This window comes from Ornithorhynchus anatinus, chromosome X1 (assembly GCF_004115215.2).
Source record: "Ornithorhynchus anatinus isolate Pmale09 chromosome X1, mOrnAna1.pri.v4, whole genome shotgun sequence".
In the NCBI taxonomy this organism is placed as follows: domain Eukaryota; kingdom Metazoa; phylum Chordata; class Mammalia; order Monotremata; family Ornithorhynchidae; genus Ornithorhynchus; species Ornithorhynchus anatinus.
Genome location: NC_041749.1, coordinates 34,407,638 through 34,922,976, shown reverse-complemented (window position 1 = coordinate 34,922,976; position 515,339 = coordinate 34,407,638). Strand labels below are relative to the sequence as shown.

Below are 515,339 nucleotides of genomic sequence, written 5' to 3'. Positions count from 1 at the left end.
CAAGGGCTTTGATCATTTCTCAACCCCATTGTGTTATTTACTTCTATTGTCTCATACAGCTGTCAGTCTTCCTGTAGGGGAGGGAGGCCAGGGAGGGGCGGGTGGGGCAGCATAAACAGGGAAATAACAAATAAGTCCATCCAAGGAGTTTGGAAGAGAGTTCAAAGCTCCGAGGTTCTGGAATGGTTCACGCCCTCTGTGGGCAGATCACCAGGCTAATGAACAGCTCACAGATGCTGCTGCTAATCCTCTCATTTTACAGTCAACATGGTGCCCAAGCAACCCAGCGGGTGGGCAGCATGGGTCTATGAGAGCCTGTCAGAGGCTGGTTGTAAACAGGGGGCTCCGCCAACCACCAGGACAACCTCAGTCTTATCCCAGAGAATGGATACGATTACACAGTCAGAATGGAAAAGTGGAAATTAGCCCCTCCGTTCAAACGCGTACGCAGCTGGGTGGGCTCTCTGCGGCCCTTGGGCGAGCCGTTAACTCCTCGTGGAGTTGGCAGGATGGAGAGGAAGGGATGGGGGACTTGGGGGAGTTCATGCCTGAAGCTTTCCCATTATGCTAACCAAGGGAGATCCAAGTCACAGGAGGTCCAGGTGGATGGTGTGGGGACTCCCCGGCCTCAGTTTCCCCCGGTATCCGGGCCCGCTGCCGGCGTTGGCCGGCTAACCCTCCTCCACGTGTCTGCTGTGTGACCTTGGGCAAGCCACTTCTCTGTCCCTCAGTTACCTCATCTGTACAATGGGGATTGAGACCGTGAGCCCCATGTGGGTCAGGGACTGCGTCCAACCCGATTACCTTGTATCTACCCCGGCACTTAGAACAGGGTTTGGCGCGTAGTAAGCACTGAACAAATGCCACAGGCATCATCGACAAGTAAGGTTGCACTGTGTGAGAGCAGCTTCTCGTCAGAGGCGCTCTGCCTCAGGGAGGGGAAAGGGAAGCCGCTTGAAGGTTCCAGGGTGGCCTTGTCCAGGGAGGCAAGCATCCTAAGTTGGGGAGAGAGCCCGGGGGTAGAGGGGGCAGCAGGGAGAAGGAGCAGATGCATCCGTTCATGGCAGTATTGCCCCCATGGGCCTTGGCTTTCTTTTTGGAAACCACCTAAAGAATCACAGGAAACTGCCTCTGCTCCTTTTCTTCTCCCCTCCCCTCCCACCTTCAAATCCGCCAGACGCAACTGATATGAAACAATAAGAGAGCAAAAATAAATAATGAATGAATAAATGAAACCCTACCTCTTCCAGGAAGCCTTCTCCAATTAATTCACACAGCCCAGGCGTGTCAGAACAACAGCCACTCTTCAAATTTGGAATTTCAATCTTCTTAGAATTTATGTCCTTTCTTAATGGTATTTGTTAAGTGTTTACTATGTACCAGGCACTATATTGAGCTAATCAGGATGGACACAGTCTCCGTCCTAGAGGGGGCTCACAGTCTTAACCCCTATTTTACAGATGAGGTAACGGGCACAGAGAAGTTAAATGACTCGCCCACGGTCACATAATAGTCCGCAGGAGAAGCTGGGACTAGAATCCGGGTTCTTCTGACTCTCAGGCCCATGGCTCTTTCCGCTAGGCCACACTGCTTCTCTATATTCATGGACCTATTTATTTCTGTTTTACTATTTCTTTAACTATTTCATCCAGAGACATTGGGAGTATTATCTGTTATAAACTTGTTCTTCCTCCCATTCCCACTGTAAGTAAACAACTTCCACATTATTTTGTCCGTCTGTCTCCATTAAGCTCTTTCGGCCAAGAAAACGTGCTTTTCTTCTGCCCTGCCACCCAAAAGCTCGGTACAGTACTTTACATTCTGCAGACACTCAGCACATACCGTCGATTAACTGATTCATTCCTTGGCTCTGGCCTGCTCTGGCCCTCCTCACCCTCTCTTCCCTTCCCCAGAATGAGAGAGAAACTCCAGCTTTGGTTTCCACTGAGGTCTGAAAATCCCGACCTTTTTTCTGGCTTGGACTTCCCTCTCTCTCTGCCCCTGCTCTCATTTCAGGGAGCAGCTTGGGTGGGGCCTCTAGATTTCTTTCGACTGGGGACTATTTTCTCACTCAATCTACAATAACACGTTTGTCAAATTATGACCTTTGTCGTCTCCCTCCTGTGTTGCCTGGACACTTGGATCCTTTAGGCACTCACTCTTCTCTCCATCTTAAGTCCCCAGCATTTACGTACGGACATATCCATACTTTATTGTAATGTCTCTCTCCCTGCTCTAGACTGGAAATTCTACAGGGAGGTTGCAAATCGATCCGTCGTATTTACTGAGCGCTTGCCGTGCGTGGAGCATTGTAGTAAGCGCTTGGAAGACTACAATATAACAGAGTTGATAGAACGTGTAGACACGTCCCCTGTCCACAACGAGTTTACAGTCCAAAGAGGGAGAGTGGCTACGTACAGTTGCAGTGTACTCTCCCAAGAGCTTAATACAGTGTGCCGTACACAGTAATCGCTCAATAAATACCACTGATCGATTGATTGATTTTATTCCTCGAGGGACAGAGTCTTTCTTCCGTATATCCTCCGACACTTATTCGGCACCCAGTGGGCTCAGAGGGTGCTGGAATATGGGCACTGGCCCTGGACAAGGACCAAAAAGCCATTCAGACCTTTGTAGTCACTTGCCTGACCACTGTCCCAGTGGCGATGTTAGTGTTGGGGCTCACCTGGGCAAATCATTTAACTTCCCTGTGCCTCAGTTTCCTCATCAGTAAAATGGGCATTAAGATAGTGAGCCCCATGTGGGACAGGGACTGTGTCCAACTTGATTTGCTGGTATCCACCCCAGTACTTACAGCAGTGACTGGCACATAGACAGTGTTTAGCAAATATGCCAATTATTATTATTATTGTTATTCCATTGTTAATCCTGACCCTTCAAGCTTCCGCAGCCAGGATCTGGCAATGGCCAGAGTTCCATTCTGATTAGACGTTTGCAGATCAAAGCTCTGGACTGGGGACTCCTCCCTTGGTAGGCACCAGATGGAATGGGAGGGGGAGGAAAGAACCAGCCTTTCCCCAGGAGTTACCAGTCTAGCAGGCCAGCTCACTGGTGACTCGCTTTTAGTGCCCGGCACTTTGGGTCCATTTTTCAGCAGGTCTGTCCCCTCTCCAGGAAGGTCCTGGCACCTTCCGCCTTCACATCCGATATATTTAAGTGTGGCTTAGTAGATAAAGCACGGACCTGGGAGTCGGAAGGACCTTGGTTCTAATCACAGCTCTGCCACTTGTCTGCTGCGTGACCTTGGACGCGTCACTTCACTTCTCTGGGCCTCAGTTACCTCATCTGTAAAATGGGGAGTGAGAATGTAAGCCCTAGGTGGGACAGGAACTGTGTCCAACCCGATTATCTTGTATCTACCCTCAGTGCTCAGTAAAGTGCCTAGAATATAGTAAGTGCTTAACAAATTACCACAGTTATTATCACCATTATCATTACCATCTCGCCTCCCTCTTTGGCGGTTCCTCTGTTGGGCTCAGACGCTCTGGAGCGGTGTCTGTTTCCCGAAGAGGAGAGTAGAGCCCTCTTTTCCTCTCCTCCCTCTCCTTTTGCACCACCCTGACTTGCTCCATTTATTCATGCCCCCCTCAGCCCTGCAGCACGTACGTACATATCTGCAATTTATTTATTTCTATTAATGCCTGTCTCCTCCTCTAGACCGTAAGCACAATGTGGGCCGGGAATGTGTCTATTAAGTCGTTATATTGTACTCGCCCAAGTGATTAATGCAATACTCTGCACACAGTAAGCGCTCAATAAATACGATCAAATTGAAAGCTTGAAAGAATAGAGGGGTTAGGGGTGCCCTTGGAAAACCGCTCCGGGTTGGAACGCTTCAGATGGACTTGGGGAGCAGCCCATTAGGCCAGGATCTGGCCTAAGGCACGTGACATCACCTGCCCCCCTCCCATCCTGTATCCTCGCATCAGGGGGCCGGTGGCCACCCTGTTTTTTGGAGGCTGTGCCTTCCCTCACCCGACTCCACCCTCGGCCACAACCCTGTATCATGACAGAGAGGGAGCTAATAATAATAATGATAATTGCGATATTTGTTAAGGGCTTACTGTGTTCCAGACACTTTACTAAGCACTGGGATAGCTACAAGGTCATCAGGTCGGACACAATCCCAGTCCCATGTGGGGCTCACCGTCTTAATCCCCATTTTACAGGTGAGGGAACTGAGGCGTGGAGAAGCGAAGTGACTTGCCCAAGGTCACGCAGCAGATGTGTGACAGAGCCAGGATTAGAAACCACGTCGGTTGACTTCCAGGACCGGGCTCTTTCCATTAGGCCGCCATGCTTCTCAGCTAAGACAAAGAGAAACATGAGAGCCCCTCTGCCGCACTGACTGTGTGAACACATCCCATCCCCGTCACCCCTCTCTTGGTCCTCCTCCCCACCGCTCCCAGCCACTCCGTGCTCCGGATTTCTGCACTAACATCATCCCCAGCAGAGAAACGGACACCGATGGACTGTGTCCGGCAGAGGGATGGGGAGGCAAGGGAAGCCGAAAGGGTCCAAATGAGCATTGCTTTCTTTCCAGCTGGAGGACACTCAGGGGTTGTGGTTGTTAAGGGGTGTGTTTCTCATTATTCAGAGGGATTTTTTTTCTCGATTCAGTTCTGCTATTGTCTTGTTCGTGTTAAGATATGCTTGAAATGAAAAGGAAAACCTGGGTTGCCATAGCGACCCAGAATCTGTGGGTTAGGGGGTGGGGGGAACAGAGATGCTACTTTCTCAGTCTTTTCTCACCCACTGGCTGCCTGGCTCCCAAAGGCCCTCGTCTGCTCCAGCTCCAGGGTGGTCTCCACCTTCACCTGCCCCCTTGACTGCTGGCCCTCTGGGTTAGTGGCCGGAAGGCGGGTTCTGTTAGACTTTCAGTCAGTCAGTTGCATTTATTGAGTGCTTATAGTGTGCAGAGCACTGTACTATCCATTTTGGAGAATACATTATAACAATAAACAGACACATTCCCTGCCCACAACAAGCTCACAGTCTAGAGGAGGGAGACAGACATCAATATAAATAAATTACAACAGTGTAGAGTACAAGACCGCAGAGCACAGCACTTTATTAAGCACTTGGGAGAAAACAATATAACAGTATAACAGACACACTCCCTGCCCTCCTCCCTGCTTGAGAGATTTTTTTCCCCTTTGCTTCTACTTGATGCTTTCAATCAAATCTGCTACACAAATTCATTAGCCCCTGGACAAAGAGTTTTCCCCGAATGCTGGCTATCCTCTAGACTGCAGGCTTGTCATAGGCAGTGAACACGACTGCTAATTCTGTTGCATTGTGCTCTTCTAAGCGCTTAGTACAGTGCTCTGCACATAGTAAGCACTCAGTAAATACAATTGACTGATTGATCCACTCCTGCCCACGTGGAGAAAAATCTCCGTGAGGTGGTGACATTTTCAAGCCTGAAGGGAAAAGCGGTGTGGCCTAGTGGATACAGCTCAGCTCTGGGAGTCTGAAGGACCTGGGTTCTAAACCTAGCTCTGCCACTAGTCTGCTGTTTGGCCTCGGGCAAGTCATTTGACTTTTCTGTGCCTCAGTTACTGATCTGTAAAATGGGCATTAAGCTCCATGTAGGATCTTGACTAGCTTGTGTCTACCCCAGCTCTTAATAAAGTGCCTGGCACATAGTAAGCGCGTAACAGACACCAAAAAAGCAAAAACGGTGTGGGGAAGGGGCACACGCCTACGTGAGGAGTCAGCCATTTTGCCAATCATGAGATCAGTTTTAGAGAATATGCATTGTTCTTATCCTTTGATGGAGGTGACATGGCTGACATCAGTTTGATTACAATCATATGTGAGTCGGTCAGTAATATTTATTGAGCGATTACTGTGTGCAGAGCACTGTATTAAGCTCTTGGGAGAGTAGTGTAATGGACATATTAACACATTAAGCTCGTTGTGGGCTGGGAACATGTCTACCAACTCTGCTATACTGTACTCTTCCAAGTGCTTAGTACAGTGTTCTGTACACAGTAAGTACTCAATAAATATTACCGATTTATTGAGAAAGGCCCAATTTCTTGTCCAGGATAAGGGTACCCAGGAGGCCTAATATGGCTGAGTTCTATGCAGTTACAGACACTGGGGGCTGAGAGGGTTTCAGGGTTGAAGAAATATTGAATGTTTTCAATCTAAAAGGGGATATTTTGCTGTTGAGGTATCCACATCTCAGCTGGGTCCTTGAAATTTATCAGCATACCGAGATAAACCGAGGACCAGGTCTTTCCCGAAGGCACAGTGTTTTTCTAGGGAATGTGTCTGTTTATTGTTATATTGTACTCTCCAAGCACTTAGTAGCGTGCTCTGCACACAGCAAGCACTCAATAAATATGATTGAATGAATTCTAAAGTCACCAAGGAGGCTAGAGAGAGGGCTAGGGACCAGAATGGAGTTGAAACGAATGTGCTTGGTGAGAGCGTGAGCATGTGTGCATCTTTGAGAAAGAGACATTGAAGGATAGCGACAGAATGAAGAGCGAAAAGACCAGTGCAGAGACATTTGTGAATGGCTGTATTGTCACTGTCTGGAAGGAGAAAGATCTCAAGTGGCTGAGCTGAGCCGTGTCCCAGGTGGAGAGCTGCCAAGTCACACACACACCCCCATTATGTTGCCTGGACCAACTCCAAACAGTTGTTATCTACGAAAGTGCCATCCTGGCACGGGCTGAAGACCGGTCCGAAAAAAATCACACATTGCATTCCATCAACGGAAACCAGGAAGCCCCCCGCGAGCTAGGCTCGCCGAAGGACTAGCCAGCTTCGGGATCACACGGACTTTTAAGAAGCCTTGATTTGGCGAAGACTGAAATAGCACATAAGAGGGCTGAGGGAAGGAGAAAGAGAAGGAGAGAAGAGGCGAGAGAGAAACAGTTTTCTGGGGAGTCTTGCTATCCAGAGATGCTATCCACAAAGCCATCCTGAGTCTTGGGGCAGCCCGTTGGTTCCCCAGAATTTGTTGGGGGAGGATGGGAGGAGGGGGTGCCATCGACCATGTTGGAAAACATGTAGGAGAAGCAGTGATGCCTAGTAGATAGATCAAACACCTGGGAGTTCTAACCCCGGCTCTGTCACTCATCTGTTTTGTGAACTTGGACTAGTCACTTCATTTCTCTCTGCCTCAGTTACCTCATCTGTAAAATGGAGACTAAGCCTGTGTGTCCTGTGTGGGACAGGGAGTGTGTCCAACCTGACAATCTTATATCTACCCCAGAGTTTAATATAGTGTCTGGCACATAGTAAACATTTAACGGATACCAACACCCTCCCCCTAAAAAAACCCAACAAAACAAAACCAAAACAAGTTAAAGGGTTCTATCATTGGAGTTCCTCATTCCTGCTTCTTCCTGACTGTCCCAAGCTAGAGAGATCTAGACAGTGTCTGGGAGGGGGTTGTGTTGGGCAGGAAGTGAGAGAAGAGTTCTGGGCTAGGAAGTCACTGCATGCACCTTCTCCCGTCCTTCGAGGACTGTAGGATCACATCACTGTGGATCCCAGAGAGATGTCAGCTCCTGGGGACACTGCTAACAATGCAGCCATGGGAATGGTGCTTTCAAGACACATGTGGGCTGCCGTGGTCTCTGCTCCCTAGAAATGTCAGTGGCCCATGCCTCGGTGTCCCAGGCGGGCCTCTCTTGACTCTCGATTCCCACTAGATTTAGGAGGATCTGTTTTGCAGCCGTGTCCTCTAAAGCTGTAGCTTCAGACCACAAGCTCGCCAGGCACTCGTCTGAGGGCACGCCGTCGGGGGCGGCGGTGGAGGGACAGGAGGGTGACGGGGGGCAGTGGTGGAGGGTAGCCGGTGGGGCAGAGGTGGGGTGGCCAATGCTGAAGGGGAACGGGAAGACCCTGGAGGAAGTGCAGCAATTCCTCAAGAAAAACACCCTGGGATTTCACAAACCCTCCGTACTCCCTCGGAATTGCGTGCGTGATGTCGTCTCATCCTACCACAAGTCCGGCCTGATGTGTGGGATCAACCAACCAATCAATCAATCAATCGAAGGTATTTACTGAGCACTTACTATGTGCAGAGCACTGTACTAAGCAGTTGGGAAAGTACATGCCACATGCATCTACTTGGCCAGGATTCATGAGGACTGGTTGTGGACAGGGGACAGGGACTGTCCCCAACTCAATTTGCTTGTATCCCCCCAGCATTTAATATAGTGCCTGGCACATAGTAAGCACTTAAATTCCACAGTTACTATTATTATTATTATTATTCCTATGGGGGCCACTGGCTGGAGATCGGAGATTCTGCCCCCGGAATGAGGGCTGGGAGGAGGTGATAGGAATGGGCTTCCATCGTGCGGGACAGCTCAACTCTAGATCACTAGCTCCTTTACACTGTAAACTAGTTATGGATGGGAATAAGTCTGCTAATTCTGTTATATTGTACTCCCCCAAGTGCTTAGTACAGTGCTCTGCACACAGTAAGCACTTAATAAATACCACTGATTGACCGATTAGTCAACTACCCTATTACAACAAGGAAGTGATCTGTCGAGCTAACAGCTGGGGTCTGGAAATCAGTCCTTGACCAATCTTTGCACGCATCTCCTGGAGAGCAGCAGTGACCTCAGGAGGGAAATTACCCTGGGGAAGTAGAAAACTAAACAAAGGGCAGTTTGCTTTTGTGGAGATGCATGAAACATCCACACCTAGAATTCAGTATGCCATTCTGGCGGTTCCATCTTGAGAAGGACATAATTAAAGCTGGAGATGGAACCGAGAATCATCCTCAAGATGTTCAAGGAGATGGATTGATTGATTCAGCTTTCGTTTAAGAACTGACTGAAAGGGAGAGGAATCTTCAGTCTGGACAGATACAGGTTAAGAGAGGACAAAATCACCACAGTGTCAACAGGAAGAACATGCAACTGCGGTTTTCTGCATCCTACAACAGCAGGTCAAGGGGCAAATAGTGAAATGTGGAGAAAGGGAGGAGTTGGTTCAAAATGCGCTAAAGGAAAGACTTCACCTACTAAAGGGAATTTGTTCCCAGGAGAAGTTGGGCAGCCAAAAGGAGCAGCAGGTGTCAAGGAGGGTTTGGCTAAATAAAAACAATGAATGGTCCTTCATGGACAAAGTTAAGTCTATCAATCAATCCAGGCACAAAAAAGGTAACCGATTTTGACTGTAATCAATCCATCGATTGTCTTTATTGAGTGCTTATTGTGTGCAGAGCCCTGTACTAAGCACTTGGGAAAGTATGATATAATAGATGTGTTCCCCGCTGTCAGTGAGTTTACAGTCTAGAGGGAGCTTACAGTACAGAGGGAGGGGTAGAGAGGGAAAGTTGGAGATGTTGGATAGTTCACCCGTAACAGGGAAGATGGATATTCGGAAGCATCCCGGTGTCAAGGTCAGAGATGGAGTCCCGGGCCAGAAGGACCGTGGGTCTGACCCAGTAATAGTGATACTATGATCTTCTGTTTTCTAGTTCACCCTGTTCTCATATAGCCTTCAGAGAGTTATAGTTGCAGCCAGGAAACAGGGAACTTTCCATCTGGACAACATCAGTTTCTTGGCAGAATCAGCTCAGATTTTAGCAAACAGCGCTGACGGCTTGGCTTCTCCCTTGAGGGTGCTTGCTGAATTTTTAACTTTTTGGAATAATGGTTAGAGAATTCCCATGCCCTCAGGTCCCCTAGGTTCCCCCCGCCCCCTCACCTCCACTAGTCCCCAAGCTCTGACAGGTGTTCAACCCAAACAAGTTCCTCACTTCCCTCAAATATTTTCACTTAGGTAACTCAGAGCTCAGCACCTCCACCACCTCTTCACCCCCTCCCAGAGACATCCAGGAAGATTTTTCAGTCTAGGCTAAACAAAAAATACCACACTGCCGGTTGGGGTTGTAGGATCTCAAAGATCTAGCAGTCTCCAAGGGAATCATTCTCTGTACTGTTTGATGAAACTTCATTCGAGCATTTCAAGGAACCTCTCCGTTGGGAATAGCTTCCAAACAGACCCTGCCATATGCCAGTGAGGCAGGCCGGAAAAATATGACCTAAAGTGAAATAACTCTTAGACCGTGAACCCCTGTGGGCCAGGGATCGGGTCTGAGCTGATTATCTCGCGTTTTCCCCAGCTTTTAGTACAGTGCTTTCCCTTAAGTAAGCGCTTAAGACCATCTTGATAGCTCAAAGCCAAATTTATTCTCTCCCAAGCTCTTACAGCTTTGCCCGCAGTAAGTATTCAATAAGTGCCACTGATTAATTGATTAGAGGACTGACCAGCTGTCCTCCAGGACATTATTACGAATGATATTACAAATAATAACATATATAATAATTACAACGCTGATAATAATTGCGGCATTTGGTAAGTGCTGGCTAGGTGCCAAGTACTCTACAAAGCTCTGGGGTAGGAGCAAGTTGGCCTAACCAGAGAAAATGGTCTTAAAATGAACCTGTGCTTTGGTCATAAAGAAGACGTTCTTGACCTTGAGGGTGATAAAGCAGTGGGCCTAGATCCTAAGAGAGTTTGTGCATTCTCCATCCCCAGAAAGAAACCTGGCCTAGTGGCAGGAGCATAGGTTTGGGAGTCGGAGGACGTGGGTTCTAATCCCAGCTCTGCCACTTGTCTGCTGTGTGACATTGGGCAAGTCACTTAACTTCTCTGTGCCTCAGTTACCTCATCTGTAAAATGGGGATTGAGACTGTGAGCCCCCCTTGGGACAACCTGATTACCTTGTATCTACCCCAGTTCTTAGAACAGTGCTTGGCACATAGTAAGTGCTTAACAAATACCATTATTATTTTATTATTATTATTCTTAATCAACTGATCCCACTTGACTGACCTAGAGACAGAAGAAAAGAAAACTTGGATTTAGATTCCATGTTTTCCAGTAATTAAAGGTTGCCTGCTTAGTCTTTCCTTTTAAATGGAATTCTCACTGGAACCCAGCACAGAGTACCTTACTTATTTGATCTGAGGACCTTTAGTTATTTCAACTTTATCTTTTATTATTTGATAAAATGTCTAATCTTTTGCCCAACAGGGTTCAGATGATCTCTCTGTCTGTGGGTGCTGTTGGCATTTTGTAGTTGGCAAAGAGCCGGGGTCTGGGAGTCAGAGGATCTGGGTTCTAACCCCGTCTCTGCTAAGTACCTGCTATGTGACCTAGGGCAAGTCACTTAACTTCTCTGTGCCTTGGTTTCCTCATCTGAAAAATGGGGATTTAAGACTGTGAGTCTATGAGGGACGGGGACTGTGTCCAACCTGATTAACTTGTATCTAACCCGATGATTAGTACAGTGTCTGGCACATAGTAACCACTTAAAATACCATAAAAAAAGAGAGATTTGCAATCCCTGAAACCCAAGCAGCTGATTTGCCTTTATGAGACAGGAACCTCAGTGACATCACCAATACTTTCCTGATCTTTTACAACCAGTGTCCCAGCAAAGTTGAGCTCTTCAGAACTCTGTGATATTGTACTCTCCCAAATGCTTAGTAAAATGTTCTGCACACAGTAAGTGCTCAGTGAATACCACTGATTGACTGACTTGCCAAGAAGAAGCAGTCATGAAGGGATGAACTTAAAAGAGTTAACTCAAAAAACAAGGAAGCTTCAAGCTTAAGTGCAGCTTCTTAAGAGGGGCTGGGGGATCATAAATCCACAGGCTCAGGGGGTTTAGGAATGGGGGGAGTCCCAGGGAGGAAAAGGCATAAGTCAAGTCTTTGAAATGTCCTCCGACTACCCACAAAAGAACTGCCAGAAACTATCTGATCCGAGATGGAGGTGCATAGCCGATGGAGTCGCCCATAATGTATTTATTTTTATTAATGTCTGCCTTCCCCTCTAGACTCAGAACTCACTGTAGGCAGGGACTGTGCCCACCGACTCCTTTGTGTTCTCCCGAGTGCTAAGTACAGTGCTCTGCACACAATAAATGCTCAATAAATATGATTGATAACTTGACTGATTGATTGAGGTGGGGCAGGTCAACCATTATCATTCATCTAGCAAAGAATAAAGAGATAGCCAATCTAATCATTTGTGAAAATATCTATGGGAGTGGGGAGTGGGGAGAATGCCTAAAAGAAGGACAACTGCTCTCCACCTCAGGTTTGACCCGCTACTAAATCCCCAGGACTGGCAGTGTGGAATCAATCATTTAGCCAATACTATTTGAGTGCTTACTCTGTACAGAGCACCATACTAGGCACTTGGGAAAGTGAAATAGAATAATTAAACGATGGGGGAAGGAAAAGGTTCACTCCTCACAACAGAGAGAGAATTTCTCTCCCCCATTTCAAAGCCTTACTGAAGGCACATCTTCTCCAAAAAGCCTTCCCTGACTAAGCCCTTCTCTCCTCTTCTCCCACTTCCTTCTGCGCCACTCTTACTTGCTCCTTCCTTCCCAGCCCCTCAGCACATATGTATAGATCTTGTGATTTATTTATTTATATTAATGTCCGTCTCCCCCTCTAGACTGTGAGCCCGTTGTGGGCAGGAATGTGTCTGTTCCTTTTTATACTTTGCTTTGCAGATGGTAAGCGCTCAATATATACGACTGAGTGAGTGAAAGGTGCTTCTGATGGGGGAGGTCCCCATTTTTAGGGGAACCGGCGCTAGGATTGTGTCTGAAGAGTGAAGGATGCCTCAGATATTTCTGAGAGAGACTTGCTGGGACTTGGCCATATGGCAGCTGACCTGTGCCCCGACCTTGTCTACCAAACATGTACAGTGGTAAAGATGTGGAGAGAGACTCATTTGAATGATCATGACGAGCCTCTGTAACACGTGAGCACGTGCTACGCCTGTGCAGTGGTAGTTTCTTTTAGGGTGCTTGTTAGATGCTTACTATGTGCCAGGCACTGTACTAAGTACACTGTACAAGCTAATGAGGTTGGACGCAGTCCATGTCCCAGATGGGGCTGACCATGTTAATCCCCATTTTACAGATGAGGTAACCGAAGCGCAGAGAAGTGAAATGACTTGCCCAAAGTCACACAGCAGATAAGTGGCGGAGCCGGGATTAGAACCCAGATCCTTCTGAGTCCCAGGTCTGTGCTCTATCCACTAGACCTCACTGCTGCTGCCCTGGACTCTGTGGGTGGAGAAGGAAGAGACTAACATCGCCCCACCTTCTGGGATAAAATCTGAAGCCCTAATGCGGTAGAGATGTTTTTGACCCCAGGACTCTAGCGTTCCCGGAGTCTGCGTGCTGGGGTGTGGGTTCCAGGGTCCTGGGTCTCTTGGGTCTTGAATCTTTTGGCAGCGGGGGTGATCCTTCTGGGGAATAAGGGTCTGTGGGGAGCAGAGAGAATTTCTCTCCCCCATTTCAAAACCTTACTGAAGGTACATCTGCAAAACGACTTTCCTGACTAAGTTCTTCTCTTCTCCCACTTGCTTCTGCGCCACTCTTACTTGCTCCTTTCTTCCCATCCCCTCAACACATGATTTATTTATTTATATTAATGTCTGTCTCCCCCTCTAGACTGCAAGCAAAAAACTCAGCTCTATTCCATAACAAGCGCCACTGCTGTTGGATAACTTAGATCCCCTCCGTGCCAGTACCTGAAAACCAGGTACATCACTTGTGGATGGGGAACGGGGGGAAGAGTTGGTGAGGGGTCCTGGCTAACAATCCCTACCCTTGCCTACAGGACTTCTTGTGGATGACCCACCAGAGCCTCAAACCCAATGTGTCTAAAATAGAATCAATCGATCAATAGAATTGATCAAACCCTTATTCTGTGCAGAGCACTGTAGCAAGCATTTATGAGAGTCCAGTAGAACTAGTCGACGTGATCCCTGCCCTCTAGGAGTTTACAGTCTAGCGGGGAGACAGTCGCTAAAACAAATAGCAGGAAGGGGAAGTGGCAGATTTTAAAGATATAATAATGTTGGTATTTGTTAAGCGCTAACTATGCGCAGAGCACTGTTCTAAGCGCTGGGGTAGATACAGGGTCATCAGGTTGTCCCACGTGAGGCTCAGAGTTAATCCCCATTTTACAGATGAGGTAACTGAGGCACATGCTAGGAGGAAGTGGAGAGGTAGAACTACTCATCTTCCTTCCCAAGCCCATTCCTTCTAACTTTCTCATCTCCTTCCGAAACATCACTTTCCTCCCTGCCCCAGAAGCCAGCAGCAGCATGATATCATCCTCTGCACTCTCTTTCAACTCCCACATTCAATCTACCACCTCTAGACTCTAAGGTCTTTGTGGGGAGGGAACATGCCTACCAACTCCATGAGACGGTACTCTCCCAACTGCTTAGTACAGTGCTCCGCACACAGTAAATCTCTCAAAAAATACGATCGATTGATCACTGCCCAAATCTGCCAGTTTTTCTGACAAAACACCTCTCAAATCCATCCCTTCCTCTTCACCCAGACTTTGGACGAAGCTCTTGCCATACGAAGTTCTCGCTAGAGTATTTATCAGTTCCTCACTGGTCTCAATCCCTTCACATCTCCCCACTCCAATCCATACTTCACACTTGAGCCCAGATCATCTTTTTGAAGCATCACTCAGCTCACATCACTCCTCAAAACCTACATTCATATCTCAACTTTTTCTGATTCAATCAAAACCACTTAAGATTGATTTCAAGGCTCTGTGCTAGTGTTCCCCATTATATATATACATACTTGTATATATATATATATATACTCTTTGCCTTCTACTCCTTACCTTGCTCTCTTCATTGATCCCACCTTAACCGCCTGCCTGAACCTCACTCTCCACTCTCTTGCCCCGTCCCCTCTCTTTCGCTGTCCTTCTGACCTAGATTTCTCTCTCCTATCTCCTCCAAATCTTTCCCACTTAACCCTCACACTCCCAACTGTAAGATTCCCACTAGCCATTTCTAGGTCATATATTTCATTTTATTATTATTATTATTGCAATATTAGTAGTAATAATAACGATGTATGTTAAAGCACTTATGCATGCAAACACTGTTCTGCGGTAGATACAAGTTAACGAGGTTGGACATAGTCACCGTCCTACACGGGGCTCATAGTTTAAGTAGGAGGGAGTAGGATTTAATCCCCGTTTTACTGATGAGGTAACTGAGGCCTAGAGAAGTGAAGTGGTTTTCCCAAGGTCACGCAGCAGACACGTCGCAGAGTCGGGATTAGAAGCCAGGTCCTCTGATCCTCAGGTCTGACCTCTGACCCGTGTTCTTTCCACTAGGCCACACTGCTTACATCTATCCCTGGCACTTGTGAACAGAGGTTTATTAGATTGTACATTTGATTATTCATTTTGGTTTCTCTAGTTGTAAATATTTTTATGCCTGTCCCTCTTGTTAGACTATAAACTTAGGAGCAGAGGACTTGTCACTTCTCTGCATTTTGCTTTTCCAAGCGTTTAATACAGTGCATTACGCCCAGTGGGTGTCTTTGATTGTCCTCCAGTTTGCTCACTCAGCTTCCCTCATAAACCCTTCCGAGCCACCAGCAGTCTCCGTCCAGAACCCACCTCCTCCTGGCATCCTGCTCAGCTCTCCCTTATAAAACCCACCCACCACTAACAGCCTCCATGAGGCTGCCCCTTAGCCCTTCTTCTCTTGCATCTAGCCCCCTGACTCCACAACACAACAGTGTAGACCCAATCATTTGCTTCCCAATGGCTTCAAATCTGAGAGCATCCATTACAGGTGTGGCTTTGGGGCAAAATGTGTGGTTCCTGTGACCGTTGGTTCACAGAAGGGACCATATCTAATGGACCAGGCTCATCATCCTGAAATTTCTACCAAAATATGGTGATTTCAATCACTTCCAAACCTTAAACAAGTCCAAATATCATTTTTCCACAACAACTGAGACAAGGAAAAGCAACCACCTAGCCTCTTCTCCCAGGACCAGTGTTTAGAAGATGAAAGAAAATTCATTGGGAAAAGTTATTTCATAAACTGAAACCAAAAAAAGAGGAGATTATGTGCCCGATCAAATCTCGATCTTCTTGGAAAGAAACCTGAAGTCATTCCATGTTTACACATTCAGGTTCACATACCCATATACCTTCAGACATCCACAATTCCACACTCAGATATATATTCATATACACATTTAGACATCCACACATACACACTCAGATACACACATTTATACACACTCAAACATCCACACACCCACATAGACATGCACACATACGCATTTGTATACACACTCAGACATTCGCATATACATTCTCGGATACACATACACACATATACACACTCTGACATACACACATACCAAAAAAAATTCTTTCTTATGCACATTCCTTTTGCAGTATTCTCAGGAGAAAGCAATACTGGGAAACCAAAATTTAAACTTGACTCCTGGAGATTTCATAGCTCTGTCAGACCTTTTTTCACATTTCACTGGCTTTGCTCACAACTGTCAGTATCTGAGGGTAAGTAAAGCAGACCATTAGCTAGAAAAACCCTCCCCTCCAAATCATTTATATTTCCAGGAGACAAGCATGATGTGTTGAGATAAATACTGGTACTTTATCGCAGGAAGATTCCGTTCATTTGGAGGGCAAGGGGTGGGAGGGGGCGGTGGGTGGGTGTCAGATGGGGTCTGATTTATTCAAACCGCCGCTCAGGTCGGCAGGGAGAAAGCCATTTGACTGTGGGGCTTGGACGAAGACCACACAGTGATATAATAAATGTAAAACCACTTTCTAACCCGGGAGTCCCCAGGGCTAACATTTTGCCTAACTTCTACATTTTCAGATCCTAGTACAAGAACCCTTTCGATCCATATTCTAAGCTCCACTGCCTAGAGAAGTAGCATCGCCTGGTAGTCAGAGCATGGGCCTGGTAATCAGAAAGACTTGGGTTCTAATCTAAGGTCACTTGTCTGCTGTGTGACCTTGGGCAAGTCGCTTCACTTCTTGGTGCCTCAGTTACCTCATTCGTAAAAAGGGGATTAAGACCGGGAGCCCCATGTGGGAGGGACTGTGCCCAACTTGATTATGTTGTATCTATCCCAGCGCATAGAACCCTGCTTGACACATAGTAAGGGCTTAATAAATACCATTATTATTATTATGTTACATAAGTCTTAAGAACAGCTCATTTCTTTTTGGTGGAGAGAACAGAGCAAAGGGCCTCTGACAGGAGTTGAACATGTTCTCAGCGTAGTAATGATGATAGTGATGATTAGGGTATTTGTTAAGGGCTTATTATTGCCTTCTCTCTGAAGTTCACCAGCTGAACTCAGGCTGATCCTGATAATAATTATGACATTTGTTCAGTGTCTATTATGTGCCAAGCAATGTGCTAAGCAGTGGAGTAGATACAAGATAATCAGATCAGGCACAGTCCTCCTCCCACACAGGGTTTACAGACTAAGGGCGGAGGGAGAACACATCTCCCCTTCTAGATTGTAAACTCGTCGTGAGCAGGGAATTTTTCTGTTTATTGTTATATTGTACTAGCCCAAGAGTCCAGTAGAGTGCCCTGTACACGGTAAGCACTCAAAAATGATGATGGTATTTGTTAAACACTTACTATGTGCCAGGCACCGTAGTAAGCACTAGGGTAGAAGCAGGCAAATCGAGTTGGATACAATCCCTGTCGCACATGAGGCTCACAGTCTCCCCATTTTACAGATGAGATAACTGAGGCACAGAGAAGTGAAGTGACTTGCCCAAGGTCACACAGCAGACAAGTGGCAGAGCTGGGATTAGAACCCTTGACCTTCTGACTCCTAGGCCCATGCTCTATTCACTAGCCCGTGCCGCTTTAAATATGATTGACTGACTGACATCTTTAATCCCCATTTTACAGATGAGGAAACTGAGGCCTAGAAAAGTGAAGTGACTTGCCCAAAGTTCCACAGCAGGCAAACAGTGTGGCCTAGTAAAAAGAGCACAGACCTGGAAATCAGAGAATCTGGATTCTAAACCCGGCTCCACCACCTGTCTGCTGTGTGACCTTGGGCAAATCACTTCACTTGTCTGGGCTTCAGTTACCTCCTCTGTAAAATGGGGATTCAGACCGTGAACCCCACGTGGTCCAGGGACTGTGTACAACCCGGTTTGTTGGTAACCACCCCAGCGTTTAGTACAGCGCCTGGCACATAGTAAGAGCTTAACAAATACTATAATTATTATTACTATTCTCTGTGCCTCAGTTACCTCATTTCTAAAGTGTGTGGCACATGGATTGTGTCCAACCTGATTAGTACAGTGCCTGGCACATAGTAAGCACTTAACAAATACCATTAAATAAACAACAAAAAAAAGCCACAGGGTCAGGATTTGAACCCAGTTCTCCTGACTCAGCCTATTGCTCTTTCCACTACTCCAGGAGTACAGGGAGGGAGAGGCGGGGAGGTCAGAGTCAGAGCTGTAACTCCCAGTGCTCTATGAGTACTCTCCCAAGCACTTCGTACAGCGCTCTGCACGCAGTAAGCCCTCAATAAATATTGACTGGAGGGAGTCCAAAGAAAGGACAAGAAAAAATGCCGAAGCAGTAGAATAGAGAGATTGATTTATGAGGACAATTAAAGGAACTAAATATGCAGATAAAGCCACCCCAGTGGAAAATAGGATCGGTCTATAAATAGTCCGGGGGCATACGGAGGCAAGAATGAGTCCTGAGATGGGCTGGGAAAGGGGCATCACTCCTTGATTCCATCTTCTAGACTGTCAGCTTGTTATGGATAGGAAATGCGTGTGCTAATTCCATCATATTGTACTCTCCCAAGCACCTCGTACAGTGCTCTGAGCCTAGTAAGTGCTCAATAAATATCATTGATTGATTGATTGATTTGACCGGTAGAATTAGGAGAAGGAGCGTAGCAGATAGAAAGAGCACACAGATGGAGTCAGGAGACCAGGGTTCTAATCCAGGTTCTCCCACTGACTTTTTATCTGACTTTGGACTATCAGTTGATTAAATAATCCATAATCAATCGTTGGTATTTATTGAGTGCAGGTCCCTGAACTAAGCACATGGGAGAGTAAACTAAAGTAAACTAAAGGTATGATCTTCGCTTTCAAGGAGTTTACAATCTAGCAGACGAGTCACTTTTTTATGGTATTAGTTTAGCGCTTACCACGTACCAGGCACTGTACCGAGCACTGGGGCAGAGACGAACAAACCAAGTTGGACACAGTCCCTATCTCACATGGGGCTCACGGTCTTATTCTTACCAACCACTCTGTGTTTCAGTTTCGTCATCTGAAAAATGGGGATACCAATCCCCAGCCTACACTTCTTCTGACCTCTCAGTTTGTGAGCCCCACGTGAAGCAGGAGCTGAGCCTGATCTGATTATTTTGTCTCTTTCCCAGCATTTAGCACAGGGCTTGGACCGTAGTAAGCACTTAATAAATACCACGCAAATGCACGCTCCACCGCCAGAAACGTTTCAAAGCAAAGGAGGACTCCAAATTTCCTTTTTTCTGCAAGATAGGCTGAGACGACTGGAGTCTGCCTTGTCCTCTAGAAAACCCCCTTTTTTGGGAGCATGGCGGGGTGGGTGGGAGGGAGGAACCCCTTCTTCTGCCCAGATGGAGTGTAAGCCGACCAATGGGCAGGGATTGTCTCTATCTGTGGTCGATTTGTACATTCCAAGCGCTTAGTACAGTGCTCTGCACATAGTAAGAGTTCAATACATACTATTGAATGAATGAATGAATCTAGGCCTAACTAGCATCCAGAAGAGATTCTGGAAGGACCGGAGAGGTCTCAGCTGGTCAGCCACCGCTACTGGTCTCTCGCTTCGGGAGCAGGGCGTAAACTCAAGTCCTAGGAGGACAGTAAAGGAGACCTGAGAAATGGTTTTCTTCCCTGTGATGGAGGGGATGGTTGTGTCTGTTAGGTGGGAGGATGTGTGTATGTGCAGGGTTGAATCTGGCAGAAACTGACTGGCTCCAAAAATAGTCCCTTTCTCCGCTAAGTTATAGCTATAAATTACACCTCTTCCACCTCCTTGGCTGGCAGAATAATTCTCCCAATTACACCTCTCTTAGATGATAACCACAATGCTCTGCCATTACAGAAGAGGCCGCCTGTTCTCAATAGGACTATTTTGTCCTACTGAGTGGATAGATTTCCTGCAATTCTCTCTACCGAGGCATGTTTGTAACATCCTTTCCAGTGGAAACGGGTGCTCCCCGTAACTCCGTCTATAAATGGAGTGAGTGAATCCTTCTACTTGCAGAAATTCTTGCGGAAAGCTTCCGTCTGCCCTAAATCCTCCCGACATTGACCATGATGGAGAATGAGCCTGCCACCCCATTAAGCTGTCCTTTCAGCTCTTGTGCCGACTTGCAGGGATCCACCCATCCGTCCCTTTCTCGATATTTATGGATCGTTTATTGACGGCGATGAAGTTCCCCCATTGAAAGTGAGAGACAAGCCAAAAACCTATCTGGGGAGGCAGTGAATGGAGCAGGGGCCTGGGAGGCAGAGGTCCTGGGTTCTCCTTCACTTTTCGGCTGCGTGACCTTGGACAAGTCACTTCACTCCTTTGTGTCTCAGTTACCTCATCTGTAAAACGGGTCTTCCGACTGTGAGCCCCATGAAGGACATGGACGGTGATCAACCCGATAAACTTGTATCTACCCCCAGTGCATAGTACAGTGCCTGATTATAGTAAGGATTTAACAAATATCTTTAAAATAAACAAACCAAAAAAAACCAAACCCCAAAACCCCTCCAGGGCTGGAGGCGACTGTGCTCAGTTACCCCCTGTTTATCCTTCCTTATGTATGTACCTCAGCGCTTAGTCTAGTGCCCGGGCATATTGTAAGCACTTAACATATGCCTTGAAAAAGGAACCGTTCAAAGTGCCGGTGGTTTCTTCAGTTCCACTGTCATGCTCCTGTGGCTTCCAGTGGTGTTACTCCTGGGGTCCAAGTGCAACAAGCGAGGAGGGAGGCAGGGGTGCAGCACATGGTCTAGTACATTGTATTCACTAGGTATTCAATAAATACGAGGCACTCAGTTGGCTCTCTCCCTCCTACCTTATCTCGCTTACCTCCTACTACAACCGAACCCGCTCACTTCACTCCTTTAATGTCAACCTACTCTTTAAACCTCGGTCTCATCTAGCTCACTGCCAACCTCTTGCCCATCTCCTCCCTCTGGCCTAGAAGCCTCTCCTCCTTTATATCTGACAGTGCACCCCTCTCCCCACCTTCAAAACCCTTCTAAAATCACATCTCCTCCAAGAAGCCTTCCCTCACTAAGCCTTAATTTTTCCTATTCTCTCTCTCTTCTGCATCCCCTATGCACCTAGCTCTATACCCTATAAGCACTTGATATTCACTCCACTCTCAGCCCCACAGTACTTATGGACAGAAGCAAGAAGCAGCGTGGCTCAGTGGAAAGAGCCTGGACTCGGGAGTCAGAGGTCATGGGTTCTAATCCCAGCTCTGCCGCTTGTCACCTGTCTGACTTTGGGCAAGTCACTTCACTTCTCTGGGCCTCAGTGACCTCATCTGGAAAATGGGGAAGAAGACTGTGAGCCCTACATGGGACAATCCGATTGCCTTTTATCTACCCCAGCGCTTAGAGCAGTGTTTAGCATATAGCATGCTCTTAACAAATACCAACATTATTATTCTTACAGATCCTTACACTCCACCATTATCCCTAACTGTAATCTAGTTTAGTGTCTGTCTCCCCTGTAGACTGTACGCTCCTTGTGGGAAGGGATTGTCTCTATTGTAGTGTACTTTCCCAAGCATTTAGTGCAGTGCTCTGCACACAGTAAGCACTCAACAGATATCATTGATTGATTGACCGATTGATTGTAAAATGCCCACAAATAATAATAATGGTGGGATTTGTTAAGAGCTAACTGTGTGATAGGCACAGTGCTAAGCACTGGGGTAGACACAAGATAATTGAGTTGGACACAGGCCCTATCCCACATGGGGCTCGGAGTCTTTATCTCCATTTTAAAGGTGAGGCAACTGAGGCACAAAGAGGGAAAATGACTTGCCCAATGTCATACAGCATAGACAGGATTCAAACCCTGGTCCTCTGACTCCCAGGTCCATTAGACCACCCTGCTTCTCATGTGATTAGGGGCCCTGTATTAGGCCCTCGGGAACAACCATGTCAAACTGACCAAAGTTCTCTAAATAGCTTTGTATTTGGTGGTGGGTATTAGAGTGAGATTCAGACTGTCATAAAAAAAATAATAATTGATTATCTAATGTCCATCCTTGGGGAACGGTCACTACCTGTTCGGAGTGTTGATCTCGGAGAGATTCCCAAAGATTTGGGTGAGGATCCTGAGATACCTCCTTTGGTCAGCACAGCCTGCAACCTGTCCTCTGTTCTTGGGTCTGAACAATGAGTTAGATTCTCCTCTGGGGCAGTGGGATGAAGCAGGAGATGACCTTATCCTTCTCCAAGGGGGCTGCCACTGTCTGAGAGGTGGCATGCTTTTGGTAGAGTGCTGAAAGAGGGCGTAGGGGCCGGAATAAGCTCCCTTTACTCCGGGGCTAAGATTGCACTGACACAAGGTAGGCCTGGGCCCTCTGCTCTGGCTTGTCCAGGCCCGATCCGGAAGCCTCCCTGGAAGAGGTCCTAGAAAGTCTCCACTCTCACATGGCCTGGGGTGATCCCAGGGTCCTATATGGACCGGTATCCTCAGCCTGCTCCACAGTGGACTTAAATTTCTGGATTTAGGTAGGCCCTCTCCGGCCTGGAGTAGGCCCTATAAGCCCGACCCCAGTCAAACTCTGAACTCTCACCTCATTGTATGACCAACTCCGGTCAGAAGCCCTGGGTTCTAATCCCGGCTCCGCCACTTGTCCGCTGTGAAGGTGAATTATCCAGGTGAAAAATGGATTGATTTTAGTCAGTCAGTCAATCAGTTGTATATATTGAGAGGTTACTGTGCCCTGAGTACTGTGCTATGGACTTGGGAGAATTCGGTATAACAGTTTAACAGAATTCACTCATTCAATTGTATTTGTTGAGCGCTTACAGTGTGCAAAGCACTGTACTAAGCACTTGGGAGAGTACAAAATAACAATAAGCCGACACATTCCCTGCCCACAGTCTAGAGGACTGTAAGTCCATCCTCTACCCAAAGTTCAAAACTACAAAAGAACTGGGCTCTATTTGGATCATCTGCTGGCTCTTGGGTGGGCTACAAGGGGATGACCGAAGGGGAAAAAGGGAAGCAGAGTGATTTTGTGGTGGAATTGGTTCAACCAGGTACCACCCTGGCCTACGGCCCTTCAAGGAGGAAGAGCAGGAAATTTGGGAGCAGCCCTGGAGGGGCGGAAGGAACAGCGATTTGATCACCTGCTCAGGGCCCCAGCCCTGGGGCTGCGAACCAGTTGGAGGGGAGGCAAGGAGTGGGTGCTGTTCACACCTGCACATCAAGAGGAAAATCGAGCTGCGTAACCCTCCTCATGCCCTTAGGCACATGTCCTCCAGGGAGTCGATAAACAGGGTGAACACCAGCGGGAGAACAAATCGAAGGCCGAAGAATGAAAGAGCGGTGGCTCCATTGCCCAGCGACTCGGGTGCTGTCGAAGCAGGCCGGAGAGGGACCTCACCCAGCCAGATGCTGAGTCCCGAGGCCCAACTGTCAGGCCAGGCTGCCTGAATCGTCTCAGCTTTCTGGAGAGCCCGGGCAGGCTGGGCTCAATGTAAACTGATCGTGGGCCATTCACTCTCAAAGAAAATAAACTGCATCGTGCAGATGGCTCCTCTCTGAAAGAGAAGCCCCCTTCTGAGAGTCCTGGCTTATCTCCCGGAGGTTCGATCCACCCCCAGGAATGGCAGGAGGCCCCGGGGGGCGGGGGGAGATGGACAGGGCTCAACTCCTTTCAGCTGCCCGAGCAGGGAAGACCCTCCCCAACCCCCAGCCGGTGAAAATTGTGGGGAGCCGAAGCAGAAGAGACTCTGAAAATGCTCGGGTGCCAGGGAACTCTGGGAATAAGCTTGTGCCCAGAATTAATCGATCAATCAATCACGTGCAAGTAGCCTACCAAGTGCTTGGGGAGTACAATACAATGGAGTTGGCTGTTAACTCATCTGTAAAATGGGTTTTAAGCCTGTGAGCCCCATGTGCGACATGGACTGCGTCCAACCCGATTACCTTGTCTCTACCCAAGCGCTTAGTACAGGGTCTGGCACGTAGCAAGCACTTAAATACCATAAAAAAAGTGCTCGTTCTGGAGCACTAAGTACCCGAGTCACTGGAGCAGTGGAGCCACCACTCTTTCATTCTTTCATTCTTTGGTCTTTGATTTGTTCTCCTGCTGGCGGTCCTAGTCCTAAAGCAGCTTGTATGATCAATGGAGCCATCCCTGCTGGATTTTTTTATGGTATTTGTCAAGCGCTTACTATGTGCCAGGCACTGTACTAAGCACTGGGGTAGATACAAGATAATCAGGTTGCACACAATGTCCCACATGGGGCTCACAGAGAACCGAGGCACAGAGAAGTGAAGGGAGTTGCCCAAAGTCACCCAGCAGACACGAGGCAGAGCCGGGATTAGAACCCAGGTCCTTCTGACTCCCAGTACCCTGCTCTATCCACCAGGCCTAATTGCTTCCCCCTCTCCAAGTCCGGCCAGCCTGGAATGACAACAGGAGAGACGCTTCCGCCCGAGCCTATTTACAGTGTGTGGATTCCAAAGGCCCAGCAATGGCAGCTTCATTTCACTGATCTACCACCGCCTCCCTCTCCCAAGTCTTCTGACTGTAACGACGCTGGGGGGGGGCCGGAGCCCGAGTCTGCCGTGGTGGCGGAATGGCGGGGAGGGAGACGGGAGGTCTTTCCGTACCTGGAGAATGGCTGCCGGTCCCCGCTGTCTCCTCAGGGACGTTCCTGCGGGACACGGCTCCCCAGCTGCCGGGGCCCCGTGCGGAGTTCTGTTCCATTGCTGCTTCCCTCTGGGCACCGGGACAGGCAGGCGGCCAGCTTGGCAAGGCCGCCCAGACGTCTGGAGAAAGGAAGGCACCGGTGAAGGCTTGGATTCCTTGCCTCTCCTTCCCCAGATTCTTTGGTAGGCTCTACTGGGCCCGGGGGGCTTGCCTACCCAGAGATGTGGCTAGTCAGCCCCGCTGCCAGCCACGTGCGCCGGAGAGAAACACGACACTGCCATCTGGGCTCGTGCGCTTGGCCGATGGCGGCGGCTCACTTTCAACCCGGCCCCAACAGCCGCTACCCCCGGGGGGTGTGGGGTGGACGCAGCTTCAGGCAAGGGTTGTGGGCTCTTTAACTGGCCGGTCTGTAGCGCCTTCCGCTTTCCCTTCTTTCCTGTCTTTTAAATGGTATTTATTAAGCGCTTACTACGCACCAGGCACTATACTAAGCGCTAGGGTCCATACAAGTTAATTAGGTTGGACGCAGTTCACGTCCCAGGTGGGGCTCACACTGTTAATCCCCACCTTACAGGTGAGGTAACTGAAACACAGAGAAGGTAAGTGACTCGCCCGAGGTCACACAGTAGACGAGTGGTGGAGCGGGGATTAGAACTCAGTTCCTTCTGACTCCCAGGCCCGTGCTCTTCTAATGTGCCAGACCTCGGCTATTCGGAGCCCTCATAAAATCCACCACTCTTCTCCAGGAAGCCTTCCCCAACTAAATGGCCAGCGTCCCAAGCCAGAAGCTTCCGTAAACCCATATCTATTTATCCACGTCCTCAGCACTTACATACCTCTATCTCTTCAGTATTCATTAATCAATTTCATCCTTACCCACTCTTCTTAGGATCAGTCAATCAATCTTTAAATTGTTATTCTGCCTCCTGTTTAATCAATCAGTGGTATTTATTGAGCGCTTACTATGTGCACAGCACTGTAGTGAGTACTGTAATTAGACTTTTAGTTCCTGAGGTCAGGAAACGGGCCTTTTGCTTATTTTGTCCTCCCCCACGCATTTCCTACAGTGCTCTGCCCCCAGTAGGTGCTCAGTGAATACAATTGATTGATTAATTGATTGATGATAAGAGGCTCCACTCACACCCATTTTCATACTAATTTCCTCCTTTCAGCTGGGCCTTGGCTTAATCAGTACTTGGCCAGGGAATAAATTTTCCCTTTCATCCTTCCGCCTCGCTAGAGCCAAAAAGCTAGAGCCAGTCATCATCATCAGTGGTATTTAGTCAGTCATTCAATCGTATTTAAGTGCTTACTGTGTGCAGAGCACTGCACTAAGCCCTTGGAAGAGTACAATATAACAACAGACACACTTCCTACCCATAATGAGCTGACAGTCTTGGGGGAAAGCAGGCATTAATGCAAATAAATCACTAAGCGCTTGGGAGAGTACAATACAACAGAGCTGGCAGACACTTTCCCTGCATGGCCTAATAATAATGGCATTTGTTAAGTGCTTACTTTGTGCCAAGCACTGTTCTAAGGGCTGGGGTAGATACAAGGTAATCAGGTTGTCCCTTCTGGGGCTCACAGTCTTCATCCCCATTTTACAGATGAGGTAACTAGTGGATAGACCACGGGCCTGGGAGTCAGAAGGTCATGGGTTCTAATCCTGGTTCCACCATTTGTCTGCTGTGTGACTTTGGGCAAGTCACTTCACTTCTCTGAGGCTCAGTTCTCTCATCCGTGAAATGGGGAGTAAGACTGTGAGCTCCATGTGAGACAGGGACTGTGTCCAACCCAATTATCTTGTATCTACCCCAGCACTTAGAACAGTGCCCGGCGCAGAGTAAGTGTTTAACAAATACCATAAGAAGCAGCGTGGCTCAGTGGAAAAAGCACGGGCTTGGGAGTCAGAGGTCATGGGTTCAAATCCCAGTTGTCACTTGTCAGCTGTGTGACTGTGGGCAAGTCACTTAACTTCTCTGTGCCTCAGTTACCTCATCTGTAAAATGGGGATTAAGACTGTGATCCTCACATGGGACAACCTAATTACCCTGTATCTCCCCCAGCACTTACAACAGTGCTCTGCACATAGTAAACGCTTAACAAATACCAACATTATTATTATTATTATTATTATATTTATTGAGTGCTTACTGTGTGGAGGGCACTGTACTAACCACTTGGGAGAGTACAATGTAACAACAAACAGAGACCTTCCCTGCCCACAGCAAGCTTACAGTCTAGAGGGGGGCAGACATTAATATAAATCAATGAATTACATCTTAAGTGCTGTGGGGCTGGGAGTGGGAATGAATAACGGGAGCAAGTCAGGGGGATGCAGAAGGGAGTGGGAGGAGAGGAAAGGAAGGCTTAGTCAGGGAAGGTCTCTTGGAGGAGATGTATCTCCAATAAGGCTTTGAAGCAGGGGAGAATGATTGTCTTTAGGATAGGAGGAGGAAGGGCATTCCAGGCCAGAGGTAGGACGTAGGCAAGAGATCGGCGGTGAGATAGACAAGATCGAGGTAGAGTGAGAACGTTAGCAGTAGAGGAACAAAGTGTGCAGACTCTGTTGTAATAGGAGAATTTATCGAATTCCATGCAGAGCAATATGCTAAGCATTTGGGAGAGTGCAATACAACAGAGTTGGCAGACACGTTCCTGCCCACAGCCAGCTTACAGTCTACAAGTCAAATCACTACTTACTGAATTGGACTCTCCCAAATGCTTAGTACAGTGCTCTGCATGGAATAAGCACCCAATAAATAAAATTGATTGATTACCGTTGACTAGGTGACTGTCTTCTCCTCCTTTTCTCCTCCTCCCCCATGCTTCCCAAGGCTGGGGAAACGGGCTTGGCCAGGTTTCTGTGGAGGAACGGTCCTCCCGGCTGGCTGGGGTCGGGTAGGGCAGTTCCCATCTGGCTGCTGCAGCAATGCCATCTTCTGGAGTGAAGCAGCATCCCCCTCTGCCAGCCTGAAGTGGACTTGCCTTTCCGTGCAATCAATCAATCATATTTACTGAGAGCTTAATGAGTCAGTCAGTCAATCGTCCGACAATCCCGTTTATTGAGCATTTACGGTGTGCAGATCGCTGTACTAAGCTCTTGGGAGAGTACGATCTAATAATAGACGCGTTCCCCGTCCACATCGAGCTTACAGTCTAGAGGAGAGTGCTGTATTAAGTACTTGGGAGAGTACGGTATAACAGAGTTGGTAGACAAGTTCCCTGCCCACACGAGCTCAAAGTCTAAAGGGGGAGGCAGTCATTGATATAAATACATAAATTATGGATATGGACACAAGTGCTGCGGGGGCGGAGGGGAGGGGTGAAAAAGGGTGCACATCAAAGTGCAAAGCTGATGCCTAAGGGAGAAGAGGAAAAGAGGGATCAGTCAAGGAAGGCCTCTTGGAGGAGATGCGCTTTTAATAAGGTTCTGAAGGCGGCCAGAGTGATCATCTGTCAGATAAGAAGAGGGAGGGCATTCCAGTCTAGAGGCCAAAGTGTAGCTCTCACGCCTGAGATCTGCAGGAAAACAGGCTCTTCCAGACCTCCTGGGCATAGGCCCAGCCAAAGGAGGTGATCACAAGGAGCAGGGACTTTTTAGATGGTAGCTAAGATTGTCTAGACAGGGTTCGTGTCTAATTTCTACTTGGGTATCCTTTCTGAGCATTTAGGACAGTGCTCTGCACACAGCAAGTACTTAAATATTATTACTACTACTGCGAAACCCTAGAAAAGTCAACACCCTCCCTCCTTCTCTGCCCTGCAGCACCCCCAGCTCTCTGGTATCAGCCGCCCCAAAAGTCTCTCCTAAACTGAGGACATTTAGCCTCAGTGAGAATCAGGAAAACCTAGCAGCAGCTGAGCTTTGGCACCCGGAGCTGACTGGCAGGCGTAATCTAGTGGATAGAGCACGGGCTTGGGGGTCAGAAGACCTGTGTTCAAATTCTGCCTCTGTCAATCGTTCTGTCAGTTGCCTGCTGTTGACTTTGGGCAAGTCACAGTGACTGGTCCATAGTAATAGCTTAACAAACACCATTATTTTATTTTTTTTCTCTGTGCCTCTGTTTCCTCAACTGTAAAATGGCAATTCAATCCCTGTTCTCCCTCCTTCTTAGACTGTGAGCCCCATGAGGGACAGGGACTTTGTCCAAACTAATTAACTTGTATCTATCCCAATGCTTAGAGCAGTGTTTGACACACAGTAAGCATCTAACAAATACCATAAAAAAAGTTCAATGCGAATGGATTGACGGAGATGGGGCTCACGGTCTTAATTCCCATTTTACAGATGAGGGAACTGAGGCACAGAGAAATTGAGTGCTTGCCCAAGGTTATATGGCAGACAAATGGCAGAGCTGAGATTAGAACCCAGGTTCTTTGGACCCCCGGATCCATGTTTTATCCACTAGGCCATTTCGCTTCCCCACTAGGCCATGCAATTTCAGGTCTCCATTCTTAATATTGTTCTTGATCATGTGGAATGGCAGGCAGGATCCTTTCCATACTGAAATTTCAGTTTTCCTTGAGTTCCATAAATAGTCTGTATGGGGATTGTCAAGGTGAGGACCCATAGAAGAAATCCGGCTGGGGGGTGGGGGGCCGGGGGGTGACAGAGAGGGAAGTGAACGACTCAAAGGCTTAGAAGTAGCAAGATGAGTCCTGAAGAGCGGTAAAAGTCAGAAATAGAATGAAAAAAAGGATTATTAGGGTCAGGGATGCTGAGAAGCTGACTTGAGACTGGGTATTGTAGAAGTCTATTTTTGAGGTTGGCATGTATGTGAGGCATGCTGCCCTTCCCCCAAAGTGGTAGATTTCTGATTATGATTTTTCCATGTTTGAAGCTAACAGAGACTGAGGCCAATGGGTCTCTATCACCCTCCTAGCCCTCCCCGCTGAGACCACCCCAATCTGGAAGGAATGGTCTGGGCCAGAGAAGATCAATTGGGAAAGATAATTCAGCAGCCCTCTCTCTCTCTCTTTCTGTTTCTCTGTCTCTCTCTGCTTGCTCGCTCTGTATCACCTTTTCCTTCTCTCTCACTCATTCCTTTTCTTCCCTCCCTGCTATGCTCCTTCTCTCTCTTTCCCTCTCTCCCTCTCTCAGTCTTTCTCTCTCCTTATCTCTTTCTCTCTCTCTTTCTCTATAGGAAGACTTTCTGGGATCCAGGTTTTGGGGATCAGGAAATTAGAAAAACACTGAGGATTCCCACTTTTCCCCTTCACCCCACAGAACAATCCCCCACCCCCGTCAGTACTCATTGGCTAAATACAGAAACATTTCTGGGGCTGGTCAGTAGCTGCCCCCTCTGAAATTCCCAAGAGGAAATGATACTAACAGTTTGAAAAGTCTCTAAGTAATCCCCCCCACAGGCTAATCTTCACATCTCCTGCTTTCCTTTATTTTTCTTCTCTCTGAAAACTTGAGGTCAAGTGTCCAACAGTAGTCTTCCCAGAACCGGCTATTCCCAGGCTCGCAGGCTCATTAGCGTTTTTTTCCTCTTAAATCAGCAGCTGCTCCTGCTCACCCCTTTGCTCCATCCCCTAACCCATCTCCCCCCAATAATAAAAAAGAATTAAGATCCTTACGCTTACTGTGTGCAGAGAACTGTACTAAGGACTAGGAAGAGTACAATATAGTACAATGTACAATACAGAGACACGTTTTCTGCCCACAGTGACCTTATAGTCTAGAGGGGGAGACCGACAGTAATATAAATAAAGAAATTACAGATAGTAAACAAGTGCCGTGAGGCTGAGGGAAGGACGAATACAGGGTGCAAATCTAAATGCGAGGGCGACACAGAAGGAAGCAGAAGAGGAAATGAGGGTTTAGTCAAGGAAGGCCTCTTGGAGGAGACGTGCTTTAAATGTGGCTTTGAAGGTGGGGAGAGTGATCGTCTGTCGGATATGATTGCAAGGTGGGCAATCATCATATGAGCTCCTTGTAGGCAGGGAATGTGACTACCACCTCTGTTGTATCGTACTCTCCCAAGTGCTTAGTACAGTGCTCTGCACCTAGTAAGCCCTCAACAAATACCACTGATTGACTGATTAAGATTCTATGCTAGACTCCTTCTCCAAGTCTGGAGCCGGGGGTGGCCGTCTGATCAGAGGGGCCAGCAGCAGATGGGAGGGATTCCTCTGGTGTGCCACATCAAGACATGAATCCAGGCTGGGTCCCTGGCCAGTCCAGCCCATTATACGAGCCAACTGTTTGCCAGGCCATCAATCTCGCCAGCTCCAGCAACCACCAATCAATCAATCAATCATATTTACTGAGCACTCACTGTGTGCAGAGTCAGTCAGTCTGTTGCATTTATTGAGGGCTTACTGTGTGTACCAAGTGCTTAGGAGAGTGCGATCTAACAATAAACAAGACACAGTCCCTGTTCACAACAAGCTTACAGTCTAAACACTTGGGAGAGTAAAATACAGCAGAATTAGCAGGCACATTGCCTGCACATAACGAGCTTAAAGTCTAGAGAGGGAGAAATGCATTAATATGGCCACATTAGAAAGGCAGCTCCCGGGAACCGTAGAAGATCCTGGTTTTCTTCACCCTTGCTTCCAAAGCCATTGTGGTCCTCTGGAGGAGATGCTCACCTCTCCTTTATCACAGCTGCTTGAGCCTTCCCATGGACCTCAAACTGCATTCACCTTAGTTTCCTTCAGGGTCTCCATACCAAGTTCATCCCATCCCATCTCCACACTCTCTTCATTTTAATTAGGATCCACCATCCCTGAATCCCTCTCGGGAGATATCTTATCAGGACCTCTGTTTCCTGTTTTTCCATTTCCCATTTCAGAGCTGCTCAAAAATTCACTCATCTCCAGATCCCATGCCAAAAACATCAAATTCTTGGTCTTCCCCAAGTCTTTCCAGATTCTCCCCTGCCTCCCTTCCAGGGTCTCTGATTCTAAATAAATTTTAGAAATATGTAATTCAAGGTCACGCCTCATTCCCCGGGCTCAATTATCAAGTGTTCTAGATGGAACTGGTTTTATTTTCCCATCGGAAACCCCTCCTCTCCCTCCCTATTTCCTCCTCCAGTTGACTACACTCGTTGAATACCCTTACTCTACTGATAAGCTACCATGACACTCTGCGTCTGGTCAATCAGTCATTACCACTGATTGAGAGCCTTCTTTGAGCAGAGCACTGTAATAAACACTTGCGAGAGTTCAATGGAGATAAAAGGTGTGATTCTTACCCTCAAGGGGCTTAAAAATCTAATGAGGGAGATGGCAAGACATAAATGGCTTGCAATTAGAAGGAAAGAGAGGAGAAACAGATTATGACAGGCTAAAGGAAGGAGGGAGCTCTGCACACAGTAGGTGCTCAATAAATACTATTGATTGATAAGTGGATAACAACCATCTCACCTCACTGATTTCCCACTAGGACCCGGCACATTCACTTTGCTCCTCTAACATCAACCTACTCACTGTACCTCGATTTCATCTCTCTCTCCACTGACCCCTTGCCCACCTTCTGCCTTGGCCTGGAACCCCTTCCCGCTCCCTCTGACAATCGCTCTTCCTGCCTTCAAAGCTTTACTTAAAACACCTCTTCTCCAAGAGGCTTTCCCCAACTAAACCCTCATTTCCCCTACTCCCTTTTTTGCCTGCACTCCCCCGCCCTGCACTTGGATTTGAAACCCTTATTCACTCCACCCTCAGCCCCACAGCATTTATGTACTGCTGTCAGCTGTGTGCTGTCAGCTGTGTGACTTTGGGCAAGTCACTTCACTTCTCTGTGCCTCAGTTACCTCATCTGTAAAATGGGGATTAACTGTGAGCCTCACGTGGGACAACCTGATTACCCTGTATCTCCTCCAGCGCTTAGAACAGTGCTCTGCACATAGTAAGCGCTTAACAAAAACCAACATTATTATTATTATGTACGGATCCGTAATATATTTTAATATCTGTCTCTTCCGCTAGATTGTAAACTCCTTGTGAACAGGGAACATGTCTACCAACTCTGTTATATCGTACTGTCCCAAGAGCTCAATACAGCGTTCTGGACACAGTGAGCATGCAATAAGTTTGACTGTTTGATAGGTTGATTGATTGACCACATCAGAGCACGGGCCTGGGACAATCCTGACTCCGCCACATTACTGCACGTGCCCTTTCTGTAGGGTAATGGTCACCTCGTTCGTCTCACACGCGAAAGTTTTCCCATTCGAAAGTGGGCGGAAACACTGAAATTTTGAGAAGCAGCGTGGCTCAGAGGAAAGAGCACGGGCTTGAGAGTCAGAGGTCAAGAGTTCTAATCCCGGGTCCGCCACTTGTCATCTGTGTGACTTTGGGCAAGTCACTTAACTTCTCTGTGCCTCAGCTCCCTCATCTGAAAAATGGGGATTAAGACTGTGAGCCCCACGTGGGACAACCTGATCACCCTATATCTACCCCAGTGCTTAGAACAGTGCATGGCACATAGTAAGTGCTTAACAAATACCATCATTATTATTATTATTATTGCTATTCAATCGATTAACTTCTCTGTGCCTCAGTTACCTCATCTGCAAAATGGGGATAAAAGTGTGAACCCCACATGGGACAGGGACTGTGTCCAACCTGTTTAATGTGTATCTACCTCAGCATTTAGAATAACGCTTGGCACACAGTAAGCGCTTAACAAAAACCATGATAATTGTAATAACCATAATAATGCAGGGGGTGCACACTTGCAGAAGCTCGTATTGAGGAAAATTTGGGCCGCAGTACTCCCCGTGCCCAACACTGAGCTACCGTAGCTTCTTACACCACATCACGCCGCTCCGGACAGATATGCAGCGTGGCAAAAACGTTCCCTAGTTCTGCTGTGTTACTCTAACCAAAAACCAGTGAATACCAATGTCCCGGCAGAGCCGACTGTAAGCGGCAGAGTATAATCATTCATTCATTCAATCGTATTTATTAAGCGCTTACTCCGTGCAGAGCAGTGTACTAAGCACTGGGGAAAGTACGATGCAACAGTAAACAGTGACAATCCCTGCCCACAATGAGCTCACCGTCTAGAGGGGTGGGCATCAACACAAATAAATAAACTTAGAGATATATACACAAGTGAGAGAGCGGGAAGAGCAAAGGGAGCAAGTCAGGGCGACGCAGAAGGTAGCGGGAGAGGAGGAAAAGTGGCACTCTGTCAGGGAAGGCCTCTTGGAGGAGATGTGCCTTCAGTAAGGGTTTGAAGGTGGGGAGAGTTATTGTCTGTCGGATTTGAGGAGGGAAGGCATTCCAGACCAGAGGCAAGACATAAGTCAGGGATTGACAGAGTTATATAGGTCAATGATACATATTTTCTACAGGTGGCTATCAAACAACCAATCAGTCAATCTGCTATTTCTCCTCTCTCTAATTTATTTCAATGACTGTCTCCCCATCTAGACTGTAAGCTCTCTGTGAGCAGGGATCATGTCTACAAAATCTATTGTTTTGTACTCTCCAAAGTACTTACTAAAGTGCGCCATTGTACTGTACTTTCCCAAGCATTTAGTACAGTGCTTCGCACACAGTGTGTCCTAGAGGATAGAGCATGGGCCTGGAAGTCAGAAGGACCCTGGATTCTAATCCCGGCTCTGCCAATTGTCTGCTGTGTGGATTTAGGCAAGTCATTTAACTTCTTTGTGCTCAGGACCTCATTTGTAAAGTGGGGATTAATACTCTGAGCCTCATGTGGGCCATGGGCTGTGACCAATCAGATTTTCTTGTATATCTACCCAAGAGCTTAGTACAGTACCTGGTACCTAGTAAGCTCTTAACAAATACCATAAACAGAAATACCATTGACGACTGTACTTAAACACATTTACTACTGCCCATTCGGAATCCTTATTCTTCCTCCTGTTCTCTCTTTTTGTAAAAAATGTATCCCTGCCTGTGCTCCCTATTAGATTGGGGCTCTTTGAGGGCCGGGAAAATGTAATTTGCTTCCATTGAATCTCCTGAGTGTTTTGAACATACTTTGCATTCAGTAAATACCCTCTCCTCCCCTTTTTCCTCCTTCTCGTCTCTTCTCTTTCCCTTTTTTCTTCCTCTGCCTCTTTTCTTTTCCCCCCTATTTCTCCTTCTCCATTAAATTGTTGGCTCCTTGAGGGCAGTGTATGGGTCTTATGTTTCTGTTGTATTTTCCAAACGCTTAGTGCAGTGGCCTGCTTTCCGCGAGTGCTCAAGCAAGACGATTGCTACTGCTCTTTGCCCCATTCCCTCAACACCCTTACGCCCTCAACACTCTGCCCTAAGTCATGTCCGTGGCCTAGTGGATAGAGCCCAGGCCTGGGAGTCAGAAGGTCATGGATTCTAGTTCCGGCTCCTTCACTTGCTCGCTGAATCACTTCACTTCTCTAGATCTCAGTTCCCTCATCTGTAAAATGGGAATTGAGACTGTGAGCCCCACATGGGTCTGAGACTCTGATCAACTTGATTTGCTCATAGCCAACCAAGTGCTTAGTATAGTGCCTGCCACTTAGTAAGCACTCAAAAAAATGAAAAGTTGATCCCCAGCCCCTAATGATTCAATCACTTGGCGTTTCCTTCCCCGGGAAGGAGGGTGCCTACATCGCCTCAGTTTTGCTAATGTTGCCTCCTTCTGGCCTGTGGAAGGAAAGCTTTACAAGACTCCCAAGGAGAAAAGTCTTAGACTTGAGGTCCCAGGCAATAGTGAAATAATAATAATGGTACTTGTTACGCGCTTACTATGTGCCAAGCACTGTCCTAAGCGCTCATGAGTCATTAATGTCCTGGAGTGACTTATTCCCTGGGATGATTCTAGGGGAAGCAGGGGAAATCGATCCAGACCTGGTAGGGGCCGGGAGGTGGGGAGCTTGGGACTTGGACGCCAATATTTGTGTAGCCTAAGAAGAATTTAGGCAACCAGTAAGCTTTGGGGCCCACAGTGACTCCTGGACAGAGTGGTCATCTGTGGAGTGGAAAGATTCTCTGAGGGTGTCATCAGCAATGAAGTCTCTGATGACTTTCAACAGCAGGAGCTGAGATCCTACAACATAGCCCCCACCTAACAGATCCCTCTTTGTCAGCCTTGCTGATCCCCTGGGATGGGTGGCAAAGGACAACACATTTGCCAGTGGGTCATTGAAACCTCTCCATTTTGACAGACCCCGGTTTGGGCCAGTGGATTCCATTTTACCCTAATCCGCAGCTCTCTCCATGGTCAAAGTCCTAAAATCCCATCTCCTCCAACTAGTCTTTTTTATGGCATTTGTTAAGCAGTTACTATGTGTCAGGCACTGTATTAACTGCTGGGGTAGAGACAAGATAATCAGATTGGACACAGTCCGTGTCCCATATGGGGCACACAGTTTTAATTCCATTTTGTTGATGAAGTGACTAAGGCACGGAGAAGTTTAAATTCATTCAATCATATTTATTGAGTGCTTACTCTGTGTGGAGTGCTTGGAAGAGTACAGTGCAACAATAAACAGACACATTCCCTTCCCACTAGGAGATTAGCATCTGGTGTGGGAGACAGACATTAATATAATTGAGTTACCCACGGTCACCCAGCAGATAAGTGGTGGAGCTGAGACCAGAACCCAGGTTCTCCTGACTCCCCAGGTCCATGCTCTAGCCACTAGACCACACTGCTTTCTCAGGCCACCCTGTTTTCTGCCTTTTCCCAGGATTAACTCCCAGCATCTAGTGTCTTATCAACTCAACAATCACCTCTAACACAACTATTTATCTTTGCCCTTCCTCAACACTTGGATGTATATATAGTCCATACAATCAGTTTTAATCAGTGGGGGAGACAGAAACAAATTTCCAATTCCATCTCACCCAAGAGAGGCTCAAGAACCGGCGTGGATGCTCGCCAGATGCCCAAAGGTATTTGGGGTAGAGATGTAGGCAATCAAGGTTAGGGTTAGAACCCAGAATCTTCTGAATCTCACTGCTCAGCCCACCAAAATTTCAAGGAGCCCAACTCTTTCAGCAGTTGTGTACGTGTGCTTGTGTGTGTGTATGTGTGAGAGCATGTGTGCATTTGTGTGTATCCAAATAATGTACCTTTATGAGTCTGACAGGGAGATATTCCCTTTCCTCTTTCTGCACCTTTCCTGGATTCTCCAAAACCTTCCATTTAGCTGCTCTCGGAGAATCTACGTCTAGAGGTTTCAAGCTGGAAAATGGAAGTTTGTGATTCCCTTTGGTGGCAAATCCTCCCTCCTTGGGAGGACCATGATTTTAAGGAAAGGCCCTTTGGCTGCTACTGATTGGCTGAGAGCTCAGACTGTCTGTACATTCACCCTCTGAACTGGTTAGATGTCACAAAGAGATAGGCCCCATTTTGGAAAGATTGGTGCCCTTATCTTGTTGGTGTCTATGGCAGAGCTGATCTGTAGAGATGGAGACCCTGGGGGGAAACAGATAATTGGATGACAGAGAAGCAGCATGGCTTAGTGAGTCAAAAAGACCTGGATTCTCAACCTAGCTCTTCCACTTGTCTGCTGGGTGACCTTGGGCAAGTTACTTCACTTCTCTGTGCCTCAGTTCCCTCATCTGTAAAATGGGGATTAAAACTGAGCCCCATGTGGGACAGGGACTGTGTCCAACCCAATTTACTTGTATACCCCTCCCCCCGCCTTTGCTTAGTACAGTGCCTGGGGCACAGTAAGCGCTTAACAAATTCCATAGTAATTACTATTATTACTATTATTATTAAAAGCAGTGTTGCTTATTGGACAGAGCACAGGCCTTTAAGTCAGAAGGACCTAGGTTCTAATCCCAGCTCCTCCGCATGTCTGCTGTGTGACTTTGAGCAAGTCACCTAACTTCTCTTTGCCTCAGTTCTTCATCTGTAAAGATGGAGACTATGAGTCCCGGGGGGACAGGGGCTGCCTGTGGGACACCTTAGGCTTAGAAGAGTGCTTGGCACATAGTAAGCACTTAACAAGTACTGTAATAATACTGTAATAATAATAATAATATTATGACACTGAAACAGTGTGGCAGATTCCATCACAATCCTTGTGGATTTAAGAAACACCAGAGCACTACAGCAAACATTTGTGGTGAAGTGTCCCCGGCTTGGGAAGCAGAGCAGCAGCTGCGATCGGAGTTGGGGGCCTGTTTTTGAGAGGTGATGTCACTCAGTCCATCACACAAAGAGGCAGAGCTGTGAACAAGTGACCAGCCCGTGAGGAACAGCTGCTTCTGCTAATAGGAGGATGGACTATATTTGGGCCTAGGGGAGAGGCCCCACCAGTCATTCCCTGGGCTTGAAAGTAACACTTGTGCACAAGGATAGAAACACTGTCAGCAGCCTCACCTTCAAGCACTAAGAACACGAGTGGGCGTATGTTTCAATGGACTATTTTTACTCGGGCTCTCTGTTTGCATTTTTCATTCTGCCTGGGAGTCAGGCTATGGAAAATAGCTCAATCAGTGTCATAATCTCATCATAATCAATTTCATTTCCTACCTCCAGGATAGAGAAAGCAAATTCCCTCACAGTCAGGTGTGTAGAACTAATTTAGTCCAAAAGAGAAAAAAGTTGCTTAATGGATTTCACTTGAATGAATTTCCCATTTTATTTTCTATTTTCCATGAGGCCATTAGAAGTAGCGTGGCCTAGTGTGAAGAGTCCAGGCCTAGGAGGCAGAGGACAGAGGGAAAAATGTCAGGAGAGAGAAATCCCGGGTCTGATCCCGGGACTCCCACTTGCCTGCCAGGTGACCAGGAGCAAGTCAATTAACTTTCCTGGGCCTCAGTTTCTTCATCATTAAAATGGAGAGTCAATACTTCTCCCTCCCACTTAAACTTTGCGCCCCATGTGCAAACAGGGACTGTATCCAATCTGATTATCTTATATCTACCCCCAGAATTTAGTAAAATGCTTGGCATATAGTAGGAGCCTAAAAATACCATTGTTTCTATTATTTCACATGATACTTTGGTATTCTAAAATTGGGGATTGTTGCAAGAAAGAACTGGGTAAAAGCAGTGTGGCCTAGTGGATAGTGCACGGGTCTGGGAGTCAAAAGGTCCTGGATTCTAGTCCTGCATCCACCACTTGTCTGCTGTGTAACCTTGGGCAAATCTCTGTGCCTCAGTTACCTCATATGTAAAATGGAGCTTACTGTGAGCCTCATGTGGGACACGGACTGTGTCCAATCTGACTAGCTTCTACCTACCCCAGCGTTTAGTACAGTGTCTGGCATGTAGCAAACGCTTAACAAATACCACTTTAAAAAAAAAGAAAGAAAAGGACTATTCTGGCTCTTTAATTTTTTTTCCTGCCAGTTTCGTAGTCCGGCAAGTCAGGCAAAGTCTGAATCGGTCGAGGCTCAGGCTGGCGTGCAGATGAGGGGAGTTCTTGGCCAGCCAAGAACCCGGAATATTGGTCCCTCTTTCTCAAATATTTCAGTATGATCCAGAGTCTAGCTCAGGAAGAGAGGGTCTCCCCTTCATCAACCCAAGCATGGGGTTTTATTGGAAAATGAAGAGCCAGAAGGGAATGAAATCAGAGGTAGGAGTTTGTCTGTAAACTCACCACCTAACCTCATAGGCGCCTCCAACCCGATGCTGATTAGAAGTATCAATTGAATGACCAGTTGTCTTCACTAAGCAGCTACTGTGCGCTGAGCACTGCACTAAATACTTGGGAGAGATCTATAGAGGGAAGAGGCATAATCCTTGGTCTCAAAAGTCTAGAAGGAAGAGAGAAACACAAAATCTCCCAGTTCCTCCTTCGGGCCTGAGGACGTTCTCCGCCTTCATCCCCCTGCTTCCTTCAGACTCTGGAAGAGATGGATTTCTCTCTCCTGACAGTTTTCCCAGATTTCTCTCTCCTGATATTTTTCCCGTGGCGTTTCCTGAGATTTCTCCCCCATAGCTGGATCACATGATGGCAGACCTCAGGCATGCAGGAAGAAGCTGCTTTTGCAGGGCTCAAGTGACCTCCCTCTGGGCCTCGCCTTTCTCCGTCTCCTAAAGAGATGTTCAGACCCTGGAAAGCTTTTAACCCTGAGCCACCCAGAAGGAAAGAGGAACAAAGAAGCAGGAACAGAAGAGAAGGGAAGCAGGGTGGCCTAGTGGAGAAAGCACAGGCCTGGGATCCAGAGGGCCTGGGTTCTAATCCTGCTCTGCCATTCGTCTGCTGTGTGACTCTGGCCAAGTCGTTTAACTTTTCTGGGCTTCAGTCAGTCAGTCAATTGTATTTATTGAGCACTTACCGTGGGCAGAGCACTCTACTAAGCGCTTGGGAGAGTACAACACAACGATAAACGGACACATTCCCGGCTCACAATGAGCTTACAATCTTCTGAACTGCAAAATGGGATTCAATACCTCTTCTCCATCCTACTTAGACTGCGAGACCCATATGGAACATGGACTGTGTCCAACTTGATTTCCTTCTATCTGCCCCATGCTTAGTACAGTGCCTGGCACAAAGTAAGCACTTTTTTTTAACTATTTGTTAAGCTCTTACTATGTGCTGAGCATTGTACAAATCGCTAGGGTGGAGACAAGATAATCGGGTTGAACCCAGTCCCTGTGCACATAGAATTCACAGTCTTAATCCCCATTTTACAGATGGGGGAACTGAGACACAGAGAAGTTAAGTGACTTGCCCAAGCTCACACGGCAAAAAAATGGCAGTGCTTCTCATCACTTAACAAATAATATTTAAGAAAAAGGAATTGACCCTCTCTCTTCTTCCCGTTCCTGTTTCATTTGGTTTGCAGATGTAAAAGAGTAGAGAGAGACCAAAAGAAGGATCCTTTTGCCAAGCAACCAGAAAAACAAAATAATCCCCCAGAAAGCAGAGTGCTACAGAAACACGGGCAGGCAAAAGCATGAAAGGATAGCAGTTTTTGGAAAAGTTGGGTAGCTCAGTCCTTTGACTAAGAATTTGGACACTGGTTTCGGATCACTTTTCATTAGCCAGTTTCACCGATGGGAGTCTCATTTCCTCAAAATGGAACTGCCTGATGAAAAATCATCAAATAAGCAGCCTTTGCACACACAGCTCTGGAAGTCCTTGGCATTACCAGAGCAGAGTTGGGTGTCCATAAGAAGTCAGCAATTTACCTTCCACCTTTAGCATGAAGTGGGATGACCCAAGGAGAGGGCCTGGCACTGGATGCAGACACTCAGTTTGTTTTGGGGGTTTTTCTTATGGCATTTGGTAAACTCTTGTTATGTGCCAGGCACTGTCCTAAGTGCTGGGATAACTTGCAAGATAATCAGGTGGGACACAGTCCATGTCCCACATGGGGCTCACAGTCTTAATCACCAAATTACAGATGAGGTAACTGAGGCACAGAGAAGTTGAATGATTTGCAGGGAATGTCACTGTTCATTTTTGGGTTGTACTTTCCCAAGAACTGAACATATAGTAAGTGCTCAATAAATACAAATGAATAAATGAATGAATGAAGATCACACAGCAGGTACACACTAGAGCCGGCACTAGAACTAGGTTCTCTGGCTCCCAGGATCGTGTTTTCCACTGGGCCACGCTGCTCCTCCTAACATTACCCTAGCAATGTCAACCCCCAAGCCACTTTTGTTGTGGTTGTTTTCTTAGGCTGTCGTGTCCGATCCATAGAGATGCCACGGTCACCTCTCTCCCAGAACGCCCCACTTCCTTCTGCAATCGTTCTGGTCTTGTATCCACAGAGTTTTCTTGGTAAAAATATGGAAGCGGTTTACCATTGCCTACTTCTGAGCAGTAAACTTGAATCTCCACCCTCTGCCCTGTGCTGCCTGGCACAGGGGAGTTTTGACTTGTAGCAGATGGCCTTCCACTCACTAGCCACTGGCCAAGCTAGGCGTGGAATGGACAGGCCTCTGCTTGATTCTCCCTCCTATAGTGGAGACCGGTAGAGGACTGGAAACTCTCCAGATACGACCTGGAACTGAAAGGAGGCAAGCCACTTTTAGTGCCTAGGTATTTCATTTTATTCCTATCTTCAGCACTTAAGGTTATACGGGTATTCTCACTTGATACATATTTGAATGATTTCTTGTTACATGCTCCTATGCATACTGTTTGAAAATCGCTTTTATCTGTGTCTCCCCTTTTAGATTATGAGCTCCTTGAGGGCAGGGATCATAAGGTTTCCGGCTTGGGGATTTTCTATTTCTTTTCTATTGGGAAGCAGCATGCTTAATGGCTAGAACGTGGGCCTGGGAATCAGAAGATCATGAGTTCTAATCTCGTCTCCACCACTTGTCTGCTGTGACCTTGGGCAGGTCATTTCACTTCTCTGTGCCTCAGTTACCTCGTCTGTAGAATGGGGACCAAGACTATGAGCCCCGTGAGGGATAGGGACTGAGTCCAACCCGATTTGCTTGCATCCACCCCAGTGCTTAGTACAATACCTTGTAGATAGTACACATTTAACAAATACCACAGTTATTATTATTAGTTGCCCAAGCCCTTAGGGTACTGCTTTGTGCTCAATAGGTGCCCAGTAAATAAACACTGATGGATCAGTTGAGTGGAGAGCAGTGGGAAAGGGTGGGGAACAACTTGTGTGAGGAATATCATCCAAAAGGCAGTGCGCAGCTGAGAAACTTAAATCCTAGTTCTGTCGTTCACACAGCTCACTGGGCGAAAATAAGCTTTCAACAATTTTATTTTTATCTTTACTTTTAATGCCTGCACGCCGAATTTGCGGAATAAAATGTATCGTCTCCCACGCTCCCCCTCCCCCCCGCAATAATCTGTTGTAGACCACTTATCCATAAATGTATCCAAACCCCCTTTGATCCTATTGACACTTCCTACCACTGACTCCTTCTTGTTGGAACAAATTCTATCTGCTTGCTGCTCACTTTTGTTTATTTTGAGTCTGTCACCTTCAAGCTTCAGCTCCTCTTTCCTAATGCTGTGGGATTTGGTGACCACAATTCCCTATGGCCTTATCCCTAACTGTCAGGGGCTTTTTCTTGTTTTTTACCGTATTTGTTAAGCGCTTACAATGTGCCAGGGACTGTTCTAAGGATGGGGCAAATGCAAGCTAATCAGGTTGGACCCAGTATACAGCGCTGTATTAAGCAGTTGGGAGAGAACAACAGTCAATCAATCATATTGATTGAGCACTCTTTTAGGCAGAGTACTAAGCGCTTGGGAAAGTACACTATAACAGTGTAACAGATACATTCCCTGCCCACGAGGAGCTTGCATGTCTTCCAACTCTGTTATATTGTACTCTCCTAAGCACTTAGTACAGTGCTCTGCACACTGTAAGCACTCAATAAATACAATCGATTGACAGATGAATTACAGTCAAAATCGGTTATCTTATTTGTGCCTAAAGTGGATTATTCAAACTATTGACTGCGTTATTTGATTAGCAGAGCAATCAAGTATATGGTTTCTTTGCCCTCTTGTAAAGAGATAAAGGTCTTCCACATGAAGAAAATGTGAAAGCAACTAAAACACTTTTAGTTGAGAAATGTTAGGGGCCCCTAGGGTACTGAATACCTAAAAATAACAATGCGATAAACTATAAAGAATCCTTTCTGCACATGAGCTGAACAAAATGTCCACAATGTTAAGAGTTTTGCTACTATTTCTGGGAGTAGAGTTTTATATAAATATTTGAAGTCAAAGAATGCCCTCCATCCCGCCCGATGTGGCTAGATGAGGAAGAAGGTGCAATATCCATCCAAAAATTTACCATCTCCAGGTTTGGTATGGCTAGAAATTTCACTGTAAAGATGGAGGATGGAACTGATTTTCATTTAGACCATTCATTTAAAAATCCCTTCACAAAGTTATGGTAAAAAAAACAGCCACTTTTGAATTGAACTATTTCTGAATTATGTGAAATGAAACGATTGCCAAGAGACCAGTGGCTGAAGATTAAGAGCAACGGGTCTTGGGAGAGGGTCACTGTGTGGTACTTTTGAGATATAGCTTTAAAAAGCCATAAAAGGCAAATAATTGTATAATCCAGCCTTAGAACACATATGTTCAGACCATAGAAAATGAGGATATTGGGTTCTAAAGTCATGAGCCTAATCTTAATACCTTTTAGATCCCTCAGAGTGGCCTGGCCTAGTCAAAAGAGCACTGGTTTTAAGCCCAGCCCTGCCATTTGCTTGCTGTGTGACTTTGGGCAAGTCACTTAACTAACTCCTTAATGTCTCAGTTACCTCAACTTTAAATGAGGATAAAATACAGTACAACAGAGTCCCATGTGGGATAGGGACTGTATTCAATCTGACTGTGTTGTATTTACTCTAGCTCTTAATAAAGTGCTTGGCACATAGTAAGTGCTTAACAGATGCCACTGTTGATTGATGGATTGATTATCATTTCTATTTGGCCTATTCTATAACTTCTCCTCTACCCTGATCTCTCCTCTATCTCTGTTTATATCTTTTGCTATATCTAGACAATTACCCTTCTCTCCTTCAAAGCCTTATTGAAGGCCCATCTCCTCCAAGAGGTCTTACCTGACTAAACTCTCCTTTCCCCCTTCTCCCACTCCCTTCTGCTTCACCCTGACTTGCTCCCTCTATTCAGCGCCACAGCACTTATGTACATATCTGTCATTTATTTATTTCTATTAATGTCTGTCTCGCCCTCCTGACTGTAGACTCATTGTGGGTAGGGAATGTGTCTGTTATATTATTATACGGTACTCTCCCAAGCCCTTAGCACACCCAGTAAGCGCTCAATACGTACAATTGACTGACTGACTGACTTTTCCGTGGATCTACCCTTCGTGTTTAATTCTGCCCCTGAATATACACGGCACATATAGCCAGGGTCCCAGGGACAAACGGATGCATTTGTCTTTCTCCCCCACTTCAAAGCCTTATTGAAGGCACATCTCCTCCAAGAAGACTTCCTTACTAAGCTCTTGTCTCCTCTTCTCCCACTCCCTTCTGCGCTGCTCTTACTTGCTCCTTCATTCATCCTCCCTCCCTTCCCCACAGCACATATGTAGATATCTGTACATACCTGTTATTTATTTATTCATTCATTCATTCATTCATTTATTTATTTATTTATTTATTTATTTATTTATTTATTTATTTATTTATTTATTTATTTATCTATCTATCTATCTATATGAATGTCTGTCTCTCCCTCTAAACTGTGAGCTCGTTGTGGGCAGGGAATGTCTATTACATTGTTATATTGAACTCTCCCAAGTGGTTAGTATAGTGATTTGCACACAGTAAGCGCTCAGTAAATAAGATTGAATGAATCATGGAAAGCTGGAGGTCTGGGGTGGCAAATTCCAGGGTGGGGTGCCCAAGGGCCCCACGGGTGAGTGTGGGCAAGATTCCAAGCCCCAAGGACCAGATGAGCAGCTCCAGGAAGGCCTTGAGCAGTAAGACTGTGGTGCTGGGGTCCTTCTAGACTGTAAGCTCCTAATGGGCAGGGAACATGTCTGTCCACTCTGTTGTACTCTCCCAAGCACTTAGTACAGTGCTCTGCATACAGTAAGTCCTCTCAATAAATACCCTTGAGATACTCTAGGAATTTTGAAGAAAAACGTTCAAATTGCTAGGGGAATTTCCCAAACTAGAGAGACTACTAGTTCATGACTCATATTTATTGAGCACCTACTGTGTACAGAACACTGTACTAAAAGCTTGGGAGATACAATTTAACAATAAACAGATACATTCCCTGCCCACAATGAGCTTACAGGCTAGCGGGGGACTGGAGAGGGACAGTCATTTGTTTGTTAGTTCATTCATTCATTCAATAGTGTTCATGGAGCGTCTTCTGTGTGCAAAGTCCCATTTCCTGGCACAGAGAAATGACAACAAGCGCAGTCTAGAGGGGGAGATAGACATTAATATAGATAAGTAAATAAATTATAGATATGTACAGATGTATACATACGTGCTGTGGGGATGGGGGAGGAGGATGAATGAAGAAGCAAGTAAGAACGGCGCAGAGGGAGTGGGAGAAGAGGAGAGGATGGGTCAGGGCAGGGTGGAGGAGGGAGGAAATGCCACCACCTTCCCCTCCCCGACATTATGCCCTGATCTGGCTCCATCCCTGGCTTTAGGCCGGCCCAGCAGAGTGGAAGAGGGTGGGTCAGAGGGTGGGGCCGGGGACTTGGAGAATTGGGAGCAGGGGTGAGAAAAACCTGGGGTGAGGAAGAGTAAGATAGCTGTGGGATGGGAATTTAAAGAATGGAGAGGGCAGGGTGAGGCATGGGGAAAGGGATAGGGGCAGGGTTGGATTTCTGAGAAAACATGGAACTCCACGTGCACGTCGCTTGATCGGGAAATGAAATTCTCCAAGCAGTTGTGGGACCCTGGGGCCACCCAAGTGTGGCATGTCACAGTGGCGGAAACTCGGAGGGGACAGGTGGGGCGGCCCCAAACAGAAATATCTCCTCTCGCCTGGACAGGTTTTCTGTCCAAATAGAATTCCAGCCGCTCTGCCTCCATCTCCTACTCCGCCACTCTGTGGCTGCCCACACCCCGGATCTTGGGTCCCAGGCCCCTGCTCTAGCCACTAGGCCAACTTGTCCATCCCTAAGCGTGAAGATGGATGTTCAGGAGGGCCCCGTGAGCCCTGGGCCTGTATTGGTGGCTTGATGTTCTTATACGTTTAGTCATTTTGTCCCAGAAAAACCTAAGCTTCAAATTCACCGTAGGCAGGGAATGTGTCTCCCAATTCTGCGCATTGTACTCTCCCAAGCGCTAAGTACAGTGCTCTGCACAAGGTAAGCACTCAATAAATACCATTGATTAATCTACTGATTTTTAAAAATGTGGCATAGAAGGTTTATTTCTTCATATTAATCCTTCCTGGTGCGTAAGATGTATAAGCATAATTTTAAAGATCAACATAATGCTGAGTGCCATAGCGTTTGATAGTCTCAAACTGAAATCTGGCATCCTAGTTACCGGGCGCCTGCAAGGTTTTCTTCATTGAATGATTTGGAAAGTGGGTTTGCTGGGAGCAGAAATATGTTGCCTTGGTAACGCAGGTGAAGCCAATGCAAATTTTGCAGGCCAAATCGGGTTTTTTTTGAATTCTCAGGTCTGTTTGGCATTCTAAGTGATGCTCTTCTAAGCACCCACTAAATATTATTGATTATGGTGACTTTAGTGATGCGTATTTATATTCACTAACCTAATCTGCTTTCATGTATCTCCAAGAATGAATTCAATATAGCAAGCAGAATATTAACCCTGTGTCTGGTAATATATTACGTATTATAATATATCGCATTCAAAATGTCAGGACTTTAAAAATAACCCATCCTAACCTTTTCTTGCCACTAAACTATATCTCTAATTATACATTTTTAAAAGAACCATTTGTTTTCTCTGGAATGCAATATTTCCATGGAAATGTAAGCAGAGAGGGGATGTCTCAGCTCTAACTCCCGCAGTCCATTGGCGGAATCTAGCCAACCCACAAGAAGAAGCAGGGCTCCCAAGGACAGCCTCCGCACATACAATACACACGTATCCCCCTGGAACAAATGCTCCCAACAGAGAGAGACTATGCCTCCACATGGGAGGAGGCCACATTTGCAGAAAGAGCTCATCTACTCGGTAACCATCATCCGCCCCGCAGTATAGGGGAACAACCTGCATAGCAGAGAGCCAAAAATACGCAGCCAGGAGGCAATTGTTTCATCAGGGAAGTCGGCCGTCCAGTTGGTGCCAAATTGATGAAAGTTAAACCAGGGTCCACCCATGTTTCCGGGGCCTTCTTACACAGAAGAGGCGTCATGGGGGTAATTATCTCCAAATAAATCTGCCTGTGATATTGATCCTGTGTGTCCATGTCTCTATCACATCTGGATCCTTGAACCAGCCCGTAACACTTATTCTGTGCAAAATACTGTACTAAAGCTGAAAAAGAAATACCTGCTGAGGCAAAGACACGGTCCCTGGACAGTACCTAGTGCTGCCTATATTATAATCAATCAATCGTATTCATTAAGTGATCACGAAGCGGAGAGCCTTGTACTAAGCACTTGTGCCTGGCGCACAGTAAGCACTTAACAAATATCATTATGAGTATTATTATTAGGGCAGTACAAGAGAATTAGCAGATACGTTCCCTGTCCATAATGAGTTTTCAGTCTAGAGGGGAAGACAGACATGAATGCGAATAACTTATAATATACAATTTAAAGATATGTACACAAGTGCTGTGGGGTAGGGGGTGGGGTGAATAGCAAATGCCCAAAGGTCACTGATCCAAGCGCACGGAGAACGCGGTCTCTAGGCTGTGAGCTCGTTGTGGGCGGGGAATGTGTCTGTTCGCTGTTACATTGTACTCTCTTAAGCGCTTAGTACACTGCTCTGCACACAATAAGAGCTCAATAAATACGACTGAATGTAAGCAGAAGGGAGAGAGAGCGGACATCACAGAGACTTTTATAGTCCTTTTGTAGCTTTTACTCGAGGTTCATGCTGCTGACGGTGAGACTGTAATCGTGGCTCAGTGGAAAGAGCCTGGGCTTCGGAGTCAGAGGTCATGGGTTCGACTCCCGGCTCTGCCACTTGTCAGCCGTGTGAGACCGTGGGCAAGTCACTTAACTTCTCTGGGCCTCAGTGACCTCATCTGGAAAATGGGGATTAACTGTGAGCCTCACGTGGGACGACTTGATCACCCTGTATCTCCCCCAGCGCTTAGAACAGTGCTCTGCACATAGTGAGCGCTTAACAAATACCAACGTTATTAATCCACTCAATCGTGCACGTTTTCGGGCCTACGGCCCTTGAGGATGATCAAGGCTCAGACTTGATGAATCGAAAGCCTCGTCTCCACTCCATTAATGAATGCATGGAGCCCTCTACTGTTACACCTTTTGCATTGCTTACTGGGCTGGAAAGACCCGACTCCAGTGCAAATTTTGAGAGAGAGCTGAAAAATAGACCAAGGCTTAATCTGGGCTACAGCTAGCTGGAAACTCAGCGCTGGGACCTCTGGCTTTGGAAATCCATGGCCCCGGATCTCTGTGCTCGGCAGCTCACAGACCTGACACTTCTGCACTTGCCATTTCAGAAATGAGAGAAGAAATAAAATCTACAGTTTAGGCTAGGATTTAGGCTAAATCCAAACGTTTAGCGCGCCTACAGCTCACGGGATTCTCTTTCAAATAAATGTGTTATGATCGAATCCATTATTGTCTCTGGCGATCGTTCGAGTCATTGGCCACTTCAAATGCAAAATGGCATATCGCCGGAGCCCCACCAGCTCTCTCGTTGCAAACGAGCCACTGCTATAATAACGATGGTATTTGTTAAGCGCTTCTTATACGCCAGACGCCGTACTGAGCCCTGGGGTGGATACAAGCAAATCGAGTTGGACACGGTCTCTGTCCCACGTCGGCCTCTCAGTCTCAATCCCCATTTTACAGATGAGGTAACTGAGGCCCAGAGAAGGGAAGCGAGTTGCCCAAGGTAATAATAATGTTGGTATTTGTTAAGCGCTTACTATATGCAGAGCACTGTTCTAAGCGCTGGGGTAGATACAGGGTGATCAGGTTGTCCCGCGTGGGGCTCGCAGTCTTCATCCCCATTTTACAGATGAGGTAACTGAGGCACAGAGGAAGTAAAGTGACTTGCCCACGGTCACACAGCTGACGAGTGGCAGAGCCGGGAGTCGAACCCATGACCTCTGACTCCCAAGCCCGGGCTCTTCCCACTGAGCCACGCTGTCACACGGCAGACAGGGGGTGGAGGCGGAATTAGAACCCATGACCTTCTGACTTGCAAGCCTGTGCTCTATCCACTACGCCATGCTGCTTCTCACTGGTATGGCAGGGACTGCCCACCTTCCCCCGGCACAATCTGTTACGGAAATCTGAAGTTCAGGGAAAGTGGTGGACACGAGTTAACCAATAGCCCCCAGGAACCTCATGGTTCAGGTCCGGGGCTACTTCGGGAAGCAGCACGGCCCGGTGGGAATGACACAGGGCCGGAAATTGACCTGGCTCTAATAATGTTGGCATCTGTTAAGCCCTTACTATGTGCCGAGCACTGTTCTAAGCGCTGGGGTAGACACAGGGGAATCAGGTTGTCCCACGTGGGGCTCACGGTCTTCATCCCCATTTTACAGATGAGGGAACTGAGGCACAGAGAAGTGAAGTGACTTGCCCCCGGTCACACAGCTGACAGGTGGCAGAGTCGGGATTCGAACCCATGACCTCTGACTCCAAAACCCGGGCTCTTTCCACTGAGCCACGCCGCTTCTCTGTCCCTTACCTCCTGGTCCCTTACCTTGGGTCACTGGAAGTCAGTCACTGAACATATCTGTGGTTCAGTTTCCACATCTGTAAAATGGGGATATGATACCTGCCTTCCCCCTTCCTCTTAGATGGTGAATCCTTTATAGGTCCTGTGGGATCTGATGAACTTTTATACACCCTGTGTTTAGTATAGTGCCATGACGCATAGTAAGCATCTATTATTATACTATTATTATCATGATTATTACCCCAATACAGGCCTCAGTACCTCCATGCTGGTAATCAGTGAAACAATTTTACTGGTCTTTTGGCCTCGGATGATCTCTCTGTCCTCCATCCAGGAGCAAAATTAATCATTTTCAAGGTTTAATCAGCTCAGGTTAGTTTCTTTCATCATCAGCTTTTGGTAGTTACTTTGTCAACTCCTGACCACTCCAGACTCTTCAACACTGGACCCTTCCCCACCTCAACTAGACATCCCCACCTCCTGCTCCGTTCAGCTCACGCTCTCTGCTTTACTTGCTGAAGACACATCTCCTCCAAGAGGCCTTCCCCGATGAAGCCCTCCTTTCCTCTTCTCCCACTCCCTTCTGCCTCACCCTGACTTGCTCCCTTCATTCAGTCCCCTCTTCCAGCCCCACAACACTTTCCTACGTATCTGTGATTCATTTCTATTAATGTCTGTCTCTCCCTCTAGACTGTAAGCTCGTTGCGGGCAGGGAATGTGTCTACGTGACTCTCCCAAGCACTCAGTAAAATGCTCTGCGAACAGTAAGCGCTCAATAAATACGTTGGACTGACTAAGGTCATCTGTCTGCTGCCTGTTTCTCACCCTATCATTCCCCCAACTTTTTTTTTTTGGCCTCCAAGCCACTGCATGTGCCGTTTTCACCACCTGGAATATCCACGCCACTTTACTGTGCCGCATTCTTCTGACACTTCAAAATTTTACTTAAAAAACACTACCTTCCTCATCCCCACCCATCCAGTCCCACCGCCCTTGCAAAGGGGCCTATCTTTGCTGTGCCCCGTAAGGGTGCTGGGCCACCAAAGCTGATTGTGAGTTTCCCTTGCCGCCAACAACCTCCTTGCGTCCTGACGTAGTCAACGGGGCCTCGGCAGAGGATGGGAGGGGTCAAATCTGGGAAAGGCTGGCACCGGGGAAAACAGGCAGACCCAACCCTGCTCCACTCTGCGTGTTTGCTTTGGCTCAGAGCCTGCCAGGGTTGGCGGCTCAACCCGCAGACCGGCAGTTGATTGGGTGAGGGAGAAAGGACGGGAATGAGCCCAGCCTTGTGCCCTGGGAACGGGATTTTCCTCAGAGATGAAGGCGGTCTGGAGGTCAGGAGGGGGCAGTGGGAGGGCGGGAGTTTTTCAAACTAACCGCCACCGGGAGTTGAAGTCAAAATAGATCTCAAACTGATTCCAACTGACTGTCCTGCCTCCAACCAGGCTGCTGCCTGCCAGGGACTCTAACGTCCTCAATCCTGCCCAGGGCAGGGTGCCTCGGACAATACACGATCGCCCACTCTGAAAAATGTACCTCAGAACGAGAATTAAATCAACTGGAAAAGTATTTTCTAGCTCATCTCCCTCTGCCCTCGCCTTCAAAGGGAAGCAGCCATTTCTTTATCGAAAATGAAATTTTCAGAAGGCAGGGGAAGCTGCATACCTTCGTGAACAGGAGAGAGAGGGGAGGGTGATGTGGTCCATGTCCCAACATCCCTGCCCCCTTTATCCCCGTCGTTCTGGGCCTGCTGCTTGAAGCGGCTCAGAGAAGCAGTGTGGCCTAATGGAAAGGGTCCAGGTCTGGGACTTAATAATAATAATAATGTTGGCATTTGTTAAGAGCTTACTATGTGCAGAGTACTGTTCTAAGCGCTGGGTTAGACACAGGGGAATCAGGCCGCCCCACGTGGGGCTCACAGTCTTAATCCACATTTTACAGATGAGGGAACTGAGGCACAGAGAAGTTAAGTGACTTGCCCACAGTCACACAGCTGACGAGTGGCGGATCCGGCATTCGAACCCATGACCTCTGACTCCAAAGCCCGTGCTCTTTCCACTGAGCCACGCTGAGGACCTGGGTTCTAACCTCCATTCTGCCAATTGCTTGCTGCGTGACCTTGGGCAGGTCACTTCACTTCTCTGGGGCTCAGTTTCCTCAACTGTAAAATGGGGATGAAATCCATCTGCCCCCTACATAAACTGTGAGCCCCCAGGTGGAAAGCGACTCTGTCCCACCTGATTTACTTGTATCTATCCCAGTGCTTACAACAGTGCTTGGCACATAGTAAGCACTTGAATATCTTTTTTTAAAAAAGACAGGCAATGGTCTGATCAGTGCCTGGCACACAGTAAGCGCTTAACAAATGCCATCATCATCATCATCATCATCATCCTCATCATCGTTACTCCTGCACGAGGAAGGGGCCGCTCTGCCGTGCGATCTAGTGGAAAGAGCAGAGACCTGGGAGTCAGAGGGACGTGGGTTCCAATCCCCATCCGCCCCTCGTCTGCTGTGTGACCTTGGATAAGTCGCTTCACTTCTCTGGGCCTCAGTTACCCCATCTGTAAAATGGGGATTAAGAGTGGGAGCCCCAGGTGGGACAGGAACCGTATCCCACCTGATTGAATCCGGGCTTCCGGGCAAGGACCAGCCTTGGAGGGGGGCAGCCGGGCCCGGGGAGGGGGCGATCAACCGAGGGGGAGGGGGGCAACCGGGGTCCAGGGGGGATCGACCGGGGGGGCATCCTGGATCCTGGGGTGGGACCAGCTGGGGAGGAGGGAGAGGGGCATTTGGGCCGGGGGAGGGGGCGATCGGCCGGGGGAGGGGGTGGCCACACGGGGTCCGGGGGGTGATCAACCGGGGGGGGGGGCCTCCCGGATCCTGGGGTAGGACCATCTGGGGGGGAGGGGGAAGGGGCATTTGGGCCGGGGGAGGGGGCGATTGGACCAACCCGATGACTCGCATCCACTCCGGCGCTCAGAACAGTGCTTGGCACAGAGTCAGCGCTTAACAAAATAGCACCGTGATTCCGTGGCCCGGCAGGGCAGCCCTAGCTGGGCATCTGGGGGGGTACCGGGCCCGGGCTTTCCCTTTCCCCCTCCCCACTCCGTCGCTGCCCGGGGGGCTTATTTCCAGAGCCGGTGCTCTCAGGGGGTCCGGCCCGGGGGGGGGTTTTCATTCCAGGGCGGCCCCCACCCCGCTAGGGGGGCAGCCGCCCAGCTGCGACCACCGAGCCGCGAGAGGGGGGCATCTCTGCCGGGCAGCTCAGGTGGGCGTCCTGAGGAGGGGTCGGGGGCGAGCGGGGGGGCCCGGCCCGGGACCGTCCCTCTCCCCCGGGGCGCTGGACTCACGGTGTCTGCGGGGGCCGGGGGGCCCGGGGGGCCCGGCGGGCCCGGCGGGCCGGGGGGCCGACTCCTGGCTCCCCATGCGGGTGGACGGGCGGCCCGCGCTCGGACGCTGCCGGGCCGGGGCCGGAGGGGGCACATTCAAATCCCGCGGGGGAGGCCCGGGGCAGGCCCAGCCCCTCGGCCGCCCAATGGCACCGCTGCCCGCCCCCTGCCCGCCCCCTGCCCGCCCGGCAGCCCCACCCCGGGGAGGGCATCCCGGATCCCGGGGTAGGACCGGCTGGGGAGGAGGGAGAAGGGGCATTTGGGCCGGGGGGGTGGGCATCCGGGGTCCGGGGGGTAGGCATCCGGGGAATAACCGGGCTCCTGGGGTAGGACCAGCTGGGGAGGAGGGGGAAGGGGCATTTGGGCCAGGGGAGGGGGCGATAAGCCACGGGAGAGGGGTGGGCACGCGGGGTCCAGAGGGGATCGTCCGGGGGGCATCCTAGATCCCGGGGAAGGACCAGCTGGGGAGGAGGGGGAACGGGCATTTGGGCCAGGGGAGGGGGCGATAAGCAAGGGGAGAGGGGTGGGCACGCGAGGTCCAGAGGGGATCGTCCGGGGGGCATCCTAGATCCCGGGGAAGGACCAGCTGGGGAGGAGGGGGAAGGGGCATTTGGGCCAGGGGAGGGGGCGATAAGCCACGGGAGAGGGGTGGGCACGCGGGGTCTAGAGGGGATCGTCCGAGGGGCATCCTAGATCCCGGGGAAGGACCAGCTGGGGAGGAGGGAAAAGGGGCATTTGGGCCAGGGGAGGGGGTGATCGGTCGTGGGAGGGGGTGGGCATCTGGAGTCCAGGGGAGAAATCAACCGGGGGGTATCCTGGATCCCGGGGTAGGACCAGCTGGGGAGGAGGGAGAAGGGGCAATTTGGGCCCGAGGAGGGGTCGATCAACCGTGGGGGAGGTGGGCAACAGGGGTCCAGGGGGGATCGATCGTGAGGTATCCCGGTTCCCGGGGTAGGACCAGCTGGGGAGGAGGGAGAAGGGACATTTGGGCCAGGGGAGGAGGTGATCGGTCGTGGGAGGGGGTGGGCATCCGGGCTCCAGAGGGGATCAACCGGGGTGCATCTGGGGTCCGGGGGGGGATCGACCGGGGGGCATCCTGGATCCTGGGGTAGGACCAGCTGGGGAGGAGCGGGAAGGGGCATTTGGGCCAGCGGAGGGGGTGATCGGCCGTGGGAGGGGGTGGGCATCCAGGGTCCGGGGGGGGATCAACCGGGGGGCATCCGGGCTCCTGGGGAAGGACCAGCCTCGGGGGAGGGCATTTGGGCCCGAGGAGGGGGCGATCAACCTTGGCAGGGGGTGTCCTGGGGGGGGGCATCCAGGGTTATTAATAATAATAATGATGATGATGATGGTATATTGTTAAGCGCTTACTATGTGCCAAGTACTCTTCTAAGCGCTGGGGTGGATACAGACAACGTAATTAGGTCGTCCCACGTGGGGCTCACACTTTTAATCCCCATTTTACAGATGTGGGAACTGAGGCGCAGAAAGTTAAGTGACTTGCCCAAAGTCACAAAGCAGACAGGTGGCAGAGCCGGGATTCGAACCCAGGTCCTCTGACTCCCAAGCCCGAGCTCCTTCCAATAAACCACGTTCAGTGGGGGAATCAGGACGGGGGGGGGGGGGCATCTGGGACCCTTCAGAAGTGGGAGGGAGGGGAAGGGAAGGTGGGGGATCAGTGGGGTGTGGCCATCCGGGCCCCGGCGGGAGATCAGGAGGGGCACTGGGGCAGCAGAGACCCCGGAATAACAATAATAATAATAATAATGGTGATTATTTCTATTGATGTCTGTCCCCTGCCTCTCGACTGTGAGCTTGTTACGGGCAGGGATTATCACTCTTTATTTCTGTATTTTACTTTCCCAAGTGCTTAGTACAGTGCTCTGCAGACAGTAAGCGCTTAATAAATACAATGGAATGAATGAATGAATGAATAATAATGAGTACTTGTTAAACAATTACTTTGTGCCAAGCGCTCTTGTAAGCTCTATAGGTTGGACACATTCCCTGTCCCATGTGTGGTTCCCAGTCTCAATGCCCATTTTACAGATGAGGCCCAGAGAGGTGAAGTGACTCGCCCAAGTTCACACAGCAGACAAGCGGTAGAACCGGGACCAGAAACCACGACCAGGCCCGTGCTCTAACCACCAGCCGTGCGCTTAGTCCCCTCTGGCCTGTAAGTTCATGATGGGCAGGGAGTATGTTTATTGTTCTATTGTACTCTTTCAAGCACTTAGTACAGTGCTCTGAGCACAGTAAGCCCTCCATAAATAAGATCGAATGAATGAATGATGACGAAGGCCCTCTCCACCAGGACGGGGGAGGGAGTAGGGGCCTCCAGCCTGCAAACCGAAGAGCAGGGTCAGGCAGGGGAGCGGGACACCCCCCCAAATGCCCCCAGTCCAGGCCTGGGGGTCCAAACAGCCCTGCCGACCTCTCCAGCCCGCTACTGAGACTGGCTTGAGAGCCCAGGCTGTCTCCCCTGGCCCCAGTCCCCTAACCCTCTAGACCGTAAGCTCCTTTGTGGACAGGGAATATATCTGTTTATGGTTGTATCGTACTCTCGTAAGAGCCCAGTACGGTGCTCTGCACACAGTAAGCGCTCAATAGATAAGACTGCATGAACCCCCGGCTGCACTGTAAAAAGAAAACACCATCCCGGTCCTGGTGGCAATTCCCGAGACCTGCAGTGCGACCCGGACAGTGCGACTCTTGGCCTCCCTGGGCCTGCTCCCTCCTCTGTAAAATGGGGTAGATCATCTCCCACTCACCTGCGCGTTCGTTGTGTGTTGGAGGAGACGACAGGAGTGGTTGAGACACTCGTGAAAGTGCTTTGAGATCATACCCGGTGACTTAAACGAACACCAGCGGCGCCGTCTTACTTGTGGGCAAGTAACATGTCCACCGATTCTGTTGCGTTGTACTCTCCTAAGCGTAGAAGGGTTCTGCACAAAATAAGCGCTTAAAAAATACCACTGATTGATGGTGGTTGCCCAAGGCAGGAGCTCTGTCAAAAGAGACCTAGTAGGGTCAAGTGAAGGGGTTTGGTGGGGAGGTGGGAGGAGTGGTGTCTGCCAGATGGCCCTTTGATTTAATAATAATAATAATAATATTGGTATTTGTTAAGCGCTTACTATGTGCCAAGCACTTTCTAAGCGCTGGGGTAGATACAAGGTAATCAGGTTGTCCCACATGGGGCTCACAGTCTTAATCCCCATTTTACAGATGAGGTAATTGAAGCACAGAGAAGTTAAGTGGCTTGCCCATAGTCACACAGCTGACAAGCAGCAGAGTCGGGATTAGAACCCATGACCTCTGACTCCCAAGACCGGGGTCTTTGATTTGTGTGACAGCTTGCTGTGGTCAGGGAACTTTTACCAAATCAGTTATATTGTACTCTCCCAAGTGCTTAGTACAGTGCTCTGCACACAGTAAGCACTCAGTAAATGTGATTGATTGATGGGTGCATCATTAAAGGGTAAATTAGAAAATGGCTCCCACTAACCATCCCAGATGGATGTCTCCAGTGGATGTCACTGTTTATTGTTGTACTTTCCCAAGCGCTTAGTACAGTGTTCTGCACCCAGTAAGTGCTTCATAAATGATTGAATGAATAATAATAATAATAATAATGTTGGTATTTGTTAAGCGCTTACTATGTGCAGAGCACTTTTTCTAAGCGCTGGGGTAGACACAGGGGAATCAGGTCGTCCCACGTGGGGGCTCACAGTCTTAATCCCCATTTTACAGATGAGGTAACTGAGGCACCGAGAAGTTAAATGACTTGCCCACAGTCACACAGCTGACAAGTGGCAGAGCTGGGACTCGAACTCATGACCCCTGACTCCAAAGCCCGTGCTCTTTCCACTGAGCCACGCTGCTTCTGATTGACCAAGAGGACTGCTGTGTCCTGCTGCTGATGCTGCCCTGTTTTATTGTTAGAGAAGCAGCGTGGTTCAGTGGAAAGAGCACGGGTTTAGGAGTCAGGGGTCATGGGTTCTAATCCCGGCTCCGCAACCTGTCAGCTGTGTGACTTTGGCCAAGTCACTTCTCGGTGCCTCGGTAACCTCATCTGTAAAATGGGGATTAAGACCGTGAGCCTCACGTGGGACAACCTGATTACTCTGATCTACTCCAGCGCTTAGAACAGTGCTCGGCACATAGTTAGCGCTTAACAAATACCAACATTATTGTTACAACCTCATGGACTAATGGATAGAGCACAGGCCCGTCAGTCAGGACGACATGGGTTCTAATCCCAGCTCTGCCACGTGCCTGCTGTGTGACTTTAGGCAAGTCACTTCTCTGTGCCTCTAATACCTCATCTGTAAAATGGGATTAAGACTGTGAGTCCATGTCGGACAGGGACAGTACCCAAACTGATTAGCTTGTATCTACCCAGCACTTAGTACAATTCCTGGCACATAGTAAGAGCTTAAGAAATAGTATTAAAAAAACAAAAACACTGTAGCTACTAGTTGTTCTTCCTAGGCATTTTTAACTAGATTTAACTAGATGGAGAAGCAGCGTGGCTCAGCGGAAAGAGCACGGGCTGAGAAGTCAGAGGTCAGCTCAGCGGAAAGAGCACGGGCTGAGAAGTCAGAGGTCATGGGTTCAAATCCCAACTCCACCTCTTGTCAGCTGTGACTTAGGGCAAGTCACTTAACTTCTCTGGGCCTCAGTTCCCTCAACTGTAAAATGGGGATGAAGACTGTGAGCCCCACGTGGGACAACCTGATCACCTTGTATCCTCCCCAGGGCTTAGCAAATAGTAAGCACTTAACAAATGCCATCATTATTATTATCCTACTCGGTGGGGGTAGGGGGGGAAGGGGACACTTTAAGAACAAAGGGCAAAGTGAGAAATCTCAATATTAAAATCCTCATTCATTCTCAGTCTTTCTTTACCAGCCACTTCTCCATCTCCAAATCCCGGAAAGTCCCACTTACGCCCGTGCTCTTCAGGTTAGGATTCAGCACTGGATTCTGCCCTCCTCTGCTCTCCATGTTCTCCCCCTTCTCCCCGCCCCCCAACTCTCTACTCCTTCCTCTGCCAAAGAAACCCTCCAAGCTCGGCACTCGTATTGAAGCTTGAAACCAGTCAAGCACTTTTTATTTAAAAAAGAAAATCCTAATGATGAAGTATACAATCTCCACCTGCTACAGATACTGGTCTCCCCCGCTCCCTTCATATATATATTTATATGAGTTTATGGGATACAGAATAAAGAAACAAAGAAACAAACCAAAACCCTGGCCCGATTTCTCCACTGGCCAATGGGATGAGACGTGCTAAGGTCCCCAGCCTCTCTCAGCTGCGGGGCAGAGAAGCAGAATGGGGGTCATACTGGTAGTCTGTGAATGGAGTTATTACAGGGGAAGACTAACTGCACTTTTTTCTCCCCCATTGGAAACTTGTTGCTTGATAGAGCTGGGGGTGATGGGACGCGGGCTGCTCGGTCAGCAAACTGGGCTGAAACAGAGGCTGGGGGGACAAAGTCCAAAGGAATGGGTGGATTGAGTTGTCAGTCGAGTGACGGGTCAGTCTTCTGTCCCTGGGGCTGGACGCATCCAGCCATTGTCTTCAAGGGGACAGAGAGGGTTTTACGCTGCTGGTCTGGCTTGGTGAAATAAAGCCCAGTTGGCCCAGAAAGGGAAGAACGGAGATGAGCTGTGCATCCGACGTCAGACCCTATAGGGCCCGGCTGGAGGGGGGTGGTTGGTAGAACCTGGACCTAAAGGAGACCGATCTGCTTTCTTGGAAAAATGAAACTAGATGGTCAGAGTCATCAATGCTGTACGGTTGTGATTGAGGCCTGGGCTCTGCCCTGGGTCATTGTAGAAACCACCGGAGAGCAGGGTGGTCTCCTGGCTGTCCTGGCAACGGCTATAGGGAAGACTCTGGCCTCCCCCAATCACTCTGGGCAATTCCAAAGACAGCCAGTTGAGTGGCTTTAGCTGGCCACCACACCACCCATGTCCTGTTGGCTTACCACAGGCTTGCCTCTCCTCCCTGTAGTACAGGGCACGACACCCAAAGAGGCCCTCTTTGGTCTATAGTACTATTGGCAGCTGGAGTGTACAGGGCTCTGGCACTTGAGCAGGTCCGGGGAGGGCGCAGTTTCCAGGGCATAGAGACTTCGGTGCCCAGTATAAGCGTTCGAAACACATGACCTGGCCCCTCCGCAATGCAGCCAGACTCGATACGGACGGGTCAGGGAAAAGAAACAAAGCCAAACTGAACTAAAGGCCACACCAATCTATCACCGGCTCCGACTGATGTGGGCCTTAAGTAGGCCACGATAAGACGTGGCTAGCCCTTGGGGGTAGGTTGCTTGAGACCTCCAATGGGACCCAAGTCAAGGCAGCAGCGTGATCTATTGGAGAAAGCACAGGCCTGGGAGCCAGAAGACTTGGGTTCTAATCCCGGCTCCACCACCTACCTGCTGTGTGACCTAAGGCAAATCACTTCATTTCTCTGTGCCTCAGTTTCTTCAACTGCAAAATGGGGATTCAATACTTGTTCTCCCTCTTATTTAGATTGTGAGCCCCATATGGGATTGGACTGTATTTGGCCCGATTACCGTGTTTAGAACAGTGCTTGACACATAATAAGCACTTTAAAAATATCATAAAAAACCCCCCAAACACTGCATGGGGTCGGGTGACCTGGTTTTTATTCCCAGCTTCTCCACTTGCCTGTGACGTTGGGCAAGTCACTTCGCAGTGCTTGTTTCTCATCCGTAAAATGGAGATTAAATACTTTCCCTCCCTCCTTGGGGCTTGAGCCCCATGTGGGACCTGCTATTTTGTATTGATCACAGTGCTTGTCACATAGTAAGCACTGAAAAAAAATACCACAATTATTCTTATGATGCCTGGATGATTTGCAGGGTCTGGTTCTCACAACTAAATAGAGCACTGACCTGAGAGTCTGGCAGATCTGGGTTCTAATCCTGGCTCCGCTTGTCTGCTGTGTGACCTGGGGCAAGTCACTTCACTTCTCTGTACCTCAGTTACCTCACTTGTAAATTGGGGGGAAGATCGTGTGTCCCATGTGGGATAGGGACTGTGTCCAACCTAATTAGCTTGCATGTACCCCAGAGCTTAGTAGACTGCCTGGAACATTGTAAGCACTTGCAAACAAACAAAAAACACCAGGGCCCAGATTGGGACAACCCCCAGACGGCATCTGCTGTTCAGGATCCGGACTGTGGTAAACTCTTCCCATCCTCAACCTGGGGCTGATCACGCTGTGCAAACTCAGTGACAGAATCCTCTGACTGAAATCCAGCCCGTGTGCTGTGTGATGTGTGTTGGTTTGCTGTCTTCAAATAGGCTGGTGGAGCCTACCTAGAAGCTGTTTGGTTTTTGCGATTCCTTGTTGGAGTCTCGGTTCCAAGCCTGGTGTATGGAAAGTCCCACTCTTCCCCGGCCAGAGACAGGCAGCAACTTTTCACAGAGACAGATGCCTCTGCTGCAGACAGAATTGAGTTCAGAACTGCTTGGGGGAAGCCATGGGATCATGGGAGGTCACAAGCAGGAGGCAAATGATGATGGGGGAGGCGATTCAGGAAAAAGCAGGGGGAAAAAAAATCCCTTCAGTCCAACGGGGTGGAGGGTGATGTGATTTGAGGGTTTTCACCGATGGTCCAGAGCCCATCACATACCCTCTGGGGCTTAGATTGGGGGGAGAAGTGGAGCTTGATTTTTCTAGATTCCCTTGTGGCCATCACTCCACAAGTGTAAACAAGCATAAAAAAGCACCATATGCCAAGGAATGGGTAGAAGAGGGGAATAATATTGGGCAAATTTAATACCCACCGCCATTAGCTGCCCTCTGCTCTGAGGGCCAGGTCAGGCATCCAGCCCTAGAGGGAGTGTGTTCTGAGCAGGGACCGGATCTCACCAGCTGCAGGTCCTTCCAGGGAGAAAGGACCAAGGAAGAAAGTCTCCAGAAGCACGATGCACAACCCAATAGACATGGCAGAGAATGCGAAAAACAGGTTAGACCCCAAGTAAGATAGGAAGACAAATTCTCTATGGTAGACTGCAGGGGGGACAGGTTTTTTAGGAGGAAGCAGGTAGGGTCCAAAAGGCACAACTTTTCCCTCTGACGTCAAGTCAAATCCCAGAGAACGTGGCGTATGCCTCTTGACGGGTACCAAGCCAGGACCTGAGGAGTTCAGCACAGCTCATTTTCCTGAGGGCCTGGGTTTTTCGCCGATTCCACAAAGGCATCATTATTTCCAGAGCCTGCAGGGCAGCGGGAGGGCGATGCTGTCAGGGGACTCTCAGGCTGGCCAGGTCTCGCCTTGGTCCATTCTGGTATGGAACTGGAGGCCTAAGTGGACTCACCCTGTGATCTCTCCCTCCCGCCAGCTCCACCCAGCCCAGAACCAGGATGATGAGGGCGGCGGCCCTGAGGAAAGCAAGGAGTAAGGAGGGGGCAGGAACGGGGAGCTGCAGGAAGGAGGAGAATTTATCCCCAGCCCCAGCGCTGCTCCCAAGTAACGGAGAGGCAGAGGGTCTCCCGACGGGACAGACATCTTTGCCTTAGGTGCAAGGGCGGGCGTACCCAGAGTGGGGAAAGACTGGATATCTTATGGCCCGGGATGTCCCCGACTGGTGAAAATTGTGGTCTCTCTGTGGGGTCATCCCCGAGACTTTGGGGATAGGGCAGCCCCTGGGGGTGACAGGGGAGTTCTGGAAGGCACCAAAGCTGTGGGCTGGAGGGGCTTGTGGGGAAAGTCGGGTTAAGTCCCTCCCTGGTCTTCCCCGGCCAGCTGCCAAAACCCCAAGGCAAGACCTCTAACTTCCAACTCCTCTACTGAGCATCTCCGGCCAAGATCTCTGCTACGGGGTCACAAGCCGCCCCGAGGTCCCGCAGAGCCGGTGCCTGTTGACCTTGGGAAGGCCATTCCAAAATGGAGCTGGCAACGAGGCTGGCCTCAGAGACACCGGCTCAGCACGAAAACTCCGCGCCTCACCATCTTAGCCCTCTGGGAGACGCATGGAAAAAAACCCCAACTCAGAGCCCTCCAGCCTCATCCTTGGTTAAAGCCTTATGAGAAACCATAAATTAGGAAGAGAATTAAATACCTGGGCAGAGCCCCGGGGAAGGGACCCACGGCCAGGAAGAGGTGGAGGAGTGAGAGGGGAGAGGTGGGCACTATGGCTTCTTTCTCAGGTAGTTGGAAGGAATCCAGCCTTCCCACGAGGAGGCCCCGCTCAGGACCCGGCAGAACCACCAGCCGTTGCTGTTCTTCTCCCGCACCTCAAACACCGTCCCCTCCTGGAAACCGCTGGTCTCCTCATCGCCTTCGAAGTCAGCCAGGGCTACGTACAAGGCATCTCTGGGGACCTCTGCGTGGGGGACGGGAGCTGAGCCGGGCTTCTCCCTGGCCTCCCCGGTCTTGCCCGGCCCCTTGGGCCCCAGGCCACCCTTCCCCCTGGTCTCCTCCAGGGCATTCAGAAATGGTTTGGCTTTTGGAGGAACCAGCATGGGTCGACCTGGAGTCCCCGTAGCCTTGGTGTCCTGCCCCTCTCGCTGCTGCCCCTTGACTTCCGGCAGGGGCCGGGTGGTCTTCTTTGGAGGTGGGGGTCTCCGGGGAGGCACCACTGGTCTCTGCTGGGGGCCCGGTCCACCTTTGAGCTCAGGGTCAACAGGCTTGGCTGACCCCGGAGGAGGTCTCGGGGGAGCCTCCTTCGGCACGGGGACGTCCGGCTTCGGGGGTACCTTGGGGTCGGCCGGAGCTCGCTCCTGAGCCCTGTTGGGAGCTTCCCCCGTGAGCGGTGGGCTGTTGGCAGGGCCATCTGGGGGGGTCTCCTCCTCCACGGGTTTCTCCTGAGACTTGGCGGGCCGCAGCTTGCTCCGGAGGTGGGAAATGTCCACTGGCTGAGAGGGTTCCGTCCGGGGGGAAGCCCCCGGTTTGGGCCTGACCTGAGGTTTGGATTTTAAGAAGGGGTTGGGGGCGGGGGGCTCGGGCTTGTCCTCGGACGCGTCCGCTTTGGACTTGACGATGGGCCGGAGGTTCGGCTTCTTCACCTCTTTGGCCAATATCTTGTGCCCACACTCCAGTCCCATTTCATTTTTCAGCTGGAACAGCTTGCCCTTCTCAGATTTCGGCTCCGGCTTCTTGCCGTCCTTGGTCGGGGGAGCGTGCTTGGGTGGGATCATCGGCAAAATCATCCCGGGGGGCTTCGGCGGGGGTCCCTTGAGCTGGTCAAGCCTCTGCCGCTCCCTCTCCTGCATCTCCCCGTCCGATTTGATCATGGACTCCTTGCGTGGGGGCAGGCTGGGCTTCTCCTCTGCGTCGGGATCGGAGATCTCCTCGTAGCCGGCCAAGCCCGACGTGGCGGCGGAGGCGTTCCAGGGCGGCTGCTTCCCCTTCCAGTCCCTGGCCCACCCCGCCCCAGAATCCAGACCGTTGTGCGGGGCTTCGGGGAGCGGCCGGGCCGGGCCGGTGGCTTCGACGCAGTTGCTGTTGACGTGGTTCTCCACCCCGGCCTCCCCCAGGTGGAGCTGGGCCAGTTCGGTGGGCAGAGGGGCTAAGAAGTTAGGTCTTGAGGCGTTGCTGGTCTTTTTGTACTTGTCGATGAAGGTTGCCGGAGCCCAGCCCTCCGATTCCTCTATCTGGATGTACCACCAGCCGCTCGAGTTCTTCTCGATCACCTGAGCAGAACAGAATAATAATAAATAATAATAATAATGGTACTTAAATACTTACTATCTGCCAAGTGCTGCTCAAGGCTCTGGGGTAGGTACAGGTTAATGAGGTTGGACTCGGCGCCTGTCCTATGTAGGACTCACGTTCTTAATAGAACACAGAATAGAACAGTTTAGCTCTTTCAGGCTCTCAGCCTGGCATTCCTCTCCACTCTCCATGGGCCCTTGGCAGAGGTAGGGTGAGGGCATCAGGGAGTTCTACTCCATCTCAGTGGGAGAGGGGAGAGCCTCTGGGATGGCTATGTGCCAGAACCACAGAGCTGGTAGAATTCCTGATTCTTCTAAACATGAAGTTGCCCCCAAGGTGTCCCTATTCCCCCAGAGATGCGGGGAGAGTGGAAGAGTTAGGGATGGAGGACAGAAGGGAAGGAGCAGAGGTGGAGGGCTGGTGTTAGGTACAAGGCGAGGGAGGAAGGGGAAGTGAGGGAGTGAGATACAACGAGGAAGAAGGGGGAGCCTCCCTTGACTCTCCTGCTTGCTCATCACCGCCTCGTTTTCCTACGACTCAGGAGAACGGTCAAACCGTGTTGGCGACTACCAGGCTCTCCTGGTCTGTTGGGGTTGGAGCGGGGCACGGCAGGTGGCATAAATTCAGTTCCAGACCCGCAAACGCCCCAATTCTATCTGGCTTCCATCCTCCTAACTCTCAAGAAGAGAAACTACAAGTGAGCAGTCAAATGGAACCAACTAGTCAGTGGGGGTCACTGGTGCGGCTTCTAGGCGGCCCAGCAAGCTCACAGTGACGGCACCCACTGCACTGTAGCCCATGAAGCTTGGGGGTGGTCCAGACACTTGAACTTCTGTGGGCAAGGAAGCACCAGTGGCAGAGACCTTGATCCCCAAACTGCAAGACAGGAGAAACCAGGGCCTGCAGGTTGAACATCCAAGCGGTCTCCCTCTGCTGTGCCATGGAAGGAAGAGGCTCCTGAGTAGGGGAGCAGGGAGCGGAAGGGACTCAGGCTGCGGTCCCCATCGAGCCAGCGAGCCTCCAAAGCCTACGGCCTCCAAAGATATCTAAGTGGCAAAGCCTGCATTGGTATGCGGGTGCCAACGCTTGGCCTGGTCTTTGCCGGCTCTCAATCCAGCACCGGGAGGCTGGAAGTTCACAGTGATGGGCAGCAAGTTCAGGGGAAGTTCATGTACTTGAGGAGAGGAGATGGGGACAGGAAGAGAAAGGCAGGGAAGGAAGGAAAACGGAGAGGAGGAGCAGGGGTGGAGGGACCCACCTCGACTTTAAGCCCTGCCTGGAAGCTGATGCCGTCGGGAATGGTGGTCTGGAAGTCCGCGATGGTGTAGTATTCCTCCTCCACTTGGGGTGGGACGGGGGGTTTTGGCAGGTTCAAGCCACGGGGCTGTGACAACGAAACTAAGTCAGTGCCAAGGACCATGTGCTATTGAGCACAAGCCACTCTTTTGGGTTCCAGAGTGACCCTCTTCCCCCTGAAATCCTTTTGGAGATATCATGAGTAAGTCATCTGGGTCAGACAGCAACACAGTATGCTTGACTCCACCACCCTTTGTGGGCCAGCCAGGGGATAAGGGCAAATTTGTGAGGCAAAGGGGCCCAGGCACCTGCCTTGATTTCCCCCGCCCCCAGCAGGAGCTAGTTGGGAATGAGAGAGGGGGGTGTACTGTGGGAAACAGGCTATGGGTGAGGATGGGCTTACTCTATGCCTGTCCCACAAAGGGCTCACAGTCTAAGTCCCCATTTTACAGATGAGGAAACTGAGGGTCAAAGAAGTTAAGTTACTTGCTTTAGGTCACACAGCAATAACTTGTCCAGGCTTCAGGGTCCCCCCTCCGCTGATTCCAAAGTGGACTCCCCTCGCAGTTTGGAGGGTCCCACAAGCTGGCCTTGGGGCCCCTCAACTGGGCTGACTCCCCATCCAGACCACTCACACGGGCCCGGCACTGCTGCCAGAGCTGACTGAGAGGGGATTCATTTATTCATTCAATTGTATTTATTGAGCCCTTGCTGTGTGCACAGCACTGTACTAAGCGCTTGGGAGAGTACAATATAACAACAAATAGACACATTCCTGCCCACAGCGAGCTTACATTCTAGAGGATGGAGGGGAAGTCATGAGGCTGGAGGGTACAGAAAGGCTGGCATTCTCTGACCTTCCCCCTCCACTTTCTGGATAGACTTACTATAGTCAGGTCTCGGCGAGGAGGGGGTCTCTGCCTCATCTTCGGAGACCCTGCAGAAAGACAAGCCCGAGTCAGACCGGTGGTAGTCCTATAGGAGTGGCCAGAAGGCTTCCTCTTCACTAACCCTACCTTATATTACTTCGAATTCAGCCTTGTGAGAGGTCAATCATCCCTCCTCTCTATACCCTCATTCTTTGATAGAGTCAAATCCCTGGACCTGACACAACAGCAAGGGAAGTGGGAGTGTGGCCGGGCAGTGTGGGAGCAGGACGTGCCGAGGGCCACAGTGAACAGATGACTGGATCCTCTTCTCTGAACACACCACCCGCTCGGCTCAGGTGACTGAGTCAGGCTCCATGCACAGGTGGCCTGCCGGAGAGCTCCACGGAGCACAAACGCAGGGCACAACTGCCCATCGCAAGAGTTTGGTGCAAGTTCATAAAGGGAGTGCTCAGTGAGGGCATCCTGGGTGAAGAAGCGAGCGCCCTTCCTTACTGACCCTTCAACAATGCAGCCAGCCCAATCTTCCCACTCTAAGACTCCGGCATGGTATCCGCCAAGTGTCAGGATGAAGATTCCTGCCGGGCTGAGGCTGACATTTGGGCCTGGGATATCGCTGTTGGGATTTGGTGCTTAGAACAGTGTTTGGCACATAGTAAGTGCTTAACAAATACCACCATCATCATTATTATTATTAGAGGGCTCTGGAGCCCTGAGGGTTTCAGGCCATTCTTGCCCACTCTGGGACAGATCCTGGACTGAACCAGAAGCCTGAGTTAACTGGAGAGGGAACCCAGTTGTTCCAATTGACTCCTAGAGATCTCTAGGCCCGGGGCTGTTCAGGACTGGCTGGAATGCCCAGGGTCACTCTGGACTGGTCAGCCAACCTCAACAGATAGCTCAGGGCTTCACTTGTGCATCTCTGCAACTGGCCAATCAGAGCGCCGGGACAACTGGGCCCGGCGGCATCACTGCCATCGGTAATAACGACCACAGTTCTGCTCCCCACCAGTCAACACGGTGAAGTACCTACTTGCTTAAACCTTGGCCCTTCTTTCGTTCCCATTCAAGCCCTGATCCCGCTCCAGATCTGCTTTCCTGGGCTCACCTTCGAGGCGATCCTCCCAGGGGTCCCCCCCTGCTGAGTATCAACCAGACCTTGGAAATCCTGGGCAGAACTCTTTCACCAAGAGCTCCACTGGACCCACTGCCGGGACTTCACTCAACACAGGACTTGTCAATCAACCAACCAATCCCATTTATTGACCACTTACCTTCTGCAGAGCACTGTACTAAGCGCTTGGGAGAGTAAAATGCAACAATATGACAGACACGTTCCCTGCCCTCAGTGAGTTTACACCCCAGCACCCTCCACTTACTTCGTTTGAAATCCCCATCCGAGCCCTGGCGCCCATCCAGCTTTCCATCTCTCTGGTTGTTGAGGCCATCCTTCTCTCGGCTGGTTGAATTCTGTTGCCAGGATGTGCCATCCAGGTCGAGGGCACAAGACTGGGCCGAAGGACCAGAGCCCAGCTTTGGCGGGAAGGGTTCTCCACTGCCCTTCTTCAGGTAGGAGGCTGGGGCCCAGCCCTCTTTCCCCTGGTACCTGGAACACAGAGACCTCTCAGTTCCAGTCTAGTGCCATCTCCCTGCTCCCTTCCTCTTCCTCCTGCTAGCCTGGGAGGGATAGTTCCTCCCTCCGCAGGCCCAGACAGGAAGCAGTCTAGCCTGCTTCCTTGAGCTGAGGTGTTGCTGGGCACCAGCCCGCCCACAAGCTGAGCCCTGGGCAATGACGACTCTGGGAAGACGGGCTTCTGACAGCTCAGTCGAAGGCACCGACCTGGCTCCGTACTTCCCCAGCTAAGTCCTAGCTCATAATAATCACTGTGGTATTTGTTGAGCATTTCTTATGTGCCAAGCACTGTGCTAAACGCTGGGGGGTAGATACTAAATAGATGAGATTCCATCTCTGTGCCCATACAGGGCTATAAGTCTAAGGGCTCAGCTGAAAAGCCACTGTTCTGGAGCCTGGGGGCTATGAAGAGGCATGGTGTAGTGGATAGAGTTAGAATGACCTGGGTTCTAATTCTGGTTTAGCCGCTTGTCGGCCGTGTGACCTTGGGCAAGTCACTTAACTTCTCTGGACCTCAGTTACCTCATCTGTAAAATGGGAATTAAGACTGTGAACTCCATGAGGGACAGGGACTTTATCCAACCTGATAAGTCTGTATCTACCCAGGGCTTAGTACAGTGCCTGGCACATAGTAAACGCTTAACAAATACCATAAAAAAGGTTTCTCCTTAATGATCACAATAATGATAATTTTGATATTTGCAAGATACTCACTACATGCCAAGCACTGTACTGGGTGTTGGCAATTAGGTCAGTCACAAATTCTGTCCCAGATACAGATCATATTCTAAGGCGGCGGGAGAACAAGTATTTAATCCCCAGATGAGAAAACCAAGGGTCAGAGAAATTAAGTTACTTGCCCAAGATCACAATCAGTAACTTAATCTACTGTATTTACTGAATGCTTACTGTGTGCAGAGCACTATATTAAGCACTCGGGAGAGCACGATATAAGAGTTGGTAGACACGTTCCCTGCCTACAATGAGTTTTCAGTCTTAGAGGGGGAGCAGGGATCACACAGGCAAGTGGCCAAGATGGGATTTGAACCCAAGTCCCCTAATTTCCAGGCCCGTGTTCTTTCCACTAAGCCACACTGCTTCTCTTGACGATCTGCAGCCCGTGCGGAGCACTGCAGCAGCACCTGTTCCAGGAGCTGAGGTAGTCAGGCTGGGGAGCACAGGTCCAAGGAGCCAGGCTAATCCCCATCACACAGCCCAAAACACTGCTTCCGTCTAAGAAATTTTTTTCCACCAGGCTCTGGGCCCATGGCAGGCCAATCTAGATGTCCACTACAGAGGACACTGTCCAAGGGACAAAGAGGAGGGCCTGGTCAGCCAGGTGCAGAGTGCTGGTCTGGCCCTGCTGGGAAAGGGGACTGGGAGCAGAGGGCTTAAAATTCATTCAACTGGACAGTTTTTCTGGGAGGAAGGAGATTTTTGATGGGGTTGGGGAAATCCTTTTCTGGGGCACCAATCAATCAATGGTATTTTTGCAGAGCACTGTACTAAGCGCTTGGGAGTGGGCAATACAACAGAATTAGCAGTCACCTTCGCCACCCATTATGAGCTTACGGTCTAGAGGACAGTCTAGAGCCTTCTTGCGATTGGTAAAGAGGTGCTATGGCTCAGACAGAACTGGAGAACGACTGGGTCAGCCCAGCTTATTCATTCATTCAGTGGTATTTTTTGAGCGCTTACTGTGTGCAGAGCACTGTACTAAGCATTTGGAAAGTACAATTGAGCAATAAAGAGAGACAATCCTTAACCACGCCGGGCTTCCTGCTAGATCCAGCAGCCCACGAGGGTGTGGAGGAAGACCAAAGCTAGTGTCTCAGCAGGATGGAGCAGGCCTTTAGGCACTAAGGATGGATTCGTGGAACTGTAGGGAGTCTCCTCCCCTGGATTGAGGGGAGGAGGACAGGGGGCAGGTGGGAGAGTGGGGAGGCTGAGAAACTGAGCTGAAAAGCAACAGTTGAGGATGTAAACTTTCTTTCGTTTGCTCGTGCCTTTCTACAGTTTCTAGCTGAGAAGCAGTATGGTCTAGTGGAAAAAACATGGGTCTGAGAATCAGAGAACCTGGGCACTAATCCCGGTTCTGCCATCTACCTGTTGTGTGACACTGGCCAAGTCATTTCACTCTTGGTGCCTCAGTTTCCTCATGTGTACAATGGGGATTCACTACCTCTTTTCTCTCTTTCTTAGACTGTGAGCCCTGTGTGGCACAGGGACTGTGTTCGACCTAATTGTCTTGTATCTACCCGAGTACCCAGTAGAGTGCTTGACACAGACTAAATGCTTTACAAATATCACCGTTGTTATTATTTTGATAATTATCCATATGGCTTCTCTGTTTGCAGGAAGGAAAGGAAGCTGGGGAGTGAAGCTAGAAGCCTGGGGGAGCCGTGGCTCTTTCAGGCTCCTGCCAAATCTTCACATACCTACTAGGGCCTGAAAAGTCTTCGTTTCTTCCCCCACGGTCCCAACCACCCATTTGAAGCCGACCCTCGGAGGCTAGGGGAGATGGGGTGTGAGGAGATACCTGATCTTCCACCAGCCCTCCAGGTTCTTCTGCATCACTTCCACCGTGGCCCCTCTGTCCAAACTAATTTCATCCTGATCTCGAGCCGTGTACGGGTAAATCACTGTGTACTTCTCCTCTGTCAGGAACAAAGCACCGTTTTAAAAAGGCGTTGTTTTCGAGCCAGGTGGAGGGAATCGATCAAGCGAGGTCTTGGAGTAAATCTTTGATACTAAATAAGTGCTTAGTTCAGTGCCCAACACTTAGTACAGTGTCTGGCACATAGTAAGCACTTAATAAATACCATTAAAAAAATACCCAGAGACCTAAAGCTCATTTGACCCTTCCCCTCCCCGAGAAACAGGCAGCAGAGCTCTTCGGCTTAGAACAGGGTGACCGAAAAGGGAACCGGCCTATTCAACCCTGCTGGCAGCAACAGGAGGGGCAGAGAGATAAGTGGGGGGTAAGGGAGGAGGCGGGAACGTTACCCAATCCCTGGGATCCCTGGACTTTACCCTCTCTCCCCTGAACAATCCCAGACCAACAACCTAGTCCCTGGCTACTCCCGGAATTGCCCTCAGCTCAGACCAGCAAAGCGTTAACCTGGCCAAGGCCTCCAGATGCAATCTAAATGCACAGCTCTGAGAGGTTGAGGGATTGGACACATTTGGCAGCAGATGGTTTGGGGGTGAGATCATCACAAATTAAAGGCAACTAGCAATTTCCAGATACGTGGCTGGGAGCGGAGAACGTCTCGAATCCCCAGCCCTCGAAGAAGGCCGGGCCGTCCCCGGCCCCGGGGAAAGGCAGAGGTGCCTGTAGGCTTTGTCACCTCCCAGCAGAACCTAGAGATCCATTTCCTTTAGTGAACAAGTTCTGATCCCTGCCAGCGGATCAGCGGAGAAAAAGGGGAGCCAGAACTACCAACACCCAGAGGAGGCCTTGGGCCTTCAGGATTCTGAAATAAAGTAGCTGGGGCTGAGGCCAGGCTGGCTCTAGGGGCTAGGGGCTGAGCAGGATATAAACTGGTTTTAGTCTTACAAAGTTGGAGGCAGTTCCACGACAGCTTGGCTGACTTCAAAAAACGTCGTGTCTTCCCACTTTGGTGACCAGATAAGCCTATTTCTCACCTCCTCTCCCACTCCACCTTCCTCACTGCTCTTTCAAACTTTACCCTCCCCATGGCTTTTAAAATTGCTTTCCCTGTTTCCCCATCCCAGCCCCATACCTAGGCCTCCCCGACTCGCAACCTGCCAACTTTTTTCTTCTTAAACTTGCTTTATTGCCATAACCGGTCTCTCCCCTGGCTTGCAGCTGCTGCTTCTGAAACTGCTGAAGCCATGGAGGTGGGCCGAATTGTATAAAGGAAGAAGCCTAGGACAGGGCCACCACCATCACCCTCCCCATCTCACCCTGATCCCTGGGGCTTTGGTGGCTGTGAGGTGGATCTGGAGAAGACGAGGTCAAGGAAGAGCAGACTTGCCCGGTTGCCATTAGAAATGATGGATGGGTACAAGAGCAAGCTTACTTCGTGTAGAAAAGTAAGTCACCCCGCAATCCCCAGCACTGTGAGGCAATTGAAGGTCTGGGGTGTTTCTGACCCAGGAGCTTAGGGTGGGGCTGCTAAGCTGCCATTTTCTGACCATAGAGGGTCTCACCTCCACATGCATGAGATGACTAGGCAGTTACTTCGGGATCATTCAGAGGTAAGGGCACAGGGGGTTTTGTCAACTCCTGGGGTGCCATCTCTTCATTTTGAAGGGAAGCCAACTTGTGGGCGGGGGTGGGATTTTTGAGGGAGAGGGACATAAAAGCAAGGCTGGGCTTTGAGGGGAAAAAACCCCCACTTTCTGGCCTTTGAAGGGGCTCCAAGCCCCCAGCTGGCCCCAGGGTCTGGTGATGGAGAGAAAAATACCTGGTACTAGTGGATTGATGAGTCCTGCTATGTACTAGCCTGGCAGGGTCAAAAGAAGCCCTCCGTTCACTTGGGAGCCCGAAGCCCTCACAAGCCTGACCAGTCCAGGGTAAGACAGACAGCTGCCTTGACCTGGACCACTGGCCAGGCTGCCCAGCCTGGACAATGAATGGAGCCTGGGGGTGGGGCCTAAAGTGGAAGGTTACAGAAGATGAGAGGGGAAGAGGCAGAGCGAGAAAGGGGTTAAAACAAAGGGAAGAGAAAGAGGGAATGGGGGGGCAGGGGAGGGAGAAGAGGAGGAAAAGAGAAGTGGAGGGAGAGGAAGAGGAGAGGGCACCTATCCTCTACCACCTTCCACTGCCACTACTGCCGGGCAAACAGCAGCAGCTTGGGCTCCTGGCCCAGAAGGGGCCACTCCCTCAGGCACAGGAGGAAGAGGACGGTGAGCAGCTCTGGCTTTGCACACCGGGAGTCGCTCGAGAAGGCTCTCAAGGTCGGATACCCGCTTCGACCCTGGAGTTCCCACAAGGCAACCTGGGCGGGCCAGACCTGAGAAGGCCCCCCGGCGGGCCCTCTCCGGGCTCCGGGCCCAAGTTGCAGCCTGTTGGCAAGGGCCAAAAAGACAAGTAAACGTGTTGGCTAAAAGTTCCGGCTTGCACCTGCTCCAAGGGTTGGGGTGAGCTAGCTGTGCCTTCCCAATCTGCCCAAAATGCTCCTAGCCAAAGCTAATGATTTTGCCCTCACAGTGCCAATCCTATGGGGTCACTGGTCTCCCTCTCCCTTATGGAGGTGGCACCACTTGCTAGGCCAGGAATCCCCTGCCCTGGTGGGATGAGACACACACTAAGTCTAGGGGACAGTGGTCAGAGTTCAGCAGGGAGCAGCTCACGTGGCGCAGTGGAAAGAGCACGGGCTTTGGAGTCAGGGCTCATGAGTTCGAATCCCAGCTCTGCCACCTGTCAGCTGTGTGACTGTGGGCAAGTCACTTAACTTCTCTGTGCCTCAGTTCCCTCATCTGTAAAATGGGGATTAAGACTGTGAGCCCCACGTGGGACAACCTGCTTCCCCTGTGTCTACCCCAGCGCTTAGAACAGTGCTCGGCACATAGTAAGCGCTTAACAAATACCAACATTATTATCACCTCCCTCAACCCTTCGCTTGCTCCAGCCTGACTCCATCTGTTCCCAGCCCATGCACCTCTCTTCCTGCCCCGGCTCCCTCAGGCCAAGCCTCTCTGCCAGACCTGGTTTGCTCCTCTCCGCAAGCAGAGTTAAGTGCTCGGGATGCGCTCTGAAGGCGGGGGCAGCAGGCCCATGGCGAGCAGCCTGGAGCCGTAACGTGACCTGGAAAGAGGTAACGTGAGCTGTGAAGAGGGACCGGTGACGTCTCCTTCCAAATCCCGGGCATCAAACCAAAGGGAGTGAATTCACCACCCTCCAGCTCACGGACTTGGAACTCTACAGATCTCATCCCGGCCAACTGGCTAGAACGCTACCACCCAACCGCCTCCCAGGCCACATGGGCACAGATTTCCTTCCAATCCCAGCTCCCAGGCCCCACTTTCTCTCTGGAGAACTAACTCGAGAGCCAGGGGCGATATCACATTCTCCCCAAGATGATCCTCCCCCTTCAACCGTCTCCCTCCTCCCGACACACAGAGCCACCACGCCCCATGTGAAATGCACAAATAAAAACAAAACAAGGGCACATGCACCCAGCATAGATGGACAGACAGCCAAAGGCCCCAGGCTCCGACCCCGAGTGGTGGAAAAAACTTCCAGAGTATTATGCACCTTGACCCCATCCAATGGTGGACAAATCCCCCAGTGTCCGACGACGGCCCACGTGCCGGGGCAAAGACCAGACTCTCCAAGAGACTGGGAGGAAGCATGTTGGGGGAAGCCGGAAAGGGAAAACAGGAGGTGAGACGACAGCAGCATTCCAACATTCCCCGCAGGTACCGAACTGCTGGGCTGATCCCTCCCCTTCCTCTCCCTCCCTTTCCTCCTCCTCAGCCCACGTTCTGGCTACGGCTGGGAGCAAAGCGGAGGCTGGTGGGCTTATAAAGCAGAGCCCAGGGTGTTGCTGGACCCCAGAATCAATATTTCCTGGGCTTGATTTGGGGACGGGGAGGTTAAAGAGCGGAACTCCAGGTTCCCCACTTGAATTCAGCCCTTCGCCAGTCTCTGCTGCACTGGATGGGCCACGGTCCTTTAATCTGGCCTGGGGTCTTCTACCCACTCATCCCGACCTGCACTCTAGGGCAGGCAGACTTAGGTGACAGGGTTTAGCTGGAGCAGCAGGCCTTCTCTCTGGTTGCCCTCCAGTGCCACAGCTAGACTGGACCTTGACCTCCTCTGCAGGGCAGCCATGGATAGGACCCCCTGCTCTCAGCATTGTTCCGAAGAGGTAGCAGGCTGTGGCGGATGGAGTGGCTCAGAGACTGGCTCTCTAACTTTTGGGACAGAATAGGCCTTTACTACCAACTCCAGGGTCTGGAGGCAAAAGGGGAGAAAGGCCCAAAGGTCCGCCACAGCACAGGTGCTTCCCTCCTTGCTTCTCTCCCCTCCCAGTTTTTCCAGACCCAGGCTAGAGGTCTGGCTGAGTGGGCATCTGCAATTCCTCAACTTTGGGCCCGGGAGTGACCTCTACAGACTGACAGCCTACTGATGCCTTGCCACCGGGCCTTACTGAAGGGACGTCTTTAGGTAGCTCGGGCAGAGAGAGAGGGAGAGGCAGGGGCTCTTGGATGGGGAAGCATAAGGTCAATTCCCTGACTTACCTTCTTCAGGCTGCAGGGCCAGTTCCTCCTGGGCTCCATCCTGACCCTCCAAGCAGGTGGCAGGGACCCAGCCCTGCCCATCGGCAGTGCTAACAAACCACCAACCTGAAAAGGAGATGGAGACTCGCCTTAGCCAGGCAAGAGACCGAGCAGCAGCAGGGTGAGGGCACGAGCTGGTAAACCCCCAGGCAGTGGCATGATATTAACCAGGCACTATCTACCTCACTTGACCTGAAGTTATAGCTGTTCCTTGATGCCCACTGCATGAGCAAGCAGGGGTACCCAGGGGCAAGATATGGGGTGAGGAGGGTCTGAACTGGTTTAAGACGGAGTCTCCAGCCAGATAGTACGGGAGCCAGGCTAGGACAGCCTTCAGGCTCCTCTCTTCATTTAGGGTGTTGTTTTCTCTCCACTGCCATTTCGGAGGCAGAAAGTGGGCAGCAAACCCCCGAGGCCCCGTGTGATGAGGGTCCCCGGGCCGAAAGGGCAGTGTCTCTGTCTCAAACCCGGGAATGACCACCCGGGACGATATAAAGCAGAGGCCAGGGTGTTGGCCAGGCACCAGGGTGGCACAGCTCATACTAAGCCGGTGTGTTTCTGCCACCCGAGTCATTGAGGTTCTCTCAGTCCATCTCCCAGAGCCTGGCATAGGCTCTACCTCAGCGGGGTCTCTGAGTGGCCCAGCCAATGAGGAGAAGCACTTTGGCTGATGGGGAAAGGACAGATCTGGCACCACGACACAGAAAACCCAACAGAGGCCAAGGCCTGACACTCCTAAGTCCCATGCTCACATATAGGAGGCTCTGGGGTCCCCTCCCTCCCCTAATTCTGGCCTGAAACAAACAAGAGGAGTCATCCCCCTCCAAGGAATGAAGGTGCCTGGACCCTCAGACTGAAGCCTACGTAGCCCAAAATAACAACAAGCCCTGCCGCACCACTTTGAGTTGGCCATTCTCTAACCCTACAGCTTCCGGCTACCAACCGGGCCGGGCGGTAACTTACCGGACTCATTTTTCTCAATGATATCCACCAGCTGCCCTACTGCCAGGCTGATCTCCGAGCTCTCTTGCTTCTGGTAATCTGCCACTGCCACATATTGTTCCAGCACCATGGGGTCAGATGAGCCTCCATCTCCCCCTGCAAGCCAAAGAGGAAACCAATGACTGCACCCGGAATCCCCCATCAGCTCGCCCTGCTCAGCAGGCAGGAGTGTGGGGCCCAGTGTGGGCACCTAGGACTGGGAGGTGGGAGGGTGCCTGTTCTGAGGGTTCGGAGGAGGAGGACAGGCAGAGGAAGGCGGTGGACCTGAGGCAAGAGTCCTCTCTAACCCTTCATGTTGTGTTTGTGTTTTGTTTCACCTCTCCTTACACGTCTGTTGCCAGGCTTCTCTCCCCCTTTTTAATTTTTAGATTTTGAGCCCTCTGAGGAACAGGGCCAGTGACATTCTCACCTGTGCATTTTTTCCCAGCACAGTACAGTGCTCTGCACACAGTACAGTGCTTAATAAATACTATTACTTCTAACCCACCATGAGGAAGCAGCATGGTCAAGTGGATACAGCATGGGCTCGGGAGTCAGATGGACCCAGGTCCTTCTAACTCGCAGCCCCATGCTCTTTCCACTAGGCCATGCTATTATTATTATATTTGTTAAGCACTTACTACGTGTCAAGCATAGACTCAGGACTGGGGTAGATAGAAGAAAATCGGGTTGAACACAGTCCATACCTCACATGGGTCTCTTAATCCCCGTTTCGCAGATGAGGGAACTGAGACACAGAGAAGTTAAGCGACCTGCCCGAGATCACAGGGTTCCAGGAGGAGGAATCTGGCCTTCTGATCTCAGCCCAAAGCCCAAACGTGGGCTGACTAAGGAGGCTGGAGGGGTGTCTGGGCGCTTTCTAGAGCTTCAGGATTGGATCAGATGCTTTCCCGGGGTCTTAGAGTCTGAGAGCTGACTCTGTTGGCTGCCTGCCCTCTTCCCAAGGGGCCCAGCCCAGCCGGAGGCAGATGTGCTGTGGCCCAGGGAGAGGCTAGGAGACATATCTGTAATTTATTTATATCTGCAGTTTATTATATCTGTAATTCATTTATTTATATTAATGCCTGTCTCCCCCTCTAGATTGTAAGCTTGCTGTGGGTAGGTAATGTGTCTGTTATACTCTCCCAAGAGCTTAGAACAATGCTACAGATGGTAAGCACTCAATAAATATGATTGGCTGACTGACACTGCTTCACTAGGCCACACTGCTTAACCAAGACATGCTACTTCTGTCCTCCTGCCAGTGAGTCAATCATACTTATTGAGCGTTTACTGTGTGTAGAGCACTGTACTAAGTACTTGGGGGAGTACAATATAACAAGAAACAAACATTCCCCGCTCACATTGAGTTTACAGTCTAGAAGGGGAGACAGACATTAATATAAATAAATTACAGATCTGTGCATAAGTGCTGTGGGACTGGGAGTGGGGAATGAACACAGGGAGCAAGTCAGGGTGACACAGAAGGGAATGGGAGAAGAGGAACGGAAGGGTTGGTCAGAGAAGGCCTCTTGGAGGAGATTTGCCTTCAATAAGGCTTTGAGGAGCGCGAGAGTCATTGTCGGATATGAGGAGGGAGGGCATTCCATGCCAGAGGCAGGACTTGGATGAGAGGTCGGTGGTGAGATAAAGGAGATCGAGGTACAGTGAGAAAGTTAGCATTAGAGGAGAAAAGTCCTCTAGACTGTATGCTCGTTGTGGGCTGTGATCGTGTCTACTAAGCGCTTATAGTACCATGCCCTGCATACAGTCAGCGCTCAATAAATACCATTGATTGACTGTTTCTATGCATCAAATCCATCACCACCTCTGAATCCTCAGTAGGGCCATGTGAAGAGCAGCAGAAAGGAGTCCTGGAGGCCTGGCCACTCAAGGACAAGCAATGAGCTTTGCACTAGGTCAGGGAATAAAGGCATGGAGGGAGTACAGGCCTGTGCCATGGGAGGGTGAAGGATAGTTCATTCTGAAAGGGCTACACTTCCTTCGCCCAGGGCCTTCCCACACACCACCAATTGAACCACCGCCAATTTCTAAATAAGAGGGTTCTTTGGGCCGGGCTTCTCCCTCTAGCTGCAGCAAGAAGGGGAAAAGGTGAAATGAGTAAGAAGGTCTACCCGGTGGCTAACTCTGCCTTGGAAAAGACAAAGCTGCTGGCAGCCCCCGAGAGGGAGATTAAATGCCACCCCTGCCCCAACCCGCAAGAACCACAGATTAGAAGCGTCGCTGTCCTTTCCAGGATCAGACCCCCTTAGAGGCCTCTGTGGAAGGGATATTTTTATCTCCCAGGCCAAAGCCTTTCCCTCCCACCTTTGGCCCGGATGGCACCCCTGTCCCACACCCTTCCGCCGGTCCTGTAATTACGCCGCAGGGACCGGTAGATTCCGTTAAAGCAAAGACCGAGAGCGGGAAACAGGGTCTGGCCGGAAGAGGTGGGAGTTACCGGACTCACACTGGCTGTGACCGTGGGGCAATTACCCCCACGCGCTAAGAGCCCAGATCCGGCTCCTCCTCCGACTGTATCATCTGGAAAGCCGCAGGTAGCCGTTCCCAGGTCCCAGTGCTCCCCCACCCCGGCCCGGGAGCCCTCGCAGTCAGCACTCAGCTCCAAGTCCTGCACCCCATCTTATGTTTCCACCACAGCCCCTAACTTTTTGCCCACAACAGGACCAGAGGGGCTAGCGTGAGGGAAGGAAAATTAGGATTCTGAATGCTCTGGGATGATCAGAGCCTTTAACTGACCCTGCCTCGTTCAACCTAGCATGGCCTGCCCTGCCTGGTTAGCTCCTACCAGCCTCACACCATCCTACCAGCCCCGCCAACACTGCCTGCTCTGAGAAACCCATCTCCAGAGAGGAAGACTCCTGGAGAGAACCCCAAGATCTGTGAAGATCCAGATTTATTGCCTAGAAACAGAAATGTTCCCAGCAGGAACAGCAACCATGAGTGAAACTTCAGGTTCCCCCCAACAAGGAGATTTAGTTTAACTCTGGGCTCATCCTTCTGCACCTTGGCCTTCATTTAAGTACTTTATTATCATTATTACTTCATTATTACTACTAATCAATCATATTTATTGAGTGCTTACTGTGTGCAGAGCACTTTACTAAGCACAAGGGAGAGTACAATATTATAGAGTTGGAAGATAAATTCACTGCCCACAATGAGCTTACAGCTGAAAGGATGATAATATAATAATAATGCTAATAATAATAATAATAAAATGATAATTGTGGTATTAAGCACTTGTTATGTGCCAACTACTGTACTAAGCACTGGGGTGGATAGAAGCGAATTGGATTGGGCACAGTCCCTGTCCCACGTGGGGCTCACAGTCTCAATCCCCATTTTACAGATGAGGTAACTGAGCACAGAGAAGTGACGTGACTTACCTGAGGTGTCACAGCAAACACAGCACCAAAAAGTTAAGTGACTTGCCCAAAGTCACACTACAGACAAGAGGCGGAGCTGAGATTAAAACCCATGACCTTCTGACTCCCAGGCCCGGACTCCATCCACTATGCCATTCTGTGTGTGGGGGTAATAGTACCACTACTAATAATAGTTTTTGTTCGTCCCTCCTGATCACTGGGATGGTTCCCATTTCCTCCTCCCCTCTAGCTTCTCCAGACTCCTCAGGAGGCGAGACGCCAGGTCTCGTGTTGGAAGCAGAGATTCTGGGCGATCCACTGTCCTGAGCTCACTGGAACAACTAAGCTGTCCTTTCACACAGAGAGGGGAGGCAGGAAGAGTTCAGTAACTGGGATCGTTAGGGCCTCTTGTCAGGGCCCCTCCCTCTGCTATGTGGCCCTCTGGACCCCCACAGGGATGTCTCCAGATGGTTAGCCTCATCTGCAAACCTGGCAACTCTCCTTGAGAGAGAACTCTCTCTCTCTCAGCCACTGTCCCCCCTCCCGGTGCCCGTATCCAATTTTCTTTTCCCTTTCTGGCCCTCGGCGGGACGAAGGGGGAGGTGGAAGATGTTAGCAGTGGCTGTTCTCTCCCAGGCCCAAAGCAGCTAGTCTCAGAGCACTGTGCATTGTGGCAGTGTGCCCTGGGGAGGACAGCACAGGTCCAGGACTCAAAAGACCTGGGTTCTAATCTTGGGTCCACCCTTAGCCTATTGTATGACATTAGGGAAGTTACCATTTCTCTGAGCCTCAGTGTCCTTGTCTGTGAAATGAAAATACCTGTTCTCCCTCCCACTTAGACTGTGAGCCCTATGGATCCCACAGATCACACCCAACTTGATTATCTTGTATCTACCCCAGAGCTTAATACAATTCTTTGCACATAGTAAGCACTTAAATACCATGGTTCTTATTATTAGAAAACGCTGTTTACTAGAAAATGCACCACGAGCAGGCTGGGGGGGCTAGTTTTCTGCCTCCCCTTAAAGTTAATCGATCAGCGTGGCAGCCCTAGCCAGGATCGGAAGGCCCAGAGTGACATCCTCACCAGCTCAGGGGTGGGCTTTTCTCAAACACCCCAGGCTAGCAACTTCACGCTCCTTGATCATCTACTGGAAAATGTGAGTTCAAAGGCCTCTTCATACAATCGTTGACCCACCAGACCACAAGTCGTATATCATACATAGTAATAATAATAATGATAATTATTATGGTATTTGTTAAGCGCTATGTGCCAGGCACAGTTCTAAGTGCTGGGGTAGATACAAGGTAGTCAGGTTGTCCCACATGGAGCTCATGGTCTTAATCCCCATTTTACAGATGAGGTAACTGAGGCCCAGAGAAGTGAGGTGACTTGCCCAAAGTCACACGACAGAAGTGGCGGAGCTGGGATTAGAACCCATGCCCTTCTGACTCCCAGACCCATGCTCTACATACATGGCTGTGTCTTAGAGCCTGGCTAGAGTGCAAGTCCTGATGTCGCAGGTCTCGGTGAACTGACCACAGGGAACCCTGTGGAACACAAATGTAGGCAAGTTCTCTCCAAAAGAGTTAAAAAAACAACAACCCTCAGTTTCCAAAGTACTACCAACCTTCAAAAACTGCTCTCCCCATTCCTCCCTCTCCCCCACTCCCATCCATGACTCACAGTCCCCTAGCACTGCCCAGAACCAGCTGACTCCAACCAGCCCCTTCATTACACTCCCTAATGACCAGTCCCTCTGGCACCAATGGAGACAATAGATCACAGTCCCACCCTTTCATTAGTTGGTTTGCATGCCGATTTCCTTGGGGACCAAGGGATCTAACAGTTTTTGCTTCTATGGGCCAAGGTGCCTGGCAACCCAGGTCCATACCCACCCACCTACCAGTGCAATCCTCCAGGGTCTGATCTTCCTAGAGGTGGCAGAGAGACAAAGACAACCCTCAGTCAGATCTGTTCCTCTGTGCTGTGGTCCTGTTGGTGGGCACAGCTTTACCCTCTGCAGTCTCCTTGCGATCAGTGCTGAAGGGGATTGGGATTCCGCCCCACTGAGAATTTATTTATAAAAAATAAAGGCACCTTGGCCTAGTAGAAAGAGCACAGGCTTGGGAGGCAGAGTACCTGGGTTCTAATCTGGGTACTGCTACTCGCCAGATGTATGATTTTGGGCATCATTTAACTTCTCTGGGCCTTAGTTTCCTCATCTGCAGACCAGACTCTGAGTCCCCTGTGTCTGGCCTGATTATCTGGTATCTAGCCCAACACTTAGAACAGTGCTTGGCACATAGGAAGCACTTAATAAATGCTACTATTACTGCTACTAATAATCACTACGGACTCAGCAAATAACATCAGCTAAGTCCATAAGAATGCTTGGGGTATGACACCACTGATTTAAATACCCTGAGATTCTTCGAGTTCTCTTCAACAATTTCTTTCCCTAGTCTGACTCTGATTAATGGGATGATTCAATTCAATCATTTTTATTGAGTGCTTACTGTGTGCAAAGCACTGTATTAAGCGCTTAGGAGAGTACAAAATAACAATATAACACCAGACACATTCCCTGACCACAACGAGCTCACGGTCTAGAGGCGATGATGATGTTATAATGATGATGGAGTCTTCTGTCAGGAAGAGTGAACAAACCTTGCTTGAGCCCCTCAAAGGACAGGGACTGTGTCTAATTCCCACCTCTCTCTTCTTTCCCAGTGCTTAGTACAGTGCTCTGTACATAATAAGTGCTTAAAAATATTATTTCTCCTCCTTCTGCAACTTCAGGACCAAACACCTGCACTATGAAATTGATTATAGAGCAGTGTTTTGCCCAGCAATGCTTGTAGGAGAAGAATCTGGCTTTTAAAGTAACTCTGTCTCCCTAGCACCCTGCCCTTCAGAGGAAGCATCTTGTGGCGGAACACAGACCTGAGCCATGGTCCCCCTTCCTGGTCGAGAAGTTTCCGTCTGGTGTCAAGTGAGTACCTATCTGAGCAGGGCTGAAGAGAGGAGATAGAGAAATGCCCCAAGGAAAAAATAGGAGAATTTCCTTCTTACCAGCTTTCTTCTTTCCGATGTGCTCCCTGGGTTGGAGAAAAAAAAAAAAAAGGAGGATCAGTGTGTGCCATAGCAGCGTAGCAAACCCTCCCAAACATAACCCTGGGGTTGGCTCCACAGCCCAGGATCCAATCCTCATCGGAAGTCCAGCCTTTGGAGAACCTGGAGTCAAATGACTGAGAGCTACATGGGCTGTGTAGGATTTTCCAGTCAAGCTGGGCTTTCTCTGGGGGCTCCCCACTCTTCCCAGAGAGAGACAGCTTAGTGGTTAGAGCACAGGCCTGGGAGTCAGAAAGACCTGGGTTTTAATCCTGGCTCTGTAACATGTCTGCTGAATGACCTCTGGCCCTCAGTTATCTCATCTGTCAAACGGGGATTAAAAGTGTGAGCCCTGTGTGGGACAGGGACTGTGTCCAACCTGATTAACTTGTACCTATCCTAGCACTTAGAACAGTGCTTGGCACATAGTAAGCACTTAAGAAGCACCATAATTATTACTATTATTATTAGAAGAATTTGAAATCTGGGAACAGAGAGGATAGCCCCTTCCCCGATCCAGAGAACAGTGTTGGGCCCTGAGAGAGTAAGCTCCACCTCCCCTTTCCGGGACTCCCTCCCGCCAGCGGTCAATGGGTTGGGGAGGAAAGAAGGGCTCAGAGCAATAATAGCAGTAGTCTCCATCCCACACTTCTCTGCTTCTTCGCTAACCCCCAAAACACTCCCTGGACTTTACCTAGAGTGGGTCTAGCCCTGCCAACCAGAACCCTTCCTGATGCCACATCCAGGCTGAAAGACACTGGGCAGCCCCAGCCCATCTCCATCCAGACATGGGACTTGACAGGAACCTAAGGTCTTGGCTTTTTCTCATTCACTCCATCCACCCATCTGCCCCTCTCTCTGAAGATCAGTCTTTGTCCCACCATCATCACCATCAGTATTTAGTTGCTAACTGATGTGTTCAGAGCACTGTATTAGACACTTGGGAGAGTACATTAAAAGTAGGGGGCACTGCCTCAAGGAGCTAACAATCTTATGAGGGAAACAGATAGATATTGATGGCATGCCTGCAATTAGAATGAAAGGGAAAGCATAGGTATAATTGCAGCAAAAGTAAATAAAATACAAATAAACAAGCAAAGAGGCAGAGAAAAATGAATAAACATATAAGTGCTATGGGTGATCAGGGAGGCAAGAATTAGATGAGGAATGCTGAGTTGTTTTTTCAAGGGTTGGAGGAGAAGCAGTGTGGCCTAGTGGAAAGAGCACAGACCTGGGAGTCAGAAGGACCTGGGTTCTAATCCTGGGTCTGCCATTTGACTGCTGTATGACTTTGGGCAAGGCACTTAACTTCTCTGAGCCTCATCTGCAACATGGGGATTATGATCATGTGAACCCACGAGAGACATGGACTGGGTCCAACCTAATTAGCTTGTTTCAACTCCAGGCTTAGTACATTACTTGGCACATACTGAGTGCTTAACAAATACCATAAAAAAAATAGGCAGGGGGGACCTGATTGGTTAGATTTGAAAAGCAAGACAGTTCCAGGCATGTGTGCCAATGGTCAGAGATGGGAGAGTAGAGACCAAGTTACCTTAAGAGGAATAAAATGTGCAAGCTGGGAAGTAGCTGAAGAAGAAGGCAGAAATGTTAGAAGGAGAAAAGTGTCTTGCTGCCAGAGTTTTTGTTTGGAAGGGGAGAGAAATGGGGAACAACTAGAGATTTTTGAGATGGGAAATGATACATTCTGAATGTCATTTTGGAAAGATGATCTGGGCAGCCGGGTGGACGATAAACTGAAGAGGGGAGAGGCTGGAGGCAGGGAAATCAGTAAGGAAGCTGAGGCAGTAGTCCAGTTTGTTTTTACCCTGGGTTTCACAAGAAAGCAGAAAGACACCCCCTGATCCTTGAGAGTAACATCTCTATGATGGTACACTGAAATGGGTACGGGCCCAGTTGCAACTGCTGCTGTTGAGGTCTCTGTTCCCGACGGACAGAAGACACCCATTCTCCCCACTGGCCTTTTCATGTCGGGGGGCCACATGAAGGGGCCCATATGAGATTGTGTGAATCTTCAAAAACATCTCAAGCGTATATCCTTCCGGCAGTAGGACACAATTTTCTCTCCTTAACAACTGCTGTCTGATCAATGTTCAATCTGAATAGCAAAGATCCAGAAAAGGCATGCTGCCGCATTTTCCTAGATACAGAGTGCAAGTGATTTTCAGTGGGATTTTCAGTAGAGACACAATCTCAGCAGGAGCAGCTTGGCTTTTAAACCAAAGGACAACTCCACAAAGTCCAGCTGAGAGGCCATGGGAACGGCTATAAAAGTGGAGACAAAGGGGTAGGTTTGGGAAATAATGTGGGGAAAAGCTGGCAGCCTTTGGAACAAGGTGAATGTGGAAGGTGAAAGACAGAGATGAGTTCAAGATGCTACCTAGGTGTAGAGCTTTAGAAATGGGGAGGATAGTGGGGTTACTGACAGTGAATGGAAAGGGAAGAGGGAAGGAGAGAAGAAGAGGTCAGTTTAGGCCATTTTGAGTTTTAGGCGCCTGTGGTCCTGCCTCCAGGTGGAGGCAGTAGAAAATGTGAGATCGTAAGGAGTTAAGAGGTCAGAACTCGTAGACAAATCTCATCCCTTCTGCTCTGAGTCTCTCACCCCTGTCTTTTTTGATCTATCTGAGCCTCCTTCTACCTGCAGGCTACCTCTGCTTCGTTCACTTTCTTTCCCTTTCACTCCCACGGTCCGTCCGAGGGGGCTTAGACTGGACAGTCTCACCAGTATTACAATGTTCTAGATTTCCACCAAGTAAGTACCAACAGAAACCTGGGTTGGAATGCCTGTCAAATTTCCTGGGATCTCAGTAGCTCAGCCTCCCTTCCCACCTTCAACTCCCTTCCCCGCAGCAGGTCCTAGACCTATGGCCACCATCTTTTCTCATCTCTTATGCCAAAGGCACCTCTCACCTCACAGACCTTTAGAGGGTAAGATTCTTGTGGACAGGGAATATGTCTCTTGCTTCTTCTCTACTTTCCCAAGCGCTTAGTACAGTGTATTGCACCCATTGGGCTCTCAATTACTACTACTGCTAGTCTTTATACTCGTATTACTACTCTTATTGATCTTTCAAGCGCTTAGTACAGTGTTCTGCACATAGTAAGCGCTCAATAAATACTATTGAATGAATGAATGAATCTTTCCATGGCTTCGATAAAGAATCCCCTTGCAGGGCCACGTGGCTAGTGGCAACGACTAGAAATGGCTGGCTTCTTTCCTGAGGTATCTCATAGAGCATAAAACTATAAGCTGGCTCAGAGCCAGGTCATCCATGTGGATTCTGCAGAAGGCATCTTTTGCAAATTCCTACAAGGATAATGTTCTGGTTATAGCTCTGCAGATGATTTGAAGCATAGCCATCTCCAGAGACAGGATGGAGAAGGAGTGGGGGGCCTCTTGTGGCCCTTTCGACTCCAGCTGAATCTATGACCCCAAAAGCCCTCTCTTCCCCCAACATTAGAGGTCACCCTTCACCCCCAAAAAAGCTTCACCTCCATCCAACATGACCAAACAAATATGGAGGCAGAGGGAGTAAAAAGGCAGTTGTGAAGAGGGTTGGGAGACAGGGTGCCTACTTGAGGGTGGGGAGAGCAAAGGTAGATACTGAATCCATTGGCATGCTTTCCTCACCTCTGAATCACTTATTTGACTGCCCGTGCTCTAAACCATTTGCCGGGCTGGTCCTTTTGAGAGGGACTCAAAGGATGAGCCAGGTATGAAGGTGGGCCAGTGGTTTTAAATGGCAGCAGTAATGGGAGATTCAGCCTGGGGCTTGGACTGGTCTACAGCAAGCAGCTCCCTCAGCTCTACGTGGTCCAAGAAACCACTGAGCTGAGTTCTCCTCCCATCTCCCTGAGCTGTAGGGTAGCCTGGGAGCGGCGTCGGCCCTGACCTGCTGTCGCCACCGCTGCCTGCAAAGCTGCCACCATCCAGGATCCTAGATGAGAACCGAAATGGACTGACCCACTTGTATGGCTTTCCAGCTAGGCCAAGGGAGGCTCCCAGCAGACCAACTTACTCTTTTGGGGGGTTCAGGTCTTCCGGTCTCGTCTCAAAGAAGCGGAGGACCTCATCGCACTGAGAGATGTAGGGGGGTAACTGGATCAGGGCCTGAGGAGACCGAGAAAAAGGGGACACAGACATTAATGCTCAGAAGAGGGGATGGGGAAGGTGAGTCGCAGCTAGTCACCCGCCTGATTCGGTCGGCGGGGAGTGATGCTGGGTCTGGAGCTCGCCACAGCTCCCAAGCTTGCTCCTGTGTAGTGGACCTGGGGAAGGTCCAGCTCATGGCACCAAAGCCACTGGCTGGAGGGACAACCGGTATCACCCTCAGACAGACTGGGCTCCCAGGTGGTGGGAGAAGCACGGCCTAGTGGACAGGGCATGGGTCTGGGAGTCAGAAGGACCTGGGCTCTAGTCCAGGCTCCGTCACTTGTCTTCTGGGTGACTTGGGGCAAGTCATTTTGCTTCTCTGTGCCCCATCTTTAAAATGGGGATTACAACTTTGAACCTTGCCCCTGTGGGACATGGACGTGTCCAACCTGATTACCTTGTATCTACCCCAGAACAGGGCCTGGCACATAGTAAGCACTTAACAAATACCATAAAAAAAAAAGTGATGAATGACAAAGGGGCTGGCTACCATACAGGGAGAGCCAGTGGGGCCTAGGTAGCCCGCAAAAAGGGTAAGCAGCTCCTGCAGAGGCAAGGGGTGATAATACTCCACTTCCAAGACACCTAGAAGAAAATAATCATGTCTCTGATCAGGGCCGCCAAGGGGACCGGCACTGCTGCTCAGGCTTCAGCCAGGTCTAGTCCAGTTGCGCTGCCTTCTCTCAGCAACTCGCCCCTGTTTTTGGCCCCTCCAAGGGGCTCTGACTGGTCCTTCTTGGGCCAGAGAAGTCAGGCGAGTCAAGCTGACACTTAATCATCTGGTAATGGCTAAAAGAGTAATGCTGCCAGAACCACACAACAATCTACTGGCACCTTCCCACTTAAGAGTTACATGGATTTGCTCCATTTTACACCACTCTCAAGAGCCAACAGTTGAAGCCTCTTATCACTGAGGAATATTTCCTTTGGAACCCAAAGTAAAGTCATGGGAAGAGCCAAGGGCCCCAGAATGCAAGGGAAGAATAAAGTTAGGAAAGTAATCATCATAATGATTGAAGGGTGGGATTTGCCTAAGGCAGCCAAGAATCTGTCAGGAAAGCAGCGTGGCCCAGTGGAAAAAGCATGGGCCCAAGAGTCAGAAGACCTGGGTTCTAATCCCCAGTTCTGTCACTTGCTATTTTGTGAAATGACTTCTGTGCCGCAAGTTTCCTCAACTGCAAATGGGGATTCAATATCTGTTCTCTCTCTTACTTGGACTATGAGCGCCTCATGGAACATGAATTATGTCCTACCTGAATAACTTGTATCTATCTCAGCGTTTAGTACAGTGTTTGACATATAAGTGCTTAGCAAGTACCACTAAAAAGAAATCTGGATGGATGCTGCACAGCAGGAGAAAACCGGAGAAAACCTGGACTCTTCCTGAAGAAAACCCTGTCAGGGGAGTCAGGAGGTCCCCGGATTCGGAAAACAGCATCCCGCCCTTGCGATACTCTGAAGTGAGCACTCCATTGTTGTTCGGGAGCTTGTACATATCTGTAATTTATTTATATTGTCTGTCTCCCCCTCCAGACTGTAAGCTCAATGTGGGCAGAGAATGTGTCTCACATTATTATACTGTACTCTCCTAAGGGTTGAGTACAGTGCTATGCACACAATAAGTACTAGATAAATATGACTGACTGACTTAGGAAGACAGACTGGCTCTGGTCCCTAAAGAAATAGGTAAACTTACATGGAAGCAGAACATTGGGGAAGAATTTACTCTAGGATAAATATGTCAGTTCGTTAGGCTGGTTTGTTACTGTGGGGAGGAAGTTTCTGGGCAATGGACATCAATGATTGGGTATGGAAGGAAGGAATGTTCTGTGTTGACTAAGAGGAGGAGGAAGAAGCAACATCCAGCCCAAGTCCTTTTCTTCAACAAAGGTTCCAGGATGCTTAGAAGAATCAGGTGATGGTTGCCCTTCTGCACGGCAAGCTCATGATCATGGATGAACCATCCAATGTTCCTAATTGCCTCCCCACCCCCTCAGGCCCCTGCCCCTTTATTTTTTATATTTATATATTTACTTCCTGAGAACATGCTATCATTTCTTGCCTGCACAAGAACATTTACTTACCATTCCCTGAATGAAAGGAAACATGCTTCCTTTACTTGGTTCTCAATTTTTCACCTTCAAGCTTCAACGGATGTCTTCTCACCTTAGAGTTGTGAGATACGATAATTTTGGGTTCCCTCTAAGCACACCCTCTATAACTCTATAGATTCTGTAGATTTCAGTTATGTTACATCATGGCCTTGGCTCTCCAGCCTGAAACTCCAGTGATATAAAAATGGTATTTGTTAAGCGCTTACTATTGGTCAAGCACAGTTCTAAGTGCTGGGTAGATATGTTTTAATTCAATGGGACACAGTCCCTGTCCCACAGGAAACTCACAGCTAAGTAAGAGGGAAAACAGGTGTTGTATCCCCATTTTACAGTTGAGGAAAGTGTAGAGAAATTGTCACTTGCCGAAGGTCACACAGCAGGAAAGTGGCAGAGCACTGTCTTAAACACTAAGGAGAGCAAATACAACAGAATTAGAACCCAGGTCCTCTGACTCCCACACCTGTACTCTTTCCACTAGGCCATGCTGCTTCTCAGAGGGGTTTCTGAGGATGAGGAAAAGCAGAAGGAGGAGGAGGAGGAAGAGAAGGAGAGGAAAGAGGAGGAGGATGAAGAGGAGGAGGAGAATGAGGGGGGCGCTAATCTGAGGATACTGATTCTTGCTGTGGAAACAGGTAAGCTTTTGCAATAATCCAGTCATAGGGGGTGAGGGCCCAGGCCAAGGAGGGGGTAGATTGGTGAGATATTGCTGTGGGAGAATTGGCTAGGCTCAGAGACAGGCTGAATTGGGGGTTTAGATATGAGAGAGAGGTTTTGTGCCTGGAGGTTAGGGATGTCGTGGAAGCTGGGAAGAGAAAAGTGTTTAGGACGGTGGTGAGTGAGCACTGTTTTTGAAGTATGAGGTCTGAGGTGGCAGTGAGATATCAGGGAGGAGATAATCACCACAGCAGTGACTATCATGGTATGGCAGGAGGAGATAGAGATTAGAAAGCAGGTGAGAGGACGGGGCTAGAGATGCAGATCTGGTGAAACATACACAGAGAAGTCGTAGCCGAAACTGGATGAACTCCCCAGAGAATACATATCAGTCAGTCAATTCATGGTAATTATTGAGCGCTTAGTCTGGGCAGAGTGCTGCATTAAGCACTTGGAAGAGTACAATAGTAGAGGTAGACAAAATCCCTGTCATCCAGGAACTTATGATCTAGCAGAAGAAGAGCAGAGAGCCCAGAACCATCAGGGACATTCGCCATGGTAGAGCAAGGAGAAGAGAAGCCAATAGAATCAAAGTGGGCAGAAAATGAAGAGAACTGCTCCCCTGAAGCTGAGGACAAACACTTTTGAGAAGGAAAGAAGGGTCAACATAGATGATCTACAATATCCAAAGAAGAGAGAGTCCAGCAGGATAGTAAGAGAACAGAGAATGTTAGAACGAGCCAGGAAAAGGTCACATTCAGGGGAGAGGAGGATGAAATCCAGGTGGAAAGGAGTTGGAAAAGAGTATGTAAACAGGAAATGGAAACAGCCGGTTATAGCAAGTTTAATTAAAGAGTTCAGTTATAAATGGTAGAATAGAGACAGGACAGCATCTAGATACTCCTGGGATTGGAGGGAACATTCTGCCTTAGACAGAAAACTGGCTAAAATACAGAAAACCAAGTGTGAGCCTGTCTGGGAGGCCACGTTTCAGGTTGGAGAAGGGCCAGGGAAGAATTGAGTATGTGTAACCATCAAGAGGCAAAGCAAAGAGGGAAGTTGATGATGAGAAAAGGGCCAAGAGAAGGAGGAAAATCTTTCATTTTGTGAGAGAGAGGGGAGCACTGGCAAGTCAACCCTTAAGACAAAGTCGCTGTAAGGATAGGGAAAGTCTGAAACACTCTTCTCTACAAAGCAGGTTGCCAGATAATATTATTATTAAATCCTATCAGTTCAACTTTCCTAACACTGATTACAATTCATCCTTCCCTCTCCACCCAAACTACTACCACGTTAATCCAAGGATTCATCCTATCCCGCCTAGATTATTGTATCGGTTTTCTTGCTGGCCCCCCTGCCCCCTGTCTCTTCCAACTCCAGTTCATACCGCACTCTGCTGCCTGGATCATTTTTCTATAGAAACGTTCAGGCCACGTTTCCCAACTCCTCAAGAACCTCCAGAGGTTGCCCATCCATCTCTGCAACAAAGAGGAATGCCTTATCTTTGGCTTTAAAGCACTCAATAACCTTGCCCCCTCCTACCTCATCTCCTACTACAACCTAGCCTGCACACTTTGCTCCTCTAAATTTATCTTGATCTCATCTATCTCATCGCTGACTTCTCGCTCACATCCTACCTACGGCCTGGAACGCCCTCCCTTTTTATATCCAACAGACAATTACTCTCCCCACCTGCAAAGCTTTATCGAAGGCACATCTCCTCCAAGAGGCCTTCCTTGACTAAACCCTCATTTCCCCTTTTCCCAATCCCTTCTGCATCACCCCGACTTGCTCCCTTTATTCACCACCCCTGACCCCAGCCCCACAGCACTTGTGTACATATTCGTGATTTACTTATTTATATTAATGTCTATCTCCCCAACTAGACTAGGGTCACTGTGGGCAAGGAATGTGTCTGTTATACTGTCGTGACGTACTCTCACAAGCACTCAGTACAATGCTCTGCACACAGTAAGTGCTCAATAAATACAACTGATTGATACTGACAGTAGTAATTATAATTTTAAAGTGCTTACTACAGGTCAAACACCACACAGACGTAGCATAATCAGTCCCTGTCCCACAGTCTAAGGGGGAGGGAGAACAGGCATCTAACCCCCATTTTACAAAGAATTAAGTGTCTCGCTCAAGGTCACACAGCAGGCAAAGGGGGATTAGAAGCCAGATCCTTTGACTCCCAGACCTGTGCTCTTTGGTGATTCATGAAGAAGGAGGAAGGGACAGAAGGAGCCTGAGGATTGAATTAGGCAGGACAGACAATATCATAAGGGAGTCATCGGGGGGCCCAGGTGGTTGGGAGGGCACAGGAGAAGCTGAGAGAATCCTTTTTTGTTGTTGTTGGTTTTTATGGTATTTGTTAGCCGCTTACTATGTGTCAGGCACTGTACTAAGCGCAGGGGTAGATACAAGTTCATCACGTTGGGCACAGTCACTATCCCACATTGGGCTCACAGTCTTAATCCCTATTTTATGGATGAGATAACTGAAGCACAGAGAAGTTGTGACTTGCCCAAGGTCACACAGCAGAAAGTGACAGAGCTGGGATTAGAACAAAGATGGTTTTGACAATTCAGCCTTAAACTGGAAAATCTTCAGTTCAGCTGGAGATTTTTCAGCAGCGCTCAGTTGCCTGAGAAGAGAAAACCAAGAAAGAAGTGGGGAATTGGGGGGTGACATTGAGGGATAGGGGAGGTGGGTTCATGAAGGGCATCTCTCCAGCCCTCTCTGTCGATCCGGCTCTCTCGATCCTCAAAGGCTGAACATCCTCATCAGGCCCGTGGCCACCACAGCAGAGACAATCTAGGAACCCAAAGCAGGTTGGCTTGCTGATCCAGGCACCACTCCGACCCACTCACCTTACAGTACTCATCAATGGGGATCAGACGTTTCACTGCTACATCTCGGATGTGACTTCGACGGAAGAGGATTTTTCCTGCACGGGATAAGATAAACTCACTATTACAATCTCAACAGTATTCAATCTATCAGTCGTATTTACTGAGCGCTTATTGTGTGCGAGCACTACAGTAAATGCTTGGGAGAGTACAATGCAGCAATATAACAGACGAGTTCCTTGACCACAGTGAGCTTAGCAGTGCCTCCAGCCTGTAAAAACTCTCAGTCTCCTCTCCACACCCCAGAGACAATAATAAAGTGACTTGAAAATGTGCTCATACTTTTTCCCCCACATTATCTCATTTTAGCTTCACAACATCCCTGTGAGGTAAAGAGAGGCAGGAAATCATCATCCCTATTTTACAGGCAGGAAATCACGTGAGGGTCAGTGAGGTTCAAACAATCTGCCCTGGGTCACACAACAGGTTAGTGGCAGAGCTGGGACCCCTATTTTTTTTTATGGTATTTTTTAAGTACTTACTATGTGCCGGGCACAATACTAAGCACTGGAGTAGATACAAGATAATTGGGTTGGACATGGTCCCTGTCCCCTATACAGCTCATAGATATAATCCTCATTTTATAGATGAGGTAACCGAGGCAGAGAGAAATGATCCGGTTGCTGCCCTCCGCCACCTCTGACCCAGGGGTGACAACACTAAGCAGGAAATGCTTCATCGGGAACAAAAAGGCAGAGTGTTCTGGTGAAGTTGAAGGAACGACCGAAAGGCTTCATCGACCCCAGGGGGTAAGGAGGGATAGGGTCACCTTCTAGCCACTCACTAGTAGAGGAGGCCATCCTTCAGTTGCTCACTGGTTTTTCCTTGGATGTCAGTCACCTGGTCCAAAGACTCAAGGAGGTATAAATCTGTCAGCCAGAGATCCCTTCCCACTCCAATCTTTGAACTAATCCCTGCTGCCCTTGGGGAGGAAAGGATTCCCTCCACTCCAATTTAGTTCCATCTCCCCTGCAATCCTAGAGCTCCACTTGGAGGATGGACTGTTCTGAGTGCCACCTCTGCCTCTGAGGGTGGATGCTTTCCTCCTCAAAAGGGAAAGTGGGCCGGCGGGCGGACAGAGGGCAGGTGGATGGAAGGGCAGATGATTCCAGGGCATCCACTCTGGCCTAGGCTCTATTCCAATCTGGGAACCCAGCAATGGGACAAATCCCCCCTTCTCCTCATGACCTGATCAGAGCTCCCAGGGGAGCCAGAGTTTCCCTTCCTCTTCCCCGCTACAGCCGAATCAGGGATAGTCCTGAGGCTTGGACAGTCTCGGGGCTGACTCTGTGGCCAGAATGGCTATTCCAGCTAGAATCTACACTGGTCTCTTGAAAGGTGTGGCCTTTCCCATTCTGGGCTGAGACAGACTCCAGAAGATTGGGGTGAAGGGCTCTCTGCCTGCATGGCCAAAGAAGACTCTTAGCTGGATAGTTTCTGCAGCCTGGGTGATCTCTCTCTGGACATCTAAGGGAGGCAGAGAGTGGGGCAGAGATGCAGAGAGCAGAGCAGAGATTGAGGCTTTACTCTCTGAGGGTCTCCAGTTGCCCCCTGAGCCTTTTTCTGAGAGTTTCTCCATTGAGAAGGTGCCTGCAGGTCCCAGCTTATGTATCCAATGGACTGAGTCGGGCCCGTCCTGGCCCTCCGAGACCCGAAGTATCTCCTCCACACCAGGTTTGGGGTGAAGGTGTGGAGAAGCTGCAGCAGGTTCCTGGGGAATCCACCTCTATCCAGCACCTAACTGGGTTGGTTGACTCAGTTAAGAGGGCACAGACAATGACTCTCCCCGACTTCAAAGACTTATTGAAGGCACATCTCCTCCAAGAGGCCTTCCTTGACTAAGCCCTCTCTCTTCTTCTTTCATTCCCTTCTGCGTCACCTTGACGTGCTCCCTTTATTCACCCCCCCCTTTGAGCCCCATAACACTTATGTACACATCTGTAATTTATTTACTTATAATAGTAATAATAATGGCATTTGTTAGGTGCTTACTATGTGACAGACACTCTACTAAGCGCTGAGGTGGATACAAGCAAATCCGGTTAGACACAGTCCCTGTCCCACATGGGACTCACAGTCTCAAACCCCATTTTACAGATTAGGTCACTGAGGCCCAGAGAAGTGATGTGACTTATCCAAGGTCACACAGCAGACAAGTGGCAGAGCCGGGATTAGAATCCATGACCTTCTGACTCCCAGGGCCATGGTCTATCCACTACATCTGTTCCCAACTTAGATGGTAAATTCATTGTGGATAGGGATTGTTTCTGTTTATTGTTCTATTGTACTTTTCTAAGTGCTTAGTACAGTGCTCTGCACACAGTAAGCACTCAATAAATATGATTGACTGACCGGCACAGATAAGAGTTAAATTCCATCTCCAGAGCAGAACAAGGCAGGGCAGTGGGGAGGTCACAGTGGTTGGTTTAAAGGTAGCCTGTAGTCCCCCAAGATACCACTTCAGCTCTTATGGGGAAGCAGCATGATGTAGTGAATAGATCATGGGTCTGGGAGCAGAAGTCATGGGTTCTAATCCCGCCTCCGACGCATATCTGCTGTGTGACCTTGGTCAAGTCGCTTCACTTCTCTGTGCCTCAGTTACCTCATCTATAAAATGGGGATTGAGACTATGGGACAGGGACTATGTCCAACCCGATTTGCTTGAAACCAACCCAGCGTTTAGTACAATGTCTGGCACACAGTAAGTGATTAACAAATACCACAACTATGATTTTTATGGGCCACCTAGGAAAGCAGTGTGGCCTAGTGGAGAGAACATAGGCTTGGGAGTCAGGGTACCTGGGTTCTAATCCTGGCTCCACCACTTGCCTGATGTGTCCAATCTGATGATCTTGTATCTACACCGGGATTTAGTACAGTGCTTAGCACATGGTAAGTGCTTACTGAACACTACAATTATTATTATTACCTATGCATTTGGGCATTCATATGTCCCCACAGCACTTATATACATATCCTTATATTCCATTGCTTTCTCCTTTCTTTAGGTTACGTTAATGTCCATTACCCCGGCGAGATTGTAAACTCCAGGGCTCATGCCTGCTTACTCCCACCTTACTCTCCCAAGTGCTTAGTGCAGTGTTCAACACGCAATACATGCTCAATAAATACCGATTGACGGTACACTCAGATCCAGCAGGAGACTCACCCAGAACCGTGCTAGAGGAACACGGGGAGAAATCTTGTACCCCCAAATCAGAGATGGAGAGCCAGGGACCCCCAGTGCTTCCTTCTCTTCCTTGACTCAGAAGCGAGCCATACTGGCACCTTCCACCCTAGCCTCGTGAGCCGGAGCTTAGAGCCCCCAGCTGTCCCCAAGGCCAAGGGCCTCACGGTGATCGTCAGTGCTCCTGATGTGGCAATCCAAAGCCTCCCAAGGGCCCATTGGCTCAAACCCTGGAGCCCCAGCCCGTCTTGTGAAATCGGTCGCGTGGCTCCTTTAAGGAGGAGTTGGACACAGAGCCCGTTCCCAAAGCCTGGCCCAGAAGGATCTGGAGTAGGTCCAACTTCACCAGCTTGCCAGACCCTGCGTTCTGACTTCTGGCAGAGGAACTCGTGTCCCACATGACTCTTCTGGAAGATGGATCTGGGGGGAAAGAACACGTCTGAGCCTTGGGAAGGAGGAGCTCAGGAGAGGCTCCCCACCCCAGAACAGAGGCACCTCTCCAGATCCCCTCAGGAGAGGCTGCCAGTGACAGGAGGGAGGTTAGACATAAGGAAACATTTCCTGGTGGGGTGAAGTGTGACCCCTCGGGACCTCCCTGGGTGGGAAATGCACAGGAGGCGCTGGGGTGGTTTTAATGCCAGTCAGCAGGGGAAATGGATAAACTGAGCTCTCGATCCTGTGGCCCCGGACTCGGAAATCCTGTTGCTTTTGGCACCTGGGGATCCCACTACTGGGAGAGGTAGGGGTATGTGGGGGTGGGGAACGGGTGCGGGGGAGCCCACCCCCAGCTTTACCCGGTGGTTCAAGGGGCCAGCTGCAAGCACACAAAAACCAGCTTTGCAAAACAGCAGCTTTTGTGGGAACTGGTGGGATTTTTTTTCCGATGATGGAAGAAGGCCAAACTGTAATTTTTACTTTGCAAATCAGACCTTTTGCCCGTTCTTCCTGGAATAGAAAACTGCACAGCACTGCTGTTTGCTTTTGTGCCTTGTCTGCTGATGCTACAGTCTGGAGCTTGAGTGGAGATGTCAGACTCCCATGGCCTCTTGGGGAAAAGTAAGTACTCAAAAAATACGATTGAATGAAAGACCCTTCCCTGCCACCGCCTGGGCTACAGGAAAGGCCAGAGGGGAGTATTTAGAGGCCGGGGAAGGGTCCCCGAAGGACCCTCGGCCTTAGCTGAAGGGGTTGGCATCCCAGTAAAAGGAGCCACTTTCACTAGTCCCTGAGGGAAAATACTAAACACCCCCAAATCTAAACCCATTTCAACACGGGGAGCCTTGCCTGAAGGCCAGGATAAATGAAACAACTTTATGCATAAGCTTTTTAAAAGATTCAAATTTAGAGTCCTTTAAAAAAAAAAGTGGTCCTCAACCACATATTCCCCCAGCAAAAGTCCTCTCTACTGTAAACTTGTTGCGGGCAGGGAAAGTGTCTGTTATATTGTTATACTGTACTCTTCCAAGTACTTAGTTCACTGCTCTGCACACAGTAAACGCTCAATAAATATGATGGATTGCTTCAAAGATACTTCCCCTTCAGTTTGGTGATTTTTTTCTTTTTAAATCACGCCTCATGAATTTCAGTCATGACGGTAGAATCAGAGAGTTCTCCCCAGCCTTCCCACCTCCCTCTAAAAGGAGAATCAGAAACTCAGAGTGAAAACTCCACAAGGCTGAGAGCACCCCAGGACCAAATCGTGATTCCTCTCCCGGCCCACTGCCACCAGCCCCAGGTGGACGGGCCCACCTACCAGGCAGAAAGGGGATGATCCTTTGTTTGGGGTCCTTCTGGCCACCTTCCATTGGAAACTTGTCCAACATCTGCATCTAAAGAGGAACACAAGAGATTGGGGGAACAATTAGCTAAAACAGCCTGGCAAATTGTGCCAACCTCTAAATAGTTCTACTAATCCGGCTTCGCGGGCTTAGTATCCGGAGCCTACATTCATTTATTCATTCAGTAGCATTTATTGAGCGCTTACTATGTGCAGAGCACTGTACTAAGCACTTGGAATGTACAATTTGGCAACAGATAGAGACAATCCCTGCCCATTGACGGGCTCACAGTCTAATTAATCATTACTTCCTCAAGCCAGCCCACCTTTTAGAATGACCTCTGGCTCAACGTCTAGTCGTCCCAGGTTCTAGGTCTTTTCCTGGAATAGACCTAGTTTTTTATTGGCCAGAGATGTGATTTCCAATACTTACTTAAAGGAAGTACTTTAAGGATCCTTGCAGAGATATTTGATCAGAAGAGAATATTGTTAGCTCCTTGTGGGCAGGAAATGTGTTTTTTAAATTTTGATTGATTTTTTTTCGATGGTATTTGTTAAGTGCCTACTATGTGTCAGACACTGTTCTAAGCGCAGGGGTAGATACGGGCTGATCCAGTTGGACAAGAGTCTTTGCCCCACATGGGGCTCACAGTCTTAATCCCCATTTTACAGATGAGGTAACTGAGGCACAGAGAAATTGTGACTTGCCCGAGGTTATACATCAGGCGAGTGTCAGAGCTTGGATTAGAACTCAGGTCCTCTGACTCCCAGCCCTATGTTCTTTCCACTAGGCCATGCTGCTTCCCTATCAATGTAACATGTCTACCAACTCTGTTATTTTGTACTCTCCCGGGCGCTTAGTTCAGTACTCAGCACACAGTAAGTGCTCAGCCTGATTTATTATCATCTTCGCTTAGAATGGACCTCGTTCCATGACTTTTACAGAGCACCCAGCGAGCCCTTCCTCTCTATGGGGTCAAAATAACATCACAACTTGAGAAAGGTTGGGAGTTGCCGAGCTGAACCGCTACCTCTTTGAAACAAAAACCTATCCTCCTCCAAGAAGCCTTTCCAGATTACCGCTCTCAGGTGACCTGACTCATTCCCGCCCCCCTAGCTGGGCAAGAGTGATCAGATTGTTCCTGGACAGTTATCCAGACTTATTGTTTGCTTTCAAAGATGAACCACTGATGGAAAGATCTCAACTACCGGTGTGACTGTAGCTGATTCATCGTTGTATGCGTAGCAGATAGAACATGGGCTGGGAGTCAGAAAGTCATGGGTTCTAATCCCGGCTTTGCCACTTGTCTGCTATGTGACCTTGGGCCTTCCCTGGGCTTCAGTTACCTCATCTGGAAAATGGGGATGGAGATCGGGAGTCCCATGTGGGACAGGGACTGTGTCCCTCCCGATTTGCTTATATCCTCCCCAGTGCTTAATACAGTAGCTGGCACACAGCAAGTGCTTAACAAATACCATAATAATTATTATTATTGCACCACACGGTTAAGTTCACCAGGTATGGTCATCTGGGGAATCAACTGGGTGTGGGAAGGCAGCCAATTTTGGGACACCTTTTCCAGGTTTTTCCCCATTTCCCCTCTAAACTGTAAGCTCATTGTGGGCAGGGGACGTATCTCTTATATTGATGGGTGGTACTCTCCCAAGCACTTAATACAGTGCTCTGCCACAGAAAGCACTCATTAGCACGATTGAGTGATTGAATGAGCTGTGGGCTCCGACACTGGGGTAGCTCAAACAGCAGGAGGTGTTGAACGTGGAGGCTATTGTTTGGCCAGAGCCTGGTCAAGCTGCATCGGGTACCTTTGTCAGCTCCTATGGGACTGCACTAAGCACCCTCCAGGCTGCTGGCAGAACTGGGTCACTGCCATTGCTCGTGGGTGGAAATTGATATGGCACAAGACCAAAACTGGGCCCTGAGGGGCGGCTTGAGCGTTCACTTCTTTGGCCCCGAGTCTCCATCTCCCACAGTTCTGGAGTCATCTTGGTAGGGGAGAGCCCCTGGGGATGGACGGAGAGATACGCGCCAACTCATCCAGGCACCAGAGGCTCATGTGATGGGCTGGCGACTGGGCCCAGGGATGGGAGGCAACCTTAGAAACCAGCTCCTAGATCTAGTCCTGCCCCCGAGGACATCCTCGTTTCACGCTTCCATGTGGCTTTGCTGTTCTGTCCCGGACCGAGGCACTGTCGGCAGCCATCTCGCTCCGTCACCCCCACATCTGACCACCAACCACCGAAGGTTAGGGATCTTCTCTCTGCCCCTCCCTCAGTACCTGTCCAGGATGTGAATCTGGGCCTATCTGGCCTGTGCCCCCAAAAAGTCTCTTGAGGAATCTTGTTATTCCTCTATAATATCTGTCGCTGATTCCCATCAGAGGAAACTGACCCACAAAACTATCACCAACCAACAAGGCTCCCCTGGCCAGAGACATGCCAAGGGTGGTAGATAAGTAACTTGCCCCAACTGTTTCCCATAGTGCCAGGGCAGCGGTTGAGGAAAGGGTGTGGGAGACGCAATCATTATGCCCACCTTCATCCCCCCGCAATGGGCAGCCAGGGCAGCAAATCCCAGAGTCCCAGCCAGCTCTGGAGGAGATGTCCTATCCAACAAGCCCCTCAGAGGGGAGGGAAGGGATCGCAGAGGAGGGAAGCGAGTCGGTGGGGGTGGGCGGGGTACCAAGCCGAGCTCAGCCTGGAGCTGCCACGTCACAAGGCTCGGGGGAAATTGGAGAATCCGAGATCAGCAGTTTACAAGACACAAACTGGAGACGGAGGGAAAAGTTAGCAACTTCGTCCAAAGGAAACAGTGTTAAGAGCCTACTTGGGCCGGACAGATGGTTTGCGTTAGTGGCAGATGTGAGACCCACGTTTGGGGAGTGTCTGCCAGGGTGCTCTGACTGCACTCTCCCGATGCAAACTCTTGGGAAATGGAGGTCACGGCCCAGTTGCAGCCAGGAGGAAACGGACAGACATTTCTTAGAAGGCAAGAGTTCCACGTACTGTATACGAGCCCCATTTCCTGAGTAAATCTGGCCTGCGCCATAGATACACCTTTGGAGTTAGGGCCGGAGGCTGGAAACTGGGTTTGGCTGCATCTATCAAAAATAATGATGGCATTCATTAAGTGTTTACAATGGGCAAACACCGTACTGAACACTGGAGTTGACACAAGATAAACACAGATTGGATGCAGTCCCTGGCGACATGGGATTCACAACTTTGAGAACAGAGAGACAGTGTGGTCTAGTGGAAAGAGCACGGGCCTGAGAGTCAGAGGACCTGGGTTCTCCAATCCCGGCTCCTCCACTTGTCTGCTCTGTGACTTGGGGCGAGTCACTTCACTTCTCTGTGCCTCAGTTACCTCATCTGTAAAATGGGGATTAAGACTGTGGGCCCTATGTGGGACAGGGGCAACGTCCAACCTGATTATCTTGTACAGTGCCCAGTGTTTAGTACAGTGGCTGGCATATAGTAAGTGCTTAAAAAATACCATAATTATTATTACTATTACCTATCCCATAGTACACACTACGGCACAGAGTAAGCACTTATCAAATGCCATTAAACAAAGGGATTGAATCCCCATTTTACAGATGAAGAACTTGAGTGACTTGAGTCACAGAGCAGGCAGTGGTAGAGTCAGGATTAGAACTTGGGTCCTCCGACTCCCCCGCTCGTGTCCTTTCCATTAGGGCAGGCTAGGAGCTTGAGGCCCACTGAGGATTCCCGCTCAAAAAGAACTAGGCCACCCACAGCACAAGGTTCCTGTAAGTTAGAAACAGCTCCTGCTTGGGCCAGCACCGGCCTCAGCTGGAAAAATTTGCACTCCGAACACGCAAAGTGGTTTGGACAAGTCCTAATTTTGTTGTGGGCAGGGGACACGTCTACCAACTCTGTTACACTATACTCTCCCAAATGCTTAGCACAGTATTCTGCAATACTAATAATGGTATTTTATTAAGTACTTATTATGAGCCAGGTACTGTATTAAGCGCTGGGGTGGATACAAACCAAGTTGGACAGAGTCCCTGTTCCACGTGAGGCTCAGGGTCTCAATCCCCATTTTACAGATGAGGTAGCTGAGGCACAGAGATGTAAAATAACTTGCCCAAAGTCACACAGCAGACAAGTGGCGAAGCCGGGATTAGAATCCATGACCTTCTGACTCCCAGCCCCGTGTTCTATCCACTACGCCATGCTGTACCCGGTAAGTGCTCTATAAATTTGATTATTTGACCTAATCGAGGTGATCCCCAGTTGCCACAGAGGAGGTGGGAGGGAACTGGTGGCCAAGAGCAGGAAGAGCCACTCTTTTCTGTTCCAACTGGACACTGTCTCTGTGGAGGCAAGAGAGCCAGATCAGTCCAAGAGAAAGAAACTGGGTCATTTGAGTGTCGATGGCATCGGCCGGGGCCCAGGCCCTACCCACTCAGAGGTTGCAAACCGCAGATCTGCCTACCAGATACTGCAGCTGCCTGGCACCGAAGTCACATCATCTAAAAGGGGGAAGGAATCAGGGATTTCTGTCTTGTTCTGGCAAGAGAGCACTCAGTACTTCAAGACAGCTCTAGCCTATTGGTCTGAGGATCAGCCCCCACAGTCCTGCCCTCTGCCCCTCCGAGAGCAGCCCGACCATTTACCCCCAAAAGGAACCTTGGCTCCTGGCCTCAGGAGCCCCCTGGGATGTGGAGAGTCTGGAGGGTCACCCACAGGGCCATGACCTCTGACCTGCTCTAGCTCTTCCCCTCAACCTCCATTTCGTCCTCAGCTCTGCCATCCCCAGCTGGAATCAGCTTGCGCAAGGTGGAGCCCCTAAGATGCACCCGAATTGGAACCCAGATGTAAGACGATACGCAGCATGGCACGATATGCAGCGTGGCATAGTAGGTAGAGCATGGGCCTGGAAGTCAGAAGGTTCTGGATCTTAATCTCAGCTCCGCCACATGTCTGCTGTATGACTTTTCTGGGCCTCAGTTACCTCATCTGTAAAATGGGGATTAAGAGTGTGAGCCCCATGTGGGACAGGGGCTGTGTCCACCCTAATTAACTTGTATCTACCCTGGTACTTAGAACAGTGCTTGGTACATACTAAGTGATTAAGTATCATAATTATTATGATTATTATGCAAACCAGAAGCTTATCACTCCCCTCTCCGTTCATCCCTGTTACTGCCAGCCCAAGCCAGAGGACACGTCAGAGCACCGGTGGCCAACAGCACCAGCAATCCTAGAGGGAGCACCCTACAAACACAGACGCACACACACACACACACCAAGACAGGAAGATATGAAGCAGCTCCAGGAAACAGGATTGGAAGAGCAGAAAAGACCAGTGTCTCCCTGTGGACAAGGGTCAGATTCTACCTTCCCCATGGCAAACCAAGCATAAGGGTGAGGGCAGGGGCCGGGGGGAGGAGACTGGGGAGGGAAAAGGGGAGGTGGGGGCCGAGAAAAAAGGGAGGAAGGAAGAAAAGTAGAAGGGGGGATAAAGGGTGAGAGGGGAGAAAAGGGGGAAGGGGAAGGAAGAAGTGGGGAGAAGGAAAAGAAGAGCAGCATGGCTTAGTGGGTAGAGCAGAGGCCTGGGATTCAGAAGGAACTGGCTTCTAATCCTCATTCTGCCACTTGTCTCCTGTGTGATCTTGGGCCAGTCACTTCACTTCTCTGTGCCTCAACTGTAAAATGGGGATTGAGCCTGTGAGCCCTATGTGGGACATGGACTGGGTCCAACCTTATTAGCTTGTATCTACCCCAGTGCTTAGTGTCTGGCATATAGTAAAATACTTAGATAACATTAAAAAAGGAGAGGGGGAGCAAGAATGGGAAGAATAGGAAGAGATTACTGACTTCATTGAACTGTAGTCTCCCGAACACATAGCACATCGCCCCGCCCACAGTAAGCACTCAGGAAATACCATTGATTTAGGATCATAAGCACAAAATCTTTGGACAAGCCTCACGAACAGTGCCCTGCCCATAGAAAGTGCTCAATATATAGCATTAATAATAATAATTGTGGAACTTGTTGAGCGCATACTATGCACCAGTCACTGTTCTAAGCACTGGATTAAGGAGGACAAGCACAAGATCTCTGGGCAAGCATCCCAAACCGTGCTCTGCCCTCAGCAAGCGCTCAATAAATACCACTGATTAATTGATTAACGGATTGCCTCTGTGGAGGGGTTCTCCTCCAGGGACATAGTCATTCATTCATTCAATAGTATTTATTGAGCGCTTACTATGTGCAGAGCACTGTACTAAGCACTTGGAATGAACAAGTCGGCAACAGATAGAGACGGTCCCTGCCGTTTGACTGGCTTACGGTCTAATCGGGGGAGACGGACAGACAAGAACAATGGCAATAAAATAGTCCCCTCCTGGGCTTGGGGAGCCAACCCCCTCCACTCTGTCACAAGCACACGCACGTCAGAACAATCGTCTAGGGTCACATAGCCGACAAACAGCGGAGCCAGGATTAGAATTTGGGTCTCCTGACTCACTGTCCTGTGCTCTTTCCGCTAAACCGTTCTGCTTCTCATGGATTCCCCCCTAAGTCTCAGTTTACGGAAAGCAACTCCTTTCCAAATTTGCCTTCCATCAGGCTGCTCTGTCTTGTCCGGCGGTCGCTGGTAGACCGCGAGGCTCGAGACCACACTTCACTCTTGTTAAAATGTTTGCTCTGCCCTCCTTGCTTGCTGAAAGTTTGTTTTAGCGCAGCACCGGGTAGCTGCTCAGGACGCCTGTTGCTGCCCATTCTCCTCATGAGTCCTGTCCCTTGAAGTTATGTGGCAATAACTATTGCCTCAACGCTGGCTGTCGCTGATGCTCAGGATGTGGGGGGAATAATTACCGGCTCTGGAGAATTTGGAAATCGAAATATTCATCGTCAACAGGAGATGAGCCACCCAAGTTGAGGACAGACCGAGGAAGGGCCACAGCCAGGGTTCCTTCACAGGGGAGTCTAGTCAGGATCCTGAACACTCCAGTCCCTTCCTGCTTGTACAGGCTTGGGCTTTTAAAAAAAATGGCATTAGTTAAGTGCTTACTATGTGCTAGGCACTGTACTAAGCATTGGGGTAGAAAGAAGCTAATCAGGTTGGACACAGTCCATGTCCCACATGGGGCTCACAGTCTTAATCCCCATTTTAAAGATGAGGTAACTTGAGGCACAGAGAAGTTAAATGACTTGACCAAGGTCACAGAGCAGACAAGTGGCAGACCTGGGATTAGAACCCAGGTCCTCTGATTCCAAGCCCCAGTGCTCTCTCTGGAGGCTCTACGGATGATCAGATGCAGAGGATTTGGGACTTTCCCGACCAGTAGCCTCCCTGCACGCCAGGATGTTTCCTGCTCATGAATGAATATGTGTGAATCAGCCCACAGTGCCTGACACATAGTAAGCACTTAACAAAATAACATTTAAAAAAAAGAGAGCAGGCAAGTTAAACATAGTCTCTGCCCTGCAAGCTCAGCAACTTTTGAGGCCAGGAGCCGAACCAAGATAATAATTATATTTATTAAATGTTTATTAAGAGCTGGGTAGATACAAGATGATCAGAATGGACAAAATCCTTGTCCTTAATGGGACTCCCAATCTAGGAGGAAGGGAGAGCAGGTAATGTACCCCCCATTATACAGATGAGGAAACGGGAAACCAGAGAGGTGACTTGCCCGAGGTCTTGCAGCAGGCCAGTGGCAGAGCTGGGATTAGAACCCTGACCTCCTGACCGCCTGTCCCCTGCTCTTTCCACTAGGTCACACTGCCTCTGTGATAAGATCTTGAGAAAGGTTTACGGCTTGAGAGCACAATAGCTACCATTTTCTCACTTGCTCAGGTCCCACATTGGCCAGGCCTGACAGAAAGGCAGGGTGGGGAGAGGCAGAAAGACGCCACATTCCAAGAGACACACGAAGGCCAAAAACAAAGACCATAATTCACAATGTCGAACAACATAGTCCCCGCCTGAATTCTGCAGACAGATGTTAGGACCTCTCCCCTCCACCCCGCTGGCTGTCTTAACAATTTCTCCTTTAACAGCTCAATTTTCTTCACAGCTCTCACAGATCGGCCTTTATGCTTCATAGCCAAATCCCCATGAAAGAGAAGAATGAAAACAGAACGGCCGGTCCATCGGGGAACTAACTGGTCACCCCGCGGTCCCACACTGCCCCTGTGGGAACACTGGCCCTTTGAGGAAAACACCATCCCGGGTTCCTCTCCGAGAAAGTCCAGTGGAGGGAGGGCCACGGCTCACGTCTGTATCTCGGGGCTCCCTGAGAAGAGCACCATATGAGACCGCCTCCCTGACGGACCTCAGGAGAGAACAGAGCCTTGGTCCCGGGCAGCCAGATGGCTCCTCGTTGCACCGTCCCAGACGGACCTAAGTTTCACCCTCCAGAGGAAGGACAAAAGTCCTGTCGGACCCTTAGAACACTGGGAAGGTTGCGATGCATTGACTTTGCACTTCGTAAGGTGTCCGCTCACAGAAGCACTCAATAAATACCATCATTTAAGCGTTCAGTAATGACTGGAGACAAGAAGATGGAAAGCTGTCCCCTCCAGCCATTAATGAACTCTTACTGTCCTTGGGGCCATTTTTTATTGGTTTATTTTAGCCCGCTTTCTTTTTTCCTCTCTCTGTCTCTTCGGGCATATCTGTCCCTCTTCCGCCTTGCCTTTAGATTGGCAGCCCCTTGGGGGCTGGAACTGTGTCTGAACCAATGGTCTACCCAGGGCTTGGTAGAGGATTTCATCCATTATAAGCACCTAATCAGTGATATTTATTGAGACTTACTGTGTGCAGAGCACTGTACTAAGCACTTGGGAGAGTACCATACAACAGAGTTGGTAGACACATTCCCTGCCCACCAGGAGCTTATATGATGATGATGATCGCACTTGTTAAGTGCTTACTAATAATGTTGGTATTTGTTAAGCGCTTACTACGTGCAGAGCACTGTTCTAAGCGCTGGGGTAGATACAGGGGAACGAGGTTGTCCCATGTGAGGCTCACAGTCTTCATCCCCATTTTACAGATGAGGGAACTGAGGCACAGAGAAGTGAAGTGACTTGCCCACAGAAGCAGCGTGGCTCAGTGGAAAGAGCACGGGCTTGGGAGTCAGAGGTCATGAGTTCGACTCCCGGCTCTGCCACTTGTCAGCTGTGTGACTGTGGGCAAGTCACTTCACTTCTCTGTGCCTCAGTTACCTCATCTGTAAAATGGGGATTATCTGTGAGCCTCACGTGGGACAACCTGATTCCCCTGTATCTCCCCCAGCGCTTAGAACAGTGCTCGGCACATAGTAAGCGCTTAACAAATGCCAACATTATTATGTGCCAAGCACTGTTCTAAATACTGAGGTGGATACAAGGTAATCCGGTTGTCCCACGTGGAGCTCACAGTCTTAATCCCTATTTTACAGATGAGGTAACTGAAGCACAGAGAAGTGAAGTGACTTGCCCAAAGTCACACAGCTGATAAGTGGCGGGGCCGGGATTAGAACCCATGATCTCTGACTCCCAAGCTTGAGCTCTTTCCACTAAGCCACGATCAGTGCTTCTACTTATTAGCTGGGAGTGCGGCTGGTGCTCAGAGACCCGGGATTGCAATTATGATCGACGGAGAAGCAGCATGCCCTAATGGAAAGAGCAGGGGCCTGAGAGTCAGAAAGACCTCGGTTCTAATCCCAGCTCTGCCAGTTGTCTGCTGTGTGACCCCGGCCAAGTCACTTAACTTCTCTGTGCCTCAGTTTCCTCAACTGCAAAATGGGGATTAATACCTATCCTCCCTCCTTATACTGTTAGCTCCATATGTCACAAGGACTGCATCCATCCTGATTAACTTGTATCTATCCCAGCGCTTAGAACAGTGCTTGACACATAGTGAGTGCTTCCCAAATACTATTTAAAAAAGTTCTAGGGTAGATGTAAGATAATCAAGTTGGATAAAAATCTGTCTCACATGGGGCCCACAGTCTAAATAAAAGAGAAAACAGTTATTGAATCCCCATTTTACAGATGAGGAAACAGACACAGATAAACTGTAAGCCCATCAAAGGGCAGGGACTGTCTCTATCTGTTACCGATTTGTACATTCCAAGCGCTTAGTACAGTGCTCTGCACATGGTAAGCGCTCAATAAATACTATTGAATGCAAGAATAAACTGTGTGGGAAGCAGCGTGGCTCAGTGAAAAGAGCACGGGCTGGGGAGTCAGAGGTCGTGGGTTCTAATCCCGGCTCCGCCACTTATCAGCTGTGTGACTTTGGGCTGGTCACTTAACTTCTCTGTGCCTGTTACCTCATCTGGAAAATGGGGGTTAAGACTGTGAGCCCCACAAGGGACAACCTGATCACCTTGTATCCTCTCCAGTGCTTAGAACAGTGCTTTGTACATAGTAAGCGCTTAATTAAAAAAAAAAACTCAAGTCCTCCGACTCCCAGGCCCTTTCCACTGGGCCAAATTGCTTCCCCTAGTAGGCTTAGACCCCCCACTACTTAGACCCAGTCTCGCTCGGGTAGAGTGAGTCATTCACCAGTCTGGAGAATATGCCCTAATAAGGTCTCTACATTATCTGGGATTCTATGAATATCAGGAGAGCTATGCTATTTCAGATTCAACCCTATAGATTAGGACTGTGAGCCCTACTTAGCACAGGGACTGTGTCCAACTCAATTTGCTTGTATCCACCCCAGCACTTAGAACAGTCCCTGGTACATAGTAAGTGCTTAATAAATACCACAATTATTATTATTACATAGGAATCTTAGAAGGGGCAACGGACCCGACCGAACTGTGGGCAGGGAGAGGAAGGGAGTCACACTTCATAAATCCGTGACCGTCACCAGCCTAGAAGCAGTTTCCAAGGTGCTGTTCAAAGTCAATAATAATGTTGGTATTTGTTAAGCGCTTACTAGGTGCCGAGCACTGTTCTAAGCGCTGGGGGAGATACAGGGTAATCAGGTTGTCCCACGTGGGGCTCACACACTTTTAATCCCTATTTTACAGATGAGGGAACTGAGGCACAGAGAGGTTAAGTGACTTGCCCACAGTCACACAGCTGACAAGTGGCAGAGCCGGGAGTCGAACTCATGACCTCTGACTCCAAAGCCCAGGCTCTTTCCACTGAGCCACGAGGCCAGCTAGGGCCAGAGACACAAACCTATGATCATCAAAGCCCTGCTCGTTGTGCATCCCAAGGAACGTGTCTACCAACTCTGTAATACTGTACTCTCCCAAGCTCTTCGTACCCTGCTCTGCACGGTAAGAGCTCAATAAATACGACTGATTGTACATCACCCGTCAATAGCAAATACACAAACAACCCTGAGGGCTGAGAAGGGCTCAGCTGAGAAGGATCTGAGTCGGGCCCAGTTGTTGAGTGAGAAGGGTCACCCGGCCAGAGGCGGGGGAGAACACACCGCAGACTCGAATGGGTTCCGATGCAACCGCTCCAGCGGACTTAGCTGGAGAGGTCGAGGAGACCCACTGGCCTCTTAAGTCCTCACGAGAGGTCGGCGGGCAAAAGCAGGACCAGACCCGGCTGTACCTTCTGAAACAAAGAAGAGCCATTCCGAGCCAGGGAAGGAAAGCCTTATGGATAACAATCTCCTCCATTCAGTTCTGAAGCTCAAGCAGGGAATGGTTTGACTGCAAAGTGGACCGGTCCAGAAGGAGGGGTGCCCAGGCGGGAACTCCTGGCATCCTGCGGGGAACGGGGAGGGCGGTGCCCCAGCTCCATGGCAGAACACCCTCAGAGACACTCCCTGCTCAAGCCCTGGAAATAGCCCTTTGGCTCAGTGGCAGCCTAATAGTGGAAAGCAACTGGACCTGGCTAGAAAGCCCAGAGATTTAGGCCAGAATATCTTTCTGTTTTCCTTTCCTTTCCCCTCCGTGTAATTTAGGACTTTCCCCAGGACAGCTGGACTCCCTGCTCTGGCCAGAGACTCCCGAGGGCCCCCCTCTTCCAGGCTGCCTACAACTGGCCGGAGATTTTACAACTGTAGGCACCGTTTCCAGCTCTAGGCACCTGCCAAGACCGCTGGGCCGTAGGCAGCCTTGCTTGCTGAAAGGGCTCCAGGTGGGTCAGTGGTGAAAGCATCCAGCCCAGAGAGAAACAGGAATCCCTCATGGAAGTCCCAGGGGAAAGTAGAGATGTCCCGGGTGGAGTCGGACAGGCTCCCAACTCAGCGTTATCGGACCGGTCGATGCAATTGGCTCTGAAAGAGCTTCCCTGTAGACTGTAAGCTTGTTGTGGGCCGGGAATGCTTCTGTTATATTGTTATATTGTACACTCCCAAGCGCTCAATACAGCGCTCGGCATGCAGTAAGCCCTCAATAAATACGATTGACTGACTGTCTGACTCCAGTTTCCTCAGTAAGCAGAGCAACCTCCAAAACTCTTCTTTCTCGGAGGAGCTGAAGAGTTGGACTCTGAAAGACAGCTACGGTGCCCCTTCCTTACAAATCCAAAACCCAGTGAACAACTGTCAACATGAGCGAGTGGCCTGGAGGAAAGAGCATGGGCCTGGGATCAGAGGACCTGGGTTCTAATTCCGACTCCACCACCTGCCTTCTGTGGGACCTTGGACAAGTCACTTCACTTCTCTGGGCCTCCGTTTCCTCATCTGTAAAACACAGATTCAATACCTATTCTCCTTCCCCTTTAGAGTGCGTTGTGGATGAACACTGTGTCAGTTCTGCATTTCAGCGCTTAGAACAGTGCTTGGCACATAGTAAGTGCTTAACAAATGCCATCGTTATTATTTACTGCACCTACCCGGCACTTAGCACATAGTAAGTGCTTAATGCCACAATTATTTTTTATCATCAACTCAAGTGATGTTAAGTCCCAACTTCTGGCACCACCAGCAGCCCCATTTATTGAGTGCTTAATGAGCAGTGTACTAGACACTTAGGAATATCAGAAGGAAGAGATACGGTCTTTGCCCTTGAGGCATTTATAGTTTAATGAGCGGGAAGACTGAAGGACCAGGAGTCAGGAGAACTGTGTTCGAATCCCAGCTCTCCGGCTTGCCTTCTGTGTGACCTGGGGCACATCACTTAATTTCTCTGTGCATCAATTTCCTCATCTGTACAACGCGAATTAAATATCTGTTCTACCTCCTCTTAGACTGTGAGTCCGATGTGGAGCGGGGATGGGGTCACATAGTAAGCGCTTAAAAAACACCCCAATTATAATGGGCCCCAAAATGATAGCTGATCCAGTTGAGCAGAGGAGGTGATCCCGATGGGAATTCTACCCCCGAGACAGAGGCAATGGCGCCAAGATCTGGGCTGCAATCAGGAATATGGGAAACTCCAGATCATTGACTTCTTCCCCGGGAGGGCAGAGACAAGCACGCTGAAATTCCAGCCAAAGCTACACTCAACCTTACCATTAAGGACAGTGCTGTTCTCACACAGAGAATGCTCAAAAAGCCAAAGAAGGAAGTTCAGGGAATGTGTTTGACAATGCTGCCGTATCGTACTTTCCTAAGTGCTAGTACAGTGCTCTGCACATAGTAGGCATTGTTGATCGATGGATTGGCAGGTCACCTTCAGCAAGGGTTTGGGAAACTCCCCTCAGAACTAAAAGGGTCTTTGTCCTCCAACCTCCCCTTGGGTCTCTCTCTCCTCCCACCCCACAGAATAAAACAAGGGACTACCCAGATCTGCTTCCATTCATCCATCCCGGCTCCTATGTTTCTCTCCTTTACTGCTGGGCTCAGCATCAATCGATAGTATTTATTGAGCACTTACTCTCTGCTGAGCCCTGTACTAAGCACTTACTCTGTGCAGAGCACTGGTCTATGTGTTGGGATCAATCAATGGCATTTACTGAGGGCTTACTATGTGCAGAGCATTGTACTAAGCAGTTGGGAGAATGCAATGCAACAGAATTCCCTGCCCATAACAAGCAAAATCAGCCCGGGGTTGGCCTGGTGCTGGATTGAGATAGCAGAAAGTACCCAGACATTTCGTTCCTAAGAATGGCAGAACAAACATGTTGGGAGAAGAGGGTTAGACACATTCCCTGCCCTCACGGATCTTATAATCTAGTTGGGGAAAAAAGGCCCCAAAATAAAGGTAGGGGGAAGCAAAAGAGTTTAAGAGGGGGGGGCGGCACTGTGCAGAGAATAAAGAGGAAGACTGAGCAATGGGCTGACTGTCTCTCTGCTGCCTTTGGAAATGGCTCGGGACTGCAGGCCCGAGGCAGGAGGGAATAAGGGCCAATGCCTGATTGGGGTTTCATACAGAAACTCCTCACCATTGGCGCTCAATCCCCTTGCCCCCTCCTACCGCTCCTCGCTACTCTCCTACTATATCACCGCCCGCACACCTCACTCCTCTAACGCTAACCTTCTCACTGTACCTTGATCTCATCTATCCCGCTATCGACTTCTCACCCACGTCCTGCCTCTGGCCTGGAATGCCTTCCCTCCTCATATCTGATAGACAATCACTCCCCCCCCCCCCGTCAAAGCCTGATTGAAGTCACATCTCCTCCAAGGGGCCTCCGTGACTAAGCCCTCATTTCATTTTCTTCCACTCCCTCTGTGTCACCCTGATCTTCTCCCTTTATTCATCCCCCCTTCCATCCCCACAGCACTTACACGCATATCTGTAACTTTATTTTAATATCTGTCTCCCCCTTTTGTAACGACTGTTCCCTGTGGGCAGGGAATGTGTCTGTTCTATCATGATAATGTACTCTCCCAAGCGATTAGTACACTACTCTGCACACAGTAAGCGCTCAATAAATACGATGGACGGACTGACTGGCCATCGCAGCCTCCCTCCAACCAGCAGCCTGTGGAATCCTCCAAACTGGGGGACTCAGTGAGGTGGAGCAGGGCAGTCAACACGTGAGACACCGCCCCCCCCAACTCCCACTCAATTCTGGGGGTGAGGCCCATCCCACTGGTCTACAGGATCTTGGGCTGCGGCCAACAGGGGAAAGGATAACTTCACGGCTCAGTGAGTCGACGTTATTGATTCTATTTCCTGAGCCCTCACTTCTCCTTTTCCTCAGCCGTCTCCCAGCTGCAAGCGATTGGGTTAACCAAGTCCTCACAGAAGAGTGTGGCCTAATGGACAGAGCACAGGCCTGGGAGTTAGAAGAACCTGGGTTCTAATTCCAGCTCCTCCACTTGTCTGCTCTGTGACCTTGGGCAAGCGACTTCACTTCTCTGGGCCCCAGTGACCTCATCTGGAAAATGGGGATTAAGACTGTGAGCCCCATGTGGGACATGATTACCTTGTACCTACCCCAGTGCTTAGAACAGTACTATAAATATATTTTAAAAAAGAGCAGGCTCAAGAACACCCAGAGGCTCCAAGGTATCTACCTGATCCCAGCCTTGGCTTCCAACACCTAGCTTACCCCTCTGGGGCCCAGCCAGACTAGAAGGAGCCAGGCCAAGGGGTGCGGGAGACCCCTAGACTCAGCAGGGACTTAGGCTCTGGGTTCATTTTAATACTCTGCTTTTCCCCTGGATGGACAGTGTTAACTGCCTGATCGGTTACAGGTTCTGCAAGTCTGGCTCTGTTGCTATTTTGGCTGGAGCTACTTGCAGTGCAGAAACCAGATGGTCACGGCACTGGGAAAACAGCTCTCTGGGTGGGGAAAGGAGGGGGAAGACTGGGGCGGTGGGGAGGGGGAAGGAACAGATGAAAAATGAGACAAAAGAAACCCAATTCTGCTTGGATGTTTCCAGGGCTGCTTTCCCCGGGGGCGCTCACCTCACTCTCAGCTGTTTTGGGCAGGATTTCCAACCCGCCCAGCTCTCCTCCCACAAAGCCCCGGCTCTCCCACAGCCCAGTTGCCTCCGTGCTCTTCCCAAGAGCAGGAAGGGATGGAAAACAGCATCAGGATCGGGCCCAAATCCTTCTGGGACCCTCTTCCCTCAGGTAGGAGTATTGGACCTTTAAGGCACAAGGTTAAGGGAGGGAAACAGCCAATCGATCCATCAATGGTAATTACTGGGCACTTACTATGTGCACAGCACGGTACGAAGCACTTGGAAGAGTACAATACAACAAAATTAGTGGATACACTCCCTGCCCAGAATGAGCTTATGGTCTAGAGGGGGGAAACAGATAGTCTCCTTGTTTCAAGCGTTGAGGCCCAGCTCCCCACAGCCCCTTTCTGATCATCTTCGAGTTTATTATTCAGTTTCCTTGGTTACAATGGGCGACTTGATTCTGTGTCTAGCAACTCTATTGTATTTTACTCTCCCAAGGGCTAGGAGTAAGTGCTCGATAAATACCATTGATTGACTCAGTTTCCTAGAGAAAGGATTTTAGGGGTAGACCATCAGCTGAGGCTATCTGGGGCTCCTCGGGGTACCAGAGAGAGAACTGAATTTCAGTTACTTCAAGAGGAGATATGGAAGGTCGAGATCTGCTTAGTTTGTAAATACCAGTAACCTATTTATTTATATTAATGTAAATCTCCCCCTCTAGACTATAAGCTCGCTATAGGCAGGGAATGTGTCTGTTATCTTGTTATTTTGTAATAATAATAATAATGGTTTTTGTTAAGCACTTACTACGTGCTAAGCACTGAACTAAGCGCTGGGGTGGATACAAGCAAATTGGGTTGGACACAGTCCCTGTCCCATGTGGGGCTCCTGGTCTCAATCTCCATTTTACAGATGAGATAACTGAGGTACAGAGAAGTGAAATGACTTCCCAAGGTTACACAGGAGACATGTGGTGGAGTGGGGATTAAAGCCCATGACCTTCTGAGTCCGGCAAGTGCTTAGTACAGTGCTCAGTAAATATAATTGACTGCCTGACTGACTGCAGCTGGTGCTGTATACCCCCTGCTCATGAAGGAGGTGGGCCAGTGCTGTACACCCAGTGCAGAATGGAACAGGCACAAGCCTTGGGTAGAAGGCTGCCATCCTGGTGCCCCACGTTTCCATTCAGGTTCAGGGGTTGGAGCAGTTCAACCCAGGCCTGAGATCCGGTCTTCCCCAGCCCACTTCTAAGGCCCAAGTCTGGTCCCGAGTCAGCCTGTGGGAACTGGATGGTCCCAGATGCAGTGAACCAGGAGCTTGGCCTCTTTCCTGATCACAAGCGCTTAGTATAGTGCTTTGCACACAGTAAGTGCTCAATTAATACGATTGAATGAATGAGCGCTGGTCTAGAAGTCTGGATCCCACAGATCTGAATGTTCAGGTCAGTCCCAGGTTAGCCCTGGCCTCCTTGGGACCCTTTGGCCCTCCCAGATCTTTTCAGAAAGGATCTCCACTACATACACTTAGCAGCAGGTTGACTCTGACCCAATCTATCTATCAGTAATAATTATTGAACACTTACCAGCTGCAGAATACTGAACTATGCACTTCGGAGAGTGCAACAGAGTTGGTAGACATGCTCCCTGCCCACAGTGACTTTACAGTTTGAAGACCCAGATCAAGGTGTGAGGCCAAAGACTTTGGAGCAGGAGGAAAAGATCTGAGAGAGTCACCTCCCCCAAAGTGTCACAGTTTTGGTCCCAAGACTCCCCCCTGCAGAAAGCCCAGCTCTGGGCTTGGAAGGCAATGACGCTCACGATTTTCCAGCTGTGAGAAAAGGCCATTGTTTCTCTGGAGATCAATTAGAGCTTCCAAGCAGAGCCAAAAAGACTCCAAAATCAGGGTTTTCTGACTCATTAGCTCTTTAAAACCCTCTGACCACTCCCTAGCCTCATCCTGCTTGTGCCCAGCTCCCCGTTCACCCCAGCCAGTCTCAGTGAACGTTAGCATCCGCACACACTCCCCAAAAACCTCCTTCATTCACAACTGGTTTCGCACTGGGCTGCCCGGCGGGTGCCTCACGTCAGTCAGTCAATTGCATTTATTGAGCGCTTACTATGTGCAGAGAACTGTACTAAGCGCTTGAGAGTGTACAATATAACAATATAAAAGACATTCCCTGCCCACAATGAGCTTATGGTCTAGAGAGGAAGACAGACATTAATAGAAATGACAGATATAATAATAAACTACAGACATGTCTCCTAGCCTCACCCTGGGCCACAGCATGTCAGACTCCAGTTGGGCTGGGCCCCCTGGGCAGAGAGCAGGCAGCCAGCAGAGTCAGCACTCAGCCTCAAAGCAGAGAAACCAGTAAAGCATTTGATCCAACCCTGGAGCGCCCAGGGACTCATTTCTAGCTTCCTTTAGTCAGCCCACATATGGGCCTCGGACTGAGATCAGAGGGCCAGATTCCCCCTCCTGGAACCCTGTGACTTTGGAAAAGCCACTTAACTTCTCTGTGCCTCAGTTCCCTCATCTGTGAAATGGGGATCAGGACTGTGAGCCCCATGTGAGACACGGATTGTGTTCAAACTGATTTTCTTACATCTACCCAGAGCTTAGAACTGTGCTTGACATGTAGTTAGTGCTTAACGAACATCATAATAATAAGAATAACAACAACCCTATGAAACTGCCAGCAGAGAAAAGAGCTCAGATGCTTCAAGAAACACAGGGCAGAGAGGGGCAGGATGGGGCAGGGTAGGGCAGTCCACTACTGCCAAGTGACTCCAGACCACCGGGCAGGGGGGTGGGAGGGTGAGGTGCTGGAAGAACCAGGGCAGGAGAGGGAGGGACCAGCAAGGAATAGGGGAGGAAGGGTTATGAGGAAACAGGAAAAGCAGAGGGGTGATGGCGATCTGTAAGGGGCAAGTCAAAAGAATTGGAATGAACCATCAGATGAAGTCAATCTCAGAAGACTTGATGGAGGTGAGTTTTTAGGAGTGTTGAAAGAGGGACAGTGTGTGGCTTGGAAAAAGGGATTAGAGGTGGGGGGTACAAGTCTATCCGGCTCAAGCAGAATGTTTCCAGAGGGGAGTGGTGGGAGACAAAAGAAGCAATGTTGTGGTCAGGGGGGAGGGGACGGGGGGTTGAGGGTTTGAAGTCTCCAGCAGGGGTTTCGATCTGATGCTAGTTGGGGTAGAGAAACAGAAGGAGTCAAGGTGCCGGTGGCTGGCGGGGTGGGGGAGTGGGGAGAAAGGGAGAGATGTGGAGCGGAGATTATCCAGGACGAATCTGCTAGAAGTTTCCCAGATACACATTCTGAGAAGCCAGAGGCAGAAAACTTCCCACAGTGAGCCCACATCTCTGGAATTCCCGGTCTGGCTTGGCCATTTTGTTCATTCCATCTATCTGCCCCGCTGACCGTTCTTTAGGGCAATAAGACGCATATTTGTTCTCTGGCCACCCTGAGATTGAGTGACAGTCAGGAGGCCAACTGCATGTTGCTTGATTATCAGATTTCATTGCTGTTGTGGCTTTGAATGCTTGAGATGATGACCTGTTACCACACTGTGCCCTAGGAAGCTTTGGAAACCAAGGGACCGGCAAGCTGAGAATCAGAAAGAGCAAAAAGCGCACATCTAGAAAGGCTCCAGCTTCCAAGGAAATCTTAGGTATTTGGGGAGCCCCCACCCTAGAGAATGGCTATGGGAGAGCTCCTGTGTACTAGATGGAGACATTTAATGCAGGCAGTCAAGCTTGGCCTGTGACTATCAGAAACAGGGGCCACTCTGGGCATTGATCGCAGGAAGATCAGAGCCCAGGTCCCTGCAGGCAGTAAGCCTAACAGCTCAGCAAAGGGTGGTCTTTTCAGCCCACTAGATGGTCATTTCAGTCACCCTGAAAATACTCCAGAAGCTCCGTTAACAATAATAATATTATAGTACTTGTTAAGTGCTTACTATGGGCCAAGCACTGTTCTAAGCGCTGGGGTATGGGATTCATGTTAATCAGGCTGGATTCAGTCCCTGTCCCTGTGGGACTCATACTCTTAATCCCCATTTTACAGATGAGGTAACTGAGGCCCAGAGAAGTTAAGTGCCTTGCCCAAGGTCACACAGGAAGCATACGGCAGAGCTGGGATTAGAACCCAAGTCCTTCTGACTCCCAGGCCCGTGCTCGAATCCACTAAGCCATGCTGCTTCCCCAACAGTCACTTGATATAAGAAGTAAGGAAACCAAGTGTTTCCCTCTAGACTGTAAACTCATTGTGGGCAGGGAATGCAACTACCAACTCTGTTATACTCTCCTAAGTGCTTAGTACAGTACTCCGCACACAGTAAATGCCCAATTAATAGCATTTCACCCAAGCTCCCTCTGCCTGGCCCACTGACAGAATGAAATTCCTCCAAGGGTTAGATCAGGTTCTTACCTGTAAGTCGAAGAACTTGCTATACCGTCGATAAATGGCTTCCGTGGGGCCACCTGACCACGTAACTTTGATGATGTAGACCTGCAGGGACAAAGAAAGTCTTGCTTTAAAGGAAAACCTCCTCCAGAACCGTATCCTAAGAGAAGAGGGCTGGAGTCAGGCAGTTTTGCCTCACTAAATCCTTGCCTCACTGAACCCTTCAGTGGGCTGTGTCTGGTAAAGGAAGGAAAATAGCAGTCCCTGACCCTTCCTATTTTTCCTGGGAATATTTCTTGCATTCCCTTTGAGGCTATCTCTTTCTTCAGACAGCAGCACCAGGGCCAAGATGGCTGATTCTTAGACCCATGGCAACCTGCTACCCCTCCCTCCTCTCACTATTAGCCAGAAATCCCCCCACTCAATTGCATTCCCTCCCACTGGTCCCCTTCTCTCTGGGCCAGCTCCCGATACCAGCAGAAACTGGGTGGGCAGTTGGATCTAGCCTGTCTGACCCTTTAAGAGCCAGAAAGAGCGCTGGGGAGGAGAGGCGAGATACAGTTCAGCCTCTTGTTCCCTCTGGCAGGAGGAAGAAGGGGATTATGATAATAACAACAACAATAATAATAACAACTGTGGTATTTATTAAGCACTTACTATTTATCAGGCACTATACCATGCACTAGGGTAGACGGGAGATAATCGGGTTGGACACAGTCCCTCCTCCACGTGGGACTCCCAGTCTGAATCCCCATTTTACAGATGAGGAAACTGAAGCACAGAGAAGGGAAGTAACGTGTCCAAGGTCATACAGCAGACAAGTGATGGAGTCAGAATTAGAACCCTGGTCCTTCTGTCTCCCAGGCCTGGGGTCTATCCACTAAGCCAAGCTGCTTCTTGCCAGAGCCACGTTTCTGGTCCTTACAGGGTAGTGGGAGCTGGGACCGGAGGGGGCCGGCCAGTCATTCACCAGTGCTCCAGCACCAGTGACAACATAGAACAGGACTGCCCGGGAATTACTGCCGTCGGCCCGGGGGTCCACAGCTATGGAGAGTCTGGTTGTTCCTACTGGGAAGCAATCACAGTCACGATGGTAACTTGTGAGGTCTCTTGGGGTGGGTGACACCCCGATGGCAGATCAGCCGAAGGTGAGGAAATAGGGCAACTGGCTCCAGGGCAAAGAAAGCCTCCTGTGCCTGGACTTTGGGCCCAGTGAGGCCTGAAGCGAGGTGAAGAAGGGGAAGGAGGAAAAGGAGAGGGAGACGGGACAAGGGGAGATGCTCCTTCTTTTGTACCTGTCTCCTCTTCCTTCCCTGCTTTGTCTCCCCTTCCCTACTCTCTCTCCTGCATTCCTCTCCTTCCTTGTCCTCTCAAACTCCCACTCCCAGGCTTGCCCTCATCCTTTAATGAGAAGGGATCATCCCCCTTCAAATTGCTTTCCCAGCAGGTCTGGAAGGAGGAGGAGGAGGCAAGAGGAGGAGGATGGGAAACGTGCCCATGGAAGTGGCATTGGAGCTGGTAAGAGAGAAAAACTCTCAATCCCCCTCTCTTCAAGGGCCAGCCCCACACCCGCCTTAATCCCCAGAGGGGCCTGCTGGACCCAGTGCCTTCATTAAGACCATTTAAGACCTGTGAGCCCATTAATTGGGCAGAGATGTACTCTGTGGCCGAATTGTACATTCCAAGCGCTTAGGACAGTGCCTCTGCACATAGAAGTGCTCATAAATACTACTGAATTAACAAGTTAATATTATTTCCCAAGCATCCACTAAATGCAGAGCACTGCACTAACCTCTTGGGAGAGTTCAACAGAAGCAAAAGTCATTCCATGCCCTCAAGGAGATTACAGTCTAATGGGGAAGACAGACATCAACATGTCATAGTACAATATTTGGGAAAAATAAACATAAATTCTAGGGGTGGGTGTTGGGTTGGTGCACCTTGGGTGAACTAGGTGGAAGGGCTTCCAGGAGGAGGTGTGATTTCATAAGAGCTTTCAAGATGAAGAGCTTTGATGCGGTGGATTGGTGAGGAGGGAGGTAAAGGTGGAACGGAGGGAGTTTCAGGTCAGGGGAACAGTGTGAGCAAGGGAACAGAGGCAGGAAAATTAAGAGCGTGATACAATTAGAAAGAAGGTGAGACATAGGAAGAGCCAAGAGGGTGAGCTGGGGAATAAAGGGGGGTGGAGATGAAAGATGCAAGAGAAGCACTGAACCAGTAGAAAGACGTTTTTGCTTTTTGTGAAGAGAAATAGGGTAGTTATTAGAGCGGTTTTTAGGAAGGGCTAAATGTGTGCCAAGCAATACATTTAGGTTGATGAATGATCCAGAGACATAGTATATAGTAAGTATGAGATCTCAAGTCGGGAGAGGACTGGAGCCAGGGAAACAAGTGAGGAGGCCAATGCAATACCCTAATTGTGATTGGTAAGAAGATGAAGAGGGTGAAAGTGGTTTGGTTGGAGTGAAAGACATAGATCCAGGAAAATGTAGTGGGCTGAAGAAGAAGGCAGATTTAGCAGTTTGATTGAACTAAGAAAAGAAAGACAGTGAGAAGAAAGGAAAGACTTTGTAACATGGAGGATGGAGAGTTAGAGACAGGGGAAGGAAAAGTTAGGAGAATGAGTGGGTTTACAGGAGTGAAGAATGAGGAGTTTGGGTTTAAACACGTTAGTTTGAGGTGTTAGCGGTACATTCAGGTGAAGGTGTTCTGGGGATAAGAGGGGAATGAAAGAGTCTCAGAAGTTGGGGGCTAGAGAGGAAGACTAGGGAAGATCAGCATGGAGTGGTAGCAGAAGTCAGGCCAAATGACAAGCTTCCAGAGAGTGTGTAGTATAAAGTGAGCATGAGGAAAGGGATCCAGAGAGAGACTTCATCTCTCATCCACTAACTGTGGGTGACTGGCTCGTCGGTCAGATGAGAAAGGGACCCAGAACAGAGACTTGACAATCGCCACAGTTGATGGATGAGAGATTGAGAGAGGAGCCAACGAATAATAATAAAGAAATTATTAATGGCATACTACTATGTGCCAAGCACTGTTTCTTAGCACTGGGGAGCACACGAGATAATCAGGTCAGGCCCTTAGTTCTTGTCCCTGCATGGGGTTTCATAGTCTAAAGTGGAAGGAATGGTATTAAATTCCCCATTTACAGAAGAAAAAATGAGCCTCCAGAGAAGTTAACTGATCTGCCCAAAGTCAACCCAGCATACAAGTAGCAGAGCTGGATTTAGAAACTCAGGTCCTCTGACACCCAGGCCTGTGCTCTTTCCACTAGGCCATGCTGCTTCTCCAGTGACTGCAAAGAAGCAATGAAAGAGGGAAGGCAACTAGGTGAATACTGAGTTTGGGAAAACAGATGCTGATGGTGTTTTCCAATGAGAAGGAAGTGGTCCGCAATGCCGGAGGTAGCTAAAAAGATCAGGAAAGGATTAGGACAGAGTAGAGCTCCTCCTCCTCTTCCTATAGAATTCACTGGACTTAGCTAAGGAAATGATTTTCTGGGGACCTTCGAGTGTGCAGTCTCAATGGCAGGAGGGGAGTGAAAATTGGGACCGTAGCAGGGTCAAAGACAGCTGGTGGAGAGGCAGTGAAATCTGTGGGTATATAGACAACTTCTTCAAGATGTTTGGGCAGGAATGAGAGCAGCCTGGAGGAGTTTGAGAAAGCTCATTTAGTACAAGGGAGGTTTTGAACGGGTTTGAAACCACAGAGGGACAAACCATCTGAAGAGATCAGAAGGGAGGAGATTGGAAACAAGTGGTTTAATAAAAATGAGAAGCAGAGCGGCATGGTGGAAAGAACACAGGCCGGGAGCCAGAGGGACCTGGGTTCTCATCCTGGGCTCCACGTATGTCCCTGCTGTGTGGACCTTGGGCAAGTCATTTCACTTCTCTGTACCTCTGTACCTCAGTTTCCTCATCTGTAAATTGGGGATTAAGACTTGTGAGCCCAGAGGAACAGGGACTGTGTCCAACCTTATTCTTGTATCTACCTCAGTGTTTTAGTAGAGTGCCTGGCACACAGAAAGTCCTTTAACAAATACCACAGTAATTATCATTATTATTATTATATGCAGGGGAAATGAAGCCAGAGGCCATCCAGCCCACAGCCAGGGCAGAACCTGAGTTGATTGTAACTCAAAGGGCAATACACCTCGGCACACAATGGAAAGAACTCAAACCCTGGTGTTTCCTCCTTCTTCTTCCTCTCCTTATTTCCTCTCCTTCAATCTACCCAGACACATTCTCCTCAGCTTCAAAGTCCTCCTGAATCACACTTCCTCTGGGAACATCCCCATTTGAACTTCCCCAGTCCAGGTCTGGTCAGCCCAACAGCCACCTTAGCACTTGTGTCCATAACTGATCTATTGACATTCACTTATTGATTCCTCACCCATCTTTCCATATTCTTGCTTTTCCTGATATAGCTTTAACTTTTAGGGAAGCAGTGTGGACTATTGGAGAAAGCACGGGCCTGGGAGTCAGAGGACCTGGGTTCTAATCCTTAGGCAAATCAATTTAACTTCTCTGTGCCTCAGTTCCTTCATCTGTAAAATGGGGATTCAATACCTGCGCTCCCTCCCCATGAAGGATCTGATTATCTCATCTCCGATTATTTCCTATATACCCCAGAGCTTGGTACAGTGCTGAGCACACAGCAAGCACTTAATAAGTACTACAATTATTATTACCTCTCCCTCTTTCCACTAACTATAAAAAAATTAGTGTCTGCATGGCTTCCTCGTTCCTTCTACCTCCACTGTACTTTCCCAAGTGCTTAGTGTGGTGTTCTAAATACCGAGGCTCTACAGTATTAGTGACTGATAGATGAACTAGGGGTAGGAGGGGCCGAAGGAGAGCAGGTCAGTACCTGTGGGTGAAACCACCCAAAAGATCCTGGGAATTTGGTCTTTTCTTTTTTTTTTTTTTAAAGAAAACATCACTGGAGAACTGAGGCCAAGGAGCCGGCCTTATCCACAGACGTCCATCCAACAGGTCACTGAGTAGCACTCAGGGGACTCTTTAAGCATTAGTACATTCATTCAATCATAGTTATTGAGCGCTTACTGTGTGCAGAGCACTGTACTAAGCGCTGGAGAGCATACAATACAACAAGAAGCAGACACATTCCCTGCCCACAACCAGCTTGCAGTCTAGAGGGTCACATAGTAAGTGTTCAATAAATACCATAGATTGATTAATTGAATACCTAAGAGCTCAAACACAGCAGACTCAGAGGGTCTTTGATAGCTTACAAAATGTTGATTTCTTTAGCATATGAACAGCCTGACTCTCCCACCTCCACCCCTGTTAATCTGCCTTGACAGTGATCTCCAAAAAAAGTCCAGAATGAGTTGGAAAAAGAAAATCAAGTGAACTCGCCAGAGCCACCAGCTCAGAGCTCTGAAAGGGGGAAGCATCTTCCCAAGGCCCACATGGTGAAACACTGAGATCATGGAGCTGTGGATGGGAATTTGGCAGTTGAGCTCTGTTGTGGGGCCCAGGAAGGGGCATAAATTGAATTCTGAAATTTCTCCGAGGATAAACCACCGCCCGAATAAATCAGCGCTGGGGGTTCAGTCACTTCTAAGATGTTTCATTGAAATCTGGTTCCCCGAGGGTCAAGTTTGATGTCTGGGAAAGACGATGGGAGCTGGGCACCCGCCCAATCCATGCAGCTGTTGGCCTCTGCCCCACCCCCTCTCCGGGGTATAGTAACCCCCCAGCAGAAGACCCCTGGCCTCTCGAGTAAAAAGAATCTGGGTCTGGGGTTATGATAGTCCTGATCCAGGCAATGTGCCTGGGAAGGTCTGGACCAACTGCACCCCACCCCCAGGGCATCTTGGTGCTGAACCAGACTCTTAAGGTCCAGTGGAAAGAGCACAGGCCTAGGAGTCAGGAGACCTGGATTCTAATTCCAGCTCTGCCACTTACCTGCTGTCTAACCTTGGGCAAGTCACTAAGTTTCTCTGGGCCTCAGTTTCCTTATTTGCAAAATGGAGATTATTTATCCTCTTAGACTGTGAGCCCCATGAGGAAGAAGTGTGGCATAATGAATAAAGCATGGGCCTGGGAGTTAGAAGGAACTGGGTTCTAATCCCGGCCCTGTCACTTGTCTGCTGTGTGACCTTGGGCAAGTCACTTAACTTCCTTGCAATTCTCTGTAATTTCTCTGTGGGTCATGAACTGTGTCTAACCTATTTAGCTTGTATCTACCCCCATGCTTAGGACAGAGCCTGGCACATAATAGGTGTTTAACAGATACCATAAAAAAACCCCAAAAAAGGACTGTGTCTGATCTTATTGTGCTGAACCTATCCCAACACTTAGCACAGTCCTTAGCACAAACTAAACTCTTAAATACCTCAGTTAAAACTACTCTAGGGATTTTGGTGGGTAGAAGGCAGAGGGAAAGAGTGTAAGTAAACAAATTCCTGTTGTGCTTTCCCTAATAGTTATTAGTAATAATAATAGTATTGTTAACTGCTTACTATAAGCCAAGCACTCTACTAAGCACTTGGGTAGATACAAGTCTGCTTTGTCACCATTACTATAAACCCTGGGACATTTCACTCCAGGGCACGGAATGTCTCCGGAGGGCATGATTTAGGTGGTTCTGGAGATCTATCCGGGGCTGGGATTCGGCCCCAGCAGAGCCACTCTAGGAGTGGTCAGACCAGGGGACGACCGACAGGAGGGCTGAGGCCTAGGGTGCAGTGATGAGGTTTCACAGCAGAGCTGGACACCTTGGTCTGCAGCCTAAGCGCTGGCCCAAGCCCATCCCTAAGGCTTCCAGCCCATACAGATCCTTGGGCGCCGCCAGTCACCCGGTGGCTCAGGAGTCCCCTAGCCTTACTAGCCCATGTCCATGGGCTCCCGAACTACCCACAGCCAGCTTGGTGGGCCCACGGTCAGCAGTACTCTTGGACCAGGTTCTGCCCCCCGCCCCAGCTCTGCCCCCTACCATGGCACTTGGCAACTGGATGCTCTACCAGTGCTCAGAGTTGGGCCAAAGTGAACTGCCCACCAGCTCCTTGATAATAATAATAATTGTGTATTGGTTAAGCACTCCCTATATGCCAAGCACTGAACTAAGCTCTGGGGTTGATTCAACAAAATCAGATCAGACCTGATCCTTGTCCCATATTCATTTAATAATATTTATTGAGCGATTACTGTGTGCAGAGCACTGCACTAAGGACATTGGGGTCACAGACTAAGGGGGAGGGAAAACAGATTTTTAATCTCCATTTTACAGGTGAGGAAACAGGCACAGATAAGTTAAATGATACGTCAAGTCACAAAGCAGGCAAGAGCTGGGCCATGCTCTTTCCATCTCTTGTCAGTTGGGACCGTCCTTGCCGGGCCCCAGCGACCCCAGTCATCACCAGGATGGAAAGCCAGACTCCCGCTCCTTAAACACTTCACTCATTCTCCAAGTACGGGGAGAAACAGGCTCCAGTAAAGGATAATGAAGGGAAAATTCATGGAAACCAACTCTAGAGCCAAAGGGAGGGGATCAGACACAAAGAGAATTCCTCTTGGCCAAGAACTACTCCAGCCTCCTGCTTGCCTGCCTGCCGAGCCCAGACCACACCAGGCTCCACTTCCAGGCAGAGCAGCGACAGGATCTGGGGACTGAGCTGGGAAACCCCTGCTCCCCCAGCCTCCCTCATCTTTTCAGAGTGGGCTGGGCCAGCCCTGGGCCAGGAGATAAACATCTGGGGCGCACGCAAGGGGCAGTGGGACAAGGCTGACGTCCATGGGAGATGGTGTGAAACCAAGGAACCAGTGAGTGGGTAGAAGCCATCTTCCTCACTCCCCTCCCAGCCCCCACCTTTCACCTAGTCACTCTCTCTCTGCCTCCCTCCTACCCCACCCTTCCTTTCCCTCCTTCCCTAGGTGGGACAAAAACATCTGAAATGTAACAACCCAAAGATTTCTTTAAATTCCCCATAGGGAGTTCCTTTTGCTCTTGGTAAAAAATGATGTGGCCTAAGGTGCCAGGCTAAGGGTGCCCCAGCTGCCAATGGGCATGGGACTGAAAGGGGCCTTGTGCCCTGGATGTGGGGCACAGAGGCAGGGGATAAAGAGGGATAAGGGGATTTCCCTTTCTCTCTGCTCCTCCTCCCCTCCTCATTGCCCCTACTCCCTCCCTCTGCTCTACCTCCTTCCCCTCCCCACAGCACTTGTGGATATTTGTACATATTTATTATTCTATTTTATTTATGTGTATATATCTATGATTTTATTTACCTATTTTGATGGTATTGATGCCCGTCTACTTGTTTTGTTTTGTTGTCTGTCTCCCCCTTCTAGACTGTGAGCCTACTGTTGGGTAAGGATTGTCTCTATCTGTTGCCAAATCGTACTTCCAAGCACTTAGTACAGTGCTCTGCACACAGTAAGTGCTCAATAAATACGATTGAATGAACTGTCATCAAATACATCTCCAAAAGGCTTCCTAGTTTGATTTCTCTCTCTCTCTAGCATTGTCAACAGCAATACAAAAGGCAGAGGGAAGAGATAAGACTCCTAGGAAACGCCAGAGAAGCTGAGGGTTAAAGACCTTCCAGGCCCAGGCAGACACCCCTCCCCACCCCTGACCACAAAATTCAGGATACTCCTAAATCCTAGAACCATCTTTCCCAGAAGGTGGAATGCTCCACCTCCAAAGCTGGGGGAGACCCTCTCTCATAACAATAATAATGATGGTATTTGTTAAGTGCTTACTATGTGCCAAGCACTGTTCTAAGCGCTGGGGTAGATACAAGATAATCAGGTTGCCCCAGGTGGGGCTCACAGTCTTAATCCCCATTTTACAGATGAGGTAACTGAGGCACAGAGAAGTTAAGTGGCTTGCCCAAAGTCACTCAGCAGACAAGTGGCGGAGCAGGGATTAGAACCCATGCCCTCTGACTCCCAAGCCCGTGCTCTTTCCACTAAACCATGCTGCTTCTCATCACACCCACACCCCTGTAGTGACCCCCGCCTAAAGCTCGCCGGAGCTGGGAGGCCTGTCAGGGATCAGGAAAACAGCAAGCAAAATCAACCCATCAGTCTGAATTATTGCACCCAGTTTGAAGATGTGTGTAAGTGCTACTGGATGGGAGGGAGGAAAAATACCCAAGCGATGCTTTAGAATGGCTGAAGTGACAGTAGTGGGGGAGGTTGAGGGATTAATCAGGGAGGGCCTCTTGGAGATGTGATTTCAGAAGGGCTTTGAAGACGGGGAGAGCAGTGGTCTGCCGGATGTGAAGGGGGAAGGGAGTTCCAGGCAGAAGGGAGGGTGTGAGCAAGAGGTCAGTGGCAAGAACAAAGCACAGTGAGTAAATTGGTTTAAGAGAAACGAAGCGTGTCAGCTGGGGTGTGGTGAGAGAGGAGTGAGAATAAGTAGGCAGGAGAGAGCTTGACTGAGGGCCTTGAAGCCACAGATCAGGAATTTCCGCTTGATAAGAGAGGAATCGACAACCGCTGGAAAAGTTTTTGAAAGAGGAGAAATGTGCACAAAATGATGTTTCAGATAAATGAGGGCCTTGAAGCCATTGATCAGAAATTTCTGCTTGATAAAAGAGGAATCAACAATCATTGGAAAAGATCTGAAAAGCGCAGAAATGTGCAGAAAATGATGTTTCAGAGAAATGATCCGGGTGGCAGAGTGAAGTACGTGCTGGAAAGGGGAGAGGCTAGAGGCAGGGAGGTCAGCAAGGAGGCTGATGCAGTAGTCTGGCTGGGATATGATAAGCGCTTGGACTGGGGGGATGGCAGTTTGGATGGAGAGGCAGGGGTGCATTCTGGAGATGTCGTAAAGAAAGAACTGACAGGATTTGATGACTGAATAGGGGAGCTGAAAGGGAGAGAAATAGGGGCCAAGGACAGTGCCACGGTTGCATTATTCAGCTGTTTGTTTCCTCACCAGGATCCCGGCTCCCTGCCCGCAGTTTCCTCTAAAGTTCTTGTGGAAGTTTCTAAATTTCTCAGTGGCCCCCAGACAGATGTGTGACTATTAAATCACTTCCAGTGACTTCATTCTCCACACCTCACCGGTCTTTCCCAGACAGCTGCTGGCCTTTTGAGTTGCTTCTCTTCCTTCCCTCTCAGACTCCAAACCAAGCATGACTTTGGTGGCCATCGGTTTCCCCTTTCCACTCCCTCCCTTCCCTTCACCTTCCTCTCTCCCTCCTCCCTTCCCCTTCCCCAGGGGAAGGGGAGGAACAGTGGGTCTTAGCTGCCTGGCCCAGAGCATTTAAGCCTGGAAGAGCAGTTCCCAGAAGCAGCCAGGCCAAGCCAAAGATTTGGAAATTTGATCTAGAGGGAGAGCAGAGCTGAGAGCTGCACGGAGAACTCCACACGGCCCCTGGCTCCGGTCTCTCGATCCAGCTTGGAGCATGGAATCTGGGCCCCACATCTGGCCCCAGGGTAGCCAACAGGGACACCTTAAATGGCAAGAAAAGACACACCAGATGTTTCACTGAACCTGCCTCAAACCAACCTGAAAACTGCTTTCTAAGAAAACCAGCAGTTCCCCCATGAAGAGATCATTGCTATTCCTAATCTGGTCCTCACTGAAAATAGTCACAGAATAGAGAAAGAACCACAAGGTTTCAGATTCGAAACAGTTCGAGAGAGAGATTCGGTTTTTCACCTTCCCAATCCTGTAGGCTGTTCAGTCCCACCTAGAATTCACATTCCCTTTCTAGGAACCACAACTGTGTGCTGTGATCTCCCTGTTGACTCAGCAACAGTATCCCTGCCAAAATCACAAGCTGACCCAAGGGGTCCTGGGCCTTCCTGGCCACGTGGTATAATGGATAGAGCATGGGCCTGGGAGCCAGGAGGCTCTGGCTTCTAATCCCAGTTCCGCCTTGTCTGCTCTGTGACCTTGGGCAAGTCACTTCACTTCTCTGTGCCCCAGTTACCTCATCTGTAAAATGGAGATTGAGACTTTGAGCCCCACAGGGGACACGGACCAGGTCCAACGTGATTAGCTTGTATCTCCCCTAGTGCTTACAACAGTGTCTGGCACATAGTAAGCGCTTAACAAACACCATTCAAAAAAAGTGTTACTAGGGAGGACTTCACCATTTTTGCCCGCCGCCACATCGCCTAAGGAGGCCACCCCCTCCATTGGCTGCACTCCCTTGGCAGACAGACGAGAGCCAGTTTATTTGTGAGCTATTCAGAGAGCATTGCAAACTGTGGAAAATCTAATCCGAGCCTGACGAGGACCTTCAACGAGTCCTTTAAATCGGGGAAAATTCAGTCTTTCCAACCACACCCTTCCTGGGCCTTTTCTCCATTTGTTTTTGATGCAGGAAAGTCTCGTGAGCCTACCGCCTCCGACCTCTGCAGACCGAACCCACTGGGAGCGAACTGACTCCCCCGGAGCCAGGCCGTGGGTCCTTTATTAGATTCACTGATGTGATCCCTCATAGGATGGGCACGGGAGGGAACTAGGCACCGTGCCCATTACAGCTGAGAGAGGCTCACTGAAGGTGTGACACTGCGGGACTAGGCATTCTTCATAGTCCCCCATGGCAACAGAAAGATTTGGGATGGCAACACCGCCCTGGAGGCCCGTGGGGAAGTTCCCATGTTTTTCCCCAGCTCTGGGGAACTGGCACAGCCAATGGGCAGGACTGGCTGTGTGCCCAGCTGGTAATGGGTTTCTTCAGAGACGACCAGATGTGTGCCTCAACTGTGCCCCAGTTCCCAGGGTATCCTCCACCCTCAGGGATGCCCCTGGGAAAAAAAAGGGGTGGGCAAGCCAACATACGCAGACAAGTAGTGGGGCCTAGTGGAAAGGGCACAGGCCCGAGAGTCAGAGGACCTGGATTCTAATCCACTTGTCTGCTCTGTGACCTTGGGCAAGTCACCTAACTTCTCTGTGCCTCATTTTCCTCATCTGTAAAATGGGGATGAGGACTGTGAGCCCCATGTGGGGCAGGGACTGTGTCCAAGATGATTATCTTGTATCCTCCCCAGTGCTTAGTCCGGTGCTTGGCACATACCAAGCGCTTCACAAGTACCACAGTTACCCAAAAGGAAGACACTAAAGACACATCCACCGCCACTGAGAAAAGATCTTCCCTTCCACCACTGAGGGCTTCTGCTCCTGGCACGCTCCATGCGTACTGAAGGAAAATAAAAGCTGCTCCCATAAGCTCTCAGACTCCTCTACCCCTCCCAGGACTTTGAGCCTGTTTTGTCTGTTTGTATTGTTTTTCAATGCTTCATGGCTCCTGATGTGCTTGTCTCCTGAATACGTCCTTTCTCCCCACTCTTGTGAGCTCCCTGAGGGACCGAGATCGTATCTAATTCCCACGTGGGCTTTCTCTCCCAACACTTAGTACAGCGCTCTGCACGCAGTAAGTGCTCAATAAGTACTACTATTTCTGCCGTTATTACTGATAGCGATGCTAGTAATAGTCAAAGGATATGGGTTCTAATCCAGGCTTCACCACTTGTCTGCTGTGTGATCTTGGGCAAGTTCTTAACTTTTTTGTGCCTCAGTGACCTTATCTGTAAATGGGGGTTAAGACTGGGAGCCTTATGTAGGACAGGGACGGTGTCCAATCCAATTATCTTGCATTTAACCCAGAGCTCAGTACAGAGTCTGGCACATATTAAGTGTTTAACAAATACCACAATTATTAGTGTTATTATTACTACCTGGTGCAGTAACAACACATCGCTTCACTCATTAGAGAGTGAGCATCGGGCTAGGCTAGGGAGGGCAAAGAGAGAAGATACAGTCCTGCCCACGAGGGGATAATGGTCTGATAAGCTTACCTGTGGGGATGGGAGTAGGTTGAAAGACCGAGATGGTTCACCAAAAGACAGAGACGAATGAATATGAGACCTCGTCCACATGAGGGAAGCAATCTGGCGTAGTGGAGAGAGCACTGGACTGGCAGTCAGAAGGTCATGGGTTCTAATCCCTGCTCTGCCACATGTCTGCAGTGTGACCAAGGGCAAGTCACTTTACCTTTTTATGCCTCAGTCACCTCATCTGTAAAATGGGGATTCAGACTGTGATCCCTATGCGGGACAGGGACTTTGTCCAACCTGATTTGCTTGCATCCACCCCAGCGCTTAGTACAGTGCCTGGCATATTATAATCGTTTAACAAATACCATAATTATCATTATTATTATGAGACATGGAGAAGACAGGGAGAGGGTTTCAAATGCCATTAGTAGGTCTGGAACTGGATTGGTGGAAGGGATAAGGAAGGGAGTCCATTGGTGATGACTCTGACATTGGAATTGGAGAAAAGAAGCCATGCTCCATCATCTCCACTGAAGGCTTCTGGGTAGGGCAGTGGTGTGACAAATGGCACTTAGTGGTAAGGCTGGAGGGGGAACTGCTAGAGGCTGCCACTGCAGGGATCCAGGGGCAAGTTGGTGAGGGACAGTAGAGGACGGGGCAGGTCCAAGAACGCTGGGAGAACTTGATGCTATTCTGAAGGCAAAGGAGAGGAGCAGAAGTTGACGCCCACCTGGCCAGGCAGGAGCATTTGTTGCTCACTGTCCTGCGGAAACTTCAAAGGTGCCAAATTAGGCCACTGGAGAGTCAAGTGCTCTAATTCCAGATAATAATAATGTTGGTATTTGTTAAGCGCTTACTATGTGCAGAGCACTGTTCTAAGCGCTGGGGGAGATACAGGGTAATCAGGTTGTCCCACTTGAGGCTCACAGTTAATCCCCATTTTACAGATGAGGTAACTGAGGCACAGAGAAGTTAACTGACTTGCCCACAGTCACACAGCTGACAAGTGGCAGAGCCGGGATTCCAACCTATGCCCTCTGACTCTCAAGCCCAGGCCCTTTCCTCTGAGCCATGCAGATGGACAAAGGAATCAAACCAGGAGAAAAGCTAGGTCCGTGGTACCCCAAAACAAAGTCCTTTGCCCCCTCCCCAACTCATGAGAGAAGGGGGCTTCTCTCCTAAAGATCCCAGAGACCTCTGTTCTCTTCATTTGACAGACTGGAACTTCGGGACAGCCTAAGAGGGAGGAAGGAGAGATATTCAATAACCATTCAACAGATGAAGAACATGAGGCATAGAGATGATTAGTGACTTGCCTAAGGTCACACAGCAGACAAGTGGTGGGGCTGGGATTGTAACTCAGGTCCTCTGACTCCCAATCAATCAATTGATCAGTGGTATTCGTGATTGAGTGGTATTCCTATCAGCCCATCTGTGGATGCTTTATCAGTTACCACTGTTTCCAAGAATGTTGCACTCAGGACTTGGAGGAAATTAAAGAGATCTGTCATCCCCTTAATCCTGCAGGTTTTAAGAGGTCAGTTTTTGCTGTTTTCTCTAGATTGTCTTTCTGAGTGATTTTGACTATTTTTGGTGTGATCATTTTACTTTAGGATATTTTATTTAAATGAGTCACTTTAGAAGTGGATTCTTTCTGTTTTGGAACCAAAGTACAAGGTACTTTCATGTTTAACAATAATCTTTATTCAAAGACAGACAAAAAAAAGCCTATCTGGTGGACTAGAGCTGTTAAATTGCCTGTTAACCTTGAGAAGCAGCATGGCCTGGTGGAAAAAGCAGGGTCCTGGGGGTCAGAGGATCTGGGTTCTTATGCCCCGGACATCAAGGAGCTATACGGTGAGACGTGAGGTAGTTGGCAAAAACAGCCCAAGCTGCCTACAAGCCAGGCAGATCCTGGATGGACGCTGCAGCCCTGAGAGAAACCAAACTCCACAATAAACAAAGGAGTCATGGAGACAGGGGCTGGATAAGCTTCTTTCCTAGAGGCAATGCTCTCCGAGCTGCCGGCTTCGTCCTCAGAGACAATAGCAGCCATCGATCAATAATAGCTAAATGATCTTCCGACCACACCATCCATTGCATCCTCATGAAGAATAGGGACCTTGCCAAAAGGTGAAGAGCTAGGCTTCATTCATATTTTAAAGTCCAAGTCAGAAAGAATTATAAACACTTCTGGAACTGGTGACAAACAAGTTAAAAGGGAGGGTCCGTCACGTGTAATTAGACCCCCGTTTCAAGAAGAAAGGAGAAAATGTTGACTTGTCACTCAGCTCTTTTCATTGGCTGCCACAGTCCTCTGGTCAGTGTGTTGAAGATCTTTTTTTTTAAGGTATTTATTAAACGATTATTATGGGCCAGACACTGTACTAAGCACTGAGGTAGATACAAGCTAATCAGGTTGGACACAGTCCCTTTTCCCACATGGGGCTCGCAGTCTTAATCCCCAATTTACAGATGAGATAAACTGGGGCACAAAGAAATTAAGTGACTTGCCCATCAAAGAGCAGAGAAGTCGGGGAGCCAGGATTAGAACCCAGGTCCTTCTGATTCACAGGCCCGTGCTCTATCCACTAGGCCACGCTGCTAATCAGTTCCTATTAAAACTGAAGAGAAATTTTAGCTTCACAGTATGGTGGGGTGAATAAGATTCTCCACTTTGGGGACAAGAAATTGCAGTCACGATCTTCAATATAAATATGGAGGGGGAATTTCTCCATGATACTGTCTTCCAGGTAGCCACAAAGACATTGACTCTGGCCAGGCAAAGTCACTGAGATTGGGTCGATGCAAATAACTCAAGAGATAAAAACGTCTATCTATGGCAAAATCATGGCTTCACCACCGACACCTTGCAGCACCTCAAGGCGAAAAAGGGAGCCTTACAGAAACCTGTACATGAAGTGCGAATCAAGTTCAAGAAATTCGGCTATAGGTGGTGGAATTCCAAAGCAGAAAAGAACCAAGCCACCACACGATCAAGAACCTTTTCACACCATTAAAGATGTTACTTGGCCTAGCACATGATATTACAGCACTTCTGAAAGCTGAAGATGGTTTCAACTTCACCACCGATGAGAATGGAATACTGAAGAAATGGCAGCAACACACTCTGCTACCTACCCCGGCAGAGCACAACGCTTGGCGCACAGAAAGCGCTTAACAAATGCCACAGTTATCAGGGGTTGATGGTAGGTCTAACAAAAACTAAGGCACTGTTTCAGTGGGCATCAGGGAAGCCATTCACAGAACCAAAAATCTATTGGCAATTTAAAGCTAAATGCAATCACATGACACAGTCAATCAAATAACTGCCCCACTTTGGGCATAATTTTTGCAACCTCAACCCAGGAAAATAGGGAATTACACAGAGAATTAAGACCAGCAGTAAGAGACAGGAGAGAAAAGAGGAGAAATAAAAGCAGGAAGACAAAAGACGGGGGAGACAAAAGACCCGGGTATGTTGGTATTTTACACTGCATTTCTTAGTCTGTTGCCTTTCCCCACCTTAATAAATTATGTAAACTCCCCCACCCCCACCCCGTACCTTCTCTTCCTGCTCCAGAGTTCCCAACTCTCCATTAAGAAAGCTCCTGGCTCAAGCCTGATTCCCATCTTAGTGCCTCCAGAGAAAAATTATGTGATGGGGGCAGTTATGTAAGTAACTGCGGTAATTCCACTACTCTGGCAGCACAATGACCACTGATGCTATGACAGACCGGAAGTAGAAAATGGAATCAGGAAGGTGAGCACATCTTTTGGAAGACTGCCAAAGAGTGAAACTTGACTCCCCCATCTAACTACTTGACTTGAGACTCTATTCAACATCAAACGGCCAGATGAGATCACAAACAGGGAATCTGGAATGAAGTCAGACCCCTGACAATGCTACTTTAGCACTCTGACGCTCACCCCAACCCCACAACATATTTACAAATATCTATTTCCTATTTCTCTCATTTATTTTAATGCCTGTCTCCCCTGTAATGCTAATAACAATGATGGTATTTGTTAAGCGCTTACTAGGAGCCAAGCACTGGGGTAGATACAAGGTAATCAGGTTGTCCCACGTGGGGCTCACAGTCTTCATCCCCATTTTACAGATGAGGTTAATTGAGGCACAGAGAAGTGAAGTGACTTGCCCAAACTCACACAGTAGACAAGAGGCGGAGTGGGATTAGAACCCGCGACCTCTGACTCCCAAAGCCTGGGCTCTTTCCATTAAGCCATGCTGTTTCCATAGACTGTAGCTGGTTGTGGGCAGGGATCGTGTCTACCGAAGTCTGTCATATTTTACTCTTCCAAGCCCTTAATACAATGCTCTGCACCTAGCATGGCCTAGTGGAGAAGCAGCATGGCCTAGTGGCAACAGCACGGGTTTGGGAGTCAGAGGACGTGGGTTCTAATCCCAGCTCTGCCTCTGTCTACTTTGGGCAAGTAACTTAACTTCTCTGTGCCTCAGTTACCTCATCTGTAAAACGGGGATGAGACTGTGAGCCCCACGTGGGATAAGCCGATTACCTTGTACCTACCCCACCGCTTAGAACAGTGTTTGGTGCATAGTAAGCACTTAAATACCATAATTATTATTAGTAGTACATGCCCAATAAATACCTTTGATTGATGCTATGCTCACCTGAACGCAGCTGTCCTATTTGGGATTATGTGCAGATAAAGAGCAGCCGTTTGGTGGAAAATCAAAAGGAAGGAGGATTCAGGAAATAGTTTAAAGCATGCAATAAAACAAAACTACAGACAATCCTGCTTCTCAGCCAAAAATTAAGAGTCGATGGCTTCGGATAGACCAGCATGACACACTACGGTCAAAAAGAAACTGCTCTGTAAGGGCATAGCTTCATAAAGTTCATGAGAGAAAAAAAGCACCAGACACAACAAACAACAAACATGACAGAACATGGGAGTGTGTGGGTGTGTATATATACACAGTGTGGTCAGGGCTGAGGGTCCCATAATGGCCTTTAAAGTCTCAGGTGCACCCAAAGTTGAATATTATTTGTATTAATAATGATAATAATAATGACAGTATTTGTTAAGAGCGCATCACTATGTGCTAGGCTCTGAACTAAGCACTGGAGTGGATATAGACAAATTGGATTGGACGCAGTCCCTGCGCCACGTGGGGCTCACAGTCTTAATCCCCATTTTATAGATGAGGTAAGTGAGGCACAGAGAATTTAAGTGACTTGCCCAAGATCACACAACAAAAAGTGGCAGGGCTGGGATTAAGACCCAGGTCCTTCTGACTCCCAGGCCTGTGCTCTCTTCACTAGGCCATGCAGCTTCTCTGGTGGTAAATATGCAGTGACCACCTTCAAGACCCATTACACTGAATTACTTGTTAGTACAAGTGCATTTGACACATTAACGATAAATGGCTTATGATTTGCCTTCCCCGTAACAGAACAAGGGTGGAGAGAAACTGCATGGCTCGGAGATCTGGCCCTGGCCTAGCTTGAGCTATTAATGTCTTTCTCCTCCTCTAGACTGTAAGCTCGTTGTGAGCCGGGAACATGTCTGTTATATTGTACTCTCCCAAGCACTTAATACAGTCCTCTGCACACAGTAAGCGTTCAATAAATGCAGTTGACTGAGCTCTTCTGGGTTGAACACGTGCAAGGAATGGAGGAGGGCAGTTTGGGGAAGTGAAACGGGCTGGCTTCAAACAGGGAGGGCTGGCAAAATGTGACAAAAACCTCAAATGGCAAGGTAGTGCTGCAGATTGCTTGGCAGCAGCAGTAGAAGAGGAATCGTCCTGCCCCGGAATACGCAGAAAAGGGGGAACTTTCTCAAACAAAGACAACAGAGAGACTGACAGCCTGAGGCAGAATGGAAACCCGAGGCCAGGCCATACATCTGAGAAGCACAAAGGGGACTGTTGGCTGTGAGTCAGACTCTTTGGCTTCTCGCAGGAGAGCAGACACTCACGGATCCTAATTGAATGTGGATCCTAATTGATTGCGTGGCTATCTCTAGGCAGGACTTTAATTGAAGAGAAAAGAACTGCAGGTTTCCGGTCCTTTGAGATACAGCACTGCCCTCCTAAACACGTGTCCCAGGTTGGCTGAGATAGGTGACAGTTTAGAGCCGAGAATGCGTAATTTACGGCACAACTAAGTTGGCTCCCATCTTCCTCATCTGAAACTGTTAGGACTACTGATTCCGTGGGATGAACCAGTGTTGTGTGTTTATTCCCAATCTCTAAAGTCAATCAATCGTATTTATTGAGCACTGGCAGAGCACTAAGCTAAGTGCTTGGGAGAGTACAATACAAAGGAATCAGCAGACATGTTCCCTGCCTAAAAGAGGTTTCAGCCGCTGCATGGCTGGAGATGCCAACTGTTTGTGGCCTGCTTAATCTTTGGATTCCAAAAGAGCCCCAATAAATTACAGCTCCCAGAAGGGACCCTTAGAGATCAAAGCAGTACTGGACCCTTCTGCCTCTCCAAATGGAGAAGCACCTACATATTTCCAGCAGGAGAGTGAGTCAGCCTATGAAGGAACTGGGGGGAGGCGCCTGAAGAGAACTGTCTAGAATCGAGCTCACCCAGCAAAAGTGAGGCTCTGAAACAAGGCCGATGGCTCGGATCATGATAAGAGGTGGTTTGAGAGCCTGGCCTGGTTTCCTGCAGGCTTTGAAGCAAAGACCATTATTAGAAAAGTACACTAGAACCGGATTGCTTCTTTTTGGGTTTAAATCCTATCCTCCCATGTCTCCAACTCAGAGCACAGGCACCAAATCAATCAATAATATTTATTGAGCACCTGTGTGCAAAGCGTACCGAGTGGTCTGAGCATTTGAAGGACTACAATTCAACGGAGTTCACAGGCACGATCCTGGACCACAGTGGGCTTAGTCTAGAGGGGGAGAGAGTAGTATAATAAATTACAGATAGGTAAGTAAGTGCTGAGGCTGAGGGTGGGGTGGATACCAAGGACCTAAAGAGCACAGAACCAAATGCACAGAGAACACAGACGGGAGAGGGCTTCACTGGGGAAGGTCTCTTGAAGGAGATGTGACCTTAATAAGGCTTTGTAGGTGGGGAGAGTGATGGTCTGGCACATATGGAGGGGGAGGAAGTTCCAGGCCAGAGGAAGGATGTGAGAAAGGGGTCGGTGGGAGACAGACGAAACCTAGCCCACAGAGTATGTAGGTGCCAGCCCCAGAAGGCTCACTGTCATCAGCTTTGCCCCCACAGCTTTATGCCCTCTCAAACTCAAAAGGGAGCAGAGATGGAAGAGAGATGTTGGGTTGACCTCTTGCCCACTGCTGGCAGAATGGCAAAGCCGCCTTTCTTGCCCTCTCCGCACCCCAGGAACAGGCCCGAGAGCCTCCTCTCAACATCTCACCCTCAGAGCCCCCAAGAGGATGAACCATCATCTCAGACGGCCCCCGGGACCCACCTGAGGGTCAAGGTGGAAGAGGAGGGTCAAAGTGGAAGGGGAGGAGGAAGGAAAGGTGGACGAGGAAGAGGAGGAGGATAAACAGCAGCCATGGTGCCCGCTGTGAAGTCCTAGAGCAGCACCTCACCCAACCTTACCCTACCCTATGGACCACGGTATTACACCTACTGGTTAATGTCAGTCGGTCAATAGCATTTACTGAGCACTTACTGTGTGCCGAGCACTGTACTATGCATTTGGGATAGCACAACGTTTGGGATAGCACAATATGACAAACATATTCTCTGCCTAAAATGAGTTGACACTCTAGAGAGGGAAAGGAAAGTGCCCAATGGCAACAGATGGGTAACAGAAAACACTCTCTAGGCTATAAACTCCCTCTCTAGACTAAGCTCATTTAGGTAGGGAATGTGCTTAGTAGAGTGCTCTGCACACAGTAAGCGCTCAATAAATACAACTGACCGATTGACTCTCCCCTCTCTAAACTATAACCTCATTATAGGCAGGGAACGTGTCTATCAATTCTGCTTTAGGGTACTCTCTCAGTACAGTACTCTGCACATAAGTGATCAATAAATACGATTGATTGATTGACTGAAGCCCTAGAACCCGCAACAACACGTTTCAGGAAACTCAGATGGAAGATGCCAAGATAGATGAATGACCAAATCCTCTAATCTGGCATTGAAGGCACTCACATGCCGAAAGGGTAATCCTGTCCCTATCACACTTACCCCTCCTAAAACAGGGACCCAATCCAGCCCATAATTTCCTAGAAAGGTCCCCACCCATATTTAAGTGGTCTTGAAATGATTTTATCTAATCCATTTCAGATGACTGTTAGAGGGAGAGGATACACGATCTGACCCTTGTAATATTACGATGTTGCAAGACGCTCTCTCCTCTCCGCATAAACTCCCCCACCCCATCCGGCCACTCTGCCAAAAACCCACAGCTTGTTTTTGACTCCCTAATGGCTGAGAGCAGCACTTGGTAGAATGCTTTTCATATAGTAGATGCTTAATAAATGCAAGTGCTGGAGTCAGGCTGGAAGCCAACATACAGCTGTTGGAGGGGAAAACGGCCGAGATCATGCCCAAAAGAGCAGCTGGGACCGCTCTCAGACCTAAGAGCCACAAAAGGTTCCTAAACCCCAGGTAGGTTCCTTGCTGGCCACAAAAGGCCAACCCTCGATGCTCAGATGAATCCAGATTTCCCAAGCCCTGAAAGGTCCCAAGTGACACGGCACAGGGCTTGCGGGGAGACGAAACTCCTCCGGCACTTATTTTGTGCAGTTTGTAGTGGAGAGTGAAAAGGCACCAAGCTCGCCACTCAGTCTGCCTCTTCACTTCATTTGCTTTTCTAAAGGGGTAGCAGGCTTACCCCTTAAAGCCCATAAACACTTCTACTGGATGTCCTTTGTGTGCACGGTGATGTACCGAGCACTCAGAAATATCTAATAGAAGTAAGTCATGCCCCTGAGCGTTTAGTCTAATGGAGGTGAAACGCAAGCAACGTAAAAAAAGGCATAAGCATATATTCGCATGTGTTAAGGTAGGTGACAGGATCAAGAAAGTAGAGACTAATCAAGGAGGAGGCAGAGGAGGGGGCTCTTAGGAGGGTTTTCACTGTGGAGAGGGAAGGACCTCCCTCTATTCATCCTGCACCTCCTTATTAATATTATAATACGATAACAATAATTGTAGCGTTGGTTAAGCTACAGGGAAGCAGCGTGGCTCAGTGGAAAAGAGCCTGGGCTTCGGAGTCAGAGGTCATGGGCTCGACTCCCAGCTCTGCCACTTCTCAGCTGTGTGACCTTGGGCAAGTCACTTAACTTCTCTGTGCCTCAGTTACCTCATCTGTAAAATGGGGATTAACTGTGAGCCTCACGTGGGACAGCCTGATTACCCTGCATCTCCCCCAGCGCTTAGAACAGTGCTCTGCACATAGTAAGTGCTTAACAAATACCAACATTATTATTATTATTAAGCTCTCACTATGTGCCAAGCACTGGGGTAAAGAAATCCGGTCAGGCACAGTCCTTTGTCATCTTTGTCCCACATGGGTCTCAGAGTCAAAGTGGCAATGGTGGAGAGAAACGGTATCTTAACCCCATTTTTACAGATGAGAAAACGAAGCCCACCCAAAAGTGAAGTGACTTACCCAAATCCCACAGCAGGCAAGTGGCAGAGCTGGGATTCCAGGTCCTCGGACTCTGGGCTCTTTCCATAGGCCACACTGCTTCTACACGAAAACTCATCCACCTAACCGTCCCCACTCTCCGCCTGGGGACAGAGGGGCACCACTGCCTCAGGTGGAGAAACTGAGGCATCAAGGGGTGAAGGGCTTGTTTTCAAATTGGCCAGGGAGCATTAAGAAGGGAAAATGTTCTGCTCCTCTGGGACTGGAAGGAGCTCCCAGCTAGTGGGGGGTAGGGGGCTGGGAGCAGGGGGCTGCCCTGGCTGATCCCTTAGGCCCAGGGGAGGAGGGTGGGACAGGAGGGCACCCGCCCTCCCCCACCACCATCGCTCCGACCCACTGCACGCTTTCCATTTTCCCAAGAGGTTCAGCCAAAGTAGAAAGGGAAGACTTTAGGATGGGTCCCATCGACGTGGCTTACTGGAAAGAGCCCGGGCTTAGGAGTCGGAGGACGCGGGTTCTAATCCCAATTCCGCCACTTGTCTCCTGTGTGACCTTGGACAAGCCACTTCACTTCTCCGTGCCTCAGTTCCCTCATCTGTAAAATGGGGATTAAGACTGTGAGCCCCACATGGGATTACCCTGTATCTACCCCAGCACTTAGAACAGTGCTTGACACATAATAAGTGCTCAACAAATACCATCATTATTATTATTATTACTTGGAGGCTGCCACGGGGATCCTAGCTCCTGGAACTGGAGATGAGGACCCGGGGGACCACACTGGCTCCGGCCTTGGAGGAGGGCTCAGAAAGTACTGCAGAGGTCCGGGAGGTTCCAGGGAGCTCCCCGCCCAAGACCCGCGAGCTCACTAGTGCCAGATCGCCGGCCGTCCAAACCTGGATTGGAACCCAAAACTGCTCCCCTCAGCACAGACCCCTTATTCCCATCCTGCTCTCCCACCTAACCCGGCCTGGACCCCTTATATCTCCTGAGCCTCCCAACCCGGACCCCTTTATACCCATCCTGCACCCCCCAACCTGGAACCCTTATACCCGCCCTGTGCCCCCAGGCCTAGACCTAACCCCTCCTGCCCTGCGCCCCTAACCAAGATCACATATTCCCCTTCTGTGCCCCCTGGCATGGACCCTTTATACCCGTCCTGCGCCCCCCAGTCCCGTGCCCTCCAGCCTGAACCCCTTTATACCCATCTTGCGACCCCCCGACCTGGAACCCTTATTCCCCTCCTGCGATCTCTGGTTCTGCGTCCCCCTTTCTGGATCCATTATTCCCCTCCTGCGACTCCCAGTTCTGCGCCCCCCTTTCTGGACCCCTTATTCCCCTCCTGTGCCCCCCGACCCGGCCTCCTTTATACCCGGCCTGGGCCCCTTTATACTGGTCCTGCGACCCCCGACCCGGACCCCTTTATAATAGCCAACCTGGACCCCTTAGTCCACTCCTGCGCCCCCTGGCCCGGACCCCTTTATATCGGTCACCTTGTATACCCCCCTCCGCCCCCAACGCTTAGAATAGTGTTGTGCACATAGTGGCTCAGTGGAAAGAGCATGGGCTTGGGAGTCAGAGGTCATGGGTTCGAACTCCAGCTCTGCCACTGGTCAGCTGCGTGACTGGGGGCAAGTCACTTCACTGCTCTGTGCCTCAGTTCCCTCATCTGTCAAATGGGGATGACGACTGTGAGCCTCACGTGGGACAATCTGATTACCCTGCATCTACCCCAGCGCTTAGAACAGTGCTCTGCACATAGTAAGCACTTAACAAATACCAACATTAGTAAGCGCTTACTAAATGCCATCATTATTATGATTATTAACACCGGTCCTGCGCCCCCCGGTCCGGCCCCCTTTATGTCGACCACCTTGTATCCCCACCCCCGCCCAGCGCTTAGAACAGTGCTTTACACAGAGCCAGCGCTTACCCAATGCCATCATTATCATTATCACGGTCCTGCGACCCCCCGGGCCCGTCCCCCTTTATGTCGACCACTTTGTATCCCCTCCCAGCGCTTAGAACAGTGCTTTGCACATAGCAAGCGCTTACCCAATGCCATCATTATCATTATCACGGTCCTGCGACCCCCGGGCCCGGCCCCCTTTATGTCGACCACCTTGTATCCCCCCCCCAGCGCTTAGAACAGTGCTTTGCACATAGCCAGCGCTTACCCAATGCTATCATTGTCACGGTCCTGCGACCCCCGGGCCCGGCCCCCTTTATGTCGACCACCTTGTATCCCCCCCCAGCGCTTAGAACAGTGCTTTGCACATAGCCAGCGCTTACCCAATGCCATCGTTATCATTACCACGGTCCCGCGACCCCCGGGCCCGGCCCCCTTTATGTCGACCACTTTGTATCCCCTCCCAGCGCTTAGACCAGTGCTTTGCACCGAGCAGGCGCTTTCCAAATGCCATCGTTCTCTTGATGATTATTACGATTCTTGGCGGTGCCGCGCCCCCCGGCCCGTGGGCGTCCCGTCCTTACATAGTGCTTGTTGGGCACCCTCCGCTTCTGCACGTCCAGGACCTTCACCTCGACGATGCTGCGCCGGGACATGGCTCCCTCCCTTCCCCGGCCCGGCCCGGCTCGGCTCGGCCCGGCCTGGCCCGGCTCGGCCTCTCCCTCCGCATGCACCCGCAGCCGGGACCGGGATCGGGACGGGCACCGACAGTGCCAACCTCCGCCCTCTCTCCCTCCCTCTTCCTTGGACCCGGGCCGAGCCGTGCCGAGCCGGCGTCTCCCCCAGTCCCCAGGCTGCAGATGGTCGAGGCCCTCTCCCCCGGTCCAAGGACCGCCCCCACCTCCTCCCCCTCGGCAACTCCTCCTTTAACTCATTTTCAATTCCTTTAACTCCTCCTCCTTTAAAGGGGTCGGGCCCGACCCTGCCGAGGAATCCAGCCTACATAAAGACCGTGGACTACTCGCAAAACAACTGGATTTTTACAGCCAAATGAGCCCAAGTGGGATTTCCAAGGCCCGGGGGCTCGATTTAGATTAGCGTGTTTGGGGCACATCATGTGAGCCTCACGTGGGAAGACCTGATTATCCTGTATCTACACGGAGTAATAATAATGATGATGATGGCGTTTGTTAAGCGCTTACTATGTGCCAAGCACGGTTCTAAGCGCTGGGGAGGATACGAGGTGATCCCACATGGGGCTCACGGTCTTTAATCCCCATTTTGCAGTTGAGGGAACTGAGGCCCAGAGAAGTGAAGCGACTTGCCCAAAGTCACACAGCTGACAGGCGGCGAGGCCGGGATTTGAACCCATGACCTCTGACTCCCCAGCCCGGGCTCTTTCCACTGAGCCACGCTGCTTTCTCTACACAGAGTAAGATTATTATTAGTATGTTTAGACCGTGAGCCCGTTACCGGGCATGGATTGTCTCTGTTGCCCAATTGTCCATTCCAATTCATCCCTTCATTCAATTTATTGAGCGCTTATCGTGGGCAGAGCGCTGTACTAAGTGCTTGGAAAGTACAATTCGGCAACAGAGAGACAATCCCTACCCGAAAATGAGCCCACAGTCTAGAAGGGGGAGACAGACAACAGAACAAAACAAGTAGACAGGATTCATTAGCATTAAAATAAATGGAATTATAGATATATACACATCATTAATAAAATCGAATAATATGTACAAATATCCACAAGTGCTGTGGGGAGGGCAAGCGGGTAGAGCAGAGGGAGGGAGTAGGGGCAATGAGGAGGGGAGGAGGAGCAGAGGGAAAGGGGGGCTCAGTCTGGGAAGGCCTTCTGGAGGAGGCAAGCTCTCAGTAGGGCTTTGAAGAAGGGAAGAGAGTTATAGTGCTTAGTACACTGCTCTGCACATAATAAGCGCTCAATAAATTCAATTGAATGAATGAATGAGGAGGACTGATTCCCTGGAGAAGAGAAGCAGCACGGAAGTGCTTGGCACACAGTAAGGGCTTAACTACTACCATAACTATTATTATTAGTGAACAGAGGACGGGCCTGGGGATCAGGAGCTCGTGGGGTCTAATCCCGGCTCCGCCACTTGCCTACTGGGTGACGTCGGGCGAGTCACTTCACTTCCCTAGGCCTGTTCCCTCCTCTGTAAAATGGGGATTGCGACTGTGAGCCCCCTGTGACAGGGACTGTGTCCAACCTCATTACCTTGTATCTACCCCTAGTGCTTAGAACAGTGCTTGGCTCATAGTAAGCACTTAACAAATACCATAATTATAATTATTATTAATAAGACACCAATGCTAGGAAAAGTCTAGGACAAGGAAGAGGCAGACCGGCAGCTAGATGGACAGAAACCGTAACAATGAGAACGGAAGAACCGTTAGAAAGGGTGTGGATTATGGCAGAGGGCAGGACGTTTTGGGGAAAGTATATCCATGGAATCACTATGAATTGGAAATGACTTGGCGGCACTTAATAATAATCATCTTTTGAGCGCTTACTCCACAGACAGACTGTGCTACGCGCTTGGCAGAGTGCAATACAATAACAATCATAGCATTTGTTTTACGCACTTGGCAGAATACAATGCAATAATAGTAACTGTGGCATTTGTGAAGCACTTATGTACACTCTTCTAAGCACTGGGGTGAATACAAGCAAATCAGGTTGGACACAGTCCATTACCCATGTGGGGTTCACATCCTTAACTTGCAGATGGGAGAACCGAGGCAGAGACAAATGAAGGGACTTGCCCAAAGTCACACAGCAGACAAGTGGCAGAGCTGGGATTAGAACCCATGACCCGCTGACTCCCAGGCCCGTGCTCTATCCACTAGGCCATGCTGCTTCTTGTGTATACAATAGACAAGATTTCTGAACCCGAGGAATTTACAATCTAGCTGTGTGGCCTAGTGGAAAGAACAAAGGCCTGGGAGTCAGAGGGGCTGGGTCATAATCCTGGCCCTGCCACTTGTCTGAGGGCCACCTCGGGCAGGGAGAGGAAAAGAACCTGCTTCGGCTTTGGTTGCTCCACCCCCTCTGGGGCTGGGGGTTCTCTCTGGCTGCAGGCCCAGCAACGGGCATGATGGACTGGGCTGAAAAAGACCTCCAAGTGCTCAGTACAGCACTGCTCTGCACACACCAAGTGCTCAATAAAGGGCAGTGATTGATTGACCATTGTTTAGCAAAATGGCAAACTGTTCACTATCGTCGACGATGAGGAATAACTACGACTGAATGAACTATGTCAACAATTGAAACACGTTGTTTTTATCAAATTCGACCATTGAGAATCCGAGTGGAGTGCCAACTCACCATCCTGCCTTGCTGCACCATGACGGGGTGAAGGGGTAGTGGCCGGAAGTGTTTCCAACTTTCAGAACGCCGGGCAGGCTGAGGCTATGGCTATTGTGACTACTGGACTCTGCCCGAGTGCCAAGAAACCCTAAACTCTCCTCCTTTAACTTCAGTCATCTGCCGCTCTTTTTCATACTTACCATTGTCCGCATCTTTTCAGGTTAGATTTCATCATTTCTTCAGTTCCTCAGGTGCCTGTCAGCAACTCTCCCTCACTTACCTTAGGTTGTATACCCTTTGTAGGCCCAGGGAACGTATATAATTCTTCATGTATTTTTTCCCCCCAGTTCCCAGTAAAACACTTTGCACACAGTAGGTGCTCAGATACTGATGATGATGCAATATACTCTTTTTTCATTAAATGGTACTTTTTGAGCACCCATTATGTGTCAAACACTGTTGGTAAGCGCTGGGGTAGAGACAAGTGACTTAGGTTGGACACGGTCCCCATCCTGCATGGGGTTCACTGTCCACGTAGGAGGGAGAACAGGAGAATTGAGGCCCAGAGAAGTTAAGTGACTTGCTCAAGGTCACACAGCAAGCATTTGGTGGATCCGGAATTAGAATCCAGGTCCTCCAACTCTCAAGGCCCATGCTCTTTCTACAAGACCATGTTGCTTCTCTCGCATTTAGAAGGATATAGGGTAGGCTGGTTTCCCTTTTACACACAGGAACTACTTTACACCCAAGGCGATCGCTTTCGAGCCGCTAAGGGTTTCACCCATGTCAGCCAGCTACTTTTCAGGATTCCGGGATCTACCAGTGGCCCCGGTATCAGTGCTATATTTTGGGCTACTGTTTTCAGTTTAAACCGTCTTTTTGATCGAAACTGATTGTAAAGGCTTAGGGAGGTCATACCTAGATCTGCCATCCAGTTCAAACACAAACCATTTCTCACCTTTTTACTTTATTAAAGCTTATTTACATCATTGTTTTGCTCCAGATCAACTACTTGGAGTAAAGTTTCAAAAATGCGTAAAAATCATTACTCTTTCCTTCAGAAAGGGAAAATAAAAGTTGGCTGCATATATTTTAGTAAAGGTTATGGGGGGAAAAAGGAAAAATAGTTCAGTTCTTACAATGGAATTTTTTTTTTTAACACACAATACTGGCCTGTTTCTTAAGAGGCACATATTGCCTGAGGAGTGAGGTGGCCCAAGGAGTTGGGTCTAGGGACCAAGAGAATCTAGTTACAGATTTCAAAAGAAAACCAGATAAATGGATCTTTTTTTCACAATCCAGGCTTTCGGCACGAGCGATTAATCAAGGATTTCCCAATTTTTCCTTTCTTAACACACCCAAAATTCAAAACTAAAAACTGTAAACAAGGACAACACATAGTCTGAATTTTCACTAAAAGGGGCGTGACTTTGAACCTTCACTCTATTCAATACCTTTCAAGGGGCTTCCAACAGAGGTGCAGTTCGCATGGGAAAGGGAAAATATTACAATTGATCGTTCCCCAGAGCTTTGGTCAAAATCGTCAAAATGGGTTCAATTTTCATTCCAACTTCTAAGTGGTAGGAGAGATTAATTGGGTCAAAAACCTGGAATTGATTCAGTCTCAACACTTCTTCTTCCTCCTTCTCCTTTAACGAAGAATCTCCATTTCCTGTTTGGTTCAAACCATCAATGAATCATCCATAAAGCCCTTTGACAGTTTAGCAGCCAACATTCTTCTTTCTCCAAAGATCCAAACCCAGATGGGCAAGATAAGATTGGTTTTTACTGGGAAATGGATGGGTGAGAGAGGACCCCTCCCTGAGAAGTGGGGATCCTTCCAGATGCCAGAGCCCCAAAGGATCAAAATGCTTTTGGAGTTCTTGTAAAATAAAACCCCACAAAAACTCAATCATCCCTCTAAACCATGTTCTTGTCACTAAGTTGTTGACAAATTTGGAAGGTGAGGTGAGGGAGAGATTTCTTTGGAAAAAATACAATTCCTGTCCCAATCTTGCTGCTTTGCTGGGACATTCAATCCCAAACTGGAGAGTTGGGCTGGGGGAGAAACCTTTGACTACAAAGAATTTGGAATCTGGAGTTGGTTGGCTCTGGAAGGCTCCATTTGAGGCCCAGACCAGTGCTTGAGCACTGCAAACTCAATCTAAATCAGCCCAAAGGCAAGTCATGGGCAAGATCCACACCCGTCCACACCTGGAGGACAGATCTGACCATGGCACTGGGTGCTGAACTGCTGCTGCTGCTCCCTCCCCCAAGAAAAGAAAATATTCTAATTTCCGTCTGTCGTTTTGACCTCACTTGGGTCCCTGTGGCTGTGGACGGTGCAGGGAATGGGAAAGGCGGCCGTTGGGGAAATTATGAAAACTCAGGAATAGGCCAGAGGCCCTTGGCCAGGCACCTATTCCCACTACTGGGAAGATGGAAGAACTAGGATCTGGAACAAAATGAAGACAGAAGTGTTCGGACTTCAGGATGAGGGATTAATCCCTGAAAATCTACAAAGCAGTCACCTCGTCCCTTTGGGGCTAATGCACAAGAGGACTGCGCCATTGGCCAGGGCAGTTTCACATCAAAGTTTGGCAGTAAGTCACTTGTGCTAAATCTGGTTGGGCAGTAACCCACTCCGCCTCACTCCCCAGCTTCCTTGGAAGAAGGCTCTGTATAAAGGGCACGTTCGGCGGGGCAACGACGGGGAACAGTCCAGGGAATCCTGCTCCTGCTCTGCCAGGGGGCTGCCACTTTCTGGACCGAGCAGTTCTTAGGCTAGTTAAGGAGGCACCATTTCCCTCAGCTCCTTCCCCATGCAGCTTGTGTCCCTTCCTGTTAAATCGGTGGCATGGATCACTTCCCCTCTCTGCAGCCTTCTCGTGCAGCCCTGAGATACTCACGGAAAATGAGCGGGACAGCTGGATCATCAGCTGAAATGTTGGGAGGAAATCACGGCGGGGAAGGGAAACGACGTTCATCCTGACCGGATCCAGGACAACCAATGTTCAAGTCCCAGCCTTGACCCAGGGCAAGCCCACATGTCTGAGAGAACTCAGACTGAACATAAACTTCCAAGTCCCTCCAAGACTGCCCCGCGGGACAGAACCCAGACCTCCAGGCCACAGGGACCTAAATCCTTGTCGCCCCAGCTAACCCCTACTGTGGGTTATTGGCACTATCAAGCCATTCCCCAACCACACTCTTAGGGAGTTCCTGCTTAAAAATGGGAATACTCAGGATGTGATGGGGATGACTCCCAAGCACTTTCCCCTGGCTCCGGGATCCATCGAGGACAGACAACTGGTGCCTTTAGTTTACCGGGGAGAGAAGAGAATGTCGAGTCTCCAGAATGCCGCTGACTCCGATTTCCCTGCAGCGTGTCTATGTCTTGGAGGAAAAGCAAGCTCATACGGGTGTCCCTGTCCCATTCCTGGAGCAGAGGATCTTTCCCCCGTCCGCATACCCAGGAGATGCCCTCTCTCTGCCTATCGTGCCCCTGGGCCAGCTTCCACTGCCTGAAACTACTCATCATCAGGTCCATAACTTGCCTGGAAATGTCACTCCTGCAAATCGCTCTACAGATTGTCTGACTGTGGATTACCCTTCACACTGACGATTATCTTTCACACCTTGGAGTGAAGCCACTGCAAGGTGCGAATGCTGGAGTAAAAGTTCCCTACAGTTACAATCCATCCCAACTCTAATAGTGCAAATCATCGCTTGAGGGTTGGGAGGGGTTCAGCCTCGGAATTGGGCGGGGGAGGGGGGTTGGGGATGATAGGGGGAAAGGAATCTGCAGTTAAGCAGCAGAGAAGCAAAAGGTCCTGAGTTACTTGTTCACAGAGAACTGGAGAGGCCCGAACGCTCCGCGCGGGGCTAGGAAGCCTCTGTTGAGCTAAATGGCAAGAACTTGGTGGGTTTGTGGGGGGAGGGGGGAGGTTGGCCATCTGCCTCTTCACTCAATTTAAAGAACATCTCCTGCTCACGCTTCTTCTGGTTCAGGTCATCCTCCAGAGCCTGGAAAAGAACACGGAGAATAAACTGGATGGAAGGGTATGTGGTCGGAGTCATCCCACTTTGAACTCCCACGATTCCTTTAATTTGCTCATCCTTAATATCGTTTGACTTCCCATAATCCTGGGAAGGAGCAAACAACAGGCATTATTCTCCGTATTTTACAGATGGATGAACTAGTGCTCAGAGAGAGTGAGAGTTCAGCCCAAGGTCTCCCAGCAGGTCAGTAGTAAAGTTCACCCAACATCTCTCCAAAAGACCTGGCTGGGCCCTGAGTCATAGAAAGGACATCACCGCCACCCCGGCTCCACCCCTCCTCACCCCCCAAACACACAAACACACACACACACACACACACACACACAGATTATTTGACAGGAGGTGGCTGAAGCCGGTACTGGGGCAGGCAAGGCCAAATCTTTGGTTTCACAGGATAATATTATATCTAGAATCTATGTGCTGAAGATCCCCGGCTTAGACTGCGAGCCCCATTATATTGTACCCATCCCAGCTTTTGGAACAGTGCTTGATACAAAGCAAGCACTAGGTTCTAAACTCAGCTCTGCTACTTGTCTGCTCTATGACCTTGGGCGAGTCACGTCACTTCTCTGTACCTCAGTTACTTCATTAATACTAAGTAATACTGTTAACATTAACATTATCAATGGTAATATTGATGGCAATAATGATAATAATGATATTTGTTAAACTCTTAGCCAAGCACTCCGCTAAACTCCGGGGTAGATACGGTATAATCAGATGAGACACAGTTCCTGTCCCACAGTCCAAATGGGAGGGAGTACAGGTACTTCATTCCCATTTTACAAATGAAGAAATTGAGGCACAGAGAAATCGAGCTACTTGCCCAAAGTCATTTAAGCAGACAAGTGATGGAAGAGAGATTAGAGCCTGGGTCTCCTGACTCTCAATTCTGTGCCCTTCCCCTTAGGTCACCCTGCTTCTCTAGGCCACACAGCTTTTGAGGGATCCAGGACTTCAGTTGCCTTGACATACCCTGCAGAACCGCCTGGAAAGAGAGAGCTTTTTTGGAAGGGAAGCCTCATCCACTCAAAGCCTCTAGGACCGGAGGCAGGGGATGCCGGGATACGGGGAACAAGTCCAAAGCAACCAAACCAGAGGAAGAAGCACGGTGCAGCTGGAATCTGGTCCCCGGATGGGCCCATCCTGACAGGCACTTCCACGAACCCCGTTACCTTCTTCCGCGGCCGCAGCTTGTCCCGCCAGTCCTTCAGGTTCTGGTTGTGGCCTTCATCCAGGGCCTTCAGCTTCTGGGTCTCGTGTTCCACCAAGAGATGGCACTTCTCATTCTGTAACGCATCCCATCCCGGACAGATGAGCTGCCTGAGAGTCCCTGAAGCTCTCCAGTCTCAGCCCCATCATCGCCCAAGCCTTCTCTGCATCCCTTCCAACACCTGCCCTGCCCCCTCCCACCTCCCGCAACAGCCCCCCGCCCCCAGTGACTTTCCCCAGTAGCAGCAGTGGAGACCGTCCCGATAACCGATGCCACAGATCCAGTCCTTCCTGGGTAGACTTGAGCCTCAGCCCAGTCCCTGCTCCCAAGCAATGAGCTGAAATAACAGGGCCCCAGAGGAATATGGGCAGATCGCTCCAACAGGCTGACGCCTGACTTCGCCCATATGCCCTGGCCAGCTTCAGGACGGCACTCCCTCTCGGGCCGGGGGAGCGGGCATCCAGCCATGACGTTACCTGGAGCTGCTGAAGCTCGTTCAGGTTGCTCTCACACTGGATGTGCATGTCCCTCATCTGGGCCTCATGTTTCTGCTGCTGCTGGACCCGCTCGGCCTTCTGTCTCTTCTCCTCCTGTTGAGAGAACTGGAACACGCAGGGCCGAGGCCTTAGGCAGGCTGGGCAACGGATGGTTGGTTCGGCTCCCTACCCTGCAAGCTCCTGGAGGGCAGAGATCGTGCCCCGTAGGTCCTTTGACTTCTCCCAAGTGCTCAGAACAGTGCTTCGCACACAGCAGGTGCTCGATCTGTGCTCGTAATTAATGGATGGACTCCCTGTAAGTATTTATCCTGTCAAGCAGTCATATTCATTCCATTGTATTTATTGAGCACTTACTGTATGTAAAGCACTAAACTAAGGGCTTGGGAGAGTATAATATAACAAAAAACAGACATATTCCCGCCCACAACCATCTCACAGTCTAGAGGGGGAGACGGCCATTAATATAATTAAATCAGAAGATAAATAAATAAATATCTAAGGGGTGATCGGGCCCTGACTGACCTCTCGGGATCATAGGGCCCAGGGCCTCTTTCTGCCCTCTGCCTCTCCATAATGGTCAGAAAGTGATCAACAGTGTGTGGGGCGGTCATGGGGCCACACCGGGTGCCGCACCTGTTTAATCTTCTCCCGCTGCTCTGAGGCACTCCCGCTGGCATTGATGTGGAGGCTTTTCTTGTACATGGCCATGCGGGTCTTCCCCTCGCTCCTCTGGATCTTCGGGAGGCGGGCCTTCTCCTGCTGCTGCCGCACTTTCAGGCTCTCCACCATGCGCTGGTTGTAGCGCTGCATCTGCTCCTGTTCCTGGGGAGGAAGAGACGCTGCGTCCTGCCCCGGGACCACGCAGGGCCCCGGAGAAGGCTGAGATCTGGGCCGTCAGCTGGGGACAGACACCTCTGCCGCACTGCCCCGTGAGGTGGGCTTTCCAACCTGGACCGCCCCCGCTCGGAGCTTCCTTTGGGTTGGGGAGACCCTAGGGGTGCAGTCAAGAGAAGAGTCAGAGGACATGGGTTCTCATCCCAGCTCCGCCATTTGTCTGCTGTGTGACCTTGGTCAAGTCACTTAACACCTCTGTGCGGTAGTTACCTCATCTGCAAAATGGGGATTAAGAACGTGAGCCCCCTGAAGGACACGGATTGTGTCCAACCTGATTATCTTTTATCTATCTCAACGCTCAATACAGCTCCTGGTGCACAGTAAGCGCTTAACAAAACCCATAAAAAATTCCATTAAAAAACTAACAAACAAAAAAAGGGCCCACTCCACCTGCTTGTCCCAAGGGTCGCAGGGGAGCAGAAGAATAGGGTGTCAGGGGCTAAGACTGAAGGCTCTGCCCCCCACCAACCCCCTCCACCTCCCACTGTCCCCTCTCCCACCTCCCTCCCACTTCTGAGCCAACAGCAAGAACTGAGAAGCCAGCGCAAAGGGGAGTCTTTAGGGGCTGCAGAAATCCTGGCTTCCCTGATCTGAGGGGTGGGGCACCCAACTCCAGGAAGGCCAAAATCATGCTGAAGCCTGCAGGGACTCTTCTCAAATGAATGCTTCCAACTGACCCCCAGTCCCCAAATCCCACCCCAGGATGGTGGAGAATTCAGGGGAAGAGGAAGAAGCAGGAAAAAGAGGGAAAATGACACTTTTCAGAGGTTTTAATAAATTAAATTAATAAAACATTAATTTTAGGTCACAAAAAGCCACTCTTCCCCCTTCCTTACGTTGGGACCCTGAGATGTCCCAAGCAGAGCCTGTAAAACACAAACTCTGATCCCAGCCTACTGGGATGGCACTGCCAGGGGTGGGGAAAAAGAGTGCCCTTTGCCCTCAAATGTACCTAGCTGGCTCTCACAGGGCTGCTATACCATTTCCCGGAGAAACTCCCCCAATGGCCCCAGGACCTGTCCCGGTTTTGGTCCAGACAGGATAAACTGCCACCCTACTGCCCGTCCTAGGGATCTAACCGATGCCAGGGGCCTGATGATTCACGTGTCAGGCCGCCCCTAGCCCAAGCCCCATCACGCTGGTGCCCTGGACGTTGAATGGAAAAGACCGCGGAGTCAGGGTGGGTGATCATGGCCGACCAGGTCAGGGGTGGGCAGCTGCCGACAGCGACCGCAAGGTGGGCGACTGAGGGAGCCTCTTACTTTCTCGTGCTTTCGGAGCAGTTCGTGTCTCTGGAGGAAGTACTGATCTTTGAGCTGCTGTTTGACAAGCTGATGCTTCTCCTGAAGGTGGTGTTCCTCCAGCTCCCAGAGAGAGGCCTCCCGGTCTGGGGAATACAGACAACACAAATTGAGTTTCTCGGAGCCAGGCACAGAACCACCAGGTTGGCTTAAAGTGGAGTAAATCCAGGCCTGCAATTTTTTTCATGTTATTTGTTAAGCACTAATTATGTGTCAAGCACTGGGGTAGATACAAGTTTATCAGGTGGACCCAGTCCCTGTCCCACATGGGGCTCACAGTCTAAGTAGGAGGGAGTACGATTTGATCCCTGTTTTACAGTTGAGGAAACTGAGGCACAGAGAAGTTAAGTGACTTACCCATGGTCACACAACAAGCAATTGGCGGAGCTGGGATTAAAATCCAGGTCCTTGGATTTCCAGGCCCAAGCTCTTTTTCCACTAGGCCACTTTGCTTCAGTTGAGAGAAGAATACTACTGGGCTACACTTCCTCCCACAACAATCATAATAACTGTGTTACTTGTTAAGTACTTGCTGTGTGCTAAGCGCTGGAGTAGATATAAAATCATCAGATCAGACACAGTCCCTGTCCCACATGGGGCTCCACAGTCTAAAGTCAAGACAGTAAGCTCATCCTCTAGACAGCAGACTCTTTACAGGCAGGGAACGCGTCTGCTAATTCTGTTGCACTGTACTCTCCCAAATGCTCAGGACAGTGCTCTGCACATAGTAAGCACTCAATAAATACCATTGATTGATTAAAGGGGAGGGAGAACAGTTATTTTATCCCCATTTTACAAATGAGGAAACTGAAGATCAGAGAAGTTAAGTAACTTGCCAAAGGTCCCGTAACCCCAGGATAATAATCCAGGTATAGACTGAGTCCTGATCCTGGGCTTGTTCCTCTAGGCCAGGCATAGGCCCATGTACCATACCCAAATGCCCAGGCTCAGGGGGGTGGGCTCCCTTCCCTACTGGTCTCTAGCCCTAGGGGATAGGCCTTCGTTAGACTGTAAGCCCATCAATGGGCAGGGATTGTCTCTATCTGTTGCCGAATTGTACATTCCAAGCGCTTAGTACAGTGCTCTGCACATAGTAAGTGCTCAATAAATACTAATGAATGAATGGGAGAGTCTGGCCACCAGTCCTACCTCTCATGAGCTCCTGCTTCTTGTTCAGACACTCCCGCTCCTTGTCGCAGATCTCCCGCCTGTTTTCTGCCGTGATGGTTTTCATCGCCAACTCCAGATCCGCCTTCTGTTTGGCTAAAAACTCCCGGTCCTGCGAGAAGGCGGAGGGAGGAAATGGTGATTATCACCCTCTGCCTAATGAGCACCCACTGAGATGCACTCACTAATCCTGTATTTGGTCCAGTGATGAGAGCACTGTTCTAGAAATCAGTTCCAGGCTCCTGTCTACAAGAAGGGGAATCCCTATTGGGGTTTTGCCATTAGGAATGGAGGTTCCTGATCACAGAACCACCCAGCAGAAATCCTGGAAAAAAACTGCTTACTGTGCCTGCTGGGTTATGGTGGTAGGGAACCACTTGACTCTGTACCAAAGTCACTAGGTCTTACACATTAAAAAAAAAACACCTTGCCATGTGCTACATAATAGTGACATTTGTTAGGCGCTTATGTGCTAGGTACACTAAGCCCTGGGGTAGATACATGTTAATCACGTTGGACACAGGCCCTGTCCCACATGGAGCTCACAGTCTTCATCCCCATTTTACAGATGAGGTAACTGAGGCACTGAGAAGTGAAGTGACTGCCCTAGGTCACACAGCAGACAAGTGGCAGAGGCGGGATTAGAACCCAGGTCCTTCTGACTCCCAGGCCCGAGCTCTATCCACTAGGCCGTGCTGCTGAACTTGTGCCTGCCTACTCACTGGTTACGCTCTGTGCCCCAGCAAGAATCCAGCTGGCAGGAAAACTCCCTGACCAGTAATCACCCCCCTGCCCGAGCCTGAGGTAGTCACTTTCGATCCAAACGGCGGAGCTGAGTGGTTATGGATCAGAAGAGGCTTCTCGTCTCCCCAGACGAGAAGCAGCAGAGATTAAACTCCTAAACATTGGGCTGGCTGCTGGATGGGTGGGATCCAGGCACTGGGCTGGGGGGTGGGAGAGCTGCTCTTGATTGCTCCTCTCTCCTCTGCTCCCCTCACAGAGAAGCAGCGTAGCATAGTGGATAGAGCCCAGGGCTGGGAGTCAGAAGGTGATGGGTTCTAATCCCGGCTTGTCACTTGTCTACTGTGTGAGCTTGGGCACGTCACTTTACTTCTCTGGGCCTCAGTTCCCTCACTTGTCAAATGGGGATTGAGACTGTGAGCCCCTAAGGGCTAGGGTCTGTGTCCAACCCGATTTGCTTGTATCCACCCCAGCGCTTAGTACAGCACCTGGCACATAGTAAGCACTGAACAAATACCACAATTATTACTATTACTATTTCACCCCAGGGCAGGGAAATTGGCCAGCCACTTCCTCCCACATTGAGACTATCCTTGGCTCAGAGTAGGGGATGGCAGCGATGGCCTCTTCTGAGGCGCCCTGAAGCATATGGAGCCTCCTAACTACTCCTTCTCTAACCTGGCTCCCGGCCCCTAACCCACTACTGGTACAAGTAAACTGGGTTGGACACAGTCCCTGCCCCAGCTGGGGTTCACAGTCTCAATCCCCATTTTACAGATGAGGTAACTGTGGCACAGAGAAGTAAAGTGACTTGCCCAAAGTCCCACAGCAGACAAGTCACCTTCGGACTTGCAGGCCTGTGTTCTATCCACTATGCCATGCTGACTGACTGGAATTCCACCTAGCTTGGACTCCTTCACTTTGCTCATTCCCCAGCCTCCATTCCATCAATGGTGGATACTGCTCTGGGCCAAGGACACTAATATCTCATCCCCCATGGATTCCACTTTCTGCTTAGCTCCAAGACATACCAGAACCTGCTTCCTCTGTGAATGTTCCTCCATCTTCTGCTTCAGGCTCTCTTTACGCTGTTGGCGTGGAAGTTTCTCCACCTCACTTTTCACCTGCAGGAGACAAAACCTTTAGCCAGGGCAACTTTCGATCGCTCCATCTTCAGGACCCTGGCAGGGCCCCACCTAGGGTACCAGCAGTGGAGTCCCAGAGTCCTCCGTCCTGCTGGCGGAGGGACCACAGCAGATCATGGCCTCCTCTGGCTTGGGGGCGGCCAGACATTCCGCTGGACTCGGCTTCCTCTGTCTCGGGCCTCCAGAAAAACCTAGAGCCAAGGAGAATTAGCTGGCTCCGAGCCACGCTGCCAGGGCCTGGGAAAGTCCCACCCGCTTCCTCCCTGCCTCCTCCCAGAATAGTCTGGTCACAAATACCCAAAGTGGGTTGGCACCTAAGGCGGAGAAGCAGTTGGCACCTCAGAAAGACCCGCCCAACCAGATTCGGGTTCAGCTTTGGCAAAGGTGCCCATGCTGCTCCTGGACAGTCAGGCAGTCATTCAGTAGGTACCCCTGTGGGGATTTTAATAGTACCAGTTGGCCAACAGCAGGTCCTAAACAATCCCTTAGGGAAAGAGACACGGTTCTCAGAGGGAGAAAGAAGTGGACATGTGGCCTGTTCTGGGGAGATTTACAGAGAGAACTGAAACTCTTCCTGGAGCTGGCCGGGGCTCAGGTTCCGTGGCAAGAGGAAGTCTTTTCATGGCCATCATTTTCGGCTTTCGTTCCTCTAATGACAGGGTGCGTTTGTCACCGACCAGGGACTTTTTCCTTCCTACACACTAAGAGGAAGAAGCAACGTTCCTTCAACAAAAACTTGATGACAAGGTTACAAAAGAGGCAGGAATTCAGATTCTCGGAGTTCGTTCTAGTATTGACGCCAGCGTTGGCTGCTAGGGTAGGTCAGGAGCTCTGGAGACCAACCCAGAGAAGGGAATTCGGGGAACAGGAAACTCCCGGCCTCTAGGCCCGACCGCCTGCCACCACAGTCTCTTCCCCCTGGTCACCTCCTTCTTCTTCAGCTTGAGTTGCTCCTGAAACCGGACGTACTCCCTCTCCTGCTCTGCACGAATCCGCTTGGACTCCTCCCGTCGGCAGAGAGCATGGTCCTGCTCCATCTTCTCAACCAGCTGCTTCTGCTGCCGCTCCAGGTTCTCCAGCTCGGTGTCGTAGAACTTCTTCTTAACCTGGGGGAGTTGTTGGCGGGGGAAAGTCAGAAGGGGGCCGAGACCAAATGCCCCTTGGCCGGCGTATTCCGAACGGTAACCCTACCCTAAGACATGTGATGGATGGGCCCACCCTTGGATGCTAATCGATCCTCTCCCTATCCCCACTGCTACATCATGGGCTCAATCCTGAGTCATCTACCACTTGGACTCCCAGGACTACTTCCTGTGGTCGACCGCTTAGTACAGTGCTCTGCACAAATTAAGTGCTTAATAAATACAATTGAATGAATGAATGGTCTCCAGGCTCCGGGGGTTCCCCAAGCCCTTCCTATCTCAGCTCCCAGACATCTTTCTCCAACGCTTCACTCCATTTCGAACAGAATTACCCACCAACTAACAACCTACAGTCCTGGTTTTCACCCTCGCCCTTCTCATCATCGTTATCATCAGTAGTATTTACTGGGTGTTTACTATGTGCAGAACACTGTTCTACAAGAACTCATTGCTCTTGAGAAGCAGCGTGGCCTACGGGTAACAGCTCAGGCCCAGGAGTCAAAGGACTTGGTTTCTAATCCCGGCTCCATCATTTGCCTGCTGTGTGACCTTGGGCAAGTCACAGTTTTTCTGTGCCTGTTTCCTCGGCTGTAAAATGGGCATTCAATACCTGTTCTTCCTCTTACTTAGACTGTAAGCCCTTTGTGGAACAGGGACTGTGTCCAACCTGATTGACTTATATCTACCTCAGTGCTTAGAAGAGTGCTAGACACATAGTAAGTACTTAACAAATGCCATAATTAATGAATTAAGGAATTACAAAAGAGTCAGAAGCCTTTATTCTTGCCCTCAGAGAGCTTTCTGTCTAGTGGGGTGAGATAGACACTTCAATACATTAAAGTGAGGGGAAGAAATAGAGTGTATAGGATATATACACCAGGTAGGTACATAAGCACTAAGAGGTTGTGTAAATGCTTTCCACAGTCTTTCCACTTTCACACCTAAATTGAAGTCTAGCTGGTCCTTTCTAGACAATATCTTGCCCATTCCTCTTCACCCACACTATTTCCACCTTGGTCCAAGCTCCTCTCATATAATAACCAGGTTATTGTATCCAGCCTCTCCCCGCTCCAATCTATATTCTACACTGCTGCATGGATTACCTTTTTGACACATCCCTTTTCTTACATATCCCCTCTCCACAAAACCGACCCCTAACTTCCCATTTCACTCCGCATCAAGAAAAAAGACCTCACAATTGACTGCAGGGCTTTTCCCAAGTTGCAATTGACCTTCTTAACCCACCACTCGTCAGCCTACTTTTTAGGTTCCTCCCAAGCCAACCTTTCAGCTGAGCCTCACCTTGACTCTCCCACTTCTATCCTTTCATTCTAGCTTTAGTGGAAAGAGCCCGGGCCTGGAAGTCAGAGGACATGGGTTCCAATCCCAGGTCCATCACTTGCCTATTTGATCTTAAGGAAGTCACTTAACTTCTCTGTGCCTCAGTTTCCTCAACTATAAAATGAAGATTCAATAGTTGTTCCTCCTCCCTATTAGACTATGGGTCAGGGACTGTGTCCAACCTGATTATCTTGTATTTATCTCTTCGCATAGTACAGTGCTTGGCACATAGTAAGTGCTTAACAAATATCATTATTATTATTCATTCACTCAATCGTATTTATTGAGCACTTACTGTGTGCACAGCACTATACTAAGCACTTGGGTAAGTATAATACAACAATTAACAGTAACATTCCCTGTCCAGACAAGTTTATTACTCTCTCATTAATTTGACAAATCTCATCTTCAAAGCCACCTCCCCCAAGAAGTCTTTCTTAATTAATTCCCAATAACCCCAACACACAATAAGGTTTAGTACAGTGCACAGTACACAGGAAGACTCAGTATAGCCTGCGGCACATAGCAGGATCAGTACCCTGTCCTTCAATCGGCGGACATCCTCATCCTCTCCTCGGCGGGTGCTTTGTAAAGTGCTCCAAGCACAATGGGCACTCAGTTCAGGGCTTGACCCAACACCAGACAGTCAATAAATGCTGGTGATTCACAAACCATGCCGGTTTCCCTCAAACCCCTGGCTACCCCACCAGCCACCTCCACGTCATCGACGGAGAGGCCAAAGAGAGACTATTGTTTCCTCCTGTCCACTCACACTGGTTTCCTGCTCAAAACGCCTCTGCATCTGGTCCAGCTGCAGCTCATGCTTGGTGCTCAGCTGGCTCTGGTTCCGATGCTCCTCCTTCTGAAGCAGCCGCAGCTCCCGCAGCTCCTGCCGCCTGAAGGGTCGACAAAGAAACATCTGGTCACTCAGTCGCCTTCCCTGGCGGGGCAGGGAACTCGGTGGCGGGCCCGGCTTGCGGGGGATAGCTGGGGATATATATGCCCATCGCAGGGCGTGCTTAACTTTCCCCTGGCCTGCTCTGCTCGGTAGGGGAGGTGGGGTTCAAGGAGGAGGGAGAGAACTTGGGCTGGAAGTGAAGGACTCTGTCGCCACCAGAAACCCTGGCCATTACTTTTCCGCCAGGCGTTTGGGAAGAACCCCCTTGGTGTAGGGGCAAGGGGTGTGATGGATGTGATGTTTCCGGTGAGGGGAGGGAGCCCGATTCACTGCTTTCATCAGCGCCATCCCTGCCCCGTTCAGTGGCCTTTCCATTGGAACAGCCTTCCCGGGGTTGGTGGAGAAACTTGGGCTGGACGTGAGCTCTCGCTCCGCCTGACCATCTGTGGGGCGGTCCCAAAGGCTGAAGTTTATTCATTCAGTTGCATTTACTGAGTGCTTACCATGTACTAAGCGCTTGGGAGAGTACAATGTAACAATAGACAGATTCCCTGCCCACAATGAGAAGTTATTATTATTACGGTTTTGTGAAGCGCTTACTATAAGCCAAGCACTGTTCTATGTGCTGGGGTAGACACAGGGGAATCAGGTCGTCCCACGTGGGGCTCACAGTCTTAATCCCCATTTTACAGATGGAGTAACTGAGAAGTGAAGTCACACGGCAGACAAGTGGCGGAGACGGGATTAGAACCCACGTCCTCTGACTCCCAAACTCGTGCTCTTGCCGTTAGGCCAGGCTGCTTCTGCAGGGTCCTGGTCTCCCTGCCCTGTTGCCCTTTTCAGAATGTCTCCCTACCCTGTTGCCCTTTTCAGAATATCACCCTGCAGCCCCCCTAGACTCCCCTCGGCTCCTTTTGGGAATGGAAGGGGAGAGAAAACCAACAGACGGGCCTCTGGGAGGGTGAGGGCTGCAGCGGAGATGGGTATGGAGGGAATGCGGACGTCTTGGTGTTCCAGTAGCCCCAGGTCTGACATCCACCCTTGGGGAGAGGATAGGATTTAGCTGACCAGCACTCAGAGAACAAGCCCAACCCTGCTCTCTAATAATAATTAATAATTATGGTATTTGTTAAGCACTTAACTATGTGCCAGGCACTGTACTAAGCGCTGGGGCGCTGGGGCACTGGGGTGGATTCAAGCAGAACGGGTTGGTCAGAGTCCCTGTCCCACGTGGAGCTCCCAGTCTCAATCCTCATTTTACAGATGAGGTAACTGAGGCCCAGAGAAGTGAAGTGACTTGCCCAAGGTCACAGAGCAGACAAGTGGTCTGGTTTGGTTGGGGGGGGGGGGGGGGCGGGGCAGGAGGATGTGGCCCCTCTAGGAGTTCCCCAGAACCAGCCTCACAGCTGGGAAATGGCAGGCACCCCTACCTCCCCCGACCCCCAAGCAGATGAAGTACTTACCTGAGAAATCTCATCTCTTCGTCTTTCTTCTCATCATCACCGATGATCTTGGAGGTGGTGATGCTCACCTCCACGCCATCCACCACAAACTTCCGAGTCCGCTTCAGGGTTTTGTTGTGCATCCTGGAATCCTTGAAAGGGAGAGAGGAAGGGAGTGGAGGCTTGAAAAGGGTGTCCCTCGGGTGTTTCGGAAAACGCAGCCTGTCCAATGGGTCCGGGAGGATGGCCGAAGAGAAACAGCTTTAGGGAGAGCCACCGGACGCTCAATCCAAAGGGCCCTAGAGCAGCTCGGCAGAGGATGCTGCTCGGAAGCGAATGAGAGTGTGGGGCTCTGGTTGGCCCAGTGGAACCCCAGGAGAATACAGTGCTCTGCACACAGTAAGTGCTTAATAAATATGATTGAATGAATGAGGCAGACATCATTCAACCATTCCATCTATCCCATTTCACTCCCCGGTCTTTCTCGACCCCAGCCCTCACCCACCCTGAAGAAGCAACAGCAATGATACAATTTGACTGTCCTACTTGACCTGTCTCCCTCACCTCCATCCTGTCCACCAGCCTCCTCCTTCAGCCTCCTCCTTCAGCCTCCTCCTTCAGCCTCCATCTACATGTCGGGGGACTGAGGGAGGTCAGGCTCCACTGTGACGGAGGATGCCATCAGGTGACCTACGGTGCTTCTCCCCCACTGGAGAAACTATGGCGACCTCCTCAATGGGTGGGTGTGTGTTCGAGAGCGGTGGGTCCAGGAGATAGGGAAGCAGCATTACCTAGTAGAAAGACCCTGGGCCTGGGAGAACGAGGACCAGGGTTTTTCTTTGGTTTTCTGTTTTTTATGGTATTTGTTAAGTGCTTACTATGTATCAGGCACTGGACCAAACGCTGGGGTAGATACAAGAAAATCTGGTTGGACGAAATCCATGTCCCGTGTGGGGCTCACGGTCTTAACCCCCATTTTACAGATGAAGGAACTGGGGCACAGAGAAGTTCAATCACTTGCCCAAGGTCTCATAGCAGAAAAGAGGCAGAGCCGGGATGAGAACCCAGGTCTCTGTGCCCTATCCATTAAGCCATGATGCTTCTCAAATCTCAAATCCAAGTTCTAAGCCCAGCTCTGCCACTTGCCTGCTTGTGACCTTGGGCAAGTCATTTGATTTCTCTGTGTCCCAGTTCCTCCGTCTGCAAAATGGGAGTTAAGACCGTGAGCCCCACACGGGGCATGGACTTCATCCAACCAGATTTTCCATCTACTTAAACTGTAAATCCCATGTGGAACAGGGATTGTGTCCAGATTGATTAGCTTGTATCCATCCCTGTGCTCTGAGCAGTGTTTGACAGAGTAACACTTAATAAATGCCATTAAAAACATTTTTAAAAGGGAGGGAACCTGGATTGTATTTCTAGCTGTGTGAGCTTGCGCAAGTCACTTAACCTCTCTGTGCCTGTTTCTTCATCTTTAAAATGGGGAGAATAATACACCCAGTCCACTAAACTGTAAGCTCGTCCCCTAGACTGTAGGCTCGTTGTTAGCAGGGAACTCTACCGACTCTGTTATATTGTACTTTCCCAAAAGCTTAGAATAGTGCTCAGCACACAGTAAGCATTCAATAAAGGCAATTGACATAAGAGGTGGGTTCTTGCAAAGCCTCGCATTAAGAACTTGCACTGAAGCCTTCACTCCATGCCCCACACATGCTCACAGGACATTTCTCCTGATAACAGGGCCGGCCAAAGAACATTTCCCGGTTCCCTAACAGCCTCGGAGCCAAAATGTGTAGTGGAACCACATGTTATGGCAGAATTAAGTATGCCTGTCTCTCGCTAGCCCACAGAGATGCTGTGAGGACAAAAATATGAGGTAAAAGCTGAGAAGCACTTTGGAAAATAAAAAAGTTATTAAAATTCAAAGTATCACTATTTCATTGAAAACTCCACAGGAGGAAATGGGCTTACATTAAAGCAGGAGAGATTTAGACTGTGGGCCCCACGTGGGACAGGGACTCTGTTCCACCTGATTGTATTGAATCTACTCCAGCACTCAGTTCAGGGCTTGGCACAAAGTGCTTAACAAATACCACAATTATCACTATAAGGAGAAACTTTCTGACTCTAGGAAGAACTGCTGGAGCAGATTCCCAGGTGAGGCTGCCAAGTCTCTGTCCACGGAGACCTTTAAAAATTAAGATTGCCTGGAGCAGGGAATGTGCCTGCTCACACTGCTATATTGTACTCTCCAAAGGCACTCAGTACAGTGCTCTGCACTCGGGAAGCGCTTGATAAATACCACTGATTGGAAGCAGGGGAATGACCTGCTTGGGGCCACTTCTAGCTGCAGAACTCCAGGAAACTCCAGGAGGTGGACGGGAACTAAATCCTGACTCTGGTCATTTCTATCAGCTTATTTACATTTTACCCTAAAGAGAGAGACTGCCGCTATCTTTTCTCAGGAGGCGAGAGGCTAGAGACTGACTTCCAGGATCTCTTCCAAGGACCTGGGGGAGTTTCAGGATCAGGACAACGGAAGACAGACATCCGAGAAAACCCAGGAGAAGTCCCAGGCTCAACATTCTCTGGGGTCATAGGGAATTGAAGCTGGGTGGAAAGAAAGAGAAAACTATCGTTAAAGAAATGATAGGTTCTCCTGCTCCCCCTGCTGTCCCTCTGATAGGACCAAGAGGGAAAAAAAATGATTCCAATTTCGCAACTTGGACGTAAGCAGAAGGATATCAAGAACACCCTCCCTCTGGCACTAAAAAAATTAATAAAATCCCTCCCACCCGCAAAACTGCAACATCTGACCTGAAAGGACTTGGCAAACATCAGCGAAAAACAGAAGCCGCAGCACGACCTAGTGGAAAGAGCGCGGGGCTGGGAGCCGGAAGACCTGGGTCTAATCCCGGCTCTACCATTTGCTGTGTAATTTTGGGCAAGTCACTTGTCTAGGCCTCAGATACCTCATCTGTAAAATGGGATTTAAACCCCAGGTGGGACATGGACTGTGTTCAACCTGATTATCTTGTATCTACCCAGCATTTAGTTCGGTGCCTGGCACAATAGCAAGCACTTAGCAAATACTGCTTGAAAACAAAACAAACAAAAACCTACTCCCCTGACTGGTTTCCCCTTTCCCTGCCGGTGTCAGATCTAATGAAGAGTCCATCAGTTCCTTTGGAAGGCAACATCCCTGCTCCACAATCACACCCACGTCGAGGCTACCGAAAAGATACCTGAACAAAATGGCCCCAGTCTGCCTGAGAGAGTCACTGCATGGGGGTTAGTTGAACCCTCAGTGGGTTGAACTCGCTGTCTTTCCCAAGAGAAGCAATGTGATCTAGTGGAAAGCGCACGGGCCTGGGAGTCAGAAGGACCTGGGTTCTAATCCCAGCTTGCCACTTGTCTGCTCTATGACCTCACTTCTCTGGGCCTCAGTTACCTCACCTGTAAAATGGGGATTAAAACTGTGAGCACCATGTGAAACAAAATTGGCTTGGGTCATTGTCGTTTCACTGATATTCACCCAACCGCCAACTCCAAGACCTCTGCCTGCATCTGTGAGCTGTGGGGAAAGTTCCCGGGAGACAAAAAAACATCCTAGGCGCTGCCTTTCCGGGGCAGGAGGCGGGGCTTTAGTTCTGTCCTGCTTCAACCCTCAGCCGAGGGGGTTAATCCAGACTCTAGGATGAACATACACTGATTGCCTGTTCCCCGACCATCGCCAGGGCCAGTAGGGGGGAGGCAGCTGTACCAAGATTATTTACTATTACATAATTGATTGATTGATTGCGCTTAGTACAGTGTTCTGCACCCAGTAAACGCTCAATAAATACGAATGACTGACAAGATCTGATTTGGAGCAGGAGGAGCACCCTTGGACACTACAGCACCTTAAGCATATACCCAGCAGGGACGCTGGCAATAAAGGATGGAGGCCTTACCTCCCTCAATTGTGGCAGGGACCTACAGGCTGGCTGGGTACCCAGGCTCCAGGCTGACCGGCCTTCCAAAGTGCCCACCTCAAACTGGCACAAATTCCAGGAGTCCCTATGGGAAAATCAATGCCCAAGGAGACCCTGAACTTCCTTTTGTACTCCTGCAGTTCCCCAGACTAAGAGCTGACCTGGCCTTTCAGGGAGGTATGCAAGGGACAGCTGATAATAATATTAATGATAATAATGATGGCTGTGATATTTGTAAAGGGTTTATTATATGCCACGCACTGTTCAAACCACTGGGGTAGATACAACACAGTCGGTTCGACCAAGTCCCCGTCTCCCTTGAGGTTTCAATCTAAGGGTGAAGAAGAACAGGCATTTCAACCCGATTTTACAGATGAGGAAACTGAGGTACAGAGAAGTGAAGTGACTTGCCCATGGTCACCCAGCAGGCAAAGGGCAGATCTGGGATTAGAACCCAGGTCCCCTGACTCCCAGTCCTGTGCTCTTTCCATTAGGCTGTGCTGCTAAATTATAGCTAGTAGTTTCGTGGTGACTTCCATGTTTCACGTCAGGGTATATGAGCTTTTCAGTAGCCGACACTCCATAATTCCCTTCCACCCTAAGGAGGAATGCTCTTTAGAGTGAGGCATATCTAAAGCTCTATTAAGCCATTTCATTTGGTGCTTCTTGGAGTCAACTTCTGCAGAGGATGAGATTGGTATCTGTTGAATGTGCTTGGGAAAGTCCAGTACAATTGATAATAATAACAATGTTCATATTTGTTAAGCGCTTACTACGTGCAGAGCACTGTTCTAAGTGCTGGGGTACATACAAGGTAATCAGGTTGTCCCACGTGAGGCTCATAGTCTTAATCCTCGTTTTACAGACGAGGTAACTGAGGCACAGAGAAGTTAAGTGACTTGCCCAGAATCGCACAGCTGACAAGCGGCAGAGCCGGAATTCAAACCCATGACATCTAACTCCTAAGCCCGTTCTCTTTCCACTGAGCCACGCTGCTTCTCAGTTAGTAGACATGAGTTAGTAGACATGATCCCTGCCCCTCAAGGAGCTAGTGCAGGAGCTAACAACCAGTGCTTTATTTTTTTTCCTAATAGCATTTGTGAAGCACTTACTATATGCCAGGCAGGGACTGGACTAAGTGCTGGGGTAGATACAGGGTAATCAGTTTGGACATAGTCTCTGTCCCACATGGTGTTCACAGTCTAAATCCCCGTTTTACAGATGAGGTGACTGAGGCCCAGAGAAGTGAGGTCACAGAGCAGACAAGTGGCGAACTGGGACTAAAACCCAGGTCCTCTAACTGCCAGGCCTGTGCTCTTTCCACTAGGCCATGCTGCTTCTCCGCTTCACTCATTCATTCATTCATACATTCAGTAGTATTTATTGAGCGCTTACTATGTGCAGAGCACTACTCAACAGCTTCTGTGCTCAGTCTTTACCCCTGACATCACCACATTTCCTACTTTTACATCATTAATACTCCAAGGGGATAGAAGTCATTTTCCCTTGCCAATTTATGAAAACTCCTAACTCTATCCTGAATCCTGAGCGAGTGAGAGAGCTCAGACTTGGGGGTAGTGATCTCCTTCCAAGCAGTTTGGGCCTTACCTTCAGAGACAGAGAGCCTGTTTCTCGATTCAGAGACAAGTCGGCTGACAGAGAGACATTGTAGTCCAAGCTCTCAGAGATATTCAGGCTTCCAGAATCCGAGTTCCTCTTAGATTTGCTGACAGCAGACTGAGACGGACATTCCAGGCTGCCATTGGGAATTTTTTCCCCCACTAGGCTTTCGAAGAGGCTGCTGTGGGGCCGGCTGCGGGATTTTTGTGGGACTTGGCTTGGGGTTGGATCCCCATTTTTGCCTGGGGGATTGGAGACGTTTCCCTCCTGTGCCGACTGAGCCTTAGCGTCCAGCAGTGCTGGGGGTGAACTGTTTTCTCCCAGCCCTTGGGGTCTGGGCACGTCCTGAATCCCACTCAAGGCCGAGTTGCCTGTGGATTGGGGGGAGCTGTCATTCCTGGCCTTGCTGATGCTGCCTCCTCCATCTGAAAGCTTGTCCTTAGGGCTGTCCGTGGGGTCCTGGGGCCTGTCGGGCATCGCTGGAAGTGGACACGCTGGCTCCGTAGGTTTCTCTTCTTCAAAACTCAGCTGGCTCGCTTCAGATGGGTCCCGTTTGTGGGTTCCAGGGGGCTTAAAAAAAATGGAGACACAGAAATCTATTAGTCTACAGTTAGAGAGAAAGAGAGAGAGAAAAGAGAGGGAGAGAAGAGAGAGAGCGATAAAAGAGAGAAAGAAAAAAGGAGAGAGAAAAATAGAGATAAAAATGAAAGAGCGAGAGAGAGAGTGAGAGAGAGAACATGCACACCAAGATAAGTTCAAGAACCAGTGGCTCCCGGAATTGGCACCAGCTAAACTCTGAGTTCTTGGCCTCTCAATCTGCTAGGGAGCTAAGGTACAGGTGTAGGTTTGCCCAATATGGTCCTCTCCTTTGGCGATCTGAACTAATCAGCATGGCAATGTCTTACTTTGAATTAGAGGTTTGTTCCTGGAAATATCAGAAACAATCTGAAGCAAATTCAAATTTTCCATAGACCTGATAATCAAAGGTAGGATTAACATTATACACCTGGAGGACATTGCTGGTAAAACTGTTCTGAATAATTATTATACAGAGGCCTAGAAATTACATTACTAATACATGATGGTTAGTGTTCTTTATTAGTCCCAGAAAATACAGTGTGACGGGAAAGAGCATTGACTGAGTTATTGTTTCCCATAGGAAATAATGTAAATTAATCAAGCAGTAGTATTTATTAATGAAAATAATAATAAGTCTTTACTAGGTACCAAACCCTGGAATAGAAAGAGGTTGGATACCACCTCTGACCCAAATGAGGTTCTCAGTCTAAGGGAGAGGGAAAACATGCATTTAATCCCCATTTTACAGATGAGGAAATTGAGTTAAATTATTTGTCAAAGGTGGCACAACAGGCAGAGCCGTGATTAAAACCCAGGTCTCCTGATTTTCAGGCTCATGATATTTCCACCAGGCAATACTGCTTCTCTACTAATTCTATTGAGTTATTATTATTCCTATTATTATTATATTGGCTAAGTGCTTACAATATGCCAAGCACTTAAAGCAATTAGTATAATATTATGCACAAAGTCCTCAGTAAATACTATCGGTTGATTGCAGAGCACTGTTCTAAGTGTCTGGGAGCGTGCACTAGAGTTAGAAGACAGAACCCCAACTGGCATGTGGATATTATTCCAAGAATCAAAAAATTGACCAACACCATATAAATATAATTAAAATGTGATGTTAAACACAACATAGCTCACACTTAATTTGCTCAATCAATTAGAAATTTAAATACATATCAACACTAATAGAGTATGAATTTAAATAACAAATGTTGACATGCACACCTAAAAAAAACTGTCTTCCCTATGGACCCCACCCGGCCAAAAGGCTTTGCAAAAATTGACCTGATGCTAACCGGAATCCAGATAGTTAACAGCCAGACTCAAGTTTTATGTTTATTCTCTGTACCGGCAACAGTAACTCTGGTAACTGGTTTTGAGGTCACGATGCATTAAACTGTAACCGTTTAAAGAGTCACCTCAATGCAAAACCCAGTAGCTGTGAATTGCTGCGCAGTGGCTGAGTGGTTTACTGCCTAACATTAAAAATACATGCACGCTGATCCAAGCCCATGCGTGGCCAAACCAGAGAGCTACTGCAAAGTAAAGGACTTTAAAGGAGATAACATCAGTGGTATTTATGAGCACTTACTGTGTGCAGACCACTGCATTAAGCACTTGAGAGAAGACAAAACAACAGAGTTGGTAGACTTGTTCGTGCCCATACTGAGCTCGCAGTCTAGATATCGGCATAAAAATTCAATAGCGTTATTGCCAAAAGCACTAAAGGAAGAGCACTGTAGAGGGAAGATGTCTGCATTAATAACAGTCATAATAATTACACTTGTAGTATTTGTTAAGCACTTACTGGGTGCCGAGCAAGCACCGCACTACACACTGAGGTAGATACAATGCAATTTCATTAGACAGAGTACCCAACCCTAAGGGGAAGGGACAACAGATACTTTATTCCCATGCTTACATTTCAGGAAATTTATGCACAAAGAACTGAAGTGACTCATCCAAGGTCATACAGCAGGTAAGTGGCGGACCTGGGATTAAAACATAGGTTTCCTAACTCCCAGTCCCGAGGTCTTCCACGAGGCCTCGCTGCCATTCCGTTTCAGAATCCCACATTCCGCCCGACCTGAAAGGGTTCCCTTCCCAACTCCATTTCTCCATCTTTGGCCTGGAGTACAATTGCCAGTGGTAATTCTGATCTCCCCACGCCAGTGCAGGAGACACATATGGTTTGGTTGCTAGAGAAGATATTAAATAATCAAATTTATTCAGCACCTACTGTGTGCAGACCACTGTTCTAAATGCTTGGAAGAATGCAACAGAGGAATAAAAACCAATCACCGCCCACAAAGGGCTTACAAATGAATGGGGTATCAATAATTTATGTTGCCACTTCATGCTGATTTACTTGAATTACTTCCAGTTTTATCCTTATGGGCACACAATTATTTGTATATCATTTTTGTCTGGATCTCCCCCATTAAAATGTGAGCTCCCTGAGGGCAGGCAAGGTGTGTCTTGCTTTTGTTGTTCCTCCCCCAAGGATTTAGTTGACTGTTTCACAGTCAGTAGGGACTCAGTACATACCACCCCTTGAGATGACTGGATGTGCAGAAGGGCAACCATCACACAGGTCATCTGGGTGTCTCAGGGTCATCAGCACAAACAGAATCCTTGGCTGGATGGACCATGGCTCTGATCACGTCAGCATTCTTATGGGTAGCCTGTACATTCCATCTTCCTCACTGTCCATATGAGTAGAAATTCTGGCCATCACTGCCTCCTTTCTCCACAGAACTTGAAATAATTTGCAAACATCTCCGCTTTTCAGACGTTCTCACCCAGGTCCGTTACCACTGTGGATTGGGAAGTGTTTGTGCATCTGTACGATGTGTTCTCCGTACGCACGGCCTGCTCCCGAGACCTCCACATTATTTACCAAGGACTCCTCTTTATCTCCGCTGGATAGCGTTCCCTCCCCTCCCCCACGAGCCCTGCCTGCTTAGTCCACTGTGTAAATATGAAAGTGCTTATCCACCTCGCCAATTCTTGCTGTCTCAGACTCGGTGAATACAGCACGGGCCTGGGTTCTGGTCCCAGCTCCGCCACTTGTCTGCTGGGTGATCTTGTGAAGTTGCTTCACTTCTCTGTGCCTCAGTTACCTCATCTGGAAAATGGGTTTTAAGGCTACGAACCCCATGTGGAACATGGACTGTGTCCAACCTGATTAGCCTGTATCTATCCCAGTGCTTAGAGCTGTGCCTGGCATGTAGTAAATGCTTAAATACCATGAAAATTTAAGATCATCAGGACAAGACACAGAATCAACTGAGTGAAGCACTTAGTAAGCACTTGGGAGCGCACAAGAGAAGTGAAACCCATGATCACAGCTTTTCGGGAATTTACTACCAAATAGGATGGACAGCCAGACAAAAAATATTCTCAAAAAGTGGGAACAGGAGGAAAAACAATATAAGCAGGAAAGTGCACGCCTCTATCAGAAGGAAACAAAATTGCACATATGAATACACAAATATATGTAGGCACGTACGTGTTAGCCAAAGGAATGAATAGGTGCTTAAAGAAGGTTGACGAGTGAGGTGTTGTGAATAAGGGAAGGTTTCCAGGAGGAGGTGAGATTTTAGGAGGGTTTTGAAGATGGAGAGAGCCGTGGCTTGGCAAATATTTGTCCGACGGGAGTCTACGCTGGAGAAACAGTGTGAGAAGGGGTCAGAGATGGGAGAGTCAAGAGCAAGACACAATTAGAAAGTGATCCTACAAGGACCCAAGAAAGCTAGTTGGGAAGTAGCAGGTGAAGAGATCTGCTACCATATGATGGAGAAACTTGGTGGATCAATTGATCATATTTATTGAGCGGTTTACTGTGTGCCAAGCACTATTCGTAATGCTTGGGAGAGTGAAATATGACAGATTGGTCGACACTTTCCCTGCCCACAAGGAGCTTACAGTCTAGAGGAATGGAGAGTCCCCCTCTAGACTGTGAACTCGTTGTGGGCAGAAAATATGTCCCTTGTAGCTTACTCTCCCAAGTGCTTAGTACAGTGCTTTGCACCCAGTAATCGCTCAATAAATATGATTGAATGAATGAGAGTTTAGAAACCAAGAATAAGGCATTTCTGTTTTCTGCCTGTTAGTAAAGACTGCAGATTTAAAAATTCTTATTATTTACCTATAAAGACTGTAGATATATTCTTTCAGTCTACCATTTCCCCTCTCCCTAATCGATTTTAATGTCTGCCTCCTTCCAGTAGGTTGTAAGGTCCTTGTACTGTCCTTTTGCAAGCACTTAGGACAGTGCTCCATAGGTGGTAAGCACTTAATAAATAAACTCGGAGTCGGTTCTAATCCCTGCTTGGCCACTTGTCTGCTGTGTGACCTTGGGCAAGTCACATAATTTCTCTGTGCCTCAGTAACCTCATCTTTAAAATGGGGATTAAGACTGCGAATCCCAAGTGGGACGGGGATTGATTATCTTATAACTACCCCAGTGCTTAGTACAGTACCTGGCACATAGTAAGTGCTTAACAAATGCCATAAAAAATAATAAATACCGTCGGTTGGTTGTAGAAGGGAGAAAGTGGCGGAAGGGAGTCGGGTGAGAAGGCTGATGCAATTGTCTAACCATAATAAGAAAAATGCTTGGATAAGGGTGCTACCCACTTGGGTCAAGAAGGAGAGGCAGATCTAGGAGGGTAAGTGCTTAGTACAGAGGTCTGTACACAGTAAGTGCTCAGTAAATACCACTGGTGATGTAACGGAGGAAGACTTGGCAGGATAGAGCAAGTGGAATAAACGTGAGCACCTAAAGCCTTCTGGTACAAGTAGGAGAGCAGCCTTCCAACAGAGATGGGGGAAGTTAGGCGATGGAATGGGCTTCCGAGAGCAGATGAGAGGTTCGGTTCTAGACTTCGGTTTGAAGTGCGGGCGGGGCAACCAAGTGGAAAGAGATTGGAAAGAGATGACCTGGAGGCAAGAAAAAATGTGGGACTGTAGATAAGGTGCGAAGTCGGGGTTGGAGAATCATCGGCCTAGTAGCTAAAGCCAAGGGAGAGAGAGAGGGTCCAGCGAGAGGAGTAGGGGGCACGGAGTCGTACAGAATGCCCACAGTGAGGGGAAGAGAGATAGAAGAGGAGCCAACGAATGAGACTAGTAGGAGTTTAATAAAGGGAACATGTCCGCTAATCTTGTTGTACTGTACTCTCCCGAAGCAGCGTAGTCTAGTGGATAGAGCACAGGCTGGGGAGTCAGAAGGACCTGGGTTCAAATCCAGCCTCTGCCACTAGTCCGCTCTGTGACCTCGAGCACGTCACTTAACTTCTGTGTACCTCAGTTACCTCATCTGTAAAATGGGGATTAAGACTGCAAGCCCAATGTTGGGCAGGGACTGTGTCCAACCCGATTTGCTTGTATTTATTTCAGCACTTAGTACAGTGCCTGACACAGAGTAAGTGCTTAACAAATACCACTATTATTATTATTACTATTGTTGTTATAGTTCTCTGAACGCAATAAGTGCTCAATAAATACCACTGCCCAATGATAATGAGACTGAGAAGGAGCAGCCAGAAAGTGAAGAGAACCAGAAGAGAGTGATGATGCAGTAACCAAAGTTTGAAATATTTCAAAGAGGAGACAATAGCCTGTAAGGCAGGAAAGAGACCAAGGAGGATTAGGGCGGAGGATTCTGTCTAAAATTTGGGAATTTCAGACTATCATCTGAGGGCATTTTTCAAACAAATCCTAGAGTGCATGTTTCCTTCAAACCTTGCTTCACACTTCCTTTTGCCATCATCCCAAACTCTATCCTGCCTGGGGATCACAGCCTGAGATTTGATCCTGGGAATTCCTCCAGCTAATACACTCTCCACTTATCCTTTCAGACACTGCCCAGAACTCAGGTTGGAGCTGATCGGGAAGGAAACCATATTGTACCTAGCACAACGGATCCAATTCTTCTCACTGCCCTTGTGTCCAGCTCTAATGTATTGGTTGCAGAAAGGGTTGAATTCTACCAGATACACGCCAACCTCTCAGGGTTGGGGTTGCAGAAAGGGTTGAATTCTCCCAGATACATGCCAACCTCTCAGGGTTGGACAGCAGTTCTTTCAGACCTGAATGGAACCAAACCCTCAGACTTTCTGAGAGTATAAAACCAGTTGCCTGTCAGCATTCAGTGACATCCAGAACCGGGCCCTCGAAATGCCATTCTCTGAAGGGGGAGAGAGAACAGAGCTATGCTGAGCTGGGCACTTTGGGGACTGACAGAAAGAACAGATGCAATCTCTCCTCTTGAGGAGCTGACAGTGTGATGGGAGGAGGCAAGATGCCAATAAGGGGACTGGGGGAGGTAAAAGACACATATTCTTCCCTCAGGAGGGTGACAGTCTGACAGAAAGAGACAGGACACATATATGCACATCCACCATACTGGGCACTACGGAGGAGAGGAAGAAACGGTTTCTATTTTAGAGGGACTGAAAGTTTGATGGAGAACACTCTCTCTCGCTCTCTCTCTTGAGTGCTAGCTAGAGAGAGAGGAAGGAGAAGACCTAGTTCTTGCACCCGAGGGACCAGCAGAGTGATGAATATTGCAGAATATTGCCAGGGACCAGTATTTCTGATATCTGTGCTCTCACTCTTGTTTGGGACGTATTTATGCATTTACGCCTATTGTCCCTCATTAGTCTGAAAGCTGATGTCCGATTCCCACCTGCGTTCTGTTTGCCAGTGCTCTGTGCACAGTAAGTACTATTTATTTATAAGTCCTATTATTACCATTACTAAGTAGGGGCATGTCTGGGGCTAGAAGGTCAGTGGAGAAGGTTTCTGATCCAAGAACCAGCTAGTGTCCTTTACGTGGTGGGCAGGTGTGGCAGAAATCGTGAAAATGGCTGGCCAGAGCGGAAGGGGCAGATTGCAGTTTCCCCAGTAACTGCCTGTTGTTCTCTACTGGAAAGGCACACCACTGGCCCTATAATACAACTAATAATAATACAAGTTAATCAGGTCCCACAAGGGGCTCACAATCTAAATAGAAAAGAGAACAGGTACTGAATCCCTATTTGCAGACGAGGGAACTGAGGCACAGAGAAGCTAAGTAACTTCCCAGAGTCATGCAGCAAGTGAGAGAGCTGGGATTAGAACTTAGATCTTCTGAATCACAGACTCATGCTCTATGTACTAGGCAACACTGTTTCTCGGCAGTCAGCCCTGTGGCAGTAATTGGGTTTTATAAATAACAGCCTCGCCTGCGCTTTGCAGCGTGCTAACGCCACTGCATCACTTGTTCCGGCCACTGCCCCAGCAGGAGCACGTTTGGCAGGGTCGAGGAAGCGTGAGTGATGCCATGCAATCAATTAATCATATTTATTGAGCACTTACTCTATGCAAGGCACTGTACTAAGTACTTGGGAGAGTACATCACTCTAACCACTAGCTCTCTAACCAGGTCCTTCGGGCAGGTTCTTGGTCCGAAGTCTTTGTGTGACTGGCCTGTGACTCTTCTGTCGTGACCGATGGGAGTCTCTGCTGTCAGACTGAGAGCTCAACAAAATCCAAAGGATTATCTTTTGTGTGCTCTGGAAGCAGTCAGTAGAGTGCTCTGAGCCAGATAACCTCAATAAACACCGCTGAGACCGTAGGACACACAAACACATTGTAATGGGAGACGGATGAGGAGGGACAGAAAGAAGAAATACATGGTCTCTGCCCAAGGGACTGGTAGAAAAATGGGCAAAATGGCAGGCACCCACTTACACACACACACACACACCACAGAGTCATACGAACAATTCATTGCAGAAATAGAGACAAACATGTTTGCTGAGAGAGCCGCAGAATGATATGAGTGTGGGAGAGGCTCGGGGAGGGGGGAAATCTGGAGAGGATGTATTTGGGGCAGCAGAGAGAAGTGCAGGGCAAAGAGACATGAGATAGGTCAAAGATCGGTGAGGGGGAGCTGTGTGCAGAAGCTGCAACGAGGGGCGGGGCCGAACAGAGGACAAACAGATGAGGATGGGTGAGGGGGAGGGCAGTTGGTGATGGGCAGGAAGTAAGAGCAGCAACAGTATTTCCTGAGCATTTACTAGGCACATATTCTCTGCCCACAAGGAGGTTACACTGACAGATGAGACAAGCATAGTTATTCACAGCACTAGCAAAATAATCACATAGAACGGATATATATGAGTGCTGAGAATCTAAATAAGACAGGGGCAATCTGAAATAACAAAAGTCACATGCTCATAAGTTCAAGAATTGGCCATCACTGCGTCAAGTGAGATTGCCACAAAAACAGATTTCCCTCAGATTTAGCAGCTTGCCAGGATATCATTAAAGCAACAGGATTGTCTGAATTTTCCTGAAAAAAAATCATCCCAGGAGTGGTAGAAAGCTGAACCGACAGATACCGTTTCTGACGTGTCGTCATCTTCTCCTTCTTCCCTGTTGTCTTCGATTTCTTCCATCACTTCGGCCTTGGCCTCGGCCACCAACTCCCTCACGGCCCTGTTGCTGGTGACCGTACTGACGAAAGGGTGCTAAAGAGTCAGCAAACAACATGAAAGTTAGTCAGGCTTCCACCACACTCCACCGCCCAAACTGGCAGGAAAGCTGCCAGAGAATAAAATGAGAAGGGGGCGGCGTTGTTTTTTAAAGACTCCTCACTATCATCGTAGAGAGTGAACACCCGGCCTAACTACTGTTTCCCCACTCTACTAGAGCTTAGGCTCTTAGAAAGCCCCTGCTCCAGGCAGGTGAAATTCTAAATTGCTCTGGATGGACAGAGACTCTTCCTCTGGAAAAGATGGTTTGACAGTCGTTTTGGGACGTCGGTTTCGGTGTTTTTATTCTCTTGCCAGACGTGAAGTTTTTTCTTATTTTTAACCCATATCTCTCTTGCTTTAACTAAAGTTCATTTCTGCTGGTTTGGTCCTTGGCACCTTGGACAATCCTCCCCCAAAAGATTCCCTCCTATTCGTGCAAGCAGGTGTTATGTCACTTTCCAGCATTTTCTTCTCTAGGCTAAATACCCTCGATTCCCTCTCTCACCCTACCCAACAGCCAAGTGAAACCCCTGGGGAGCCCTGCTGTTCTCCCACCATCCCATGAAAGAACAAAGAGAAGCCGTGTGGCCTAATCGATTGAGCACGGGCCTGGGAGTCAGAAGTACCCGGGTTCTAATCCTGGCTCCACCACTTGTCGGCTGCGTGACCTTGGGCAAATCACTTTACTTCTCTGTGTCTCAAGTTACCTCATCAGTAAATAGGGGATTAAGACTGTGAGCCTCATGTGGGTCAGGGACTGTGTCCAACCTAATTAGCTTATATCTACCCCAGTGCTTATAACATATGTGCCTGGCACATAGTAAGTGCTTAACAAATACCATTAAAAAAATGGCAACGTGCCTGGCACCTTCATGCCTGCCCTTTAAACTCTAAGCTCGTTACGGGCAGGGAATGTGTCTAATTCTGCTGCATTGTACCCTCCCAAGTGCTCAGCGCAGCCCGCTGCTCATAGTAAGAACTCAATAAATATCACTGATTACCTGATTGATTGCCAGGGATTTACACTATGGCAGCTCATCCCTCGGCCTCCCGCACCACTGGACTGTTGAGCAAAACCATCGGGATCCTCCACCGCCCTCCCACTGTGCCACCCAAGTCCCCACTGCCGATGTGCCCTGCCCCCATGGAGCAGTGAGAGATTTAACTGCTCTTCTGTACTCTCCCAGTGCTTAGTACAGTACTCTGCACACAGACAGTGCTCAAGAAATATGATAGAACTAATCATTGAAATTCAAGCTAAAATGGCACACGACCTCTGCACATTTGGGATTCTGGGGAGCTCCGGTTGAAACTGGACAGTGGATGATCTGAGTGGCACCTCAACCGATCCTCTTTACTCAGGGACCTGATGGGCTGTGTCTCTGTATTTACATTGTCTACTCCTTTCCTATTGTGCCTTTCTCCAAATCACCCCCCACCTCCTGCTTTTTTAATTGTGAGACTCTGCAGGGCCAGGAATTATATCCAATTCTCACCCATGTATTCTTCACCAGCACTTTGTACAGCGTTTTGCATGCACTGGGTGCTTAATAAATACCATACTTCTCATCTGACCTTCTTCAGATCCATTTTCCCTTCACTTTAATCATTTTTATTGCTCTTTTCTGGAATCTCACCATTGTTTCCTAACCCTGTTGAAAGGCTTCTTCTGACATTATCATTCACATTTGAGAGCCTACCTTTTGGCAGGGCACTGCAGTCGAGAATAGTTGAATCTTTTCATTTCATATTCCAGCCATCCAAATCATTTACAGGTCTGCTTCTTTAGTAACAAAAGAACAACCTCTCTAGACTGTAAGCTCATTAAGGGTGGGGAATGTGTTTGCTAATTCTGTTGTAATGAACTCTCCCAGGTGCTTAGTACAGTGCTCTGCACACAGTAAGCACTCAATAAATACCACTGATTGATTGATTGGTTTGTGGTCCACTGAGAGGTCTGGAGGCCCAAGGCAGACCAATATTTGCCTAGAGGTGGAAAGAAGGGCCTTCGACCCAAAGGTACTTTTCAGGGCTCTAATATTCCCACTTTATATCCCCTAACTGCCTCTTCAGCTCTTCCAAACCATCTAACCATTTAAATACTCACAACCTTTGGTAAATTTAAATACACATCTTTAAACTCGATTACTTTCTCCCCCCTGTAATTTATTTTTAATATCTGTCTCGCCGGCTAAACTGTGAACTCCATGAAGGCAGGGATCATGTCTACTGATTCAACTGTACTCGTCCAAGCACTTAGTACAGTGCTCTGCGCAGAGTAGGTGCTCAAAAAATACTATTGATGGATTGACAGCATAAAAGTGCTCAATAAATACAACTGATTAAGGGTCTTTTTTGTTTTTAACATGCTCTGACCAACACCAACCTGAAAGGATCTTTTTCCAGTTTTACCCCAACAATAACCCCATGGCATGTGGCAACCAAGGAGAGACCGACAGGTAGACTGTGAGCCCGCTGTGGGCGGGGATTGTCTCTCTTTGTTGCTGAATTGTACTTTCCAAGCGTTCGGTACAGTGCTCTGCACACAGTAAGCGCTCAATAGATGTGATTGAATGAATGAATGCCCTACAGTGAGCTTATTCCTGGTTGAGACAACTGCATAGGCACCCCTAAGGTCTGAAGAGGAAAACTCAACCCCTGCAATGCCCTTCTCCAGGACAGTGGAGAAACTCTGGCTGGCTCGCCTGTTTGTTAACGAGCTTAAGGCAGACTTGGTGGTTCCCTAAGCACATGTTGTGTAAGCACATATGTGCACTCCAGGGTCAAGTGAACGGTCGCATACTTTGGAAATCCCAGCGTTTCATAACAAGCATCACCTCGAATAGGCCATACATTTGGTCAGCTGAATTTCAATAAACCCAGCCCTGCTCCAGCTGGGATCTGGGGCCTCAGCACCATCACGTGAAGTCCAGAACACTCCCTGGTGACAAGCTGCGAGTGCAGATAGCGGAAGACCAGGGCCAGTTAATCTTGGCCCTCAGCTGCTCGGAAAACAAGGCAGCTGTGTGCACGCTCTGAGGCTGCCGGCGGGGAGGGCGAGTACACCTTCTGTGACCGATTAGGAGTGGGGACATTGTTTCAAAATCTTTTCTGGGAACTAAGCCACAGTGCAGTAGGATTCCTCACCATGACTAGTGCAGTAGGATTCCTCACCATGACTACAATGGGCAACACTCCACCAAGGATTCGGGAAGAAAAGGCTTTTCCTTCTCTCGAGATCTAGCCTCAGCCGGGCCCCACAGGTCCAATGCCAAGAGTAGATCAGGCGCTCCCCTCAGCGGTCTGGAAGGGGCACCTGAAGAGGAAGGGAGGCTGGAGTGCCAGACGTTGGCAGAGTTGTGCTTTAAGATACTCAGAGGCTTCAAGGAATAAGCACCAATCAGGAGAGTTAAAGGCCCAAGGGCAGGGAAGAGTCTACGCACCTCCAGGAGTTGGGTGGCAGTAGGCCGTGTCTCTGGGTTCTTATCCAAAGCCACCTTCAGGAAGTCTCGGAACTCCACGGACCTGGAATCGCAATCATGGCAAAAAAGCTCAGAGAAGGAGCAGGGTTTAGCAGAGAGGACACTGGCCTAGGGAGTCAGAAGAACTTGGGTTCTAATCCTGATTCTGCCAACTGCTTCCTGGGCGACCTTGGGCAAGTCACTTCATTTCTTTGTACCTCAGTTTCCTCAGTTATAAAATGGGAATACCTGTTCTCCCTTCTACTTAGACTGTGAGGCCCATGCAGGATAGGGACTGTGCCTGACCTAATTAACTTGTACCTAACCCAGGACTTAGAATAGTGCTTGACACATAGAAAGCACTTATGAAATATCTAAGGAGAAAAAGGTCCACTTGAGCCAATGTATGTGCATACACATGCATACATGATTTAACCTCTTGACAAGCTTAGAATACGGACACCTGGGCACATGTGAGAAGGTGCATGGCCCAGTGGAGAGCACAGGCCTGGGAGTCAGAAAGACATGGGTTTTAAGCCCAGTTTTGTCTCTTGTCTGCTGCGTGACCTTGGGCATGTCACTTCATTTCTCTGGGCCTCAGTTTCCTCATCTGTAAAATGGGGATTACGACTGTTAGCCTGATGTGGGACAGGAACCTTTTCCAAACCCATTTGCCTGTACTCTCTCCTCTTCCCCCTAGTGCTTAGTACAGTGTCCAGCATATAGTAAGCACTTAACAAATACCATAATTATTATTATGTTATATATTTATAGTATATAATAATTATATTCTTTATTATTATTACTATTATATGTGCTCACACATGCATGAATCTTCTGGGCAGTTTTTTTTTTTTAGTTGAAACTGAACAGCTTCACCTAGCACCTAGGGCTCTAGATTTGTAGATGTGGGAGGACTCCAAGGCCAGAAAAATATATTACAGTTATATGGTTAAAAAAGCCACTAATTACCAATTTCGATGATTTTTTTTGCCCAACTGAGGCCCAATTCCATCAGAGTCCTGAAGCGAGGGGCTGAAGTTAGTCCAGGTCAGAGTTAGACCAGACGTAACTACCAACCAAGGCAGTAGTAGTCTAGTCTCATTTTGGGGGGATAGGGTATAGGCTATCCTGTACTTATGGACGGCCCCATGAGCTCCTGGAAGGCGTAGTCTCAGCATCCCAAAACAACTGCACTTGCTCGGCAGTGTCCCCTGTTCCTCGGTTCCCCCACGTCAGAAATACAATGGAAGATCTCAGGGCAATTTTCCTCTCTCCCCCGACCTCCTTACCTCATCTCCAGGGTGGCTGGTCTGATACCTGTATGGTTTATGGCTTCAAAGGTCTCCTACAACAGGCTCCCTTTGATCATCTGCTATGCTTAGCTCACTCTCTTCACTCTCCTTATGTTAATCTTCTAATTTTACCCAGCTCCTGACTCTCCCATCTCCAATCCATTGTTCATAGCTTTCTTCCTGCATAGAACTCCCTCCCCGCTCAAACCCACCAAATGATTTTTGACCTTCTCAAAAACCACCTTCTCCAAGAAGCACTCCCTGATGGACCACCATCTTCTGGGTCATATCACCCCATCAGTCACTTTAGCCCTCATGTGTGGATCTGTTTGTTATTCACTTTTGTCCATCGGTTGGATCCTTGCTCTTGTTCTTTCACCAATTGTACATTTGGGTCTGCTCATCTCCCTCATTACATTATAAATCCCTTGAGGGCATGACCAGCATGATGGGCTGGTGATGTAGGGCCTCATAATTAGGGGGCAATTAGGGCCAAAGTGGTCCTTTTTAACTTTCCCTCACTTCCTCTCCTTCACTTTCAACCCAGGATCCCTGCTCTGTTAATTCTTAGTCCCTTTCATCACCAAGGCCCCACCAAGGTTATGCCTAACAATTCCCTCTGGCCTTGGATTTTCTAATGGAAGGGCTACTTTGGAGGTGGGGAGGCTGGGAGGGCTGTTCAGTAGTTAATCGGATTCGGCCACCCTGAGTCTATAATCAAATGCTGAACAGAAACAAGTCAATCAGTCAATTGTAATTTTTGAAAACTTGCTTGGGAGAGTGCAACATAACAATTCAACAGACACATTCCCTGACCATAATGACTTTTCAGTCTAGTGGGTGAGACAGATATTAATATAAATTAATTAGTTACAGGTATGTACATAAGTGCTGTGGCGCTGGGTGGAGGGATGAATAAAGGGAGAAAGTCAGGGTGACGCAGAGCAGGTAGAAGAAGAGGAAAGGAGGGCTTATTTAGGGAAGGTCTCTTGTGGGAGATGTGCCCTCAAAAAGGCCTTGAAGGAGACAAGAGCGACCTAGCACCATGAACCTACAGGTCTTCATGGATTGACAGTGGTTCTCCCCTTGGAGAACCTAGAAAGATTTATCCAGTCATTTTTTGTCCTTCTTTTATGTTCCCAGTTGGTCCCCGGTAGGGCAGCCTGACTACCATTCATTCACCAGTATTTACTGAACACTTGGCTGAGTGCACAGCACTGTACTAAGCACTGGGGAAAGGTACTAGAATGATAATCCAGATGTAATTCTGGGCCTACAGTGAGCTCACAATCTTTGGACAATGAACTAATGGTATTTATTGAGCGCTGTGTGCAGAGCACTGTACTAAGTGCTTTGAGGAATGTATACTACAATAGAGTTGGTAGCTACCTCTCTAACCACAAGGAGATTACAACCTACATTGGGGAGGCACACATTAAAATAAATTAGGGATTGGGAAAATAGTAGAGTATAAGAAAATTTATTGTAGGGATGAGGTGAGTATTAACGTGCTTAAGAGGCACATGGCCAAATTCTAGGTGGAAACAGAGGGGAGAGCGGATAGGGAAAATAAAGAGCTTAGTCACGGAAGGCCTCTTGGAGATGTGATTTTAGGAGGATTTTGAAGGTGAGGAGAGTGGTGGACGGTCGAAAATGAAGGGGGATAGAGTTCCAGGCCCGAGAGAGAACAGGGGCAAAGGATCGGGGTGGCATAGACAAGATCAAGGTACGGACGACAGGTTGGTGTTAGAGGAGAGGAGAGTGTGAGTTGGGCTGCAATCGGAAATCAGCGAGTCTAGGAAGGAGGGAGTGGGTTAAATAGGAGGAGGTGTCCGGGGAAGGGGCATGGCCACGGACACACAAGGTCAACTGTCCGTCCTTGGGCCACCCTGGAACCTCAGAGCCAGTAATTCCTCTTACCATTTGGAAGGAGAGCTGAGTCCCGGGGGCTCAGACTTGGCGATCTTCAGCAGGACCCTCATGGGGTTCAGCTCATGGTGAGGAGGTTCGATCTGGGCCATCTCAATCAGCGTAATGCCCAGGGACCAGATATCAGCCTTGTAGTCATAAGGGGTGTCCTTCATGGTCTCGCACATCACCACCTCGGGAGCCATCCTGCAGCAAACCCACAGGGGACAAACATCCGGAGGACTAAGCGAGGGGAAGGGAGAATCTGACTCCAATCGCGGAAACTATGACTGGGTTTCACGACAATCCCGGCAGTTCCCGATTCCTATTAAAGTCCTTGTTGAGGCTGTGGGAGACACCCAGATTTGTACCTATCCCTAACTAGCAAACTGGGGCATCTTTATTGGATTTGACATGGTCGAGGCTCTATAAAACAAGGACACTTCATTCTGCCATAATACATGGGTTTCCTACGTGCTTCGAATATGTTAGGCATTGTGGGTGCAGTCATCCAATGGCACATAAAATGATGTGGCAGCAGAAGAAACTGTGCACGTGTGCCTGGTATCAAAAAGACCGAATATAATAATAATGTTGGTATTTATTAAGCACTTACTATGTGCCGAGCACTGTTCTAAGCGCTGGGGTAGACACAGGATAATCAAGTTGTCCCACGTGGGGCTCACGGTCTTAATCCCCATTTTACAGATGAGGTAACTGAGGCACCGAGAAGTCAAGTAACTTGCCCAAAGTCACACAGCTAACGAGTGGCTGAGCTGGCATTCGAACCCATGACCTCTGATTCCCAAGCCCATGCTCTTTCCACTGAGCCACGCTGCTTCCCAATCAGACAATCAATCAATGGTATATACTGAGCATTTATTGGGTGCAGAGCTCTGTACTGAGGGCTTGGAAGAGTACAAAACAACAGAGTTGGTAGACACGTTCCCTGGTCACAAACAGTGCAAGTTTTCCTTAATTCTGGGTCCATTTTCTAAGCAGTATAGTCTAGCGGGGAGAGCACAGGCCTGGGAGTGAGAAAGATCTCTGTTCTAATGCCGGCTCCGCCACTTGTCTGCTGTGTAACCTTGGGCAAGTCACTTAACTTTTCTGTGCCTCGGTTACCTCATCTGTAAATGTAAAATCTGTAAAATGGGGCTGAGTGTGAGCCCCATGAGGGACATGGCCTGTGTTCAAGCTGATTTTCTTTAATCTACCCCAGTAGTTCAGAGTCTGTCACATAATACGCACTTAAATACCACTGAGAAAAAAAATCTCATTTTGTAGTATTTGCCACTAGGCATAGTGTGGACCAGGCTAGGGACTTGGATGGCTTGACCTAAACCATCATAACTGCTGCCAAAACAACTCAACATACATCCTGTCCTCCATGGACTACCTCATTAGCTACAGCTCCAAAATTCAGTCCCGGGCAGGAACTCAAAGAAGGTTCCTTCTGGCCCTCCAGCAAGACACCTTTCTGCTGGGCCGCAAGCCACCCTACTGTCCCGATTAGACTGTAAGCCTGTCAATGGGCAGAGATTGTCTCTATCTGTTGCTGAATTGTACATTCCAAGCGCTTAGTACAGTGCTCTGCACATAGTAAGCACTCAATAAATACTACTGAATGAATGAATGAATGAATGAATGAATGAATGTCCCACTCTTAGAATGACCAGACCCTCATGATGTTAGTAAACATCTTGAGGGATGGAAAACCTTCTCCAGCTTCACGAAAGTTTCAGTCAAATGTTTTAATCAAATATTCAGTCCTGGTCTCTTTCTGTGCCAGAAAAGAAGCTGAAAGAAGTGGTGCTGCCTAATGATTAGAGCACGGGACTTGGACTCAGAGGACCTGGGTTCTAATACCGGCTCCACCACTCTTCTGAGGTGTGACCTTGGGCAAGTCACTTAACTTCTCTGTGTCTCAGTTATTGCAACTGTAAAATGGGGGTAGTCCCATGTGGGACATGGACTGCACCCAAACTGATCAGCTTGTATATACTCCAGCGCTTAGAACGGTGCCTGGCACACAGTAAGTGCTTAACAAGTGAGATTTTTAAAAAAACAAAAAATAAAAAATGTCTGGGATTTAAAGAAATGAGCTGTTGCTTCTCTTATTTCCCCCTTTGCCTTGATGATCCAGGAACTATCAAAATCAGCCAGGTCCAGCCTTGCCCCCGGGGTGCCACCCAACTGGGTTGCTGGACTGGGAGATCAAACGGATGCAATTCTTTCACGAGTGCCCCAGTCGCCACGCTGATGAGAAATGCCAGCTCGCCTCTCAGCCCCTTTGCCTCATGTGGGTTCGACAGGAGGCTGCAGCCCGGTTTGAGGCAAGCCCCTTAGTTCCACAGCCTGGCTGACTTGGGGGGGTCTAACTGGACCATTCCCTCCCCGTTTCTGCGGTGGACAATATCTACTCCCCACCCTTCTTCCACCTCTTCAGTCCTAACCTGTTCCTTGGCTTCTAAAACCCCAATCTAGGCTTTCCTAGATCTTTTACTCCCAGCCTGCCTTGCCTTTTCCTTCTATGCATTCTATTTCTAGTTTATTGGTTTTGTTCTTTTTTCCCTGTGGTTCATTATAATGACATTTAAGTGCTTCCTATGTGTCGAGGACTGTTCTCCATGCTGGGAGAGATACCAGTTAATCAGGTTGGATACTCCCTGTCCCACAGGAGGCTCATGGTGTGAATGAAGAAAATTGAACAGATCCCCCCAGCTCTTCCTAAGCCAGTGAGCGTCATGCCTCCTGATGGCTTATGAAATGGGGTCTGCTGCTAATATCATGTCAGAGATCTTCTGATCCATGGTTTCAGACTACATCTGCTACCCCTGCTGGCCGTCTCACAGTACGTTCCACCGGCCATAAGGGGAAAGGGCTCAACGGAAACCGTCACCACTAACACCAGAACAACTCAACATACGTTCAACTGGCAGTTGGACACCCCTTTCCCCATTTAACACTGGGTGTCTAAGCAACGCTCCTCGCAAAATGGCAAGGGTACAGAAAAGATGCTCTATTAGCATGCACCAGATTGTTTCTGAATGACACTCACATCCATGGGTCCAATCTCACCATCACCAGCTGTGTCTTCGAACGGAAGGGCAGGCCTCCAAGTTCAATCTCCTGTAACTGTTTATCCTCCAGCTGGGCTCTAGAGGAACTCACCTCCGGGGTACCAGGGAAGACTCTGCTTGAAAGTTTGGCATAGTGAATTTCCAAACTCTAGTTTACTCACCAGTAAGGGGTCCCTATAAAGGAATCTCGCTTCTGTAAGGTTTTCAGATTCTTGGCAGACACACCGAAGTCGGCTGCAAGGCAAAAATGGAGATTTGGTATTTCTCTCTGCTCTTGCAACCCGGAGTAGGCAAAACTTACCCAATGAAACCTCTACAATTCAATCAGAGGTATTTATTGAGTGCTTACCCCCTGCAGAGTACTGTACTAAGCACTTGGGAGAGTGCAATACACCAAGTTCATCATCGTCATATCATCATCAATGGAATTTATTCAGCGCTTACTGTGTGCACAGCACTGTACTAAGCGCTTGAGAGAGTACAATACCACAGTGTTGGTAGACACAGTTCCTGCCCGCAAGAAGCTTACACTCAAGAAAGAACTCAGACACCCTTCCAAATACTTTTGCCATCAGGGTCTGAGAGCTGGAATTAGAGAGAAAAGCTCTCCACCTCCTTCCCAACTTTGCTTATGATTCCAGTCTAACCATGCATAAAGAGGACATCCCCTGGTGCGACTGATAGAAAACTGCACACATTTCTGTGTGATTCAGGAACAGAAGAAGAAAGAAGGGGAGTGTACTCATGATAGAGTGGGGATTCCAAAAGCCATTCCCAAGGGTGACGGGGGGAGGGCGTAGAATTTGGACAATTATTTTCCCAATCCCAGAAGTCTGTAATCTTGATGCTATCTTGGATGCCTCATCTCCCACATTTAGTTTCTCTCTAAACCCTGAAAGTGACTTCCTCTAAACGATTTCACCAATTCTCCACTTCCTCTCTGCCCACCAGGTCACCACCCTGGTTCAAATTTTCATCACATCCCACACGGATTACTGTAACAGCCTTCTTACCGGTCTCTTTGCCTCAAGCCTCTCCCCTCATCATTCTTCCTTTCGCAAAGTTGCTCACAACCCCGTGAAACAGCATTTAAAATGCAACGTTCTCATCCTCACAAACTTCCAATGGCTTCCCACTTATCTCAGCTTAATACAAAAGCACCTAACCACTGCCTTCAAGGCTCTCAACCTGCTGATTTACCTATCCACTCTTCTACTGCTACACCTCAATTGCCTTTCTGACTTTCTCCCAATGATCTTGGGACTAAACCTTGTCAAATTCCCCCGATCTCAACACTCGCTGCTGCCTTTCCCCTGAATTCAATCATTAGATCATATTTATTGAGCACTTACTATGTGCAGAGCACTGTACTAAGCGCTTGGGAGAATTACAATACATTGATAAACAGAAACGTTCCCTGCCCACAACGATTAATGTCAGCTGGTGGGGATTTGGGAGGAGGATGGAATTTCTTCTCCCAAATATGCCAAACCACTTCTTCCGCACCTTCATAGCTAGGTCACTCCCCAGCCACCTTAGCACAATGCATTTGTTTTCCATGGACTTATTTCCTTTTCTTTGTATCCCTTGTGTCTAAACTTGTATCTTACTTCTTGACTTAATGTGCACTTGGCATTTTATGTTTGCTGGACAATCTCATTACACGGTAAGTTCTTTCAGGGTTGGGGACTGTGAGTAGCATGGCCTAGTGGCAAGGGAGTCAGAGGTCGTGGGTTCTAATCCCGGCTCCACCACTTGTCTGCTGTGTGACCTTGGGCAAGTCACTTAACTTCTCTGTGCCTCAGTTACCTCATCCGTAAAACAGGGAATGAGACCGTGAGCCCCATGTGGGTCAGGGACTGTGTCCAACCTGGTTACCTTGTATCTACTCCAGTGCTTAGAAAAGTGCTTGGCACATAGTAAGCACTTAACAAATACCATATAAAATTTCACTTCTCTTGTCTGTTCCCAAAGTCTCTCATTAGTGCAGAGAGGCTTGTCAATCAGGGCTTTTGATAGTGATGATAAGATGATGATCATTTCTCAGCAACTAGTAATCTGAAGCCTCTCTGCTGTCCTCTTGGACTTTTTCTTCCCTCTCCCACACTGTCCCATCCCTAGCTCCCCTCTTGCTCTTCTTATCCACCACTGCTCCATTTCCATCCTCAGCCCAGCGCTGCCTTGTTGCGAGCAGATATCTAAGAGCCAACTAAACTTGCTCTTCATCAACCAGGACCAGCTATAGAGCTGCTTGTCTGTTCCGTAGTGCAGCCGACGAAAAGGCCTTGAGGGTTTCTCTTGGCGTAGAAAAGAGATGAGGAATGGAAAAGAAACTAGGGCAACCCCAGGTCTTTCAATGAGGAATCAGGCCCATTACTTCTCAGGGTCCTGATCAAGTCTCCTCTCTGCCAGGTGGGAGGCTGTTTCGCTTCCGGGGAAAAGATTTGCTGGAGAAATTTTCCAAGGTATTTCCCTCCAATGAAAGGAGGTGCCTCCTGGGAGGAAGAGGAAGGAAGGCAGTCATAATAAGAGGAGCAGCGTGGCCTAGTGGAAAGTGTACGGGTTTGAGAGTCAAAGGACCTGGGTTCTAATCCTGGCTCACTACTAACCTACTGTGTGATCTTGACTTGACTTCTGTGTCTCAGTTCCCTCACTGCACAAGGGGGATTCAATATCTGTTCTCCTGCCTACTTAGAATGTGAGCCCCAAGTGAGGTTAGATGATCTGGCATCTACCCAGTGTTAGTACAGTGCTTGACACAGAGTAAGTGTTTAACAAATACCACAACTATTATTATGAATAATAATAATTCTGGTACTTGTTAAGCCCTGGCTCTGTGCCAAGCACTGTACTAAGCACTGGGGTAGATACAATGTAAAAAGGCCAGACACACCCCCTCCCTGTCCTGCTTCAACAAAACCTGGAAGGAAGATGCCCAAAGAGAATCAATGCCAGGTCTGCACTGTGGTTCTTCCTCCTCCAGCTCACTAACTAGGCCATCTGGACATGGGAAGCAGTGTGGTCTAGGGGAGCTAGCACAGGCCTACATGTCAAAAGCACCTGGATTCTAATCCTAGCTCGGCCACTTGTCTCCTGTGTGACCTTGGGAAAGCCACTAAACTTCTCTGTGTCTCAGTTACCTCATCTCTAAAATGGGGATTAAGACTGTCAGCGCCATAGGGGACATGGACTGAGTCCAACTTGATTAGCCTGTATCTACCCCAGCGCTTCAAACTGCCTGGCGCATAGTAAGCACTTAACAAATACCATAAAAAAGTGAAAAAAAAAAAAAGGTGATTATATAAACCCTCAGAAGGTGACCAATTTTTGCTTTCCGGAGACTCCCAAGGCTGTTAAATCTCAGTCAATGAGTAGCTGTTTGGAAACTTACACCGCTCCCACTCTATTTTCTTAGGTTAAAAGTGGGCTGGGAGCCTCAGTGGCAGAGAGGGTGGTGTGAAGTGGAAGAAGCTGCTGTGCAGAGACACCTCCATTCTTCCCTCTCCAACCCAACAACTGGGTGATGTCCGCAGTCATCCTATGCCCACCCTCTAGCCTTAGTCTTCTTGCTCCAAGTTGCTGAGCTCCAGGTGCTGCCACAGCGATGAATCCTTCCTCATCTTGCCTCTGCCCCTGGGCCTAGCTCTCCTCCCCTCCTCCCCTCTTTCAGAAGCCAGTAACTGCCATTTCCCCGATTCCCTGGGACTCCCATCTCTGGGAGTGTGGTCAAGAGAGTTTTCATCCTCTCCAGACAACTTAATTCTCTTGTCCCTGACCAGGAGGGCAGGGTAAAGCAGCTGTGTTGGGCTTGATGAAATATTCTCTACATGAGGTAAGAAACCAGCTTGGACCAGTCCTGATTTCAGCTATCAACATTGCCTTAGAGCCTGGGCTCAATTCTTTTTCACACCCCGGAAGCTGCAGGCTCCTTCCTGAGGAAAGGGTGTGTCAGAACGGGAGTGGAGTGAAACCCTGAACTTCTCCAACGGAAACTGGGAGAACAGAGCAGTGTCCTGGACAGAACCCAGCCAGTCTTACCAACAGGACTTACCAAGCTTGACGTCGCCATCCGAGGTCAGCAGCACATTGCCCGCTTTCAGGTCCCGGTGGATGATCTTCTTACTGTGCAGGTAGCCGAGGGCCTCCAGCATCTGACGGCAGACCACTTGAATCTGGGGCTCGGTTAGCCCCCTGTCCAACTCTAGAGGTTCAAAACAGATGGGAAAAGATGAGTCGTTCCCTAAGTCTTCGAATTGATCTGTACCGCTCCTGCCACTGAGTCCCAGCTCCATGTTAGACCCCCTTCCAAAGAGACGAGAGAGCAGTTTTTAGTTCTTGAAGACTGTGAGCGGAGATCCCTAAATGCAAGATGGGCCTAGCTGTGCTAATTCAAGATAACTGCTCCTTTACCTTCTATAGTGTTTCTTTCTCAATGGTTCCTCTTATTAAACCCTCTCAAGCTCCATCCATCCCATCTCCTTCCACTCCTTGTGGTGTCAATTTTTTTTTTTTTATGGTATTGGTTAACTGCTTATTATCGGCCAGGTACTGTACTAAGTACTGGGGTAGATACAAAATCACCATCCCTGTCCCACATAGGGCTAACAGTCTTAATCCCCATTTTACAGATGAGGGAACTGAGGCCCATAGAAGTGAAGTGACTTCCCCAAGATCACACAGCAGATAAGTGGTGGAACCAGGATTAGAACCCAGGTCCTTCTGACTCCCAGGCCCGTGCTCCAATAATGTTGGTATTTGTTAAGCCCTTACTATGTGCCGAGCACTCTTCTAAGCACTGGGGTAGACGCAAGGTTATCAGGTGGTCCCATGTGAGGCTCACAGTCTTAATCCCCATTTTACAGGGAGGTAACTGAGGCTGAGAGAAATTAAATGACTTGCCCAAGGTCACACAGCTGACAAGTAGCAGAGCTGGGATTAGAACCCACCACCTCTGATTCCCAAGCCCGGGCTCTTTCCACTGAGCCACGCTGCTTCTATACACTCTCTATGTGCTCTATACACTAAGCCATGCTGCTTCTCCAAGTTAAGAGAGCCTTAACAGGAAGAGACTCAGGTGTTTCTGGAAAGAGGAGTCAATCACTCCCAAAGGGAAACCCCGCCTACATAAAATGACAATCTCTCATCTGAGGGCTCCTCCTGAAACAAATCCAATCGGAGAGAAGACCAAGTGGGAGGGGGAGTAAACTAGCTGTAGGAGGACAGACATTTCAAGTTAGTTGGAGACTGAGCATGGCCTTGGGCAGGATGCAGAAAAAGACTGTTCCCATTAAGGGGTTCAGAAATCAGGGCTCTGTGGAGATGGGTGAAAAGGTTCTCTGAGAAGGGCTGTGAAGAGCAGGGAGGACCAAACTGGGTCATTTACAGATAAAAAAATCCACCGAGACAGTGTGCAGGGGCATTATTTATTTATATTAATGTCTGCCTCCCCTGCTAGACTGTAAGCTTGCTGTGGGCAGGGAATGTGTCTACCAACTCTATTGTACTGTACTCTCCCAAGTGCTTTGTCCGATAATCTGCACAGAGTAGGCACTCCATGAATAGCATTAATTATGATGATGATGATGATGATAAGAGGCTCTTGGCAGTGGAGAAATCTCTATTTTAGGACTAGGAGTTCAAACCAGGATTTTTTTTAAGAGCTGTGGTACTCATACCACCATTTGGCTTCTGTGTTGAAACCAGAGGGCTATTTAGTTCCTACATATATGTAATATTAAATGCCCTTTACTGAAGCTAAACTGCCTCATTTGGCAATGTATTGTTCACTTGAAATTAATTAAAAAACCAATTAAGATCACTAACTGAAGAGTCTGGGCTGAACAGAGTGTGTGAAGCTGGTGTCTCTGGGAAAACATGTCGCCTAATAGCAAAGAGCAGAGAGAGGAAGAAAAAACTCTCTGAACCTCTATAAAATGGGGATTAAACCCTGCTCCCTCTGATTTAGACTGTGAGTCCCAGGTAGGGCAGGAACTGTGCCCAACTTGATTGTCTTGTTATCTAAGTGCTCAGTACAATGCCTGGCGCAAAATAAGCGCTTAACATGTACCACTAAAAAAACCACCCCTCAACCCGCAGCCCTCTTAAAGCAGAACTGGCTCCGCTGGACCCTGGATGATTCCCTTGAGGTTTGTGATGCTAGACTAGAGAGTCAAGGGATGGTGGTGGCAAACTGAAAAGAGAAAGCTGAGAAGCAGTGTGGCCTAGTAGATGGACCACGGGTCTGAGAGTCAGAGGACCCAAACCTAGCTCCGCCACATGTCTGCTGTATAACCTTGGGCAAGTCACTTAACTTTTCTGCCTCAATTACCTCATCTGTAAAATGGAAACTGAGCCCCACATGGGGCAGGGACTGTGTCCAACCCGGTTATCTTGTATTTACCCCACTGTGCCTGGTGGATAATAGTGTTTAACAAATACCATTACAAAATTTAAAAAAGAAGTTTCAGGGTAATTTCACAGAAAGACTTAAAATCTGTCCCACTCCTTGGAAGAAAAAGACCAGAGGGCTCTACAACCCTGAAGAAAACTCCAGGCCTCCGAGCCCTCTCTCGGTGGCCAGAAAAGGGATGGGGGAACTTCACATTTCACATTCGCCAACTGAAATCTTCCCCCTGCCCCTCCGTCAGCCTGGACTGAGCAGTCCTGAGAGGAGAGGCAGAGCCTCTGAGAGACCCCACCCATGTTATGTTAAATAGATGGGTTCAGGGGCTTTGTTTGTGAGCAGGCCCCACTTGTTCCTGGGAAGACTAAGGTCAAGTTTCCTGGGCAGCAAGACCCCCAGAAAAACTCTCAGTACCTGCAGCCAGCCCACTCCTGAGAGGAGCCCCAGAAGGAGGGGGCCAGAGGTCCCCAGGACCCACTGGATATCCCTGGACTAAATATCAGGGCCAGGTCGATCAGCACAAGAGACCCTGAGATCCTAGGGATGCCAGGGTCACGCTGATCGGACCTGGAGTGAGATGCCTCATATTGGAGCTCTGGCTAGGACAGGGGCAAAGCTTATGGACAATCCAAGACATTCATGGTCCGGAGTCCCCAGCTGAGACCCCCCTCTCCACCAATCCCATGCTGCCTCGAGCTCCACCTGGATCATCCTGGAGGCATCTCCCAGCATGACCCCCAAGGTCGTTCCAAGCTACCAGGAGTTCCAGGCACAGGGGGTGAGACTTTCCTCCCCAAAAGTTAATGATTAAAAGACCAGACATCAATCAAACAGCGGCATTCATTAAGCGCTTACTGTGTGCAGAGCATTTTACTAAGCACTTGGGAGAGTACGATATAATAGAGTTCGTAGGCACATTCCCCAAATACAGTGAGCTTACATGAAACCAGAAATCCTCAAATCTCGTCTCGGCTTCTCTGCCAATTTGTTTCATCACTTTCCTTCTTTAGGCTTCACCTCCTCTGCCCTTTATAATAAAATGGGAAATATGACCCAAGGTCACTTTCCGGCTCCCACAGCTGCCAGGAAGAGTGGTCCACTGGGGATCTCCGAGTCACAGACCATTTATGTCCATCCTGAAGAGAATATCGCCTACTGACTGCTTAACCACTGCAGAATCCCTGAAGTACTCATGTACATAGCCATATCTCATGTATTTAACCAACTCTGTTACATTGTTCTCTCCCAAGTGCTTAGTACAGTGTTCTGCACACAGTAAGTGCTCAATAAATATGACTGGCTCATTGTCAAGAAGCAGCATGAACTAGTAAATACAGCATGTCTGTGAGTCAGAAGGGCTTGGGTTCTAATCCCAGCTCCGCCACTTGTCTGCTTTGTGACCTTGGGCAGTCCCTTCACTTCCTCTGTGACTCAGATACCTCACTGGTAAAATGGGAACTCAATACCAGTTTTCCCTCCTACTTTGACTGTGCACGTGGGACTAGGCCTTTGTCTAGCCTGATTAACTTGGATCTACTCCAGTGTTTAGAACAGTGCTTGACACTTAGTAAGCACCTAACAAATCTAATAATAACCATATCACAGTCACCATCAAGGACATCCAACCTTTGCATGGACCACTCTACCTTGATGTTTTTCTCTACATCCCCAAATTTCCCTCAAGTGACCTACTATGGACCTCTTGACCATGAATTTACACAAACTCCCCTTGATATTTTCCACTGCACAACTTCCTTATCCAAGAATTTCAAATATTTCCGAGCCGCCGATGAAGAGGTTTTTTTTGGTTTGTTTCTTGGTTGGTTTTGAACCTACCCTACCTCGAGCTTCAGTGATGCTGATAGAGGAGCTTACTGAACTACCCAGCTCGTTGTGGGCAGGGAATGTATCTGCTAACTCAAGCACTTAGTACACTGCTTTACACCTGGTAAGTGCTCAATAAATACCATTGACTGACTGATACAATTTCTCTTGCATCCTTCCAACCCACTTTGTGATTCTATATGCTTCAATCCTCTCGAACTGTCGTCTCTTCCTAGATGGAAGGGTTTATACCCTTCAGAGGGGCAGATATCCCCCAAAGATGATAGCATTTCTCGGGATCTCCTCCACGAGGGGTGGGACAGCTTTTTGGCTGGTCCTAGGAAGCAGTGGCATCTTCCAGCAGGTGGCTCATTCTCACCAGAAACAAAACGCTACAGGAAGTGGCTAGCGGGTGGAGAGCTTGCAAAAGGCAGGTGGGTGGAGACGCAGAGGAAGCACAAACTGCAACTGTGAAAGCCCTGAAAGGAAACCAGGGGCAGGCGAAGCCCAGGACTGACACCCGCCCACACCCACAAACGCCCAGGGCCCGGGGACACTTACCCAGCATGATGGCATCCACTGCTCCCCCAGGGCAAAACTCGATCATGATCTGCAGAAAGCAAAGCCAAAAGAGAGTTTCATTAACTCACAGATCAAACCCAGGAACCAAACCAATGCCTTCTCTAGCCTAACGACCCCCTTACCAGCCTGCCAACATAAAGATGGAAAGTGACCAAATCTTAAGCCTCAGTTGGTTGCTCCTTCCCCTCCTGCGTCCGCAGCCATTAATCCTAGCAGCTAACTGGGGTTGACTGCTTCAGCTTCCTAGATGTTATTTTTCCTTAATTCAGCGATCACGGAAGGGACGCCTTCCATTTCATACAAGGATGGGGCAGAGAGGCCTTGGGTACCCACAGATTTTTTTTTCAGTAGTTTGGGTCCCTAAAAGCTTGGGTAGGGAGATCTGGAAAGACTGGGTGTGGTTGCAGAAGGCTGGGCCATTTACTCCTGTCAATCAGTCATATTTTTTGAGCGTTTACTATGTGCAGAGCACTGAACTAAGCACTTGGAAAAGTACAATCTAACAATAAACAGACACATTCCCTGCCCATAATGAGCTCACAGTCTAGACGGGGGGGACAGACACTGATATAAATAAATTACAGATATGAACATAAGTGCTGTGGGGCTGGGCTGGGGACGAATAAAGGGAGCAAGTCAGGGCGACAAAGAAGGGAGGAAAAGAGGGTTTAGTCAAGAAGGCCTCTTGGAGGAGATGTGCCTTCACTAAGGCTTTGAAGTGGGGATAGAGTAATTGTCGGATCGGAGGAGGGATTCCAGGTGGGATCACCTATGATGACCGTATAGGACATGCTATATGCCATTAGCTCGTCTTACTGCCAATAAGCACCAAGAGCAGGATCCTTCTTCCCCGGGCTGGGACTCCTCCTATTACAAATCAGAGAAGCAGCATGGCCAAGTGGAAAAAGCATGAGCCTCGGAGTCAAAGGCCCTGGGTTCTAATCCCGCCTCTGCTACGTCCCTGCTGCGTGACCTTGGGCAACTCACTTAACTTCTCTGGACCTCAGTTTCCTCATCTGGAAAAATGGGATTCTCTACCTGTACTCCCTCCTACTTACAAATGTGAGCTTTATGTGGGACCCAATGATCTTGTTCTTACTCCAGCACTTAGTACAGTGTTTGGAGTATAGAAAGCGCAAAACAAATAACAGAGTTATTAAATCAGCACTGCCTTGAAAAGAGCAGCCACCATGAATGGAACTTTTATCCAAATGAGCCTAATCCAGGTCTAGGGCCCGACCGGTATCCTGGTGTCCTTCCAGGGGTGCGGCAGCTATTCAACATGGGCTCCCGGGAATATTCCTCATATCCCTGGTGGCACACCAGTTCCCCTCCCCTCAAGGAGGTAACCCCCAAAACAGAGGGCAAATTAGGACTTGGGTTCTAATCCCGGCTCCACCAGTTGTATGACCTTGGGCAAGTCACTCTATCCACTATGCTGTGCTCCTTCCCAATAGTGCTTGTATTTACCCCAGTGCTCGGCACAGCGTACCAAACACATAGTAAGCGCTTACTAATACCATAAAAGAATTACTCTACTAAGCACTGGGATACATACAAGATGATCGGGTCCCACATGGGGCTTAGAGTCGAAGCAAGCGAGAAAACAAGCGTTGAATCCCCATTCCGCAGATAAGGGTACTGAGGCACATAAAATGCACTTCCTCCCTGGCCTAATGTAAACAACTCCCTGATTCCATTTTCCTAGTTCCTGCCTTCTGGAACCCCCCATTAATTTCAGTAGTCAAAGGACCAGTGAGGGCCAAGCCCACGGATGAATTAGGAATAACCCAAAACCGAGCAGTTAGTGTTTTGGTCCAGACACGTACATTCCATTGACTGGCAAAAAGTGAGATTCCAGCCTTGACAAAAATCAATTGGCAAGAACTGTCATCAGGGTTAGCAGAAAGGATATGAGGTCTGGATCAGAGTTAAGCATATGGCTACAGGAAGCCCCTAGCATATTGTTAGCATGACTGTGGTTGAACAAGTGTTGATCAGCCCAGGATCCTACACCCGGAAATTAATTAATCCTCTTGTTGATGACGTTAATTACTTTACGGTATTTGTTAAGCGCTTACTATATGCCAGGCACTGTACACAACACTGGGGTAGAAACAAGGCATGGTAGAAACATGGCAAGGTAAATAGGTTGGACACAGTCCAGGTCCCTCATGGGGCTCACAGTCTTAATCCCCATTTTATAGATGAGGTAACTGAGGCACAGAGAGGTAAGTGACTTGCTCAAGGTCACACAGCAGACAGGTGGCAGAGTCAGGATTAGAACCCAGGTGCTTCTGACTACCAGGCCCATCTCTGACCATTAGGGAATGCTCCTAGTTGGCTTAGGTTGTGAGCCCATTGTGGGCCGGGAACTGTGTCCAATCTTTCTTTTTAATGATATTTATTAAGTGCTTCCTATGTCCCAGGCATTGTACTAAGAAGTGGGGTAGATACAAGACAATTAGTTTGGACACAGTCCAAGACTCACGGGGGCTCAGAGTCTTACTCCCCATTTTACATATGAGGTAACTTAGGCAGAGAAAAATGAAGTTTTTCTCAAGGTCACAGCAGGCAAGTGGTAGAGTGGGATTAGAACTCAGGTCCTTCTGACTCCCAGGCCCGTGCTCTATCCACTAGGCCCCATTGCTTCTCAATTTGATTACTTTGTACCTACCCCTGGACAGTGAAAAAACAGGATAGAAAGAACATCGATTCTTTTGAAATGTGGTGTTGGAGAAGGCTTTTGCTAATACCATGGACTGCCAGAAAGACAGACAAATGGATTTTGGAGCAAATTAAACCAAAATGGTCTTTGGAAGGCCAAATGACTCGACATAGATTAGCTTTTTTGGACACATAGTCAGGAGGACTAATTCTCTGGAGAAGACACTAATGCTAGGAAAAGGCCAGGAAAAAGGTGGAAGAGGCAGACTGGCAGTTAGAGGGATAGAGACCATAACAATGATAATAGAAGAACCATTAGAAAGGTTGCAGATTATGGCAGAGGACAGGATGTTCTGGAGAAAGTATATCCATGGAGTCCCTAAGTATTTGAAACGATTTGACGGCACTTAATAATGATAATAAAAAACCCAGTGCTTAGAATAGTGTTCAATATATAGTGTTATTATAGTATAACTATATTGTATTATAATTACTATCATTATTGGCCCTTAACTATCAGGAGACTAACTGTTAGGTTCAATTAATCAGCAGCAACAGCATGGACAGCAGCACAGAGTGCTGTGCTAAGCCCTCAAGAACAGACTGTGGAAGGGAAAGTCTGCTTTCAAACTAATATTGGAGACAAGAGGAAACAAATGGCCAGATACGTAAGAGCCAAAAAGAGTAGGAACAAAGCTATAAATCACAGAAATGAAAGTAGGCAAATAAAAATAAATATGCATGGACTTGTGGTGGCTGATGGAGTGGCATGGGGTGAATCAGGGACTGTCTTAGAGGAGGAGATACGGTTTGGTGAATTTGAGAGAGAAGGGAGGTCAAGGCAGGAGACAAGAAATTTAAGGGATAGATAACAGATCGGATCCTTGAGATTAATCCATCAGTGATATTTCTTGAGCGCTTACTATGTGTTGTACTAAGCGCTTGGAAGACCGTAATACTACAGAATTAGCAGACGCGTCCCCTGTCCGTGACAAGCTTACAGTCTACAGGATCGAGAAGGCCAATTTAGGAGGAGGTTGGGGATTTGGGAGGAAGGTTAGGGATGAGTTCTGAGCCGTGATTTGAGAAGACGATACATACAGCTTTAGCTAGGACAGACGAGAGAGGGGAGAGGCCGAAGACGGAGACCAGTACGGAGGCTGATACAGTGGTCCAGCTGGGAGCTGAGGAGGGCTTGAACCAGGGCGGAGAGGAGGGGACAGATCTGTAAAATATAGAGAAAGAGCCGGAAGGATTTACAAACCAACTGAATGAGGGAGGGTGAAGACAGAGAAGAATCAAAGTTATTGGGAAGTTGACGTCCTAGCTCTAACAGACATGGGTCCCCGAGGGGCCAGGGAAAGGCCGGGTAGACCTGAACTCTGGTTTGGCGACTACCTGTGGGACTCCTCGCTGGAGGTATTGATGGGATGATGACTGGATCTCCCCAGCTTGCATTTCAAGGATGGTGAAATCAAAGAAGTGAGAAGAGCGTTCAGTCATTCGTATTTACTGAGCGCTTATTGCGCGCACAACACTATACTAAGTGCTTGGGAGAGTACAATTCAACCATAAACAGACACAATCCCTGCCCGCTGTGATGCAGTGAATTGACTTCCAACTATGGTGGAAACAGACGAGGTGGGAGTGGTCATGGGGATTCCCTGGGCAAGGCCTAATGGATAGAGCATGGGCTTGGGAGTCAGATGGACCTGGGTTCCAATCCTAGCACCGCCACTTGTCTGCTGTGTGACCTTCACTTCACTTCCCTGTGCCTCAATTCCCTCATTTTATAAAATGGGGATTAAAACTGTGAGCCCCATGTGGGACAGGGATTGTGTATAACCTGATTAATTTGTCTCTAGCTGAAACTTAGAACAGTGCCTGGTACATAGTAAGCATTTAACAAATGCCATAAACTAACAAAATAAACAGGGTCTGAGGGGCAATGTGTCCCATCATCCTGAATAAGCACAAGAACTTCCTGAATGGATGCAATCCAGAGACCGGGATGTGGAAGAATTCTCCTTACTTAAATCTTTCCAGACAAATGTCAGCTGGAACCGGGGCAACAGCTTCCCCGGCCACAGAGGACCGAGAGTTATGATACTCCTGGATCCGCCAGAAATCCTCTAGACGGTAAGCTCCTTGTGGGCAGGAATCATGTCTTCCAACTCTACTCCATCGAACTGCGGGCCATTGCTTTTACCCGATACTTGGGAGAACAGAACTGGAGCAAAGACACAATCCTTGCCCTCAAGGAGCAGAACAACTTAGCAGTGCCCTATTTCTGGCTCTCAGACCAGAGTCAGCGAGAAAGTAGACTCCCATCCTTAGTGACTCAGGGTGATTCTTGAGCAGTTGCTACCAAATCAATGCTGGAGAGCATCAGGTGCAAACCCAGTTTCTTTAGCTCTTTAATCTAGGTGGATTCACACACTAATAAATGATCATTAAGGTCCTTAGTAAGCACTTTCTATGTGCTTACATGGCAGAGAAATACCAGACAATCATTTGGACACAATCTCTGCCCCACATGGGGCTCACAATTGAGGGGATCAATTTCCCCTGCTATAAAATGGAGGGGCCAAAGGCAGAGGATTAGTTTAGAACCATTAGAACCACTGCGTCCAACCTAATTTACATGTCTTACCCCAGCCCTTAGTACAGTGCCTGGCACACAGTAATCGCTTAACAAATACCACAATTATTATTACTGTTATTATTATTATTGTGAAGGAATTCTTCAAATCCCGAATCCTGAGTAAGAGGGCTCCAGCTGGAGCGACGAGTCAGAATTGGGATGGGAAAAGAGTGCCTCTTCCTGCCTTCCAGACCACTCATCGGGAGAAAGAACTGTCTGCGGAACTTAAAGGCCCACAGGCAGCAAGACCTACCGGGAAGAGAGTCCTGGGTTTCCTGCTTCCCAAGTACTCACCCCCCTATGAGCATTTGGGGACCTCCTCCAGAGCACTTATGTACAGATCTTGAAATTCGGTTGCTTTCACTTACGTCTAATTTATTTTAGAGTCTGTCTTGCCCATGAGACTGTAAGCTCCCCACAGACAGGAATCGCATCCACTAATTCTGTCTTACTCTCCCAAGCGCTTAGTACACTATTCAGCCCAGAGCAAGTGCTCAATAAATGCTATAGAGTACCAGTTGATTGATTTAATCTCCTTTAAGTACTGTGGGCCGGATGAGTATCTGAGTTTGTTAGGGGTAGCCAGCCAAGTGATTAATTGATGCTGCTGCTATGATTTCTTCTTCCATTACTACTCCTGGGCCTGCAGCATTGCCAAGGATCTAACTGGGAAATCTCCTGCTGGCCCCTACAACAGCTGGTTGCCTGCACAGCCTGAGGCGATAAAGGGAATAAACAGTTAAGGAGTTTATGGGCTTCTTGATCCCTCCCCTAGTCCCAAAATACTTGTGTTCCAAAGTGGAAGGAATTAAATATTTGAAACTGGGCTGCAGAGTTTCTGCTCAAGGGGAAAGGAGGGAGTGGGTTCCGGGAAACATCCTGTTTGGCTGGGCTTTACAGTCTGTTCTCCTAGCGCTTCCTTGTACTGAATCCTTGAGCTCAGTGCAACCCCCGATGCCATCTCCTTAGACCGTGAGCCCATGGAGACGGGGACTGATTCTGATCTGATTGCATCCTCTACCCAGGATGAATAGTCCTGGACACGCAGTAAGCCTTTAACAAGTACTAATATTGTCATTATTATTATTTCAGAAAGAACAGGAGTAAGCATTTACTCTGAGCGGATATGACCCCGCTCAGGGTCACACCTGGAGAGTTCCCAGTACTCTTCCAGTCTCGACTACAGGAAGGAGAGTCAGGCAGAGGCCTACCCATTCCATTCCTAGCTTGGTCAGTGGCTAGCGAGGGGAAGGCAATTCGCTCCAAGTCAAAACTCACCTGTGCGGGGCAGCAACGGCATGGGAGAGAATCAAGGGCGAAGACTCAAGTTTACTGCGCGGAAGGAGGCAATGGGAAACCACTTCTGGATTTTTTTACCAAGAAAACTCTATGGATACACTACCAGGACTATTGCAGATGGAACTGGCGCGTTCTGGGAGAGATGTGTCTGTGGCGTCGCAATGGGTTGAAGACGACTTGACGGCACGGCAAGACAAGACAAGGCAGGGATTTGAAGACACTAGGGATTCTATTGTTCCCATGGGTTCTAGTCCTGTTTCCGCTACTTGTCTGTTGTATGGCCTTGGACAAGCCACTTCACTTCTCTGGGCCTCAGTTACCTCATCTGTCAAATGGGGAAGAAGACTGTGAGTACTGTGTGGGGCAGGAACTGTGTCCAACCCAATTTGCTTATAATAATAATAATGTTGGTATTTGTTAAGCGCTTACTATCTGCCGAGCACTGTTCTAAGCGCTGGGGTAGATACTGGGTAATCAGGTTGCCCCATGTGAGGCTCGCAGTTAATCCCCATTTTACAGATGAGGTAACTGAGGCACAGAGAAGTTAAGTGACTTGCCCACAGTCACACAGCTGACAAGTGGCAGAGTCGGGATTCGAATTCATTACCTCTGACTCCCAAGCCCGTGCTCTTTCCACTGAGCCACGCTTATAACCACCCCAGCATTTAGTACAGTGCCTGATACACTATAAGCACTTAAATACCATTATTATTATTATTATACTCTCCCAAGAGCTTAGCACAGTGCTCACAGTAGGTGCTCAATAAATGGAAACAGTAATTATAACAACTGTGGTATTTATCAAGTACCTACCAGGAGCACTTAATAAACAAGCCTACTAATTCTTAATTGTGCTAAGCGCTGCGGTAGATATAAGAAAATCAGGTCAGACACAGCCCCTGGTCCCCAAAGGGCTCACAGTCGACAAGGGAGAGGGAGGACAGGTATTTCAACCCCTCCTCTAGACTGCAAGCTCATTGTGGGCAGGGAACGTAACTGCCGACTTGTTGTGTTGAACTCTCCCAAGCACTCAGAGCAGTGCTCTGCACATAGTAAGCACTCAGTAAATACATCTGAATGAATGAATGAGTTTGAAGGAATTATTTTGGAATTTCATTCATTCATTCAAGAGTACTTATTGAGCACTTAAGATGTGCAGAGCACTGTACTAAGCGCTTGGAATGTACAATTCGGCAACAGGTACAGACAATCCCCAGTAGAAGTGACAGAACACCCCCTTTCCCAGCAAACAGCCAATGATGTCGGTTTGGCCTTTGGAAAGCCTCCAAAGGTGCTTCCAGATATCTAAAGGATCTTCCTTATCTACCTGTGCCTCCGATCCCATGCCCTCTTCCCTTATAAGCGCCATTTCCTCCCACTCTCCTCCTTTCCCTGATTGCCATCTTCAACAGCTACCTTACTGCTACAGGCTCTCGTAATATCCCGGCTAGACTACTGTGTTAGCCTTCTCTCTGATCTCCCTTCCTCCTCTCTCGCCCCGCTCCGGTCTATTCTTCACTACGCTGCCCGGCTCATCTTCCTGCAGAAACGTTCTGGGCATGTCACTCTCCTTCTTAAAAACCTCCAGTGGTTGCCTATCAACCTCCGCTCCAAACAAAAACTCCTCACTCTAGGTTTCGAGGCTCTCCATCACCTTGCCCCTTCCTACCTCTCTTCTCTCCTTTCTTTCTACTGCCCACCCCCACGCTCCGCTCCTCTGCCGCCACCTCTTCACTGTCCCTCGGTCTTGCCCATCCCGCCGTCGAACCCCGGGCCACGTCCTCCCGTGGTCCTGGAACACCCTCCCTCCTCACCTCCGACAATCTAATTCTCTTCCCCTCTTCAAATCCCTACTTAAAGCTCACCTCCTCCAAGAGGCCTTCCCAGACTGGGCTCCCCCTTTTCCCTCTGCTCCCTCTACCCCCCGCGTCACCTCTCCGCAGCTAAACACTCTTCTCCCCCCTTTCCCTCTCCTCCTCCCTCTCTCCCATCCCACCCCCTCAGCACTTTACTTGTCCACTCAACTGTATATATCTTCATCACCCTATTTATTTTGTTTAATGAGATGTACATCACCCTGATTCTATTTATTTGCCATTGTTTTTATGAGATGTTCTTCCCCTCGACTCTATTTATTGCCATTGTTCTCGTCTGCCTGTCTCCCCCGATTAGACCGTAAGCCCATCAAAGGGCAGGGACTGTCTCTATCTGTTGCCGATTTGTACATTCCAAACGCATAGTACAGGGCTCTGCACATAGTAAGCGCTCAATAAATACTACTGAATGAATGAACTCCCTGAGGGCTACTTCCTGTCTACCTTGAAAGATGCTCCAGTTTCCCCTCTGCAAAGAAACCCTTCTCCAGATCCCACTGCCCCTTCCAGGCATCGCCCATTTCCCTGTTCCCACTTCTATCTAAACTCCTTGAATGGGTTTGTACCCACCAGCTGCCTCCATTTCCTCTCCTCCATCTCCTTTCTTGACCAACTACATTCTGGTTTCCACATTCTTCAGTTACCTGAAGCCACGCTCTCCAAGATCAAAGATGACCTATTCCTTGCCAAATCTAACAATAATAATAATAATAGTAATAATGTTAGTATTTGTTAAGTGCTTACTATGTGCAGAGCACTGTTCTAAGCGCTGAGGTAGATACAGGGCAATCAGGTTGTCCCATGTGAGGCTCACAGTTATCCCCCATTTTACAGATGAGGTAACTGAGGCACAGAGAAGTGAAGTGACTTGCCCAAAGTCACACAGCTGACAAGCAGCGGAGTCAGGATTAGAACCCATGATCTCTGATTCCCAAGCCCGTGCTCTTTCCACTGAGCCACGTTGCTTATTCTCCTTGACCTCTCAGATGTCTGAGACCCTGTGGATCAATCTCTTTGCCTGGAAATGGTTTTCTACGTTTTATCATCGTCATTTACTCCTTTAAAAAATAAAAAGGTATGTTTAGTGCTTACTATGTGCCAGGCACTGTATTAATCAGGTTGGACACAGTCCCTGTTCCACATACCAAAATTACTATTATTACTATTATTATTAAATACCTCAACATAATTAGCAGACACATTCTCTGCCCATAATGATGCCATCTGGAAGAGGCTACAGCTACTCCCCAGAATGGTCGTGCCGAGAATGGACCCTCAAAGGGCTCAGCTGCACATTATGTTATGCACATATCTGTAATTTATTTATTTGTACTAATGTCTGCCTCTCCCTCTAGACTGTAAGCTCATAGTGGGCAGGGAGTGGGTCTGTTGTTGTAGTGTACTCTCCCAAGCGCTTAGTACAGTGCTTTGCAAACAGCAAGCGCTCAATAAATTTGACTGAATGAATAAACGACTCCAGCCACCCTTTCATCTTCCACCCTCCTTTGGCTCTCAGGGGGCCAAGACTCCTCACCTGGCTTGACTGGCTCCCCGCTTAAGTTAACTTGGCGTGTCAAGGTAGATGGCATTATGGCATTATCCTGAAGCAGTCCTGGCTGTCCAGCCCCAGCTTCGGAATCCCACCCCGCACACACTCCCCAAAGCCAAGAAGTAGAAGGGGCTCTCAAGCAGTTCCACAGCATCACCTAGCCACACCTGGCCAAGTGGCACAACTCAAGAAAGCCAGTGTTGGCCAAGATGCATTTTCCTTGGCTCCACCATGTCCGAAAGTCTCCAAGAGGCTGGTTTTATTCAACCCAATTTCAACTGGCAAAAGACTTGGGAACGGGAATGGGAACATCACCTTTCCACAGGGGGCAGGAACGGGAAGACGCAGAAAGAAAAAAGAAAGAAAAGGAGACAGAAACGGTGAGCCCTAGTGATGTACATAAACTAAAGATTTCAGGGAATGATAAAAAAAAAATAGGTGACAAAGAATTAGTCCAGCAGTTTGGACTGACAGGTGGAAAACACTCCCTAGAGTCCTTTTATACACCTTACATTTTTCAGAGATTTCTACTAGTAGATTGTAAAAAACATCTGACTAAAAGGTGAGAAGTTAAAGGAGAATAACTTTAAAGTCTGAATTGTAGACTTTACAAAAATTGTTTTTACCTGGTCTTTATTTTTAAAAATGGTATTTGTTAAGTACTTACTCTGTGCCAGGCATTGTTCTAAGTGCTGGGGTAGATACAGGTAATCAGGTTGGACACAGTCCACATCCTACATGGGTCACAATCTTAATCCCCATTTTACAGATGGGGTAACTGAGGTACAGAGAAGTGAAATGACTTGCCTGAGGTCATCCAACAGACAAGTGGTGGAGCCGGAACTAGAACCCAGGCCCTTATGACTCCCAGGACCGTGCTCTTTCTATTCGGCCATACTGCTTCTCGCACTGGTCCTTGAAGATGTGTGCCTCAGTCTCTTGTGTTTGTGTCTCATCGTATGTAGAGACTAAATTTACATTCAGCTTTCTGGGATCAATAAATCAACTGTGTACAGAACCCTGTACTAAGCGCTTGGGAGAATATATTGCAACAGAGTTGGTAGACACATTCCCTGCCCATTATACTGTTCTTTCTCTGACTGGCTAAGCAGTGAAGAGATTCCCCAACTGACCCGTTATCGCCTCTGTATCACTCTTGCTTTGAAGCTTAACTAAGTCAGTTATTAGTATTTATTGAGCACTTACTGTGTGCAGATCACTCTACTAAGCGCTTGGGAAAATACAATATAACAGATTCCCTACCCACAATGAGCTTAATAAAGGTTTCGTTAATCACAGCTCCATCTAGATCTTTTAGATCCCAGCCTGTCTTCCGGGGGCAGCAGTAGAGGAGTGGGACTATCATAAATTCTGGGATAGGAATTCTGGATAGGTCTGGATTAGAAGGTTTGCTATAGGAATCTGTGTCTCTCACATCCACCCAATAACCGGAATGGTTTTCCTAGCAGTAGAGGGTTTGGTTTGGCTCCCACCAAGAGGACTCTCAACCGATGTCTTCGCGTCAGAACTTGCCTCTATCTCAAACCCTCTCATTCCATGCTCTTCTCTGCAGCTGCCGTGTCCTGTAGTTCAACCCTCTGATTCCTCTGGACTCTCTCCCTTCAACTCCCCTCCCCCACTTCTCTCTCCCACTCCAAATTCCAATGTGATGAGAGAAAGGGCCCTCCCAGTCTCCCCCCCAGCACAACAGCTGATACGGGGCATCTTACCTGGGCCCCCAGAGCCCTGACCCTCTAGATTATAAACTTCTTCAAGGGCCAGAGTCTCTGTGAAAGGGGGAGAGACTCAATCAATCAATCAATTTACTGAGCACTTACTGTGTACAGAGCACTGTACTAGGCGATTGGGAGAGTACGACGCAAAAGAGTCGGGAGACATGATCCCTGCCCACATCGAGCTTAGTCTAGAAAATTATATTAAGCCCTTGGGAGAGTAAAATATAATAAAGTTAGAAGACATGATCCTTGTCCACAAGGAGCCAACAGTGTAACAGGAGAGAAAACCATAAAAATAAATTACAGATTAGGGAAATGGGAGCATATAAGGATATGGACATAAGTTCTGTGAGGGTGGGCTGAAGAGCAAGGGGTACGGATCCAAGTGCAAAGATGACACAGTAGTGGAAACGGGGCCTTAGTCAGGGAAAGCCACTTGGAGGAGAGGTGCCCTGAATAAGGCTTTAAAGGTGGGGAGAGTGGGGGATCTGCTGGAGATGAAGGGGACGGGAGGGACATAAGCCAGGGGTTGGCAGCAAAATTGATGAGATGGAAGTACAGTGAGTAGGATGGCAGTGTGTGGGCTGGGGGATAGGAGGAGATCAGCGGGATAAGGTAAGAGGGAGAGGGCTGATGGTAAGAAGTTTCTGTTTGTTGAGGAAGTGGTTGGGTAATGACTGGAGGTTTTTGAGGAGTGGAGAGATATGGATGGAATTTTTTTTTTTTTTTAGAAAAATGATCTGGACAGCAGAGTGAAGTATGGACTGGAGAGGGAAAGATGAAAGACAGAGGGGTCAGCAGGAGGCGGATGCAGTAGTCAAGGCGGGATATGATAAGTGCTTGGATCAGCATGGCAGCAGTGTGGTAGAGAGCTAGAGATAATTTGTAAACACTAGTCAATGAGTCCAAGGTCCTGCTCCTGTAATAGAGTAATAATGGATCCTAAACTATTGGTTCAATAAATAGGCCAGACCAAGAAGCATTATAGAGCTCAATCGAGGATGAGCAAACATTCCCAGAATGCCAAATCAACCTGTAAATATAAGAATAGGACTTTGGCAGACATACCACTGGCAGCAATCCTAAAAGCACAAAGAGTTAGGGGAGAAGGGGGGGTGGGTAGAGGGGAGAGAAGGACAGAGTGGAGACAGGGAGTAAAGGAGAGGAAAGAGGGAATAATAATAATAATGTTGGTATTGGTTAAGCGCTTACTATGTGCGGAGCACTGTTCTAAGTGCTGGGGGAGATACAGAGTAATCAGGTTGTCCCACGTGAGGCTCACAGTTAATCCCCATTTCACAGATGAGGGAACTGAGGCACAGAGAAGTGAAGTGACTTGCCCACAGTCACACAGCTGACAAGTGGCAGAGCCGGGATTCGAATCCATGACCTCTGACTCCCAAGCCCGGGCTCTTTCCACTGAGCCACGCTGCTTCTCTAAGAGAGGAGAGAGGAATGATGGGGAGAAAGAGAAGACAGAGGGAGAGAGGGAGGGCAGAAGGAAGAGGTTGGAAGAGAGAAAGGAAAATAGAGATGAGATAAAGGGGAGAGAGGAGAGGGAGACAGAGTGGAAAGAGCTCCAAGGAAAGAACATTGGTCTTATTTCCTCTGCTAAACCTCCGTTGTGAAAGCCTGGTTGGTTAGTCTTCTGGAATGTTCCTGGTGTGGTGAGATTTTTAAACTACAGAATTTGTGTGGCATATTCCTTTACTATGGTCCTAGAATATATATCAATTATTGCTCTTTTTGAGGAGAATGACATCTGTGACATTTTAGCCCACGCCTATATAGTATTTGGTTCACTGCAATCAAGAAACGGTTTATATTACTTTTTCCCACTTTCTTTATGCTTTATCTGTAGCATGGCATAGTGGCTACAGCACAGGTCTGGGAGTCAGAAGGTCATGGGTTCTAATCCCAGCTCTCTACTTGTCTGCTCTGTGACCTTGGGCAGTCACTTCACTTCTCTGTGCCTCAGTTACCTCATCTGTAAAATGGGGGTGGAGACTGTGAGCCAGACGTGGGCCACGGACCATGTCCAACCCGATTTGCTTGAATCCACCCCAGCGCACAGTGCCTGGCACAAAGTAAGCATTTAACAAATACCACAATTATTATTATCACTCTGTTGGACTGTACTCTCCAAAGTGCTTAGTACAGTGCTCTGCACCAGTAAGTGCTCAATAAATATGACTGATTATTCATTTTGCCAGTCATTACTATTGTATCTTTCCATTTGCTATTAAAACTTGCATAAATAATGATTATTAATAATAATAGTGTAATTTGTAAGCACTTACTATGTGCCAAGCACTGTCCAAAACAATGGAGTACATACAGGATAACCAGATTGGTTCAAGTCACTGTCCCACATAGGGCTCAGAGTTATAGGGGGAGGGAGAATAGGTTTCTAATCTCCAGCTACAGATGAGGAAACTGAGACTCAGAGAAGTTTAGTGACTCGCCCAAGATCACACAGGAAGCAAGTGGCAGAGCCAAGTGTCAAACTCAGGACTCCTGAATCCCAGTCCTACGCTCTATCCACTAAGCCATACTACTTCTCAATTAGTGAACATCCTAGCTCCTGGAAGTTTCTTGATTTTTGTCCTCTGACCCACATAACACTTTCTTCTCCCCTCAGGTAAGGCTGTAAGCATCCAAGTTAGAAATTGAGCAAGGGCTAAACAAGAAATTAAATCAGCTAGATTCATACCACAAGCCTCATCCTGCTGACTAAACTCTGACATCTGCCCCTCCCCAGAACCACTAGAGCAATAAATTGCTCTTATCAGAAAGCAGATTTCTAAACAAGTTTCTAGAGAAGGTCAGAGCCCCTGGCACCACTGGGCCCAAACCAGCCTGTCAGACAGTCACTCACTCACCTCGGGGGCATCAGTCACTCAACTCGCCTCAGGGGGACCAGACCCTCTGGGAACCCACCCTGAAGGTCAGAGAGCTGCTCCGATTCCTGATATCTTGGTGAGGCTGCCTGATCCGGGCCCTCTATGCCTCCCTCTGTGCCAAAAGGCCCAGCCGTCCCCCTGTTGTTCTGCGAAGCCCAGGGATGGCAACGAGGACCCATCTGTGGCTCCTCCTGAGCCAAGAGCGTTTATCTGGGATCACACACGCCGGCATCCCATCCAACCACAGGACCAAGTGTCACTGTGAGGAAGGCGCGACACATGGGTTTCCCTGCCAGGATGTGGGACAGAAGAAAGGGTACAACCCCGTTGGCCACCCCCCCAACTCCCTTTCCTGCTCCAGGATGTCCCCCAGGCTCCCCGCCACAAGCCTCTCTAGAATCCAAGCAGAGGGCTCCACCAGATGCCAGAGGATCTGCTGATGTTCTCCAGAATTTGTTCCTCCAAGGCTTGACATATCACCGGGACAAACTCCCCTGCCAGGCATGCACCATGTGGAGACAGGAGGCAGAAGGCCTTTGGCCAGATAAGAGAGCTGTGCTGTGACAACACACACAACAGACATACATACTTTAGCGGCCCCTAAGCAGCTGGGCCGAGGCACAACTGGGCAATCTAATGCACTCGTTCTAGGGCTCCCTGAATGTTTGCTGGAAGGTTACCCCGCCCCGGGGCAGACCATCCCCATTTCCCAGTGGCATTTCCCTCCCCTCACCCAGCCGATGGCTGGAAAGCTAGGGCCACCAGAGGCCCACCCGGCCCCTCAGCAGTCTCCGGTGGTTCACCCCTACCGGAGGCTTTTCTGTCCCAGTGTAAACAAGGTGGAAACCAGACAACCCAGCCCCCAAGAGCCCAGTAGATAGGGGGACAACCTTGCAGGAAGTGGCCCCCTTGGAGGAAACACTATCGGAAACCGTTTCTCTGGCAGGATGGGGCCTGGCTCTCCAAGGCCACCCTGGCCGGGGTGGGGGGAGACAGAGACAGCTCCCTCAGTAGTTCTCTCAGCCCTTATGAACAGGAGATGTCCTGGCCTGTTTTACTTCCCAGTGCACTGCAGCTTCCACTATAATGGTACAATGTTAAAATAGTCCCTGGAAACGTCACATAAAGGAGGCCCTACCAAGGGTGCTGTCCACCTCCAGCTTCCTGTTGCCTAGCCCACAATGCATGTTGCGTTAGAGAGCCGGAAAACCTTGAGAGAAATAATAACAATGATAATGAACAAGGGTATTTGTGAAGCCCTTATTATGTGTCAAACACTGTATTACTCACTGGGGTAGAGACAATATAATCAGGTCGGTTCGCAGTCTGAGGGGGAAGGAGAATAGGTCATTTCTCCCCATTAAACAGTGGAAGAAACCAAGGCACAGAAGTTCAGTGACTTGCAGCTCACGCACTAGGCCAGCGGCAGACTGTAACTCAGGTGACTTACAGGCCTGTGCTCCTTCCACCGGGCCACCCTGAGGTCTCACTCTCTCCACAACCTCCGCAACGCCCCCGCCCTTTCTTCCCCCACAACCGGCTGTCAGAGTGTTCTTGGTGCAATCCCGTCCGATGAGGCAAAGAGGATTTTTAAAATGGGCTCCATTTCCCCTGCTGGTCCCCTAACGGGGCCTGGCACAGAGGGGAAGGAAGTGGGCCGAGAGAACAGCCCACACCACAGTTTCAGCACTCAACAGCAGATACATACGCACACGAAATGTCACCGGCTTATCCCACTCGGCAAGCATGCTGTAGGCGGAGCCGAGTAAATGGCTCGTTCCTGATCCCGGGCCCCTTCCTGAACAATATGGGCCATTGAGCAAGGGTTCTCCACACCCATTACCCCCATTCTAGGAAGAATGGAGACTTTCTACTTCCCAACAGGGGAAAAACCAAAGGAATACCTTAAACATGAGATAACTGCCTTCTTCCCGAATGGAAGACTGCAAAACAACGGGAGCTATGGGATGATTATGGAGCACCCAACTAGGGATCCATTACCCAGTTTCAGTCAGCACCGTTGGGTTTTCAGTTGGACTGGTTGGGATCCCGCACCAGGCATCTTTATGTCTCAGCTGCCATTCTTGCCTCCGAGCACCACAGCCTGGAAGCCGTTCTGGGTTCAGAGGGGCCTCGGAGGGTTATTTCGGAGCAAAGGGGAGTGCAGCCCTCTCCCCCCCCCCCGACCCTTCGAAAATGCTCGAGGTCCGGTTGAACTCGGACAACTTCTACAAAATGGCTTGGCTGATGCCACTGTGTAATGCTGTGGGCCCAGTACAATGCACATGACATCATGGGGGTCTCCTTGGCCAATATTCTGGTCAAGGAGCCCAGAAACTCTTCCCAGCGTGCCTCTGCCTCCTTGGCAAGGATTATAATTCTGGTAAATGGAGGCTTGGCCACTTCTTTAAGGCTAATTATAGATTCATTTTTGTTTTCATCGCCCTAAAATCTTCCTGGCTTCTCTCCAGTCCCTTATTCCTCCTCCTCCCATTCTTTGATTCTCCCATCTTTCACAGGAGTATCTCAAGAGAACTCCCGCCCCCTCTAAAAACCTACCTACGCCACCTGTGCCTCTGACCCATCACTTTGCACCTTATCAAAGCACTTGCCCTTTCCTTTCTTCCTCCCCTGACAGCCCTTTTCAGCCATTCACTTTATGATGGCTGGGTTTTAATCCTGGCTCCGCCACTTGCCTTCTGTATGACCTTGGGCAAGTCACTTAATTTTGTGTCAGTTTTCTCGTCTGTAAAATGCAGATAAAATACCTGTCCTTCCTCAAAGGGTCTGTGTTGGATCTAACTGTATTGTGTGTGTGTGCATATATGGATATGCTAGTGCTTGGCAAGCAGTAAGCACTCAACAAATACCACTATTATTATTTAAACCACTATTATTGAGCCATAATTTCTTCCTTAAAAAAAAAAAGACACCAGTGAGCTCTCCACTAGCAACAAGACCATTTCTGGGCCTCTAGAATGTTTTTTGTTTTTATTTTTAATGGTAATTGTTAAGTGCTTACTCTGTGCCAAGCACTGTACTAAGCTCTTGGGATAGATACAAGATAATCAGGTGACCCACAATGGGATCACAATCTTCAATCAGTTCAAATAGAAGGCTTACAGGAAAAAGACCGGGTTGACCTGCGAATAGGGTCTCATACTGCCCGGAAACTTTAAGCTTAATTTTTCAAAGGGCTTCGTACTGAGAAGCAAGATGACCCTCCTGACATAACCTCTGCAGGCAGGGCAGCCCGAGAGAAAGGCCCAAACTGAGCACATCTGGCTTGTAGCCAAAGTCCAGAGTTCACTGAACGGGCAGAGAAGAGCCGCTTCGTGGTCAGTAAGCCAATGACTGAAGGAAAAATGCTGAGCAACAGAACACAAGAGAGGGGGTCCGGGAACTGCGTTGTGAGGAGACAAAGCATATACTCTCCCAAAATTCTTTGGGAATTATTAACTGAATGATATGTGCACCTTCCTCAGTTAGCAATTAACCAAGTACCAACCTCATTCTTCGAGATGGAACTGAAGTAGAGAGAAAATGACTCACTGTTTGGGGAATGGGTGGCCAAGCTGATGGCCAGGGGGACTCAGGAGTCCAGAGTTGACTTGTGAAAGCACTTACTTCACTTCCTCTCAATGTACTTACTCACTTTTCAGCCTTACTAAAATTACCTCTCCTTCGTTACACATCCTCCCTCTCCCTTCTGCATCACCTGTGCACTTGGATCTGTACCCTTTAAGCCCCTGAAATTTCCTCTCTTACCCCCACAGCCCTTATGTACATATCCATAATTTATTTCAGTGTCGGCCTCCCCCTCTAGACTGTAAGCTCCTTGTGGGAAGGGAACATTTCTACCACCTCTACTGTACTCTCCTAAATGATTAGTACAGTGTTCCGCATATACTAAGACCTGAGTAAATACGACTAATTGATCGATTCTCTTTCTCTGTGCAAAAGAAGAAATCTACTAGATCTGATTAGCCTTCACTGGGACTAGGGTGAGCCTATTCCCCAAATCCCTGGGAAAAATCTCACTAGACTGTGTCTGGGGTAACTCCAAGCTGCATTTTGGAGCTCAGAGTACACAGGAAGCCTCTCAAGTCCAGGAAGGAGCCCAGAAGCAGCAAGGTCTAGTGGTTAGAGCTCAGGCCTGGAAGTCAGAAGGACCTGGGTTCTAATCACAGCTCTGCCAATTGTCTGCTGTGTGACCTTGGGCAAGTCACTTCACTTCTCTGCGCCTTAGTTACCTCATCTGTAAAGTGAGGATCGACCGTGAGTCCTATGTGGGACATGGACTGTGTCCAGCTTGCCTTATATCTACCCCAACCCCTGCTACAGTGCCAGACACATATTAAGTGCTTAATACCATTTAAAAAAAGGAAGGAGAGAGATCCACAGATGGAAATACTAGAGGAGTTTCTGCTCCATAAACCTTTCCCCACTCCATTAGTGGGTAGCTTACTTTCTCAGTAATGAGTTCCAAGCCAATGTGGCTTCAAGAGCAGCTCAATATTTTATTAGTTTAAGACCCCATCTCTCAACTTGTCCACAGGGATCTTACTGGACAGAATCCAGAGCTAGCCTGCAGTCTAGAGACAGGAATTTGTTGCTTCCTCCTTGCTTATGTGGTCTGTCATCAATAATAACAATGACATTTATTACACACTTAGCTTGTGCTAAGTGCTGGGGTAATTACGAGGTTAAGAGATTGGATATAGTCCCTTGTCTCAGACAAGTCTCAAAATTTATCTTCTCCCCATTTTACAGGTGAGGAAACTGAGGCCCAGAGAGGTTAAAGGACTGGCTCAAGATAACTCAGCAGGTCAGGGGCAGAGCTGGGTCTCCAGACTCTCAGTTCTGTGTTCTCTCCTCTGAGCCATTTTGGCCTACTGATTGCTTCTGTTCTTCCAGGGGGTTATCACATATTGGGTAGATGATTTGTCCTACATCTTCCCTGAGATAAATGCTTGGGCATCTAGTCCGTGATTACCAGGGACATCCTCGGGATACGGAAAAGAAAAATATTGTGTATGCGTGTACATGTATATATATGTTTATATTTATACTGCAATCTACCACCCAGCCACCCACCTACATTCATCGTCCACATTCCAACCTGCAGTTTCACTCCTCCTCTTGCAGCCCCTCATATACTCAATCCTCTTTTCCTGCCCCCATGGTTTTGTCTAAGCTGCCTCTTATAAACAGAGCACACACCACTTCCCTGCTACCTTCGACAAGGCAGCTCGAAGCCAACTTCTCCAGCGAGCTTTTCCTGCCCAACTCTATCCACTGATGCATTCTCCCTTTGCTCCCTTGGACTCATTCACACAATTACCATATCTACTGGTGTATAGTGAATGGCAGATAGACTAAACACTCATTTCCTCTTCTCCCACTCCCTTCTAAGTCACCCTTGCACTTGTATCCTTTATTCTCTTATGTACATACCTGGAATTTATATTAATGTCCATCTCCCTCTCTAGACTGGAAGCAGGTTGTGGACAGGGTACATCTCTACCAACTCTGTTACACTGTACTCTCCCAAATGCTTAGTACGGTATTCTGCACGCAGTCAGACCTCAGTAAATATGACTGATTGACTGGAGATGGGGATCAGAAGAGTAAGAAAGAGAAGATTTTCCTTTATTTTATCTTCCACAAATTACATAAAAACTCATAAAATAACAAACACATCCCCTTTGTTCCCTTGCCTTCTTTTCCAGTTGGGCCCGGATGGCCACGGCTCTGGGGAGACGCTCTCCCAAGCCACAGCTGCCAGGCCAGAATGGCACAGGGGCGGGTTGACCCACCTCAGAAGCAGCCAGCGAGCTTCCCCTCCGTGGCAGCGGGGAGAGTAGCCAGGGGTGGCCGGGGCTGGTTGGAAGGTGTCAGCTTCAGGCTTGGGGCTGCTGAGACGTCGGGTCAGTTTGGTTGCATTCATTCATTCATATTTATTGAGCACTTATTGTGTACAAAGCACTGTACTAAGAGCTTGGGAGAACATAATATAACAATAAAACAGACACATTCCCTACCAACAACAAGTTTTTCCAGTCTAGAGTGGGAAGGGAAATGCCTGTTATTGCTCAGCCTGTTACACTGTGTCGGGATCACGATGGAGGGGACGGGAGTCCATTCCGCTAGAGGGACTTGCTTAGAGAGGAGTCAAAAGGTCATAGGTTCTAATCCCCCCTCTGCCCCTTATCTGCTGTGTGACCTTGGGCAAGCCACTTCACTTCTCTGTGCTTCAGTTACCTCATGGGGATTGAGACCATGAGCCCCATGTGGGACAGGGATGGTGTCCAACCCGATTTGCTTGTAACCACCCCAGCACTTAGTACAGTGCCTGGAACACAGATAGTGCTAAATAAATACCACGATTATTATTATTATTATCATTACATGTTTCCATTCAGGTAAATAACGTTCTAGCTTACGGCTTTCAGGCCTCTAGACCAGAAGCTTGCTGTGGGCAGGGAACGTGTCTTCCAACTCTGTTGTACTGTACTCTCCACAGTTCTCTGCACAAAGTAAATGCTCAATAAATGCCACTGATTGATCAAAACTCCTTTATATCCTACTCTCCAAAGGGGTTATTAGTTCAGTGCTTTGCATATAGAAAGCACTCAATATATACCACTGATGGACTGACTTTGTATGCAGATTAACTACCAGGATGAAATGGTCTTTTGTGGGCAGGACTTGATGGGTTCCAGACCCCGCAGGCTTGCAGGGGGTCTTGGGCTGCCATTCCTTCAGTGCCTTTCCTGCTTCCAGCCCACAGGAAGCCAGAGCCTTGGCAAAATTTGGGGGTTGTGGCTAGGCAGGGAGGACAACAGCATGTGTGCCAGGCCTTCGAAAGAACAGCAGCTTAGAGGAGTGCAGCTGCACCTGGTTTTTCTTTTGTTGTTTTTTTTTAATATGGTATTTGTTAAGCACTCACTTGGTGCCAGCCACCATACTGAGGTAGATACAAGCTTATCAGGTCAGACACAATCTCTGTTCCACAAGGGGCTCAGGGTATTGAACCCCCATTTTACAGTTGAGGAAGCTGAGGCACAGAGAAGTGAAGTGATTTGCCCAAGGTCACACACACAGTACGCAAGTGGCAGATCCGGAATTAGAACCCAGGACCTCAGACTCCTTGGCCCGGCTCTTTCCATTAGGCCACGCTGCCTCCGTATCTCTGCAAATGATATGGAGTAATATGATCTTTGACGTGAAAATTCAGGAGAAATGTCTGGCAAATACATCAATTTCATCTACCTTCAGTAAGTCTGGGGTCTGGCATCTCTTACTCTGCCTAGAGAAATTATTATTCTTATCATTATTAATAATAATGGTAATAAAAAAATAATGATGGTGATGATGATATTTGTTAAGCGCTTAACTATGCACTGAGCACTGGGGTAGATACAAGGCAATCAGATCAGACGCCATCAATGTCCCACCTGGAGGGGGGTTCATGCTCTAAGTGGGAGGGAGAAGTGGTATTTCACCCCCATTTTACAGATAAGGAAAGTGAGGTAAGAACCTACCATGCTCGCCTTGGTAGAGTCAGCTCAGAGTGAAGCAGGCCACCCAGTCAAATACAATTAGGCCATCTGACTGCTAAACACTTAACTAAGGCCTTGGGAGAAAACAGCAAAATCAAGGTACAATCACCTACCCTCAAAGAGCTTACACTTTACAGCATTTACAAGTATTAATAATAATGTTGGTATTTGTTAAGCGCTTACTATGTGCAGAGCACTGTTCTAAGCGCTGGGGTAGATACAGGGTAATCAGGTTGTCCCACGTGAGGCTCACAGTTAATCGCCATTTTACAGATGAGGGAACTGAGGCCCAGAGAAGTGAAGTGACTTGCCCACAGTCACAGAGCTGACAAGTGGCAGAGGCGGGATTCGAACACATGACCTCTGACTCCAAAGCCCAGGCTCTTTCCACTGAGCCAAGCTGCTTCCCCAAGTATTGAAAGCATGAGGAAGATATAGACATTGCAGGAAGCAGTATGGACTGAAGTGCGGAGAGGTTGGAGGCACGAGACCCAAGAGAAGGCTGGAACAGCAGTCTAGTCGTAGAAGGACTGAGGGATCCGGGAAATATTACTAGGGAAGAACTAGGAAGATTTAGCAGTCGACTGAATGTGAGTGCTGAAAAACAGTGAGGGATCAGGGATGATTCCCAGGTTGTTGGCTCCTGGAACAGGGAGGACGGTGGTGTTATTGACTGAGATGGGGAAAATTAGGAGGAGGAGTGGGTTTTGGAAGGAAGAGGAGTCCAGTTTTGGTCAAGTGGGGCTTGAGGTGTACATGGGACACCCATGAAGATAAACCCACGTGAGGCAGGAGGGAATGAGGGACTGTAGATTAGGTGAGAGGTCGGGACTGCAGAGTTGGGCATCACACCAGACATGTGAATGGAGACTCGATCGACCAGTCAATCAATCAATCAGTGGTACTTATTGAGCGCTTATTGTGTGCAGACCACAGTGCTAAGTGCTTGGAGAATTACATTCCCTGCCCATAACAAGCTTACAGAGAAGCCTCCCCAGAAGCTGTGGAGCAAAAAGAGCCGGGGATGCGGGACAGAGGTTGGCAGCCCTCCACCCACCCCACCACCCAATTAACGGACGAGAGAAAAGAGGCAGTGCTAAAGAAAAGAGGAGTCAGGAAACAGCACTAAAATACCTCCTAAACCCATTTCTCCTCCTACCTTTCCCTATCTCAGTCGATAACGCCACCATCCTCCTAGAATAGCCAGGAACTGACACTCCCCGGCCTTTCTCCCTGCCCTTCAGGGCATCAGTTTCCACTTTTCCCTTCTCGGACTCTTCCCCGGAGCCAGAGCCCAGCTGGGCCCCAACCCCTTCCCTCTAGTCATAGCAAGCGGAACAGTCAGGGCCCTGGAATTCAGGCGGCAGACGCAGACCAGGAGCCTGCAAGTTCGGACGAAGAATCGAAGAATCGTGCCGCTGACTAAGGTGCCTGTGAGTCACCTCACCGCTGCAGGCAGGCATCTTTCCGGGACAGAAGATGAGAGGAGAGGTGGGTGGGTGGGAAAAGGATGGGGGAGGAGGAGGAGTCGGGGAAAGGGTTCACCCATTTACTCACCCATAATTTCCCATCATAGTAGAAGGCCCCGAGGAGCTTCACAATGTAGCGATGGTCACAGCTGGCTAGGATCTCTATCTCCACTATGTAATCCTCCAGCTCCTCTTCACTCTTGGTTTCGATGACTTTGGCAGCAGCTAAGTCCCCTGTCTCCCTGTTCTTAGCCTGAAAGACAGAAATCCAAAAATGAATAACCTGGTACATCCAGGGAATTTCTACTCAGTCGTCCCAGCTTCCCCGGCTGCGGGACCAGGTGAAGACTACGAGGCCAACGCCCAGACCCTCCCGCCCTCTGCAGACGCGCTGAGGCTCTTAGCCCAGACCAGCAGTCCAGAGGAGAAGCGCTAAGAGAACACCACGGGAGATTTGGGAAAGCGAGATTGGGGTCGTGAAGAAGGTTACCCAGGTTAAAGACTTCTGGCCTCATAGTCAGGCTGCCAGAAAACCCATGCGGTTTACCTGCTAGAGAAAGAACTAGGTAGCCCAGGGCCAAGGAACCTGAATCTACTGGAGTGTTGCTACCAAAGGCCTGGACTCAGCCCCACAAACTCCTTGGTTTCTAACATGGAACATGGCTCCTTTAGCAGAGACGAGCCTGGCTCCCGCTAGCCAAAAACTGATCCGCAGGCATGGCTGTGGTTGCCCAAACCTTCCTCTTCTCTCCCTCGTTTCATTTCCCAATTAGAGGGAGGTTCTAAAATGCCAACTGAACACAAGAGAAATTAAGCTTTACACATATGGTAAAAGAGATGACAATTTTGTCTCCTACATGGAACAGATGAAGAATTAAGTGCCAGTACATTCTGTTTTGTGCATTTAGTAAGGAATAGCAACAGCATTTTTAAATGGTATTTGGTAAGCGCTTACTGTGTGCCAGGCACTGTACTGGGGAAGATCCAAGGCCAGGCCCTGGGGAAGGTCCAAGGTACTCAAGTTAAGCCACATGGGGCTCACATTCTTAATCCACAGACCTGGGAGTCGGAAGGTCATGGGTTCTAATTCCGGCTCCATCACATGTCTGTTGTGTGACCTTGGGCAAGCTGATTCACTTCCTGACTTGTCTCGCCCTCCTGACCAGGGCTCTGCAGGCCGGCAAGGGGACTAAAGGGTAAATCAACTCCTGACAGAGGCCTGATGAGAAGCCTTGTGACCTAGTGGAAAGAGCATGGGTCTAGGACTCAGAGGACCTAGGTTCTAATCCCAGCTCTGCCACTTGTCTGCTATGTGTCCTTTGGCAAGTCACTTCATTTCTCGGGGCCTCGGTTACCTCATCTGTAAAATGGGGATTAAGACTGTGAGCCCCACGTGGGACAAGCCGTCAAAGGGCAGGGAATGTCGCTATCTGTTACCGATTTGTACATTCCAAGCACTTAGTACAGTGCTCTGCACATAGTAAGCGCTCAATAAATACTATTGAATGAATGAATGAATGAACAAGGACTGTGTCCAACCTGATCCGCTAGTATCGACCCAAATGCTTGGTATAGTGCTTGGCACATAGTAAGTGCTTAATAAAGACCATTAGAAAAGAGAAGATGACTTCTGGGAGAACAACTAGAGGAGTCTGCATCCTGAGCCACCGCAGGGCTGTGTCCGCTTTCCTTTCTCTCCTTCTGGCCCAGGCATATACCAAGCCTACAAAAGGCAGGACAAGGTCACTGAAACTTCTACCCTTAACTGCTCCAAAGCCCAGGGCCGAGGGAGGTCGGGGTCAGGGGGAAAGTGGGTGGAGGCAGTCCCTGGTCTCCAGGGTCCAGGCCATGGGGCTCTACAGTGGCAACTGACTCTGAGGTTCAGCTCCTGTTTGAATTTTGAAGCCAGGCTTCCCGGTCCTCAGAAAAAACTTCTCCGTCAAGGTTTCAGCAACCCATGGGTCTGTGTCCAACCTGATTAGCTTGTATCTACCCCGGTGCTTAACGCAATGCCTGGCATATAGTCAGTTTTTAATAAATACTATAAAACAGAAAAAAACCACACACACAAAATACCCACCACGCACTTGGGGGAGGCCAAGCAGTGCCAACTTAGCCCACCTACCTCCAACACAGCTTTCTCCTCATCGCTGTCAGCCCAGCACCTCCTTCTCCTTTCCTTCGCTCCCAACCCAACACCATGCCCTCCCCCAAGACCGATGCCTGCCTGAGTAGGGAGGGAGAGATGGGAAGAGGGGACAGAGTAACTTTTGGGGAGGGAAGGCTGTGGTTTCCGGCTGGTCCTTAGAACCAACGCTTCCTTCCTGTCAGACTACAGAGGAACGCAAAGCTTAAGGGACAGCAGTAGCAGCAGCAGCCAGGCCCCTTAGAGGGAAGAAAATGAAACTCTTCTGCAGCTGGGAAAACAAACGAGGCAAAGTTCAAACCCCCCAGGGGCTGGAAAGACGCAGACGCAGCCTCACGGGCCTGGAATGGCTACCGAGGTTAGGCCGGGGCATCTCTGCCTCAGAGAACGACCCATTTTTACAGGCTCACGGGCTATGGGAACTTCAACCCCCAAATGGAAACACCCTTCTGAACTTCTTTAACATTTGGCTGTTCCTTATTTCCTAGCTCTATAAATAAGATACCCTCTCCTCTCCTCCTGACCAACCCTGGGTGAGAGGGACTATTTTGGGGCCAGGCAGTGGGTCATGGACTTTAGATTCTTCTTGGAAAATGGCTTTGGTATAGCGACTAGGTCAGCTCCTGCCTACTCCCCAAGAGAGATGAAGCAGAAGGGTTGGGGGTGTCCCCTGGGAGCTGCAGCAGTTAAATTCTCTCCAGGGCAGAAGTCAGCAATTCCTGCCACATGAGTGTTGGGAGTAGGGAGAGGGTAATTGGGAGAGAGGGAGAGGGGAAGAGGGAAGAAAGAGAAGGGGAGGGGATGGGAGGGAGGGGGAGAGAGAGATTGCAAGTAAAGGCCACAGCACCTTGGGCCAGTCAACTGTCCCTCTCAGAAAAGCAGAAATGAACACAAAGCTCCGGAGGGGAACTGAGCAACCCCACAGCACTTAGGAACACATCTGTAATTTTACTTATTTATATTAATGTCTGTCCCCCTCTCTAGACTTTAAGTTCATTGTGCGCAGGGAATGTATCTTTTATATTGTTATACTGTACTCTCCCAAGTGCTTAACACTGTGCTCTACACGCAGTAGGCAGTGACTGACTGATCTAGTCCCTGACCTTTTCAGAGCCAGGCAGTACCCTGGAGCAGCTAAGCATCTTCATGAGGAAGACTCTTTAGGGATACAGTGGTGGAGGAGAAAAAGAGCCCCCCCGCCACTCCCAGTTCCTGTGTCCCTTCCCCTCTCCAAACATCCCGGGGCTTCATGAGCCTGGAGAGAGAGGACACTCCCTGCCTGAGGAGCCCTGGATGGATGGGTAAGAGATGCCTTGTTGAACCGATGGGCCGGACAATTGTGAGAAGCAGTATAGCCTAGTGGACAGAGCATGGGGATTCTCCATTGGGTCCTACTTCTGGCTCCGCCACATGTCTGTTGTGTGACCTTGGGGAAGACAATTCACAGCTCTGGGCCTCGGTTATCTGATCTGTAAAATGGGGGTTAAAACTGTGAGCACCAAGAGGGACAGGCACTGTATCCACCCTGATTAGCTTGAATTACTCCAGTGGTTAGTACAGTGCCTGGCACATAGTAAGCGCTGAATAAATGCCATTTAAAAAAAGGAAGGTCACACAGGGAGATTGTTTTCAGAGAGCCTTTCCACAGTAGATGACCTCCCAATGAGGAAAGAAACCGGCACAAGTTCTATGCCCCCAAATGGAGTGCCATATTATTATTATTAGTAGTAAAGTACTTGGCATGAAATAAACACTTGACAAGTACCACTTTATTTTATTATTATATGATTTAAAAAAAAGGAGAAGCAGCATGGCTCAGTGGAAAGAGCCTGGGCTTGGGAGTCCGAGGTCATGGGTTCGAATCCTGGCTCTGCCACTTGTCAGCTGTGTGACTGTGGGCAAGTCACTTAACTTCTCTGTGCCTCAGTTACCTCATCTGCAAAATGGGGATGAAGACTGTGAGCCTCACGTGGGACCACCTGATTACCCTGTATCTACCCCAGCGCTTAGAACAGTGCTCTGCACATAGTAAGCGCTTAACAGATACCAACATCATTATTATCATATAATAATAATAATAAAGTGGTACTTGTTAAGTGTTTATTTCATGCTAAGTACTTTACTAAGCTCTAGAGTACATACAAGATAATCAACTTGAAAAGAGTCCCTGTCCCATAGGAGCTCACAGTCATTTCATCTCTATTTCACAGATGAGGAAACTGAGGTGCAGAACAGTTAAGTGACTTACCCAAGGTAACCTCAGCAGGCAAGAGGTGGAGCCAGGATTACAACCCGGGGGTGTGCTGATTCCAAGACCCATCTGTGTTCTTTCCATCAGGCCATAATTCCGCTTTTATTTGCTTTCCCGAAAAGGTATGAAGGTCAGCCCTCTTCCTTCACACACTGCATTACTGTGCTGTTCATTTGTGTTTCAAGATTTCAACAGTTTATCTCATCATATCACTCAGCTGAAAATCTTCTATGGTTCATCTCATCATATCACCCGAATTAAAATCCTCTACAATCTCATCATATCACCTGACTGGAAATCATCTTCAATTTCTCTCATCAAATGAGAGTTTTCTGCAGTTTAGCTCATCTGTCATATCACTTGACTGAAAGTTTTCTAAAGGTTATCTCATCACAATACTTGATTGAACGTTTCCTACCATTTATCTCATCATATCACTGGACTGAACCCGAATTTAGCACAACAAGCATTTCTGGGATTCTCCACCCCAACTCTAGACTGTTAGCTCTTTGTGGGCAGGACTGTGTCTGCTTGTTGTTATACTATACTCTCCCAAGTGTTTAGTACTGTGCTTTGCTCACAGTTAGCGCTCAATACATACGATTGAATGAATGAATGAACAAATGAAGGAAGGAATGAATGGCACAGGACTACCCTGGCACCTGCACGGCCATGGCAGAGAGTTAGGCCCTGGAACTGAGCTAAAATAAATTCAAGAAGCCACTGATCCTGACATTGAGCACCAACCTCTTATAGGGAAAACCATCAGCAGAATGAGGCAAGGTGCCCAAATGCCATTCTGACAAAGCTTCTCTACCTGACACCTCCTCTGTGCCCCTATTCATTTTTACGTTTTGCATTTACCTTTACCCGCTAGCCTTTTGAAAATACTGAGAATTGTGGTCTGGCAGTTCTAGAGGGAGATGAAGTTCAGGCAGGGACTACAACACAAATTAGAAGCAGCATGGCCTAGTGGATAAAGCAAGGGCCTGGGCACTAGAAAGACCTGGGTTCTAATCCCAGCTTTGCCACTTGTCTTCTGTGTGACCTTGGATAAGTCACATAACTTCCCTGTGCCTCATCTACTTCATTTGTAAAACTGGGATTAAGACTATGAACCCCAGGTAGGACACGAACTGTGTCCAACCTGATTTAGTACAGTTATTAGCAAATAAGTGCTTAATGAATACCGTTGAAAAAAAGGGGTCAGAGATGGAATAGTTGAGAGTGAAGTTAGAAGGCCCCAGATGAGGGGAGCCGACATGTACGACGGAGACAAGCAGCGGAGAGTCTTGAAGCCAGTTGGAGTCCATTTAGGGAGTCCCAGATGAGGGGAGCCGACATGTACGACGGAGACAAGCAGCGGAGAGTCTTGAAGCCAGTTGGAGTCCATTTAAGGTCAAACTCACCTTTTTTATCTGGGGACTTTTATTTTTTGAGAGGAGAATGGTTCTTCCTCTGTTCAGAGACACCCAGATCCCTTATCTCCCCCTAAAGTAGTGGCCCCCACAAGCATTTTCTTCTTCAATGGTATTTACTCAGCGCTTAGTGTTTGCAGAGCACTGCATTAAGTGTTTGGGAGAACACAATTCTACAGTTGACAGACATGTTCACTGACCACAAGGAGCTCACAATCTAGAGAGCAGACAGACATTAACATAAATTACAGATACGCACATAAGCATTTTTATGCTTCATGGCTTTGCCGGGGGGGGGGGGGGGGGGGGAGGTGTCGAAAGAGAAGGATCCCAAGGCATCTGTCAAGGGCCTGAGTGTTCTCATCTCTGAAGATCTTCCATTTAAAATGTGCTACCATTTCTTGATCTGAATTCTGAAGTTTATTCCTGTTCATGGGCAGGGATGTTGACAGAGTTAGTGTGGAATTACTGGTCTCCAAATCCTACTTGACCAGGGTAAGGAGGCACCCATTTACACTTGAGGGAAGAAAATTCAGAACAAAATGAACAATAATACTAATAATGGTGGCACTTGTTAAGCACTCACCATGTGCCAAACACCATTTTAAGCACTGGAATACATTTGAGCTAATCAGGTCAGACATAGTCCCTGTCCCAAATGGGGGGGTGGGGGGGCGGGGAAAGAGAGCGAATAAGTTTTTTGATCCCCATTTTACAGATGAGGGAACTGAGACCCAGAGAAGTTAAGTGATTTGTCCCAAGTCTTAGAGCAGGTAAATAGGAGAGCTGGGATTAAATCCCAAATCTTCTGACTCCCGGGTCCGTGCTCTTCTCACTGAAAATTTTCTTCACCCATAAGGCCCTCACAGGAAGTTGTGCAACTCCAAGCATAAGGAGGTTCAAGAGGGGCTTGGATAAAATCCACGGATGTGTGGTCTGTGTTAAGACACTAGAGGGAAAGTTAGGGAAGTAGGGTGTTGGGGGGGGGGGGGCCTTAAGGATGCTGGTTGGTCCATCTCTAACCAAGGGGTTTAGAAGTCCAGGAAGGCTGGAGTCAAGGGAAGAGAGAACCTCACAAATCTCCCATAGGCCACAATGCCCAGCTCCCAAAGACTAGGGAACACTGAGTCGCTGTCGACATCTGCAATTTGTCTCACAGAGTTTTCACTCTTGGTTCAACTCAGACACTTCTGAAGAAGGCAGCAACTTCCTTCCGGGGCTTGAGAGGAGACGCCCCACTGGATAGAAACTGTGATCCTCTGAACCCTCAGGGGCAGACATTAACCCACCAGGGCCTCGGGAGCTGTGTCGGCTTCTCCCCGTGAACTGTAACAGCTAGGAGGGACAGGAAATGGACCAGCTAATGGGAATCGGACCTGCTCCAACAGCCCAGGAAGGCCAGCTTTCCTCTGGGGTGAAAATTTCCCCCGCAGGAAATGCACAAGCATGTTCTTAAGACATGACCAGAGGTCGCCCTTCTGCGCAACTTCAGTTCTGCTGATCCGGGGAGGGGGGTGATCTCCTAGCCGGAATGCTGACTCTTCACTAACCTGGAATTGCAGTGGACAAAACGGGAAGTTTCTGAATTCCGGCGGGGACTTTGATGTCAGTTCCCTGGCTGGTTCAGAATTGTTCCCACATTTCCTACTTGCAGCAGACTCTGGCTGCTCCCTCCCTCAGAGCTCCTGGAGTTCCACAATAAAACAAGTGATGACAATAACAACTGTATTAGTTAAGCACTCAGGACCCCAGCCCACAGGAGAAGCAGCGTGGCTCAGTGGAAAGAGCCTGGGCTTGGGAGTCAGAGGTCATGGGTTCGAATCCTGGCTCTGCCGCTTGTCAGCTGTGTGACTGTGGGCAAGTCACTTAACTTCTCTGTGCCTCAGTTACCTCATCTGTAAAATGGGGATTAAGACTGTGAGCCTCAAGTGGGACAACCTGATTACCTTGTATCTACCCCAGTGCTTAGAACAGTGCTCTGCACATAGTAAGCGCTTAACAAATACCAACATTATTATTATTATTATTACTGTGTACCACGCACTGTGCTAAGAGCTGGGGTACATACAAGATATTCGGGTTGGATACAGTCCAACTTGGGAGCAGGGAGAACCAGTATTTAAATCACCATTTTACAGGTGAGGGGAAGGAGACAGGGAGGGAGACAGAATTGTGGAATTCCTCTAGGGAGGAAAGTAAACTGAAGGTGGGGCTTCTTAGCAGAATTCCCAGGGTGAACCAAGACAAGGAAGGCTAGGAGTAGTAATAGTATTTATTAAGCACTTACTGTGGCAAGAGCACTGTTCTAAGCACTGGGAAAGAGTACACAGATGGAACGTGGTTTTACCCACTGCAGCTCAGGGGAAGCTGACTGCCTGGGAAATCGGGAGCAGAAGTGCACCATGCTTCCTGGAAGTGGAAATCAGCTCAGAAAGTCTGGCCTTTTAAACAAGTTTCTCTGGGCAGCAAAAAGAGAAGCAGCACGGCCTATTGGAAAGAGCACAGGCCCGGGAGTCAGAGGACCTGGGATCTAATCCTAGCCCCGCCTCGTACCTGTGTGACCTTGGGCAAATCACTTCACTTCTCTGTGCCTCAATTCGCTCAACTGCAAAGTGGAGATTCGATACCTGTTCTCCCTTTTACTTAGACTGTGGGCCCCAAGAAGGGACTGGTGATCTTTTATCTACCCCAGCGTTTAGTACAGTGCTTGGCACATAGTAAGAGCCTAACATAATACCACAATTATCATTATCACCTTTCAATCCACTGACCCTGCCCTCTGCAGCATCTTCCCCAGGATCTCGAGGACACCAAAGCACAGTACAGTCAGCTCTCCATTCTCATTCATTCATTCATTCATTTAATCGTATTTATTGAGCACTTACCGAATTCAGAGCACTGTACTAATTTGCTTGGGAGAATGCAATACAACAATAAACCAACACATTCCCTGCCCACAACGAGCTTACAGTCTACGGCGAGGAGTTCTCCATAGTTGCAATGGATGGGAAGGCTGGACCAGAGGCCCTGTGGCCTTGTCAGGGGCTCAGAGGTGGAGGACAGAATGGCCGGAATCAGACCTAGGCTGGATAATCAGGCTCTGGTCAATCTCAAGAAGGACAGAGCTGGGGCTGGGAACAGGCATCCCTGTTCCCAGCCGATTCTGGTGGCCCATCTGGTCCAGAACACGGGGCTTCTTGGTCTCCAGACACAGGCTGGCCCAAAGAAGCATGGAACCATCCTAGGTGGCCCAGCCTCATTGCCGGACACCTCGGGAGGCTGGAGGGCTAGGTCCATGCAGGCCCTCCAGGTGGTCCTGGAGAGGAGATGACCCCCAACATAGTCCCCAGGAGAGCCCCAGCTTCTGAGCCAAAGGCAGGGGAGACACACCATTCCTGTTAAAGTTGCCTTTGTCCCAGTAACCCCTAGACCCTTGAACTGGTCGGCCAGACCGGTATTGAGGCGCACCGGGGGCCGCTTTTAAGAGCCTGGCCAAAAGCCAGACTGCTCCGGATGTGGGGGAAGTGAACCACCCTTGTTGCTGCTGCACATTCCCCTACTGACGGCTCACAGACCATCAGCCCACTGCCACCACCAAAGAGATCCAGCATGGCCTAGTGGAAAGAGCATGGGCCTGGGAGTCAGAGGACCTGGGTTCTAATCCCCGCTCTTCTACTTGTCTGCTGTGTGACCTTGGGTAAATTGTTTTTTCTTCTCTGACCTTCAGTTTCCTCATCTGTAAAATGGGGATTAAGACTGGGAGCCCCATGTGGGACAGGGACTGCGACTAACCCACTTATCTTGTATCTACCCCAGAGCTTAGTAATAATAATAATGTTGGTATTTGTTAAGCTCTTACTGTGTGCAGAGCACTGTTCTAAGCTCTGGGGTAGACACAGGGGATTCAGGTTGTCCCACGTGGGGCTCACAGTCTTAATCCCCATTTTACAGATGAGGTAACTGAGGCACAGAGAAGTTAAGTGACTTGCTCACAGTCAGACAGCTGACAAATGGCAGAGCTGGGATTCAAACCCAAGACCTCTGACTCCAAAGCCCGTGCTCTTTCCACTGAGCCACGTAAGCGTTTGATAATAATAATCATTGTGGTATTTATTAACATTATCATTATTATTATTCCCATCTGGTACCTGCTCTTTAATGCAGCCTTGGGTCCATTCCAGTAGCTTCCTTTCCATTGGCCCAGGCCAGGAGACACTTATCTCTCTGTTTCTAGTCCTACCCAAACTCCTCAAATAGGTTTAAATTCACCTGTTCTTTTACAAACTCTCCTCCAGTCCCTTCTTGGCCCATTACTTATTGCTGAATTGTATTTTCCAAGCGCTAAATACAGTTTTCTGCACACTGTAACCACTCAATAAATACAACTGAATGAACTCCGCCCCCTTTACCCAAACGAGAGAGCACTCTCCAGCTCAACAACGGCCTCCACCTTGCCAAATCTAACACTCTATTCTTATTCTCCTTGAACCTTACCGCCCTGGGTTCAAGTTGGAAGTTGGAATTGGTAAACTTGTTCCTTGCGATTATTCCCTCAAGTCTTCACGTCTGGACTGTGGCTCCTCTGTCACTTGCAATGGAAAACTCCATCGTCATCAGCATTCCTGCTGGATCCAGGAGCAGCACTGGGACTTCCTAGTTAGGGATGGAGGGAACGGAAATGCCTTCCTACCTTTCAGGATTGTTAAGTAATGGGTCTTGAGTTCAGAGAAAGGGCAGGGATGACAGAAAAATTCCAAGAATTCCACCTTGCCCACATTCACTGATGTTCTATACCTAAGAAAAATCGGCCACGTGGACGGCACAAGTTGAAGGGATGGTGTTTCAGAAATGCATCTTCTCATCCTTTGCTAAAATACAGATCAGACATAAACTCGCCTGGCAGTTGTATCTTCTAGGTTGTTAGGACTCAGGACTAAATCCCCATGGGGACACTGTCCATTTTCTAATATATTCTCATGTGCCAGGTCAAGGACTGAGAATTGTCTCGGACAAAAGGCACTGGAAAAGGGAATGACGTGGTCCTACTATTCTTGCCCCTTGCCATTCTATAGTGTCAAAAGTCCCAAATAATAATAACGGCAGCATCTGAAACGCACTTAGTAGGTGTCAAGAGTTTGAGTAAATAGAAGATAAGCAGGTTGAACAATTTCTTCCCGATCCCACGTGGGGTTTAAAGTCCAAAACACAAAGGAGACCAGGTATCTTATCCCTGTTTGTCAGATGAGGAAACAGAAGCCCAGAGAGACTACATGATCTGCCTAAGATCACAAAGCAGGCCGGCGGATGAGTTGGAACTTGAACCCAGGTTTTCTGATTCCCATTTAATCAATCAACGGCATTCCCATAATCTTTCCACGGCCGTGTTTACGGAGGGCCAGAGTGAACACTAGACTGTTAGCTCACGTGTCTATTAAATCTAGACTGTAAGCTCGTTGTGGGCGGGCAAGGGGTCTGCTTGTTATATTGTACTTTCCAAACACTTTGTACGGTACTCTGCACACAGTAAGTGCTCAATAAAAACGATTGAATGAATGAATGAATATTGTACTCTCCCAAGTGCTTACTATAGTGCTCTGCACACAGTAAGTGCTCAATAAATACGATCGAATGTACTCAGTTGTACTGCACTCTCCCAAGTGCTTAATACAGTGATCTGCATATAGTAAGCGCTCAATAACTACCACTGATGGTGATGGACAGGAAGGGAGGGTGTCCCCTGAAAGACATACCCCGTTGTTTTCTAACGGTAGGCTACCTGGGCCAACTGGAATCCCAACTGGAGTGCAGCCAAGGGGCTGGGCAGTCCTTTGCTAGCTGCCGGGGATGGAATTCCAGCACCTCCCTTGGAAACTCCTCTCCCCACCCACTTCCTCCTGTTTAAATGGGCCCCAGGCTGGCTCCGATGCACAGCCACAATTCGGGAAAAGCACAAAGGAGAATGAAAAAAATCAATATGACGGCTACAGGCTGGAGTGTCTTGGCAACCTCTGGCCCGGCCCTCAGCCCACTGAATAGCTAGCCTGCGTCAGGACCGGGGCACGGGGTCTTCGCAGGCGGGTTGAAGGGTTTTTCTTTCCTCTTTCATTCTTTCTGAAAAATATGTCAGCGAGTACAGGCTGTGGGAGCAAATGCTCTTTCAGCAAAGTGCTTCCCACCAGCCCCAGCCATTTCATTCTGCACATCCCAGTAGGCGTTGGACAGAAACTTCAAAACAAGGGCTCTCGCGGGCTAGAGGCTCCTTTAGCCCCTGGTTCAGTTGCCAAGGCCATTGGAAGTTGGGGGGGGGGGGGGCGGGACCTCGGGGCTCTTTCTCACCATTGCCTGGATAGGCAGCTTGGTGGGGGCCTTTTGGAGCCTACTGAGCTCTGGGACCTAGTGAGAGGAGTATCTTGGCATGTGGTGGTCCCACCAACCCCACAGCCTCCCACTTCCCCTCACCCATTTGTGCACACACTGGATCTCATCATCACCAGCCCTCGGACCATTTCTCACTTTACCAACTCAGATGTGCCACTCTCTGACAGCGCGACCTATTGGTTAGGGCACAGGCTTGGGAGTCAGAAGGACGTGGGTTCTAATCCTGGCTCCGCCACTTGTCTGCTGTGTGACCTTGAGCAACTGGCTTAACTTTTCAGTCCCTCAATTACCTCAGCTGTAAAATGGGAATTAAGACTGTGAGCCCCATGTGTCCAACCTGACACACTTAAATCTGCTAATAATAATGATAGTATTTCTTAAGCACTTACTATGTGCCAAGCACGGTTCTAAGCACTGGGGTATATATAAGGTAAGCAGGTTGTTCCACGTGGGGCTCAGAGAATCCACCTGAGATCCTAGGACAGTGCCTGGCACATAGTAAATTCTTAACAAATACCATTAAAAAAACCACACCTCATCTGCCCTCTCACCCACAACGTCTCTCCTGGCACAGAGTGTCCGACTGCCAGCACCCCACCCACCTCCTCTAATCCCAGACCATCATGCCCCATGTGGACTCCTTCCTCAGCCTCTTGTGTCTTCTGACAAAGCCCTCATTTCCTCTTCTCCCACTCCCTTCTGCATCACCCTGATTTGCGCCCTTTACTCACCCCTCCCTCAGCCCCACAGCACTTACATACCAGGAATTCATTTATGTCGATGTCTGTCTCTCCCTGTAGACTGTGAGCTCATTATGGGCAGGGACTATGTCTACTAATTCTGTTGTATTGTATTCTCCCAAGTACTTAGTACCGTGCTCTACACACAGTAACAACTCAATAAATACGATCGAGTCATGCATAAATCGAAGGCTTCGACTTCACCCAACTCAATTTCCTCCCCACATTGCCCATTCATCAATCACAGCCCACCAACGTTCATCCTTTCGGCCTGGAACTTCTCCACAGAATGTCTCCTCCGCTCGTGTCTCGGAGTGTTGTTGGCAGAAAACCAGGCACCAAGCCAACTTCGATTATTTTAAATTAATCCTCGTCTGCTGTCCTATCTTCCGTTCAGCAACATAACTTCTCCCTCATTGACGCCAATGCCCACTGCCCCCATCTACTTTCTAATCCATAACCATCATTCCTCCTCAATCCTTCAATGCCCTCTATCACTTATTTTCTCTAGGTGTGTTTTTTTTTAATGGTATGTAAGTGCCTGTGTGACCTTGAGCAAGTCACTTCAGTTCTCTAGGCCCATCTGTAAAATGGGGATTGAGGCTGTGAGCCCCACATGGGACAGGGCCTGTGTCCAACCTGATTTGTTTGTATCCACCCCAGTGGTGCCTGGCACATAGTTACTGCTTAACAAACACCACAGTGATAGTAATAATAATAATATATGGCAGAGCTGAGATTGGAACCCAGGTCCTCTGATTCCCAGGACGATGTTCTTTCCAATAGGCCATGTTGCTTTCCTATGTACATAATATATGTACATAAGTGCAGAGGGTGGGGTGAATGTCAAGGGCTTAAAAGTACAGATCCAAAAGGATAGGGAATGGGAGCAGGGGAAATGAGGGCCTAGTCGAGGAAGGCCTCTTGGAGGAGATGTGCTTTTAATAAGGCTTCGAAGGTTTTATTAAGGTTTTGATTTTGATACGGCTTTTGACCCAGACAATAAAGACACAGTAGAAATATAAAGAGAAATGTAGATATAAACAAATAAGCAAGAAGTGAGAGGGGGTGGAGGAGAGAATAATGGTTCTATAAGTGGAATATTCAGCTAATGGTCTGTGGGATTGGAGTAGAATCTGACCAGGAGTGTCTGCTTTGGGTTTTGAAGGGGGGGAGGGATGTGATCTGGAGTGTAAGCTCTTTTATAAAAATAATAATAATAGTTACTACAGCTCTTTTAAGCGCTTACTATGTGCCAAGCACTGTTCTACGCACTGGGGTAGATACAAGTTAATCAGGTTAGACACAGTCCCTGTCCCACATGGGGCTCACACTCTCTTTGTGGACAGGGAACAAGGCTACCAACTCTGTGACATTGTACTCTCCCAAGCACTTAGCACAGTGCTCTGCGCATGGTTAGCACTCAATAAATACGACTGCCTATTTAATCCAGCAGATTTGAAGGGGGAGGGTGTGAGGTGGGAAATGAACAGATATTACAGTGATGACAGTATTTGTTACCATAATCACTGGGAAGCAGCGTGGCTTAGTGGAAAGAGCACAGGCTTGGGAGTCAGAGGTCATGGGTTCTAATCCCAGCTCCGCCACTTGTCAGCTGTGTGACTTTGGGCACTTAACTTCTCTGTGCCTCAGTTACCTCATCTGTAAAATGGGGATTAAGACCGTGAGCCCCACGTGGGACAACCTGATGACCTTGTATCTACCCCAGCATTTAGAACAGTGCTTGGCACATAGTAAGATCATCATCATACTACAAGAAGTGGGGTTTAGAGAAAAGGGACCCCAGAGCCCACCCCAGGGTCAGAAATGGGACCAAAGCATCACCATCTCCCCATCCTCAACTTCCCCGGTGGCACCAGACTTTGGCAGCTTATAGGGAGGGAAAGGGGTGTGAAATTGTAGGCTCCCACTCCAGGCGCCTGGGACTAAAAGGGAAGTAGGAGCCATTTGGGATGAGAATTCCTGCATTTCTGTTCTGTCAGGTGGTGCCTGGAGACACACAGCTTCTCTCAAGGTGCGAGTCTAGGAGGCGGGGGGTGGGGGGGTGGCGGCATTCCAGACCCAACAAAACTCCAAATCCTCTGGCCACAGTTAAGATTGCCATTCTTCTCTCCATTTATCAGAGATAAAGGAGAGGGAGGGGGATGTGGAAACAAAGCAAAGAACGGACTATTCTTTACTTCACAAAGGAAAATGCTGGACTGTGGCCCAGGGTCTTTGCGTGGGCAGCTCGAAGGGCAGGTTGAAAAAGGTCACAGAATTCTCTGGTGTCTTGAGAAGTCCTGAATTGGCTCGTGGCTCTGCCACCACAGGGAGACTTGCTACTAGAACTTAAATATGAATCAAATTAATGGGAAAGCACGATAAAAATAGAAGTAGGGCCTGGCCTGGAGGAGTTTTTGGTCTAATTAGAAAATCAGGCAGATTCGTCTTCTCTCAATCAGTCGTATGTATTGAGCACTTAACTGGGGACACAGCACAGTAATAAGTGCTTTGAAGAGTACAATATAACCAAGTTGGCAGACAAGTTTGCTGCCCACAATGAGCTTATAGCCTAGAGGGAGGGGCTACAGTCTGTAATCAGCTACTGCCAATGTACCCTTTCCCAGCAGTCCCTGGGGATTTGCAGAATAAAAATAATGATAATAATGGTACTTCTTAAGTGCTTACTGTGAGTCAAGCACTCTTCTAAGCACTAGGGTAGATACAAGCTGCCCACAATCTTAATCCCCATTTTACAGATGAGGTAACTGAGGCACAGAGAAATCTGCCCAAGGTCATACGGCAGACAAGTGAGAGAGCAGGGATTAGAACTCAGGTTCTTCTGACTCCCAGGCCCATGCTCTATCCCAGGCAGATCAGCGCTGTGGGTCTGGAGCCCCTTATCCAACTCTCCAACAAACACAGGAGCCCGGAGGGGAGGTGGGCAAAACTGGAGCTGCCTTCCTCCGGCTCCTCGGTGGATCCCCACGAGGCCTGGGACCACCCCTCGATACGGGTGACATCCCTGGGGGCCAGACCTTTCCCTGCTCCTCCTAGGGATTCATTCATTCATTCAATAGTATTTATTGAGCGCTTACTATGTGCAGCGCACTGTACTAAGCGCTTGGAATGTACAATTCGGCAACAGATCGAGACAATCCCTGCCCATCGACGGGCTTACAGTCTAATTGGGGGAGAAAAAAAAAAGCACTTACGATGTGCAGAGCTGTTCTAAGCGCTGGGGTAGATACAGGGTAATCAGGTTGTCCCACATGAGGCTCACAGTCTTAATCCCCCATTTTACAGACGAGGCAACTGAGGCACAGAGAAGTTAAGTGACGTGCCCACAGTCACACAGCTGACAAGCGGCGGAGCGGGGATTCGAAACCATGAACTCTGACTCCCAAGCCCGTGCTCTTCCACTGAGCCACGCTGCTTCTCCTGTGGGTGGGGTCCTGGTGCAACGCAGGGGTCCCATGCAAGGATGACGGTCTGTCCGGTTCCCCACCAGGTGGTGCCAGTTCATTCATTAACTCATTCAATCACATTTATCGAGCGCTGACTGTGTGCAGAGCACTGTACTAAGCGCTTGGGAGAGTAGAATACAACAATAAACAGACACTTTCCCTGTCCACCACAAACTTACAGTCTAGAGTTTGCGGCTGTTTCACACATATCAAAAAGCGATGTGCGTGGGAGGGGCAGAGGAGTGTCCAGAGAGCTCTGAGAGGGCTGTGGTCACTCCGTTTGGGCGTCGGCTACTTTCCCTGAGATCTGTCGGGTTCCACGGACAAGTTGCCCACGCGGCCAAGCCCCAGGAGGGAGGCCGGGTTCCCCTTCAGGCCTGCCTAGAGTCGGGCTGGTCCAGATCCGGCTTGGACCCTGACCTCTGAGTGTAACTGAGCTCACTGTGGGCAGGGAATGTGTCCATTATACTGTACTCTTCCCAAACACTTAGTGAGGTGTTCTACACATAGTAAGATCTCAATAAATCCAACTGGCTGACTGACTGAATGGCCTGGGGAAGCCCAAAGCGTCCTGGCCAGACAGGGCTCTGCCCTGGGACTGCTCTGAAGTCTCAGACATCGTCCAGGCAGCCCCGCAATTGGCCTCGCTCTTCAACAATGGGGGGAAATAATTGAATTGTTCAGAGGAAACTGGTGCGGGGGCGAGCCAGAAAACTAGACTTCCTGGCCTAACTTTAGAACTCTCCAACTGGTTCCTCCAGTTAGCATTCATTACAGATATCCCCCTCTGGGCTGTAAACTTGTTGGGATTAGAGAACGTGTCTACCATCTCCGTTTTACTGTATTCTCAAAATGCTAAGTGCTTAATAGAGTGTTTTGCACATAGTCAGCACTCAATAAATATTATTGATTAGTACAGTGCTCTGCACAGAGTAAGCGCTCAATAAATATGATTGATAAATGTGCCAGTTACGACTCTGATCCAGTTAATTAATCCAACCAGCAGAAACACTTGGCATACCGACCCATCCCTTGTCTCTCCAAGTTTCAGGTCCGTGACAAATGAGGGAGAGAGTGACATGGCAGAACCTAAATTCCACCCCCCACCACCACTTCGGGCTGTCAAGCCCACCAGTAGAAACCTGATCTGGTAGGAAAGGGGAATATCTTGAGAAGCGAGGGTCAGAACGAGGTAAGCAGTGTAGCCTGGGAGCCAGAATTCCTGGGTTCTAATTCCAACTCCCCCACTTGTCTGTGTGACCTTGGGCAAGTCACTCAACTTCCCTCATCGGCAAAATGGGGATTCGGCATCTGTTTTCGCTCCTACTTAGACTGTGAGCCCCTGGTGGAACCTGATGATCCTGAATCTACCTTATTATGGTGCTTCGCATATAGTAAGCTGTGCTTCAGCTGTAAAATGGGTGTTAAATCCTCTTCCCTCCATCTTGGACTGTGATTCCCAAATGGGAAAGGGATGATGTCCAACCTAATAAACTTGAATCTTCCCCAGCTCTTAGAACAGAGTTCAAAACACAGTAAAGCACTAAATACCATAAAAAAAACCTCATATCTACCTCAGTGGTTAGTGCAGAGCTTAAGAAGTACAATTTAAAAAAAAAAAGAACAAGTCCAAGAGAAATGACATCAGTTTCCCCGGGTTAGAGAAATCAAGCAGCCCTTTGTGACTATGAGCCAAAACTGATGCAATCTTTCCAAGCTGCTGAGAGACCCAGCCACCTTCAAATTTGAGTCTCCAAGTAGGCACCGAAGAAGGTACTTCAAGAAGCAGAGTGGCCTAGAGGAAAGAGCCCGAAGCCAGTCAGAGGACCTGGGTTCCAACACCGCCTCCACCGCTTATCTACTGTGTGACCTTGAGCAGGTCACTTTAACTTCCCTCATCTGCAAAATGGGGATTTAATACTTGTTCTCCCTCCTACTGAAGACCATGTAGCCCCTACGGGGCCCGATGGTCCTGTATCTACCCCAGGGCTTAGTACAGTGTTTGGTACATAGTAAGCTCTTAACAAATCGCACAATTATTACTATTATTCTGGACGGTGCAAGTCCTGGATGAAATCATGAAATCCCTCGATCACTGATGGAGTCTCCCAGCAGGAATGATGGAGGAGCCTCAGTCCTGAGTCTTCAAGAGCTAGAACTCGCGTAGAGGAATTGATGATCACATCAGGGGCCTATGTAGTGCCACTCTGCTCTCTCTGATCCAGAGGTGTTTCCACTGGTGCACTAAGTGCAACAGTAACAATAACAATGGTAATTGTTAAGTGGTTACTATGTGTCAAGCACTGTTCTAAATGCTGGGGTAGACACAATTTAATCAGGTTGGACATAGTCTCACATGGGGCCCACATTCAAAGTAGGAGGGAGTAGCCAGCCAGTCAATTGTATTTACTGAGCACTTACAAGGTGCAGAGCACTTCACTAAGCACTTGGGAGAGTACGATAATAACAATAAAGAGACGCATTCCCTGCCCACAAAGGTAGGATCTGATCCCCACTTTACGGATGAGGAAACTGAGGCAGAGAGAAGTTAAGTGACTTGCCAAAGGTTACACAGCAGATCGGCGGTGGAGCCAGGATTAGAATCCAGGTTCTCTGACTCCCAGGCCCATGCTCTTTTCACTAGCCCACGCTGAGTAGGTGGGCAGGGGAGCAGCATATGACCAAGCGAAAGTGTGGCCTCTGCTTCATTAGTCAACTCCGGGCAGAACGGGGCCTACGATCTAAACTTCCCTATCATCAGTGCAGTGATCTTTCCATCGGGACCTTGGCAAAGAAACTTCCTAGTCCCAGTGGCACATGGCCCAGGACCCGGGGCTCTGCAGAGGTGTCCGGGGCTGAGATGTGCCTGTTGGACATCGCAGATGAGCCTCAGTCTGTCTCCGCCCCAGACTGTGAGCTCCTTGTGGGCAGGGAATATGTCTGTTTATTGTTGTAGTCTACTCTCCCAAGCGCTTAGTACAGTGCTCAAATACTCAGTAAGCACTCAAATATGACTAACTAAAACCACAGGACTGAAAACCTGATGAGTGGTACGGAGGATAGACAGGATCCTATCCACCAGGAGGAAGGTGGGCAAAGAAGGGAGAGAAGAAGGCAGGAAAGAGAAAAACATTGTTGAAAGGGTGACTACGCAAGATTCAGATGGACAGCTGAAGGCCAGAGCCTTCATTTGGAGGCTCAGTTGGGATATTTCAGGGGCAGTTGGGAGCATCCACTATGTGCAGAGCACTATACTAAGTGTTTGGGAGAGTACTGGAAGCCCTCAAGGAGCTTACAATCTAGTGGGGAAAGCAAACACTAAAATAAATTACAAATGAAGGGGGAGGCCTAGTGGATAGAGCACAGGGGTGGAGTCACGGGACCTTGGTTCTAATTTCACCTTTGTCAGTTGTCTGCTGTTGGACCTTGGGCAAATCATTTCAATCTCTATACCTACGTTTCCTCATCTGTAATGTGAGGCTTCACCCATGGACTGCGTGAGGCTCACCCCGGTGTGAGACAGGGACTATGCCCAATCAGATTACACTGTATCTACCCCAGCTCTTAGCACATGTAAATACTTACCAAATACCACAATTATTTTTCTTTGATAAGAGAACGTAATAGAGTATGTACATAAGCGCTTGAGTGGCGTGTGAGTACCCAGGTGGCATAGAAATGCTGAGGTGATATTGGGGTGGGGAGATGAGAGATCAATCAGAGGAGGCTTTCTGGAGGAGGTGGAATTTCAGAAGAGCTTGGAAGATGGGAGGGAAGTAGTGGTCTGCCAAGTGTGATGGGAGAGGGAGTGAAAGTTCCAGACAGGTGTGAGGTGTGAGGCGAGAATATTTATTGGAAACACACTCTACCAGTCCACAAATCAAACACGCCCTTGGAACGCAGGGAGGATATTTGGGGGGCCTGAGAAGAAGGAATGAACGGAGACAATTGCCGTACTTGATGTAATTGTGGGAAACAGGACAAAGCAGGGTAGAAAGCACAAGATAACAGAATTTAGGAGGCATGGGAAAAGGAGAGAAAACACGATCGAGGAAGTGAATTTCCGGAAAGATACTTGAAGTGACCAGGGGCTCCTAGAGCAAGCAGCTCTACGCAAAAGCAGGCAAACTCTCCCAAGATGAAACCCAAACTGTTCAGAGAGGCTAAAATGCAAAGAGGAAGGGTTCAAAATTGGGAAATAGAGAAAATCACTAGGGAGGAAGGGTAAGGACTCGGGGAGTGATATTACAAAAAACAAAACAAAAAAAAAGATAAAATGTACCCTTCTGTTTCATGAGATGGGCCTGGGAAACAGAAGGGAAAAAAAAAGAGACCTCGGGGGTATGAGGCCCCTCACAAGGCAGAAAAAAACACTACATCAGACCAAGGTAGAAGCAAAGTCTATTGCAAGAGAGGCAGAGGTGAAGAGGAAATGATTTAGAGGAAATGGGCTTAGCCAAGCATGTACACTGTGGTGAGAGGCTGCAAAGTTCAGCTTGAACTAGAAAAGTACTTCTGTAAGCTCAGATTAGTGCCCGGGCATTGGAATGACCTGCCCAAGTCACACAGCAGCCAAGTGGTGGAGAACTTAGGACCCAGGTCCTTCTAACTTTGAGGCCGGTGCTCTCTCCACTAGCCACGCTGCTTCTCCCTCCTGACCAAGACCACCTCTCTCCAGGATGCTCTGGCTATTAGCCCCCTCCCAAGAGTAGACGGGGCAGCTGGATTTCAGTAAAGATGTCCCCATCCTTCATCACTCTCCTCATTACTGAGGGAAGCAGGGCGAGGAGAGGGAACAAAGGAAAGATAAATAGGTGGAACAGGAAAGCAGATGGGATACGTACAGTGAGTGAGCCTCAGGCGGTCACAGGACTACAGGAGATGTGTGTAGGAGTGAGTTGGGTTGGAAACGAGCAATTGGAGATAAAGAATCCTGAGGTCCTGGGTATAACCAAGCTCACTTTGCTGCCCTGGACACACACCCAGAGGAATTCCAATCTTCCCCTTGCCAAGCCGGGAAATCATAGTATCATTATGCAAAGCTCGTCGAGCCCCTGTAGGGTTAGAATCCTAATCTAAAACCACCTCTCTCTCCCTAGCAACAGGCCACTCTGTTCTGGTCTCGGCTTTGCTTCCAGTCAACCGGAACCTCCCTGCTAGTGGATCCGGAGAGAGAAGAGAGGAAGAATTTCCACACTGCATGGATCCACACTGGCACTTGATTTTTTCCCCTCCAAACTCAGCGTGCCGGGAAAACGGGCTCAAGTCTTCCAGTGGAAAAAAAGTCAGCTCTTCTCCACCCTGCTGAAAGGCCAAGATTAAAGATTAGCCAGATGCTTCAGAGCATCTTGGCTTTTAGCAAAACTCCTACTGTTGAACACCGGCGACCCTATGCTGCCTAGAGTTAAAGACCTCTTTCTCAGAGAAAAAAGTCTTGGCAAGGCAATGTAATGGATATTTTTCAAGGAGCATGGAAGGAAGGGATAAGCGAGGAGCATCTAAGTAGGCTGAAAGATAAATGAAAAACATCCTTCAGTGCAGTTGGATTAAAGAAGAGATTACAAGTCACGCCCTGCCATTGGATGGGCAGAAAAGTTCTTCGACACCACTACCCAAGCAGAGACTTTTGATTCTTCATGAACTTGGTATTCACCATAAAAGACCAGCTTGATCTTGCCAGTGGAGTTGAGGGTCTTACCCACTGGGAAAGAATGGAAGGGTCTTGCCCCAAAATTAGATATGCTCAAACCAACTACACCCAAGGAGTGTGGCCAAGTAGAAAAAAATCCAAGTAGAAAAAAATCCAGGACTAGAAGTTAAAACACCTGAGTTCTAGACCCACCTCTGCCACTGGCCAGCTTTGTGGCCTGGGACAAGTCATTCAACTGCTCTGTGCCTCAGTTTCCTCTTCAGTAAAATGGCAGTTAAAGACCTGTTTGCCCTCCTTCTTAGATTGGGTGTGAGCCCGTGTGGATGGGATAGGAGCTGTATCCAATCTGATGATCTTGCACCCACTCCACAGAGCTTGGAACAAAAAAATGCTTAATAAGCACCATTATTATTACTAGTGGACTTGCCTAAAAGCAATATAGAGCCACCAACGGTGGTCTTCCGGAGGTCTCAGATGGTGCGCCTTAAGACTAGAAATAACAAAAGTCTCAACAAGTTGGATGCATTTCACACCTTTCTTCCCAAAACCTCAAATGCTCTCTTAACTGTTCTTTCATTTTCTCTTCACACCATCCGAGGGAGGAAGAGATAAGGTTTTATCCCCACTGAACATATGGGAAAACTGAGGCTCAGCCCAGCCTACGGTCCCCCAGCAGGTAGCAGTAATATTTACTGAATGCCCACTGGGCACAAGGTACTGTACGAAGGCCTGGGAACAAATAAAGTGACACAATCCCTCCCCACAAGTAACTGGCAGGTAAAGACAAGGCCACTGAAGCTCAGAGCATGTTGCCTCTCTGGGTCAGATTATTGAAAATAGAGGGGGCGGGGGCAGGGAAATAACCATCAGTTCTTGTGGGCAGGGAACGTGTCTGCTCATCCTGTTGTATTGTGCTCTCCCAAGCGCCTAGTACAGTGTTCTGCAAATAGTAAATGCTCCATAAATACGATCGATTGATAACTGTAAAAGTATACATCGGTGAGCTTAACCTTCCTTTTACAAAAACACTCAACCCATCACATAACCAGACCAAAAAAAAACAGGTTATTGGATACAGGCCGTAGCCTTACAGCTTCAGTCAGAATCTTCAAATTTTCTTCTCCCCCAGAAGTGTAAGCCCAGGAAACCACGAAAAGTAAGTCGCCTTTCCTGACCTGACTGAGGCTTTTGATTAGCTACCCCAACATGCTTACCCAGAAACGGGACTGTTAGATTTAGCCCATTCTCCTCTAGACTGTAAGCTCGTTGTGGGCAGGGATATGTTTGTTTATTGTGATACTGTCCTCTGCCACGCGCTTAGTACAGTGCCCTGCACACAGTAAGCACTCAATCAATACGATTGAATGAATTCTCTCTGGAAGGGTGTCCGGCTGGACAGGGCAGGAGCTGGCCACCATTAACCGTCAGAGGCCTGGCCCTAATTTTTTGGAGCAGCTGGGTTTGGGAGGGTTGGGCACAGCAGCTGGCAAAGTGTCCCACTCGGGCAGAGTGGTTTTAGCAATAGGGCTGGCAGAATAAGGAGTTATTAGAATATGTGACTCTCCTTTCTCCACTTTGCACCCCACCCCCATTCACCCCGCCTTAGGCTACCCGCGCCAGGGGAAACCCATAAAGAGGAGAAAAAAATGAGCTCATTAAAGAGCTGATACACAGACCCGTATGAAGACAGGCCAAAGGTGCTGGGCTGGAGGAAAAGTTAAGGAAGCAGCATGGCCTAGTGGATAGCGCACAGGCCTGGGAATCAGAAGGTCCTGGGCTCTAATCCCGGCTCCTCCACTTGTCTGCTGCATGACCTTGGGAAAGTTAGTTGACATCTCTGTGCCTCAGTTATCATCTGTAAAATGGGGATTAAAACTGTGAGCCCCGTGGGGGAGATGGAGTGTGTCCAACCTGATTACCTTGTATCTATCCCAGTGCTTAGTACAGTGCTTATGTAAGTGTTAGTGAGCAGCTGATCTCTCTCCAAAGCTGAAATCATTTTGAATGGCGGTGAAAGAGAATTAAGCTGGACACACTTGCAGGCTACATGGGTTGTGGGTCACTGACACATGGACAACAGGGCAGAGACAATGTTCTCGGGAAACCATTAGGAAAGGGGAGCCTGTCTGTCTGTCTCTCTACGAAATGGTTGGCTTCAAGGCTCTTCATCCCCTTGCCCCCTCCTACCTCACCTCCCTTCTCTCTTTCTACTGCCCACCCCGCACGCTCCGTTCCTCTGCCCCTCACCCCCTCACCGTCCCCCGTTCACGCCTATCCCGCCGTCGACCCCTGGCCCACGTCCTTCCGCTGTTCTGGAATGCCCTCCCTCCTCACCTCCGCCAAACTAACTCTCTTCCCCTACTGAGAGCTCACCTCCTCCAAGAAGCCTTCCCAGACTGAGCTACCCCTTCTTCCCTCTGCTCCCCCTCTACCCATCTCCCTCCCTCCTTCCCCTCCCCTCGGCACTGTGCTTATTTGTATGTATTTTTATTACCCTCTTGATTTTGTTAATGAGGTGTACATCCCCCTGATTCTATTTATCGTGATCATGTTGTCTTGTTTTTGTTTCATTCTGTTTTGCTCTGCCGTCTGTCTCCCCCGATTAGACTGTGAGCCCATCATTGGGCAGGGATTGTCTCTATCTGTTGCTGAATTGTACATTCCAAGCGCTTAGTACAGTGATGTGCACATAGTAAGCGCTCAATAAATACTACTGAATGAATGAATGAGTAGTCCCACCAGAGGTAGAGAGCTTAGATGGCTGAAGCACAGTGGTCTTAAGAAATTGCCTTCCAAGATCAGTGCGTTTCTAACAGTTTTATGCTTCTTACTTGTGCTTGGAGGGGTACTTCCTCACTCTCCAAGTGAAACATGACCAAATTCACCAACGAGCAGTTACCACAGGGAGAGCTGAAAGGGGGCAACCGAAAGCAAGCAGACCGACGAAGATTTTCAAATCTTAGTGAGACGCGGTCTCAGTCGATCTGACATCACATTTCATAGCTGAGATAAAACTAAGACAGATCGGCGCGGTGCAGGGCAAACAAGAAAACAGCAGCTTTTTTCTAGTAGACTGTAAACTTGTTGTGAGCAGGGAACACAGTTACCAACTCTGTTGTACTGTACTCTCCCAAACATTCAGTACAGCACTCTGCACACACTAAGCGCTCAATAAATACTATCGATCAACTAGAAACTTCAAGCAGATCTTGAGCCAAGGAGACAAAAGTGACGACAGTATGAACTCGTTATGGGCAGGGAACCTTTCTGTTCATTCTTTTGCACTGTACTCTTCCAAGAGCTTAGTACAGTGCTTCGCTCATAGTAAGCGCTCAATAAATACCACTGATTGACTGATAGCAGGGAACATTAGAAATGATATACAGACTACAGGTGGTTAACTTCACTATCTATGGGGTCACTTGGGGATGAAGCACTCTACCTTCAGTTCAAGTCCCTCGGCTAGTTTATTATTAATATTAATAATAAAAATAATGTTTCCTGTCAAGGACTATGTGCCAAGCACTGTTTGAAGCACTGGGGTAGATACAAGTGAATCAGGTTGGGCACAGTCCTTGTCCCACATGGGGCTCACACTCTTAGAGAAGCAGCGTGGCTCAGTGGAAAGAGCACGGGCTTGGGAGTCAGAGGTTATGGGTTCTAATCCCGACTGCCGCCTGTCAGCTGGGTGACTTTGGGCAAGTCACTTAACTTCTCTGGGCCACGGTTACCTCATCTGTAAAATGGGGATGAAGACTGTGAGCCCCACGTGGGACAACCTGATCACCTTGTATATCCCCCGGTGCTTAGAACAGTCCTTTGCACATAGTAAGCGCTTAACAAATACCAACATTATTACGCCCCATTTTACAGGTGACATAACTGAGGCCCAGAAAAGTGAAGTGACTTGCCCAAGGTCCCACACCAGACAAGTGTTGGAGCCGCTTTTACTTTTAATTTCCGGGTCCGTGCTCTATCCACTACTTCCCGCTGAGTCTCCATCCAAGTGCGGAAACTCGTCGCTTTAGGTAACTGTCAAGCCTTTCACGTAAAAGTCGATTTACTATTAAAGAACGCTCTGCCTCATAAGTGTGATTTTAGTTCTTCCTTCCCCATCTACCAGCTGCAACCCCCATCATTAGGGGAGGATTCTGGGGTAAAAGACAGGGGCCCGGCTTAAAAGCCCTGGACTGCAGGATCTTTCTTGACTCCTTCCCAGCTCCAGCTCCCAACCCAGCAGACCTGCCCATTCCCAACTCCCAAAAGTTCCGGCCACAGTCCTCCCAGTCGAGAGGAAAGAGGGGATGCGATGGCTCAGTTTTGCAGGATAGAGCCCACTTCCCGAAGGCGCCCGGGATCAGGAGGGAATCAGCAAGAGGGAGGTCGGGCTGCAGGGCGCCTTGGCCCTGAGCGGAGTCTGGGATGATGTTTCCTCCGCCCAACTACCACGAGGCAGCCTAAACTGGCCCTTCACAAGCCAGTGCCCAAGGGCACCGGGCGGGGCCCCTCCAGGCTCCCTGAGGACATCCCTGCCCCATCCTCCACCTAGGACGGTGCCCTCGGGGGCTGCACGGGGCAGTTGTGGGGCTCCAAGCCTGGGCACATACCCCTTCCCCTGAAAGGGGGCTGCAGCTCTGCGGTGGCCCCTGGCTGGGATTCTCCTCACCCCCTGCTAGCCCTTCCCCTGCCAGGGGGCTGCTGCCAAACAAGCAGCTCTGCAACTGCCCCTGGCTGGGATTCTTCAATTAATTGCCCTTAGCCTGAATTTTGCTCACCCACTGTTACCCCTTCCCCTCTGAGGAGGCTGCGGCCCAACGAGCAGCTCTGCAATTGCCCCTGGCTGGGATTCTGCAATTGCCCTTAGCCTGAATTCTGCTCACCCACTGTTACCCCCTTCCAGTTCTAAGGGGGCTGCGGCTAAACGAGGAGCTCTGCGATTGCCCCTGGGTGGGATTCTGCAATTGCCCCCAATCTGAATTCTGTTCACCCACTGTCACCCCTTCCAGTTCTAAGGGGGCTGCAGCGAAACGAGGGGCTCTGCGATTGCCCCTGGGTGGGATTCTGCCATCGTCCCAGCCTGAATCTTGCCCCCCCACTGTTACCCCTTCCCCTGTCAGGGGGCTGCAGCCCAACAAGCAGCTCTGCAACTGCCCCTGGCCCAGATTTTGCAACTGCCCCAGCCTGAATTCCGCTCACCCACTGCTACCTCTTCCCCTCCAAGGGAGCTGCAGCTAAACGAGCAGCTCTGCAACTGCCCCTGGTTGGGATTCTGCACCTGCCTCAGCCTGAATTCTGCTCACCCACTGCTACCCCTTCCCGTCAGGGGGCTGCAGCCCAACGAGCAGCTCTGCAATTACCCCTAGCCTGAACCCCGCTCACCCACTGTTACCCCTTCCCCTCTAAGGGGGCTGCAGCCCAACGAGCAGCTCTGCAATTACCCCCGGCTTGAATTCTGCTCACTCACTGCTACCCATCCCCTCCAAGGGGGCTGCAGCTCAACGAGTAGCTCTGCAATTGCCCCTGGGTGGGATTCTGCAATTGCCCCAGCCTGAATTCCACTCACCCACTGCACCCCTTCCCCTCCAAGGGGGTTGCAACCCACCAAGCACCTCTGCAATTACTCCTGGCCTGAATTCCTCTCACCCATTGCTCCCCTTCCCCTCCAAGGGTGCTGCAGCCCAACGAGCCATTCTGCAATTGCCCCTGGGTGGGATTCTGCAACCACCCCCGGCCCAGATTCTGCACTTGCCCCTGACATAGATTTTGCAACTGCCCCAGCCTGAACCCTACTCACCCACTGCACCCCTTCCCCTCCAAAGGTGCTGCAGCCCAACGAGCAGCTCTGCCATTGCCCCCGGGGTGGGATTCTGCAATTGCCCCTGCCCCAGATTCTGCACTTGCTCCCGACCTAGATTTTGCAACTGCCCCAGCCTGAACCCTACTCACCCACTGCACCCCTTCCCCTCCAAAGGTGCTGCAGCCCAACGAGCAGCTCTGCCATTGCCCCCGGGTGGGATTCTGCAATTGCCCCTGCCCCAGATTCTGCACTTGCCCCCGACCTAGATTTTGCAACTGCCCCAGCCTGAACCCTGCTCACCCACTGCACCTCTTCCCCTCCAAAGGTGCTGCAGCCCAACGAGCCGCTCTGCCATTGCCCCCGGGGTGGGATTCTGCAACTGCCCCTGCCCCAGATTCTGCACTTGCCCCCGACCTAGATTTTGCAACTGCCCCAGGCTGAATCCCGCTGACCCACTGGTCCCCCGGGCCGGGCAGGGTGAGAGGGGCCCGGGATGCCTCCGCTCACCTTGTAGACCTTGCCGAAGGCGCCGTCTCCCAGCTCCCCGACGATCTCCCACACCTCGTTGGGGTCGAGGTCCCTGCGGACGTGCTCGTAGTCCCGGGATTTTCTCTTCTCGAAGGTGGACAGGCGCAGCATGCGGCGGAAATTGGCGAAGGCCATGGCCGGACGGCACCGGGCGGCCCCCAGGACCGGCTGCCCGCCCGCCCGCCCGCCTGCCGACGCGCGCCCCCGCCCCGCGCGCCCCCGCCGCGCGCCCCCGCCCCACGCGCGCGCACCCCTCCACCTGCCGGGCCGCCCGCGCCCTCTCATTGGCCGCCGGCCCCCCCCTCCGCGCCCTCTCATTGGCTGCGAGCGCCCGGAGGCCCCGCCCTCCGCCGCGCGGCCCTCTGGGACTTGTAGTTTTCAGGCGCCTTGCTTAAAATCCTCAACATGTTGGTATTTGTGAAGCCCTTACTCTGTGCAGAGCGCTGTTCTAAACCCTGGGGGAGATACAGGGTCATCGGGTGGTCCCACGGGAGGCTCACAGGCTTCATCCCCATTTGACAGAGGAGGGAACTGAGGCCCAGGGAAGGGACTGCCCACAGGCACCCAGCTGACAAGGGGCAGTGGTAGGATTTGAACCCATGACCTCTGATAATAATGTTGGCATTTGTTAAGCGCTTATTAGGTGCAGAGCGCTGTTCTAAGCCCTGGGGGAGATACAGGGTCATCGGGTGGTCCCACGGGAGGCTCACAGTCTTCATCCCCATTTGACAGAGGAGGGAACTGAGGCCCAGAGAAGGGACTGGCCCACAGGCACCCAGCTGACAAGGGGCAGAGGCGGGATTCGAACCCATGACCTCTGATAATAATGTTGGCATTTGTTAAGCGCTTATTAGGTGCAGAGCGCTGTTCTAAGCCCTGGGGGAGATACAGGGTCAGCGGGTGGTCCCACGGGAGGCTCACAGTCTTCATCCCCATTTGACAGAGGAGGGAACTGAGGCCCAGAGAAGGGACTGGCCCACAGGCACCCAGCTGACAAGGGGCAGAGGCGGGATTCGAACCCATGACCTCTGATAATAATGTTGGCATTTGTTAAGCGCTTATTAGGTGCAGAGCGCTGTTCTAAGCCCTGGGGGAGATACAGGGTCAGCGGGTGGTCCCACGGGAGGCTCACAGTCTTCATCCCCATTTGACAGAGGAGGGAACTGAGGCCCAGAGAAGGGACTGGCCCACAGGCACCCAGCTGACAAGGGGCAGAGGCGGGATTCGAACCCATGACCTCTGATAATAATGTTGGCATTTGTTAAGCGCTTATTAGGTGCAGAGCGCTGTTCTAAGCCCTGGGGGAGATACAGGGTCAGCGGGTGGTCCCACGGGAGGCTCACAGTCTTCATCCCCATTTGACAGAGGAGGGAACTGAGGCCCAGAGAAGGGACTGGCCCACAGGCACCCAGCTGACAAGGGGCAGAGGCGGGATTCGAACCCATGACCTCTGATAATAATGTTGGCATTTGTTAAGCGCTTATTAGGTGCAGAGCACTGTTCTAAGCCCTGGGGGAGATACAGGGTCATCGGGTTGTCCCACGGGAGGCTCACAGTCTTCATCCCCATTTGACAGAGGAGGGAACTGAGGCCCAGTGAAGGGACTGGCCCACAGGCACCCAGCTGACAAAGGGCAGAGGTGGGATTTGAACCCATGACCTCTGATAATAATGTTGGCATTTGTTAAGTGCTTATTAGGTGCAGAGCGCTGTTCTAAGCCCTGGGGGAGATACAGGGTCATCGGGTGGTCCCACGGGAGGCTCACAGTCTTCATCCCCATTTGACAGAGGAGGGAACTGAGGCACAGAGAAGTAAGCCCGTCAAAGGTCAGGGACTGTATCTGTTACCGATTTGTATATTCCAAGCACTTAGTACAGTGCTCTGCACATAGTAAGCGCTCAATAAATACTTTTGAATGAATGAAGTGACTTGCCCACAGTCACAAAGCTGACAAGTGGCGGAGTCGGGATTCGAACCCATGACCTCTGATAATAATGTTGGTATTTGTTAAGCGCTTACTATGAGCAGAACGCTGTTCTAAGTGCTGGGGGAGTTTACAGGGTCATCAGGTTGTCCCACATGAGGCTCACAGTCTTCATCCCCATTTTCAGATGAGGGAACTGAGGCCCAGAGAAGTGAAGTGACTGGCCCACAGTCACCCAGCTGACAAGTGGCGGAGTCAGGATTCGAACCCATGACCTCTGACTCCCAAGCCCGGGCTCTTTCCCCTGAGCCACACTATGATGGTGTTTGTTAAGCCCTTACTATGGGTCGGGCACTGTTCTAAGCGCTGGGGTACACACGAGGTCATCAGGTTGTCCCACGTGGGGCTCACAGGCTTCATCCCCATTTTACAGATAAAGGAACTGAGGCACAGAGAGCAATAATAATAATAATAATAATAATAATAACAGTGGTATTTGTTAAGCACTTAGTAAGTGTGAAGCACTGTTCTAAGCGCTGGGGGTGATACAAGGTAATCACGTTGTCCCATGTGGAGCTACAGTCTTAGTCCCCGTTTTACAGATGAGGGAACTGAGGCACAGAGAAGTGAAGTGACTTGCCCAAAGTCACACAGTTGACAAGTGGCGGAGGCAGGATTAGAACCCATGACCTCTGACTCCCAAGCCCGGGCTTTTTCCACTGAGCCACACTAATCATAATGATGGTATTTGGTAAGCGCTTACTATGCGCCAAGCACTGTTCTAAGCGCTGGGGTAGATACAGGGCAATCAGGTTGTCCCCCGTGGGGCTCACAGTCTTAATCTCCATTTTACAGATGAGGTAACTGAGGCCCAGAGAAGTGAAGTGACTTGCCCAAAGTCACACATTTGGCTAGTGGCAGAGCTGGGATTAGAATCCACGACCTTGGACTCCCAAGCCCGGGCTCTTTCCACTAAGACATTTGTTTAGCGTTTACTATGTGCCAAGCATTCGTTCATTCATTCAATTGTATTTCTTGAGCGTTTACTGTGTGCAGACCACTGTAGGAAAGTACATTAAAGCAATAAGGAGAAACAGTCCCTGCCCACAACAAACTTATAGTCTAGAGGAGAGGAGACAGACATCAAAACAAGTAAAACTGACATCAATATAAATAAATACAATTACAGGTATATACATATATACATAAGTGCCGTGGGGTCCGGCCAGGGTAGTTACGCGGTCATCAGTTTGTCCCACGTGGAGCTCAAGGTCTTAAACCCCATTTTACAAATGAGGTAACTGAGACATTCATTCATTCAATTTTATTTATTGAGTGCTTACTGTGTGCAGAGCACTGTACTAAGCGCTTGGGAAAGTACAATACAGCAATAAAGAGAGGCAATCCCTGCCCACAGCAAGCTCACGGTCTAGTTGGGGGGGACGGACGGATGGACATCGATACAAATAAACAGACATCAATATAAATAAACAACATTACAGATGCACACAGAAGTGCTGTGGGGTGGGGAGGCGGGGTGGTAATGGTATTTGTTAAGTGCTTACTACGTGCAGAGCACTGTTCTAAGCGCTGGGGGAGATACAGGGGAATCAGGTTGTCCCATGTGAGGCTCACTGTCTTCATCCCCATTTGACAGATGAGGTAACTGAGGCCCAGAGAAGTGAAGTGACTTGCCCACGGTCACACAGCTGACAAGTGGCAGAGCAGGGATTCGAACCCATGACCTCCGACTCCCGAGCCCGGGCTCTTTCCACCGAGCCAGGCTGCTTCTCTGTAATAATAATAATAATGTTGGTATTTGTTAAGCGCTTACTATGTGCAGAACGCTGTTCTAAGCGCTGGGGGAGATTACAGGGTCATCAGGTTGTCCCACCTGGGGCTCACACACTTTGAATCCCTATTTTACAGATGAGGGAACTGAGGCCCAGAGAAGTGAAGTGACTCGCCCACAGTCACACAGCTAAGTGGCAGAGCCAGGAGTCGAACTCATGATCTCTGACTCCGAAGCCCAGGCTCTTTCCACTGAGCCACGCTGCTTCTCCCCAGGGAGGTGAGGTAGGAGGGGGCGAGATAATCGAGTGCTTTAAAGCTTACGGTAGGAAGTTTCTCTTCGACATGGAGGTGAACGGGCAACCACTGGAGGTTCTTGAGGAGTGGGGAAACTTGGGCCTGAACGTTTCGGTAGAAAAATGATCCAGGCAGCAGTGCGAAGTACGGACTGGAGTGGGGAAAGACCGGAGGCCGGGAGGTCAGCAAGGAGGCTGATGCTCCCCGCCAGCATTCTGGTTCCAAGTCGGAATGCTGGCTTGGGGAGTCCACTGTTGCCTAAGCACTGGGGCAAACAGAATCCCGTGGGGACAAGATGAAGCTGAAGAATGGGTCGTTTCTGTGGTACCTCTATCTAGATAAAATATACTGCCTGCTTTCAGTGAGAAATGTCAAAGTGTTGGTGGATTACTTCCATCTGCTGGATGTTCACCACAAAAACGCCCTTAATGGTGAGTGCCTTCTGCAGTGTTTCATGGACGATATTTATTTAGGTTAACGTGCGTCTCCCCCTCTAGACTGAAAGCTGGTGGTGGGCAGGGATTCATTCATTCAATAGTATTTAGTGAGCGCTTACTATGTGCAGAGCACTGTACTGAGCGCTTGGAACGGACAAATCGGCAACAGATCTGTGTCTACCGACTCCGCCGGTAGGCCTTGGGTTAGTCGCTTCACTTCTCTGTGCCTCAGTCACCTCATCCTTAAAATGGGGATTGAGACTGTGAGCTCCAGGTGGGACAAGGACTGGGCCCAACATGATGATCTTGTAGATACCAGAGCTCAGTGCCTGGCACATAGTAAGTGCTGAACAAATGCCATAAAAAATGAAAAATAGAGAGTGGAGGGACTGGCACTGAACCAGCACCAGTGGCAGTGTCCTCCGTGGTTAATAATAATAATAATAATAATGTTGGTATTTGTTAAGCGCTTACTATGTGCAGAGCACTGTTCTAAGCGCTGGGGTAAACACAGGGGAATCAGGTCGTCCCACGTGGGGCTCACAGATGAGCCATAATCCCCATTTTACAGATGAGGGAACTGAGGCACAGAGAAGTTGTGACTTGCCCACAGTCACACAGCTGACAAGTGGCAGAGCTGGGATTCGAACTCATGAGCCCTGACTCCAAAGCCCGTGCTCTTTCCACTGCGCCACGCTGCTTCTCCAGCTGCTCTGGAGAATTTTGTCTCCAGCCGTCACCACCCTCCCCAGCCGTCCCCTTCTGCTGGGCAAATCTTCAGAATGGCAGCCGTGCAGCTGGAAGGAGCGAGAGTTGGCGTCCTTCGGCCAAGAGCCCGGCCAGAACCACGGCCCCGTTCCCAACACCAGGTCTGCAGCTTGACACGGCCAAGTGGGAGATGGAAAAGTCTGGACCGCATCCCTTCCGTCGGGATCTTGGAGGACTTGGGGCGCAGGTTTTCTGGGGCCGATTCCCAACGGAGGCAAGTGTTTTGCATTCGGCTAACACTGACTTCTCTGTATCGCTTCTATTCGCTGAGCTTTAGTGATGCAGTGTCCCCATGGACTTTCTTTTGAAAACTTCTCACTCTTCCTCAAAACCCTCGCAAGTTCAGGCAGCCTAAAGGAGCTTAGGTTAGATGCTGGGGTGGAGCATTTAGAAAGCCCAGAGATATGGGCCTGTCCCCTTAGGGACGTCCTAGAAGGAAAAAGGGCAAAACGGCCCAGCTGAATCATCTGGATTCACTGACCAAAATCAGAGAGACCAAGGGTGAAGAGGATGGAGTGAGTGACTCGAATTCTCGGGTCAGATTCGGCCTAATTCTTGCGGATTCCGAGAGAGACTTTACGAAGCACTGCCCAGTGCATAAGTGGAGCTTGGAGCCCATCAAGGAGTCACTTTTTAATTCTCCCAGGGAAAGACACAATTATGTTCGAGGAATAGATTATCGATGCATTAATGAGCTACCCACCCACTCTAGACTGTAAACTCATTATGGGCAGGGAATGTGTCTACTAATTCTGTGTTATTATACTCTTCCAAACACTTAGTACGGTGCTCTGCGAACAATGAACACGCCACAAATACCATTAATTGATTGATTCCCAAACTTCATGGACTTACAGTGATGAATTGTCCTCCGTTTCCAGACTTGCTCTTCTACCACTTTCTCTACTATACGACTAATCTGAGGAAGAGGCAGATAATGCTAGTATTTGACCTGCTGGATTGGGATGCCACTGGGGAGATCGGTTTCGAAGAGTTCTACATGCTCGTATGCATCTTGCTGTCTCATGAGGTGAGCCTCTCCCCGGACCAATTGGGCCGCTGATCAGCGATTCTCCTTTTTCTTTGTTTAATTGTACTTTTTAAGTGCTTACTATGTGCCAGGCACTGTATTAATCATTGGGGTAGATTAAAACTAATCAGATAGAACACTGCCCATGTCCCACCTGGGGCTCACAGTCTTTTTCCCCGTTTTCAACTGAGACACAGAGCTGGGATTAATAATAATAAGGTTGATATTTATTAAGCGCTTACTATGTGCAGAGCACTGTTCTAAGCGCTGGGGTAGATACAGGGTCATCAGGTTGTCCCATGTGAGGCTCACAGTCCTAATCCCCATTTTCCAGATGCAGTAACTGAGACACAGAGCTGGGATTAATAATAATAAGGTTGGTATTTGTTAAGCGCTTACTATGTGCAGAGCACTGTTCTAAGAGCTGGGGTAGATTCAGGGTCATCAGGTTGTCCCATGTGAGGCTCACAGTCTTATCCTCCATTTTCCAGATACAGTAACTGGGGCACAGAGAAGTTAAGTGCCTTGCCCACAGTCACACAGCTGACAAGTGGCAGATCGGGGATTCGAACCCATGACCTCTAACTCCCAAGCTCGTGCTCTTTCCACTGAGCCACGCCGCTTCTCATAGCCATGCTGCTTCTCATAAGTTTATGACCTGGGATTAGAACCCAGGTCCTCCTGACTCCTGTTTCCTTGCAGAGATCACACCTCCTCCCCCCATCTAGCCCCAGAGCCCTAGATCGGGAGCAGATTTTAAAGTGACACGAGTGCATTTTCTAACCAGTGACAGAAGTGAGGAAACCTCAAACATTTTCTGATTTGAATATCTTTAGGGAGACTATGACTATAGAGGAGAGAAAGAGCCAGAGGTGAATGGAAGTTAGGGGAGAAGGGGAGTAGGGGGTCAGTGGGGGTTCAAGTGGAGGGGTACACGGCTAACCCCCGGGCTGCAGGGCTAGAGGAAGCAGAAAGGGGCCTCCGGTCTCGAGACTGAGGGGTGGAAAATTCTCATTCCGGGTGGACAGGTGGCCGGCTGACCCCTTCATCTCTGCTCCAAACAGAACCACCTAGAAAAGCAGTTTATCTATCGCCACTCTCGGCCCGTGTTCGAATTGCTGGACATGAACGGAGAACTGAAGATTGGCTCGTCCCAGTTCCACACGTTCCGGTTCCTCTTCAACATCAAGAAGCAGGAGCTCAAGGAGATCTTTCACGACTTTGACATCACAGGGGATGAGGTCGGTTGAGGTCTCAGAGGAGGTGCTGTTTCTTCTCTTCAAAGAGAGAGGCAAATGGGGCAGGGAGGAGGGGAGGGGTGAGGCAACTCCATGATCAGGAATAGGTAGAAGAGCCCCATTTCCTAGTCCCTAAGGGTAATAATAATAATAATAATAATGATGTTGGTATTTGTTAAGCGCTTACTATGTGCAGAGCAGGGTAGACACAGGGGAATCAGGTTGTCCCACGTGGGGCTCACAGTCTTAATCCCCATTTTACAGATGAGGTAACTGAGGCACAGAGAAGTTAAGTGACTTGCCCACAGTCACACAGCTGACAAGTGGGAGAAGGGATTCGAACCCATGACCTCTGACTCCAAAGTCCGTGCTCTTTCCACTGAGCCATTCTGCTTCTGAGACCGCATCCCTCTAGAGCCAGGCCCCCCAAGCAGCCTTTCCTGGAGGCTGAGGACCACCAAGATACAGAATAACCAGCTTTCCAGGGAAGGAAGTTTTCTGCTCACTGAATTTAATTCTCTTGGTCGGCCCCAGTTCCATGCGTTGTCATGTCACCAAGTCTCCGGATGGGTTCTGTTTCACCTGAAAGAGGTGGGGAGTTTTCTCAGCCAAGGTCATGGCCTGCTTTCCTGAATCGAGGGGCTAGAACCTGCTCTCCCGAGCTGAGGGGCCAAGGCCTGCCCTCCCAAGCTAAAGAAGGGCCAGGATCTGCTAAGCGCTTAATACGGTGCTCTGAACATAGTAAGCGCTCAATAAATATGGTTGAATGAATGCCCTTTTGAGCTGAGGGGGGTCGGAACCTGCCCTCCCAAGTTGAGGGGGGCCAAGACCTGCCCTTTGAGGAGGGGCCAAGACCTGCCCTCCTGAGCTGAGGGGGCCTACCTACCTGACCTGGGGGGGACGGGACCTTCCCTTTCGAGCTGAGGAGTAGGGATCTGCCCTCCTGAGCTGAGGAGCCAGGACCCCCTATCCCGAGCTGAAGGCCTGGGGCCTGCTCTCCCGAACTGAGGGGCCGGGCTGGAAAGAAGCTCTTTGACAGTCTGGCTTGGCTTTGTTTCAGACTTTGATTATCCCACCAGATTTCCACTCCCCTCCCCAACCTTAGCACCCCTGGTCACTGACTCTGGACCCCCCAATTTCCTGGGGGATGGGGAAGCTGGGAGTTGGCAAAAGACCTTGCCCTCATTTCTCTCTGATTTCTTCAGATCCACTTCACTGAGGTGGGGAAGGGGGCAGAAAGAGGGCTAGTTCTGGGGTGAAGATGTAGAAACAGGCCTCGCCTACTGCATTAATGCAGGGCTTTCACGTCTCGGGTTCATCAATCGCTAGTATTCACTGAACCCTTGGAAGAGTACAATGGAGTTAATAGACACAATTCCCACTGTTAAGTTGCTTACAGTCTAGCAAACTCCATTATGTCCATGAGTACTGAGCTGCTCATTCCTCAGAACAGCAACACCACAGCCCACGAGAAGAGGAACTCTTTCTTCTTCTTCTTCTTCTTCTTAACAGTGTTTAAGAAAATGGCTTACTAGGTGCCAGGTACTGTTAATAATAAAAATAGTAATACTAATTTATGGTATTGGTTAAGCACTTACTATGTGCCGGGCACTCTACTAAGCGCTGGGGTGGATACAAGGAAATCCGTTGGACACAGCCCCTGTCCCCCGTGGGGCTCAGTCTCAAATCTCCATTTTACAGATGAGGGAACTGAGGCCCAGAGAAGTGAAGTGAGCTGCCCAAGGTCACACAGCAGACAAGTGGTAGAGCTGCGATTAGAACTCATGACCTTCTGAGAATGTAAGCCCAGTGTGGGCAGGGATTGCTTCTCTTTATTGCTGATGTGTACTTTCCAAGCGCTTAGTACAGTGCTCTGCACACAATAAGCGCTCCATAAATATGATTGAATGAATGAATGACTCCCAGGCCCATGCTCTATCCACTGCACCATGCTGCTTCTCCAGCTAACAGTTTAGCGTTGTTCTAAGTGCTAAGGTAGAACAAGGTAATTAAGTCCCACAAGGGGCTGACAATCTTAATCCCCATTTTACAGATGAGGTAATTGAGATAAGTTAAGAGACTTGCTCAGTGTCACCCAGCAGACCAGTGGCGGAGCCAGGATTAGAACCCAGGTCTTTCTGACTCCCAGGCCCCTGCTCTACCAACTAGGCCATGCTGCTTTTCAATTTCTACTGTTGTCACTGCTGGTTCATGCCTCTGCCGGTAGCCCAGCAAGAAGGTATGCTACCAATAACGATAATAACAATGGTGGTGTTTGCTAAGCGCGTACTGCTTGTCAACTACTCTACTAAGAGAGCTGGGGTGGATATAATATGAACTGATCAAACACAATCTAATCTGCAGAAGGAGCATGGCCTCGTGGATGGCCCTGGCTTCTAATCCCACTCTGCCACTTGTCTACTGTGTGACCCAGGGCAAGTCGCCTTAACTTCTCTGTGCTTCAGTTACCTCATCTCTAAAATGGGATGAAGGCCGTGAGTCCCATGTGGGACATGCATTGTGTCCAACCTTATTAGCCTTTATCGAGCCCAGCGCTCAGGAGAGTGGCTGGCACGTAGTAAGTGCTTATTTACTACGGGAGCAGCGTGGCTCAATGGAAAGAGCCCGGGCTTGGGAGTCAGACGTCATGGGTTCGAATCCCTGCTCTGCCACTTGCCAGCTGTGACTGTAGGCAAGTCACTTAACTTCTCTGGGCCTCAGTTACCTCATCTGTAAAATGGGGATTAACTGTGAGCCTCACGTGGGACAACCTGATGACCCTGTATCTACCCCCAGCGCTTAGAACAGTGCCCTGCACATAGTAAGCGCTTAATAAATACCAACATTAATTAACAAATACCTCTTAAAAAACCCCAACCCAAAACAGCCTGTATTCCACCTGGGACTTACAGTCTGAGAAGGAAAGAGAACAGGCCTTTAATTCTATTTTACAGATAAGGCCACTGAGACACAGAGAAGTTAAGTGATGCCTCTAAAGTCACACAGCAGGCGAGTGACAGAGCTGGGATTAAAACCCAGGTCCCCAGACTCCCAGGTCCCGAGGTCTTTCCACTAGGTCATGCTGCTTCACGAGGGAGCGTTTCCTAGAGGCGGGGATTGGCTCGAGGAGAGGAGTTGTGTGTCAGGAAGAGCTGGGTGGGAGAGGGGTGATTTTGGCGAAATTTGGGGACCACAGGAAGTCATTCGTTACTCATTTCTAAAAGCGGTAGCACCTCTCTGGTTAAGACCTACATATGGGAAACACGTCTTTATGAGATGAACCCAGTGTGGCTCAAGGGAGGTATCAGTGAGGACTAAGTGGCTGGGAGATTATTCGGTTCTTCTGAAACGAGGGCTGTCTTTCTATCCCCGCCACCAGCGCCTGAACTACAAGGAGTTCAAGCTTTTCACGATCTTCAGTATGGACAAACACCAGGAGAAACAGAGAGAGGAGAGACGCAAACGTATGCTGTCACTGGAGAGCAAATCCAGGAGACCAGAAGGATATGGAAAGGAGAAAGGAGTGATTCTGAAAGTGCCTTTCAGAACGCCACAAAATAACACCCTTGCCAGAAGTCATTCCTCTTTAGTTCTGTGAGAGAAAGTCGTTCAGGAAATGGTTTCATTGCCTGCATTTGGAAATTTGCAATAAATAAAACTGAAACCTTGGAGTTCACAACCTTCACGTGTCAGCCATTTGTGAGTCAGAGAGCATTTGGGCGCACAGCTTTGGAAGGGGGTGCGCAGAGGGAGAGAGGGGCTCAAGGGGGGATGAAAACTTACATCATCAATTTTTCTTCTTGCAAATAGTCCAATTTCAACTCTTCTCCTCCAAGAAATCGGTAGACTCGGTCCCATAAGTCTTTGAGGGAGTGGGAAGGGGGGGTTCTAGAAGAAGAGTGGTCCCACTAGTTCAGTCTGGAGGCCGCGTGAGAAACAATCGATTAAGGGTAGTTACCGAGCGTTTACTGTGCGCAGAGCATTGTACTAAGCTCTTGGGGAGAGCGCAACAGAATTAGCAGACATGCTCCTTGGCCATATTGAGCTTACAGTGTAGGCCCTCTCCCAAAGCACTTTGAACTCTCCCATGCACGTAGTAAGTGCTCATTATGATTAATCCTTATATTCTTAGGCCCCAGAATGCCCTACTTAGTGACTGCCAGGAGCAGATCCCCTTAGGGTGGGTCCACGGCTTTTCTAGAGAGTTTGAGGGTGAGCCGGTCACACTTGTAAAACCAACGTACCTTGGCACCACAACCAAGGAATTGTCTGGCAGCCCTGGGTCCGGTCACCACCAGGTCACCCATCACTCCTACCCACGGGCCGAGGATGTGCCCACCTTGAACGGCCCAAACCCGGAGAATGCTCCACAGGGTGACCGGGTGATCGATTACACCCGCAGCCGATGGCATGAAGGAAAGGGCAGGGTCAGTCTAGGTCGAGTCCCAGAATCGGAGCACTCCGGAATGGAATGCTCAGCAGGAGAGAGAGAGCAGCAAGTAAACCCGGTTTCTTCCCCTATCAATCAATCAGTCGCATTTATTGAGCGCTTAGTCTGTGCAGAGCACTATACTGAGCATTTGGGAGAGTCCAATACTGCGATATAACAGGCACATTTCCTGCCTTCAGTGAGCTTACAGTCCAGAGGGGGAGACAGACATTAATATAAATAAATAAATTACAGATTCGGACATAAGGTCGTGGGGCTGGGAGGGGGGATGAATAAAGGAGTCAGGGCAATGCAGAAGGGCGTGGAAGAAAAGGAAAAGAGGGCTAAGGGAAGGTCTCTCGGAGGAGATGTGCCTTCAGTAAGGCTCTGAAGAGTGGGAGAGGTGGTGTTGTTCAGCTGTGAAGAGGTAGGGTGTTCCAGGACAGAGGCAGGACACAGCCGAGGGGTCGGGGGTGGGATAGAAGAGATCGAGGTACAGTAAGTTGGTTGGCATCAGAGAAGCAAAGTGTCTGGGCTGGGTCGTAGTAGGAGAATAGTGAGGTGAGGTAGGAGGGGGCAAGGTGATTGAATGCTTTAAAGCTAATGCTGAGGAGTTTTTGTTTGATGTGGAGGAGGATGGGCAATCACTGGAACTTTTTGAGGAGTGGGGAAACGTGGCCTGAACGTGTCCGTAGAAAAATTATCCTGGCAGCAGAGTGAAGTATGGACTGGAGTGAGGAGAGACAGGAGGCGGGGAGATCAGCAAGAAGGCTGGTACAGTAACCGAGGCGGGATAGGATATGTCCTTGGATTAACGTGGTAGCAGTTTAGAGAGGATAGGATGGATTTTAGCGATGTTAGGATTTAGTGACAGCTTGACTGTGTGGGTTGAATGAGAGAGAGGAGTCAAGGAGTCCAGGATAAGAAGGATAAGGGGTCAAGGAAAGTTGGGGAAGGACGGGATTCGGGTGGGAAGACAAGGAGTTCTGTTTTTGACATGCTAAGCTTGAGGTGACGGCCGGACATCCAAGTACAGATGTCTTGAAGGCGGGAGGAGATGAGAGACTGCAGAGAGGGAGGGAGATCAGGGCTGGATGAGATTTGGCCGCATAGATGTGATAATTGCAGCCATGTGAGTTTTCCAAGGGAGTTTTCCAAGATGGAGAATAGAAGAGGACCTGGGAACTGAACCTTGAGGGACTCCTTGAGGTGGCGAGGCAGAGGAGTAGTCCACGAAAGGAACTGAGAATGAGCTGTCAGTGAGAGAGGAGGAGGAGAACCAAGCGAGGACAGAGTCGGCCGAAGCCGAGGTTGGTTGATATTCCCAGGAGGAGGGGCTGGTCGACAGCGTCGAAGGCGGCTGAGACGTCGAGAAGGATTAATAATAATGTTGGTATTCGCTAAGCGCTTACTATGTGCCAAGCACTGTTCTACACGCTGGGGTGGATACAAGGCCATCAGGTTGGCCCACTTGGGGCTCACCGTCTTAATCCCCATTTTCCAGATGAGGGGACCGAGGCCCAGAGAAGCGAAGTGACTTGCCCAAAGTCACACAGCTGCCAAGTGGCGGAGTGGGTATTAGAACTCATGACCTCTGATGCCCAAGCCCCTGTTCTTGCCACTACACCATGCTGCTTCTAGGGTGGGGCTAGGGACCTTTGGATTTGGCGAGATCATCCATGACCTTTGAGAGGGAGGTTTCTGTGGAAGGCAGAGGATGGAAGCCAGATTGGAGGGGGGTGGAGGAGAGAATTTGGAGGAGAGGAACTTGAAATGGGCGGGGGTGGGGGGGTGAAGTTGCAGTTGCTGATTCACTTAAGAATAATAATAATAACGGTGGCATTTGTTAAGCGCTTACTATGTGCAAAGCACTGTTAAGTGCTGGGGGGATACAAGGTGATCACATTGTCCCTCATGGGGCAAACAGTCTTCATCCCCACTTTCCAGATGAGGTCACTGAGGCCCAGAGAAGCTAAGTGACTTGCCCAAAGTCACACAGCTGACAAGTGGCGGAGGCGGGATTAAAACCCACGACCTCTGACTCCCAAGCCCGGCCTCTTTCCACTGAGCCACACTGCCCAGTTCTCTCTGCTCTACCCTCCACCCTCTGCTCCCTCCCCCTTCACCTCCCCTCAGCTAAGCCCCCCTTTCCCTCTGCTCCTCCCCCTCTCCTCAGCACTGTGCTCATTTGTATATATTCTTTATTATCCTATTTATTTTGTCAATGAGGTCCATCCCCTTCATTCTATTTATCGTGACTGTTTGGCCTTGTTTTTGTCCCTGTCTCCCCTGATGAGACTGTGAGCCCGGCATTGGGCAGGGAGGAGCAGCGTGGCTCAGTGGAAAGAGCATGGGCTCTGGAGTCAGAGATCATGGGTTCGAATCCCAGCTCTGCCACTTGTCAGCTGTGTGACTTTGGACAAGTCACTTAACTTCTCTGTGCCTCAGTTACCTCATCTGTAAAAGGGGAATGACGACTGTGAGCCCCACGTGGGACAACCTGAGAACCTTGTGTCTCCCCAGCGCTTAGAACAGTGCTCTGCACATAGTAAGCGCTGAACAAATACCAACATTATTATGGTCTCTGTTGCCGAAAGGTCCATTCCAAGCGCTTAGGACAGTGCTCTGCACCTAGTAGGCGCTGAACAAATACCAACATTATTATTCATTCATTCAATAGTATTTATTGAGCGCTTACTAGGTGCAGAGCACTGTACTAGGCGCTGAACAAATACCAACATCATTATTATTCATTCATTCAATAGTATTTATTGAGCGCTTACTAGGTGCAGAGCACTGTCCTAAGCGCTTGGAATGAACAAGTGGGCAACAGATAGAGACAGTCCCTGCCGTCTGACGGGCTTACGGTCTAATCGGGGGAGACGGACAGACAAGAACAAGAATTATGGTATTATGGTCTCTGTTGCCGAATGGTCCATTCCAAGCGCTTAGGACAGTGCTCTGCACATAGCGGGCGCTGAACAAATACCAACATCATTATTATTCATTCAATCAATAGTATTTATTGAGCGCTTACTAGGTGCAGAGCACTGTCCTAAGCGCTTGGAATGAACAAGTGGGCAACAGATGGAGACAGTCCCTGCCGTCTGACGGGTTTACGGTCTAATCGGGGGAGACGGACAGACAAGAACAAGAGTTATGGTATTATGGTCTCTGTTGCCGAATGGTCCATTCCAAGCGCTTAGGACAGTGCTCTGCACCTAGTAGGCGCTCAATCAATACGATTGAATGAAAGAAAAGTGTCTTGTAGGGTGCTTCTTGACATCATGTGAGGACAATCGTTGCTGTGAGGACTTTGGGAATCTCCGGGCTTCTTGCAGGGAGAAGGCCGAGGGCCACCATCCACCACCAGGTGGCAGCCGCCGCCTCCAACCCTCGGGGACCAACATTTATTCATTCCATCGACCGAGCGTTTAGGACAATGTTCTGCACAGATGTTTGATGTTTGTTGGATGTGGAGGAGGATGGACAGAGCCCTCTGTGCAGAGCACTGTCCTAAGCGCTCGGAATGGACAATCCGGACGCCAGAGACCATCCCTGCCCAATGGCGGGCTCACTCGGTGGAAAGAGCCCGGGCTTGGGAGTCGCAGGGCAATGGATTCGAATCCCCCCTCTGCCACTTGTCAGCTGGGTGACTGCGGGCCAGTCATTTAATAATAATGTTGGTATTTGTTAAACGCTTACTATGGGCTGAGCACTGTTCTAAGCGCTGGGGGAGATCCAGGGTCATCAGGTCGTCCCACGTGAGGCTCAGTTTTCATCCCCATTTTCCAGATGAGGGAACTGAGGCCCAGAGAAGTGAAGTGACTTGCCCACAGTCACACAGCTGCCAAGTGGCGGATCCGGGATTCGAACCCATGACCTCTGACTCCCAAGCCAGGGCTCTTTCCACTAAGCCATGCTGCTTCCACTTAAGCCCATCAATGGGCAGGGACCGTCTCTATCTGTTGCCGATTTGTCCGTTCCAAGCGCTTAGTACAGTGCTCTGCACATAGTAAGCGCTCAATAAATACTATTGAATGAACTTCTGTGCCTCAGTTCCCTCATCTGTAAAAAGGGGATTAAGACTGAGAGTCCCACTTGGGACAACCTGATTACCCTGTATCTACCCCAGTGCTTACAACAGTGCTCGGCCCATAGTAAGTGCTTAACAACTACCATCGTTATAATTGTTATTCTCTTTGCCTCAGTTCCCTCATCTGTAAATTGGGGATGAAGACTGTGAGCCCCACGTGGGACAACCTGATTGCCCTGTATCTACCCCGGCGCTTAGAACAGTGCTCGGCCCATAGTAAGCTCTTAAAAAATACCATCATTATGATTGTTATTCTCTGGGTCTCAGTTTCCTCATCTGTAAACTGGGGATTAAGACTGTGAGCCTCACGTGGGACAACCTGATTACCCTGTGTCTACCCCAGCGCTTAGAACAGTGCTTGGCACATAGCAAGCACTTAACAAATACCATCATTATGATTAGTGTGGCTCTTGGGGGAGAAGATTTGCCTGCTTCTCCTGCCTCCCATTAGTTTGTAGTAGTTAGTTTGAAGAGGGACAAACTACTCAGGAAGAAAATGCAGCTATGTCCTAGAAATCCCTGGGCTTCAACATCTGACTCAACCTTTAGGCCAATGATTGATTCATCTCTCCTTCCGTCTAGACAGTAAGCTAGTTAACAATAATAATAATGATGGCATTTGTTAAGCGCTTATCACTGTTCAGTGCGCTGGGAGGGGTACAAGGTGATCAGTTTGTCCCACGTGGAGCTCACAGTCTTCATCCCCATTTTCCAGATGAGGTAACCGAGGCCCAGAGAAGTGAAGTGACAGTCACACAGCTGACAAGCGGCAGAGCTGGGATTAGAACCCATGACCTGTGACTCCCAAGCCTGGGCTGCTTCAATGTCCACTAATTCTGTTGTACTATAGTCTCCTGAGTGCTTATTACAGTGCCCTGCCCATAGTAAACATTCAATAAATACCTTGGATTGATTGATTCCTACTATAACCCAGACCGCACTTCATTTCTGATGCCAATATATTCGCCGTTCCTCGATATCGTCTATCTCGCCGCCAGCAGCTCCCTCTCGTCCTGCCACCGGCCTGGAACGCTTTTCCTCCTCATATCTGACAGATGATCACCCTCGCTCTTCACAGTCTTATTAAAACTGCATCTCCTCCAAGGGACCTTCCCTAAGCCTTCATTTCTTCTTCTCCCACTCAAATCTGCACTGGTCTTGGACTTGGTTTTATTAATAAGAATAATGTTGGCAATTTCTGAGCGCTTACTATGTGCAAAGCACTGTTCTAAGCGCTGGGGGGGGGATACAGGGTGATCTGGTTGTCCCACGCTGTGGCTCAGTGGAAGGAGCCCGGGCTTGGGAGTCAGAGGTCACGGGTTCGAATCCCTGCTCTGCCACTTGTCAGCTGTGTGACTGTGGGCAAGTCACTTCACTTCTCTGAGCCTCAGTTCCCTCATCTGGAAAATGGGGATTAAGACTGAGAGCCTCACGTGGGACAACCTGATTACCCTGTATCTACCCCAGCGCTTAGAACAGTGCTCTGCACATAGTAAGCGCTTAACAAATACCAACATTATTTCATCCCCATTTTACAGATGAGGGAACTGAGGCACAGTCACACAGCTGACAAGTGGCGGATCCAGGATTAGAACCCATGACCGCTGACTCCCAAGCCTGGGGTCTTTCCACTGAGCCACACTGCTTCTCCACCAGTTTTGCTCCTTTTATTCACCACTCCTTCAGCCGCACAGCATTCATGTACACATCCATAATTTATTTACATTAATCTGTCTCCCCCTCTAGACTGTAAGCTCACTGTGGGCAGGGAATGTAAAATCCAACCTTGTTATATAACCTTGTTATATTATACTCTCCCAAGCACTTAACCCAGTGTTCTGCACACAGTAAGCGCTCAGTAAAGATGATTGGGAGAGCCAGGCCTGGGAATTGCTCACCTGAGGTATTTTTTAAATGGTATTTATTAAGCCCTTATTATGTGCCAAGCACTGTACTAAACGCTGGGGTAGATACAAGGTAATCAGGTTGGACACAGCCCATGTCCCCCATGGGGCTCACGGTCTTAATCCCCATTTTACAGATGAGGTAACTGAGGCACAGAGCACTTAAGTGACCTGCCCAAGATCACACAGCAGTCAAGAAGCGGAGCCAGGATTAGAACCCAGCTACTTTTGACTCTCAGGCCCAGGCTCTATCCGCTAGGCCACACTGTTTTTCCGCTGATTATATTGAGGCTCTAGATTGGGGTTGAATAGTTGGGTTCGGTTTTTTTTGGAGGCGGGGTTGGTCAAACCACTGGAACCGAAGACCAGGTCCACATTAATTTGGAAAATCACTTGGATCCAGTGGGAAAATGTTGTGAAGAAACATGACCTAGTGGAATGAGCAAGGGTCTAGGAGTCAGAGGACCTGGGTTCTAATGCCAGCTCTGTCACTTGCCTGCTCGACCATCTACCAAAGGGAAATGCAGCGGTGGGGTGACCGAGGAACAGAACCCATTCCGTGGAGCTGGAGACGCCAGATTGGCCCTGGCTGGACTGAGGGATTGAGGGAGGAGCCACTGCCATCACATTACACTGATTCTCTACCCAGAGATTCCTTGGAGAAATAGCTAGTTCACTTACACAGGCTCGAGGCCAAGAAATCTGTATTAATATCAATAGCATGGCCTGGGTGGGCACTTGGAGGGAGCGGTGGGTGAAGAGCACTGACACTATGCCGGGGTGTGTGTGATGGGGGAGGGTAAGCTGGTAGAGTGGTGGTGATGGGGGTGGTTGGACAGAGGAGGATGGTAATTTGGCCATTCTGGCCCTAAATTATATTCCAAATGAAACTTTTCCCCGTGCTGAGACAAAAACAGGGCAGGCTTATCTGAGCAGTCCCTTACTTGGGGTGAATGGAAATGAAGGGGAAGGTTTTACTCTCAAATATTTCAGAGGAAAAACGCCCAGCCCGGAGCCAATCAGAGCACCTAGGTACAGGTTGGGTGAGGGGCAGAAAGAAAGAGGAAAGAGGGATTTTAAAATCTCCTTTGAGATTTCGCTCAGCCTTCTCCCTCTCCATTTTGCTAAAATACCGTCCATAAAAGAGCAGTCCAAAAATAATCTGGGCCAGGGTCAACCTGTTCCAAACTAGAAGTTGGTTCTAATATACATAGAAGGCTTCAGGCTTGCTGAGCCAAGGTGAGGGTAGACATTCTTTCAATCAAATATATATATATATATATACATATATATATATATACATACACATACATATATATGTATACACACACAGATATATGTGTATATATATACACATATATGTAAATCAGGAAAAAGCAATCCCAAATGACATTCTTCAGAATAATTAGGAAACCGACTACGGAGATGGTGGAAATTTCACCCCACATAACCCAGTTGAGATCAAACAGGGTGGTCTTAGCAGCCAGAGATAAGGTTTTTATTCCAAAATAATACTAGAAAACTGTATCAAAACCGACAGGACGAGAGTAAGAAGAGCCTAGTTCTTCTGAAGGAGCAGACGGGGGCTAACAATCACCGCACCTCCCTGAGAGGCAGGCAGAGACTGTACCCCATCTACCCCGGCACTTAGTACAGTGCTCGGCACCTAGTAAGCGCTTAACGACCGCCACGGCGAATTGATTAACAAGGGTGCCCCGCCTCTACGCCATTGCCACGAACCAATCCTACAACCGTGGCCCTTCCACGACCGAGGCAGGGTGGCTCGGAGTGGGCACTCAGGGAGGAGCCGAGAGTCACGACGGATCCCTTCTGCTGAGCCGGGGGAAGTCCACCTCCCGGCAAGGGAAGGTCCGTGTCCCTCGGTGCGGCCTGAACGGGCGAAGTTCAAATTCCTGCAGCCGCTGGGTGTTCCCCCACCCGGCAGGTCTAATTCCAGATGGAAAGAACACCCCCGGGAGGGGGTTACCCCACGGGTTTAGGTCGGGCCGGGTGGAGCGGGGCTACGAGTATCGGTTGAGGAATCTACTGAAGAGTCCCATCATTCTTTCGCCCTCCAGACACCAGGAAAGCAGGATGGTAGCAATAACACCTCCTAATCATGTTTTCTCTTTGACTAAATTTTGCTTAAAAAAATCAAAGGCAGCTCTAAGTGATTACTTCTGTCACACCAGCAGATGGCTGGGTTTTGCTTCTCTCCTTTGGTGAGGCGGCCAGGAAAGAGACAAGCAGGAGTGCCATTTTGGGGAGCAAGAACTGGGCGCATTCCTTCTGGGACTCCGCCGCGACCCCACACTCAGTCCGAGAGGCGAAGGCGGGCTCGTCCTCTGGCACTTGGGCGTCTGCACGTGCCACCAACGGAGACTCGGGCCAGAATTTATTCGGTTCACCCTCGTACGCGGCACTGGTTTCCACAGCCGGAAGCCATTTCCTTTCCACCCCACTGAGCTGTTCTAACACCGCTGGCAAGAGTCGCCGCTGTCCCCAGCCTTCGGTTCAAGACGGCTGGGACTTCTAAGGTCCCGGTCAGTTTTAGGTTTCCAGGGCAGCCGACTGGGTGTTCTGCCGAGCTTCCTCCGGAGACGGGAGGCGGCTAACTCAAGACCGGGGCCGCCGGGGAGAGCGGGTTCGCTGACCCGTTGGGGATCGAGCTCCTCTTTACCGTCTCGCCTCGGCATCAGGGAGTCGTGGGATGAAGGCTGGGGACTGGAACGTCAGTGAGTCTGCCCAGGGGCAGGTGACCCATACAACCTCAGCGACCCGGGCGGCTTGCAGCCCTAACCCAGGGATCCACTTCTTCGGGGACACTGGAATACCTTCAGCGATGGCACCTACTTCGGATACTTCTGACCCCTGCCTAGTCTGATGTCTTGTTCAATAGTTGGCGGTTGTCTGCAACGTGCCTGCCCCTTGCCCCTGCTCATTACAACCTCAGCGTTCGCTCGTCAGCCGAGGGCTGGGGGGGGGGCGGCGCATTTTGTGGGCAATGTTGGAGAGGACCCAGCACCAGAGACAGGATATCCCATCCCCGACTGCCGTGGACGCCTGCAAAATCTCTCTTGGACCCAACCCCGATCCCACACCCAGCTTAGTACAATGGGGCCACATCTTAGCGGGAGACGCAGCTCAGATCTGAGCCGCTTCTCACCTGCCTCCGTCCCCTAGGGAGCCGCTTCTGAGGGTCAGTGGCTAGCACTCTACCAGCAGAGGATAGCTGGAATCCTAGGGGGTTGAGAGCCAGGGAGGTGATTAGGTGGCCTTCGGGGGTGATCAAACCATTTCTCTCCCACCCACAACTTACGAGTGAAGGGGAGGGCAGAGGTGCGTGTGTGCGCGCGTATATACGCGTTGGAGGGTGGGCGGTTGTTGTCAAAATGAATCGCAAGCCTGAACAATGGAATTTCTAAAATGATGGAGATGGTCTCCGAAACGGGGCCATCCAGCTAAGGCTTTAAATAAACGCAACAGGACATCCTGGCGAGGGACCAGATCGGAGAAGGCGGAACTAAACGTAAAGGTGGGTGATGATGTATTTTTCCGTTTATTGATTTACGATGTAAAAGAGAAAGAAAAACTTAGTTTCTCATCGGTATGAGGTAGACCCCCTGGGGGTGGCTGGGCAGGAGCAAACGTTCTTTGCCCTAAACCAAGAGAGAAGCCCAAACAGGAAGTCAAAACGAAACAAAAGATCCAGGAATTCAGAGAACCGGGCAATGGTAACCGTGGTAGGGGATGGTAGGGGATTAACCCCCGGGAAGTCAGGTTTGCCCCCCAGCAGAGGGGGATATCCAGGGAATTACCTGTACAACTCCCCAAAATGCTGTAGCGCGAGGCGGCCGTGGGCCCGGGGAACGAATGGCGGGCTCTTCTGATGGCAGACGTGGGCGATCTGAGGACCCCCGGGGGCTTCCCCTCTCGGCCACACCTCTCCTCGAAGAAGGAAAGCTCTACAGCCTCCTCTCGAGTTCAGCGACTTAATGTAATTCCAGCCACCCTCATATGGGGGCTGCATAGGCTGCATGGAGGAGGATATCTAAAAGCGTCTGATCCTTTTGGAAAGCTGGTTAAGTCACGACTTGTCGATAACATCTCCCCAGGCACTTCTCTAGTCTAAAAGGAGATTTTTCAGTTCCATCTCCAAATGAGTTATCTCCAGTTGATGCTGTGATTAATGATGGCCGGTCTGGGGGTGGGGGGAGCCTGTCGATCGATAGGGAGGGGAGGGCAGCCGGACAGAGCCCCTCCGCTCGACAGTGAGCTCGATAAAAACGACCGATTGATTGACTGGCAGGAGCTGGAGGTGGGGGAGAGGCAGGAGGGCTTGTGAGAGATCCAGCTGGTTTTCCTAGCTAGCAGGTCTAGTGGCAGAGGCGAGGGAGGACGGCTGCCCGTTGCTTCCCCTACATACCTCTCCACAGCTCTCCAGCTCTTTCTCCGGCTCTGCCGCCGGTCTTTGGGAGAAGAGGACTGACGCTAATTGGTCAGACCTGACCCGAGTGCAGCAAGGTCTGCCAGCTGACATCCTTGCCCCATTAACCTAAAAGGAGACGGTTAATGGTCCTGACTCAAATGTGATGGGGCTGGTTTTGAGTCTTCAGCTAAGTCGCCAACAGCAAAGCACTTTTCCTCCTTCCCTTTTTCCCCTCCCAGAGACTGTTATAAGTGCACAGATGGTCTGATAAGGGCACCGGCTCCCATCCCACCCAAGCGACCGTAACCCTGGGCTCACGGAACCTCAGCCGCACGGCCAAAGAATCGACATGGCCTTCGGCCGGCCGAAACTCCTCTGCCACGTCCGCTGGAAAAGTCCACGGGCAGAAAACCGTCACACCCCGTTACACAATGGCCCCCGAAGAGTCCCGGGCAGATTAAAGAAAAACACACAAGGGCTCGTGAGTTTACAGGCATCCATTAAACCGTTCTGACGTCAGCTTTTAAGCAGCTGCTCGGTGACTCTTTTGTAACTGTCGGGCATGAATTCAGATTAGTTTTTCTACTGGCCTGAAAGAGTGAATGCCCCGTGAGCTCGACTCTCCTCCCCAGTTCGATGGGAAGATCAGCACGAGGGTGGCCGGGGACCCTGTGTGAGGGCGAAGAGTCCGTTTTGATGGGGAGAGAATAGAAAGGAGAGACTGGCCTCACGTCTATTCGCAGGCAGAGCCACGGGAAGGTTTCCCAGGCTTCAGGGGCCCAAAGTTGGCATGGCTCAGGGCATGGGAAGAGGAGGGGGTCCAGTAAGGACAGGCAGCACAGAATTTCGCTGATCTCCTCGCCCCCAAGGAAATGGTGAGGATGATTCTCCTCTCCCAGCAGTCCTACTCCTGGAGTGAGGGCTGCTGTGGCTGGTATACCTGGTCTACACTGGGGGAGGGAGGAGGTGGGGGCGGCGAGGATGAGTCTGTGCAGATATTCCTATCCCCCCCCTTCTATGCTCGAGTGGAGCATACGATAGCACCATTGGGATGAAAGAGGAGAATCGAGCCCCAGGATTCTATGGCCACTTGCAGGTGTCGCTACGCCAGGAGAATCTTAGAGCTCAATTTACAGTACAACACAGGAGAGATTTTTACGGTACAGGTATCCCTCGTTATACGGCAACTTCGATAGTCAGAATCTCGCTCGGACGAAACCTGGAATTCGGGGAGACACGGGCCTCGGGATTGCATCTCTAGGCTTCAGAGCTGGGGCCGAGGGAGAGGAGCGCCCGCACCCCTTTCTGCTTCCCAACCCCACCACGGGGCTGGGGGAGGTCCCCACTGGGAAGTGCTAAGAGCAGGGGGACCGGAGGGATTCAAACTCACATAACAAAATTCCAAGCTGCTAAGCCACCCCGCCTCACCCGCTCGGGGCGGGGGACGCACAGGGCTAACTACCCGACCTGACTGGTGACCTAAGGGCAGGATAAGAATGCCGCCCACGGTGGAGGCATTAGCTGGTGTGAGGCCGTGGGACTGTGGGTTTCATCTCCGCCCTACTCCTGGAGCCCTCCCCCCCCGGGGAACCCTGAAGTGGTCGGGAAGAGTGGGAAAACATCTTCGACTGCCGGACGGACAATGGGAATACGGGGCTTGCCCCAGTGAAATTCACTCTACAGGCACCTCTTCAGAAACGTATCGATTCCGTCTATCGAGGGATTCCCGTGTACGCTAAATTATTGCCCTAGTTTCGGAAGTCAGCGACAGCAGAAGGCTACCAGCTCCGGCACGATGGACGGTCACCAGTGGATGGGTCTGGCCATTACGAAAATCCTCAAACCGAGCACCCGAGGCAAACTACGGTGAAGTACAACGCCGGCGATCTCTGCCTCCCCGTCCCCGTTTTGTGGAGGGGTGCTCAACAACACAGCAGAACGGAAACCAGAAGAAAAAGAAACGGTATAAATACTAAAGCAGACTCTTTCCGCCCGAGAAGCTACACTTTTGGATGAACTATATACGTAGTGCTGATTCTGGAAATAGTACAATTTGGTTTTGTAAACATTTTTAGAAAACTATTCTGTGTTCAAAAAGGTGCTGTCCTTGAAGAGTTTTCGGTCCGAAGAACTTTAGGCCAGCTGCTTGTTGCTTTTTAAAGGCTTAGCTACTTATCTCACCGCCTCTCGCACTGGGAACAGTGACCGCGTGCGTTTCGAGGGTCGGTTCTCGGTGATCGATTTCACTTTACTGTTGTGTACGGCTCCATCACAGATGGAATTCTTGGCTGGTCACTCCTCAGAACTGAATTCACATATGGGAAAAGAAGAGCAGTGGAAAATAAATCCCAGAGCGGAGGAAGAAAGACGAGAAAGAGGTGGGGGGAACCAGCCGGCGGGACCCCATCAGTTCTCGACGGGGGTCGGATTGAGTAAGGGCTGGCTCACGATGACCTGAACCACGTAGTCCTTCGCGATCTTCAGCTCCTCCAGTTTCATCTTGTCGGTGAGCGGTCGGCCCGAAAAGAACCAGCGCTGATTGAGCGGGTCCACTCCTTCCGCCACGTGCAGCCTCCTCTTCATGTGGTACACCGTGTCTGTGCTGCGGACTAAGAGTCTCAGGTCCTTGCCCGTGGAGAGGCGTAACCGCAGCTGGCATTCGTAGCCCGAGTTGGGCGGGGGCTCGGGGAAATCCAGAGTCTCTGTGTCGCTCTTCTCCTCTATCATGTTGACCGGGGGCACTAAACAATAGACGGGAAGCTGGTATCTGTTGCCCAGTTCATCGTAGCATTCTGTCAGGGCGCCTAAAGGGGAGAAGAAGAAGAGAAAAAATGAGAAGGAACACGGCCCCCGTTTGCTCCTGTGGCAACAGCTAGACCTCCCCCAACGCCCTGTAACGAAGGAAAGGAAGCTACCCATGTCGGGTCAGCACCGATGAGTAAAAAAAATCCATCCAATCCATTCAATCAATGGTATTTATTGAGCGCTTATTCTGTACCGTACTAAGCACTTGGGAGAGTACAACAGAGATGGTAGGCACATTCCCTGTCCACATCTATTCAGTCATTCATTCAATCGTACTTAATGAGCGCTTACTGTGTGCAAAGCGCTGAACTGAGCTGAGCACGGTCATGGGTTCGAATTCCGACCCTGCCACTTGTCAGCTGTGTGACTGCAGGCAAGTCACTTCACTTCTCTGGGCCTCAGTTACCTCATCTGTAAAAATAGGGATTAGCTGTGAGCCCCACCTGGGATGACCTGATTGCCTTGTATCTACCCCAGCGCTTAGAACAGTGCTCTGCACATAGTAAGCGCTTGACAAATATCAACATTATTATTATGATGTAACAACAGACACATTCCCTGCCCACAAAAAGCCTACATTCTGAGCTGACAAGGGTCTGCGATCCTGGATTCCGTATTTTTTTGTCTCTCTACGTGGAGTTTACTGTTGCCGGGGCCTCAAATGGAGATGAAAGGTTAAAACGCATAGCTGTGGAAAAACGTCTGGAGGGGAAAAAGCTGAAACTCTGATTCCACTTGTTCTTTTCATTTACCAGGATTTTCCCTCTCCCACAGTGGCCAGCATTACGAGAACTGCTTTAGAGAGCCTCTGTAGCCTTGGATTAGACCTCTGCAGTTTGTGTCTTTGACCGATAACAAAACCACGAATGCATGACCCCAAATCTGCAGAATGAGTCCAAATGACTACCCCCAAACCTCCTATCTGCAGCCACTGAGGCCACAGTGCTTGGAATTGAATCAAGATGGAAATGAGGAAACTGTAAATAGAGCCGCCGGAGCTTTCCACCCAAATGGGCCTATCCCAATTTAAAGATTTTCAGGATTTTCCCCAGAGCAAGTTATCAGACACTATAGGAGGGTCATAAAAAGGGGTCTGTGAGGTGGCCTAAAAGGACTGCTTCCATTCTCTGCCACTTCATCTGGTTTCTGCCTGTTCCCTGATCCATCCTGGCCACGGGACGGTCAATGGATCGATGGAGCATTCAGGGAGTGGTACGTACCGTGCGCCCATTGAACTTGGGAGAGTAAAACAGGCATAAAACACAAATTCTCTGCCCTCGAGGAGCTGAAGATCTAAAATGGGAGACTGAAAAAAATGATTTACAAATTGGGTGCGGTGCCAGAAGATAAGAGGAAGTAGTTCAAGTACATCAGGATGAAACTGCACAATAAGAAACTGACTCTACAAATGAAAACTTAAATAAACAGCACGGAGGAGAGGAATAAATTAAAATGAATAAGTGCTCTGGGTGGCTGTTTGGCTGACAGTAAGTAAAAACAATAACCGTGGTGCGTGTTAAGCGCTGTACTAATAGCCGGGGTCGACGCAAGATTATCAGGTCCCGCATTGGGCCCACAGTCTAGGAGGGAGAATCGTCTGAATCCCCATTTTGCAGAAGAGGGAACAGAGATACAGAGAAGTAAAGTAATTTGCCGAAGATCACGCGACAGGGACTTGGCCGAGCTGGGATTAAAATCCAGGTCCTCTGATTCCCAGGCCCGTCCTCTTCCCCCGAGGCATGCTGCTTCACAGTGGGATTGACTGGTTGATGTGATTAGGCTGTTGTGAATGATTTAGGGAATGCTTTCTGAGGGTTGTAATAGGGATTAATAAATGCTGTCGTTATTACTCTAGGCAGGATCTTAGAAGGCTTTTGAAGATCAGCTGATCCTCCTCTTCTGCCTACAGGAGATGTTTGGATCAATCAGTCAGAACTACGGAGCACTTGGAAGAGTACGATACGGCAGAGTCGGCAGACGCATTCCTTGCCCACAACAGGCTTAGAGTCTAGAGGGATGCTTGTTGATCTGTGGGTAGCGACTTGTCATCCGACACGACGTTCTAGCAAACCCAAAAACTACGGCCAGGGTTCCAAATGCCCCAAATTTGGGGCAACCGACTTAATAACTGGGGCGTAAGTGCAATTACTAATAGAGGCACTCAAGCCTCCCAGCAGAGGGGCTGCGGGGTCTACGGCTTCACCCCTCAGTGAGCATCTCAGGCCTCTGACTTCCAAGCTTTACTGAGCCTGGCATCCCAGATTCACCACTCTTTGTCTGTCCTGGACAGTACTGACCCCAGTCTTCGAATGACCTGCTGACATCTAGCTCTAAATCTGCCCGTTGGGTCCCTTTTCCGAACATTCGATTCACTCAATGACTGTTTTTCCTCCAAAAGAAGCCAAACGAGAGAGCTGCTGGCTTCGAGGAGCAGCACGGCTTAGTGGATAGAGCACGGGCCCGGCAGTCAGAAGGACCCGGGTCCTAATCCCGGCTCTGCCGCTTGGCTGCTGGGTCCCCCTGGGCAAGTCACTTCACTTCTCTGGGCCTCAGTTCCCTCACCTGTAAAACAGGATTAAGGCTGTGAGTCCCATGTGGGACAGGGACTGTGTCCGACCTGATTTGCTTGTCTCCACCCCGGTGCTTACTATAGTGCCTGGCACACAGTAAGCACTTACCAAATACCATAATTATTATTATTCATTAGTTAAGCTCTCATGGCTCTACTCTTGCGGCGTGGCATAGTGGAAAAAGCACAGGCTTGGAAATCAGAGGTCGTGGGTTCTAATCCCTGCTCCACCACTTGGCAGCTGTGTGACTTTGGGCAAGTCACTGAACTTCTCTCTGCCGCAGTCACCTCATCTGGAAAGTGGGGATTGAGACTGTGAGCCCCACGTGGGACAACCTGATTACCCTGAATCTACCCCAGCACTTAGAACAGTGCTTGGCACATAATAAGTGCTTAACAAATATCATTATCCTCTTGCAGCACAGCTGCATGCTTTAGTGGCATTTTCTAATAGCAAAAACCTGTTTCACATGCAAACGGCAAATGAGGTCTTCACTTCAAAAATTATTTTGGTTGTGTAAATACTCAAAAGGAAAGCACACCTCCAGGCCACCTGTTCTCTCTCACTTTTTTTTCTATTAGTACTCCAAGAGAGGCACTGTCAGGTATTTTGTCACAGGCCAGTTGGCTTATAACTCTGCAGTCCAAACAACAGAGACTAAACAGCAATAACACAGGGCCTTACACAGTCATACACCACAGAAGACTGGTAGAAGGAAAGGACTATTGTACCCTCCCAAGTGCTTAGTACAGTGCTCTGCACACAGTAAGTGCTCAGTAAATAGGACTGACTGACTATTGTCAAAATTTCTTTTTCACAGAACACCCCAGAATCTTTACCCATCAATCATTGGTATTGATCGAGCACTTGCTGTGCACAGAGTACTGTACTAAACACCTGGGAAAATATAATACAATAGAATGGGTAGACGGGATCCCTGCCCCCAAGGGACTTACGGCCTAAGCGGGAGACAGTTATTACCAGAGATTACGGACGGGGGAAATGGCTGGAGTATAAGGATATGTGCACAGGTACTGCTGTTGGGGTGAATAATAATAACTGTAGTATTTGTTAAGCGCTACGTGTCAGGCACTGTACTAAATGCTGGGGTGGATACGAGTAAATTGGGTTGGACGCAGTTCCCGTCGCACTTACGGCTCACGGTCTTAATCTCCACTTTACAGATGAGGGAACTGAGGCTCAGAGAAGTTAAGTGACTTGCCCAAGGTCCCCCAGCAGACAAGTGGCGGAGCAGGGATTAAAACCCAGGTCTTTCTGACTCCCAGGCCCAGGCTCTATCCACCAGGCCGTGCTGATTCCCTGTCAGCACTTGAATATCAAGGTCAAAACGTCCACGATCAAAACGAAAGGGAATGGGAGGGTGAAGGAGGGGGGAAAGGCCGGTGTAAATGGTAACGTGAAAACGTCCGACGCATCCATTTCCAGATTGACTCTGGCTATTTTGGAGTTGAGCAGCACGTCTCCAGTAGCTGACGGTCTAAAGGAAGCGCACCTGCTCTGGTACCCGTTCTCTAGCCGTGGGGTCTGTCTGCTCTACGCGACGGTGGTCCCGCGGCAGCAGTTTGGGCGGGGGGTCCCGGCCTGCCTGGCTCAGCGTGGGTCAGGGGAAGGTACTAAGCATGGTGCTGGGCGCCACGGCCTAGGGGATAGAGCGTGAGCCTGGGAGTCGGAAGGACGGGGGCTCTAATCCCAGCTCTGCCACTCGTCTGCTGCGTGACCTTGGGCAAGTCACACTTCACTTCTCTGTGCCTCCGTCACCTCATCTGTCCAACGGGGATGAAGACTGTGAGCCCCATTTGGGACATGGCCTATATCCACACTAGTCAGCCTGTATAATAATAATAATAATGATGATGGTATTTGTTAAGCACCTACCATGTGCAAAGCACTGTTCTAAGCGCTGGGGGCTACAAGGTGATGAGGTTGTCCCACACGGGGCTCACAGTCTTCATCCCTGTTTTACAGATGAGGGAACTGAGGCCCAGAGAAGTGAAGTGATTTGCCCAACGTCACACAGCTGACAGGTGGCGGAGCCGGGATTCGAACCCATGACCTCTGACTCCCGAGCCCGGGCTCTTTCTACTGAGCCACGCTGCTTCCCCTCTAGACTGTAAGCTCACTGTGGAAGGGGAAGGGAAGGGAAGGGAAGGGAAGGGAAGGGAAGGGAAGGGAAGGGAAGGGAAGGGAAGGGAAGGGAAGGGAAGGGAAGGGAAGGGAAGGGAAGGGAAGGGAAGGGAAGGGAAGGGAAGGGAAGGGAAGGGAAGGGAAGGGAAGGGAAGGGAAGGGAAGGGAATATTGTTCTCTCTGCACACAGTAAGGGTTCAATACATACGACTGATTACTCCAGCGCTTACTCAAGTACCTGGCCCATAATAAGCGCTTAACAGATACCAAAAAAACCCAAACTAAAGCAAACAGATAAACCGACCAAACAGTAAAAAAACACCAGCTACTCAATAAGCAAGGGCCCCACTGGAGAAGGGGTGCAAACCACAAAAAGTCAGGGACGGAATCCCACCTGCCATGGCAGCCACAGTAGCACAGTTGAGAATATTAATTGAGCCCAGAGTTGACTGTATGTCACCAGACCGCTTAATTAAATAATCTTCAAATACATTCACTAGTCACTAGTCACTGGCCTGCCTGCCCCGACCATCTAGGCTCCCTTGGCAGGCAAGTGGCTTTTCTTGTGGATTCTCCATTCCACTGAGCCCGCCTCCAGCTCTTCCCGGTTATTTCCCACACTCTCGACATTTGTGAACAAAAGTTTCGTGCAGTCACGGGTTCTTCGCTGCTTTTCTCCTTTTTCCCTCGCCACCCGCGGCGGAATTGTTTACTCCAGAGTTCAGATAACTCTTCCTCCCCCACTCCCAGAGAAGCCAAATTCATTTCCCGCAGGGATTTATTGATCCACCCACTCTCAAAGTGGCCTATAACACCCACCTGAGTTTAGGCAGCTTTCTTCCAAAGGCACTCTTTCCTTACCAAGAGGTCCTCTTCTGGCTCGCATTATTGTTGGGAAGCGCTGCCCTATTTCCATCTCCAAGATGGACCGGTTTTCCCCGAGGAACTGGAGAAAGGCTCTCTCAAAAGGTTGTTCTCGACCTGTACGGACAACTTGGGGGGGGGGGGGTGTATGTCAAGTGAGGGGAGGGCGGTGAAGGAGGAAGGGCAAGTCACTTAACTTCTCTGTGCCTCAGTTCCCTCATCTGTAAAATGGGGATTAAGACCGTGAGCCCCACGTGGGACAACTTGATTCCCCTGTGTCTACCCCAGCGCTTAGAACAGTGCTCTGCACAGAGTAAGCGCTTCACAAATACCAACATTATTATTATTTCTAGGCAGCATAGGCTAGTGAACTGAGCACAGGTCTGGGAGTCAGAAGGACCTGGGTTCTAAACTCGGATCCGCCACTGGTCTGCTGCGCGACCTCGGGCAAGACGCTTCACTTCTCTGTGCCTCAGTTCCCTCGTCTGTAAAACGGGGATGAAGACGGTGAACCCTCGGTGGGGCAGGGAACACGCCCAGCACGATTCTCTTGTTTCCACCTCAGTGCTCAATACAGTCCCCGACCCATAGTAAGCACTTAGCGAACGCTGCAATTATTAATTATTATTATTAGGCGGCAGGCACTTGGGCCCCCAGAAGAGCTTCCCCTCCAATCTCCCGCCACCCGGCCCCGATGGCCGAATCCCGTCCCGCTCAAGTCGGGCGGGCGGAAGCCAACGCGACGGTGGGAACGTTGGACAGACCGGATCTGCAAGATACCCGTGAACTCTAATATACTGAAGCTCTTACTGGTTTTTCTTCTATTTTCCTACTTTATTTACGCTGCCGCTCTCTGTAATTTTACTCCTTCCTGTTTGTCCATCGCCAGTCAACCCTCGCACCGCAGCACTTATGTACATATCTGTAAATTTATTTATATTTACGCCTGTTTCCCCCTCTAGGCGGTAAGCTCGCTGTGGGCAAGGAACGTGTCTGCTCATTGTTATATAGCACTCTCCCAGGTCATGGGTTCTAATCCCAGCTCCGCCACTTGTCTGCGGTGTGACCTTGGGTCAGTCACACTTCTCCCATATAGTGCTCTGTATTAAGTGCTCGGGAGCGGACAATGATAATAATAATTGTAGTAGTTGTTCAACGCTTATTATGTGCCAGGCACTGTCCTAAGCGCTGGGGTGACTTCAAGTCAACTAGGTTGGACACAGTCTGTATCCCACATGGGGCTCGGTCTTTATACCCATTTTACAGATGAGGGAAGTGAGGCCCAGAGAAGTGACTTACCCAAGATCTCAGTGGAAAGAGCCCGGGCTTGGGAGTCAGAGGTCATGGGTTCAAATCCCGGCTCTGCCACTTGTCAGCGGGGTGACTGTGGGCAAGTCGCTTCACTTCTCTGGGCCTCAGTTACCTCATCTGAGCCTCACGCGGGACAACCTGATGACCCTGTATCTACCCCGGCGCTTAGAACAGTGCTCTGCACATAGTAAGCGCTTAACCAATACCAACATTATGATTATTATCTCAGCAGACAAGCGGCGGAGCTGGGATCGGAACCCAAGACCATCTGACCCCCAGGCCCGCGCTCCCTCCGCTACGCCATGCTGCTTCTACGGCAGAGTTGGGAGGCACGTTCCCTGCCCACAAGGAACTTCCCCTACAAACCCAGGCACGGCCAACTCGGGAGAACATGGGCCGTCTCGTCCTCCTGGGGACAGCCCTTCTGACTCTCTCTAAGCTCCAAGACCCGTCAGGTTCCTCGGCCTCCGGACTGGTCGTGGCTCTTCAGCCTTCACTCTGTTCAATGAGAGTGAAGTGCAGTCCAGGACAGCCGGCCCCGAGGCCTGTACTAGCTGCCCGGAATAATTCGTTACTCGTTTCTTCCCCAGTGTGCCAACATTTTGGAGTGCCCGCCCGTATTTATCCTCTTCTTTCCACAGGGAGATAAGACAGATGAAGCCTCCTAGACTGGAAAAGTGCTGGCTCCGTTCAGAGACGGGCCCTCGGTTTCCTTCTCCCTCCCTTGGCGGCCCGTTGGACGCCGGAACTTCTAATTTTGGTTCAGAAGGTTTTGTCAAATGTTCTCTGAGGAAAACCGGAGCAAATCACGGGCAATTCAACAAAGTCTCCTCTCCTCGGCCCCATAGGGTCCGGTGGTTATTCTGGAAACACGACCTACCCCGGTCCCTCCTCTTACGTTCAGTAGGAATTCAGCGATCATTAAGAGTTTCCAGACAAGTCGGGAAGGAGCCTAGTGGATAGAGCACGGGCCTGGAAGTCAGAAGGATGCGTTGCTTATTGTTGTTTATTGTGGTATTTTTTCAAGGGCTTAGTGCAGTGCCCCGCACACAGTGAGCGCTCAGTAAATATGACTGAATGAAAGAATGAATGTGGGTTCTAATCCCAGGCAATTATGACTCAATGAAAGAATGAATGTGGGTTCTAATCTCGGCTCTGCCACTTGTCTGTGGTGTGTGACCTTGGGCAAGACACCTCACTTCTCTGGGCCTCAGTGAACTCGTCTGTGAAATGGGAATGAATAATAACAATAATAATGTTGGTATGCGTTAAGCGCTTACTATGTGCAGAGCACTGTTCTAAGCGCTGGGGGAGATACAGGGTCATCAGGTTGTCCCACGTGAGGCTCACAGTCTGCATCCCCATTTGACAGATGAGGTCACTGAGGCCCAGAGAAGTGAAGTGACTTGCCCACAGTCACACAGCTGACAAGCGGCAGATCTGGGATTCGAACCCATGACCTCTGACTCCCAAGCCCGGGCTCTTTCCCCTGAGCCACGCTGCTTCTCTACCGTGACGTGACGCCCACGTGGGATAGGAACTGCATCCAGCCTGCCAATCGTATTTGAGTGCTTACTGTGTGCAGAGCACTGTACTAAGTGCATGGGAGAGTACAGAACAACAATAAAACAATAATGAGAAGCAGCGTGGCTCAGTGGAAAGAGCACGGAAAGTCAGAGGTCATGAGTTTGAATCCCGGCTCTGCCACCTGTCAGCTGTGTGACTGTGGGCAAGTCACTTCACTTCTCTGTGCCCCAGTTACCTCATCTGTAAAATGGGGATTAAGACCGTGAGCCCCACGTGGGACAACCTGATTCCCCTGTGTCTACCCCAGCGCTTAGAACAGTGCCCTGCACATAGTAAGCGCTTAACAAATACCAACATCATTATTATTATTATTAAACCGACACATTCCCCGCCTAGAGAGAGCTTGCAGTCTTGGCTTATATCTACCCCAGAGCCTAGTATAGTGCCTGGCACAGCCCGTCGATGGGCAGGGATTGTCTCTGTTATCGAACTGTCCATTCCAAGCGCTTAATACAGTGTTCTGCACATAGTAACCGCTCAATAAATACTACTGAATGAATGAATGAACAAACACTTAACAAATCCGCCCCCAAAAGGAAAAAAAAAAATAGATACGGTGGTTTGGGCTGTACCTTCCTTTTCAAGGGGTTTATTGTGCTTGCTTCCACATGGGCTATACAAGGTTCAGCCATCAATCCACCCTCACGGGCTCCCCAGTGGTTATTCACATGCAATATGAATATGTTTATTCATATTATTATTTATATTCACATATACCATTTATTTACATTTATTTATTTCTATTAATAACGGTCTCCCCCTCTAGACTGTGAGCTCGTTGGGGGCAGGAATGTGTCTGTTTTTATACTGACCTCTCCCTAGCGCTTAGTACGGTGCTTTGCTCACAGTAAACACTCAATAAATATGACTGAACGAGTAATAACTATGGTTAATAATTCTTCCCATGTAAAGAGGCAGCATGGCCTCCCCGGGACCGGGAGTCAGAAAGACCTGGGTTCTAATCCCAGCTCCACCACGAGTCTACTGTGTGACCTTGGGCAAGTAACTTCACTTCTCTGGGCCTCAGTTACCTCATCTGGAAAATGGGGATTAAGACTAGGATCCCCATGTGGGACAGGGACTGTGTCCCACCTGATTAACTTGTGACTACCTCAGTGCTTAGAACTGTGCTTGGCACATAATAAGCACTTAACAAATACCATAACTATTATCATCATCTCATGCACGAGGTTCAACGCGGTTCTCAGAGCAAACCGTGGAAAAAAGATTTCCCCTGCCATGACGGCAGGTTTACAATGAATGGGAGCGCTCAGAGGCTAATTTACTCATTTCAATCCACCAAATCTCTCTGCCGGACGATAATTTCCTCTGAATATTAAGAGACTGGTCCAGGCAAAAATAAGGGTGGGCCACCTGGCAGCCAAAAAAGCTTCTCTCCAAGGGGCCCTAATTCTTCTGACGATGGGAGATCTCCCGCCAAGAATGAGGGGAAGCAACGTGGCTCGGTGGAAAGAGCACAGGTTTGGGAGTCAGAGGTCACGGGTTCGAATGCCGGCTCTGCCACTTGTCAGCTGTGTGACTGTGGGCAAGTCACTTCACTTCTCTGTGCCTCAGTTCCCTCATCTGTAAAATGGGGATGAAGACTGTGAGCCTCACGTGGGACACCCTGATTACCCTGTATCTACCCCAGCGCTTAGAACACTGCTCTGCACATAGTAAGCGCTTAACAAATACCAACATCATTATTATTATGATGGTGCTGGGGTTGTGCGGCGACACTCTCCTTCTCTCTCCCACCAGGCCTGTCCCGCTGGGGCAGAGGATGAGACAGGCGAGTAGCCAGGCGGGGGGGGCCGCAAATCGCCTGGTACCTGCAAAAGTTGTTTGTTTTTAACACGCAGGTCTCATTGATGCCCAGAGTTGTGCCGAGGCGCCACGGCCCGGCAGGAGGTTGCCCTGCTTCTGCTGCCCACGTTAGCGTCCAGGATTCCTGCCTGGCACATCCACTGCGTGGAAGGCCCTACCTGCCGTGTGAGGATGTGAAAGCTTTAGGCTCAGTTAGCATGGAAGTGCTGGTGTTGGGCGGGCCGGGGGGGTGGCCGACATAAGGTAGGGAGATTAGAAATTCACCGGGGAGGGACTTTTGGAGGAGACGTGATTTCAAAATGGCTTTCAAGTTGGGGAGAGTTGGGACTATTTGGTAAGAAGGCTGAAGGAGTCCCGGGTGGGAGGGACGGGGAATGTTCTGAGCGAAAGGTCGGCAGCGGGAGAGGCGAGTTCGGGCCGCTAATTCCCACCTACGTATTCTTTCCCAGTGCTTGGTACGATGCTCTGAGCAGTAAGCGCTTAATAAATACTATCACCACTAGGTAAGTTAGCTTGAGAGGAACGAAGAGGGCTCACTGGGGTGTTGCGGGGGAAGAGAGTGGGTAAGTAGGTGGGGGAGAGCTGACAGAATGCCTTAAAATCAGCTGTCGGGAGTTCCGGCTTAACGTCAAGAAGAAGGGGTGACCGCTGGAGGTTTGTGAGGGGACGGGGGACGAACGATGTTTCAGAAAAAACATCTGGGCAGGGAAGTGAAGTTTGGACGGGGAGGGGAGAGACTGGAGGCGAGGAGAGGTTGATGCAATAGTCAAGCCAGACTATGACAAATGTCTAGACTAGCCAAGTGGGAGTTTAGATAGAGGAAGGGGCATATCCCAGAAACGTTGTGAAGAAACCTTCCCCGCTGATGGCCTGGTCCCAACAGACAGCACTGGAAATACAATCGGGTCTCCTCATCCTTAACTTCGCTGTGCCTCAGTTACCTTATCTGCAAAATGAGGATTGAGACTGTGAGCCCCACCTGGGACAGGGACTGCGTCCAACCTGATTTGCTGGTATCCACCCCAGGGCTTAGTACAGTGCCTGGCACATAGTAAGCGCTTAAATACCAGTTATTACACCCAGAGCAGGCCTCTTCCCACTGGACCAACAGCAAAGCTTTACGTTTCGGACTGTCCACGGTCAGTACTGGTGGAATCCCTCTAGATATCATGTATGTCATCTGTAGCAAATCCAGATCTCACACGCCATTTCTCGTTCCCAAACAAAATAAAGCCTCTAACCCTAATGACTCGTTTGTCAATGCTTCACCGCCAAGGAAGATAATCTCATTAAAGGCAACCTGAATTTCACGGGCCCCCAAAACACCCATCTTACTAAACTATCCTGATGAAAACCACTGTGTACCAACCTCCGCCTGGGGAACGCTACACCTCGACAAAGATTTTCATCGGCGACCGAGAGCTGAAAAAACACTGCCGGATTAGGCCACCTGAACGGCACGTTGATCAGTGATGGCAAGGAACTAGAAAGCAGACTGGCAGAAAGAGGGGAGAGATCATCATAATCAGTCACCTCGCTTCATTACAAACTAAAAATCTTTCAAGCAGTGGGGGGGGGGGGGGGGGCGGAGGGCGTCCGAACTTCTACAGGCCCACGAGGCCTGGCTTGTTTCCTCACTGGGCATTATCTGGGCTTCGCATTATCCAAACATCTGTCCCCCGTCCCTCGGTACTGGGAATTTGAATTTACTGTGCCCTATGTGGGTTTTTGCATTTTAAGATCTTCTAAAATGAAGGAAAATAATGCATTTAGTCACCAACACAGGCTTTCTTTTATATACCTCAAACCCATTATAATCAAAGAAAACACTGGCACACTGAACAGTCTGCATAGGCCCCACTGACCTTTGAAAGCAGTGTGGCCTAGTGGATCGAGAACAGGCCTGGGAGTCAGAGGGACCTGGGTTCTAATCCTGACTCCGCCACTTGTCTGTGCGACCTTGGGCAAGTCACTTTGCTCCTCTGGGCCTCGGTTACCTCATCTGCAAAATGGGGATTGGACTGTAAGCCCTATGTGGGACAGGGACCGTGTCCGACCTGATTAACTTGTATTTACCCCGGCATTTAACAAATACCATTAATATATATAATACATATAAGACTTCAACGACAAATTGCTTAAAAACGATGACATTTAAACGATTTAAAACAATTAAATTCGAAGATTTTTAGCGAAGACAAATCCGTAGTCCCCCAAACGGGGGTAGGCAGAGGTCCTTAAGGGGGACCGGGACATCTAGTCAGAACCCCAGCACCTGACTTTCAACTGCACCCTTCCATCGACAATGTTTAAAGGCAGCAGCTCCTTTAAGTCACAATGCCACTCTAAATTCTGACACAACTCCTTGTCTGACTCGCAAGGCAACGGAAAGGGAAGGAGAGCGCTGTACTAAGCGCTTGGGAGAGTCCAATACAAAAGGGTTGGCAGAAAGGATCCCTGCCCTCGAGAAGATTACAGTCCAGTTTATAATCTGCCACGGCGCCCCGACCCTGCCCACCCCCTATATCCTCCCTCCACTCTCTGCTCCTCCCCCTTCCCCTCCCCACAGCTGAGCCCCCTTTCCCTCTGCTCCTTCTCTCCCTCTCCCCTTCTCCTCCTCACTGTGCTCATTTGTATATATTATTACCCTATTTACTTTGTTAATGAGGTGTGCATCCCCTCGATTCTATTTATCGTGATTATGCTGTCTTGTTTTTGTCCGTCTGTCTCCCCCGATGAGACTGTGAGCTCGTCATCGGGCAGCGACGGTCTCTATCTGTTGCCCGATTGTCCATTCCAAGCACTTGGTTCAGTGCTCTGCACATAATAAGCGCTCAATAAATACTATTGAATGAATGAATGAAAGGATGCAAAGGAGGGGGAGACAGGTGGTTGGACTCCCAGTGAGAGCTGCTCCCCCTGCCCTTCCCTGGTCTTGTCCCTGCTTCGTTCCCGCTAGGGCTGGGCAGAGGGATCGGGGCTAGAGAGTGGGAGTTGGGGGTGGTGCCAGGCCGGGCGCAACGGCAGCAAGAGAAGTCACGCCGGGCACCGGACTGGGGAAGACTGTACTCGATCCAGCCGTGGCGATGGCAGCGAGGGCTCCAGCAGCTTTAAGCGCATCTCCTAAGAGGTCTTCCCCGACTAAGCCTTCAATTCCTTTTTTCCCCCTCCCTTCTGCGTCAATCAGCCCCACGGCATTTATGCGCACAGCCGTAATTTATTTATATTAACGTCTATCTCCCCCTTAGACTGTAAGCTTGTTGTGGGCTGGGTTTATGTCTGTTATATTGTTGGGTTGTGCACTCCAGAGCGCGCCCTGTACACGGTAAGTGCTCAGAAATATGATTGACTGGTTGAAGCAAAGGTAGCTTTGAGGCAAAGCGGCAGCAGGGAGAGCTCCGACGGCTTTTTTTCTTTTAAAGCAAATGCCTCCACAGCTCTTTGAGGCGGCGGTGAGAGCTTTGACCTTTTAGTGATGGTGGATGAGGCGGTCTGAGGTGGGAGTTTGCTGCAGCAACGAAGCCACACGCAGCGTGGGTTTAAAAATACTGAGTCTGGTGGGGAGGGGCAAGGATAGGTGGGAGGGGAGAGTTCAAGGACGGGAGTGGGGAGGGACGAGAAACTGCTCAGAGCAGGGGAGACGGGAAAGAGAACCGCACGTCGAGAGGACAGGGTGGGGGCTGGCTCCCCTGAGGCAACCGGATGGGCACCGGAGGCGGGATTTAAGGATGCTGGACTTGGTCAAGCAATGAGTACAAGATCTGTCTCTGGCTTGTACGAATCGTGAGATGGTGGTACCGGGATGTGTGTGTGTATTTGTGTAGGAGGTAAAATATAATACAACTACTAAGAAGTCATTAAAGCGATGGAGCCAGGGGAATTGAATCGGATTTTCTGTATGCTTCTGGAGGAGGAGGTGCCGAAGGAAAACAGAACACTCCTCTGAAGAGAGGGTGTGGGGCTGTGTGTGTGTGGGGGTGTGTATGCATTTACACATTTGTGTGTACATAAAGACTGTCATCACAGATCCCGGTCCCACTTATCTCCGGAGTAAGGGGCGTTGGGGTTTTAGCGTCAGAGTTAATGCTGACGACTAGATACCCCAAAGTAGAGGCTAAGGAGGTGGAGAAGAGCATCCATTCTGTGAACACCGTGGGAGAGGGAGCGAACCTTCCTCTAATTAAAGCTCTTGCCTTTAGAGCGTTGGAAGCGATGAGACGCCTGGTAACGAAACCTAGCTCTCAGCCGGTCAGTCAATCGTATTCATTGGGTGCTTACTGCGTGCAGAGCACCGTACTAAGCGCTTGGGAGAGTACAATATAACAATAAACGGACCCATCTGATCCTAGGACATCCTTGACAGGTGGGGGAGACTTGTCCTGAAACAGAGGAAAGGGGAGTCTTCCATTTGGGCTAACTAAGGTGGCCTCCCAAATCCAGGGTGGAGGGTGGGGAGGTTATGCCCCGCTAATCTCCACATCTCCACAGTCACGTTAAACTTCCTCCCCCAGGTTCCCCTACGCCATCTGTCCCACCCCCAGTTCTTCCACCCCTACAGGGAGGTTGGCCAGAAACGCCCGACCCTTGAGCAGAAGTTTTGGTTCCCCACTAGCATCCAGGGCGCAGCTCTTCCTCCCCATTCTCTGGGCACAAAGTCAGAACGAAAAAGCAGAGTTAGGGCTCAAGCAGGCAAGCATAACCTCTTGGGTGCTTAATCCTGGTTTCGGAATGAGTCACATCAGGCGGAGGGATCGCAAGAACCAAAAGTCATTTCTCTGGCTGGAACCTGAGACACTCTTGGCATCACTGACTTGAACTGTTAACTTTCAAGTTGCCACGGGAAACCTACCTCCACAATGTTAGCTCAGCATAACCAATTTCAAAACAACAGAATGCAAATGAGAGCCAGGCTTTCCAGCTCCCTGCCAGATTTCATTTATTGCCGTGCACAGTCTCTTTTCTGAGAGACTGTTTTCTAGAGAATCTCCCTTCTGGAATACCCAAATCCCCCCGGCATTCCATTTTCTCCTCTAAATCCACAGACCGGATCCCCCTCGCCCCACACCCAGCCCAACCCCCGGGGGGTAGGACACGGACACAGTGCAGCTCGGAAGAGGCCCAGGAGGGCGGTGAGTAAGGAGAAAAGGAACTTTTCCGGTCTTCCCTTAGACCTATAACCAATTCCAGGCCTTTTTCAGTTGGGTATTCACCGTCGAGACTTCCCTGATTAAAGGCCACACAGAGCCGGGGAGGAAAACAGAAAGGGAAGTGCCTTGATGTTCGTCATGAGGGTTTATTGTATTCTCTTCCTCCAAAAGGAACTTCAGACCTACCGTGTGGTAATGTTATGTTTGCACCGTCAATGATTGCTTGTGCCAGTTCGTGATCATTGCTCTCAAATGCATGGGCTGCCGCCTTGAGGGCATCCCAAATCTCCTTGCGGCCTTCAAAAGCCGGGGCCGTGTCCCAGAACTCATCCCTCTTGCTGCGCAGCTGTCCGTCGGTCATGGGATAATCGCTTTTCCATTTGGGTTTCTCTTTCTTCAGAGGCTGATTGCGACCTAAAGCAACTGGGGGAAAAGAGGAAACACCCCAATTAAAACGAGCACCCTCCAAGGCCAATTTAACGGCTAGCTGGCTGGGGCCTGAGCTTCTTTCTGGGCGAGGAGCGGTGACGGGCCGAAATGGCTACCGTCTCTCGAGGACTGCCTTAGGTGCTCATCGGCGGAAACGCGCAGACGCTTGCCATCGGCTTCACCGAATCCGCCAGGCGCTGTGGACTGACAACTCCGAAGGAGACCGAAGGCAACTATTAGCTTGCACCAAAAAATCCTACACACCCCCAAAGATCTTCGATGGCTACATGGAGCTAAGGCGGCTACTTCCTCCTTTAAGGCCTGAGGAGGGGAGAGGAGGCCAGAAACCCTTCCCTCAGTCACCCGATGGCAGAGAGAAGCAGCATGGCCCGATGGATAAGCCTGGGAATCAGAAGGTCGTGAGTTCTAATCCCGGCTCCACCACTTGTCTGCTGTGTGACCCTGGACAAGTCATTTCTCTGTGACTATGAGTTACTTCATCAGTCCAATGGGGACTGAGAAGACTGCGAGCCCCACAGAGGACAGGGACTGTGTCCAACCCGATTTGCTTGTATCCACCCCAGCGCTTAGTAGAGTGCCTGGCAGATAGTAAGTCCTTAATAAATATCATGATTATTATTATTACTATTATCAGAGACCAAGATACCTTTGAGGATAGGAGACGCTGGGTGTCTGGGACCTGCAGGAAGTGGGTAAATACTTTTTTTTTCCTCCTGATTTTTTCCCAACTAATTTCATTTAGCTTAACCAGCATTCTCAGTTTAGGAAGAGATAAGCGCGTGGCCAGTGGAAAGACCGTGGGCTTGGGAGTCAGAGGACCTGGGCTCGAATCCCGGCTCAGCCACTTGTCTCCGTTGTGGCCTTAGGCAAGTTACTTAAGTTCTCTGTGCCTCAGTTACTTCATCTGTAAAATAGGGATTAAGACCGAGCCCTACGTGGGACAGACCGGGGGTCCAACCTGATTAGCTTGTACCTACCCCGGTGCTCACTACAGTGCCTGGCACATAGTAAGCACTTAAATAGTATTTAAAGAAAAAGAGTATTTTCTTTGGAATTTCTTCTGATTTATTTCACAACATGTGAAGGGAACAAATGTTATTCTGTGAATAATTTCACACAAATGTCCTCTAAAACGAGACCCATTTTTATGGTGAACAGCTTTGTGCTCAATTAAGACATATTTCGGGAGAATTTCCTGTAAAACGAGAGTATGTTTTCTGGGAACTCATTAACCTCGATCACAGTAGGAGATGGGTGATCACAAGGCTACAGAAAATTTTGAAAACAATGCACCAGCCCCGTGGGCTTACACTGGGCAAACTAACATCAACTGGAAAAGGGAAAGAGAGCTGGTATTTGATGACGAACAACTCCATAACGTGGCTACCGCTCTTATACCGTCCAACCACTGCGGGATATGCACCGTCTCCTTTTCAATGCCAGGAGGGCTAGATGCAATAATATTCACATCACCTGGGAGCCCCTAAAGGCGGTGTGAACCAGAGATTCATCTGGCAGCACCCCACCTCGTCACCTCCGACAGACCAGCACTCTCCCTACCTTCAACGTTTTATTAAAAGCCCATCTCCAAGAGGCCTTCCCCAACCGAGGCCTCATTTCCTCTTCTCCCACCTCCTTCTGTGTCGTCCTTGCTCTTAGATTTGCATCCTTTATTCATCCCTCCCTCAGCCCCACGGCACTTGTGTATATATATCAGTAATTATTTATATTCATGTCCGTCTCCCCCTTTAGACGTAAGCTCATGGCGGGCAGGGGACGGGTCTACCACCTCTTTATACTATCCTCTCCCAAGGGCTTAGTACAGGGCTCTGCACCCAGTAACTACTCAATAAACACCACAGATTGATGGCTAGAAAGTTAAGGGATAGAGGTCAGGTTAGGTACACCCAATTCCTGCTTCTTGATTTTTTACACTGCCAACAAAACTAACAGCTATTTGATTTAATTTCCTTCGGTGGCTTACTAGTAAATTAAAACCATTTAAAGCAAATTAAAGTCCTACGATGGCAAATGACTGCTAGTTCTTAATGTCTGAATTATCTGTCATTCGGGAAAAAGCTCCCACTTCCAGACTCCACACCACGCAGGGATCGCTTACCCACCAAGGCACAGTCAACCGACCCTGCAGGCCAGAGAACAAAAACTCATCCTGATTAAACTTCAGCCCATCTTTCCTCGACTACTGGGGTGGGCATGATTTCAAACGAGGATGAAAGTCATCTGAAGAACAAAAAACTGGAGCATTAAGGAGGTCGATGCCATGAGGTTGAGGGTACGGAACCCAGGGCGATGTTAGTGAAGATACTAATGTGTTTATAAATTTAAAAATGGAGGGTGAAGGCAGGGAGAAGGAACAGAGAACTTTCAGAGAAGTGGCATGGTTTAGTGGAGAGAGCAAGGGCTTGAAAGTCAGAAGGCCTAGGCTCTTATCCCAGCTCTTTACTTGTCTGCTGTGCGACCCTTTTCAATCAATCAATGGTATTTATTGAGCACTTTCATTCATTACGTATTTATTGAGCGCTTGACTACGACTGAGTCGTATTTATTGAGCACCTACTGTGTTCCGAGCACTGCACTAAGCACTTGGGAGAATACAACAATAAATAGAAACATTCCCTGTCTAACACAAGCTTACAGTCTAGAGGAGAACAACATGCATATAAGTAATTTATAATATATAATCGACAAAATTATCATGATTTTGGGCAAGTCACTTCATTTTTCTGTGCCTCTGTTTCCTCATCTGTAAAATGGGGATTTAATCGGTTCTCCCTCCCTTCTAGACTGTGAGCCCCATGTGGGATAGGGACTGTGTCCAATCTCATTATTTTTTATCTGCTGCAGTGCTTAGTAAACTGCTTGGCACATAGTAAGTGCCTGCAAAACATAATTATCCTCTAGACTGTAACCTCGGGGTGGGCAGGGAACATATCTACCAACTCTGATAAATTGTACTCTCCCAAGTGCCTAGTACAGTTCTCTGCACACAGTAAGCGCTCAGTAAATTTGGCTGATTGATAATTATTTTAAGGTTATTTCAAACCCCTTAATATAAAAGGAATGAATTTGGATAACGTTCTTTCATAATGAACACTCAAAAATGAACCTATGAGCTTAGTGAGATTGATAATTGCTGATACTGCATAGCATATTCTAACCAAATAATATTCTGAGGTAACTGAGGCACAGAGAAGTTAAGCGTCTTGACCAAGGGCACACAACAGGAAAATGGCAGAACCAGGATTAATACGCAGGTTCTCTGACTCCCAGGCTTCAGGTAGGAAACTTTTAGTCCAGCTCCTACGCGAAAGCAGCAAGCTTGACTTTAAAAAACTGTCAAGAAAAAAAGCTTCTGGATAACAGAAATGAACGGAAACAGGCTGAGGGGAATGAAAAATATAAATGTCTGGTTTTCGAAAGATTTCAATCTCTCCAATCTCAAGAATAGAGGCATTTAAAAGTACACTAGTGGAATCTGTGTCTTGACAAAATTGTTCTCTATATTCCTCAAGCTGAATTCATAATAATCTACTGAATGTTCAAACGACACATTCATTTCTAAAATGCACCTAACACCACATTTCTCAATAGAATGAAATTGCAACACATTTTTATGCCTTTCCTTCCTTTCCTTTCCCACACCCTGACCTAACAGAAAAAGGAAGGGATTGAGAGTCCTGAGATTAAGGTTCTAGTTCCAGTTTGATCGCATAGGGGCTCTGTGGCTTTGGGAGAGCCACTTCACTTCTCTGGGCCTCATTTTCTTCATCTGCAAAATGGGGATAAAATGACTGTCCTCTTTCCCTCAGGCTGGGACACAGACTATGTCTGATCTAAATATCTCATCTCTGAACCAGGGCTTAGCACAATGAAAGCACTGAATTATTATTATCATGGTATTTGTTAAGCGCTTACTATGTGCCAAGCACTGTTCTAAGCGCTGGAGTAGATACAAGGTAATCAGGTTGTCCCAGGTGGAGCTCCCAGCTAATCCCTATTTTTACAGATGAGGGAGCTGAGGCCCAGAGAAGTGAAGTGACTTGCCCACAGTCACACAGCTGACAAGTGGCAGAGCTGGGATTCGAACCCACTCCCAAGCCCGGGCTCTTTCCACTGAGCCACGCTGGATAATAGTGTTGCCCCACGATCCAGTCATCTGCCTGAAACAGGCTTTAGGAGAGCTGGCAGAGCAGCGCTTAGTACAGTGCCTGGCATATAGTCACCTCTTGACAAATACCACAATCGCAATTATTAACGGAGTCACAACCGTGTTGCAGTAACTGCGTTCCTTTTCTTTCGAATCCTTCTAAATCAGAATCAAATATGTTGTGTTCTGCCCACAGCAGGTGCTCAGTAGAGCGCTCTCCCTACTGAAAGCTCACTTTTTAAAAAAAATTATGGGATTAGTGAAGTGCTACGTGCCAGGCACTGTTCTAAGCGCGGGGGTAGACACAAAGTAATCAGGTTGGACACAGTCCTTGTCCCACACGGGGCTTTACAGATGAGGTAACTTGGGCCCAGCGAAGTGACTTGCCCAAGGTCACACAGCAGACAAGTGACAGAGCCGGGGTTAGAACCCACGACCTTCGCACTCCCAGGCCCTTGCTCTATTAGGCTGTTTCTCATTATTGATGGTAATTAGGGTGATGTGGGCCACTACAACCTGCCATTAGCACAGATAACTGCATTAACTGGATTTGGTTTTGCAGTTGCTTCTTATATAGATTATCCGCGACAGATAAATTGCCCACCACCCACAGCCCTTTCTCTCAACCTCTCTGCTAGACGCTGGCACTGTTAAATAGTCGGCCCGATTTTTAGTTCTGTACTCCTGAATGACTGACTGATTCTGATACATCAGTAGAAAGATTCATTAAAAATAGAATGCACCTGTGAACTCTTTGCTACTCCACTGCTCGGTTCCATATGGAAATCCATTCTCCTCCCTATTTCCAGTCTTACATTTCAGTCCACTTGAAGACAACAATTTCCCAGCTCTCAACTCTCCAGTTTCAGTCTAAGTGTCTTGCTCAGGGGCCATTCCAGAAGTATCAAGTTTCCTTTTTTTCCCCCCCTTGGGCTCTACTGGTTGCAGACACTAGATCATTTCTGCTTTTTGTTTCGGATTTCAGAATCGACAACTGCAGAATTGTTAGTCGAGGTTGGTCTGGCAGTACCCCAGCCCTCCGAACCCGGAGGAACGAACAGACGATCCTGCCTCATATGCAAGTGGAAGCTGTAAAAAAGCACACTCCACCCTCACTTTTTTTTTTTAAGAGGTATCTGTTCAGCTCTTACTATGTGCCAGGTACTGCACTATGCATTGGGGTAGACGCAAGCTAATCGGGTTGGACACGGTCCACGTCCCCCGTGGGGCTCACGGTCGTAAGCCCCCTTTTAAAGGCGAGGGAACTGAGGCACAGAAAAGTGAAGTTGCCACGAATCTCCAGCTGCAATGTCGCAGTGAAGCAATAAGAGCTCAGGGAGTTTCCAGTCACCATCTTCTCCTAGATTAAACAAACACGCGTGTTGGTTGGTGATCAGAAATTGTTGGTCGCTGACCAGAAATTCCTGCAGGGGTCAGGAATTTTTACCCCACCGACATCCAAGTGGCAGAAAGGCTGAGGGAGAGAGCGAGATGGGAGGTCTTGGCAGGGCGCTTCGAAGAAAAGCATAAGGAGAGCCCGGGAAGCTGGCTGCAGAGAGGCCCAACGAACCCCGTGGCCGTATAATAATAATTATTATGGTATTTGTTAAGCGCTTACTATGTGCCAGGTGCTGTACCGAGTGCTGGATCTTACAGGCCTTCCTGCCTCTCCAGATCTCCCTGCTGCCTCTTGACCCTCTTGTCCTCCCCGCCCCCTTCTCTTTTTGACAGAGCCCTCAGAAAAGCTGTTGCTTGAAAAATATGCCTTTATTCAAGAGTGTCTGGCCAAACTCCCCAGGGGGGACAGGAAAAAATGAGTTCTAACACTCCGGCTTCCCCAAACTGCAATATTAGGGGGGCAGAATGGTAGCGCTGATTAACTGCTCCGAGCGGGCCGCAGGACAGCTGTGGACCGACACAGCGAGCCCTGCCACGACAGCCATTCAGCTGACTTGCTTCGGCCCCATGATGGCTCAGTTTGGCCGGCGCTGGTGGCGCCTGCTCCCTAAAACCTCGGAGAGAACAGGTTGTCTGTGCAGTACCTCCCGCCTGGCAGTCCCGGTTCAGACTGGGGTTGGCCATTCGGTAGAACAAATCCCGGAACCGATTTAGGCTCCTCAAGAGGCCCTGGATCCAAACTCCCAGGATTCTCCTTAACAGACACCACAAAAAAAAAAAAAAAAAAATGTAGCCAGTCAAACAAATGTAAGCAACTCGAATCACTAAATTCTGAATCACGCTGCTAGAAAAGCGTTCTGAGTTGGTGCCCTGAAAATAGAGGGTGAAGGAGAAGAAAATGGGCATGGCCTAGTGCCTAGGGCACGGGCCTGGGAAGCAGAAGGACCTGGGTGCGAGTCCCGGTTCCACTACGTGTCAGCTGTGTGACCTTGGGTACATCACTTCACTTCTCTGTGCCTCAGCTACCTCATTTGTAAACGGTGGGAATTAAGCCCGGGACACGGACTGGGCCCACCCTGATTAGCTTGTATCTTCCCCAGTGCTGCAGTACAGTGCCTGCCACATAGTAAGCGCTTAACAAATACCATTAAAAAATAGGACTGAACAAAGTAATGTTTCCCACGGGAAATAATGTCAAGTGTCCTTGGTCGAAAAGGAAAAACAGATACTTGGAACAATAACAGTGTAAAGAAATTAGAAGAAATGATCACATCAACCTCCCCAGGTGACAGTATCAAGTAGCTCTTCAGCCAGGTCTTGCGGCGAATCACCAGGCTCCAGACACAGGAAATCTGCCCCAGAGCTCGTTTCATCTCAGACTGACATTCATCCATATTTATCGAGCGCTCACTGTGTGCAGAGCACTGCACTAAGTGCTTGGGAGGGAACGATATCACTCTACTCAGGTCGGTCCGGAGATTTCAGAGGTAGAGGTGGGGAAACGGAAGGCCGAGCAAACTTTGCAGGATTATCTCTGAGAACTGTAAGGAACGCAAGGACGGTAAAATCATTCAATAGGGCTAAAGCCGGAGACCGCTAAAAGAAGGGCGTTATGACGGTGCCCGCTGGCCCACTTCCTAGCAAAACTGCTCTGTTGCCCTCTAGTGCTAACCATCTCCGTGATCTTAAGCGGGTAGAAACATTTGAATTCATCGGTCAGTCAATACATCGTATTTACTGAATGTCCACTCTGAGCAGAGCCCTGCATTAATCACTGGGGAGGATACAACAGAGCAGCAGCTAATAGTTTTAGAAGATACGATCGCTGCCCTCAAAGGGCTTCCGATCTAGAGGGGTACACCGAAACCAAAACATAGGCGGGAAGAAGCGAGGGAGTGCAAATATGGGGAGATATGCGCTGCGAGGTTTGGGGCTTAGGAAATGCTGAAATATCTATCGCAATGGTCACCGTTGACCGACGGTATTCATCGTCGTCGCCGCCGGCATTGACTGAGCGCTTATCGCTCTTCGACCTCCCCGTGACTGGATGATCGATCAGATTACGGGTTGCAGGAACCCTGACTGACCCTTTCCCCACCACAGTTGGTGTGAGGCAGGGTTGGGAAGCAGGCCTGGGCCCGTACAGCCTATTCTACGCTGCCAGGCTCAAGGACGTATCCTATCCTGCCTTGTTTACTGCATCAGGCTCCTTGCCCATCTCCCTACCTCCTGTCTCTCCCCTCTCCGGTCCATACTTCACTCTGCTGCCTGGATCATTTTTCTACAAAAGTGTTCAGTCCTTGTCTTCCCACTCCTCAAGAGCCTCCAGCGGTTGCCCGTCCACCTCCGCATCAGACAGAAGCTCCTTTCCGCCGGCTTTAAAGAACTCAATCACCTTGCCCCCTCCCACCTCGCTTCACTACCCTCCTACTACAACCCAGCTTCGCTCCGCTAGTGCCAACCTACTCGCTGTACCTCGATCTCATCTATCGCGCCGCCGATTTCTTGCCCACTTTCCTGTCTCTGGCCTGGAACGCCCTCTCTCTTCGTTTCCGACAATCAGCGTTCCCATCTTCAAAGCCTTCCTGAAGGCACATCTCCTCCAAAAGGCCTTCCCCGACTAAGCCCTCATTTCCTATGAGACCTGGATGTACTGAAGGAGACGGCTCTAACTCGTGGGCCAGTTTCGTCGGCCTCACCTACAAATCCTACTCTGCAGCACATGGCAGTTGGCCACTGACTAGCGAGCGGAGTTAGTGCTCCGGCAACAGAGCTCCACTCTCATGAGAATGGTGGATGTCGGCAGGATAGCTAAACGGCTGCTGTGCGGAAAAGAGGAAGAGGGCTCAGGGCCACCCCAGGGAACCTATCTACCAACCTGTACTCGCCCAAGTGCCCAGTACAGTACTCCGCCCATAGAAAGCGCTCAATAAGCACGATCAGTCGATTGAAAAAGATGACACACGTCGCAAAAAAATGTGACAGAGCAATAGACTGCTGGGAGCCCGCCACGGCAGACGGACAAGACTGGCAAGCAGCAATCGGGAGAGAACTTGCTCTCCCACAGCTCTGTGAAAACTGGAACATAACGGGGTGAAAGTGAAAACGGAGACAGCTCCGATGAGGGACAAACTCACTGTACACTGTGGGAAGGGCGCTGTGTTGACCACTTGAGAGCATAAAATAAAAGTGAGAGGCACAGGCCCTGACCTTGAGGAGATACTGGGGACACAGACTGTGTACATTCACTGGTAACAAGAAGAAAAACTGATAAAACCAGTGAAGGCGAAAGTAAGGAGGGAAAGGCTGTCTGCAGGGAGACCAGCGAGACGGCTGATGTATAGTCCAAAGAAGAGTGAGACTGTGTATGCAACTGGCAAAATCTACACACAGCTAAAAATTAGCTCTGGCAGGATATGGGGTCTCCACAGGAAAAACAGACATAAGAAACATGTGAAAGACACAATGAGGCAAAAACTCAAAATGATACAGCAGGGCAGTGGGCAGCAGGGAGGCAAGGGCAGATGCCAGGCCAGGCTGGCTTCTGGCAATCAGGAAGGGAATAACTTTCCTACAGCAGAGGCTTTGGAGAGATCATGGCACCAAGAGAAAGAACTGAAAAATAATTCGGGCCCTCAGGCATCATAAGCAAGGGACAGCAAAGGGCGTTCTTTACAAGCCCATTATGAAGGGATGATCAGTCCTGCATCGGTGTTACCAGCTCCACCCACACGCTGCTAAAAATCTCTCCATCATCTTAGAGCTCTCCAGACAGCTGTCTTTATCTTTGGGGAAAAAAACCCACACAGACATAAACTTACTTTGTGGATAGTATTGAACTTGCCGGGGTGGGCGGGTGAGGGGAGATACGTGCAGAGGAAATCTCTGCCAAACTGTGTACAATCAGGGGAAAGCAGGGAAACACATTTAAACAAAAGTGTAGAGGTAAAAGAATAATTTAAAAGAGGAAATAACTGAATAATACACACATCTGGTTGTTGGCAATTTCATCCCACATTTTGACGTTGAGTACGACTCTCCTCTGGCTTGGTTCCCAGTTTCCCGACCCTAAGACTCCTGGCTAACAGGGAGTAAAATCGAGAAAAGTTCCAGGGCTTCGCAATCTACAACGGACACTTTCACCTTCCAGCCTCCAATTCGCTGGTTCCCTGAACCGAATGAACTCTCCCATGGGGTCCGCGACATTCAGATTTTGTGGGAGCCCTGTATAGGAGCGTTTTTTTTTCCTAATAAAAACCAAAACGATGGCAATCTTGGCAGTGGCTGAAGGTACAGATGATTACATAAATAATAGATATGTAGATGATCTTGAGGGTAGGATATAAGTGCTAAGGGTGGCTTGGTGCCAGTGGGTTGTTGAGAACTGGGAGGGCTTCCTGGAGTAAGTGGGATTTTATGAGGGCTTTGAAGATGAAGAGAGCACTGATGTGGCAGATTTGGGGGGTGAAAGGAGTTCCAGGCTGGGGAAACAGCACGAGTTAGGGATTGGACGCAGGAGAGTCGGAGTGAAATACTGTTACAGGGTAAGCTCAGGAGAGGGGTGAAGAAAACTGCTATGCAAAAATGGAGAAAGCTGGTGGGAAACCTTGATTTCAGTGATGAGTAGCTTCTGCCTGATGTGGAGGGGTGTTCTGAATAGCAGGGTCCTTCTCCCTCAGACGGCCTTCTTCAACCCTCTCCCTTCCATCATGTCAAGTCCCTTCCATGCTTTTCTGGATCCCAACTTATCCTCCAAGTATCAGCCCATTTCTCTACTTCCACTCCAGTCCAAACTCCTCGGTTGAGTCGTCTACACCCACGATTTCCCCTTCTCTTTGTGACTCCTCTATAACCTGGTGTCTTTCCCCTTCATGCCCCTGAGACAGGACACTCCAGGGTCACCACCGATCTCCTTCTTGCCAAAATTCTCTCTCTCAGGAGACTATGACATGGCTGGCCACCTCCCGGTCTTGAAAACACTACTGAACTTTCATTTTGCTGCCCTAGTTTTCTCCTGGCTCCTCTCAGTATCTTTCATTTGGTCTCCTTCTGTCTCTCGCCCAACTGTAGGTGCCTCTCAAGGCTCTTGCAGATTCCCTTTTCTTCTCACTTTACCCTCAATCGCTCAGAAAGCTCATCCATTCCCATGGTTTCAACCACTACCTCTATGTGGATGATTTCCCATTCTTCCTCGCTACCCTGGACCTCTCACCTCCTCTGCAGCCTTGCACTTCCTCTTGTCTCTCTTTTTTTTTAATGGTATTGGTTAAACACTTACTATGTGCCAGGCACTGTACTAAGTGCCGGGATAGATACCAGGCAACTAGGGTTGGACACAGTCTGTATCCCACATGGGGCTCTCAGTCTCCATTTTACAGATGAGTGAACTGAGGTACAGAGAAGTGACTTGCTCAAGGGCACAGAGCAGACAAGTCGCAGAGTCATGATTAGAACCCAGTTCCTTCTGACTCCCAGGCCCAGGTTCTATCCACTAGGCCACGCTGCTTCTCAACATATCTCTCCTGTAGCTCCACACGGATGCCTTGCCAGCCCCTTAAGCTCAAAATATCTTCAACTGAACTCATCTTTCCTCCCAAATCCTCTCTTCTACCTCAATTTCCCATCTCAGTTGAAGCCCCAGTCCTCCCTGACCCTGAAGCGCACAACCTTAGCCTCAACTCCTCCCCATCTCTCAACCTCTCTGTTTAGTCTGTTGCCAAATACTCTCAGTTTTCTCACCCCAACCTTTCCAACATCTCCCCACTTCCTCCCCATCCAGAAGGCCACCATGCTGGCAAGTCACTTAACCTCTCTGTGTTTCAGTTTCCTCATCTGCAAATGGGGAATCTGATCACCATTCTTCCTCCTACTGAGGCTGGGAGCCCACGTGGGACAGGGACTGTGTCCGACCAGATTATCTTCTACCTCCCACACTGCTTAGTTCAGTGTTTGGCACGCAGTAAGTGCTTAACACCACAGTCTAGTTCTTTCTTTCTTTACGGCTTTGGGTGTCTCCTCCCTACGCCTCGGTTGTTCTGAAACATACAGAAAAAGAGAACGCGGCTGTTCATTTTCAAAGGTCAGGGCTAAGATCGTGTGGCAGAAAAGAGCAACGTGTTACCGACAAACTCTGCCCGGCAACGTGTGCGCTCGAGGGTAAAGTCTTGCTGCATTAACGGGTTTGTGGTTTTGTTTTGTTTTTTGTTTTATTTTTTGGGGTGGCATTTGTTACGTGCTTACTCAGCGCCAGTCATTGCATAAAACGCTGGGGTAGATACAAGCTAATAAGGTTGGACACAGTCTGTGTCCCACGAGGAACTCACAGCCTTAATCCCCATTTTATTAATGAGGTAACTGCGGTCCAGAGAGGTGAAGTGACTCGCCCGAGGTGACACAGCCGTCAAGTGGTGGAGCCGGGATTAGAACTCAGGTCCTCCTGACTGCCGGACCCGGGCTCTATCGGGCCACACTGCTTCCAGTGTGGCTTTGTCCCTCGATGGACCGGTCCTTGTTCTTGAGACCGCCCGTCGGAACCCCACAGCTTCACGGAGCCAGAGAAAATCCCCTCTACTAACTGCTTAGAGAAGGAGCACGGCTTAGTGGATAGAGCGCAGGCCTGGGACCCTGGGTTCTAATCCTGGCCCCGCCACCTGCCTGCTGCGTGACCGAGGGCATGTCGCTTCACTTCTCTGGGCCTCAGCTACCTCATCTGTAAAATGGAGATTAAGAGTGTGAGCCTCACCTGGGACAGAGAATATGTCCAACCTGATTAACTTGTATCTACCCCAGTGCTTAGAACAGTGCTTGACACATAGTAAGCACTGAACCGGTACCTTAATTTCTTTTTTCTCCACCCCCGGCTGGTCTGTCCACTCTCCCACTGTTGACTATTTTGACACTATTTGAGCCTGTGTTTCACTATGCCTTGATAGGGTTTCTCCTGCCATCCTGGCTTGCTTATGTTCCCTTTCAGGTTGCTGCACAACAGCTGCTTGGGCATCCTACCACAACCGTTCCTGTCACTTGCCCTGCCCAGCAGAGCTGAGTAGCCATAAATACTGCTTCAATGCTGGTAAGTCCACTGGATTCCAGGCCCTCCCTGTTGGAAATTCTGTCCTGCCTGTCGACGGTGTGTAGGTGGCACTAGGCAAACTGCTCTAGAAGTTGTAATAATAATACTAGCCATGATTATTATTGTGGCATTTGTTAAGTGGTTACTATGTGTCAAGCACGGTACTAAGCACTGGGGTGGATACGAGCTAAGGGGGTTAGACACAGTTCCCTTCCCACAAGGGGGGTCACAGTCTTAATCACCATTTTACAGATGAGGGAACTGAGACCCACAGAAGTGACCTGCCCAAGATCACACAGCAGACAAGGGGGCGGAACGGGGATTAGAACCCAGGTCCTCCTGACTCCCAGGCCCGTGCTCTAGCCACTAGGCCAAGTTGTAGGTCTAGGTCTCACGGCCATATAAAAATTAGATTCGACAACAGCCTTGTAGACCTTCAGTTTAGGATGGAGATTGGGATGGACTGAGAAGCTGTGTGGCCTACTGGCTAGAGCACAGGCGTCAGAGGCCCCGTGCTTTAATCCCGGCTCCTCTGCTTGTCTCCTTTGTGACCTTGGACAACTGACTTCACCTCTCTGGGCCTGCGAGCACATCTGCAAAATGGGAATTAAGACTGTGAGCCCCAGACGGGACACGGACTGTATCCGACCTGATTACTTTCTATCTGCACTAGCGATCAGAACAGTGCCAGGCACACTAGTAACACTTGAATACCACTCTGAAAAAATGGAGTTCTAAACTCATCTTATCTGCTGTGTGATCTCGGAGAAGTCATTTAACTTCTCTGTGCCTCAGTTCCCTCATCTGCCAAACGGGGATTCAATACCTGTTCTCCCTCCATTCAGACTGGGAGTCTCATGTGAGTCCTGATTTTCTAGAATCTACCCCAGAACTTACAACAGTGCTTGGTACATACTAAGTAATTAATAAAAATAATGTTGGCATTTGTTAAGCGCCTACTGTGTGCAAAGCACGTTCCAAGCGCTGGGGAGGATACAAGGTGATCAGGTTGTCCCACATGGGGCTCACAGTCTTAATGCCCATTTTACAGATGAGGTAACTGAAGCACAGAGAAGTTAAGTGACTTGCCCAAAGTTACACAGCTGACAGGTGGCGGAGCTGGGATTTGAACCTATGATCTCTGCCTCCCCATCCTGGGCTTTTTCCACTGAGTCACGCTGCTTCTCCAAGTGCTTAAAAGATACCCCAATTAATTATTATTATTATGAAGTTTCAAGGCCAGTTGAAATCAATCAATCATACTTATTGAGCACTTTCTATATGCAGAGTACTGTACTAAGCACTTGGGAGAGTACAATAGAACAGACACATTCTCTGCCCACAGTGAGTTTACAGTCTAGTGGGAGAGACGGACATCAGAGCTGTGGGCTGGAACGGGGAGGGGATGGATAAAGGGAGCTGGTCCGGGCAGTGCTGAGGGGAGTGGGGGAAGAGGAAAGGAGGGCTTAGTCAGGGAAGGCCTCTGGGAGGAGGTGGGCCTTTAATACGGCTTTAAATTGGGGAGAGTGGGGATATGAAGAGGGAGGGCGTTCCAGGCCAGAGGGAGGGCGTTCCAGGCCAGAGGCAGGACATGGGCGAGAGGCCGATGGTGAGATAGATGAGATCAAGGTACGGCGAGAAGGTCAGCATCAGAAGAGCAAAGTGTGCGGGCTGGGTTGTCGTAGGAGAGTAGCGACGTGAGGTAGGAGGGGGCAAGGGGACCGAGTGCTTTGGCCACACTCTTTTTTGCAGTCTGCTGAACGTCGGGCTCCCCTAGACTGTAAGCTTCTTGTGGGATCGCGTCGGGCCAACCCTGTTATATTGTACCTGCTCTGCACACAGTAAGCGCTCAATAAATACCCCTGGTTTGATGGTTTTCTTTAGCTCGGAAGTGTTGGACTGCAGACTGTCTAGACAGCCAAATTCAGGAACAGCTTGTAAGATCGGGGCGGCTGTTGAAAACGCTGGTTGAGTGTAAGGTTTCCTGGGGTGGGGAGGTACACTGCTTCCATTTTCTTCAGACTTTGTCGGCCCCTGGAACCAGGTACAGTCTGCAAAATGATTCGTGATCACTTGGCATCTCTTAGGTCTGTACTTCAAGAACCTGGTCATCACGTAAATAAAGCAGTTCCTGAACCTCGGCCTCTCAAAGACTTTTGAAGTTGACCATAGCCTTGATGAGCTGGAAGTGGGTTTCCCAGAGGATTGACAGAGTATTTTGACTCCAGCTGAGAGATCCCTCTGACTGTGCCCTCCCAAATCGCTGGTACAGTGCTGAGCACACAGTACGTGCTCAATAAATTCCACCCATCAACTGCCGATGCAGCTTCAAGCACGGAAACGCGGACGTGGTTGAACGGAACTGGGCTTACCACCCAGCCTTGTGTCTTTCTGAGGGTAACGGCAGATGGGTCAGTCGGAATTTCAACTCCGCCTTTACCAACCACTCCATCGTGTTTTACAGAGGGGCTCAATCTCACCGAAAGTGGGGGGAGTCCACTTAGATACCAAGAATAACAATCCATCCAGGAAAAGCTACATTTAAACAGGCATTCTCTTCTTCCCCCAAACGACAGGGGATCACTTGGGATCGGAAATCACAGCTTTACTAGCAAATCTAATCTCCCTGCTCATTAGTACACGATCGGACCTGAAAATAACTGTGGGATATAAGGCCGCAAAAACGTCGTAGATCACGTTATATCAAACCGATGGTCATCCCAGTCCAATAAACTACCTCCACAGTGGTATCAAAAGAGGATTAGAGAAAGTGAGACGGTTTCCACCCTGACCATCCATTCTCGTCATTTAGGAACGGACCACCTCACATTCCTAACTTTTCTTTCGTAACCCGTCTCGCTCCCATTGCCCAAGAATCTGTCTAATCCCTTCTTGAGCTTTTAGCCCCTCGAACAGCCTTTATTTTCCTCTTTAAAAGCCCATTATGGATCGCTCACTGTGAACTGCTTTAAGCCCAGCTCCAACCTAGTGATATTTTCTTGTCTACACAACTCCACGTGTTCTACTACGTGCCGCGTGAAGAAGCGCTTTCTTTTGTTGATCCAGAACCTACTCCTCAATTTTGGTATCGTTGGATTCGGTCAGCATCGATTCCCGAAATTCACCCTGGTCACACCCTCATGACTTGGTGGACCCCGGTGGTGTTTCTCCTCGGCTGTGTCATTCCAAACCCCAGAGCCCTAATTCTTTCAGCCTCTTTCTATGGAAGCTGCTCCACCCCACTGATCATTTTGGTTGCCCTTCCTCTGGTTCCAGCATGTCTTTTAATCAATCAGTCTTATTTATTGAGCACTGTGCTAAGTGCTTGGGAGAGTACAATATCAAGCGCTTAGTATGGTGCTCTGCACACAGTAAGCGCTCAATAAATATGACTGAAGAGAGTGGGTACACAATTCCTGCCTTCAAAAAGCTTAGAGTCTTTCCTACACTACAGCTACAGGACTGGCGCCCGGTATTCCGGGGCCAGACATTCCATAATTTTAAAAAGGGGTCAGGCTCTTCTTCCTGATAATGCTCCAAATGCGTCCGACTGTTTAATAATCCCCGCCGCGTACTCGACACATGAGAGACAGTAAATGATGACTCCAAGATATTTTTCCTGAGTTGTAACCAAACACGTCAAGCCCATCATCAAGGAGTTTGGATTTTTTTTTTCCTTAGTTGAATTACTTTAGAAATCATATTTTTTTACCCTCCCTACAGGGGCTGTGATTCTGGTTATTCTACTTCTGTTCAAGGGGAGTCCAATTCTCCCCCCGATCTCAAGAGGGCCTAAATAAATACCCTCCTGGAAATGGGAGAGAGAGAAATACCCTCCCAGATTCCCCGAAGTTGGTTTCTACCTGCCTAACCTCCAGAAAATTGCTTGGTCACTCGCTTTTGGCTGTACAACAGCGATATCTACCCTCCAATGTCTAGGCCCCAGGGGAAAATAGAAAGCCTGAGGGGGCCTATTGTTCCCCATTTCTGCTCAAACAATGACATTTTATTGAGCACCTGTGCACAGGTACCTGGGAAGTAGGAAAGTGACAAGATCCTTGCTCACAAGGTCAATCTCTAACAAGGGGAGGCAAACGTGAAAATATTTACAACTAGCATGGGTCAAAGTAAATAAGTGAACAAATATACCTGAGGGCCGAGGAAGGGTGCAAATGAATCCATAAACCGTAAGATGCTCTGACGATTTAGGGTGCTGGGAGATCAAGTGCTTAGTACAGTGCTCTGCACATAGTAAGCGCTCAATAAATACTATTGAATGAATGAAGCGAGGAAGGGTTCTTGGAGGAGGGGGGATTTTAGGAGGTTCTTTGGATGTGGGGAAGAGCTGTGCTGTCTGATTTGGGGAAGGGGAGAGTTCCACATTGGAGGAACTCAAAGCACAAACAGACTAGCTGGGGGGGAGACAGATATTTAACTAAATTAGAGATAGGGGGAATAAGATGGTATATAAAACACACACATAAATGCTACAGGGATTGTGGTACTTAAGTCCTTAAGCGGCACGGTTAGGCTAAAGTCCTTCCCCACTCCCCTCACGAGGGTCAGGAACTGTATCTGGTCCGTCTCTATCTGTATCTACCCGCGTGCTTAGCAGAGGGCTTGACACACAGTAAGTGCTTAACCAATACCATAATTATTACTAAACGGTAGTTAACGGATTGTAAAGTGGGAAGATTAGAGATTAATGGGAAGCCCTCCTGGAGGAGATTCACTCATTCATCCAATCGTATTTATTGAGCGCTTACTTTGTGCAGAGCACCGTACTAAGCGCTTGGAAAGTAAAATGTGACTTCAGAAGGACTTTGAAGATGGAGAGAGCTGTGGTTGGTTGGCTACGAAGGAAGAGGGAGTCCCCAGCCAGGGGGAATGCGTTAATAAGAGGTTGGCAGGAGGAGAGACGAGAGCGAGCCCCAGAGAGGGGGTTCGCTTGAGAGGAACGAAGATTGCGAGCTGGGGGGTACTGAGAGAAAAGAGTGGACGTTTAGGACGGAGGGAGCCGACGATGCATTTAAAACCAAGGGGCTGGAGTTTCTGTTTGAGGCAGAGAGAAATGGGCAATTATTAGGGGCCTTCGAGGAGTGGGGAGATTTATGCAGCATGACCCTTTAGAAAAATGATCCAGGCGGCAGAGTGAAGTATGAACTGGAGAAGGGAGAGCCTGGAGGTGGGGAGATCTGTAAGGGACCTAAATGCAGTAGGGGGCTAATGCAGAAGTAGTCAAGCTGGGACACGACGAGTGCCTCAGCCTCTGGGACAGAGGAAGAGGTGATCCTGGGAAGGTGGTGGAGGAAAACACAACGGGATTCGGAGGAAGACTAAATATGGAGGTTGAAAGAGAGAGTCAAGGGTGAGGCTTGAGAGAGCGGGAGGATGGTGGATGCAACTCCTTCCCCGCCTATCTCAATCTCAAATAACAGACACGTGTGGGCCTGGGGGGGATCCCCGAGGCTTACAGATCTCAAACAAACCCTTCCGTGGAGAAGAGGCAGGCCAAATACAACCCGAGTGGGTTGAGTTCTCGTTCCGTTGAGACCTTTCGGAGCCAAGAAGACTTCGGGGGCGCCTTTGGCGGCTGTCCCTGAAGACTATCCCTGGGAGATCGACACAGAGGAGTGAACACCCCATGAGCGAAACAGCTCCCAGCGATTGCAACCCTCCTGGTCCTCCGTCGGACGGACACGAGCTGGGCTCGGTGACGGTAAACCCAGGCTCATCATCGACTGGGTTGTTGAAGATTCTCAGCCCATTCAAGACCCCTTTTCCGATAGCTGGATTGTGGGCTCCTGGAGGGGAGGGCTCATGTCCATTACTTCTTACTGTGTATTTTTCCCCCCACGCTTAGTACAGTGCTCTGCGCTGAGGCAAGCGCTTAATGAATACTATTACTAGTATCAATCCCAGGAGCGAAGTGTCAAGTCCTCGCAGAGTAGGAACTCAAATACTACTCATGATGATGGCCCCAGGTTAGGCTATAGAGTCCCAAGCAATGCAGCTGAAGAACTGTTCCTCCTCTTTCCATGAAAGGAAGAGGAAGAGTGAAATAATGGTGCCAAGTTTCCTCATTAAGTATACTGGACACAAGTTAAGCTTTAGAAAAATAAAATAAAATGAAACCAAAACTTATTTTCCAGCACTCTCTTCAATGAACTCTTATAATATTTGTCTAGGGTTCGATCACATGCCGAATCTGAAGATTTTAACGAAATGGTGTGGCTAAATACCTAGCAATTCAGAAAACGGAGTAGCTTAGGGCCCGAAACAGAGTTTGCTCAAAGAGTAATTACACATGAGAGGCGATAGGTTTAGATGTGTATGGGGTTTAAAAAAAAAGAAAGGACTTTTAACACCAAGCAATTCTTTCAGCAACTCCCTAAAAATTCCATATCAAAGAGACACTAATGTCATTCGAGGCTAAAGACCAGAATCTATTAGGAGTCCTGTTTGGTTTCAAATAATTCTCTTTTTCTAACACAACTGCTCTCCTGATCTGAACATGTTAGCTCACTCTTCACTCCTTACAAGTTAACTTTTTTTTTTTTTTTACCGTACCTCCCACCCCAATATTCCCATAATGATAATAATAATGGTGTTTGTTAGGTGCTTATTAGGTGTCAGGCACTGTATTAAGTGCTGGGGGCCTGGACTAAGCAGACTCTATACCCTCACACTCACCCTTCCCCTAACTGGAATCCCTCCCACTTCAAATCTGTGAGGCCCCAACTCTCGCTTCTTCAAAGCTCCTGCTGAAATCCCATCTCTTCCAGGAAACACTTGCCATCTCAAAACCGCCATCCCAGATCACGTCATCCCCACTGCCGTATTAACACTGATGTATACACAGACACATCATCGGTAATAATAATAATAATGATGATGTTGGCCTTTGTTAAGCGTTTACTATGTGCAAAGCACTGTTCTAAGCGATGGGCGGGAGGATACATGGTGATCAGGTTGTCCCACGTGGGGCTCGCAGTCTTCATCCCCATTTTACAGATGAGGTAACTGAGGCAAAGAGAAGTTAAGAGACTTGCCCAAAGTCACCCAGCTGACAAGCGGCGGAGCCGGGATTAGAACCCATGACCTCTGACTCCCAAGCCTGGGCTGGTTCCACTGAGCCACGCTGCTTCTCTACTCCTGCATATGCTGAGTTAGGAAGCTCACTTATCTTTCCATACTCCTGCACCTATTATCATCATCATCAATGGTATTTACTGAGCGCCTACTGTGTGCAGAGCACTGCACTAAGCTCTCAGGAGAGTACAGAAGAACTGGTAGACATATTCCCTGCCCACAACCAGTTTCCAGTCTAAACAGGAACTATAAATCATCTGTGTCCACCTGTGTCCCCCACGAGACTGTAAATTCTTTGAGGAGAAGCAGCATGGCCCAGTGGAAAGGGTGGAAAGAGGTCGGCGCTTCTAATCCCGGCTCTGCCGCGTGTCTGCTGTGTGACCTCGGGCAGGTCACTTCATTTCTCTGTGCCTCAGTGACCTCATCTGTCAAATGGGGATCCAGACTGTGAGCCCCATGAGCAACATTGACTAGGTCCAATCTGATGACCTCGTACCTCCCCCGGCATTTAGAACAGTGCTGGGCGCAGAGTAAGTGCTTAACGAATACCAGAATTACCATCATTATTATACCATATTATTATATTATATATATTATTATACCATTATTATTATTATTATTATTGAGGGCAGGAACTCTCTCTCATCTAAACTGCATTTTCCCAAGGGCCTGGCACACACACGGGTGCTCAATACCCTGTTCTTTCGCGGTGCAAGTATGCGGTTTCATTGACAAAATCTAGTGCAATAAATGATAATCCTGGGGTAAACCGTTGATGTTAAAATGACTTTTGCCATAAGGCACCTAAACCAGAGTTGTGGTATTCTCAGAGGAAGTCATGCTATCACCCAGACAGTATTTGGAGCGGGCGGAGGCTAACCTACCACTCTCCTGCTGTTATTTTTGGAGGAGATGCAATATTAGCGGGATAAAGAGTGTGTTCCGGCATGGGCATTTGCGGGGCTCCGGGGTGGAGGGGAGGGTGGGGGGAACCCCATTTTCCCACCTCGTTGCTCCTTCAATAAAGCCCTTGGTTTCCCCTTTAGGGAAGCAGCACATCTCTGTGCAAAGACCCTGGGCTTGGGAGTCAGAGGATGCGGATTTTAATCCCGCCTCCGTCACCCGTCTGCCTCGGGCAAGCCGCTTTGCTTCTCTGTGCCTCGGGTACCTCATCTGCAAAATGGGGATGGAGTCTGTGAGCACCCCCCAAAGCGACCACCTGAGGATCCTGTATCTATCCCAGCACTCAGAACAGTGCTTGGCACACAAGAAGTTCTTAACAGATACCAGAATTATTATTTTCCCCCAATGAGTCCCTGAACAGTTGAAGTGGCCCAACTGAAGCCAAAGGCCAGCTGTCACCCGAACCTTGGGAAACAGGAGCCGGACAAAACCACCCTGCAGAGGGAGGGGAATGGAAGGGGTTGGAGGGGGTTGCTCGGGGCTAAAACTCAAGGCCTGGGCGACCCGCCCCTCCTCCACTTTGCCAGTTCCCGGCCTCCAACCAGGGGTGGAATGATAATAATAATTATGGCATTTGTTATTATTATTATCAGTATTATTATTATGGTATCTGCTAAGCGCTTACTATATGCCTGGCACTGTATTAAGTGCTGGGGTGGATACTAGGAAATAGGACTGAACACGAGTCCCCGTCCCTCATGGGGCTCACAGTCTTATTCCCCATTTTACAGACGAGGGAACTGAGGCCCGGAGAAGTGAAGCGACTTGCCTAAGGTCACACGTCTGCCTCGGCTCTTCTAGACTGCGAGCCCGTTGTTGGGAAGGGATTGTCTCTGTCGCCCAACTGTACTCTCCCAAGCGCTTAGTCTAGTGCGCTGCACACAGTAAGCGCTCAATAAATACGACTGAATGACTGACTGAAGTGGCGGAGCCGGGATTAGAACCCAGGACGTTCCGACTCCCAGGTCTGCCGTGCCGCCTCCTTCCACCATGCCGTTAAGGGCTTCTTATGTGCCAGACCCTGGACTAAGCGCTGGGGGTGGATACGAGCAAAATCGGGTTGGCCCCAGTCCCCTGTCCCACGTGGGGCTCCCCAGCCTCCATCCCCATTTAACGGATGAGAAAACTGAGGCTCGGAGAAGTGACTCGCCTATGGTCACGCAGCGGACAGGTGGTGGGGGTGGGATTAGAACCCAGGTCCTTCTGACTGCCAGGACCGGCCTGTAGCCACTGAGGAATCCAGGGGGGTGGAGGGGGTGACTTAATCATTCAGTGGTATTTATTGAGCGCTTACTGGGGGCAGAGCACTGGACTAAGTCTCGATAGGCCTCTGCTTGACTCTCCCTCCCGTAGTCATTCACTCAGTGGTATTTCTTGAGAGCTTACTATGTGCAGAGCACTGTACTAAGCGCTTGGAATGGACAATTGGGCAACAGATAGAGACGATCCCTGCCCAACAATGGGCTCCCAGTCTAAAAGCGGGGAGCCAAAACAAGTAGACAGGCATCAATACCATCAACATAGATGAACAGAACCATAGATATATACACATCATTAATAAAATAAAGAGAATCATAGACACATCAACAAAATAAAAATAAAGAGAACCATAGACATAGACATATCATTAATAAAATAAAAATAAAGAGAATCTTTGATATAGACACATCATTAATAAAATAAAAATAAAGAGAATCTTTGATATAGACATATCATTAATAAAATAAAAAAAGTCATAGGTATAGACATATCAGTAATAAAAGAAAAATAGTTCAAGAGAATCATGGGTATATACACAGTTCCCTCATCTGTAAAATGGGGATTAAAGACTGTGAGCCCCACGTGGGACACCCTGATTACCTTGTGTCTACCCCAGCACTTAGAACACTGCTTGGCACATAGTAAGTGCTTAACAAATACCATCATCATTATTATTATTAAAATAAAAATCAAGAGAATCATAGATATAGACACATCATGAATAAAATAAAAATAGATAAAGCGAATCATAGGTATAGACCCACCATGAATAAAATAAAAATAGTTACAGAGAATCATAGATGTATAGACACATCATGAATAAAATGAAAATAAAGAGAATCATAGGTATAGACACATCATGAATAAAACAAAAATAAAAAGAGAATCATAGGCATAGACTCATCATGAATAAAATAAAAATAAAGAGAATCATAGGTATAGACACATCATGAATAAAATAAAAATAAAGAGAATCATCGGTATAGAAACAGCATTAATATCAAAATAGGTAAAGAGAATCATAGATATGACGCATCACTAATGAAGTAAAAACAGATAAAGAGAATCATAGGTATAGACACATCATGAATAAAATTAAAATAGATAAAGAGACTCATAGGTATAGACACAGCATTAATAACATCAAAATAGGTAAAGAGAATCATAGCTATAGACACCTCACTAGTGAAACAAAAATAGACTCATAGGTATAGACACAGCATTAATAACATAAAAATAGATAAAGAGAATCATAGAGATAGATACACATCATGAGTGAAATAAAAGGAAAGAGAATCATAGACATACAGACACATCATGAATAAAATGAAAATAGAGAATCAGAGAGACAGATACACATCACTGAGAATAGTTAGAGCGAATCATAGATAAAGAGACACATCATGAATGAGATAAAAGTAGATAAAGAGAATCACAGAGATAGATACACATCATTAGTGAAATAAAAGTAGATAATCACAGAGATATAGACACATCTTGAATAAAATGAAAATAGAATCACAGAGATAGATACACATCAATGAAAATAGATAAAGAGAATCATAGTGATAGATACACATCAATGAAAACAGAGAAAGAGAATCACAGTGATAGATACACATCAATAGTGAAATAAAAGTAGATAGAGAATCACAGAGATATAGACACATCTTGAATAAAATGAAAATAGAGAGAATCACAGAGATAGATACACATCAATGAAAGTAGATAAAGAGAATCATAGTGATAGATACACATCAATGAAAACAGATAAAGAGAATCACAGATATAGACACATCATGAACGAAATAAAAATAACGAGAATCATAGAGATAGGGACCCATCATTAGTGAAATAAAAGTAAAGAGAATCACAGAAATATAGACACATCTTGAATAAAATGAAAAAAGATAAAGAGAATCTAGAAAAGATAGAGGTAGAGACACATCATTAGTGAAATAAAAGTAAAGAGAATCAAAGATATATGGACACACCTTGAATAAAATGAAAGATAATCATAGAGGTAGAGACACATCAAGAATAAAATAAAAATAGAGAGAATCAGAGATAGATGCCAATCATGAGTGAAATAAAAGTAGATAAAGAGAATCACAGAGGTAGAGAGACACCTTGAATAAAATGAAAACAAAGAGAATCACAGAGGTATGGACACATCATGAATAAAATGAAAATAGAGAAGGAGAATCATAGAGATGGAGATACATCATGAGTGAAATAAAAATGGATAAAGAGAATCAGAGATAGGGACACATCATGAGTGAAATAAAAGTAGATAAAGAGAATCACAGAGATAGAGACACACCTTGAATAAAATGAAAATAAAGGGAATCACAGATGTATGGACACATCATGAATAAAATGAAAACAGAGAAGGAGAATCATAGAGATAGAGACGCATCATGAGTGAAATAAAAATGGATAAAGAGAATCAGAGATAGGGACACACCATGAGTGAAATAAAAGTAGATAAAGAGAATCACAGAGATAGGGACACATCATGAAGAAAATGAAGATGGAGCAGGAGAATCACAGAGGCACAGGCACATCAAGAATAAAATAAAAACAGAGAGAATCATAGAGATTGAAGCCCATCATGAGTGAAATAAAAATAGAGAGAATCATAGAAATAGAGGCCCATCATGAGCGAAATAAAAAGAGAGAGAATCATAGAGATAGAGGCCCATCATGAGCGAAATAAAAATAGAGAGAATCATAGAGAAAGAGGCCCATCAGGAGCGAAATAAAAATAGAGAGAATCATAGAGATAGAGGCCCATCATGAGTGATATAAAAGTAGATAATCACAGACATAGAGACATATCATGAAGAAAATAGAGGTAGAGACACTTGATGAATAAAATCAAAATAGGGAAAGAGAATCATAGAGGTGGGGAGACATGATGAATAAAATGAAAATAGAGAAAGGGAATCACAGAGGTGGAGACACATCATAAATAAAATAAAAATAAAGAGAATCACAGAGATAGACACACATCATGAAGAAAATGAAAATACAGAAGGAGAATCACAGAGGCACAGATACACCAAGAATAAAATAAAAATAGAGAGAATCACAGAGATAGAGGCCCATCATGAGCGAAATAAAAGCAGATAAAGAGAATCACAGACATTGAGACACATCATGAAGAAAATAAAAACAGAGGTGGAGACACCTGAATAAAATCAAAATAGGGAAAGAGAATCATAGAGGTGGAGACACATGATGAATAAAATGAAAATAGAGAAAGGGAATCACAGAGGTGGAGACACATCATGAATCAAATACAAATAAAGAGAATCATAGAGATAGACACACATCATGAAGAAAATCAAAATAGGAGAAGAGAATCACAGAGGTGGAGACACAGGATGAATCAAATGAAAATAGAGAAAGGGAATGACAGAGGTAGAGCCACATGATGAATCTAATAAAAATAAGGAGAATCCCAGGTAGGATCTATACATTATGAAGGAAATAAAAATGGTTAAAGAGAAGGCCATAGCATAAAGAGGATCATAGGTTGATCTATACATTATGAGGGAAATTAAAATGGATAAAGAAAATAAAGAGAATCATAGGCCGATCTGTACATGATGAGGGAAATAAAAATGGATAAAGAGATAGAATAAAGACAATCCCAGGTAGGATCTATACATGATGAAGGAAATAAAAATGGATAAAGAGAATAAAGAGAATCCCAGGTAGGATCAATACATGATGAAGGAAATAAAAATGGATAAAGAGAATAAAGAGAATGACAGGTAGGATCTACACATGATGAAGGAAATAAAAACGGATAAAGAGAATAAAGAGAATGGCAGGTAGGATCTACACATTATGAAGGAAATAAAAATGGATAAGGAGATAGAATAAGGAGAATCCCAGGTGGATCTATACATTAAATGGATAAGGAGATAGAATAAGGAGAATCATGGGTGGATCTACACATTATGAAGGAAATAAAAATGGATAAGGAGAAGGCCATAGAATAAAGAGAATAACAGGTAGGATCTATATATTATGAAGGAAATAAAAATGGGTAAAGAGATAGAATAAAGAGAATGACAGGTAGGATCTATACATGACGAAGGAAACAAAAATGGATAAAGAAAATAAAGAGCATGATAAGTAGGATCTATACATTATGAAGGAAAATAAAAATGGATAAAGGGAATAAAGAGAATGACAGGTAGGATCTATACATGATGAAGGAAATAAAAATGGATAAGGAGATATAGAATAAAAGAGACTCATAGGTGGATCTATATATGATGAAGGAAATAAAAATGGATAAAGGGATAGAATAAAGAGAATGACAGGTTGGATCTATACATGATGAGGGAAATAAAAATGGATAAGGAGATACAGAATAAAGAGAGTTATAGGTCAGTCTATACAGTATGAAGGAAATAAAAATAGATGAAGAGATAGAATAAAGAGAAAGAGATATAAAATAAAGAGAATGACAAGTAGGATCTATAAATGATGAAGGAAATAAAAAAGGATAAGGAGATAGAGAATAAAGAGACTCATAGGTGGATCTATACATGATGAGGGGGGAAAAATTGGATACAGAGATTTAGAATAAAGAGAATGACAAGTAAGATCTGTATACTATGAGGGAAACAAAAATGGATAAAGAGATATAGAATAAAGATAATTACAGGTAGATCTATACATTATGAGGGGGAAAAATGGATAAAGAGATTTAGAATAAAGAGAATGACAAGAAGGATCTATATATGATGAAGGAAATAAAAACGGATAAGGAGATAGAGAATAAAGAGACTCATAGGTAGATCTATATATGATGAGGGGAAAAAAATGGAAAAAGAGATATAGAATAAAGAGAATGATAAGTAGGATCTATACGCTATGAGGGAAATAAAAATGGATAAGGAGATAGAGAATAAAGAGAATTATAGGAAGATGTATACATGATGAGGGAAAAAAATGGATAAAGAGATATAGAATAAAGAGAATGACAGGGAGGATCTATACATGATGAGGGAAATAAAAAAGGATAAGAAGACAGAGAATAAAGAGAATTATAGGTAGATCTATACATGATGAGGGGGAAAAGAGATATAGAATAAAGAGAATGACAAGTGGGACATATACACTATGAGGGTAATAAAAACGGATAAGGAGATAGAGAATAAAGAGAATTATAGGTAGATCTATCCATGATGGGGGGGGGGGGGGGGGAATGGATAAAGAGATTTAGAATAAAGAGAATGACAAGTAGGATCTATACATGATGAAGGAAATAAAAAAGGATAAGGAGAGAGAGAATAAGGAGAATTATAGGTAGATCTATACATGATGAGGGGGAAAAATGGATAAGGAGATTCAGAATAAAGAGAATGACAAGTAGGATCTATATATGATGAAGGAAATAAAAAAGGATAAGGAGAGAGAGAATAAGGAGAATTATAGGTAGATCTATACATGATGAGGGGGAAAAATGGATAAAGAGATTCAGAATAAAGAGAATGACAAGTAGGATCTATACATGATGAAGGAAATAAAAAAGGATAAGGAGAGAGAGAATAAGGAGAATTATAGGTAGATCTATACATGATGAGGGGGAAAAATGGATAAGGAGATTCAGAATAAAGAGAATGACAAGTAGGATCTATATATGATGAAGGAAATAAAAAAGGATAAGGAGAGAGAGAATAAGGAGAATTATAGGTAGATCTATACATGATGAGGGGGAAAAATGGATAAAGAGATTCAGAATAAAGAGAATGACAAGTAGGATCTATATATGATGAAGGAAATAAAAAAGGATAAGGAGAGAGGGAATAAAGAGAATTATAAGTAGATCTATACATGATGAGGGGGAAAAATGGATAGAGAGATTCAGAATAAAGAGAATGACAAGTAGGATCTATATATGATGAAGGAAATAAAAAAGGATAAGGAGAGAGAGAATAAAGAGAATTATAATATACATTATGGGGGGGGGGAATGGATAAAGAGATTTAGAATAAAGAGAATGACAAGTAGGATCTATACATGATGAGGGAAATAAAAACGGATAAGGAGAGAGAGAATAAAGAGAATTATAGGTAGATCTATACATTATGGGGGGGGGGATGGATAAAGAGATTTAGAATAAAGTGAATGACAAGTAGGATCTATACCTGATGAGGGAGATAAAAAAGGATAAGGAGAGAGAGAATAAAGAGAATTACAGGTAGATTTATACATGATGGGGGGGGGGGAAGAAAATGGGTAGAGAATGACAAGTAGGATCTATACATGATGAGGGAGATAAAAAAGGATAAGGAGAGAGAGAATAAAGAGAATTACAGGTAGATCTATACATGATGAGGGGGGGGGAAGAAAATGGATAAAGAGATATAGAATAAAGAGAATGCCAGGGAGGATCTATACCTGAAGAGGGAAACACCAATGGAGAAAGCGAAGGAAGAGAATCACAGGCGGATCAATACGTGATGAAGGAAATAAAGACGGCTAAGGAGACGAATGACAGGCGGGATCTCTACCGGCTGAGGGCAATAAAAGGGGAGAGAGAGCAGGCCGGAGGCCGAGCCCGACGAGCATCAGGTGTCGGAAGCGGGCGCCTCAGAGGGGGAGGGGGCGGGGCGCTCCCGGAGGGCGTCCCGGAGGCGGCGCGCGCGGGGGGGGGGGGGAGGAGCGGGCGCGGGAACAAAGAGGGTCGGGGCGTCGGGCCGCGCTCTCCCCCCCGCCCCGGCGGCCTCACCCACCTCCGCCGCCGTCCGACGTGTCGTTGAGGCTGCCCGAGGAGTCGTGCTGCGCGCCCACGCACCCGCCCATGGGGGCCCGTCCCGGCCGCGGGGCCCCCGGCGCCCCCGGCTCCCCGCCCCAGCCGCCGGGCCGCCGGGCCGCAGCGCGCAGGCGCCGGGGACGCGCCCCCCCGACCCCGGGGGACCCGCCCCCTCCCTCCCGCGCGCGAGACGCGCCGGGCCCCGCCCACTCCTCGCGGCCCCGCCCAATCCAAGCCCCCGGACCGGCCCCGCGCGCGCGCGCGCGCCCCTCTCGGCCCCGCCCCCTCCAGGCGCGAGCCGCCGGGCCCCGCCCACGCCTCCCGGCCCCGCCCAATCCGCGACCCCAGCCCCGCCCTGCTCCGCGCGCGCCGCCTGACCACACCCACTCCTCTCGGCCCCGCCCAATCCAAGCCCCCGGACCGGCTCCGCGCGCGCGCGCGCCCCCCTCTCGGCCCCGCCCCCTCCAGGCGCGAGACGCCGACCACGCCCACTCCTCCCGGCCCCGCCCAATCAGCGACCCCAGAGCCGCCCTACTCCGCGCCTGCCGCCTGGCTCCGCCCACTCCTCCCGGCCCCGCCCAATCCGCGCCCCCGGACCGGCTCCGCGCGCGCGCGCCCCTCTCGGACACGCCTCCTCTGTGTGTTCCCGCTTGGCCCCGCCCCCTCGTCTCGGCCCCGCCCAATCAGCGCGCGAGCCGCTTGGCCCCCGCCCCCTCCCAGCCCCGCCCCCGCGCTCTCCCCCTCCCCGACACCGCCCTCACTGAGCGCGCTCCTCTTGGCCCCGCCCAATCAGGCCCGGACACGCCCCCTCCTCCCGGCCCCGCCCAATCAGCGCCCCGAGCCCGGTTCCGCGCGCCCCTCTCGGCCCCGCCCCCTCCCCGCCTCGGACACGGCCCCCTTGCGCGCGCACCGCTTGGCCCCGCCCACTCCCCCCCACCTTGTCCTTGGTCCGCGCGCTCCTCTCGGCCCCGCCCACTCACCATCCCGGCCACGCCCTCGCTCCCCTCACGATTCTTGGACCCGCCTACTCAGCGCCCTAGACACGCCCTCTTCTCTTAGCCACGCCCCTCCAACGTCACTCAACGCACTCGCCATGCCCCTTCTCTTAGCCACGCCCCTTCACACGTCACTCGGTGCCCTAGACACGCCCCTTCTCCTGGCCAAGCCCCTCACACGTCACTCGGCCACCTAGACGCCCCCTTCCTCTTAGCCACGCCCTTTCACACGTCACTCAGATCCCTAGACCCGCCCCCTTCTCTTAGCCACGCCCCTCACACGTCACTCAGACATTGCCACGCCCACATCTCTTAGCCACGCCCCTTCACACGTCACTCAGATCCCTAGACACGCCCCTTCTCTTGGCCACGCCCCTCACACGTCACTCAGATCCCTTGCCACGCCCACATCTCTTAGTCACGCCCCTTCACACGTCACTCAGAGCCCTAGACACGCCCCTTCTCTTGGCCACGCCCCTCACACGTCACTCAGAGCCCTTGCCACGCCCACATCTCTTAGCCACGCCCCTCACGTCACTCAGATCCCTGGCCACGCCCCCTTCTCTCAGAGAGAGTTGGTGTTTGTTAAGCGCTTACTACGTGCAGAGCACTGTTCTAAGCGCTGGGGGAGATACAGGGGGGTCAGGTCGTCCCACGTGGGGCTCACAGTCTTCATTCCCATTTTCCAGATGAGGGAACTGAGGCCCAGAGAAGTGAAGGGACTTGCCCGGAGTCACTCAGCAGACAAGTGGCAGAGCCGGGATTCGAACTCATGACCTCTGACTCCCAAGCCCGGGCTCTTTCCCCTGAGCCACGCTGCTTCTTAGCCACGCCCCTCACACATCACTCAACCCCCTAGCCACGCCCCATCCTCTTAGCCACGCCCATCGTGCTTGTTGGCCCCGCCCCCTCGTCTCCCCGGTCCTGCCCCCTTCTCCTGGCCCCGCCCCCTCCCTCCCCGGCCCTTTCAGCTAGGTTGACCAGTCCGCTGAATGTACTGAGCGCCTACTGTGTGTGGAGCACCGTACTAAGCGCTTGGGAGCCTACAGTGCAATTAAGAATCTCAGCCCCTGCCCTCCAAGTGTTTTCAATCTACCGGAGAGAGAGAGAGAGATGCAAAATAAATAGGGGGAAGATGTGCCTATATCTCTCTCTCTCTCTCTCCCCCTCTCTGTCTGTGTCTGTCTGTCTGTCTGTCTGTCTGTCTGTCTGTCTATCTATCTATCTATCTATCTATCTATCTATCTATCTATCTATCTATCTATCTATCTATCATCTATCTATCTATTATCTATCATCTATCATCTATCTATCCATCTAATCTATCTTATCTATCTTATCTATCTATCTCTATCTATCATCAGTATATAGCTATATATCTATCTATATATATGTGTGTGTATATATAATGTCTGCGTGTGTGTATATATCTATGTATATATGTATATATATGTGTGTGTATGTGTGTATGTAGATAGATGATAGATAGATTAGATAGATTGATAGAGATAGATAGATGATAGATTAGATAGATTGATAGAGATAGATAGATGATAGATTATAGAGATAGATAGATAGATTAGAAAGATTGATAGAGATAGATAGATGATAGATTAGATAGATTGGTAGAGATAGATAGATGATAGATTATAGAGATAGATAGATTAGAGAGATAGATTGATAGAGATAGATAGATGATAGATTAGATAGATTGATAGAGATAGATGATAGATTATAGAGATAGATGATAGATAGATTAGAGAGATAGATTGATAGAGATAGAGAGAGCGAGATAGATAGATAGATAGATAGATAGATAGATAGATAGATAGATAGATAGATAGATAGATAGATAGATAGATAGATGTACATGGAGCTGTGTGACTGTGGGCAAGTCACTTCACTTCTCTGTGCCCCAGTTCCCTCATCTGTAAAATGGGGATGAAGACTGTGAGCCCCACGTGGGACAACCTGATGACCCTGGATCTCCCCCAGCGCTTAGAACGGTGCTCCGCACATAGTAGGCACTTAACAAATACCAACATTATTATTATTATTATTCTAAGCACTGGGGTAGATACAAGGTAATCAGGGTGTCCCGCATGGGACTCACAGTCATTCATTCAATAGTATTTATTGAGCGTTTACTATGTGCAGAGCACTGGACTAAGGAAGGAGCGTGGCTCAGTGGAAAGAGCCGGGGCTTGGGAGTCAGAGATCATGGGTTTGAATCCCCGCTCCGCCACTCGTCAGCTGGGTGACTTTGGGCAAGTCGCTTCACTTCTCTGGGCCTCAGTGACCTCATCTGGAAAATGGGGATGAAGCCTGTGAGGGACAACCTGATCACCTTCCATCGTCCCTAGTGCTTAGCACAGTGCTCTGCACATAGTAAGCGCTTAACAAATACCAACATTATCCCATTATTAGTCCTGGTCGTAGCTCTGCCCTGCGGGTTGTCAGCCGACGGTAACCACTGGCTTAGACACTGTCCTTTGCACAGAAGCAGTGTGGCTCAGTGGAAAGAGCCCGGGCCGGGGAGTCAGAGGTCATGGGTTCTAATCCCGCCTCTGCCACTTGCCAGCTGTGTGGCCTTGGGCAAGTCACTTCACTTCTCTGGGCCTCAGTGACCTCATCTGGAAAAATGGGGATGAAGACTGGGAGCCCCACATGGGACAACCTGTTTATCTTGTGTCTACGCCAGCGCTTAGAACAGTGCTTGGCACATAGTAAGCGCTTAACAAATACCAACATTATTATTATTACTATTATTGCTGAGCTACTCTTACAGCATGCTGCTGATTGCCGCCGGCGTCCAGCCGGCCTCACCGTCACAGCCGCTCCCCAGGGCTGCCAAGGAGCCCCGAGGGCTTCACGAGGCAGCGTGGCTCAGTGGAAAGAGCCCGGGCTGGGAAGTCAGAGGTCATGGGTTCGAATCCCAGCTCCACCGCTTGTCAGCCGTGTGACTTTGGGCCAGTCACTTAACTTCTCTGGGCCTCAGTTCCCTCATCTGTAAACAGCGTGGCTCAGTGGAAAGAGCCCGGGCTTGGGAGTCAGAGGTCATGGGTTCGAATCCCCGCTCTGCCACTTTTCAGCTGTGTGACTGTGAGCAAGTCACTTAACTTCTCTGAGCCTCAGTGATCTCATCTGTCAAATGGGGATGAAGACTGCGAGCCTCACACGGGACAACCTGATGATCTGTGTATCTCCCCCAGAGCTTAGAACAGTGCTCTGTACATAGCAAGCGCTTAATAAATACCAACATTATTATTATTATGTGGAACATGGCCTGTGTCCAGCTCGATTTGCTTTTATCTACCCCAGTGCTTAGTATAGTGGCCGGCACATACTAAAGGCTTAACAAACATCATTTTTTTTTAAAAAAAGGAAAAAACAAATAAATCTACCCTTAAAAGGAGTGGGAAGGAAGGGTAAGTGGGTCCCCTAATACTCCCCGCCCAGTTGTGAGAAACTGGGACCAGTTTCTCCACCCAGGCTGCCATTCTCGGCCCCTGCCGGCCTCCTCTCCGGAACTGGGAGCTCTCCAACCCATCTCCTGTTTCTGTCATGTTTTTCGCAGTCGTCTGTGGCACCTTGGGAATGACTCCAGCCTTTTTAAAAACATATATATTTTTTTGTTAAGCACTTATTATGCGCTTCCTGCACTAAGCGCTGCAGTGGGTAAGCCTAATCAAGATGGACACAATCCCGGTCCCATATGGGGCTCCCAGTCTTCATCCCCATTTCCCAGATGTCGTAACTGAGGCGCAGAGAAGTGAAATGACTCTCCCAAGGTCACACAGCGGAGTAGTGGCGGAGCCAAGATTAGATCCCAGGTCCTTCCGGCTCCCACACTCGTACTCTATCCACTGAGCCACGCTGCCCGGTGACACTTGTAAGAGAGTGGATACCTGGAGGAATCTCCGGGGTTCTGGCCCCCTTTTTTTCCCTAATGAGGTAGAGGATGCTTTTCAGGAGCAGACCAAAGCGTGCCCCCGAGATTTCACCCCTTATGAAGTAAACCATCTCGTTAAGTGACTTGCTCAGAGTCACGCAGCGGGCACGTGGCGGACCTGGGATTCGTCAGCTGTGTGACTGTGGGCAAGTCACTTAACTTCTCAGTGCCTCAGTTCCCTCATCTGTAAAATGGGGATGAAGACTGTGAGCCCCACATGGGCCAACCTGATTCCCCTGTGTTTACCCCAGCGCTTAGAACAGCGCTCTGCACATAGTAAGCGCTTAACAAATACCAACATTATTAACCCAGGTCCTGCTGACTCCCCGGGCCCGTTTCGCTAAGCCGTGCTGTTTCTCCTTAACGGGATGACACCCGGAGCCACGTGACACACAACGGCTACAGAATTCAAAAACTTTCCCCCAAACAGACTTTGGGGCTCAATGTCATTATAGAAAAAGCTGGAGTTCCACAATAGGTATTCATTCATTCAATCCTATTTATCATACTGTGTGCAGAGCACAATTGGAAAGCACAATTCGGCAACACGTGAAGCAGCTGCGTTGGCATGTGAGGCTTTGACACTGAACCTTCCTATGTCCCCAGATTTCACAAGAGCTAAATCGAGGTCCAAGTTTTTGTGCAAGAATGGGGTCTGACCAGGCCCCCCACCACACTAAAATGAGCCAGTTTCTGGCATTGGAATGCAATGAAATCACATATTGGATCACTTAGAGCAGAGCACCAGATGAGAAAAATATACCAAACATTGTTCTATTAGCGTTTCTAATAAAAGGTGGCAGAGTTGAAATTTTCCTGCTTCTGGAGGTGTACTATTAAGAGATCTCCTACTGGACCACATTCCTGCAGCAGAAACCTGGAAAAGACCTGATGTGGGCAGGGGACTTGTCTGCTAATTCTCTTGGATCGTCTCCTCCGAAGCGCTTAGTAGAGTGCTGTGCGCATGGTAAGCACGCAGTAAACGTGATCGATTGTTTCGATCGTATTTCATCATTACATTCACCTGGCATCGGCCACAGGGAGAGTACCCAAATGTGTTCAGGTCCTACACAAGGGTTGGCAACTTTTTCTGCAAAAAATCCACAGTTGGTATGCAAAGAGCCGATCATGGAATTTAAACACACCTTAATGTGGCTCACCTGCTTCATTCATTCATTCAATCCTACTTACTGAGCGCTTACTATGTGCAGAGCAGTGTACTAAGCGCTTGGAATATACAACTGGGCAACAGATAGAGACAATCCCTGCCCAACAACGGGCTCACAGTCTAAACGGGGGAGACCGAACAGAATAAAACGAGTAGTCTGGCGTAAATATGAATCTAATGCCTTTAAATGCCTTGTCCCCGACTCCACCTTGAAGCAAGGGCCACTCAATCAATCAGTCCATGGTATTTAATAATAATAATGTTGGTATTTGTTAAGCGCTTACTATGTGCAGAGCACTGTTCTAAGCGCCGGGGTAGACACTGGGGAATCAAGTTGTCCCATGTGGGGCTCACAGGATTAAGACTTTTTTACAGATGAGGTAACTGAGTCACAGAGAAGTGAAGTGACTTGCCCACAGTCACACAGCTGACAAGTGGCAGAGCCGGGATTCGAACCCACGACCGCGGACTCCAAAGCCCGTGCTCTTTCCACTGAGCCACGCTGCTTCTCTGAGCACTATGTGCAGAGCACTGTTCTAAGCATTTGGGAGGGTAGTACAATACAGGAGAGGAGACGCGTTCCCTGCCCATAATGAGCTTAGAGTCGTCGTGGGTGGCTGGGCTCCATCGGCATCCCCTCGGGGGACCCAGGGCTACTTAGTTTCATTGGGCCTTCAAATGACGCGAGATATCAGTCTTGCACTGCTCATGTGCAATGAGATCATTTATGTCTCATGACTGCTTCTGAGCATTTGCTTTTGGGAGGAGAGGGGAGGGAGAAAGGGGAAAAGAAAAGGAGAAGCAGGGCAGAGCGGCACGACAGGCTGGCTCGGCTGAGGTGTCTTCCCCTTTCCTCTCCCTTCCCTCCCTCCTTAATTGCACGTAGAAATACCGTCGATTGATTGGCTGCACCCATTTCACTGGCTACTCTAATAATGTTGGTATCTGTTAAGCGCTTACTATGTGCAGAGCACTGTTCTAAGCGCTGGGGGAGATACAGGGGGATCAGGTTGTCCCACGGGAGGCTCACAGTTAATCCCCATTTTACAGATGAGGTCACTGAGGCACAGAGAAGTGAAGTGACTCGCCCACAGTCATACAGCTGACAGGTGGCAGAGCCGGGAGTCGAACCCATGACCTCTGACTCCGAAGCCCAGGCTCTTTCCACTGAGCCACGCTGCTTCTGTGGGAGGAGCATTGGACTGGGATTCTACTCTTCCATTCATTCTCACATTCAGTCGCATTTACTACAAAATTGCTTTTGTTCTGTTTTGTCTCCCCCGTTTAGACTGTGAGCCCGTTGTTGGGCAAGGATGGTCTCTATCTGTGGCCGATTCGTCCATTCCAAGCGCTTAGTACAGTGCTCTGCCGTGGTAAGCGCTCAATAAATACTATTGAATGAATTTATTGAGCACTTACCATATGCAAAGCCCTGTGCTAAGTGCTTAGGAGAGTACAATAGAACAACAAACACATGCATTGCCCATGATGAGTTCTCTGTGGTCTACTCCAGTGGGCTTCTCCTTGTGCCAGAGAGGACCCAACTGGACTCCTTCTCTAGTGGGGAACATTTCCTTGGGCTCCTCCTGTGTGGGTCTCAACCCACTTTTTTTTTTTTTCTTTTTTGGTATTTATTCAGCGCTTACTATGTGCCAGGCACTGTACTTAAGCGCTGGGGTAGTTAAATGCTAATCAGGTATGACCCAGTCCGTGTCCCACACGGAGCTCACCGTGCTAATCCCCATTTTAAAGATGAGGTAACTGAGGCACAGAGAAGTAAAGTGACTCACCCAAGGTCACACAGCCAAGTGCCAGAATCAGGATTTGCATGCAAGTCTTTCTGACTCCCAGGCCCGGGCTCTGTTTCTTAATCGTTGGAGGAGCACTCCACCGGCACAGAACTCCTTCTGGAAGGGGAGTACTGTCCTGGCATCTTTCTTTGCAGTTGGACAACTCCCCTGGGCTTCTAGACTGGATGGAAGCTGGGTCTCTAAATTGTAGGGAAGCAGCGTGGCCTAGTGGAAAAAGCCCGGGCCTGGGAGTCGGAGGACCTGGGTTCTAATCCCGGCTCTGCTAATTACTTGCTGTATGACCTCGGGCAAGTCACTTAACTTCTCCGCGCTTCACTTCTCCTGTTCTCCCTCTGAGACTGTGAGCCCCATGCGGGATAGGGAGTGTGTCCTACCCAATTAACGTGTCTACCCCTAGAACAATGTTTGACACACAGTAAGCGCTTAACAAATACCATTAGAAAAAAACACCCCCAAACAAACCCAAGGACTGTGCTTGAAGTGAGGAAGGTGATCGGGATGTCTGCACCCTCCAAAAAATGTTTATCTGCCCCTACGCCTTGCTTGCTCTTCTTTTAGATTCTTCTTATAGATTTAGATTCTGGTTATCTATGTGCTCCTACTGTCTGTTTTCCATCTAGAATTTCTCTTCCAAATGTTTGTTCTTGAATTTGCTTATTTGGTGCCCATCCCGGGGTTCAGCACAGCACTCAGTACTAAGCATGCGCTCAATAAATAAGGTCGTCTCTAGACTGTAAGCTCATTGTGGGCAGGGAATGTGTCTGTTCATTGTTACACTGTACTCTCCCAAGTGTTTAGTAGAGTGCTTTGCCCACAGTAAACCCTATGACTGACTGAATGAATTAATAATAGTAATGATGTATTTGTTAAGCGCTTACTATGTGTCGAGCACAGTTCTAAGCACTGGGGTAGATACAAGGAAATCACGTTGGCACGGTCCCCGTTCCACGTGGGGCTCACAGTCTTAATCACCATTTTACAGATGAGGGAACTGAGGCCCAGAGAAGTTGTGTCTTGCCCAAGGTCACACAGCAGACAAGTAGCAGAGCGAGGATCAGTTCCCAGGTCTTTCTGACTCCCAGACCTGCGCTCTATCCACTGGGGCCATGCTGCTTCTCCAATAATTCCAAACTCGTTGGCTTTTACGTTTGTATGATTCCTAACGGAACAATAACAGTCTCACGAGCACGGTTCCCAGTATTGTATTTTTCAAAGAGGGAAACCCAGTGCCCTAACCTCGGGTTTCAAAAAAAAATCTTAAAGGGTAACTCTTTGTAGCACTCAACGGATTTTCATCTTGTGACTGAATATGGAAAATCCATATTGAGGTTGGGGGGAGTTCATCGGCAAAAAAGCATCATTTCTTCCCCGACACACACGGAAACATCTCTCCGGTATGAGTTTTGAGTGTAAAATCAAAGGGCGGTGCGGGGGTGTGTGGAGGAGAGGATGAAAAATCAGGCATCAGATCAAGGTCTCATGTGGTGTTCTGACTTATTTATTGAGTACATGACAGATCAGACATGAAGTAAAACCACAGAGAAATTTTACTTAAAAAAAAAAACCCAACACAATAAGTTATCATAACATTTAGTAAAAGCAGGAAGGCTGCTCTCCACAGACCGAAGAGGCGGAAAGTTAGGAAACACTGATTGGCCACTGCTCTACAGAGGGGACCCCCAGAAAGGGGGAAACCACCAACTACGGATAGCAGACAAAGAACTCCAGCCTTTCCGATCTTCCGTTGCAATACGACGAGGCTCAGATGCAATTTCCCCCGTTTCTCCGGTGCATTACATCCCTCTCCTTTCTCCTCCCACTCCCCTTGCTGAACACAAGTTATTGGAACGCAGATGCTCGTGCAGTGGGATGAATGGGTCTGAACGAAGGGAGGAGTGAAGTTTCCTAATCGGGATAGTCCTGCCTACGGTGGCCTGGTTTTATCTTGCCCAATAAGGCTCCTAAGTCCGCATCTTACCTGAACAGGACCAACCCAAGCTATAGCGGGTCTCTCTGGCTCCACGCTCAGTGACGGGAATGATGCGAATTGTTCTCAAGCCTCGGAGAGACAGCAGATAAAGTATCCTGTCGTTCCCTTCCTATTTCACGCTAAAAAGGTGTGTGTGTTGGGGGGGGGGGGGGGGGGCGGGCCCGGATACTCCATGGGTGATCCGTGGATTCCTATCTAGGCATTTACGATGGGTGACGCCTCTTTCGAAAAAGCACCATATTTTCAGGTTGGACGAGGAAAGGGGGTCAACCGGTGTCCGTGGAAACGATCAGAAGATCGACCCCGCTGACTGGGAGAGAGTAACGCTCGCTCTTTTAAGGTTCAGAAGCCCGTCTCTCACAAATTTTCTAGAGCATGTACATTAAGGCTTTGAGCGTGGATTCATTTGAAATAAACAAAAATGAACGAATGAGCTAAGTCAGGAAATAACTGATTCTATTTCCTACCTTTTAAGTGTTAACGGTTATGGCGATCGAAACAACAGAACAGTTGGATTTAAAGCCACAATAGTAATATAAAGCCAGGGGCCATCATTGTCCTACCTTCACTAGCTCAGTGTTTCAGTTAAAGAAATACTGAACACTACACCTTCTCTCCAGTCCTCATCTTCAAAGTGCATTTTTAGCTCCAAACTCGCTCTCCTTAACCCAGCACCTCTGTGGAATCAGTGACCTCGGGGGGCTACGGACAGAAACCCAAATTCCGGTGCTGAGCAAGACAGGGTTAAGAATAATGGGCTCTTGCTCCAATTTTTTTTTCTGTTGCACAAAAGCTCCCTTGTAAGACGCCGAGAAGCCGCACGCTCTAGGTAGAAATCTCAGCCCGCAGAAACTGTAGCTTACAGAAACCGGTCGCTTTAGAGAACGCAGGGCAAGGGGATACGAGGCGCTAAGTTTGCCAAGTGACGCCACAATAGATCTGGAAACCTACAACACCGCATTTCCGAGGCCAGGGACCTTGCGACATTTAGACACCTTGCGTTAGTTTACAGAGTGGCTGCTAAGGACGCCGCGGCTGGACGGGATCCCCCCAGAATCCTATGGCAAAAGGAAGGCAGGGCAGAGAAGGCGGCAGTTGTTCCCCACCGGAACCAGTTCATTTAATATTCATTTTTTCCAAGGATAATCAGAGGCGAGCATGCATAAATTACTGTGGGAATCTTGGGTCTTGGGGACTACTGAGATCGAACAGCTGTCGCGTTCCTCGGAACGCAAAACTATCCCACCCAAAGCAGGGAGGAGCTTACATTAGGCAGCCGCTTGTAAAAAGCCTCTCCTTTATTTGATTTTTTTTTTCCAGCTGAATCTACGGTTGCTGATCGGTGGATTGAGGGGAAAAAAAGAAGGTCCTCTCCCCACCCCCCCATCTTATGCCATAAGGATTCCTGTTTTTACCCCTTGGCTTCCTAAAGCCACTACTCGCTAGGTGAGTCAGCCCGAGACCGAGGAGAGCTCGTAGTCACTGGACGAACTGAATTGTCTCTCCATTTTCTTCTGCTCCTTAATCTTCAGGCCAACGTCCACCTTCTTTTCGAAGAAGTTGACCAGGGCCGCCTCCGTCAGCACGGAGGCTAAGATCTGCTCGAACGAAATGGACCAGTCGCTGTCGACGGTGCTCCCGTACCGGGCCCCCGCCCCGCCTGCCTCGCATCCCACCAGGACGGTGTCATCCGCGAGGTCTTCGCACTGCAGGGAGCCGGTGCTCACCACGGAGTAGGAAGACATGGACGTGTCGTCTTTGGTTTCGTCGTCCGAGGGGGAGCCCTGCCCCTCTCCGCCGGCCCCGTCCCCCGCGATCTGGGGGTCCCGCGGGGTCTTCCCGGGCGGCGGGGCTCCGCCCTCTTTAGCTGCGGGCTCCGCCGGCGGCTGCTGCTGCCCCGCGGCGCAGTTCTGGCCGTGCTCGGACGCGGGAGAGTCGGCTTGGCCGGCGCGGTCCTGAGCGTCGCCGGCCCCGGCGTCCTCGGCCCTCTTCAGGAGGCGGTTGGAGAACTTCTTGCCGACCTCGCCGATTCGGAGGAGGAGGCTGGCCACGGTGGCGATGGCGTGATACAGCTCTTGCTCCACCGGGTCCTCGCTGAACATATTGTACAGGGTCTTGCACAATTCGATAAACTGCTCCTTTACGATGCGGGGAGGTGCGGAGGCAAGAGAAGAACAGGAAGAGAGAGCGCGAGTCAAGAAGGTAAAATAAATTACCCCCGGGGAGCCACAGATCAACATTTGCTAGCCGTGGCCCAGTTTTCTCACTCAGCTGGCAACCTGGATTTACAGGGAGAAGACTGGTTGCGACCCTTTTTCTAGACCGTGAGCTCGTTGTGGGCGAGGAATGTGTCTGTCTGTTGTTGTAGTGTATTCTCCCAAGCACTTAGTACAGTGCTTTGCACACAGTAAGCCCTCAATAAATCCAATTGGATGAATGAATACATGGAGGAATAGCTCCTGTCACCGGCAGGTACTGTTTTAGACCTGAGGGGCTGGTTTAGTCGTGCCGGTTTCAGGAAACTCACCTCGGGCTTTTTGGCCTCCTTGAGCCATCTTCCTCCTTCCCTTGGCCAATAAATGGCCCACAGGACTGAGGAGACAGACAGAAAGGGACGGTGCCTGTCCTGATGTGTAAGGGCAATACGATCCACTTTGAGAAAGCGGGTTACTCTGAAGTGCTTTAATGTGTAAAGAGAGCATTTCTAGGAAAACAGATCCCCATATGCAAAATAAGGCACAAAAAAAATACAAGCACTCCTGTAAGGCCAAAGTCTTGGTAGAAGAGAAAAATGAGCAAATCTCCCAAAGCTTTTGTCCTTTTTTCCCTCCGCATACTTTGCCAACCACTGCTAGCAGACAGTAATTCAAACCAGTCTAGAAATCTTCCACCGATGTCATGTCGACAGAAGACTAAAAGGAAGAACTCAGAAGCCTGGGTAAGAGTTTTCTCTAGATTCTCAGATTTCTTCAGCTCCCTCGTCCTCAACACGGAAAGCAAAAATTCCAACGAATGAAAAAACACAAACAAATTCTATCAACCACAAACAACTTCTCCCAAACTTCAGGAGGAGCCCTGGGCCCTGAATGTCTCTCAGCTTCATTCCATTCTTGTCACGGGACTTGGGATCCGTCCCTAGAAAGAACCCGAAGGCTGCAGAAGTTGTTTGCTGGTTAAGAAATATTACAGAATCACCCAGCTGCTCTTGCAACCTGAGGCATTTGCTCTGCTTCAGCTGAAGGGGTGGCAGGCGGGAACCCCCAGGAGCGGAAACAGACTGACTCCTGGTTCTCCAGCCTCCTCTTATCCCCTCCACCTTGCTCCCTACAAGGAACAGTGAAGGATGCTACTGAAGAGGGGGATCCTGCCTCCAATATGAGGAAGCGAGACCTCGAATTCCTTGGGAAATGCCACTGGCTGCAACTGGAGAAGCAGCGTGGCCTAGGGGATAGAGCACGGGAGTCAGAAGGACCTGGGTTCTAAACCCAGCACTGCTGCTTGTCTGCTGGGGGACCCTGGGCCAGACACTTCACTTCTCTGTGCCCCTGTAAAAGGGGGAATAAGACTGCGAGCCCCATGGGGGACATGGACTGGGGCCAACCTGATTAGCTTGCATTTACCCCCGTGCTTCGTACAGTGCCCGGCACATAGTAACTGCTCAACAAATCCAAAAACCGCCCCCCGAAACAAGCTAACTAGTGGATGCCGTGAAAATGGATTTTTCCATTAGAAACAAACCTTATCATCATCCTCAAAAAACCAAAGATTTATTAAGCAACGCGTTCCACGCCTGTGGCTTTCTCTGAAAACCTCCCACCTGGCTCATTTTGGGGAGATCCTTAATGGTCTCTTTCTTAGACTCTTTCTCACTGGCCCACATTCGGAGATAGTACCGGTAGTCTGGAGGGCTGCTGGCCTTCTCCTCTGCAAAACAAAGGAAGAGATTAGCCAGGGCACCTCCCCAGAGTCGATATTTGAACTTCATGATCCTGGTTAAGGCCAAGCTGTATTAGAGCGCGGATGGCTAGTGCCTTCTGGGTTAAAAGTGGGAAACCACCTTTAATCAGCCCAAAAGAGGCTGGGCTTTTCTTCCCCACACCATAAGGTGAGGACCCTCTAGACTGTACGCTTGTTGTGGGCAGGGAATGTGTTTGTTATTCTGTACTCTCCCAAGCGCTTAAAACAGTGCTCTGCACACAGTAAGCGCTCAATAAAGACGACTGAGTGACAGACTGACCCAGGCTAGTGACGGGCAGAGGGGCCTGTCAGAGGCATGACACACTTTTACAAGCGTGGGAAGATGCCATATTCTAGTAAAGGATGCTTGGCCAGGCCAGGGAAGAGCCGCTACCTTTTCTTTCCTTTGAGTCTCCATTTCCAGCTCCTTCTCTTTCTTCTAGGGACGTTGGATCTGTACAAGCAGAAACGGAAGAAAAGAGTTGGAGGGACTCCCCTTTGAGGTAAGAAAGTCGCCTATCACAGCTGAAAACCTCAAACCAGTATTCTCACTCACTACCTCCAATATATAGACTAAAGCCAGTTCTCCTAGTTCAATCCTTCTACAGTCTCCTCGAGGAGAAGTTGGGATTGCAGGAGACTGAGCCAATAATCTGGTTTGCTATTCCTATCTCGCTTCTTTCACTGCAGAAGAGATCATTCCTGGATCTGAAATTTCCCCACGGGAACTGGAAATGAAAGATTTTAGTTAACGGGCTCTTTGACTCGATACTAAAATGAACAGAAGACAGGCAAATAAGCAGCGTGTGCAGAATTTCTGGGGGAAAAACTAAATTTTTTTTTTTTTAAATCCCTGGTAACATTAACCAAAAGATGTTTAAAAACTAATCTTCAAATTGATTCTACGTTGAGTGCACGTTTTGGGAGGGAAAGACAGAATTATCGACGCTACACCTTTGATCCGCAGTTTTCTTGTCACGTGGGGTTGGAGCCCCGCGTTGAGGAAAACTTTATTACGTTACGCAGCTTTGACTGCCACCTTGGGCAGAGACCCAACTGTTTGTTTGAAATGCACTGTGTTCCCTCCATTTTCTTTGCTACGATATTTGTCAAAAGCTTGGTTTATGTCAGGCACTGTACTAAGTGCTGGGGTGGATACAAGATAATCAGGTTAGATACAGTCCATGTCCTATAAGGGCTCCCAGTCATTCCCCATTTTACAGATGAGGAAACTGAGGCCCAGAGAAGTTAAATCATTTGCCTAAGGTCACACAGCAGATAAGTGGCAGAGGCAAAATTTGAACCCAGGTCCTTCTAACTCCCGGGCCCGTGCTCTTATCCACCAAGCCACCTCCAGTTAGATGTGCTTTGTCAGAAAAATATCTCCGATCTTCCCGAATGACATTCTAGCCGAGATTTTTAATGAGAAGATGGATTACAGAGAAGCAGCGTGGCTCCGTGGAAAGAGCCCGGGTTTGGAAGTCAGGGTTAATGGGTTCGAAGCCCAGCTCTACCACGTGTCAGCTGGGTGACTGTGGGCAAGTCGCTTCACTTCTCTGTGCCTCAGTTACCTCATCTGTAAAATAAGGATTAACTGTGAGCCTCAGGAGGGACAACCTGATTACCCTGTATTTACCCCAGCACTTAGAACAGTGCTCTGCACATAGTAAGCGCTTAACAAATACCAACATTATTACCTGAGCATACTTCTATTTAGTCTTGCATCAAGCCCGCATTCCTTTATCACCAAAGGAATAACTGAGGCACAGAAATGACCTGAATTAGACTCTGGAACTCCCTGTGGTAAGGGCTACTGCCCAGACTTCCACGGCCATTCTATCACTCTCGGCTTGAATCACAGTGGAAACCGTCCGAAAAAACAACAATGGACTATTACTCCGAGAATCTCACTCATTCCTCATCTCAGGGCAGAATCTTAGCTTGAGAGGCGCCCACGGATCTCCAGAGACTAACCTTGAGATTCACAGTGCATGAAGAGATCCAGTTCGGAGACAAAGGGAGATACTGGAGGTGCAAAGGAGGAGCCGGGGAGCGGAAAGGAAGAGGAAAAGGTTCAGGGGAGAGAGACATAAAACAAGTGAAGTAAGGAAAACAAGAACGGAAATGACACAAACTCCTGTGAAAACTCCGAAGCAAGAAACAGAAAAGGCTAGTTCGGTTCTAAATAGACAGCAGCTTTCACGTTCCCGGCAGAGGAATCCCGTGGATAGAGGTACCACCTCATGTGAAAAATGAGACTATTGGCCCCATAAAGCGCGTCACCCACTATGCTTCGCTCTAATGCAACCCATCAGGCGGTAGCAGCATTAGAAACCCACCCGGGAGCTCAAAAGGGAGCTGCTGGTTTAGCCTGGCCTTTGAGAGTCGCAACAGAAATCCTCAAGACTTTGAAAACTTAACAGCCTCTAGATCCCTTCTGCTCAAAGGCAAAGCAGAGGCATTTGTGGTTAGTGCGTTACCTTCCGTGGAGATATCCTCTGTGAAATAACTGGCAGCCTCTAGGGCGGATTCTGCTTCTTCTGGGCTCAGAGCTGTACTTAGAGAGAAAGAGAAAGACAGAAGAGCGTAAGATTAAGATAATCCCCAGCACTTAGAACAGTGCTTTGCACACAGTAAGCTCTTAACAAATGTCAACATTATTATTCTAATCCGCACCCTTACACATTAATTTTACTGTTGCTCCTTGCTTACTCCAACACTTCCTCTATGCCGCTGGGGCCTTCCCACGGGAATAATGTACTGTCCTTGCACAGACTGAATTCACCGGATAACCACTCGACTCTCCATTTCGCTTTGCCTGGACAGACACGGAAGTGTCCCAAAATGCCGAACGTGATGGCTGAGTTTGGCCCCACTTCCTTGGATCTGTCTGGGGTTCCGCCAGGAAGCTCACTCTCGTCCGTTGTGTCTTTGGAGGCACAGTGTGGCCTCATGGATAGAGCCGGGGTCTGGGAGTCAGAGGACCTGGGTTCTAATCCCGGCTCCGTCGCTTGCCCCCAATGAGACCTTGGGCGAGTCGCTTCACTTCTAGGTGCCTCAGTTTCCTCATCTGCAAAATGGGGATTCAATGCCTGACCTCCCTCCTATTTAGATTGAAGCAGCGTGGCTCAGTGGAAGGAGCACGGGTTTAGGAGTCAGAGGTCATGGGTTCTAATCCCGGCTCCGCCACCTGCCAGCTGTGTGACTTTGGGCAAGTCACTTGACTTCTTGGTGCCTCAGTTACCTCATCTGTAAAATGGGGATTAAGACTTTGAGCCCCATGTGGGACACCTGCTACCCTGTATCTACCCCAGCGCTTAGAACAGTATTCTGCACATAGTAAGTGCTTAAGAAATACCAACATTAATTTTATGTGGAACAGAAACTACATCCAACGTGATTAGCTTGCATCTACTCCAGCACCTAAAACAGTGCTTGAAATATAGTAAGGGCTTAACAAATGCCAAAATAGCAAAGTAATTGCAATAACAACTTCATCCGGTCTCCCGCTCGCTATCCCAGGTCCCGAGGAACGTAGGGAGTTGAATGGCCTTGCCGCCTGCCATACTCAACTTGTTAGGTAATATTTAGACACAAATGGGTTTTTTTACAAGCCCCATCTGTAGAGACCGTAAGCTCTCCATGGGCAGAGAACATGTCGGCTAATTCTGTTCCGTTGTACTCTCCCAAGCACTTAGTACACTGCTCTGTACACAGTAGGCGCTCAATGAATACCACTGATTAATTCCTACACCTGTAAGGTCAAGAGCCAAAGCTACTTGCTCTGGGAGAGTTGGGACCTGATTCTCTAGGATGCTTTTCCCCCAAAAAAGGGTCTTTTTTCTACAGTCCAAGTTGGGAAAGATTGGTCGTGACCACATGTTGATGGGTAGGATGCCCGGCTGGCTCAGGGGTGGCACAGATAGTGCAGCGGATTGAAAAGTGTCCCAAGGGATTAATCCTCGGATCGATATTAGTTCTAATGGCCTGGATGAAGAAGTGGAACACGTGTTTATCAAATCAGCAGCTGATTCTAAACTGAGCAGAGACTCCCTCTTGAAAATAAGACTATATGGCTCGGCGAATCAGAGTAAAACTCAATATGGCATGGGCAAGGTGGGGGCACTTTGAGGTGCAAAACACAAATTCAGGATGTGAAATAACCAGCTGGGCACAAATACAGGGGGAAAAGGCCTGGGCTGCTGGTGGGGGTGGTGGGCAGTGGGCAGCGTTTACCAGAACCTAAATACGAGGCAGTAATGTAATCCTGTTTGATAAAAGAAACAAACATGTTCTAGACCGTATCAACCATGAATATGACATGGAAGAGTACGGGTCAGACTTTAATGGGGCATTATCTCGTTCTGTCATATGTTTGCCATCAATTGCACACATAATGAATTAATGTCAACTGCTTGACAGATTTTTAATGGTTTTGTTCAAATCTCTGTTGGGCAAGTCACATCACCTTTCTGGACCTTGGTCTCCTCGTCTGCAAAACGGAGAAGAAATAGTTTCTGAGTCCCTTAATGCAATAATAACGGTACTTGCTAAGTGCCTACTATGTGCCAGCACTGTACTAAGCACTGGATTATATATATAAAATAATCCGGGCGAACACCATCCCTGTCTGACACAGCGCTCACAGTCTAAATCAGAGGGAGGAGGATTTAATCCTCATTTTACAGATGAGGAAACTGAGGCCCGGAGAAATGAAGTGACTTGACCGAGGTCACACGGAAGGCAAATCGCAGAGCCAAGATTAGAACTCAGATCCTCTGACTCCCACGTCTGGACTCAGGGATTGGATCTGATCTATTAAACTTGTAAATACCTCAGCTATAGCACACACAGTAAATGTTTACTAAATGGATTAACTGTGATTAAAACCAGTTCACCCACTTCCATTAATTTTTTTCATATGCTCAGATTTTCATTCTGATCACTCTTTCCAATGAAGGAATCTGTTAGGGTTCCAAAACTGCAGCTCTGACTTCAATTCTTTAATACTATTAATTTGCAAGAGGTTCTCCTTCTTCATAGCTCTCCCCATCTTCAAAGCCCTTCTGAAGTTCCATCTCTCCCGGGAGGCTTTCCAGTTAAAGTTCTGATGTAAAATACCCTGATGGGTAATGGTGACCAGAGAATAGGATGCATGTAATGCAAGCTAACTGGACACTAGATATACTCTAAGCAAGGGTGAGTGATCACCTAGGAGGATACCAGAATCTTAAATAAATGCGTGTTTTGATAAAAAGCAGCAACACTTTGGTAACCATAAAATCCTAGAAATAGTTCAGCATGTTGAGAAATGTACTTGCGCCGTGAAAATCGCTGAAGGAAACAAGGTGGATGAGACACCCAAGTTCCCAGAAAAATTCTGAGAGGCTCTAATATTGCTGTTCAGAGGAACGGGAATATCCTTCCTCCTAGAGGGAATACCGATTTTACCACTAACTCTACGACAATCGGCTATAGAAACCTGCAAACCAGCATAAAATCCCTCAGAACTTGGCCTCGTCGATTTCTACTGAAAAAAAATGGCTGTAGCCAAAACCTGGATTTTCAATTTCTTCTAGGAAAAACTCGTTTTTAAACTATTGACGGTACTGCTTTCAAACTTCCAATCTAGGTAAAAACTGCTGCTACGTTTACAGATGGGAACACTTAGCTCCCAACTTATATGAGTTTACCGGTTCGATTTGACCGGATACTTGAGTGGAAAGGGGGTTCAGCTGGCCTCTGGCTGTCAAATAAACTAAAACCCTGTAGTCTTCTGGGTCATTGTTGTTTTTCTCCTAAATGTTCTCTTGGCATGCATCACCACGGGTCCCACTACGCTTCAGGAAAAAAAATCAATAACATACGTATTCCAGATAGCTCTCGGTTCTAATCTAAAGGTGTCCCGCAAGAAAAAAAGAAGAGCTTCAACCCTTTCGAGGGCAATGTGAAACTTCTCAGGGATGACCGGAATGAGCAGAGGAGTTCTCTCACCTGGAGGCAGGTGTAGTTTGTACAGAATTTTAAGCTTCTCGGTCAGGTCTCCGTGATACATCCCACCTGGGGAGAGAAATGAGAGGAAGGGGAGGTGATTTTTCACGGTCTTCCTTCAGTAACTCTCCACCGGGGCTTCATGAGTTAGCAGGATGAGGAGTTTGTGGAGCACACTGAAGGAGCCTCGATATGCAGCAATCTACACTGAGTCACCACTCCGTTTTTTGATTTTTTTTATGGTATTCGTCAAGTACTTACCGTGTGCCAGGCACCAGACTAAGCGCCGGGATAGATACAAGCTAATCGGGTTGGACACGGTCCCTGTCCCGCATGGGGCTCACAGATTTAATCCCAGTTTTACAGACGAGGCATCTGAGGGGCAGGGAAGTGAAGTGACTTGCTCAAGGTCAAGGAGCCGACACGTGGCAGAGCCGGGATTAGGGCGAGGTCCTTCTGAGTTCCAGGTCTGGGCTCTATCCACTAGGCCACGCTGCTTCTCCCTCTTTGCTCCGGGGGCGATAGGTTTTTTCCCGTCGAGGTGAGGAAGAAAAGCAGCTGCGGGGGATAATAATAGCACCCTCCTTCTCCCTACTCTGAAAATTACAGCTTATAATATAGCCTGCGGCTATAAAAGCTTAGACTTCTGCCTGGACAGGAGCTCCTCTGGGACACACCACCACCCACCCCCTTCCCCCCCGGAGCTCTGTAAATGCAGGCAGTCGGGGGAACATCCCCGTCCACCCCCCGCCGCCATCCCCAATCAAGACGAGCAGGTATGCTCGGAGAAGCAGCGTGGCTCAGTGGAAGGAGCACGGGCTTGGGAGTCGGAGGTCATGGGTTCGAATACCCAGCTCTGCCACTTGTCAGCTGTGTGACTGTGGGCAAGTCACTTAACTTCTCTGTGCCTCAGTTACCTCATCTGTAAAATGGGGATTAAGACTGTGAGCCTCGTGTGGGACAACCCAATTATCCTGTAAATCTACCCTAGCGCTTAGAACAGTGCTCTGCACATAGTAAGCGCTGAACAGATACCAACATTATTACCACCCCTCTCAGTACACCCAGTCGAAACACTCACTCATGCCGGTGACAAACTCTTTAAAGTTGATGAGCGCGTCCTTGTTCTCGTCCAGGAGTCGGAACATCCGCCCCGCCAGCACTGGGGTGTGGAGGCCACAGGCCCACGGGGTCAGGCTGGCAAAGAGTTCCCGGAACTGCTCCAAATCGATGCGGTACTGCTCCAGGTAGGGGAGGTTCTGGTCCCGGCGGATGGCTGAGGTGCGGTTATTACCCCAGTAACAGCTGGCTAGGTGCTTGGCCTGGAAAAGAAAACATCCAAATCTATATTCAAGTCTAGAAGCAGGACACTGCAGTGGATAGAGCACGGGCCTGGGAGTCAGAAGGTCGAGGGCTCTAATCTCGGCTCCTTCGCCTGTCTCCTGTGTGACCTTGGACAAGTCACTTAACTTCTCTAGGCCTCAGTTACCTCATCAGCAAAAAATGGGGATTAAGACTGTGAGCCCCACGTGGGACAGGGACTGTGCCTAACCTGATTAACTTGTTTCTACCGCAGAGCTTAGAACAGCGCTTGGCACATAGTAAGCACTTCACAAGTACCATCATTCTTCTTCTTCTTATTTGTATTTAGACTCTAGACTGGAGGCTCGTTATGGGCAGGGAATGTGTCTTCCAACTCTCTTGTACTGTACTCTTCCAGGCACTTAGTACAGTGCTCCGCACACAGTAAGCGCTCAATAAATACCGTTGATGATGATATTTGCTGTCTCTGAACCTTTTTCCATCTGACTTTATCCCCGAGTGTCACAATAGAGCTACTTTAATCAGGCCTGGCAAAAGTTGCCTAGTGGAAAGAGTACAGGCCTGGGAGTCAAAGGACTTGGATTCTAATGCAGCTCCACCACTTGTCTGCTGTGTGACACTGGGCAAGTCTCTTCACTTCTCTACATCTCAGTTGCCTCACCTGTAAAATAGAAATTAAGACTATTGAGCCCCGCGTGGGACACGGATGGTGTCCAACCTGATTAGCTTCTATCCACCCCAGTGCTTAGTACAGTGCCTGGCATATAGTGGGTGCTTAACAATGACCATTTTTTTAAAAAAGTGGGAAATTGACGAGGGAGAGGAGAGGAGGAAGGAGAGAGAGGGAGAGAGAGATTTCTAAGGATGACCAAGTTCCTCTATCTCTGCCCTGGGGCAGACAAGAGAAATCTAGGTGGAAAACCCAAAAGGGAGGAGCTAATGGCCACTCAGTGGAACGATCTAGGAGAGGGAAGTCTGCCCTTTCACTTTCAAATGACCAGAATTGATCATATTAAACCAATCTATCCTTCACCAGGACTCTTCTATCCTCGTTCAAGCTCTTGGGGGAATCCCATTTAGAGAAATAACAGGATGATCTGCTTCCTGTACCAACAGCAGAGAAGTGGTTAGGGTCTGTTTGCTTTCCAACTTCTTACCTTGAACACCATATAAAGCTCTTCCAGTTCTTCCATAGAGAAACCGATGTCACCGGATATAGCACGGACCTTTATACGGAGAGTGAGGTGAGAAAAGGAAGAGGTGAATTAATTCACCCTACAGCTGGAAAAATCATACGATTCAACCAAAATAAACATTAAACGGTGCAAGGGATGAGGACCTCTGAAGTACCCAGGTTCAGGGCTGGATTTACGGCATTGAGGGCCCTAAATGTGATCTGTGGGGGAAAGGATGGGAAGAGAGAGAGTGATTTGAGATGCACGAGTTCTTCCAACGCAGCACACTAATCGGCTCTGAGCCAAAGAGCTGCTCTCCTATCTGACATGGAGACAGTGAGGGTCAAGAGTGGAAGAAAGGGTATGTCCGGAAGCTGTCCGGCCTGACAGTCCAGTGAGAGCTGGTACACTTGAGTCACGGTGTCTATGGCAGTCAGTTGTTCCACTGCAACAGTGTTTTATCCAGTCCTGTCTGAGTGACTGGAAAGGCACCCCTAGATTTAGGGATATCGATGTCTACTGTGAGTAAGTTATGGATAAGGGTCGCGTCTGCTAATTCTGTTAGACTGTCTCCCAAATGCTTAGTACAGTGCTCTGCACATAGTACACACTCAATAAATACCATCAGTCGTCGAGCACAAGTGAACCGCTGGACACCTTCATTTTGGGAAGAGTGATGTGCTTGGCAGGGCAAAGTCCGGGCTGAAAAAAGCCTTTCAAAAGGGCACCTGGGACCTAGGCAAGCCTAACCACTGTTTCAGATATTCCCTGCTCTCCGCCTACTCATCTCAGACATCTACCCTCAAACAATGGAAAAGACAGTGACACAGTCCCCCCCAAATCACCTAGCTAACACATGACACCTGTATCAAAGGAAGCAAAAACCGGGACAGAGAGACAGCATTTCGCAACTAATCTAGACGGATAAGCGCGCTCCAGAGAAAAGAAAATCGAGTGACTCTTCGAAGAGCTGAGTACCCGCAGCAAAACACCAACATCCAAACAGGAGTCCCTGGTGAATTTCACGATTACTCACCGGTCTCGCAGAAGACCGTCACTAAAATTTGTGCCCCGGTCCTGTCACCACATGGAAAGGCCAGCCAGACCGGGCAAAGACCCTCTTTCAGCTACGGAGGCAGCATGAACAATCACTTACTGTACATTCCCATTTTATTTGCTTTTTGGAAAAAAGGGGGTCTTTCAGCTCCAGCTCTATCAGTGGTAAAGGAAGACCGCCTGGGGGCCTCTAGGTAAATGAGGGTGAGAATCTGAATGTGTGTGGGTCTGGGTCCAGTGAATTCATGGCTATATCTGAGAAGGTTGTCAGCCCACTTCTGAATTCCTGCTGTCTCTTCTCCCATACATCTTTTTCCTTCCCTGCCCCCTCAGGTTTGGACGATTGACAGCCCCCGTCTGCCTCATTCTGAGTTCCCGAAGAGCCGGTCGCTTTCTGCATCAACCCCCAGGACAGGCACAGAAATCAAACCCTTATTAACTGGTCTGTAGGACCCTGATCTGGTTCGGCCAACAATCTTGCAGAGCTAAACGAACCTATGTCACCGTGAGCGATTTTCCTCACGCTCTCAGGCTGAGAAGTAAATGGATGCTCGGCAGAGCCATTTACAAAGTATTCGCCATTGCTGTGTTTCCCTCAACCTGGACGAAGACATGCCAAGGAGACTGTAGACTGTACTTTCCCAAGTGTTTAGTACAGCGTTCTGCACACACTACGCACTCAAGAAATACCACTGAGCGATTGATTGAGAGAGCCTAGATCGAGTCCCTAAGCACCTGAACCAGAGAAATCACTTTCTGACTCCACCTGGCGCTTCACATACCACGCTCCTCTTGGTCGTGTCCTCCAAGGACTGGATCACTTTCAGCCTCTGCTTAAATCGCATCTGTTCAATGTCATCTGCCCTCAAGCTGCTGAATTTCTACCGAAAAGAGGAAATTCGGTTAATTTATTCGCCATCAGAGAAAACCACCTTCCCAGTGCCGTCTTGTTCAGTGAATCACTGGTAAAAACCCAATGCCATTCCTGACCTCGTAGGACGATTTCAACAATTCAAAGATATCTATTTCCACAGGCGGGTCTTTGCCACTTGTGAGCAAGGCGTGGAGGTGTGGAATAGGTGGAGAAACGTTCTGCTTGTTCACCACGTTATCCAGGTACCTGTAGACATAGAGGCAACATGAGTGGGCTTAATAAATTAACAAAAGCAAATATTTCATAGCTGCCTTGGGCTAGTATCTCATAGGCGTTGGCAATTCGCCTCCCTGATGCCCAGCTCTACTTACCCACAGTCTTGTGAGACACTGAACTGTTCGCCAGTCAATCTTGGTTACTGAGCGCTTAATGTGTGTAGAGAACTATACTGAGCGCTTGGGAGAGTCCAATATAACAAACACAATCCCTGCCCACAATGAGCTTACAGTTTCTTTCCAGAGGGGCTGTTGCCTGCCCATGGAAAGAGAGGAATGCCCTATATGCCCTCTTCGCTCAACATGCCAACTATGTGCTGAGTTGCCTGGGTTCTCCACTCCCGGCGTGTCTATTTCCAATCTTTCTCCTCACTTAAAATGCTTAGATCGTGAGCCCCCAGAGGACGTGGACCGTGTCTAATTCCCACCGGTGTATTCTTAGTATAGTCATCTGCACACACTTAAGTGTTTAGTAAATATTATCTTTACCGTTACTACTTCCAATACAGAAGACCTGGGGAATTAAGATGGGAAATCCGAAAGGTACTCGGCGCTGTGCTCCCCTCACAACCCCGTGCGGAACCCAAGAAATGTCACTGCCTGAAACTATTCCCCAAATGAGAGAATCGCAGGTTACCTCCCCAGGACAGTCATGGCCTCGCCTTCATCACAACAGTTTAACAGCGGATCCATGTTGGCATCCAGGATGGCGAGAGACACCTGCAAGATGAGCTTGATGCCTTCGTAAAAGAAGCAGTCGACAATGACCACGGCACTTTCGAAAGGCATGACGCTGAGGAAGAGAGTGAGGAACCAGGAGAGAGATATTGTGGAAATCACGCCTAAGTCTTGCATTTTCTCAGACAGCTGGGGGAGGTAGTCTCTTGTGAGCTCTTCAAAGATGCCCTGGTCCACTAGTGCTCCTGGAAGGGAGAGAAAGGAGGTTGGTGATATCCCAAGACAACTATCGATGATCTACAACCCTCACGTGAAGCCTCGTTGCTGATATCCCCAAATCGACACATTTCTGGACGATACAATTTTAGAACTCAGAGATAAGAAAAAAAAATCTTCCTTCAATCTCTAAAACCTGGCTAATCTCTGGCTAAAAAACTTATTTGTCTTAGCTTTTAACTGAGCAAGGAATTTTGGGTTTCCCACCGTTGGTCCTGTTTGAGGAAGAGGACACGAGGTTGGCTCCAGGAATCGTTGAAGGGTCCCCCCAATAATGACTTAACAGCCAAAATAAAAGTACAGAAAGAAGGGAGAGGAATGGGAAGAAATTCTTATCATCGATCAACGGTATTTACTGAGTGCTTACTGTGTGCAGAGCACTGTCCATTTAAAAAGGTGGTAGACATGATCCCTGCCCACAAGTAATGTAACAGCAGGCTTTATTTACGAAAAAAAGATATAAAATCACGCTCAAACTTCTTTCTGCATGCAAGTTTTTAGGCAGGTGGCCATTTAATCTCTGCAAGATGACAATTAATATTACAACTGCAGGTTAATGATATCAATCAACGTGCATTCCGCTTGGGAGAGTACAATACAACCGAGTTGGCAGACACGTTCCCTGCCCACAGCAAGCTTAGGGTTCACGTATCTCACCAGCGGCAGCGTAACTGTCCTCTGTACTAGGCATGGGAGGATTTTACAAAGTAGATTTCTTCTTGCCCATTTTCTTTCCTTCCTATTACTCAGTGGCAAGAAAGGTCCCAGACTGCAAGGGGTAATTTGGGGTCAACTCACCTACCACCCTGGTGTTATAATAATCGGGCAGCATCCGCTCACAAAGCGCTACCAGGAGCCAGAACGCTTCTTCCTCATTGCAGTACAGCAACAGCACAGACGTCACGATGTTCATAGCCTGAGAAGAGCCACAGGGATACCAGGAGGCACGGGGAGGTGGAAAAAAAAGAAAGAAAGAGTAAAAAGGTACGAGGTGGGAAGCATTTAAATTTCGGGAAAGGAAAGAGCTAGGAAAAGCTACTTCTTGGTACAGAGACACCTCCGGCCCAGATTAATGACCCAAAAAAACATTATTTTTCTAGTAATAACACTATCGCGGCGCAACACGGAACTTACAAAAATGTGTGAAGAACACTCTTTTAGTCTAATTTAGGGTGAGTTGACAAGTAACTGGAATCTTTTGAAATACCTCCTTCCCATCTCAATTTTACAAGTTAAAAAAGAATACCGGCACTCTGGATTTGCTTTAAGCGTGATTTGTATAACATCTGATTAGGGATAAGAAGTATTCATCCACCAAACTTGGCAAAACCATAGAAAATAGTATTTGTTATAGTGAAAGTTTTGATAGCCCCAAAGCAAAGATGGAACAATCCATAATGAATGAGCGCGTGCTAAAACCTGGTAATTATGAAAACGTATTTTTCCTCAATATTAAGCATGGAATTAAGCAAGTGGCAGAGTACAAAAGAGCTAGAAAAAATTACCCCTGCCCACAGGGAGCCAAGAAAAATGTTTGAAAAGCACTTTTTAAAAAATCCAAGGTATGCTGACCCGATACAAAATTGGAATCTTTTGGAATATTTCTCTCCCAATACAACTTTGTACTAAGTTAGAAATTAATCAAGCTCATCGATCAATCAATCAATGGCATTTACTGAGTGCTTACTGCGAGCAGAGCACTCTACTAGGCGTTCGGGAGAATACAACAGAGTTAGACACAGAGTTAGCCCATACGAGCTTACAGTCTAGAGGAGGAGACAGACATTAATACAAATTAGAGATACTTATAGATATCTGACCATTTGTAGATATGTTACATAAGCAGCAGGGAAGCAGCGTGGCTTAGTGGAAAGAGCACGGGCTTTGAAGTCAGAGGTAATGGGTTCTAATCGCAGCTTCGCCACTTGTCAGCTGTCACTTAAGTCACTTAACGTCTCTGTGCCTCCGTTACCTCATCTGTAAAATGGGGATTAAAGACTGTGAGCCCCCCGTGGGGTGACCCGATGACCCTGTATCTACCTCAGCGCTTAGAACAGTTCATGGCACAGAGTATGTGCTTAACAAATACCATTATGATCGTTACGTAAGTGATGTGGGGCAGAGGGTGAGGTGACTTCCCAATGTGCACAGATGACGTAGAAGGAAGAGGGAGTCTTGTCGTCGGACAAGAGGTCTCGCCGGGGACGAATGTGGACCACCACACTTCACCCGTTCCAACACACGATTTAAAGCGATACGTGAGCAGTCGAAGGGGAAAACTGCGCACTCCACAGAGCTTGGAGCCAGACTCAGTCTGTTAATACCATGCCACTTATCTGCTGTGTGACCTCGGGCGAGTCACTATGCTTCTCTGTGCCTCAGTTCCCTCATCTGTAGAATGGGGATTAAGACTGTGAGCCCCATGTGGGACAGGAACTGTGGCCAACCAGAATGGCTTGCATCCATCCCGGCGCTGGGAACAGTGTTAACTTAGTCTAATTCAGTTAGCACTTAACAAATACCATCATTCTTCTTATTACTACTTCACGTCTCTGTGCCTCAGTTCCCTCATCAGTAAAATGGGGATTAAGACCGTGAGGCCTCCGTGGGACACGGACTGTCCGATCTGATGAGCCTGGTATCCACGCGAGCGCTCAGTCCAGTGATCTGGCCCAAAGCGAGCGCTTGACAAACACCACAGTTATTAAGCCTATTAATAAATACCATAAAAAAAAAAAAGATGGAACCTGTGGAGTTCACAGGTGCAGATGGGCCTCTGGCTCCAGTCAGGTTCACGAGGGGGGCGCGTTCTCAATCGTCCCTTTTACCTGGCAGTAGCCAATGGTGGGGTTTCGGAAAGCGTAAGCCGTCAGCACCCTGCGGAGGGCGGCGATCCCCATCTCGTTCTGGAACGCCGGGTGCTCCGGCATGGAGCGGTGGAGGTCTCGCTCGATCTCTTCCGTGGCCAGGTTGTATCTCCCCATGGACCTCTCCACCAGCTCGGCATAGTAGCCCGGGTGAGTCACCATCTCGTTCCAGGCTCCTGCAACGAGAACACGCGGGGCACGGGCCGGCTCGCCCTCGGAGGACGGGACAAGTCCTCGGCCGCCGAGGGCCAGGGTGGAGGCTGAGGGGACCGAAAGGCTCGTAGTCAAATTCTGGGGTCTAGGGGAAGGCGGGCTTGAGCGGGAGGATGTTCTGGAACCCGAAGGGCAACGCACGAAGCAGCCTGGAATAATGCACAGCACGGGCCCGCGATTCAGAAGGTCATGGGTTCTAATCCCGGCCCAGCCACTCGTCCGCTGTGTGGCCTTGGGCAAGTCACCTCACTTCTCTGGGCCTCAGTTACCTCATCTGCAAAATGGAGCTGCCTGTTCTCCCTCCTACTTAGACTGTGAGCCCCATGTGAGGCAGGGACCAGCCCGTCACCCCTAACCTAACCCTAACCTAACCTAACCTACCTAACCTACTTCATTAATCTGTACTTCCCCAGAGCTTAGAAGGGGGCTTGGCACATAGTAAGTGCTTAACAAATACCACAGTCACTCAGTCAACCCCTGGATAATAATAATAATGTTGGTATTTGTTAAGCGCGTACTGTGTTCCAAGCACCGTTCTAAGCGCTGGGGTAGATACAAGGTAATCAGGTTGTCCCACGGAGGGCTCACAGTCTTCATCCCCATTTTACAGATGAGGGAACTGAGGCACAGACAAGTTAAGCGACACGCCCAGGGTCACACAGCTGACAAGCGGCGGAGCCGGGATCACAACCCATGACCTCTGACTCTGAAGCCCGGGCTCTTTCCGCTGAGCCACGCTGATGGCTTTGGCTCTGCAGCTGAGCCTCAGGGGAGTCTGTTACCTGAAGTGATGCCGCTAAGTCAGCTGGAATCAGAGTCCGACAGGAGTGACGGTATTTATCGAAAAGCGTGTGCGTGACTGTCTAAGACCCCAAGCCGGGGAGCGACGGGATTTAATTGAAGCTGGAGGAGTGTGTGGAGGGGTGTGTACGTGTGTCTCTCTCTCTCTGTCTCTCCCCGCCTTTCCAAGCCAGGTGCCCGGGGAACTTTCGTGAGAACTAGAAGTCCCAGTCTTTGAGGGACTTATAATTCACCTCCTTCTCACCTGAGAACAGGAGCCACAGCTCTCCACGCAGGGTCTCTGGAATGCCCTTCAACACCAACTCCCGGGTCTTGGCAGTTCGATACATGCACATCCCGCGGCCATACTCGAAGAAGTGGATATTCCACGACTCTTCTTTCATCTTTTCCTTTGCCTTAAGGGACAAACAGAATAGACAGAAGGGAAACAGTGGAAAGAACACAGGCCCGGTAGTCAGAACACCTAGGATCTAATTCCAACCCCTCCACCTGTCTGCTGAGACCCTACGGTGCGTCACTTAATTTTTCTGTGCCTCCATTTTCTCATCGGATAATGGGGGTGGGTCCAATAGGCTGTTCTCCCTTCTACTTAGACTGTGAGCCCCCATGTGGGATAGGCACTGTGTCCAACCCGATTATCTGGTAACTACCCCAGCACTTAGTACAGTGCCTGGCTTATAGTAAGTGCTTAACGAATACCCTAAAAAAAATCGTGTGTGGACTGAAACATTTCCAAGCTTGGCACAGAGGATTTCGGGGGGCTTGTCTATTCCTGCACAAAGAAATACCTTCTTCTGCCAGTCATATAGAGCAGAACGCATTACTTTCACCGAATTAACTACAATGCCTCAAATTTCAGAGTCACTGAAGCCAAAAAATCGCAACAGACACCAGGTTGAATTATAGCCCTGGCAGGGTTTCACGGGGAACTAAGAACCAAGGATGGAGAAGGGTACATACTGCCTACCCAGGGCGGTAGTCATGGGCCAGATAAGTGATAAGACAAATCGGAACCCTGCTTTCTTCCAGGCAGAGAATCCACAGGCCACCGTCCCCTCAGACTATCCCAGAAGAGCAACCCGCGTGAAACAGGCCCGAGGAATATCGGACCAGCTGGGGAATCAGACCAGCCCTTTCCCTCTTGAGAACAAGAACAAGACATGACACCTTGAGAAGTCGCATAGCCTAGGGGATAGAGGATGGACCAGGGAGCCAGAAAGACCTGGGTTCTAATCCCAGGAATGCCTCTTGTCTGCTGTGTGATCTTGGGCAAATCACTTCACTTCTCTGCGCTTCAGTTACTTCGTCTGTAAAATGGGGATTAAGACTGTCAGCCCCACGTGGGACATGGGCGATGGCCAACCTGATTAGCTTGTATCTACCCTACTGTTTAGTACAGTGCCTGGCACATAACAAATACTACTTAAAAACCAAAAAAGGACATTCCCCGCAAATGAGTTGCCTTTATCACCCAAGTAGCACAAACACAGGAACATCCCCTGGATGCAAAGAAACTACTACAACTGAAATATCCCCTGGACGTAACGCACTGTGCTACAAGCCCGGAAAAGTACGACACAAAGAAATGAGCCAATTCCCCATCTACAGGGAGCTTATCTGAACAGGGGAAGAAAGACAAACTTTACCAGTGAATGAACGCAACCACACAAGTGCTGAGGATGGGCAAGTATAAATATGAAAGCTTTAGAAATGGCCGCTGGGTGGGTTCCGTTTGGGATGTTGGGGATTAATTTATCCATTCACTCAAATGTATTAAGCACTTACTGTGTGCAGAGCACTGTACTAAGCGCTTGGGAGAGTACAATATAACAATAAAGAGACACGATCCCTGCCCACAACGAGCTCACAGTCTAGAGGGGGTGACAGATATTAATATAAATAAATTACAGATGTGAACATAAGTGCTGTGGGGCTGGGACGGGGGGGAATGAATAAAGGGGGTGAGTCAGGGAGACGCAGAGGGGAGCGGGAGAAGAGGAAAGGGGGGCTTAGTCAGGGAAGGCCTCTTGGAGGAGATGGGCCTTAGCTGCAGGGAGGGCTTGATGGAGGCGGTGGGATTTCAGGAGGGCTCTGATCTTACCCCTTTCGGGCCAAGACACTCGGTGGACGAGTTTCTCCGAAAGAGTTTGAGTAGGCCCTGAGAGGCGGTTGGTGCCTCCTCCCGCTGGAAATCCACCATGGGGTTTCTTGGGACAGAGGACGGAGTGGTGGGAAGAGAACGGCTGGCGGGCTGCTCGCGGGGCTCCTGAGAACCAGAGGCGATCTGGGAAAAAGAGAAAGCACGGTAAACCTTTTGCCCCACCTGAACACTAACGACGGAATGGCTTACCTTCCCTAAACATTGAAGGCTCTTCATTTTTCCAAAGGACTTGTTGCGTCAAGCTTCTCTCCCTCTGTTCCCCGTGACCCACGACCGATCTGGGGGTCACTCTGCTTTCAACACTGCCGACGGTGCTTGGGGCGTTAGGGTTTCGGGGTGCATTCACTTGATAAAGGGTCAAGGACCTAGTATCGCCTAAAACTTTAAATTATTGAGAAGCAGCGTGGCCTAGTGGCTTTTAAAGCACTCCACCACCTTGCCCCCTTCTACCTCACCTTGTTTCTCTCTGTCTACAACCCGGTCTGCCCACTTCACTCCTCTAGCGCTAACCTTTTCACTCTGCCTAGATTTCACCTATCTCGCCGCTGACCGCTAACCATCTCCTGCCTGTGGCCTGCAACGACCCTCCCCTCCTCAAATCCGCCAGACAATTACTCTCCCTCGCTTCAAAGCCTTATTGAAGCCCATCTGTGCCTCAGTTCCCTCACCTGTAAAATGGGGATTAAGACTGTGAGCCTCACGCGGGACAACGTGATGACCCTGTATCTACCCCAGCGCTTAGAACGGTGCTCGGCACATAGTAAGCGCTTAACAAATACCGACATTATTATTATTATTATCTCTTCCAAGAGGCTCTCCCAGTCTAAGCCCCACTTTTCCTCGTTTCCCCCTCCCTTCTGCATCGCCCCGACTGGCTTCCTTTGCTCTTCTCCCCTCCCGGCCCCACAGCACTTATGTACGTATCTGTAATTTTATTTATTTGTATTGATGTTTGTCTCCCCCACTCTAGACTGTAAGCTCGTTGTGGGCATGGGGACATGACTGTTCATTGTTGTATTGTACTCACTCTCCCAGGCATTTAGTACAGTGCTCTGCACACAGTAAGTGCTCAATAAATACGACTAATGAATGAATGATAGAGCTTGGGCCTGGGAGTCAGAAGGACCTGGGTTCTAATCCCAGCTCCACCACTCGTCTGCTGTGGGATGCTGGGCAAGTCACTTCACTTCTCTGAGTCTCAGTTACCTCATCTGTACAATGGGGATTAAGACTGTGAGCCCCATGTGGGACATGGACTGTGTCCAACCTGATGATCTTGTACCTACCCCAGCGTTTACAAGAGTGCCTGGCACAGCGTGAGCGCTTAACAAGTACCATAAAAAAAGAACAAAACAAACAACAACAAAAAATGACCAGTAGAAGTCTGCTTTCCTCACCCAATTCCTTCAATTGCTATTCAGCTTTAATTAGCCACTTATGCCCAGGTAAGGAGCGTGGCCTGGGGGAAAGAACCAGGGCCTGGGAGTCAGAGGACCCGGGTTCGAATCCCAGCACCACCACTTGCCCGCTATGTGGCCTTGGGCAATTCAATTAACACCTCTGTGCTTCCGTCCCCCATCTGTAAAATGGGGATTAAGAATGTGAGCCCCACGTGGGACACTGATTGCGTCCAACCTGATTAACTTGTCCTCCTTAGGACAGCGCTTGGCACGCAGTAAGAGTTTAACAAATACCATAGAGAACAGCAAGTACTTCATCGCCAGTGATACTCCTCAGTATCAAAGGCACTTTCGGGAAGTTGGGTTTCTCTCCCGGTTCTGGCGGCTGGCAGATGATCTCCTCTCAGCAAAAGCAACTTCCTCCTCCTCCATGAGGCTGTTCTTAATCCTTCAAATGGATCGGCACTAACTCCACTCACTCTGCTGTCTCCAAAATGACTCTGGCATGTCCCCCACATGAAAGGAGTACCATCACAGCCTGGCTAAGTGGGATTTTAGGGAGGATCCCCTCTTGAAAAGCTTCAATCGTGTCAAGTAAAACGGGAAGGACAGACGTGGGAATGAAAACAGGAAGCAGGACGGCCCAGTGTAAAGAGCACGGGCCTGGGAGTCAGGGGACGTGGGTTCTAATCCCAGCTCTACCACATGCTTGCTGTGTGACCTTGGGCGAGTCACTTCACTTCTCTGGGACCCAGTTACCTCATCTGTAAAATGAGGATTTAGACTATGAGCCCCCCGTGGGAGAGGGACTGTGTCCATATCGATTATCTTGTATTTCACCAGCACCTAGAAAAGTGCTTGGCACATAGGAAGCCCTTAAATACCTCAATTAATTTTTATTTTTTTTTACAACCTTGTGGAACAGATCTCTTATGACATTATCCCACTATCTAGTAGTCAAACTACGTGGTGGAGCTGACCCAGCTTCTCCAGGAATTAAAGACAGAATTCCTTAGCGAAGTCAGAGAGCGACGTGAAGGGAGGGGTTTACTGAAATGCCAGCTTGCACTTCGAGGTCTTTGAATGCTGGAAAACTCGCCGCTGGACATGATTTTTCTGCGGGATTTAGAGGCTCACCTCACTCAACGGGTCAGTGGCGCTCGCCTTCCTCTCCTTCGTGCTCCTGCCGGGTTTTTTAGATGACGTCTTCTGCAAGAAATCTGAAATTCTCTGCACCAAGAAGTCGCGGTCCTTTAGATTGGCGAACAGGAAGGTCATTTTACTTTTGGTGCTAATAGACAGGGGGCTGGGCAAAACACTGGAACTGTCAGCTTTTTCGACAATGGTGACCTGAAAAGAAAAGTACATGCTCATCATTGTGGGCAGTGAATGTGTCTATTTATACTGTTATATTGTACTCTCTTAAGAGTTTAGTCTCTTAAGAGTTTAGTACAGTGCTTTGCGCACGGTAGGCGCTCAAGAAATATGAATGAATGAATCATCTCCACTCCTCCCACTCATTTCTGTGTCTCTCTTATGTACTTGGATCGGTATCTTTGAAGCCCTTGATATTCACCCCCAAACCGCTTACTAAAGATCTCTATTTTATCATGTGACTCCCCCTCTAGACTGTAAGCTCCCGGGGGACAGGGAATGTGCCCCCCAACTCCACTGCACTGTACTCTCCCGAGTGTCTGGTACAGTGCTCCGCATCCAGTACACGCACAATAAATACAATTAATCGATCGAAAGTAACCGTATGCTAAAGGCACAGATTAAAATATTGGCTTATGCAGTAGATACGGATTTGACTGTGAATGGAATATGGAGCTGTTTAAAGCGAGTCACCTGGAATTCTTTCATCTTTTCCTTTGCCTTACGGGAGACAAACAGAATAAACAGAAGGGAAGCTGAGGGAGGGAGAGGAAAGAGGGGGCAGTTGGTGGGGAGAGAGGGACAAGGGAAGGCCCGGAGGTAGAAGCTGAGTGCTGCAGGCACGCAGGGAATGTGTCAATCAACTCTGTTCTAATGTACTCTCTGAACCACTTAGTACAGTGCTCTGCACCCAGTAAGTTTTCAAGAAATACCACTGACTGCTCATCATCGGGAGTGGAGGCAGCAGCATTCTCATCAGTGTTTCTTTTGAAGAGCAATTTCCCAAGCACTTGGGAGCAGGCCATAGGGCAGAAGACATGATCTTTTGTCCTCAAGGAGCCCGTAAAACCAAAATAAAAATTCTATTAAACTACCTTTGATGACATCAATAGGCAAGGGATTCTAAATCTGCCTATTTTTTACAAACGTGCTAATGTGGGAGATGTCTAAATACGTTTTCCACCACCATTCCCTCTACACGGGGAATGGATTGTGCCCAACCTGATTAGCTCGCATCTATTCCAGTGCTTAGAACAGTGCTTGGCATATAGTAAGTGCTTCACAAATACCAGAAAAACCACCCCCTCAGTACCAATAACTTTTTACAAGACACTTAAAGGCTGACAACAGCTTTTGTTATAACAACCCTCGAGCAATGTAAGGTATGGTGACACAATAATTACGGTATTGAGCACTTAATATCTGCCAAAAGGTCTCTGCTCCAGGCACGTTCCGAGTACTCCGGACTATGGAAGAAGGTGCTCCCACCCACTCTCAGGCTCTTCCAACCCCGCTGAGACTTTGAGCCTATTCTTTCCCTTCTTCATCTACGTTGGGTTTTTTAATATTTCAACATTCCTGATGTATCTGCCTCCAATCCCTTCTCCCCACTTAAACTTTTAGATTATGAGCCTGTTCTTAATTCCCTCCTGGGCATTTTCTCCCAGCACTCAGAACGGTGCTCAGCACACAGTACTCCCTTAGTAAATACTATTTCTAGTAGTATAGTAAAAGTATTTTACAAGCTTTCTTAGATAGAGGTGAAAAGTACGGCTTTGAGTCGATGGGGCGAGTCAGGAGCAGAATCCTGGATCCTTGGGTCTTCAGGAAGAGAGCGGTTAGTGTTAAACACCTGAAGACTTCTAGTGTGGGCTCCCTACATTTTGGCTTTGGGTAGGAATCGGCTTCTACTTCCAAAAGGTGTACTCTTCAATGACTGGAAGCATTAGGCTGAATTGAGGGAAAAAAAAAATCCTCCCAATTGATAATAATGATAATTGTGGTATTTGTTAAGCGCTTACTACGTGCCAGGCACTGTATTAAGCGCTGGGGTGAATACAAGCAAATCGGGTTGGACACAGTACCTGTCCCATGTGGGGCTCACAGTCTCACTCCCCAATTTACAGACGAGGTAACTGAGGCACGGAGAAGTGACTTGCCCAAGGCCACCCAGCAGACAAGCGGTGGAGCTGGGATTAGAACCCATGACCTTCTAATTCCCAGGCCCACGCGCTATCCACTAAGCCATGCCAATTCCCCGAGAGACGGGGGAAAGGGAGGGAGAGGAAGTGGCACAGCGGATGGGCGAGGACCTGAGTGGCCAAACCGATCCGACAATTTGGGCCTGGAACCTAGCGGTGGGGTGGGATTTCCCCTCGTCGCTTCTTTACCTCTCTCAGAGGGATTATGAGATAGCAGGCCTCCTCCTCTTTGCTGGCAAAGCAGATGTAATTGTTGGAGACGAACATCTGGCCGGGGATGTGCATCTTGTTGAACGGGGTCCACAGGGTGCAGTCCGTGTGGCCGTCCAGGCGCTCGTCTTTCGGCAACCGGAAGGTTGCGCGGTAGCATTCGTTCTTGGCTCGGGCGTCCAGGTCTCTGGATCCGTCGAAGAGACGGCGAGGTAGGAAGGAGAAACGAGTTCATGAATTCAAAGCTGACCTGGGTAGCGCGCTCCAAGAATGAGCTTCGCCCGAAGAAAGATCATCCTCAGCCGGATGGGCCTCTTTGGAATCCACACCGCCCAAACCAAAGAAATCTACATTTCAGGCTGAAATGGACTACAGGATAATGATGATAATAATCATGATGGTATTTGTTAAGCGCTTACTACGTGGCAAGCCCTGTTCTGAGCGCTGGGGCAGATGCGAGTTTGTCAGGTTGGATGCAGTCCCTGAACTACGTGGGGCTCACAGTCTTAATCCCCATTTTAGAGACAAGGTAACTGAGGCACAGAGAAGTGAAGCGACTTGTTCAACGTCACACAACAGACGTGGGGCAAAGCCGGGTTTAGAACCCAGGACTCCCAGGTCTGTGCTCTATCCATAAGGCCAAGCTGCTTCAGGATGCAAACAGGGAACCGGGACAGGGGAGAGAAAATTGTTCTTGCCTCTCTTATACTGCTGGATGTTTTGGAGCTTCCCACCTTACAAGATACTGAAAGAGACCCCAACGCTTAAAACAAAGACCTTCTTAGAGGATTCAAATACCAGACCACCAGGCTTAGATTTTTTAGTTTTTTTATGGTATGTGTTAAGCGCTTACTATGTGCCAGGCACTCTTCTAAGCGCTGCGGTAGACACAAGGTAATCAGGTTCCGCATGGGGCTCACAGTCTTAATCCTCATTTTACAGATGAGAGAACTGAAGTCCAGATACGTGACTTGTCCAAGGTCACACAACAGACAAGTAGTGGAGCCGGGAGTAGAACCCAGATCCTTCTGACTCCCAGTCCCTTGCTCTACCCACTAGGCCGTGCTGCTTCTCCTAGATGCTCGCCAACAGCCCTCTCTCTCTCAAAATTCTGTCTCCATTTGGGGCCTCTAAGCTAGTAGTAATCAAGGAATATCAGAAGAAGAAACAGAGTTCTTGAACTACAGACTGTGGATAATAATAATAACTGTAGTACTAGTTAAGCACTTACTATGTGTCAAGCACTGTACTAATCCCTGGGAGAGATACAAGATAATCAGGTCCTACATGGAGCTAACAGTCGCACGGAATCCCCATTCTGCAGATGAGGGAACTGAGGCCCAGGGAAGTGAAGCGACTTTTCCGAGGTCAAACAGAAGGTGGAGGCAGGATTAGAATCCAGGTCCTCCACCTGCCAGGCCCGGGCTGTTTCACCGAGACCACGTTGCTGTTGTTCCCAACTGTCCTATTCTCGCCATACCAAACTGCACAAGTGGATGAAATTCTCACGTCAGCAGCTTCCATTTCATTTAAATAGATTCAACAGGCTACAAACTGGGGTCAGGATGGCAGAAGGGGCACAGGATGAATCCGCCCAGAGGCCCAGCTGAAGTCTCCTCGGCTAAGAGAGGCACAGACATAAATGGTTCATTCACTGGGGCTGAAGGCTGGGTGATTTCCACCCCGATACGCTGCATCCCCACCTCCCGGAGAGAAGCCCGTCACCAGGAGAGAGGGGCAAACGCACCTTTTGAGGGCCGAGATGTTTTTGAGAGGCTTGATCGGTTTGGGAAGGGACTTGTCTTCCAGGAAGCCTTCGTTGTCCAACAGCTGCCGCATGGCAATGTTGGCCAGCTGCTCCATGAGCTTGAAGGTCTCGTTGATGTTGAGGAACATGGAGAAGTAAAGCTCCACGTCCCTGGTGCTGACTTTGATGCACTCGGGAAAGAGCAGGGTGGCGTTCTTCTCCAACTGAATGACATCTACCCACTGGACCACCAGGGTTACTAGAAACCGGCAGGCACAAGAACAGCGATTAAAGCGGCTCCGAGACGCGAAGGGACGGGACACGTGACATCGTGGGTCGGCGGGAGCCCACGGCGCGGTCCTCCAAGTCTGACCCCGCTCCCACGCGATGCCCCCACCCGAGGGATTTCAGAGTAACGCCACAGCGTCGTCTCCCCTTAGGGGCCGGGCTCCTCCGGGCAGAGGAACGCTACGAGACGACGACGGCAGCTTACCTTCCTTCCCCAACAGGAAGGAGTAGAAGCAGAGATGGTTGACAGTCAGGTACAGCCAACCCTGTCTGGGCACTCGCCCTTTCCAGTAGCTGCAGGAATAATAATTGACCAGCTTCTCCACCTCCGGCATTCCAAACTGTTTGCGCATTTTCAGCTCGGCCTCCTTGAACTTCCCCGGATCCTCATCGCCTTGGGGCTGCAGGTTCTTGTTCTCTTCGGCGATGATACCCTGAAGAGAACGAGAGGTGAACGGGGGAGGGATGAGGCCTGTCTTTGCACACCATAAAAAGAAAATACGCTCCGAGGAAAGGTACGCTCCGGAGGAAAGGGTTCCGAGGAAAGGGTTCGGGACGGAGGAAAGGGGGAGGTGTTGGGGCTTGTCAGGGTGAAAACCCAGGTACCTGAGGGCGGAACCTCCACCCACTCTGGCCCTCCAGGACGGAGCGTTCAGCTCTTCATCTCTAATCTATCTTAGCGTCTGTCTTCCCCTGTAAGACTGTAATAAGTTCTTTGTGGGCAGGAATCACCTCTACCAACTCTGTTGTGTTATACTTCCCCAAGCTTTTAGTACAGTGTTCCCCTCAGAGTAAGTGCTCGGTGACTACCGTTGATCGCCTGGTCGGTTGACCTCTTCCCGGTAGCCCAGTCTTCCCTGGACAGGGTGTGCGACGGGTCTTCAAGGACTACACGTCCACACCGCTTCGAGGGACCACCACCATCACCCCTGGCCACAGCCCTCGTTCCCGGGCCTGCTTGCGACACTCCAACCCAGAGGTTTAGGAGCTTCCGTCCACCCGCCCCACCCCCGGAAAGCGGCCGGAATTTAGTGCTTCAGCACTTCTCTGAGAGGAATTAAACGATGTGGGATGGGGGAGGGGAGGGGTACAGAGAATGGGGTCGAGGAGAAGTAATAATAATAATAATCGTGCTTGTTAAGCACTTGCTATCCATCAAACACTGTTCTAAGAGCTGAGTACCGCGAGGGGTTGGCTCGTTTCAACCACGGTTCCTAGTGAGAATTTCGATTTCCAATACTCCTCAGGTTTTTTGAAGGCAAGGTAGTACTTTCATACATAATCATTCGATCCACCGTATTTATTGAGCCGTTGCTGGACGCAGCACTGTCAAACGGCCCGGGGCTCCGTGGAAAACCTTCTTACTTTCAGGACCTGGCTTGGGCATTCGGGTTCGAACTCCCATCTCCCAGATCTCTGGAGGCTCGGGAAGTGAGCGGTCTTTGCAGGATGAGCACATGGGTTGTTAGGTAAATAAAGCACACTCCCAAATTCTTTGCCCCCCCCTCAAGAAAAAAATATATTACTGAGTAGACTTTAACACTTTTGGCTATGCAAGCCAAGGGAGGCCAAAGGGGAACTTGGAGAAAACGCTGCTTCAATCAATCACTCAGTGGTATTTATGGAGTGCTTCCTGAGGGCAAAACACCGTACGAAGCACTTAGTAGAGTTCAACAGAGTTAGCAGATAGGGTTCCTGCCCTCGAGAAGCTCCCGACCTAGTAGGGGAGATAAACACTAAGATTATTTACAATAGGACCAAGGAAGCAAGAACAAGGTTCTGGATCGGGCTTATCCAACCTCGGATACAGGTGGAGGACCTCATTTCAAGATTTGGCCAAAACTTAAAGGAAACAGAGCACCAGACCGAAAGGTCTCTCAGAAGAGTGGCCTGGGTGTTACACTTCATTTTTCCCGCATAATAGACTATACATTCCAGTTTGTTTACAACCTACAGAGGAAGGTAGAACTAAAGTGGTCCAAAACGGGTTGGATTATTTTTCTTCAATGGCATTTAAGTGCTCACCGTGTGTCAACTACTGTACTAAGCGCCGGGATAGAGAGGAGATAATCTTTGTGTTGCTGGTTGGGGCCGGGGGTGCAGCTTCAAAATGGGAAGTCCGTATTTGGGCGTACGGCCCCGTGCCGTACCCGTACACCGTCCTCTCTTTCGGCTTTAGCGTCATCCAGTTCGGACACGGATGAGAAATACCACCAGAATTAGGGATCCCGAGCAAGGCAGTGGTAAAGATAACCCTGCCCTCGATTCTCAACTTGGAACCCTCCTTCCTCTTGCTGACTTCTTCTCGGCCCTGCGGGGACCGCTTAAGCCGAAATCACACAACAGTTTATTGACCTTTTGCTCCAACCGGCTTTTCTTTATTATTAAGAAGGCCACATGATTTTGCGGTCCCTTCACCATAAGCACTCTCCCTTCACGGTCTGCGGACTGGTCTAATTTTGTAGCCCCCAAACCTGTCGGGGCCACTTCCCCGGAATGCTGGAGACGCTGGCGGGATCGGTTCTGCATCTCAGCAAAAGGGAAACTGTCTTGTCAAGTGAGTGGGTGAGTGATACTGAGAGCCCCCACAGAGCTACCTCCGCTGCTGTTTACAAGCTGCCTGTGACAGTCATTTCCTGCCTGGACAGTCTAAGTCCTCATTTCCTCTTTTTTTGAAAGGGTCTTTGTTAGACGCTTACTAAGTGCCAGGCACCGTACTAAGCACTGACGGAGATAAAAGATAATTACGCTGGACGCGGCCTACATCCCTCACGGGGCTCACGGTCTTAATCTCCATTTTACAGATGAGGTGACAAGCCCAGAGAAGGGAACGGACTCGCCGAAGGTCACACAGCAGATAAGTTGCGGAGCCAGGATTAAAAGTCAGGTCCTCTGTCTCTCAGGCCCGGGCTCTAACCACTAGGCCTCGCTGCTTCTTCCCCTCCCTTCTGGGTTGCCCTTGCGCTGGGATTCGCACCCACCACAGCACTCATTACGCATCTGTAATTTACTTACTACTATTAACATCGGTCTCCCCTTCTAGACTCTAAGCTCCCTGTGGGCAGGGAAGGGGCGTTACAGTGTACTCTCCCAAGTGCTTAGTACAGTGCTCTGCACACATTAAGTACTCAATAAATGTGATCGACAGAATTGTCACACTGCAGCCAAGGCTCAACTGTAGGACCTGTCAGTCAGTCAATTGTATTTACTGAGCGCTTACTGTGTGCAGAGCGCTGTGCTAAAAGCTTGGGAGGGGAAAATGTAACAATATAACAGACACGTTCCCTGCCCACAGCAAGCGTACAGTCTAAAGGGGGAGACGGACACTTAGGCAGATAAGTTTCAACAGTGGATTACGACTTGGGTCCTAATCAGCTTTCCTGCTCATTGAAAAATTGCCAAAGTCAAGCACGCAGAGGCCCCAGGGGTGGACACCTTTGGGGTGGGGTGGCCGGGGGAGGGCTTTCCTCAGCGCCTGGAACATCCAACGTCTCCCCTCCAACGCAACGCGTGGAATATCCAGCGTAACAGTTCCTGGCAATTGCCATCAGCCTCTCCCAGTCGAGTCGCTTCCCAAGTCAACCGGGGTCTTGGCTCCGGCTTGCTCTCTCTGCCTGTCAGCCAACGCGTGTGCGGTGAGGGTTTTAGTGGGGAGTTTTTCGGGGAGTTTTATCATCTTGTCTCATGACCTTTCCCTGAGCTACGATATTTACTCACATAAACGTCCCTTTTCTTTGTAGCTCAAAACCATGGGCGGGGGGAGGAGCAGCTTTATGTGGGGAATGAGTTTAGGCGGTGAGGGGGGACAGGAGGGAAAAAAAAAGGAGGTGGAAAAGGTGGGGAGAAGGAAAGTAGAGTAAAAGGGCGCTTGATACAGCATCTCATATTTCTATTGCCTTATCTTAGTAGGTGCTCGATGAATGATTTTATTTGCTATTGTTTTTATGAGATGTTCATCCCTTTGATTCTATTTATGGCTATTGATTTTGTCTGTCTCCCCCGATTAGACTATAAGCCCGTCAAAGGGCAGGGACTGTCTCTATCTGTTGCCGATTTGTCCATTCCAAGCGCTTAGTACAGTGCTCTGCACATAGTAAGCGCTCAATAAATACTATCGAACGAATGGATGAATTACGGTAACTTCCTCTCCCCTTCTCCTCTTCTTTCCTCAGGTGGACGCTCCGTGAATTGAGCCGGTATCCACCTACAGCTCTCCCGTCTTCCGACCCTCTATTCTTCCCACCCCAAAGCCAGGGGACTTTTCGGTGCGGAAGCCCCTCGCCTCGAACTTGGGTCGGCGGCTTTCGCACGTTCGGTTCCTTCTTCACCTAGGCCCGCGTGCGTCGCTGCCGTTGCTTACAAAAATAAGCTTTTATTTCCTACTCCAAAATGGGAGGAAATTCTGTGGTGGGCCAATTAGGTGACTAAATATGGTAGTGAAGGAAACCTGGCAACGGATATTTTAGAACCTCAGCAGGTCTCTAGGCGGACCTCAGTTCTCAGATTAAGAGGAAGGGGGAAAGGCAGAGAAAGGAACGTATCGTCATAATAGCCACTGGAGCAGGAGGAATAGCTTCGTCAGTGGTATTTCTTGTGGTCGTCCTGAGTGCAGAGAACTGTGCTAAACCCTTCAAAGAGTATAGTACCCTGAAGATGGAAACGACAAGATGATCAGCGGATACCTTGTGCATATTTGTATATATTATTTCTCTATTTATTTTGTTAATGATGTGCATATATCTATGATTCTATTTATCTTGATGATATTGACGCCAGACAACTTGTTTTGTTGTCTTTCTCCCCCGTTTAGATTGCGAGCCCGTTGTTGGGCAGGTATTATCTCTATCTGTTGCCGAATTGTACATTCCAAGCGCTTAGTAATTAATGTTGGTATTTGTTACCATGTGCAGAGCTCTGTTCCAAGCACTGGGGTAGATACAGGGTAATCAGGTTGTCCCACGTGAGGCTCACAGTCTTAATCCCCATTTTCCAGATGAGGTAACTGAGGCACAGAGAAGTTAAGTGACTTGCCCACAGTCCCACAGCTGACAGGTGGCAGAGCCGGAATTCGATCCCATGACCTCTGACTCCCAAGCCCGGGCTCTTTCCACTGAGCCACACTGCTTCTCTACGGTGCTCTGCACATAGTAAGCGCTCAATAAATACAACTGAATGAATGAATGCCTTTTTTTTTTTTTAATTTGATCCAGGTGGGGAAAAGGTAATGGATGCAAAAATGGTTTAGATTAGCCATAAAGTGGGAGTCCAATCTGTTAATCTGCAATAATCATAATAATTTGTACATACAAAACTGACAGTAGCCTAGCCAAAGGCCCAAGCAAGCACCCCCTCCCTACAGAGATGTCAGAGCAATTGGGAGGCCCCAAATATTTGCAAGGAAGCATGTGTCTCTTACATGAATCTTGCCCTTGACGAAGGTAGTAATGTCTTCCTCATTCTCAAAGATGGACAGAGTCTGTAGCAAATTATTCTCCAGCCATTCCCAGTGTTTTGTGATCTCCTTACGGGAAGAACCTGAAGAAGTTTGAGGAAAGAGAGGGTCAGAAAACCATCTACACTCCAATCTCTGGTCAAGCTTACATCAGGCAAAAGGAAAAAAAAAAATGGAGACTTGTTTGGAGAGACAAAGATTATAATCTCACGTCGTGGAACCGCTTTAAGATGTTGGGAAAGCTTAAGAGTCCTATTTTTCACCAAGTGCAAGGAAAATCTTCAATGGCTTAATTATTCTAATAGTGCAAACTGGCTGTCTATATTTAGGAGTTTACCCTCATGACTTCAAGCACCAAACAAATGTGATTAATAAGATCAGAAAATTCTTCAAAAAATAACATAGTTTAAATCACCGCGTCTCTACCGCATTCTCCCCAAATGCCTGAGATAGCTCTCATTGTATTTCCAAATAAGTTGATGCCCTTCAAAGACCAACAAGTCCTCTTCACTTTGCCAGGTTAGAGTTAGGATAAAATAACATTTTTTCCCCCTTTATTCACGGCTGGGTACCCAAGTTTCTAGATAATCTGATGACTTTACGCCTACATCCCCCATCTAATCCTCATTATGCCTCCGGTCTGAAAGCCCATTATGGGCAGGGAATGTGTCTGATAATTTTGGGGCACTGTACTCTCCGAAGCATTTAGGACAGTGCTCTGCACATAGTAAGTGCTCAATACCGCTGACTGATTGATTACACCTGTATATAACATGTCAGAGGAAGGGCCTACACTTTGTTATTTATCGTGTCTTAACTAGATTACTGTGCAAAGGAACCTGGCTCCGCCACTTGTCCGTTCTTTCACCTTGGTCAGGTCACTTCACTTCTCCGTGCCTCAGTTCCCTCAGCTGTAAAATGGGGATGAAGACTGGGAGTCCAATGTGGGACACGGACTGTGTCTGACCTGATAACCCTGGATCTAACCCAGTGCTTCGTAGAGTGCTTGGGGCATAGTAAGCACTTAACAAATACCAGAAAAAAACCCATAAGGCAACCCGCCACAGGTGTCATTACTCTTCACCATCTGCAGCGCGGCGGCAAAGAAGGGGCTAGCATTTTTGCCATCTGGCTTCATACTTCTCACGGAACTGTTTGAGATTTTCTCTGCGGATCAATTCATGCCGAGAGAAGAGGGTGTGACACCTCTGGCGATGGCAGGGCCACAGACGCTGATGATGGAAACTAACGCTGGGAAGGTGAAACATGGACCTCAACTGCAACTCGTTTCTCCTGTACTGAGGCAGAAGAGTTGGCCGGGAAAGTGGGGCTCCAACCCGAAACCGGAGCTACACAGAGTCTGTCCGCTCCCCCTACACAAACAAATTCTAGGTCCAACTCCAAGTGCTGGAGTTTCAATGACAGGGAAAGGATGCAAAAAAACCAACAACCAAGTCACACGGCGGCAAATACCCTCCATTCATCCCCTTCATCTGTTTAAGAACTACGGAACCCACAAAGGCAAATCTCTCTAGGCGGTGGGTAGTGGCTTGGAAGTTGCTAGACCCATCCAGGAGAACAAAGCGTCAGAGGAAAGGAAATCATTGAGCTTATGCATGTGTTTCTTAGGCTGGCCAGTAGAATATAATAATAATAATAATAGCATTTGTTAAGCACTTACTATGTGCCACATAATGATGGTATTCTAAGCGCTGGGGTAGATACAATAATAATAATGTTGGTCTTTGTTAAGCGCTTACTACGTGCCAACCACTGTTCTAAGCGCTGGGGTGGATACAAGGTAATCAGGTTGTCCCACGGAGGGCTCACAGTCTTCATCCCCATTTTCCAGATGAGGGAACTGAGGCACAGAGAAGTGACTTGCCCAAGGTCACACGGCTGACAAGCGGCGGAGCCGGGATTAGAACCCGTGACCTCTGACTCCCAAGCCCGGGCTCTTTCCATTGAGCCACGCTGCTTCTCTAGATGGCAGGTGCTTTAAACAATTTGCATTACGTGTGGGATACTTTCTGCTCTCAAGATTTGCAGGGTGCCATCTCCCTTCTGGGAGTTCCCACTATTTTTTTTAAAGGTATTTTTGTTAAGAGCTTCTGTGTGTCAGGCACCGTTCTAAGCGCTGGGGTAGATGCAAGCTAATCAGGTTGGACCCGGTCCGTGTCCCACGTGGGGCTCACGGTCTTAATCCCCACTTTCAGATGCGGTAACTGAAGCTTAGAGAAGTGAAGTGACTTGCCCAAGGTCACCCAGCAGACAGGAGGCAGAGGCGGGATTGGAACCCAGGTCCTTCTGACTCCCAGGCCCAGGCTCTGTCCGCTAGGTCCCGCTGCTTCCGGGCCAATCCTCGATTTGTCCCCTGATGCCCGGGTTGAACAATTCTGGACGCTGCCCTGGGGAAGACTTCCTTTTCTCCTGACCAAACGGTAAACGGTCGGAAAATGATTTCAGCAGCTATCGGTCACTAAACTTTGCCAACTCTAATTATTTTGATTTTCTTACCTGAAGGACGAAATACTCAGGAAATGAACACTACAACATAGGATCGTGGAAACGTAGGGCTGAGGCAGTTGTAGTGTTATAGCAAGCTCAGCCGCAACGAAGAAAAGAAGAGAAGCAGTGTGGCCTAGTGGACGGAGCGTGGGCCCGGGAGTCAGAAGGGCCTAGATTCTAATCCCGGCTCTGCTACTTGTCTGCCGTGTGACCTCGGGCCAGTCACTTCACTTCTTTGCCTCAGTTACGGCATCTGTAAAACGGGGACTAAGGCGGCGAGCCCCACGTGGGACGTGGACTGTGTCCAACCTGCTTAGCTTGGGTCAACCCCAGTGCTTAGCGCACATAGTAAAAGCTTAATAAATACCATCAAAAAAAAAAAAAAAAGCAAAAGGGAAGAGCGGGCTTGCGAGTTAGGTCCTTCCCTTCCTGATGCGGTCTGTTTACAGTCTCCGGAGAAATGGGAAAATCTTCTTCCATCTTAAGGAAGCGGGGGCAAATCCGTGTTTAAAACAAAGAGCCAGGGACCAAGGAAACAGATGGATGACTCAGAGACTGAGATCATGAGTCGAAGCATCAGTATCTTAGAAGAGCCAGGAATCTCACATCTCGGTGAAGAAAAGAGTAGAAGGCAGCCGCCCGACTGGGGACTTCGGGGAGGGGGCACGCAGGCAAACAGACCCCCAAACTCTAGCTCCAAGAGCCCCCCAGTCTAGGGGCTCCCTTAAAACGAATCTAGGCTCAGCTCCCAGGTTTAATCCTGAAAGCTTTCTCAGTTTTAATGAGAAAGACAGCCCCGGTTCGGGGAAGGGCTGGGAAGGGCCAACTGGCACTGGATTCTACAGGGCCATTCGGAGGGGCCGACCAGGAGACCTGGAAAAGAAAGCCGGGACAGAAAGGAAGGAGGAAGGACAACAGACTGAAGCTAAACCCGGAAATGAATCCCGAACGGTCACGGAGACGACCTGTACTTTTCGAGTTTCCCCGAGAACTCTTCTCGTGACATTTTCCAGCCAGATGGATGTAAATTTCTAGATGTGTCGCTGCGGAAGAATAGGACCTGCCAACGTCCCCGGCCTGGCGGCTCTATGCTGTCGCGGGCCTTTTATTTCCCTATTAAATTCCCCTCTTTATTACATTAGGTCATTCTTTTACACGAACTCTTCACTTTCACCTCGATTTCCTTCTCATTAGCCCTAGCCCGGAGGATCCCGAGGGACTCTCGAAAAGAAGACTCTTCTCTTGGCGTCCAAGTCCAAAGCGGGGCTTACCCAGGAGAGGATTGAAACAAGAGGGCGGGCTAAAAATCCAAAGGCCAGAAGCGCGTAAAACTTCGACGCAGTACTCACCACAGGCAACGGTCCAGTAGATCTGGGAGTCTTGGGTCTGGTGGAGGATCCGGTACGGGGCCACTCGGGCGCTGGAATCCAGAACTACATCCAGAGTGCCAACTAGGAGACCTGGAGAAGAAAGCCGAGAGGAAGCGCTGGGACCGTCTGGAGCCGTTTGGGTCCATCTGTACCCCCGAGGGGCTACTTAGTGACCCAAGGATCGATCCGACTCTACGTCGATCAACCGACCATTCATTCGATCGGGTTTATTGGGCGCTTACCGTGTGCAGACCACCGTACTAAGCGCTTGGAAAGTAGAATTCGACCAATCAATCCTAATGATAAATGTGGTATTGGTTAAGCACCGGGCTGGGCACTCTACTGAGCGCTGGGGTGGATACAAGCAAATCAGGCTGGTCGCAGTCCCTGTCCCACCTGGGGCTCCCGGTCTCAATCCCCATTTTTACAGACGAGATAGCTGAGCCGCAGAGGAATAATAATAATAATAATGATAATAATGATAATGCCGGTATTTGTTAAGCGCTTACTATGTGCCGAGCACCCTTCTAACCGCTGGGGTAGATACAGGGTGATCGGGTTGTCCCACGTGAGGCTCACAGTTAATCCCCATTTTACAGACGAGGTAACTGAGGCCCAGAGAAGTGAAGTGACTTGCCCACGGTCCCACAGCTGCCAAGTGGCAGAGCCGGGATTCGGCCTCATGACCTCTGACTCCCAAGCCCGGGCTCTTTCCACTGAGCCACGCTGCTTCTCCTTTACTGAGCACCTACCACGTGCAGCATATCTGAGCGCTTACTACGTGACCCGCCCAAGGTCACACAGCAGACAAGGGGCAGAGCCGGCATTAGAACCCACAACCTCCTGACTCCCAGGCCCACGGTCTAACCACTACACCACGCTGCTTCTCCTTTACCGAGCGCCTACCCCGTGCAACGTATCTGAGCGCTTACTACGGGCGGAGCACCGGCCTGAGCGCTTGGGAGAGCGCGCCACGACGGAATTAGCGGACACGTTCCCCGTGCGCGAGTCTAGAGCTCAACATCATCGACGGGTTTACGGGCAGAGCACTTTACAGGTGCTTGGAAACATACAACAGACGTAAGAGTCAACCTCTAAAAAGCTTACCATCTAATGACGTGAAAGTTGTCGATTTATTTTTACAATAAAGAACCCATTCCAGTGAAATCCAAAAGCGATTAAAACAGATCGGTCAGGGCACAGCTACACGACTGCTAAAGGGGTCGACGGGGGAGACGTGATTAGAATTTGGGGTTTAAGAGGGAAGGCTTCCGGCCACAGAGCCGACGGGGCAATTTCACAGCGTTGCCTGGTGGCTAGAGCCCGGGCCTGGGAGTCGGAAGGATTTCATTCAATAATAGTTCATTCAATAGTATTTATTGAGCGCTTACTATGTGCAGAGCACCGTACTAAGCGCTTGGAACGGACAAATCGGCAACAGATAGAGACGGTCGCTGCCCACTGACGGGCTAACGGTCCAATCGGGGTGTGGGTTCCAATCCCAGCTCCGCCGCCTGTCTGTTGTACGGCCTTGGGCGAGTCACGTAACTTCTCTGCGGGCCTCAGTCACCTCATCTCTAAAATGGGGATTAAGTCCGCGAGTCCCATGCGGGACCGGGATTGCGTCCGACGTGATTACCTTGAATCCACCAGGACGGTGCCTGGCGCGTAGTAAGCGCCTTACAAATCCCACTGAAAAAAAGTTCACAACATACGTGGACACGATCGTCGCGCGGTAAAACGCTTCCGCTACGAAGCCGCATTCCTCCGAAATGAACCCCAAGTCCCCTGCGAACCGGACCCGGCAATCGCTTCGCTCGGCCACGGGCCGCGGCCCGCCACGCGGCGAAAATGGGACTCACAGGCTACCCGGCATCCAAACCCGAACCGAAACGGGATGCCGATCCAATGGAATCCGTAAGGAGAACTGGGGACGGCAGAACGCCAACCCGCCGGTGTGCAATGGGTCCGAGAGCTGCCCGGGTTTTATCTCATTTTTTTCCGGGGAAAGGCCTAGGAGGTTCACAACGCTGAGATAATCACGTTGGGATTTGTTAAGCGCTGACTATGTGCAGAGCCCTGTTCTAAGCGCTGGGGGAGACACAGGGGAATCAGGTTGCCCCACGTGAGGCTCACAGTCTTCATCCCCATTTTACAGAGGAGGGAACTGAGGCCCAGAGAAGTGAAGTGACCGGCCCAAAGTCACACAGCTGACAAGTGGCAGAGCCGAGATGAACCTCAAAGACCTGGGAGAGATGCACAGCGCTGAGATGAACCTCAAGCCCCAGGACCGTTCCACCTCCAAGACGCCAACTCTCCTTTAGTTAGGGGAGGGGGCATCAGACGCCGCGGAGGACACGATCCTTCCCAAATGCAACTTCCGGCAGCCTCCAAGCCGGCGATAAAATCTGACAGGAAGGCAGATCGCGCCGCCCGGGAGAGCGCGCCGGGGGGATGGATTCCGGGAGAAGGAAGGGAACGATACCCTTTAAAGTCCGACAGACTCAACAAGCCGGGGCCCCATCCAAACGGCGCAGAAGATGGAGATGGAATAATAATAATAATAATAATGATGTTGGTATTTGTTAAGCGCTTACTATGTGCCGAGCACTGTTCTAAGCGCTGGGGTAGACCTAGGGGAATGAGGTTGTCCCACGTGGGGCTCACGGTCTTCATTCCCATTTTACAGAGGAGGGAACTGAGGCACAGAGAAGTGAAGTGACTCGCCCACAGTCACCCAGCCGACAAGTGGCAGAGCTGGGATTCGAACTCATGAGCCCTGACTCCAAAGCCCGTGCTCTTTCCACTGAGCCACGCTGCTTCTCAAATGGAAGCCGCCAAGGGGAGGAGCCAGCCGCTCCCTTCCCACAGTAAATATCGCCGCCTGCTTTAAACTCACGGCCTCGGGACTCTCTCTCCCTCTCTGCGCCCGACGCCGTACTGAACACCGGGTTACGCAGAAGCTGATCAGTCCGGACGCAGTCCGGGTCCCACGCGGGGCTCCCGGTTTTAATCCCCATTTTACGGACGAGGGAAGCGAGGCCCAGAGAAGTGAAGTAACACGCCCAAGTTCGCACGGCAGGCAGGGTAGGGATTAAAACCCAGGGCCGACCCCCCACCCCCACCCCGGGCCCGGCCATTATCCGCTAGGCCAGGCCGCTTTTCTCGCAAAATAAAACCCCGCAAGGCCCTTGTACTTGTGCCCTCAGTGGAAAGAGCCCGGGCTTGGGAGTCCGAGGTCATGGGTTCGAATCCCGGCTCTGCCCCCCGTCAGCTGTGTGACCGCGGGCAAGTCGCTTCACTTCTCGGTGCCTCGGTGACCTCGTCCGTACTTCTCTGTGCCTCGGTTACCTCATCTGTAAAATGGGGATTAACTGTGAGCCTCACGTGGGACGACCTGATTCCCCTGTATCTACTCCAGCGCTTAGAATGGCGCTCTGCACATAGTAAGCGCTCAAATACCAACATTATTATTATTATTATTAATAATGTCTGTCCCCCCCTCACCCTCCACCAAACTGTAAACCATACTGTGCTCTCCCAAGAACTTTCTACAATGCTCTGCACATAGTAAGCGCTCAACAAATACCAACATAATTATTATTATTGTTATTAATAATGTCTGTACCCTCCACCAAACTGCAAACCATACTGTGCTCTCCCAAGAACTTTCTACAATGCTCTGCACATAGTAAGCGCTCAGCAGATACCGACATCATTATTATTATTATTGTTATTAATAATGTCTGTCCCCCCGACCCTCCACCAAACTGTAAACCATACTGTGCTCTCCCAAGAACTTGCTACAGTGCTCTGCACACAGTAAGCGCTCAGCAGATGCCGACATTCTTATTATTGTTATTATTATCAATACCAAACTGCAAACTATACTGTGCTCTCCCAAGAACTTTCTACGACGCTCTGTACACTGTAAGCGCTCAGTAAGTACGACCGATCGATTCAGCACCCTGGCCCCCCAGGCTCCGTTCCGTTGGGGATAACGGGGCGCCCTGTGCCCAACGGGTAGACCCGCCCTACCCCTGCCCCCCGGGGCTCTTTTCAATGGGGGGGGGGGGTCTATGGGATGCCCTGTGCCCAAGCAGTAGGCCTCCCCCGGGCTCTCTCCCGTTCATCCCTTGGTTCGATCGCATTTCCCGCGCCCTTACGGTGTGCACGGCATCGCACTAAGCGCTCTGCACCTACACCCGGGCACCAGATCCCGGGGGAGGGGGATGTACGGGGTTCCCCGTGCCGGGGGCGGACCCACCCTGCGGCTGGCAGAGCTGCTCCTCCTCCCCCCCCCGCCGGACTGGTGCCCCCTTCTCCGGGGCGACACGCTGTGCTCAACGCTGCGCGGCCGGGACCCCCCACCCCCCCCCCATCCCGGGGGTGGAGGCTGACCTGTGAGCCCCCCGCCCTTGCCGTGGCCCCGGCGGCGCTGCAGCAGGAAGAAGGGGTTGGCCCGCTCCGTCACCCACAGCGCGTTGGCCACCAGCACCTCCTCCGGGCCCAGCCACATCCTGAGCCCCCCACGCCGGAGCCCCCCGGAGCCCCCCGGAGCCCCACGGCGCAAGGGACACCGAGCCGCGCCCTCTGCCGGCGGCCCGCGGGAGGCCCCGCCCACCCGCCGGTTCCACCAATCAGGACTCGGGGACGCGCCGCGGCCCCGCCCGCACGCCGTGCCGGCCAATCAGGGCTCGGCTTCGCGCCACGGCTCCCCCCCGCCCACCGGGGGACCGGCCCAATAGGGGCCGTCGGACACGGAGGGCCTCGCCCGCGGGCGGTCGCGGTCATACGGGTTCTCGACCCACGCGGAGGCCCCGCCCACTCGCCGGTTCGGCCAATCAGGGATCGAGGACGCGCCAGGGCCCCGCCCACGTAGGGGAGCGGCCAATCAGGGATCGAGATCACGCCGAGGCTCCCCCCCCCGCCCACCGGGGGATCGGCCAATGAGGGCCGTCGGACACACACCCCGCCACGCCCGCGGGCGGTCGCGGTCATACGGGTTCTCGACCCACGCGGAGGCCCCGCCCACTCGCCGGTTCGGCCAATCAGGGATCGAGGACGCGCCAGGGCCCCGCCCACGTAGGGGACCGGCCAATGAGGGCCGTCGGACACACCCCGGCCCTGCCCGCGGACGGTCGCGGTCATACGGGTTCTCGACCACGCGGAGGCTCCGCCCACAAGCCGGCTCGGCCAATCAGGGCTCGAGATCACTCCAAGGCCCCGCCCACTAAGGGGACCGGCCAATCAGGGCTCGAGATCACGCCACGGCCCTGCCCGCCCACCGGGGGACCGGCCAATGCGGGCCATGGGCCACGCAGGGCCACGCCCACAGACGATCGCGGTCATACGAGGCCTCGCCCGCGGGGAGGCCCCGCCCACACGCCGGCTCGGCCAATCAGGGCTCGAGATCAAGTCATGGCCCCGCCCACCCGGAGTGCCGGCCAATCAGGGCCCTCGCCCACACACGGTCACGCCCACTCACGGTCCCGACCAATCAGGGCCTTCGCCCACACACGGCCCCGCCCACACATGCCCCCCCCCAGACTCTGTCCATCCGGGACACGCCACCACTGGGCATTCATTCATTCATCCATCCATCCATCCATTCATTCATTCATTCACTCATTCATTCATTCATTCAATTTGGTTTTATTATTAATAATAATAATGTTGGTATGTGTTAAGCGCTCACTATGTGCCTAACACTGTTCTAAGCGCTGGGGCAGGTACAGGGTAATGAGGTGGTCCCACGTGGGGCTCCCAAGCTCAAAATCCCCATTTTACCGATGAGGTGATAATAATAATAATAATAATAATAATAATAATAATAATAATAATAATAATAATAATAATGCATGTTAAGTGCTTACTATGCGCCTAACACTGTTCTAAGCACTGGGGCAGGTACAGGGTAATGAGGTGGTCCCACGTGGGGCTCCCAAGCTCAAAATCCCCATTTTACCGATGAGGTGATAATAATAATAATAATAATAATAATAATGATGATGCATGTTAAGTGCTTACTATGCGCCTAGCACTGTTCTAAGCGCTGGAGCAAGTACAGGGTAATGAGGTGGTCCCACGGGCGGCTTGCAGGCTTAAAATCCCCATTTTACAGATGAGATAATAATAATAATAATAATGATAATAATAATAATAATAATAATGGTATGGGGTAAGCGCTTACTATGTGCCCAACACTGTTCTAAGCGCTGGGGGTAGGTACAGGGGAATGAGGTGGTCCCACGGGGGGCTCGTGGCTGAAAATCCCCAATTTACAGATGAGGTGATAATAATAACGATAATAAAAATAATTATGGTATATGTTAAGTGCTTACTCTGTGCCTAACACTGTTCTAAGCGCTGGGGGTAGGTACGGGGGAATGAGGTGGTCCCACGGGGGGCTCGCCGGCCTAAAAATCCCCATTTTACAGATGAGGCCTCTGAGGCCCAGAGAAGTCGAACGACTTACCCGAGGTCACCCAGCAGACGGGCGGCGGGGGCGGGATTGGAACCCACGACCTCTGACTCCCCAGCCCGGACCCTTTCCACTGAGCCACGCGGCTTCAATCTTTAGGCCAGAAGATTCTTTCGGGACGAAGATGATCACCGAGGTGATCTTCTAATTAGGTCGGTTCTAATTCTAGCCGGCTAGCATACGTAATGATAATAATAATGACGACGTTGGTATTTGTTGAGCGCTTACTACGTGCCGAGCGCTGTTCTAAGCGCTGGGGTAGATACAGGGTGATCGGGTTGTCCCACCTGGGTCTCACGGTCTTAATCCCCATTTTACAGATGAGGGAACTGAGGCACAGAGAAGTGACTCGCCCACAGTCACACAGCTGACAAGTGGCAGAGCCGGGATTCGAACTCATGACCTCTGACTCCCAAGCCCGGGCTCTTTCCACTGAGCCAGGCTGCTTCTCGTCCGCCCGGCCTCCCACACATCCCCTCCCCGACCTCCCAGATGCGTCTTATTTCAGGGGCGGGAAATGCGAGGATCACGGTGCGACCGGCTGTGGCATCGAAACACCCGCTCCCCGCGTTAGCTTTCCTCCCTCTTAATTCTTCGAAGCCCCACTGAGAGCTCGCCTCCTCCAAGAGGCCTTCCCAGACCGAGCTCCCCCTTCTCCCCTTGGCAGCTGGGTGACCGTGGGCAAGTAATAATGTAATGTTGGTATCTGTTAAGCGCCTACTATGTGCCGAGCACTGTTCCGAGCGCCGGGGGAGACACAGGGGAATCAGGTTGGCCCACGTGGGGCTGGCGGTCTTCATCCCCATTTTACAGACGAGGGAACTGAGGCACCGAGGAGTTAAGTGACTGGCCCGAAGTCACCCAGCTGACAAGTGGCAGAGCCGGGGTTCGAACCCATGACCTCGGACTCCAGAGCCCGTGCTCTTTCCAGTGAGCCACGCTGCTTCTCTGGGCCTCGGTTCCCTCATCTGTAAAATGGGGGTGAAGACCGTGAGCCTCACGTGGGACAACTTGATTGCCCGGTATCTCCCCCCGGCGCTTAGAACGGTGCTCTGCACGTAGTAAGCGCTTAACAAATACCAACGTTATTATTACTCCCCCTCTACCTCCCCTTCACCTCCCCTCGGCTAAGCCCACTTTTCCTCCCTTCCCCTCAGCACTGTGCTCGTCCGCTCAATTGTATATATTTTTTATTACCCTATTTGTTTTGTTAATGAGATGTACATCCCCTCCATTCTATTTATTTGCTATTGTTTCAATGAGATGTTCACCCCCTTGGTTCTATTTATTGCTATCGTCTTTGTCCGTCTCCCCCGACTGATAATAATAACGTTGGCATCTGTTAAGCGCTTACCGTGTGCCGAGCACCGTTCTAAGCGCTGGGGTGGACGCAGGGGAATCGGGATGTCCCACGTGGGGGGGGGTCACGGTCTTCATCCCCGTTTTCCCGATGAGGGAACTGAGGCCCAGAGAAGTGAAGTGACTTGCCCACGGTCACACAGCTAAGTGGCAGATCTGGGATTCGAACTCATGACCTCTGACTCCGAAGCCCGGGCTCTTTCCACTGAGCCACGCCGCTTCTCTGAGCCCGTCAGTGGGCAGGGATTGTCTCTATCTGTTGCCGATTTGTCCATTCCAAGCGCTTAGTACAGTGCTCTGCACAGAGTAAGCGCTCAATAAATACGATTGAATGAATGAATAAGTGCTTGGAGAGGATTTCCCGTCATGGAGCAGGCAACTGTGAATTCTTCCACTTCCAAAGGCGACTCGCCAGCAATCGGGACAGGCTGAGCCGATGATGCATTTCTCTCCCTCGCCCACACCCCAAGATCTAAGGATATGTTGGTGCAAGCGGGGTGGCCTAGTGGGAAGAGCCCAAGCTTGGGTGGGGGAGGCTGCGGGTTCAAATCCTACCACATCCCTGCCCTGTGACCTTGGGCATCTCACTTCTAAATCCTCTAAATGGGAGTCTAAATGAGTACCAGTTCTCCCTCCTACATAGACTGTTAGCCCCATGTGGGTCCTGATTACCCATTCAGTGGTATTTATTGAGCGCTTACTATGTGCAGAGCACTGTACTAAGCGCTTGGAGTGGACAAATCGGTAACAGATAGAGACGGTCCCTGCCCTCTGACGGGCTTACGGTCTGATCGGCGGAGAGGGATCTTGCATCTACCCCAGTGTTCAACAATACTGGTATTTGTTAAGCGCTTACTATGTGCAGAGCACTGTTCTAAGCGCTGGGGGAGATCTAGGATCATCAGGTTGCCCCTCTGTGGGGCTCCCAGTCTTAATCCCCATTTTACAGATGAGGGAACTGAGGCCCAGTGAAGTCAAGTGACTTGCCCAAGGCCACACAGCTGACCGGTTTAGTACAGTCCTTGACAAACACCATCAGTAGAGAAGCAGCGTGGCTCGGTGGAAAGAGCGATGGCTTGGGAGTCAGAGGTGGTGGGTTCTAATCCTGCTCCGCCATGTCAGCTGCGTGACTTTGGCCAAGTCGCTTCACTTCTCTGCGCCTCAGTTACCTCATCTGTAAAATGGGGAGTAAGACTGGGAGCCCCTCCCGGAACAACAGGATGAGCTTGTATCTCCCCCAGCGCTTCGAACAGTGCTTGGCACATAGTAAGCGCTTAACAAATACCATCATCATCATTATTATTATTATTCAGGAAGGGTTGTACTAGCCACCTCGTCACACTGACTTCCCTGCATGGGTAAGGGCAAGAGGAAAGATAGAGAATACGGTATAAATTGATTTCAGAGAAGGGAAGTACAAGTGTAAATAAAAATCCCTATGCATAATCTGTTCATAAACTCTCATGTATCAGCTCTAGATATCCAAAAAAAAACCCTACCTACTAAGAAAAAACATTTTCTGTTCCCATTAGGGAAGCAGAATGGCTTGCTGGAACTTGGGAGTCAGAGGTCGTGGGTTCTAATCCCGGCTCCGCCACTTCTCAGCTGCGTGACTTTGGGCAAGTCACTTCACTTCTCTGAGCCTCAGAGACCTCATCTGTAAAATGGGAATGAAGACTGCGAGCCCCATATGAGACCACCTGATTACTTTGTATCTACCCTGGTGCTTAGAGCAGTGCTTGGCACATGGTAAGCGCTTAACAAAGACCATCATCATCATCATTTGCCAAATCCACCTCCATCTCCTTATAATCAGGTCGATTGCCTTCTACAGGTACTAAATCAATAGAATAATTATAATAATAATGATGTTGGTCTTTGTTAAGCGCCTACTATGTGCCAAGCACTGTTCTAAGCAAGTGGGGGAGATACAAGGTAACCAGGTTGTCCCACGTGGGGCTCAGAGCTTTCATCCCCATGTTACAGAGGAGGTAACCGAGGCCCAGAGAAGCGAAGTGACTTGCTCAAAGTCACGCAGCAGACAAGCGGCGGAGCCGGGATTAGAACCCACGACCTCTGGCTCCCAAGCCCGGCCTCTTTCCACTAAACCACTCTGCTCTAAAAGAGCCAATTAGAGCCATTATTCATCAGTGGAAATTTTGTGTTATTCGGCATCCTCCTTGAATGCCTCTGATCACGTGAATTTGCTGGCGCGATCTAACGTTGGCATCTGTTAAGCGCCGACTACGTGCCGAGCCCTGTTCTAAGCGCTGGGGTAGACGCAGGGGAATCAGGTTGTCCCGCGTGGGGCGCACGGTCTTCATCCCCATTCGACAGATGAGGTCACCGAGGCCCAGAGGAGTGAAGTGACTGGCCCACAGTCACACGGCTGACCGAGCCGGGATTCGAACCCCGTGACCTCTGACTCCCAAGGCCGTGCTCTTTCCACGCTGCTTCTCCTTTACTGAGCACCTTCCATGTGCAACATATCTGAGCGCTTACTGATCTACATGCAGCGCGCGAACGTAGCTGACCATATGTACCTCATTGTTTCTCTCTTTTTTCTCCAAATACACACCTGCCCTGCCTTCGTCTCCCCAATTTTTTCTAGGCTTCTCTCTGCAGCTGCCGTATTCAGGTCCATCCCCACACTGGAGTGATTTAGGACAATTGTCTGGGCCCTCTGGAGTCCCGCTTCTCCCGGGGAGCGGAAAAGCTGCTCCGTACAGAACCGAATCGACCCCGGGGGGGACCAGCGGTGGGAGAGTCCGGGGGAGGGAAAAGATTGGCAAGGGCAGGACCTCTGTCGCAGTAGTCAATCGGTGCTATTTACTGAGCTCTGACCGTGTGCATAGCACCGATGTACTAAGCACGGAGCAGGTCATTCATTCATTCAATAGTATTTATTGAGCGCTTACTATGTGCCGAGCACTGTACTAAGCGCTTGTCACTATAACCATATATCAGATCCAGATTTATTTAACCCTCCATCCGCCCCGGGGTGCAGGCTTTACCCCCCGGCTTTCTGTTCTCCTACCGGGCCCTGCTCTCTCCCTGTCCTTCTCGTTTGGATGTGCGTGGGGATTATTTTACGTTCCAGTGTGTATATTCCCAACCTGACGCCCTTTTCTCTTGCGCCTGGGAGCCCCCGCTCGCCTCGGTGTTTTTTGTGTGTGTGCGCACAAGTCTCTGCTGGGTATCTGTGTGTCGAGAGGTGTACGCGCGCGTGTCTCTTTTTCCAATCTCTGATGACGGGGACGGCCAGGAGGGAGCGGACAGACCGGGGAGTCTCCAGCAGAAGGGTCGTGATCTTACCTAAAGAGGAAGAAGCTTTTTATTTCCAGAAGGGGTAAATTTAGGGCTGTAGTAGCATAATGATCACGACGTTGGGGTTTGTTAAGCGCTTACTATGTGCAGAGCACCGTTCTAAGCGCCGGGGGAGAGGCAGGGTCATCAGGTTGTCCCACGGGAGGCTCACGGTCTTCATCCCCATTTTACAGATGAGGTCACTGAGGCCCAGAGAAGTGACTTGCCCACAGTCACACAGCTGACAGGTGGCCGAGCCGGGATTCGAACCCGTGACTTCTGACTCGCCCCCGCTCTTTCCACTGAGCCAGGGCTGGGGCTTCTGGGAGCGGGCGGGACTCCCCCCAGAAGCCAGTCAGTCCGTTGTATTTATTGAACACCTACTCTGGGCAGAGCACTGAACTAAGTGCTTGGGACAGTTCGATATAACAATATCACGGACACATTCCCTGCCCGCAGTGAGCTTACAGTCTAGAGGGGGACAGTTTTCAGAGACAAAAGCCCACTCAAATAATAATGATGGTGCTTGTTGAGCGCTTTCAAGTGCTAAGAAGTATTCTAAGCCCTAGGGTACGTGGCTCAGGGGAAAGAGCCCGGGTTTAGGAGTCAGAGGTCATGGGTTCTAATCCCCGCCACCTGTCAGCTGGGTAATTTTGAGCAAGTCGCTTGACCTCTCGGTGCCTCAGTTCCCTCATCTGTAAAATGGGGATTAAGACTGTGAGCCTCAAGTGGGACAACCTGATTCCCCTGTATCTACCCCAGCGCTTACGACGGTGCTCGGCACCTAGTTAGGCCAACGTTATTATCATCATCATTATTATTATTACCAATTGATCAGATTGGACACCGTCTCTGTCCCACAAGGGACTCACAGTTTAAGTGGGACAGAGGATAGGTATTTCATCTCCATTTTACAGATGAGGGAACTGAGGCACAGGGAAGTGAAGCTCCTTGCCCAAGGTCACAAAGCATGGAAGATCCAGAATTAGAACCCAGGTCCTTCTGACTCCCAGGCCCCCAGTCCACGCCGTTTCTCGAGTGGGGATGCTAAAATATTCAGCCGGCCTTGGAGTCCGACAGGCTCTGGTCGGTAAGCCCGCCGATCAGACTGTAAGCCCGTCGATGGGCAGGGATGGTCTCTATCTGTTGCCGAATTGTCCATTCCAAGCGCTTAGTCCGGTGCTCTGCACGTAGTAAGCGCTCAATAAATACTACTGACTGAATGAATGAATGAATGATTTCAGTGGTGCCCAGGCCTGCACGCAGCCCGGTGAGGGAACAAAAAGTCCGTGCCCGGTGCCACATCGTGACGGGGCGGGAGGACATAAGACCACAAGCAAGGCCCCTTCTGGATCAGGCCAGCGTCCTATCCACTCCAGGATTCTGTCTCCTCAAGGAGCAACAGACGGAAGGCTCGGGGGCCTCGTGTGACGGTCGCCCTTCCCTACATCCATCTTCCCGGACCGTTTAACATCCCTAACTTTCCCCTCTAACTGCCCCTTATGGACCACTCATCCATAAATTCCCCCTAATTCTCTTCAGGACCTACTGTTATTTTTAGCCCCCGCATCTTTCCGTGGTAATTAATTTTTATGTTCACCATCTGCTGTGCGAAGAAATGTTTCCCCTGGATCGTTCTGAAACCTTCCACCGTCAAGCTCCGGTGGGTGTTCCCTCGTCCCGGTGCCCCGATCTCTGTTGACCGACGATTTCATCCTCCTGGCTCACCCACATGGGGCTTCCCGCTTGGCTGGGTGGAAGAGGGGGCTCTGGCCTGACCCTGGAGCCAGGAACGGGGCAGAAACCAGCCCGTGTCCGGCTTGCCCCCACATCGTAGGCAGGGAACGTGTCCGCTTGTTGTCGCACGGTACTCTCCCAAGCACTTAGGGCAGTGTTCTGCACACAGTAAGCGCTCAATAAATACGACCGAATAAACGAACCCCCATTAGGTTCCGCGGCCTGGGATTCCCGGCCAGTTGGAGGAGACCCAGACGGGAAGTGGAGTCTCCATCTTGGCTGCTCTACTTCATCCACTCGGTCGTATTTACTGAGCACTTACCGTGCGCAAAGCTCTGTACTGAGGGCTTGGGGGAGTACAGTATAACGATAAACAAGTTCTTCCTGCTGAACCCATCCGATCCCAAAGTCACACACTCTCCCAAGCGCTTAACACAGTGCTCTGCACACAGTATGTGCTCCTTCAAAGTAATGTTTGGGAAAGAATGCGTCTCCAGTTTAATGGTGTGGAAAAAAGCTACCCCAAACTCTCCCTTCCAAGGCACTCGGGAGGGAAGGTGGAGCTTAACCGATTCCACCTATTTATAGTCGAATTATAAATCGGTACATTTATACACAAGTGCTTTGGGGTGGGGATGGGGGTAGAGCAAAGGGAGCCGGGCAGGGCGATCAGGGCGTCCCCGCCTGACCCTCAGCAGGACCACTACACTTGCCTTTTAAAAAGATTTCCTGTGTTAGGTCTTCTTCTTCTTCAGCTTGCGGGTCTTCTTCTCTTTTGCCGGCAAACAGGCTGTGGAAGGCTTAGTAAGTCAACCTTATCCAGAGTGAAGGATCTTTTTAAGGTTTGAGAAAACAAACCTGGCCAGGCAGGGTTGCCTGGTGGAAAGAGCAGGCTTCTGGGAGTCAGGGAAACTGAGCTCAGTCCTACTGAGAGCTCACCTCCTCCGAGAGGCCTTCCCACACTGAGCTTCCCCTTTTCCCTCTGCTCCCTCTCTGCCCCCCCTTCCCCTCCCCTCAGCTAAGCCCCCTTTCCCCCTGCTCCTCCCCCTCTCCCCTTCCCCTCCCCTCAGCACTGGGCTCATTTGTATCTATTTTTATGACTTTATTTATTTTGTTAATGAGGTGTCCATCCCCTTCATTCTATTTATTGCTAATAAGTTGTCTTGTTTTTGTCCGTCTGTCTCCCCCGACTAGACTCTAAGCCCGTCAATGGGCAGGGATTGTCTCTATCTGTTGCCAAACTGTCCATTCCAAGCGCTTAGGACAGTGCTCTGCACATAGTAAGCGCTCAATAAATACTATTGAATGAATGAATAGTCCTGGATCTGTCACTTACCTGTTGGGTGACTTTGGGCAAGTCACTTAACTGCTCCGTGCCTCAGTTTCTTCAGTTATAAAACGGGGATCAAATACCTCTTTTCCCTCCGTGAGGGACAGGGACTGTGTCCGTCCTGGTGATCCTCAGCGATTAGTACAGTTGTTGGCACCGAATTACCAATAATAATGTACAGTTATTATTAGATGGATACAGAAGACACTAGATGATGCCGGCCTCACACTCAGGGAACTGGTCCAGCTCTAGAGCTCGGGCCTGGGAGTCAGAAGGTCATGGGTCCTAATTCTGACTCTGCCACTTTTCTGCCGTGTAACCTTGGGCAAGTCGCTTCACTTCTCTGTGCCTCAGTGACCTCATCTGTAAAATGGGGATTTAGACTGTGAGCCCCGTGCGCGACGGGCACTGTGTTCAACCCCATTTGCTTGTATCTCCCATCCCCCGCCTCCTCCAGCACTTAGTACAGTGCCTGGCATATAGTGAGCACTTAAAAAACTACTAAAACTGTTATTCAAATTAAAAGACGCCTTTCCCAGAACGCCACAGATATGGAACAAACCCAGCTTCCCAGTGGTCCTTTAGAATGGGATTAACTGGAAACCAGTTGAACTTCCTGGGGACTGTCCTGAACCCCAGTAGCTGACCAGGGTCTGCTTAGTTCTGGACGCCCCCACTCCAACCCCAGGCTAAAGCCTCCTTTTCCTCTGCTCCTCCTCCCCATCGCCCAGACTGGCTCCCTTTGCTCTACCCCCGTCCCCACCCCACAGCCCGTGTACAGATTTATAATTCTATTTATTTATATTAATGATGTGCATATATCTCTATTATATTGATGCTACTGATGCCTGTTTACTTATTTTGATGTCTGTCGCCCCCGCCTTCTAGTCTGTGAGCTCGTTGTGGGCAGGGATAGTCTGTATTTGTGGCTGAATTGAACTTTGCAAGCACGTGCGTACAGTGCTCTGCACACAGTGAGCGCTTAATACATACGATTGACTAAACGAATGAATGAATAAAGCCAGGCAGGAGATTGGAGAGCGGAGTCGCTCCGGTTTATCTTTGAATCTCGGACAGTAGGCAGAGCATGGGTGAGCTCAATTCTATTTTCCACTTCACCTCAGCCTTACTGGGTGACCTGGGGGCAAATCACTTCACGTCTCTGTGCTTTTGTAGAATGAGGGTAATAACTGCTGGCTCTTCCAACAGGAGCGGTAATAAATAACTCCACGCTCTTCGGGAGGAAGAGGCTTCAGAAACATGCAATATTGATGGAAACTTGATCAGTCTCTTTCCTCCCAGTGCACCTATTTTCCCAGAGATCAACAACTTCTCTTAAAAGTAGGTCACTGAGACTTTGGACATGCCACCGTACCTCATATTTTATGGATCGTAATCAGTGGCAATAAATAGTGACATCTATAAAGAAAGGAGACAGACTATCTCTGAGTCACTTCACGGGTTTTATGGTTTTGTTAATGGGACTTGTTTGGATTCATTAGAATGATGATTACTCCTGAATCCTGAATTTTCCTTTAAGGAAGAGCTCAAACGCCACTGCGAAATAGGGAGAAGCAGGTTGCAAACATCTGAGGTGCAGGAGGCCCAGAAAAATGTGTTGACTTCGGAGGAGTCGGAATAACAGTGACGGTCAGAAGCACGGTTGAGTTCCTAAATTCGGCCTGGCGCTCTTCCCACCAGACTGTGCTGCTTCCTTTTAGGAAGGAAGCTTGTCAGGAATTTATCACATCACAAAATCACGAGGCTGGAAGGATCTACGCGGCCTTCCGCCCGCCCTGCTGTCTTCGGAGGTATCGGAGCAGCCCGGTACTGTAAATTCTTCACTTTCCCCTACGCCCATCCTGATTCCGACGATGCCTTGCTCTCTGAGGAAACTGGGATTGAATGAGCAGGGGTCTTTGGAGGAAATGAGGATCCACCACCGTGTTTGGGAGCGGAGGGATAAGGGCCCAGGAAACAAGCACGGCGGGATAACGGATCGTAAGCCTGTTGAGGGCAAGGAATGAGTCTGTTAGATTGCTATATGGTACTCTCCCAAGCAATTAGCACTGTGCTCTGCGCACAGTAAGTGCTGGATAAACACGACGGGACCAATGAATGGATGAATAGGTGATGGAAGACGTGACTGCCTCCAAGGAGGAGATTGAGGCTGGTGAGAGGCAGAGTTGGGGGGCTAACACTTTTTTAAAATGAAGGAGCAGAAGCATGTGACCCACCGGAAAGAGCGCAGGATTGGGAACAAGGAAGGCTGGGTTCCCCTCTCCCTGCTGCATCTTTGGCTAAGTCCCTTAACTTCTTTGCGCCTTAGTTTCCTCATCTGCAAAATGGGAATTAAAATACAGAGAAGCAGCGTGGCTTAGTGGATACAGCATGGACCCGGGGGTCAGAAGGACCTAGGTTTTAATCCCAGCTCCACCACACGCCCGCTGTGTGACCTTGGGCAAGTCATGAAACTTGTCTGGGCCTCAGTTACCTCATCTGTAAAATGGGGGTTAAGAATGTGACCAACCCGATTAACTTGTATCTATCCCAGCGCTTAGAACAGTGAACACATAGCAGGGGATTAACAAGGAGCATTTGTATTTTTTGTTTTGGTTTTTTGTGCCCCCTCCCCTTTAGGCTGCGAGGCTCGTGTTGAAGAGGGAGTAGGTTAGGTCTGATCGTATCTACCCAGCACTGAGTATATTACTGCTTCGCTTACTAGCACTTAAAAAATACCACAGTTATGATTGTAGTTAGTTTAGGAAATAGTCACCACAAGTAATTACGGGCGGTATTGTTTACAAACAGTTGTGACATCGCTCTGTCATCAAAAATGTCTTCCTGGTTCTCCTGATTCGACCAAAGCATTCAAGGTCGTCAGTTTATGAGACCACGGAGTTGATTAGAATAATACCAAATCAGCGTTTCGATTCCAAAAAGTTGATAAAGAGGGCGGAGCAATCTCGAAATTGGCGATGTGCAAGCCTTCCTGAAGGGCCCCGGGGAGGCTTTAGTTCCTGGTCACACAGTCCGTGCCCTTCCCCTGACGTGAGACGTGACATCATTACCTCACTCTACCCCCGGCGCAGAGTGACTTCACTACATCACATGGTCATTTCAGAGCAACAGCTGTTGCCACAAACAAAGGAAAGAGGAAGGTTGTGGGGAGGGCTTTGGGTAGGAGGGCTTTTCCTCTCTCTCTCACCCCCTTCCCTCACCTCAGGGATGGCACAGGGCAGTGCCCACGTGACCGGGCACGGGCCGCAGCGGCACTGTCCCTCTCCTGTGCCCGGGCCCACCAGCGGAGGAGAGCGGGTCCTCCCACTCAGGGGTCTCCGGGGATGGAAAGATCTCTTCCACCCTCCCAGTTCAGTGACGGTTTTAGGTCGCGCCGTTCTGTCGTGGGTGGGTGGCGGGGAAAGGGGCTCCGGAGGCTCCCGGTCACGGCGCCCGCCTTCGCCGCAACACCCCGGTTGGAGGCCCAAGCCTGCCTCTTTCCCTCCGGGTCTCAGAGAGCTGGAGAGCCCACATGGGCCTCCAGGTTGGGCAGCTGAATCAAGGGTGGGGGGCTTCTTCTCCCCGAAGTCCAAAAGGCACAGGGTGGGTGGTCCGAATGATGTGGGTCTGGCCGGCTGGGGCCTAGAGCCTCCCCAGTTCCTCCCCCTACCAAGGATCACCAAGGTGAAGAGCCAGATCTTGGCCTTTTTTAATGTTTTGAAATGGCACTGAAGTGCTTACGTGCCAGGCACCGTACTAAACACTGAGGTAGAGAGAAGATAATCAGGTTGGACACTGTCCGTGGGCCACGTGGGGCTCACAGTCGTGATCCCCATTTTACAGATGAGGAAACCGAGGGCCAGGAAAATGAAGTGACTTGCCTAAGGTCACACAGCAGACAGGTGGCAGAGCTGGGATTAAACTCCAGGTCCTTCAGACTCCCAGGCCCTGAGTTGGATGCACTAGGCCACCCTGGCTGTCTGGGGGTCAGTCCCTCCCCTCCTCATCCTGCAGAAGGCCCTGGGCATACTGTTTGTCTTTCTCTGCCCATCCTCCCTCCCTGCCCACCGCAAGGAAGGGCTGGAAAGAGCCATCTGCTGCAGACTTTAGGTGAGCTGAGGTAGGCGGACCGGGCGTGGTCCCAGGCCTCACAGCGTTTGGAAGCCGGGACCCGAGGCCCTTCTCCAGAGCCTCACTGGATTTACATCGATGCCCGTTCACTTGTTTTGATGTCTGTTTCCACCCCCTCACCACCTCCCCCCCCCCAGACTGTAAGCCCGTTGAGGGCAGGGATTGTCTCTCTTTATTGCTGTATTGTACTTCCAAAGCGCTTAGTACGGTGTTCTACACACAGCAGGCGCTCAATAAATACGACTGAATGAAAGTCCAAGAAGAGGCGGATCTGACTAGAGAGCCATGCCTTACCAGCCCCCTCCCTAAACCATTCGGTGACGACGGCATCTGGGAATGAGCTGAAATCCAGACTCGTGAATGGATTGTTTCCTTAGACTGTAAGCTCCACCAGGGCAGGGATCACATCTCCGTGATAATCACTGCGGCATTTGTTAAGCTCTTGCTATGTGCCAGGCACTGTACTAAGCGCTGGGGTAGATGCAAGATAATCAGGATGGACACAGAGGGCTCTTAGTCTTCATCCCATCTTTACAGATGAGGAAACAGGCACAGAGAAGTTGAGAAGCAGCGTGGCTCAGTGGAAAGAGCACACAGGCTTCGAAGTCAGCGGACGTGGGTTCTAATCCCGGCTCTGCCGCTTGTCAGCTGGGTGACCTTGGGCAAGTCATTTAACTTCTCTGTGCCTCAGTTACCTCATCTGTAAAATGGGGATGAAGACTGTGAGCCTCAAGTGGGACAACCTGATTCCCTTCTATCGACCCCAGCGCTTAGAACAGTGCTGGGCACATAGTAAGCGCTTAACAAATACCGACATTATTATCATTATCAGCTGTGTGACTTTGGGCAAGTCACTCTCCTGTCCCTCAGTCACCTCATCTGCAAAATGGGGATTCAGTCTGTGAGCCCCACGTGGGACGACCTCATTACCTTGTATCTACCCCAGCGCTTAGAGCAGTGCTTGGCACATAGTAAGCGCTTGACCATTTAAAAAAAAAAGTGACCCGCCCAAGGTCACACAAGCAAACGGCAGAGCCGGGATGGGAACCAAGGACCTTCTGACTCCCAGCCCAGTGCTCTATCCGCTAGGCCACGCTGCTTCTCTAACTCAAGTGTTCGGGACAGGGCAACACACACAGGTGCTCAGTGAACGCTACTCACTCGTCTGAAAGATACTCCAGGCTAACGTTTTTAATAGCTTTTTATTGAAATGTATTACATTAGCAAACCCAAACTTACAGGTATACACTATTAGCATATTGGTATATACCACATAATTTCACTACTGCATTATACTTACATCAAAACATGTGGACCAAGAAGTTTTGTCGCCGTCAAGCTACGTTTCACATGGACTTGAAAGATCTGATTGTCAAGAGACTGGCTAACACGTTGCTTACAGGTGTCTGTTCTAGACAAAGCCTCGCTCCATCTCTCTCTACCAGAATCTCTGCTAACTACCAAAATTGCACCTGACTACGTCTATTATTTCTGGTACAGTCCATCCTGAAGTGAATATGAATTCAAATGCATAGAATCTCCCCTTTCATCCCTTAAAATACGATGACACGGTGTCATTTTTCTTCTCTGGAATTAAAAATAAACACAAAACTCCCTTAAAGGTCTCTTGTACTATTACAGGAAATGATTCCCCTCTCCCTGCCGTCACCCCCAAAGATTTTGTGCATAGTTAGCGGCGACCGAGAGCTGGCGGTCTTTAGGGGACCCCAAGGACGAAAAGACGATGGGGTGGGGAGTGCTGAATTTGACCTGAATTTCAACCAACTGCTTTGGGTCGGACGACGATGAGAAGTCATCTGTGGAACTAAACGGGTCATCCCGTGCGTGAATTGAGTAAGAGGTTTGGTATCTGCTCAGTGACCTGGGTCTGTCATTAAAAGGGCACAGGAAGGAGTGACTTGTCGGCTTCGGGCGGTGGCCCTGTCGGCCTCCTAGAAGGAGGACACAAGTCCAGGACCTCATTCAGTGGAGCCGTTTTCCCATCCCTCCCTCCTGGGAAAGCTCCAGCCATCAGGTCTTCCCTGAAGTTGGAGTCGGGGACGTTTCGGAGGCACTAGCTGTGCTCTAAGAATTGGCGCAAATCGTCCACCTTGATCAAGCGCTCGGTAAATACCACTGATTGATACCCTCCTACTGGATCTAAGAAGGGTCACCCTCTCTCCCAGAGTACCTGAGCTGCAAAAGAGCTACAGTTCTTGCCAAACCTGGGCTTCCTGGGTCAGAAGGGCGTAGCTTTGTCATTGACACGCTTAGCTGCCAGATGGAGGCTACGTCCCATCTGTTCTTCTCTAATACGGTGCAGCCTCGGTAATATACACTACGTTCACTCGGCAAGCCGAAACCCTGGCTCAAGGTCAGAGTGACTTTGATTCTGGGAGCTTCTAGCGATCTGCTCTATAAATCTCATGAGTGTGGTCAGCCGCCTGCTTTCGGACGGAAAAAGTGTGCTTGCTTTCCAGAAAAAAAAAGAAAACTGTTTTTTAGGATGATACGCTCTGCCGTTTGGATTATTCATGGAATAATCAGAATGAAAGACACAGCCTTCTCCTAATCCTCAGTAAGGTTTGACTGTACTGTACGTCCCGAATGCCCAAAAGAGTTAGTTTAGGACAGAGCAAAAGTTAAGCAAACAGATCGGATGGCTTAGGAAGAAGCAAGGAACGCTCTATGACTACATTAGGGTAGACATGCACAATCAGCTCCTAGGTAGCTGATTTCTAAAAAACCTCGGGAGAGAAAAGATGAGGAAGATGAGCTAAAAGGCTCTGTAGGCCCCGGAAGAGCTGGTGATGGCCTCGCTGAGCTCACGGTGAAGCTAATTAGGGTCCGCCAAAGGTCGCCGATGGACGCTTTTCTTCCTCAGACCCCCGCTCTCCTAACGAGCCGGCTCTTGGACGGATGAGGAACGTGTCGACTTGCACTCTGCCAGAACTACTGGTCTCTGAACCGCGGGCAGTTCTGTTCCTCCAGGATTACGACCAGGCTTTAGCTCAGGTTGAGAAGAAAAGGGCTCTGGATGGATTTTTTTTCCCCATCAAGATTCCATCCAACACGACTCCGATTTCTCAGGGCAGACGTGCACAGCCAGCTCCTCGGTAGCTGATTTCTAAAGAACTTTGGGAGAGGTAAGATGAGGAAGATGAGCTAAAAGACCCTGCAGCCCCCCCGAACAGCCGAAGATGGCCTTGCTGAGCTGGCGGTGAAGCTAATTAGGGTCCGCCAAGGTCACCGGTGCGCACCATCCTTCCTAACAAACCGGCTCTTGTACCGATGAGGAATGTGTCGATTTACACTCTACTAGCGGTACTGGTCCCGGCAACCTGGCAGCTCTGTTCCTCGAGGATTACGGCCAAGTTTTAGCTCAAGTTGAGAAGAGAAATGCTTCGGATGGCTTCTCTCCTCAGCCAACATGTCTCCAATTTCTTCACTACACTCTCCGGGAGCAGCGGGGGGTGGGGAAGGTAAGACAAGACGTAACAGCTCTGCGAGAAAAGGATCTGCAGAGGCGAATCCGCCATGCCTTAATTGGAGGGAATTCTTTTGAAGGGAAGGGAATGTGTCTCACAAACGGACAACTACTTTGTTCTGCTTCTAAATTCATCCCTGAATTGTCAGCCTTGAATTCCTTTGAGGTATACGCATGTGGAAGAATGAAAAAGGGATGAAAGAGGAAGCCCTCGGGGCAGAGGTCTGAATGAAGCTTCCACAAATCTGAGGATCCGTGTACCTGATCAATACCTGGGCAAAATCTAGGGCCATTAGAGAATATGGCGCTTCTCTCCTTGATCCGATATCAGAGAAGGAGGGTGGGCTGGTTGATCAGGTTTCCCTAATGATCAGGTTTCCCTACAGCGCAACCCCGACTGAACCCCACTCAAGGAGCGAATGGGCCGCCCGAGGGAGAGGAAACTTGGGTGAGGGGGCGAGAGGGAGGGAGTTAGGAAGACACCAAACAACTGACAGGAGTGGAGGCAGGTTTCAAGAAGCCTTGCCTAGCAGATGGGGTTTAGCTCTGTTTTGGGGAGCAGAGTATTGCTCCTGGATGAAATTGGCTGATGTTGACTCTTATAAATGGGGTCTGGTCAACAGACTCGGGCTTTCCTTCCTCTCCCTTTCCACTAGATGTCATTGCCCACAGCAAAAACTCCCAGGCCGCAGCACGGCAGGGAGATTAAGGTGGTGAAAGAACATCTCAGTGGCCACCCTGGTCATCACGTCGGACACTTTGCGTCCCTTGGCTGGGGCTCAGACAGACCCCTCCTTGCCGCCTCCGGCAGGATCGGGAAAACATCGTACGGTACGATCTTCCCGTTGAGCCGGGTCAGAATCCCTCCCCGTAAACAGGAGCCAAGGCCATTTTCAAAGAGAGAAAAAGTCAGGAAGATTCCCGCCTGAAGGGTACGAGCGTCCACCAAAGAATAAAATTCTGGGGTTTGGGGAAAACGGTAGCAATGATGCATAACAGTTACGGTTCATCTAGTAATCTCACTTTAATACATCAAAATGATTCCTCATGTAAACCCTGTGAGGTAGGTGTGATATCTGATGGAGTTTGAAGGCTCAGAGAGGTTTCGATACTGTTCACCATTTCCCCACCATTGTTTTTTTGCATTTACTTAGTTTCACAGTACATACGAATACATATACATTTTATGATCCTCTGCAATATAAACTGCCCCATTTGAATGCATAATTAATAGTGGTATTTCCCAATCCCTTTACCCAGGGTAGCTTACAATATGGGAAAAAAACGAATAAGTTTTTTAAAATGATCCGGTCTAGTCTACAATAAGGAGGAAATCGAGAGCTAAAATCATCTAACTACAGCTTCCTTGATGACAGTTAATCTGACTGAAAATAGAAAATGCAGTTCAGAACAAAACATTTGGTTTGTGGAATGTTTACACAAAAGAAACCCTAACTTCCAGGTCCAAGCATCTAGTACGGTGCGGGTGGGGAGGGAGGGGAGATTCCTCAATACCACTGGGACCTAAACTTAAGAGCAGGGGAGAGGCAAGATGGGGGTAGGGGGCGGGAGGGGCGATTCTGCACAGCTATTAAGGGAGGGCAGGGCAATGTTCATATTTTCTTAGCCTTGGGGTTTGCTTGCCTAGGGTACTAACATTTATTTGCAACTCCTTGAAGTTCCTTTAGAAAAAACACGCAAAAGAGTCCTGACTAAGGTTGACGAAAAATGCACATTACTGAAATGAACTCTGAGCTTAATCACATTTAGACCAGAACCAGTCCCACAGCCGAAGGAATAGTAGCGAGAGTATTATTAAGAGCTTACTGTGTGCAGAGCGCTGTACCAAACACTGGGAGAGAATACACAGGTGAGGGGTAGACACGGTCTCTGTTCCTTGGTGCACTCACAATCTAAGACTACTTAGATTTACAGCATTTATTTGAATGGCATTTGTTGAGCGCTTACTATGTGCCAGGCACTGGACTAAACGCTGGGATAGAGACAAGCTCATCAGGTTGGATCCAATCCACTTCCCACAGGGGACTCGTAGTCTTAATCTCCATTTCACAGACGAGGTAACTGAGGCACAGAGAAGTTAAGTGGCTCGCCCTAGGTCCCACAGCATGCAAGTGGCAGAGCGGGGATTAGAACCCAGGTCCTTCTGACTCCCAGGCTCCACGAGGCCATGTTGCTTCTCTATTTATGCAAATAGTCTTATACTCCACTCTCTCCCCTATCCGTAATCTAATTTAATGTAGACTGTAATCTTCATGGGCAGGGATCACCTCTAGCAACTCTAGGTACTGTCCTTGTCCAAGCGCCTAGTACGGGGCTCCGCATGCGGTAAGCGCTCAATAAATACCACTGGTTGATTGAACTCTGACATTATTTCCACTACTGGAAAAATACTGGTCATTTCCTGTTTCTCTTTCCCCACCTGAGTCTCTCTGGGACATTCCTGAAGGACGGGCGTGCAAGCTTCCCAGGATAGCCCTCGGAGAAATTCCGGGAGGCATCTTCTTGCCTGCTTTCCAATACGACTTGTTTACTACACGCTGAGGGAAGAATGCACTCCCTTACAGTCTGTGGACCCGTTGTTGTTTATAATCTACCGGGCATCAGCCGCACGCTGAACTTTTATTCTCAGTCTCTGACCTCCTGGCATCAATCCATCAGAAAGGGAGGCTGCTTGATTTAGCAGTGAGATAAGATTTTAAGGAGTACTGTATTTCCGACTTCTAAAAACTGATAGCAGAGATTAATTCCACATATCTTGTTGCACGAAACTTAAAAGATCCTCCGTGTACAGGAGAGAGCGCGTGTGAACACACGCAAGTCTGAGAAGTTCTTACAAAATGTCTAACTCATGAACAGGTTTATTCACGGAACATTCAGCAATCTGGTCTTTTAGAGGGAAGTTTGTTGGTTTTTTTCTTTAATGGAATTTGTTATAGGCTTACTCTGTGCCAGGCACTGTACTGAGCGCTGGTGTAGATACAAGCTAATCAGGTTGAACCTAGTCTATACCCCAAGAGGAGGAGCTCACGGTCTTAATCCCCATTTTGCTGACGAGGGAGCTGAAGCCCAGAGAGGTTACGTGACTTGCCTAAGGTCACACAGTAGACAAGCGGCGGACCTGGAATTAGAACCCAGATCCTCTGACTTTCAGGATCCGCTGACTCCCGGGACTGCGCTCTTTCCACTACGCCACCATGATTAACAGACGATCCCAGGAGCACACTGAAACTATTATTCACCTTGTTTTCTGTTAGAATTGTAATCACTTGGGTGTTTTGTAACTGATTAATGACTGTTCCTAGGTTCCATTTAAAAAGCTCCTGAGAGATAAATTTCCTAGTTAGGCAGGAAGGATGTGCTCACTTCTCTCCAACTACCGGACACTACAGGAAGCGGCTATTACTCCACAAAACAATCTGTTCTGTAATGGAAATACCTTGCAAATGCTTCTTTCCTCCTACCCCACCTCCTTAGCCACGAGATGAGAAAACCTCCCCAGTCTCGTAGTAAGAACGGGTTTGTAACAGGTTTATTCTAGGCACCTGTTTCTTGGCCTTCCGGCTTGAGAAATCTGATTAGAAAGGCTCGCAAGGTAGCTTCTTACTCGGGAAGTTGATAAAACCATCGATCCACTGGCCCCATTTTTAACATGAAACAGTTAAACCTCACATCAAGACGCTCTGTCTTGAGGCCTCCACAAAGCGCTCGGAGAGCAAACATTACTGTTTTCTACTGGGACCCCGCCAGGCACCGGAGTGATCGATCACCGCAGGAGGACGAGGCTTGGAGGTTGGTCTTGGCTCTCCTCGCCGGTTCAGTCCTTTAATATCAGCATGTTGAAAATGGGTGGTGGTGAATTAAAAATATTCAAATAGTTTGACTATTTGCCTCTCCCCTGCAAATCAAACTAAACGTTTTAGAGGGAGATTCCTAAGGGCATACTTAATAATAACAATAATAATAATAATAAAATCCCTACTTGCCAAGAGTCAGACAGAGCCTCTTGAGTAGAGAATAACAGCATTCAGCTTACAAAATAAAGGCCAAGTTTAAAAACATGCACTCCTCCGAGCAATCAACTGTGCGGTTGGAACCGCGGTGCTTGGACTCGCGACCGAGAGGAAGTGTCCACTGAAGCTTAGAAAAATCGGTCGGCCCATAGCATCGGCCGAGCGAGCTTCTCCTCAGAGTCGGGCCGGCAAGTCGAAGGGCGGCTATTGTCTGAGGGGGTGAATCGCATCAGATTTGCCCGCTGTGGGTAGGGATTGTCTCTCTCTTTTGTCGAATTGTACTTTCCAAGCGCTTAATACAGTGCTCTGCACACAGCAGGTGCTCAACAAACACGATCGACTGACTGACAAGTTAAAAAAGGGTCCCATGTCCCTTCTTAACAAGAATGGGGCACATTCACGTCTGTGCAGAAAGATGACCCCGTTTTAGATGGAAACCGGGCCTCCCTTTGAGATCAGAGAGCGAATGTTTACGGCGGCTTCCTCCAGCAGAGATGGCTCGGTCTCGTACGATCAAACGGAATTCAATGGACAATTCTCCTATTTGTCAGATTGATAAAACAAATCCAAATGAAACTCGATGGCTGGCTGCCTCCTGAAACGGAGTAGTTCCATTGATCCGCTCTCTGCCGACTCGCAACGGTCCAGGCGGCCCAGGGCGAGCCGGACTTCAGGCTGGGAAGATCTTTCAGGATTCGCAGTTAATGGCCTTAATGAAACTGCCTCGTAAGTCAGCTAATAACAGAGTGATTTGTTGCTCGGTCCTCACTGCCGGGACATACTCGCTGCTCTTCTAACCCTACTGCCAGCCCGCCCGGATTGTCGGGGTCTAGGGCCCAACCAGGGGTACGGCCTGGGTGCGCTGAAATGTCCAAAGTGCCATCTGCCGATCAGGGTCGGCTGACATCACGCTTTGGGGGTGGAGGCAGGGCAAGTGGAATGGTGCCTCAGGAAGATCGGTCTGTCTGTAGTGGTGAAAGCCTTTAGTACGGTGCTCTGCGCACAGTAACTGCTCAAAGGATGACCGGTGATTAACTGGGAGGCAGCCTGTGGTAGGCTTCCCCTGGCGCTTAAAATCGGGTTCGCCCCGTGCACATTCAAAACATCCCCGGGGCCCCATGCAGACACGGCCGATTTTAAACTCTCTTTCTGGTAAATCCATTTAAAAAGCAGATGTTTCCGTTGTTAATTGACCCTATGAAGATTAAAACTCCCCCAAAGTAGCTTTGTCTTGCCTCTAAGGGAAGCGGCGAGGCCTAGCGGAGACAGCATGGGCCTGTGAGGACCTGGATTCTTCTAATCCTGACTCTGCCACTTGTCTGCGATGTGACCTCGGGCAAGTTTCTAAACTTCTCTGTGTTTGGGTTCCTTCATGTGTGAAATGGGGACTAAATCCTACTCTGGCCAACTTAGACCGAAAGCCCCATGTGGGACAGGAACCGTGTCCACCTCTTTACCTTGCATATACCATACAATGCTCAGCACAGAGTAAGGGCATAACAAATACCACTGAAAATGATAAAAAGACTACAACGTTGGCAATCCCTTAAAAGTCCGCATTACTCTCCCCTAGAATTACTCGAGATTCAACAGTGCTCCTGGTTCCTAGTAGTAGAATGGGTTCAAAGTTTGCTCCGATATAGACGCAACTTCCTCAGCTTAGAGTTTCCGTCGTTACCATCTGTGTTTCAGTCAGAGCTGCGCCGCGCTACAAAGCAGGACAAAGGCTAACAGAGTTGGCGGCCGAAGGAAACACCGCAAGTGTTCATCTGCAGCTTGGGCTGAATAGAACGAAGGTACCAGGAGAGATGATTCATTCTCTCTTTGGTTTACCGTTAACAATAAATCAAGGTGTATGTAAACTTCAGATTTCAATCACACGACAAAGTCACAACCATATTTACCACTCTAAACGAGAAACCCCATCCAAATGGAGAAGCAAATGAAACGATTCAGTATTCAGTAGCAAAAGTGCATAGACATGTTCTATAGATCTGTTTTCAAGGACACTCAGATACTCGTTTCTACACATATATTTTTTGCTTCGGTGAGCGGTACCGCCTTCTTGGAAGCTTGTAGAGGGCATTTTTATCCTCTCTTCCGCTCTCGTCACTGCGGACTTGACAAAGACTCACCGGATTCTCTGGTTTGCCCCGCCCCGGCCGAAACCCCTCGCTCATGCCTTGAGGGTGCATCGACTTGGCTCTCCGTACTCTCGGACTTTCTGCTTTCTTCGTTTCCCACCGTGAAGGATGACAGGAAGGGATTATTGCTGAACGGAGTCAGCCCAGGGTACGGTGCGTACTGGAACCTGAGTCCATGAGGGTGGCTTTAACTGCTCGGCGAAAAACTAAGAAGGTTTTTGAGTTAGACCACTCTGGGGCGTTTCCCACAAGATCCAGACCCCATAACGAACAGAGAAGCGCGAACGAGTCGACGCCGTCCGTATCTTTAGCCGAAGAGTCGGCCGGCAGGCGAGCTGGAACCACAGTAGCAGTTTTGGCGCTCGCGAAAGCGGTCTCTGACTTATTTCCCCCTCGACGGTGAACAACGGAAAAGGAAAATGTGGGCGATTGAATAAAGACCTCACCGGCATCCGAGGCTCTCGAGTCAGTCAGTCATCAACCCAGCTGGCCAAAATCAGGTACAAAAGGCTATGCATTCCCACAGGTCCTTTACAAAGAGGCCTTTTCACAGTAAGAAAAAGGAGAGAACCAAGAATTAAACCGAACACATTTAGTAGTAGCAGCTTGTGATCTCCTTTGCCAGCGAGAAAGTTAACCTGGCAGACTCAGCACACAATATAACTCATTATCACGAGGATTACGATAATAAAAAAAGCCCCACAGACCAAACAGCTTATGCCTATTCGAGAGACACGTTTGCAATAGAAAATGAACAATCGGGGCCGGGGGCCAAGCCGCTTCAGCAGAGATGCAGCTGGAGTTTCACAGCTCACTTTTCAAAACTTTTCAACCTTTGGGGAAAGGGTTGGGGGGAGGGCTGGGGCGGCGACTTTTGCGGCTCTACGCTTTCTAAGGTAATTCATCGACGCAGGAAAGTCGTGCTCAAAAGATCAGCTCGGACGAGCTCCGAGTCTGTCACCCCGATGCCAAACCCAGCCGGAGCTCCAGAAATGCAGGTCTTTCTCCAAAACAAGACACCGACAGAAGAATATCAAATAAGAACAATTACGATAAACCAACCGAAAGAAAAAGGGAGCCCCAAACGGCCGTTTTTCATCAGGTTTTGTTCTCGTCGTACATGTCCAAGGAAGGTTCAATAGTGGAGAATTCGCTCTCGTACACCAGGCTCCGAGGAGACAGGGAGTTGCGGTGGAAGAAGTGGCCACCTGAAAAAGGAGAAGAGGAGAGCCGGATAAGCCAAAAGCCACACGTGACAGCCGAGATTCAAGGCGGCAGGCAAGGGGAAACGGAAACGTGATTTCTTCATGGGCATCTGACTCCATTTCGGCCCTCCCCAGAGGAAAAGATGAAAAGTTTCCCTTTTTATCATTAATAATAATGATAATAATAACAATGATTTTTCTAAGCGCTTACTATGTGTCAAGTACTGTTCTAAGTGTCGGAATAGATGCAAGCTGATCAGATTGGACACAGTCCCTGTCCCACATGGGGCTCATAGTCTTAATCCCCATTTTACCCATGAGGGAATTAAGGTCAGAGAGAGTAAGCAACTAGCCCAAGGTCACACAGCAGACAAGTGGTGGAATCAGGATTAGAACCCAGGTCTTTCTCACTCCCAGGCCTGTGCTCTAGCCACTAGGCCAAGCCAAGAGGAGGCCCCAGGACGTACTCATACTCGTTTGCTTCCCCCTCTCTATGATTCATTTTAAGAAACCCAGCACCAGTTGTTAACGTTACTCGGCAGGAACCAAAGCAGCTAAGCTTCTTGTCCATGTGTTTATTCTTTCTATAATGTGTGTGGGCATAAAGGTAAGGAGTTGAGCCGCAAATCAGGTCTTTTTACTTTTTCTTTAAATGGTATTTCTCAAGTGCTCATTATGTTCCCAGGTACCGAACTAAGCGCTGAGGTAGATATAAGGTTGGCCACACTCCATGTCCCACATGGGGCTCACAGTCCTAATCCCCATTTTACAGATGAGTTAACTGAGGTCCAGAGAAGCGAATGGGCTTGTCCAAGGTCACCCAGCTGACGAGCGGTGGGGCCGGAATTGGAATCCGGGACCTCCGAGGCCCGGGCTCTGTCCACTGGGCCACTCAGCTTCTCTAGAAGTAAAAAATGACAAAAAGCTTGCCATTTGCTCTATCACCAGCTGCATCCCGGGGGGATTTCACTATGGGCTTCCTCACATGACCTGTCTTAAGAGGTAACAGACGGCAGGGTTGGCGAAGCATCAGTTAAGGCGCTTCTCTCTACTGCTCTACTAGCCACCGTTTCCTTTCTATAGTTGGGATACAGCAGAATATATTGGGGATCTGCTCCTTCATCAGTGCAGAGTATCGATCAGTGGAATTTACTGAGCACTTACCGTCAACAGACAATTGCACTAAGCACTTGGGAGAGCACAGTACAATCAAGTCGGCAGAGACATTCCCAGCCCGCAGGTGTTTTTGTCGACCCTTTCCAGAGTGAGGATCATTTAGGTGTCAATCGATACGATAAATAGAACGGGCATACCCTCGGTTACAATAATAATAATTGGGGTATTTGTTAAGCGCTTACCATGTGCCAGGCACTGTGCTAAGCAGTGGGGTGGATACCAGCAAACTGGGTGGCCGGAGTCCCTGCCCCACGTGGGGCTCCCATTCTTCATCCCCATTTTGCAGATGAGAGAACTGAGGCACAGAGAAGTGAAGTGACTTGCCCAAGGTCTTACAGAAGACAAGGGGCCGAGCCGGGATTAGAACCCAGGTCCTCTGACTCCCAGGCCCGGGCTCCATCCAGTAGGCCATGCTTACAACCATCCTTATAATGTTTGATGCCTCCTCCCTTGCCGGTGCCCGGCTAGCCTCGACGTGCCCACGGAGCATTACGGCAAATAAACTCCTTCTCTCTTCCTCCACATCTGGGTTGAGGATGAATCAATCAATCACTCGATCAATGGTATTGATTGAGTGCTTACCACGCGCAGAACACTGTACTAGGCACTTGGGAGAGTAGACATGAGACAGACATGAGACAGACAAGTTCCCTGCCCACAGTGAGCTTACAATCTACAGGGCGAGAGAGTCATTAATATTAATAATTTATAATATATCATTTAAATAGATGTACATAAGTGCTAATAATACCACATGCCCAAAGGCCACAGACCCAAATGCATAGATGGTGCAGAAGGGAGAGGGAGCCGGGAAAAGCGGGCTTAATCGGGGAAAGCCTCTTGGAGGAGATGGGAATTTAATAAGGCTTCGGGGTGTGGAAGGTGGGGGTCTGGTGAATATGGAGGGGAAGGGAGTTCCCGGCTAAGGGTTGGCGGCACGGTAGACGAGATCGGGGCACGGTGGAAAAGCTGGCGCTAGGGAAGCCAAGTGGGTAGGCAGGGCTGTGGTAGGAGATCAGAGAGGTGAAGAGGGATAGGGCGACCTGATGGAGCGCTTTAAAGACGAAGGTAAGGGGTTTCTGTTTGCTGCAGAGGTGGACGGGCAACCACTGGAGGTTCTGGAGGAATGGGAAGAGATGGACTGAATTTTTTTTTAGGAAAATGATCGGTGGACCAGAATGAAGTATGGACTGAAGTGGGGAGAGACAGGAGGTAGGAATGAAATAATCAACAGCGATGAGGAGCTCAGTTGGTGTCAGATTTTTCAAGGCACTAAAGAGATCCCTGAGCAGATAACTAAAGGAGTTGTTAAACTGGGGAGGTTGCTTCATTTGGAAATGGATGATGCAGACGTCAAGTGAACTGTCTCTCAATCTGGAGTCACAGACAACGAGGACCTCATCCAACTTCAAAAATCTATCATCGCGAGATGCTGAAACCAATGAAGTGACGGTTTTTCTGCCACCTGCTAAGATCCCGCATCATTTTTCAAGGAACAAATGAACTTATAAATATAATTTGAAGACCCTTGAGGAAAGAAGAGTTCAAAGATGCCTGCTACAAGTTGCTTTAAGAAGAGACCGAGGTTGCCATTCAACTTGGCCTGGACTTATTTGTCACTCAGGTTGAAAAATTACTCATAGTAAAAAAAGCCATCTACGCAGCCATCTACGAAGACTCACCATCACACTACAACTCCCCATTTATTCAAAGTTTTACTCTGAATTACCTAAAGATTCAATAATAGTTTAGTGCCGTTTGGCATGACGGTCTAGAGCACACAAAAAGAATGTCATGTTACTTTTCCAGAGGTTCTGAACTGTGGTATTCGTTAAAGCGCTTACTATGTGCCAGGCTCTGTAAAAAGCTCTGGGGTGGATGCAAGATAGTGAAGCTGGACACAGTCCCTAGCCTACATAGGGCTCCCGGTCTTAATCTCCATTTTGCAGATGAGGTAACTGAGGCACAGAGAAGTGAACTAATATGCCCAAGGTCACACAGCAGGCAAGTGGCAGAGCTGGGATTAGAACCCAAGTGTCGAGACTGTGAGCCCACTGGACGCAGGAACGTGTCTGTTTGTTGTCATATTGTACTCTCCCAAGTGCTTAGTACAGTGCTTTGCACACGGTAAGCGCTCAATACATACAACTGAACGAATGAAAGTCCTCTGACTCCCAGGCCTGTGCTCTTCCCACTAGGCCATGCTATTTCGCTAACATCTAAGTCCACTGGAAAACATATCCTTCAATACAACCACAATTTCAAGGAATGCAGTTTGGTGTCATCAGGGGGCACAATCCTAAAATGGGAAAGAAGCAAGCATTTTGACATTTGTTGGAATTGAAAGGCTTTCCAAGTGATATTGCTTCTTTTCAGCTTTTCTATATTTAACTAGCCATCGCTTTGGAGAGGTGCTTATTAATTTCCAAAAATGAGGCGAATTTAATTTTCAGTGCTGAGTTAAATTCCGAGCTTGATACATCCAAGTTCTTATGGAATAAATTCTGCCAAACCATTCCAAATAATTTGGCCTGTAAGTCCAAGTAAAGCCAGCTCATTACTAACCGAATAGGCTCAACGTCGGGCGTTGCGGAGAGACCTTAACACACGGAAATCCTCCAGGTTTTTTTTTGGTTTCTTTGGTGTTTGTTCTAACACTAATCCCTAGCAACGAAAATCTCATCTTCAAACCTCCTCGGAAGGGCAGACATTTGTGAGAAAAATAATATCCTCATCTCCGGGATGGAGCTAGAACAGACTGCTGGATTCCAGGGGGAGCGATTGCCGGCTTTGCCATTTAGGCGTTCACAGTTTTCAGATGCATAAATACACTGATTGTATTAGAATCGAATGCTTAGGACTCAATTTGTGGATTTGAATTCCATGCCAGGATTTAGCTTTCTGGAACTGGGATGTTTTATAAAAATAAGGAAGACAATAAAACTATTCAGATCAATGAGGTAGCACAAATTCTGAAGGTGACATATTTCAAAATAAACCTCATCCTTCCTTAGAATCTCTCAGATGTAAATAAAAGCTTTAGAAGAATACTCCAAATTATAGCAACGTACACCATATGCCATCTCTCTGCCTCCTTTACCTTCAACTCCAACAATACTTCCAAGCTACCACGTTTGAAGTCACCCATGAAATTGGAGACTTCCTTTCTCCTCACTGATACTTGTGCAGCAATGAAGATCAAGGGTTGTAGGCAAAACAATTAATTAAAAAAACCCAAAAACTGAACAAGAAATTCGGTACCAGGCACTTGCACTGTAGAAAACTTGTTGGCCGGCCCCGTTAAGGGAGGAAACTGGGAACGGCACTATACATTTCTTTCAAAAAAATCAATCACTCATATTTATTATCCCAGCTCTGCCACTTGTCAGCTGTGTGACTGTGGGCAAGTCACTTAACTTCTCTGAGCTTCCGTTACCTCATCTGTAAAATGGGGATTAAGACTATGAGCCTAACATGGGACAACCTGATTACCCTGTATCTCCCCCAGCGCTTAGAACAGTGCTCTGCACATAGTAAGCGCTTAACAAATACCAACATTATTATTATTATTGAGCACTTGCCGTGTGCAGAACGCTGTACTAAGAGCTTGGGAAGGTACAATACAATAATTGGTACACACAATCTCTACCCACGGGAGAGAAGCAGCGTGGCCTAATGGAAAGTGCACCATCCTGGGAGTCAGAGGATCTGAATTCTAATTTGGCCCTGCTGGTCAGCTGTGTGACCTTGGGCAAATCACTTAACTTCTCTGTGCCTCAGATATCTTACCTGTACATTGGGGATTAAGACTGTCAGCCTTAGGTGGGACAGTGACTGTGTCCAACCAGATTATCTTTTAACTGCCCCAGTGCTTAGTACAGTCCTGGCATATAGTAGCGCTTAACAGGTACCATTAAAAAACTGAACTTACAACCATCTGAAACTGTAGTGCATTTTTCTTTTTATCAAAATATCAGTATTACCATTTTTAGATGCTTTTAATGTGCTTCTCTTACACCTCCCCATAATACGATGAAGTCTGAATCTACACCCAGAAGTTGCGTGTTGAAATTCACTCACACTGAAAAGTTCCAGCGTTATGTCTACATCAACAGACCCGATTACGAGTGTTTTTCCCCAAAACTTTCAGTCTTAATAGAGCTTCTTCATCTCAGCAAAAAACCTCGTACAGATCTCAATTCAATTGACCACTCAAAGCGAAGTAGCCTTCGGCTTTCCAAGGAGCCCGGCACTAGCAATGATACATCAGAAGGCTACATTTCTTTAAATGTCTTCCAAACCTCACCTCGTTCTTACCACCTGCTGCAGCGGCAAACAAAAAGGTATCGTACCTACCTGGGGGAAAGGAAGAGAAGGGACTCAAAAACTATCAAATACAGGCTGGGCAGAAAATTCTCGGTATGCCTCACCTAGTTTTCCAAAAGATTGAACAAGGCAAGGGGAAGTTAAACAACTGTGATGGATATCAGATTGCAAATGCATCCTTGAGGATTTGTGGATGACATCATTTCGTCCGTACAAAGATGGTCCCGATTGAACGCAGTCTTGCCTTACGTCGTAGAGTCGCCTCTGACCCATAGCGACGCCATGAACACATCTCTCCCAGAACGTCCCACCTCCACCTGCATTCGCTCTGGTAGTGGATCCAGAGAGTTTTCTTGGTCAAAATCCAGAAGTGGTTTACCATTCCTCCTGCCGCGCGGTAAAATTGAGTCTCCACCTTCGACTCCCTCCCGTGCCGCTGCTGCCCGGCACAGGTGAGTTTTGCCTTGTAGCGGATGGCCTGCCACTCGCTAGCCACTGCCCGAGATAGGAATGCAATGGACAGGCCTCTGCTTGACTCCCAGAGTCAAGACTGGTAGAGGACTGGAAACTCTCCATACATCAGCCTGCGAGGGGGTTTAACACAGTGCTGAAGTTAAAAAAAAAAATCTGTGGTCCTCACTGCCCTTCTCTGTCCACCCCCATTTCCCCTCCTTTTTTTATGGTATTTGTTAAGCGCTTACTATGTGCCAGGCACTGTTCTAAGCACTGGGGCAGATAGATGGCAATGAGGTTGGATCCACGTCTCAAATGGGGCTCAGAGTCGAAATACCCATTGTACAGATGAGGTAACTGGGGTACGGAGAAGTGAAGTAACTTGCCCAAGGTCACACAGCAGAAAAGTGGCAAAGACGCCCCTTTCCACCGAGGGGGCGCGGTCTTTGGGTGTGAGGGTGGGTGGATGAAGGGATGGTCATGGTTTCCGGGGAGGGAGGGGAGACACGTGGCCTGTAGACTGTAAGCTTCCTGTGGGCACAGAATCACGCCTACCAACTCTGCTGCGTTGTACTTTCCCAAGCGCTTAGTCCCGTGCTCTGCAAACAGTAAGCACTCAACAAATACCATTCATTCGTATTTATTCAGCGCTTACTGTGCGCAGAGCACTGTACTAAGCGCTTGGGAGGTACAATTCGGCAACAACAGACTCAAATACCGCTGCTGATGAAGGCATGGTAGGAAGAACAGAATGAAGCGGCTGGGAACCGAGTCACGCTGTCCTACCCTTTCCCGGCATCTGTTCTCACTCACTTCCAGCCATCGACACTTCCCAGACTTAAAAATATACTTCGGATTGCTACTTAGCTTCTCAGGATTGTCGGGTTCAAGGGGCCAGGTCAGTATTTAAGAGAAGTGGCATGGCCTAGTGGGTAGAGCACGGGCCTGGGGGTCAGAAGGACATGGGTTCTAATCCCAGCTCCACTTGTCTGGTGTGTGATCGTGGGCCAGTCACTTAACTTCAGGATGCCTCAGTTACTTCATCTGTAAAATGGGGCTCAAGATTGTGAGCCCCATGTGGGACGGGGACCGTGTCCAACCTGATTAGCTTGTATCCACCCCAACGCTTAGTACGGAGCCTAGCACTTAACAAATACCTCAATTATTATTATTGAAATTGCTTTGATTAGTGCCCAGCCCAGCACCATGCAAAAGTGTTGACAGATACTAATTCAGTAATTAATGGGTGTCTAATACTACTCTTCCTCTCTTCTCCCACATTTAACTATTGCACTGTGTAAGCCTCTAACCTCAGTGTACTCCTTAAAATCTTTTTCGTTGGATTTATGTCAGCAGACACTTGGAGTGAGAGGACCTGGGTTCTAATTCTAGCTCTGCCTCTGTGTCACCTTGGGCAAATCGCTAAACTTCTCTGTGCCTCAGTTACCTCATCTGTAAAATGGGGATTAAAACCATGAGCCCCATGTGGGACATGGACTGTGTCCAGCCTGATTATCTTGGATTACCCCAGTGCTTAGGCACATAGTAAGAATTTAACACCATTAAAAAAAAAACAAGACCCATGGTATTTGCATATATATCTGTAATTCATTTATTTATACTGTCTGATCCACTTCTGGACAGCACGCAGGGAAAGTATCTACCAACACTATTATACTGTACTCCCCCAAATGCTTACTACAGTGCTCCGCACACAAAGTCCTCAATAAATACCATCGATTGATTCAATAATCATCAACGATCCAAGTAAACCTGAACAGGAGCTACAATTTAGGCTCAGGAGAAGAGCAGGGAGTCATCCTCCTTTTCTGGATCTGACAACGCAGAGGGCTCTTCACCACAGGAGGTAGATTTTAGCTCTTTTTTTTTTTTAAAAAAAAAGGTATTTGTTAAGTGCTTACTATGGGTTAGGCACTGTACTAAGCGCTGGGGTAGATACAAGCTTACCAGGTTGGACCCAGTCTCTGTCCCAAGGGGTTCAGAGACTTCATCTCCATGTTACAGAGGAGGTAACCGAGGCACAGGGAAGTGAAGTGAAGGTCAGTGCAGCAAAGTGGTGGAGTCAAGATTAGAACCCAGGGCTTCTGACTCCCATGCCCGTGCTCTTCCATTTTGAAAGATTCTCAGCTGACCATTAAGGCTTTGGTAATGCAAATCTTAGTAAATGTTGGAGAGGGGCGGCAAGATAATCACTAAATGAAGATGAAAGAAATAAGGGGAAACTCATTTGAGAGGAAGGAGAGGAGCTGTGCTTGTTAAGATTTTTTTTTTGACAACACAAGTGAATTGCACTCTATTAAAAACAGCTTCGGTCAGATCTCTCCTCTAAAAAGATCCTGCCCTGAAAGCAACAAGGGAGGAGATAACTGATCAAGGTCACATGGGATCTACATACTGGGAGACCAAATGGTGATCGGGGAGATAAAAGGAATATGACCATATTTTGGAAGTTACCTCTGAATCCAAAAACTGGATGAAGCAAAGAATAATCAAATTCTTCAGAGACACACAGATACAGACATGAAGGTAATTTTTATCACATTACTGTTCACCTTGCTCTCCTCCTTCATTCTGCCAGTGATCCACAAATTAGCCAATTCTGCAGTTTATCAGCCTTAAACTCTCTACAAAGGTTACTACTTTCGAATCTCAAAAAAATTTAATAAAAGACACTTCTCTGTCAACTTCTCTCATTCTACCAGTTCTACCAGTTCTCAGTTCCATATTTTCAACATTGAAAATCACTTATTTTCCTGGCCTTTCAGTGACTCTCAACTTCCTGTTTGCAGGTGAACTCGAGTGCTTAGCTCAACGGAAAACATCTCTTTAAATACCCCAAATAGTTGTTGACCAATTAGGCTCGTTATTCTTAATTCTTTGGCATCAGAATTTGGAATTTTCTACTCTATATATTTTTGGTTTAACATATTGGAATATTCTCATTGTTTAAAAATGTAAAGCCATAGCCCTGTTGAAATGGAGAAAATGAGATTTTATTCTGCCTTCGTTTAAAAATGTCAGTTGCTTTACATATTTATGATGTGGAGTGAAAAAAATGAACTATATAGTTTCTTTGATCAATGCTTTCAGCTTCCTATGTCTGAAGGATAAGATATTTCTGCTATAATGTAAGCTCATCTCTAAACTGTAAATCCGTGGGCTGGGAATGTTTCCATACTCTCCCAAGCACTTAGCACAGTGATCTATCCAAAGAAAGCACTCAATAAATACCACCGATTGATAACGTGCTCTCGGAGAACCTCTTGTATCACCAATCATCATCACCAATGGTAATTACTGAGCACTTGCTACGTGCAGAGCACTGTACTAGACACTCGGGAGAATACAGTACCACTGGATCGAAAGAAATGAAGGGGTTAGGAACTCGATCGATTGCTCTGTGGTGTTTATTGAGCGCATACTGAGTGCAGGGCAACGTACTAATGATGAAGATGCAAGGATAACAACAATAATAATAATTATAATAATGTTGGTATTTGTTAAGCGCTTACTACGTGCCAAGCACTGTTCTAAGCGCTGGGGTAGACATAGGGGAATCAGGTTGTCCCACGTGGGGCTCACAGTGTTAATCCCCATTTTACAGATGAGGGAACTGAGGCACAGAGAAGTTAAGTGACTCGCCCACAGTCACACAGCCGACAAGTGACAGAGCCGGGATTCGAACTCATGAGCCCTGACTCCAAAGCCCGTGCTCTTTCCACTGAGCCACGCCGCTTCAATTATGGCACTTATTAAGCACTTATCATGTGTCACTGTGGTAGATACAAGTTAATCAGGCTGAACACAGTCCCTACTCCGCATCAGGCTCAGTCTTAATCTCCATTTTCACAGATGAGCTAGCTGAGGCCCAGACAAGTTAAATGACTTGCCTAAGGTCACAAAGGAGACACGAGGTGGCACCGGAATTAGAATCCAGGTCCTTCTGACTCCCAGGCCCGTGGTTCAGCCACTAAACCATAAAGATATCACCTGGAATGGACATTTTTCTATATAAATTATTGTTTTGGCAGAATGTTTCACCCCCTTGCCACTTGCTGTTATTTTAAATACCGCGGAGCCATTGTTACGCTAACTCCCGCACAGCTGAGGTACAGTACGGTCAGGGCAGAGCTCGGAAAGTACATTAGTGGCCTTGACCAATATCAACTGTTGCACAACAGACGCACAACACTTTCTTCTTACTCTGAATTCATTCAATAGTATTTATTGAGCGCTTACTATGTGCAGAGCACTGTACTAAGCGCTTGAATCTACTTGGGCCAACTTGTTGGCCATGTGATACCCAGAAGGGACTAGTGTTATCAATCGATCAATCGATGGTACTTAGTTAGCAATTACCGTGTGCAGAGCACGACGCTGAGTGCTTGGGAGAGGACATGATAATAGAGTTGAGGAGGATGCTCTCTATTTCTTCCATCATGTTATACCCAAATCATGTGAACAAAAGACATGCTGCACTTTCTGAACTGAATTTCCGGCTACTGACGTGCTTAACTTCATAAGAAACTAGGGTCAAGGGATGATCTTTTTTTGTTTAATAGTATTTGTTAAATGCCTACTACGTGCTAATCACTATATTAAGTGCTGGGGTCGATACAAGATAATCAAGTTGGACACAGACCGTGTCACTTAAGAGGGCTCTCGGTCTCAATTCCCACTTTATAGATGAGGTCGCCGAGGCAAGAGAAGTAAAGTGACTTGCCCGAGGTCACAAAGCAGACAAGTGGCGGAGCTGGGATTAGAATCCAGGTTCTTCTGACTCTCAGGCCTGTGCTCTAGCCACTAGGCCATGCTGCCTCTCAGCATTCAAAATGGACTCTGAAAGAAAAAGTTTAAACATTCCCCTCTCTTAAGTAAATTTTTTTCTTCAGATTTTACGAAACTTTGCTAAAATTACTGAAGATCTCACATTATTGTCTATAAACCTGCCTTTTCATCCTTTGCCTAAGGATTAAACTATTTTTTTAGCACAGATTTTAGCTGTTTGCCTAAAGTTTCCAACTGACTATGCATAAAAGCCTTATTCTGAGCTCTTCACAAAGTTCTGTGTCTATCCCGGAAAATATTAAAGCTAGTGTCATGAAAAAGTGAACACTGAAGTTGCATGTCTGCTGCAGCAAGTTAATCTTAAAGCCACAAAACAACAAAGATGATGCTATTCGTCCCAACTGTCTGGTGAAATGACTAATCTCATTAATGCCTAGTCTTGTTGTCAATCACGGCACAGCAGTTTACTGCTTCATCTGAAAACAGTCCAGGCATTTTTTTTAGCTCAGAACTAATTAAATCATCTCTTACACTCTGTTGGAACAAATACATCCAGATGCAATTGCTTGACTCTGAAAAGGGAACCATGCAAGAGTACCAGAATGAATGAACGATGGCATTTGTTAAGCGCTTACTATGTGCAAAGCACTGTTCTAAGCGCTGGAGAGGATACAAGGTGATCAGGTTGTCCCACGTGGGGCTCACAGTCTTCATCCCCATTTTACAGATGAGGGAACGGAGGCACAGAGAAGTGAAGTGACTTGCTCAAAGTCCAGCTGATGTGGCGGAGTCAGGATTAGAACCCATGACCTCTGACTCCCAAGGCCGTGGTCTTTCCAATGAGCCACGCTGCTTCATGCTTTTCTGACATTTCAGAAAAGAAATGTCAGTTAAGCCCAACTCATTAGATATCCTTCCCTCCGTTTTGCCGTAACCTAAATGTTTGCCTTGAATCGAAATGTCTTAGGATGACCCACCTAGCCTATAAATGGGCTTATGGGGGAAAGAACGGAAGGTACTTTAAATCCTAAAATACTAAAATTAATGTGGGAGGAAATATACTCTTATGTCTGAATATTGCAGAGTAATATCGCATTACTTATTTTCTGTGCTGACCATTGATACTGTCCCAAACGTGTGCAAAATAAAGAGGCAGACAACCTTAGCTGGCTTCCCTGGACAGCCATACAAGAAATGGATTTTAAAACGTTCTCCTTTCTGAGTTTTTGAAAACGTTCACCGTTGTGCAACACAAGAAATGTTTTGACCTCTAATTACCAATACACCCAAAACATCTTCATTAACCCGTTAAGTTATTAAAGGCCTTCCTTCCTAAATCAGATGCGATAAAACATATTTGGAAACAGCCATATGATATGAAAGAATCTCTTCAAGGGGAATCATGTTATGAACCAGGACACAACATGGTCAGCTCCAACTGTCCCCACACCACACTACCCATACACTTTTGAATCTTATTTGAGGCCAAGTTACGGGAAGAATGCTAAATATCGCGGATGGAGACTCTATTAGAGATAAAGTTGGTCATGGATACGTTCAAAACAGATACACAAACGGCATTTCTAATGGCTTTTTCAGTATGCAACATTCACAAATAGTTTTGAAAGAGATAAAACTCAACAGCATTCTTTCCCCCATTTTTACGCTTTATTATTCATTCCTTTTAATACAAAGCTTTGGCATTAGCAATTTTTATGAAAAAATAAAATGTACTAAAAATAAATGCTTGTGTGGCATGATTGGTAAATGAGGCATAAAAATAGGTTTCTTCCTCCAAGGCGCTCGGTCAGAAAGCATTTTTTTTTCTTCAATACCATTCTGCTCTGTGGGACAAAAGAAAAAAAGGACAGAAGATATGCATTAGTCAAATAGTCAGTGACAAAGTTTAAAATAATAGCTTGCCCCAAATTGAAAAAATGGGACCTAAAGAACTAAGCAATATTGACCCTGAGGTTCTTGACTCCTAGCTTTCTTGGACGGCCAAGGTTTATTTAGCATTTTAGCTAAACTCAGGTCCAAGGCAACGGTGCCATTGAAAATTAGGAGGTTTGGGTGCTGGCGATGGGATTGGAATCCCTCCCCACTCTCCCACCCGGCCCATCGGGAGTATCCCGCTCCTAGTTGGAAACTCTGGGGAGGGGGAGAAAGCATTCACGCACCACAGTCTAGGGTGTGGACAATCTTTGGGCCCCTATTTAGAAACCTCAGAGAAAGCCTAAAGAACTGTTCAGATAGAATCAGCAAGCCCCTAGGGTAATAAATATCATCAATAAATATCATCAAAGCTTCCGTTTTGCTAGGCCCTCCCCTTTTCAGGGGTGGCCAGGGTGTGAGGTTTTCTTTTTGTTTCTTTCACTGCTTCTTTTCCTTCATCTTGTTCCACAGCTTGAAACAAGCAGCGTGGTCTAGTGGGAGGAGTACGGGCCTGGAAGTCGGAGAACCTGGGTTTTAATCCCAGTTCTGTCGGCTGTGTGACCTTGGGCAAGTCCCTTCACTGCTCTGCACCTCAGTTACCTCATCTGTAAACTCAGGATTAAGACTGTGAGCCCCACATGGGACATGGACTGCGTCCAACCTGTTTAGCTTGTATCTACTACAGGGACTGGCACATACTAAGCACTTAACCAATACCGTTAAAAAAAAAAAAATCAGCCCAGCTGCAAAATCTGCATTCCTTCTTCAAAAGATAACCCAGCCTTTAAATGCCATAACTTTGAGGGACAAGGGAGTGGTGGTGTCAAGTCTTATTTTATTATTAAGCATAGAAAAATGCTTTACATGAAGAAGGGAGAGGGACAAGAGAAGATGGGCTGGTCCTCTCGAATCCAACAAACTTGCAAAGCCACCCTCGAAACATCTACGTAATGCTCTTCACTGAATCTTTCAACCACCACAATTCTCAGTTCCTATCAGTGCATGGCTCAGCCGACACAGCACTGGCCTGGGAGTCAGAAAGAGCTGGGTTCTAATCGCGACTCCACCACTCGTCTGCTGTGTGCAAGGTCGAGTCACTTCACTTCTCTGGGACTCAGTTCCCTCATCTATGAAATGGGCATTATGACTGTGAGCCCCATGGGGGACAGGGACTGTGTCCAACCTGATTGGCTTGTATCCACCCCAGCGCTTAGGACAGTGCTTGACAAATAGTAAGTGCTTAACGAATATCATTATTATTATTATCCTAGAAGGCACACCACACTTTATTGCTCTTCCTAGTGGTTATGAGGTAGGATTACTTTGGAAATGAAACGGCTCAGTGGCAGGGGGAGGGCAAAAGTAGCTTGCCTTTCTCATCCCCCTCTTCTGAAACCAATGAATCACTTCACTGTTGATCCTAGTACCATTCACAGGCAGCAGCCCATGAACGCTGCCTAACCTAGACAAGAATTTTTTGCCAAAAAGCTTGCAAGGGTGGCTTAGCTTTACTCTTGCTTCTAGAGTAGGGGTGGTGAAATATTGTCAAAGAGCTGGGTTTGTCCCCACAAGTGATGTGCTCCTGATGGCAGAAGAGGCGTCTGCCACTTGCGGGGTGGCTTCTACGTAGCCTTAAGCCTGCTGGGGCTCCTGTCGATCCTCCCTGCATGCCGAGGCTCCCATAGCCACTGGATATAGCACGGGGGGACAAGCATGACCAAAACCATGGCACTGAAAAACACTGATGATATTGGGTTGGGCCCTGTTTTTCCTAAAGACTGAAACCCACGTCCCACCTCATCTCTCATTTTGTCCTCATGCCACCTGTGGGGGACAGAGGAACGAGGGATTATTCCTTCCAATTTGAGATGAGGAAACCGAGGCTCCGACAGAGATTAGGCTCAGTGGAAAGAGCACGGGCTTTGGGGTCAGAGGTCATGGGTTCGAATCCTGGCTCTGCCACTTGTCGGCTGTGTGACTGTGGGCAAGTCACTTAACTTCTCTGTGCCTCAGCTACCTCATCTGTAAAATGGGGATTAAGACTGTGAGCCCCACGTGGGACAACCTGATTCCCCTGTGTCTACCCCAGCGCTTAGAACAGTGCTCTGCACATAGTAAGCGCTTAACAAATACCAACATTATTATTATTATTAGATTAAGTATCTTGTCTAGGCCACCAGTCAATCAGAGATGTCAGTGAGCCTGCAACCCAGGTCTCCTTGAAGCCTTATCCAAGCATATTAATTTTAAAGGCGGTAAGAAACGAAGATGATTTGATTTGACTAGGTTTCCTGTCATTTTATTGACACTAGGGCACATTAACAGTATGCTCAACTGACATTTTAGTGGCAGGATCTAAAATTACTCTGTTTAGATGCTCAGAGTAAAAAAAAAATGATCCAGAAATCTGGCCCTTATCCTAACCATTTCTTTTACCTGCCCTTGGATCACACCATCGCTCTTCCAAGAAAAGGTCTAAACTATTAAACCTGTTATGCTGAATGTGCAACTGAAATTAGATGATCTTAAACTATTTAAGGAGGACAAAAATGTAGAATATGGGAGCAGTAAGACCTTCAAGGAGAGCAACCTTTGGGGGGTAAAGTTAACATTAAAAAAAATTGCATTAGAAATAAGGCAGCACAATCACTAAAATTCAAATAATTTAGTCAGGCTTCCTACAATTTTTTTTCTAAAAATAGGAAGGGCAAGCTTAGTGTGGATGCTGAATGCTTGTCTGGCAGCCTGGAATTCTAAATTTCCCTATCCACTAAGTCCAGAGGAAGCAGCAGCAATGGAAATCTGTCTTCATCTCTACTGGTTCTGTAACCTGAGCTGTATTCCCTGAGGGAAAGCTCGCAGGGTGGGAAGGCAGATTCTTTTTATGGCCATTCGATCCTTCCTCCCGTCTCCCAAAGTCTCACACATATCCTCGCTACTTCACAAATCCAAGAAAATATTCCTCAGATAGGGTCCCCCTTGGGAACTGACTTCGGGACCCAGAAATACTCGAAATCTGTAAACCCGTTTTCTACATCCTTAAAAAGCGGCCTCCAGATTTTCCCTAGTGTTGCCTTAGACCTGCCCCCAAGGGAGTGACAATCTGAAAAGTTATTACTTACTCATTAGCATTCAAGCTAGCTGTGGCTCTGATGATCATGTAACAGAGTGTGAGGGCGCTGAGGAGGCCAAAACTGGCAATAATAAACCATTCTTCTGTTGACAAAGGAAAGGGAGGAAATCACTCGTGGGAGAAGGCTTATGGCAAATCGACGTCAACATTTCCCTCAAATGCCATTGGCGGAAGGCAACGACTGGCACGAGGAGGTGAAGCAGAAGGAAGTTAGCCATAGGGTTACTGACTGGAGAAAGTTAGAAAGAGTGGAGAGAAATGCAGGGAAAAAAGCAAAGTGAGGCACAACCATCTATCCCAGCAAAGCCCCAAAGATTTGGGAGGAGCCCGGAATCACCAATGCCAAGTGAAAATGCAAAACAAGAAAAGTCGAAGCATTTATTTTTAAAGAGCAGGACAAAGTCTACATTTGTTTTCTTTCCGAAGACTGAGGTTTGCGTAGCCAATCCCCTACAAACGACGGTTTTAGGGTCACCCAGCTGCGGGAAATGTTATTTAGACCTAGGCTTTCCAACCCATTGCCCTGGCAAGTTTCTAGGTGTGTGCACTGAGATTTTCCTCTCAATCCCATCTTCACGCAGGCATGGACTATTCAATGAGATGGGGTACCATGTACAGAACTGCTCTCTAAGTCAGGCCACTGCAGTCTTGGATTTTCCTACATATACTTAAGAAAATGTCTGAGGAGGTGAAGAGGACGAGGGATCTTTCTGGGAACTCTTCCCTTTTACTTCGTCCCTCTAACCTTGTGTGGGAGAGAAAAAAGGGGTTTCTTGCTTCGGAGACACTTACTCGGATTAGGTATGCCCCCCGAATGAGAACCATAAAGAAGCACTAAGCTACCCTCTTATCCTAGCTTCAGGGGCCCCTGACCCTGACCGCACCCACCGTCCTCTTTCACCCTACTAGGACGACGATACTCCCCGATTGGCACACCTAGAGGAGAAACATTTAGGAATGTAATCTAATTGAAACCTTTGGAGGCTTTTAAAAAAATTCAATAATATGCTGACAGTGACCCTTTGAAAAAAAAAATGAAGAAATGAAAGTTCACTATTGTGCTGAAACATCTGAAAACCATTTCCCCCCCTCTATTTTTTTCTGCCTGTACCAAACAGGTCTACTTTTGCACTTTTATTTTAGTTTTTTTTTCCCGATTGTGACGACACAACGTGACTTAGATTTCTGTGGCCCAGACAAATGAACAATAACCACCCCCAACCTAAAAAATGAAAGCCCCCATGTAGCTCCCTACATATACTGTGGGCTGAGAGTGTGGTCCTTCAGCAGTCCTAGATTGCACCTGTACATCGGCCACTTCTGCTACGTACGCTGTTGAGGCAGAGAGGGAAAAGAGAGAGAGTGGGGCTGGTGTAATGCAAGCCTCACTCAAATCAAGCCAGGTACATATTCTGCGGCAGGTAGTTGGAAGCTGAAAGGGCACGATCAGTACTGTCCTTTTTCAGAGGACTTGAAGAGACTTGAAGAGAAGCAAGACACCTAACATTTCCTGAAAAGCAATATAACACTAAATCTGAATACAAAATGTTTGCAGGCCGAACCATAGCAGGGTAACTACTCCACTGTCTCATTACCAGACAAGTACAACATATTATGTGACTAACTCCACAGATGGGCATATAAAATATGAAGTGCAATTGGAAAAACCCCCCAAATCATCTGGAGTGATCAAAAATAAGATCTGCTCCTTTGGCTTACATTTTATCAAAGATCAACACTAAAGTTCAATAAAGGCTCTGTAATCAGCTGATGAATGTGAGAAGTGAAGTTTGCACATCGAATGTTAATAAGAATTTAGACTCAGAGGCGGACCACGACTTCTAATCCAGACGACCAAAGCGGTGATAGAGTTAGTTGACAGCCAGGAAAAAGGAAAAAAAAGATTTCTGTGCTGAACTGCTTCTGCTGAATTATCTTCTACATTCCAGGTTGACCTTCCATTTAGCCAGAGCAGTTCTGGATTTTGTAGCTCTGTCCATCCAGTTTGTCAAAAATTCTACTAATGTCCTTGCTAAACTAGGACTGGCTTAACTAACGATACAGATCTACAGTCCTGGATTTGCAGAACATCACTCCCCAGACTGCAAAATGTCCATATTTCTGTTTCTGGGCTTGGAGTGTAAGCAGATTCCTACTGAATGCCTATGTAAAATGGTGTGCATGACAAATACCAGAATATGTAGATGTAAATGACTGAGCATGCGCATTCAACATTTTTTTTTAAAAGGAATTACAAGGCATCAATAGTTATAAACAACAGTAATTCTCAACCTCCTCTAGCTTTGAAAGGCTTAGAAAATACAATTATTTGCAAAAGTAACAATCAAAGAATCGAAATGGCAGGAGCTTTGGTGAAATACACAGAGGGGTTTAGGGTGCTGCTACATAAAAGTTGCTGGGCCATTCCAAGAGAGGCTTCTGGGAAGCGGCAAAGTTCATGCTGGGTGAGTTGCAGATAGGCTGCTGACACTTGTTCCACCATTTTGGGGGTTTGGGCGCCTTTGACCTCTACTGAGGTCTACTGAGGCTGTCCTCCTTTCTCTTTTATTCAATCAGTCAATAAATCCAAGGTATCTATTGTGCGCAGAGCAGAACTGTACTCAGCGCTTGGGAGAGTAAAACGACAGAGTTGGTAGACACGGTCCCTGCCCACAATGGGCTTACAGTCTAGAAGGGGAGACTGATGTTAATTGAGAGAAACTAAATTATGGATAAGTACATAAGTGCTGTGGGGCTGAGGGAGGGGGACTAAAGGGTGAAACAGAAGGGAGAGGGAGTAAGGGAAATAAGGGCTTTGTCAGGGAAGGCCTCTTGGAGGAGATGTGCTTTTAATAGGCTTTAAAGGTGGGGAGAGTATTTACTATTATTTGAGGATATTCTGCTCCTCGCAGTATTTCTGCCTCCCGAGGGGATGCTTAGGTGTGGGGGTAAAGGAGGAGTGGGAAGAGGAGAGCAGGGTTCTGGGTTGACGGCAGTCTCAGAGCTGCAGCTGTGGCTGGTACACCGGACCCAACAGCATGGTGGGTTTTCCTCTGGCACCCCGTGCACGGCGTTGCCGATGCCTGATGTAGAATAGCGGAAGTCAAGCAGTTCCGAAATGGGGATTCAGTTTCAGCGATGCAATTCCTGCAGCAACTTAGCCTGACAGAAAGAGCCTGGAAGTCCGAGGACCTGGGCTCCGATCCCGGCTCTGCCACTTGTCCGCTGTGTGAACCTGGGCCAATCACTTCATTCCTCTGTGCCTCAGGTACCTTATCTGTAAAATGGGGACGTGTGGGACAAGGACTGGGTCCAACCCGATTAGCTCGTATTTACTCCACTGCTTTGTTCAGTACCTGGCATATGGTAAGCGCTTAATAAATACCATTAAAAAAATGTTACCCGTTGTAAGTATTTAGGAAGTGATAGGCTCTGTCTTGTCTACGGCTTGGTTTAGACACTGGCTGTCCCAAGCAGAATTTGCTCAAGTTACTGCCATCTGGTTTTTCTAGTCAAGGATCTTATAGACAGCTGGATCAAGTAGTCAAACAACCACAAACTAGCTTTCAACTGAGAGGGTCTGGCATCAGGCTTTAAAAAATAAAAAAAATTTAAAAAACGCCGACTTTTATAGCACTCATTTTTCTAAAGCACTTTCACATTGATTATCTCATTTTATCCTCACAACACCCCCACCATCCAGAAGAAACCCCTCGGTACAAAGGCTGTTTCTTACGTAAGATGCTAGCTATTCGACATATAAAAACATGACTTGGAATCACTGGTTTTGCACCCAAACTGCACCACGGATTCTCCAGTTTTGAGGCAGATTTATCCATGAGTGGTTTAGGGAAGAGTACAGTGTAATCAAACGCTCACCATTCTGTTTGTATGGATAATCCCAAGACCTCCTTAAGAGGAGGAAGAAAAATAACTGATTTTTGTCCACCTTCCTCTCTCAGAAAGGGTAAATCTCCCCAAGAAAATCACCTGGCACTGAGACCCATAAAGAGGTCGCACGGAGTTTCGGCTGAGCTGTTGTTCTCGTTCCAGGAAAGGAAGATAGTTTTTCCAAGCCTGGCTTTCGGGTAGGAGGGGAAACCCTTTTCTCGCCCTCCCCATAGTTTTCAGGAAATTTGCTGCTGAAATAACTGATTATTTTCTCTTTTCCCACCAGCTACAAGTGTTAAGGGGAGAGGTGGTGAAGTTCAGCCACGTTGAATATTTCCCGAAGCACTTTAGCTGGGTGTCCCTAAAATCCTGTGGCTTAAATCTTCAGATTTACCAAGAAAGGGAGAAGACAAAAGAACCCAGTAGAACAGAGCAAGGCGGGGGATGGGGGAAGTGGATAAAGGAGAAGGATCCACCCGGACGTAGCCGTTCTTGAATCTTAACCACGGAGCCCCTCGGTGGGGATGACTCAGAGAAGGGACATTCAGAAAGCCGGGGCCCAGGGGGAGATGGGGAGTTGGAGCAGGTTCAAATCATAATCCCCAGCCTTTTTTGATGTACATGAATTTTCTTTATTGTGTATGTACGGGGAGTTTGGTGGAGAAGCCTGAAACGCAGTCCTTTATTTCCCGTTGAAACAGTGGCTTGCAATCCCTGATTTCACTAATAGCAGGAGCTCTCTCGGAAAGCATCTGTCAGCCTCGGAGAAGGATTCGTGAATTGTAATGAAATGCCCATCCACATGTCAACACTCTGACCTTACAACCGAGCGAAGTCGCAAATGGGGAAACTGGGAACTTAGAAGCAAGTGACTTACTTGTTACTGCGATGTTGATTTCTCCCGTCCTGGGTGTGAGTTCCCCATCCTGAGGAAGCTGAGACATTCCCGAAGTGCGCAGTGGCTCGAGGCCAAGGGAGCTGTCGTTAGCAAGGTCGCCCAGGGCCGATCTTCGATTCGCTGGTTGGCTTCTGGTGAACCTCTCCATGTCGAAGGCTACGTTATCGGTACACGGCACATTCGGCTGCAAAAGAGTTCCAGATCGACTCTGAGTTGATAATAAACAACGATAAACCCTCCCATAAAAACTTAGCTCAATCAATAAATGATAAACTACATCCGCCGTAAATCCCAAGTTTTTTTTTAATGGGTTTTGGAGGCAGGATCAAAACAATTGATGGAAATACTTTACCATGTAGCATCCTATCTACTGCAACTTTGTTGAAACTGGCGACCACAGCTTCACAAAGTACATTTCGGAAAGTCTTCACCTTCGGATATTTCACTTTAAGAGGCACAGTACTTACATTTCTATCTTCTGCTTCTGATCTGAGCTCTACAATACATTGATTTTGACCTTGTGACAGTAACCCCCTTTATGACACTGGGTCTCGGGGTGAAGACTGTGAGGACACCGGGGAGCTGTGAGGAAATGGTTTAAGCAGGTGGAGGTGGGGGCAATGGGGTAATCTGATCTGAGCCCTCGGGACGGGTTAACATCAGATTTCTGATGAAGTACAAACCCAATCCTCTGGACCCTCTCTGACTCAATATAAATACACAAATAGAGGAATGGAGGAATATTATTCATTTGCGATTGACTGAGTGCACGATTCTGGGCCATATTGATAAGAATACCTGAACTTGGTTCGGGAACCACCCTCCCGCATTTATGACATTGTTCCTAGGAGACAATTGGCTCTGATTATTATTGTTATTACTATTAAATGCTGCATTTGTTGTTTCTAGCCTATTGGATCACTCTCCCCAAGTATGTCAGTCCCATACTCCATGAGGACTGACAAGCGCCAAAGATGCTACCCAAAGAAACTCCAGTTTCCAGGGCTCATCTTTTTAGTGAAGCATCCCACTTATGTCCCTCTTGCCAGTTAAAGCACATGACTGTAACAGCCTAATCCGGCGGGCAGACACCCATACCACAGAGATTCCCGCACTTCCTCCTCCTTAATACCAACTTCCCCCCAATCCTGTTTTTTTGATGGTATTTTTAAAGCACTTATTATTTGCCAAGCACATCGAACTTAGGGTAGATACAAGCCAATCGGGTTGAAGACAGTCCTCACAGTCCTCATTTTACAGATGATGGAACTGAGGCACAGAAAAGTTAAGTGACCTGCCCAAGGTCACAGAGCAAATGACAGAGCCAAGATTAAAAGCTAGGTTCTCTGACTCCCAGGACCATGCTTTTTCCATTAGGCCACACTGCTTCTCATGAGTAGGAAATAATAATAATAATAATAATAACATCCTCTCATTAATAGACCAAATCCCACCAAATGCCTCCTCCTTCCTTCCCAAGTCCTGGTTGATTTCAACCCCTGGGATGATGACCCTGTGCAAGGATGACACGTAAATTCGTGAAGCGTTCCATATTTTTCTGTCTCCCCCGTTTAGACTGTGAGCCCGTTATTGGGCAGGGATTGTCTCATTCCAAGCGCTTAGTACAGTGCTCCGCACATAGTAAGCGCTCAATAAATACTATTGAATGAATGAATGAATGAATGAATGACCCAGTACCAGAGCTTCCCCATGTGACACGAAGTTCATCTTTTGCCCAGTCGGGCATCTTTGCAACTTGTTGCTGATTCTGTAAATCTGCCAGAAAAGGTTTCTGTCCTCGGCCGGGACAGCAGACAAAATTACCTAGCAGGGGGCAGACCTCCTGGGTAACATCATTGCACTGACCATCCAAAGAGAGCTTGGCGAATGAAACACTTCTGTGCATTGGGTCAGGGAAGGAACCTGAGAGCCTCTACGCAGTGGGTACTCAATTACCAGATAACATTTTAAGAATAGCAAGGTGTAATAAAACAGGAAGCTCTCTTTTTACAGTAAGACAGGTACAGGAGAAGTGTGGGGAGCTATGCTTGTCGTCCCAGTAGATCGTACGAACACATTTAATGCCACCAGCACTCCTGGACTATGGCCATTGCTCAGTCACGTGATCAGTCACCCACCGACCGAGCAGTCGGTCACATCTCTCTGACTCGAGGAACTCATCAAGATTTTATTATATCACGGTGTGGTGTCAATCAAGACAGAGTTGAAGGGGCCTGCCCGTTCCATTCTCCAGCATGATGAGGTTAAAGCAAGAGTGGGTTAGGAGGCTCAGTTCTGTTCAACCCCGTCTACGCTGCCGGGCACAAAGATGCAACACAGACCCTCACGATGGTATTAATATAGGCTTTGGATCCACTGAGACGTATACCCTTCCAAATCAACACAATCATGAGTGTCCCTCTTTCTCAAAGAGAAAAGAAGTCAGGCAGATGATTGAGTGACTTCTGACAATAAACCTGAAGAGAAACGACAGTCCAGCACGTAGCAGGCAACCCCTAAATCCAACCAGAGACTTTTCGCTGGCAACCAGTTCCTGCAACAGAATGCTGTCTCTCAATTCAGCCACCTAGTCAGTCAGTCAACTTCCAGTGACGTACAGATACTCAGAGAAGTGGAAAACTGAATCAAGACTGACAGAAGACTGAGCGAGTGGGGTGGCAACAGGACATTAGGAGTTATACCCAACCAAAGGTCTTTGGTGCCAGAGTAGTATTTGATCTTTTACAAGGCTGTGAGACCTGGACCTATCTCAAGGTGCCCAGTCATGCACTGTTTCTTTAATGGTATTTAAGCGTTTACTATGTGCCAGGCACTGTTCCGAGCGCTGGAGTATCGCAAGCTAATCAGGTTGGACACAGAACACGTTCCACCTGGGGCTCACCTTCATGATGCCCAGAAAAGTAAAGTGAAGTGCCCAAGGTCACACAGCAGGCAAGTGATGGAGCCAGAATTGGAACCCAGACCCACTGACTCTCAGAGGTCAGGCTCTTGCCTTGAACAATGTCACCAACCCAACCTAGGAGCCATATTTAATAATCAAATGACAACACAGGGTCTCCAACGACGAGGACCTCGAATATACTCCAACATAACTCAGTTTGCTGGGGAGAACATGGAGGTGAAATCAAGGACAGCATTTTACCTAAACAGCTGCTGTGTGGCATGCTGAAATGGAGCGTACTCAAGCAAGGAGGTGAGATGAACCTCGGTAAGGCAGAGTGAAGCACAGTCTCAACAAATGAGGTACAGTAATGGACTGCTGAGAGATTACAGCAGTTGAATCCAGTTGGCATGAGGAAATTAGACAAAGTGTTGCTCGCCTTGAACAGAGGTTTAGGGATCACGAGAGACTTTTTGGAAAATGACAAAAAGCGTCTCACGATAAACTGCGTATCTCTTCACTGAAAACTGGGACACCAGCCAAGTTTCTTGTCTCTCTTTTTCTTCATGGGAACCATCAACCCAGGGGGAAAGAGGAAGAAGTGTTAGAAGTTCCTCAGCTTTCTGGGAGGTTTGTACTAAAATTCCCAGAAAGTTGCGGGACCGAATCTGTACACATACAGGGAGTGCTCCAGCCCACTGAATGGAAAAAAGAGAAAGAGTCAGGCAGAGGGAGGTTGGGGTAACCATTTTAGTTGGGACAGCCCCATATTCCACGAATCTGCGTGATTTTCTGAAACTGTCCGGATCACCTTACAAAAGTCTAGGAGTGTCTTGGCTAAACTGGGAGAATTAAAAATGCACGAGTGTGGTAAAGGACTCTCCGCAAGTTCACAGTGTGGTACAGGTTGTCGGTCACATATGCATCCGATCAGTTCCATCCACTTATACCTTGAGAAAATCTCACCACCAGGGAGGTTGTGATTTTTGAACATAAAGTACAGCACAGACATTTGCCACTCTCTCTGTACATTCAAATTACACAACCACGCTAAGATATTTGGTAAATATTTCCAGAAACAAAAAAATCTGCATTTTGGTGGATTCCCAGCTGAGAACCTCGAATTCCCTTGCTAGGAGCAACTGGGCAGTTGATTAAGAAATGGTGCAAGACTGACCCTGAAACCATAAAATATCCACTGAATCTATCAGCCATATATACACAAGACACCTCTTCCTCATCTATCTCCCACCCTCGCCAGAAAACACAAGTATTCTCTAAAAACTCTCTAATTTTGTAGATTAGTTAACTAAGAACACTTGAGGCTCATGACATGCATCTATTTAAAAAACAACAACAGTCCAATGGCATTTACTGAGCGCTTACTGTGTGGCGAGGGGTCTAAAGGACTCATTTAACAGAGGGAAACAAGGGGTTAAATAAAGCCTCATAATATTTTTAAGAAGTCTGCTTCATTTATCGACTAGCCCACTGAACCAGGAGCCAGAAAACCCAGATTGATTCAACGTAATCCTATGAAAGCAAGCCTTTTTGGTATCTGAGTGTCCTCACTTATAAAGTGGGAATACTACAGTCGACTCGCAGTTATCTGCAAATGGATTCTCCGACTTTATGGCTCTCCGGGCAGAATGTTCCCTCCCTGCCAGCCCCTAGACTGCTATTCCTCCTCTTCTCTAGCTCCGAGATTCTGAGATTTCCTCTCAGAAGGAAGCAGCTGCAGGCTGTTAAATCAAGTGCCAAAACACTGGCCACCACTCACCGGACGAAACCCCACACCGACCCCCTCTCCTCTCCGCTCAGTTCCCAGTACGTCACTTAGGTACCGAGACACTCTGCCTCCCTGACCTACTATACCTGCTGCCTTACATTTAAAGATGACACCGGATGTAACTCCAACGTGACGAGCATTACGGGCAGGGTCTCCCACAAAATAAGCTCTCCGAGGTCAGACACAATCACGGTACCGATGATGACATTTCGGGAAACTTACCACAATTCCAAGGGCCTTCAAAATGTTAAGCTTGCACATAGGACAGGTGCAGTGTTCACTAAGCCAAGGATCTACGCAGGATTTGTGGAAAACATGCCTTTAAAAGAGTAAAATAAAGACCGTGTTATATTCAAAGCCAGGTTTTATGGGGCAATAACCTTCCAACGATACTGTGAATGAAAAAACCGGCTGCTGAGTGGATGGAAGATACCGAACCCCAGCGTGGGCCTTGGAGTCACAGGGGCCTGGGTTCTAATCAGTGGCTCCGCCCCTTGCCTGCTTTGACTTTGGGCAAGTCATTTCACTTGTTTGGGCCTCAGTTACCTCGTCTGCAAAACGGGGATTAAGACTGTGAGCCCTATGTGGGACGGGGACTGGGTCCAACCTGATTATCTTGTGTCTACCTCAGCGCTTAGAACAGTGCTTGACACATAGTAAGAGCTTAACAGACACCATCATTACTATTAACCCCATTCCCTGATTTAAGTATGGATCAGATTAGGAGTTCTAGGAATGCTGCAGTGGGCAACTCTGGGTGGGGATGAAAAGGATTAGTGTGAGGGCTGGGGGGGGGGATGGGAGATCTTTTCCTTTCCGTCATGTGTGGCTCTTGTTGTCTGTGGACAGTAGTTGGTGTCCCTCAATTCCCTTGACAGTACTTTCACTTCTGGGAAAATAGGTCGAGGCTGAGGAACAGGAGGCCTATGGGGCTCCGTGGGATGCAATCTTTTCCTCATCCTACTCATGACCCTGTTTTTTGTTTTTTATGGTATTTGTTTAGTGCTTACTATGTGCCAGGCACTGTACTAAGTGCTGGGGTAGATATAAGGTTGTAAACTTGGACACAGTCCCTGTCCCACATGGGCTCGCACTCGCAGTCTTAATCTCCAGATGAGGGAACTGAGGCATAGGGAACTGAAGTGACCGGCCCAAGGGCAGACAGTAGCAGATAAGTGGTGGGGCTGGGATTACAACCGAGGTCCTTCAGACTCCCAGGCCCGTGTTCTATCCATCAGGGCACGCTGCTTCTTGCTGGTTTGTAAGGAGAATACGGGACGTGGGAGAAAGGAGAGCATTCTCTGCTCTGCGGCTCGGGAGAGAGCACTCTTCTGCTCTCCTGAGCTGCAGAGCGAGACTACAGCACGCAGAGGACCAATGTAGGTCACTGAATCCGGACCGGTCGACGTCCTGTAAGGAAAAGTTTCATTTTTCAGACAATATCGGAAAAAATGGGTCAAGCACTTCCCTTAGTGAAAATAAAACAAGCACCTGAAAGGCAATACACCATTACAGCAGAATGGATAACTACCGTTATATCAGAGGGTGGAAAATTACTTGCAGTTAACTTTGTCTTACAAGGCTTTATTTTCAGATTTATTCCATTAACTTTAAAGAAAAGCAAATATTATACTGATTTGGAACGCCTATAAAACTATAAAGCAGGAGGAGATACTGGAAGAATACTAATTGTTGCACCTATAGGTAAGAACAGATCATCTTGCATTTACCACAGTGCTTAGATTGTGAGCCCCACTGAAGGACAGGGACCGTGTCTAATTTTTTTTTTGTAACGGCATTTGTTAAGAGCGAAGTGCCAGGCACTGTACTAAGCATTGGGGTAGATATCATACAGTCGGGTTGGACACAATCCCTGTCCCACGTAGGGTTCATCTTAATCCCCATTTTACTAAGACTGAGTCCCATACGGGACATGGACTGCGTCCAACCTGATTAACTTGTATCTATCCCAACCCTTAACACAGTGCCTGGCACATAGTAAACACTTTAATTCCACAAAAAACCCCCAACAAAACAAATCAGAAAATTAGGTGAAGTATAGGATTTGAGAAGGAAGCTCAGTTTTGGATATTTTATTAACCTAGAGGTCCTGGAGGGTCATGGGCGCAGAGATAATAATGGTGGTATTTGTTAAGCGCTTACTATGTGCAGAGCACTGTTCTAAGCGCTGGGGTAGATACAGGGTAATCAGGTTGTCCCACGTGAGGCTCACAGTCATAATCCCCATTTTACAGATGAAGTAACTGAGGCACAGAGAAGTTAAGTGACTTGCCCACAGTCACAGAGCTGACAAGTGGCAGAACCGGGATTCGATCCCATGACCTCTGACTCCCAAGCCCGGGCTCTTTCCACTGAGCCACGCTGCTTGTCTTGCAGGCAGGAGGAAATGCAAGACTGTAGGAGAAAGGCTGGGATCAGAGGTGGATTTGGGAGTCAGTGTCAACTGAGAAGGGAAAGGAACTCCAAAAGAGAATCTCGATTAACATCCACTGCCTCAGACTGGGGGTGGAAGAAGTGCCGGTAGAGAAGACCGAGAAGGAAAGGGGAAAACCGACTGAAAACTAGGTCAGTAAAATCAAGGCTTAATAGCGTTTCCAGGAAAAAGGAGTGATTCACAGCGCCAAAGGCAAATGAGAGGTTAAGGGGGACTGAGATAAGAGTAGAGACCGATAGATTTGGCAAGGAGGAAATCCCCGGTGACCTTGAAGAGAGTGGCCCCAGGAGGATGAAGAAGATGAAAACCAGATTGCCAAGGGTCAAGAAGTGAGCTGGAGGAAAGGAAGTGGGGGGCAGTGAATGTATAAACCTTTTCAAGGAGTTTGGATAGGAATGGGAGGAGGGAGACGGGGCGATAGCTGGAGGGTGCAGTGGCTAGGGGAGATTAGAGATCTGTTGGAAGACAGAGGGGAAGGTGCCACCAGGTAACGAGCGGTTTGAAGACGGTGGTCTGGGAGGGATCAGCAGTAGGCACGAGCATCTGTATCTACATAGACCAGTTCTAATGTCAGGACCCAATAACGTTAGCAGGGAATTTGGATCCAGTCCTACTTTGGGCACCGAATGGGTATTTCTGAATTTTGATTTCAAGTCTCCCAGGGTCGGCCAAAGAATCCAGGTAAGATGGGGGAGGAGGAGAAGGGGAACACGGAGCACCATGGGCCGGAATATGAGGACAACTGGAGTGTGAACATTGGCGCACGCCACCACGGATAAAATATACTTAGTCTTTGGTTTTTCAGTGTTATCTGTTAAGTGCTTACTATGTTCATTTATTCATTCAATAGTATTTATGGAGCGCTTACTACGTGCAGAGCACTGTACGTATGTGCCAGGCACTGTACTTGGCATTGGGGTAGATACAAGCGAATCAGGTTGGACACAGTCCTTAATCCCCATTTTCCAGATGAGGTAACTGAGGCACAAAGAAGTGAAGTGACTGGCCCAAGGTCACCCAGCAGACAAGTGCCAGAGCTGGGATGAGAGCCCAGGTCCTCCGCCTCCCAGGCCCGTGCCCTTTTCACTAGGACCCACTGCTTCTGTATCCATCTCTATCGACTCTTCCTATAGTCTAACAACCAGAGCCTAATGCGCCACTGGCGGAATTATGGCAAAATGTATGAAATTTCCCTAATATTAGGTGGCTAATGAGTCAGAGATTACCCAAGCTATTACTTCAGGGGTAGAATCCATGAAATTTTCGCAACTAATCATTAGGCATGGCCTCAGTTAACTGGAGCGTCAGCCTGTTAGAAACTGCAACTGAGAAATTGTAAACACTTACATATAACTAAGCACCTTTTGATGACAACTATTTATAGACTCCTTAGTCTATCCTTATTTATACTTTGAAGATTATAATTTAACTAGATCTTCATTAGAATTTCCACTACACCTCTGGCGTTCCCAATAGTGAAATTAAATCCAGTTTTCTGCTATGTAATATAAAGAAGTAACATTTCCTAGGTATATCATTTTATTCCATCTATGTCTAGGACTAAATACAAGTCAGCTCCTCATAAACGTGAGAAGAAAATGCAAATCAATTTCCATGAGGACAAGTTTAAACAAAAGATGTATAACAGAGCGGCATGCTTCTATACATGGAAACACATGTTGCTTCTTATGAACAATCTAATATTATGGAAGATCACAGTCACAATAAATGATGTTCCTTTATTAAATATGACAAGCAACCAAATATCAAAACAGCACCCAACTACTGTTCATTTCATTTTTCCACTTATTCTAGATACACCTTGCCGTTACTATCCTTGTACAACTTTGGCCTTTTCTTCTGAAATTGTTGTGCAGACTGGGATTTTTTTTTTTCCGTGATGCCATATCCTAGTCATAACCCTTGGAGCCTCAATTTCCTCACCTGTAAAGTGAGGGCGAAAACACCTGCCTCTCCTTACCTCACAGTGGTACTGAAGATAAACTGAGAATTGATGCAAAATTGAAATACAAAAGCACTAGTCAAATTTAGGATTTATTTTTTTTTACAATCATGGGCTTCCGTTAAATTGTTCAGATAGAAACGTAAGCAATATCAAAAGATACAAAACCTAACCTCAGGCTTCCAGTTACAGGAAAATAACGCACTCATTTAAAATTCGTGTTCCGCATGATCTTTTTCCTAATCAACTTTACTTGATTCTATGTTTGTTTCTTCCTTGGCACTATTTATTCCTCTGTAAGATCCACAAGATGGGAATCCTTTTGCTGGAGAAATTTTACTGTAACGACAATATGACTTTCCTTTACTACAGATACCTTATTTTGTTATTGAGCTGGAATGGCTTTTTTTCAGTCTTGCTTTACTGTCCAATTACCACATCCCAGCTTATTTCTTTGAGCACTTATCAATCTTTGCCTCATAGAGTCTTCTTAGGCAAAATCAGAGCACCTCGCAATTCTATTACAGACTTCACAACGTGTCTACCGACTCTGTTCTACCGGACTCTCGTAAGCACTTAGTACAATAAATATGATTGATTTAGAATAAACGCTTCTGACTTCTCGCATCGAGAACTCCGGAGAACACATTTTAAGACCTCACTGTCGGTTCAAGAGAGGAAGGATTTTTACTTCCTTTAACTCTGTCTCACATTTTCCTTTCCTGATGACTTGTAAGCTTGGAAAACAGCCACCATTTTCTTGATATAGGTTTTGTCCTTCGTATTGGAAGAAGATGGTGATTCATCCCCCGTGCGTGTGGCTGAGACCGACGATCCCCGCCATACTGTGAACATTCGGAGGCTGCCTATCTCCCGTTGGTCTGGCTGATTTGCCGCTTGGACAGCTTGGGAAATGCTTCTCTTTCTTGACAGCCGAACATCAGGGTCTGTTGCTGCAACCGTCACTCGATCATCAGTGGACAGGCTGCTCCCTAGACAGCGGCGTTCCGAGCCCGCTCTCGATTCCCCGTCGCCGATGGTAATTTCCCATTTTTCTGCGGTTTCCCCGGGGCCGGCCCATACTGGAATGTGAATCGTTGGATTCAGCATCATCTGTGTATCTCCCTGCAGTCGTTTCCAAATAGCGACTTTCGGAGATATCTAACAACACTTAAATCGGCCCGGCAAATTGGAAGATCTTCCCGGTGGCTCGGAAACTTATTCTAACGCCACTCCCGGATCTCTCGCCGCATCTTTCTAAATGACTGCTTGGGTCAGCTACACAAGGCGGCCTCACCACTTGGGTGAGGAGGAATGGGTTAGACGGTGCACCTTCCACTGTCATGGCAGCCCACAACAGCTTAAGAGTTAGGGGCTGTAGACATGCAAGCTCTCTGTCCCAGGGTGAAGGGATGGGGATTCAGGTCCTGAGACCACGCTGTCCCCCATCTCCCTCTCTGCCACTGCCACAGAGAAGATCCATCCCACAGAAGGCCCCATAATCACCACTCAAACCAGGGAAAATGGGAATTAAGACCATGAGCCCCACGTGGGGCATGGACTGTGTCCAACCCGATTACCTTGAATCTACCCTAGCGCTTAGAACACTGCCTGGCACATGGTAAGCCCTTTACAAATACCATTAAAAGAGGAAAAAAAGAGAGTGTCTGCTTGGACCTCCCGGATTGGTGAGGAGTCCGAGGGCTACTCTTTCCTAGCAATAATGTACTGCTGCTTTTCTTGGTGGTGGTGGTCCATATTTTTTACTGGGTTCATTCCATTATCTCTTTCTGTGTGTGTGTCTGACCTCCCCTCGCCATTTATTAGAACAGTGCCTGGCACATAGTAAGAACTTAAGAGAAGCAGCGTGGTTTAGTGGAAATGACGCGGGCTCGGGAGTCAGAGGACATGGGTTCTAATCCTGCTTCTGCCACTTGTCTGCTGTGATCTGGGCAAGTCGCTTAACTTCCCTGGGCCTCAGTCACCTCATCTGTAACATGGGGATTAAAAGTGTGAGCCCCACATGGGACAATCTGATTCCCCTATATCTACCCCACCGCTTAGATCAGTGCTTAGCACATAGAAAGCGCTTAACAAATGCCATAATTATTTCATTATTATTATTTAACAAATACCATCATCATCATTTATGCTGAGCCCTTGGGCCCCTCTCTTTGTACGTGCCTTTTTCTAAAAACAATCTTTGTATGGTATTTGTTAAGTGCTTATTATATTCCAGGGACTGTACGAAGCCCTAGGATAGATACAAGCTAATCAGGTTGGTCCAAGTCCCCGTCCCACGTGGGGCTTCACAGTCTTAATCCTCGTTGTTCAGATGAGGAAACTGAAGCACAGAGGAAGTGAAGTGACTTGCCCAAGGTCACACAGCAGACAAATGGCAGAGCTCGAATTAGAACCCAGGCCCTCTGATCCCCAGGCCTGTGCTCCATTACCCCACGTTTCTTCTCGTTATCATTTAGTCCAGTAGTCGACACAGAGACAGCACTTAAAATGGTCAGAAATAATCCAAGAGTCAGAATACTAATGAGCTAATATGTCCTAACAACAACGGTGTTAAATGGTTTTGCAAGGTCTTTGAAAGCAGTTGAGAGGTTGTAGCTAATAATAATAATGACAACGATAATAATAATAATTGTGTTATTTCTTAAGCGCTCACTACGTGCCAGGCACTGTACTGAGCGCTGGGGTGGACACGAGTTAAATCAGGTCCCACTGTCTAAGTAGGAGGGACGTGCTAAAAAGAACCTGCCCACTTTGTCATGCTGCAATCTTAAAAGTCATATTGCAATTTCAGAAGCAAATATTGTCAGGTGTCAGTGCAGAAAAAGTCTTGAGAACTGGAAGGGAAGGAAGAGCATGGAGAAGCTGGGCAAGTGAGTTCAGGCTGTTCTTTCATCTTTCTTCTTGGGGATGCTATGGACGGCAGCTCCTCCCAGTTCCGTAAAAAACTGGTTGTCTGTAGACCTCGGCCGGTGTGTCATCAGGTCCGCACACTTTAACTTTTCTCTAGGCTCTGTTGGATAGAAAAAGGTCCTTGAAAGTTGGAACAAAGGCCATGTTATCACACACGCAGATTTTCTGTTTGGTAGGGCCTCATCTTCAATAGAAGAAGGTATGTTCAAGAGCATCTTAATGGTAGATGTCATCTTCTTCGGGTCTGCCTCCAATTTCTCTGATTCCAGGGGATGTAAAAGGTGTTGCATGATATTCTCTCTGCTGCTTCTGACTGCCATTCAGATAGCCTCAAATTCTTAAAAGGAATCCTTTTTACAATCAACATGTTTCATACTTTTTTAGGATGAAAAATATAAAGGAGGGTCAATAGCTTGCTCTGTACCTACATGTCCTACATAAATGAGAGGTCAACACCTGTGCCGTGTTTCTACTTACACCATGTGTAAAATTAACACTCTCTCTCTCTCAGCCCTAGTTTAGGCAACACCATCAGGGCAAAGAACTTCCTTAAATGGAACGTAAAACACTCCAGACACCAACCAGACCAAATGACTTCACCATCAGTCCGACTAAAATGTGATGATACCGGATAACTAGTTGATTTCAATTAAAAAATTAAAGTTTTGCAAAAATACATATAATTCCTTATGTAAACACAAGTCTGGAAAATTCACTGAATTCATACAAATGGCGTAAAAAATGGATGGGATTCGATAATTCCAAAACAAACGATACATTCATATTTGGTTAAAACTTTCTGAAATAACTACGTTTTCAAATATTAAATAGTGATTAGAATGAGTACGGAGCCAACAAAGTATTTTGCACGGGAAACTGAAATTAGAAATTGAGTACAGTAAGTTCTCGTAGGACAGGTGCTTTAGATGGAATGCTACTGCGGATTTACGGAATATTCTTCGGACAACACGGGCTGGTCTACATGGGACGCAATGGGATGTTGGAAAAACTGGCTAGGAGGTCAGTCATCGTATGCGAATTCTACAACCCAAATTTTCCGTATAATGAGGTGCTTCTGGAGTATAACCCCCTCCTCCCCGACCCCTTTACAGGAGAAGTGACTACAGTCAGTCCAAAGCACTTATTGAAGCCACTGCGTGCTAAGTATTGTGCTAGGAGCGCTGGTGGATGCAAAAAAAAAAGGACAAGGCATAGCCTCCGGGGAGAGAGGACACACATTTAAGTTGAAAAGAGTAAATATCTTTCACAAGTGATATGCTTGTTAACAGTCAAATGGTATTTCAAAGCTACACACACACACTCTCGCTGATGTGGTGGTCTTAAGTGGTCAGGGCCGGGGGGGGGGGGGGGGGGCCAGGGAGAGGGGAATTAATCTGGGACGGGTTCATGATGATGTGTTTTAACAGCTTTGAAGGAGGTAAGGAACATTATTTGGCAAAGGAGTAGGAAGACAAGCAATCCAGGAAAGACAAAGAAAGGTAGAAAAGTTTTGTGTTAAGGAAGTTCATCAGGCTCACTTGGTTGGGGTTGCCCCCGCAAGGAAGGGAGTAACTAGGCTGACGACACTTTTTATTTTGAAAACGAAAACACCATTCCATGTTGCAGGCTCTTCCCTTCCCCTTCAGTTACCATGACAAAAAGAGAAGGAAAGAGAGGTTTAAGGGGGTGGGCTTCCAGAATCTCCCAATATTCTGGGAGGCCCACACAAAGTCCCCGGAAAGCCGAGGAGCCTAAACGGATCCGTGTACTTGGAACGTTCCGAGCCACACGAGGAAAGAGAAGCATTTAAAATGAAAAGGAGCAGTTGCAGCTGGGGTGATGTAGGCTGAGTTTAGCTAAGGCAGTCCCTATTTCGGGACGTTCTAAAATTGGCTGGAAAACTGCAAATCCGAGGCTGCCCGAGTGCGAATGGTCAGCCTAGGCAGAGCAGGACATTAGGGCCATTAGATAGGGGAGGGAGACAGCCGGAGAGTGGAGGCCTTTGGAGCCTCATGTCAAGAGTTTCGATTTGAGGCGGCGATTGGGAGCTACTTAGCCTACTGAAGAGAAAGCATCGTGTCCAAAATACTGAAAGATGATTCTGCTGATGCCAGCCAGAGTCGGAAGAGAAGCAGGGGAACCAGAAAATAATTCTTACCGGACAGGGACTGTGGGCACGGAGAAGAAAAGCTGACTGCGGGAAATATGACTGAGGAAAAATCTGTGGCTGATTGGCTAGGGAAAAGGAATAAATGAGGAGTCAAAGATGACTGCAAGGTAAAAGGTGTGGGGAATTTGGAGGACTGTGGTGATGACAGTGATGGGGAAGTTGAGCTAAATTTCAGTCCTATTTTTAGGTGGCAGCACGGGAATCTTAAAAATACACTGGATACATTGATCTAGGAATTACCAGAGAATCAGAGAAGATGAAAAATCATGGCTGGATACACTGATCTAGAAATTACCCACATAAAGGTGGTAACTAAAATTATTTAAACAGATGAGTTCTCCAAGTAAGTTTTCCTCATGGACACGATCACACCTGTCTATTCTAGTGTACAGTATCCTCCCAAGCAGTCGGTACAGTGCTCTGCACACAGTGAGTGCTCAGTAAATACCACTAATTGATTGATTACAAAGTGGAAGCGTAGAGGGCCCATCAAAAGACGTAGAGAAGCTATTACAGAGCCTTAAGGCAAATCAGAAGAAGTACAGAATTAGAAGTACAGTAACGCTGTTTATTTTTATTATCATTTGTATCAAAGCTCTGATTTCTTTTACCAATTGTATATTTGGCCATTTCTGTCCCCTTGTCTCCCTCACGGGCTGCCAGATCAAGGATAAGGACTGGATCTTTTACTTCTACCGAGTGTTTCCAAGCATCTAGCACAATAGTGCTCAGAGCAAGGGCTCAGGAAATGGTGTTCACTGTGACAGCTGGTGAGAAGTAGAAGATAAAAACAACAGAATGGGAAGGGATAATAGCAGGAACAAGATCTCCTGAGACCCAGTGTGATGGGGAGGGAGATCCAGACGGAAGGGATTAATATTCTCAGAGACGGCAGAAAATGAGACTAGGGAGGAAAACTCCAGGAGGATCTTATACCTGGTGGTCTCGATTGCTGTGAATCAATCAGTTGCATTTACGGAGTGCTTACTGTGTGCAGAGCATGGTACTAAGTCCTTGGGAGAGTACAGAAGAGTTGGTAGACAGCCCTGCCCACGATGAACTTTCAGACTAGAGGGGGAAACAGACATTAACATAAACATGGATATGTTCATTAGTTCTGTAGATGAGGTGAATAAAGTGGGCAAATCCAAGTGCAAGGTGACGCAGAAGGGAAAGGGAGTAATGAGGAATGAGTCGGGGAAGGCCTCTTGCAGGAGATGTGATTTTAATAAGCCACTGAAGGTGGGGAGAGTGACGGTCCGTCGGCTTTGAAGAGGGAGGGAGTTCCAGGTCAGAGGCAGGATGAGGGCGAGGGGTCGGTGGCGAGATAGATGAGGTGGAGGTACAGTGAGTTGGTTGGCGTTAGGGGAGCAAAGTGAGCGTGCTGGGCTGCAGTAGGACGCCATTGAGGCATGATAAGAGTGGGCAAGGTGATCGGGTGCTTCAAAGCAATGATAAGGGGTAGGTCATGAGGCAGGAGTCAAAAAAAAAAAAAGGGGCAGTGAGGGAAGCAGAGGCTTTTGGGGAGGGAGCTAAATGTTTGAAGCAGAAGGTATGGATTATGGGTGTAGATTACACTTTCAGGGACTGGGGTAGAGCCGTAGTAAGGACGAATTATATTGGCTTGGGTCCCCGCTCCCTGTCATTAACACTCAGCAGCATGAATACGGGAGCTGGGAGCAGGCGGATCTGCTGTGATGGTATAATGCTGAAGGCTGCACTTTAAAAGGGCACTCTTTACCCAAGAATAGAGATTCTGTAAGCTCGTCCTCTAGACCGTAAGCTTGTTGTGAGCAGGGAATGTGTCCACCAACTCTCCTTTACTGTTATATTGTACTCCCCCAAGGGCTTAATATGGTGCTCTGCACACAATAAGCACTCAATAAATACGACTGAATGACTCATTGAGGTTGGAAGAAAGGGGGGAAATAAAATCTGGAAGTTGACCTGATTCAAAATTTACTTTTCAACAGTACAAATGCACAATTGCACTCCATTTTCAAAAAAAAAAAAAGGCATTTTGAAAAGAACAATTTATTCAAAGCCTCTAAAATGTTAGTCCCCGAGTTTAAGCAATGACTTCTGACATTTTGGGGTTGGTTGGCATAATTTACTTGCGATTAAGACTAAAGAGGATGGATGACTTAAGTATCTCCTAACTACAGGTGCCTTAGAATAAAAAATTACAGCTAAATTGCAGGAGGGCTTGGAGAGGGTTTAAGAAGGCTGATGAGCTCCACCGTGGCCCTCAGGGACATAGGATTGATGGGTCTGACGCTGACCCTGACGTAGTCATTTTCTACTGCACCATGGCAGCACGGCCTAGTTAGCGGAAAAGACTTAAGTGTGCGCGTCACGGGAGAAGAGTTCTAGTTCTGGCTCCCCCATTTTGCCCGTTGTGTGCTCTTGGGCACTTGACTTAACCTCTTAGTACCTCAGATTCTACATCTGCAGAATGGGGATAAGATAGATCCCTGCTCTCTCTCCCTGTTAGACGGCGGGTGAGTTCTGGGTGGGAAAGGAGATGCGACCGATCTACTTGTATCTACTTCGGGACTTTTTTTTTTATGGTGTTTGTTAAGTGCCTTCTCTGTGTCAGGCACCACACTAAGCAATGGGGTAGATATAAGCTAAAAGGGTTGGACGTAGTCCATGTCCCACATGGGGCTCACAGTCCTCATCTCCATCTTTCAGATGAGGAAACTGAGGCACAGAGAAGGGAAGTACCTCGCCCAAGGTCACACAGCGGACAAGTGGCGGCACCCTGATTGGAACCAGTTCCTCCTGACTCTCAGGCCTGAGCTCTATCCATTAGGCCACAGTGCTCCTTAGCACAGTATTTAGCACAGAATAAGTGCTTCACAAATACAGTTATTATCGACAGTAGACTAAGTAACTAGAGCTTAGCTGCATATAAAGTACAGGCACACAATACAGATATAATCTATATATTTTTCATTTTCTGGGGAGAAAGAAGAAAGCCCTCTGGAAAGATCTTAACAGCAAGCAAATATTACACCTAACAGTGGCTGTGAAACTTTTATTAAACATCATATTTCAGAGACATATTATCAGTCAGCTCAAATCAGACAAGAGGAAAGAACAGTGTTGAAAAAAGAAGGCAGTATGGTCAGAGAGCAGTATTCACCTTAGTTTGCCAAGGAATATGAATAAACTATTAGGAAACCTGGAAAAAAAACCCCCAGGATTGTCATAGTTGCTTTCAATCGAAACACTAGCAGGGCATGTTGGTGAATATGTGAATTTCTTCTAAGTGGAGATATTTGAGAAATCAGGATTTGTTAGGATAGTACAGCAAACTGCCAGGATAATGACTGCAGTGTTTTACTGTATGGATGTTTGGGGTGGTGCTCTCTCACTCTTACACAGGATATACCACAAAAATTTCCAAGTAAATGGGTCTAAGGGGTGAGGAATCCATTCTGAAGGCAAAATGCTAGGAGCAAAAAAAAGATACACACCAAATGACCAGAACACTGCTCTCTATTAAATTTCAAAATAAAGGGAAAGCTTTGGCTTACTTGCAGGGCAGGATGCGGACAACATCATTCTGCTTGTAACTCTCTATGCAGACAGCACAATGATCAAAGTCTGGGTCTGTTTCCTGAAATGAATAGCAGGAGAAAAAAGAAAAAAATAATCAGGAGCTCAGACCATACTAGGAGTTAAGTACATAAAATCAGCAACGCATGAACTCTCCTGTGCAAAACGGAGAGTACCAAAGATACCACCGAACAGGCTACATGGGCCAAAAGAAAAGTGTGACTCATGAACAGCAATATATCGGACAAAGTAAACGGCAATAAATAATCCGAGTTTCAAATTCAATCAGTACAGCTTGGGTTTATACATGCGCAGATATTCTCCCTCTCCAATATCCACAAATGCACACATCATATCTACTCCTCTGTGTGGGCCCATTCCAAGGACCTTTGAGATGTTTCAGGAGCTGAAAGGGGAGTGAGGAAGAATGCTGTCTCTCTCAGAAGAAAAAAAAACAAAACTTGGTTTGGAAATGGCTCCTGGTGAGATATGGCTAGAATTGTGGATCCTTCCACGCTGTATCTGTATCTGCCTTTACAAAACAGCAAATTCTCTTCATATAGGGAAGAAATAGGGCTGTAGAAAAATTATCGTAGCCTGTAAACAGGGAGCATTTACGCACCACTTCCAGAACTCTCAACCTTGTAATATACATTTGGGGAGATGGTTTTTCTCATTCGCTAATGAAGAAACCTAGGAAAGGTCAGAGTCTTAGGTCATACTTCCCGATAATTTTATGAGATATGTTTACCTTTTTCAAAATCAAATTTTACATGAATATGGAAAGGTATGACAAAGAAAAGACAAGTTGTATATTTAGATCCCACTTCTCGGATGGTGATCTTTTAAAATCTCAAATGGAAAAAGGATGATAAAAATCTGAAAACTGCCTCAGTTCCCTGTGATTTCTCTATCAGAAAACAGTTTTTCCACATCAGAAAGGGAGAGACCAGGATATTAAAAAAATGAGAAAAAAAAATGAAAAGTCCCAAAACCCAGCAAGACCCAATTAACAACTTCAGTATTGGAAGCGGCAGTCAATATTTCCTGCTGAGAACCTGGATAGGCTTTGCTGATGAATGGCAGATTTGTTCCCCAGCCTCTTTCAATGCCATACACCCCCCCTCCCACCCTGCCCCCTCACCTAATGGACTTGCAAGTATCCTATCAAAAAGTAATAGATTTCCTCTTAAGCTTTAAATTATCACACACTCCCACTGAAGTAGCAGAATGCAGATGTCAGGAAAGAGTAGAAAAACGGGAGGGGAAAAAAAAATAACCAGGGGTGTGAGAAAGGCAGTCTTCTGATCACACATTCAGTCTTTTTAGCTATTGCTTCCTTTTCTGGTTATATTAGAAGCAAAAAAAGAGAGAGTAATAGTAGTTCCGTGGCAGTTGAGAGCTGTTTGGATGAAAGCCAGAAGATTCTCTGTGTGTCTCTAGGATGAAAGAGCAAAAGAAGAAGAAAGAAAGAAATAGCAGAACGGTTGGGAAGCATTTAAGGGCCACGGCCATTTCTGCCAGAGCTTCTCCTTTGTCCCAAGAGTAGTAAGATCCTTGTGGACATGGCACAAATCTGGATTACAACAGGAGTTCCTGACCTCCATTCCCCGAATTGCACCAAGTGCTATCCATGGAGGCCAACTGGCCCCCTTCCCGAACGGAAGAGCCAACACGGTCCTGAGATCTACCAAGAGTTTTCTGTTTTGTTTTTAATGTCATTTGTTAAGTGCATACATAGACCAGACACTGTACTAAGTTCTGGAGTAGATTGAAACATATCACGTGGAGACGGTCCCTGTTCCACAGGGGGCTCCCGGTCTTAACCCCTGTTTTACAGATAACAGACGCACAGAGAAACCAAGTGACTCGCTCTAGGTCACACAGCTGGCAAGGGGCAGAGCGACATTAAAACCCAGGACCTCTGACTCCCAGGCCCATGCTCTTTCCACAAGGTCACGCTGCTTCTCATCGTGCTAGATATGCCTTTCAAGGCCATAAAATAATCCTTTTGCTATACTCGGAATATGATGCCTACCTCAATTTAGAAGGGACAGGAGAAACTAAAGAGAATGCAGAAGCGAATACCAAAAAATGATGCAGGGGACAGGAAATAGGACTTTAGAGAAACAGTTAACAAAACCAAAGCTGTTTCACCTCGGAGAGAATGCTACGGGGTGAAGGAATGGCTCAATCTTCAAATGGATGAAATTTACAGGAGCGTGAGACTGATCAGTGGTTTTACCCACCCTAAGGAGCCTGCAAAGAAAATGGGCTAAAATTACAGCAGGAGACTTTTTTGGGGAACATAATAAGAACTTCATGCTACTGTGATACCCAGTGGGGACTCTGTAATCAACGTATTTCTTCAGCGCTTACTATATGCAAAACACTGTACTAAGCTCTTGGGAGAGTACAATACCACGGAGTTGGCAGAGACGTTCCCTGCTCACAACGAACTTACGGTCTGGAGGACTGCTATTAACAAAAATACTGGTTTAGGCTTGGTGTAATGGATAGAGCACGGGCCTGCGAGTCAGAAAGTCATGGGTTCTAATCCTGACTCCACCACTTGTCTGCTGGGTGACTTTGGGCAAGTCACTTTACTTCTCTATGCCCTAGTTACCTCGCTCAATAAATACAATTGAATGAATCTGTAAAATGGGGACTGAGATTGTGAGCCCCACGTGGGTCGGGGACCTTGTCCAACCCAATTTGCTTGTACCCACCCCAGCGCTTAGCACAGAGCCTTGGCACACACTAAAAGCTTAACAAATACCAGAATTATTATTACAGGCTATCAGGTTGTAGAGTTTCCCATCTTAGAAATCTAAACAGGAAATCATTGCTCCTGTTAGTTTAGTAAGTCACAATTTTATTCATTCAATCGTATTTATTCAGCGCTTACTATGTGCAGAGCACTGTACTAAGCGCTTGGAATGTACAATTCGGCAACAGATAGAGACAATCCCTGCCCAGCAGCGGGCTCACAGTTTCCAATTTTAGAGACGTCAGAGTGTTGCATAATTGCCGCATATGATCTTGACGCCCTTTGAAGTACTGTGATCCTAGATTTAAATTGAAATACTTAGACCGTGAGCCCCAAGTGCGAGAGGGACCGTGCCTGACTTGACTGATTTTTTTTTATCTATCTCAGTGCTCAGAACAGTGCCTGACATGGGGTAAGACTGTACACTTGTTGTGGGCAGGGAACATGACTGCAAACTCTGCTGCATTGGCCTAGCGGCAAGGGCAAGGCTTGGGAGTCACAGGGTGTGGGTTCTAATCCTGGCTTGTCTGTGTGACCTTGGGCAAGTCACTTCCCTTCTCTGGGCCTCAGTTACCTCATGTGTAAAATGAGGATTACGAGTGTGAGCCCCACGTGGGAGATGGACCGCGTCCAACCTGATTGGTGCTTAACAAATACCGTGATTATTATTATGTGGGACAGGGAATGTGTCCAAACTGACTGCCTTGTATCTACCCTGGTGCTTAGAACAGTGCTGGGCACATAATAAGCCCTCAACAAAGACCATAATTATCATTGTTAAAGGCTTAGCGTAGTGCTCTGCACACAGTAAGTGCTCAGTAAATATTGATGTAGACCATAAAAAAACTGAACTGCTGCCCCTAGCCCAAGGAAAACAAAAATGAAAACACTATGATTACATCTTGTATCTCCAGGAATAGCACAGGCCCAGTGCATATATTTATCTCAGTGACTTATTAATTACTCTGTCAAAAGAATAACCTTTATTAACAAAGAACGGATGTTGGCTGGTTATCAGAAGCATTAAAACAGGAGTTTCTGGCCAGTCACATCCAAGGCTGGGGAGAGGTGATTGTAGTTTCCTCAACTGCAAGGACTGTGCTTGACAACTCTATTGTATTCTCCCAAGTAGTTAGGACAGTGCTCCGCACACAACAGGAGCTCCGTAAATACACTGACTGCGAGGCTCTGTCAATTCCTCACGGGGAAATCCATTTAACCTCCAAATTTTGCGCTTCTCCAGTAATGAGAATTATTTACGGAGCTAGGGATACATTAAGAAAATGGTAGGTTCTCAAGATCTCTTGGGCCTGATAAATTGGATGGCAAATGGGGGTGGGGGAGGTGATTCTACTTGGCTCCTCAGCTGCCAAGCTGGCCTAAAGAGACTTCTGAGATAGCATAAAGTGTGTGTTTGGGGCCAGGGGGACATCATTTTCAGTTTTCAGAGGGCCCATATTTAAGCAGCTGGTGCCTATTTATAATAGGTGGATGCAAAAAAGTTAAGCATCCAAGATCACACACACACATAAAGTCAGTGGGCAAGGAAGGGTGAGAACTCAGGTCTATCTAGCTGCTCTTCTGTTAGGACATTCTTAAAAGGGAATCCAGCCCCTAGTAAGAGCAGAGACAGCTGTCATGAAAAGTGTCATCATAGCTGTCTTGAGGAGGTTCAATAATCCTTCAGCACCTAATATGGTGGCCTTCCAAATAACAATAATAATGGCATTTATTAAGCGCTTACTATGTGCCAAGCGCTGTTCTTAGCTCTGGGGGAGATGCAAGGTCATCAGGCTGTCCCATGTGGGGCTCACAGTTCAAATCCCCATTTTACAGATGAGGTGACTGAGATCCAGAGAAGCAAAGTGGCCTGCCAAAAGTCATACAGCAGACAAGTGGCAGAGCCGGGATTAGAACCCACGACCTCCGACTTCCAAACCCGGGCTCTCTCCATTAAGCCACGCTGCGTCTCTGAATGGCAAATACCCTGCAAATCTTAGGGTCAGGGGCAATATAGATGCTACGGGGATGACATCCAGCGTACATCAAAGGCATAGAAAATTGATATAATGAATAAGCCAATGTCACTAGGTTTTTTCTATCCAAACAAAATCACAGCTTCAGTACTAGATGAAGATTGTTGGGATTATGTCAATACCATACCTTATCACCCTTCTTCACTGTCCTGGTGGTCAATTTGCTGATAGCTTTCTTGGCGGCATCTCCGAGACGGCGCTATGGGGAAAAAAATACATATCAGTCATTAAAACACAAGGGTTCCAAATTTTCTCTTAAATAATTCACGTACAAACTAATGCGTCGCTATGGCATCTGCTACCAATGAAGTCTCAAAGGAGAAAGGATGAAGAGGAGAGCATTTCAGAATTAAGAGAACTGGCATGCGACTCAAGTGTGGGAGCCAAACTAAGTCCCAGGAAAGCTGTGGTGGGGCAGGAATGGGCACCTACCCCTGGGGCTATTGGGACAGAAGACGTATATGCCAAAGGAGAAACCAGGGCAAATTCTGAGTGTGAGGGCAGACCGGGGGCAGGGGCACTGGGAAGACTAGAAAAGATGAGTGACAGGAAGGAAAGAAGAGGGAAGGTGAAAGGTGGGGAAAGAGAGAGGAGGGAAGGGGTCAGACTCAAAAATGCCACAAATTCTTTTAAAATCCCTTTCCTGTATTGCAATAACCACTGGAAATTTTGAGTCAACTGTAGATCCATCATCACTCTCATCATCATCATCCTCAGTGGTATTCACTGAGCCCTTACTGTGAATGCGGAGCCCTTGGGAGAGTTCGATACAACAGATTTGGTAGACAAGTTCCCTGCCCACAGTGAGCGCTGTAAACACCGCCACTTTTTCCTGTGCAACATTTCTCAAGTCTCCCACTTCCTTCCACCCCATTCAACGCCAAAATCTGTATCAGTTTCTAATTCACTCTAATGTGGGTGGCTGTATCTGGTCCCCCTAAATCTCCCGCTTTTAGACTCTCCCTGTATCAATCCATCCTACGCACTGCAACGAAACTGTCAACTGTCAATCATGTCAATTTGGTCACATCAGACCCTGCCTCGAATCCCTCCATTTTGTCCATTAGATTAAAAAAATTGTCTCCTGTTCTGAACTTTGAGGTCCTTTTCAGACTTGCCCCAGCAGTCCCTGCGGGAGCAGCACCTTCCGCCGCAGCCGGGAAAATCTACACAGACCCTTCTCCGACCTCTAGCTCTTTATTTTTTTAATGGTATTTGTTAAGCATTTACTACGCACCAAGCACTGTTAAAATACTGGGATAGACACAAGATAATCAGGTGGGTCACAGTCCACGTGGGGCTCCCAGTCTCGTGGGGAGAACAGGTACTCAATCCCCATTTTACAGGTGACAAAACCGAGCCACGGAGAAGTGACTCGCTGAAGGTCACGCAGCAGGCAACTGGCAGCAACTGGGATTAAAACTCAGGTCTTCAGAGTCCCCGGCCCGGGATCTTTCCACTAGGTCATGCTGCTACCCACCACTCCTGAAACAGCCTGACTTCTCTCGGGTCTTCTGAGATTCACTGTTGGTGGCTACTCTTAACACAGTCGAGAAGGGAACGGGGATTTACTCACCTGTAGTGCTAAGCTGAATACATCAGACGTACATGTGCAGTATCACATTAAACGATTCAGGATACGTACCCAGGGTGATGGTAACCTGAGGTATGCCTGAATATATATTCTATTCTATCTATATTAATCTCTAGCATATGCTTACTTAAATTATATCCTTTCGTCCATCTTATTCCCCGACTACCCTTTAAAATTTCTCGAGGAAAACCAAATCCCACAGCACCTAGCACTGGTACTGACGTTTTGGGTGAGTTCTATAGATGTTTGAGGATGAGCTGATGATAAATGCTTCGTTGTAATAAATCAGATTTTGTCAATGGGGGTGGCCTGTAAGCCTTGGGGAAATTCAAAACACTAACAATTACTCGGTCACGATGGCAGAAAAAGACTACGCTTTTACCACCATAGTGTTTTCCTTTTATTCTCCGGTCAGGTTCTCTGCTACCGCTGCTCTTAAACTCCATCTGTCCACTTGGAGAGTGAATATTTCCGCTTCTACAGGTGTGAATGTGAATGAGAGAGATAAATGGTGTGAGATGAGGTCGAGAAAGGCTACATAAGGGTGGCTCTATATGGGGGGACGGGGAGAGGGAAATTTAGGTGAAACCTTGAGCTGCAGAAGTTTGCTCTCTGCGCAAGGTCAAAATGCACCGAAGGTCACTAATGCAAAATGGCAGGAAGTTTTATTTAACTTGAATAATCTTAAAATGCTGATTCAAAGACCGTCCTGCAGGTGGTCGCAGAGGATCAGATTAGGTAGACAGGAGGAGAGTCAGTTGGAAACAACCTTCTGATGGCTCAAAGTGCTTATTCCAAGCATTACTCGGTTCTAAATCAATTTTAAATGGCTATTTGCCAGCTGGTTTATAGGAGGTGGGGACAGGTCACTTTGAATGAGCAGATCTCAGGTTTCTGAGTTTCAGTAACCAGAGCTCCCTACAGAAACAGAGGACGTTTATACTAATCAATACAGAGATTCTCTTTTTTGGAGATTTAAATGCCTGTGAAGCCCTACTGCTGTTGCAAATATTTTCAGGAGATAAATTATGCCTATAATTTAGATTCCCGTGGTTTAAATCTAGAAAATTAGACAAATTTCCAAATTAATAAACGTAACGGGCATGCCCTGCCTCAGCAAAACCCATCTCTGTCAAGTTAATAGGATGCTGTTTGGGTTCACAAGCAAAATCATTCCATGGCTAACAGCTCAAGAGAGTAGCGTTAGTCTAGAGATCTTACTTCCAGTACACCCATCCCTATGTATCATACATGCGTGAATGTATAGAAGTAGAGTGTAGAAAGTGTTCTTTCCCCTATGTGCAATTCTGACAAGAATGTTTTTGTAGGACTATGAAGTAGTAACCCCCTCTCTATAGAAAAGTTTTGGATACTGCAGTGCTTAATGTGCAGAGTGTGTGTCAAGAAAGTGAAATTTTGTTTTCCGGGTTGCAATTCTAGTACAATTGCTGGCCCAGCAACCTCAGTGGTCGTGAACACATTAAAAATTGACCCTCTATTTTCCCAGAAAGCCTTTTGTCTACATATATGACTTCTTCCAAGGGCTTAGTACAGTCCTCTGCACATAGTATGAGCTCATTAAATACCAATGACTGATTCGCTGTTTGAAGGCAGCATTCTTCCTATAGCCACTTTAAACCCATGTGCGTTATAAAGTCTGGATGGCATACAACCTAAAATGACTTTTTTAAATCTTAGTGGAGCCTGCAAATGGAAGTACACTATGAAAAATATTGGAATAAATAAAATCAGGCTTTTGATCAGGCTCTGGGAGTACAGATCTTGCTGATTAACCTTACTGCAGCCTTTTAAATGGAGGGCAGCGCAATCCTTACTTACTGGGCATAAAACTGGGCAACATGCAGTTAAAGAACTGGTGACTTGGTAAAATGGGGTAGAGTCAAGGCCCTGAAAGAAAAAGCCGGTTTACCGACGCAAAGCAGTAAGGTCACGAGGACGCATTTCGGGGCTGGGGTGCCAGAGCCTGTTCTGAAAGTTGTAAAAAAATATTCTGACTTGTGTTGGAACCAAAGGAGATGCTTTGGGATAAAGAAGTAAACTAGGTAGAGCCTGTATTTTAAAAAAAGGTTCAAATGCAATTTTTCCCAAAGAACTGGTGAAAAATATGATGGGAGAGATGAGGAAGAAGTCTTAGTTTACAGTAAACAATGATTCTCAGGAACCGGGGACCACTTGCAGTAAACTTCGGGAAGGTGGTGAGGACGTACATTCATTTTTATTGTATTCTCTCAAACTGGCACAAACAGGAAGGGCTAGCTAAGTAGTGACACATTTTTCCGAGGATGAATGACTAAAGGAAGGTGGTTACAGAAGATGACCACAAAAAAGTGAGGGATCATTAACTAAGCATCCAGGCTGGCTCGCCGGCCGACTGACTGAAGGAGGACTAGATCTGATAAGAAGAACAGCACACTAAGCAAAAGTAGTCATTTCAGATCTGAAGAAGGCAGAGGGAGAGCACTGGGAAAGATGGCACCTTGGGGTAAAAGGGAAGAACTGGGGAGGTCATCAATGATCCCGAGAAGTGGGAGAAAGGGCAAAGAAACTATGTAAGAGTATAAAACTGGACTTATCGATAACTGGGGACAACAAACTTATTCCTGGTTCTTTTCAGGTAAGTTTTTTGAGGGCAGGGATCAGTCGGGTCTGTGACACCACTGTAGTCTCCCAAGTGCTCAGGAAACTTCTCTACACGCAGTAAACCCTATATAAATACCACTGATTGACTGATTGATTAGGGATGGGGGAGAGTGGGTACCAGAGCTGCAAAGCACCAGTGATTTCTTATCTCACTTAACGTAACTTCCTCCTGTGCTGCCAGTGGGGGAGGAAGGAAGCAGTATGTGGTTGGGTGTGTGAATGTGTATACGTGTGTGTGCATCTCTCCCTCAACACTGCTGACAGGGAGTGTGGCATCTGGCATGAGGGTTGCATTTTTATCCCCTGTCCTGGAGTTTCAGGGCCAGAATGCAGTTCACTGACCCGGCCCGGGGCCAGGCATTTGACACCACGGTCACTAGTGCTCCCGCTCTTCATGGGGGCGGGGAAGGGGGAAAGGGCGTGAATGCTCCCCTTCCCTGTTTTGCAGGCGTGCCTCGGCGCAGAGGAGAGCGGTGTACAAGACTTGGGTGTACACTGGAGAAACACTTCACCGTGTCCAACGATACTGTGGGAAAAATGGCTTTCTGCTTTAAAAATATCACACTTCTCAAAAGGCCGCTTATTTCTCACAATTACCTCTTCAGAACTTTTCACCACTCACACACAACCCTTCACAGCACTTAGGTACATACCTTACGTAACCCCTCCCTTCCTTCCTTCTTTCCTTCCTTCCATCTGTAAATGAATCACTGCTTCCCCAACTGGATTGGAAGCTCTTTACGGGCAGGGATCACGTCTATCAACTGCACTGTACTCTCCCCAGTGCTTAGTTCACTGCTCTGTACATATTAGGCACTCAATATTTATTTCTGATTGCTTAGGGAACATCTGAGCTTGCCAGCTGTGTGACTTTGGGCAAGTCACTTAACTTCTCGGTGCCTCAGTTCCCTCATCTGTAAAATGGGGATTAAGACTGTGAGCCCCACGTGGGACAACCTGATTCCCCTGTGTCTACCCCAGCGCTTAGAACAGTGCTCGGCACATAGTAAGCGCTTAACAAATACCAACATTATTATTATTATTATTATCTGAGGAAATACCCCAAGCTCAACTGAGTCACGACAAGCATATACAAGGAATTTTCGTAGAGAAAATACAGTGCAAAAGAGAAGAAAAGAGCTCCATGACAAGTTGCAGGTTCTTTTTCCTGTGATAAAGCAAGCGAGTCTTTCTCTTGCCCTCAGTGCTAGGAATTGCTTTATGCATCCTTTGGGATTACAAGTGCATTAGTATTCTGTGGTCACTCTGGCTGCCGAAAGGTCTTGCTCGAAATAAACCCTTTGCGAGCATTTCACCATATGCTGCTTCCCTGCCCGCTTACATGCTCATTACACTCTGTGCCCCGAGACTGCCGGGGATGAGAGAGTGCGAGCAGCAGGTGTAAACCGCTGGCAGGACAGTCACTTTCACGGCACAGATGACAAGCGACTCTCATTGTCTTCAGAAATGAAGTTACTATTAAAGAGTTCACACAACGGAAAAGCAAAGCTTATTAAACTTGTATAAAATCTAGGTGGCTTCGCAGTCATTAAATGCTCAAGACATTACAAAAAAATCAATTTATTAGAAAGTAGTGCTTAACATTCACTTAATCTAAATCTCCGTATTTTTTTTCTAAATGAAAGGTTTCCATCCTAACCTCGCAACTGATCTTAATAGGTAGACCTCTGATTTTAGCATTAAACAAAATGCAGTTTCTGTCCTATATGGGGCTCGCTGCCTTAATCCCCTTATTACTTAAACATAACAGGGTGGACACAGTTCCTGTCCTATATGGGGCTCGCTGCCTTAATCCCCTTATTACTTAAACATAAATAACCCTTCAAGATATTCTGAATATTCAATTTTAAAGACAGAGCTCCAACTGGCAGTAATTCCTGGAAAAGTGTACTTCAGGTTGTCATCTTTTCAGGAATAAAAAAATGAGCAAAAGCAAAAATCACAGCCCATGCTCTTGAAAACCCCCACTCCATTCCATGAAAAATCAAAAACTACACCTTCATTTAAAACTAAACTGCCCTCCATTACAAATAGTTACAGCTTATACTTCACAGCATCTGAACGTTTCAAACTGAGTCTAGCTGCTGCCACTCTCATCAAACTTTAATACACCGAGCTTTTTAAGCCACATAAAAATTTCATCAAGTTTCTCCTGACCTTTGGAAAAACTAAAGGAGGAAAAGAGGTCATAAAATCACTTTCCCATGGAGTGGCAGTTGTAAAGTGCAAGGTTTAGAAAGGAGCCTTCCCGTTATATGACGATACCATGGTAGTTCAGTGGGCCTTAACTGGATGCAAATTATCATCCTTGAAGACTCATCAGCTCCATGCTACTATCTTCCCTCAATCGTATTTACTGAGCGCTTACTGTGTGCAGAGCACTGTACTAAGCGCTTGGAATGTACAATTCGGCAACTCTCTCTGACCAACAAGCTCTTAGAGCAAATTATGAAGTCTCTTTACTCTGCTTTTCATCTTCTGCATTTATGCTTTGGTGCTTTTACCGATGGTAGGCAATTTGTGTCAGACTGTCTCCTCTGTTAGGCTGTAAATCCCAAGACAGAGACCAGACCTTTTCTATTTACCCGGTCTGGAGGAGCAGTTTGGCCTAGCGTAAAGCACTTGGTCCTAGGAGTCGGAGGACCTGGGTTCTAATGCTGAGTACCACTTGCCCGCTGTGTGTCCACGAGCGGGTGTGAGCCCGCTGTGGGCAGGGATTGTCTCTGTGGCTGAATTGTACTTTCCAAGCGCTTAGTAGAGTGCTCTGCAAATAGTAAGCGCTCCATAAATGCGATTGAATGAATAAATGAAGTCACTTAACTTCTCTATGTCTCGGTTTCCTCATCTGTAAAGTGGGGATTCAATATTCATTCATTCATTCAATAGTATTTATTGAGCGCTTACTATGTGCAGAGCACTGTACTACGCGCTTGGAATGGACAAATCGGCCACAGATAGAGACAGTCCCTGCCCTCTGACGGGCTTACAGTCTAATCGGGGGAGACAGGCAGACGAGAACAATGGCAATAAATGGCAATATCTATTCTCCCTCCTACTTAGACTATCAGTCCCATGTGGGACAGGGACCGTGTCCTACCTGTTTAACTTGTATCTATCCCCAAGCCTAGAAGAATACTTGGCATATCAGTAAACACTTAACTCTTGTCCACAAGAACTGACCGACTGGCAGCCAGGCCTATGGAACGGAACTGAGAGGACAAGAGTGACTCCATTTTAGTGAATCCAGGACTTCCTTCCATTTTATGATCCCCTCTGGTTTGTTTTATGATCCCTCCCAGTTTGAGAAATTGTCGACCCCCGGACAAGAAAGATAACCACAACATTCTTTGGACTCCCGTGTCAAGAATCCGTGATCACTTCATGTTGTTAACCCTGACTGCAGCTGCTAATTGTCGACTGCACATCTGCTTATCTCTGGAAAATAGGAACGGAACCCAGGAACTGATGGCGAACTCCCCCATTCCTCCCTTCCTCACTAATTCAATAAAGGCAATGTTCTGAGGGAGGCTCGGGGCTACACGCCACTCGTATCCCACCGGGATGAACGGACGCGTAGCCACTTTCCTCCTTTCTGCGCTATCCCGACTCCTGTCTCCGAGTCTTTCTATCTATATCACCACCTGGGGTAATCGAACCCTATGATCGGAATTGCCGATCTTCGCTCTGACACTTTCAGGTTATTTTTCGAGGACATTAACCAATAGCACAATTATTATTAACTCCATGGTATGATGATGGTATGTTAAGCACCTACTATGTGTCAAGCACTGTTCTACGTGCTGGGATCTTGTCTTGCCTTAGGCTGCCGAGTCCTTTCCGACCCGATGCGACTCCATGGACACACCTCTCCCAGAAGGTCCCACTCTCCATCTGCAATCATTCTGGTAGTGTTTTCTTGATAAAAATATGGAAGTGGTTTACCAAGGCCTCCTTCCACGCAGTAAACTTGAGTCTCCACCCTTGACTCTCTCCCATGCGGCTGCTGCCCAAAATGCTGGGTAGAGACAAGCTCATCAGGTTGGAATGCTCCCAGAGCCTTAGGACAGTGCCCTACACACAGCAGGCCACTCAATATTAAGCGCTGGGGTAGACACAGTCCCTGTCCCACATGGGGCTCAAAGCTTTAATCCCCATTTTACAGATGAGGTAACGGAGGGACAGAGAAGTGAGGTGACTTGCCCAAGGTCACAAAGCAGACAAGTGGAGGAGTCGGGATTAGAGTGCAGATCCTTCTGACGCTGAGGCCCGTGCTCTAAACACTAGATCACATTGCTTTTAAGTAAAGCAAAATGATACAGCCAATTAAGCCTTGAGAATTCTCTACTCAAGTTGAAGAGAATGGAGGAGTAAATAATAAAATAATAAACAACAAAATGCAGTACTATCACTAGGTCAGACCGATGACCTGCTCAGTTTAGTCTGGCAATAAGATGCTTGGAGAAAAGTTATGGTTGCTCTCCTTGACATCCAGGGGGGCATTTGAGGTCCCTCCCCAAGTTACTTTAGAAAGCTCTTGAGGTTTTTATTTTTATCTATGGTATCTGTTAAGTGTGTACTCTGTGCCATTCAATAGTATTTACTGAGCGCTTACTATGTGCAGAGCACTGTACTAAGCGCTTGAAATGTACAATTCGGCAACGGATAGGGATAATGCAGGCACTGTACTAAAACCTGGGGTACTTACAAGCTTAACGGGGTGGACACAGTTCCTGGCCTATATGGGGCTCGCTGCCTTAATCCCCATTTTCCAAATGAGGTAACCGAGGCACAGTTACCTCATGACTTGCCCAAGGTCACACAACAGACAGGTTTGTTCTAGGATCTAACAAATGTCTACTTTTAGGCCCACCTTGCAGACAGGATTCCATTGTGTGGAAATCAAATACGGTTCACAGGAAATTTATCAGCTGAGGAATTAAGTAATGATAAGGTGTTCTATTCAACAGCATGATGAAATCAGTTCTTCAATGAGGGTTTTCATTTCACAAATGCCAAGGCACAATTGGGAATCATTCCTCCCCCACCACATGACTGTCTGGATATGACAAGATGCGGTGTAAATAGAAAGTTCTGTGTAAGTGTGTGTGAAGAGGGGGAGTACTAAACTATGGATGTTTTGTTACCAAAAATCTTCAGGAATACAATACCCTGCATTATAAGAGAATTGACTGCATGTGGTAACTACAGGGTCAAATAGACAGTGAATAAATCAATGATATGCCAGTTAATGAGTTCCCTCCCCCCTGGGGGTAAACTAGTAGAGGAGCCAGAGACGGTCCTTGGAAACAAAAGCCAAGCCCTTTCTTACTCCTTTCCCCTGACAACAGCCTTCATTTTGTGAGTCAAACACATATAAATTCATTCAAAGCCATTCTCTGGCTCCCACCCTCTCCTATCTCCTTATTTGGACTTTATAAGAAACATTTGTGAAACACTGTATTTAATTTAAAAATGGACATTAAGTGCACAACAGTTTAGTCCCTCTCAAGACATTCAATTTATGGCCCTGAAACTCATGCTGCATTTCATTCTGGGTGCTACTTTCCAAAAGTCACTCCCAAGCTATCCTTGAACAGAGGTATTATTACACCCCAAATATTTCCCCTACTTTCTGCCTTCAGGGAAAGCATGTTTTTGAGGAGGGGAAACATATGTGCAGCGTGGCTCAGTGGACAGAGCCCGGGCTTGGGAGCCAGAGGTCATGAGTTCGAATCCCGGCTCTGCCACTTGTCAGCTGTGTGACTGTGGGCAAGTCACTTAACTTCTCTGGGCCTCAGTTCCCTCATCTGTAAAATGGGGATTAACTGTGAGGCTCACGTGGGACAACCTGATTTACCCCGTATCTACCCCAGCGTTTAGAACAGTGCTCTGCACATAGTAAGAGCTTAACAAATACCAACATTATTATTATTCTTATGTGGGACCAAACTCTACAGTACAGTGCCTGGCACATAGTAAGTGCTTAACAAATACCATTATTATTAGTAGTAGTATTAATAATAAGGCAGCAAGGTTATAAACTATCGGCCTCAATCTACAGAACTGGGTTCAGAAGTGTGGCATGCATGTTCTCAATATATCACAGGACTGGAGAACTTGCCTACATCTCTGTCCAGTTATAGGGCTTGTTACGGCTTCAAGTGATTGATTTCTAAACAGAAAATTTGGCTTCAAGTGAGGTTAAGTGCCAAAGTCATTATCCACCGTGGAGCAGGAAGCCTTCTGTTCTATTAAACTGTCCATATAAGAGTTGGTTTCGCCAATCCGAAATTTAAATCACTGATTTTGAACACTGAGAATGTCAGATTTACCCTGAATGCTACAAAACAGTTATTAAAAATTACCTCCCGCCGGCTGAGGTAACAATGGAGAGGCTTTATTTCTTTATTGGGCTTCTTCATTTAAGGCTGTGTCTGTTGGATGGGTGCACGGCAAGCAAACTAGAAAGTGCGGGGGAGAGCAAGTGGACTACTTACTGTTTGGGAACACAATCTGAATCACGTAAAAATGAAAGTTGGAAAAATAACTTCGCAAGTTAAACAAATTTCCTCTATGCCGCTATTCCTCTTCCTCACTCGATAGCATTTACTGACCGCTTACTATGTGCAGAGCCCTGTACTAAGCATTTGGGAGAGTACAACAGAATTAGGAGATACACTCCTTGCCCCATAATGAGCTTACAGTCTAGAGCGGGAGACAGACATTAATCCTTCTTCAATCATTTTAATCTACTGCTCTCAAAATCCTGCAATTCATAGCATGTGTTCTTTCTCCAAATTGCTTTAATGGCTCTGCATGGTCTGTTAGGTCCATTTCTCTTCTCTCAGGGATCTGTTCTACGTTACTTTCCTAATTTCCCAACTGCCATGTCACTCCCTCTGCTCGGCTGTTTTTCATTTGTTCAAAGGTCAAACATCCAATTATTGTTTTTTACCAGTTCATCCTTGCACAATCTTATTCTGAGGTTTATGCTGAAGAGTACGTACCAAAAACATTAATTCTCTTTGAATACTAATCCTACACAAAATACTTTCCTGTCCAATTCGCTGCCTGCCTCTGAGGCAGAAGGAAATCGAACATTTTATAAGACAAATGTAGATGAACGGTCATCTTAGGAAAACAGCTGGTTATAACAGCGTAACTTAGGCCAAGGAGAAACATTAGAGAGGGCTGTACAGTCTGACTCAAGCCCTGAAAATTATTATACTGTCCTAATCTTACCTTCTCTATGCTCATCCTTAGTATTATCATTATTATCCTCTACATTTCTCCTATGGTAAATAGGAAAACCGGAGCTTCTACTCTGTTCCCCCATCATTTTATACTTTTATCTTCATTCCCAAACAATTCTCTTCTGCCTCTATTGCTTTCAGATTTTGGTTCTGTTCATAATCAGCTGAAGTGATGGCAGACCCTAAAAAGGGGAGTAAAAATTGCACGGCAAATCCCTCCTCGCACCCCATTCCTTTATCCTTTACCCTGTTCTTAGCAACTTTCCTTTCCCACCCCACTGCATCCCGAGTTTGGCCCCCGCTTCCCAACCCAGTTCCCCAGTTCCCTCACTGTTCTCCATGTTCCAGCGCTTTGATTTCTCTGTTTGAATGTGAATCGTGGCAGACTTGGCCAGCGCCGCTGTCAGGATAGGGAAGGGGTGGGGAGGGGCAGTTTAGGTGGCCCTGGCCATGGCATGACATTTCTGCCTGGATCCTCCTTGCTCACTTCCTTGCCTCCTGTCTCTCCCCATTCCGGGCCATACTTCACTCTGCTGCCCAGATCATTTTCCTACAAAAATGTTTTAGGCCACGCCTCCCCACTCCCAAGAACCTCCAGTGGTTGCCCATTCACCTCCACATCAAACAGAAATTCCTTACCATCAGCTTTAGGGCATTCAATCATCTTGCCCCCTCCTACCTCACTCGCTACTCTCCTACTATAACCCAGACGGCACACTTCACTCCTCTAATGGGGTACCTCAATCTCGTCTGTCGTGCTGCGGACCTGTTGCCCATGTCCCGCCTCTGGCCGGGAACGCCCTCCCTCCTCACACCCGACGGACGACCACTCTCCCCACTTTCAAAGCTTTACTGAAGGCCCATCTCCTCCAAGAGGCCTTCCCTGACTAAGCCCTCTTTTCCTTTCCTTCGACTCCCTTCTGCGTCTCCCTGACATCCCCCCTCCCAGCCCCATAGCACTTATGTACATATCTGTAATTTTCTGATTTCTATTAATGCCCATCTCCCCCTCTAGACTGTAAGCTCGTTGTGGGCAGGGAATGTGGCTGTTATATTGTTCTAGTGTACTCTCCCAAGCGCTTAATTCAGTGCTCTGCACACACAATAAGTGCTCAATAAATACAACTAAAGTGACATTCTCATGGCTGGGGCTCAGGTTGGGCGATGAGGCTAGCAGTAGGAAGAGGGGGTCGGGACGCTGCCCTGAGCTTGTGGAAACAACTGCAGGCAATCTCCAGCCGTGTAAGGAACGAGAGAAAAATTCCGGAGCCTGGGCAGGACGTTGGGAGGTATGGGGTGGTGGGCCTGAGTCAGGTACGGCCCTCCTTGCAAGGGAGCACGAGAAGGGGATGGATGGCATTGACCTAACTGCAGTGACAGGATAGGGTAAATCAGCAAACGGCGCAGGTCACTTGGACTCACAGTCTTCATCCCCATTTTGCAGATGAAGTAACTGAGGCCTGGAGAAGTCAAGTGACTTGCCAAAGGTCACACCGCATACAAGTGGCAGAGTCAGAGCAGAGCAGGACCTCTGACTCCCAGGCTTGTGTTCTTTCCACTAGGCACCAACTGCTTCTCAAGCTTCTTGATTTCCTACTTAAAAATTAAACCAAGTGTATAGTGTTCCTTTCCTAGTTAAATAACTTTACCTATCCCTCCGTCATCATAAATTATTGTTCTCAGCTCAGTGGAAAGAGCCCGGGCTTGGGAGTCGGATGTCATAGGTTCGAATCCCGGCTCTGCCACTTGTCAGCTGTGTGACTGTGGGCAAGTCACTTCACTTCTCTGTGCCTCAGTTACCTCATCTGTAAAATGGGGATGAAGACTGTGAGCCTCACGAGGGACAACCCGATGACCCTGTATCTACCCCAACGCTTAGAACAGTGCTCTGCACATAGTAGGCGCTTAACAAATACCGACATGATTCTCAACCTCAGGGAAATAGCCCAGCAGGATGTATCTGGCCTGGGTAGAGACTGGGGTCTCTGATTATGAATGTATGAGTTGTGGGGTCAGAGGCAAAGAAGATTTCAGATTTTCTAGAACACACCTTAGGCAGGTACCTTGAAAAGAGTCATAGAAGTGTGGGGGGGAGGTCAAAACTTTTCTAACCAAAGGCCAGTCTTAAAAAAATGCCGTTCACAGCTTTGGTTGGATAGTTTGAATCAATAATCAAAACGGAGAGTATTGATTCATGGCTTTGGTGAAACAAGGAAATTGCTGCTGGGATGAATCTCATCAGAGAGGAAGTTACGGGAGTATCCCAGATGTATCCAGGTTACAATACGTGGGGTGGCCAGGGGGAGAAGCAGCACGGACTAGACCGGCACGGGCCTGGGAGTCGGAAGGATCTGGGTTCTCGCCCTGGCTCCGCCGCTTGTATGCCATGTGGCCCTGCGCAAGTCACTTTACTCCTCTGTGCCTCAGTTACCTCATCTGCCAAATGGGGATTATGACTGTGAGCCCCATGTGGGACATGGACTGTGTCCAATCTGATCAGCTCCTATCTACCCCAGCGCTTAGTAGAGTGCCTAACACATTGTAAGCACTTAAATACCATAAAAAAAGTTACTGGGGGCCTAAAGTGTAGAACTCCTTGGGACAAATGCCCCCCGACTAGTTCTGGCCAGCCCCAGGTGGAAAGGTACAGACTGAGGAAAAACCAAGCCCTTCAGCCCATCAATCAATGGTATTTATTGAGAGCTTACCGTGGGGAGAGCGAAGTACTTGTGAGGGTACAATACAACAATTATCGGGCAGGGATTGTCTCTATCTGTTGCCGGATTATACATTCCAAGCGCTCAGTAGAGTGCTCTGCACATAGTTAAGCACTCAATAAATGCTACTGAATGAACGGCCTCCTTCAGTTTCTACACTAATGTTGGTATTTGTTAAGCGCTTACTATGTGCAGAGCACTGTTCTAAGCACCGGGGTAGATACAGGGTCATCGGGTCGTCCCACGTGAGGCTCACAGTTAATCCCCATTTTACAGATGAGGTAACTGAGGCACAGAGAAGTGAAGTGATTTGCCCACAGTCAGCTGACAAGTGGCAGAGCCGGGAGTCGAACCCATGACCTCTGACTCCGAAGCCCAGGGTCTTTCCCCTGAGCCATGCTGCTTCCCTAAAGATGTGCTGGAGCTACGTTGGGCCATCTAGACTGCTATTCTGGATTAGGAGTTAACCCCATAGCAACTGTTTTGAATACTTGATTCCCAGGACATATATTCTTAAAATTTTTCCACGGGATTCCACTCCAAACTAGGACATCATCTCCTCAGGACCCCCCTTCTTGGGCATTACAATCAGTTTCACGGCTGCCAAACATCCCTCTTATAAATCCTCCCATCTTCTGTCCCGCCACTCCACCAATCTGAATGAAACCTTTCACGCTGCAAAGGATAAAAAAAGAGTTAAGCCAGGATAGGTTTCCAGACCAACGATTTTAAGGTAGACGGTGCTTCCGCACTAAACCTTGAGACCAAAGCGAGCACAGCGGGGCCTGCAGCCGAGAGGGCACAGCCTGTTCCCCGACCGCAGACCGCACGTGGTTTCTCAAAGATTGGTACAGCAGATGTGAGCGCCTCGCTCAGTAACGGTTACAGAGCAGGTGCTGCACAGAAAGGTCAGCTGCCGAGAGGAGGACCCGAGGCACGGTGCTCCACGGCCGCAGAGTGCATCCATACCCCACCCAGAGGATCCCCTTAAATGCCGGGACAGCCGGGGGGGGGGGGGGGGCGAACTGAACCAAACACCGGCTGAACCAGGCGAGACGGGGGATGACTCAGCTCGCACCGGCACCACGACGGAAAAACAAACCCCGCACCCATCTGCTGAGAGCCGGAAACCTCACATCTGGGCCAAGCAGACGGTTCGGAAGACTGGTCGCCCGCTTGCTGAAGAGGCAGAAGTGACATTGGACAGGCCCCTGGATGGGCGGGCGGCCCTGTGGAGTTCACTGGTCACACTGACTGGGGGAAGGGGGCCAAAAAGGAGTCCCTTAAAAGTTGCCTGCCTCGCTTAAACTAATCTGGGCTCACCAGGAGATCACAAAGTCACGTGGCCTAGTAGAGAAGCAGCGTGGCCTAGTGGGAAGAACAGCGACTCAGAGGGCTTGGGATCTAATCTCGGCTCTGCCAATTCTTTGCTGCGTGGCCTGGGTCAAGCCACTTCACTTCTCCGTGCTTCAGTTTCCTCAACTGTAAAATGGGGATTAAATCCTCCTCTCTCCTATTTAGACTGTGACCCGTAAGGGACAGGGACCGTGTCCAATCTGATTAACTTGTACCTATCCCAGGGTTCAGAACGGTGCTTGACACCATAGTAAGTGCTTAACAAATACCAATACCACGATAGCAATAATTATTATGATAATCGTGACAATTTGTTGTGCAGAACGAACAGAAAAAAGACTTATACTAAGGAAATAATTACTATGTAACAGAATTCTGAGTGCTGTGCTGTAAAAATAAGTCATCAACCTAGAAAAAGGACAGTTCTGAAAAGGACCTGAACCGGGCGGGGCGATCAGCATTAAGTGAGATGCGACTAATCGATCAAGAGCCAACTCCCAGGGCCGGGGGCCGCAGCGGGTGGTCACCCCTCTAGACTGTCAGCTCGCTGTGGGCAGGGGATACGTCTGTTATATTGTTCTACTGTATTCTCCCAGGCGCTTGTTGATACGGGCGATGGCGGTTGGACAAAGCAAGCGCTCAATAAAAACGACCGACAAACCCCACTTTGGGGAAGGACTTGCCTCTTAAGAACGATGACCGTCAGGTGCCGGATTTCCAATCGGATAAACCAGTGACTCACGAACCTAGGGTGGCTAACCACACCTACGCAGGGGAGGAAGTCATTGGGTCCCATGCCACGGGCAAGAGCAGTGGCCTAGTTTTGCTCGGTGAATGCGTCGACACCATCTCACGATCGCCGCCACCCACCTGGCATCCGCCAGACAGAAATGTCCTCGGTGCATCCGCTCTCCAAGCGGTGCTAGATCACCGACTATTTCTCGGTGTGACAGAGGCAACTCGGGGACGACCGAATCGCAGAAACCATTCACACAGTGGTGCTCTGAACAGATCACCATCTGATAAGCCAATCGTGGTCTAGCAAAGTGGCCTCCAAACTGCCAGTTTGGCCAAACAGTAAGAACAATAATAATTCTGGTATTTGTTAAGCAATTACTACGAGCCAGGCACCGTACTAAGCCCTGGGGTGGATACAAGCAAATCGGGTTGGACACAGCCCCTGTCCCAAGTGGGGCTCACGGTCTCAATCCCCATTTTACCGACGAGGAAACTGAGGCCCGAAGAAGTGAAGTGACTGGCCCAAGGTCACACAGCAGACAAGTGGCAGAGGCGGGATTAGAAATCAGGTCCTTCTGACTCCCAGGCCCGTGCACCAGCCATTAAGCCATGCTGCTTCTCTAACCTGTGGGAGAATGAAGACTTCTGCAAGGAGCTCTGCAGCAACAGTACCACAGTCAGTCAAATGTATTTACTGAGCGCTTACTGTGTGCAGAGCACTGTATTAAGAGCTGGGGAGAGTATAATATAACAATATGACACATTCCCTGCCCACAACAAGCTCACAGTTTAGAGTCTACAGTCTACCACAACCCCGCTGGAACAGGAAACTCCAGTCGCCACCGCCAATATCAACAATGAATGCTGTCTACTGGGCAGTCGGTGAGACAACTGGCATGGCCGAAACGATCGAGAACACTGGTCTGTTGCAAATGACGTGGAGATTAAAAGTCGGCTTGAGGCAAAACAATTCCAGCGACACACCATACGGCATCTCGTGACTCAGACAAAAGGGAGACTTCCATAAACCTGGGTTGCTACGTGGACATCACGCTACGGAACATAAGGGCCAGACGGAGGGACGTCAAACGGGAAGGGATCCAAGGTGACGGAGACGGCCACAAAATCAAGGAAGATGTCACTCTTTTCAAGTAGAAACTTGTAAAGATCATTAGGCAAGGAAGCAGGGTGTGTGTTTGCACGCACATACATGTACATATGTAGAAGCAGCGTGGGTTGGTGAATAGAGCACAGGCCGGGGAGTCGGTCACTCGTCTGTTGTTTGACCTTGGCCAAGTCGCTTAGTTTCTCTCTTCCTCAGTTCCCTCGCCTGGCAAATGGGGATTATAGACTGTGAGCCCTGTGTGAGACGGGGACGGTGTCTAACCCGATTACCCCAATCCACCCCAGCGACTACTACAGAGCCTGGAACGTAATAAGTGCTTAACAAATACCACCATTATTATTATTATATGTATACATAAACAAATATGTGTATATAATAGATATATGTCTCAACTGCATTCACTGTGAGTCTCCTCTTTCACGCACTGGCAACCTTTCCAAATCTGTTCATGACCAAAGAAAACAAGACACAATGAAACAGCTGTAGGATCAGGAGTTGAGTTCTACACAGTAAGTTCATAACAATTACTAGTTGAAGAGCCCCCGTCCAGTGACTTTGAGCGGCACGACAGAGGACCTGCAATTTTGGTAGGAGTAAAAACCAGAGAGAATCGTTTCGGAGTGTTTTATGGGAAGGGAAATTAAAAGGGCTGGTGAGAGGCCCGGCCAAAGGAAACTTGGCTCTACTGGTTTCTCGTGGGTGACCCCGCTAAGCCGAGGGGGAAAAACCAGTTCTTCCAGTCTCGCCATTACTAGGTATCTCCCTGGTTTCCCTGCTACTCCTCCCCTAAGCTTCCCAGGGCTGGCTCTCCTCCTGCTGATCGGACCCTGACTGGTCAAAAACTTCCAGGACTTATGCTCAGGCCTTTTTGGAAAGGAACCAACATCCCTGCACCATAAGTATACCGTATACCTCATAAAAACGATGAATTGTTCCAGATGGGAATACTGGTAGCTCACCTGGTTCCTGTCACGTGCATTCGTGTACCGAATCTTCTGTATGAAGTAAAATATCAACCAGGCCGAGGAGATGATCATTAAGACAATAAAGGATATCGACACGAAGACGAGAGAGCCGCGGCTGAAGTTCTTCGGGGGAATGCGAGTTCCGACGGCTATTGTCATGCGCACGGAGATGTTCTTCTCCAGATAAGTCAAAATCTCCTTCCCCTTTGACTCTGTAATCATAACGGCCACAATCTCTCCGGTTCCTGAAATAAAACAAACACGTCCACTCAGGTGGATTCTGCAATCGGTCGGTGGTATTTGTTGAGCACTCACTGTGGGCAGAGTACCATACTAAGTGCTTGGGAGAGTACGGCGGAGTTGGTAGACACGTCCCCTGCCCGCGACGAGCTTACGGTCCAATCGACGGTAAAATTTTAAGATTCATAACAGGAAATATACGGAGGATGGGAGGGTGAACGCCTGAGCGTACCTGGGTTCGGGAGAACAGACTGTCCTTTGTCTGAGCCCATGAATGCCAAGAGGTTTCACCTCAACAAAATGCGGCCAGCCCAGCACCTGCCAACCCCTGGGAAGCAGAGTGATCATAAGCAGGATCTAGTGGCTGTGGGGAGTGGTCAGGGAGGCAACAGTGTGCTTGTTGTGAGCAGGGACGGTGTCTGTGGTTTATCGTACTCTCCCAAGCGCTTAGTATAGTACTCAACAAATACGATTTAATGAATGAATAGTCTGACCGTTCCTTGGAGACGCTGCCAGAAGGAGCAGAGAGGACCTTCCATCAAGACGCAGCCTGGGACGTGTGCCCCAGGGGAAGACAATGGTTGTTGAATGCAGGCGTGGTGCTCAGCATTTATGTAGCCAGCGTGGCATCTTCGTGGATGGAAGTCTTGGGGATGGGAATTGGGGTGGGGGGGGGGGGGAAGTGTTGAAGCGTGAGTCTGTGCGTGTGTCTGTGTGTGTTGGGGTGGGGGCGCTTGCATGACCGGGACACGTGGCTGTCGTTCAGGATCTCAGAGATGCCTGTCAAAGAGGATGCTCCGCAGTGCAGCCCTGCATTTTCCTACCCACTAGGTTCACCATCTATAGATAAACCCTACTGAAACCCAACCGCTCATCGAATTTGCGCCTTGGGGATCGCCGCTGGTTGGGGAGTCCCGCGATATCGCCGAGGAGCGTACTTCCCCGGTCATATGCTTCTCGCAGATAGGAATAAGACGATCCGGAAGTGAATGACTCACTCCCCCAAATATAGGCTAGATTCCCCAGCTACCGAGACAGAAGAAATGAAAAGAGCGTCCATACCTTAAAAGTCAGTCATTTAAAAAAACAAATTAGTCATGTTATTATCATGAAGAAATTATATTTGGAGAGAGTGAGTGAAATATCTCCGGCCCTCTCTACCGAAAAACAAAGAGACGGTGTTAAAGCCAAAATGGTAAAATTGAAAAATGATAACCCCCCCCACCCCTTTATTATTGCAGTTGCAGATTTAAAAGCAATCATAACCACTATACTTCTTTTCCCCGTAGTTAGTTCTAAGGACTTGAAACAATATGACTTGGGGAAAATTCTCAAATAACATAGAGTTGGAATTAATAGAAAAAGGGTAAACCTCAAATTTTGGTCAGCAAATGAACTAAAATACTTTGGATTTGTAAGTTGCTTTTATTTTACTACGGCACTTAACACCCATCTCATTTTATCCTCACAGTATCTCTGTGAGGTAGGGAAAAGTCTCCTATGTAGCCCACATCCTATTTTCCTATTGTTTCCAACAGCTCTCTTTGGGAGCCACATGCAAAGGAGCAGCGTGTCCTAGTAGATAAAAGATGGGCCTGGGAGTCAGAGGACCTGGGTTCTAATCCCGGATCCACCACGTGCCTACCATGTGGCCATGGGCGAGTCGTTAATTTCTCTGTGCCTCAGTTCCCTCATCTCCCAAATGGGGATTAAATATCTGTTCTCCTTCTTACTTAGACTGCAAACCCCAAGTGAGACTTGATGATCTTGTATCTACCCCATCACTTAATTCAGTGCTTGGCACATAGTAGGCACTTAAATACCACAATTATTATTGTTTAATAAAATCATTCAGAAACGCTCATGTCACGATGATGACGACGGAGTCGACCGACGCCTCGGTCCAAGACAGGAAGGCTCTGGGACAAAAAACTTGCAGAAAAGAATCGGTGAGAATGCTAGTGGTTTGTGCTGTGAACTTCACCCTCTCTTCCCTTCCAGGTAAGCTCCCCCAGGAGAGTGGGAGCAACAACAATAACAGGTGAATACATAGTGGGCAGAGGTGCAGCACATTGCAAAGTGTATAAAAAAGTATTATTTTTCATTCATTCATGCATTCAATCATACTTATTGAGCACTTACTGTGTGCAGAGCCCTGTACTAAGCGCTTGGAAAGTACACATCGGCAACAAATAGACACAATCCCTACCCAACAATGGGTTTTTCTGCAGGAATTTAAGATTAGAGATACAACTTCCTTGATGATCATTTATCCTTTAAGTTCTAATGCACTGGCAATTCACACATTTTGTCATGACTATCCACATTCTCGTAAATTCAGAATTCGCTTACCTTGGGGATTTTACTCCTAATTTGCTCTAATTATATGGATAACCTTTTTTTTTTGAACAATTTGTTTTACAAAACCTTGGGTTCAAATCAGCACCCTGTGGAGTCAGAAGGCCCTGGTCTCTAATCCCAGCTCCATCACTTGCCTGCTGTATGACCCTGGGCAAGTCCCTTCACTTCTCTGTGCCTCAGTGACTCTGTCTGTAAAGTGGGGATTAAGACTGTGGGGCATGGACTAGGTCCAACCTGATTAGTTTATATCTATCCCAGTGTTCAGAACAGTGCCTGGCACATAATAAAAGGTTAACAAATACCACTTAAAAAAAAAAGTGTCTGAAATTCAGCCCTGCTGACCTGTTTGGGGCAGAGACGTCCTACCAGCTACAACTATTTTCCAGTTTGACATCTTTCCTTCACACAAAATCCATATTCCCAAACTCAAGTTGCTCTTCCAAACAGGAGATCTGAGATCTTTATAATCAGATAAGTAAGATGATATAAACGAGGAGAATGTACAGTCAAATTACGCTTACCGCCGTATTAGCCCACTCACAGCCCGAGCAGCCCCGTTACAGCGTGATATCAAACGTCATCAACAAACGGCTATTGAGAACTCATAAGGCAGGGGCTGAGAAATTGGGCATTCCATCAGGGCGCAAAGTTGAACAGGCTCACTTCACATTTAAACATTAAACAAAAAGGCGAAGTCGCCAGACTTGTAAACAGAAGCCAAAACACAAAGCAAGCAAAATTCAAGCAAAACTCCTCCTTACGGGATTGGAAGAGAAAGCAATTAAGATGGGATTGACAGAGAAGCCCAGAAGGATATAATTTCCCAAGAACTCTCCCTGGGGGTGTGGGGGGGAGGGTTTTACACTAGAGGCCAAGCAAAAGCGAGCATGGTTTTCTCTCTCGCCGCTAACACAAAGAAGGAAGTGGGCCAAGGTGCGGCTTTCCAGCTGCTGCCAGCTCCTGAAAATGTCTGGCACGATTTTTCGTCGACACGGCCACTGGGGAGACAGAGGATAGGGTAGTGAAATTGGCAGCCAGTAAAGGGCTGGATTGTTTCCCTCTCAGGAGGCTGCAGCAATCTGTAAGGTGATCCACAGCAGGGGCTTTAGGGGGTGCAGAGGATAGCGAAGGGAGGAAGAGAGGGACTTGAAGGAAGGCCAGGACTCCTCCCCAGCCAACGCCGGACGAAAGAAACCTTGCTTCTCAAGGTTTTTTTTGATTGCATGTGGCTCAGAGCCCCCCAGCCACGGAGCTCTGGAGGATAGGGCTCCCTCTTTCATACCCACCATTGCCAGGGAAGAAGCCCAACATCCCAAGAGGCGTAAAGAAAGAGCAGGGAAAAGCCCAAGCTTCACCACACTGGGATACTGAACGGGATCAATCGATCAATCATCTCTATGGAGCGCTCACTGTGGGGGAAGCACTGCATTGAACACTTGGGAGAGTACAATATGACAGAGTCGGCGGAGATGAAAGAACGAATGAATGACATGTTGAGCGTGATCTGGAAATGAAAGCGCTACGGAAAGCCGAGGTAGACGGTCCCCTCCCACAGGGATTTCCCCCTCTCCCACTCCCTCCTGCACTTGGATTTTCATCTTTTACTCAACCCACCCTCAGCCCCACATATCTGTGATTTATTTATTTCTACTAACGTTAGTGTCCCCCTCTAGACTTTAAGCTCACCGTGGGCAGGAAAACGGTCTGCAAACTCTGTTACAGTGTATTCTCCCAGGCATTTAGTACAGTGCTCGGCACACAGTAAGCACTCAACGTATAATGAGAGTAATAATGATTGGGGTATTTGTTATGCACTTGCTATGGGCCAAGCGCTGTTCTAAGTACTGGGGTAGATACAAGTAATCAGGTTGGACACAGCCCCTGTCTCACATGGGGCTCACAGTCTTAACCCCCATTTTACAGATGAGGAAACTGAGGTACAGAGAAGTTATGTGATTTGCCCAAGGTCGCACAGCAGACATGTATGTGGCAGAGCAGGAATTAGAACCCACGTCCTCTGACTCCCAGGCCCCTGCTCTTTTCACTAGACCATGCCGCTTCTCATTTATATAATTGATTGATAGAGGGGCAAAGAGACATTATCCGCTTTAATCTAGGTTTGGTCTTGGTGGACTTCTGAGGGATCATTTCTACCAACTCTTGGACTGTACGCTCCCCCAATTCTTAGTACGGTGCTTTACACACAGGAAGCACTCAATAACCAATTGATATACCACTTCCAAGGAAGGAATCATTTTTATCAGAAAATCCTTGTTTTCATCCGAATCTCAGGAGAAATATGCTTCAGGAGGAAGAAGATAATTGGGAAGCATATTAATTAGATCACGGCTGCTGCAAATATGGAACTCAGACCTCTGCATCTGGCCTCTCCACCCACTGACTGTTTATTCCACATTTCTGGAGCTCTGTAAACTGAGGACTCACTACTTTCTAATTATAAAAGGGGATACTGCTCCTCCCACTTCCCGCCAGTGAACATATTTTCAAGTCTTTTCTAAAGTCTTCACCTCATGCAATAAATATCTAATCGGAAACCGATTTGTCGCTTAAAAATGATACAACCCTATTCTATTGGACTCTGCCACTTTTATCATTTCCTTAAACAAAGCAAAATAATGCTGTCTGTCAATTCCTCAGTGAAGTGATTGCAATTACCACTTTACACCCCTTAGTAGGTTACGACACTGGTTCCAGATATCTCTGTGTAAACCCGGTGTCCTAATTTTCCATAAAGTAGAACACCCTAAACTCTAAAATGATGAGGGATTAAAAGTTTTTTTAGAGCTCCAAATTGAACGGAAGAGTTTTCTCAAACCCAATTCCTTTTCGCAGATATATTGACAATCTGAACTCTCAGGAAGCTGTTCATGTGAGCCTCACTTTTCAAAAATAGGTTATTACTCTGCAAACTCAGTTCATTACTGTGAGCTCTCCTGTTCTCAGAGGTAAAATATCAGACTATCGTCAGGCTTAAAGAGGAAAAAATCACGTCGTTTCTGCCGAGGAGGTGCCACAGATGTATATGGATTCTATTAAACGTCTTTTTGTTCCTCTCCGTTAAATTCCCCTGCTCCTTCGCTCTGCAATAGCCCAGCATCAAAAGGTAAGTCATGTTATGATCCAGTGCTTTTCCCCAAAGTGGGGATGCTTAAGTGGTTTATTGATCTGGGAGAGTGAATTTTTTTATGGTATTTAAGTATTTACTACGTGTCAGGCACTGTACTAAGCGCTGCGGTAGTTAGGAGCTGACAAGGTTGGACCACAGTCCCCTGTCCCACACGGGGCTCCCGATCTTAATCCTCATTTTACAGACGTAGTAACCGAGGCACGGGACAGAGAAGTGACTTGCCCAAGGTTCACAGCGTAGGCAAGTGTGGATCTGGCATTAGAACCCAGGTCCTTCTGATGCCCAGGCCCGTGTTCTATTCACTAGACCACTCTCTGACAAAAAGTTAACTACAACCTCTAACCTGGTTAAAATGAAATCCTTCCTTCTCCAGGCTAATCAACTTTCTTGTTGTACTTCTTCTCCCTCTCCTGTCCCCTCCTCTACTCAGGTGGGAAGGAAGGACCGGGAGAATAAAATGTTAACTAAACGTTAACTAAATCTGGTGCAAAATTAAAGGCTATCAATTAAAATAATCACTAAGGAACCTCCAGCTAAAGGTGGGGCTTGCGGTTCATTTGGAACGTGTCTGCTAACTCTCTTGCACTGGACTCTCCCAAGGTGCTTAGTACAGCGCTCTGCACATAGTAAGCCCTCAATAAATACCACTGATTGGTTGACTGTTCCTGCTGGGGCACAGAGTGCAAGGAGTGAGTGGGGAGGGCCCGGGACAGCCCCTTGCAGGGAAGTTCTGTACCCACGTTAGCCAGCCGAAGGCAGCATCGGGGCTAGAATCCAGGACTGCCGATCCTCAGAACAGTGACCTCTCCATTGGACCGACTGCACGGCAAAGGTCTACGGAAGAAGGAAACGGGCTCAAGCAAGGAGTCCCAAGGAAACTGAACCTTTGAGAGTAGAAGATGACGTCGCTCACCCTTCACACAAATGGAGCGGAAGGTGGGAACGGTGGATGCCCTCCCCTCGGGGCAAAATGGCGTGGCCCCCCCGCAACCAGGCGGGAGGGGACAAGAAAAGGATGGGAGAGGGTAGGCAACAAAGAGAAATGGGAAACGGAGGGGACAAAGGGGAAGGGCAAGGTGGTCTCAGAAGAGGCCACGGCCGACTCACCCCACACAGCAGCAATTGCTACTCATTCATTTTCCATTCGAGGAGCGTACCTTACCCACACCCACATCCTGACACTACCATGTGACCCGACAGACGACTTGGCTGTGGGCATCCCCGACTGGGTTTGAAGTTCAGGTATGCAAGGCTCCAGTTGTGTCCATTTACATGTCCCTGATGAATGCAAAGAACAATACTGAATATTCAGCCCTGCTATACTCTTGATGATGGAAAAACGACCTGACAAGGCCCTCCCAATTCTGGTCCAACCAGCCATTTCATCATTCATTCATTCATTCAATCGTATTTATTGAGCACGTACTGTGGGCAGACACTGTACTAAGCGCTTGGAAAAGTACAACACAACAATAAACGGTGACATTCCACATCCACAACGAGCTTACAGTCTATTGTGGGGGAGACAGACATCAATACAAATAAGTAAAATTACAGATATGTACAAAAACGCTGCGGGCCTGGGAGACGGGCAGAGCAAAGGGAGCAAGTCAGGGCGACGCAGACGAGAGTGGGGGGTGAGCAAAAGTGGGGCTCGGTCTGGGCAGGCCTCTTGAAGGAGATGGAAGGAGGGGAGACTAATTATGGAAGGTTAACATTTTTTTATGGTATTTGTTAAGCGCTTACTACGTGCCAGGCACTGTACTAACGCTGGGGTAGATACAAGCTGGTCAGATTAGACACTATCCTTTCATTCAATAGTATTTATCGAGCGCTTACTATGTGCAGAGCACCGTACTAAGCGCTTGGAATGTACAATTCGGCAACAGATAGAGACAATCCCTGCCCAATGATGGGCTTACAGTCCCTGACCCACATGGGGCTCATAGTCTTAATCCTCATTTTACAGATGAGGTAACTGAGGCACACAGAAGTGAAGTCACTTGCCCAAAGTACCACAGCAGACAAGTGGCGAAACCGCCATTGGAACCCAGGTCCTCCTGACTCCCGGACCCACGCTCTATCCACAAGGTCACGCGGCTTCTCAAGTTCGAGTTATCTTCCCACATCGCGTGATCGGGTTTTGGATCAGAATGCCTTTCAAGTCCATATGTTTTCAACACATTTCCCTTGAGCCCCCAAGAAGGACGGGATGGGCAGATTCCCATGACCGTAGCCAGTTTCTTCCTGGGCAGCACCATCTGAGCAGGAAAAGGAGGCCAGAATGAAGCTCTGAAAGCTACACCTATCCTTATGTGGACAGAAGGTAAATCAGTGTGAAAAGGCCAGCGGGGAAATCTGTGTCTTATTTTTAGGATATTATTTTTTTAGTGCAGCGTGAACGAATGAAGGGGAGAGAAAGAGTTGGGCAGGCGGATAGGCCATCACATAGGGACAAAGGGATACAAGTACTAGCAACAAGCAGAATCCTACCGCTGACCTTATAACTTACTCTTCTATACTTTGGCACTTATTCATTCATTCAACAGTATTTATTGAGCGCTTACTATGTGCAGAGCACTGTACTAAGCGCTTGGAATATACAAATCGGTACCAGATAGAGACAGTCCCTGCCTTTTGACTGTAAGCCTAATCGGGGGAGACAGACAAGAACAAGAACAATAGTGGCCTCGACAAGGAGGCTTAGGCATACTTGGTGTTTTATTTAACTCAAAGGCCATATGAAGATGGAACCACAGAGGCGGTTCAAAAAAAATCCCGAGCCAAACAGGCGGCAACAAAAGGTTAGAGCACGTTATTTCCGATTGGCAGTTCAGCCCAGGGACATTAAAAAATGGCTCGCAGTTTGAATCAGCAGTGTCTCCGCCAGTCACAGTGAAGATCGGGGTACAATTTAACAGGGAAAACTGTGTTGAACCACTGTAAAATCACCACCGCTAATATGCAAGTACAGTCGGCTCTCCCGGAATGCTTGTTTTTCACTACCCGTTTGGGAAAGGGTGCCGCTGGCAAACTAGTCAACGCTCTTCTGACAACTCCGGTCTGTCTGGAGGGAACGTGGTGTGATGTCCGGAGAAATGGTTTTGCGTCGTCATGGGAGAGGGGTGTCCAGGCATTATCGCTAGACTGTTCTTTAACGTGGGATTCATCAAAAACGTAAGCCCCACAGTGTTGGAGACCTACCTCCATCTCACTACAGCTTCAGCACGACATGCGTGAGCCTGAAAGCTAAATGATAAGAACCTAGCAGTTTGATCATCTACAGGAGTCTGCAGAAAGGATGTGCCTTGCAGTATTTTGTATTTTGTTTCCAAAAGAGGGTTGAAATGCCATCAGGATTCAAGAGCCCCATGTTTCCAGTGGTTTTAATCAGCACCTGATCATTTGACCGTCCACCTTCTGAGATTGTGGGGAGGGAAAGAGGGTTTTTTACTTCTGCTGGACTTTCCCAAGTGCTTATAAAAAAAGTGTGCTGCCCTCAGAGTAGGTATTCAAATAACTTTCCACGACTGCTAGTGGGATGAGGTGAAATACTAGCAAAGGATGCTGCATTTGTCTCTTCTGCTGATATTATGTCTAGGGAACTAGACAGACCATTTGACTAATTTATTTTACTTGAAAACATAAATGCAACATTCTCGACAGGAAAAATGATACATTCTGCTTCTATTAGGCTGCCTACCGATCAAGTTGTTTAATCCAAATTTAAGCTCCGGGCTTTTACCAGCAGAATATGGAGAACGAGACGGATCATTATTTATCATACAAAGGCTAAACTTAAAAGGAAACGACTTCTCCACGCAGCTAAACTTCTTACAAATCACACTTCCCATCGGTGCAAAGTAGGCATGGTAATTTCAGCTACTTAAATGGCTCCAAGCTTTTTGGTTCTCTAACAACGGTAAAATGGGTCACGGATCCACTTGACAAGCTGTGAGTTCCAATACAACAAATTTATTCGCTCAAATTTCATCCCACACTTAATTCTAAGCAAAGTACCGTAAGAAAAATAACATGCACATTGATTGTGCTCTGTCTTTTGTTAATTTTCACCTTGTGGTACACATTATCACATTTTCGAAAATCACTGAGCATAGTACAATATTCGGTACCGGAGGGGTTCTTAGATGTGAATTGAGAAATGTGACATTTTAAAGTGGGAAGCCATTTTACCCACAATATTGTTGGACACAGCAAAGTGTTTCGTTAATGTCCACCCAGTTCTCCCATAAATTAAACTGGGAGCCCAAAGTGGGACGGGGACCGGGTCCAACCTGATTATCCTGTATCCACTCTAGCACGTAATATACTTGATACATATGGTAATTCCAACATTACTATGATTATTATGACACCAGGGCTGCATTTTGCAGGACCTCACGAGGGAAACGACCCCCCACCGGGTACTGCTCACTCACTATGATGCCATGAGCCGACATACATTCTCCTTGATAACCTGGCAGGCTGAGCCCCAACAGGCTTGTGGTGCGGGAAGAACATCCCCTAATTTCCTAATCACATTTGAGCCAAAATGCACCTTGAAAGCATATGTCATGGCAGAAGTGAGGATAGTAACAGCATGGCCTAGTGGGGAGAGCCTGGGTTGGGAGTCAGAAGGACCTGGGTTCTAATCTGGGCTCCACCAATTGTCTGCTGTGTGGCCCTGAGCAAGTCACTTGACTTCCCTCTGCCCTTTTACCTCATCCGTAAAATGGGGAGTAAGACTGCGAGCCCTCTATGGGACAGGGACTGTGCCCAACCTGATCACCTTGTATCTTCCCCAGCACTTAATAGAGTGCCTGACACATAGTAAGCACTTAACAAATGTGATTAAAAAACAAAACAAAAAACACCAAATACCTTCAAAAGTCACCGGATATATTGGATATCTGGCTCATTAGTCATGAAGCGACATTAAGTGGGGTCCTGAATTGGTCTGGCCCGTGAGTGAGAACCAGACTTGCCACGCTGTAGCGGAAGGGATATTTAGAAGGGCATTCTCCCCATGTGCAATCATGATTATACAATAATTGAAAACCACTAAGCAATAAAAACAAAATTGCACTTCTAAAGTTTTGCAGAATAGGAGGACAACTTGAACTTTTCCACATGGTGCCCAGAGGATCACCTTTTGATTCAACAGGCCCACTTTGACTCCATCTGGGCCCAGAGTGACCTTGATCTTCAGCTCATTTTGGCAATAATTCACGAGATCCCATCCAAAGAATGAATGATTGGAAACTTGTGCTTGTCAAAGTAGAAACACAAGCGTGCGAGTGCAACCTTCGGCCCAGGCTGGCATTAGCCTACTACTACTACTACTACTAATGATGGTATTTGTTAAGGGTTCACTATTTGCCAAGCACCGTTCTAAGCGCGGATCCAAGTTGAGCCCAAGGATGATCATAAACTACTTTGTTGGTCTGGGTCCAGTTGGACCCAGGAGGAGGCCTGGTGTTTGCAACCCTCTTTTCCCCCCATTTCCCTCTGCTCCTCCCCCTCTACCTTCCCATCCCCTCAGCATTGTACTCGTCCGCTCAACTGTATATATTTTCATTACCCTATTTATTTTGTTAATGAGATGTACATCGCCTCGATTCTATTTAGTTGCCATTGTTTTTACGAGATGTTCTTCCCCTTGACTCTATTTATCGCCATTGTTCTCGTCTGTCCGTCTCCCCCGATTAGACCGTAAGCCCTTCAAACGGCAGGGACCGCCTCTATCTGTTGCCGACTTGTTCATTCCAAGCGCTTAGTACAGTGCTCTGCACATAGTAAGCGCTCAATAAATACTATTGAATGAATGAATGGGATATAATGTTGGTATTTGTTAAGCGCTTACTATGTGCAGAGCACTGTTCTAATCGGATATGTTGCCGACCCAACCTTAAAACATAGAGCTAGGCCCATTCTAGTATACTCTACTCTCCCAAGTGCTTAATACAGTGCTCTGCACCTAGTAAGTGCTCAATAAACGACAGACTGAACCATTTGCACATCTCATTTATTTATTCAGGCTAGATTTTTCCCATACTCCTCCTCCGGCTGCTTGTATGGATATTCTACCTCCTACGCCCACTGTGCCCGGGTCCCCCATTAGTCGGTCAGCTCCTTGAAAGCCGGGCTCATCTCCTTTACTTCCTCCGCACTCTCCCAAGCTCCTAATACAGTGCTTTGCAGAGAGTAGGCGCTCAGTACCTACTATTAAATGAATCATGAACGGCACACGTCCACTCGTTTGTTCTCCACGACTGCTAGGAGTGCAAGCAGAGTATGGGAATGGTTTTGCCTGCCGGAGCTTAGGGAGAAGAATCACAGGCAGCAAGTGACCTCGGAAGACTCTGCCCCACCCCAGCAGAGTGACCTGCCACGTGGAAGAGACGCTGTCACTCCTCCGAGTCCCCCGGGGTTTCCTGGAAACATGGCGCGTGCTTCATAATGTCTTTCTCCCTCTCTAGACTGTCAGCTCCTTGTGGGCAGGGAGGGCTCAACCCCGTCTGAGCAGTGAGGAGTCTGGAAATGGTTCCTTCAGCCACCGTGTTCTGCTGTTATTCTGCTGCTACTCTATTCAGTAGCCTAGGGGATGGAAAACGGGCCTGGGAGTCAGAAGGATCTGGGTTCCAAACCCTGTTCTGTCTCGACCTTGGGCAAACCACTTCACTTCTCTGGGCCTCGGTTACCTCATCTGTAAAAAAACGGGGATTAGGATTGTGAGCCCCACGTGGGAAGCAGCGTGGCTCAGTGGAAAGACCACGGGCTTGGGAGTCAGAGGTCATGGGTTTGAATCCCGGTTCTGCCACTTGTCAGCTGTGGGACTGTGGGCAAGTCACTTAACTTCTCTGTGTAAACTTCTCTGTAAAATGGGGATTAAGACTGTGCGCCTCACGTGGGACAACCTAATTACCCTGTATCTAACCCAGCGCTTAGAACAGTGCTCTGCACATAGTAAGCGCTTAACAAATACCAACATTATTAGAACACTGCCTGGCACATAGTAAGTGCTTAACAAATACCACAATTATCATTACTATTACCGTGTCCTCGTGTTCTTATATTCTGTCCTTAACTCAAACGTCCTTGTGGGGCTTCGCCCGATCAACCCCAACCCCCACAGCTTCATCTGAGGCTGTGAGCTCCTCCACCATGGGACAGAGAACACCTTCTTTTTCCTTTTCCCCAGTGTTTAGCACAGTGCTCCGTACTCCACAGGCACTCAATAAATACGACTGAATGAATGTGCCTGGAAGCCATATACCCCACACCCTAAACGGGGACTGCCTTGTAAACGGTTCCTTTAACTTTGCTATGCTTTCTTTATAATGGATAGGCTATTCAGACTTTTGTAGTCAACCCCAAAACTGCCCTTTAAAAACTGTAAATTTGGGCACCATCTCTCTTAAGGTGTCACCACTGAATCCAAGTCGCCGCAAAAAGCGGTAAATGTGTGCATAAGGAAAAAGAACCCCACAGATGAGCCCCGTTGGAACTATCCAAGAGCCAGGACAAAATATTACCTTCTCTCCCCCAGCACATATCCGCTAACTACATTAAAATAATCTATCCTGCTAAGTAATGAGTAAAACCACGGCTTAAGCTGCCTTCCTGTCAGTGATGTCACGTAAAAACTGCTTTGGGAAAGATGTCCTCTGATCACCCAAAGAAGGGCATTCGTTAGAAGGAACATGATCCAGGTATCGAACCATCTGTATATAAAGTGGAAGTGATCTCCGTCTGCGTCTCCAGTGAGCAATCCGACTGGCTCGGAGACGTGTCCCGAGCAGTTATTGGTCGGGAGGGCCGGGCCCCGGGAAGGGCAGAGGCAAGAGCAACGAGGAAGGCCGTAAGCTCCTTACGGGCAGGGACCGGGTCTACTCAACTCTACCGCGTGCTTAGTACAGCGCTCCGCACGCAGAAAGCACTCAGTAAATACCAGTCGGTCGAACAGTCAGTGTTTATTGTGGGTGGGGCGCTGTACTAAGGTTTGGGCGAGTACGACCCGACAATATCACGGACACATTCCCTGCCTACGACGTGATCGATCGACTGGAGAAAAGGAAAGGAGGAAGAAGTAGGCTAGTGGAAAGAGCAAGGGCCTGGGAGTCAGAGGACCTGGGTACTGAGCCCGGCTCCGTCACCTGTCTTCTGTGTAACCTCGGGCAAGTCACTTAACTTCTCTGAGCCTCTGGTCCTTCCTCTGCAAAATGGGGATTCAATACTTGGGCTCCCTCCGACTTAGACGGTGAGCTCCGCGTGAGACCTGAAGATCTTGTATCTACCCCACTGCTGCTGTTTCTGTATTTATTGTTTTTGTTTTATTGCTGTTGTTTTTGTCTGTTTCCCCCGATTAGACTGTAAGCCCGTCAACGGGCAGGGACTGTCTCTATCTGTTGCCGATTTGTATATCCAAGCGCTTAGTACAGTGCTCTGCACATAGTAAGCGCTCAATAAATACTACTGAATGAATGAATGCTCAGAACAGTGCGTGGCACTCAGCATCTAACAAATAAAACAATCACTATTATTTAGGGAAGAAGAGGGGGAATTAGGGAGTCCAGGAGGCTGTAACCATAAACACATCTCTGGGAAGAGGTCCCTGGTTACTGTCCTTACAGTGGCGGTTTCGGAGACTGCATTTCTATCTCAGTCGGCTTATATTGTTGCTTCTTCCAAAACGCGGTGGGTCCACAGCCTCCTTGGGAAGCACCTAGCAAGATGTTCAGTGGCAAGAATAAATACAGATAGAAACGCTGGGCTTTGCCACTGTGGCTACTCTAAGTCCTCTAGACTGTAAGCTTGTAATTGTTGTGGGCAGGGAATCTGTCCGTTATACTGTCATATTGTCCTCTCCCAAGCATTTAGTACAGTGCTCTGCACATAGTAAGTGCTCAGTAAACAGAACCGACTGACTGGCCTCGACCCAATTTTTTTATTATGGTTATTATGGTTTCTGTTAAGCACTTATGTGTCAATCGCTGCCCTAAACGCTACTGTAGATGCAAGATAATCGGGTCAGACACAGTCCCGAACCCCCGTGTGGCTCAAAGTCTAAACAGAAGCGAGTACAGGGATTGACTCCCCATTTTCGAGTTAAGGAAACTAAAGCAGAGAGGATTTAAGTGACTTGGCCAAGGTCACAGAGCAGGCCAACGGCAGAGTGGAATCACAACTCAGGTTCTCTGAATCCCACAACCGTGCTCTTTCCACTAGGCCACGCCGCTTTCCAGCTTTTGACCAACGTGACTGTAACAGTGGGGACGGTGGCAATTATTTCTAATTTTACCTGTTCCTACTCCTCCCCCGGCTCCACGGCATGCATGCTGGTTTTGTGGAACATGTGGCTGGGTGAGAAAGATTTCTGTTCCCCTCAATTTCTTCCAATCCCCGGAACGGGTCAGTTCGTTTTTAAACTAAAGACAGCAACATGACGGCTAGCAAGACTTAAAAGAATACCTCTGAACCTATTTAAAAACACTCCCCTTCATCGAGTCAAATCGTTTTCATTATGAAACAAACTGGAGGAGAAAGCCAACCATTCTAATCCATGGAGGCCCCATAATTTTAAAGATAATTAAGATAAATCATAACTATACTCTTCTTCCTGCCTTTCTTCTTCTTCTTTTCTCTCTGTCTCTCTCTTACACATACTCACACATTAAGCTCCTTGAAGGTAGAGATTATGTCTACCAACTCTACTGTACTTTCCCAACACTTAGTACAGTGCTCTGCACATAGCAAGGGCTCATAAATCCCACCGACTGACTGATATGTGTGAATAAAATGTGTACCTGCTCGCCACCCCGATCTATTACAAACTCTGGGGCCCTTACGGTGACCAGGTCTTCTTTCATAGTTCTCTCGTACGCCCTTAGTATAGGGCTCGGCACACAGCGTGCACTCAACAAATACTACTGAAAGAACGATCATCCCGGGACGCTGCACTTTATTTACCAGAGCTGAAATTACGCTTACTACATTTAAGCCATTCCTGTTTTGAGGATCTATTTCTGAACAACTGTAATGGGTTCTTGACAACCACTTTAAAAGGAGTGGTCAAAAAATGGAAAGGGGGAGGCAACCCTTTTGCAAATAAGAGAAAATAAACATCTCCCTGCTTTAAATGATTTCTTCCTCTCAAAATCCAATTCTACTGAAAGGAACAAGCAGTCATTTGAGAATCACGCCGTGGACAGGGATAACACAAATTCCTCACGTTGGTCTGATAGTACTCTATAATCTTAATGGGTATCAGCTGATATTCCATATGCACTAATGGAACAAACTGATTATGGACTAGGTCTTTAGTAGGCTATTAGGGGGTGATTTTGAAGGGTGACCGAGTCATTTTTCTTCCCTATAAATCTATAAAAACGCATGGGTCTGAGACTCCATTCCCCGAAATGCTGGGATCAAGTTTTTCTGGGACCTTAAGTGATCGTAACGATGCCTTTGCAGTGAATAAGAAAAATCTTTAGAGCGATGGCCGCTGACGCGAGAAACAGGAGTGCATTGCCAACTGCAACTTCTTAGTAAGACCCATGGCCCCACAGGTCACAGATCATGCTTGTTTTGACTGAAAACTAGAAAAGAGTTTTCTGTTCCCAGATCCCAACTCCCCAGACACGGCCCGTCTTTTGTTGTCTGAAATACTTTCATCCCATTTTCTTCACTGTGGTTTTGTGATATGTAAAATGACATCATCTGGAGAGCTCGATTTCTGAGGGAGTACTTGATTTTTCTTCATCATCACAAGTTAAAAAAAGACATTTAAAGAAGTGGGTTCGCCCCGCCCCGCCGCCCCCACGAAGGGGACGGGCTATTAAATATAGAGGATTTGGAGAGCAAAGGAATGGAAATTATAGGGAACAGCTAAACAAAAAACGTACTCGCTTTAAGTGGACTCTAACTTTCTGGTCTCGATGTACTAACAGCCTTTTTGCCCAAATTGCCCTACATCCATATCTCAGAGACCTTTGAGGTGAGCCAGGAAAAACTGTCCAAATGGTCTAGATTCTGTAAACTGAGATAAAGCCATCTCTATTCCAATGCACAAATAAGACTTTTCTTCGTAGCATTTATAAAGTTTCCCAGAACACTAACCTTTAAACTTCCTTCTTACTGTTTGTGCCAGAAAACTTTTGTTGTGTTAAGAGGATAAAGGGGAAAGTGTGGATGATGGCACTGTGAGAGATCTGAAAGGCTCATAGGGTGTTAGCCTCTGCAAATATGGTTTTGGCATTCGTTTCTGGAATGCACCCAGAGGTGCTCTAGACTGTAAGCTCGTTGTGGGCAGGGAACGTGTCCACCAGCTCTGCTATATTGTTCTCACCCAGGTGCTTAGATACAATGCCCTGTACACGGTAAGCGCTCAATCAATACCCCTGCTTCACTGTTCTTCACCGTACTCTCCCAAGCACTTAATACATTGCTTGCCACGCAGTAAGTGCTCAATAAATACGACTGAATGAATGAATGGGGAAAAAAATGACTCTGAGGATCTACAGTCTTAAAACAAGGGAAGTTAAACTGTCATACGGTCGGTTATTCAAGAGATAGCTTGCAACCTGAAAAATCTGATGAGATTTGTTCCTTTAATGAAATACCCAGACCATTTCAGGCATCCAGACAGATAGCGTTATATTTCCCAAAGCCCTCTCCAGCCCAAGATACTTCAGTCCCTCCCAACGGTGATCACTCTAGGCCGTAAGCTCCTTACGGTCAGGGATCATTACCTACCAACTCCACTGCTCTTTATTCTCCCAGGAACTTTGTACAGCGCTCTTACGTACATATCGTTAAATTACATATTATAAATGATTGTTTATATTAATGTCTGTTTCTCCCTTGTGGGTAGGTTTCGTGACTACCAACTCGGTGCTTTTATGGACATATCTTTACATTATATATTATATATATGGGCAGGGAATGTGGCCACTAATTCTGCTATATTAAACTCTTCCAAGAGGTTAGTACAGTATTCTGCGCATAGTAAGCGCTCAATAAGGACCACTGATTGCTCTACACACGGTAAGCGCTCAATAAATCCACGAATGGATTGACCAAAATATATATCCCTATATTCCCAACTATACATATCTATTTAGGAAATTTTCCAATTCCTTTCTCATGAAATGCAAGAGCCAGTCCTCATAAAGTCAGGGGAGGGGTTTGAATGATTTCTGCCTCTTAAAAATCAATCAATGACATTTATTGAGCACTTACTATTTGCAGAGCACTGTACTAAGCACTTGGGAGAGTACAGTACAACAGAATTAGTGGACATGTTCCCTGCCCACAACAAGCTTACAGTCCAGAGGACAGAATACAGTGGTCCTCTGGCATTCACAGATGCTCTGCTGATCATTCGACCTGTTGGCATTGGGCTGTTCCATATTCGTGGCCATGGCAGGACCTGGGCTGGCCTCCACCCCCTGCTTTCTCTTTGGTCGCCAGCAGCCTCAACCCTGTCTGTTCAGTGACTGCCCTTCATTCATTCATTCGTATTTACTGAGCACGTACTACGTGCGGAACACTGTACTAAGCACTTGGGAGAGTACGATATAACAATAAACGGACAAATTCCTCTTCCCTGCCTCTAACCAGCCAAAAGCCTGGATGGTTAAGAGTTGTTGGATAAACCCGGTAGCTGCTGGAGGGAGCAGACGGTATTAAGCGACTGCATCTCACTGGAGGGGATTTCGCTAACCAATCGCTCATGGATAAGGGGGGATTATTATACAAACACCTTCGGTGCCCTGGGGTTGGTAAATGCATGGCTGCAGGCCAACCTACTAGTCATATATCTGCTGAAAACAGGGAGCTCTTATATCCTTTCGGCAGCCTGATCTTGCTTCCAAGGCAAAAAGAAATGAACTGGAAAAAAACGGGCCTCGGCGCCAGGGAGGGAATCCTGATGGGGGTTGGGGCCACTTATCTCCCAGTAGAGCTTCCTGTCCGCCTGGTCACCAACCAGCTGAGGCGGGCAGAAATCAGGCACCGGACCGATCGGGAGCCCGTCGCCGTCACTGATGACCGGCATGACCTTTGAAGAACCCGCTGGACACCCCAGAGAAGAAGGCGGTGGAGAGGAGGGGAGACCTGCCCCTGTCACCTCAGGAGTTCCCGTCAGCAGCCATGCCCTAGCCGGAGCCAGAAGGCTCCCCAGCCCCTACAGATCTCGATATCCCCAGCCCTAGGGTGCCCCGAAGCCACCATGGGATTCGGAGGTGCAGCCGAGAAATGCGGGGATTAGGTGCTTCCCAGCTGATCGGGATCCTGCCCGTTTCGGTATTTTGCTGCAAGATGAAAGCTTGCGTTTCATCATGCGGCATAAAGCCAGAGTCGAAGGGCATCTGTATTGGTGAAGTGAAGAGCTCCGTCCTTAACGTAACTGGAAAACCCTGGGATCGCAAGACTCTTTCTTTGTCTATCTATTCTGGAGAAAAGCTATCTGCACTGTGAGAAAGTGTGAGAAACTTTTTAAGGCTGGACAGGACACCCACCGCCGGGAGAGAAGAGCTACAGACAGAAAAACCGGAATAGGAGAAAATCGCTACTCAAAGGATAGAGAATATCCCCTGAAGTAAATATACATCATTAAATGCATTCATCCTAACAGAGAGCAGATTCAGCGTAGGTCAACGTCTGTCCAAAATTCCACATGTTTAGAAGGTTTCTGGAGGAAACATCCCTCTACTTAAATACCCCTTCATTCCTATTTACCTGGGTGAGTCATAGTGACAGGCTCTCCATTGGATATATTGTTATAGATGACCACAGCAGTCGCATTGTGGGACGCTGCCCGTAATATTTTCTCTCTAAACGTACAGTTTCCTCGTTGCAGCAAGGCAATCCACTGTTTGACATTAGGCGGGACGTGGAAACGTGTTTGAGGATCACAGCCCAAGTGATCTGCGACTAAAAGGAGAAAAAAAAAAAATCAGTTTCGTTCATATGGATACAAACAAAAAAGCCACTTTTCCTGTTGGCATTAAAGTGATTGGATATGCATTCTTACATACGTGAAAGAGGCGTGAACCTTTGCTTTTTAAAATAGTGTTCTGTTGCATACATAAAATTGTATTTGGGAAATTAGGATTCCTTTCAAGCTATTTCTAACCACCGAAATGATCATAATAAATGGATCAATACTTGTTCGGGGAAAAAGACTCTCCACTAAAATATTTCACATGCCCACAACAGTACAAACTAATTCTGGTGAGGAAGAATTGAGAAGCAATATGGCCTAGTGGAAAGAGTATGGGCCTGAGAGTCATGTTACCAGGCTTCTGACCCTGGCTCCACCACTTCTCTGCCGACTGACCTTGAGCAAGTCCCTTCACTTTCCTGTGTCTCATCTCCTCATCTGCAACATGCAGATTAAATACCTATTCTCCCCTCTCCCCAGCCCAAGACACAGACAAGGATTCTATCTGATCTGACTTAATCATGTCTTCCCAGAGCTTAGCAAGGTGCCTGGCTCACAGTAAATGCTTAACAAATACTAAAATTACCGTTATTAGTGAAAAGTTGACTCTAAATATAGGAAAATAGGTTCATAGTTTTTAAAACACCCAAATGAATGCTAACTTACTGAATTCCTTTTAAAAACTATATGGGGGAGATTCCTATTCAATGACAGTTCTTTTTATATCTTAAATAAGTTTCTCAAATTGTGGCCTGTTTTTATATAACCAGACTAAAAACAATTGAATAGCTACAGACACTGTAGGGTACAGGGCTGCAATCTGGCATGCTTAGCATCTCTACCATTCTACCAAAACACTCATCAACACGAAATTAGCTCATCTGAGTCAAATGTTGTCTCATTTACATTAATGCATGTTTGGGGGAAAAAAATGAAGCAGCTAGGTTCAGAAATTCAGAAGATTTCTGGCACATTAAAAAAATGTCATGAGAACAAAACACATTTCAGTAATTGTACCCTTAAATTTCAGAACCAAAGAACGTCCACCGGTCCCCCAAATTAAGATATATCATTTCTCATAAGTCCAACTAGGTGAACGAAGCCTTTACGTTAAGAGGGGCATTAAAAAAAGACACTGTCGCCTCTGAAAAAGTTACGCTCATTCTCGGGTTAAAACCAACAACTAAGGACCCAAAAATAGCCTGTGTCATTTGAAGACATCTTAAACGGCAGAAATGTCATAAACATTTAGGAAACCATACTTTTGTATTCTCTCTATTTTAGAAACCCTCTCTTTATAAATTGCCCGGGGCCGGAGCGGGGAACACAGTCTTTTTCTACCAACGAAAGATGTACGCTAGTAGTAATCTTTATTAATTGAAGAGAACTATTTAGTTCATAGTTTTACAAGGTCAGAGTGAGTCTGGTACAGATATGAAATAGGGTTGAATACAATCATCTTTCTATTTTATAATAAAATTAAATACCGAGCTTTGCCCATAGTGTGAGACAATCATAATTATGGCATTGATTAAGCGTTTTACTATATAAAAAGAGCTGGGTGGACATCCTTCTGCCCCACCGGAGGCTCACAATCTTAAAAGCAGAGAATGACAATTCATATTTAACTAGATAAACGATGCCAGAGTCTCATTATCTGTTTCACATTGAGTTCACAGCTCGCAAACTGAGAAGAGGGGAAAGTATCATCCCTGTTTTTTTTACAGATGAAGGAATTGAGGCACCGCAAAATAAAATGGTTTATCCATGGTCACCCAACAGATCAGTAGGAGAGCTGGGATTATAATCCGGGCCTCCCGGTGACCCGATCTAAACTCCTTCCACTCGGCCACACTGTTTACTCCTAAGGTAAGTAAGTGGACATCAAAAAAATAGAAAAAAAGGAGGAGGGTAGAACTTTTCCTTCTCTTTTTGAAAAGCAATCGGTAATGGCTGAGGCATTTTCTGGGACACAATTATCATATTTCATCCCTTCTCGCAGATAAAATGAACGTTGATAAATTAGGCCACAAAAATAGAATCAAGGTTCATCCTTTCATTTCAAAGTCATTCTTTTCTAAAGCAGATTAGCTCTAACAAATCTTTGATCATCTGAAATAGATTCTTTTCTCTTCCTGAAATCTGTCGTTCCAGATCGCCTAACGCTGCGAGCTTTAGATATTTTTGTATATCGCTAAGTAAATCCAACACCTCCCTGCTCCCACTGGATTTCTTTTACAGGATATACCGTCGGTGGGAGAAAGCTATGATCTCACATCTCTGAGTGTAGTGACGCTGACCCTGAGCCCTAGAAGTCACAACACATTAAAAATAGCTCACGTTTAGAGCCTGATGCGGCAGGCAGAGAATAAGGAAATCAAAGTGGCTTTTCAAAAGAGGTCAACATAGATGCCACATTTAGGTGGCCACTGATGGCTGCCTCTCCACCTCTGCATTGCACAGAACCCCTCACCGTCGGTTTTAATCAATCAATCGTATTTATTGAGCAGTTGCTGTGTGCCGAGCACTGCACTAAGCGGTTGGGAGAGCACAACGCGATATAACAGACACATTCCCTATCCCAAAGAGCTTACAGTCTAGAGGGCCCTCTTTAAGGCCCTCAGTCAGCTCTCCCCCTCACCCGTTGCCTCACTGATTTCCTATTACAGCCCAACCGGCACATCTTGCTCCTCTAACATCAAACAATGCTCCCTACTGCAATCTCGTCTAATTCACCACTGACCGTCCCCTGCCCGGATCCTCCCTCTGGCCTGGAACTCACTTCCCCTTCATGTCAGACAGACCACCGTTCTCCCTCCCCACCTTCCAAACCAACCTAAAATCACATGTCCAGAAGGTCTTCCCTGATTAAACCCTCATTTCCCCTACTCGCTCTCCCTTCTATGTCACCAGTGCACTTGGATCTGTATTCATTCATTCATTCATTCAATAATATTTATTGAGCGCTATGTGCAGAGCACTGTACTAAACGCTTGGAATGTACAATTCGGCAACAGATAGGGACAGTCCCTGCTCATTGACGGGTTTACAGTCTAATCGGGGGAGACGGACAGACAAAAACAATAGCAATAAACAGAATCAAGGGGATGTACATCTCATTAAAACAATAGCAATAAATAGAATCAAGGGGATGTACATCTCATTAACAAAATACCCTTTATACACTAGATATTCAGCATACCCTCAGCATTTATGCACATATTCTGCCACCCTGCCATTTCCCCCTTATGTATTTATTTCAAAGTCTGTCTCCGCCTGGAAACTGTCAGCTCCCTGTGGACGGGACTCATGTCTACCAGCTCTACTGCGCTGTACTCTTCCAAATGTTTCCACAGTGCTCCGCACACAGTAAATACCACCGATGGGTTGATTTATGGCACTGGAGAATACCAGAATGTCTCACTTCACCTGCCTACTGACTCTCTTCCCTTATTACCACTAAGCTGTCATTCTACTCTTCTCCCACGATTACATAACTTAGCTAAACTCTCCCGCCTCCATCCCTTCCTCACGCCTGGACCTCCGTCCCTGCCCAAATCCACCAAATGTCAGCTCTCCCCATCTAACATCTCACTTCCTCCAGGAAACCTTCCCCAACTAATTTAGTCATTGGTATCTGTTGAGTACTTACTTTGTGCAGGGCACGGTACTAAGCACTTGAGAGAGTACAATAAAGTCGGTAGACCCGATCCCTGCCCTCAAGAGCTTACAATCTAATCTAAAACAGATTATGGGTCAGGGGAAACAACCATCTACACCAGTGTTGTGGTGGTGGGGATAAAGGGAGGACCCAAATGCTTAGTTCCTGGGCATCAGGAACCTGGCATCCCCCCTTTCTTCTTTTCACACTTCTTTCTGCGGCTCCTTGACTTGCTCCCTTTGTTCTCCCCCCCCCCCCCAGCCCCACACAGACGTACACACCTGTAATTTATCGATTTATATTAATGTCCGTCTCTCCATCTCTAGACCGTAAGCTTATTTTGGGCAGGGAACGCGTCTGTTTTCTGTTGCATTGTACTCTCCCAAGTGCTTAGTACAGTGCTCTGCACACAATAAGCTCTCCATAAATACTACTGAAGGAGTGAATCACCCCAACACCATCCTTAGCACTTGTGTTCTCCATTCCTATTCTCAGCGCACATGTACATAGGTATATTTTTATTTTATATATTTTCTGTCCATTCATTTATTTGTTTGGCTGTTTAATCCTTATGTATCTGTACTGATCCCTGCTATCTTTCTACCAACTCTGACGTACTGTACTCTCCCAAGTGCTTAGTACTGTGTTCTGCGCACAGTAAGTGCTCAATAAATGATTACTAATTTACTAAATAATACTTGCTCCTGCTCCAACTTTCACCATCTTAACAATTTCTGTGGTAAAATAATAGTATCTAAATGCCTACTGTGCGGAGAGAGATTAGATATGATCCTTTGCCCTCAAAAGGGCTCACAATCTAAGTAAAATGTGGGAAAGGGGACTGGCGACAGACATATAAGGAAAGATAAAATAATGACATAAAAACCTGAAAGTCAAGAATGGGAATAAATCTAAAAATAACATTTTGCCCATCTCTGCCATTAAACTGAAAACTCCTTGAGGGCAGAAGAATCAGTCAAGGGTATTTATTGAGCACTTACTACACGGAGAATGTGGTACTAAGTGCTTAGTGAGAGGCAGCGTGGCTTAGTGACAAGAGCCCGGGCTTTGGAGTCAGAGGGCGTGGATGATATTAGATGTTGGTTGAAAGACTATGTTGTTGCTTCTAAGGAAGACTGAATTGTTAAAAGTTCAGAAGTCATTGAGGAAATGCTAATTTACTGAAGAAGTGTTTGCAGGGGAATTATACGGATTGGCCTTCAAATATAACTCTATCGGGGGATAGACAGTGATGATGATTTTTCCTTCCTCAAATAAACTGGACAGCTAATAAGGCAAAAGTGAAAACAGAATCAAGAACAAAATCAACACGGAGGTGATACTAAAATAGTTGGGAGGAAGAGCACAAGGGAAAGCTGAAGGAAAAGGAGACGAGGAATGGGAGATGCATCCCAAGGGCACTTGGAAGGTGAATAAGGCTTTGACACATTAACGGAGAGGTTGAGATGTGCAGCAGGAATGAAGGACTTGAAAAGAATAGGCAGAAAACAGCCAAAACAGAAAAACCTGGTGGTATGAAAAGCCTGAAATGGGAAAAGATAGACTCAAGATGAACGAAAAAAAAGAATTCTACAATACCCTCAACCAAAGTCACGGTTATAGTTCGGTAAATGAAAACCCAGAACCACTCCCACCAGTAATTTGGGAAAATAAAGGCTCTATCCGCTCAGCCGTGGAGAGGATGGTGGGCATTAACTTAAAACAGAATGAATAACTCTATTTATAGTACCGAGCCATGGGCTCATCTCTGCACATCCTAGACATGTGCACTTTACCTCCAGAAGAACAAAGGCAATATTATTGATAAAGGGGACTCTAAACATCTTCAAAATCACCACCCAATAACTCTTCTCACAAATACGCAACTGACAAATAAATACCGAGTCTTCACTGGAGTCATACAAAACCACATCAAGAATAACCTCCCACATACCAGCAGAGAAGATGCTGGATTCCGCTCAGGATACTTAACTACTGACCACATCCTCTACCCCTTCCAGCAAACAGAAAAATGCAGAGGAGACCATATCTCCATTCGCTTCGAGATCGACTGTGAGAAGAGTGTTCAACGCCACTCAATCAGTTGTGTTTATTGAGCGCTTACTGTGTGCAGAGCACTTGCCAGAGTACTTTATAAGAGAGTTGGCACACGTGTTCCCTGCCCACAAGGAGCCTACAGTCTGGAGGGCTGGCCTTACCACCAAAATGGCTACCAGAGATCCCAGGAAGCAAGGAGAAGAAGCTTCGGAGGGGAAGCTCCACTACATAACAATAATAATCATAATGATAAGTAGGGTACTTGTTAAACGCTTACTACGTGTCACGCACTCTTCTAAGCGCTGGAGTAGATACTAATCAATCAGGCTGAACACAGTCCTTGCCTGACATGGGGCTCACACTTAATCCCCATTTTTACAGACGAGGTAAAGGAGGCCCAAAGAAGTGAGGTAACGTGCCCAAGTTCACCCGGCAGACACGTGGCGGAGCCAGGATTAGAACCCAGGTCCTTCCCTCTCCCAGGCCTGCGCTCTATCCACTGAGCCACGTTGAGTCTGCTGGGCCGCTCTCGCAAGCAACAAGCTGCTTGGAGCCAGACCGGGGGATGCTGCTGGATTAAAAGAGCTTCTAGGAGCCACTCATAACCCGAGTCGGATTCAGCCCACTGATCGCAGGTCTCCTTGGATTTTTCCAGTGAGCCGGCCCTATCTCGTGCTCGACAAAGTGGGAATCAATCTGACCCAGAGAGACCTCTGGAAAACACGCAACGGAAATATGCTGTTCAAAAATGAATGCTGAGGGTAGAGCTGGATGTCAAGCACGGTGACCATCTTTACAGAGCTACCGGCTGCCTATTTGACACGTTCAACTGATGGGAGGCGATCGGTATGGACGGAAGGGTATCCGTAAGGAAGCAGCACGGCCTAGCGGATAGGGCCCGGGAGTCAGGAGGACCCGGGTTCTAATCCCGGCTCTGCCGCTTGTCTGCTGAGTAACCTCGGGCAAGTCATTTAACTTCCCTGGGCCTTGGTTACCTCATCTTTAAATGGACATTGACTGTGAGCCCCATGTGGGACAGGGACTGTGTCCAACCTGATTACCTTGTACCTACCCCAGCACACAGAACAGTATTTGACACATAGTAAGCCCTTTACAAATACCATCATCATTATTATTGTTATTATGGTTGATGCTCGCAGTGCTTACAAATGATGCGGAATTGGAATACTAAATGTAACAATTCCAGTTAAGGGCTGCACCAGGCTGGACTGGAGAAGAAATTGTAAGAGGCCGGGCAATGGATGCACAATGATGTAAAATTGTTAACAATTTTAACAATTACCAAACTTTCTCAAAATTACCCAGAATTGTACTTGGTCCATTATAGATGAGTAATGTAGTTGTGTCGATGTATATTAAAAGAGGTTTCACAACAGGCTTTAAGGCGCTCAATCAGTTCTCTCCCTCCTACTTACCCACTTCTTCCCACTCCACACCAACTCGCTTTCTCTGTTCCTCTCCAGCTAAATCTACTCACTGTACCTCGCTCTTTTCTCCTCCCGCCTCTTACACCCTCCACCCTGCCTCGAGTTTCCTTCAAAGCACGGGCCTGGGAGTCGGAAGGACCTGGGGTCTCTTCAAATTGATGGGGGGGAGGGCGGGATGTTTGTATGTTTGGGAAAAATAGTCCACTTTCACCTCAGATGACAGTGAAGAGATATCGGCCAATGTTTTCACCTTCGCTACTTTGTCAACTGCCTCGTATTCCATTGGTCGGGGTATCCTGAATGAAGGGGGTGCTGATTTCTAGTCATGAAAATAGGGACAAAAAGAAGTGGAAGGTTACATTTTTAATACTGATAATAATTACGGTATTTGTTAAGCACTTACTACGTTCCAGGCATCGTACTGAGCACTAGGACGGATACAAGAAAATCAGGTTGGACAGAGGCCCTGTCGCACATGGGACTCACAGTCTCAATCACCATTTTACAGATGAGGTAACTGAGGCCCAGAGAAATGAAGTGACTTGCTCAAGGTAACACAGCAGACAAGAGGCGGAACTGCAACTTCTGACTCCCAGGCCCGAACTCTGTCCACTATGCCATGTTATCTCAGCCAGGAAATAAACACATTCTACATAAGGGAAGGAGAGTAAAATAGACCTGGTAGTCAAACAAATTTTTATTTTTAAAAAAGGTATCAAAACAGTAGCCCCAGGTGTAATGGACTGTGAGCCCATTGTTGGGTAGGGATTATCACTATCTGTTGCCGAATTATACTTTCCAAGCACTTAGTACAGTGCTCTGTACACAGTAAGTGCTCAATAAATATGACTGAATGAATGAATACTGGGGATAGTGGAATGGGGAAAGCGAATGTGAGGCAGGGGTGTATGACAGCCATAGAAAATGAGGAAAATGATCAGAGCCATGACTGGGGTCGGAGAAGGGGGAGAAGCAGCGTGGCTCCGTGGAAAGAGCCCGGGCTGGGGACTCAGAGGTCATGGGTTCAAATCCCAGCTCCGCCGCTTGTCAGCTGTGTGACTTTGGGCAGGTCACTTAACTTCTCTGTGCCTCAGTTCCCTCAATGGGTTGAAGACTGTGAACCCCACATGGGACAACCTGATGACCTTGTATCCTCCCCAGCACTTAGAACAGTGCTTTGCACATAGTAAGCACTTAACAAATGCCATCATTATTATTATTATCTGTCCCTCTACACTCTAAGCTCATTTTGGGTAAGGAAATTTATACTCTTGTTCTATCGTTCTCTCTCAAGCACTTAGTACAGTGCTCTGCACATACCAAATGTTCAATAAATATGATCGACTGACTGAAAGGGTGAGAAAAGAGAAAATTGAGGAGATTACCTGATCGCTAGGCAGTGACTTAAGAGAAATGTGACACACACATTTGATGAAGGAAGTGGGCTAGTCCAATCAACCCCAGGGTATCTGAACAACTACCTGTAAAACCCACTATACTAAGCACTCAGACAACTACAATATTAGGAGACACGACCCCTGCCCTCAAGGAGTTCATAATCAAGTGGGGGTAGACATGCAAATGCTAAAACACCACATAGGGGGAAAAAGGAAAAATGGACAGTTAGGTAACTTATTTCTAAGTAGACAGTAAGCTCCTACTGGACTGTAAGTTCCTGTGTCGACTAACTCTATTGTAGAGAAGCAGCGTGGCTCAGTGGAAAGAGCCCGGGCTTGGGAGTCAGAGGTCATGGGTTCGAAGTCCAGCGCTGCCACTTGTCAGCTGTGTGACTGTGGGCAAGTCACTTCACTTCTCTGGGCCTCAGTTACCTTATCTTGTAAAATGGGGATGAAGGCTGTGAGCCTCATGTGGGACAACCTGATTACCCTCTATCTACCCCGGCGCTTAGAACACTGCTCTGCACATAGTAAGCGTTTAACAAATACCAACATTATTATTCTTACTTTCCCAAGCACTTAATACAGTGCTCAGCACCCAGTAAGTGTTTAATAAATACACGTCATTTGACCAGTACAACAAGTAATTGTGAGTATATAAATGAGTAGCTGGGGCAGAAGGGCCAAGAAGGTAGTTGGGGGAGAAGACTGAGGGGAGAAGGCATCTTTGGAGGAAACCATGACGTCAGAAGGTCTCTAAAAATGGGGAAAACTGCGTTCTTGCAGATATCTAGGTTTTTTTAGTGGTGTCTGTTAAGTGTTTACTCCAGGCCAGGCACTGTACTAAGCAGTGGGGCAGATACAAACTAATCAGGTTGGACATAAGCCATGCCCCATATAGGGCTTGCAGTCAATCCCCATTTTACAGCTGAGGAAACTGAGTCACAGAGAAGTGAAGTGACTAGCCCAAGGTTACACAGCAGACAAGTAGCAGAGCCAGGATTAGAACCCAGGTCCTTCTGACTCCCAGGCCCGTGCTTTGAAGGGAACTCGAGGCAGGGTGGAGCGTGTAAGAGGCGGGAGGAGAAAAGAGCGAGGTACAGTGAGTAGATTAGCTGGAGAGGAACAGAGAAAGCAAGTTGGTGTGGAGTGGGAAGAAGTGGATAAGTAGGAGGGAGAGAACTGATTGAGCGCCTTAAAGCCTGTTGTGAAACCTCTTTTAATATACGATACATCGACACAACTACGTTACTCATCTATAAGGGACTGAGTACGATTCTGGGTAATTTGGAAGAAGTTTGGTAACCAACCAACCTTGGGTAACCAATACCCCACTTATTTATATGACATTGTTCCCGTGAGAAAACTGGCCCCGACTTACATTTTCACTTTGGACACGCTTTCCAGGAATCGATTACGTTGTAAGTCCGAGGACTGTCGGTACCCTGCCCTGCGCACGATACGCTTTCAGAAAATATGACTGAGAACAAAATCATTTCCACGCCCTCTACGGTGTTACTACCGCTGTGGTTTCATCGTCCGATATGGCCAGTCCCGCCGTGACACAGGGTTTCATTATGTATTTTGGGTAGAATTCTATCGTGGAATTAGGGAACATTCTTCTAAGCAGGGGTCTGTCGGGGAACGGGAGGAGGCGGTGTGTTTTAGACAGTTTCGCACTGGCATGCTGCGTCAGAAACAGCAGGAATATTACAGGTTTTCATATCCCCTGATCCTACCGTACTCTCTGAAGTGTTTAGTCCAGTGCCCGGCACACGGTAGGTGCTTAATAAATCCTACTGATTGACTGATTTTTCATGAACGAAAAGTTCTTCGGGAACATAAGCCCCCAAGCTCCAGCAGACCCGACGCCGGTACTATACACGTTCCCCTTGAAAAGGAAGAAGAGAATGCTTGTTTCTTAGTTTCTTCTAATAGGCAATTTTCATTTTACTACTTTAAGGCATTTTAGGGCCCAGGGGGGCAAAACTGAGCCCACAAGATGGATTCACTCAATCAACGGTATTCCTTGAGCGCTTATCGTACTTAGGGCTTGGGAGACTACAGTACAATAGAGTCGGTAGTCACGGATTCGGCCCATTAAGCCATCTACTCTGGCCTGACTGATGCAGGTGCTTCCTTTCATGACTTATTTTTTTCCCTTTGCTAACCATGGATATTCATTACATCATCACCATCGGCATTTATTGAGTGCTTACTGTGTACTAAGCGCTTGGGCGACTACAACACAACAGAGTTGGTAGACATGTTCCCTGCCCAAAAAGAGCTTACAGTCTAGAAGGGCAGAAAAATGTTAATATAAATAATTGATAAACGCTCAATGGTATTTATTAATAATTATGGTATTTGTTAAGCGCTTACTATATGCTAAGCACTGTTCTAAGCGCGGGAGTGCTTACTGTGTGCAGAGCACTCTACTAAGCGCTTGGAAAAGTATAATATTACAGAGTTGATAGAAAAGTTCCCTGCCCACAACAGCGTGGCCGAGTGGACAGAGCACCAGCCTGGGCGGTCAGGAGGTCGTGGGGTCTAATCCCAGCTCTGCCACTTACCTGCTGTGTGACCTTGGGCAAGTCACTTCACTTCCCTGGGCCTCAGTTACCGCATCTGTAAATTGGGGATGAAGACTGAGCCCCATGTGGGGCAGGGACTGTGTCCAACCCAATTACCCAATGTTTAGTACAGTGACTGCCACATACTAAGCGCTTAACAAATGCCACAATTATTATTATTATTAGTAATGATCTTACTCTATATAATTTATAGATATGTTGCATCTAGATATGATGCAACAATATACCAGGCACGTGACAAGTCGGAGAAGACCCGGGTGCAGGGGGTGGCTAAGTGTATTATAATAATAATAATAATAATAGCATTTGTTAAGCGCTTACTATGCGCTGAGCACTGTTCCCAGCGCTGGGGTAGATACAAGGTAATCAGGTTGTCCCACATGGGGCTCACAGTCTTCATCCCCCTTTTACAGATGAGGGAACTGAGGCACAGAGATGTTAAGTGACTTGCCCCAAGTCACACAGCTGATCAGAGGCGGAGCTGGGATTTGAACCCATGACTTCTGACTCCCAAGCCCGGGCTCTTTCCACTATGCCACGCAGCTCCTCTCCGTGTATATGCGGCTGGCTCCAAGCCAGGTCAGGATGGGTCCAAGAGATGGCAATGCTTCCCCAATCTGACCCTCTCCCAACACTCCGCCCCTCATTACAAGCCCATTATCTCCAAAGGAGCATCACACAAGCAGCCCCCCCGCCACCTCCCCGGCCCCAAATAATTGCCGGTCCCCATCTAGAGGCTCAACCTCTTGCTGGAAATCATCACTGTGGCGTATCGAACCTCGTTACCAAGAAGAGGAGGATAAAATACCCTCCGTACACCTACGGTGGTGAACGTATCGATCAACATTGCAAGGGACAATGACGACTAAACCAAGTCAGCAAATTTAATTGTCAATAGTTGTCCATTATCATCCGTCATCTATACTTATTCAAAATCCATTTGGGAAGTACAGTATTTTTCAGATGCTTAAAACTTGAATATATCAGTTGGATGTTCTCCATGACATAATGAAAAGCAACTTAAGAGTTCTTTTAAATGATGGCTAATACAAATCACTTACTGTGAAATGCCGTGATCAAAAATCATTCATATCATAATTCATATTTTCGGATCATCTGCGGAAGCAAATCGTACATGCTCCGCAACGAGTGCCCTCACGCGAGAAAGACGGGGTAAGCCGGGGTAGCTGAAAATCTCAGCTAATTTAAGAGCAACGGATTACCGTACCACAATGACCGCGGATCGTTACCGAAGAATCCTTGCAAAAAACTCCACCATTTTCCCCTTTTCCATTGCATGAGGCTTTATCTCAGCATGTCCACTCCCTAAAATGCTCCTACCCAACTGTGATTGATCCCATGAGGTTTTTTCCAGTCCCATAAGACGAAGAGCGTGCATCAGCAAAACCTATGTTGGCATCCGAAGTTACTGGGTTGCTTCCTCCGCTGAATAAAGGGACGAGAAGCAGAGCGGCCTAGTGGGTAGAGCTCAGGCCTGGGAGGCAGAAGGACCTGAATTCGAATCCCAGCTCCACCCCTTGTCTGCTGTGTGAGACGTTGGGCATGTCACTTGATTTCTCTCGGCCTCAGTTAACCCAACTATAAAATGGGGATTGAGATGGTGAAAATGGACAGTTTCCAACCTGATTATCTTGCATCTCCCCTGGGGCTTAGTACAGTGTCTGGCACATAGTAAGCTCTTAACGAATACCAATTTTTTTTTTTAAAAAAGGAGACGGATCTGAGGGAACCTCTTCTACCACCCCAAGTTTCCACCTTGTTTCTTCCCTTACAGCTGCTGAGTTAAAGGTAACTCCATTAGCACTAAGGGAAGATCGATCAGTGGTATATATTAAGCACTCACTGTGTGCAGAACACTGAACTAAAAGCTTGGCAGAGTATAAAAGAGTTGGACACGTTCCCCGTCCGCAAGTAAAATGGTGCAACTAGTTATAGCTTAAATCACAAGGTGCAATCTCAAAGCACTTTCACGGCAGCCAATCTGATCCTGTCCTCTTTCCCGGCACATAACTCCTTCAATAGTATTTACTGAGCGCTTACCATGTGCGGAGCACTGTACTAAGCGCTTGGAATGTACAATTCGGCAACAGATAGAGACAATCCCTGCCCTTTGACGGGCTGACAGTCTGATCGGGGGAGACGGACAGACAAGAACAATAGCAATAAATAGAATCAAGGGGATGTACATCTCATTAACAAAATAAATAGGGCAATAAAAATATATACAAACGAGCAGATGAGCACAGTGCTGAGGGGAGGGGAAGGGAGAGGGGGAGGAGCGGAGGGAAAGGTGGGGAGACCTGTACCTGTGAGTCAGGGATTATTTTACAGAGGAGGAATCGATCGTTTCAACTGAGCTCTTACTGTGTGCACAGCACTGTACTAAGCGTTTGGGTTTGGGAGAGATCATTATAACAGATTTATAGACATGTTCCCTTCCCACAAAGGGCATACGGTCTAAAGGGGTAGACATTAAAATAAATTATGGAATGGTACATAAGTAACGTGGGGCTGAGTGTGGGGATCAAGTGCTTAAAGGGTATAGATCCCGGCGTAGAAGGACAAAGTAGGGGGAATGAGGAATTACTCAAGGAAGGCCTCTTGGTGGAGAAGTGATTTTAATAAAGCTTTGAAGGTGGGAAGAGTGGTGGTTTGTCATATATGAAGGGGAAAGAGTTCCAGACCAGAGGGAGGATGGGGGATTAACTACGATTTTAACTTCGATTCAAGTAGTTCCAGCAGCCCGCCTCCCTGTTCTAAGCTCACCCAGCGAGACTTTAGACTATAAGCTTGCCGTGGGCGGGGAACACGACTGCTAACTCTGCTGCAGTCATTCATTCATATTTGTTAAGCGCTTCCTGTGTGCCGAGCACTGTACTAAGCGCTTGGAAAGTACAACTCGGCAACAAATAGAGACAATCCCTACCCAACAAGGGGCTCCCAGTCTAGAAGGGGGGAGACAGACATCAAAACAAGTAAACCCAGAGAGTAAATTGGAAGCAGCGTGGCTCAGTGGCAAGTGCCCGGGCTTGGGAGTCAGAGGTCATGGGTTTGAATCCCGGCTCCGCCACTTGTCAGCTGGGTGACTTTGGGCCGGTCACTTCACTTTTCTGGGCCTCAAGTACCTCATCTGGAAAATGGGGATGACGACTGTGAGCCCCACGTGGGACAACCTGATCACCTTGTATCTCCCCCAGCGCTTAGAACAGTGCTTGGCACCTAGTAAGCGCTTAACAAATACCATCATTATTATTATAACTCCCCTGAGCGCTTGGCACAGTGTTCCACACATAATAGGTGCTCGATAAATATCCCTGACAGAGTGATTAATTAATCTGGGCCTGGCCAGGACACATTGACGCAGGAGGAGAAAACGTCTTCCCCTTACCCGTGCTCTAACGTAGTCATCTCCAAGCATCAGACCCCAGGGGCTGCCCTTTTTCGGGGCACGTTCGACGGCAGTGCCACCGAGAAGTCCGTTACCATTACTGACAATGCTACACTTGAATTCCCACGCGATGGCTGACATGGCCGCAGCTTTCCAGGCTCCCTCGGAACCTCAACAAGGCTCTCCCCTGACAAGTCCAGAAATAACACAGGAGACACGATCCAAGTAGATCTGACCGTATCCAGTGACGCTATTTGACACCTGAGGAGAGCGTCTGCTATTCTCGAAGGGGGCCGTGCCCTGTACAGTATGAGGCACACATCAAGGGCGCTCAGGGAACGCCGTTGGCCGACTGATAGCAAAAGATGTGGACAACAATAGCGACCTAAGAAAACCTCTTCAGTGGATATCGGCTGATCGAGAGGGCAAACGAGCTATCAAAGTTGATCGCTGCTCCTGGGCTTGGGGTCCCGGTAGGGGTCTGGTATTTCCCACTGGCTTTATTAAAAAAAAAAAGGAATAAAAACAACTTCTTTCGCAGCGGTTAAGTGGGAGAACTTCTCTCTCCACACCGTGACACTGACATCTTTCCCTACCTTCTATCCAGCTTCTAGACCCGAGAAGGCCTCAGTTTCAGCCACTGCCATAGTAATAGCACTAGGAGGAGGAGGAGGAAGAGAACTGTATTAAGCACTTAGAAAAATACCTGACACATTCCCTGCCCAGTAAGAGGTTATACTCTAACAGGAGAGACAAACGTGAAAGCACTTACATAGTAATCAAGATAAATAATTCAATATATCACCAAATCACTTTGTACATTAATGCTTATGGATAGGTATAAATAAGTACGTTTGTGCTACTGGAGGTGACTGAGGGGTTTACTTGACCGGGGATGGTGGGAGTCCATCGGGGAAGGCAGGCCGTGGAGGAGGTGAGCTTTCAGGAGGGATTTACGGTGTATTGGAGAATTTGGGGAAGGAAGAAGTTCCAGGCTAAGGGAACAGCAGGAGTGAAGGGAATGAGGCGGAGGAGTTGAAGGTGAGGTAGTCAGGCTAGCTTGGGAGCAGTGAGGCAAACGGATATGCGAGCGGAGAGATGGGTGCCAAGAAACGCTTAAGGAAGCAGATCCTTTAGACAGAGTGAAGGATAGATTAAAGAGGGAAGGAGCGAACATAGGGAAATCCGTGACGAGGCACATACAAAAGTCTCGCTGTGATCGGAGCTGAACTTCTTCTAGAATGGTAGCTGGGGTAGAAGGAAGAACTGCACAACTTGCCAGTAGATCGAACATCAGAGCTGAAGAAAAAGCAGCAGTGTGGCCTAATGGATAGAGCACGGCCTGGGACTCAGAGGGACCCGAGTTCCAATCCTGACTTCTCCACTTATCTGCTGTGTGACCTCGGACAAGTCACTTCACTTCTCTGCGCCTCAGTTACCTCATCTGTAAAATGGCGATTGAGACTGTGAGCTCCACGTGGGACATGGACTGTGTCCAATCTATCTCGTATCTATCTCAGCACTTAGACCAGTCCTTGGCATATAGTAAGCGCCATAAAAAGTAAGTACCATAGTACTTACCATAGTAAGCACTAACTATGTACGGTAGTATGGTACTTACTATAAGTACCATAAAAAAAGGATAGAGGAGTGAAGGATGATGAGGTTTCGTGCTTTGGGGAGAGGGAGAATGGGAATGTCATTGGAGATTTAGGAGGAAAGAGTCGTTCATTTTTAGACATGCTAAAGCTGAGGGGCTGGCAGGCCATCCAAGTGGGTAGGTTCTGGAGGCAAGAAGAGATGCAAGATTTCTGGTTAGATCAGAGGTCAGGACAAGATACACAGATGTGGGAGTCCTCCACAGAGAAGCTGTGTTCCCTTACATCTTCCCTAACCTCTCTTCAGTCCATCAATCAATGGCATTTACTGAGTGCTTACTGCGTACACAGCATTATACTAAGTGCTTAGGAGAGTACAACGTAACAGAGTCGACAGACACATTTAGTTGCCATTGTTTTTATGAGATGTTCTTCCCCTTGACGCTGTTTAGTGCCATTGTTCTTGTCTGTCCGTCTCCCCCGATTAGACTGTAAGCCCGTCAAACGGCAGGGACTGTCTCTATCTGTTGCCGACTTGTTCATCCCAAGCGCTTAGTACAGTGCTCTGCACATAGTAAGCGCTCAATAAATACTATTGAATGAATGAATGAATCTTCCCCACCTATTTTCCCTCTACTGCATCGCTCAGGCACTTGAGCCCTCATCTCCTAAGCACTTAGGAACGCACTCCCCAACCTCTTACATAGCACTTATGTAAATAATCTTTATATTCTGCTGCTTCCCCCTACTCGTAATTTATTTTAGTGCCCGCCTCTCCGACTAGATCGCAAGCTCCTCGAGGGCAGGGATCGTGTCTACTGACTGGAATGTCCTCTCCCAAGCACTTCTGCACAGACTGAGTGCTCAGTAAATACTACTGATTGCGCGAATGAAGGGGGAGCTGAAGCCGTGTGACAAAAATGAGCTCCCAAGAGAGTCTGCGTAGAGTGAAAAGAGATGGGGACCCAGAATGGCGCCTCGTGGGACACCCACAGTGGGAGGTTGAGAGGCAATGGAGAGCCGCCAGCGAGTGAAGAGGAGCTGCCAGAAATACAGGTTAGGTACCGTGTCAGCAAAACCGAGCAGAAGGGAGTGCTTCACGCTGTCAAAAGAGGCCGAGAGATCAAGGACGAGCAGGTCAGAAGAGAACCCATTGGTTATATCGTGCGGCGTGCTCTCCGGAGCGTTTCGAACAGTGCTCTGCACACAGTATGCACTCAATAAATATGACTGATTAACTGATTTGGCTGTTAAGAAGGTCACCGGTGATCCTGAAAAGCTCAGTCTCAGTGGAGTGAAGGGGAAGACGGCTACCATGACAACTCCCCGGTGACGATTTGACGGGGATTCCTCAGTAACTTCCATGGAGGCAATGGGCCGGGGGGGGGGGCGGGGGGAGGAAAAACAAATTTCAACTGAACTTTTGGGTTTCCGAAGAACCTGGGATTACACAAAACTCACACTGTAATTCTCAAGCGGTCTCTGATGCAGGACACGTGAGCAAGACTAATTTTTTTTCTGTCACTGCTTCACATTGTATCCAGATGCACGCTGTTGGAATAACGTTCCCTAGTTCGGCGATAATGGTCTATTAAAATGCATACTGAAAACACCAACTAGTCAGTCATTTCACTGGCCTAGAACCCCCCTCCCCACCTTCAAAGTCTTATTAAAATCACATCTCTTCCAAGAGGTCGTCCCTGATTAAGCCCTCCCTCCCCCCCACCCCCCAGCACACACACTCCCTCTCCCTTCTGCATCACGCATGTAGATCTAAGCCCCTGAGAGTCACCCCACTCTCAACCCCACAGAACCTACGCACATAACCAGAATTGATTTATATTAATATCTGTCTCCCTCTCTAGACTGGAAGCTCATTGTGAACAGGGAATGGGTCCACCAACTCTATTCTCTGTACTCTCCCAAGCACTCAGTACGGTGCTCTGCACACACTAAGGGCTCAACAAATACCACAGATTGACTGATTTCTCCTAAAACACGGGTTTTCGTGATACAATTGGGATGGGACACCCTGGGAGAGAGTTAGAGAACATTCTTGCCACAACCCGAGCCCTTTCGGGATAGAGCGGGATCCACAAGCTGGCACCGGAAGAGAAGGTGTGAAGAACAACTGGGCAAGTGACGCCAGTCAAGTTGTGATGATGCTATACTTCCCACCCTTTGCCACAGTCTATGTCATATCATACAGTACCACGTGTTTCTACAACTCCACAGTGTTTAATATTGTAAAATAACGCAGCGTGCTAATTAGCGGTGAATCTAGGAGAGGAAACTGTAGAAAAACGTCAGACATGGTGACATCTCCAAGTCATCTCCCCTGAATTCCCACTGAATCAATGGTTTGTAACGTGCTATTTTCCCATAACAAATTCAAGAACCTAATCACCACGTTCTAGCAGAAATGACTAATAATACCTTTCTCTCCTCTCTTTTTAAGACAGTCCTCAAAGCAGCAAATTCATTCATTCGATCGCATTTATTGAGCGCTCACTGTGTGCGGAGCACTGTCCTAAGCGCTTGGAAAGTACAATTCGTCAACAGAGACGATCCCTTGCCCAACGACGGGCTCACAGTCTAGAAGGGGGAGACAGACAATAAAACACAACAAGTAGACCGGCATTCGTTCTCGGTCTTGCCGGAGGAAGATCGTCCTTTCTGTTAGTCTGTAATTTCTATGACTAGCCTTTGTATTAAGCGATTAAATTAAAAAACAAAACCCTCAGACTGGAATCTTTTAACCCTCTGTGGTCTGCCCGCTCCTGTTTCAAATGACTCATCAGCCCAAGCTAAAAAGGGAGAGGAAAAAAAAATCAATACCTTTTTTTTACAGGGCTTTTTAATGGTTTTACAATGCTTTAATCTCAGAGGTTTAATTCAAGTGAAATCTCCGCTGAGCAAATATTAACAGTTTGCGCTTACTGGCAGTATTCCATATCAGCATTGGAGCTTGATTCCCAGCCTATAACAATATACAAACTGCAGCTCAGGAGTCAAATGCAGTTCTTCGGTTGGTCTGGTACGGAGTACGAGGCCACTGGCCACAATGCGACCATTCGGTCAAACCCTTCGGAACCACAGGGAAGGGGCCAAAGAGCTTCTCATGCCAACTCTGAAGGAGCCCATTCTCTTATAAAACAGTGGCCTCGGCAGCCTCTTTTCCAAGAAAACGTTGCGGTCAGGGGCTTTAAAAAAAATAAATAAATAAAGGAGCACGGACCTGAGCGGCAACCAAAAATATTACTTCCTTGGTCTTCCGGAGCCAGAAGCAGCAACCAGGAGCTTCCAGTTCTAGGGGCCCTCAAAGGCAACTCATGTTTAATGCCATAAATTTTGGGGTTTTCCCTAGCTTCATTCACTCATTCAATAGCATTTATTGAGCGCTTACTATGTGCAGAGCACTGTACTAAGAGCTTGAAATGTACAATTCGGCAACGGATAGGGATAATCCCTGCCCACTGATGGGCTTACAGTCTACTCAGTCTACCTAAAATTCTCATTTTAGTTTCTGCCTCCCCTGCTAGATCCCAAGGTCTGGGGTGGGGCGGGGATTTGTACCCAGTGAGTGCTCAACAAATACAACTGACTGAGCGTGGCTCTGTGGAAAGAGCCCGGGCTTGGGAGTCAGAGGTCATGGGTTCTATTCCCCGGCTCCGCCACTTGTCAGCTGTGTGATTTTGGGCAAGTCACTTAACTTCTCTGTGCCTCAGTTACTACATCTGTCAAATGGGGATGAAGACTGTGAGCCTCACGTGGGACAACCCGATGACCCCGTATCTACCCCAGCGCTTAGAACAGTGCTCGGCCCATAGTCAGCGCTTAACAAATACCAACGTTATTATTACAGGCGGTTCAAAGCAGATGCCTACGTGGCCCCACGTTTGCCACTTTTCTTCCTCCCTGCCCAGAGCCCTGCTCCCTCTAAACTGTGTGGCTGTGTGGGGTTCCCGAAGATGCCCCACGCACCGGAAACCCAAAGGCATTCTTCTGGCCAGCCTCGAGGCAAACACTGCCTCGGAACCACTTCCAGGCAGCTCCCTCTCTTCCACTTCCAGCCACGACCTGCATTCCTGTTCCTGAACCCCAATCCCTCATCTCCACCCACACCTCTAAGTGGGGCAAGCCTCGATGCAGTGCAAAGGACGTTTACGTGTATTCAACGGGCATAAAAATGGGAGGGAACACTGCCCTGGGGCCAACTCCCCTTCACTTTTTTTAAGGGTACTCGTTAAGCACTTACTATGTGCCAGGCACTGTAGTAGATACAAGCTAATCAGGTTGCACCTAGTCACCGGGGGCTCACGGTCTTAATCCCCACGTTACAGATGACGTAACTGAGGCACAGAGAAGTCAAGCGACTTGCCCAAGGTCCTACAGCAGACAAGTAGTTGAGCCAGGGTCGGAACCCAAATCCTTCCGGGCCCCTGCTCTATCCACCTGGCCACGCTGCTTCGCTTCAGTGAAGGCGGCGGACGTCTCATCGGGGAATTCCCCAGGACAGGGCTATTGCGGCCGTTATTCGTGGGCTGGGGTCCTGACATCTGTTGTAATGATGAAATAAGAGCGAGTTTGGATTCTGCACTTGCCAAACATCTGAGGAACTGCATCTGTGTTCGTCTGGTGCACTAAGACACCCTTCACTGCATCCCGGTGATTGACGGGCTGAAAGAATGACTCCCTCTCTTCGAGAAGTAGCCTCCAAAGTTTCCTCCAAACCGCCAGGTACAGTGGCTCTTCCAAGACGGGAGAAACTTCACACTCCCACCCCCTTCGAAAGCAAGGCAAATTGAAAAAGCCACCCTAGTTAAACTCCAACTAGGCTACTAGGAAATTCAACCATTTTGGAAGCTCCCTAAAAGGTACGGAGAAGCAGCGTGGCGCAGTGGAAAGAGCACGGGCTTTGGAGTCGGGGCTCATGAGTTTGAATCCCAGCTCTGCCACTTGTCGGCTGTGTGACTGTGGGCGAGTCACTTCACTTCTCTGCGCCTCAGTTCCCTCATCTGTCAAATGGGGATGAAGACTGGGAGCCCCACGTGGGACAACCTGATTCCCCTGTATCTCCCCCAGTGCTTAGAACAGTGCTCTGCACATAGTAAGCGCTTAACAAATACCAACATATATATATATATATATCGTTAAAATAATTTCCGCGGACACAGAACGGATTATTATGAATGGTTACTGAGCAGTTTCCTTTGCCATCCGGCTAAATCCCCGAATCGCTTTCCCCACTCATCCCAGGGCGATTCCCCCATCTATCTACTCGAATCACCATCCCCAGGCCAGCTCTCTCCCTAATGTCCTGATGGGATTTTAAAGTTGGCAGAGACCCACAAGAGGATGCAGCGGGGAGGGGGCAGAGCCGGCAGGGAGAGGGAAGCGACAGAATACCTGAAGGCCTGTACCTCTTCAAATTAAGCAGGAAACTCTGGATAATAATAATAATCATAATGTTGGCATTTGTTAAGCGCTCACTATGTGCCGAGCACTGTTCTAAGCGCTGGGGGGGCTACAAGGTGATCGGGTTTTCCCTCATGGGGCTCCCAGTCTTCACCCCCATTTTACAGATGAGGTAACTGAGGCCCAGAGAAGGGAAGTGACTTGCCCAAAGTCACATAGCTGACAAGTGGCGGAGCCGGGATTAGAACCCATGACCTCTGACTCCCAAGCCCGGGCTCTTTCCACTGAGGTACTGTATAAGTGACTGTGAATTGGTAGACCGCCCCCCCCCCCCAATTCTCCTTTAGAGCCTTTAGTTGAGATCGTTTTGATCATCGCTGAAGGGCTTTACTGTGGTCCATGGTGTGAGTACATACCGGGATCATTCGTTCCTATCAAAAAATGAGGCCACACTCAGAGTATACGAAAGAATCTTTTTCGGAAGTACAAGCAGAAAAGGTAGGGACCCGGAGGAAGGAAAGCAATTCAACGCTGCAAGAGGATAGATGGATTTTTGCTGCCATTAACATCTCCACAAAACATTCATGGAGCTGAAGTTTTCATTCCATCCTGGGGTTGTGGCCGACTGAAGTCATTCTTTATTACTTTTGTGGTTTTCGTTACCAGAATTTCTCGGTGGAATTACTGCCTATTAAGTGCAATGTGGGATACGATTTTTTTATGATTTAAAGCGAGATGAATGCTGTTTTATTAAATTGCTGACATTTCCTTTTTAACCGAACCCCATCTCCAAGCATTCGAGAAATAAATCAGTTAAACTAGATTTTTTGAGGAAGATCTCACCACGATGGGTTTAAGCTTTTGCATTGTGGTTGTTAGAATATCTTTTAGGGCACAGTAAAAGAGTCTGACTCTATCAAACGCAGTTAAACAAAGTTAACCAGTTAGGCTTTAAACAAAACAAAAATCATAAAAATTAGGAGGGCAGCAAGTTGAATCTTTTCGGTGCCTCCATCCGCCAAAGAATCCCAGTTTTACATGAACACTGAAGGAAATTAAACCATTAAATCAACTCGGCCAACAGACGAAAACAAAGTTTACCATTTAGTAATGTTGCCTTGGGTTGTTCTCCCATTTCTGAAGGATTCCAGGCAAGCCTGAGATGTGGCTGGTACCAAATTCTAATTTCCCTCCAAACCATCTGTGTACACATAATTACATCACCAACCCAAGGCCTGCCTGCCCACCCCCCTCCTCAATCCCTCCAACAAAAAGTCAGTGTAAATAGAAGAAAGCGCTGTTTATTCTGCCTGTTTAAAGGATATTCCCAGTTATTCTAATTTGCAAAGCAATGAGGAGGCACCACTAACCACTCTACTCTTCTGGCAATTGATTCAGCAAGGAAAATCACACCATAACATAAGATTTGCCTCCTCAAACGGTAACAAGAATAAAAAAAAATTGATCCAAAGATTATGCTAAGGAAGGGTTAGTAACAATTTGCTCTCTAAAAAACCAAATTACTTGTCCATTGGTGTGATCTGATAAATCCACCTAGACATATATAAAAAAACTGCCATATTTTATTTTTAAAGGTTAAAACTGGAAGTATTTCATGTGTGTATATGGCCATATTTTATTTTAAAAGGTTAAGGCTGGAGGTATTTTGAGTGTGTGCATTTTAATAAAATACACCATTTCCCTCGGGTATTGATTTTTTTTTTACTATTCTACCTAAAGGAACTATGAAAAGGGGCAAAATGCTTGCCTTATTAAGTGGATTTTTTAAAGTGGAGGTTCGAATGGATCCTTGCTCAACAACTGACCTAGTATATGGTGACTACTACACTATGATAAAACGGCAATAAACCCCAAGTATGAAATTATATAAATCATCTGGCAACCTAGTGGAGATCAGGCTTTAAAGGAAACTAAGCCAAATAATTTCTGACAACAAAAGGCCTCTTTTTCATGCTTGCTTCCTTGAAATGGTGCATGTATTAACTGCCAAAGAATGAGGGTCATTTATTCAAATCTAGGTCTTAAAAATTAAAAGAGGGAGAGGAAAGCAGCGTGGGATTGGGAGGCGGATGACCTGGGTTCTAATCCCAGCTCCACCGTTTGTCTGCTGTGGGACTCTGGGCAAATGACTTTACTTCTCAGGGCCTCCATCACTTCATCTGTAGAATGGGACTGAACTACCCGTTCTTCCCACTTAAACTCTGAGCCCCTTGTGGTACAAGGACTGTCCTCGACTACCGTAACGCTTGGTACAATGCCTAGCACAGAGTAAGTGCTTAACAAATACTGCAATTAGTATTACTTGTATTACCCAGATGTACTAATAACAGTCATGAAATTGGGTTTAACATTCTTAAAATCCCCTTTCCATTTTATTTATAACAAAATAAGATGTGCACTTTGAACAGGCACGCTAAAAGTATTCATTCATTCATTCAATAGTATTTATTGAGCGCTTACTATGTGCAGAGCACTGTACTAAGTGCTTGAGATGAACAAGTCGGCAACAGATAGAGACGGTCCCTGCCATTTGACGGGCTTACGGTCTAATCGGGGGAGAAAAAGTACTGACTTTTTTTCCTTTCAGATGTTAAAAAAAAAGTATAAATCACCAACTGTGTGGTTGATGAGGATTTTCGATTAAGAAATATGAACCTAAACATATTCCGATGTATGTTTCCCTTTGTTTTTCCATTTATAAGACTACTGATTTTCAAGGATTGAGACTGATGCAAAGGAAAGATCTGACTTTAAGCTGATAAAATCAAAACCCTTTTTTCTTTTTGGTGTACTAGGGATATACTATGGGTGTAACAGAGTTTTGGCCACCTTTTTATTTCCAAATCAGACTTACATCATAGAGGTTCCTGACAATGGCGTAGGCCTGTTTAAATCGCTCATTGTTTAGGAAATCTAAAACCTCCATGTGATCAGGCAACACACCTTCTCGGCCACAGAACGGTAGCTCTTTGAAGGGTTGACTTGGAAAAGATCTGATGTGTTAATGCATTTAGAGTCATGGCAAGTCAGTACTGTATTTAAATTTGATTAGCATGCCTGGCTAAATCCCCCTGGATTTTAAGAGAAAAACAAGTGTAAATAAAAAAAATCATTCCACCCCACAGTAGGAAGATGTCAGACACCCTTTCAAAAGCTAACCCAGGCTAATCGACTGGGAAATCAAAAACCTCACACGCCCAGATGTGTTTAAAGCTGGAAAAGCTCCCCTAGCAGTCTTTTTAATGTTATGCATTATATACATATACATATATATATACACATATATATAGTGTGTGTGCGCATATCTGTGTGTGCATAGATATATGTGTATGTACAGATGTGTATACAGATGTGTGCATGTATAGACGTGTGCATGTATAGCTATGTGCATGAATAGATGTGTGCATGTATAGCTATGTGCATGTACAGATGTGTGTGTAGATGTGTGCATGTATAGCTATGTGCATGTACAGATGTGTGTGTAGATATGTGCATGTATAGATACCTGCACGTATAGATATGTGTGTGTATAGATGTATATATAGATATGTGTGTGTACGGGGGGGGGGGGGGGGGTGTATGTGTGTATCGTGATTTTTTTTTTAAATTACTTGGCCTCGATCAGGTGACAGGGAGGCATCATCCCTGTGACCAAATCACTCCCTATTTGATATAATGTGCGATTTTCAGTAGCGGTGCCAAATCACAGTAAGAGTATCCGGGCCCCGAAGGAGCCTAAAGGCCGGCTGCAAATGGGATGGAGCATGATCCCCCCCCCCCCCAATTTAGGAAGAACGCCACCGAGGCTGGAAATGCCCATCCCCGCTCTCCTTTGTTGTTAAGCGGAGGCTTTCGGCGCCTTTGTTCCTTCCTCCAAGCCTTGGGTCTAAAAGGCCCGCGCTGGGAGCCCATCCCGGACGGATCCTCCCCGCCGCCCCCGGCCAATCTTCTTCGTCTGCGTTGGTCTGTGCCAACCCGCCGAAAAATGCCCCTTTGCGGGGTGAGAGGCCTGAGGTCTCCTCTAGATAATAAGAACGGAGGTATCTGTTAAGCGCTTACTAGGTGCAGGGCACTGTTCTAAGCGCTGGGGGAGATACTGGGTAACCAGGTTGTCCCACAAGAGGCTCACAGTCTGAATCCCCATTTGACAGATGAGGTCACTGAGGCCCAGAGAAGTGAAGTGACTTGCCCACAGTCACACAGCTGACAAGTGGCAGAGCTGGGATAATAAAAATGATGTTGGTATTTGCTAAGCGCTTACTATGTGCAGGGCACTGTTCTAAGCGCTGGGGTAGATACAGGGCAGTCAGGTTGTCCCACGTGAGGCTCCCCGTCTTCATCCCCGCATGACAGATGAAGTCACTGAGGCCCAGAGAAGTGAAGTGAATTGCCCACAGTCACCCGGCTGACACGCGGCAGGGCCGGGTTTCAAACCCATGACCTCTGACTCCCAAGGCCGGGCTCTTTCCACCGGGCCACGGGGCTCTCTAGGTTCGGCCCTCCCGGCCGCATCAACCCGACTTTGGTCACGCCTCGGGCGAAAAGGCTTCTGGGGGCTGCCCACTCTGCCCCGGGCACCGTGTCCCCCTTTGCCCCCCACCCCACCTTGGGAGGGGGCGGGGGGAGCGTTTACCTCCGTGGAGGGGCACGGGAGCCAGGACCAGCCCTTTGACTTCCACCTTGGGGGAGTCCAGCCCGTAGCGGCCGCGGTCGATCCTGAGCAGGACGGGGGTCGCCCGGCCGGCGTCCTGCACGGTCACGTTGATGAGGGCGGTGAAATACTCCTGGCTGACGTTGTCCGCCCCGGCCAGGAAGAGGCAACAGTTCCAGACGGCCAGCGCGCCCAGCCGAGGGACCCGCCGGCCCCACCGCGGACAAGTCCGCGGGCTGACCATCTTCCACCCGCACAGCGACGGCCCCCGACGGGGCCGGACGAGAGGAGCTGCCGCCTGCCGCCCAGTCTGCGGACCCCTGGGCCCTCTGGATAGCAGGACCTAAGGACCCCCGGGGCCTCTGGGCAGCAGGACCTAAGGACCCCCGGGCCTTCTGGACAGTGGGATCTAAGGGCTCCCAGGACCTAAAAAACCCCGGGGTTTCTGGGCAGAAGGAGGTTCTGCGGACTTCTGGGGAGCGGGACCTTCTGCGGACCCCCGGGCCTCTGGAGAGCAGGACCTAAGGACCCCAGGTCTCTGGGCAGAAGGACCTGCGGACCCCCGGGCCTCTGGGCAGCAGGACCTAAGGACCCCTAGGCCTCTGGAGAGCAGGACCCGCGGACCCCCGTGTCCCTGGGCAGCAGGACCAAAGGACCTCCAGGCCGCTGGGCAGCAGGACCTAAGGACCCCCGGGCTCTGGGCAGCAGGACCTAAGGACCCCCGGGCTCTGGGCAGCAGGACCTAAGGACCCCCGGGCTCTGGGCAGCAGGACCTAAGGACCCTCAGGCCTCCGGGCAGCAGGACCAAAGGACTCCCAGGCTTCTGGGCAGTAGGACCTGCAGATCCCTGGGTCTCTGGGCAGCAGGACCTAAGACCCTGGGGCCTCTGGGCAGCAGGACCTAAGGACCCCCGAGCTTCTGAGCAGCAGGACCTAAGGACCCCCAGCCCCTCTGAGCAGCAGGACCTAAAGACCCCAGGCCTCTGGGCAGCAGGATCTGCAGACCCTCGGGTCTCTGGGCAGCAGGACCTAAGGACCCCAGGCCTTTGGGCAGCAGGATCTGCGGACCCCCAGCCTTCTGGGCAGCAGGACCTGCGGACCCCCCGAGTCTCTGGACAGCAGGACCTAAGACCCTCGGGCCTCTGGGCAGCAGGATCTGCGGACCCCCGGGCCTCTGGGCAGCAGGACCTGCGGACCCCCGGGCCTCTGGGCAGCAGGATCTGCGGACCCCCGGGTCTCTGGGCAGCAGGATCTGCGGACCCCCGGGTCTCTGGGCAGCAGGATCTGCAGACCCTCGGGTCTCTGGGCAGCAGGACCTAAGGACCCCAGGCCTCTGGGCAGCAGGATCTAAGGATCCCCAGCCTTCTGGGCAGCAGGACCTGCGGACCCCGGGGTCTCTGGACAGCAGGACCTAAGACCCTCGGGCCTCTGGGCGGCAGGACCCGCGGCCCCTCAGACCTCTGGGCAGCAGGACCTGCGGAGCCTCGGGCCTCCGGGCAGCCGGACCTCCTTCGTCCCGACGGCCGGCCGGGCCCCGGAGCCTTCTCAAGTGTGCAGGGGGCCGGGGGATCCGTGCGGGCGGGTTGGCAGGGCGACGAATGCGCGGCGGTCCTGGTCGTCTTCCTCCTCCTCCTCCTCCTCCTCCTCCCGGTGTCGGTCGTCCGGCCGCCGCCGGCTCCTCACAGCCCGTCAGCAGCGACGCGCAGCGGGGAGGAGGCTCCCGCGGGCCCCCTCCTCCTTCCCCGCCGCTCGCCGTTGGCTCGGCGCCGCTCCATCCCCCGCGGGACCCGCCTCCCCACCCCGGACGCCTTCCCGACCGGGCAGGACGAAAGGGAAGTCGAGCGCAAGGTCCCGTGGCCGCCGCAGACGGACGAAAAGCCCAAAGACCGAGCGCAGGGAAACCCGCACCTCCCGGGGCCGCCCCGAGCCCGCGCCTCGGGACAAGCCGCCGCACCGGCCCCCAACGCGCATGCGCGCGCCACAGCCCTCCCCCCCGCCCACCGCGCCCCCAACGCGCATGCGCGCGCCACAGCCCTCCCCCCGCCCCCCGCGCCCCCAACGCGCATGCGCGCGCCACAGCCTCCCGCCGCCGCCCCAACGCGCATGCGCGCGCCACAGCCCTCTCCCTCCCACCGCCCCCGCCACACTGCGCAGGCGCGGAGCCCCGCCAGGACCTCCCTCCCCCCACCCCCCGCCACGAGGACAGGGGGCGGGGCCTCCGGGGACACGCCCACACCCCGCCGGCTTGTTTTAAATAGGCATTCATTCGTCCATCCATCCTTCCGTTCGTCCGTTCATTCATCCATCCATTCATTCATTCGTCCATCGATCCATCCATCCATTCATTCGTCCATCCATCCTTTTGTTCGTTCGTTCATCCGTCCATTCATCCCTCCGTTCGTTCGTTCGTTCGTTCATTCATTCGTCCCTCGATCCAGCCATTCATTCATTCGTCCATCCATCCTTTTGTTCGTTCGTTCGTTCGCTCATCCATCCAGTCATCCATTCATTCATTCGATCCTTCCATTCATTCATTCGTCCATCCATCCTTTTGTTCGTTCGTTCATTTACTCATTCATTCATTTGTTCATTCGTTCGTTCGTTCATTCACTCATTCGTTCATTCGTTCGTCCATCCATCCAGCCGTCCATCCATCCACCCATCCTTTCATTCATTCATCCGTCCGTACATCCATCCATCCATCCATCCATCCATCCATCCATCCATCCATCCATCCATCCATCCATCCGTCCATCCTTTCATTCATTCGTCCATCCATCCACCCATCCATCCATTCATCCATCCATCCATCCATCCATCCGTCCGTCCGTCCGTCCGTCCGTCCGTCCATTCATTCATTCGTCCATCCATCCATCCATCCATCCATTCATTCATCCATCCATCCATCCGTCCGTCCGTCCGTCCGTCCGTCCATTCATTCATTCGATCCTTCCATTCATTCATTCGTCCATTCATTCATTCGTCCATCTGTTCATTCGTCCATCCGTTCATTCATTCGTCCATTCATTAATTCATTCGTTCGTTTGTTCATTCATTTGTCCATCCATCCATCCATCCATCCATCCATCCATCCATCCATCCATCCATCCATCCATCCATCCATCCATCCATCCATCCATCCATCCGTCCATCCATCCATCCTTCCATTCGTTCATCTGTCCGTCCATTTGTTCATTCATTCATTTGTTCGTTCATTCATAATAATAATAATGTTGTTGTTTAAGTGCTTATTACATGCAGAGCACTGTTCTAAGCGCTGGGGTAGATACAGGGTAACCAGGTTGTCCCACGTGAGGCTCACAGTCTTCATCCCCATTTTACAGATGAGGTAACTGAGGCCCAGAGAAGTGAAGTGACTTGCCCACAGTCACCCAGCTGACAGGGAGCAGAGTCGGGATTAGAACCCATGATCTCTGACTCCCAAGCCCGGGCTCTTTCCACTGAGCCACGCTGCTTCTCATTCGTTCGTGCATTCATTCATTCGTTTGTTCATTCATTCGTCCGCTCATTCATTAATTCGTTCATCCGTTCATTCGTTCATTCATTCGTCCATCCATCCATTCATTCGTTCGTTCATTCATTCGTTTGTTCATTCATTCGCCCATTCATTCGTTCGTTCGTTGGTTCATTCATTCATCCGGTCATCTGTTCGTTCATTCGTTCGTTCAATCATTCATTCGTTCGTTCATTCATTCGTTCAATCATTCATTTCATCATTCATTCATTCATTCATTCAACAGTATTTATGGAGCCCTTACTACGTACAAAGCACTGTCGTTTATTCAATAGTATTTATTGAGCGCTTACTATGTGCAGAGCACTGTCCTAAGCGCTTGGAATGGACCATTCGGCAACAGATAGAGACCATCCCCGCCCAATGACGGGCTCACAGTCTAATCGGGGGAGACAGAAGGACAAAAACAAGACAACATACAATAAATAGAATCAAGGGGATGGACACCTCATTAGCAAAATAAATAGGGTAATAAAAATATATACAAATGAGCACAGTGCTTAGCTGAGGGGAGGTGAAGGGGGGAAGGGGGAGGAGCAGAGGGCGGAGGGGGAGCAGAGAGGGAGCAGAGGGAAAAGGGGTAGCTCAATCGGGGAAGGCCTCTCGGAGGAGGTGAGCTAAGGGCTTGGAATGGACAATTCGGCAACAGAGAGAGACCGTCCCTGCCCAGTGACGGGCTCCCAGTCTATCACCCATCCATGCAATTGTATTTATTGAGCGCTGACTGAATACAGAGCACTGTACTCAGCCCTTGCCCTACTGAGAGCTCCCCTCCTCCAGGAGGTCTTCCCAGACTGAGCCCTCCCTTTCCCTCTGCTCCTCTCCATTCCCCCTTCTCCCTCAGCTCTTCCCCCTTCCCCTCTGTGTATATTTGTAGATATTATTTCTCTATTTATTTTGTTAATAATAATAATAATGTAGGTGTTTAAGCACTTACCATGTGCCAAGCACTATTCTAAGCACTGGGGTAGATACAAGGTCATCAGGTTATCCGACGTAGGGCTCACAGTCTTCATTCCCATTTGACAGATGAGGTCAATGAAGCCCTGAGAAGTGAAGTGACTTGCCCAAAGTCACACAGCTGAGAAGCGGCCGAGGTGGGATTTGAACGCATGACCTCTGATTCCCAAGCCCGGGCTCTTTCCACTGAGCCACGCTGCTTCTCAATATATGCTCATATAAATATATGCTTTTAATATATGTTCATTTATTCATTCATTCATTCAATCGTAGTTAATGAGATTGAATTTATTTATTTTTCTTGTATTTAACGCGCTCACAGTCTAAACGGGGGAGACAGCCAGGGAAGCAAAACAGAACAAAGCAAAACAAGACAACATCATCAAGATAAATAGAATCATGGAGATATACACCTCATTAACAAAATAAATAGGGTCCCCATTTTACGGATGAGGGAACTGAGGCACCGAGAAGTGAAGCGGCTTGCTCAGGGTAGACAAGCAGGTGAGGCGGGATTAGAACCCACATCCTCTGACTCCCAGGCCAATGCTCTTTCCACTAGCCACGCTGCTTTTCAAAGCACTTACTATGGGCCATATACCTCTTTAAGTACTGGAGGTAGATTCATTCATTTATTCAGTTGTATTTATGGAGCGCTGACTGGGAGCAAAGCAGATAGCAGCATGGTTTAGTGGAAAGGGCCCGGGCTTGGGAGTCAGAGGACATGGGTTCTAATCCCCGCTCTGCCACTTGTCTGCTGTGTACCCTTGGGCAAGCCACTTCACTTCTCTGTACCTCAGTTACCTCATCTGTATAATGGGGATGAAGACTGTGAGCCCCACGTGGGACAAACTGATTATCTTGTATCTACCCCAGCGCTTAGAACAGTGCTTGGCATATAGTAAGCACATGGCAAATGCCATTATAATATTATTATCATTACAAAAGCACTGTACTAAGCACTTGGGAGAGTACAATACACAGACACATTCCTGCCCACAACGAGCTCGCAGTCTAGAGGGGGAGATGGAAATTAATCTACATAAATTGATAAATAATTACATAAATTACAGACATTGGGTAGATGCAAGCCAATCAGGTTGGACACAGTGCAGGTCCCAAATGGGGTTCACAGTCTTAATCCCCATTTTACAGATGAGGTCAGTGAGGCACAGAGAAATAAAGTGATTTGCCCAAGGTTCCCCAGCAGACAAGTGGTGGAAGGGGGATTAGAACTCAAGTCCTTCTAATTCCCACTCCTGGGTTCTAGCCATTAGGCCACACTCCTTCTCTTTTGAGAAAAGTGGGGGGAGAGGAGACCGTATTTGTCCCACCCCTCCTCTCTCTCATCCTTTCCCCCCACTCTAACCTCTCTGAGGTTGATAAAAGGACTAGGGAGAAGCACTGTGGTCTAGTGGAAAGAGTATGGGAGCCAGGGGATGTGGACTTTAATCTCTGCTCCGCCAGTTACCTTCTGGATGACCTTAGGCGAGTCAATTGTTCGATCTGTAAAATGGGGATTCGCTGCCTGTTCTCTTTCCCACTCAGACAATAAGCTTCATGTGGAGCAGGAACCGTGTCTCACTTGATGATTTTCCACCTTTCCCAGTGCTTACTTGGCACATAGAAAGTGCTTAACAGTTACCACAATTATTGTTATTATTATGAAGGACTCTGAGAGGTTTGATAAGTAATCATATCGGCCTGGGTCACACAACCACTCCAAGCCCGAGTCACAGGCAGAGCCAACCTGTCAAATGACCTGTATTGAATTGTGTAGGACCCTGAAGATGTAATAATAATAATAATGTTAGTATTTGTGAAGCACTTACTATTGTACATTCCAAGCGCTTAGTACAGTGCTCTGCACATAGTAAGTGCTCAATAAATACTTTTGAATGAATACTATGTGCAGGGCACTGTTCGAAGCACTGGGGTAGATACAGGGTAATCAGGTTGTCCCACGTGAGGCTCACAGTTAATCCCCATTTTACAGATGACGTCACGGAGGCACCGAGAAGTCAAGTGACTTGCCCACAGTCACACAGCTGACAAGTGGAAGAGTCAAGATTCGAACCCATGACCTCTGACTCTCCAGCCCGGGTTCTTTCCACTGAGCCACGCTGCTTCCTCCTGGTACAGAGTCTCCATCTTCCAAATCCTTGTTGCCCCATCTTAGCATTCATGGGCACATCTGTATTTTTAGTAATGATTTAAATGTTCCCATTCGTGTGCATCATTTGTTTCTCTTCTGTTACTCTTTCCTACTGCGAGTTTGGCAATACGTGTTGACCTGTTTCTTCAGGAGACTGAAAGTTCCTCCAGGGCAGGGACTGCACCTTACCTAATGCACAGTGTGGGCAGGTGGGCGTGGTGTTTTTTCTCTGTGGTGGAAAAAGACACTAATAATGGTGAAATTCCCCCGTGGACGAGGTAGGAGGTATCCCAACACCAGTGTGATGTGTGACCGAGTTGTTCTTCATTAGGGCAGATGGTTCGTGCTGAGCCAACCACATTCTCACCCTGCCCTCCCCTGTAGTCAGTAGCATGTGTTTTGGACTAGTTCATCAGGATCCAGGTGCAGTCTTTGGCGATTTAACTTGGAATACCTCTGCGTGCCTGCTAAAGAGCAGACCCTGTTGCATATAAGCCCATATTAATCAATAGCATTTATTGAACACTTACCGTCTGCAGAGCACCGTATTAGCCGTTCAGGAGGATGCAGGAAAGAAGACCCCTATCTTCAAGACGCTTATGGTCAAGTGAGGCCGAGATTTTAAAATGTTACGTAGGATACGCATACATCCAAACACCTGCACACACAGTAGGGAAACACTCAGTGAGTGTTATCGTCGATGAGCGTCCATTTACAGTCTCAATATTTTTCTAACAGCAGAAAAAATCCACCCACTATTAGAATCTGTTCCTCCCAATCAATTCAGAAATCCCGTCTCTCTAATGTGTATCTGAAAATATGTGTGGAAGTTTGGGTGTTCTTAAGGATCTTTTGTTTTACACCTTTTTTTTTTGTATTACAGCTTTCTTTGGGATTGTGTGTTTGTCTTTTCTCCCCCATCAGATTAAGAACTACATAAGGACCAAAGTTCTGTCCTCTTTTGTAACTCCAGGCAATCAATCATATTTATTAAATTCTTTCTCTGTGTAGAGCGTTATCCTAAGCATAAGGGATAGTACAAGAGAGCTAGTAGATATAATAATGATAATGATGGTATTTGTTAATGCCCTTACTATGTGAGATATGATTGCTGGATCCCGGCTCTCAAGGAGTTTGCAATTTAGAGTTGGGTGGGGGCGGATAAGCTGACATAAAAAATTACAGAAAGAAGGACAGGGACTGTGTCCAACCTGTCAATGTTTTATCTGCCCCAGAGCTCTGTAACATGTCTGGCACATAGTGAGCGCTTAACTAGGGATTGTGTCTGCTAATTCAGTTGTATTGTACTCTCCCAGGTGCTTAGAAGCACTCGATAGATACCACTGATCGATTAAATACCACCAATTGATTAACTAGACTATTTTAATAATGTTGGTATTTGTTAAGCGCTTACTATGTGCCAAGCACTGTTCTAAGAACTAGGGTAGACACAGGGGAATCAGGATGTCCCACGTGGGGCTCACACTCTTAATCCCCATTTTACAGATGAGGTAACTGAGGCACAGAGAAGTTAAGTGACTTGCCCCCAGTCACACAGCTGACAAGTGGCAGATCTGGGATTCGAACTCATGACCTCTGACTCCAAAGCCCGGGCTCTTTCCACTGAGCCACGCTGCTCCTCAATGTACTCCAGTGCTTGGTACAGATCTTGACACATAGGAAGCAGCGTGGCTCAGTGGAAAGAGCACGGGCTTTGGAGTCAGGGCTCATGAGTTCGAATCCCAGCTCTGCCACTTGTCAGCTGTGTGACTGTGGGCAAGTCACCTAACTTCTCTGTGCCTCAGTTCCCTCGTCTGTAAAATGGGGATTAAGACTGTGAGCCCCACGTGGGACAACCTGATTTCCCTGTGTCTACCCCAGCGCTTAGAACAGTGCTCGACACATAGTAAGCGCTTAACAAATGCCAACATTATTATTACTTAATAAATACTTCTGTTCTTATTTAGAGAGGATTGCCGGTTGCCAATTTGGAGAACGGGAGTGCCAGAATGGAGTACTTGTGGGTCTCTTGCTTGGGGTGCGTTGGTTTTAGTTAAGTGCTTACTATGCGCCAGGCATGGTACTAAGCGCTGGAGTAGATATAAGGTTGTCAGGTTGGACACGGTCCCCATCCCACATGGGGCTCGCAGTCTTAGTCCACATTTTACAGATGAAGGAACTGGGGCGAAAAGAAGTGAAGTCACTTGCCTAAGGTGACTCACCAGACAAATGGCAGAGGCAGGATTAAAATAAAAATAAATAAATGGTGGTATTCGTTAAGCACTTACGATGTGCAAAGCACTGTTCTAAGCGCTGGGGGATACAAGGTGATCAGGGTGTCCCACGTGGGACTCACGGTTTTAATCCCCATTTTACAGATGAGGTCACTGAGGCACGGAGAAGTTTAGTGACTTGCCCAAAGTCACACAGCTGGCCGGGATTAGAACCCATGACCTCTGAGTCCCAAGCCCAAGCTCTATCCACTAGGTCACGCTGCTTCTCCTCTTTTCAAGGAGGCATTCTGTTGGTGAAGCCTGCACCGGCCACTAAGGAGGAAAATAAACTGCACTGAACCCCATCCCGTTCCTCTTCATAGCAAACAGAAACTCCGGACCAATTACTTCAGGTCACTTCATCATACTTCAGCCTGCTGCCTTGATCATTTTTCCAAAACATCAATTAATCACATCAATCACTCATATCTACTGAGCTCTTACCGTGGGCAGAGCCCTGTACTAAGTGCTTGGGAGAGTACAGTATAACGGAGCGGGTAGATACGTTCCCTGCTCACTGAGGACCTACAGTCTGGAGGGGGACACAGACATTAATATTAAATAAATTAAATGACTGATGGGTACATAAGTGCTATGGGGCTGAGGGAGGGGTGACTAAAGGGTGCAAAGCCTAGCTCAAGGAGGATGCAGAAGGGAGTGGGAGAAAAAGAAATGGGGGCTTCGTTGGGGAAGGCATCTTGGAGGAGATGTGTTCTTAATAAAACAATATTCTGCATTCATCTCCCCATTCCTGTCCCTCTCATGTATTCATTCTCTTCTCCCTCCACACTTCAGCTTGCACTCTTTTATTTCTCTCAGACTAACCTGTTCACTCTGCCTGATTCTCATCTCTCTCAACTCTCACCCCTTGTTCATAGTCTCCCCATATTCACAGACCTTTGGAAAATACATCTCCTCCAGGAGGCCTTTTCCAATTCAATTTTCTTCTCCCCGAATTACACGCCTTGATTACTACCTCAGCAAACCTGCATTGAAACACGCACACAAATGGACAGCCACACCCACAGACACATCCAAAGCACTCTGCACTTATTATTATGTATTTGTTAAGCTCTTACTACGTGCCCAGCGCTGTTCTGCTTATAGACTTACATGTCTATTTAAACACTGACTCCTCTATCTGTAAATTCTATCTCTAACTTACATTGGGGCCGGATTCCTCTGGCACATTGTAAATTTCCCGAAGTCAGGGATCACGTCGACAAATTCTGTTATACTCTCCCGAGTGCTTAGTGCAGCACTTAGATACATCCCCCCCTCCCGCCCCACTCCCACAGCACTTACGTAAATATCCTCATATTCTACTATTTCCCCTATCCATAATGGTATTTGTTAGGCACTTACTATGTTCCAGGCACTGTACTAAGCATTGGGGTAGATACAAGCTAATCAGGTTGGACACAATCCACATCCCACTTGGGGTTCAAAGCCTAAATCCCCATTTCAGAGATGAGATAACTGAGGCACAGAGAAGCTGACTCGCTTAAGGTCACACACACAGCAGACAAGCGGCAGATCTGGGGTTAGAATCTAGGTCCTTCTGATTCCCAAGCCTGTATTCGATCCATCGGGCCACACTGCTTCTCTAAATTTTTAATGTCTGTCTCTCCCTGTAGAGTGTAAGATCCTTGTGGGCGGGGGTTGTCTACCAACTCTGGTATATTGCATTTTTCCAATCAAGCAATCATATTTACTGAACACTTACTGTGTGCAGAGCACTGTACTAAGTCAACAGTAGGTGCAAAATAAACATTAACTAAATAAATACTATCAATCTAGACTGTAAGACTGAAAGTTCATCCTCTAGACTGCGGCAGGGAATGTGACTGTTTATTGTTGTACTCTCCCAAGCGGTTAGTACAGAGGTCAGAGTCAAAGGTCGTGGGTTCTAATTCCGACTCTGCCACTAATCAGCTGTGTGACTTTGGCCAAGTCACTTGACTTCTCTGCACCTCAGTTACCTCATCTGTAAAATGGGGATTAAGACTGTGAGCCCCACGTGGGAAAATATGATTACCTTGTGTCTACTCCAGCGCTTGACACGTTGTAAGTGCTTAACAAATGCCATAATTATTATTATTATTATTGTTATACAGTTCTCTGCACACAGTAAGCGCTCAGTAAATACATCTGAAGGAATGCATGAAATCAACAGGAATCTCTTCCCCTATCAAGAAACGCCGGTTAGCCATACTCTGTCACCCAAAGCAGCAAAGTGAACATATGTAGAAAAGAAAGGCCCAAGGGAAAGGGAAAAAAGAATAGCTTACACAATTGAATCACGAGGAAAATATCAGTGGGTGGGATGTAATTATTTGAACTGGACTGTGGCCAGCATACTTGGACATCTGTATCTAATTTAGTAACCGTGTAAGTGTTCCAAGAAACCTGGCCCATTCTTCAGAATGACCGGAAATAAAGCAATCCTGAAATGCCACCTAAAGAACATTCTTCGGATGGATAACTTAAAAATATGAGTCATGGTAAGAATTTTCCGCAGAAAAATGACCAATCCAATCTTTCCACCTGTGTAAAGTTGCTACGCTTTCTGGGTGATGTTGATGATGAGAACATACATTTTGATTATTTCACAGTACTCAAAAATCTTGCCCTAAAACAAGTTGTTACTATTTGGTATTCTGGCTACTAGGCCTCTCTGGCTACTAGGCCTCTCCCACTTAGCACTGGTGTGGTTTCCTTAATGGTTATACATCTGTTTGTGGCTACATCTAAAGATTATAGTAATGATCAAGTGAAGCTTTTTTCCTGTTTCCTTTATCTGTACCTGATGGATCTGCTAAAGGTACATGTTGGTCTATAAAGTCCCCAGAGAAATTCAGGAAACATTTTGGAGTAGTATCCAAGCAAAACAACATAATTTTTTTTTTTTCCTTTATTGGTGCAGTACTGTGGAAAACCAGAGCTTAATGGCCTCAAACCATTGTTTTCTGAAGCGGTAGGGGATGGACTGTAGTACAATAACTCTGTAGAGTGCTCTGCACACAGTAAGTGCTCAGATCTGCCCCTTGTCAGCTGTGTGACTGTGGGCAAGTCACTTCACTTCTCTGTGCCTCAGTTCTCTCATCTGTAAAATGGGGGTGAAGACTGTGAGCCTCACTTGGGACAACCTCATTCCCCTGTATCTACCCCAGCGCTTAGAACTGTGCTCTGCACATAGTAAGCGCTTAACAAATACCAACATTATTATTAACTTCTCTGTGCCTCAGTTCCCTCATCTGTAAAATGGGGATTGAGACTGTGAGCCTCCCGTGGGACAACCTGATTACCCTGTATCTACCCCAGAGCTTAGAACAGTGCTCTGCACATAGTATGCGCTTAACAAATACCAACATTATTATTATTATTAATAAGTACTATTATTACTGCTAGGTCCTAGAGATTCTTTTCACAGACAGTTGTATAATAGCCTCTTGGTATCGATCTGTCAGTCATATCTATTGAGCACTTCTCGTGTATGGAGCAATCAATTAATCATATTTATTGAGCACTTACTGTGTGCAGAGCACTGTACTAAGTGCTTGGGAGAGTACAATATAACGGACACATTCCCTCCTCACAGTGAGCTTGCAGTCGAGAGGGGGAGATGGCCATTAATATAAATAAATAAAATTACAGATACATACATAAATGCTGTGGGGCTGTGCTGTGGGGCTGTGGGAGCGATGAATAAAGGGAGAGAATCAAGGTGGCGCAGAAGGGAGTGGGAGAAGGGGAAAAGAGGGCTTAGTCAGGGAAGGCCTCTTGGAGGAGGTGGGCCTCTGATAAGGCTTTGAAAGGGGGAAGAGTAGTTGTCTGTCGGATACGAGGAGGGAGGGCCTTCTTGGCCAGAGGCAGGTTGTGGGCCCGAGGTTGGTGTGCCAGAAATGGATACCTTATTTTTTGGAATATAGAGTAATTTGAGAGGCAAATGATTCTGTAGAGTTCTGCAGCATTCACACCTTTTCCCTTTCTGGTAATTCTTCCCCAAGGGCACTGCACTTCATATACAAAAAATAAAAATTCAGATTACTCTGCACTCAACTAACTTCTTTCTTCTGAAAGCCACCCGGCATTTTGTAAAATCAATTTTGCCTCGTAACACCCTTGTGTGGTGGAAAGGAAGCATTACCATATCCATTTGGCAAATAAATAAGAGGAGGCTCAGAAAGCTTAAAAACATCCACAGAGCCTCTAGTCAAATCTGGATGAAGTAGAACAAAGCTATTCCCTATGCAAATTATTAAATTAAAATACTTGTACTTGTTATATGTTTAGGAGTTCTATCGTCTATTTTTTATCAGTATTGTCCTTCTTTTCAGCATCTTCTCGGCTCCCTCGATTTTACCATTTTTCTTTTGTAAGAGAAATAGGGAAGTCAAAGCCTTGGGTGTGATACCATTTCCTGTTTGTTTGGTTTTAATTCCTCATTCACATTCTGGAGAGAGGTTGATTTCTCTTCTTCACTCACTTCTCCAAAAGCTGCAGCTGTATCAGGAAACTGTCCACATTTCCGATGAGTTATGAAACCCAGAGATCATGTACAGTCCTGAACTACCTAAGCAATTTGTACAGGGTTCAGAGGAAATCCTTGAAGATAGCCTCAGATCTGGAAAATTAGACGATGAGGGGGAAACTAAAAAAGACCCCTCAGATGTGGGAGATTTTATGATGGTTTTCAGTCTAAAAGGGTGAAGGAAGAGGAAGGAGATGACCAGCCTTTGTCTGTTTCTTTGCAAGAGAACACAAAGAAATGTGTTTAAAATGCATCATGAGGGATTTAGGTAAGACAGAGAGGATTTTCCGGGAAAATTGTTAAGCGAGCACCATGTCCTAGTGGGAAGAACATGGGCTTGGGAGCCAGAGGACCTGCATTCTAACCACCTGTCTGTTGTGTGACCTTGGGCAAGTCACTAAATTCTCTGTGCTTCAGTTACCTCTTCTGAAAAATAGGAATTAAGACTGTGAGCACTGTGTGGGACAGGGACTCTGTCCAACATCATTATCTTGTATCTCCCCGAGTGCTGAGTACAGTGCCTGGCACGCAGTAAGTTTTTTATAAATACCATAAGAAAGAGGATCTTCTCCAAAGATCTTTAAAATATTTTCAGAGTTGCCTAGCTCTGGAATGGCTAGGACAGGATATTGCCAGATCCAGCTGTATCTAAGGTTCGTTCCCCTTTGGCCCCTCCCAGTTCTGATTCCCTTGTGCATTTGGGACAGGAAAGAGGTTGCTGATGGCCAAGGCCACCTGGTGTGTCCCTTTCTACGGCAACTGTCATCTGACAAGGCTTCCTCCTTACTTCACTTGTGAAGCTCTGGACAAAATGGCTTTAAGAAGCCACTGAGGTCCTAAACCAGTGACCTGCAGAGGAAAGGAATCAGCCAGACAGCTGTAATGAGTCTCATGACATCGGGAATATTTTTTTTTAATTCTTTTCCCCCATGGCATCTGTTAAGTGCTCACTATGTTTCAGGCACTGTACTAAGCACTGTACTA

The 515,339-nt window shown here is 48.4% G+C and overlaps 6 protein-coding genes across 11 annotated transcripts; 1 reads left to right on the top strand and 5 right to left on the bottom strand.

Annotated features, from left to right (window-relative positions):
* Nucleotides 1-61,183: 61,183 nt before the first annotated feature.
* On the bottom strand, nucleotides 61,184-142,761 carry SH3PXD2B (SH3 and PX domains 2B). The gene is made up of 13 exons (XM_029049969.2): nucleotides 142,485-142,761; nucleotides 117,661-117,741; nucleotides 97,435-97,510; nucleotides 92,456-92,532; nucleotides 86,678-86,769; nucleotides 82,599-82,624; nucleotides 76,116-76,250; nucleotides 75,114-75,218; nucleotides 70,438-70,555; nucleotides 67,645-67,871; nucleotides 66,266-66,315; nucleotides 65,341-65,466; nucleotides 61,184-64,060 (listed from the first exon to the last, which is right to left on the bottom strand). The coding sequence occupies exons 1-13, from the start codon at nucleotides 142,554-142,556 to the stop codon at nucleotides 62,558-62,560; spliced, it is 2,688 nt and encodes an 895-aa protein (XP_028905802.1). The 5' UTR covers nucleotides 142,557-142,761; the 3' UTR covers nucleotides 61,184-62,557.
* Nucleotides 142,762-146,181: 3,420 nt separating this feature from the next.
* On the bottom strand, nucleotides 146,182-246,599 carry STK10 (serine/threonine kinase 10). Of its 2 annotated transcripts, XM_029049967.2 has the most exons (19): nucleotides 246,404-246,599; nucleotides 218,135-218,299; nucleotides 194,320-194,368; nucleotides 189,583-189,732; nucleotides 185,693-185,765; nucleotides 182,461-182,655; nucleotides 179,228-179,309; nucleotides 175,650-175,778; nucleotides 166,660-167,241; nucleotides 161,096-161,226; nucleotides 159,507-159,630; nucleotides 157,178-157,357; nucleotides 156,138-156,230; nucleotides 154,348-154,477; nucleotides 153,160-153,284; nucleotides 151,637-151,825; nucleotides 150,983-151,108; nucleotides 150,469-150,582; nucleotides 146,182-149,257 (listed from the first exon to the last, which is right to left on the bottom strand). In XM_029049967.2, the coding sequence occupies exons 1-19, from the start codon at nucleotides 246,557-246,559 to the stop codon at nucleotides 149,117-149,119; spliced, it is 2,934 nt and encodes a 977-aa protein (XP_028905800.1). In that variant the 5' UTR covers nucleotides 246,560-246,599; the 3' UTR covers nucleotides 146,182-149,116. The 2 variants fall into 2 exon arrangements, with proteins under 2 accessions (XP_028905800.1, XP_028905801.1); XM_029049968.2 differs by lacking the exons at nucleotides 218,135-218,299; nucleotides 246,404-246,599 and adding an exon at nucleotides 198,109-198,211.
* A 4,043-nt stretch (nucleotides 246,600-250,642) lies between these two features.
* On the top strand, nucleotides 250,643-257,588 carry EFCAB9 (EF-hand calcium binding domain 9). Its single transcript, XM_001507151.5, has 4 exons — nucleotides 250,643-250,867; nucleotides 252,523-252,671; nucleotides 253,736-253,912; nucleotides 257,289-257,588. The coding sequence occupies exons 1-4, from the start codon at nucleotides 250,732-250,734 to the stop codon at nucleotides 257,505-257,507; spliced, it is 681 nt and encodes a 226-aa protein (XP_001507201.4). The 5' UTR covers nucleotides 250,643-250,731; the 3' UTR covers nucleotides 257,508-257,588.
* A 10,290-nt stretch (nucleotides 257,589-267,878) lies between these two features.
* UBTD2 (ubiquitin domain containing 2) lies at nucleotides 267,879-316,290 on the bottom strand. Of its 3 annotated transcripts, XM_029050676.2 has the most exons (5): nucleotides 316,188-316,290; nucleotides 287,210-287,446; nucleotides 277,107-277,280; nucleotides 272,793-272,878; nucleotides 271,483-271,571 (listed from the first exon to the last, which is right to left on the bottom strand). In XM_029050676.2, exons 1-5 carry the CDS (start codon nucleotides 316,255-316,257, stop codon nucleotides 271,563-271,565), a joined length of 576 nt encoding a protein of 191 aa, XP_028906509.1. In that variant the 5' UTR covers nucleotides 316,258-316,290; the 3' UTR covers nucleotides 271,483-271,562. The 3 variants fall into 3 exon arrangements, with proteins under 3 accessions (XP_028906507.1, XP_028906508.1, XP_028906509.1); XM_029050674.2 differs by lacking the exon at nucleotides 272,793-272,878 and having other exon boundaries at nucleotides 267,879-271,571; XM_029050675.2 differs by lacking the exons at nucleotides 272,793-272,878; nucleotides 277,107-277,280 and having other exon boundaries at nucleotides 267,879-271,571.
* Nucleotides 316,291-325,610: 9,320 nt separating this feature from the next.
* Nucleotides 325,611-368,663, bottom strand: TBC1D9B (TBC1 domain family member 9B). 2 transcript variants are annotated; one of them, XM_029050392.2, is made up of 22 exons: nucleotides 368,503-368,663; nucleotides 364,081-364,191; nucleotides 360,188-360,306; nucleotides 354,977-355,205; nucleotides 354,484-354,742; nucleotides 352,716-352,923; nucleotides 350,308-350,520; nucleotides 347,711-347,893; nucleotides 345,854-346,004; nucleotides 344,557-344,771; nucleotides 342,527-342,644; nucleotides 341,412-341,697; nucleotides 340,616-340,745; nucleotides 340,408-340,506; nucleotides 338,552-338,620; nucleotides 337,153-337,393; nucleotides 336,075-336,140; nucleotides 332,561-332,632; nucleotides 332,055-332,105; nucleotides 330,475-330,534; nucleotides 329,941-330,047; nucleotides 325,611-328,261 (listed from the first exon to the last, which is right to left on the bottom strand). In XM_029050392.2, the coding sequence occupies exons 1-22, from the start codon at nucleotides 368,618-368,620 to the stop codon at nucleotides 327,575-327,577; spliced, it is 3,792 nt and encodes a 1,263-aa protein (XP_028906225.1). In that variant the 5' UTR covers nucleotides 368,621-368,663; the 3' UTR covers nucleotides 325,611-327,574. The 2 variants fall into 2 exon arrangements, with proteins under 2 accessions (XP_028906225.1, XP_028906226.1); XM_029050393.2 differs by lacking the exon at nucleotides 332,055-332,105.
* A 22,676-nt stretch (nucleotides 368,664-391,339) lies between these two features.
* Nucleotides 391,340-502,843, bottom strand: RNF130 (ring finger protein 130). 2 transcript variants are annotated; one of them, XM_029049765.2, is made up of 9 exons: nucleotides 500,882-502,842; nucleotides 474,440-474,634; nucleotides 454,945-455,195; nucleotides 436,647-436,718; nucleotides 431,692-431,774; nucleotides 418,850-418,946; nucleotides 413,916-414,120; nucleotides 409,137-409,230; nucleotides 405,729-405,923 (listed from the first exon to the last, which is right to left on the bottom strand). In XM_029049765.2, exons 1-9 carry the CDS (start codon nucleotides 501,141-501,143, stop codon nucleotides 405,908-405,910), a joined length of 1,275 nt encoding a protein of 424 aa, XP_028905598.1. In that variant the 5' UTR covers nucleotides 501,144-502,842; the 3' UTR covers nucleotides 405,729-405,907. The 2 variants fall into 2 exon arrangements, with proteins under 2 accessions (XP_028905599.1, XP_028905598.1); XM_029049766.1 differs by lacking the exons at nucleotides 405,729-405,923; nucleotides 409,137-409,230 and adding an exon at nucleotides 391,340-393,318 and having other exon boundaries at nucleotides 500,882-502,843.
* Between the last annotated feature and the right edge of the window lie 12,496 nt (nucleotides 502,844-515,339).

Bases quoted from the DNA above. Each gene is read 5' to 3' on its own strand.
- STK10 (XM_029049967.2), bottom strand. From the start codon at position 246,559: ATGGCCTTCGCCAATTTCCGCCGCATGCTGCGCCTGTCCACCTTCGAG. The intron at 218,300-246,403 runs GTGAGCGGAGGC...TCTGTCTTTCAG, and splicing joins CCTTCGGCAAGGTCTACAAG to GCTAAGAACAGGGAGACAGG. The intron at 149,258-150,468 runs GTAACGGGGTTC...GTTCTTTTCCAG, and splicing joins AGCTGCGGCCGCGGAAGAAG to GCTCTGGAGGATGACCTGAA.
- EFCAB9 (XM_001507151.5), top strand. From the start codon at position 250,732: ATGAAGCTGAAGAATGGGTCGTTTCTGTGGTACCTCTATCTAGATAAA. The intron at 250,868-252,522 runs GTGAGTGCCTTC...CTCCGTTTCCAG, and splicing joins CCACAAAAACGCCCTTAATG to ACTTGCTCTTCTACCACTTT. The intron at 252,672-253,735 runs GTGAGCCTCTCC...TGCTCCAAACAG, and splicing joins GCATCTTGCTGTCTCATGAG to AACCACCTAGAAAAGCAGTT.
- RNF130 (XM_029049766.1), bottom strand. From the start codon at position 501,143: ATGGTCAGCCCGCGGACTTGTCCGCGGTGGGGCCGGCGGGTCCCTCGG. The intron at 431,775-436,646 runs GTATGGTATTGA...TATTCATTTCAG, and splicing joins CAGTGAAGAAGGGTGATAAG to GAAACAGACCCAGACTTTGA. The intron at 418,947-431,691 runs GTAAGCCAAAGC...ACTCTTTTAAAG, and splicing joins GTCCGCATCCTGCCCTGCAA to GCATGTTTTCCACAAATCCT.
- SH3PXD2B (XM_029049969.2), bottom strand. From the start codon at position 142,556: ATGTCCCGGCGCAGCATCGTCGAGGTGAAGGTCCTGGACGTGCAGAAG. The intron at 117,742-142,484 runs GTAAGGACGGGA...TTGTCCCTGCAG, and splicing joins GGGTGCCCAACAAGCACTAT to GTCTACATCATCAAAGTTAC. The intron at 86,770-92,455 runs GTGAGTGGGTCG...CGGTCTCCTCAG, and splicing joins CCATTGATGAGTACTGTAAG to GCCCTGATCCAGTTACCCCC.
- TBC1D9B (XM_029050392.2), bottom strand. From the start codon at position 368,620: ATGTGGCTGGGCCCGGAGGAGGTGCTGGTGGCCAACGCGCTGTGGGTG. The intron at 352,924-354,483 runs GTGCGTTTGCCC...CGACGGATCCAG, and splicing joins AACATCTCGGCCCTCAAAAG to AGACCTGGACGCCCGAGCCA. The intron at 337,394-338,551 runs GTAAGAAGTTGG...TTTCTTTTCCAG, and splicing joins AGCTTTATATGGTGTTCAAG to GCCAAGCACCTAGCCAGCTG.
- UBTD2 (XM_029050674.2), bottom strand. From the start codon at position 316,257: ATGGGCGGGTGCGTGGGCGCGCAGCACGACTCCTCGGGCAGCCTCAAC. The intron at 287,447-316,187 runs GTGGGTGAGGCC...CTTTTCCCCCAG, and splicing joins CACGTCGGACGGCGGCGGAG to TTGCTTTAGGTCGCAATCAG. The intron at 277,281-287,209 runs GTAGGTCTGAAG...CCCCCCCCCAAG, and splicing joins AAACATAACATTACCACACG to TTGTCCGTACAGGTCGAGAA.